A 576,716-nucleotide genomic window follows, 5' to 3' on the forward strand; every position below is an offset into this window, starting at 1 on the left:
TATCGCATGTCCGGCCCATTGCAATATTTGTATTCTAATGAAGTCTGACTGAGGTATTTCCATATAAAGTTGATTAACCTCGATTTTCTATCTAATTTTGAAGATTCCGTTTTCCTTTACAGGTCCTAGTATTCTCCTCAGTACTTTTCTTTCGAATTTGTCGAGTTTGTTTTTAGATGTTTCTTTCAGGACCCACGTTTCACTGCCTACTGGTTGAATGAAGGTTTTAGAGAATCTTATCTTTGTATTTCGGTGGATACTTTAAGTCTTAAACTTTCATGTATGTAAACTTTCCAACTGTTTCAATGGCATCTTCATGTATAATGTTTTGCGGGACTAAATTTCTTCTCATCTATATCATAATTTTCTGTATCAATATTGACCACTAACATACTGTCATCTTGTGAACAAGTCGAATTAGAGCTCAGATGGTACCTAGAGCATATTGCATGGAATATTTTTAACATCTATGTTAAAGTTTACATAGTTCGTCTATGTTTCGTTGATGGATTACTTTTAAACGGTTTTACCCATATATTTTTTTAGTATTGTATTTTGGTGGTTAGCCTGTTAGATCACTGATGATGATTGGTCATCCAATCGAAAAGTAGTTCTGTGATGAAACCCTTTTTAGGGATTTTTAAATATATACCTTTTACAAAGGATTTCATTCGTTTCTTTTATTTAACAAAACATCTAATTTCGCGGTTCGTTTGTTTAATAAAAAATGAAGCACCCACTTCTCGAGTAGAACTTGTTGATATGTTGTTTATTAAACATTTCTTTATGAAACAACAAAAAGTTATATCTTGTTTGATTTTTTCCGAAGTGAAAATCTACAGGGTGAGTTTTTAGTGCGGGATCGGTCGATAACTCCATTATCGTATAGAATATCGAAAAAAGTTATTTAGAAAAAATATCGGTGATGATATTCTCTAGGTACGCAAAATATGTCAAATTCTACAGTGTTATCAGTAACTGCGTGGTATAGCAAACATATAATTTTTTAAGTGGGACACCCTATATATTTTTTCATATTTAAATTCCTCTCCTAATTCTTGTTCTTTTAGTATATAGTTTTGTATTACTATACAGAGTATTTAACAAGTTATGACCATTTTTATTTCGAAATCCCTATGAAACCAACACCATGTATATAAAAAGTAATTTATAAACAATTATTTATTTTATATAATAAGATAAATAATATACTGTAGTTTTTAAATTAATTTTAATTAGAGTCATTGACGAGTATTTGTATACAGGGTGAACTACAAAAAAACATTACGATTTTCTCAATTTTTTTAAATGGATAATCCTGTATTTTATTTTTTAGAAATATTGCATTTCTTATACGCTTTCATTTTTATATAGCATTCCCTATACCTAAACTGATTACTTTCCTAATTATTTTAAATTTTCTTAAATTTCCTCGAATTCATTCAATTTTTGTAAGTAGAAATAATAAATTATTGTGATAATATAAATAATATACAGGGTGTCCCGAAAAGATTGGTCATAAATTATACCACAGATTCTGGGGTCAAAAATAGGTTGATTGAACCTCACTTACCTATATACAATAGTGCACACAAAAAAACTTACAGCCCTTTAAAGTTACAAAATGAAAATCGATTTTTTTTCATATATCGAAAACTCACAGAGATTTTTTATTGAAAATAGACATGTGGCATTTTTATGGCAGCAACATCTTAAAAAAAAATTAAAGTGGAATCTGTGCACCCCATAAAAATTTTATGGGGGTTTTGTTCCCTTAAACCCCCCCAAACTTTTGTGTACGTTCCAATTAAATTATTATTGTGGTACCATTAGTTAAATAAAATGTTTTTAAAACTTTTTTGCCTCTTAGTACTTTTTCGATAAGTCAGTGTTTATCGAGATATTTTGAATATTTGTCGAATCCACCACATATTTGTATATGGTAAGTACGATTAAAGAGACCTGTTAATAATCTGAAAATTTATTTATCATTATATTTTTAGGTATATTTTGAAATATAAGCTACATCTCGATAAAAGGTGACTTATGAAAAAAAGACTAAGAGGCAAAAGTTTTAAAAACACTGTGTTTAACTAATGGTACCACAATAATAGTTTAATTGGAACGTACACAAACATTTGGGGGGTTTAAAGGAACAAAACCCCCATACAATTTTTACGTAAATATATTGAAAAAGAAGCCACATCTCGATAAAAATTGGCTTATCGAAAAAATACTAGGAGGCAAAAAATTTTTAAAAACGTTGTGTTTAACTAATGGTAACACAATAATGAATTAATTGGAACGTACACAAAAGTTTGGGGGAGTTTAAGGGAACAAAATTCCCATAAATTTTGTATGGGGTGGACAAATTTTACTGTAATTTTGTTTTAAGATGTTCCTGTCATAAGAATGATACATGTCCATTTTTAATAAAAAATCTCTAATAGTTTTCGATATATTGAAAAAAATCGATTTTCATTTTGTAACTTCAAAGGGCTGTAACTTTTTTTATGAGCACATTTGTACTAAGGTAAGTTAGGTTCAATCGAACTATTTTTGAGCTCAGAATGTGTGGTATAATTTATGACCAATCTTTTCGGGACACCCTGTATATCAAAATTATTTTTATCTTATAAATAACTAACAAAAAATATAAACTATAACAATATGTAGTGAATGTAACAATTAATGTGATAAGTTTAAGGAAATAAGTCTAAAGCAAATGTTCAAAATGTCTATCTTCAACGTCTATTCAAGTTTGTAACCGATTTTCAAATGACCGAGAGACACATTTCTTAACATTCGGAAATTGGTATTAGGGAATAGGATAATTAGTATTAATATATGAAGAAAAAAAATTAAAAAAATTTGTGTAGATAATCTGACGTTTTTTATATTTTCTACGAATCATCAAGGGAAAAGCAATTGCAGAGAGGCAGGTTTTAACGTAATAAAAAATGACCTGTTAACGTTACTTTTAATATTTGGTATTATTCTAAGCATTACAATTAGTTTAATGTTTAAATACAAATACAATTAATTCATTTTTAGTAAAAAATTCCTAACTGCCGATTGTGCCATTTGTGTCAGTTACAAAGGTAAAACAGTAGGCTTTGAAAAACTGACAGTTTTCACATTATTAAATCGTAGGGGAAGTGCGGGAACAGTGTTACATTTGCTCTCTGGTCCATCTATGGGTAGATAAGCGGACTACATGTATCCTAATTTTATTAAAGGTAGGATACCTTTCATAAATCAGTTATCGTAGTTGAATAAAAGTGTTTGTAGTTACGTATTTTCATAACAGTTTTTATACATGTGAAAAGTAAAATTTTCAAGATCAAGTGAATTAGCCTATGGGCGAGTACGTTGGTAATTCATTAATTTTATAATTATGGATTGAAAGTAAATATATTTCTACTGGATTTACGCTTAAAACCGTAACCGACATTTACTTAACGTGCTAAAAATTAGTTCTATGTGCATTGGCGTTCAAAAGCAAACAGTGTTACAGGGTACAGTGTTACAAAAATTCTTGTAACACTGTACCCCCAGTAAAACAATTAAATATAAATTTATTGATTAAAAATTTATTTCAGTGAGAAAATGTCACGTAAAAACAAAGGTGTAAGAATCCTTTTAACAACCTATGATAAGATTCTCAAAAAAGCTGTTCTTGAGATGCTTGAAAATTAAATGAGCAGCGAAAAAATACAAAGTATGTCACATGACGTTAAAACGTTACATAAATAAATACAAAAATTCACAAAACCTGAGGTCGGAGCGATCGTCCTCTGGCTACAGCAACTTCATTGCATATTTTAAACAGAGATCAACCTCAGCCTTTAAACTCGGCGCAAGTTCCTTGCGAGATTATGTTCATACATTACATGTAACAGATTCGAATCATGAGACTAAAGTTGCAAAGTCTCTAACTATAGTGAAGGCGAAAGAGTTGAAGTGGTAGGACTATGGTCCTACCACTTCAACTCTTTCGCCTTCACCTCGCATTATAATACCTCCATCTACCCCTCCTAGGAATATACAGCACCAAACAAGAAGAGAGACCCTCTATGTCAAGTGTATTGGTCAAACAAACATCTTTAATTTCACCTGAACTCATTAGACATTAGACCGTTTCCAAAAGCACCACCAAGGAAAACAAACATCACAGGAAGGAAAAACCATGGTGCTAACAGACACTCCTCTCAAGGACGAATTGGTAAAAGAATTTCAACGAAGTAGAAAGAAAGCGAAGGCTGTAAAGAAAAAAATCATTAAGGATAAAAAAGATGCCGAGAGTTCTGAGTAATCAGAGAGCGAAGTTCCATATTCTAAAACTGATGCTAGTAACAATTTGGAAGACGAAGAAATGGAAATGCAAATTTAAAAACTCACTCGAATAGGTTTTGTCAAAACTGTTTATGTTGAATATCCTGATAATTTTGACGTTTAGGTCTTATGTTTATAGTTTTAACTAACAATAAATCTGTTCCTAATTATTTGGGTATTTAATTTCTCATTTCTCGTGTTTTAATGCCTTGTAACACTGTTCCATGTACAATGTAACACTGTACACTACCGCAGGGTACAGTGTTACAAATGAAAAATTTTCAAAATCGTGCGTTACTTTCATACCTTATTCTTGTATTGTTATAATACTTTATCAGAAAACAAAGTAAACTATATACTATCATTTAATGAAAAAAAAATAAACTTAAAATATTCATGTCAGTCAACTTTGCGACGAATTAAAAAAAGTTGTAACACTGTTCCCGCACTTCCCCTAAACCGTAGGCTTTAAAAATTACAGTTTGCATATTATTACTTTTTAATCGGTCTGTGTGGCTTGTCTGTGTGCTTTATTGTTAAAAATGATTTTTTCTGTAGAAGAGTCAACAGATATGATCTTTGTATTAGGAGAAAGTTCGAGAAATTGCCTACTTACGTCCAGAATATATCACGAGCGATATCCCGAACGGAGGAAGCCAACCGCAAATACTTTTGAAAAATAAATGGATCGTTTTATTCGCACGCACTGTTCTTAGTGAAGAAAAAGAATATGATATGTACTGATAGCTACCACTGAAGATCGCCACATCAGTACTCGTGAAATTTGACGTCAACATGATATTAGTCAAACTTCGGCGGCCAAAATTCTGCGTAAACACAAACTGCATCCTTACCGCATACAGTTGCATCAAGAATTGACGGTCGATGATTATCAACGAAGATTAGCTTTTTGTCAATGTTCTCAGCAGCAAAGTGCAACGATACCGATTTTTTTTGATTATGTGTTTTTTTGGAGATGAGGCTACATTTCACAAAAATGGAACTGTGAATCGGCATAATTTTCATTATTATGCATCAAGCAATTCATACCGTGTTAACACTTATAATCAAACTAGGTGGTCTATAAATGTTTGGGGTGGTACTGTTGGCGATTATGTAATTGACCCATATTTTTTTGACGGCCATGTGAATGGTGCCATATATCTGGACTTTCTAAATAGTCGTTTACCAATCCTACTGCAAAATGTACCTCTTAATATTCGACAACGAATGTGGTTTTTACACGATGGTGCTCCAGTTCATCACACTGCTTCTATTCACAATCATTTAAATAATAACTTACCTGAGAGGTGGATAGGCAGAGGAGGACCAACAGTTTGGCTACCGCAATCACCGGAATTCTCCAAAATAGACTTTTGTATGTGGGGCTATATAAAAGACCTTGTATACCAGAAGCCCCCAACAACGCCAGATGATACGAAACATAGAATCAGGGAAGCTTTTAATAATATTGGCGTGCAAATGTTACGAAAAGTGGCTCGGTCATTTGAAAATCGCTAACAAGCTTGTATAGACGTTGAAGGTGGACATTTTGAAAATTTGCTTTAGACTAGTTTTCTTAATATTTATCACATTAATTGTTACATTCATTACCATATTGCAATGGTTTATATCAGCGTTTCTCAACCTTTTACCCTTTGCGACCCAATCTTCCATAATTATTTTCACCGCGCCCCCTCGTTCAATAATTTTGACAAAAAACCGTAAAATCTTACTTCTTAGTATTGATTGCTCTTTATGATTATAACTCCTAGTCAGTGTTCATGTGTATTTTATTTTTTATTTTGTCAGAATTTTGTTTTGCTTTGATTTTAGTAAATTAGTTAATGATGTTCGTGTATTTTTTATATGTTCACGCGCCCCACAGGTTGAGAATCGCTGGTTTATATTTTTTGTTAGGTACTTATCAAATAAAAATAATTTTGTTATATTATTTCCATTATGACAATACTTACTCATTTCTACTTACAGAAATTGAATGAATTCGCGAAATTTGAAGAAAACTTAAAATATCTCGGAAAATAATGAGTTTAAGTATAGGGAATGCTATATAAAATTGATAGAGTATTATAAATGCAATATTAAAAAAAAATAAAATATAGGGTGATGCATTTAAAAAAAAATGAGAAAAACGTAATGATGTTTTGTAGTTCACCCTGTATACAAATATTCGTCAATGATTTTAATTAAGCCTAACTTAAGAACTACAGTATATTATCCATCTTAATATATAAAATAAATGGTTCTTTATAAATTACTTTTTTATATACAAGGTGTTAATATCATAGGGATTTCGAAATAAAAATGGTCATAACTTTTTAAATACTTTGTATAGTAATGTAAAACCTTATATTATAAGAACAAGAATTATAAGAGAAATATAAATATGCAAAAATATATAGGGTGTCCCTTTTAAAAAATTATATACCACGCAGTTACTGATCACCCTGTAGAATTCGACATATTTTCCAAGCCTGGAGAATATCATTACCTACATTTTTTCTAAATACCTTTTTTCGATATTATATACCGTAATGGAGTTATCCACCGATCCCGCACTAAAAACTCACCCTGTATATGCACTCTCCTATAAAAGTAATGAAAACATTTGAGTACGTTGCAAAATTAACCAGTTGTTTGGATTTAGTTAATCTGCATTTTATAATTTTCGAATAACAAAATACATCAAGGCCTCATTTGAATACTTTATTGATTACGCTTTACGATCGCCGACCTATATCTATACCAAATCAAAGTACCTTTGTGCAAATTTAGCTGTAGTAGCAGATAAAGTCAATATTGTACCCACAAAGTCTTTTTAATATAAAGCGATATCCTTTGAGCTGCTAAATAAATATTTTGAAGTGGGGAAAATAAAATTATTTTGTTGAAAATGTGAGCCTGAAAATTGTATCTAGATCTCGATTGTATCATCTCATATTTTTAATAACGAGATAAAAACTTCAAATGTTCAAGTTCGTTATACATAGACTAGGGCGGATCTGTGACAAAACGTCTATTTTTGGATGTGCGAGGTGGCATTCGGATTTTTGCAGATAAAGTTAGATGACAACTTCAACAATAATAATTGACTTATGCTACTTCTCAAATATGCCCGGAATATTAATAAAAAAATTAAAATATTTAAAAATTTCGAAAAACATCGATATTTTTTTCTATTTTTTTGCTTATAACTTTAAAACGATTCATTTTGGAACAAAGTCGTAAGGAAATAAAATAAAGATAATTGAATTTTGTATGCTATACGACTGGTTTAAAATGTCTTAAATTATTACCCTTTCTGCAAAAAGCAATAAATACAAAATAAGGGGACAAAATAAGTCTGTTTTTATTCAATGTTTTTCAACCATTTTGTTCAACTTAGAACTTTCGTAATTTGCTTAGACAATTCTTACAACATGCTTAAATCGTTCATAAAATTTCATTAATATCGACCTGATAGATTTTGCAGAATAATTTTGCAATCTAAATTTTTTTTTTAAAAGTTCAAATTTTTGAAAATCTTTCTCAAGAAAAAGTAGACCATTTAGAAGTTTGCTAATTTTTATACTTATAAAGAGGTTTTCTACCTATCTAATACACTTTACAGAATTAAAATCGGATTATTTAAGCGGTCTCAGCACTGTTTTTAAAATTATAAACAATTTTTTGGCTTATAAAAAAATACAGTGAGGAAGTTTGAGTAGGCATAAATTAATTTTCTCGAGAATAGGCATCTCTGGAGATAAATCTCGAAACAGGTCGATTTTATCTTTAAATTCTAATTTTTTGGTATATATATCATACGAGTGACGTCATCCATCTGGGCGTGATGACGTAATCAATGATTTTTTAAATGAGAATGAGTGCCGTGTGATAGCTCAATCAAAAGGCTATTCAATTTTGTATTCACTAATATAAACATCACACGATCATGGGAAGTACAGAAACCAATTTACGTCTGCTTTATAGATTTTGAGAAGGCGTTTGATAGAGTTCAACGTGATAGGTTGTTTGAATATCTATAAATGATTGGAATAGATGATAAAGATCTGAGACTTTTACAACATCTATATGGAAATCAAGAAGCTTCTATTCTGGTAGATGGCAAAGAAACAGACAAAATTTGATTTCAAAGAGGTGTCAGACAGGGTTGTGTGTTATCCCCAACTTTGTTTAACATATACTCAGAAATAATTTTTCATGAAGCCTTGGAAGGGCAATGTGGAGTTCGAAGCGGGGGAGAAACTATTAACAACATCAGAAATGCATGCGACACCGCGATCATTTCTGAAAATAACGAAGATCTTTAATTCCTTATAGGTCGAATCACTAGAGAATGCTCCAATAACGGACTTAACATAAATGCAACAAAGACAAAGTTACTTGTGGTTAGTAAACAAGACGTCGCGCCTATGCAACTAATTGTCAGTGATAAACCAATAACAAAAGTTATCCATTTTAAATACCTAGGATGTTGGATAAACGAGACGCTAAATCCGGATAAAGAAATTAAAACTCGTATAGAAATTGCAAGAGGAGCATTTATGAAACTTAGATCTATTCTGAGCAACTCTCAGCTGAACTTACAACTAAGAATCAAGTTCCTAAAATATTATGTGAATCTTGTATTACTATATGGATGTGCAACCTGGATCGTGAAGGTTAACATGATTAACAAATTAGAGGCCTTTGAGATGTGGTCGTATCGTAAAATGCTCAGAAAATCTTGGGTTCAACGCATTTCAAACAAAGAAGTCTTAAACAGAGTAGGTCAAGGCAAAAGTGATTTAACCAAGATGATAAAAAAGAGAAAACTTGAATATCTGGGGCATGTAATGAGAGGTAGCAGATACAGGATGCTGCAGTTAATACTCAATGGAAAGATCGGCGGAAAAAGAGAAATTGGTCGAAAGAAATATTCATGGCTCAGAAACCTCCGTCAATGAACTGGCTTATCAGCAGATCAATTGTTACATGCCGCACAAGATCGAGAACGATATCGGCAAATTGTTATGAAAGCTACCCACGCCTAAAAATTTGGGAACGGTACTTAAAGAAGAAGAAGAATATAAACGTTAACATAATTATTTATACAGGGTTTTAATTAAAAAAAAATTTTAAATTAAATTAATTCCAATATTTAGATTACGTCATTACACCCAGATGGATGACGTCACTAGTATGATATTTATGTCAAAAAATTATAATTTAAAAATAAAAATCGGTCTGTTTCGGGATTTACCTCCAGAGTCGCCCATTCTCAGGAAAATAAATTTATTCCAACTCAAACGTCCTCACTGTATTTGCTTATAAGCCAAAACATTGTTTATAATTTTAAAACAGTGCTGAGGCCGCTTAAATAATCCGATTTTAATTATGTAAAGTGTATTAGATAGGTAAAGAACCTCTTTATATGTAAAAAAATTATCAAACTTCTAAATGGTCTACTTTTTGTTCAGAAAGTTTTTAAAAAATTTATACTTAAAAAAAATAGATTGCAAAATTATTATGCAAAATCTATTAGGCCGATTTTAATGAAATTTAGTGGACGGCTTAAGTATATTGTAAGAATTTTCTAAGCGAATTATGAAGGTTCTAAGTGCAATCCAAGTGGTTGAGAAACATTGAACAAAAACAGGCTTATTTTTCCCCCTTATTGTGTATTTATTGCTATTTTGCAGAAAGGGTAATAACTTAAGACATTTTTAACCAGTCGCATATTATACAAAATTCAATCATCTTTATTTTCCTTCCGTACGACTTTGTTCCAAAATAACTCGTTTTAAAGTTATAAGCAATGAAAAGCGAAAAAAATCGATATTTTTCGAAATTTTTAAATATTTAAATTTTTTTATTAATGTTCCGGGCATATTTGAGAAGGAGCATAATATAATAATTATTGAAGTTGTCACCTAACTTTATCTGCAAAAATCCGAATGCCACCTCTCACATCCACCTCGAAACGGATCCGCCCTTTTCTATTAGTAGTACCTATTTATTTATAATAATGATGGTGCACAGCTTTCAAAATATGTTAATTGAAACTTATTATAAATTCAACATTTTTAGAGGAGTCAATGTAGATCGAAAACTTGCCTTGTTTAGGAAAAAACCAACAAGCTTATATTTTTCTAAAACCTTTTTTGTTGGTTTATAAATAGGTTAGAGCAAAAAGTCTTACTCGCAGATTCGGCTGCTAATAGTTTATTACTTGTTTAAACAATAATAATCTAAGAGCTAGTGAACCCTCCGAGTAACGGTCTTCCTTTAAGGCTAGAAATTTGTATAGTGATAATTCATAGCGCACCAAGGCTAAAAACCATGACCTGGCAGGCATCAGCCCTGCACGTGTATCTACCAAGTGAATCGAAAAGTGCATAGTTAAGGGGAAAATAGAACTTTCTCCTGTAAAGTTTAAATTTAAGTATGTGTTTGAGTCAGTCATTTAGAAGAAATGTGTACAATAACAAGCGATTCTGAAGAGGATAAGACCTTGCCAGGCGAGGGGAAAGATTAAGGTTTTTTCCTAAAATTATTTTTTGACCCTCCCCCCCCCCAGAAACTCAGAAACCAAAAGCTTCTTTAGAATTAAAAAAAACACGTCAATTTATAATGGGAGGGGAACGAACTTTCATGCAAAATTCATGCCCTCAAATGTAATCCCTACTGCTCCGCATTTATCCCCACTTTTTTTTTAAATAACAAGTGTGGTAGATCATTTAAAAGGTAATTTTTTCTATAAACGACATTCTACTTTTTTTTTTTTAATTTACGTAATAAGTTTGAAGACAATTTTGGACTTAACAAATTTATTATAAATTTGGTAAATCCAAAATTATCTTTAAAGTTATTCCGAAAATTAAAAAAAATAGAGGGTCATGTAGAGAAAAATAGTACCTTTCAAATGATGTATCATTCGAATATACTTGCTAATTAAAAAACTGGGGGTTGATGCTGGGAAATAGGTGGTTACATTTGATGGCATAATTATGCATAAAAATTCGTCCCCCTTTCAATAAAAATTGACATGTTTTTTTAATTTTGAAGAAATCTGAGTTTTTGGGGAGGGGGTCAAATTTTCGTTGAAACACGCTGTATTTATTATCTATCGTCTTATATTCTCGAAGGATGGTGTCTTGGCGACACGCTTCAATTACTATTTTTTAATTTTAATTTTTAATTTTTAATACCTTTTCTCTCAAAACGAAATAATAGGTCCCATTTAAAATTCACATTTTCATCTGATAATGTACCAAACCATTTGCATGGAAGGGCCTGTTCAGGTTTAAGAAATGAAATCTATCCCTATTCAGATAAAATGCCTTTTCAGCTTTTAAAACACCAGATCTAATAAATTATCGCCTGTCTGGCCATATGGTAAAACCACATGATGACAAATTAATATTTGTAGTTTAGTTCAGTTACAGCTTGCTGTCCGTTTAGTCACAACCCAGCGGGCGTCGGAATAGGTCAACAACACACCCTTAAGATATAAGCAAAACACGCTCTTTACCGAAATAAATATATTATTGACAGTTTGTTGTTTTTACGATTTATATAATATTATTTTATTTGTTTCCGTGGACGATAAGGTTATTACACACGCATCCAACCACACCACGGAACATATATTTCATACTAGTGACGTTATCCATTTGGGCGTAATGACGTAATCGATGATTTTTTTAAATGGTAATAGGGATTGTGTGATAGCACGTTTGAAAGGGTATTTAATTTTCTATTCAGTAATATAAACATTGCCATAATTATTTATACAGGGTGGCCAAATTTTTTTAAATTAAATTGATTGACAAAAAAGAAGAATAATATAAAATATGTAATTTATTTAATTTAAAATACATTTTACTGCTAACTTTCATGAGTCAGGCGGATGGCGGGAGCTGGCTTGAACATTGAATTTAAGCTTCTGTTTTCTGACAACAGTAAAATGAATTTTGGATAAAATAAATTACATATATTCGTCTTTTTTTGTCAATTAATTTAATTAAATTTTTTGGACAACCTGACTAAATAATTATGTTAATTACTAAATGTAAATATAATGCTATATTACTAAATGGAGAATTAAATACCCTTTCAAATGAGCTCCCACTCAACCCCTATTCCCATTAAAAAAAATATCGATTGCGTCATCACGCTCAGATGAATGACGTCACTAGTATGAAATATATATCAAAAAAATTGTAATTTAAAATTAAAAATCGACGTGTCTTAGAATTTCTTTAAAATTTAATAACTACTACCAAATATCGATGAGGATTCGTTTCTTTAGCCAACCCTGTATAGCATAATTAAGTAGAATGTATAGTTCCTACACTTTCCGCCAAGGAAGGCAAGGATATAATATGTCAAATGGTTTTAAAGTACTGGGTACAAATAGTTTTTAAATTTATAAATAAAACACCCTCTTAGTCAGTAAGCAGTCATATTTTATTTAATAGACAAGTCGAAAACGGCGGGTTCTTTGGAGAAAATATTCTCATAAGATTTTTTTGCGTAATCACAATCGTGAGACATTCCAGAATAAGATTCAAGAAGTCGCCCACGCGAAAAGTGGTCCAAATTTTTTTTAACATAAATTTTTTTTAATCAAATTGCAAAAATCAATATTTTTTACCGCAACATTTTTTTTTAGGTTTTTTGGACCATTCTGGATAAAAAAGGTCTCTTATAATTTTTCTCTAAAGTCAATCGTTTTCGATGTAAAAGCATATTAAAAGTTATTACTATGAAAGTCAGAAAGTAACTAAATCAAAGTTTAAAGCCCCCTACAAGATCCTGACGAAATTTTTTAAGTAAAAATAATGGGCGCCATACACGTATTAGGCAGCCGTCCATGATGAGTGCAAAAGAGATGCTATTCACTCAGTCCAATGGCGCATCTCACTCACACCTCACATTTACAGCCGCGTCAATACGATCTTAAATACCACTCATTATTAATAATTAAAAATAACAGCTTAGTAATAAATTAGTGAGACAAATTTCTTCAGGATCATGAAGGGGGGCTTTACATTTGATTTAGTCACTTTCTGACTTTCATAATAAACATTTTTAACCGAGTTATTAAGTCTTTAAATGGCCATTTTCGCGTTTTTCAAATTTTAAATTGCTTATAACTCGAACACGATCAACTTTAGAGAAAAATTATAAGAGACCTTTTCTGTCCGGAATGGCCCGAAAAATCTAAAAAATTGGACCACTTTTCGCGTGGGCGACTTCTTGAACCTTATTCTGGGGTGTCTCACGAATGTGATTAGGGGGCATCCATAAACTACGTCGTAAAAAATTTGAACTTTTTAATACCCTCACCCCCCTCCATCGTAATTCGTCGTTTACAGACGAACCCCCCCATGTCGACGTCGTCATTGCAGTTCACGACCCCCCTTTCAGTGATTTAAAAAAATTCAATGTTATTTCTGTTTTTTTATTCAACCTTGAAACTTTATTTGCGAAAGTATCATAACAAGAACAATTAGGGGTAGGCGCAAAATCTTGGTCCAATGCTATTTAAATGCATTCTTTTTTCGAATCCTGAGAAAACTAATAAATATATTTGAAAAATATAAACGCAGAATGAAAGACTAGGTTATTACCGAGGGCTGAAAGTCCCTTAGAATAAACAAAAGGTTTCTTTTGAATGAAATTTTGTAACTTAAAAATCGACTAAATATTCTCTTTTTTTATCCCTGTAACTTATTAAAATAAACATTATAGATGTTTTCAGAAACTTTTGGCCCTCGGTAATAATGCAATCTCTCAATCTGCGTTTAAATTTTTCAAAAATTTTTATTAGTTTTCTGAGTATTGGAAAAAATGAATGCATTTAAATAGAATTGGACCAAGATTTTGCGTATAAATCTTCTCTAAGTATAAATAATTACTAACTAAATAGAACACAATATTTTATTTCCATTCATTCTTTCAGAACTATTTTTTCACACACAGTATGCAGCACATAAATGAATTAACAATTTAATATTGTTTGCTTCCAGACGTTGTTCTGTATAATATATAGAAGTTGTTGTCCTGTACAAAAGTGTTACCTAATCATATTTTAAGGCTGTGACATAAAAACGAAATGTATAGTATGCGATAAAAGTATCTATAAGAGAACTCTTTTTAATTTTAACAAAGGTGTATTTATTCGTAAACGTTTTGTTTTATTTTCAATTTCATTTCAAAAACTATACGTTTTTATATGAATATCTGATACTTTAATGCTGATAAAGCTAGTAAAAATTATATTTTTAGAGACAATAGCGACAAATTTAAATATACCTGTATATTAAACGACGTCGAATGTGCACTCATACCCCCCCCTGTCGTATTTCGTCGAAATAAGCAAGCCCCCCCTCCCTCTTCTCAACGACGTAGTTTATGGATATCCCCTTATGCAAAAAAATCTCATGAGAATATTTTTTCCAGCGAACCCGCCGATTTCGCCTTGTATATAAGTGATGTTGATTAAATCTTAATATTTTGAGGTCTAGGTCTAGAGTCTTCAACTCGGAGATTGGACATTCTTAATGAAACACCCTGTAAATAGATAATATCTACATATGTATGAAAACAGTATCAAAATATTTCAACATCCAAAATCCAAATAATAAAATAAATATTTTAATATTTCTATATTATAAAGATTCAAATTTCAATATAGATTAAGATAATAATAATTTTGATGTATTCTACAAACGCAAAATTTAATTACAGAAGATCTACACGTTCAACTGGAAGAAGACGAGCACGAATCTTTTGTTCTGTCGACCAGTTCCAGTCAGGCGGCCGATGTAGATCCAGATTCCATAACGGGAGGCCCAGATGATAATCGAGAGACTTGGGGCTCCAACACGGACTTTTTATTATCCATCATTGGATTCGCGGTCGATTTGGCTAACGTCTGGCGGTTTCCTTATCTTTGTTATAGAAACGGCGGAGGTAAGCTGGTGTAATTAATAGTTTTATGACTTTTTCTTTCCTTTTCTCCTTTTTTCTTATTCCCAAAAGGAACCGCTCACAGCTTTACTTAACTAAAGGATGTAATCCTGTTAAATGATTAAAGCTGTAAATTAGTTCTAAAAAGTTGTTAAATAGTTGGTTGGAATAATTATTATATACAAGTTTCTACCGTCAAAACTAAACGAGTTACGCTTAAAATAAAGTTGACCCCTTTTTTTGGTAAAAAAAAATCGTGAAAATCTCCCCCTATTTAGCAGTCCAAATAAAATTAATCGTGAGCGCTTTGTCATAAATATGTATTATTTATATGATCTGCAAGTTTTGCCAGTTTGAAGTTCTTTTTGAAAAGATTTGGTTTTATAGTAAAAAAAAAGTTTTTTTTTGGAAAAATAGACTTCTTTCAAAATAACTTAAAAAGTATCTCTCTCTCTCGTTCCATCCCTCCTTGTGGAGTATTGGGCGCTTATGCGTTTCTTGGCCAAAAGTGTAAGATTGCTGTCTGGCCGGGACAGCGCATCTTCTTTTGTTTTTATTCTCTGAATAAATTGTGAACTAATTCCCTCCACTCTCTTCTATCTTTTGCTCTCTTTTTGACTTCGCCCCATCTTAGTCCAATTTTTTCGTGTTCTCTCGTTGTTGTTCTTTTCCAGCTGTTGTCTGGTCTGCCCCTCTTTCTTTTCCCCTCTGGTTGGTATTCAAGTGCTTGTCTTGCTATGCTGCTTTGGTCTTTCCTTAAAGTGTGACCGATCCATTTCCATTTTTTTTCCTTGACTGTAATAGATACGTTAGTTTGTTTTGTCCTTTCCCATAGTTCTGTATTAGTTATTTTGTTTGGCCAGTATATTTTCAGGATTTTTCTTAGAGATTTGTTTACAAATGTTTGTAGTTTTTTAGTTGTATTTTCGTCCTGTTTCCATGTTTCTGCTCCATAGAGCAGTATACTTTTAATGCAACTGTTAAAGATTTTAATTTTTGTTGTTTCCGATATTTCGTTTGTTTGCCAAATTCTATTTAAAGCGTTGAATGCGTGTTGCGCCTTTGTTATTCTCGTCTGTATATCGTTTTTACTCCCCCCGCTCCTTTCCATGACAGATCCCAGATATGTGAACTTGTCTACCTCTTCTACTTCTTTACCGTATATCATTATTTTATTATTTGGATGGTTATTATTTTTTAGAAGTTTAGTTTTTTCTGTGTTTATTCGAAGTCCGATCGTGTCGGAGTACTGTGCCAATTTGTCAGTTTTTGCTTGCATATGATTTCGGTGTTCAGTTATCAGGCAGATGTCATCTGCAAATTCGAGATCTTCTAGCTGTTTGAAAAGGTTCCACCTGATGCCTGTTCGATCGTCGATTACTTTCCTCATTACCCAATCTATCATAATAAGAAATAGGGTAGGGGATAGTACACAACCCTGTTTGACTCCACTTTCTATGGATATTTCTTCTGTTACTTCACCTGAATGTTCTAGTTTGGCTTTGTATCCTTCGTAGAAGAGTTTAATAAAGTTTATGATTTTTTGTGGTATCCCATATAATCTAAGGATTTTCCACATCTGTGCCCTATTTACACGGTCAAAGGCCTTTTCGAAGTCGATAAAACTCACATCTATATCTTTATTCCATTCATTTGTTTGTTCCAAGATAATTCTAAGGGTGCAAATGTGATCAATAGTGGCATGGTTGGAACGGAAGCCTGCTTGGTTGTTTCTCAGTTTTTTATCTAGTTCCGGCTTCAATCTTTCCAAAATGATTTTGGTCAGCACTTTGGATGTGGCACTTAGTAGTGTTATTGCACGCCAATTGTTGCATTTGCTCAGGTCTCTTTTTTGGGTTTTTTTTATAATCAATCCCTCTTTCCACTCCTTTGGCAATTCTTCGTCCTTCCATATTTTATTCAAAAGTATATGTAGCTTCTCTACTGACTGCTCGGTGTCTGCTTTTATTATGTCAATGGGTATATTGTATACGGGGTTTTATAAAAAGTATTAGTGATACAAAAAATCTCAAGGAGTAAAGAAATGTAGATTTGGCTTTTGTAAATAGTTTTGTTTTATTTTGTTTTTCTGCAAGACAAAAATTGGTTGGTATGGCTGTTTAAAATTAGTATTATACTGAATAATGCCTCGTTCAAGCTTTTTCAACTAGAATTCTTTCAAAAATAAACAGTTTGAACCAGTGAAACTTACAGGTCATATAAAAAAAGTAAGGTAATTTGTAAAGTGCTAAGTCGAGGGAGGTTTTCACGATTTTTTTAACATAAAAAGGATTTTGTTATTATAAAAGATAGTATAAAAGAGTTAATTTTGAGCGTAACTCGCTTAGTTTTGATGCTAGTTCTGATGCTCTTAATAAAAATAAACTCCCATCTTCTTAATTAAAATAAGATTTACACTTCTATAAAAAATATCTTTTTTATAATAAAACGTTATTCTATTTATAGGAGAGAATATAAAATAATTTGACGATATGAAATGCTTAAAATTCCAAAAATTACACTATAATAAAAAAGTACTTATGCTAATAACACGGTTTTGTTATATACAGGACACAACATGCTATGATTTTTTTTGCGACGGATATTCTTGAGTTGGGATTGATTTCATGTAATCGCATGAACTATCTTTTAGTAAAGTCGTCCCAGGAACGCAACTCATAAATATTGGCGATATCATTTTAAAGTCTTCTACTTTAAAATGTATAATATACGTCTGAATTGCCAATATAAATGAGTCAGGTTAAATAAATTATTAGAAGAATTTTTTTTACTTAGCAACAACATTTTTGTTTATTTTAATAGTATTTTGTATTTTGACAACGAAACCCGATTTGGGCTTCGAAACGTTAATAAATTCATTTTTTAGTAAAATTGTGGCTTATTTCCCATAGAAAATACTTAATTATAAAAATGCCACAAGGAAATAGCTTCAGAACAACAGGACACAACATGTTTCGAAAAAATAAAATATGAATTCTTAGTAGGTGTGTTAACTTTTAAAATTATAATTCCAAAAATTACAAACCGTGGTATTATACAAAAAGTACTTTTTATAATACCACGGTTGTTTAAAATGGTATATATAATAATTAAATTATAAAATAAGAATTTTAAGTATATCAGCTATAATTATTTATTAAAAAAATAAAAAAAGATACGCAACAGCCGTGTTCGAACTAGGAAACTCTCGATCTGCAGTCTAATGCCACTGAGAATTTGTCGATATCGATTTATTAACGTACTTTAAACTATCATTATATTAGCCACATTTTTAAAATAGTTTGAAATAAAAAAAATCGATTTATCCATACGCAGTGATTGATTAGTGGGGTAAAGCTCCGTAGATCCGTTATAGTAATAGATAGCAATAAAAGTTAATAACAAAAATTGTAGCCAACTACAGATTGATAATCAGTAATCGAAAATGGTCAGTTTTAGACAATTCAGTCATGGCTTGTCTAAAATTTGGATAGATTTAGACCCGTAATTAAGGTGATAGAGTAGCGATCAACAGGTAGCCAAAACGCGTTCCAAGATTGCGGCTGTAATTTTGAATATTTTTTTGAGATATTTGGCACACGTATTCGTAATATAATAAAGAATGGCTGTACAGAGCCCAATTTGAAAAATATATTAATATGTGGAAATTACTCTGAAATTAAATATAATATTAAAAAAACGAGCCTGTACCGCCATTAAGAAGAACAAAAAAATACACTTTCTTCAAATAAACTTTTTTATCCGATGCCAAGATTTTGTGTCATTTTGGAACTACTAATGAAATAAAAAATTTTAGGAGATCCAAAATGACACAAAATCTAGGCATCGGATAAAAAAGTTTATTTGAAGAAAGCGTATTTTTTGTTCTTCTTAATGGCGGTACAGGCTCGTTTTTTTAATATTTTATTTAATTACAGAGTAATTTCCACATATTAATATATTTTTCAAATTGGGCTCTGTACCGCCATTCTTTATTATATTACGAATATGTGTGCCAAATATCTCGAAAAAATATTCAAAATTACAGCCGCAATCTTGGAACGCGTTTTCGCTACCTGTTGATCGCTACTGTTTCCTCTTAATAATTTGCTCTTAAAAATGAAAATATCTCGAAAAATAATAAATTTAGACAAAGGTCATGTTATATAAAAATTAAAGTACGGTAATGGTACTTTTCGATAGTGATATAAAACACAGGGTGTTCCATTTAAAATGACTGAGAAAATAATGTACTTGCGTTTTGACTCATCCTGTTTTTAATATAAAGAAAATTAACAATATCGATCATTTATGAAAATTTTGACAATAAATAAAAAAATATAGCATCAATAAACCATTGCCATTGTGCTGATTTTTATTTTTACAGGGAGTTAAACTGTTACGATTTTCATATAAAATTGGTTATAACTTTGTAAATTCCAATGGAGAAGTTAAGAAGATTTCGAATGTAAATTAAAATATAGGGTGTTCCATTTAAAAAAACATAACTTTGATCTGTCACTATGTTATCGAACACTCTGTAACATTCTAACTAATTTTGTAATGTGAAGTTTAAAGTTGGCTACAATTTTTGTTATTAACTTTTATCGCTATCCATTATTCCAATATCAATCACCCTGTATAATAGCAGTTAAACATTACATTGTTAGCTAGTTCTAAGCTATTCTGAAAATTTCAGGTACCTAGGTAGCCTAGAACTATTTTTAAAATGGATTACAAAATTTGTGGAGACCGTGACAACAACCAAGCCAAGTATATAAAAACGTTTTAATAAACTCCCATCTTCTTGAGGTTATCGACTATCTGGTTGTGGGTCTTCCTCATGGTGTGCCTGATAGGTATGTACATGTCTCTATTTGGTGATTTTCTTCATAACTGATCCTGGATTTATTCTTTATATATGTCCTCGCCATCTGAGTCTCTATGCCTTGATAAATCTGACAATGTCTTCCCCTTTCAAAAGTTCTCTTTCTTCGTAATTCATCAGTTTTGTAAATTAAGTGGACCTGTTATCATTCGAACTATTTTTCTCTTAGGATCCTCAATCTTTCTTCATCTTTATTTGTCAGCCATATTATTCAGCACCATATGTGATTACTGGTGTAATTGCTGTCTGCAAATTTTTAGTTTAGTATTATGAGTAAGCTGCTTATCTTTGAGGTAGTTGTTTAATTTACAGTAGGTTCTGGTTTCTTCCTGGATTCTTTCATTGATTACTGTGCTTCCATCATTAGCTCCATTACGTCTGCCCCAAGATATTTAAAGTGGTCTACCTTTTCAAACTCATAGTGACTAATATTTACACTTGTCACATTAACTGAACTATTTTTTCTTGAGCATATTAGGTATTTTGATATTTGACATTTTGAAATTTAGTTTTGATTTTTTGCTAAGCCTATTTTGGATGCTTCGTTACACAACTTTGTAAAATCTTCCTTTAAGCTGTTTTTAGGTTTGTGCTAATCAATGCTATGTCGTCAGCAAAGGTCGATGTTATGATTGTAAGTTTTATTTCTGTGGCTCTTATTGTTTCTCCTATAGCGACATAAATAATTGTGACATTAAAGGCTGATGTTAGGATGAGGACGTGGAAGACACGGCTGTCTTACGGGGTACGTTTAAGAATCGTCTGATATGAAAAGCATTGGCTAGTTTACCATACAACGGAACGGGGCGACTCCGGGGAACTGATTCAAACTGCGCTTTCTATTGTTCTATGACACGTATCGTGCACGCCCCGTACTAACATAAATTAATAAATGTAAAGACCAATAGTTTTGTACACACTTATGACAACAGGTAAAAGGGGGAGAAGTGTACTTTTGAAGTGTGTAAAATTAATAATTCTTAGCTGAGCGCTTTTGGCTTATAAAGCCATCTTCGGAGCTATGCTACAATAAAGGATCTCTAATGAATAATTGATCTTAGAATTCAAAGTTTAACTTACGTCAAAAAGGTCAAAATACCACTATGAAGAGAGATGGGTTCAATTTATGATATGAAATACTTCTGTTTCTTATGTAGTTTTTTATTGGTTGGAAAAAGCCTTGTCTGTCTGTTTAGAAAATTGTTCAATTTGCTGTTGGTTATTTTTTGTATCCAGAAAAGTTAAACATCAAGAACGAGCACAAAGGACTTTCACACGAAAATTACATTATATATAAAACGAATATTTGATCATGGTAAGGTCAAAAAAACCTTACCATTTGAATACTGCGGTGTCAGATAGCAGAATGGTCGCCTCGCATGGAGGATTTTTAATGACAGTCGATGTAGACAGGGTGTGCTCGTTAAGGTGTCTTCACATTTTCTCATATAAAGTGACAGTTGACATATGACATTTTTAGCAATTGGATTGAACCACGGTTCTTAGACATTACTACGGTTGCCTAAATCGACTAACCAATGAACATTAAGGGTGAGATTACGTCACGAGAGTTTACTGTCATTTGAATCGTAATATGATTTTTTTCGAATCCTGAGAAAACCAAGTATTTTAGAAAAATTTAAACGCAGGATGCAAGATTACATTATTACCGAGGGCGGAAAGCCCCTTAGAATAAACAAACAGATTCTATTGAATGAAATATTTGAAATTAAATATCACACTTCTCTTTTATTTTCAGCCCTGTAACTTATTAAAATAAACATTATAGAAGTTTTCAGGGACATTCAGCCCTATAGGTAATAATGTAGTCTTTCATTCTGAGTTTAAATTTTTCAAAAATATTTATTAGTTTTCTCAGGATTCGAAAAAAATGAATACAATTAAAACACATTGAGAATTTTGACATGCGTCAAAATTTTGCATTAACTCAATGTAAAATTCTGAACTGTTGAATTCCAGCTTCCCTAATAATTATTGTACATCAAAAGACATTAGAAACTATTTGTAGAGGATTGAAATCTGTATTGGAAATAAATGTTAAAATTGGTCTACGTAATTAAACATATTCCAAAATTTTGTAAAAATGTAATATATTTTAGTTTTCAGCCCAAACTTAGGCTACACACAATGCAATAATATTCACATTTTTGAACTGTCAATATTTTTATTTTATCATCTATTGTTTAAAAACAATACAGTTGATAAGATACCCTCAGTTGCGGAGAAAGGATTAATAATAAAGATTTTTTTATTCAGTCAATGGTGTGAGCACTGTCAGTTAAATAGTAACGTGTGGCCTTACTTTTACACGCATACCTATTGTGGCAAATGTATCATATTTTTCAAAATTTTGGAATGCATTTAAATCGTAGAACGATTTTAACTTTTGATTTTAATACAGATTTTAATTCTCTACAAGTATTCTCGCATGACTTTTGATGTAAAATAATTAGGGAAGCAGGAATTCAACAATTCGGAATTTTATATTGAGTTTCCTATGGCCGTTTTTACGATTCACTACCCGGAATAAGATAAAATGTGTACTATTTGTCTAATTATTTCATAATAACACAAATAATACACATATATACACATAACACACATTCAATGATCGAAAATCATTTAAAAATATGGGAATGTAAACTCTTGTGACGTAAAGTCAAAAATATAAGTCTCCCCACCACCGTCGGAAAAGACAACCGTAATAAAGTCTAATAACCGTGGGATTGAACAACTTTTCAACAAGGTCTGTAGTTACATAAATCTGGTCTTTAAAAAAATAATGAAATACATATTGAAAAGAGACTTAAGGTCTAGGATAAACCAATTGACAAGTTATCCTCCACAAACCAAACTCGAATCGGTTTTGAAAATTAATACATGATGTAAAGAAACTTGATGGTGAAGTTTTTTTAGGAAGATGGGAAATAAATTAACAATGAATTTTGTGAAATGTGATTTGTAAAGAATAAGCTGCCAAATGATTTATTACAAATATTGTTTTAAATGATGCTTTAGTAAAGAATTAAAAAATTTAAAAATTATTTTTTGATTGCATGAGGTCAAACTTCTTCCTCCAGAGTCTCCCACAAGAGTTTGAACAAAGGTTTATAGTTTTAATTAAGATTGATTTGTGTATTCAAGCAAAAATCAGGATTAAGTTTCATTTCTTTAGTTATCTTTAGATCTTCTAAAAGGTTCATTTGACTATAGTTTTTGATTGGGATGTTATGTAAAATTGTACTGTTTTCGGAAGGAGAGAAGGAATGGTTGCTAAATTTAACATGATAACCAACATTTGATTTTTCTGGATTGTTGAGATGTTCTTTGATCCTCTGAGATAGGGTCCTCATAGTCCTGCCCACATAAGTCATGTTACAATCCCCACAAAACAGTTTGTAAATACGACTTTTATTTAGTTTGTCGATTTTATTTTTGGTGTGGCTGAAGATGGATTTGATGTTATTTTTCGTTTTGAAAAATATGTTAAGGTTACTGACTTTATTACGAAGTAATCTTGATACTTTTTCTGAAATTCGCCCTAAGTAGGATAAGGATCTATAAATAGCTGTAGTGTTGGGTTCGTTCTCTGTGTTAAAAGCTTGATTTAGTCTATTTTTGAGTATTGATCTTCTAATGACCTTATCTACGGTAGAAGAGGGGAAACCATTGTTGTTTGCTATTTGTTTAATAATTGAAATTTCGTTGTTGTAATTGTCTTGGGACATGGGGATGTTAAGAAGTCTGTGGACATAACATTAAATAGCTGCCATCTTATGTTGAAAAGGATGGTTAGATGATACGGGTATCATATTGTCTGTTTGACTAGGTTTTCTAAATACTGAGTATTCTAAAGTAGTAGACGATGAAGAAGTGGAAGATGTATTCTTTTTGATGGTTAGGTCTAGAAAATTGATGAAGTTGTTGGTCTCTAACCCTAATGTGAACTTAATTGCTGGAAGTAGGTTATTAATTATTGAAATAATGTTGTTAGTTTCTGAAGGAGGACCTTCTATAAATGCTAAAATAACATCAACATATCTGTACCATAGGATTATTTGTGGATGTGAATGGACAAATTTATTTTCAAGAGAATCTAGGAAAAGATCTGCAAGTAGTGGGGATAAAAGATTTCCCATTGCTGGACATACAGACATGTTGATGATATTTTAGCATTTATAGAAGGTCCTCCTTCAGAACCTAACAACATTCTTTCAATAATTAATAACCTACATCCAGCAATTAAGTTCATATTAGAGTTAGAAACCAACAACATGATCAATTTTATAGACCTAACCATCAAAAAGAATAAATCTTCCACTTCTTCATCGTCTACTCATTTAGAATACTCAGTATTTAGAAAACCTACTCAAACAGACCATATGATACCCATATCATCTAACCATCCTTTTCAACATAAGATGGCAGCTATTCAATGTTATGTCCACAGACTTCTTAACATCCCCATGTCCCAAGACAATTACAACCACGAAATTTCAATTATTAAACAAATAGCAAACAAAAATAATTTCCCCTCTTCTACCGTAGATAAGGTCATTAGAAGATCACTACTCAAAAAGAGACTAAATCAAGCTTTTAACACAGAGAACGAACCCAACACTACAGCTATTTATAGATCCTTATCCAACTTAGGGCCAATTTCAGAAAAAGTATCAAGATTACTTTGTAATAAAGTCAGTAACCTTAACATATCTTTCAAAACGAAAAATAACATCAAATCCATCTTCAGACACACCAAAGATAAAATCGACAAACTAAATAAAAGTGGTATTTACAAACTGTTTTGTGGGGATTGTAACATGACTTATGTGGGCAGGACTATGAGGACCCTATCTCAGAGGATCAAAGAACATCTCAACAATCCAGAAAAATCAAATGTTGGTTATCATGTTAAATTTAGCAACCATTATTTATCTCCTTCCGAAAACAGTACAATTTTACATAACATCCCAATCAAAAACTATAGACAAATGAACCTTTCAGAAGATCTAGAGATAACTAAAGAAATGAAACTTAATCCTGATTTTTGCTTGAATACACAAATCAATCTTAATTACAACTATAAACCTTTGTTCAAACCCTTGTGGGAGATTCTGGAGGAAGAAGTTTGACCTCATGCAATCAAAAAATAATTTTTAAAGTTTTTAATTCTTTACTAAAGCATCATTTAAAACAATATTTGTAAAAAATCATTTGGTAGCTTATTCTTTACAAATCACATTTCACAAAATTCATTGTTAATTTATTTCCCATCTTCCTAAAATCTTCACCATCAAGTTTCTTTACATCATGTATTAATTTTCAAAACCGATTCGAGTTTGGTTTGTGGAGGAAAACTTGTCGATTGGTTTATCTTAGACCTTAAGTCTCTTTTCAATATGTATTTCATTATTTTTTTAAAAACCAGATTTATGTAACTACAGACTTTGTTGGAAAGTTGTTCAATCCAATTGCTAAAAATGTCATATGTCAACTGTCACTTTATAAGAGAAAATGTGAAGACACCTTAACGAGCACACCCTGTCTACATCGACTGTCATTAAAAATCCTCCATGCGAGGCGACCATTCTGCTATCTGACACCGCAGTATTCAAATGGTAAGGTTTTTTTGACCTTACCATGATCAAATATTCGTTTTATATATAATGTAATTTTCGTGTGAAAGTCCTTTGTGCTCGTTCTTGATGTTTAACTTTTCTGGATACAAAAAATAACCAACAGCAAATTGAACAATTTTTTAAACACACAGACAAGGTTTTTTCCAACCAATAAAAAACTGCACAAGAAACAGAAGTATTTCATATCATAAATGGAACCCATCTCTCTTCATAGTGGTATTTTGACCTTTTTGACGTAAGTTAAACTTTGAATTCTAAGATCAATTATTCATTAGAGATCTTTTATTGTAGCATAGCTCCGAAGATGGCTTTATAAGCCGAAAGCGCTCAGCTAAGAATTATTAATTTTACACACTTCAAAAGTACGCTTCTCCCCCTTTTACCCGTTAACATAAATTAGCCTTAATAGAGAGTGACCTTATCGTTCTCCTGTTGCTATTTCTATATTTTTGGTGACTCCGTCTGTTATTATCGCTGCTGTCTATCCTTCCATTGTTATTTTCGTCTTTTTTTTTTGTTTTTAATGGCTTTGGTATTTTGCCATACAGCCAGTTACATGATTTATTAATCTCATTAGGCGCAATACAACATTTAATGAAAAGAACAGAAAATATATACCTATGTATTATATATACACATGTATATCCATAACCACAAAGAGGTAAAAAAAAGAGTACAAATAGCAGAGGAACGATCAGAAGAATTTAATTGGAATAGAGGTATTAAACAAGGAGATAGTCTCAGCTCTTTGCTATTCATAATCGTAATGAATGAATTAATAAGAAAAACTAGAGCAAGAATCAACCAACTACAGGCAATAATAGGATACCATAGATTACAGCCGGTAACAATAGAGTCCTTAATGTAGGCGGTCGACATAGTACTAATAGCAGATTCCGAGAACAAAATGCAGAAACTAATGGATATATGGGTAGAGGAAATAGGAGAGCTAAAAATGGAAATAAATGAGGAAAAAAGTAACATAATGATAATCAACGGCAAAGGAGATAATGAAATAAAGATAAAATGCAAAAACTCAGAACTGGAAATAGTTACAACTTACGAATACCTGGGAAGTATCATTACTAACGACGGAAACATAGACTGGGAAATAACAAATAGAGCAAAGAAATCAAACAAGTTATATTATGCACTAGCCCCAATACTGGGGAAAAGAGAACTTGCAAGAGAGACAAAAATAAACATGTATAAAACAATAGTGATACCGACTGTGCTCTACGCAAGTGAAAACTGGACAATTCTAGAAAAACATAAGAGCAGAATAAATGCAATGGAGATGAGACATTTAAGAAAGATAGTTGGAAAGACAGAATGAGATAGGTTAAGCAACGAGACTATTAGGAGAATGGCCAACCAAGAACCCATCATGAATAAACTAAAAAAGAGACAAATGAATTGGTATGAGCAGAAGAATCCACGAAGCAAGAAACATAACAAAAAGAAAAAGAGGCAGACCAAGAAAAACATGGATACAGCAAATAGTAGAGGCGGGAAAAGTTAGAGGAAAATCACTCGAGGAATTAAAAATAATGGCGGAAAACAGAAAAGAATGGAAGAGACGGGAGAATTTAAATTAAAATAGCGATCCCAAATCCGACACCCTGATAGGGTACAAGGAAGGTGAGAAAGAAAGAAAGATATATCCATAAACACATACAATTAACATGGACCACTCGGTTCACGTCCAGGGGCCCATCAGGACATTATATATATAACATACACAGGAAAACTAGGCCACGGTAAATATGATTAAATATATAAAGGGGAGAAAACAAGGGTAAAAAGTAAAAACAAAAATATTTTCTTTTTCGAGCTAAAGAAAAATGTTACATTTAGTAAAAAATCGATTATGCATTTGTAAATTAATCTATTTTTTGCACGATTGATCATTTTTGACTATTTACCGTGACAGATTTTACGTCAGTATGTGAAATTTACTAGCAACTCGACGGTAAGTAATCCAACTCGACGGTAAGTACTCCAACTCGACGGTAAGTAATTCACTTACCGTCGAGTTAAAAAATCTCTTAATTTTAATTTATTTTTTGAAAGAATAAAGAAAACTAACGAATTATTTATTAATATTGAAACTTCTTAGGCGTATAGCCAACATTTTTTCTCTTCAAATACGCGATCAAAGTTGAAAACTTGGAAATATCAATGCCATCATAAAGAAAAACGGTGGATTTAATCATTGAATATTCTGCCCAGAGGCTTCCAGGAGCTTTCAACTGCATATGTCTTTGAACGAAATATGCCAATAGAGTCTCTTTCTTCGATTCTTAAATTCTTGCCTTCGCACCATTTTTTAAAACTTTGGTAGGTATTTTGATAACGGATTTTGGATTTTTCGGGAATAATTGCGGAACACCCTTCTTCCCAAGCCCGTTCAATTTCTTCAAATTCACTTTCGCTCATATTTTAATTTATAATAATTAAAATTGTACTAAAAATTATTGACAACTAAATAAAAACTCAATTCTCCATTGTTGTTATGCACCCTAGTTACTACCTAACAACCAAAGTATCCATCTTGATAAAATGAATGAAACTAGTCAATATGACGAAAATGTTTAATTTTATAATTTATAATGGTATCAATCGTGCAAAAAACGTTATAAGCATGTCGAACGTTAAGGGTAACCGATGTCAGACAATACAATACAATATCTCAAACAATTTTCTTCGATTGGTATAAAACCCTTACCGTTCTCCATACTTAATATACTATTGAGTCGCTAGAGCAGATAAAACGTTAAACGGAGATTTACCGGTGATATGAACTATATTATTATATTATAATAATATGGATTCCAAATTATATTTGGCACAACAAAAATAACATGATCTAGGTCGCCGTCTACTTCACATTCCACACAGTTTTTACTCTCAATAACATGAATTCTTGCAAGATGAGCAGGAAAGCAAGCATGTCCAAATTTTAGCCTAGATATAGTTGTTATATTATAACGCCTAGGGATATTATAACTTCTATGCCAATGTGAAACAGGGACAGCTGTGTATAAAGAAGTGTATCTGTTTGGGTTGGTAAAACAAAACTCAGACCAAAGATCACTCCATTTATATTTCAAGAGTGCCTTGCGTGCAGCAACCAAATCAGAAATACTGTGTAGTTACTCCATGTGGTGAGACCGCTCCCGTCTGGAAAAATTTTTGATTCGGTTTCTTTGTGGATTCCTATTCAAAAATGTCCCCTTTAAACAAATCTGAAGGGTACCGGGCGGAAATTTTGGGCAGACATTGTTTAAACAATTTTTTTAAACAATTACAAAATATCAAATTTTTTTGCACCGCAACATATATTTTTAATTGTTGGTCATTCTAAACAAGAAAGGTAGCTTTTAAATTTTCTCGGAAATTGATAGTTTTCGAGTTATAGGCGATTTAAAATCTGAAAAATGCGAAAATACGTATTTTCGAGGCCTAAAAATTCATATTCAAATTAGTATTTTTAAGGTTGCCAAATACTTAAACTGATATTTAAACATTCACCTTCAAGATTATGAAGGGTGATTTCGTCTAACCCTAATTTACACCGTTGTTTTTTAATTATTGTTAAATATTAATGTCCATACGATTTTTTGCCGGTACGGCGCGCTCTATTTCAAAAATCTTCAACATTCCTCCAAAAAATATTTTTTCTAGGGTCTTTAGGACATTCTAAATAAAATAAGTTTCTTGACATTTTTCTCAAAAGTTAACAGTTATAAAGTTATAAGCGATTTAAAATCCAAAAATGCGTTTTTTTGGTATTTTTCGGATTTTAAATCGCTTATAACTTTAAATCTATTAACTTTTGAGAAAAATGTCAAGAAACTTATAAACAAAATCTGCCTTGAACCCTTTTTAGTCAAGAAACTTATTGATTTAGAGTATCCAAAAGAATCTAGAAAAAATATTTTTCGAATGAAAATAAGAGATTTTTGAAATAGAGCGCGCTGCACCGGCCATAAAATCGGATAAACAGGCATATTTATTAATTAAAAAACAACGGTATAAATTCAGGCTAAACACGATCACTCTTCAGAATCTTGAAGCTGAATGTTTAGTCTTCGATATAAGTAGTATTAGTATTCTGGCAACCTCAAAAATACTAATTTAAAGATGCGTTTTTAAGCCTCGAAAATGCGCATTTTCGCATTTTTCAGATTTTAAGTCGCCTATAACTCCAAAACTATCAATTTTTTAGAAAAATTACAAAATACCTTTCTTGTTTAGAATGACCCAAAAATCCTAAAAATATATGTTCCAGAGCAAAAAACGTGATTTTTTGCATTTGTTTAAAAAATTGTTTAAACAATTTCTGCCCAAAAATTCCGCCCGGTACGCATATTTACAGATGCTAGCGTGTGTAGACACCAGGGTGTTGAAATCAGTTAGGGTTTGGAAAAACAGTACATTTACAGATGCTAGCGCGTGTTGACACCACGGTGTTGAAATCGGTTAGGGTTTGGAAAAACAGTACGTTTACAGATGCTTGCGTGTGTTGACACTAGGGTATTGAAATCAGTTAGGGTTTGGAAAAACAGTACATTTACAAATACTAACAGATTTGGACACCAGAGTGTTGAAAGCAGCTAGCTTTCTTAGTGGTTATACATGCATATGCTAACGGCTATTGACATTGATTTTATATACCTACTGCTGTGGGAAAATATTTAAGTGATTTAGGTATTAATAAATAATTAAACGTTGTTGGGATATAAACAATAATATATTAACACAAAAGAACAACATAAAAATAATGTTGTTCTTAAGTTATTTCCTTGCGGCATTTTTATAATTAACTATTTAGATAGGAAATAAGCCACAATTAAATTGAAAAAAATAATTTTATTAACGTTTCGGCGCCCAAATCGGGTGTCGTTTTCAAAATATAAAATACAGTCGAACCCGCTTATTAGAATACCTCTTAAAGGAATATCCCAGTTTAAGGAATACTTCTACTTGGCACAAAAGCTATTCCAATAAGCGGGTTTGATTGTACTACTAAATTAAAGAAAAATTTTGTTGCTTAGTAAAAAATTATTCTAATAATTGAAGACCTAAGTGAAAGAAGGAGGTATGTTACAAAGCCTACCTTTTAGATATGGGCAGTTAAAGTTTTTTTTCCTCTACTTTTATCATGAAAATATTGTTTGTGTTATTTGGTTTTATTTATATTGCTATAGCATTCCTTTACATATAATGTTGATAATTTGTTTTGATTTTTAGCATTTTTTCTAAAAATAAATAAAAACTGTACATACCACCTTTTTCCATTAATTTTAGTTTATATAACTATCCTTTATCTGAATGGATGAAGAGGGTAAGTGGCAGGAAATAATGCTCTATATTCAGTTTTACATAAATTTATGTAAATGAACACAAATAATCTTCTTCTTCATGTTGCTATGTTCATGTTGGCTATCAAACTGGCTATAGTAATTTTGTAATGGCAGCTCAGTAAGGGGATGCAGAGGATCTGTTAAACCATTCCTACAGGTTTCTAAGCCATGACGGTCTTCTGCGACCTGGCCTTTCTGCTTCGACCTGGCGTTTCTTCTTCCGTTTACCTTGCCTTTTTTATTAATAGCTACCCTAGCCTTAGCTACATTTATAAAAAAAAAATTAAACAAATTAAAAAACATTTTTTTAGCCTGTGTACATTATTTTAGGTTCTTTTGATGATTGGAAACAAAAAAGGTCTTTGGTAATTTTTCTCTAAAGTTAATAGTTTTCGAGTTAAAATTTTTCCATTCAAGAATTGTATTCTATATGTTACATACCTCCTTCATCCACTAGAATATCTTTTATTAAGCCTTTTAGAGGTACAGTAAAAGTGGCATAATATGATAGTTAAGTTACATACCACCTTCATTCACTAAGAAACTCAAAATTTTAGAAAATGTTACATACCTCCTTCTTCCACTTAGGTCTTCAATTTTTTTAATCTGACTCATTTATATTTGCAATTCAGACATATATTATACATTTTAAAGTATTTTTTACTAAGCCACAACATTTTTGTTTAATTTAGTAGTATTTTGTATTTTAACAACGACATCCGATTTGGGCGCCGAAACGTTAAGAAATTTTTTTTCAATTCAATTGTGGCTTAGTTCCCATCTAAATATTTAATTATAAAAATACCACAAGGAAATAGCTTCAGAACATTATTTTTTATGTTGTTCTTTGGTGTTATTTGTAAATGTACTGTTTTTCCAAACCCTAATTAATTTCAACACCCTAGTGTGAACACACGCTAGCATCTGTAAACATACTGTTTTTCCAAAACCGAGACAACAAAAGAAAAAAAAGAAGCAGAAACCTGATGAGAAACATCACAGAGAACCAACCTAACGCTAAAGGGCATGGATCTGCTCATTAATCTAATATGTATTATTTTTATAATTAACTATTTAGACGAGAAATAAGCCACAATTATATAAATAATTTTATTAACGTTTTGACGTCCAAATCGGGTGTTGTTTTCAAAATACAAAATACTACTAAATTAAACAAAAATGTTGTTGCTTACTAAAAAATACTTTAAAATGTATAATATATGTCTGAATTGCCGATATAAATGAGTAAGATTAAATAAATTATTAGAAGAATTTTTTACTAAGCAACAACATTTTTGTTTAATTTAGTAGTATTTTGTATTTTGACAACGACACCCGATTTGGAGGTCGAAACATTAATAAAATTATTTTTTTCAATTTAATTGTGGCTTATTTCCCATCTAAATAGTTAATTATAAAAATGCCAGAAGGAGATAGCTTCAGAACAACATTTTTTATGATGTTCTTTTGTGTTAATATAATTATTGTTTATATCCCAACAAAGTTTAATTATTTATTAATACCTAAATCACTTAAATATTTTCCACAGCAATAGGTATATAAAATCAATGTCAATAGCCGTTACCATATATGCATGTATAATCACTAAAAAAGCTAGGTGCTTTCAACACTCTGGTGTCCAAATCTGTTAGTATTTGTAAATGTACTGTTTTTCCAAACCCTAACTGATTTCAACACCCTAGTGTCAACACACGCTAGCATCTTTAAACGTACTGTTTTTCCAAACCCTAACCGATTTCAACACCGTGGTGTCAACACGCGCTAGCATCTGTAAATGTACTGTTTTTCCACACCCTAACTGATTTCAACACCCTGGTGTCTACACACGCTAGCGTCTGTAAATATGCGCCCGGTACCCTTCAGATTTGTTTAAAGGGGACATTTTTGAATAGGAATCCACAAAGAAACCAAATCAGAAATTTTTTCAGACGGGAGAGGTCTCACCATATGGACTATCTATGGTATCCCCTGAATAAATAATTAATTTGGCTAATTGGTCCACATTATGTTCATTATGTTTAAATCCACTGTGTGATTTGGCCCATATAAATATAAATGTCACATTTTTTATTTTCTTTAAAGTGGTTCACTAATTTTTCAATTAATATTATATAGGGATTGGAGTATGTGGTTGGAAAAATAGGTTGGTTAATGGCTGTGAGAACTGACATGGAATCTGAAACAATAATAACGGAGGATTCTCTGTTAGAAACAAAAAGTAGGGCTTGATATAAGGCAATTGCTTCCGCACTAAATATGGATGTATTTACTTTTAATTTGAACATTTTTTCTAACTTCTCCATGGGGATGTAAAAGGCACAACCTGTACAGTCTTCTGATTTGGAAACATCCGTATAGATAGTACTGTAGTAATGTCAATTGGATAAGATGCTTGTTATAATGTTGTTATTTGCTCTTCCAGTGTACATAATTTGGTTTAATAAATTTAACGCTATAAAAAACTGTTTCAAAATAATTTATATCTGTATGTGATTTTAAATTAATAGCTTCATCAGCAAAAACTGTGTTTTCGGTAAGAACTTCACATAGGGTTGGAGAGCTTTTCTTTATCCAATATTTATTCGTTAAATCAAAATTGTTTAAATTTACTAATTCGGTATAAAGGAAAATGTTCCGGTGTTTAATTTTCAGTAAAAATTTTTTGACCAGGAAATGTCTTTTAATGTCTTTTAACAACATTTTTGTTTAATTTAGTAGTATTTTGTATTTTGAAAACGACACCCGATTTGGGCGTCGAGACGTTAATAAAATGATTTTTTCAATTTAATTGTGGCTTATTTCCCATCTAAATAGTTAATTATAAAAAGGCTCCAAGGAAATAGCTTCAGAACAACATTAAATAAAACACCCTGTAACTCAATAAGGAGCCATAGTTTGTTTAAGTCAGCGTTTCCCAAACGGTGGGTCGCGACCCAATTACGGGCCACGAAAGCAAAATGCCGGGTCGCCTCGCCACGCCGCTTCAGATCTTCAAGTGAACATGAACACCTTTTACACTGCGAAGTGCGTTGGCTATCAAAAGGGAATGTTTTAAAAAGACTTATTGAACTAAAGGAAGAAATTTCACTATTCTTAGAACAACATCCACCAATGGCTAGGGATGCAATATATCAACTTAAAGACAGTTTTCATGACGTCAATTGGTTAATCAAGGTATCCTATCTTTGTGCTATTTTTGACTTCTTGAACAATCTAAATGGAGGGACGCCGGTGTTCAACATTCCTCCATGGAGAGTTTGGAGTAGTTCCAATGTCTCTTTCCAGCGTTTTGCACTTGCAGTAAGTTCAATGTGTCGCTAAGCCTTCGATAGCTAAGAGGAGAACTTTTAATGAACCGTAAGATGCTGTAATTCTGGCCTGTTGAATTGTTAATGTAAATAAAACACTTTCTATTTTGCTATGACTGTAATGAAGTTGAAAAGGGCAAGAAATAGAATTTTACATGTGAACAATTGAGTTAACAACTTATCCGTGAAAGACGCCACTACACATATATTTACACTTTGTACCGGCTTTTTGCTAATTGCGGCGTGAAGAATTCTCTTCGAAAAAGCGTAAATGAAAAGAGGTTTTTGCGTACGTTCTTAATGAGTGTTGATAGTTGACTGACTGTTGCACCCCGCTCTTTCATCCCGTTAACAAATATTTCCGTTGGGTGCTTTGGGTAAAAGAGAGGGCGGAGATTAACATTCTTGGAAGTTTTCTTCAGGCACTGCGTAATGAAATTATTTATGGTTGTTACAGAGGCGGCGCGGAAATTTGTTGTTGGTGAAATAGAATTTATTTTGGGTGGAGAATACAGTTCTCCAACATTCCCCCCGGCATTAGAGCCTTGTGGTCTAACCTACTCTTCTTTACCTTGATTAGGGAGAACCGAAATTTTAGAGATTGCCCTTGTGAATTGACCATCGATGGTCTTCAACTTGACCACTCTGACTTTGCCATCTTGCCCGGGCATTGTATCAACTACCCGTGCTAAAGGCCATTTTAGAGGAGGTACATTATCAGAAGAACCAAGTCATTGACTTTTACGTTTTCCCTTGGTCGGGACCATTTTGGAGAATTTTGTAACCGGTTCAAGTAATCAACAGACCACTTTTTCCAGAAACTTTGTTGTATTTTTGCAATTTGCTGAAACATGGATAGTTTATTTTCCGGAATTTTTTGTAAGTTTTGCTCAGGATGCGCTGACAGGCTGGAGCCAATTATAAAATGCCCAGGACTGAGAAAGGTGTAATCTGAAGGGTCGCTGGACATGGAACAGATAGGCCTTGAATTCATCACAGCTTCAATTTGAACCATGACAGTGTAAAACTGTTCGAAAGTGAAAGAAGAACAGCCTATTAGCCTACGCATATGATATTTTGCGCTTTTTACTGAAGCTTCCCAGAGCCCAGCCCAATGAGGAGATCAAGGGGGGATAAACTTCCATGAGGTTTGATTTTCAGAATGGTATTCCATAATGGTTTGAGAATTAGACTTATTTTGAAAAAATTTGTATAAGTTATAGAGTTGGTTTTTTGCACCAGAAAAACATGTGACATTGTCACTGTAAATGACGGTTGGGTTACCACGTCGGGAAATGAATCTCTTAAGTGTTAATAGAAAGGAAGAAGTTGTTAGATCAGAAACAACCTCAATGTGCACAGCTTTGGTCACCATGCACACGAAAACGGCTATGTATGCCTTGATTTTTGGCGCTTTTCGGAGTGAAGAAGATTTTAACAGAAAGGGTCCACCATAATCTACACCCACTTTTTGAAAGGGTCTTGTTGTAATGGACAACCTATCTTCAGGTAAATTACCCATAAGCTGTTGTGCAGGAGCACACGAAAATCGGAAACATATGGTGCAGTTGCGAATGATTCGTTTTGCTTCCTTTAGACCATTGAGAGCCCAGAATTTCAAACGAAGATTTGAGAGAACTGTTTGCGCACCAGCATGTCCCAATCTGAGATGTTCATTTTTGATGATAAGATTGACGATAGGATTATTGGAGGGGAGCAGTATCGGATGTTTTTGCAAATAGTCTATGTCGGGACAGTTCGTAAGTCTGCCTCCAACTCTGAGAAAATTCGAAGAATCTAAAAATGGTTTTAGTGACATGAAGTTTTTATTCGAAATAAATTTGTTATTTTTAAGCGCCGAAATTTCTTTTGAAAATGCATCACCCTGTATTTGCTTGATGATGAAATCCATTGCATAATTTAACTCCGCAACAGAGAGAGGTTCAGAAATTTTTTGTTTTTTACAAATAGAAATAAAACGAAATACGTACGCTACTGTACGTTTTAAGCGTGAAATATTTGAGAAACGTGAGAAAATTTTTATCCAGAAATTTTCCACGTTAGAATTTACCACGAGGCTTATTTTTCTTTCCTCAGGCAGGTTTTCGAGAACTCTGTCATTTACTAGATTGGAAACATTGAAATTTTTATCTCGCAAGCATTTGGGACCTTGCCACCAGAAGTCGCTATTGAGAATTTCAGAACCAGACATTCCTCGAGAAAGAAGGTCTGCGGCATTTTGCGCAGACTTTATGTGAAGCCATGTAAAGTTTTGAGTCAACTCTTGGACAAGAGCTACCCGGTGAGCCACGAAAACCGACCACCGACTTGGATGACTTTTACACCACGACAGAGCTACTTGGGAGTCTGACCAAAGGCTGACTGAATGAAATTTTATAGATTGATTTTCAAAGATAGAAATTATTTTTGCAACAAGTTTTGAAAGAAGAACCATTGCGCACAGCTCAAGCATAGGAAGTGTTACCGTCTTTAACGGAGTTATCCTTGATTTGGAAGAGACTAATGCACAAGAGATGGTCTCATCTGAATAGAAAGTTCTTAGGTATACGCATGCGCCATCAGCTGCCATGCTGCTGTCTGCAAATCCATGAAGCTCAACCTTCAGAATTATTTTTTCAGAAAAATAGAAACGAGGAATTTTTAATTGTTTTAATTGTAACAAGTCCTGTAGAAAGTTGTTCCAATCGTTTAGAATAGTTTTGTCCGAAATTTCTGTGTCCCAGTGAATTTTTTGCAGATAGAGTTTCTGCATAAGCATTTTGCCTTTAACAATAAACGGATTGATGAGTCCCAGAGGGTCGAAACATTGCGCTAACGCAGATAGGATTTTTCTTTTTGTTATTGGTGGGCAGAAATTATTTTCGGGGACGGAAATTGTTATTTGGTCTTCCGCAGGGTCCCATTTTAGGCCTAGAACCTTACTGGAAGTGGAATCGAAATTTAGGTCATATTCCTGAGTAGTATTTTTTGAATGTTCTGGGTTGATTTGTTGTAGGAATATGGATGAATTTGAATGGAATTTATGTAAAGTAAACCCATGGCGGTTTAGAACAGAATTTAATTGCTGAAGTATTTCGAGCAATTCTTGAATATTATTTGACCCACATAAACCATCATCTACGTAGAATTGGTTTTCGAGAAAATGCGAGGCCAATGGGAATTGAACTTTATTTTTATTTGAAATTTCTTGCAAGACTCTCGTCGCAAGAAACGGGGCGCTATTCGTCCCGTATGTGATAGTATTTAATTGAATACATTTTATAGAATCGTGGGTATCGTCCTTCCATAGAATATTTTGTAGAAAGCGTTGATCTTTGTTGATCCACGTCTGTCGAAACATTTTTTGAATGTCACAGGAAAATATGAATTTGTATTGCCTGAAACGAACCAGAATGTCGAATAAATCGGGTTGAACCTGATACCCTTTTAATGAAATGTCGTTCAGACTTTTTCCTGTAGAGCTGTTACAACTAGCGTCCATGACGACACGCAAAGTTGTACTTTTATTTTGTTCGTTGATGACACATAAATGTGGAATGAAATATTTTTTGTCCGAATTTTCATTTACGAACGAAAGAGGTACATATTCAGCATGCCCTAAAGAAATATATGTGTCAATGAAATTTTTGTACTCGAAAAATAATTTTTTATCTTTTTGGAATTTATTTTCGAGTGACAGAAAACCCCGTTTGGCTATAGAAAATGAATCACCCAGTAATTGGTGTTCTTGTGCACTTTTTAATGGAATATCTACTTCAAAGCGTCCATTTTCAAGGATCTTTGTTGTAGTTTGAAATATTTGTTCGGCCAGCTCGTCAGCTTCCGACAGAATAGGTTTTTGAGAAAGTTCTTCCATGTTCCAGAATTTCGTGAGCAGCTCGTCCGTGCTACACGTAGAAAGTAGAGCAACATCTCCAGAAGCATTGTTTGCTACTGTAGGTGCCGTCAAGTGAGGAGCAATCACGCCGGCTATTAGGTACCCCAGATGAGAAGCCTGCAAAATTGGAAGCCTAGGGCCCAGAGGAATTATGTCAGGAAGAATTAAGTCGTAGTACAAATCAGACCCAACCAAGATGTCTACCTGACTAGGTTTGTAATAGGAATCATCGGCGAGAAAAACGTCCCTTTGAATTGGTATTTTTTTTTGTAAGAATGCGGAACTGTGGAAGATTGCAAGTAATATTTTCTAAGATGGCACATGAAATTTTGAAAGACTTTTTATTATAGTTAGAATGCATTTTTATGTTGACCATCTTTTTTGAAACCGAATTACGTTGGCCTATGCCAGAAATGTTTAGAGATATGTCATATGGCTTGTAGCCCAGCCTATCAGCGAGACACTGGGTACAAAAGCTATTTTGACTTCCCGTATCGAGTAACAATCGGGCCGTTAAAGGTTTCCCGTTTTTGTCGAAAATGGTTACTTTGGCCGTAGCTAGAAGTATGTTTAAATTTTTTACGGACAAAGCAGAAAAGGAATTTGTAAACGGTTCTTGCCCTTGAAACGAAGGACCTTGAAAGTTTGAATTTGACGAATGTTCGCGTTCGTAATTGTTTGAATTTGTAGAAGTGGACGGACTTTCATTTTTATGGGTCGTAGAAAAAGTATTATGTTTACCCGAATTATTATTTGGTGCCACAATGTGCAAATTTGTATTATGGCGCCTTTTACAAACGGTACATACATGTTTTGATGAACAATCTTTAGAATTATGCCTACCTAGGCAGTTTACGCAGAGACCTTTTGAATTCACGAATTTTATTTTGTCATCATGCTGAATGTTTTTGAAAAAGTGACATTTGTAAATTTTATGACCTTGCTTTTTGCAGAAAATGCAATAAAAGTCAGAAACTAAATTATTTGACGTATTATTTTTATCTGAGTCCTCTGATGTGTTATTTCTGGATGCATGATGTGAAACTTTTACGTTTTTGGCTTGCCTAGGATTTGTATTTTCCAGGCTTTCCAGAACAATGCACCTTTTTTCAAGAAATTTAAGAAGAATATCCAATTTTGGTACATCTGAATGATTTCGCTCAGTTTCAAAAAGTCTCCTTGTTGAAAAATCCAATTTGCTTTCTAGCAGGAAAACTAAAATTATATCAATGAGCTCTGCACTTGAAAATTGCAAATTTTATAGCAATTGCATATTTTTTGTTACGGTAGTTAGAAAATTTCTGAGGGCTTGCGGTGAGCTGTTTCTCAGTGTAGGAATGTCTATAATTTCTGTTAAGTAAGAATTTATGATTGTGACCTTATTCTGATAGCGGTTCTTTAGAATATCTAAAGCAATCGAAAAATTTTCATTTGTGACTTTCAAAGAATCCACCAACTTAAGAGAATCACCCTGTAGGTAACTTTTCAAATAAAGAAACCTTTGGATGTCAGAAAGGGACTGATTTTGTATTATCAGTGTGTCAAAGAGCTCAAAAAACCTTTCGAAGTCCCCTATTTGCCCGGAATATTTGCATATGCTTATTTCCGGGAGCTTTACGGCCGCTTGCTTAGCGGCAGCGACGCTCCCTGTATTGGTAATATCCAATGCTCTAATCGAACTTTGTATTTTTGACAGAACCGCAAAATAATTTTCTTCAAATATGGCACGATCACATTTTTGAGAATCGTCCAGGAATTCAATTTCATCCTGTACGTTATTGTAATCAGAGAACAGGTCTTGTAATCGACCTTCTCTTGTTTTGAATGAGAAAACATCTTTTTCCGAGTCATGGTTTGCTTCTAGCCACGTTTGAATTCTATTAACAGAATCTAGAATTGAATGCTTTTTGTTTAATAATTTACTTAAACCTTTTTTGCTCATTGTAATAACTTTAATTTGTTTATTTTTGAATAAAATTATTATTTATTTTTGAATTTTAACAAGCATGCAATATTAAACCAAAAATTCAACCCTGAATAGTTCTTTAAACAGTGTTTAACTTTATTAGAGTATCATTTCGCAAGAGATCTTTGAAAATTAACTTTTTGAATTTACATATATAGAAAAGTTTATTTTGTACGTCACTCCTGGGCTCTTGGTACTTGAATGTGGGCTGCTGTTCCTGGAATCAGCTAGTCCTTGAACACTACTTCTTGAAGTAAACTATTATCACTGTTTTTGTTCACAGAATGTTTATTTGTCCGTAGAATAAATAACGCAATCACTTTGTCTCTTGGAATTATTGTCTATTCGACGAGAATATCCGAAAAACGCGACACTTATAATGTCTTTTAGAAAGAGTTGGCATTAGCCAGAAATGTTTTTTAACAAAATAATAGAATTAGATAGAAACTTGAATCGAGTGTTTTTAGGCCAGGAAAGTTCGGTCGATGGATCAAATGTGGCTCTAAGGGCCAAATTCGGCCCTTAGAAATAAAATCCGGTCTCGGAGGAACAAAATGGAGGGAAGCCGGTGTTCAACATTCCTCCATGGAGAGTTTGGAGTAGTTCCAATGTCTCTTTCCAGCGTTTTGCACTTGCAGTAAGTTCAATGTGTCGCTAAGCCTTCGATAGCTAAGAGGAGAACTTTTAATGAACCGTAAGATGCTGTAATTCTGGCCTGTTGAATTGTTAATGTAAATAAATCACTCTCTATTTTGCTATGACTGTAATGAAGTTGAAAAGGGCAAGAAATAGAATTTTACATGTGAACAATTGAGTTAACAACTTATCCGTGAAAGACGCCACTACACATATATTTACACTTTGTACCGGCCTTTTGCTAATTGCGGCGTGAAGAATTCTCTTCGAAAAAGCGTAAATGAAAAGAGGTTTTTGCGTACGTTCTTAATGAGTGTTGATAGTTGACTGACTGTTGCACCCCGCTCTTTCATCCCGTTAACAAATATTTCCGTTGGGTGCTTTGGGTAAAAGAGAGGGCGGAGATTAACATTCTTGGAAGTTTTCTTCAGGCACTGCGTAATGAAATTATTTATGGTTGTTACAGAGGCGGCGCGGAAATTTGTTGTTGGTGAAATAGAATTTATTTTGGGTGGAGAATACAGTTCTCCAACACTAAATATAACATTACAAGGTAGCAATTAACTGTATTTAAAGTACAAGAGGAGGTGGAAGCTGCAACAAAAAAACTTAATTTGTGGACCCGTCGCGTCGCGCGGGCGCAGGAAATTACAAAGCTAACAGAACTACAAAAAAAATAATAACGTGTATTCATTGCCGGATGACATTTCAGCGGCTTTCAACGAATACCTGCTAGGACCTGACACACACACACGCACCCCGTTCCTCGCACCGTGCACACACACACCAGTGTATGTAGTGAGTATGCAGTATGTAAATAGTGAGTCACGAAGGATAAGCACAAAAATAACCGGGCCACGGAAAAATAAGTTTGGGAAACGCTGGTTTAAGTAATTTTGGTTTAATCTTAATATTTTGAGGTCTAAAATCTACAACTCGGAGATTGGACATTTTTAATGAAACCCCCACTACAAGCAAAACTATATTTTTTACTATAACGAAAAAAAAAAGAAGAAGAAAAAATGAGAAAAAAAATTTGTTTATTAGTGAAAAATTCCCGGGTACCCAATTATCGAAACGGCATTTCAAAATGTTTAATCTTCGCGACGTTATTAAAAAAAACCAAATATAAACAAATTAGTACAATTTTCAAATGCCATTTTGGAGGGGAATTTATTTGAAATTTAAATTTAGCAATACATTTATCGAAAACATACATAAAAATAAAACTAATGAGACCTTACACATATAAAACGCAAATAATAATTTTTTGCAAATTTGAGTTTTAAATTTTATATATAATTATTTAAATAATTTAAATTTAAATAATAAAATAATAAAGACCTTCATTAAAATTCAAATTACCTCAGCAGTTAAAAACATAAATAATGTTCAAAAATGACCCCTTTTTAATTATTTAAATATTGATCCCCTTATATGGTTTCGATACTTTCTTGAAAATATCTTTTGTACTCACCTAAACTTTGATATATAATTTGTTACAACCTGTACAAATTTACATTTTGATTTACATGTAGTGTAATCTTATTTTACTAGACTTAGTATTTAATTAACACACTTTGTATTTATTCGTTGTGTGCAAGTACTTAAAGGGGATACGAGAAACGATCGTGCGTGAATAGCGGAGAAATCTTGCAACTTTCTTAAATAATTCATATTGTCAATTGAAATTGTCAAATTGACGTATATTTCATACCTACTGTCATTGAAGAAGAAAAATGTTATGTTGCTCTACAGTATTGATAATGTGATATGCAATTATTATATAAAGGTAAAGGGCCTAGCCGGGTAAGATGATGAAAAGTGCCTCCAACTCGATTCCAATTCCATATAGGTCAACGTTTAGCATATATAGTGAAACTAACTTTCTGAAATTTTTAGCCCCCTAGGTGGTCATGTCATCCACCTAGGACCTAGAGCCTAATTAGGCTTTTTATGTTTTTATTTTTTACCTCAGCCGCATCGAGAACTAGCGAAAAACTTTAAATAAAAAAATTGTAAGCTTTAAAAAGGTTCTGTGCGAAATTTTTTTTTTAATTTTTGGCGGGAAATTTAAATTTTAGAACGATTTTAAAATTTTAAGTAAGAGTACAAAAAAATAACCAAGATACTCGTTTTCACGAAAAAGATATATAAGGTGTATTTTTGCATAATATTTCACCCTGAATTTTTTCAAATTTTCAAAATTGGTGAAACGCACCTTTAAAAATAAAAAAAACCGCATTTTTTCGGTTTTTTTTTTGTTTTTTGATACAATTTTATACATATTTTTCAAAAAAGGTAACACCGTCACTGAAGTAGGTAAAAAATTGAAAAATAATATTGGGGTAATATTGGGGTGTGCTTAATAAAAATTTTTTGTAACGCCATCCATTTTCAAGATGCAAAGCGTTGAAGAAAACAAAATTTTACACATTTTTTACGATTTTGCCGAAACTACTGGCAACATTGTAATAAAACTTGGCGGGTTTTAAGAGATAGTTATTGTGCATGTTTTGACATACAATTAAGGATTTGATATTCATCATTGGCGCGCTTAGGGGTAAGTCTGAAATTTTCAAAGAAAAAAAGATAGTACGCCACTGACATATTTCGAATTAACAATCATTTTTGAATTCCTCATTTAATTTGCGATAAAAAAACTATCTTTTCATTTTTTCATACGAGGCGCCGTTTTTCTGTAAAAAATAAAATATCTTAACGCTTCCAAAGTATTCGAATTAGTTTTTATAATGGATGTATGTACGAGTTTATTATATGTACCGGGTGTCCCAATAAGAATGGCTCTCGGCCATATCTCAGGAACCGCTTATAGTAGAGCTTTGAAATAAAAAAATTTATAACAAAAGTTGCCTCAGGAAAAGCCTGGAAATTATTTTCATAATTGTGGGACCACCGCTAGAGGGCGTAATTGAATATCAAAAATTAAAAAATCTAAATTTTACAAAATTTTCCTAATGAAGGGGCACTGGAAATCCGATCGTCGTATTCTTCATAAAATTCTACGCATATTTGATTTGACAAGTTTAGGTCTACCTTTGGAAATAAGAGGTGGGGGTGAGTGGGAACCTTGTTGTGAAAAACTGGCTGTGAGTCCGGTTCTGCTTAATGAAATTTTGCAAACGTGGTTTTGTTGAAGATGGATCTTTTTCGTCAATGTAAAAGTTATGATTTCGAACCAACTTACTGAGTAATATGCCAGCTAGAAGGCGTTATTTAATTTTTTTCAGAAATCTAGTTTTCCTTGGAAAATATTAAATACAAACATGCATTTTTAATACCATATTACAAAATTAAACAAAATTATCAACAGAATAGCGAAAACCGCATGTTAATACCTTTTTTCTATCTCGAAATATCTTACAAAACGTGTAAATTTAAAAACATAACTGTTACTGTCACCGGTAAACGAAATTCATTAAAAGTAGTGTGCTATGGAAACAACAAAGAAACATTTTCCAGCTGTCAACGTATATTAGGTCTTTTCAACGCTTCTCATTTGTTTCGAGCCTCGTTCATACCTCGTATATTAATATTATACACGGATTATACGGCATACGACAGAGGCTCGAACAAATGAGAAGCGTTGACAAGCCCTATTACAAAGAAATAAAAACAACTATTTAGTGATGACATAAACGTTCAAATTTTTGCCCATCATTTTCGTTGCAAACATTTACTCTTTCAAGAGTAGATTGAACAGCAGTCTCAATTTCTGCTCTCGATATGCTTTGAATGGCGTTTAGTATTCTCTGGATGTATTCTAGAGTAGTGTATGATGGGCAACAATTTGAATATTTAGGTCGTCACTGAGTAGTTCTTTTTGTTCTGTGTTATATTTAATTTTAATAGTATTGTTTCTCTTTATATTGTTGTTTTAATTAATTATATATTTATACGTTGACATCTGCAAAATGTTATTTTGTTTTTTCCACAGCACACTACTTTTCATTAACTTAGTTTACCGGTGATAGTAACAGTTCTGTATAAAATTTACACGTTTCTCGAGATATCTTGAGATAGAAAAAAGGTATCGACATGCGGTTTTCGCTGTTCTATTTCTAATTTAATCTAATTTTATAAAGTATGATTAAAAATGCATACTTGTATTTAATATTTTCCAAAGAAAACCAGATTTCTGAAAAGAAATAAATAACGCCTCCCAGCTGGCTTATTACTTATTAAGATGGTTCAAAATTATCACGCTTACATTGAAGAAAAAGATCTGTCTTCAACATGATCCAGTTTTCAAAATTTGATTTAGCAGAACCGGACTTACAGCCATTTTTTCATAACAAGGTTCCCACTCACCCCCACCTCTTATTTGCAAAGGTAGAGTTACACTTGTTAAATCAAATATGCGAAGAATTTTGTGAAGAATACAATAATCGGATTTCCAGTGCCCCTTCATTAAGAAAATTTTGTAAAATTTAGATTTTTTTATTTTTGATATTCAATTACGCCCTCTAGCGGCGGACCTATTATTATGAAAATAATTTCCAGGCTTTTCCTGAGGCAACTTTTGTTATAAAATTTTTTATTTTAAAGCTCTACTATAAACGGTTCCTGAGATATGGCCGAGAGCCATTCTTATTGGGACACCCGGTACATGTAGAAAGTAGAAACTACTAATAGAAGTTCGAATACTTTGTAAGGGTTAAGATGTTTTATCTTTTGCAGCAAAACGGCGCCTCGTGTGAAAAAATAGGAAGATAGATTTTTTGTCACAAATTGAACGAGAAATTCAAAAAGGATTGTTAATTTGAAATATGTCAGTGACGTACTATCTTTTTTCTTTAAAAAGTTAAGACTATTACCCGTATGCGCGCCAATGATAAATATAAAATTCTTAATTGTATGTCAAAAAATGCACAACAAATACCTCTTAAAAGTCGCCAAATTGTATTACAATGTTGCCAGTAGTTTCGGCAAAATTGTAAAAAATGTCTAAAATTTTGTTTTCTTCAACGCACTGTATCTTGAAAATGGATGGCATTACAAAAAATTCTTATTAAGCAAACCCCAAATATTTTTTAGTTTTTTACCTATTCTAGTAACAATATTACCTTTTTTGAAAAATATGTATAAAATTGTATCAAAAAACTAAAAAAAAAAAACGAAAAAATGCGGTTTTTTATTTTTATAGGTGCGTTTCACCAATTTTAAAAATTTGAAAAAATTCAGGGTGAAATATTATGCAAAAATACACGTTAGATATTTTTTTTGTAAAAACGAATGTCTTTGTTATTTTTTTAAACTCATTTAAAATTTTTAAAATCGTTCTAAAATTTAAATTTCCCGCCAAAAATTAAAAAAAAAATTTGAACAGAACTTTTTAAAGCTAACAACTTTTTTATTTAAAGTTTTTCGCTAGTTCTCGATGCGGCTGAGATAAAAAATCAAAACATAAAAAGCCTAATTAGGCTCTAGGTGGGTCACATGACCACCTAGGGGGCTAAAAATTTCAGAAAGTTAGTTCCACTATATATGCTAAACGGTGACCTATATGGAATTCGAATCGAGTTGGGGGCACTTTTCGTCATCTTACCCGGCTAGGCCCTTTAATCAATTGTATTTTGCTTGTACCTAGTACTACATTTTAACATTCAATTTTATTTACTACATACAATGATTCACCTTTTAACCCTTAACTTGGCGCGCCTATAACCGCTGTAAGAAAAATGTTTTTGCTTACTGAATGTAATTTTTAGAGGGCTCCATTATCAGAGTCAATTACATTTTTTTTTCTATTTTAAATTTTTTGACATTTTATTGACATTGTATCCCATAAGATATACTGCTAGGCGTACCGTACATTACAAGATTTTATGTACCTTGTAATTTTTATATTCCTTATTTTGACTTTGTAATTTTGACTTGCTACAAACAATTTTTTTTTGTAAAGTAGTTAAATAAATCTATCTATCTATCTATCTATCTATCTACAATGTACCTCGCAAGACACATTGCCAGGAACACTATGAAACCAGTACTGATGCCCAACAGATACATTGCTAGGTTATTAAAAAAATACCTCCGTATCTAGAAAGATACATTGCGAAGATGTATCTTTGTAGTTTGGACCAATATAATAAATAATATTGGGTTATTGAATTAAAACAAAATTATCAAAATTCCACAAAATATAATGAAAACAATAAACAAATCTACAATAAATTGTTTCGCTAAACGTCTTTAGAATTTTCAAGACTTTCAGCGAAACATTTGTAGATTTGTTTAATGTTGTCATTTTATTTTGTGGAATTTTGTGTTACTTCAATTATGAATAGATGGCTTTTTGTATAGGGGTTTCAACCATACACATAGTATTGAATCAATTAATATATTAATCATATACATTTATAAATTATAAATAAACTACAATGATGATCAAACAATTATTTTTAAAGCTTAAATTCAAAACTTCAAATAACACTCAAAAAATAAAAGTAAAAAGTAATTATAAGTACATAGTTAAACAATTACAAAATTTAGTTATTATGAAAATCCTAAAAACATAATAATAATCTCGCCCTACATAAAACATAATCTCGCCCTACATTTTGTACAACTCATTGCTGTTTGTCCTTTGCAACAGTTACAGGATCATCCTTTGGTTGTAAAAGTTGGAAAGTGTCCGAAAAGATCTTTTCTGACATCTTCCCCAGGTATATTCTGGACGTGACTACGAATCTTGTTTTTCGGTGTTATCGATAATGCCTCCAGATGGATGACGTCACTAGTATTATGCCAAAAAATAGTAATTTAAAAATAAAAATCGATCTGTTTCGGGAATTTCTAATAATATTGTTTATTTAGATAATAATGAATTTGTGCGTTACTTTATAGACGCACTGTATATACCTAATATATAAAAAATAGAATTCAATACATAATATGAAAACATACTGTATTCAAAAAATATTGACGGGACATTCTACATAATATACCAAATGTTTTTATCACTTTTCTGTTAATCCTCTAATGGGCAAAGTAGCTAATAAGAAACAGTTAGTATTTGTCCGTATACCGGGTAATGTATCCAAAAAGATACTCATTCAATTTTCATCAGTACCTGCCAATGTATATTCAAGGATACTATCTAAATTGCCGCTAACCTGGCAATGTATTTTCAGAGATACTACTTTTCAAACTGATCCTATCTGTTTGTTTATAAACAAATCCTGAATATTATTTTATACGATGGTTTGTTGCAGGCCTAATTATCTAGAATTATAGTTTACCAATTCATATAATAGTTCAAAACATTTAAAAAATGAATTTACTTTCCGAATGACACAAAGTAACACCTTCTTTGAAAGCCATTTTGAGCACGCTTACATAAAACGCTCTCTCATTGGTGGAAATCTCTGTGTATGACATTCAAATTAATTTATTGGTTAGGCGAATGCTTTATGGAGAGGGTACGTTTAAAATCTCGCGGCAACTTTACGTATATATAGAGAAATTAATTTGAATAAATAACGTATCCTGGAGTACACACCGCCAAGTTAAGGGTTAATACCATAACCTAAATCTTACTTTTTATTCTTATAATTTTGTTGGGCTATGGCCTTAACAATTATCCAGCAACCAGGACTAATGTAATTGGCCAATATAATTAAAAGTGCTAAAACTGTTGCTCAGCTATGAAACCAGGTGTCGCTTTTCCGAACTTGCTCGGTCGTAAGAGAAAAGAGTTTCGTGTTGGAGATAATAATTATTTTATTGAAAACTTATCTATCTAATTTTTTAAGAAGCAGTTTAGCTATTAGCTAATTCTGTATAGAAATTATTAATGGTGACCGAATAATAATTACGTACTATAATATCTTACATACTCTAAGGAAATACATTGTAATAAAATCATATATGAATATCTACCAAAGTTCAATGTACTTCTTATCAATAAGTGACGTATGACTTGAAGGTAATACTATGCTATTTACCCTTAGAGCCATCTCCGAGTCTCTCAGATGTTGAGCTTCACGTCAATAAAAACTCACTTCAGGAGAATTCTTTGAATTCTTTGCTTCTAGGTATTTTCTCGTGCAGTTCGGATCCAATTTTCCCTATTCGAGGTGTTTCTACACGCGATATTAGGCGATATAACTTTAGACGGAATTATTCCGATTGAACGAATTTTTAAATATTTTTTGACGGGAAATGTGATCAACTGAAAACGACGAATATACATATTTGTTTACTTATTATAATAGTTTATAGTATATTAAGTATGGAGGACGGTAAGGGTTTTATACCAATCGAAGACAATTGTTTGGAGGAGGAGCGGAGGCACGACTCCAATTATTGTCTGAGATCGGTTACCCTTAACGTTCGATATGCTTATAACGTTTTTTGCACGATTGATACCATTATAAATTATAAAATTAAACATTTTCGTCATATTGACTAGTTTCATTCATTTTATCACAATAGATCCTTTGGTTGTTAGGTATTAACTAGGGTGCATAACAACAATGGAGAATTGAGTTTTTATTTAGTTGTCAATAATTTTAATTACAATTTTGATTATTATAAATTAAAATATGAGCGAAAGTGAATTTGAAGAAATTGAATGGGCTTGGGAGAAGGGTGTTCCGCAAGTATTCCCGAAAAATCCAAAATCCGTTATCAAAATACCTACCAAAGTTTTAAAAAATGGTGCGAAGGCAAGAATTTAAGAATTCAGTTGAAAGCTTCTGGAAGCCTCTGGGCAGAATATTCAATGATTAAATCCACCGTTTTTCTTTATGATGGCATTGATATTTCCAAGTTTTCAACTTTGATCGCGTATTTGAAGAGCAAAAATGTTGGCTATAGGCCTAAGAAAGCGAGCATTATTACACGGGAGCAATTTGAAAAATTTCTGATGGAAGCACCGGATGAAGAATTTCTAGTTCACAAGGTAATATAAGCTAGTTTAGGTAAAAGAAATATTCTAATGAAGATTTTTTCATAATTTGTAGGTCGCAATGATATTGGGAATATCTGGTGCCTGTAGAAGAGAAGAATTATATAATATTACTATGAATGACATCCAACAAACCGATGGTTTAAGGATTTTAAAAGTACCCAATACAAAAACGAACATCCAGCGTAATTTTACAGTCGTTAATAAACCAGACGATAAAATTCCAAATTTAGAAATTCTGCAAAAGTATATAAAACTTCGTCAATTAAAAGTAAAATCAAATCATTTGTTCTTAAGATACGCCAAAGGAAAATGTTGTGCTCAAGTAATAGGGAAAGGGACAATCGGGGGCTGGCCTTCTCAAATTGCCAAATTCTTAAATTTGCCTAATCTCGAGAACTATTTATACTGGCCATTCGTTCAGGAGAACATCAGCAACGCTTTTGGCTAATAAAGGTGTTGATGTCCTCGGATTAAAGCGTCATGGAGGTTGGCGTTCATCGACAGTGGCAGAAAGCTATGTAGAAGATTCTCTTCAAAATAAAATAGATTTTGCCGAAAAAATATTGTGCAATACTAGTAATACTACTTTTAAGACCCCAGAGAAAAGTCATGTTTCTAAGTCCATCAAAAATCAATGACTTCCGACAAAACCTAGAAGATGCTCTTTCTTTAGACCAAGTAGATAATGACCCTGAGAGCACTTGGATCTATCTCAAAGATAAGGTAATCGAGGCTGCAAAAGACTGTGAGGCAGCGGTTTCCACTGGCCGTAAGCCATGGATACCCGATAATACGTGGACTGTGATTCAACGCAGAAAAGCACATAAAACTAGATACGGAACAAACGATGAATACAGAGCGTTATCGAGAGAAATCAGAAAACAGTGCCGCAAAGATAAAGCTGATTACATCTCTCAAATATGCAGAGAGATAGAGGGACATGGCTGTCGAAATGAACCGAGTGACTTATTCCAGAAGATCAAACTCCTTACCAGAGAGTTTAAACCTCAAACGTGGTCTGTAATAGATAAGGAAGGCAATTTAAAGACCGATACTGATGAAATATTGGAAACATGGCGAAACTACTGTGGCGAGCTATATAAAAATAACGAGGTATCAGCAGAAAATCAGTGGCCTTCTGACTGCCCTAGAGAACCTACTGTCTTACTCGCTGAAGTCAAAGATGCAATTAAATCACTAAAGGGAAATAAATCCCCAGGCATTGATTCAATACCATGTGAAATACTACAGTTACTAGGTGACAAAAGATTACATATCATCCGTTCTATCTGTGTCGCTGTTTGGAATTCAGGAAAATGGCCATCTGATTGGTGTACCTCAATTTATATCCCACTATACAAAAAAGGAACTACTACCAGATGTGAAAACTACCGCACACTGTCACTAATAACACATGCTAGTAAAATCTTGTTGCATATCATCAAAAACAGATTAAAAACCTATCTATATTACCAAATACCTCAGGAACAAGCGGGGTTTGTAAAGGGTAAAGGTACAAGGGAACAAATCCTGAACCTGAGACAACTCATTGAAAAGTCTAGAGAATTTCAAGTACCTATGATTATATGCTTCGTTGACTACCAAAAGGCATTTGATTGTGTAAGCTGGATAAATCTGTGGTCAATTTTAATAGAAATGGGAGCACCAATGCACCTGGTGACACTTATTAAAAATCTATACCAGTCTAATATAGCGACAGTACGACTAGATCAGAAGTTCTCAAACCAATTCAAGACCGAGAGAGGTGTTAGACAAGGATGCGTGTTGTCACCTGACTTATTTAACATTTATGGTGAACATGTCATGAGGATGGTTTTAGAAGGATGGGCCGGTGGAGTAACAGTAGCTGGTAAGAAAATCTCCAATTTAAGATTTGCTGATGACACTACACTTATAGCAGCAAATGAGCAAGAAATGTTTGATCTTCTGCGAAGAGTTGAGTACGAAAGCAATAGAGTTGGTCTGAAAATCAATAAAGCTAAGACAAAAATAATGGTGGTCGACAGATTTGAGACTATTCAACTGACTAACATATTACAGGAATACCAGATAGTAAACACCTATGTCTATCTCGGGTCTAGTATAACTAACGATGGTAACTGTGAAGCAGAAGTTCGGAGACGTATTGGTATGGCAAAAAATGCGATGAGTCGCCTAACTAAAGTTTGGAAAGACAGATCTATCTCTCAAAATATCAAGATGAGACTGGTGAATGCCCTTGTATTCTCAATATTTCTATACGGAGCAGAGACTTGGACTCTTCGCGCATGCGAGCGCCAAAAAATTGATGCCTTTGAGATGTGGTGCTGGAGAAGAATGCTGCGCATACCTTGGACAGCTCATAGGACAAACGTTTCCATTCTAAACCAACTCAATATTAAAAAAAGGCTGTCCACAATATGTCTGCAACGAATTCGGCAATTCTTTGGTCACGTAGTTCGCAGATGTGACGACAGTTTGGAGAGATTAATTGTTTCTGGAAACGTTCCGGGGAGAAGATCAAGAGGACGATCACCAACTAGATGGTCTGACCAAATAAAGCATTCAGCTGGAAACTCATTCTGCGCAGCTCTTAGAGCAGCTGAAGATAGAGACCAATGGAGAAACATTGTTAGGAATATTGGAAGAAATCACGATCCTCAGTAATGGGGAAACGACAGGAGAGAGAGAGTAATACTACTAATGTATGCGATTCTGCAGGAGTTTCTGTTAGAAGTGAAACCACAGCCCAAACAAGTGGGATTTCATTAAATAATTTAACAAATTGTACCATAAGTTTCAATATTAATAAATAATTCGTTAGTTTTCTTTATTCTTTCAAAAAATAAATTAAAATTAAGAGATTTTTTAACTCGACGGTAAGTGAATTACTTACCGTCGAGTTGGAGTACTTACCGTCGAGTTGGATTACTTACCGTCGAGTTGCTAGTAAATGTGACCTAGTGACGTAAAATCTGTCACGGTAAACAGTCAAAAATTATCAATGGTGCAAAAAGACAATTTTTTGCACGATTGATCATTTTTCCGAGAGTATACGGTAAAAATAAATAAAATAAGGTATACTTACAGATAAGCCCCATTATAGTTGCAAAAAATTAAATACATATCTAAAGTACATCTAAATTACGTACAGTTGTATATAGTATTGTTCATTTCTTGGTACAAAACTCAAAGCTAAAAAATGTCTGTTTTGTCTGATAAAAATCGGAGCTGGTTTGCCGGACTTCTAGTTTGATAGAATTGATCCAAAAGATGGCATAACCCAGACATCCAAAGTAAAAGTTATCCTTCTAAACCAAATTGTTCTAAATGGTCCACATAATGTTCAGAAAAAAGTCACACCATTTTGAGCGTCGGGTTTGGGGGGGGAGAGGGGGAAGAAATCGGTAAATTCGTAGTTTTTTAAGTTTTTCGTCAATATTTCAAAAACTGTGCGGTTTAGCATGAATAACCCTGTATACAAAAATATTCTACATTAAATTTGAAATAAAAAAGATCCTATGCATAATGAACGGTTGCAAAGTTTCGGAGGTAGTATAGTATAATTGGTCCAAAAAAAGGGCTAACCCAGACATCCAAAATAAAAGTTTTCCTCCTACACCAAATTGTTCTATATGGTCCACATATGGTTCAGCAAAAGTTACACCATTTTGAGCGTCCGGTTTGGGGGGAGAAGGGGGAGAAATCGGTAAATTCGTAGTTTTTTAAAGTTTTTCGTCAATATTTCTAAAATTATACTTTAACGTAAACAATGTTCTATACAAAATGTTATACATAAAATTTAAAACAAAAAAGGTCCTATACATAATTGTTATAAAATCAACGGTTCCAGAGTTACGGAGGGTGAAAATTTGAGGTTTTCGATACTTTTTATATTTCTTGGGAAATTAATGATAATTTTGGGTGGTGACGTTGACGTTTCTTCGAGGGCTTATCACTAACATACCATCGTCCACTGAAATAGCAAATTCGATTTATAAAACACAATCCTGTTAAAGAAAATCAGTAGGGAATTGCCCGAAAATATAAAAAGTATCGAAAACCTCCACATTTCACCCTCCGTAACTCTGGAACTGTTGATTTTATAACAATTATGTGTCAGACCTTTTTTGTTTTAAATTTTATGTAGAACATTTTTGCATGGAACATTGTTTACGCTAAAGCATAGTTTTAGGAATATTGACGAAAAACCTAAAAATACTACTAATTTACCGATTTCCCCCCCATCTGCCCCCAAACCGGACGCTCAAAATGGTGTAACTTTTTACGGAACAATATGTGGACCATATAGAACAATTTGGTGTTGTAGGAAATCTTTTACTTTGGATTTTTAGTTTAGGTCTTTTTTTGGACCAATTATACTATACTACCTCAATAATTTTGAAACCGTTCATTTTAGAAGGATTATGCATAGGGCCTTTTTTATTTAAAATTTAATGTAGATCATTTTTATATAAAAGGTTGTTTATGCTAAATCGTAAAGTTTTAAAAATATTTACGAAAAAACTACGAATTTACCGATTTCTCCCCCCTCCCCCCCCCCCCAAACCCGACGCTCAAAATGGTGTGACTTTTTTCTGAACATTATGTGGACCATATAGAATAATTTGGCGTTGGAGGATAACTTTCACTTTGGATGTCTGGGTTTGGGTCTAGTTATACCATACTATTCCGGGTTATCGGAGGCAGACTTATCGGGGTTCCACTGTATTTTTAATTTTTTTTCCTTTCCGAGCAAACACAATAACTTTCTAAGAAAAAAATTATTATATTTTATCTAATAAAGTATTTGTCTATTACAAAAAAATACCATTTATTAAATCAAAGGTTTTTTGCAAAAGTTACCAATTTTTTGCAAATATCTCAGTTTGACTTATACAGTAAATACAAAGTTTTGCATCTAGCGGACTCATTTATCATCGTATTTCTATAATTATTATTTATGTTGATCATAAGTACATGATGAATTGAATGATCACAACAAAAAGATGGATTGAATGATTTTGTCACTTTGTATGTTTATGTAACATAATTCTCAATTATGTTTCCTTTGTTGTAGGTGCATTCTTAATACCATATTCCTTAATGTTAGTGTTTGGAGCTGTTCCATTATTTTATATGGAACTTATACTTGGTCAGTTTTATAGACAAGGACCTGTCAGTTTATGGCGAATATGTCCTTTATTTAAAGGTAAGTAATATTTAATATTTAATTCTACGATCTTCTAAAAACTAGGAAAGTCGTGTAAATTAAAAATTAATTTTACTTTTATTTAACTTTAGTAGAAATCTGAATGTTTTTAATTTCCAGGTGTTGGATTTTGCGCTGTTTTGGTGTCATTTTATGTATCGTTTTATTACAATGTGATACTTGGTAAGTTTTTAACAAACTAACAGTATTTGTGTACTAAAACTAAAAAAAATGCAAAAAACAAATATTTTTATAATTTTACTACAGTAAATCGGCCGCGGTCCCGATTAATCCGACTTATCGAAAATCCGGCTTAGATGGTAAAAATTAATTAAACAAGTTATACTTACAGATAAACTCCATTATAATAGCAAAAACATGAAAAAATACATACAGTGCGCTGGAATAAGTGTTACCCCCCCTTATTAACTTATTTATTTTTAGCACATAAGCAAAACGCTCGGACAGGTCGATTTTTAAAATAATCACAGTATATTATAGCATCAATGTTTCAAACTTTACACAATCCCTCTTCAGGTGACAGGCATAACTTTGATTTTTTTTTATATAGGAAAGTACATTATGTGACACCTTATTTAAAAGCTTTTTAAATACAGATTTCAAGAATGTATCATTCTACCGCATACTTTTAAGCCATACGGACGTGTCTAGTAGTAATCGTATTTGGTTTAATAGCTTGTTAATTAGTTCTAGTTTTTTCTTTTTGTTTTGGTGATCGTTTAAAAATAAATACATAAATTGTGTGTTTTTAAATAAATAGACCCCGTAATGGGGGATAAAAATCTAAAGACGTCCTCTTTGACGAAAGAAATTGATATGGACGTGTCTAGTGGAAATAGTGTATTGGAAACTAGTGGTGAAACAACTCAGGAAAAAGATGATTTGCAGTCCAAGGAAAAGGAGATAAAGCAATTTAATTTGCAGTCAGATAAGTACAATTTAAATAATATCTGGGTATATATTGAAAGAATTGGTGATTTAAGTAATTTATCAAGATTACACCCCATGGTTTTAGGGGATTTATTATTTAAAAAGTTAAAATTTACTCACATACAGCAAATACGCAGTATTGGGAAGAATAGGATAAAAGTTTTATTAAATTCTCGTTTAGATGCTAACAACTTAGTAAATAATAAGTCTCTAAAAGAACATAATTTGCGAGCTTATATACCAAATCACTTGTTAGAAGTGAAAGGGTTGGTAAGAGACGTGGATACGACGTTTGATGTTAATTATCTTTTAGAGAATATTGAATGCACGTCAAAAGTTTTAAATATATACAGAACAAAACGTAGGATTCAAAAAGAAAGTACAATAGAATATGTAGATAAGAAAACTGTAGTCATTACTTTTGAGGGAAATATTCTACCCAGTTTCGTTGCTTTCAATCGTGTTTATTTTCCTGTTGAGCATTTTGTTGGTAGGGTTGTTCAATGTTACCGGTGCCTCAAATTTGGGCACGTCTCTAAGCAGTGTAAAAGCTCACAGGAATCCTGTATACAGTGTGGTGAAATAAAAAATCCAGATTATAAATGTGAGAAAAGTATGTTTTGCATTCACTGTAAAAATAGTAACCATGTAACAATATCTAAAAACTGCCCTTTTTATGAAAAGCAGAAGAAAATCAAGACCATTATGATAGATCAAAAACTACCTTTTTAGAAGCAAAATTATATTGCGAAAATTCATTCTCCGGCCAAATCAGTCACAATCCTTTTTCTGTTCTTTCAAGTTATGATAAAGAATTTCCCACACTCCCTGTAAATAACAATAATGTTTCTTTAAATCGGCCTAATATAAGTATGAAACAAACCCAATTTTCAACACACCGTCAAACTATTTCTAGTAGTGAAAACCTTCCTACAGCAAAGAAAAGAAAAGCCAACACCCCTCCTATGCAATCACCAGCACATCAACCACTTTTTCCATTCACATTTGGACCTTCACAACCCTTACCTCCTAACCCATACAAACCAAACTATGGAAAAACTGACAACAAAAATGAATTAGCTAAATGTGTGTCATCTTTTATAATCAATCTTTTAAGTAACATTCGTACATTGGAAGACATAAAAACAATAGACGATAAAACAATAATTTCAGGTTTAGAACAAGTATTGGATAAAGTAGATAATAGTAAATTTTAATGTCTCTTAAAAATACTTTTAAAATAAGTCAATGGAATGCTAGATCTGCGGTTGCCAATAAAGGTAGCTTAATGAATTATTTAAACAAAGAAAAAATAGATATTCTTCTCTTAAGTGAAACATGGTTTAAAAGAAATTTGCAGTATCGATTTAATGGTTACAATCTTATCAGAAATGATCGCCAAGATGGTTTTGGCGGTGTGGGTATATTAATTCATAATTCAATTTCTTTTAGTGAATTCAACTTAAATTGTAATTTTAATAAGGATATTCAAGTTTGTGGTACAAAGATTAAATATGAAAAAAGTGAATTAAGCATATTATCTATATACAGATCACCTAAAAGTAAGAGCACAATAGATGATTGGAAAAATATTTTTTCGGAAGTCAGTAAACCAGCAATTATAGGTGGAGACTTCAACGCACATCATGCAATCTGGAGATCGACTTTTAATGACGCAGTTGGAAAACAACTCATAACAGTTGCAGGTGACTTGGATTATATAGTAATGAATAATGGTCAACCAACTATTTTTACCCGACCTGACCAAAATACTTCAGCCATTGATGTAACTTTTGTTTCGCCTGAACTAACTAGTAAAATAAACTGGTCCGTCTATCCTGACACTTTATAAAAATTGCCAGAATAAAAATGAGGAGATTAATCCCGCGAGCAAGTGGAACGTAAAAAAGGCCAACTGGTATTTATATACATCTTGTGTAGAACAATTTTTTGATAAGCGATACCAAATGGAAAATATATCAGAAAAATACAATTTCTTAATAGATGGGATCAACCAGGCAGCAGAAATTTCAATTCCACGATACAAACCTTTTAAAAACAAAATTCGAACCCCTCCCCCCTGGTGGAATAGAGATTGTGACAAAATCATCAGTGAGAGACAAGAATCACTTTCAAATTATAAACACAATTCGAATTTTGAGAACTATTTGAAATGCCAAGAGACCATAGCAAACGGTAAGAAAAAACTGAAAGCAATCGCAAAACAAAGTTGGAAAAATTTTGTCTCCACCCTTAACAAAAATACTCCATCATCATCCTTATAGAATCAAGCCAGGAAAATAAACAGAAAACCAATATCGAATACAAAATGCTTTGACAGTACATTAGAGGAAGAATTATTTGACCAGATAGCACCACCATCTGTTAAACCACGAGAAATTATAATACCTACTACAAAAAATAATGAAAAGGAATTTTTACTAGAACCATTTAAAATTGCTGAGTTAGAATATGCATTCAAAGCAGATGCAACACAAGCCCAGGACTAGACAATATTAAATATCCTATGATTCAGTTTCTTCCTAAAATTGCTAAACTCTTTTTATTAGATATATTTAACGACATAATTATTAATAATTCAGTTATTTATGAATTTAAAGAAGTAATTATTATTCCTATTCTCAAACCAGGTAAAAATTCCAACTTAGCAGATTCGTACAGACCCATTTCCCTTATGTCTTGTTTACTAAAAACATTAGAACGAATGATCAAACATAGACTAGAATGGTGGTTAGATAGGAATAACTTACTTCCAGAATTTCAATTTGGATACAAAAAAGGATGTGGTTCTATAGACGCTATTGCTACATTAGTAACAGACATTCAGGATACATTTACCAATAATACATATCTACCTACAATATGTTAAGATATAGAAGGTGCATATAATAGTGTGTGTCTTGACATCCTAATGGAAAGAATGATTAGAAATTTTCACATACCAGCTGCATTAGCGAAAACCATACTCAACTTTTACACTTGCAGAAAAATTTATCTGAGATCTAATAATAATAGACTGATAGGTCCTCGATATAATAACCTAGGACTTCCACAGGGGTCAGTTTTAAGCCCTCTATTATTTAATCTGTATACAGCTGACTTGCACAATATTTCAATGGTAAATAACAGCTTTAATATAATACAATATGCTGATGATTTTCTGATATACTCATCTTCCAAATCATACGAAAAGTGCATACAAATTTTAGAAAAAATGGACGACTTCTCTAATAGCTGGTTCAAAGAAAATGGATTTGAAATAGCACCGAGCAAATCCAGTATATGTATTTTCACGAGACATAATCTCCCAAAAATAGACAAAATAACCGTAAGCAGTCGTGAGTATAATTTCTGTGCCTCAATTAAATATTTAGGGATGATTCTTGACCGTAAATTAACTTGGAAGCTACACATCGAATTCATGTTAAACAGATGCAACAAGGGATTAAATTTCCTTAAAGCAATTTCTAAAACTTGGTGGGGAGCCGATGTAGAAACGGCATTGCTTTTTTATCGATCGTACATAAAATCAATCATCGATTATGGATGTGTTTTGTATGGTTCAGCAGCTAAGTATATCTTGGGAAAAATAGATGTGTTTCAAAATACAATATTACGTATTTGCCTGGGTACTATGAAGTCAACTCCAACCAATTCGTTATATGTTGAATCTCTCGAATTTCCATTGAGATATAGAAGACAATATCTTAGTCAAAAATTTCTGATTAATATTTGTCATAGAAACCCCTCTCTCTATTCCAATATTAGCAAACTTAATAATGCAGATTTAATAAATAAATATTGGATCCACAAGAACTCCCCTCCACTTTGTGAGGCTTTTAGGAATCTCTCATATTCTGATTACACCAACTCACATACATATAACAGCTCAAACTTTGAAGATTTTGATGCTTTTTTTCAAACTATTACGGTAATTAAACCAAGGTACCATGTAAATACTGCAATCAGCTTCAATATTTTAAGAAATTTATTAGAAAACTGGCCAGAATCAACAGTTATTTACACAGATGCATCAAAGTCTTCTTTTGGCACTGGATGCGCTTTTTATATCCCCTCAAAAAGTATAGAAAACATGTTTACACTGGATCATAATTTTTCAATTTTTACTGCTGAAGCCATAGCAATTTATGAAGCATTAAAGTATTTTAAGAGTTCCAATGACAGCTCCGCAACAATTTCGTCTGATTCTTTGTCGGTTCTTTTATCCATTGAGACTATGTTTTTACCCAGTAAAAACACAAATATTTACATTCTTCTAATTAAAAAAATTATTTTTGAATTACACCATGAGCAAAGAACAGTTAGATTTTTGTGGATTAAAGCTCACATAGGGCTCGAGTATAATGAGCATGTAGATATATTAGCTAAGAAAGCCATTGCTTCTGGTGTGAAAACAGATTATAAGCTCTGCATTCCAGATTTATTTATAAAAATCAAGAATGATCTAAAGAAACAGTGGAAACAAGAATATTATGAATATAGTCAACACTCCAAGTCACAACATGCACTGATACAACCCACAATCCCGAGTGAATTTTGGTTTAAAAATTACTCTGTCCCACGTAGATACATTACATCTATTATCAGAATGAGATCTGGACACGCGTGTTATCCAGCCCATCTAGCAAAACTTAGAATTTTAAGTTCCAATTTATGTGAAGATTTTCAAAAAGAAGCAGATTTAAACCATATTTTCTTTGAATGTACAAAATATATACAACAAACTGATGACTTAATAAAAAATTTAATCAAACATAAAATCCTTCCTCCCTATAACATTTGCTACCTTTTGTCATTAAATAATAAAACCGTATATGACTATTTAACAGAATTCATTTCAAAAAGTAACCTTCACTTGTGAGCACAGTTAAACTAGTAACCTTTGTTTCACCCCATTTGTTTAAAACCTTCTTTCCGTGACCCAGTCTAGTTTGTGTATTAATTTAATGTCTTGATGGGTCCCTAGACGAGAAGCGAGTAACCATGTTATTCCTTACTGATAATCAAATAGGTATAGTGATAATTACTTTCTTTTCTTTGCTTTAGGAAGAACTTAAAAAAGTTGTGACTGGCTGAATGGCAAAAGCCTATGCCAAAAAAAAAATGTATAATACGTTAATCCTTTTTGAGAGCGTAGGCGTAAAATTTTGGTGGAATTCTTTTTAAACGCATTTATTTTTTTCGAATCCTGAGAAAACTAATCAGTATTTTTAAAAAAGCTAAACGCAGAATGAAAGATTACATTTTTACCGAGGACAGAAAGTCCCTTAGAATAAACAAAAAGTTTCTTTTGAATGATATATTTGAAATTAAAAATCAGACTAAATTTTCTCTTTATTTTAACCCTTGGGACTTATTAAAATAAACATTATAGAAGTTCTTAGGGACTTTCAACCATTGATAATACTGTAATATTTAATTCTGCGTTTTAATTTTTTAAAAATACAGTAAAACCTTGATATAACGGACTAATTGGGGGGAAGGGATGTCCGTTATAGCCGAAACTCCGTTGTATAAAAATAGGTTTAAAATAAATAAAAAAACGTTTATTTTAAGTTTTGTACACACTTTTGAAATTTGCTTTTTTTTATAATTAGAAATGTGTCCGCATTATGCTACAATAAAAATTTTATTGAAATTCTTTGGGGACGTTTTGGGAAATACAGGGACTTTTTTTCATATTGGGCGGGATTTTTTTTTCCGTTATATCCGAAGTCCGTTAAATAGAGGTCCGTTATATCGAGGTTTTACTGTACTTATTAGTTTTCTCATGATTCGAAAAAAATGAATGCATTTAAAAATAATTCGACCGAAATTTTCCTCCTACGCACTCAAAAAGGATTAAAGTAATATATATTTCTGTAATCAGCATTTCAAATGCTTTTGAATGAGGTGTCACATGATGTATTTTCCTATTTAAAAAAATCAAGTTATGCCCATCACCTGAAGAGGCATCGCGTAAAGTACGAAACATTGATGCTCTAATATACTATAAATATTTTAAAAATCGACCTGTCCGAGCGTTTTGCTTATATGCTAAAAATAAATAAGTTAATAAGGGGAGTAACACTTACTCCAGCGCACTGTATACGCACAGTAAATCTAAATTACGTACAGTTGTATAGAGTATTGTTTATTTTTTGGTAAAAAACTCAGTCAAGGTGAAAAAATGTTTGTTTTGTCTGATGAAAATCGGTCAGGGTTAGCCGGACTTCCGGGTTATCGGAGGCCGACTTATCGGGGTTCCACTGTATTAGATTTTAACAATTTAGGTTGATTTATCTTAGGACGGAACGGCTATCTTGAGGGCCACGTTGAAAAATCTTGTGATATGAAAGGAATTGGCTAGTTTATAGTACAAAGGAACTGAGCGACACACCCCCGTCCTAACATAAAGCCGACTTTAGTCTGTTTAGAATCAGTAAAGAAAAATAAAATAATTTATAATATATTTTACTTCTTGATTTTTCTATTTTTGATGTTAAGGATTTATAGTATTATTCCGAAATTGTAGACACTAAGTTCACGCCCTGCGGCAGTTTACCTCCTACTACTAAAGCGGCTTAACAATAGCCAACTATAATTAAAATGTGTAAATTCTACTTCAAAAGTGTTTTAATAATCCAAATTAGAGTTGGTATTGTTGTTCTCTTATTTTTCATTTTATGTGACGGGAAAACACTCATCCTTCGCAATTTACGGCATCCGACTTATCGAGTCTACACGCTCCGTTAGCAAAGCGCCGCTAACATTATATTATTTGATATTTTCAGATAAACATATATTTTTATTATAAGTTCTTTATATTATGTGATATGAATATACATGATTCTGAACTAAACAAAATATTATGCATACATACCTAGATATTATACAGATAAAACACAATGTAACTTACAGTATTAATGTTATAAATGTAAATATAATAATAAAAAAAAGAAATAATGAAAAATATTCACTCGATTAGTACGCAAGTCAATGAGAGCAAGAATAGGATATTACCTGGGAATAGCCTCTAATTATCTCCTAATTCAAAGTCTACCTTATGCCGATGTGTGCTTTTATCTTGGGGGGTTCCCACCCCTTCTTAGGGGTGGAACAGTTTTTGGTTAAAATACCCACGGAATTCGCTAGATAACATAATTCTAAGCAAAAACTGCATAATATATTTTTTTTTAAACTCAATATTTTTGAGTTATTCGTGGTTGAAAAATGGCCATTTTCATTGAAACATAACACCTTTTCAATTCGGTTTTTTGCGAATACCTTAAAAACTAAGCATCTAACTAAATAAACTATATGGTAGGTGAAAAGAGTTTGTTTTTTTGGTACATGTTCAAATTGGTGTATTCAACTTAAAATAACAGAGCAACGGTTGGTTTGAGGTATATAATGCTACAACTATCTTTTGTAGTGCTTGAAACGATCTATAAAATGAGCAATACTGAAGGTCCATTACATTTAAACTAAGCGAAATATGCTGCAAATAAAATTGATAAGTAATGTATTTTAAGAAAAAATGAGAAGTAATCTTAACCGCCATCCACCATAATGTAAATTCATCGTTTTCCTTTCACAATAACTTTTACTGTAGTGTTATTTATAGGTTTAAAATGTTGGACGGGTTTACAATAAATGGTTTTTGAAAAAAATAAGATCAAATTATAGAGCTCATTTTTAAATTTTCTTAAAAATCTTCCTTTTTCTCCATGTAACTTGGAAGTAATAAAAAATACAGTAAGTTTTTATCTAAAAAAACCCTACATTTCCGTGTGTTTTTTTGTATCTCTTATCATTTTCGAGTTACATGGAGAAAAAGGAAGATTTTTAAGAAAATTTAAAAATGCGCTATATAATTTGATCTTATTTTTTTTTTCAAAAACCGATCATTTTGAACCAGTTCAACTTTTTGAACATAGAAGCAGCACTATATCAAAAAATATTGTAGAAAGAGAACGATATATGCAGATTCTGATGGATGAGGAGTTAAATATAGCTCTCATTTCTGCGTAAAATACATTAGTCATCAATTTTTTTGCAGCATATCTCGCTTAGTTTGAATGTAATCGACATTTAATATTGCTCATTTTAAAGTTATTTTCAAGTACTAGAAAAATTATTAGTATTATTATAGACCTAAAATCGATTGTTTCTCTGTTATTTCAAGTTGAATACACCGCTTTGAGCATGCACTAAAAAAAAAAAACAAACTCTTCTCACCTACCACATCCCTTTTTGTATTATAAGTAGAAGATTGGCCAATTTTCAACCACGAAGAACTCAAAAAGTATTGAGTTCTCAAAAAATAATTATAGAACAATTTTTGCTTAGAATTAGGTTCTCTAGCCTCTTCCATGGCTATTTTAACCAAAAAATTTTTCACCTTATATAAGGGGTGGGAACCACCCCCAAGATAAAAGCGCACATCGGCATTGGGTAGACTTTGTTTCTTGAGCTATTCCCTACTTATTTTGAAAATATCAAGTAAATCTATATAGTAGGATGGAATTCGGAGCCAAATACCCTCATTGACTGCCCTATAGAAAGGTCATGAAATGTAAAAAACCGGGAATTTAAAATAATGTATTTTGGGTAATCCTTCCAAATATAAAATACAGTAAGCAACAAAATTAATGAATGGGACATTTTTTATGTCTCATATTTCCTAAATCTGTTGTCTGATTTAAGTGATCTTTTTTAATTTGTTATAGCCTTTTTATTTAGCAATATCTCTGTAATAATATTTTAGTAAAAGAAAGAAGCAAGAGAAAAGAACAAACTCCTAAAAGTTACACAAACATTTTACCGTGATTTATATTCCTCAAACAAAAACCCAGATAAGACTGCAAAGGAAAATCTTAAGAAAAAGATAATAAATGTCAACTTAGAAGTACTCCCTAATATAGAATCCTTCGAAATAAAACAAGCTATGGCACAACTAAAGAACAATAAGGCTCCGGGCCCAGATGGAATACTTGCCGAAATGTTAAAGGAGGGGAGTGAAATTATTCTCGAAGGATTGAAAAATCTTTTCAACGAATGCCTTTACAAAGGAGAAGTCCCAGATGATTGGAAAGAAAGCTTGACAATAATTCCCCTCAAAAAAGAAGACAGTGGAGATCTGAAGAACTATAGGCCAACTTCCATGTTGTCCCAAATGTACAAATTGTTTATGAGAGTAATAACTAATAGGCTATCGTCGAAGCTTGATAGCTATCAACCGGTAGAGCAGGCAGAATTCCGAAATGACTACAGTACAGCGGATCATCTTCTTACAGTCAGAACGCTAATAGAGAAAGCCAATGAATATCACTTGAACTTATACATTGGCTTCGTTGATTATGAAAAGGCATTCGACTCCATAGAACTTTGGGCAATAGAGAGAGCTATGAACAACTGCAGGATAGATTCTTGATACAGAATGCTCATACATACAATTTATAAGAAAGCTACAATGAAAATACAAATAGATGAGAAAGCCAAAGATATACCAATTAACAGAGGAGTTCGCCAGGGAGACGTTATTTCACCAAAGCTGTTCACACTGGGACTTAAAGACGTATTTAAAGACATTAACTGGGTAGATAAAGGAATAAATGTTAATGGAAGAAAACTGGGTCATTTGGGATATTCTGACGACATTGTAATATTCGCTACAAGTTTCGAAGAATTACAGACCATGATGACGCAACTATTTTAAGCTTCGGAAAAAGTAGGTCGTAAGATGAACTTGGAAAAAACAAAAGTAGTGACGAATACACCGAACATTATAAAAATAACGTTGAATGACATAGATTTAGAAACAGTAAGCGAATACACCTACCTGGGACAGATAATGAAAGTTAACAAAGAAAATCAAACTGCCGAAATTGCTAGAAGAATAAGGTTAGCGTGAGCAGGATTTGGAAAACTGAGTTGGATCTTGAAAAACACTAAAATAGAACAATATTTGAGGACCAGAGTTTACGATCAGCGTATCCTCCCTATACTTATCTATGGTTCATAGACGTGGACACCCACCAAGGCCAATATGGATAAAATAGTAAAGGAACAGAGAGCGATGGAAAGATCAATGCTCGGGGTAAGGCTCATAGACAAAAAAACAGATACATGGATTAGAAGCAAAACCAAAGTAAAAGACGCAGGAGAACATGTTGCCAAATTAAAATGGAGCTCAGGACACAATGCCCGACTGAAGGATAAAAGGTGGAATCACGAAATACAATAATGGAGACCGTGGTTAGGAAGAAGAAGTAGAGGAAGGCCACAAATTAGATGGGCCGATGACATAAAGAAATTTGGAGGACACAACTGGAAACAGGTGGCGCAAAATAGACAACCCTGGATTGAATTGGGGGAAGCATATGTCCAAAGTTGGATTACTGAAGGCTGAAGAAGAAGAAGAAGAATATTTTTGCTAAACTGGTAAATCGTATAAAGAAATCTTGTGATAAACAAAATTTGTAAACCCAATATGTGGTATATTGTAACTCATTGTAACTAATATTACTGTTAATAAGTAAATTCTTCACTATAGGAATGGTTGCATCTCTAGGTACATTCGTTAATTACTTACTTACTCGTTAATTACTTACTACAAGGTAATTACTTATATCAAAAAAAAACTAGGAAATGTCTCGGGGTTAATTTAAAACTGAAAATTTCTTTATTAGATCAGTGGAATTTTTGATATAATAAGTGGGTTATAAAGATATTTAAGAAATTGTTTCATTTCAGAAACTGTCAGTAACAGCTGATCAATGTAATATGGTAGCCATATTGTGAAATACTTACAATAATGTGATATTATTATATTTTATGGACTTTTTAACCCATGATCAGAGACTTAGCCATAAATCAGTTTTAATTGTAAGGTGTTGGTCAACAATTACCATTAAGAAGTTTATACCTGTAAGACGTAAGTTTTTTCTACCTTTGTATTTTTTATGAATAAGCCTCTTAGGAAGCTCTGATGATGGCATTTAGATATGCTGAAAGTACTTACATAGCTGATTTTTGATTAATGTTTTACATACTATCAGTTTTTTGGAAACATGCACCTGTTACCGTTTTTGACTATAAAAAGAAACATACAAAACCATTCATAAAAAACTAATTGTAACTACCTAAAATAAACTTTTAGAGATCTTTTTTGGCTATATCAGTTTAATGATAATGTGTTTTGGCCAACCAGAATGGGAAATACCTCAATTTCATATATAGATTATATTCATATTTTGGCAAAGTTTCCTATGTGAGGTCCTACATGTGTACGTGATGAGGATAACTACAGCTCAACAACAAAAATAGTTTTATATCCGTGCCATGACAATGGTGGTGAAGAACTAGGATAGGAAGACCCATTACAAACCGAGGAAATAATACCGTTAACATTATTTAGAGAAGTGTGTCTTTTCTATTATTTTTGTAGTGCCTATCTATTTCGGATGTTGGCACCTGCACTTTGCATATTTTGTCATCATCACTATCAGCCCCTCTCAATCCACTGCTGGACATAAGCCTTCCCTGTTTGTCTCCAAAGTGTTTTATCTTGTGCTTTTTGTATCCAGTTTTTTGTTGTCTTTCGTACAAGTCGTCTTGCCATCGTGTTGGTGGTCTTCCTCTGCTACGTTTATCGGCTCTTGGTCTCCATTCAACTAGTTTGCGAGTCCATCTTCCGTCCCTCATTCTGGAAAGTGTCCATCCCATTTACATTTACAGCTTCTTTTATTGACGTCTATGACTTTGGTCTTAGCTCTACGTTTTTCTTCGTTTTTAATCCTGTCTCGCAGTATGGCTCCTATCATTGATCGCTCCATTCCTCTTTGCGCTACTCTTAGTTTTTGTGCGTTTTTCTTTGTGGGCGATAATGTTTCTGCACCATAGGTCATCACCGGTAGCACGCATTGGTCGAAAACTTTTTTCTTCATATTAGTTGGAATGTCACTCTTAAAAACGTTCCTAAGAGCTCCGTATGCTGCCCATCCTTGTATTCTTCTTCTGGATACTCAGTTGTTTGATTGTTCTTACCTATCTTAATTTCGTGACCCAGATATACAGTGATAAGCGTGCTACTAACCGGCAAAATAGCGCAAAAGATGGAAAACATATTAAATTGTGAGATAAAAAAATAAAATTAGTAGAGTTGTTAAATTTAGAGATAGTAACATATAAATTGACATTATATTGATTGTTTCCCACCTTTGGACGTATCAGAGGAGTATGTCAATTAAAACTGTCACTGTGACAGTTGCATTTCTCAAATTCGTCCGAACACCTTCACTAGGTTCATCTCTTTTTATCTCACAACTTAATATGTTTTCCTTTTTTTGTTATTTTGCCGGTTATTAGTGCGCTCATCACTGTATATTTGTCTACCAGTTCTATTTGTTCATTTTGTATTTTAAGGTATTTACTTGGTACTAAGTTCGTCATATATTTTCTTTTTGTTATATTCATTTTTAAGCCTATTTTATGACAGGCTGTACTAAGTTCATCCAACGTTTTCTTTATTGGTCCCAAATCGTCTGCAATTAGGACTATATCGTCTTCGTAGCTTAGGTGGTGTAGCATCTCTCCGTCCACATTTATTCCTTTGTCGCCCAATTCGAGGGTTTTAATCATTATATAAATTATGTAAATTAAATTAAATTAGATAAAATTATGTAAAGTAAAACTCAACTAAAATAAACTACAAAAAATTAAATTAAAATAAACAAAATTAAGTAAATTTATATAAAAATTATTATACATATAACATTAAATAGAATTAAATAAAATTAGAAAAAATTAGATAAAATTAAATAAAATTAAATGGATTTAAATTAAATCGAATCGGATCGAATCGAATAGAATAGAAACAAATTGAATCGAATCGAGTCGAATATAATAAAATCTATAAGAAGTATTCACTTCTGTCGGCAATCCGCAAATGCTGCGTTCTTTTTTAGTAACTGCCTATAAATTTTTAAATTCACTTAACCAAACAAAGGATACGCTGTTCTATGCAGTGAAGTGAACGTCCAGACTGGGTGATATTATATTTCTCTCTGACTTGCGACTTCGATTACCTACTGTTCTTTTCTACTTGTTAGCGTTGTCATGTTTCGTGAAAACTAAATTATCATTTCTCAGAATTTAGTGTCTACAATTTAGATACCATACTATAGGCGACTGGCACACCCCTAATTTGAGGCTTAAAAATCGAAAAAGCGACCATGATAGGTGAATGCCAAATTTTCGTCACTCTTTATATTTTCGAGGTCGGTGAATCCGAATATCAAGTTTGTTTTTATCTAGAATTGGACGAACATGTTCAAAAATCAAATTTTATGTAAAAATGCGAAAAATCAATTTTGATGTTTTTCATATTTACCTCGCTGTATCTTTGGTCGCTGTAAATATTTCCTGTTGAAAATTTTATTGTGTAATCTTTCGAGAATTTCAATGTCAACGAGGTTTGTGCAAAATGTTTAAACAAATTAAAAGAGGAGTTGTCAATTTTTAAACATTTGGTCGTCAGATTTCGTTAGTTTCATGTTTACTTAAAAAATTTGAGTCACAAAATTTTTAGTTTATAATTTTAACTAACAAAGCAATAAAATGTAATTCACGAAGAAGTTTTTTGGAAAATATTAAGTCAAAATATACAGGGTGTTTCATTAATAATTGTCCATATAGTAACTGGAGAAACCTTAGCACAAAATACGAAGATTTAATTAAAACACTTAAATATAATGTGGTTCCTTACTGAGTTACAGGGTGTTTTATCTAAAAATTTAAAAATTATTTTTGCTCAGCATTTTAAAACTATACGACGTATTCTTTTGATACTTAGCAGAAAGTGCGACTACTAGACACCCTACTAAATACTGCTAAACAAACATATACATACAAACAATAAACAAAGCTACTACCAGAGGCGTACGACAGAAGATGGTGAATGGTTAACCCTTCTCAAATTCTACGCCACTGGAGGAGTTACTGTTTTAGTGCCATTTTTAGATTTTCCAATACTTTTTACGTAAATAATATACTCTTCATTGGTAACGATAAAGTCATCAGTTTTCGAGATATTTGAAGTTAAATATGAAACGGTACAGTTATTTTGATTAATTTATGATATGATCCATAATGATTAAAATTAAAAAAATTTGAACTTAGTACTTTAAAACTATTTGGCGTATCCTTATCATATTTAGCAGAAAGTGTAGATATTGTACACCCTACTAAATTAAGATAAATAAACGTTTCTAGCAACCACCAGAGGCGTACGACAGGGGATAGTGGCTGGTTGACCCTTCCCAAATTCTACGCCACTGACAAAATTGCTATTTTAGTGTAATTTTTTGATTTTTTATATAAATAATATACCCTTCATTCGTAACGATAAAATTATTAGTTTTCGAGATATTTGAAATTAAAAATGAAGCGACACAATACATTAATCAAAATAACCGTGTCGTTTCATTTTTAACTTCAAAGATCTCGAAGACTAATGACTTTATCGTTACAAATGAAACATATATTATTTTCATAGAAAGTATTGGAGAATCCAAAAATTTAACCAAAACAGCAATTTCGCCAGTGGCGTAGAATTTGGAAAGGGTCAACCATTCACTTTCTCCCGTCGTACGCCTCTGCTAATAGCCAGAAACGTTTGTTTAACATAATTTAATAGTTTGTACAGTACCTATACTTCCTGCCAAGAATGAAAAGGATACGTCGAATAGTTTTAAAATTCTGAGCAAAAATAGTTTTTAAATATTTAGATAAAACACCCTGTAACTTAGTAGTGTGAACCCCCTGTAACTAAGTAACCACATTGTCTTTATGTGTTTTAGGTTAAATCTTCGTATTTTGTGCTAAGGTTTCTCCAGTTACCATATGGACACTTATTAATGAAACACCCTGTATAATAAGAAAAAAGATGTGACTTTATACACGAGTGGCATTCTTATAAAAAAACGCTTATTTCTAGAGATTCTGAGCACGGTGTGGTGAATGGCTAATTTTGGTCTCACTTTATGTTTAAGATGGTGCTGAAAACAAAAATAAGGTTTATCTTGAATTTTAGATGGAGGACCATTGTCAAAATCGCAATTTTACCTTAAAAATAAAAAAAATTAAATCACGTTTTTCTTAAAATTAAAAGTTGCATTTTTTTTCTATAAAACATTTTATTCTTTGTACCCTATATTTTAACATAAACTTGATTAAAAAGCTAAATTTCAAATTTTGTCACCCAACTTTTGGGATTAAACTTTGAAATTCAGGAACCTTTCACTTTAAACAATTCATGACTTTTATTATAATGAGGCAGCAAGATTGAAACACATACCATTGTCTTCAGAAATGTAAGAAATATATACTATAAAAATTTCAGAAAAAAAAATATTAAAATGGAACAAATGTGATTTAATTTAAAATTGAAATGAGGAAAAAACGCAAAAATGTGGTTTATTTTTTTTATTTTTGGGGTAAAATTGCAATTTTGCCAATGTTTCCCCACGTAAAATTCAAAATAAACCTAATTTTCGTTTTTAACACCATCAAAAACATAAAATATGACCAAAATTAGTCATTCACCACACCGTGGTCATCACACCACAGAGTATATCGAGAAATAAGCGTTTTTTGTGGTGTGCCGCTCGTCTATAAAGTCACATAACTTTTTTCCTATTGCATATTTTGACTTAAAATTTTCCAGAAATCTTCTTCATAAATTATTATGTTTTATTGTCGTCTTGGTTAAAATTTTAAGTTAAAAAGTTTGTCACTTAACTTTTTTAAGTAAACATGAAACTAACGAAATCTGACGACAAAATGTTTAAAAATTAACAACTCCTCTTTTAATTTGTATAAATCTCGTTGATATTTAAATACCTCAGATATCACACAGTAAAATTTTCAAGGGGAAATATTTACAACGACCAAAGATACAGCGAAGTAAATCAAAGTTGATTTTTCGCATTTTTGGATAAAATCTAATTTTTGAACATGCTCCACCAATTCAAATAAAAATAAACTTTACATTCAGATTCAGTGACCTCGAAAACATAAAAGATCACCAAAATTGGTCATTCTCCTTAAAGTTGATATTCGTGGTCGGTATAACATAATTTTAGGGGTTGCTGCCGCTCGCCTACTATAGTAAGACTATAAAAAAGAAAATTATATAACATCTACATAGATGGTATAGTCTCTGTAGATATATAAATATATTAATAGTTAATATTGGTATTACCAATTATTGGTATTTTTATCATTATGTATGTACATTTTTCTAAACAATTTTTAGCTTGGGCTCTATATTTTATTGGATCTAGCATTACGTCAGATCTTCCATGGTTACATTGTAATAATACATGGAATACAGAAAAATGTTGGGATAGTATGAATTCCAACAATAGTTTTAGCCAGAATCTCCTCAGATTTGGTAATGGATCAACACGAACCAATAAGCATACTCCTGCGTCGGAATTTTTTAAGTTAGTATACTCTTTTACTGTTTGACTTCAAAAATATTAAGAAACAAATCGTAATTACTACGTAATTTAAATTAAATAGTTGTTATTGTCATAGACTAAGGTCCAATCCCACTACAAAATCACAACGTTTATAATGTAGTTAATTAAAACAAGAAAGAGAGCTAGCGCGCATAGTCACTGCTTTGACAACAGCTTGTCAAGGTTGGCTAGGTTGGCAAGGTTTGATGCCAAATGTGAGTTGTTAAAGCAGTCATTCTGTCAAAGAAGTGGAGTTACGCGATAGCTCTCTTATTTTATCTCTGATAACCCGGGATTTTAACAACAGGCAACCCTAATTTGCAGTCGTTTGTTGCAGGCAACCTTAAATTATCATTCTGTTAAAAAAAACTATAATGAAACTGTTAACTTTACTTTGATATAAGGGAACATTCATCAGCGTTATGAACGAAAATTTTTGTTCAAGAATGAATTACTATTAATTTAATTAAAACTATTTGCTGCCACTATTTCACTGGCAACCTGACTGTTATGAATTTATTCTTCCGTTATTAAATTTATATAAAATGTGATTTTAATTAACTACGTTATGAACGTAGTGATATTGCAGTGGAATCTCTTACTATTGATTGTGTTCAAAATAAGAAAGCTAAAAGGAACTACAACGTTAACGGAGTTTTATTGTTTCATATGGTCAATTTTTGACCTCTAAATATGAAAAAATTGCGGAGTGCTACCAATTAAATGGATGATTTTTTTTAAAGAAAGGGATGAATTAGTCCCTAAGCACAGGGTGAATTAGGGTGAACACACGTCTACAGAAAAATTGTTTCAGGTTTTTACTATCGAAATATCACCTTTTAAAACCAATTTTTTTTATAAAAATATATTTAAAAAAAAGGCAATAAAACACAAAAGAAAGCAATTTTGTCTTTTGCCCCATAACTTTTTTCCACGGGGATATAGGTATAGGCATTGCTTCATAGAAAAAAAAAAACATACATCCTTTTTCTTTAAAATGACGTTTGGTAGAAGTCTTTATTATTTATCATTTCCAAAATATGATTTTTCACAATTCGCCACTCACAGAGTTTTTGGGTCATTTCCCCTATTATTTCGCAAACATTGTTCTTTTCTCTACGCAGTTTTAGGTATATACAATGGTACATTTTTAATAGGAAGAGTAGTCAATTGGCTTTAGAATGGTCTATTATAGAAGGCTGTGTGACTATTTTTAAGCAACAAATGGTGTTTCAAAATTTTATACTTTTAACGATTTTTGATATGATTTACGATTATTTTTATAACTTTTTTTCGTCTACATTTACGTATATAAATTGATAGATACAAAAGAAAGCTTATTTTTTTCCTTAAAAATGGTGTATTGTAAAAAATTCTATAACTATATTTAAACAAGATAATATGCTTTTTCAAAGTGTGACATATTAGACAAGGCGCAAACGGCGGGTTCGTTGGAAAAACTGTTCCCATGAGATTTTTTTGCATAATCACATTTTTAATACACCCCAGAATAAGGTTCAAGAAGTCGCCCACGAGAAAAGTTGTCCAAATTTTTTTTAACATTTTTTTTTTTAAAAATTGCAGAAATTATTATTTTTGGCCTGGACAAATTTTTTTTGGTTTTTTAGATTTTTTAGACGATTATGGACAAAAAAGGTTTCTTGTAATTTTTCTCTAAAGTTGATGGTTTTCGAGTTATATGCAATTTGAAATTTGAAAAACGCAAAAATGGCCATTTTTAAGACTTAATAACTCGGTTAAAAATTATTATTATGAAAGTCAGAAAGTAACTAAATCAAAGTTTAAAGCCCCCCCTACATGATCCTGAAGAAATTTGTGTCATTATTTTATTACTCAGCTGCTATTTTTAATTATTAACAATAAGCCGTAAGAGCGTATTGACGCGGCTGTATACAGTTTGTCTAATTTACTTACCGTTGCACGTCATTATCTATGTCAGAGATCTAAATTGACATTGTTGCCAGAGTATAAAAAAATCCTGAATCCATTTTAACCTTCGGAGTACGGAGATTATTTGACTTACTTAGATTACGATGATGGGTCAAGCGTGACCCATTCTCATTTTATTTATAAGGATGTTTTAAATAGTCAGTATTATTAAACAGTATTTTTAATTCAACAAAAAACAAACAAAATCCTAAATTATTGTATTTAAATTTTTTAAGATGGTTACCCATGGGCATATACTAGTTCGCTCCGGCGGCCAGATTTTAATACCTTACAGAAAACGGGCATAGGTAAATTTGCTCCGGCCATATATTTGAATACAGTGGAACCTCGATAAGTCGGATTAATCGAGACTGCGGCCGATCCGAGTTACCGAAAATCCGAGTTAGCCGGAGAATATGGTAAAAATTAATAAAACACGGTATACTTACAGGTAAACTCCATTATAATTGCAAAAACATGAAATACATAAAATATGCACAATACATCTAAATTACGTACAGTTGTATACAGTAGTGTTTATTTCTTGTTAAAAAACTTGGTCAAAGTGAAAAAATGTTTGATCTGTCTGGTGAAAATCAGTTCGGGTTAGCCGGACTTCCGGGTTATCGGAGTCCGACTTATCGGGGTTCCACTGTACGTATACCCGTAAACAGAGACGGCTGCGATTTACGTGTACCTACAAACATATTGAAAATATTCTTCGAAATCCGAAGACCGGGTCAGGACTGACCCGGCATCATAGATGTTACGTAGAGGAAAAACTGTAATTTGCATGTTCACGAATTATATACGAAAAAATAGATTGAAACAAATAAGGAGAACTTACGATCAATCGGATTTGTAAAAAAATTATTCCATAAAATATTAAGAAATAACTGAATTTCGGGTCACGCTTGACCCAGTCTTCGTACTCCGAAGGTTAAATCAAATAGATCACATAATTATTTCAAACTTGGATTATACAACAAAACAAATTAATATTCAATGTAAATAAATAAAAACATTAGAAATAAAAAATAGAATTAAGTTATAAACTTACCTTAAAGTAAATAATAAAAACAATAAATATAATAAAACAAATACTTCAGTCAAGAATAAAAACAAATCTAAACTGTCAATACCGCAACTGTCAAATAAATGTTACCAATTTATGCCAAAATATCACCTTCGTTCGATTACGGTTACAGTGAGTTCCGAACAAATGTGCTTCATAAAAACGCTTTATAATCCGTTTATACAAATTAAACGAAACATATTATTGTGTGTTTCTTTAAGTTAACATTAATAGAAATAAAAAAAACCTATACAGAAGTAAAAACTTCAAATTGTATTTTGGTATAAAATCGTTTATTTAAAAACTATCTAAAAGTCATCCACATGGATTGCAAAACGTTTTCGTTCTGAACAGAACATCTTCAGTGCATTCCGCAAAGTAGTTGTAACTAGCACACCAATGAAGGTGGTAACCTCATAATATATGGCTTACATTATAAATTTTGATAAAATATTGTGACTTCAAGTCGATGTTACAAGATTAAATTATGTATGTATACAATATTTTATCAAAATTTATAATGTAAGCCATAAATTATGAGGTTACCACCTTCATTGGTGTGCTAGTTACAACTACTTTGCGGAATGCACTGAAGATGTTCTGTTCAGAACGAAAACGTTTTGCAATCCATGTGGATGACTTTTAGATAGTTTTTAAATAAACGATTTTATACCAAAATACAATTTAAAGTTTTTACTTCTGTATAGGTTTTTTTAAACTATGGTATACAGCCAACTATTGGGATTTTCCCATTGATTTTAATAATAGAAATCTTCAAATATTATTTCTACGCGTATATAATAAATATGTCTAGTGGCTGTAATTCCAGGGTACTCAGCAAAAGGATTCTAAAAAAGAACACACCTACCGCCTAAATATTTCGTGTTGGTATCATGTGACGTCAAGGGCTATGACGCGGATGACGTGCAACGGTAAGTAAATTAGATGGAGTATATGTGAGTGCGAGGAAGATGCCCCATTTGACTGCCGGAATGGCATTTCTCTCGCACTCACCATAGACGGCCGCCTAATACGTGCTGACGCTCATTATTATTATTTAAAAATAACAGCTTAGTAATAAAATTAGGACAAAAATTTCTTCAGGATCTTGTAGGGGGGGCTTTAAACTTTGATTTAGTCACTTTCTGACTTTCATAATAATAACTTTTAACCAATTTATTAAGCCTTGAAAATCGCCATTTTTCGTTTTTTTTTCAATTTTAAATTGTTTATAACTCGAAAACGATCAACTTTAGAGAAAAATTACAAGAGACCTTTTTTGTCCAGAATGGTCCAAAGAACGTAACAAAAATTTTTAGGGGCAAAAATATTGATGTTTGTAATTTGATTAAAAAAAATTGTTAAAAGAAAATTGCACCACTTTTCACGTGGGCGACTTCTTAAACCTTAAACTTTGATGTCTCTCGAATGTGATTATGCAAAAAAATCTCATGGGAATATTTTTTCTAAAGAACCCGCCGTTTTCGCCTCTATATGCACATGCAATATGTACCACTAAGTTGGAACTACATATATGAAAAACTTTTTTATTATTAATTTTTTTTATTTATTTACTACAGCAAATTTACAATCTACTCAGTATTACAGGAGTATTTAGCAAATACACTTCGCGTCATAGAAAACGGGCACCCTAAAAAATGGGTCATTTTTGTTGTCGCGTATCTCCTTAACCTGTTGTCCGATTTAAATGATTTTTTGAATATGTTATAGCCTTATTCTTTGTCAATATCCCTGTAATAATATTTTTTCTAAACAGGTAAATTTCCATTGTATACAGGGTGTACGAATCAAACTGTGTTTTTTCTCAAAGTTCGCAACAATTTGTGAAATATTCTAGCCCTTATAACATACTGAAATTAAATCCCGACTATAGCCTCAGGTTTTCTGAAAATTCTGTATTTTGATTAATTCTCTTATGTTGGATAATACAAAAGTTATGTACTTTAACAACTAGTCATGTTTTTCATCAGTATAGGTTGTTTGTAAATAAATGCGACAAACTTTAAAGGGCAATTCTGCATGAAAAAATAATGACCGTTTGCTTTGTAAACTTATGTCCGCAAATGCTTCGATTACGGGATACGGGATGTTGAATTTTTTTTTACAAACTGACGGTCAATTTTATTGCCCTAAAACCGGTTGAGACATGCAAATGAAATTTGGTAGGTTCTAAGAGATAGTTATTGCGAATTTTTTGACTTGCAATCAAGAATTTTATATTCACTATTGGCGTACATACTGGTAATATGACCGATCGAGCGTATGCACGCCAATGGTGAATATAAAATTCTTAATTATATGTCAAAAAATGTGCAATAACTACGTCTTAAAACCCACCAAATTTGATTTGCATATCTCAACCGGTTTTAAAGCAATAAATAAATCGTCAGTTTGTAAGAAAAAATTCAACATCCCGTATCTCGCAAACGAACCATTGGCGGACATACGATTATAAAGCAAACTGTCATTATTTTTTAATGCAGAATTACTCCTTAAACTTTGTCGCACTTGTTTAGCAACACCCTGTACGGAAAAAGAACATGGCTAATTATTGTTAAAGTAGCTAACTTTTGTATTATCCCATATAAGCGAATGAATCAAAAAACAAAATGTTGAGAAAGCCTGAGACTATAGTTGGGATTTAATTTCAGTATTTTATAAATTCTAGGATATTCCACAGGGTGTTGCGAACTTTGAGAAAAAAACACAGTTTGATTCGTACACCCGGTATACAATAAAAATGTAACTGTTTAGCAAAAACATCATTACGGTGATATTGACAAAAAATAGGGCTACAAGATATTCAAAAAATCACTTAAATCGGACAACAGATTTAGGAGATACGCAACCTCAAAAATTACCCATTTTTTAGGGTGCCTGTTTTCTATGACGCGCAGTTTATGTTGACTGGTATGTGGCTTGTAGCGGGTACCGTCCATTAACGGTTCTCCAAGTCTTCACCTATTCCCCAAGGTCTTCGGGCCAGGTTCTATGTAGACGTCTAGTAGGTAGTCGTGGTTGGTATAGTTCTCTGATGATTTGGCAATCGTTTGTGGAATTTCTTTCTTTGGTTCTGTTTGCCTGAAGGTCAATGACTTCTTTTATGGATGGAATACCAAGATCATTGTGTATGGTATGGTTGGAAACGTACCATAGAGCATTGGCTATTGTTCGTAGGGTTTTCGACTGGAAAGTTTGTAGGATCTTGGTATTGGAATGTTTACTGCAACCCCAGAGTTCAATTCCGTAAGACCAAATGGGTTTGAGGATGATCTTGTAAATCAGTATTTTATTTTCGAGTGATAGTTTCGGCTTATTTCCTAGTAGCCAGTACATTTGTCTAACTTTTATATTTAGCTGTGTCCGATTATTAATTAAAAAAAGCTATTCATCATAAAATGCTCTGCATAGCCTAAAACCAAAAATGCAATCATGAGATATCAGATTTTTTAATAAAATATGAAGTAATTGATGGATTCGACCGTTACTTGATGGAAGTTCATTTTATCTAACAATAAAACACTGAAAACGTTTGTTTTCTATACTTCCACAAAAGGGTACCCCCCGTTAAGATAGACAAAATGCCCTCACTCTCAGAATTCTATTTTTTTATTTTTTTTACGTTCTGTGCAATTAAAAAATGAGATACCGCGGATTTTAGCTCGCCATCCCTCTTACCCCTCCCCCCACAGCCAAAAACGTAGATTTATAGATTTATAAAACACTGAAAACGTTTGTTTTCTATACTTCCACAAAAGGGTACCCCCCGTTAAGATAGACAAAATGCCCTCACTCTCAGAATTCTATTTTTTTATTTTTTTTACGTTCTGTGCAATTAAAAAATGAGATACCGCGGATTTTAGCTCGCCATCCCTCTTACCCCTCCCCCCACAGCCAAAAACGTAGATTTATAGATTTAATTTTTTTTAGTTGGGCTGCAATTGATTTAAAAATTTCAAAAAAAATTCACACGTATATCTGAGGATTTTACAATACATGTCCATTTTTTATGGACCCTTAGGTCGAGTGTACATAACCTCAAATTTTTTTTAACTTTTTTAAAACCTATATTTTTTTTGGAGGGGGCTCAAGTCCAATTTTTTTTGGATTTTCTGTATTTTATCAAAAGCTATCTGTTTCGAACAAGATAACTTTTACTTTAGTTTTACTTCTTTATCTCGTTCTACTCCTTAACTTGCCAGGTTTCGAAGTAAAAATCAATCAATTTAGGTTAGCTGCAATTGAATAATAGAAATGCAATCAAATTTAGTTCTTTTTTACAAATTTTCCAACTTTTATTACTTTTCTGATAACACTGACAATTATCAATTTTTTATATAAATAGCTAAATAGGAGAGACTTAATACTAACTTACAAACCGTAGATAGCGACTGAAAAACTACCTACGATTTCTTCACTAACTAATTTTCTTATGTTGTTGATAGTCCAGAATAATAACTCAAACATACTGAAACATTCTCCCTCTCTAAGGTTAGTTAATCTTAAAGAAATTTACAACTAATTAAAATAAATCACAAATAACAACCAAATGAATGAAAAATAATGAAATTTAAATAATTATTTAAATTTCCCGAAACAGGTATCCGAAACAGGCATTTTACATAACGGCTCCCTCTCATGAATGAAGTTGATTATGGCCCGTTTCTCAAGTTGACTGTTATCAGCAGTTGGTAATGTCGAAATCCTTGGCCATGCTACTTTTCCTTTTCCTGCGATGATTGAAACTCTTAAGCTCCCTCTCGCATTACCTCGTACATAAGCAACGGGTGCAAACGCTTCTTCGCTAGCATCACAAAATATGTGAAGTTGGGGTTCCATACTTAAATCCACATCGTAGAATCTTAGAACTTCAAACTCAGGACTTACTCGAAGTTCTTCCAACCAGTCCTTGAAGCGGATGTCAATAACGTATGGTAGTTGATCATCCCAGTCTACTTTGAATTTCCAACATAGCTGCCCGATGATTCCTTTGAATTTCAATGGGGTGAGAAATCCGAGCGAGTCGAAAATACTCATTATGAAACTTGCTAGTTGACATTTTGTCTGATTCCTATGTCCTTTTAGAACATACTTGGGTATCCTTTTCGTATCCAGCTCAAATATGAAACAGTCCTTTACTTGATCCCAAAAAATTCCGAGTGTTTTTTCAATTCCTAAATCTGACTTTAATGAAATTTGGATCGTTCCTTCCGCTCGTAGCTCTGAAGGAATTGCATTTGTAACTTTCACCGAATTGCTTCTCCATTTGACAATGGGAAAACCTCCATTCTCATGAATCATTCTAACCTTTTTCTGCATTTGTATTGCCTGTTTTTCCGTTTTAGCTCCACTCAAGAAATCGTAAATGTATGTATCTTTAATGATGGAATTAACTACAACTGGATATTGGTTTATATGTTCCTTTGCATTTAGATCCTTGGCATAGATTGCAGAGGTCGGTGAGCATGTCCATTCAAAAAACAATACTGACATTTCATACGAATCAGGTTCTCGATTACCATCCATTCCACGATACAAACGCGTTTGGGCTGGTCGATCTTCTTTTCTAGGTGCAACTTGGTGAAACATCTGCTTGATATCTCCAGAAATAGCAAATCGATGTCTTCGGAATCTCATAAAAACAGCAGCAAGTTGTTGTAGCAGATCGAGTCCAGTGTAAACGAAGTCATTAAATGACTTTCTTTTAGTTTTAGCGGCTGCATCAAATACAAGTCTTGGCTTTTTACTCGGGTGAAAGGCAAAGAAATGAGGTAGGTACCATCGCTTGTCTTCTTTTTCGTTAGGGTATACTTTAACCTTCTGGAGAAATCCAGCTGAGATATATTCTTCGAAAGTGGTTGTGTATAACTTAGCAAAAGATGGATCCTTATCGGCTTTGCTTTCCATGGTTAACAGTCTCTTTCTTACCATTTCTTCAGACGAAAATAAAGGTAGAACATCATTTTTCCACAGTAAGCTTGTTTCCCAACAGCCTTGTTTCTTAATCGTTGTTTCTCCCAAAATCTTTAAAGTTTCCACATCCTCTTTTGACATCGGTGTCGCAGATTTGAATGTTGTACAATCTTCGGCTGCAATGAAGTCACTCATGACTTCAGAGAGATCGTTGTTAGTTTTCTTGCAAGTGAAAATAGAGAAATTTCCTTGTTTTTCTCCAGTTACCAATTCACCATTTCCAGCAAGAGTCCATCCTAACTTTGTTTTCACAGCAATTGGTAGATCAGGAGATTGTTCAATGTAATCTCGTGACAGGAACAAGGAGATATTATCATTTCCAATGATCAGTGATGGGGTTGCATTCTTAAGTGATGGGAAAGGTGCTCTTCATAAGTACGGATACTTCTTCTTTAGCTCTGCAGCAGAATAGGTCTGAGAAGGCAAGTTCATTACTGGAACAGTATGACACTTCAAAATGTAAGTCTTTGCATTTAAAAAGTCGCCTGAGATCTCTATTTTCGTTGTCATTGATGGATCCGTGTTATCTTGTCCGTTGAACCATCCAAGTAAAAGATCTCGCCATTTACCATCTATATTAAGTTTCTTCACATTTTCTTCCAGAATGAGAGTTTTTTGAGCTCCCGTATCAAACATAGCAATGACGGAAATTGTGGTTCCATTAGTTCCTTTAAGTTGAACAGGGGCATACCATAATAACGTTTCTTCAACTTCATCGTCTGTATCTGTAACTGCTGATCCCTGATGGCAGTGCATATGAGTAGCTGGTGGGGCTGAAGGAGGTTGAGATTTTGATTGATCTTGAAGGATAGCTTCACCATTTTCTTGAACTTCATCGAATCTTGAATTATCATGTAGGGATGTATGATGCCTTCCTCTACATCCTTCAACTTTACAAGTCATTCTTAATTTGCAATTTTTGACTGTGTGATTTTTCTTTAAACAGCGAAAGCACATACGATTCTTCTTTACAAACTCGCCTTTTTCCTTAATTGGTAGTAAAGAAAACTTTCGACAGTCACTTACATGATGATTTTCAATTTTGCAGTACACACAGTATTCTTTTCGATCCGGCTTGGGGTTCATTGATACTGTTCCAAGATTAGTCTGCTTCTTCTTTCTATCTTTGTCATTTGTATTTTCAGAAGCTGTAGTGGGAGTTGACACAAGATACGCTACAGACTGTTTTATAGAAATCCATTGTGAAAAATATTTCAGATTCTCTTCTCTTGAGGTGTCTTGTCGAAGCCAGGTGTACCACTCAGTTTCCATTTCTATCGACATCTTCTTGACCAGAGTGCTCAGGATTTCAATGGAATATAGATACTGGCTACTTTTATAAGACGTGATGCTTGCCACTAATGCTTGAACGGCGATTCCGAATTTGATTGTTGCTTCAGGTTTGGTTACTGATGGAGAAGGGGCTGCTCTTGCTTTAGTTAATAACCCTTAAATCACAAACTTTGGTTGTCCAAACCTATCTTCTAGGGTCTTCAGGATGCTTTCTACATTATCGATGTTTGGTAGCACGAATGAAACTGTCTCCAAGGCATCTCCTTTCAAAGCTTCTCTTAATCTTCGAATGTTGATTGAATTGTCAACTTTGTACTCTTTAGTTGATCGATCAAACTCAGCTTTGAATAGTGGCCAATCTTCTGAACAACCATTGAACTTTGGCAGTTTCTCTTCTTTACGAGAATGGGATTGTGTAGCAGACACCTGTGAAATCGCTTGAGCCATCAAAACGATTGGGTCAACTGGAACATTTTTTGATTCTGGTAGACACTTCACTTGTGGTATTTCTTCCACTTCAGTTTGTATGTTTACTTCATTTGAAGGATTGGTTTCGACGACTTCACCATCATCATCAGATTCTAAATACTGGTCTTCGGCAATTGATTGTCGAATGGCTTCAGCTTTATTCTTTTTAAGCTCTTCAAGATCCTTAAGCTCTTCTTCTTGAACTAAACTTAACGACTGAAGGCCTTGTAGTTTTAGCTGAAGGTGCCTCAATGTCTTCTTACTTTCTTGCAGGTTTTTTGTACATTGACTAGCTTCTCAGCATCACCTACACTCAGGTCTTCTGGAGAGATCTCTTTTAGGGTTGAAAAGTCCTCAGAGCATTGTTCAACCTTTTCTTCTTCTTCTATGATCTTAATTTGTAATTCAGCAATCTTTTTCTTTGTCTCGGAGTGTTTGCCTCTTGAAGCGTATTCTTTTTCAATGGCAATTACGGATTGGTTACTGCTTGTTGAGTATACTGATGAAGCTCGTGACAATGAGCTTCTTCGGCTTGAATTGACTTTTAGTTGTCTTGCTCTCACTGGAGTTGGGGCATATATTGGATTTCCAAACTCGTTGTATGTCATTCTTGGAGGGGGTCTTGATATACGCTTACTCTCACCTTCGCTTGCTGCCATCGTTGTAAATAGTAGTTTACCTTTGAACTTAAAATGACTGTTTCCTTCCTCTGGAGAGCAGCTAACCTCTTCTTAATTACTTCAATTCCCTGGTTTCCGCACCAAAATGTTTCTCTACCATCATTTTAAAGGGAATCTGAAAAATAATTCAAATTTCCCATCAGACGCGATACAGCGACATCTACTAACAAATTGAAGAATCTCAGATGCCGAATCCACCAATTTAATAAGAATCAAAATGGTAAATAGTATTTTAAAACTGAGATTTTTCGTGTTGAAAGTTCTTACTGGTACATCCTTAATCTGCGACTTTTTCAATTAATAAGACAGCAGACGAAGAATATAGAAAACGAAAGGGAAACGATCACATTCCGCTCTCATTCGTCTAGGAAAAACGGACAGCAGAGGAACTTTCAGTACTCAAATCCGAGTAAAGGAAATAAAAATAATAAATGATGGTTTTGCTTGTTTTCGATTCAGAGGGTTGCACACCAGCTAGACAGGCTGTTTCTGATGGGAAATTTGAATTATTTTTCAGATTCCCTTTAAAATGATGGTAGAGCTGTTTTTCGGTCCAGAGGTAGGCACACTAACGAAAGCTACCGAGGACGCCTGAAATGGTAGAAACAGCCTGTCTAGCTGGTGTGCAACCCTCTGAATCGAAAACAAGCAAAACCACCATTTATTATTTTTTATTTCCTTTACTCGGATTTGAGTACTGAAAGTTCCTCTGCTGTCCGTTTTTCCTAGACGAATGAGAGCGGAATGTGATCGTTTCCCTTTCGTTTTCTATATTCGTCGTCTGCTGTCTTATTAATTGAAAAAGTCGCAGATTAAGGATGTACCTGTAAGAACTCTCAACACGAAAAATCTCAGTTTTAAAATACTATTTACCATTTTAATTCTTATTAAATTGGTGGATTCTGCATCTGAGATTCTTCAATTTGTTAGTAGATGTCGCTGTATCGCGTCTGATGCGAAATTTGAATTATTTTTCAGATTCCCTTTAAAATGATAGTAGAGCTGTTTTTCGGTCCAGAGGTAGGCACACCAACGAATGCTACTGAGGACGCCTGAAATGGTAGAAACAGCCTGTCTAGCTGGTGTGAAACCCTCTGAATCGAAAACAAGCAAACCCATCATTTTTTATTTATATTTATATTTATAAATATTTTCATTTGAAAGCTGTACATTTATTTAAACAGTATTTATTTAAACAAATTAAAATTTTGTGTTATAATAAATAAATTAATTTTGTGTAAAACAAAAGCAAGTTCGACATTTTTAATAATGCGTTAGTTCGATGGCTCTACTCGAGTTACTTGAGAACAAAAAAAGAATGAAGAAAATTGCTTCATGGGAAGCCGAGAAAATGCATTTTTTTAACGTATACCGATTTTGAACTTTAAGGGGTTACATTTCCTCCAACCTAATTTTTGATTGGAATTTTGCTATTTTTGGCAATTTTCACACGTATTATCGATAGTTTTTATTATAATAATATATGTTATGAGTATTTTAAGGATATGAAAATTGGTGTGGAGAAAGAGGACAAAAATAAAAAGGTGACGGTTTGAAAATTATGATCCTATTGTTTATATCTTTGCCGTAAATTGCGGTCAATTTTTGACCGGTTGTATCTCAGGAACTACCCACCATAATTAAACGTTTTTTCTTTTAAAAGAAGCGTCCTGCCACTGTTTTTCGAATACCGTTTTCACAATTTAATTTTTTTTTCTCTGATTCTGGCTTTGGTTTAGAACTAGTACCTTTAGCCACGTAATTGTATAATTTATCACTAAGTCAGTGGAGTAATGTGTAGTGTGTGTGTTGAGTAAGTGTCAGTCTAATATTTCCCGAGATATTCTATTTGTTTATAAGCCAAAAAATACTTTATAACTTTAAAATATTCCTGAGGCCGCTTAAATAGCCCAATTTCAATTCTGTAAAGTACATTAGATAGGTATATTGCTTTTTATGAAAAAATCGTAGTTATTATTATGCGTCGTAATTATTGTCGTTATTATGGTGACCGTAAATTTTTAATTAACAATTCAATTGTTGCTAAACTGTTCATTAAATTTCCATCGGCTTCTGGAATTATAATCTATACGAAAAGGGCTTTTACATTACCAAGTTATTTAATTATTGATTAACAATTACTTATCTAAAAGTTTAGTTGAAAATTAAAGATTTTGTTGGAAAAACCCGCTTTTTCCGGGGAAAGTTTTCGTCGAAGTAAATCGGAAAAAACACGTCTCTATGCAGAATTTAATTGCGGTGAATTTTTATTTGAGTGTTTTTGGTGTAGAGTTAAAATCTTTGGAGTTATAGAGCAAAAATTGAAAAAAACACGATTTTCGTGCGCCATTTTGTTTATAAAAAAAGTAGCACACTATCTGCGGACTTTGCATACCTATATTATTAATATATACAATCATAAGATTCGATTCCAGCAATAAAAATACTGGTAAATAACTTTTCCCAAAAATGGCCTATTCTCCGATAATTATCAGCCCATGATTATAATCAGCCCAGACTAAGAAGGTACTGGGTTTTTTCTCTGATGGCGGATAGACTAATTTCAGGGCTTTCTTATGAAGTTGGTTTAAAATTTTGTTAATTGTTTGTTCGTCATAGCCATTGCGTATTGTTATTTGCTTAATGATGTTCAGTTCTACGTCGAAGTTATTTTTTCACATGGGAATTTCTGTCAGTCTAGGTATCATGGTAGGCTGTTAATTTATGCTGTGTAGGATGGGATGAAGAATGGTGTATAGTTGTGTCAGTATGGGTAGAATACCCTATTTACATATACAGTACGTAAATCGTTCAGCTGGACATAGGGAATATACATTGAGATAATTTTGTGGCAACTGCGCTCTCTCGATGACAATATGGCTGTTAGCATTAAGGGGATTAACCTCATAATTGGAAATTAATTTCGGCTGACACAAATAAACGTCAAAACATCGCAATGTAGTAGCTAAATATTTTTGGCCTAATAAAAAATATTTTAGAAATTACAGTAAAATTATTAACTTATTAATCATAATCTTTGTTTTTGATTTATTTATGGACAGCCTTTCTTCCAAACCCACTCGTTCTGTTCGTTATAACAGCTCTGTTACACCAGAAACTCGTACTCGAACAGAAGCTTCAACTAACACAGGTTAGCGTAGTTGCCATAATAATTGTCTCAATGTATATTCCCTATGTTCAGCTGAACGATTTACGTACTGTACATATGATACAAATATGTATTACCCAAATGGACTAAGAACCGACACTTTGAAACTATATACTTCAGAAATAGTTGTAGTCCAAGTAATGAAGCTTAAAATAGGACAAAACCTCGCAATTTTTACAGAATGGATCGATTTGCTTGAAAATTTGAGAATAAGTAGTGGATAGTCCAAGGATCAAAATCTATATCATGCCAAAAGGCGCTTTTACCATGGGGGTGGTTGCCACCCCATCTCGTGGGTGAAAATTTTTTATTATATTTTAATCGCAAAAATTGGTAAAAACGTTCATTCTAAGCAAAAACCGTTCTATACATTTTTTTTATAAAATTGACAGTTTTCGATTTATTCGCTATCGAAAGTGTTAGTTTTATATTGAAAAAAATCAATGTTTTTAATAAGTTTTCTGCTAATAACTCCAACAGTTTTCGTTTTATCAAAACAACTTTACTTAACAAAACTGTACCTTTTGAAAAAATAAACAAAAACGTTTTTTTTAGTTTTCCTTAGGACCAATAGTAATCAAGCTATACTTTATTATATGTTGGCTCTTCTTCGTCAAATGCTAAATATTCTAGTTTCAAAGTCAAAAGACGGGAAAACTATGCATTTTTCGAGGACAACTTGTTTAAACTAATTTAAAGCACTTAAAAATATCTATCACCAGAAATATAAAAAGTGTCTAGCTCAAAAATTAAGAAGTGACATAATGAAAAGAATGTCATTCCCTATTTTTTTTCAGCGAAAAAGTGATCGCAAGCAACCCTCTAATTACCACCCTAATTAAAATTAGTCATTAACCTTGTTTGGTCTTTTTTACTTATGTATTATTAATATGTTATAGAAGTTTGATCGGCTTAGAATGATTAGTTTAAAAAAAATGGAGTTAAAAGCGAATAACGAATTTTTGTAGTTTGGAAAAAAATGGCCTGCTTTTTGGGAATAGCAAAATTAATATCAGAGATACGAAAAAATATTTAAATATGAAATTGTAGCTTATTTAATTTCCAAGAACATGGTTTAAAAAAAATTTTTTTCGGCAAAATATCAGTGAGCTATTGACAATTGAAACTTATAATAACATGCAAAAACCACCTTTACCAACCCTTTCAAAGTCACCTCTTTTTGCGACTGAGGATTTTGAAAAGATTCAATATTAATAGGTTTATAGATCTTGTAAAAACCTACAAAAATTTTTTTATCAGACTTTCTAAGATAAAAAATAAAAAGTTACGGTTAAAAAATCAATATATTTTTTTTGAAAAAAAAAAGGAGAAATCCAATTGGAAGAATAATAATGTAAGTTAGCGGTGTATTTGGTTATTGGCCTTATTCATTCTTATTTATTTATGTATTATAAATAGATTCTAGAAGTTTGACTGGCTTAGAATGATTAGTTTTTAAATAACTGGAGCTAAAAGCGAATAACGAAATTTTGTAGTTTGGTAAAAAATGCATTTTCTTCAGAATAGACAGATTAGCATCAGAGATACGAAAAAATGTTTCGATATAAAATTGTAGGTTATTTAATTCCTAAGAACTTGGTTAGAAAAAAAAATTCTGCCGTAAAACTTGAGTGATTCGTAATATCGAAAACATTGATTTTCTCTATACAAAACTAACACTTTCGATAGCGAATAAATCGAAAACTATTAATTTTATCAAAAAAATGTATAGAACATTTTTTGCTTAGAATGAATGTTTTTATCAACTTTTGCGGTCAAAATATAATAAAAAATTTTCACCCCCGAGATGGGGTGGCAACCACCCCCATGTTAAAAGCGCCTTTCGGAATCATATAGATTTTGATCCTTGGACTATCCACTACCTATTCTCAAATTTTCAAGCAAATCTATCCATTCTGTAAAAATTGCGAGGTGAAAAGCTTCGGTTCCTGGCCTATTGATTTATGAGCCTTAATCATTTTTGATCAGGATAACTAAAGCTACTTCTCTGCAAATTTTCACTCAATTTAACTGAAACTACTTTTACATAAGCAAACTACTGGGGTTCTTTGGAAGGATAATCAGATAAGCGAGGAAAAGGCATATCTGTAATGACATATTTGAAATATATAAGAAATGAATTACAAACAGTAAAAATGTTATTCAGGAATTACTGAGAAATCACTAAACTATTAATAAAATACCTTTTTTGTTTCGAATGATACAAAAAATCTAAAGTAATATTTTCCCCGAAAAGAATTTAGTAGAATTTATAAAAAAATGGTCATTTTTAATTAATATTTAGTTATAGTCTAGAAAGTATGTATAGAAATAGCAAGAAATGCGTTTGTAAAAATAAAAACCGTTCTGTGCAACAAAGACCTCAGTTAGAACTGGGAGTTAGATATTTGAGGTGCTACGTATTTACGATACTGCAATATGGAGTTGAAAGCTGGAGATTGAAGTAAGAACAAATAAATATGTACCAAAATATAAGTAAATATGTAACATAAACAAATAAACAAGCTGCAGCCATTTGAAATGTGGTGTTAGAGAAGGATGCTTAGAATAGCATGGACATAAGAGAAAACGAACACGAAAATATTACGAGAAAAAGAGAAAAGAGTATGAAATAATATTTAAGATAGAAATAAGAACGTTACAAGATCGGGGACACGTAATGAGGGGACAGCGATATGAAATGCTAATGCCTAATTTATACTCAGCCATTGCCACTGCTGCTTCCGCTGCCGGAAATATTGCCCAAAATACGATATCGACGCGAGTGAGGTGTTCACATCAGTTCCTCGCCAATGTCCTCACAACTCATTTACCGAACGACACTTAAGAATGTAATGTGGCGACAGCATCGTCTTGCTCCCTTACTCACTTGCCACTTTGCTGGCGGCAAGTGAGAGAGAGAGAGAGAGAGAGGAGAGAGAGAGAAAGAGAGAGAGAGAGAGAAAGAGAGAGAGAGAGAGAGAGAGAAAGAGAGAGAGTAGTTGAATGTGAATACTTACTCGCGCTCGCGCTGGCAGTCCTGTGACTTCCATCTCGAAAACCGACTTTTGAGGGAGCGCCGTGCAATTTCAGTAGCATGAGCAGCAGCACCGACTTAAAGGTTTAAACTCACTAAGGTACTTTTTAAAAAGACCCTTTATTAACTTTTACAAATATACTTCACTTTTAATTGATCGAAAATAACTGAAATTAATTACAATGATATTACTTTTATATAAAATCAAAATGCTGAATATAAAAGGTAAAACTGCTGATTGCGATCGCTGACCTCTGGGGTTATTGCACCATAATTTCTCCATCCCCTTGAGAAGTTTTGTGAGGGATGAACAAAACTGAAGGCGTTGGTTCCGGATCGGCTGCATCCTCTTCTTCTTCGTCTTCTTCCATTTTCTTCTTTTTCCATAACTCTCGTAATTTGTAAACCAGGAGAATGATAAGGGCAATTACCAAGAAATATATTGGTGGTGTCCACAGATGAGAATGGTTCATTGTTGTTAGGGACACGGGTTGGAGTCTTTCTTCTTCGGTTGAGAGTTTATGCAGTTCATCTAATTGGATTCTGTCTAACTTTAGAGGCTTCACTGATGGATCTTCTCCTTGGAATTTAATTTTCATCTTTGGCAGGGTTAAAAGTTCTTCTTTTACTGCTGCTTTGGAGTTGATGTAAACTTCGTTGTTGGTTCTGAACTCGCATCCTGGGGGTAGTTCTATCAGGAATGTTCCTTCTAGTACTTCAATTTTGGAAGTAGAACAGTGGGTGGAAATTTTAGTGGCTTTTGGAAAAACGGCAATATAGTGGGCTTCAGATAATTTTTGGATAATTGTTGTGCTAATTGTGATCGGCACGTTTTGACATTGAGCGGCGTCGTTGGATAATTTTAGGATTTGATTTATGCAGTCATCGGTTTCTGTATTTTCTTGTGGGAACTTCTCTGGACAGATGAATTTCTTCGGTTCGCTTTTTCTGCATGGTAGGTCCATGTATTGGAAAAGTTCCGAATTAGAAACTAAATATGGCCCAGGTGGGATAATTATTGTATTGTTGATGGTGGGAAGTGAATATAAATGAAAATATGTAAATACTTTGGAATGAAGAATGGGGAAATGTAAGATAAAGACTAGAGAATGGTTGGAATAGTAACCATCTACTTCTACTATCTCGTAGTATTTCATCAGATCTTCTTCTTGGAGGTATGGTAGCTGAGAAGCTGGGTGATGTTCTAGCATCTTCTGGATGGTCCATCTAATTTCGTCTGGTTTTATAAGTCCATTGTGAAGAGTTTTGATTTTTGCAAACGTAATTGCTGTCTGTAAGTCATCTAATATTTTTATGACAGTTTGTAAGGCTAAATTCATCTGGTCTAGAACGTTTCGAACTTGCATGTAGTGGTTGAAATCAAAGACGAATTGGTTTAAATCCGTTCTGATTCTGTTGGTTTCTGCTGTTATTATCTCTTGATTGTGGGTTAGCAACGTTACTGTCTCATTATAGTTGTTCATTATTTTCTTATTAAGGCTTAATTGGTTGTTGATGTTGTTAATAATATTCTGTTGATTAAGTTCAAGTGTCTCAATTGCAGCATCATATCTTACTGCATCTTCTTGATCTAAGTTTCCTGATATGGATTTTATAATACTTCCTAAGCCATTGATAAGACCTCTTTTATTTCTGGTTGCTGGATAGATTGAGTCGAGTTTCTCTTGGGCCGTTTTGAGGAGATATGGCAATGTTTGGTCGAAGTTCTCTAGACTGTCGAAGTACGGTTGGCTGTGTCCATTTTCTATAGCTATGGTTGTAGTTTGATATTGAGATTCTAATGTTTCGATTTCTTGTGCTATTGGTTCTAATTGGAAATAGTGGATGAAATCGTGAGTGCTAGTTTGGATTCTGGCTTTTCCGATCTTAACAGGAAGGATCCCTGGATTGTCTCGAAGGTCCTGGATCTTTACTTCTTGGGCTGTTACTGAGATACATCTGTAAAGTATTTTTGGGGTTAGTTTTCATTGGTGGTTGATGTTTAATGTTCTTCTTGTGCACCGTAGTATCTTGGGTATCAATAGTAACAGGATTGTTATTTTTTACTAATTTAGATGAAAATCTGGGGAGCAATTTGTTTCGTTTTACTGTTTTTCGAGTGTAGATTTTCGTGCTTGGTTTATATGTTACAGGTGAGTGTCGTTTTCGTTCAATTTTTCAATATTTTTCTGTTTGCTCTCTTGCAATTTCTTATTTATTTCTTTATACATCTCTTTTGTTTTCAATCTGTGCTCCTGTGTGTAATTATTTATAAGTGTTCTGTTAATGTCAATGTCGAATGGATCTTGGGCATCTATGTGACCATTGAGAACGTTGATGGGCTTCTGTTTAGTAGCTGAGTGGATAGAGTTGTTGTATGCCATAATGGCGTAAAGCATCTGGTCTTTTATGTTAAGTGTTTTCTTTTTTTCTTTTAATATTCGAAGATGCTCTATGATTGTGGAGTGAAAGTGCTCGACCATTCCATTGGATTGCGGGTTATCAGGTGTTGTGTAGTGGATTAGAACCTTGTGAGTGTCCACGAATTCTTGAACGAGTCCATTTTTAAATTCGGTTCCACTGTCCGAAATTATCATATGTGGTAGTCCATGATGTGTGATGAATAACAGGAATGCGTTTAAAATGTTGATAGCGTTTGATCCTTCTATTGGGTATGCTTGTCCGTATTTTGAAAATGCGTCGATGATGGTAAGGAATTTTTGTCCTGCTGCTTGGAATGTGTCTACGTGAACAATTTCCAGTGGTTTCATTGGTGTTGGGGTTAACATAAACTTCGGTTTTTCGGGATTTCTGTCGTATTTGTTTGTTTGACAAGTATCGCAGAGATTAATATATTCTTCTATGTCCTTTTTCAACGTTGGCCAATAATAGTGTTTTCTGATTTGAATTTCTGTTTCGTTAATTCCTCTATGGTTTGTTTTTCCTTGATGATAGTCTTGTACGATGGTTTTCTGTCTCTCTGTACTGTTTGTATCTTCTTTTGTGATTGTTGCATTTGACAAGATCAAATGCAGAATTCTTGAATGTTTCACGAAGTATGTTGCAGACAGTCTGGTAGAGTACATCAGTTTCGAATAGGATGGCGTATTTCTTTTTTGTGTCAACGTAATTTTTGAAGAAGTTGAAAATATCATTTTTCAGGTCGCTTTTGTCGAGTTGGACGTGCATTCTTTTCTTTGTTACGAAGCACTGTTCTGTTATGGGTTTTGCAGAATTGTAGTTTACCAAATTGAATATGATTTGATTGTTGTAAGAGTTCAATGGTCTTTCGCCGATTGGAATTCCGAGTATTGGGTTTTCTTCTGTAGAATGCTGGGTACCATCTGTGTTGTTGCCTTGTTGATGTAGAGAACTTATTGGCTGACTTTCAATTTTTTGATTTTGTTCCTGAAGAATTTCATCTATTACTTTCATTTCTTCTGCAGTTAGACCGGATGTTTGTTTTTCTTTAATAATTTCTTCTAAGTCATCCATAGGAATTACTTTGTCTCGATCGCATACTGAACTTGGGTGGTTGACCATGGATATGTCGTCATCTTCTTTTCTGGATAATAGGCTGATTATTTCTTCCATGTGCTCATCAACGGTGTTCATTTCTTTAGTGTGGATTTCAATACGGGATAATGCATCAGCGTTGGTGTTGAATTTTCCTTTTTTGTATATGACTTCGTAGCCGAATTCTTCGAGTTTTAACCTCCATCTAACAAGTTTTGAGTTCGGATCTTTTAGAGAAAATAGCCATTGAAGTGGTCGGTGATCGGAGACGATTTTGAACTTTCTTCCAAATAAATAAGGTCGAAAATATTTAGTAGCCCATACGATTGCAAGCATTTCCTGTTCAATAGTGGAATACTTGAGCTCTGTTTCGTTCAGTGTTCGTGATGCTTATGCAATGGGTTTATCTTGTCTTACAGGACCCTGTGACAGAATAGCACCTATAGCAAAGTTGCTTGCATCTGTGGTGAGGTTGAAAGGCTGCGTAAAATCCGGGTATTTTAAAAGTGGTTCGTTGGTTAGCAGGTTCTTGCAGATTTTGATACAGTTGAGGAATTGTTCAGTGTGTTCTATCTTGGCATCTTTCTTCAAACATGAGGTGAGAGGCTTTGTTATTTTTGCGAAATCCTTGATGAACTTTCTGTAATAGTCCTGTAGTAGTAGTCCGAGAAATCCTCTAATCTCTTTTGCTGTCCTTGGTATGGGATAGTCCATGATGGCTTTAATTTTGCTTGGATTTGGCTTTATTCCTTCAGGAGTTACGACATGACCCAAAAATTCGACTTCCTTTTTCAGAAATTCGCATTTATCTATCTGTATCTTGAACTTTGTTTCTCGTAGTCTCTCGAAGATTTTCTTAAGGTTGACTATGTGTTCCTGGAGTGAGGTTGAGTATACGATAATGTCATCTATGTATACTAAGCAGATGTCTCCTACAAATCCTTTAAGCATGTTGTCCATTATCCTCTGGAATGTAGCTGGTGCATTCTTCAATCCAAAAGGCATTCTGAGATATTCGTAGTGGCCATTTTCAACGTTAAATGCTGTTTTCTGTATATCTTCCTCTGCCATTTCTATCTGGTGAAATCCACTGGCTAGATCAAGGGTAGAAAAATATTGACAGCGTCCCAGTTTATCGAGGATGTCCGTGATATTTGGGATTGGGTATCTATCATCTATAGTCTTCTCATTCAACTTCCTATAATCGACTATGATTCTCCATTTGATTTTTCCTGAGGCGTCTGGTTTTTTTGCCACGACCCAGATTGGCGACGACCAGGGCGACTGACTTGGTCTGATGATGCCTTGGTCCAGCATTGATGTTATCTGCTTGTTAACTTCTTCTCGATGAACATGTGGATATCGATAAGATTTTGTGAAAACTGGGACTTCATCTGTTGTTCTTATATGGTGTTTTATTTGATTTGTAAATGTTAAAGTCTCATCAGGATTATGGAATATGTCTGCAAATTTTCTGCATAAACGTCTGATATGCATCTCCTCTTCTGGATTTAGATGATATGTTCTGATGAGGGGATCAATGTCTATTAGTGTTTCTGTTTCCATAGGAATGATGTCCGAAGTGTACAGATGATATTCATGAAGATCTATTGGATTGCTCTTAACAGGATCGGTGAGTGCTACTTGAATGGGTTCATCGGTGTTGTTGATCATTTCGGTCCAGGCTAGTTGATTGCAGGCTTCGCTGAGAGTTTCTCTTAAAATCGCCCCCTGTATTTCTTGTTTCGGTATAAGTATGGTGCCTTTTGTTTGTTTCACTGGAAGTCGTACTTGTGTGATTGTTCTGGGTTCTAATTGAATTGTATAAAATTGTGTCTTATTGGTTTCATAATAAAAGATAGGGAGAACTGAATGTGCCGTAGTTAGTGTGGATGCTGGGAAATTAAGATGTGCTTGTAGAAGTTTTAAGTTATCAAGGCCTATAAGACCATCAAATGTTTTATGAAATTTAAAAAGGTAAAATTTTAGGTTAATATTAGAATTAAATTCAGGGAAGATGGGAATTTCGGCACAATATTCTTGTGAATGGTTTTGAAATATTGAACTGACTACAAACGGTTCGTGCTTGATGAAATTTTTATAAAATTTGGAAGCAATTTCGGGGTTAGGAAATGATTTGGTTGCCCCTGTATCAAGAAGAAGTTTGAGTGGGGGATTTTGGATTTTGATATACGGAAGTTCTTTTGTCTGAATAAGAATTGAGTTCGACTACGTTTCTTCGTTTTCCTCTTGGGGTTTTGGAAAATTTACATCTTCTTCCTCCTCGTATTGGGTATTCTGGTAGTCTTCTACGTGGTAGTCATTCGAATATGTGTCCTGATTTGGGTAGTAATATGCCTGTTCTCCATAGTAGGCATTGATGTCGTTTTCGTCTTGCTGTTCAATATTAAACAGCTCTTCTACGATGATATTTGGAGCGTATTGTTGCTGTGGCTGTGGTCTAAAATTTCTGAAGCTTTGTCCTCTGTTAAATCCTGTTTGGCGTGTGCTTACAGACATCGGTGTTGGCTTGTATTGTTGCGGTGGTTTGCTTGCCCATGGGTTAGGTCTTGGAGGTTGTGTATTTGTTATGGTTTGTTGTGTCTGTGGTTGGAATCGAGCGGGTTGTATTGGCCATCTTGGATTAAATGTGGACTGTTGTGGTCGTGATGGTCCTGGATTATTTCCAAAAAATTGTTGATGTAACTGGGGCCTGGGCATGGGTTGTTGCCATTGTGGTGCTGTTACGAACTGCGGCTGTCTCTGGGGTTGTATGTGAGTAGTTTTATTTGGCAATGAGAAATTGGTTCTTTGTAAGTATCTGATATTGTTCTCTTCTTGGATAAATCGGAGAGCGACAGCGAGACTTGTAGGCCTCATTGATCGTATGTTTGATCCTATGGGTTCCCTTAATCCTGCTAGGAACGTAGTTAGGGCTTGTTGAAGATATTCTTCTTTAGCGGCGAATCGATGAGGGTAAAATTGTACGTTTACCGCGCGCCTGCGCACACTGACAGTATGTAGTTCATTGCTAATCTTTCAAGATAGGTATGTATGTATCTGTAACCGTGCAAATAAGTCATTAAAAGAATATATTAGTGGTTTTAGGAAATGTATTATTTATTATAATTCTTGTGTTTTTGGATTAATAAAATATTATGTAAGCATAACATTTTTACACTATATGTCGCCGTGTTGTGTAATTATATCCGAAACTTACATGTCTATTTCTAGTGCCTCGATGGAGTAATTAGAAATGCGTTAGCACTGAGATTGGAAGGTTGCGGGTTCAATTCCCGGGCGATTCATATTTTTTTCTTATTTTTTGTTGTTTTAATAAAAAATTTTTGAAAGTGGTAGATAAGAAAGTTAGATTGATTTTTAAATAAAATACAAATAACCTTTTAAGTATATTTACTTCGTTTAAATTACCTATTATATAATAGAAGATTATCTTCTTACGTGCGTACATAGTACACATACATTCTTTTTGTTGGAAGAATGTCTTTTTGCTTGCTTTTACAGCTTCATTATCGTTATGGAGTTCGATATGATTTGAAATTGTGTTTAAAAGTGTCATTATTTTTTCATGAAATTGTTGGGGAGACTCATTGGGCCCTTGCTTCAAGTTTACCATATCTCGTGTGAGCGAATTTTCATTGCGTTAGTCGGCAAAATTTTGTATTAGCGTGGTCCTTATTGTGTTCCAGTCTTTACACCCATATACAGAAATGACTTCTCGAGCACGTCCTTTAATTTTATTCATTACGCCTCGAGTCAACATGTGATTTTGAAAGCTTTCGGGATTAGCACGATCCCAGAAATGATCAAGAACCATTGTAGTAACTTCAATGAAGTTATGCAGTTCCTTAGGGTTTCCATCGTAATCAAGTACGACAGATAGATGTTTATTGACATCAAAAACAAGAGCGGGAGCGGGTGCCACGGCCATAATATCTAATTGACTAGCGGGAGCAGGAGTAATAATTATAGACGGTATATCTAAGCTTATTGGAGAATTATTTGAAGAATTATCGTTAGCTTTTAAACTAAATTGAGCAACTGAGCTATTTTGCGAAATAAAAGCAGCACCAGGTTCGACAATCGATTCACTGATAGTTGCAAGAGAATTACTAATTTTAAGCGATGAAATTTGTGAAGCAATTAAATTAGGATTAGAAAAAATATTAAATTTGCTAACAGATAGAAGACTATGCTTTGGTGCATTTCTTCTCGAAGGAACTGGCTTCTTTTCTGCTTTCTTCTTATCGTCTTTCGGCATATAAATGGATTTTTACACTTTGACACTGGTCTTCCGTAGACTTCTGGGGTTGAACGTCTCTGGTTTTCCCTGGAAGTTGGTTCCTAGCGGGTAAACGTTTAAAAATGACGAGGATCACTAAAGGACTCTCCCACTTATCTTACTGCACTGTGCCAATTAAAGGTTTAAACTCACTAAGGTACTTTTTAAAAATACACTTTATTAACTTTTACAAATATACTTCACTTTTAATTGATCGAAAATAACTGAAATTAATTACAATGATATTACTTTTATATAAAATCAAAATGCTGAATATAAAAGGTAAAACTGCTGATTGCGATCGCTGACCTCTGGGGTTATTGCACCATAATTAGCGCGACTGAGCTATTTACACATTCACGCTTCCCACTTTCCTGCCCAATTCCCTGTCCAACAGGACTGAGTGTAAATGCGATATAAGACTGATAATACAGGGAAAGATAAGAGGTGGAAGGAGTATAGGAAGAAGTAAAGTGACATGGTTGAAGAATTTTAGGGACTCGTTTAAATGCAGTTATAGAATAGAATAGAAATATGCTTTATTGTCACTGAAAATTTTTACAATTTTATGGACAAAGCTTACATACAGTCAAAAGAAAAACATAATATAAATAACAAATAACAACTACAATTTACTAAAATTAGATAAATCGTCAATAATGTACAGTATAAGATATAAAATCCAAGACAAAGACAATTTATTGCAAATTGAACATATAACAAATAAAATAAAATAGGTACAACATAAGGAACTGACAAGTTTATGCTACTGCGTATGGAACCCAATTTTCTTAGTTATACATTAAGAAATTCTTCTATTGAATAATATGGTCTTTTGGATAGATAGGATTTTGTCATTTTACGGAACTTTGGGAAAGACGTTGCAGATTTAATTTGTAACGGAAGATGATTGTACCGTTTCTTTGCGGAATATAATATAGATTTCTTTACTAACTCAGTGGATGGAATCGGTAAATAAATATTAAAGATTGAATTTCTGGTGGAGTAAAGATGATTCGGCCTTGATGGAAAGACATTAAGGTGTTTACGAATTAAACAAACCGTTTCTAGAATATATAAAAATGGAAGTGTTAAAATTTCGTGATCTCTGAAGTAACTTCTGCAATGTGTAGATCCTTTGAGGCCAAACAGCTATCTAATTGCTCTTTTTTGCAATCTAAAATTGACATCAAATTGAGCAGCTGTACTAGAATCCCAAAAAGGAAGACCATATCGAAGATGAGACTCGAACAACGAAAAATATGTTATTTTAGAAGATGCTAAATTGAGTTCTCTTGAGACAGATTGTATTGCTTAGCAAGCTGAGGCGAGTTTCTTACTTAACGAATCGATATGAAGGGACCATTTGAGGTTGCTGTCTAAAAAAATACCAAGAAATTTTACAGAATCAACGGTACTGATCTGGCTGTTATTAAGAGGCAAAGGTTGAAGAGCTCCTTTATAGGATAATGCTACTGTTTTATTTACGTTCTTCTTCTTTAAGTACCCAAATTGTTAGGCGTGGGTAGCTTCCATAACGATTTGCCGATATCGTTCTCGATCTTGTGCGGCATGTAACAATTGATCTGCTGATAAACCAGTCCATTGAAGAAGGTTTCGGAGCCATGAATATTTCTTTCGACCAATTCCTCTTTTTCCGTCGATCTTTCCATTGAGTATTAACTGCAGCATCATGTATCTGCTACCTCTCATTATATGCCCCAGATATTCAAGTTTTCTCTTTTTTATCATCTTCATTAAGTCACCTTCGCCTTGACCTACTCTGTTTAGCTCTGTTTGAAATGCGTTGAACCCAAGATATTCTGAGCATTCTACGATACGACCACATCTCAAAGGCTTCTAATTTGTTCATCATGTTAACCTTCATGATCCAGGTTTCACATCCATATAGTAATACAGGATAAACATAACATTTTAGGAACTTGATTCTTAGTTGTAAATTCAGCTGAGAGTTGCTCAGAATAGATATAAGTTTCATAAATGGTCCTCTTGCAATTTCTATACGAGTTTTAATTTCTTCATCCGGATTTAGTGTCTCGTTTATCCAACATCCTAGGTATTTAAAATGGTTAACTTTTGTTATTGATTCATCATTGACAATTAGTTGCATAGGGCCGACGTCTTGTTTACTAACAACAAGTAACTTTGTCTTTGTTGCATTTATGTTAAGTCCGTTATTGGAGCATTCTCTAGTGACTCGATCAATAAGGAATTGAAGATCTTCGATATTTTCAGCCATGATCGCGGTGTCGTCTGCATGTCTGATGTTGTTAATAGTTTCTCCCCCGATTCGAACTCCATATTGTCCTTCCAAGGCTTCATTAAAAATTATTTCTGAGTATACGTTAAACAAAGTTGGGGATAACACACAACCCTGTCTGACACCTATTTGAATGCAAATTTTGTCTGTTTCTTTGCCGTCTACCAGAATAGAAGCTTCTTGATTCCAATATAGATGTTGTAAAAGTCTCAGATCTTTATCATCTATTCCAATCATTTCTAGATATTCAAACAACCTATCATGTTGAACTCTATCAAACGCCTTTTCAAAATCTATAAAGCAGACGTAAATTGGTTTCTGTACTTCCCATGATCGTTGAAGTAATGTTAACATTGAGAACAAAGCTTCCCTTGTTCCCAATCCTTCTCTGAAACCGAATTGTTTGTTTCCCATTGTCTCTTCACATTTCTGCTTGATTCTATTAAGAATTATCTTAAGAAGTAGCTTGAGAGAGTGGCTCATGAGACTAATTAGTCTAAAGTCTTTACATGATGATGTATTAGGTTTTTTTCGGAGTGGAATAAATGTAGACTCCAACCATATCTGTGGCATCATTCCAGTCTCGTATATATGGTTATAAATGTTTGTTAATTGTGAGACATTATCGTCATCCAGAAGTTTGAGCCAGTCTGATGGTATTTGGTCAGGGCCTGGAGATTTCCCATTTTTGCTCTGTTTGATGGCTTTCTCTACTTCCGCTTTTAAAATACTAGGACCAGTATTCGTATACTTTGTGGTGTTAAGTGGTGGCCTCGTATCCAGGAAGAGCTCTTTTATATAGTTAGTCCATTCTTCCTTTTTTTCATCCAAGTCGAGAATTATGTTACCTTTGGAGTTTCTCATAAAGTGAAGAGTTTTTTTTCTCTGAGTGTAGGTAATTTCTTTAAGCTTTTTATGTATATTAAACTCGTCATGTTACGTTAAAAGAGAGTAAATTAGAGTCAGACCAGGTCTTTATCGTCAGTAGATCCGAAGTTATAGTTTCATGAAGAGATGCAATAGTTGAGTTGCTCCAAGTGATGAGAGCTATAGTTTCTATAAAATTCTTTAGAGCAGCGGTAAATAGGGCAAAGATAGTAATGATAATATCCAACCTTCAATTGGGAGACGGCACTTAAAGAAGAAGAAGAATCTGGGTAAAGCTTTATCGGGCACCCTTGGTTTTTCGAAATTTTTAATATACTATATTACATATTATATCAAATAATCTTTATCCATTAAAGACATCGGTGAAAGTTGTTCTTATATCGGATCCTCTACTATACTAAAATTCATTAGTATTGGTTTATCATAATTAAGCCACCTTATAAAATAATATTATACAATACAGATGGAACTTTTACTGTTCTTCAATATGTAGCTTGTACTTAGTAATATCTATTGTGTTTAATTAAAAAAAAATAAAATATTACAATTGCCTTTTAGCCGCGCTGTCTTAGAAATGCAGTGGAGTGACGGTTTGCACGAGATGGGATCTCCAAAATGGCAACTGGTACTTTGCCTAATGTTTATATATTTTTTACTGTACATATCGTTGTTCAAAGGTGTAAAATCTACTGGTAAGTAAATTGTTAATATTATTTTTGTAACCTTTTAAAATTCAATGTTATGAATCGGATTTTATTTCTGCAAAACCCTATTTTTAATAAACCATAATATATTGCAAAATAAGGTTTTTTTTTAATTTACAGTTGTTTTTTAATTTAAATAATAATTGTGAATAATCAAAGTTCTAAACAGATTTTTAAATAAAAAATTTGTTTAATGTCCGACTGATATATTATTTGACAAACAATGATATGATTTCGAAGTCAGTTACAGTCGGAAAAATTGAAGAATAGGGCTTTTCATTCACAGTCATTTGTTTCGAGCTTCTGTCGTATGTCGTATAATCCCTGAATATTAATATTATACGCAAATTATACAACATTATATGACAGAAGCTCGAAACAAATGACAATCGATGAAAAGTCATATACGCTCTGAGCTTCGCTGGTGTCGCTACTAGCGGATTATTAATGCAACTTTCGCCGGTAACTTTAAATTTATTAGTTAATTGTTATCGCTTAATATTTGCAACGCAAAAAAGTAATTAAATTGTAATCGATTTTTTTAAGATTTTTCTGATCATTTAAACGTTCTATTAATGAAATATTAATTTCTTACTTCGAATACTTTCACAATTATCGTGTAGATGCGCTTAGATTAATTTATAATTACATATTACGACATATTAAAAAAACTTAAATTCAGTATTTAAAACGTAATTATATTTAAGGTAAAAATATACACCACAGCGCTTTGACCAACTAATAATTTTTCCTATTAATGTTCTTGATTTCAATATTTTGAATTAATCACTTTGACATTTATGTCAAATTTCCACTGAACGTTCACTGATTTGTCACTACTGGTGCTCGTGAAATTTTAAATATCCCCTCTATCTACGAGCTCACACTCACAGCGTGTACCCATGAACGATCACATCAATCACTTATCAATCACAGATTATACAACATACGACAGACGCTCGAAACAAATGACAATCGATAAATGGCCCTATTCTTTCATTTTTCCGACTGAAAGTATAATATAATGCCCTAGGGCGTTATTTTTAAAAATAACGCCCTAGGGCATTAAATTTAAATAACTAGTTAAATACTGTCAAGTTGACAAATAATAACCTAAGTAAAACTATGGTTACCACAATTACGTTAGGACTATTGCTGGTAAATATACTTATTTGAAAACTAATTAATTCAAAATTCATTCAAATTTTTTGCATATCATAAAGAATAATTTAGTCGGACATTAAACGTTGAAGGCACCACGGGCATTATAGATAATAACGCTCTCGGTCAATGTATATCCCCCGGGCCAAAGGCCCTCGGTATATACACCAGTGACCTCAAGCGTTATTATCCTTATAATACCCTTGGTACCTTAATAACTATTATGATTGTTGTACTTTCAATTACTTGTTTAATAAAAACTGATACCTTATAAAAAATTAAATTGACATTTGTGTACCAAAAATTTTTGGTCAATAGATAAGACTTTATTCATAAATTAACATTTTTCTTTTTCTATTACATAAAATAGTAAAATCCATTGAAATCTAAAAATGCGTACTGACTAGAGTACTGTACTAAAATCTCAATAAAGATGAACTAGAAATACACAAACCATGGCACGTTGAATGTTACAAGCAGCACTACCGAATCATGATTTACAATGTATAAACTTTGTAAATGATCATTTCGGATTTACAATGTACACACACCCAGACTTAAAGTCCGTCCGCTATAACTTTTCCCATGCGGTACGATTCATTTTCAATCAAATAAGTCAAAACATAAATTGCAACGAACGTCGAGGGTGATACACCTGACATACGACTTACGTAAAATATTTAACTAATTAGTAGGTATGGATTTCAAAGGGAAAATGTTTAACCATTTCAGAAATGAACAAAGATTGAAACACTTCAGGCTTTCACATGAAATAGGTTAAAAATCTTACAAAAGTTTGATAGCGTTATTAGGGTTTGCTACAAAACTATCTACATAATGTTATCCAAAAATATAAAATATTACAAAATGTACCAAATAGTTATTGGTCTAACTGATAAATATTTGCAGATTTTGCGGGGGCCTTCATCATCATCATCATTCAACCGGGATCTATCCACTGCTGGATATAGGTCTCTCGCAGTCTTTTTTATGTATTTATGTTTTGTGCTGTTTGCATCCAATTTTTGTCTATCCGTTTTATGTCATCAGACCATCTAGTTGGCGGACGACCTCTACTTCGATATGCTTCTTGTCTTGGTCTCCAGTGTATTATTTGCTATGTTTATCTGTTATCCGACATTCCAGCTAAATGCCCCACCCAGTTCCACTTAAGGGTCATAATTCTTTCTATGGCATTTGTCATTTCTAAGCTACTATGGGATTGTGTGTGTAACATAAATAAACTAGGAGACCGTAGCAAGGTTACGGTAGCCTACGTACCGGGGCACGAGGATCATAAGGGTAATTAAAGAGCGGCATCGGAACCCTTCCGCGGCGTTGCAAAGGCAGTTACAAGAACGGCTACAAGAAGGTGGGTAGTTCACAAATCTTTGGAATGGTGGAGGAATTCACCAGATCAAAGACAGGCGAAACAGCTCATTACAGAAGATTCGCTAAAATTTACGGCAGACCTAATAAACAAAGACAGGAAAACAGTCAAAGCCATAGTAGGTCTGCTAACAGGGCACTGTAAGCTGAATAGGCACTTGAAGCTGATGGGATTGGCAGATGGTGACCCGTGCAGATTCTGTCACCTGGAAGAAGAAACAGCAGAACACATTCTACGTCAGTGTTACAGTCTGGCTTATGGCAAATGTGCGCTAATTTGCATTTGGAGAAGAAAATCCACCGACAAATAGCTACATGGAAGGTTCAGTCTCAAAGCTATTAGACTTTTTAAAAAGAGTCAGGCTAGAGAACTAGGACTAGAGGACCACAATAGATCTGAAAAGGTCGCAGTGGAATAGGCCAAAAGGCCAGCTCTTTAAATCTATCTATCTATATGGCATTTGTCACTCCTGTTCTCAGTCTTATTTCCTTGTTCGTAATCCAATCCCTATTAAAAATGTCTAACATCGAGCGTTTCCTGGAGCGTAGATAATTATAGCAATCCGAATTAAAGAGATTGGTGGGTTTATGTTTATATGGGATGTAGTCTTATGCTATGTCTTATGCCTGTTTCGTTAATCTAAGGTCACATATATTTACCAATAACAGTTTGCTTTAGTTTTGTTGTTTTAGTTCTTACGTAATAATATAACGCACAGCTGTAACGAAACGTCACGGCAAACTCGGTTTGGAATTCCAAACCTATGCTAACAATACAACAACAGAAAATAGAAGAATATATTATTCTTAAATTATTTTAATTTTAGGTAAAGTAGTATGGGTAACGGCAACAATGCCTTACGTCGTTCTGACTATATTACTAATAAGAGGATTGATGCTTCCAGGTGCTTTGAAAGGTATTTCGTATTATCTTCAACCAGAATTATCAAAGCTTAGCAAAACACAGGTAAGCGGTGAGTTTTATTAAGCTTAATTTTCATTACACATTATGTCTCATAAATAATTTAATTCATTTAATATGAATCTTACCTATGCTCTGTGAGTATGTTTTGTCTGCGCTGAAAACATTCACTAAAAATAATGTCAAGTTTATTTGACGTGTCGGTTTTCACTTCGGAAATCGTTATCAAATACATTTTGTTTTTGTTGCTTAGTAAAACCACGTAAAACATTCTTTTAATAATTTCATTTTAACTGACTCATTCATATTGGCAATTCAGATATACAGTGAGTACGTTTGAGTTGGAATAAATTCATTATCTCGAGAATGGGCGAATTTGAACAGAAAAAATTCTGAGATAGGTCGATTTTTATTTTTAACTTATGACTTTTTGGCATATATATCATACTATTGACGTCATCTATCTGGGCGTGATGACGTAGTCGATGATTTTTTTAAATGAGAATAGGGGTTGTGTGATAGCTCATTTGAAAGGTTATTTAATTCTCTATTCAGTAATATAAACACTAACATAGGTAATTATTTATCTATCTATCTATAAGCGAGGTTCGTACAGCCTCTGCCGCTTCTCGCATTTCGACCGCCATCTTTTTCTGTCCATCCATTCGTCTTCTTTGATGACTCTATCTCTCGTGATGTGCCGTACATTTTCTTCCCAGGCAACTGAAGGCCTTCCTCTTCTTCTTTGTTGTGGTATGTAATTTAAACTTTTCTTTGGCCATCTATCTTCATTCGTTCGTTTCACGTGACCATACCACACTAGTTGTCTCGTTTCAATTCTATCTACACTGGAATATACAGTATTTGTCCTCCTTCTAATATCTTCATTCCTGATATGATCTTTTTTTGATATACCACACGCTCTCCTTAGACAATCCATTTCTACTACTTCTATCCTTTTTCTATATTTTTTCGTGATCTGCCAACTTCTGCCCCATAAGTCATAATAGCCTCTACCAAGGTACGATATATTGTCAATTTCGTTTTTTGTCTTATATCTTTAGACCATAATAGTAGAGAGCTTAGAATGTTTACTGCTTTTTTACCCTGCTGCGTTCTGTTTTCGATGTCTCTTTTGGTAGTGCCTTCTTTAGATATTATAGATCCGAGATATTTATATCCTTTACATGTTTTTGTGGTTCTAATTTCTAAATCAGAATCTTCTTCATCATCCCTTATTTTAACATACTCTGTCTTTGACATATTCATATTGAGTAATTATTTATACAGGGTGTACAATTTTTTTTATTAAATTAAATTGCACAAAAGAAGAATGTACGTAATTTACTTAATTCAAAATACATTTTACTGCTGTCAGAAAAACAGGTAATAATATTTATTTCACAAATAAACATTGCTGTTCGCTTAAATTCAATGTTCAAACTGCTAAAAGACAGGTGGGAGCAGTTTTAACATTGAATTTAAGCGAAAAACAATGTTTATTTTTGTCAAATAAACATTTTTTTCTATTTTCTGACAGCACTAAAATGTATTCTGAAATAAATGAAACAATTACATACATTCTTCTTTTTGTCTCAATTTAATTCAAAAGAAATTTTTTTGGACATCCTGTATAAATAATATATTACTGAGAGAATTAAATAACCTCTCAAATGAACTATCACACAACCCCTACTCTCATCATACGTACGTCACTAGTATGGTATATATGCCAAAAAGTCATAATTTAAAAATAAAAATCAACCTGTCTCAGGATTTTTCTCCAAATTCGCCCCTTCTCGAGATAATGAATTATTTATTCCAACTCAAACGCCCTCACTGTATTAATTTTATGTAGATGACTTTAAAATTACATTGCTACTATTTATAAGTTGCATTACTGGGACGATTTTATTGGAAAACAGTTCCTTCGATTCTCATAGCATGTCGAAAAGTCATAGCATGTCATTTACCATTAAAAAGACAACCGTATGCATTGACGACAGTAAAATTCTCATGCTTGTGATCCCATAGTAAATCATGAGGAAAATAATAGGACAAAACCTTATGATACTATCCTCTCATGGTAAGGTAACACCAAACTCTGATTTTATACATATGGGTATTTTAAAATATTTACTATGGAGCATGGTTAAAGTAAGGAACGTACTCATATAACTCAAGAAATTACTTTTAGATCATAAACTGAATACAGGACCTGCACAAATGCTACAATGTTGCATATTGCCTTTATGACTACATATGTTAGAGATATCACCATTAGCAAAAGCTGGCCTTCCAGGAACTACCAGACACACTGAAAAAACATGGGATTACACAAATAAGTGAATCATTAAAGCCATCAACAACACAAACCAAAAAGAAAAAATAGATAGGAAAAAACATTGGATGACTGAAGAGACTCTCAACCTTGTAGAAGGAACACTAAAATTTAGAAACTTCACATCAAATTTAATACAAAAAGAAATAGAAATAGGCACTAAAATATAACTAAAAAACAGACTACAAAACAATTGTACAGAAGGGAAAAAATATTAAATATTAAATTATTATAAAAATATTAATAAATATTAAATAATAATAACATATTAAGTGCACCACTAGAGGAACATGCTGACCGTAATAATCTAGAAAAATGTTGAAGGAACTATGAAAACAGTGAGAAATACTCCCGTTCATTAAACTACAGTAATTACTGTAGATAATATCCAGTGGCGTGCTGGAACTTTTCAAGCGGCCCGGTGATTTTATAGAAAAGCGGCCTCCCATTCTCATTTTACCTTGTATTATCAGGATCTTTTATTCGGTATTTAAAAAAATAAAAAAAAACAAAAATATAAATTATTTTTGAATCAAACATAAAACTTTGAACTAAATGATTTTTTTCTTAATTTGCTATATTTTTTCATTTACGAATAATAAATCTTACAAACAATAATTGACATGTATGACAATATTGTATGCAGTAAGACAGAACCACAATTTCCTAAATAAATATAATATGAATTTGATGTAATTAAGGTACAAATAAAATAAAATTGAGAATTTTTCAATTATGTATTAAGTTGCATTTTAGTAGATCAATTATACAAGAGAGTACAAATACAAGTACAGTGCAAATACTTTAATTTAACAATATTTTTAAAATGTTAATACAACGCAATAATCTAAATATTCTTTTGCAATTATTTTATAAAATAATTACTTAACTCTCGATCAATAATTTCCGCAATAAAATAGATTTTTGAGCAAATTCGTCGATTATTTCATCATTTTTAAGCTCATACAAAGCTTATTTTTCTATAGCCATTAGCATAAAACTGATCTTGTGTACTTCTTAACCGATTTTTTATGTATTTCAACGTTAAAAAGCTTTTTTCGCAATATATTTGTGTCACTGGAAGAGTTAATAAATGCTTTATATTATACTATTTCAATTTGGATAAGCACACTGATATAATTGATGGATTCGACCGTTACTTGATGGAAGTTCATTTTATCTAACAATAAAACACGAAAACGTTTGTTTTCTATACTTCCACAAAATTTATTATATCTAAGTGACTACAGCTGTTTCGGCGGAGTGCCTTTCTCAAGTAATATAGTTTACAATGTGTTTGCCTTTTTAATCTTCAACTGAAGAGGTTGAGGAGTGGGGAGCTGTTTGTCTCGAGTTGGTCATTCAGAATTATATCTGTATTTTTCAGTTTATTAATTTCCATAGATTCTAAAAAAGATAGCTTAAGGCCTTTATTTTGAATATGTAGAATTTGAAACTCTTCATTGAAAGAATGATTATGATCTAGAAGGTGAAGTGCGTATGTAGAAGTGTCTGTTTTTCTATTGTTGAATGCCCTTTTGTGTTCTGCTATCCGTTTGTCAAAAGTTCTGCCAGTTTGACCGATGTACGTTTTCGGACAGTCACCACAAGTTAGTTTGTACACACCACTCTGTAGTTGCTTTCTCTTTCGGCTTTTATTGTTCTTAATATATTTGCTTAAGTTGTTGTTAGTTCTGAAAGCTGGTGTTATTCCTTTCTTTTTTATGTATCTGGCTATTGTTGTTGTTATCTTGCCAGTATATGTGAGAGAGCAGAAGGTACTGGGTTCTTTCTGTGGTGGTGGATACACTAATTTCAGGGCTTTCTTATGGAGTTTTTGGTTTAAAATTTTGTTAACTGTTTGTTCGTTATAGCCGTTGTTTACTGCTATTTGTTTAATGATGTTTAGTTCTATTTCGAAGTTATTTTTTGTCGTGGGAATTTCTGTCAGTCTATGTATCATGCTATGGTAGGCTGCTAATTTTTGTTGTGTAGGATGGGATGATGAATTGTGTATAGTTGTGTCAGTATGGGTAGGTTTATGATATATGGAGAACTCATGTTTGTTGTGTAGTCTGGAAATCGTTACATCTAGAATAACTCTATAAACTTTCTAGATGTAACGATTTCCAGACTACACAACAAACATGAGTTCTCCATATATCATAAACCTACCCATACTGACACAACTATACACAATTCATCATCCCATCCTACACAACACAAATTAGCAGCCTACCATAGCATGATACATAGACTGACAGAAATTCCCACGACAAAAAATAACTTCGAAATAGAACTAAACATCATTAAACAAATAGCAGTAAACAACGGCTATAACGAACAAACAGTTAACAAAATTTTAAACCAAAAACTCCATAAGAAAGCCCTGAAATTAGTGTATCCACCACCACAGAAAGAACCCAGTACCTTCTGCTCTCTCACATATACTGGCAAGATAACAACAACAATAGCCAGATACATAAAAAAGAAAGGAATAACACCAGCTTTCAGAACTAACAACAACTTAAGCAAATATATTAAGAACAATAAAAGCCGAAAGAGAAAGCAACTACAGAGTGGTGTGTACAAACTAACTTGTGGTGACTGTCCGAAAACGTACATCGGTCAAACTGGCAGAACTTTTGACAAACGGATAGCAGAACACAAAAGGGCATTCAACAATAGAAAAACAGACACTTCTACATACGCACTTCACCTTCTAGATCATAATCATTCTTTCAATGAAGAGTTTCAAATTCTACATATTCAAAATAAAGGCCTTAAGCTATCTTTTTTAGAATCTATGGAAATTAATAAACTGAAAAATACAGATATAATTCTGAATGACCAACTCGAGACAAACAGCTCCCCACTCCTCAACCTCTTCAGTTGAAGATTAAAAAGGCAAACACATTGTAAACTATATTACTTGAGAAAGGCACTCCGCCGAAACAGCTGTAGTCACTTAGATATAATAAATTTTGTGGAAGTATAGAAAACAAACGTTTTCGTGTTTTATTGTTAGATACACTGATATAAGTTGTACTTATGCAAAACAGCGTAACAGCAAGCTATACAATCTTTACACTTTTTAGTACCACACGGAGGTGAGGTTTCTACGATATCAACATTGTCATTTGTTACTTTATGTTCATTATCACTTGGATTAATAATAGCATCCTTCATATTTTCTGTAGGCTGAACATATTCATCATTAACTCCATCTTCTATAATCACAGTACTTTGCAAAATCCTATTTTTAATACAATCCATTTATCAGCAAAATCCATGAGTTCCTCTCTAATTGCAGTCGCAGATATGGTAGAATAAAACTTTCCTAATTTTTCAGTAAGTGATTTACCTAAATGCCATCAAAGGTATACCATTTTTTTATTGTATCAAAATGTGCAGGATGTAGAGTGCTTATATCATAAAACGATTTGATTTGTCTTGATCAAATCGTTTTTAGATACTTTCAATATAATAATTCGGTCAAAAATGAGCAAGACGTTTTTCCATTTTTTAATTCTTCAGAGTACATACATGTTTGAAGGAAATTGGAAAACCATAAATATACTTGTATGTATGAAAATAAATAATATTATCTGTAGCAATCTATTTATGTACATATACAGAGTTGGGATAAAGTATGGAACCAAGCAAATATCTTTGAAATGAAAAGAACAATATTTATGAAACTTTGCATGCAAGTACAGTGACGCAAAAGGCATCTGATGCCATATTTTTGTTACTACTCCACTTCCGGTTTCACCGGAAATACCCTTAACTTATTTACTTTAAATGGGAAACCCTGTATATTTTTGCAGATTTTAAAAGAACTTGTTATTTTTAATTCATACATACCAAGTTTGGAAGAAAAAACTATTAAAACAAGAAATAAATCTCTTTACAGTTAAAAAATAGGTTAATTTGTTAGACCAATGATATTAAAAATAAAAAAAAAATAATTTCAAATGTTGAAAATGTTTGCTGTTCACCTCCTGACAACGTGCAAGCCTATAAATAAATTCGTGAGTCACTTTTTGCAAGATTTCTCCACGTATTAGTTCACATTCATCAATTATTATTCTTTGTCTCAAATCCTGCAAGCATGTTGGTCGCCTAACGTAAACACGTAATTTTAGATAACCCAAAAAAAAAATCTAACCGGTTGAAGTCCGGAGAAGGAGCGGGCCACTCTATGAATCCTCTACGTCCAATCCATGGATTTGAAAAATTCACTTCCAAAAGATGAAAATTCACCATAACCTATTATCATTAATATTTCAATACGATCTTTTCAACCATTTTTAATACAACTTATTTCTGTCAATTAGTTCAGTAACAGTTTTACCTACTATACTAAATTCAAATAAGTTATGCAGTGCATGTAAACAACAATTTTAGTCTACAGTATAGATGGTACTAGTTTATTTCCTATTACGTTGTATTAATACAAAAAATTATCTACAGACATTTTTTAACAAATTTTCTCTACCAAATTTGGTATGTGTGAATTAAAAATAACAAGTTCTTTTAAAATCCGCAAAAAATATATAGGGTGTCCCATTTAAATTAAATAAGTTAGGGGTATTTCCGGTGAAACCGGAAGTGGAATAGTAACAAAAAATATGGCAACAGATGCCTTTTGCGCCACTGTACTTGCATGCAAAGTTTCATAAATATTGTTCTTTTCGTTTCAAAGATATTTGCTTGGTTCCATACTTTATCCCAACCCAGCATAGACTATAGTCTTACTCATTTACTTAAATTGTATTTCACAATTAAAATTTTTTTTTAATGTTTTATTAATATTATTAGCAAAATTAACATCCGATTAGAAATTAAAAAAAAATTTTTTTGTTACATCTAAAAATTTTTGTGAAAACCTATTTGTCCGGCCTCAAGAGGCCGCGGCCTCTCGGTGATTGCACAGATTCATTTATATGGCCAGCACCCCACTGATAATGTCCTGGAAAATATAAAAATGTCAAAATCCTAAGTTGATGCAATGAACGTTAGTCATTATAGTACTTTATACCTATAGTATAGTATAGTTGATCCAAAAGATGGCATAACCCAGACATCCAAAGTGAAAGTTATCCTTCAACACCAAATTGTTCTATATGGTCCACACAATGTCCAGAAAAAAGTCACACCATTTTGAGCGTCGGGTTTGGGGGGGAGAGGGGGGAGAAATCGGTAAATTCGTAGTTTTTTAAGTTTTTCGCCAATATTTCTAAAACTATGCGGTTTAGCATGAACAACCCTCTATACAAAATTGTTCTACATTAAATTTGAAATAAAAAAGGCCCTATGCATAATCTTTCTAAAATGAATGGTTCCAAAGTTACGGAGGTAGTGTAGTATAACTGGTCCAAAAAAGGCCTAACCCAAACATCAAAAGTAAAAGTTTTCCTCCAACACGAAAATGTTCTATATGGTCCACATATTGTTCAGTAAAACGTTACACCATTTTGAGAGTCCGGTTTGGGAGGGAGATGGGAGAGAAGCCGGTAAATTAATAGTTTTTTTTACGTTTTTCGTCAATATTTCTAAAACTATGCTTTAGCGTAAACAATGTTACATACAAAAATGTTCTACATGAAATTTAAAACAAAAAATGTTGTATACATAATTGTTATCAAATCAACGGTTCCAGAGTTACGGAGGGTGAAAAGTCGAGGTTTTCGATACTTTTTATATTTTTTAGGCAATATTTATGATATAACTATACCAAAAACCCAGACATCCAAAGTGAAAGTTATCTTCCAACACCAAATTGTTCTATATGGTCCACATAATGTTCAGAAAAAAGTCACACCATTTTGAGCGTCGGGTTTGGGGGGGGGGGGAGAGAGGGGAGAAATCGGTAAATATAAAAAGTATCGAAAACCTCCACTTTTCACCCTCCGTAACTCTGGAACCGTTAATTTTATAACAATTATGTATATAACTTTTTTGTTTTAAATTTTATGTAGAACATTTATCTATAGAATATTTCTTACGCTAAAGCATAGTTTTAGAAATATTGACGAAAAACCTAAAAAAACCTACTAATTTACCGACTTCTCCCCATCTCCTCCCCAAACCGGACGCTCAAAATGGTGTAACTTTTTACTGAACAATATGTGGACCATATAGAACAATTTGGTGTTGAAGGAAAACTTTTACTTTTGATGTCTGGGTTAGGCCTTTTTTTGGACCAATTATACTATACTACCTCCGTAACTTTGGAACCGTTCATTTTAGAAGGGTTATGCATAGGGTCTTTTTTATTTCAAATTTAGAACAATTTTGTGTAGAGGGTTGTTCATGCTAAACCGCTTAGTTTTAGAAATATTGACGAAAAACCTAAAAAACTACGAATTTGCAGATTTCTCCCCCCTCTTCCCCCCCCAAACCCGACGCTCAAAATGGTGTGACTTTTTTCTGAACATTATGTGGACCATATAGAACAATTTGGTGTTGGAGGATAACTTTCACTTTGGATGTCTGGGTTTGGGTCTAACTATACCACACTACTACCTAATATTTGTATAAACTGTGTAAAATATGCTGAAGCTCGTTTTTTATAATACTTCTACAAAAATTATATACTTCTATTTATTCACATTTAAAATGAATTGCAATAAAGGAAATATTTCATATTTGGCAAATCTCTATTTGTTATAATATGTGCCTATGCTCTACAAAAACGAACAGTTTCACAGTTTTGATCATGTTTAATGAAATATCGACCATCGCATCAGTATGAGGAGTAAACATTTTTTGTGGAATATCAATCATGAATTGCAGCTTTTACTATGTATAATTATTTTGTAGCGCTTAATAATTTCAGGTGTGGATGGATGCGGCTGTGCAAATCTTTTATTCTGTCGGTGCCGGCTTTGGAGTACATCTTTCTTATGCCAGTTATAACACCTTTCATAATAATTGTTACAGGTAAAGTTTTTACTTTTTTACTAATATGATATGATGTAGAATTAGAATTTATAAGTATCGTGCCGGCAAAAATCTTAATATAGTCAAATATGTAAATCACAGAATTCAAAGAAAAATTGCATGATAGTCCAGAGTAAAAAGGATTTTCCCGGGACACTCAAAGATCCAGGTATCTAACTACTTTTTTAGTTATTGTAGACCTATAGGAAGAAAACGTACCTGTTTCCTGCCTATAGTTCGCGTCCGTTTTTTAATTATTAACCATTTAGTGCAAAAATCGCGATTTCATCGATTTTTTGCACTCCATTCAAAAGCTAAATAGTTGACATAAAATTACAATATTTAGTTTTTTAGAACATTGAAAAACCTTCAAAATTCCGATTTTTGAAAATTAAAAAGTAAATTTGTTGCTAAACAAACTGCAAAATAAGTGAAAATTGTTATTTGTTAATAACTTTTACTAAAACTACCTTAGAACTTTAGTGTTTCACCAAAAGTTGGGTATTGGTGTACTTAACAAACCTTGAAAATTTGAGACCAACCCATTAATTAGTTTAAGAGTTATTCTATTTGTTAATCCCAGAGACCTTTATTTTGCAATAAGATAAGACAGAAAATAATGAAGATAGGGCAATTCTGATTATGCTATATGAAAGTAGAAGAGGATAGTATCAAAATGTATTAAAAAAGTTAAAAAAAAATATATATAATATAGTCAAAAATCCTAATGCCAAATTTTTAAAACTTTGTAGTTTAAAAATATTTAGAATACCTTTAAAAATGTTGTCCGTAGAAACAACTTTTTTTTATACATTCGAAAAGATAGTATTTTAACACGAGTTTTCAAATAAAAAAAATTAGCCTGGGTTCATTTGGGACAAAGTTAGCCATATGTTTTTTTTTAATTTACATCTAATTTGTTTATAATAATTAAGGAATCTCATTAATGCCATTTTAAAGGATGGGATTTGTATTTGTTCTTAAAAAATTTGCACAAACATTGTACCTTCACAGCACTCTCTATGATTTTTCAAAAACGTAGTTCAAACGATTACTAGGGGGAACCTACAAATCCACCGAGTTAAAATACCGAAAAAGCAATTTCAAACGAATATAATTTTCTGTATCTCCGAATCAACTCAATGGATTTTGATCTTTCGTTTTTTAATTTGTATGTAATTTCTACCTACATTACAAATATGCAATTTGTTTATAAATTTGTTAATTAATAAACAGGCTAATCTGTTTAAACAATTCTTGAAAAAACATTTTTTTTTACAAAAATCTCTTTTTTTATTCACAGTATTATTAATGGTCATCGAAAAAGTTAAAGTACACTTTAATAAATCAATTATTTTTATGAGATAATTATTTATTGACGATAATTTATTTATTAAAGTATACCTTTTCTTTTTCTATGATTAATAACGATAGTATAATTAAAATCATGGATTTTTGGGAAAAATTATTTTTTCAGTTTTTTTTTAAACAATTTAAGCTGTTTATTAATTAATAAATGTCTGGACAAATTAAATATTAGTAATGTACAGAAAAATTACATAACATTAACCCTGGAAGGTCACACCTTTTTTTTAAATAAACGGCACACATGGGTATCAGATACCCAATGATTTTTTGTAAAGAAATAAAAAAGAAGTAAATATTTTATGATTTCCAGAGACTCTGTAAACACTATTGAATACATAAGAATAATTAAATCAATCATTTTATTTTCTCTCTCTTAATTGTAATAACACAAAAGAAAAAAATATTAAAAATACCTAAAAATAATTAACAAACATTTTCTAGAGAACCGAAAACATAACTCAAAATATTTTAATTTATTTTAACAACAAAATGGTCTTTATAACTAAAATATAACACCTTTTGATTATAGATAGAACTCATATTCATTCTTAGCCAGGTATTTCAGTTTCACTCATTTTAGTGACTACATTCATAAGGCAGTGTGGCTCTATGCTCCATGCATTATGCTTTATAATAGCAAGGCGAGCATGCATTCTTTGCTTTTCCATCTTTGACTTTACAGAAATAACACCTAGTTTGCTTTACTAAATTTGTGGGATGTTGTGTTGCTAGGTCATTAACTTGAACGCACACTTGATTGCAAACCTCACACATGGGTGCTACATACCCTAGCCTGTATTCAATAAATTTTCGTGATTGGAAATATTGCTCAAATGAGACCGAAACTACACACCCGTCCTTGGCAGACTAGAGACTGAATTTAAATAAAGCAGCATTACCATTGAAATGCAGCTGCGCAAGCTACATGCAGTTAAGTGTCGCGATGTGTATCTCACACCCAAGTGTGAGCTTCCAAGGTTAAAAAAAGAACGATCAAAATATATTTAGTAGATCCCGAGATATAGAAAATGATAGTAGTCTTAAGTTGCCTTTTTTAATTTTTGAACTCGTGCATTTTTCGGCTCCCTGCTCCCCCGTCACTTACCAAGTTTAGTGACCTACATTTTTAAAAAGTCGTGCAAATTACCAGCTTTCTAATATGGAAAATGATTTTTTCTACTGACAATATTTTTAAAGTTATTCTAAATGTTTATAAACTAGAAAATTTTACAAACGCATTAGGATTTTTGAATATATTAGATAATTTTTCTACAACCGTGTTAAAAATGCAATTTTTAGCACTCCATACGAGCGTTAAAAATGCTACTTTAAGGCACTAGCAACTCCTTTTGACCGTAGTATAGACAATTTTGATGTAATGTCAAAAAAATATCAAAATGGAATATCAGTCAAGTTCAAGTAAAATTTTTTGTAGATATTGTCCTGTAATTACGTTTGTAGAAAAAATATTGTATGATATGGGTGTTAAAAAGTACATTTTTAAGGCACTCATGTGAATTGCAGAACTCGCTATCGCTCATTCTGCAAACTTTCACATGCGTGCCTTAAACGTGTACTTTTAACACTTATATCATAAATAACTATATTTTATCTTTTTTTAGTACATTTTGTTAGCATCAGTTTTCTCCTTTCATTTGGTATACGCAGAATTGCCCTATCTTCATTATTTTCTGTCTTATGTTATTGCAAAATATAGGTCTCTGGGATAAACAGTTAGAATAACTCTTAAACTAATTAATGGATCGGTCTCAAATTTTCAAGGTTTGCTAAGTTCGCCAATACCCAACTTTGGGTTAAACACTAAAGTTCTAAGGTAGTTTTACTAAAAGTTATTAACAAATAACGATTTTGACTTATTTTGCAGTTTGCGTAGCAACAAATTAACTTTTTAACTTTCAAAAATCGGCATTTTGAAGATTTTTCAATGTTCTAAAACACTAAAGTTTGTTATTTTATGTCAACAATTTAGCTTTTGAATGGGGTACAAAAAATCGAAAAAATCGCGATTTTTGCACTAAATTGTTAATAATCAAAAAACAGAAGCCAACTCTAGGCAGGAAACAGGTAGGTTTTCTTTCTGTAGGTCTACAATAACTAAAAAAGTAGTCAGCTACCTGGATCTTTGAGTGTCCCGAACATGGTCTATTTCTAGCTTATTACCCTGGAGCATGAGTTCTCTCGGCGCTTGTTTGGTGCTTGATGTAAGAGAGGATCCCTAATAACACAAAACATTCCAGGAATGTTACTAGAAGGTACACACAGGATATTAAAAACATTCCTGGAATGTCCCCAAAAGCACACGAACGTCCGTGGAAAGTCCCAGGAATGTGCTGTGTCAGCATTTTAAACATTCCTTGAATGTCCTGTTGGAACATTCCATGAATGTCTACGAATGTTCTTTGAACATTCATAGTATATTTTTTAGATTGAATGTCTTGTTGAAACATTCCATGAATGTCTACGAATGTTCTTAGGACATTCAAAGTATATTTTTTAGATATTCTCTAAAATATATCGTCAGTGATGTGACAATACCTCCTAGGTATATGTTTTTTCATGAGTTTTGCAGGAGACAAAAACATCTTTTAAGGTCACCTCCTGTTTTCATACGTAAGTTTTGACTTGTTTTGTAGTAAATAGATAGTTGAATTTACTGTTGAAACAAGTCAAAAAATATATAAAAACAGGAGGTGGCCCAAACAAGTTTTTCATCTCCTAAAAAATTCATGAAAAAGCAGATAGGAGGTATTGTCACATCACCGACGATATACCAGAAGTATATGTGGCCATACCAAATAATACATCCTTGATAAATATAAACATTTTTATTGCACAAAATCTTGTCATATATTTTTTTCCATAATCATCACTACGATGACGATTTATTGTATTAAATTGTACAATACAATTACAATCTGGTCATAACTCTGACCAATGAGCAATTTTAATTTAACCTAAATTACTACTGTTCCTTAAAATGAAGAGCTTACCCCATAGCGTCTCTCATCTAATCTAACAGGCACACAATCTCATCACCTATCACTCAAACTAGTTCAAAAGGCTTTATCCTCTTCAATCTTCTAGTTTGCCCAGTAGTATCGAGGAGTTGGATTTCCTCAATATTCTTGTAGGTACTTACGAAGTTGTTGCTTGTGACTTCCAGCTTTACTCCAACTTTAAAAACAAATCCAGCTGTAAAATATTTATATGCCTGAAGGCTTTTGTATGCTTCATCTGCTGTTTAGAGTAGTAACTGTGCGACTCCACCAGATATGTATAAATATCTATAATAGTAATTTGGTGGAATGCACTTTATGGTAAAATCCAATTCTGACTGAATTGTATATGGATCTAAATCCCCAATTATTTTCAGCTTCAATAAATATCTAAAACAATAAAAGAAATAATGTTGTAAAATTCATCAATATTGATAAATATCAGAGAAAAATGAACAGTAAATAAAAATTGTTTCCCCTACCTTTCTCCAAACATCTGGAGTTTCCAATAATAATTTCCTTAAAATAATCACTTTGCAGTGTGGTAAAGTTTATAAAGTTCACAAAATACAGCAAACGAAATCCAAATGAATCCAAAATAGACAAAATACGACGATAAATAATGAAATAAAATGATATTACAAACATAACCTCTGTAACCTGTAACTTTTTGTGTGCCAACCAGAACCAGAAATCAAGTGGTTTGGATTGCCTAAATACATATATACACGCGCGGCAAATTTGAAAATGAAAGCAAATTGAACAGTAAATGGCCTTTCTTAAAATATAGGACATTGGTAGTATGTTCATAGAATGTCTTGTGCTAAAATTACACGAATAACTTAATCATATGTTCACCGAATGTTCCTTGAATGTCCAGGACATTCAAACATTATTAGAACTTTTATAGTACATTCCTGGAATGTTTTGTGTTGTTAGGGATAACGTACTCGCGATGATATCGACTGTACGAAATACGAAGGAAAATAAGAGAAAATAGTTATTTATGTACCCAAGTCAGTAAAGTGACTCTTTATCGAACCAGTCTGATATTATGAGCCGAGCGAGCATAGCGAGCGAGGCGAATAAAAGACGAGTTCGATAAAGAGTATTTATTGACGTGGTGCATGCAAATTTTTATCGCCAATAATTTGGTATTGCTTTTAATACTTACTTACACTTTACAATTTAAGAATTTTTTAAATTCTAGACGTAATACAAATTTCATTACAGTGATGACAGATGACTTTTGCATGATAGCCGCTTACGATTTTTAATCGATAGTTATCAATATTGAATAATTACTAAATCGGTAAAGTTTTGATTTATTTTATAATAAATATACATAATTACAAAATACTACAGAATGTACCACTTTTTGACATCAATTTAATTAACAATGTCGTAAATTTTGTACAGTATTTTTAATAATTAAAGTAAATAAATTGTAAGTTAGCTCAAATAAATAATCGATTACTGCCATCGAGCACTTACATTCAATCTCGATTAATCGCGGCAGGTAAAGTAAAATTCTTCTTTCAGTACAATAAAGTGTTACTTTACTGCCGCAAATGAGGGCAAATGAGTACAATACTGAATGACTTTAGTGAAGGTTGGCGATAATAGTTATTTATGTACCCAAGCCAGTAAAGAGTCTTTATTGACGTGGTGCATGCAAAATTTTATCGCCAATAATTTGATATTGGTTTTAATACTTACTCACAATTTACAATTTAAGAATTTTTTAAATCCTAGACGTAATACAAATTTCATTACAGTGATGACAGATGACTTTTGCATGATAGCGGCTTACTATTTTTAATGGATAGTTATCAATATTGAATAATTACTAAATTGGTAAAGTTTTGGTTTATTTTATAATAAATATAAATACAAAATACTACAGAATGTTACTTTTTGACATCAATTTAATTAAGAATGTCGTAAATGTTGTACAATATTTTTAATAATTAAAGTAAATAAATTGTAAGTAAGCTCAAATAAATAATCGATTACTGCCATCGTGTTACTTTACTGCCGCAAATGAGGGCAAATGAGTACAATAATGAATGACTTTAGTGAAGGTTGGCGGTAGTAGTTATTTATGTACCCAAACCAGTAAAGTGACTGTTTATCGAACCAGTCTGATATTATGAGCAGAGCGAGCTTAGCGAGCGAGGCGAATAACAGACGAGTTCGATAAAGAGTCTTTATTGACGTGGTGCATGCAAAATTTTATCGCCAATAATTTGATATTGGTTTTAATCCTTACTTAAAATTTACAATTTAAGAATTTTTTAAATTCTCGACGTAATACAAAGGACATCGCACACGTCTTATGGAAAATATAATGTCACTCAAATTCAATAAAATTTATACCAATAGATTCGTTTTAAATTAACGATCAAATCTTATCATTGCGCCAACCCTCTATTTTCAAAAATAAGAGCAGAAATTGATATAAATAAATCTGAAATCAAATGGGTAGGTACATAAGTTAGAGAGAGAAAAAATATTTTAAAATACCCATATTTTCGGTACTCCATAAATCAGCGGATTAGTTTCACTAATCCGCTTAGGCCCAGCGGGATTTAAGCTGTTATGAATAGCACTCAGAGCAATAATGATTGTAAACTAACATTTTATGGACTCCAAAAATGTGATTTCGATAAATTTTAATTGCAATTTGCGCCGTAATTAATCATAATTAAGAGTTGGCGTAATGATAAGAATTGATCGTTATATTAAAACGAATCTAATCGTATAAATTTTATTGAATTTGAGTGACATTATATTTTCCATAAGATGTGTGCGATGTCCTTTCATTACAGTGATGACAGGTGACTTTTGCATGATAGCCGCTTACGATTTTTAATCGATAGTTATCAATATTGAATAATTACTAAATCGGTAAAGTTTTTATTTATTTTATAATGAATATAATTACAAAATACTACAGAATGTCACTTTTTGACATCAATTTAATTAACAATGTCGTAAATTTTGTACAATATTTTTAATAATTAAAGTAAATAAATTGTAAGTTAGCTCAAATAAATAATCGATTACTGCCATTGAGCACTTAAATTCAATCTCGATTAATCGCGGCAGGTAAAGTAAATTTTTTCTTTCAGTACAATAAAGTGTTACTTTACTGCCGCAAATGAGGGCAAATGAGTACAATAATGAATGACTTTAGTGAAGGTTGGCGATAATAGTTATTTATGTACCCAAGCCAGTAAAGTGACTCTTTATGGAACGATTCTGATATTACGAGCAGAGCGAGTGAAGCGAGCGAGGCGAGTAACAGATGAGTTAGGTAAAGAGTCTTTACTGACGTGGTGCATACAAAATTTTATCGCCAATCATAAAAAATATTTACAAAAGACATATTTTGTTTAATCTTTTCATTGTACAAAGATAATAAAGTGTCATATAAAATAAAAATTTTATATGACACTGATGACAGATGACTTTTGCTTGATGACCGCTTTCGATTTTTAATCGATAGTTATCAGTATGAAATAATTACTAAATCGGTAACATTTTGATTTATTTTATATGAATATAATTACAAAATACTACAGAATTTCACTGTTTGACGATACTGTACGAGGTACTGGGTGCCCATTATCTACGTAATCTCCTATAGTTTCATGAAAATTCGTTATGAAAATTGTTGAAATTTATTATCTTGGCGGTGTTGAATTCCCTGAACACGAATATTGCATCGAAGATGCTGTACGAGGTACCTGGTGTCCTGTATCTACGCCCTCTCTGGAAATTTTATGGAAATTTGTAATAATATTTGTTGAAACTTGTTATTGGGGGGGTTTTTAATGGTATTGTGAGTTTTAGTCAGATTCTCGAGGTTCTGATATATTTATATATAAAAAAAATCATCAAATCTAAGAAAATATTTCATTTTTTTTTCATAATAACAAATAACTTCCTGCTACTATTACTCATTGTTCAATTTTACACTGAATTTCCATAAAACTTTCGAAGAGACAACGTAGATACCGGGCACCAGGTACCTCGTACAGCATCGCCGAAGCCATATTGGTGTTCAGCGACCTCAAAAACGTCGGGATAAAAAGTTTCAACGTTTTTCATAACGAATTTTTATATAACTTTAGAAGACAACGTGCTTACCGGAATACTGGGCACCAGGTACCTCAAAAACCTCGCGAGTATGAAAATTTCTATGATTATTTTCTAAATTGTGAATTTTTATTTTTTGAACACTTTGAGATGCACTTTGGAAAATGCATATTTCGTCTACAACAATCCAATCAGTCTCGAATCGAATGCAGAATGTTTCTTAATGATCCGTCTTATCTTAAAAAAGTTAGAGGGTGTAATGCGTTATTCCTTCGCGTATTAGGTATTCGTTTCAAAAAGCATAATTGATGGGATTAGTAGTAAAAGGGTTCAAGTGCACTTTTTTGAAATTTTACTCTAAGTACAGATTCGCATACTTAATTGGTATTAGAACTTTGTGGTAAAACGATTTAAGCATATTTCGCCCTACAGTCGCCATCTATCACCATTACATTTAGTTCACTGAAAACAATTCCAGTTTGCTTTGGTGGTAAACAGTTGTAACCGTGCGATTGAACCGTTTTACCACAAAACTATTTTTAGTATTCTGTAAAAACAAATAAACGGGTTTAAATGCGCTTGAACCAATTTTCCACAAACCTATTTTTAGTATTATATAATGTGCAAACCCGTGTTAATACAGGTTTATTTTTAAGTAAATAAATACTAGTTTTGTGACCAATTTTGAAGACTAATTAAGTACTATGTAACGTGCCAGTTGTAGTTACACTGCGGCTAACAGCTGTGACAAAAATGATTAGTAATATGTAGTTAACATCTGCACTTGAACCGTTTTACCAGTAACATTTATTCACACCATGTACCGATTCAAGTATATTTTTTTAATAATTGAAAAAAGGAAGGATATAGTAAGAGTAATAATATACCCTTATATTTTTATCATTTTATAAAACATTGTACACTAGGAATATTTTAGTTTAACGATTCTAGAATTTATAAAAATCAAAAAACTTTGAAGCTGATTATCTCAGAACTATCAAAACCGCACTTAAACCCTTTTAGGTCTGGCCCCCTGAATTGTATGATATTTTGCGCCGATAGATGTGTAAAAACACTCTACATCTAGTAGTGTACCTAGTATGTTTTTTTTAAATAATTATTAATTTTGTAAATACATATTCAAGAAGAAATTATTGTGTTATAGTATTATAGGTACCTGAAAATTTTAATAATCATTTCAAACTTTTGTTTTAAATAGGTATTTGATTATTTTTGCATTTGCAAAAAGATTCGTTAAACTTGTTTAATAGTCCAGGAACCGAAGCTTCTCACCTCGCAATTTTTACAGAATGGATCGATTTGTTTGAAAATTTGAGAATAAGTAGTGGATAGTCAAACGATCAAAATCTATATGATGCCGAAAGGCGCTTTTACAATGGGGTTGGTTGCCAACGCATCTCAGGGGTGGAAATTTTTTATTAAATTTTTACTGCAAAAGTTGATAAAAACATTCATTTTAAGCAAAAAATGTTCTATACAATTTTTTTGATAAATTTAATACTTTTCAATATATTCGCCATCGAAATTATTAGTTTTATATCAAAATCAATGTTTTTCGATATATACTCATTTACCATTCACTCAATTTTTGCCGTAGAAAATTTTTTTTGAATTTCTTGGGAATTCAATTACCTACAGTTTCATATTAAAATATTTTTTCGTATATCTGATGCTAATCTTTCTATTCTGAAGATAATGGGATTTTTTTACCAAACTACACAAAGTCGTTATTCATTTTTAACTCCAGTTCTTTTCAAAACTAATTATTCTAAGCCAGTCAAACTTCTAGAATATATTAATAATACATAAATAAAGAAGAATGAATAAGGCCAATGACTAAAAACACCGCCAATTTACATTATTATGCTTTCATTTGGATTTCTCCATTTTTTTTTTCAAAAAAATATATTGATTTTTTAACCGTAACCATTTTAATTTTTATATTAGAAAGTTTGGTGAACAAGAATTTTGTAGGTTTTTACATGGTCTATAAGGTTATTGATTTTAGGGATTTTAGGGCTAATTATATTAAATCCTTCTATAATCCTCACTCGTAAAAAGTGGTGGCTTTGAAAGGGTTGGTAAAGGTTGTGTCTGCAGGTTATTACCACTTTTAATTGTCAATAGGTCACTCAATTTTTACAGTAGAAAAAATTTTTGCAAAAGACTTTCGTGGGAATTAAATGAGCTACAATTTTATATTTAAACATTTTTTTGTATCTCTGATGCTAATCTTTCCATTCTGAAGGAAAGGGAATTTTCTACCAAACTCCAAAAATTCGTTATTCGCTTTTGACTTCATTTTTTTCTAAACTAATTATTCTAAGCCGGTTAAACTTCTAAAATCTATTAATAATATTTAATTAAAGAAGACCCAATAAGGTCAATGACTAATTTTAATTAGGGTGGTGATTATTGGTTTGCTTCCCATCACTTTTTCGCTGAATAAAATAGGGACTGACATTCTTTTCATTATAAGCCACTTAATTTTTGAGCTAGAAACTTGTTTTTTATTTTTGAAGATAGATATTTTTAAATGCTTCAAATTAGTTTAAACATTTTATCCTCGAAAATTGCATAGTTTTCCCGTCTTTTGACTTTAAAACTACAATATTTAGCATTTGACGAAGAAGAGCTAACATATAATAAAGTATAGCTCGATTACTATTGGTCTTAAAGAAAATTAAAAAAAAAACGGTTTTGATTTTTTCACAAGGCACATTTTTGTTAAGCAAAGTTGTTTTGATACAACGGAAGCTTTTTGAGTTATGAGCAGAAAACTGATTAAAAACATTGATTTTTTCGATATAAAACTAACACTTTCGGTAGCGAATTAATCAACTATTAATTTTATCAAAAAAATATATAGAGCATTTTTTGCTTAGAATGAATGTTTTTACCAAAGTTTGCGGTCAAAATATAATAAAAAATTTCCACCTCCGACATGGGGTGGCATCCACCCCCAGGGTAAAAGCGCCTTTCGGCATCATATAGATTTTGATCTTTGGACTATCCACTACTTATTCTCAATTTTTCAATCAAATCGATCCCTTCTGTAAAAATTGCGAGGTTTTGTCCTATTTTAAGCTTCATTACTTGGGCTATAATACATTTAACTTATAAAGGGTTGTTTCCAATCTAAATGGATTTGTTGCGGTATAAATTTATTTAATGTCGGTTTATTTTAAAAAATACTGACGGTCGTGACTTCTCACAATAAACTTGTGTTTACGAAAATCCGAGCAACTAAAATTTTGTGTTGGAATATGAAGATCCAATAAAACAATTAAAAACAATAGAGGACCCCGCAACACCCCTTTTGCAGAAAACTACTGCCTTCTGAATTTATTAGATTCAGATGCTCGGTTTACGTTACGTGCATTAATTACAGTGACATGTAAAAGGATATACTTGGCTAGGAATATGGCACTCAATGCATCGGGGTGTAACGTCGACATAGGATTGAGTGGTCTAGCCATCTTTGTCAGTCACATGCGCGCGATCGTTTGGTTAAAAGAGATAGATAGACCACCGGTCAACTGTTTCCATACTGTTTCCGCGTTACGCTTTTTTGGTGAGTATGCCGAGACTACGCTTAATATTGATGTCAATGATTAATTCAGAGTCAAGTGAACGAAAATATTTATTATTGGAAGAAGAGAGACTCATTTTATCCCTGCATATTTGTTTGTTACATATGAACTCGTGGTCAAAAATAGATGCATCGAATTTAAGTCTGCAGAAAACCTCCGAAAAGTCCTCAGAAAACTAAAAAAATGCGATGAAAATGTGCTGCTAGAGCAACATAAGAATAATCATATTTTCGTAAATAATTCACACTCGTCCAGTACCAATATGGTAGAAATCCACCTTGTCTGTAGAAAACTACTGAAGGGTGGCGGATCTACGGGGAAATAAGGGAATTGCTCCCCGTAACCCACTCCAGAATTAAAAAAAAGTTGTTAAAACAAAAAATATATAAGCTATCATGACAACTCAACTACAGACACACAAATTAAACTCAATAAACTCGACAATTAGGCAAATTAAGAATGCATGTAAGTTATTATCTATGTCTTTTTTATAATTTGCGTTTATCCATGTTATGACTTTTGGTTGTTGTTTTATTTGAAGTCCCCCCTCCAAGGCAAATGTTCCGTCACTGTTACTAAAGCGTCTTCAGAAAACTGAAAAACAACCACAAATGCTGCTAGAGCAGCACAAGACAACTCACGTTTCCACGCATGCAGAATAGGGTGCGTTTAAAAAAACATTAGATATGTAGACGTAGACGAAGCAGTAGTTTTTGTAGATAACTTAAATCGTTTGCACAGAATAATATCCCGTGTATCAGATATAAGTAGTTGTCAAAATACAAAATACTACTGAATTAAACAAAAATGTTGTTGCTGAGTAAAATATTCTTCAAATAATTTATTTAATCTAACTCATTTATATTTCCACTCATTTATATAATCGAATTGCCAATATAAATTAATCAGACTAAATAAATTATTAGAAGAATATTTTATTTAGCAACAACATTTTTGTTTAGTTTAGTAGTATTTTGCATTTTGACAGCGACACCCGATTTGGGCGTCGAAACGTTAATATTTTTTTTAAATTTAACTGTGGCTTAATATCCCATATAAATAGTTAATCATAAAAATGCCACAAGGAAATAGCTTCAGAACAACAGATATAAGTAGAGAACATTGACTTGATCTCAATGCCAAAATAACAAAGTAAATAATAATCAGTAAACGCAAAGTATTAATTACTAAAATTACAATCATTTGGGCGTCGAAACGTTAATATTTTTTTTTCTACGAGCGTGCAAAAAGGTCTACTTTCGCGCACGCATTTTAGTTTAAAAAGTTTCACTTTTCCGCACGCGTGTTACTTTTCCGCACACTTTTCCGCACGCGGTTTTTACTTTTCCGCACGCATGTTAATTTAGATATGTTAATATGGCATTAAAGTAATTAAAATACATGCAATAAACTAATATTTAGATATTATTTACTAATTTATTTCAAATATATCTTATTGTGTTCCTGTTTTAATGAAATTAACGCGACAATTCGATGAAATAAAATTATTTTGACATAAGATTCGAAAGTCAAATCGGTAGACAATAACAGTCGTTTTGAATCATCGTCATGGAAACCAAGATCGTCGTCATGCTAACTAATTATATTGAACGTTTGGTTTTGACAACCTTGTCAAAGAATTAATTTGTGTATGTATTTTCATATTAATTAAATTAATTGATTACGATTTGGTAATTTTTTAAAGACTCTTAGAAAAAATATTGTTCTTAACTATTGGAGAAAGTCTCTTTTCCGCACTCGACTGCTTGCCGAACTTCCGCTTCGCGTCGTTCGGCAAACTGCAGTCGCGTGCGGAAAAGAATGACTTTCTGCACTTGTTAGAAAAATAACTATTTTATTTAATTGTGGCTTATTTCCCATATAAATAGTTAATCATAAAAATGCCACAAGGAAATAGCTTCAAAACAACAGATATAAGTAGAGAATATTGACTTGATCTCAATGCCAAAATAACAAAGTAAATGATAATCAGTAAACGTGAAATACATAATAATGTAATAATTACTATAATTACAATAATTTATGGAAAAATCGGGTCCAACTCATCTTCGAATATAATTATGTTTCTAAAATTATGCTGATTTCTGTTAGATACATCATAATATGTCGTAATCATTAGGGACCTACCAAGATACTTAAAAATGGGCTAAGGTCGAGCAAGCGTAAAAACCAAACACACTGGTTATATGAGCCCAAATAAGGTTTATTGTGCAAAACATTAGATCGAATCTAGTCGTCCCATAGCTCTTTTACTCCAGGCTGTGGGTGAAAAATAGGTCGATTTCAGGATATAATTCAGGAATTTTTGAAACTTATCAGGTGTTATAAAGGACGATGTCAGGAATAACTTATAGTAAAATGTGACCAAAAATATTGTGAGCTTTTTTTTATTGCGATTTTCATTTGTTAAATTTGCAATTTTAAAGATTTTTAATTTTGCAGCTTAGGTTATCAATTCTAGAGAAAAACTTTTTAATAGAAAGCTGTAGAACATTAAAAAATCTACAATTTGAGCTATGGTAAGTTTAATTTGTTGATTGGTTTATGCAAAACAGCCTGCGAAAAATACAAAATGGCCGTTTTTTTACAATATTTGCGGTATTTATTGTACAAATATTTTTTTTATTTTCTAAAGCTTTAAAATGAAGATCCTTCAATTCCAAACATAAAAAAAAAATTGTAAGGCCCGATTAAGGAATTTGTTGCTTAGATATTATACTTAAATTGTTTATCCCAAGAGGTCAAATGTCGAAGGCTATAACTTTTTGAAAAAAAATCGTAGAGAGTTGGTGAAACATCCAATCTCCTTCTGAAGAGTTATGTTTTCATATTCTGATGTAAATAAATGCGTAAAATATTTTTAAACCTCTAATTTTTGCGTTTGAAAATAAGGGGGCAAATTTCGTTATAAACGTTTAGAGCTGAAGCGGCCGTGTACATCCTATGAGTTTTTAACTTACAGATTATTGTTGCTGAAGACGAAACGAAGATTTATAAAAAATAAAAAATTTCTACGACCAACTGAAGCCGAGCTAAATGTTGGGTTTGAAAATAAGGGGGCAAATTTCGTTATAACCATTTAGAGCTGAAGCGGCCCTGTACATCCTATGAGTTTCTAACTTACAGATTATTGTTGCTGAAGACGAAACGAAGATTTATAAAAAAATATAAATTTTCTACAACCAACTGAAGCCGAGATAATTGTTTCTTTTTTCTTAAATCGTAGTGCTTTTATTTATAACAATTAAGAAATTATTTTACAGTCATTGACTAAAGAAAGACTTGTATTATCTTAAAATAAAAATTATTATAAAATATAGTTACATTTAATTATTAAAAATTATTTTTAAAATCGGCGCTTTTGCGAGCGGCCGAATTTTGCAAATCGCCCGGCTAGCTTCAAATCCGCGCGCTCGGAAAATTTTTACGTAACTTGTATTAAATTTTGACCGAAAACAATTTAGTAATATTACCATTATAGCATACAGTCGATTTACCACTGTATTTGTTTTTCTTGATAAACTTTTATATGTGAAATCTCATTTCTGAAGGAATAATATTACAAAAATGATACATATATATATATATATATATATGAAATATATAACTATATTTTTAATTTTTTCATTGTTATATAAACATAATAATAATAATAATGTTACTTCTTATTATACAATATAAAACTTTTTCTTCTTGTAGTGACTATCCGTTTTGGATGTTGGCGACCATCATGGGAATCTGTACTTGCACACTAAATCGGTACTGCTGCTCTAAAAAGATTTGTAGTTGTTGTGTTGAACGACGTACGTAAATTTTCTAGCAAGGTTCTTCGCCTTCGCCATCCTGGTTCTCAGTTTCCAAATGGGGTTTTCCAAATTGCCATGATGGTCGCCAACATCCAAAACGGATAGCCACTACATGAAAAAAAAGTTTTATATTGTATAATAAGAAGTAACATTATTATTATTATATTTATATAACAATGAAAAAATTAAAAATATAGTTATATATTTCATATATAATATATGTATAATTTTGGTAATATTATTTCTTCAGAAATGAGGTTTCACGTATAAAAGTTTATCAAGAAAAACCAATACAGTGCTAAGTAGACTGTATATTATAATGGTAATATTATTAAATTGTTTTCGGTAAAAATTTAATACAAGTTACGTAAACATTTTCCGAGCGCGCGGCTTTGAAGCGAGCCGGGCGATTTGCAAAATTCGGCCGTTCGCAAAAGCACCGATTTTAAAAATAATTTTTAATAATTAAATGTAACTACATATATTTTATAATAATTTTTATCTTAAGATAATATAAGTCTTTCTTTAGTCAATGACTGTAAAATTATTTCTTAATTATTATAAATAAAGGCACCACGATTTAAGAAAAAACAAACAATTATCTCGGCTTCAGTTGGTTGTAGAAAATTTTTATTTTTTTATAAATCTTCGTTTCGTCTTCAGCAACAATAATATGGAAGTTAGAAACTCATACGATGTACAGGGCCGCTTCAGCTCTAAATGATTATAACGAAATTTGCCCCATATTTTCAAACCCAACATTTAGCTCGGCTTCAGTTGGTTGTAGAAAATTTTTATTTTTTTACAAATCTTTGTTTTAACTTCAGCAACAATAAGCTGTAAGTTAAAAACTCATAGGATGTACAGGGCCACTTCAGCTCTAAATGTTTTAACGAAATTTGCCCCCTTATTTTCAAACCCAAAAATTAGAGGTTTAAAAATTTTTTTACGCATTTATTTACATCAGAATATGAAAATATAACTCTGTAGAAGGAGATAAGATGTTTCACCAACTGTCTACGATTTTTTTTTCAAAAAGTTATAGCCTTCGACATTTGACGTCTTGGGATAAACAATTTATAATATCTAAGCAACAAAGTCGTTAATCAGGCCTTACATTTTTTTTATGTTTGGAATTGAAAGGTCTTCATTTTAAAGCATTAAAAAATAAAAAAAAATTATTTGTACAATAAATACCGCAATTGTAAAAAACGGCCATTTTGTATTTTTCGCTGGCTGTTTTGCAATAACCAATAAACGAAATTAAACTTACCATAGCTCAAATTGTAGGTTTTTTAATGTTCTACAACTTTCTATTAAAAAGTTTTTCTCTAGAATCAATATCCTAAGCTGCAAAATTAAAAATCTTTAAAAATTGCAAATTTAACAAATGAAAATCGCAATAAAAAAGCTCAAAATATTTTTGGTCACATTTTAGTAGAAGTTATTCCTGGCATCGTCCTTTACAACACCTGATAGGTTTCAAAAATTCCTGAATTATATCACGTTCTTTCACCCACAGCCTGGGGTATTTGTATTTGACGATTTTTTTTCTAAAAAAATATATTAAATTCTGCACAATATGCAGAATTTCTATTTCATAACGTGATTATTAATTGCCGCGGTTATTATTTTCTTAATTATGATTTAGCGTGTTCTTGAAAATCAAATGTTGCTGTTGCTGAGACCAGGTTTATAATCTGTATGCGTGAAAACGTGAGAAGTCTTGTACAGCTCTAGTAGCGCTTGTTATGGTTGTTCCTCAGTTTTCTGAAGGAGCTTCAGCAGCAGATCTAAACATTTTCCTTGTAGGGATTTCCGATGAAAGACATAACCAAAAGAAATAAAAAATGATAAATCCAAACACTACATTAAAGACATAGGAAATAACTTATGTGCAATAAGTGTCCCTAATTTTCCTAACTGTCTAGTTAATTGGATTTAATTTGGCTGTCCGTAGGTTAAGTTTCATGTTAGCTAATATATTTTTTGTTTCAACAATTTTTTCTTTACTTCTGTAGCGTGTTAAGGGAGCAATTGCCCTATTCCCCTATAGATACGTCACTGTTCAGTAGTTTTCTAAAGATAAGACGGTATCGGATAAGTGTGAAGTATTCATGACTATTTCACTCATCTTAAAATTTTCACATAATCTGACCAATCACAAACCAAAGACAGCTTGTGTTATCGCGAAAACACCAACTGTCTTTCGATTCTGATTGGTCTATCAGCTTCGTGTTTTCAACGACGTAACCATGGATACCGATCGCAAAGCAAAGTTTGACGTTTGCCAAAAAAATTATTGTAAAGTATATTCAAATGGGAAGTAAGCCACAATTTTACCTAAAATTGATTTTATTAACGTTTCGACGCCCAAGTCGGGTGTCGTTGCTTAAGAACAACATTAAAAATTATTGTAGCTGTATACGTCAAAATGAGTCGTTTCGGTGGTACTTCAAGTTACAAACCAAAACATTGAAGAAAATATACCGAGTGACACAAGAAAATCTAAATCTTATATATGGAGACAATTTATGATGTTCTGTGTGGATCGCAACTACAAATTAGATGCAGAAAATAACAACGAAAGACTAGCATTCATTCTAAAAGACTGGGCCTTCCACTATTTATTGTTATAGGTAAAAATAATTATAACAAATTATTTATAGTTATAACAAATATTTCATGATTATGACTAATTGTGAATTATTCAAAAAATGGGTAGATTTGGGTTACCTAGATCAAATGTATTATTATTAAATTCCTTCCTCTCATTCTACTGAATTTTTGACCTATCACTTTGTTCGTGAAATAGTCTAATAAAATACCACTCGTGATTTAATTTATCTTATAAGTCTGTCTTTTATTTCTAAACTCAACTGAGTTGCTTAAAGAAAACACCACTCGTCCTACGGACTCGTGGTGTTTTCAAGCAACTCAGTTTCGTTTAGAAGTAAATCGACAGACTTACCCCGAAAATTGAATCACTAGTGGTATTACTATTGACTATTTCACTCATCTTAAAATTTTCACATAATCTGACCAATCACAAACCAAAGACAGCTTGTGTTATCGCGAAAACACCAACTGTCTTTCAATTCTGATTGGTCTATCAGGTTCGTGTTTTCAACGACGTAACCATGGATACCAATTGCAAAGCAAAGTTTGACATTTGCCAAAAAAAATTATTGTAGCTGTATACGTCAAAATGAGTCGTTTCGGTGGTACTTCAAACGAAGTTATAAACCAAAACATTAAAGAAAATATACCGAGTAACACAAGAAAATCTAAATCTTATATATGGAGACAATTTATGGTGTTCTGTGTGGATCGCAACTACAAATTAGATGCAGAAAATAACAACGAAAGACTAGCATTCATTCTAAAAGTGTGGGTCTTCAACATGCGAAAAATTGATGGTAGTGATTACAAGGAGCGTGTTATTAAAACCATATGGAACACTACTGCAAAATTGGTACAAGAAAAATATTTCTGTGAGTATCAGAGACATATTGATCCCTTCAAAGATATAACCTGCAAGGAAGCGAGAGCGGCTCGTGATAGTAAGAGAAAATTGTTGCAAACTGTACCCGATAAAAGGAAAATGAGTTCTGTGGCTATGACTTAAGATGAATATAAAAATATGTGCTTAAAATGGGACGAAGACACCCCAGAGGGACTCCAAAAGAAGTTTTTTCATATAGCTGCCTTAGAATCAGCTTGGAGAGGTAACGAAGCAAGTTTTTCCATGTTACATTTTTTCAAGGAAGAGACTAACAACAAAGGCTGTTTAACAAACAGAATTGCATATAACCCGATATTCTCCAAAACCCGCCAAGGTGGTGATAAAAACTGTGCAGATAATAAATAGCTTACTCAAAATTTGAAGAATCCTGAAATGTGTCCTGTGAGATTATACCGGAAACTTATATCGAAAAGGAAACTATTACGAATGATAGACTTTTTCTGACTGAATGGCAAGTGGAATAAATATAATAATAGTAATTGGTACAAGAATTGTCCTATTGGTATTAATACAATATCCAAATGGACAAAAATGTCTGCAGAAAAGATAGGATTAGACACTAAAAAAGTGAAAATAACGAATCACTCTAATCGTGCCACTGCAGTTAGTCAGTTACTACAATCTGGCGTTAGTGAACAACAAGCTATGAAAATTACTGGACATGGAAGTTCGAACTCGATGAAACCGTATTTACATCTGTGCCGAACATCATCAGAACATAGTGAATACTTTTAGGAATACTCCAAGTACATCAAGTAATAATAGCAACAATACATTGTATCCACCTAATAACGGTCATACTATTCAAAATTTTTACAATTGCACCGTTTATAATAATTATAGTCGAGAATAATGTATTGTTTTCGTGTACAAATTATTTATTGTTCTAGGTAAAAAATAATTATAACAAATTATTTATAGCTATAATCAATATTTAATGATTATGATTAATTGTGAATTATTCAAAAAATGGGTAGATTTGGGTTACCTAGATCCAATGTATTATTATTAAATTCCTTCCTCTCATTCTACTGAATTTTTGACCTATCACTTTGTTCGTGAAATAGTCTAATAAAATACCACTCGTGATTTAATTTATCTTATAAGTCTGTCTTTTATTTCTAAACTCAACTGAGTTGCTTAAAGAAAACACCACTCGTCCTACGGACTCATGGTGTTTTCAAGCAACTCAGTTTCGTTTAGAAGTAAATCGACAGACTTATCGCGAAAATTGAATCACTAGTGGTATTACTATTGAAAACACGATAATGCTTGTGCTGCTCTTGCAGCACATTTTTTATCGCACTTTTTTATCGCAATTTTTTAAATAATAAAATATGGTGTATTTATTTTTGACCACGATTTCATATATAACACGCAAATATGCATGGAGAAAATGAGTCTCTCTTCTATCAATAACAAATATTTTCGTTCACTTGACCGTGAATTAGTGCACTTAACGTAAACCGAGCACCTGAATCCAATAATTTCAGAAAGCTGTAGTTTTTTAATAATAGCTTTTCAGACCTAGGTCCCATAGACTTTTTTAATCTACGCACTGAGGAATATCATTGACCGAACTTTCGTTAAATTTGACCAGGGCCACTTTTCCACAAGAAGTGTTGCGGGTCATCTAAAAAAATTTTGTAAAAATATACGTAGCCATCATCTAAACTAAACAATATAAATTTATTGGTTTTAACTTAGTTGCTATTGAAGTAAAAAATATTAGTTAAAATTCAACAATGGTTTCCACAATAAAGCAAAAGACTAAAAATGTACCGTAAGTAATTTATTCCATTATTGAGATTCTCAATAATAAAATGAAACACAGTCACTGTACCTCTATAACTCATTTAAAGTAGGTAACTAACTTGTCATATTCGCAGTTTTTTATTAAACATATTTACATTTTGTGTGGTTCGAAATACGTGACCGTAAAATAGGTGGTAGAGGCCGTTGTGGAATGCAAAATTTTTAATCGATTTAATGAATCAATCTGAATACTCATCCTACCTACATTTTACTACAGTACCTACACTTAATTTTATGGACATAATATTCTTGATTGACGTTTTACTTCTTTGCGCGTTGGGAGTAAATGTGTATATGCGCGACTTTATCAAAAGTCTTGGTCCTGGGCGCAGCTGAAACGTTATACGTGCTCTGATTGGATAATTACAATGAACTGTCAACAATTGTTCAATATTTTATTAAAACGTCAATGGTTATGGGTAAACAAATGTTGTATATTATATTAGTTATTATTGTTGTGAGGACACAGACAAACGCAAGTCTATAATTAACTAAATCTAAAACTACATAGGTGCTTACTTGGAAAATGTATGTACGTATCTAGTAGGTAATGCTTTGATTTACATAATTTGATTACAAACAAAATTTCTACCAATCTTCATCTAATATAGGTATTGTTTTCTTATTCTATGTTTTGTTGTATTTTAATATTTTAATTCCACAAAAATCAACTAATTTGAATAAATTCAGAACTATCAAACAGAAAACCATTCAGTTGGCCCACGGTTCTTAGACATTACTACGGTTGCCTAAATCAACTAACCAATGAACATTAAGGGTGAGATTACGTCACGAGAGTTTACTGTCATTTGAATCGTAATATGATTTTTTTCGAATCCTGAGAAAACCAAGTATTTTAGAAAAATTTAAACGCAGGATGCAAGATTACATTATTACCGAGGGCGGAAAGCCCCTTAGAATAAACAAACAGATTCTATTGAATGAAATATTTGAAATTAAATATCACACTTGTCTTTTATTTTCAGCCCTGTAACTTATTAAAATAAACATTATAGAAGTTTTCAGGGACTTTCAGCCCTCGGTAATGATGTAGTCTTTCATTCTGAGTTTAAATTTTTCAAAAATATTTATTAGTTTTCTCAGGATTCGAAAAAAATGAATACAATTAAAACACATTGAGAATTTTGACATGCGTCAAAGTTTTGCATTAACTCAATGTAAAATTCTGAACTGTTGAATTCCAGCTTCCCGAATAATTATTTTACTTCCCTAATAACTGTTAAAATTGGTCTACGTAATTAAACATATTCCAAAATTTTGTAAAAATGTAATACATTTTAGTTTTCAGCCCAAACTTAGGCCACACACAATGCAATAATGTTCACATTTTTGAACTGTCAATATTTTTATTTCATCATCTATTGTTTAAAAACAATACAGTTGATAAGATACCCTCAGTTGCGGAGAAAGGATTAATAATAAAGATTTTTTTATTCAGTCAATGGTTACTGCACTGTCAGTTAAATAATAACGTGTGGCCTTATTTTTACACGCATACCCATTGTGGCAAATGTATCATATTTTTCAAAATTTTGGAATGCATTTAAATCGTAGAACAATTTTAACTTTTGATTTTAATACAGATTTTAATTCTCTACAGGTATTCTCTCATGACTTTTGATGTAGAATAATTAGGGAAGCAGGAATTCAACAATTCAGAATTTTACATTGAGTTTCTTATGGCCCTTTTTACGATTCACCACCCGGTATAAGATAAAATGTGTACTATTTGTCTTATTATTTCATAATAACACAAATAATACACATATATACACAATAACACACATTCAATGATCGAAAATAATTTAAAAATATGGGAATGTAAACTCTTGTGACGTAAAGTCAAAAATATAAGTCTCCCCACCACCGTCGGTCGGACAAGACAACCGTAATAAAGTCTAATAACCGTGCAGTTGGCCTATCTTCCCACATGACAGTTACGTGTAAGTGGCTAAATGAGTAGATGTTTCGCCTTTAAATCTAAGCACCCTAATAAATGCGGGTTCGAATCCCAATGCAAGTTTTTATTTCTTTATTTGTTTATACATTTTATGATTGTAAGTATATGTGTTATATAATTTTTTTTTCAGAAAATGCGTAATTAGTTAAAATTTTTGCCAACAATTATTGTTCAGAAATCATTTGTTTGTGGCATTTTACAATGTGTTTGTGTTTTATGCTTTTATTTTTTTACTTTTTGGTATTGTTTTAATAAAATTTTTTGGAAAGTAGTAAGTATTAAACTTAGTTTAATATTTAAATAAAATATAAACATACTGTTTAAAGTAGGTACATATATTAATTTCGTTAAAATCATATAATAGAAGTATAACTTCTTACGTGCGTACAAAGTATACACACATTCTTTTTTTTTTTATTTTAGCTTTACGTGTATCGACACCGGCAACGTAGGTCACTGACACAGGTATAATTTTATTACATTACATTACAAGAAAAAAATACATCACAATACAATTACATTACAATAGATAGAAAAACATTTTAAATACAGGTTGGTTGATTAGTGGGGTAAAGCTCAATAGATCCGCTATAGTAATAGATAGCAATAAAAGTTAATACCAAAATTTTAGCTATATGCTATATTTAGCTTTGGGCTAATTAGCAAAATTCATGGAAAAGTTATTTACCAGCAATTTTATTGCTGGAATCGAATTATAAGATCCTATATATTAATAATATAGGTATGCAAAGTCCGCAGATAGTGTGCTACTTTTTTTATAAACAAAATGGCGCCGACAAATCGAATTTTTTTCAATTATTGCTCTATAACTCCGAAGATTTTAACTTTACAACCAAAACAGCTTAATAAAAATTCACCGCAATTAAATTCTGAATAGAGATATGTTTTTCACGATTTGCTCCGACGAAAATTTTCCTCGGAAAATGCGGGTTTTCCTAACAAAAACTCTAATTTTCAAATAAAGTTTTAGGTAAGTAATTATTAATCAATAATTAAATAACTTAGTAACATCAAAGCTTTCTTGGTATAGATTATAATTCCAGAAGCCGGTGAAAATTAAACGAATATTTTAGTAACAATTCAATTGTTAATTAACAAATTACGATCGCAATAATAAACAAAATAATCATGATACATTGATCAAACTTATAAAGATTATAAAGATGAGATGCTTATTTAATATTTTATCGACAAAATATAAATTTTTCTTTTTTTTTGCATAATCTTTAAATTTTGAAAAAAAAAATAGTTATAATACGCTGGTCTAATTAGTAAAGTACAAAGAAAGGTTATTTACCAGCAATTTTATTGCTGGAATCGAATTATAAGATCCTATATATTAATAATATAGGTATGCAAAGTCCGCAGATAGTGTGCTACTTTTTTTATAAACAAAATGGCGCCGACAAATCGAATTTTTTTCAATTATTGCTCTATAACTCCGAAGATTTTAACTTTACAACCAAAACAGCTTAATAAAAATTCACCGCAATGAAATTCTGAATAGAGATATGTTTTTCACGATTTGCTCCGACGAAAATTTTTCTCGGAAAATGCGGGTTTTCCTAACAAAAACTCTAATTTTCAAATAAAGTTTTAGGTAAGTAATTATTAATCAATAATTTAATAACTTAGTGACATCAAAGCTTTCTTGGTATAGATTATAATTCCAGAAGCCGGTGAAAATTAAACGAATATTTTAGCAACAATTCAATTGTTAATTAACAAATTACGATCGCAATAATAAACAAAATAATCATGATACATTGATCAAACTTATAAAGATTATAAAGATGAGATGCTTATTTAATATTTTATCGACAAAATATAAATTTTTCTTTTTTTTTGCATAATCTTTAAATTTTGAAAAAAAAATAGTTATAATACGCTGGTCTAATTAGTAAAGTACAAAGAAAGGTTATTTACCAGCAATTTTATTGCTGGGATCGAATTATAAGATCCTATATATTATTAATATAGGTATGCAAAGTCCGCATATAGTGTGCTACTTTTTTTATAAACAAAATGGCGCCGACAAATCTTATTTTTTTCAATTATTGCTCTATAACTCCGAAGATTTTAACTTTACACCAAAAACACTCAAATAAAAATTCACCCCAATTTAATTCTGCATAGAGACATGTTTTTCCCGATTTGCTCCGACGAAAATTTTCCTCGAAAAATGTGGGTTTTCCCAACAAAATCTCGAATTTCCAAATAATTTTTTTGGGCCAGTAGTTATTTATCAATAATTATATAGCTTGGTGAAATAAAAGCTTTCTTGTTATAGATTATAAATTCAGAAGCCGGTGAAAATGAAACGAATATTTTAGCAACAATTCAATTGTTAATTAACAAATTACAGTCGCAATAATAACCAAAATAATCATGAGACATTGATCAAACTTAGAAAGATTATAAAGGTGTGATGCCTATTTAATATTTTGTCGACAAAATATAAATTTTTCATTTTTTTGCATAATCTTTAAATGTTTAAAAAAAAATTGTTATAAACAAATTAACATTTCTCAGAAATTGTTCATTATATTCTAATTTAAAAAAATACTTAAAATCCGTATTTCATAGGTCTTGAAAATGAATGTTTTAAAAAAAATTTCCAACCATTTGCAAAAAAGTTATGAAACAGCAAAATAAATATACGAAATCTCCGTTGTTTATAATTAGTTTTAATTGTTTCAAAGCTTAAAAGTGAGTCTATGGTACAACCTAATTACTCACAAAGAATGTCAAAAATTACTGCAATGGTTATATTTTAATCAAAGATTAAAAACACTTTTTTTGTAATTTTTAGCGCAAACTTAGGCCTGATACAGAGTCGGAGTTAAAATGTTCACTCGAAGCGACTGACACGCAGTATGCATTATTTATTAAAAGTGTACATAACGCGGCCGGTCGTCGCTCCGAGTGAAAATGTTAGCTACAGTACTGTGTTACTCTACTTTCGCGCGTGTAAATTACAAAAAAATATATTTATAATCTTTAATTAAAATATAACTATTAAACTGATAATCGATATTTTTTTCTAAATAATTAGCTTGTACTTTAAACTCACTTCTACGCTTTGAAAGAATTAAAAAAAAGTATAAACACAGTAGTAATCGTATGATTACTTTGCTGTTTCATAACTTTTTTACAAATGGTTGCAAAAAAGTTTTAAATCATTCATTTTAAAGATATTTAAAATGCCCATTTTAGCTATTTTTTTTTTAAATTATAATATAATAAAAACTTTCTGAGAAACGTTAATTTGTTTATAACTATTTTTTTTTAAACACTTAAAGATTATGCAAAAAAATAAAAAATTTATATTTTGTCGACAAAATATTAAATAGGCATCTCATCTTTATAAGATTTCAACGCTTGATCAGTGTATCATAATTATTTTGGTTATTATTGCGACCGTAAATTATTAATTTACAATTGATTTGTTGCTAAAATATTCGTTTAATTTTCATCAGCTTCTGGAACTATAATCTAAACCAAAAAGGCTTTTAAGTCACCAAATTATTTAATTATTGGTAGATAATTACTTATCTAAAACTTTATTTGAAAATTAAAGATTTTGTTGGGAAAACCCGCATTTTCCGAGGAAAATTTTCGTCAAAGCAGATTGGAAAAAACGCGTCTCTATGCATAATTTAATCACGGTGAATTTTTATTTGGGTGTTTTTTTTGTAAAGGTAAAATCTTCGGAGTTATAGAGCAATAATTGAAAAAAACATGATTTTCGTGCGCCATTTTGTTTATAAAAAAAGTAGCAAACTATCTGAGGACTTTGCATACCTATATTATTAATATATAGGATCTTATAATTCGATTACAGCAATAAAATTGCTGGTAAATAACTTTTCCCAAAAATGGCCTATTCTCCGATAATCAGCCCAGACTACTACCTTTGAGCTTCACATTACAAAATTAGTTAGAATGTTACAGGGTGTTAGATAACAGACCAAACTTCGCAGACCAAACTTGTGTTTTTTTAAATGAAACACCCTATATTTTATTTTAAATTCTAAATCCTGTTAACTTCTCCATCACAAAAATATAAAGGTTTGTTATGTTATACAGGATATTTACAAAGTTATAGCCAATTTTATATGAAAATCGTAACAATTTCAACTCCCTGTTTAAATAAAAATAAGCAAAACAGGTTTATTAATGGCATATTTTTTTACCTATTGTCAAAATTTTCAAGAATTATTGATATTGCCAATTTTCTTTATATCAAATACAGGGTGAGTCAAAACGCAAGTACATTATTTTCTCAGTAATTTTAAATGGTACACCCTGTATTTTATATCACTATTAAAAAGTACCATTACCGTTCTTTAATTTTCAGATAACTTCCCTAAGTCTAAATTTATTAGTTTTTGAGATATTTTCATTTTTGAATGGACCAGTAGCGTGGCCACACAGTTCACCAAAATTTAATAAACCGGACTGATTTTTTTGGGGTTACGTTAATAATGAAGTTTATAAAACACCTTCAAGTGCAGTTGACCCACTATATGGTAAACATCAGCCATTGTTTGTTGAGTACTAATACCTCAAAAATAGTGAATTAGCATCGTTTAAAAATAGTGAAAGTGGTCCAGCAAGAACATTACACTATCCACTAGCTGGGTAAGTGTTTGCCAAATTCAAAGTGTCCAAATAGACTATTAATTAGAATTAGAATTACACAAAGACGATATAGACTTTTTATCAGCAATTTATTTTCAAATGTTTTTATTTTATTATTCTTGGGTGCGACTCAATTGCACTAGACAAGAAATATTAATCATCCATTTATAAAAATGTTTTTGGCTGGAAATGGGAACGGATACGGTCCAGTCAACAATATATATAATGCACAAATGAATCAACCCTCAAATACAATGATACCCATGCAACCAAATCATCAATATATGCAACAACACAACTCTGTATCAGCAGACATGATGCACTATTATCAAAATCAATTCCCACCTCTTCCAAATATGTACACTCATCCATCTAATTTCCAAAATTTATCCTTACCTCAAATGAGCCAAAACTCAGTTCCTCCGCAGCCAGAGATACACTCAAAAACTTTCGAAGAAGGAATAGATTATTCCCTACCGTCCTCATCAAGTGACGATGAAAACATGGAAAGTGATGCAAATGCTTGTCCTTGGCAACAACTAAAAGAGTCGAGATCAAAAAGAAAACGTAGAAAAATAGCAGAAACTACTGAGCAAGGTGCTTCAGTAAGCACATCTAATAGGTTTCAAACTCTCTCAGAAGAAAACGCAGATACAAACCAAATCCATACCAGTAAAAGAAACGATGACAACCCAAATACCCAAACGAAAGATCCCAAGCCGCCCTCTATTTATGTTTACGGAGTAATAGACTACAAAGCAATGACTGACTCTATAGCGCAAGTTACTGAAGATGAAACGTATTATACTACCACTCTTCCTGAAAATGTTGTTAAAATAAATGCTAAAACACCTGATTCTTATAGAAAAATAATAAATTACATGAGAGAAGAAAAAATAGTACACCATAGCTATCAACTCAAACAAGAAAGGGCATATAGAGTCGTCCTAAGAGGTTTACACGATTCTATACCCATAGAGCAAATAAAATCGGAATTATTAAGGCAAGGCCACACAGTCAGAAATGTTTTAAACATCCGGCACAGAGTAACAAAAGAGCCCCTACCATTATTTTTCGTCGATTTGGAACCAAAAAACAACAATAATAAAGTTTTTAATGTGGAATTTATATACAATACCAGAATTAGAGTAGAAGCTCCGAAACACAAGAACACCATTGTGCAATGCACTCGATGTCAGGCATACGGACACTCTAAGTCATACTGTTATAAACCTTATAAATGTGTTAAATGTGGAGGATCACACGACACCAAAAGTTGCACAAAGCCGAAAGACACACCTGCAACATTTACTCTTTGCAAGGGCAACCATCCAGCGAACTATAAAGGCTGCACTGTTTATCGAGACTTATTAAAAGCAAAGAAAAGGAATAACGACACAACTGGACCTAGAAACACACAAGGATACATAAATCCCAATCCAGCACTGCACCAAATGACTCAACAATATGCGCAAAATGGAATGAATTATGCTCAAGTAACCTCAGGAAACATCAACAGACCAAATAATGGTGAAGATTTAACACACATGATGTCAAGCTTCTTAAATGAATTCAAAAATCTATTTAATCAACTTCTAAACCAAAATAGCATGATCCTGAACATGCTAACAACAGTCATTAGTAAAATAACGAATTAATGGCTCCATCAATTAGAATAGCCGCCTGGAACGCCAACGGGCTACCAAACCATGTACAGGAAATCACAGCATTTTTAAAAGTAAATAAATTAGATGTTCTTCTCATCTCAGAATCACACTCAACCGAAAGAACAGTAGTAAAAATCCCTTTATACACAACGTACCTTACTCATCATCCTGATGGAACTGCTCATGCAGGAACAGCAATTATTATTAAATCTTCTATTAAACACTATTTTCTACAAAATTACGCCACACCTAAAATACAAGGAACCATACTAAAAATAGAAACATTTACATGGCCACTTGCCATTGCAGCAATTTACTGTCCTCCTAGACACTCCATATCAATTGAAGAATACGAGACCTTTTTTCAAGACCTAGGACCCCGATTTATAGCAGCTGGAGACTGGAACGCCAAACACACCGTATGGGGATCGAGGCTTATAACACCAAAGGGTAGAAATTTATTGGCGTGCTCGCAGAGAAATAATTTAAACTTCCTTTCGACAGGTCAGCCAACGTATTGGCCGACCGATCAAAACAGGATTCCTGACCTGCTAGACTTTGCCGTTATCAAAGGTATCTCAAATATACATTACAAAATAGAACCCAGTCTTGATTTAAGTTCAGATCACACCGCAATAATCATAACACTAAGTAAAACTGTAATTTGGAAGGAACCTGTGGCAAAACTCTGCAATAAAAGAACAAACTGGGAACAATTTCAAGCTATTATTAACACAAATATAAACTAAAAACATCGAATTAAAGAACCCCATGAAATAGAAAAAGCAGTGCAACATTTAACAGAAGTAATACAAGATGCTGCATGGAAGTCAACTCCAGATGATAAAAAAATTACCACCCATGATCATAACATTCCTTTACAAATTAAAGAAATTTTAAAGGAAAAAAGAAGAGCTAGAGCCAAGTGGCAGCGGTCAAGGAATCCCCGGGATAAAACACAATTAAATCGGTTAACACATCAACTGCGTACAGCTTTAATCCAGGCCCGTAATGAGACTTTTAAATATTACATCTCCAACCTAACACCTATTGACCATTCATTATGGCAAGCGACCAAAAAATTCAAGAGACCAATAACATCTATTCCACCAATTAGAAAATCGGATCTAAGCTGGGCAAAAACTGATGAAGAAAAATCAAACACATTAGCACAACACCTCGCCCAGGTATTTAGTCTACATACAGAAGTCAATGCTGAAGATGAAGAAGTATACACATTTCTCGACGCTCCTTGTCAATTATCACTACCACTGAAACCATGTACACCAACAGAGATCTGGAAGGCGATAAATAAAATAAACCCTCATAAGGCTCCAGGTTATGACTTAATTAATGGTGATGTACTAAAGCATTTGCCTAGAAAAGCGATAGTCCTGCTAACTATTGTATATAACAGCATGATAAGACTGTGTCACTTTCCTATTCAATGGAAATACGCACAAATAATTATGATTGCGAAACCGGGCAAACCGCCTACAGAACCCTCCTCCTATCGTCCTATAAGCCTTCTACCAATAATGTCAAAAATTTTCGAAAGACTTCTGTTAGTCCGAATCCTCGAAAGAATAAACATAAATAATATAATACCTGACCATCAATTTGGCTTTCGACAGAACTACTCAACAATACAGCAGTGCCATAGGATTGTAAATTATATAAAAGAAACTTTAGAGGGAAAGAAAATATGTGCGGCAGTATTCCTTGATGTAGAAAAAGCATTTGATAAGGTGTGGCATAAAGGCCTGTTGTATAAAGTGAAAAAGAATATGCCTAATGAAATATACCTGATATTAAAATCATATCTGAACGAGCGATTTTTCCAAATCAAAGTAAATACCTCACTTTCCAAATATCATCCTATACAATCCGGAGTACCTCAAGGTAGTGTCCTCGGTCCCTTCCTTTATCTCCTTTACACTGCTGATATACCTGCTGATGATGACATTACTATGGCCACATTTGCCGACGATACAGGAATCCTTACATCAGACGATAACCCAGATAGAGCTTCTAACAAACTGCAAAACTATTTAAGTTCACTTCAAACATGGTTAACAAAATGGAAGATTAAAGTAAACGGTGAAAAGTCTTCACAAATTACGTTCACAACAAGAAGGATCGACTGTCCACAGGTTCGTATTAACAACATTCCTATCCCCTTAAAATCAGATGTCAAGTACCTGGGACTCCATTTGGACCGAAAGCTGACATGGAAGAACCATATCAAAACCAAGAAAGCTCAACTAAATTTAAAAGTCAGACAAATGTATTGGCTGCTAGGTAAAAGATCCCAGTTATCATTAGAAAACAAAGTATTATTATACAAAATTATACTAAAGCCGATATGGAGTTATGGTATAGAGTTATGGGGCTGCAGCAAACCGAGCAACACTAAAATACTGCAAACTTTTCAATCAAAGACGCTGCGCATGATAGCGAATGCACCATGGTACGTCTCCAATATAACTATCCATAATGACCTTGGGATACCATTCATCGAAGATGTTATTAGACTACAGGCAACCAAAGCCCAAGAAAGAAATTTCGCCCATGAAAGTCAAACTATTCAATAACTCTACCAGCCGCCACTTGTGGGAAGAAGACTGAAAAGGACATGGCCAGAGGACCTAACTGATTAGGTGTATTGGAGAACCATCGATGGATGGTGCCCAAAGCATGCCAGGATTCAAGACTTTGCTACTATTTGCTAAATACTCTGTGTTGTAATTGGAGTAGATTGTAAATTTGCACTTAATAAAATGAAAAAAAAAAAAAATAAAACACCTTCATCAACAAGGGATGAGATGAAAAATAGAATACAAAGTGTATTTCGATGTGTTAATTTACAAATGCTTCGTAGAGTAAGTAGATCATTCAATGATCGTTGTTAGGTATGCATAAATGTGTTAGGAGGTAATTTTGAACACCTTATGTAATAAAATATTAAAAATATTTTATTAAAAGTAGCTTCCAATTTTTCAAACATGTTTTTTTTTCAAAATGTATTACCGATAAATTATCTTTCGTTCTTTATTTGTTACATTGTTACATTTACATACAAAAGTAGTGTTTAATTGTCTTCACAAAATGTTGTATTTTGTGTTTGTGTGTTTTTTTGTAATAGTTATTTTCCTAACAAGTGCAGAAAGTCATTCTTTTCCGCACGCGACTGCAGTTTGCCGAACGACGCGAAGCGGGAGTTCGGCAAGCAGTCGAATGCGGAAAAGAGACTTTCTGCAAGAGTTAGGAACAATATTTTTTCTAAGAGTCTTAAAAAAATTACCAAATCTTAGGGCCGGTTGTTCAAACGCTAATCAAAAATGATCATTATCAAATATTTAATTACTGTCACAACTGTCAATGTCAACTTTAATTGGGTTGCTGAAAACATAATTATTGATTACAATAATGAAATTAGTTAATCAATTATGTTAATAATTGTTATGTTAATTGATTAACTAATCTCATAATTATAATCAATTATGTTTTCAGCAACCCAACCATAGTTGACATTGACAGTTGTGACAGTAATTAAATATTTGATAGTGATCATTGTTGATTAGCGTTCGAACAACCGGCCCTTAATCAATTAATTTAATTGATATGAAAATACATACACAAATTAATTCTTTGACAAGGTTGTCAAAACCAAACTTTCAATATAATTAGTTACCATGACGACGATCTTGGTTTCCATGACGATGATTCAAAATGACTGTTATTGTCTACCGATTTGACTTTCGAATATTATGTCAAAATAATTTTATTTCATCGAATTCTCGCGTTAATTTCATTAAAATAGGAACACAATAAGATATATTTGAAATAAATTAGTAAATAATATCCAAATATTAGTTTATTGCATGTATTATAATTACTTTAAGGCCATATTAACATATCTAATTTAACAAGCGTGCGGAAAAATAAAAACCGCGTGCGGAAAAGTAACACGCGTGCAGAAAAATGAAACTTTCTAAACTAAAATGCGTGCGCGAAAGTAGACATTTTTGCACGCTCGTAGAAAAAATTTATTACCAACTTTCTTTTTTATTAATTTGTTACATTTACATAAAAAGTAGTTTTTATTGTTTTAAAAATGTTGCATGCTGTGGTTGTGTTTTTTTTTTGTAAAATATATTACTAATAAATTATGTTTATTTATTTATTTGCTTTATTCTCAATATTTTTATACGGAGCAGAGACTTGGACTCTTCGCGCATGCGAGCGCCAAAAAATTTATGCCTTTGAGATGTGGTGCTGGAGAAGAATGCTGCGCATACCTTGGACAGCTCATAGGACAAACGTTTCCATTCTAAACCAACTCAATATTAAAAAAGGCTGTCCACAATTTGTCTGCAACGAATTCTGCAATTCTTTGGTCACGTGGTTCGCAGAGGTGACGACAGTTTGGAGAGATTGGTTGTTTCTGGAGGCGATCCGGGGAGAAGATCAAGAGGACGATCACCAACTATATGGTCTGACCAAATAAAGCATTCAGCTGGGAACTCATTCTGCGAAGCTCTTAGAGCAGCTGAAGATAGAGACCAATGGAGAAACATTGTTAGGGATATTGGAAGAAATCACGATCATCAGTAATGGGGAAACGACAGGAGAGAGAGAGAGAGAGATTTATTTGCTACATTGTTACATTGATTACCGGTTTGATAATCAGTAATCATCAATTGTCAATTCAGTCATGGCTAACTTAAAATTTAGATAAATTTAGACACCTAAAATAATTTGCTCTAAAAAATGAAAACATCTCGAAAACTAATAAATTTGGACATAGGGATTGTTATATAAAAATTAAAGTACGGTAATGTTACTTTACAATAATGATATAAAATACAGGGTGTTCCATTTAACATTACTGAGAAAATAATGTACTTGCGTCTTGACTCACCCTGTATTTGATATAAAGAAAATCAGCAATGTCAATAATTCTTGAAAATTTTGACAATAAGTAAAAAAAATGACATTAATAAACCATTGCTGCTGTGCTTATTTTTATTTATACAGGTAGTTGAACTTGTTACGATTTTCATACAAAATTGGTTATAACTTTGTAAATACCCTGTATAACATAACAAAACTTTATATTATTGTGATGGAGAAGTTAACAGGATTTCGAATATAAAATAAAATATAGGGTGTTTTATTAAAAAAAAACATAAGTTTGCTCTGCCACTATGTTATAAAACATTCTATAGCATTCTAACTTATTTTGTTATGTGAAGCTCAAGGTTATCTACAATTTTTTTTAACTTTTATTGCTATTTATTACTATAGCGGATCTATTGAGCTTTACCTCACTAATCAATCACCCTGTACATAAATATTGGTACAATTATTAATGTCAAATCAAAATTCTAAACTATAGGTATGTCTTCTTCTAGATTTCGTGGTAGAGCCTGGTGTCATAAAGGTAGTCAGTAATGTGTTGAAATTGATCTGGCGGGCTGAGAATATTTTGTATTGTAGAAAATTTTTTGCTCAATTAGAAATCCAATGAAATCAATTAATTTGTGGTCGTCTGATTGAATACAACCAATAGAACCAACATTATACTGAAAACAGATCCCATGGGCTGTTTTCACTCAATCATGTAGCTATGGATACCTACATTTCGTTTCATTTCGATTTTGACATTTCAAATATTCAATATTTCAAAATGTCACGATTTGGTTGTAATACTGATGAGAATATTAATAAAATTATCGAATCAAATATACCAAAGAATACTGTTTACAGTAAAAAATTTTCTATCCGAATAACCCTCGAACATTGATAAATGCTCAAAAATTTTTTAACAACTTTCTCAAGCTTGTTGCTTACAGGCAACAGACCTCCGCCTACGGCGTCGGTCTGTTTCCAAGCAACAAGCTTTCGAAATCTGTTATAAAATTTTTTCGAACAATTATCAATATCCTTGGGTTATTACTACTGAAAAGAGGGACAGTATATGGATATAATATGTGTAACAGATAGAGTGTTAGCACAGTGTGTACATGTAGGTGGATCTTGGGAAGTCATCAAACGTTTATGAGTCAACCTTGTATGGCCTATTCTAAGTCGTCGAATTAAAATTCTGTTTTTGCGTATCGTGGGAGGAAACTCAAGTTTTTTTATAGATGGATGGATATCACGAAGCTTGGAAGGGGTTTTGTTCCAGTAATCTTGCCAAGACATTAGGATAGATTTTTTAAAAAACGACTATAGATCTCTATGTAATTGTATGTTTTAAGTTCTCTTATTAGAAGAAGATACTTGTTTAGCAAAGTGGTTGGCGAGTTCGTTACCAGGGATTCCCACATGAGACGGAATCCAGATCATGGTTATGGATACTCCCAGTGAGATTAGACTATCGAAAGAGTTTTGGAGAGCTTGGACCAACGGATGTACCGTATATATACTTTTTAGAGAATAGATAGACGCTAAAGAGTCGGTACATATTGCTACTTTGTTACATCCTGGAGATAGCGAGTTTGCGGCTGGAGGATAAAAAATAATTTGGCTGTATGTATGCACCAAAATAGCGGGAGATTGCAAGATTTGATTATATCTGTGTTTGAGGTTACCGCACATCCTAACAGCTATTGGGCTCTTAGAAACATCTGTGTATAGAATTTGGTCAAATCTATTGTTAGCAATTAATTCGTTAAAGGTATGCCTTAGAATTTGTGGATTTGTTTGATGCTTATCATAATTAGTTAACGTGAGATTAAAATTATTTGCTATCAATTTATTCCAGGGGGGTTTTTAGGAGATATTAATATTGGGGTTGTGGCTGAAAGATCGATGTTATTCAGATGTGGTGAGGGATATTGTGGCATACATTGAAGTTTGATTGGAGAAGCAATGTCTAAAACGTAATTTTTTATTAATTTATGGGCTGGATTTTCAGTAGTAGAAGACATTTGAGACGAATATTTCAAAAGGAGTTGCCGTCGACGTAACCAGAGGGGAAGTTCATAAGCTTCTCTATATAAACTCTTTGCTGGGCTCGACCTGAAGGCTCCAAGGCAAATTCGAAATGCAGTGTTGTGTACAGAATTAAGAAGTTTTAAATGAGATGGACTAGCTGACATATAAATAAAACTACAGCAGTCTATTTTGGAATGAATAAGACATTTATAAATCTTAAGAAGGGAGTCTCCATGTGCGCCCAATGATGATTGGACAGAGTTTTTAGTATATTTAGATTAGTCATGCACTTGGTTGTGAGATCTTTTAAATGACATTTCCAAGTAAATTTGATATCGAACGTAGTCCTAATATCCGTATACTCTTCACTACAGGTAGTAAGGTGCTATTTATGGATATTTTAGGATTTAAAATACCGGTTGTCCTGCGGGAAAACTTAATGATTTTTGTCTTCTCAACAAAAAAGTTAAATCCACTCATAAAAGACCATTTAATCAATTGATCAGTGGCATTCTGAACCAGTTTGCCAGTGGCAACTGTGTCTTTTCCTCGAAAGAAAATTATTAAATCATCAGCGTAGACAGAAAACTTGACTGGAAGCACAATTTTTTTACAGATATCATTTAAAGCAATTATAAAAAGTATAAGACTTAATACCGACCCTTGAGGAACGCCATTAGTTTGTTTGAAAGTTCTGGAGATTTTGCCATTTTCCCTTACGTTAAAGATTCTGTTTGTTACAAATTGATTAATAAATGAAAATATATTTCCAGATATATTGTACTCCTTGAGTTAAGCTATAATAAGACGCCTATACAGGGTATCAAAAGCTTTTTCGATATTAAACGAAACAGCTATTACGTCTTGCTTGAACTGGAAGGCGTTAATGATTTATATTTGTAGAACTGCTAGATTGTCTGCTGTGCTTCAAAATGACCTAAAACCTGATTGTGCTAAATTTAATATATTATGTATTTCTAGGTACCACAGGAGTCTTTTATTGATCATTTTCTCCATAAGTTTGCAAATTCTACATGTGAGAGAAGTTTGCCTGTAGGAATTGATAGGATCAGTTGGAGGTTTGCCTTGTTTTTTAACTGGGATAATTATGGATTTTCGCCACATATTTGGAAATGATTGTTTGGTCCATATTAAGTTGAAAATTTTAAGCAGTTTGACTAGACTAGGTCGAGAAAGATTTTTATTAAAGATTGATATTATTGACCACTATCCAGATACCAACAACACATAATTGCGTATTACTGGTTGCTTATAAAATTGTCATTAAGCAAGAGGTGATTTAAAAGGTATTAATGTTTCACTAATGACCACAAAACAATTCGGAGGTAAACAAAATAAACAGTTCGATGCAACAATTGTAGTCAAATTTTAAATAATATCTACCTTTCGCCTACTCGCAGAGAGCAGTAAATATCAGCTTCCAATACACTACACCTTTATGCCAAAATGTTCACAAATTAGCCAATTTACAATCCAAATATCCACTGTAAAACTAAAATATCGATTCACAGAGTACAGAACGACCTTCAGACGTTCAGAACCGTAGAATTAATCCTATTAATGTGAATATCCTAAAAATGTGAATATATTGAATTACCTATATGTGTCTCTCCATCCGTTGGATTATGTTTCCGTGTGTCTTCGTTGAGAATTGGATGAACGAGTATGATCTTGCTCTCGCTGTAATATTCAGGGGCAACAGAAAGAGAAAGGGTGTGGTATTCGAGTACGCTGAAGTAAGGCAAACACCATAGAATAAATTAAGTATCTAGGAGTTAGCAAACTTCTGTAGATGGTCAAAGGCTGAGTCTTCTCTTACTTGTGGTGACAGGTGAGAGGACCAATTTTTTAAAGTCGTAGAGGTCGGAACCCTGGTAGCTACCGAAGAGTTTAGTATATATATATACTCAATGTGGGTTTTCGTGAAAGATTTTTTGTGCTTTACTGAAATGATTACATTGAGTGGTCCCTGTTTAGGATTTTGTCCTCTTCAGGGTTTGTGGTGAATGTTACATTAATGGCCGTGAAAAGCAAACAGTCCGAAAGAGCACTGGGGCAGTGGTGTCCCTGGTGTTCTTGGGTTGGGCCGGACTGTGGTGGTTCAGTCCACTATCAGAAAACAGAGAAGAAAGTTTGATGGAGTTGGTGCTGGTTCCATTGACATATGTGTGTACTGTCCGTGCTTTGACCTCGACGAAGCTCCCTAGAAACCATTGTACAACGACAGGCAAGCCTGCGTCCCTCGTCGGCGGTCAGGAGGTGGTTTTTGGGCGCAGCGTGGACAGTGAGCGTTCGAGTGTAAAAAATAGTTGCGGCTATTTTCTTGGGGCGAACAGGTATAATTGTGTAATGAAGTTGGGAAACCGCAGAAAACCAACTTCTCCCTGTTCGGGGTAGGGAAGAGGAGTAGTTAAAGGTGGGTACGGTAGGCTAACCGGGTAGCCTCAAGGATTTCTTCGTATTCTACTGGGAGTTCGTCAATGCATGTTTGTCGGTAGTAGAATACGTGGCCTGAAGAAGAACAGGAACATTTAAGAGATTGTTGTGTGTCGGAGAGGGGACCGTTGATTACTTTAGATGTGAAGTTCCTGTTCAGAGAGTTGATTCTCTCGATGATTGTGGGGATGTTAGAAAGGTTATGGATTTCACTCCATATATCTCCAGTGGAGATATCTCCAGTGCTCGTAGTTACAGCTGCTCAAGATTCTTCGTTCCACTCGCAACAACCTCTCTTTTTGTAGTCTACCGAAAATACAGTAGAGACCTGCTTTATACTCAATGACGGGTCGAATGTAGGTCTTGTAAGTGTGTATGAGAGTTTTCTTGTGTGTCTTGCCGATTCTTCCTGAGAGAGGATTGAGGAGTCTGGCTCTGTTCCTTACCATATCTAAAGTTGCCTTCAGATCTGCGTCCCAGTTGAGGGTCCTGGTGAACAGCACTTCCAAGTAGGTCGCAGTCGGGCTGAGTACGAGCATTTCTCCCATCAATCTCAGTGGGTATCAGTCGTCTTAATTTTTAATGATTCTTTGTGACACAGAAGGGGCGCGAAACACAGTTGTTGTTATTTTGTTCGCGTTCAGCGTAACTCTCCACTTACAACACCATTCTTCAACCGCGTCTAACAGAGCCTGAGCTCTTGTGTGGATGAGTGGTGGATTGTATCGAGCAGTTGTTGTGAGTAGAGCCGTGTTGTCTGCATAGAGGAACAGACGAGTACCTGGGATATTTTGGTTTGAGATATCACTGTTGTAGAGAATGTACAACAGTGGAGCTAGAACTGAGCCTTGGGGAACTCCAGCTTGTGGAGTGAATGGGGTTGATTTTTGATCCCATACTCTCACTCTCACAGTTCGGTCATGGAGGTAGGAGTGTACAATTTTTGTAAATTCCAGTGGTAGCCTGATGTCAATTAGCTTTCGGACAAGTCCGTCGTGCCAGACCTGGTCAAAAGCCTTTTGTACATCAAGGAATGTGGCTATAGCCAATGAACCATAGTTGATGGTTTGAGTGACTTTAGTGGTGAAGTCTATCAATGCATGTTGAGTAGATTTACCATGTTGGAATCCGTATTGAAATTTTGGGATGATGTTTCGGGTTACGAGAAAGTCATTGAGCCTCTCTTTTAGGATTAGCTTAAGGACTTTTCCCAGAGTGTTTATTAGAGAGATGAGTCTTTAGGATTCCACGTCGGTGGGGGGCTTACCTTTTTTTGGTAACATGATTGTGTTGGCTATTTTCCAAGGAGTAGGAAAGTAGCTGTTTTTGAGACATGCATTGAAAATTTTGGGAGAAGAGAGATAATACTCTCAGGAAGTTTCTTTAGGCATTTTCGGTTGATGTCATTAGGTCCGAGAGCGCTGTTTTTGCCTTGGCGACAAAAACTCTCTGTTTCCCTGTTTGTGAGAGGGTCCATGATCGGATAATGGACCGGAACGTGAAAGTTGAGAGTATTTCTTACTGTGAATTCTGTGTTGAGTTTGAATATGCGATCAAAATTTGGGTTTTTAGGGGTTTGAAAGTTGTTTTGAAGCGAGTTTTTGTATGCTTCAGCTTTTCCCTCTGGGGAATTGATAATTTGGTTGTTGACCAACATATGAGAAGGTTTAGATAGTTTTTGTTTCGTTAGGACTTTGAATTTGTTCCAGAATTTACTTCCGTCCCTGTAGTACAGTTTTGAGGTCGTATCTTCCCATCGGCGAGCCGTTAGATCAGATATTTCCCTCTTTATCCTGGCACAGATTCGGTTGTATTCTGTTTTGATTAGCGGGTTTCTGTTGGCCTTTTATTGGCGTAGAAGACACCTTTTTTGCTGGATTTTGGCTATGATGTATAGAGGAAGTGCCGGAGATGAGTAGATTAATGGTTTTTGTGGAATTGCGTGCGTGATAGCCTCGGTGATGAGGTTCTCAATTTGGGTTGCACTTCTGTCGATACTGTCGTTAGTATCTAGTTCGCCTTACATTGGTAGATTTTGAGTTATGAAGTTTTGGTATTCGTTCCAATTCGCGTTACGATAATCTCTTATAGTTTTTGGAGGGTTGGGTTGTTGTGGAGCGAGTATGTCGGTGTCAACAAGAAGAGGTAGATGGTCTGACGTTATTGAGTCGCCTATGTGGCATCGGTCCTCGAACCTGTTCAGTATGTTACTAGTAACAAATATGTGGTCGTTGATCGATGCCCCAGTTGCGTTCAAAAACGTGTATTCAGTATTGGTGATTCTTGATATTGGAAGGTCTAGAAGTAAATCCGTGAGGCGGATGCCTTCGGGGTTTTGTGCATGATCACCAAACTGTGGGTGTCTACAATTGAGGTCTCCCATCAGCACAGCCTTGCCGAGCGTTGAAAACTTTGGAGTTTAGTATTGAGAAACAAGTGGTAGAAAAAGTGCGAGACAAAACGCGATGAGGCGTAGTGGGAGAAGTCTCTCATTCCGAACCTGTGAAGCTCAGTGAACTGTGACAAAGTAGCTAGATTATTACACGGTGTGGATGCTCACAGGCCATGGCTACTTCCTCCTCGTACTACCTTTTTAGATTCAGGGAGGCACAGTACAACCAGTGCGTTTACTATGGTCTCTTGGACATTGTGACATACACGATGTTGGAGTTCGAGCGTTAGGCAGATGAAATAGTAAAGTTTCAAAGCAAGTGTAACTGTAGAATATTTGATTTAGTGAAGAAATGCTGGATAAACAGAGGAAAGATGAGATCGAGTGAAGACGAATCCACAAATTTATTATAGAGAGCCACCCTTTTTAACAGAATGAGAGGAGAGAGAACTCGCAACTAAATTCTAAAACGAGATAGTAGCACCTCGATAAGATTCGAACTTTTGTAGGCCGAGATTGGATAAGGGAGAGAAAGATGGCATGTGAGACATGAGGCCTCCCCAAGGCTTAGGGTTAAACTTTTTGGTGTGGTTTGGAAGTGAGTTTTCAGATGAATGTGTGGAAGGAAGAATGAAAATCGAGTAATAGAAAGGCATTAAAAGACATTATGTCTTAACCGACAGTTTAATCGTGATAAGATGAAAAAGGACCTATAAAAGTTATTAAAGATAATTAGATTCAGGCAAATATGCAAATAAAAAATATGAAATATGCGCATAAATATTCAGTATTCTATGATAAAATATGCAAATTTATCTAGAAAATATGCATGTAATAAAGAAATATTTACAATATTTTTTTTATTTACAACAATATTTACAATATTACAAGTAAATAACATAGACAATTATTTTAACATATAAATATTATTTCGAATTGTGGTAACAATAAATAATTATCAAATGCTTTTCAAAATTTTCTAACCAAAACTTATGGCTTCTATCTGAATATATATATTTGTAAATAGAAAAACTTCTTTCGACATCAACTGATGTAACTGGGGCATTTTTCCAATTTACTATAATAATAGATGGTTCTAAATTAGTGGTTCGGAAAATGTCCCAGCTAGTACTTGAACCATTTCAGAAAGAACCTGGTAACCACTGTTTTTTTCCATGGCTGCTTTAAATTTTTGAAAAATTTCCTTTCCAGTAGTACCTTTAACGTTTTGACACAATTACTCAAATTCTTTAATTAAAACTGTGCCCTCTAACAACGATAATTTGGAGGAATCTAATTGGGTTATAGATTTCTGAACAAAACTAAAATTTGATTTTATGAATGACAGTTGCTGATGAAGGATGTTATTTTGGAAGGCTTGCTTAGCTTCCAATAAAGATTAAAAAATTTTCATCCGTCTGATCGGCCTACGAGTGAGCAGTACGGCAAGGGATAAGGGCCTGAGGCTCGGTGACACTAACCCATAGATCCCTACCGGAAGGGCGTTGACGCCCAAGTACCGGTGTATATATAACTATTACCCGTTAAAATGTTAATTATTATTTTTTAAATCAACAAAATGATGCATAGAATGCATAGAAATCAGCTGCTTCCAACCATGTTCCCCATCATGTTAAAATAGGTTTCGGTAGCAGTGTATCATCAGGATGCATACCTCTGTCCTCTGTAACATTGTATTCTTAGAGGTGATTTTAGGAATACCTTTTTGACGCTTGCTACTAAACTGTTAACTAGTGGAAATTTTTCTTCTTATTTCCTCCGCAACTCTGTTTATTCCAAACTGAAATGGGGTTTGGCCGGTAACATATTATATTAGAAATTCTAATAACTCCATCAAAAGCATGAATTATTTTTACCACTATCTATTCTTAATTTTTTTTATTATTAAATTAAACACTCTCAAGCAAGTCATATAACTAGACTTAGGCAAATATGCAAATAAAAAAGTATGAAATATGCGCATAAATATGCAGTATTTTATGCAAAAATATGCAGTATTTTATGCAAAATATGCATATTTATCTAGAAAATATGCATGTAATAAAAAATATTTACAATATTTTTTTGTTTACAAAAATACTAACAATATTATAAATACATAACATATACAATTATTTTAACATATAAATATTATTTTGAATTGTGGTAACAATATATTATCAAATGATGTTCAAAATTTTCTAATAAAAACTTATGGCTTCTATCTGAATACATATATTTGTAAATAGAAAAACTTCTTTCGACATCAACTGATGTAACTGGGGCATTTTTCAAATTTACTATAACAGATGGTTCTAAATTAAGTGGTTCGAAAAATGTCCCAGCTAGTACTTGAACCACTTCAGAAAGAACCTGGTAACACTATTTTTTTCCATGGTTACTTTAAATTTTTGAAAAATTTCCATTCTAATAGTACCTTGAACGTTTTGACACAATGACTCAAATTCTTTTATTAAAACTGTACTCTCTAACAATGATAATTTGGAGGATTCTAATTGAGTTATAGTTTTCTGGACAAAACTATAATTTGATTTTATGAATGACAGTTGCTGTTGGAGGATGTTATTTTGGAAGGCTTGCTTAGCTTCCAATAAAGATTGGCAACTATCATCCGTTAAAAGGTTAATTATCTTTTTTAAATAAAAAATGATCAGCATAGAAACTAGCTGCTTCCAACCATGTTCCCCAACGTGTTAAAATGGGTTGGGGTGGCAGTGGAACAGCAGGAAGCATATCTCTGTAACATTGGATTCTTACAGGTGATTTCAGAAATACCTTTTTGACGCTCGCTATTAAACTGTTAACTAGTGGAAATTTTTTTCTTACTTTCTCCGCAACTCTGTTTATTCCATGCGCTAAACAAGTGACAAGTAATAAGTTTGGATAAAATATTTTTAAATTTTGTCCTGCTTTCACCATATATGGTGCGGCATCAGATAAAATAAGCAATAATAATTTATCATTAGGCACAGCATCAGAAAGAAAAAAGTTTGCTAATGCTTCTTGTAGAAACCGTGATATTAACAAAGGAGTTTAAAAAATGCTTGAAAAAAGAAAAATTACATCGATTTATTGCGAACTAGCCTTGTTTCGGTACTTTTCTTAAACATAATCTAAAATTTTAAAATCTTTGTTTTTACCACCCTGTAAATTTTTAAAATAACATTAAAAATAATACGTATGTACTTACGGTTTTGCCACAACATGAGCAATAAACTTTATCCATATCCATAGATACCTCTTTGTAAGGTTTTATCCAAGTTGAAACATTGCTTATTTTCGGCATTTTCAAAGCACAATAATTATTTACAATTAGAAATACACGTTGTTTACGCCTCCAATTTTACAACAAAAGTGAAACCAAGTGAAACTGACCGTCAAAATAAAAATTTTTACCTAGAGACATAAACTGGCAAACACAAACCCTTAATTCCAGGACAAGACGTGACAAAACTATAAGCCGCTGTCCTTTATTAGTTACTACTATACCAAGAATTTGAATACCAAGTGATTATAAAACAAAATTAAATATTGGCATTTTCATGCTATCTGTAAGTTTGAATATAAAAATATAAAGTTGCCACCAAATTTTCAAATTATATGCATTTTATGCTCACTTTTATAAAAATATGCAAAATTTTACATTTTTGCATTTTTTATGCATTATATGCAAAATATGCAATTTGCATATTTGCCTAAGTCTACATATAACACACATTTTATTAACATATTTTAACAAGTTATATAGGAGAGAGTTATATAGGTACATTGTATCCTAATAAAATTTTCTCTAGTGAGGCTTCGTCCGTTTCGTCTTTAAAATAGGAAACAGTGAAACTAGTGTTTTAATAAAATTCAATCGAAACCGTTTGTTTCAAAAGCTAGAAAATAAGTTCAGTGGTTTGGAATGGTCCTCGATGATAGTTAATTAATTTCTACCTGTACCCCTTTTGTTTAGAACTGGTCACTGACAGAACATTTGTTTTTTTATTTCAACCATTTGCTAGGGGTTTTTGGGAGTATAAGGGATGACAAAAATTATAGTCCATTCGCTCACAGTAAAATATTGCAAAACCTCCGTACTGTAAAGAACAACTTGGATTGAAGTGAAATTTGGAATACATATCTAACTAATACATCAAAAACAAAAGTGATATTGTGACGATACAAAAGTGATATTGTGACTAGGGCTTCCAATCCCGCAGAGTTCAATCTCGGTATTTGCGGGACTACGAATTTTCAATCCCGCGGGATCTCGGTATTTGCGGGATCCCGCATATTGAAAATAGTCATATTTATATAAGGCAAATAAAACAATAAATTAATCAACTAACTCTACATTTACTTAAGGATTACTATTAGTATGAGATCAAAACTCTGTTTTCTTCACAAAAAAACAGTAACAAATACTGGAAAAACAAAAAATCTATCGTCAAAAAATACACCAACAAAATTTTAAAAATCAACTAAAAAAATCCATTTTCAACTGAAAATTAATATAGTTTACTAATTTAGTTGCTATATTACTTAGCTATAAGTTACTATTATTTAGCTAAAGCTTTCAATTGAAAATGTTTGCAAAGGAAACACAACATATTGGATGGTATGAATAAAAACGGAGTATAAACTCCAAGTACGCTCTCATGAGTATGAGCATAAAGTATAAGTTTATACTACATTTCATATGAATAAAAATATGTTGATGTGATGAGTTTCTACTTACCGTACATAAGAGTAGATACTACCGCGTGGAGTATGCACTCCAAAATTTGGAGTATAAACTACATTTTTATTTTTATTCATACGAGCCAATATCTAAATCTAAACTGTCATCTGCCAAATTCCTGCGTATTTTAGACACAATATAGCCAGCAGCAGAAAATGCCCTTTCGGCTTCCATACATCGACGGTATTCCTTTTTAGACTTTATATGTAAATGTAAGATATTTTCCCAATGACTCCCCAGATTCATAGAGTCATTTCTATTTTAATAATGGACTCAAGTGTATTAGCTCGAGATGGCGACGGGCAAAGTAAATTACATGCTGTCGATATAGTCTCTAACTCCTGTTGCAATGTAAAATCAAGATCGGAACCCGATGATGAAACCTCTACATTGTTTCTCACGTGTTTCTTACATGATCAGCCTCTTCGTCATCATTGAGCGTAGCTACAGCAGTAATGTACGCTTTTTTTAGTCCCGCAAATCCCGCGGATCCCGCACCTGTAATCCCGCATCACGCGGGATTGCAAAATGACGCGGGATCCCGCAATACCGAGATCTCGGTATTGCGGGATTGGAAGCCCTAATTGTGACGATGCGCGCTTTTGCCCTGAAGGCGAGTTTCAGCCCTTCTCGGAGGTGAAAAGAGATTCGTTCAAAATAAGTCCGGAATTGGATAAAATGACTAATTCTAAGCAACTTGTGTTCTGTAGAATTTTTTCACCAAGTCAATACTTGTCGAGATATTTGCGACTGAATATGTCCATTTTTCAACAAAAAAACAGGTTTTAGACTATTTTTAAGTATTTAATAAAAAAAAAAGTAAAAAAACGTATTTATTATGAATTCTGTAGATTCTGTAGAAGAAGAGTTGTAGCTAATTACAGTAGGTTCTTTCTCCGTCAAATTCCAAATCAAATATTTCAACGTGATATAACCAAAAATGAAGCACTTTTCGGGAAAAGCTCATTATAAATTTTATAACGAGAAAAAAGCTAAATTTGTGTTTTTTAAAAAAAGTTTCTAAGATCAAGAATAAGTAACGATCAAAACAATGTTGCTCCTTCTCATGTCTTGGTAAAAAAAATCGTGAAAATCACTCCCTGATCAGCATATCAAATGGAATTAATCTTTACCGCTTCACAAGGTACTTTTTTTCTTCTTTTATGGCGTTTGGGACTAAAACAATTTATGAAGCGTTATGATTAATTTCATTTGGAATGATAATAAGATGGTGACTTTTACGATTTTTTTACCAAAAAAAATGGACCAACTTCATTTTGAGCGTAACTTACTTTCTTTTGATGCTAGAAACATTTTCAAAAACAGAAATATAGCATTTTTAAACATCTTAAAAGAGTTGTGATTAGTTTTTTTTTCTACTGGGTATATAGGCTTTATTTCATACATACATAATTTTTAATTTTTTTATAAACTTTATTTTTGCTAGGAATAGTTTTTCTAATAAAATATTTACTTTTCAAGTTATTTGAGAAAGACCGCAGAAAACGTGTTGTTTTTTGTAGAAAAACGAACATATTCACTCGCAAATAACTCAAAAAGTATTGATTTAGTGAAAAGACTCTATAGAATAAAAGATGCTTAGAATTATTCCTTTTACTCAATTTCATTGTTCTTTTAAAAGCATGTTTTTTCACTCCCGAGAAGCACATATTGGCACAATATAACTTTTTTCTCTGCCATCCTTACTAAGTGTATGCCAAATTTCAACGTCCGCCAAGTTAGCAAAACAAAGTCAGCACAGTAATTCTTATACCATAATTAAGTGTAAATAAATGCAAATTTAATGTTCCAAGAAAAAATTGATTGCTCTTTTTTTTTAAGTTATCGCCTGTTCTGCTAACTTGATAATCAAGCTAGCAGAAGAGTAGTTCAAAAATTTGATAAATCATTTATAATTTAATGCCAGAGTATTCTCTGAATTAAATGCAAATTTAATGTTCAAAGAAAAAGTATATTGCTCTTTTTTTAAGTTATCGCATGATTTTCTAACTTGATAACACTGGTAAACACACAGTTTGCTGCCGGAATTTTTGTTACTGTTTCTAGGTAGTTTGGGTCTGCTAAATCCAAAAATGCCACCAGATTTGCTGGTGATCAGATCGTTTTCAAAAAATACGACAACAGATCACATTTCTAACATATAGGGTAATTTAACGCAGCACTACCTACATACATGTAGTGCTGCTACCCATGAAATAAAATAAATACGAATAAAGAGTAAGATATTTATTGTATAATAATGTACTTACAAAAATCATCACACATATCTGCCATAAAAACTTAACTTTTCATCTAACCTAACCGGCAACGTCGCCACAAAAATGTTTTATTTAGCGTCACCTAAAAACTTCCTTTTATATGATTTTCTTGCAAAGGCTTTAAAAGGACGGTCCCTTTGAAGACTCCAGCAGTAATCCACCATCATGTGACTGCCCCATCTTCCTGATACCCCTTTTCCATCGTTTTGATATCTTGGTGGAAGCGTTCCCCTTGTTCCTCACTAGGGTCACCAAGATTTTCTGGGAAACGGTCTAAGTGGCTGTGGAGGTAATGCATTTTAATACTCATATGACAACCGTGTTTGTTAAAATTGTTGAGCATTTCTTCCACTCTAATGCCCAATTGGTATACTTCCATATTTGTTGCCATTATGTAGAAGGACACGCTTTAATCTTCGTTTGGAACTGTCGATAAAAAGACACCAGTGATCTTGTGTATACTCCGATACACCCATTTTTTTTAACAGCCCTTTAATATTGTTATGAAAAACCATATAATATCATCTTGCTGAGAAAAAAAGGCAAAAGATCTTTTATCTCTATTACAATAGTATGTAATTTTGGTGTCTTGGTGGAGAACATTCTTTTCTTTTAGTCTGGAGGTAAGCAACTCGGAAGAATCCTTTGGAAGGTTCAAATTTCTGATAAGATTGTTTAGCTCTTCCTGATCAAAGCGCTCAGGACGTGTTGAATCCCCCTCAAAATCACTATCGGCTTCCTCAAATCTATTAGTCTGCAGTTCGTCAGATAACATTTCGGCATTATCCTCTGGTAACATAGGTAGACTGCTAAATATTGGAATGGGTATCTGCTCAAGCTGATGTGCAATTGGTCTTATTGCTAAATCCAGGTTAGGATATGTTCATTGGCCCATTTTTTTAGAATATGTTAAGTTTGTTTATAAACATATTGCAATTATAGTGGTGGAATATACAGAAATGTAAGAATATTTAAGTATTTGATAAGTATGTTATATCTCGAAAACTGGAGCTGGTACAAAGAAAAGGTTTGTATTTTTGGAATCAGCACAGATGAATTAACTAAAATCAGTTAATTTTTTTTTTGGCAGCAAGACAAAATTCTTTTTTTGTTGGGCTGTGTAATCAATCTAGCAGAACAGTTGTTCAAAAATTTAATAAATCATTTATAATTGAATGCCAAAGTATTCTCTGAATTAAATGCAAATTTAATGTCCCAAAAAAAATTTATTGTTTTTTTATCGCATTTTCTGCTAACTTGATAATCCAGCTAGCAGAACAGTGATTCAAAAATTTGATAAAACATCTATAATTGAATGCCAAAGTATTCTCTGAATTAAATGCAAATTTAATGTTCAAAAAAAAATTATTGCTCTTTAAAAAAAAGTTATTGCATGTTCTGCTAACTTGATATATTTAAGCTAGCAGAACAGTAGTTCAAAAATTTAATAAATCATATACAGGGTGTAACCAAAATACAGGTCATAAATTAAACCACATATTCTGGGACCACAAATAGTTCGAATTAACCTAACTTACCTTAGTACAAATATGCACACAAAAGAAGTTACAGCCCTTTGAAGTTACAAAATGAAAATCGATTTTTTTTAATATATCAAAAACCATTAAAGATTTTTTGTTGAAAATGGACATGTGGCATTCTTATGGAAAGAACATGTTAAAGAAAAATTATAGTAAAATTTCTGTACCCCATAAAAATTTTATGGGGGTTTTGTTCCTTTAAACCTCCCCAAACTTTTGTGTCCGTTCCAAATAAATTATTATTGTGGTGCCATTAGTTAACATCAATATTTTTAAAACTTTTTTTGCCTCTTAGTATTTTTTCGATAGGGAAGTTTTTATCGAGTTGCAGCTTCTTTTTTAATATGTTTACATAAAAATTTTATGAGGGTTTTGTTCCTTTAAACCCCCCAAATGTTTGTGTACGTTCCAATTAAACTATTACTGCGGTACCACTAGTTAAACACAGTGTTTTTAAAACTTTTTTGCCTTTTTGTATTTTTTTGATAAAGCATCTTCTATCGAGATGTGGCTTCTTTTTTAATATGGTTCAAAATATACTTAAAAATGTAAATCATAAATAAATTTTCATATTATTACCAAGTCTCCATAATCGTACTTTACCATATACAAATATGTGGTGGATTTGACAAATATTCAAATATCTCGATAAAAACTGACTTTTGGAAAAAGTACTAGGACACAAAAAAGTTTTTAAAAACGTGTGTTTAACTAATGGCGCTACAATAATAATTAAATTGGAACGTACACAAAAGTTTAGGGGGGGGGTTTAAAGGAACCAAACCCCCATAAAAATTTTATGGGGTGTCCAAATTTCATTATCATTTTTTCTTAAAATACTACTGCTATAAGAATACCACATGTCCATTTTCAATAAAAAATCTCTAATAGGTTTCGATATATTGAAAAAAATCGATTTTCATTTTGTAACTTCAAAGGGCTGTAACTTTTTTTACGTGCACATTTGTACTAAAGTAAGTTAGGTTCAATCGAACTATTTTTGGTCCCAGAATATGCGATTAAATTTATGACCTGTATTTTTGTTACACCCTGTATAATTGAATGTTAACGTATTTATTGCTCTTTTTTTTAGTTATCGCATGTTCTGCTAACTTGATAATCCAGCTAGCAGGACAGTAGTTCAAAAATTGACAAATAATTTATAATTGAATACCAGAGTATTCTCTGAATTATATGTAAATTTAATGTTCCAAGAAAAACTTTATTGCTGTTTTTTTAAGTTATCGCATGTTCTGCTTACTTGACTTAAAGCTATCAGAACACTAGTTCAAAAATTGATAAATTATTTATATTTGAATACCAGAGTATTCTCTGAATTAAATGCCAATTTAATATTCCAAGAAAAAATGTATTTCTCTTTTTTTTTAAGTTATCGCATGTTCCGCCAACTTGATTTCAAGCTAGCCGTAGTTCAACTTTAACATTGAAGAGTAGTTAAATAATTACTGATAAAATATTAAATAATTGAATACCACAGTATTCTCTAATACTGTTCCAACAAAAAATTTAATTAGGAAGTTAATAAACCTTGGGAATTTTACCAATAATTACTACCAAAATCAGATGCGATTAGAAACTCTAGAGCCATTCTCGTTCACTGCAAAATAGAAGTTTTTGTACCATATTCAGGGTTGCCAATTTAGTAGATTTTCTACTAGATGTAGTAGAATTTCTTGTGATTTAGTGGGAAAATTTTAAATCTAGTAGATTTTAGAATCTGGTAAAAAATATAGTAGATTTTGATGGATTCGACCGTTACTTGATGGAAGTTCATTTTATCTCACAATAAAACACTGAAAAACGTTTGTTTTTCTATACTTCCACAAAATTTATTACAACTATGTTATTACTACAGCTGTTTCGGCAAGGTGCCTTTCTCAAGTGATATATTTTACAATGTTTTTGCCTTTTTAAGTCTTTAACTGAAGAGGTTGAGGAGTGGGGAGCTGTTTGACCAACTCGAGACAAACAGCTCCCCACTCCTCAACCTCTTCAGTTAAAGACTTAAAAAGGCAAAAACATTGTAAAATATATCACTTGAGAAAGGCACTTTGCCGAAACAGCTGTAGTAATAACATAGTTGTAATAAATTTTGTGGAAGTATAGAAAAACAAACGTTTTTCAGTGTTTTATTGTGAGATAGTAGATTTTAGTAGTAGAACATGGGACAAATTAAAAAAAAAGAGCAATAAATTTTTTCTTGGAACATTAAACTTGCATTTAATTCAGATAATACTTTGGCATTCCATTATAAATGATTACTCAATTTTTGAATTACTGTTCTGCTAGCTTGATTATCTAGTTAGCAGGACATGCGATAACTTTTAAAAAAAAAGGGCAATAATTTTTTTCTTGGAACATTAAATTTGCATTTAATTCAGATAATACTAGTTATCAAATTTTTGAACTACTGTTCTGCTAGCTTGATTATCAAGTTAGCAGAACATGCGATACGATAACTTAAAAAAAGAGCAATAAATTTTTTTCTGGAACATTAAGTTTGCATTTTTTTACACTTAATTATAGTATAACAATAACTGTGTTCTGCTGACTTTGTTGTGCTAACTTAATGGACGTCACATTTCATGTCAATCCAAGCCAAGCAGTACTTTAAACACAGCAAAACTCGTGAGTAAATGGACTATTAAACATATTTGTAATATATATTATTAAATATATTGTAAAAAAATTATTATTAAAATATTGTAAAAATATATATTAAATTATTAAAAATTAAAAGTTAAAAGATTTTCTTCTCAAATGTCATTGAATTTACATATATTGAAATATTAACATTTGTGGGATTATTAATCGAAGCCAAAAGGTTATTTTAAATATTTTGAGATTAATTAATTATATAAAAAATAATGAAATTTACTTGGATGAAATAACCAATTATTCCTCCATCTTCGACGTGAAAATGATGTAATACCGGCATTTATTAATTTTTAATCTGTTTTGTCCTTTGACCAGTTTGTGTTTTATGTTATGTGTTAATTTTCCAAGCCATCTCCTTTACGAAACAAATGTTACGACATTCTGCTAGGATACCTTCCTGATTTGATGAAACATCCCTGAAGATGCTGAAGGAGCGAAATTACACTTGGGCAATATTTAATAAACTAGCTGCTCAATATCTGCCTTTAATTTCCATAAATTACCCCGCGTAAACCTTATGGAAATTAAGTCCCAGTGAATTTAGTTCATACTTTGGAAAATACACTTTGAAGCATTGTGATGAAAAGTTCTCATGGGCACAACTCGATGGTATGGAGGATTTTCAAGATATAGAGACACAAACTCGGAAGATTTACTGGGTATTCAAATTCCCCGAGTTACTGGTTATTTGGCAGCATGTAGAAGTTTGGATCAAAGAAACCTACTAGTAGTCTAGGATTTCTTCCTGGCTATCCAATGGCGACCTTTACTTTGACCTTGACCTTCAACGAACGTTATTTTCTAGAGTTTCGAGGGTTTTCGGCATTCAATTGATATAAACAGATTACTCATGGGTTTTTGGGATCGCTAAACACGAATAATCTGCCATCAGAATTTACCGCCGGAGCACGTCGTTGCCAGGGCCATTGCAAGGAACGTCATCTTCTAGAGTTTCGATGGGTTTCGGTACTACATTAATGCAAACGGATTAGTTATATGTTTTTGGGGTTGCTGAACACGAATACGTGATCAGCACAGACACAGGAGCACCTGGTGCCCAAGACAGGTTATCTTCTGTAGTTTCGGAGTAATTAAATGGTTTAGGTTACTTTTAGATTTTTGGGGTTACTGAACACTGAACATGCATAAACTATCAGATCCGACCCACGAATCACATTGTGCCTACGGTACATCATCTTTTGAAGTTCCAAGGGTTTTCGGCATTAAATTGATAAAAACGAATTACCCATGGTTTTTGGGGTCGCTGAATGCTAATACACCATCAGATCCGACCCACGGAGTACCTGGTGCCTAAGGTTATTCATCTTCTCGAGTTTCGAGAGTTTTCGGCATTAAATTGATACAAATGGATTACTCATGGCTTTTTGGAGTTGCTGAGTACGAATACACCATCAGAACAGACACCGGAGCACCTATCGCCTAAGGCACGTCAAAACGGATTGACACACCGAGTACTCAGAGGGTTTTTGAGTTGCCGTTTAAAGAAAGTGTACAAATTGGTGAAAAGTTCATTTTGCTACTTGTGGATTTTTATTAAAGTAACTGTGCTGTTCCATTCAATTGTTTTAATTATTCATAAATATAAACTTAATTCATATCTGACAATGTTTCTCCTTCACTTATTTTAAGATCGATTTACTATATTCTATTTTGATAGTGTTATTTATCGTGGTCACTAGATACTACAGAGTTTTTATCTAAGCCTTATTCGTGTTCAGCACCCCAAAACATAAGAGTAATCTGCTTGCATCAATTTATTACCAGCCAGTAGTAGGCACCAGGTACGCGGGTGTCTGTTTTGATGGCGTATTTGTGTTCAGCAGCCCCAAAAACCCATGAGTAATACCAATCTGCATCAATTTAATGTCAAAACCTGTCGAAACTCCAGAAGAAGACCTGCCTTAGGTACCAGGTGTTCGTGGCTCGGACCTGATGGGATATTCACGTTCAGATGCCCCAAAAACCTGTGAGTAATCAATTTAGATTAATTTAGCACCAAAAGCTCTCGAATCTCCAAAGCATGGAGATTCGTGTTCAGCAACTCCAAAAACCTATGACTAATCCGTTTGCATCAATGTAGTAGCGAAGACCCTCAAAATTCCAGGAGCTCATGTCATTGACCTTGGAACTAGGTGCTCCGGGAGTCGGTTCTGGTGGCATATTCTTGTTTAGCGACCTCAAAAAACTCTCCAGTAATTTATTTGCATCAATTAAATGCCTAAAACCATCGAAGCTCTAGAAGATGACGTCCATTGCAGTGGCCCTGGCCACCACGTCCTCCGGAGGTCAATTCTGATGGCATATTCGTGTTTAGTGATCCCAAAAACCCATGAGTAATCTGTTTAAGTATATCAATTTAACGCTGAAAATCTTCGAAACTCTAGGCTCTAGAAGATGACGTCCGCTGAAGGTCAAGGTCAAAGTAAAGGTCGCCATTCGATAGCCAGGAAAAATCCTAGACTACTGTGTAGTACTTTTATTTAATTTAAACTTCTACATGTTGCCACATAACCAGTAACTCAGGGAATTGAAATACCCGGTAAATCTTATAATTTTCCGAGTTTGTGCCTCTATATCTTGAAAATCCTCCATACAATTGAGAAGTGCCCATGAGAACTTTTTATCAGGATGCTTCACAGGGTATTTTCAAAAATTAGGAACTAAATCAACTGGGACTTAATTTTTATAAGGTTTGTGCGGGGTAATTTCATATAGTTTTCTATTTGCATTGTTAAAATTAATTATTATTGTACCTTGAAAACTACCAAGTGGTTAGAGATAGTCCATTCCTGATTTATATTGTTGCCGAAATTATATCTACTTTAAAATTAATCTAAACTATTTTTTTTAATTTTTTAGGGATTGTATTATTACAACTATAATTAACTGTTTCACCAGTTTCTTTTCTGGATTTGTAATATTTACATATTTGGGATACATGTCATATAAACAAGGTGTGCCCATTGGTGATGTTGCGACAGAAGGTTAGTATATTGCTATAGTTTACGATCGTTCGCAAAGTAAGGATACGAACAGAACAAATGGATCGCGGTGTCCATCCAAATCATCTTCTCAGGTCCTTCAGCCACGACTTCCGACATCTTCCTACTGATCTTTGCCCTGTACTTTTGAAACGTGATCCGGCAAAATGGCCCGGTCAAATAGTCCATTCTTTCACGGTTTTTACTCTAAATTTTAAAGAACCGCTTGTATTGCCATGAAATTTGGCGTACGCATAGCTGACATATATCAAAGAAAAAAAGTGATATTGTGCCGATGTGTGCTTTTCCCCTGGGGGTGACTTTCACCCCCTCTTGGGGGTGAAAAATATATGTCCAAAATAAGTCCAGAAATGGATAAACTGACGAATTTTAAGTAACTTTTGTTCTATAGAGCTTTTTCGCCAAGTCAACACTTTTCGAGTTATTTGCGAGCGAATATGTTCATTTTTCAACAAAATAACTACATTTTTAGACGGGTTTTCGCAAATAACTCAAAAATTGAGTATGTTATCGAAAAAAATGTTCTTAGCAAAAATATAGCATCTAAAAAAGTAAAAAACATGGTGTACGCGTTAGGTCTCTGACCCTCGTAGAACCAGAGTTATGACCAATGAAAATAGAATATTTCGAAGTGAAATATCCAAAAAATTAAGCAATTTTTGGGGAAAAGCGATTATAACTTTTTTAAAGTGTTTAAAAAATTTATTTTTGTTTTTATAAAAAATTTCTAGCATTAAAGTTAAGCAAGTTACGCTCAAAACAAAGTTGGTCCCTTTTGTTTTGGCAAAAAAAAAATCGGGAAGACCACCCCCTAATTAGCAACTTAAATGAAATTAATCTGTACCACTCCACAAATTATTTTACTTATGTTGTGTTTATATGATCTGTAAGTTTCGTCGATTCAAAGTGCTTATACTTTTTTAAAAATTTGGTTTTAAATTAAATTTTCAAAAATTTTAATTTTGAAAAATACGCTTTTTTTCAAAATAACTTAAAAATTGTTAGAGATACCAAAAATCTCGAAAAACAAAAAAGTCAGCATTGCTTTTCTGAATATCATGTATTTTTTTGTTTTTCTTTTAGACAAAAATTGATTAAGAATTGCTGTTTCTAAATTTGCATACTATCGTGATCAGTGACTCGTTACACCCCTTTTAACTACAGTCCTTTCAAAAATAAGGACTTTGAACCGATGAAACTTACAGGTCCTATAAACAATACATACACGAGTCAAGAAACTTGTGAAGTCGAACGATTAAGTTCATTTGAGATACTAATTAGGGGGTGATTTTCCCGATTTTTTACAAAAAAAAAGGGACTAACTTTATTTTGAGCGTAACTTGTTTACTTTTGATGCTAGAATTTTTTTTTATAAAACAATAATGAAGATTTTTTTAAACATTTTAATTAAGTTGTAATGAGTTTTCCCCGAAATGTGTTTCATTTTTGGTTACTTCACGTTAAAGTATTCCATTTGGAATTTGACGAATATGAACCAATTTTTAATTAGATAACTCTGCCTCTACTAGGTACAGAGACGTGATATTTACACCATTTTTTTAAATTTTCTACAGGCTATATTTTTGCTATAAATGTGTTTTCGACAAAATACTTATTATTTGAGTTATTTGCGAAAAACTGTTTAAAAGAGTGGTCATTTTATTGAAAAAATGAACATATTCACTGGCAAATAACTCGAAAAATATTGACATAGTGAAAAAAATCTATAGAACAAAAGTTAATTAAAATTAATCAGTTTATCCATTTCCGGACTTACTTTGGATGAATATTTTTTCGCCCTCAAGAGGGGGTGAAAACCACCCCCGGAACAAAAGCACATATCGGCACAATATCACTTTTTTTCTTTGACTTGTTAGCTACGTGTGCTAAATTTCATGTCAATCCAAGCGGTACTTTAAAATTTAGAGGTTTTGCAATATTTTACCGTTACAGAACGTACTAAAAACAGCCCTGTCAAAAAAGCCCCAAGCCTCGACAAAATAGCCCGTAATCAAAATAGCCCCGACAAAATAGATCGCACACAAAATAGCCCCGGTCAAGACAGCCCCGACTAAACCAGCCCCGACTAAACCAGCCCCGGCGAAAACTGCCCCAATAAAAAGTTTTACCTTTTAACGGAGTACCAGTTATTTTAAATTGCTATTCTAATTGGGAAATAAGCCACAATTTAACTTTAAAAAATGATTTTGTTAAAGTTTCGACTTCCACTTCGGACGTCGTTGTCAAAATAAAAAATATTAATAAATTAAACAAAAATGTTGTTGCTCAGTAAAAAAATTCTAGTAAGTTAATTTAGTCTGACTCATTCATATCGGCAATTCAGACATATATTATATATTTTAAAGTAGAAGACTTTAAAATGATATTGCCAATATTTATGAGTTGCGTTCCTGGGACGACTTTATTGAAAGATAGTTCATTCGATTACATGAAATCAACTTTACAAGAATATCCGTCACAAAAAGTCATAGCATGTGATCCGTCTTTAAAAAACAACCACACGCAATGGTGACAGTAAAATTATTCTCATGTTAGTGATTCCATAGTAAATCACGAGGAAAAACCAGGAATTTTTTGTTCCTGGTTTTTCCTAACAGAAAACACAGGGTTCGAGTTCTCTGAAAAGACCATTTTTATTTAATGTGATTAAGGTATACATCTGAGTAGAGGATAATTACCATTTCCGAAAAAATGTATTTTTAAGGGATTTACTAAGGAAGTAAAACTTCACTTGTAGGTAGTTTAAATTGGTATATAAATTTATTAAAATTTTTTTTCTAAAAAGATCCAAGTTGGATTAAATCGGGTACATCAATAGTACAAAAAACACAAACGTCTTCGGACTAATCAGTCCATCATCAGGTTGAAACTTCAGATCCAAAGTAGTTGGAACTAGCTACATAGTTAGGTCGAATTACCTTAACATTACAAAAATTATGCCATTTCGGCTACAACAATGTGGACAATAGGTCGATGTTAAAAGAATATAATGAGACTATAATGGAGTCTTCATCTTGGCTTCAAACTGACAAATTTGGTTTCAAACTTAATCAGTTTACAGCCAAGATGTAGACTCCATTACAGTCTCATTATATTCTTTTAACATCGACCTATTGTCGATATTGTTGTAGCCGAAATGGTATAATTTTTGTAATGTTAAGATCATTCGACCTAACTGTGTAGCTAGTTCCAACTACTTTGAAGTTTCAACCTGATGATTGACTGATTAGTCCGAAAACATTTGTGTTTTTTGTACTATTGATGTACCCACTTTAATCCAACTTGGATCTTTTTAGAAAAACATTTTAATAAATTTATATACCATCTACCTACAAGTGAAATTTTACATCCTTAGTAAGTTTTTTATTATGGTATACAGCCAATGAGAGGAATCTTCTCCTTTATATTTTTTAAGGGATTATTTCATGACGACTTCTGAAGGGAGCTTTTTTGTCGGGACTATTTTGTCGGGTCTATTTCGTGGACGAACTATTGTTCCGCAGCTATTTTGTCCGCAGGCTATTTTGTCGGAGCTGTTTTATGTGCGGGATATTATGTCGGGCCTATTTTGTCGGAGCTTTTTCGACGGGCTATTTTGACGGGGTACCCTTTTGAAATGATACAAAACAATAAATACGCCTATGTCTAACACACAGCTCGAAGACTTGAACTCGGACTTGGGCTAAAAAAGCGATTAGACATTTTAGGATGTTTGCGATACAACTTTGAACTGTACAGAATATACGATGCGTCTATAAAGTAACGCATAAATTCATTATTTCGTAAACCAGCGAATTTAAGCAAAATGGCGAAATAGGTCGATTTTTATTTTTATATTACAATTTTTTGGCATATATATCATACTAGTGACGTCATCTATCTGGGCTTGATGACGTAATCGATATTTTTTTAAATGAGAAAAGAGGTCATGTGATAGCTCATTTGATAGGGTATTCAATTATCTATTCACAAATATAAACCTTAACATATTTACTTTTACAGGGTGTTCAAAAAAAAATTTTAATTCAATTAATTAAGACAAAAAAAGAATGTCTGTAATTTATTTAACTCAAAATACGTTTTACTATTTTCAAAAAACAGGAAAAACATGTTTATTTGACAAATAAATATTACTTTTCGCTTAAATTCAATCTTAAAGCTGCCATCAACTTGCCTCTTGTCAATTTGAATATTTCGTTTAAGCGAAAATCAATGTTTAATTTTTAAATAAAATATTTTTATGTTTTTTAACAGCAGTAAAATGTATTTAGAATTAAACAAATTGCATACATTTATCTTTTTGTATCAATAAATTTAACTAAAAAAATAATATTTTTTTGGACACCCTGTATAAATAAATATGTTATTGATTATACCAGTGAATAGAGAATTAAATACCCCTTCAAATGAGCTATCACATGACCCCTATCCTTATTTAAAAAAATCATCGATTACGTCATCACACCCAGGTGGATGACGTCACTAGTATAATATACAGGGTGAGTCACCACTAACGGGACGGAAGATTACAGCGAAATGGTAAAAGATTTGAAAATTTTTTTAAATTAATAGTTTGTAAATTGATAAAAGCTACATTTTAAAATTATTTTGAAATATACAGCGTGTCCCAATAAATGGCGGCGTATCAAAGTTATATTTTTTCTTATGGAATACCCTGTATTTTATTGCATTTTTAATTGTCCCCAAAAAATAAGGTATAGTTTCATAAGACTTCCCTATACCTATGTACAGAGTGTTCTGAGTTATGTTGACTTTTCTTAAAATCTAAAGTTTTAAAAGAAGGCTTATTCTCAAGTTATTTAAGAAATTATAAAAATATTACTTTTACATATAAATTGTTGAATGTTGGTTGAATCTAATCCATGATTAACTATTACACATTTTTCTACAGGGTGTTCAAAATTTACAGTTTTATTATTGAAGTATTCAATGTGTCATATGATGCTTATTTTAAATAAAACACCATGTATATTACTAAATAATTATACTTAACAAATTTACCTCTTTCGAATGGTATACGGATGTCCTATACCTAGGTCTCATAGTTCTTGCGTAATTTACAATTATTTAAATTATTAATCTGTAAATCGATTTTAAAACAAAAGATGAAGTTAATTAATGTCATTGTATGACATTGTCATTTTATGACAATACGGTCTGGTAATTATCTTATAAGTAATGCATTCCATGATTGATTATTACACATTGATTTACAGGGTGTTCAAAATTTACAGTTTCATTATTGCATTATTCAATGTAGCATAATATGATGGATATTAAACACAGGTTTCTCTTTCTAATGGTAAGATGTTCTATACCTAGGAGGCATAGTTTTTGCGTAATTTACAATTTTCTTAAACGGTACATCGATTTTAAAAATATTTATAGTCAGTCTCGATTTTTAAACCCATCATCTTGGCATAGTTGTTATAGAGTGTAGTTGTAAATAAATATGTAGGTATATTTTTATTTGCTGATTTGTAAAATAAATTTTTTCGTTATTGAAAATAACTAAATACATAACGAAACATATAGAATCTTAATAAAACAAATACATAAATAATACAAAATGAACCACAACTTGGTATAAGTAAAAAATTATCAGTTATGTAATACATGTTCAAAATGTTTATACAACAAGCGATTTTAAATGATTTGTTTACATTATTTAACATAGCTGGTGTTATAGACGCAAAAGCATTCGAAATTCTTAATTTCATAAAAATATCATCTGAAGTAGTAGAGTAGGAAATCTAGCATTTATAATATTTTTAATATAACCCCATTTAAAAAAATTCATCTTGGTCAATCCTGGTGACCGAGGTGGCCAAATATAGGTATAGACCGAATCTATCTATCCATTTATTTCTAAATTATATGTTGAGGTTGTTCTTAACATCACGTCAAAAATAAGCTGGAGCTCTGTCGTCCAATTGGAGACACATATTTGTTCGCACGCTAAGTGGAAGGTTTTAAGATGGATCCAAAAAACTTGTTTTAAGAAATTTAAAAAAGTTGCTTCATTTTGATTTTCGTCAAAAAAATATGGGTAGATAACGTATTCGCTCAGAATACTGCCCCAAACATTAACACTTCATCGATGTTGGCGATCAGCAGTAAAATGTTTGTTTACTGTATCATAATGAAATGTTTACTATGTCTATTAAATAGACCATTATTATGAAAAGTAGGTAGATTCGTCTGTACACAATACATTCTTAAAAAAAATCAGGAACTTCTCCAAATTCTAAAGTCTATAAACGAAAAGTTAAACGTTCCTATTCTGTCTAATGCTGGTGTAGTTGAGTTTTATACGGATGATAGTGGTTTTTCTTATGTATTCTACATACACTCGTTTGACTGATTACCAATTGACTCGAAATTTGTCACGTACATACTAGTATTTGGGTTTTTCGTAACAGAAAGCAGGATATCAAGTTCGTTGACGTCATCAAAAATAAATGGTTTATTTTTATTTAACTTTTCGTACCTATGCAACATTACCAGTAGCACGGAATCTATCGAGAAATCTCTCAAAAACGTCCTTTTTTGGGTGTCTTCTATCAGGATACTACTAAGAGACAATTTTAAAAATATTCCCCAATGCAAAGTAGCATGTCTACTCTTTCATAGATAGCGTGATTATTCATTTTTAGCAACAATTAAATTTGAATGTAAAAGTCATTTTTAAGTAAAAAAAAAATTGAATATCATACACGGATGTTTATAGTTTTGATAATTACCAGACCGTACTGTTATAAACTGACAATGTCATACAATGACATTAATTAACTATATCTTTTGTTTTAAAATCGATTTACAAATTAAGAATTTAAATAATTGTAAATTACGCAAAAACTATGACACCTAGGTATAGGACATCCATATACCATTTGAAAGAGGTAAATTTTTTTGGTATAATTATTTATTAATATACATGGTGTTCCATTTAAAATAAGCATCATATAACACATTGAATACTCCAATAATGAAACTGTAAATTTTGAACACCCTGTAGAGAAATGTGTAATAATTAATCATGGAATACATTCAACCAATATCCATCTATTTAGATGTAAAAGTAATGTTTTTATAATTTCTTAAATAACTTAAGAATAAGCCTTCTTTTAAAACTTTACATTTTAAGAAAAGTCAACATAACTCAGAACACTGTACATAGGTATAGGGAAGCCTTATGAAACTATACCTTATTTTTTGCGGAAAATTAAAAATGCAATAAAATACAGGGTGTTCCATAAGAAGAAATATAACTTTGATACGCCGCCATTTATTGGGTCACCCTGTATATTTCAAAATAATTTTAAAATATAGCTTTTATCAACTTACAAACTATTCAATTTAAATTTTTTTGAAATCTTTTACCATTTCGCTGTAATCTTCCGTCCCGTTAGTGGTGACTCACCCTGTATATGTCAAAAAATGCAATTTAAAAATAAAAATCGACCTGTTTCGGGATTTTTCCTTAAAGACGCCGGTTTCCAAAATAATGAATTTATGCGTTATTTTATGGACTGTATTCAGGACCTACATAGTATCGAAACATCTTAAAATAGGACATTTAAGATAGGTAGGACACGTGTTGGCAAGAAGCAAAATGATACCAATTGAAATACTCCTTGATATACCTTCCATTCGGCAGAGCAGAAAAGGAAGGCCCAGAAAAAGATGCGTTGATAGTATCGAAGAAAATTGGTCGAAGAAGGCGATAGATAAGAAAAACGGGAGAAAATTCGTAGCAGAATATATTCCACGTGTTAAAGGAGACAAATTTCCGATGAAGTTGACTCGAATTCACTGTTAGAAAGTGCACAATACCCAAGAAATGTTTCCTCATAATCATTTTAAATGAGTTATAGTCATACTATACCTCTTCATAATACTTTCACTGCTGATATCACGCATGTGTGACCTTAAGTTATTTTGTCAGGTGCTGACGACATACTTGCGTGACATCGGACCAGTTATATTTAACAGAGCATTTTAAATACAGCGTATGCAGCAGATAATTCAGATCTTGTTAGCATGTTACTAAGGCACAAAGTATTTAAAATATGTTTGCCGTTTTCAGAATTTCCCAATGAGACGGCATTCGGCAATCGGGCATGCTAGAGTAGGGGAAACAAATTAGCGAGGTCAAGTCGGACACACGTTCAAAAAATTCGAGCAGTGCGAATGTATTGAAACAGTAGTATTCTAATTGTTTTTAATGAGTTTTATTAAAATTGTATTCAGTAAACTTTTAAAGTAGTAAAAAATATATTGACACGCATGCGTGTCAGTCAGCACTTGGCAAAAAAATTATACCTAGGTGCGCCCGACACGCATGCGTGACATTGATAAAAAACGACTAAATTCCCTATATATGAGCTTCAGTTTAATACTAAAGCAATTATAAAGCCCAAAAAATTAAAATTTTTAGAAAAAAAATGGAGCACCCAGCAACTCCGTATCATAGAAGCCAGCAGCGAAAGCAGGAATGTTTTGAAGACTATTTCTTTTACATACCAGCTCTTCTTAACTCTTCACGTGACAAATCATCCATCCATTGTGCAGTATTGGTCTCAGGAAAATAAGCATTTTAGTGTGCCTGTGTGTACGTACTATCCACAAAAATTGAATGTTTGGACTGGAATTTTGGGAGATCACATTATTGGTCCTTTTTTATCGAAGGAAATCTAGATGCAGTAAAATATCCTGAATTACAACAATTTATCAAAAAATCCTTTAAGGTATACTTAAACGAACACTTTTGGGCCAAATCACAGAACTTTTTCGGAATGGATATTCTATCTTCAGCATTGCTAGTGGGTAGGTATACAAACAACCAAACTTATATGGAATCATCATGTATTTCAAAGCAATGTTTATTTATTTCTTTTGAAAAAACTGGATATGGCTGCGAATAATAAAGGTTTTTATTAAAAATAAACAAATTTTTTTTTTTTTTTTTTTTTATTTATTAAACACCAATAAGATGCTTAAGAACATTACAATCTGATCAAATAATGTGATCAATGAGCAACTTATTTCTAACCTAAATTACTACTAAAAAACTTAAGACTAAGGACAAACTCGATAGTACCCCCTAGGTTCTGTTAATATATTGCACAAATTTTAACTTGTACCATCACTTGCACCGTGCACTATTTTTCACTTAACTAACTCGAAGGGTTTCTTCCTCTTGAGTCTTCTAGCTAGATCCGTGTTGTCGAGGAGCTGGATGGCCTCAACATTGACGTGTTGAAGAAGTCGTTGTTCGTGACTCTTGGCAAATTTTTCTATGGTCTTGTTAACAGTATCCATGTCTAGGTCCCTATGGAGATCACTGTTCCTATAGTACCATGGAGCGTTGACAATGCTCCTTAGCACTTTGTTTTGGAATCGTTGAATGATAATTAAATTTGTATTACTAGCGCAGCCCCATAGTTGGATGCCATATGTCCATATAGGTTTTATAATCTGTTTATACAAAAGTATTTTATTGTAGATTGAGAGAGTGGATTGTCTTCCCAATAGCCAATACATTTTTTTATACTTCATGTTAAGCTGTTCTCGTTTCTTTTTAACATGGGCCTTCCAGCGTAGCCTAGCGTCTAGTGTAATACCCAAATACTTTGCGGTGTCGGCATATGGTATCTGTGTATTATTTAAGTTAACAGGAATGTATTGATTTTTCTTGTTTGTAAAATTTATATGCACTGACTTCATTTCGTTTAATTTAATTCGCCAGCGTTTAGTCCACTCGTTAAGTCTGTTAAGAGATATTTGTAATTTTCTTGCTGCTTCTTCATGGTCTTCACCTACGGCTAAGACGGCAGTGTCATCAGCAAAGGTAGCTATTGTATTATGTTGTACTTCAGGGATATCACTAGTGTATAATAGGTATAGGACCGGTCCTATCACACTACCTTGTGGTACTCCTGCATTGATTTCCTTTAGTTCCGAGTAGGCTTCTTCTTGCTTAACCCTAAAAACTCTCTCTGATATATAAGGTTCCAATAATTCTCTGTATTGTCTTGGCAAAATCCTGCTTAATTTGTACTTAAGTCCTTCGTGCCATACCTTATCAAAAGCTTGCGCTACGTCGAGGAAGACAGCTGAGCAAACTTTCTTTCCTTCTAGGGACCTCTCTATTATATCCGTTATTCTATGGACTTGGTCGATAGTTGAATGACTTTCTCGAAACCCAAACTGGTGTGATGGAATTAGAGCCTTAGCATCTATGAGAGGTTTCAACCTTTTCAGCAAAAGCTTCTCGTACAGCTTTGAAATTACGGGTAGCAATGAAATCGGTCTGTACGATGATACTGTATTTGGTTGTTTTCCAGGTTTAAGGATCATTATGACCTCAGCCACTTTCCATATCTTGGGAATATATCTTAATCTGAACGAGGCATTTATGAGATATGTCAGTTTTACTATGGCTTTTCTAGGAAGTTGTTTTAAGATTTCCCCAGTAATTAAGTCAAACCCAGGTGCTTTCCTGGGATTGATGTTTGATTTAATTTCGTCGGCCACTTCTTTTGGGGTGACTAGTTTAATTTCACCTTCTTCCTGTGTGGCATTTTCCCATTGCAGTGTGTTATCACCTTCATTTGGCTGGAATGTTTCCTCGAGATATTCAGCAAATTTATTAGCCTTCTCTAAATTGCTTTTTGCCCAGCTTCCATCTGTATTTCTTAGTGGGGAATTTTGCATTATCGGTCGTTTTAATTTCTTAGTGGCTCTCCAGAGGGAATAATCAGTTGTGCTATCATTTGTCAATTCTCTTAGATAGTTACTAATTGATTCGTTTTTATTTTTTTTAATTTCTCTTTTAAGCTGTTGTGTAGCATTATTTAGTTTTGTTTTATCAGATGGAGCTCTAGAGCGTTGCCAGATCCTTCTGAGTTTTCTTTTTTCTTCGATTAGCTTTCTAATTTCTTTAGGGTAATTATTACCTTTAACTCTATGAATCAGTTCAGGTGAGTTATTCCAAGCGGCTTGTTGAACTTGTTTAACAAAACATTCCGTTTCTTCATCAAGTTCATATCTAGTTTTTAGTGAAACTTTGAGATTGATTGTTTCTTCTAAGTGAAGCTGAAAACTCCGCCAATCTGTTAGTCTATTAGTCAGTTTAGGAGGTGGCTGGCTTTGAATAACAGTATCGCTAACTGTGAGAAGGATGGGTGAATGATCGGAGTTCATGTCCCAAGCTTCTTCAATATGTAAATAATTAACAGAAATATTTCTAGTTATAAAAAAATCAATCAGGTCTGGAATTTTGTTGGAATCAGTAGGCCAATAAGTCGGTTTACCTGTTGAAAGTGTTTCACATTTTAATTGCTTAACTGCCTGCAAGAGTTCCTTCCCCTTTGTTGTAATTATCCTAGAACCCCAATGGGTGTGCTTGGCATTAAAATCACCACCAATTATAAATCTTTTGCCATGTCTATTCAAAAATTCTAGATATTGATCTTTTTTGAGGTTATGTTTTGGTGGAGAGTAGACAGCGGTAACGATAAGCTCAAAAGATTTTGTTTTAACACATACTGAAGTAGCTTGGAACATTTCTGTTTTGTAGCATATTTCTTGATGATGTCTAATTGTTTCTTTTATTATGATAGCACTACCACCTCTGGCTGTATTATCCGGATGTAAGGTATGGTATACTTTAAATCCTTTAAAATGAATGTAGGTTTCATTTGTAAAGTGTGTTTCAGAAATGAGACAAATGTCTATTTTTTCAATGTCTAGGACAGTCTGCAGTTCTTGTTGATGCTGCAGTAGTCCATTTGCATTCCATTCCATTATCCTCAGACTATCTGGCATTAAAATTCTTAGGAATAGCTCCTTTGGTGCTATATTCTAATCTAGTAATACGCTCATCCATTTTGGTCAGTGTTTCCAGTATTTGTTGGAGAGTGCTCTCAATGTTAGAGCTGTGTTTTGGGTTAGTACTTTCAATTTCTATATTACCTCTAGCAGCTTGGCTGTAGGTTTTTTTGTTTTCGTTGGTTTTGTATATCGGATTCTGCTGCTGCACCCTTTGTGGTTGTTTAGGTATTGTAGTTCTCTTATTTCGATTGTCTTTTAACTTCTGCATTTCTTTTGCTACCATGCATCCTCTGTAGTTTGCAGGATGACTTTCTCCACAGTGGACACATTTTGGTTGGGCATTTTTAGGTTTATCACAATCGATAGTCAGGTGCTTTCCGGTACATCTAACACATCGTGGTTGCTTTGCGCAATATTTTTGCGTATGACCAAAAGCTTGGCATTTTTTGCATTGAGGCACGAGTCTGGATTTTCTTAACGGCAAAATCTGAACTCTAACTTGTAATATATCAGAAATTCCGAATATTTTATCGATATTTTCATCGTGTCTGAATGATAACATGAACATATTAAGAGGTTGTTTAGTATTATACTTTAGCTTGGGTGTAGCTTCGATGAGCTTATAGCCACGTCTCCTCATTTCTTGGACAATATTATTAGGCTTTACAGAATGATGTAATCCAGTGGCCATTACTTTAATGGGCCTATTTTGCTTGTTTTCATAGGAATGCCATGAATATTTCTTATCATTTAATGCTGCGGTAAGCAGTTTAAAATCTTCCTCTTTTTGTACATTAATTTTTATAGTTTTGTCGTTGATGACTTTTATTTGAGAATTTTGGTAGCTAAGTACCATAGCATGAAGATCGTTAAAGTTGTTCTCCCCTTCTACTATAATCGGTGGGGGTTTCTCAATTATTTTAGGTTTTTCAGGACTTTTTGTGTTGTTATATTCTTCTCGTGGTGGTGTTAGGGAAGTGTCCATTTTCCTCTTTTTCCTGTTTTTCGCACGAATCCACTCTGTTTCCTGTGCAAGATCATCTTCGTCTGTATGATACTCAACCGTCTGTTTATCGATATTGTTAGACATTTTTTTCTCGAGCAGTGTATATTTTTCATTTAATTCATCAAACATTTTTTGCATGTTAATTAGCTGGTTTTGTAGTTGACGAGTTGCTTCCAAGGCCTTGTTCTTCTCGGCCTCAGATAATTTCCAACTGCTAAATAGCATTTGTTCATTTTGTGAACGTTGATAGTTTTCTTGAAACAGCACATTATCCTGCTGTAATGATATCGCTTCATTTTGCGATTGGTATAAATCTGGTTGTGGAAACATTTTATTGTGTTTCTACTTGAATTTCCATTTTACACTGAGTCACGAGCACAGTTTTATATGGAATCTCTATTCAGAAATTTTAAATGATTTAACAATTTAAATGAATAAACAAATTGATAAGACAATCAGATACTACAGCTCAGTACGGTATATGTAGGATATTTGCTTGAGTTTCAAATTGAACGAAAATAAATAAACTAACTTTTGCATCCAAAAACGAAAATATGCCTCATGTGGGGTTATAGAACTTACAACGTGGAAAGATTATTGGTCTTGTAGAGCAAGTAATGTTTTCAGAGTTACATAGCTACAGAGCTAGGTGTAACACAGGGCGCTCTGTCTAAAACCTATGCTAGATAACAAGAACTAGGAAAGCTCAAAAATAAAGCAAGGGAAGGTCGCCAAAAAGGAATAGCGGCTCAACACGATCGTTTAATTTTCCAATCAGCTGGAACACACCCAACCATTTCTCACCTGCAGCTCCAAAGACAGCTTTTGGAAGCTACAGTAACTGTTTCAGTTGAAACAATAAGAAGAAGAGTCCGTGCCAAGAAGTACACAGCACTCAGCAGGAGACAGTTATTGGTTTTTGAGTTATCCAGGCAGCACAAGATTGATCGCCTAAATTGGTGTCTACACTACCAAAAATGGAACATTGGGAATTGAAAAATGTGCTATTTTCAGGAAAAGTTAGGATTTGTGTAAAATCAGATGACCCACGAAATTGTGTACTTAGAGGTCGAGGAAGACAAGCAAAAACGAAAACTGTCAGATCTGTTCACAAATATAAAAGGGGAATTGTAATGTTCTGGAGAGGAATTGTGATCCGTAAAAAAACTCCTTTAATTTTCATCCAATCAACTTGAACTGCTCACAGGTATGTTTATAACCTGTAATTAGGCTCTGGAGATGTGCAAGAGGAGACAATTTAATTTACATGCATGATACTGGACCTCCACGTACCATTAGAATGACTAGAGACACCATTGAAGCAGAAGGCATCCCTTGTTTGGTATGTGGGGTATGTATAAAAAAATAATTAGGGCTCGCCGGGATAATCCACAAAACACCGCATGACTAGTGCGAGCTGCTCTTGAAGAATGGAGCAACCTACCACAACAAAATATTGATAAATTTATTAAAAAAAAAATATATAAAAACAATGTTAACTCTATTCGTTTTACATTGAAATTTTTTATGCTGTTGACTTTAAAACAACTAGTTTCAATTTGGTTTTAAAATACTTTATTGTTTGGTGGTGCGAAAAAAGGCAAGTTGATAATTCCGTGTCGCTATAGTGCGGAAAAGTTGCGATTGGTAATTACAAGAAAAACAAAAAGAATTTTTCAAATGGGACTTTATCTTCCGATCCCGCAACAGGCCTAAAGATTCTTCTTCTTCAAATGCAAATCCACTAATGGATGTTGGCGATCACATTTTCCATTAACTCTCTGTTTCTTGCAATGTGGATCAGTGATTGTATGTCGGTAATCTCTGTCCATTGCCTTATGTTTCGGAGCCAGGACATTTTCTTGCGTCCTATTCCTCTCTGGCCTTCAATTTTACCCTGGATTATAAGTTGAAGGAACTGGTATTTTTCGTTTCGCATGATGTGACCCAAATACGCCGTTTTTCTTTTCTTGATGTTTTCGAAAAGCTGACGTTCTTGGTTGATTCTTTTAAGGACATCCACATTTGTGACTTTCGCCGTCCATGGTATCTTTAGGATACGGCGATACAGCCACATTTCGAAGGCTCCTAATCTGTTTATATCCCTCGTTTTGAGTGTCCAGCCCTCTATGCCATATAGCAGCACCGACCACACGTAGCATTTAGTAAACCTTAGTCTCAGTGTAAGGTCGAACTCTGAGCAGCTCAGTACCTTCCTGAATTTTACGAAAGCTTGTCGAGCTTGCTCAATGCGACATTTTACTTCCCTGTCCGATGCCCAGTCTTCAAAAAGCCACGTTCCTAGGTATTTGAATTTGCTCACTCTCTCAATGGACTTAGTATTCAGTGTTATGGTGGAGTTTTCAAATGCATCCAAGTTTCTGGAGATGATCATGAATTTGGCCTTTTTGGTATTAATCTCTAATCCCATTCGCTTACTGTATTCTCCGATTATAGTGACAAGTTGTTGAAGATCTGCTATGTTGTCGCAAATTAAGACAGCATCATCAGCATATCGTATGTTGTTGATTAATACTCCATTCACTTTGATTCCCATCTCTGCATCTTCCAAAGACTCTTGAAATATGGCTTCCGAATAAATGTTAAATAAAAGAGGGGAAAGCACACATCCCTGCCGAACACCCCTTCTTATATGTATGGATTTGGATATAGAATTTTCTATTTTTAATTGTGCTGCCTGATACCAGTACAAGTTTTCAATGCATCTTATGTCTTTTTGGTCTATATCAAGCTTCTTGAGGATCTGCATTAACTTGTGATGTTGGACACGATCAAACGCTTTCTCGTAGTCTAGAAAGCACAGGAATACGTCCTTCCTCTGATCGTAACAATTTTGGACCAACACCTGTGTTGCTACTATTGCTTCTCTTGTTCCCAAACCTTGCCTAAACCCAAACTGAGAATCACTGATGTCCCATTCACATTTTTGGTATAATCTTTGATGTAGTATTTTTAAGAATATATTTAAAGTGTGACTCATCAGGCTAATGAGTCTGTGATCCTCACATCTTTTTGCATTGACTTTTTTGGGTAGGGGAATAAATGTAGAGAGCAACCACTGCTGAGGATAGCAACCAGTTTCATAAATAAAATTAAATATTTTATGTAGTGCTGAAATTCCCCTTGTGCCTAAAGATTATGAAAAAAAAATGAAATTTTACCTTTTTTCCAAAAATTTTTATTTATCCTTCGTGTACGTTTTATTCATCGCTGTAGTAAAATTTATTTACAGTTTGTATGGGTAGAGTAATAAAAAAATAGATTTACGCATTTAACGAATATCTTCCGAATCAAAATCTATAAAAATTTGAATTTTTTGATGATTTTGATAAATTAAAAAACATTTAGTTATCTCCTTTTTCTGTTACATTGTGAAGCTTTTCGCTTGTTTGTATATTGTATGACAATATTTAAACAACCCAGAACTCAAAACGAGGGGGTGATTGCAGTTCTAGCTCCACACTCACCCTTCTCTCCAACCAACCAATGAGTGTGTGTTTTTTTACATTATTTACACATATGTACATTTCTTTTTCATCTGTTTGTGTCCAGCTCTCAAACATCAACTTTGTATTGTGATTTCTTGGTAAAATCTGGCAGCATGGACCTTGATTTAAATGTTTTCCTGATGAATCCATCTGTTGATTGGGGCCCATATACATTAGCATTAGACGATGCTCCCGTGGCCAACTTTAGACACCGCTCGTCAGCTTGCATGCGACAGGGATAGTTTTGTACATTCCAGTCTGGCATGTCTTCCGTTGTAATGCAAGAAGTTATATCTTCATTTGAAACTCTTCGAAGAACTGGTGGAGAAGATAGTTTTGTAACATTCCAGTCCATTATTTTAGTGTAGTCCTGTTCTTGAAAATTTAAAATAAGAGGGATGAAATTTCTAATACTTTTGCCCTTGGCTTTAGTCTGCCCGGCTTTTAACACTCTCCTTGGCCCTAGTTCTCTAATGTGTTTCCTATCTCACTACTACTTGAAATTTTGAAGCACAGGACTAAACTAAAATAATAAACTGGAATGTCGCAAAGCAATCTCCTCCACCACTTCCTCGAAGAGTTTCAAATGAAGATACAACTCATTGTATTACATCGGGCGACATGTCAGACTGGAATGTACAAAACTATCCCTGCCACAGCCAGCTGATGAGCGGTGTCTAAAGTTGGCCATGGAAGAATCGTCTAATTCTAATATATGTGGGCCTCAATCAAGAGATGGATGCATCAGGACAACACTTAAATCAAGGTCCATGCTGCCATATTTTACCAAGAAATCACAATGTAAAGTTGTTGTTTGAGAGCTGGACACAAACAGATGAAAAAGAAATGTACATATATGTAAATAATGTAAAAAACACACACTCATTGGTTGGTTCGACAGAAGGGTGAGTGTGGAGCTAGAAGTGCAACCACACCCTCGTTTTGAGATCTGGGTTGTTTATATATTGTCATACAATATCTAAACAAGCGAAGAGCTTCACAATGTAACAGAAAAATAGGATAACTTAACGATTTTTAATTTATCAAAATCATCTAAAATTTCAAATTTTTATAGATTTTTATTGACCTTGCGGGATCGGAAAATATCCGTTAAATGCGTAAAGCAATTTTTTTAGTAGTTAACCATGCAAATTGTAAATAAATTTTACTATAGCAATAAATAAAACGTACTCGAAGGATAAATAAAAATTTTTGAAAAAAAGGTAAAATTTCATTTTTTTTCATAATTTTTAGGCCCGTTGCGGGATCGGAAGATAAAATCCGATTTGAATAATTCTTTTTTTGTTTTCCTTGTAATTACCAATTGCAACTTTTCCGCACTATAGCGATACGGAATTATCAACTTAACTTTTTTCGCACCACCCTAATAATCAGATGATTTCATATAAGTTTGGTTGGATGTGTGTACATGTTTGAAGCCGCTAAATAATACATCGGTGAAAACCCTTTAAATATATGTAATACCAATTAATAAGCCCTAAAAGGTCTTACCCAAAGATTTGCCATGTATTTAGTGGCGTTAAAAATGTATACTTAGTAGCAGCACTGAAGATGGAGTATTCATTCCAAGACAAAAACAAAACAAAACAAAATTGAATTACAATGTAGCAAATTATTCCTGTACTTCAACAACTTTAAATCAGCTTAAAAGTTTGGTTTCAATAAGACAGCTCTTCTTCACACATTGCACACACCGTCGAAGACAATTTGTCTTTAAATTTTCCTGAAGGTGTGATTAGTACACACCGTGCAATAAAATGGGACCTTCTGTCACTATAGGGCAGTCAATGAGAGCAAGAACAAGTTATAACCTCCGAATTCTATCCTACTGCATGGATTTTAATGAAATTTTAGGAATAGCCTGAAAATATCTCCTTATTCAAAGTCTACCCTATGCCGATGTGTGCTTTTGTCTTGGGGGCGGTTCCCACCCCTTCTCGGGGGTAAAAAATTTTTTGATTAAACAACTACGGAAGTTGCTAGAGAACCTAATTCTAAGCAAAAACTGTTCCATGATTTTTTTCGAAAACTCAATACTTTTTGAGTTATTCGTGGTTGAAAATTAGCCATTTTCATTGAAATATAACACCTTTTCAAACGGTTTTTTGCGAATACCTTAAAAACAATGCATCTAACTAAAAAAATTATATAAAACATTTTTGTAGCTCATAAAAAACAAAGAGATTGGTTCCTTCTTCAATCTTCTAGTTATGACACAAAAAGAGATATGGTAGGTAAAAGAGTTTTTTTTTGTGCATGCTCAAATCAGTGTATTCAACTTGAAATAACAGAGAAACGGTCGATTTTAGGTGTATAATGCCACCAATACCTTTTATTGTGCTTGAAAAGTCCTTTTAAATAAGCAATATTAAATGTCGATTACATTCAAACTAAGCGAGATAATATCATATTATGCTGCAAAATTGATGACTAACGAATTTTAAGAAAAAAATTGAGAAGTATATTTAACCCCTCATCCACAAGAATTTAAATGCATCGTTTTCCTTCTACAATACATTTTACTACAGTGTTATTTTTATGTTTAAAAAGTTGAGCGGGTTCAAAATGAATGGTTTTTGAAAAAAATAAGATCAAATTATAGAGCGCATATTTAAATTTTCTTAAAAATCTTCCTTTTCTCCATGTAACTTGAAAATGATAAGAGATAATGTTATAAAAAGTAAAATCAGAATGTTCATCTAGAAGAAACCTACATTTTTGTATGGCTTTTTTGGCATCTCTTATCATTTTCCAGTTACATGGAGAAATATAAATTTTTAAGAAAATTTAAAAATGCGCTCAAAAATTTGTTCCTTTTTTTTTCAAAAACCATTTATTTTAAAGCCGCCCAACTTTTTGAATATAAAAAGAACAGTATATTAAAATGTATTGTAGAAGAAAAACGATGCATTTAAATTCTTGTGGATGAGGGGTTAAATATACTTCTCATTATTTTCTTGAAATACGTTAGTCATCAAATTTTTTACAGTTTATCTCGCATAGTTTGAATGTAATCGACATTGAATATTGCTTATTTTAAAGGTTTCTTCAAGCAACAAAAGTTGTTGGTAGCATTATACACCTAAAATCGACCGTTTCTATGTTATTTCAAGTTAAATACACTGATTTGAGCATGCACCAAGAAAACAAGTTTTTTCACTTACCATATCTCTTTTTGTGTTATAACTAGAAGATTCATAAAGAAAAGAATCTCTTTGTTATTTTATAAGCTACAAAAATGTTTTATACGGTTTTTTAGTTAGATGCACAGTTTTTAAGGTATTCGCAAAAAACCGTTTGAAAAGGTGTTGTGTTTCAATGAAAATGGCCAATTTTCAACCAGGAATCACTCAAAAAGTATTGAGTTCTCGAAAAAAAAATTATAGGACAGTTTTTGCTTAGTATTAGGTTCTCTAGCAACTTCCGTAGTTATTTAAGCAAAAAATTTTCCACCCACGAGAAGGGGTGGGAACCGCCCCCAAGACAAAAGCACACATCGCCATAGGGTAAGCTTTGTTTCTTGGGCTATTCCCTACTTACTGTGAAAACATCACGTAAATCGACCTAGTAATATGGAATTCGGAGCCACATACCCTCATTGACTGCCCTACTAGACTTAACTCCCTTGTTTATCTGAAACAGAAACTTAAGAAAATACAAGAAAAAGTTACTTCAAAATTTAAATCTAAAAGTAAAATTTATAATAAATGGTTTTATATCATATATTTATATTAATTATGATTTTAGGTCCAGGTCTAGTTTTTCAGGTATATCCAGAGGCAGTCGCCACTTTACCTGGCTCCCAGTTATGGGCTATTTTGTTTTTCTTCATGCTAATAATGTTGGGAGTTGATTCTGCCGTAAGTATATATGTGTATTTTAATGATAACTTTTATTATTCTAATAGAAAAGTAGAAACGTTAGGCAATACATTAGACTGCGGTGGTCACAGAAATTAACTACCTTTATCAATCCAATTAAGAAGAAATTATTGAAAACACCTGCTACTTAACTGTAATGTGTTCGATAATTACCACAACTTCCACAACTCCTGGATTAGTGAATAATTCAAGTTGCCTCCTAAGTAATGCCTTCAATGCACAGCCTTGGTGTATTTAGCCAATGGCCCAGTTTTCGGATTGATGCTTTACCATTCAAAACAATGTAAAAAATACGTTTACATAGATTTCGTCATCTTTGTGTTTTAAGGATCACTATAACCTTCTATACCCAGTTACCTGTATCTATACCCAGTTACCTGGGTATCCTTGGTAATTGTTTTATGTAAATTATTGGCGATAGTATAAATATGTTCATTCCAGCTTCTAGTTATTCATAAAATTATTTAGAACAAAAAGATTATAATAAAAACCAAAGAAAAAAAATGCATAATATAGTATACTAAAAACACCTGTCAAAGTTTTTACACCATTACGTCCTCACTCGTGGCACCCGGGTAACACTACTCTTTAGTAAATGATGAAGCTGTGTCTAGTTTTTTTTATAATAAAAGTGATATAGAAACATAAATAAAAGTGCGATTTCAAACGCATTGTCCACACTTACTTAGATTTACTGAGTGTTCGTTACATAGTGGACGAATACAAACATTACATGATTTTCGTGTCTTTTTTAGCCGCTTTTTCGCTAAAGACATACAAACCTAGCAATTTCCAACAATTTTGAGGCGTCCAGTGAAATCTCGAAGTGGTAATTACTGCTGTATTACTTGAATCTGTAGGTAGAGGTTTTCCTAACATACACTCAATTCCTGACCTTGATAAAAAATTTCGATACACATTTGGTTCTTTAGATCTAGCAGAAATGGCAGGCATTACTAGTTGTTTCCCTAAGTCTTGTAGAAAAATTCTACGCTTACTAGTTTCTACGCTTAAATTATATAGGTTGCCAGGCAAGTATTATAGAACTGAATTATTTCAGGTTTATTTTTTGGGTCACTTAAATTATCGTTGTCACGCATTGTTGACAGCAAGATAAAGCTTTTTTTCTTTTTTGGCACATATGAACAAATAGTAACACAATCTGCACTGAATCTGTGTAGTGACGATTCAGGCTCACGCTCTGGCGAAGGCCGCATTTCTTGTGAAATATATGGTGTGTTTCTTTTCAAAGTACCAACTAATAATAAATTTCAAGACAACCGGAGACGGGCTAGTGGAAGAGTTGTGAAAAAATTATCCATTGTTATGTTTCGTCCCGAATTTTTGTATCGGTAATACAAATCTTTTACTGGTGAACTACGCGTTCACCTTGATTAGTTTCACGTCCAGTTGAATTTTTCCGGTATAAATTTGTCCAGTAAGTGGGACGAATTATCGGCGTCACAAACCCACCAAACCTTGATGCCATACTTGACAGGTTTTGCTGGCATGTATTGCGTAAAACGTGTCCTCCCTCTAAAAGAAAATAACTGTTCATCCACAGTAAGAGAATCCGACGGTACATAGTTACTACGTAAACTATCATTGAGAAGATGGAATATCTGTAATAGCTGCAGCTTTATCATTTTGCAAACGTTCTGCACGTGTTTTGTCATTGTCAAACCGTAAGAATCTGCTAATGCTCCAAAAGCGATTTATGCCCATACTAGCTCGGTACAAAGAATAAGAGTCTGTTTTCCATAAATCTTTTGAGTGCTCTGAATTTGAATGCCGTACTCCTGATGTAATAAGAATACCTAGGTATGCACCAAATTCTTCTGTTGTAAATGACTTCCAAACTTTTCAAGGTTTGTCGGGGTTTTCAGCATTATACTTTTCACAAACGCCATTAGCTTTTCGATTGGTTTCGCGTATAATTATGTCACACATTACATCACTTAAAACACATTTGAATGTATCTCTACTCGAAAGAGTTTTAGTAGAACGTACTGGGCCCATTTTTTCACGCAAAAGGTTATGTTTTAGTGTTCGACTTGCAGTAAAGGGTTTTCGTTGCCAAATCGTTTTATATTTTGAAACCAGAACATCACATTGGGAAGAGCTTCCTTGAAAATCGTCAAAATCTTCATCACTACTATCTTTGCCGTCGGTATCGATTTCAATCTTATTATTGACATCAGTAAAAACGTCAGAAGCTTCATCTCCATCCGGTTTGCTTTGCGGAACATAGTCTTCATCTGATTCCTGGTTTTCGATATTTTTGTCTACTTCCTCATCTATATCGTCTATAAATTGTTGCAAGTACTTCTGTTGCTTTTCATATGTCATTCTAAAATTGAATGATCTATATATAAAATATGGTAATAATCTTCTTCTTCTTTAGGTGCCGTGTCTGTATTCAGACGTTGGCCGTCATCATGTTTACAATTTCCTGAAATCTCTCTCTATCGGCTGCTGCGCGAAATAATTCTTCTACTCTGCAGCCACACCATTGTCTAATATTACGCAGCCATGAAAGTTTCTTTCGACCAATCCATCTCTTTCCCTCCACTTTTCCTTGTATTATAAGGCGAAGCAGATGGTATTTAGGTCCTCTAATTATTAAAATTAAAATAAAAGACAACTAAAGACAAAATTAAAAAAACTTCAAAAAGTGGCATTTATAAATTGTCATGTGGTGAATGCCCTGTGACCTACGTGGGTAGAACGATGCGACCTTTGGATACTCTTATCAAAGAGCATATGTCAAAGATCGATAAATCTAGCTTTGGTCATCATTTACATGCATCCAAACATAGCTTTAGTCCACAAAGAGATAATAGGATCTTACACAACATACCTTACAATAACTATACCAAAATGAATCTACTAGAAGATCTAGAAATAAGTAGAGAAATGAAAAGAAACCCTCAAAACTGTGTTAACACCCAGATTCAATTAAATTGTAAATTTGATCCTATTTTTAAGAAATTTCTTTAGTAATTTTGGTTTAGTATACAGTATACCCAACAATTTATGAAAGTTTTTTTTGAACATTATTTTAGGTATTCTTGAGTTTTCGTCCATTCACAGTAAATATTTGTTATTTGTCGGAATTAATCAATAAGATTTTTAATTTTAATAACAGCTTTCGAACTCTGAGCTTATCAAATGGTATTTCTCCTAGGTATGATTTCATCTAACTTCTTCTGCACTTGGTCAAACTATAACAGTTTTGTTTTTTGGAAGAATTTTGATAACTTTTAATATACACGTTAACATTTCACTTCAATAGTAATAATAGAAAAATTTTGTGAAAATTTAACTTTAAAATTTAGTATCTTAACTTTAATTTCATTTAACCTATACCTGGCTTTTGAGTCATTTTCAATTTTTAATTAATATTTATGAAAACAGAGGTCGCATAAGATTGTAGTTCCTTCTTTATCATTTTAATAAATGACAGCCTTCCTCAGCTGATCTGCTGTTCACGTGGGCTCAAAATGGTTTGACTCAGCCATGTTGTCTTACTAATTAATAAAAGAATTTAGATGTGATTTTATTCACTTTAAAGGGTTATTATACCCTATATCTGTGGCTTTTGCCCAGTATCCATGTTTTTTATTGCGTTGTTTAGCAATTGCTCTTCTATGAAGGTTTTATAAGAGGACGTAAATTTTTCACTTATTTTTTATATTAAAAATCTTATCTTAAATATGTCCTTTTAGGAAGCTCTGATGATGACACGTTATGTGTCGAAAGTACTTAGCTGATAATAAAATATTTTTTACACACTATCAAAAGTTTTTTTGAAAACATACAGCTGTTTGCAGTTTTGACCTCTAATTATATGGCCGAAGTATTCTGTTTTTCTCCTCTTTATGATGCTTATGAGCAGATGTTCCGAATTCATCATTTGAAGAACATCTTCATTGGAAGTGTGCGAAACCCACGATATCTTTAGGATTCGTCGATAGAACCACAATTCGAATGCTTCTATTTTGTTTAGCATTGTGGTTTTTAACGTCCATGTCTCACAACCATACAATAGGATAGACCACACATAACATTTCAGCACCTTCTTTCGAATATTCATCGACAGGTTTCTATTACATAAAACTGGTTTCCAGGTCATAAAAGCCTTCCGTGATATTTCGATCCTAGTTATTATCTCTTCATCAGAGTCACAATTTACATTTAACCAGCTGCCAAGTTACTTGAAATGATTTAGCCGTTCTAACTCCTCTCCATCAAGAGAAAGCTGACCTTTATCTATATTAATCTTTCCAACTGCCATCCACTTTGTTTTTGAAATGTTGATTCTAAGGCCTCTCCGATAGCTTGCTTCACTCACTAGATTTAGTAGTGTCTGAAGATCTTGTAAATGTTCAGCAAGAATGGCTGTATCGTCAGCGTATCTAATATTGTTGATTACTTCTCCGCCTAGCCTTACTCCCTCTTGTCTGTCATCCAAAGCCTCCCTAAAGATTTCTTCAGAGTACAGATTAAAAAGGGTGGGTGATAAAACACAACCTTGTCGTACTCCATGTTTTATCGGCAGTTTTTCAGTACGACTGTCTCCAATTTGGATAGAGGCTACTTGATTGTAATATAAGTATTTCAGCAGTCTTATATCGTAGTGGTCAAGTCCTGCTGCCTGCAGGCAATCGAAAAGTGTATCATGTTGTACTCGGTCGAATGCCTTCTCGAAGTCGATGAAACAAACATAAACGTTCTTTCGGAATTCACAACTTTTTTGTAATAGAACGCGCATACAAAATAGTGCTTCTCTAGTTCCTAGACCATTTCTAAATCCAAATTGCTTATTACCCATTGTAGTTTCGCACAGAAGGAATACTCGGTTTTGTATAATACGTAAAAGTATCTTAAGTGTGTGACTCATCAAACTGATTAGTCTAAAATCGCTGCATTTGGTGGGCCTGCTTTTCTTTGGTAATGTTTTAGTCCAGGTGCTTTATTGTTTTTGGCTTGTTGTATTGCTTTTATGACTTCTGACTTCAGTATACTGGGACCTCTGTCTAATTGGTTGTCACAGGTAGTATTTGGAGCATTTTCTCGAGAAGCATCGTCAAAAAGGTCACTGATGTGTCTCTATAATTTTTCCGTCTGCGGTTTTTTAAGTACGTGAGCATTTTTCTGTTTTCTAATTCCGGAGGTATATTTAAGTTTCTTGTGGAGGTTGAAACTGTCATGCATTTTTTGGAGGTCTTCTATTTCTTTACATGAATTCTCGAGCCAGGATTCTTTGGCCTGTTTAATTTTTCTTTTTATGAGTTTGTTAATTTCACGGTATTTGATAATATTTCTATTTTTGTATTTTCGTCGAACTTCCATCAAGTCTAGAATTTCTTGGTTCATCCATTCATTTTTTGCCAACATTTTAGGTGTTTTTAAAGATTACCTTACGTCCTCTAAAATCGAGTTTTGAATATCGTACCAACATTCGTTAATAGTTCTGTTTTTGTTTGGTATATTTGATATTCTGTGCATTTTACTATTTTTCTGCTGTGCTATGTGTTCGCGCGTTTGGGTGTTTTTAAGGGGGTCGAGATATATCTTACTAGGCTTAGTTGGCTTTGTTAGTTTCTTTAATTCAATTTGTATTTTGGAGCAGAGTAAATTATGATTTGAGTTTATGTCGGCGCCGGGGTAAGTTCTTACATCTTTAATATTGTTCCGAAATCGATGGTTTATTAGGATGTAGTCTATTTGTTTCCGTACTATTTTACCTTGATGTCCATCTTGAGGGGATTTCCACGTGTAGAGATGCCTTTCTGGAAGTTAAAACCAGGTATTTGTCATGACGAAGTCATTTTCTTGGCAGAATTCTATTAGACGCTCACCTCTTTGATTTCTCTCTCCCAAGCCGAACTTTCCGGTGATGTTTTGTGTCATCTTTTGTCCAACTTTAGCGTTAAAGTCTCCCATAATTATTGTTGTTCCGTGTTTCTTTGTTGTTTTTAGCACTTCTTCTATTTGATGGTAGCATTTTTCCATTTTTGCTCATCTGCATCTGTAGTGGGAGCATAAACTTGGATGATATTTATATTTACAGGTTTAGCATTCAGCTGAATTAAAATTACTCTGTCTGACATTGGGATGAAGTTAGTCACATATTTACTAATATGCTGTTTCATAATTATTGCTACTTCGTTTCGATGCATATGGTCTTGATTTCCAGAAAAATAAACGGCGTATCCTTGTGCTATGAAATTCCCTGTATTTGGCCATCTTGTTTCACATACCCCCATGATACTAATGTTTAGTCTGTCCATTTCAGAGAGTAGATTTCTCAGCTTACCGGCTTCATATAAAGTTGTTACATTCAATGTAGCTATTTTATACGGATAATAAACCGTAGTAACTTACCTTTTAAATTCGCTAGCACTCACTTCTCTTGCCATTATTACAAGTAATTACAACATAAAACACGTATATAGTCACAAAAATATTAACAACTTGTAAGCACAGTTAAATAAACACTGATAGCAAACAAAGAAAGATCCCAAGCGTCTGTTATTTTCGGAACGTACAAGCGAAGTTTACCGAAAAAATGCCGGGTACCTGGGTAGCACGGGTATAGACTACCGTATCAGGTACTAGACATAACGGTTAAAGGAGAGTCTATGCTGCTGTCTTGACTACATTTGTATAGGTTTGTATTTTGGTATAGGTACATAAAGAGTCGGAAATAAAGAGATGAAGGAGAGTGACAGTAATCTTTTATTAATTTTTCACATACTTCATATCTGTACAGACTAACAGATGGGTACCGGGACACACAGGTGTGGAATGCAACGAACCAACTGACACACTGGCAAAATGGGGCTCATCCACTCTGCCTGTAGGACCCGAACCTGTGATTGGGGTGCCCTTCAGAATTAATCGGGATAGTCTCAGGGAGATTCTTCTGCTGAGGTTCCAGGACTCCTGTTATGGAGGTTTAAGACCGGCTAGGCTGCACATAGTGGGGGCATCTAAAAGTCTCAAATTCCAACTGCTTCTTCTAGATTGTAAAAGATGCTCCCTCAGTATGGTCAGTATGCTCACCGGCCACTGTAGACTCCGACGGCACCTCCATTTGGTTAGACTGGTGGATGACCTACGGTAGACTCACGGTACCGTTTATGTAATAAAGAGGAGGAGACTTCCTCACGTGTCTAATGGTAATGCCCGGAATTGGTCTACTAGAGATGGCAGATCCTGGGATCGGCATCTAAGCAGCCGAGCCAGGTGAGGGAGTTGCCTATTGAGAGACTTGTGGCTTTCTGTGAGGCATAAGGTTTCTGGGAAATTAGACGCTCAAAGTGGCATCGGCAGATTTGCAGACCCTGCTGATACTGACAAACATGGAAGCTCGGTGCAGCCTGGGTCTTAGGAACGCTGAAGACCAGGTCCTTATGGACCTGGTCCGTAAGATAGGGGTGATAAAATGGACCTGCCGTAGGGGGTCTAAATGTCTGAAGGTATCACAAATCTCTAAACAGTTAGAACGGCCACCCACATTACTCTGTTACTCCTGCAGTTTGACACCCACATTTTCAGTGTGTTGGGAATTGCCAAGTAACTTATTATGCCGTACTTTGTTTGGCGCACTCTATTTGCAAAGTGCACTGCTTCTGGTCTTAGGTATTTTATTTACCAGTACAGTGATTTGCATAATATAATGTATATTGAAACCGAAACATAGGTTCCAAACAAACAGTGGCTACATACTTGGAGGTAACTGCTTAATTTTGATCTTTTAACTGGTTCTGATATTTTACCCCTTACTTACGTTGTTCTAAAGCTCATGGCATTATCAATTTAACACTTAACTATTAACGTGGATGTCTCAGGATATAAACATTAACATGCGGTATATCATACCGTTGCCTATTCTCATTTTTTTTTATATGAGTTGTGTCAATGTATTTGTTTGTTACATCAACTGCGGAATGATTCTTCATACTGCTGTAAAACAAAATACTTCTTCAAATAAAAAAAACTTATTTTTTTTTCAAGAAAATTATGAACGCATGTATAAGATTAATATGGTGGAGATCCTTAAAAAAATAAATTGAATTACAAAAAAGAGTATTGGTAACTAAAAAATAGTAGAACAATGTTGAAAGTAGAACAGTTCCGGTATTTTGCAGGTTATTAGGGCACTCATCTCTGTATTGGAAAACTAAGTAAGTTACACCGCATTTATGCTCAGTCCTGTCGGACAGGGAATTGGGCAGGGAAGTAGGCAGCTTGAATGTGTAAATAGCTCACTCGCGTTGCCGCTGCTCATGATACTGCAATTGCACGGCGCTCCCTCAAAAGTGGGTTTCGAGATGGAAGTCAAAGGACTGGCAGCGCAAGCGCGAGTGAGTATTCACATTCAACTACTCTCTCTCTCTCTCTCTCTCTCTCTCTCTCTCTCTCTCTCTCTCTCTCTCTCTCTCTCTCTCTCTCCTCTCACTTGCCGCCGGCAAAGCGGCAACTGAGTAAGGGAGCAAGACGATGCTGTCATCCCATTCCATTGTTGTGAGCCGTTCGGTAAATGAGTTGTGAGGACATTTGCGAGGAACTGATGTGAACACCTCACTCGCGTCGATATCGTATTTCGGGCAATATTTCCCACAGCGGCAGCAGCAGTGGCAATGGCTGAGTATAAATTTGGCATTTATTGTTCTGTTACATTATCTATATAAAATTACATAAACTATTAACTATTTGCAGCTTTTTCTCGGTAAATATAAATACGGTAAATTATGTCAGTATTGCAGATGGATGTGACTGAACCGGAAAATAACATGGGAAAATGAAAAGAAATATTTAAACTGGAAGAGGAAATAATTTTCATTTCGTTTGAAACATCTACTGTTTCATTATTAATTATTGACCATATAGTCGGTACTCAACTCAACCGCTCATCCTAAAATGTATAACGGCTTCTTAACTTTAGGAGTTTGGATTGAAAATGCTGGAAAGAAAATAATATAACATATTTAAGTATTAACTAATAAACATTTTTAATAAAAATTATAAAGTTAAAACTCAAATATGGAATAAATAATTGATATTTAGAAAATTATTTAATGTTATAAATTTCATTACATACATCGCTTATGTTCCACACCATATAAAATATAATATTTAGCTATAAGTTCTTTTAGTTGTAGAGTTCAATATATTTCTATCTCCCAATCTCTTATTGCTACTAATTTATACTATACATTTTTTTACATATTATAGACCGTAGATATGTTAATTGTATTTTCTCGACTGCTAATATAGTATTACTAGACCCAAACCCAGACATCCAAAGTAAAAGCATATTCTACATTAAATTCTATGTATAATCCTTCTAAAATGAACGGTTCCAAAGTTACGGAGGTAGTATAGTATAATTGGTCCAAAAAAAGGCCTAACCCAAACGTCCAAAGTAAAAATTTTCCTCCAATACCAAATTGTTCTATATGGTCCACATATTGTTCAGTAAAAAGTTACATCATTTTGAGCGTCCGGTTTGGGGGAGATGGGGGAGAAGTCAGTAAATTATTAGTTTTTTTAGGTTTTCCGTCAATATTTCTAAAACTAAGCTTTAGCGTAAACAGTGTTCTATACAAAAATATTCTACATAAAATTTAAAATAAAAAAGATCGTATACAAGTATACATAATTGTTATAAAATAAACGGTACCAGAGTTACGGAGGGTGAAATGGGGAGGTTTTCGATATTTTTTATATCTTTTGGGCAATTTATAATATTATTACTGGTGAAAGAAATTTTCTTTAACACGATTGTGTTTTGTAAATAAAATTTGCTATTTCAGTGGCCGATGGTATGTTAGTGATAAGTTCTTAAAGAAACGTCAACCTCACCACCCAAAATCATCATAAATTTGCAAAAAAATATAAAAAGTATCAAAAACCTCCACTTTTCACCCTCCGTAACTCTGGAACCGTTGATTTTATAACAATTATGCATAGGATATTTTTTGTTTTAAATTTTATGTAGAAAATTTTTGTATAGAACATTGCTTATGCTAAAGCATAGTTGTAGAAATACTGACGAAAAACGTAAAAAGAACTACTAATTTACCGACTTCTCTCCCATCTCCCCCCAAACCAGATGCTCAAAATGGTGTAACTTTTTACTGAACAATATGTGGACCATATAGAACAATTTGGTGTTGGAGGAAAACTTTTACTTTGGATGTCTGAGTTAGGCCTTTTTTGGACCAGTTATACTATACTACCTCCCTAACTTTGGAACCGTTCTAAACAAACCATGCTAAACTGCATAGTTATAGAAATATTGAAGAAAAACGTAAATAACTTCGAATTTACCGATTTCTCCCTCCTCCCCCATCCCAAACCCGACGCTCAAAATGGTGTGACTTTTTCCTGAACATTATATGGACCATATAGAACAATTTCGTGTTGAGGGATAACTTTCACTTTGGATGTCTGGGTTATGCCATCTGCCATCTTTTGAAGAAATTGTATCATACTATGACTAGCAAGCAAGCAATTTGATTCAACCCGACCTGTGGGAGATGTTCACCCTTTCGAAAAGGAACATTCGGGTGTAACAATTCATTGGCCCGAGTAAAAACAGGGATAACCCCACCTCGCTCCAATGCCCCAGGTCATCCCTTTCCCCCCTATTGCACGCTGATGCGCGATAGGGGCACAACTATCGTAGCCAAATGCTCTTCACAATGGAACACTGGGTAATAAGATTCCAATGTGGTACCCTAATCGAATGCAAAAACTAGGCCAGCTTTAAGCGCTCTAAGCCTTTTATCCTCTAATTACTTATCCGCGGAAACTAAAATTGCTTGATTGGGCCCCAAGCCATTCTACAAAGCCTCACTGGGCTCCGTCCAATGGCTTGGCGCTCTAGAATTTTATGATTTTTTGTTTTTATGATTTTTTTGGTGGCTTACGCCTTTTTTATGATTTTTTTGTTTGTATGCTGGTTTTACCTGATCGTCTATCTGGTATCTTGGATGACTTCTTGGACTACCTTGGTCACTATGTTGGTGACTAGTCTGACAAGGTAGTCTTCGTCTGGGAGGATCGCTGTGGTGGCTTGTTGGTTTTTGCCTTGTGTGGCTTTGGCATATGAGACTCCGGTTGCCTGTTGTCGTCTGTTGGTCTGTTGTTGTGGCCTCTGTTGTGGTGGTCTGCTCCAGGTTGGACTTGAGGTTGAGAACCATGCAAAATTCAGCAGACTAATACTTGGACTTTGGTGTCTTTTAAGATTTGTTCTACCATATTTCGGTAAAAGAAAAAGAAATTTTTTTCAGAATAGAAAAGAAAAATCTATTGAATATAAAAAACTAGCATACATATTAGCTTTGTAGATTTAGAAAGTGCTTTTTACAGGGTGATGCGAAATGATATCTAAAATTTATTACAAGCTGAACAAATAGAGCATCAGGTAATAAGGATAGTTAATGAAATTAACAAGAACAAGACCGAAGTTATAATCTCAACCAGAGATTATAATAATTTTTTTTATTTAAATTTATGTGTCTCGGCTGCAATGGCCATTGAGACAAACAATATTCGTTATACAATAATTAATTACAATAAGGACTTAAAACTAATTATTATAACAGTTAATTTCTAAATCTGAAATAACATTAGGTAAAAATTATGAAGAAAAAAAATTGGATATACAATATAGAGACTATATAGAGACGTACAACTAATTATTACAACAACTATTAATTATTAATTATAATGATTAATTATTAATCACTAAATTTTGAATAACATGTAGAGATTATAAAGACAAAATATCATATTTTGTTAAATAATTGAATGACTTTCAAGAAACTAATTAGGTTACGCAGTTGATCGGACGATTTTAAAATATCTTTAATATTTGACTTAAGTTTATGTTTATTTCTCTGCGTCACATACTGAGGACACTCAGTAAGGATGTGTTTGACGCTTAAAACACTAAAGCAAGTTTGACAATTAGGCTTCAGTTCAGACTTCATTAAGTATTCGTGTGTGTATCGGGTATGTCCAATTCTCAACCTTTTAATGACTGCTTTTTCTTTTCTAGTCATAGTTGGGAGTTCAAATATATTGACAGTCTGCCGGATCTCGTGTAATGTGTTTTTGATTGTGTTCCAGTGGATTTGCCAAGAGATATGTTGTTGCTGCTTAAACATCTGCTTCATGTCACTACAGATTTGAACATGTACTTTTGAATGCTGACCATTTAAGGTAGAGGCTAGTTTGGCGACGTGATCTGCTTTTTCATTACCGGGGATACCGATATGGGATGGTATCCAGATGATAGTAACAACTACGCCTTGAGAAGCAAGTGTACTATAGATGTTATGTTATGAAGCAAGTAACTAAAGGATGTTGAACATATAAACTTTTTATGGATAAGAGTGATGATAAGGAATCTGTGCATATTGCTTGGTTTTTACTATCGATTTCTAAGAATTTAAAAGCTTCTAATATCGCGTATAATTCTCCAGTATATACGCTGCATAGATCTGGTAATAAAAATGATTTTATAGTCTTATCAACTGTGCTAACAGCACATCCAGTTCCTATTTCACTTTTGGAAGCATCTGTGTATAAAAATTTTTGGAATTGGTTGTTCTCTATGATTTCTTCAAAGTATTGTCTTATCACAATGCTCGGAGTTTCGTGTTTGTTGTAGGTCAACAAAGAAGTATTTAAATGTAGGATTGATCTGCTCCAAAGAGGGGTAGCTGGAATTGGATATGGAAGTGTTTTGGTAAGATCGATGGGATTTCTTAAGGTTGATTTCTGGATTTCAATAATTGATTGGATCGTTTTCGGTAAATCCGAGAGAAGTTTTGAATTTATTAGAAGATAGACGGGGTTAGATGGATTTGCGGATACTGTAGCAAAGTAAGATTGTAGGGGACACTCTCGTCGAATGCAGAGGGGCGGTTCATTAGCCTCGCAATAAAGGCTCTCTACAGGACTGTATTTGAAGGCGCCTAAACAGAGACGAATGGAAGTATTATGCACAGAGTTGAGTAACTTTAAGTCAGACTTTGACGCAGTCATGTAAATGAAACTACCGTAGTCCAGTTTGGAGCGAATTAAGGCTCTATAGACATTGAGTAAAATACTTTCGTCTGCACCCCAAGTATACTGTGACAGTGCCTTGATTATATTAAGCCTCTTCATGGTATCTCCTTTTAGCTTGTTAATATGCTCTTTCCAAGTTAGTCTACTATCAAAAATTAAACCAAGTATTTTGTAGTGTGTTACAGTTTGCAATGGAATCTCGTTGAGGTATACAATAGGATTTTGGCTACAAGGTCTTCTGCTAAATCGAATTAATTTTGATTTGGAAGGTGATAGTATTAATCCAGTCTTTTTAGCCCATTCGTTAAGTTGATTTACGGCGGTTTGCAGTACTTTACATGTGGCGGTTGTAGTTTTTCCTTGACAATATAGAATAAGACAATCCGCATACATTACATATTTGACTGGTTGACAAACACTCGAACAGATGTCATTTATTGCGAGTATAAACAAGGTTGTACTGAGTACGTAACCTTGTGGGACTCCATTATTTTGCGGGTATGTTGCAGATATTTCACCGTCTACTTTTACCTTGAAAGTTCTTTTTTTTTAAGTTTTGTATGAAGAAATAAAATATTTCCTGTAATATTGTATTGAAGAAGCCTTTGAAGACTGGCTGGTCGTGAAATGTTATCGGAGGCTCCTTCTATATCAAAAGCGGTAGCGATAACATCTTGTTTATTCGAAAAGGCGGTAGCTATTTGTGTTTGCAGTAACACTAAATAATCAAGTGTAGAACGGTAACGTTTGAAGCCAGATTGGGCTTCGTTAGTTATAGCATATTTTTCTAGAAGCCAGGTTAATCTTGAGTTAGTCATTTTCTCGAGAAATTTGCATGACGAGCAGGTCAGTGAAATTGGCCTATATGATTTTGGCAGATTGGAAGATTGATCGGGTTTTTTTTATTGGTATGATGATTGATTCGGACCACATACCAGGAAATTTCTTAGTAAGCCATATTTTATTGTACAGATTTAGAAGTTTTGCAAGGCTGGATTCAGATAAAAATTTTAAAAATATGTATGGAATATTATCTGGCCCGGCAGTGGAGTTTTTACAAGACGCTAGAGCTACTGTTAATTCTTCTAGTGTAAAAGGGTGGTTGATAGCGGCTATATCGTGTCTACTAATTTGAGGAGTGTGAGAAGTTAACGAATTTTGCTCATTTGGACTTTGGTTATGCTCGAGTTCGTATCTAAATTTCAGTGCGAAACTTTCAGCCATAATATGCGAAATTGTTTGGTTATCTGTAATTACTTTTCCTTCCTGTGTAATTGCTAGGATTTCTGGTGAAGATTTATGTCCTTTCATTTGTCTTATTTTTGTCCACACTTGTGTGGGAGAAGTATCACTGGTAAGAGTCGAAAAAAAATTTTGCCAGGAATCTTTCTTACTTTTTTTAACAACATATTTAGCTTTAGCTTTAGTCTTTTAAAGCAAATCAGGTTTTCTTGACTTCTGTTTCTTCGATATCTGTTAAGAGCAGTTTTACATTCTTGTATTATTTGTTCGCATTCTGGATTCCACCATGGTACAGCCTTTTTAGAGTGGCATATTGATATTTTCTGGAAATAAGTTTCTGCAGCCATGATAATATATATATAGTGACTGTACACCCCGATATGGGGCTAAGTCGCGTAAGCTTTCTAGATCCTATTTCTTAGGAGGATCAGTCCCTTTTGCTTATGTTATCTTCTTAACGATTTCTCTCCATTTTTTCCTATCTCTAGTTTTTCCCCGCCATTCTCTGACTCCTGCGTTTTTGAAGTCTTCTTCAACTTCTTGCAACCACTTTGATCTTGGTCTTCCTCTTTTCTTTATTCCTCCTGGATTCCATTCTATCATAGCATATGTCACTGCTTCATCTCCTGCCCGCCAGACGTGACCTAACCATCTAACTCTGCATTGCTTTATTTTGGTCACGATACCTTCTTTTAGTATTTTCTTAATCTCTGCATTTGTTCGGCTTCGATATTCATTTTGCTCTGTTCTGATTGGTCCCAGTAGGGTTCTCATGATCTTTATCTCCACTATTCTTAAGTTTTCTTCATCTTTTTTAGTAATCGTCATTGTTTCTGCTGCGTATAATAATATTGGTCTAATTATGGTGTTATACATTCTCATCTTGGTTTAATAGACAGTATTTTGCTTTTAAGTAGTGTTTTATTTGCAAAATAAGCTTTATTCGCTGCCAATATTTTTTCTTTTATTTCTGGTATTCTTTCACCCGTTTTGCTTATTGTCACTCCTAGGTATTTGAAATGTTCTACATCTTCAAACTCTGAATTTCCTATTTTGGTTTTTCCTTTTATTGCTGGTTTCCCTAGTCTTAATATTTTCGTCTTTTCTTCATTTAATCTGAGTCCCATTGTCTCCCCTTTCTCTTTTATTATTTCTTCTAGCATTTCTTTCATTCTGTTTCTATTTTTTGCAATAATAACAATGTCGTCTGCATATGCGATTATTTGTCCACCTCTTGTTCTTAGGTTTCCTTTGTTTATATTTCGTAGTACATATTCTAAAGCTAGATTAAACAGTGTCGTGGATAAGGCATCCCCTTGTTTCACTCCTTTATTTATAATGAATTCATCTGTCTCGCCTCTTTGCGTCTTTATGCTAATTTTGGTAGTTCTCATTGTCATATTTATTAATTTTCTGAGTTTATGTGGGATTTTTAATTTTTCCAGGGCAATCATTAGTTGTTTTCTCTTAATCGAATCAAATGCCTGTTTGAAATCGATGAATAGCATTTCTAATTGCAGTTTGTATTCATTTGCTTTTTCCATTATTTGTTTTATTGTGTGAATAGCATATATTGTTGATCTTCCTTCTGTGAATCCACATTGGTACTGTCCCACTCTCTTCTTCGTGATCTTTGACAATCTTTTTCTTATTATCGAAGTCAATATTTTATATGTTTTGCTTAGTAGTGTTATTCCTCTATAATTTTCACAAATTTGTTGGTCTCCCTTTTTATGTATTGTTATTACCTGCCCTATCTCCCAGTCCTCTGGCATCTTCTCTTCCTTCCATATATTTTTCAATATTGATAGTATTTTTTCCTTCAGTTCCTTTCCTCCATATTTTATAAGTTCCATGTTAATTTCGTCTTTTCCTGGAGCTCTTCCATTTTTGCTCTTCTGTATTACTTCCTCGAGTTCATCTATTGTTGGCTCTTTTGAGACTGCAATGTGTATTTCGTCTGCTTCTTCGTCCACCGTTTCCTCTTCTTGGTGCATTTCTTCTCCAGTGTATTTCTGCGTCAAGAGTTCTCTGTAGTGAACTGCCCATACCTGCCTATATTCATTGTCTTCTACAATGACTATTCCCTCTTTATTTTTTATTCCGTTTGTTTTACCTTTGTATTTTTTGGTTTGTTCTTTAATATTTTTATAGAAATGTGTCGTGTTTCTATTTGTTCTTTCCTGTTCTATTTCTTGCATCTTTTCATCTGCCCATCTTCTTTTATTTTGTCTTATAATTTTCTTGGCGTCCTTTCTTAATTTTTCATAACTTTCTCTGTCTTCCTCTTTATCCGTTCTCAGCCGTTTAATTCTTGCTTGCACCTTTTGTGCTGTTAGTTCTTTACATTCGTTTTTATACCATTCGTTTTTTGTTTTCTTCTGGTGTTTGCCTACCTGCTTTTTTGCAGCTTCTTCTATTGACTTTTTGATCATGTCCCATTCTGATTTGATGTCCTCTGCTTTATATTTCTCTCTTATTTGCACTGTTACTTCTTCTTTATATTTTTTTCTAATATCTGCATTCTGCAATTTATTGACATTCCATTTTTTCTGTTGATTTTTCTGTTTAGTTTGGATTTTAACTTTTTGTCTTATGGTGGCTGCGACCATATAGTGGTCTGAATCCGCACACGCACCTCTGAAAGTTCTCACGTCCTTCATTGAAGATTGTTTTCTTTTGTTTATTAGTATGTGATCAATTTGGCTATACGTTTTCTGATCAGGTGACCTCCATGTTACTTTATGCATTTTAGGGTGTTCAAATTTTGTTGAGCTTATTATCATGTTTGTTCTTGTTGCTAGGTTACAGTCTTAGACCATTATCATTAGTGTTTTTGTGTACGGTGTGTTTTCCTGCAATTTGCTGTAAAAATCTTCTTTTCCAATCTGGGCATTGAGGTCTCCTAGTATAATTATAACATCTTCTTTGGGTATTTTTTCCATCTCTTCTTCTATCTTATCATAAAAATTGTCTTTAACGTTTGTGTTGCTTGTTTCTGTAGGTGCGTATAGGTTTAATAGTGATATATTGAATGTTTTATTATTTATTCTTACATACGCAATTCTTTCACATATCAGTTTAAAGTTTATGACTTTTTCTCTTAGCTGTCCTAGAATCAAGAATCCCACTCCTTTTTTTCCTTGCTTCTTTCCTCCTGAGTATAATAGTGTAAAGTCTTTTTTATCAATCTGTTCTTGTCCCTCCCACTGTATCTCTTGCAGTGCTGCAATATCTATTATATACTTTGCTAGTTCTTTGCTTATTTCTAGCATTTTTCCTGGTGCCAACATCGTTCTTATATTCCATGTGCTTATTTTCAGTTCTTTATGTTTTTTATTTTTTTGTTTTCGTCTTGTATTTTTGTTTCCTTGTCTGCTCTTATTTATTTCTTTTTTGTGATACATCAATTTATCTGCACTCATTTCCTTTTTATTTGCCTCGTCCGTCGCCAAATAAGTATTGTCTTGTATTCTCTCATCAGTTGCTAGTTTTTTGAAACGTTTTGAAAAACCTCATCCAACTGATTCTTGTTCTTATTCCATTTCCTCTCCCGTCCATCTATTATCAATTTGTTGTGCTTAATTTGGACGCGTTTTCCTGTCTTTATTTCATCATTTGCTATTTTGACTATTTCTTTTTGTATTTGTAATTCCTCTTTCGTTAAATCATTGTTTATATATATTCTTCTTTTACTTCTTTAAGTTTTCTTTTATTTTCCATTACTTTTATTTTTTTCTCTTTGTTTGGCAATCTGACTAAACATGTTTTGTTTCCTAATTTCAAAGCTTCTTCTATCTTTTTATTAATATCTAGTTCTTTCTTCATAAAGTTCTCCATTGTTTCTTTTAGTAATCTTCTATCTCCCGTATCTATTGTCATTCCCCGTACTATAACATTATTTTCTTTTCTTGCTCTATCGAGTCTTTCAAGGCGCACTTTTACATCTTCCAGTTCCTTTTTCATATGTTCATTTTCTCTTCGCACTTCACCATTCTCTTGTCTTAATTCTTCTAATTCAATTCGGAGTTCCCTCATTTCTTCTCTGTATTGCCTTTGCTCCTCTTTAATTTCTTTTACGTGAATTTTCAGATCTTGTGTCTCTTTCGTTAAGTTTGCCATCATATTTAATATTTGGTCTAGTTTCTCTTCCTCTGTGTTCTTTTTATCTGGGGTTCTTGATACTTTTTTGCTTTTCGAAAAAGACTGCTCTTCATTTTCTCTATATATTTTCCGATTATCGTCGGATGTGTATTCGTCGGGGTTCATTTTCTTACCGAAATTGCTCGCGATAAAATCACCCTCCCCACCTATCGCGCCGGAGGAAGATGATTTTCTCAAGCAATATGTTCCTCTTTCGAATGTGTTACCCCTAAATTGAATTAAATTAAATTATTTTACGTTATTTTGGAGCAGTTTGATTCAACAGTTCCCACCTTTAACTTTCAAAATTCCAGTTTCTGGAGCTTGTAATCAACGTTCTAATGATCTACTTTTTTGGCTTGATGTTGAATTAAATTTTATTTGTTGTTTTAAGTTTATGTATTGTATTTAATATTATTGTACTTACAGTCTGTTTCAAAAGTTTATTTCTATAACTTCAATTAACACTAATCGTCTTTGACACACTGTAACTAAAATCACTTTAGAAACTATTTCTTATTTGCCAAAAAATTGAATTTTTAGAGAGACTGATTTTTCACGTGTTGATCTGCCCACACTAGAGAGCACCCCATGATAATGCAATTATTAAAAGAGTTACTGTCTCGTTAATATCTTCAGACTCTTGTACTAATGAGAGTAGGTTTTCGGCACTACTTTTGAAATGATCCCAGTCTGCTTTAGCAATATTCCATTTAGTGGCGGTGCAGTGTTTTTTATGACTATTTGTTATGACATGACTACCGGGAAATGATTACTATCTTATAGGCTATCTATAGGCGTATACCATGAGAGTGAATCAGCAAACTTGGGATCACATATACTTAAGTCAATAGACGAGTAAATTCCTGATGCGATATTAAAATATGTGTTAGCTCCACTGTTCATCAAACAAGCATTATTGCAATTCAATACGGTTTCTATGATTTTTCCTCTTCCGAATGTTTTCTTGGAGCCCCACATAGTATTACGGGCGTTGAAGTCTCCGACTAGTATAAATGGGCTAGGTAGTTGGCGGACTAAATCATCTAACTCGATTTCAGTGAGGTTATAGTTGGGTGGAATATAAATACTGCATATAGTTATTTTATCAGGACACCAGATAGTTACTGCTATAGGCTCCAAATTAGTGGTTAGAATATGATGTAAAGAAAATAAATCGTTAGACATGAAAATACAGGTTCCTCCACTTGCTCTAGTAAATGTTGTTCGAAGAAAATGATAACCTTCAAAGTTTTTAAGCTCTCGTTTATGAGAGTCTTTAAAATTAGTTTCTTGAAAGCAAATTATATCGGCTTCTGTATTGTTGATCAGCTGTTGTATGCGTTCTAAGCGAGGGTAAAACCCATCACAATTCCACTGAACTAGCGTGAAAGTAATAGCTTTAGGTAGTTAAGGAAGAGTCTGAGTGATAATCTTTATCACTATTGGTTGATTGAGATGCTGTACTTTCCGTTTCTGTGTTGTCTATATTTAACTGTTTTTTAATTTTCTTAGAGACTCTTGTCTATTTTACGCTGTTTTGTCTTCAAGTGAGGGGTATATTTTTGACATATCGTCAAGGAGTGCCTGGACATTTGGAGTCAACTCCTGTGCTTCGTGCAAGGGGTTATCACTGCCGAATGTATTTTCAAGGAAGGCTAGGAAATTTTCAACAGGAAGGGAGAATGAGTCTGGATTTTCTTGAAAAAGATTTTGGATAGTGTGAATTGTGGAATTAGTTAATTTAGACTTATCGGGGGAGTCTTTCTTAGATCTTTTGGCTTTATGCTTAGTGGGAACAATTATATCTGATGCGGGCATTTCATTGATTTTAGTGGGTGTATTTTTAGAAGTTCGTGTTTCTAAAGAGCTTGTATCGCTGATGTCAGAACGACTTCGTTTCTGACTGGTGGATGGGGGAAGAAAATCATTATTTGGGGTTATGGAGGTACTGGGAACATCGACTGTATTTATTTGTTGTCTAAGATCTAGATTATTTGTTGGGATTGAAAGTGTGTCATTATTTGATATTGGGGAAGTGGGATTAGGTTCAGTAGGGAACGATTGTTCATTTAGGGAAGGATTTCTAGGAGGATTCTGACAATTATTTGCCGTGTGACCTTGTTGTTTGCATAAAAAGCAAACCATTTTATCCGTAGAGAGAAATATCCTGTGAGAGTTGTTGTCAAAAGGGATTATTATTGAAGTTTATAGCTCAAAGTTTTCTGTGGATGGAGTGACATATACTTGTCTTCTGAAACTCATAATATGAGTAAATACATCACCGGGGATTCCTTTTAGATACGAGACTGGTGACGCGAGTTGTAGACCTAGATCCTTGAGATGTTTTTCTATGATGTCGTGTGGGATTGATGGACAAACGCAGGAAATTATAAGCCTTTTAGCTAGGGTTACTAGTCTGTGTACTGGTAGTTGAACTGTATTTATTTTAATTGTAAGATGTTCAGTTATAATTTGATCGACGAGTTCAGAATTTGTAAGGTAGATACAGATTCTGTTATTGGAAATTCTTGAGGCGAAGCAGATGTTTTTCGGATCAACATTATTACCTATGGCCTTGACATAGTCGAGTAGTAGTAAATTTGGTTCTGCACGAATTAAAATTGCTTCGGTCTTTTTCGGATATTTCGGACGCGGTTTAGTCATAGTAGCAGTTGCATATGAACTAGTAAGATTACTGGAAGAATTGGGTCCAGGCATGGTGTTGCTAACAGTGGGGGAACATTGATTTAAATTGTTACTCATGTAGTCAAAAGTAACTTGAATTTGTTTATATTAACGCTTTGGATGTCTAGAAATAAGTGACAACCTTGGATACATCACTGCAATACTGGTTGCCTAACCGTTGGCGTCCGTTGGGACGGGATAGCAACAGTGAAAAACTATTGACAGTTTGACACTGGATGTGTTTAAGTTGAAAGATTATTAAGTAAAAAATCTCTTACTGAACGAAGTTACGGCTTGTTCTTGATGATTTACACGTAACACAATTGTTATTAGTCACTATTTGCGCGAAAACTAATTTTAATAACTAGTATTTACAGTAATAATTACAAATTTCGGCACCAATTTACAGATCGATACATACACGTTCTGACGTTCGTTTGACAGTCCGATTATAATAATTATAATATAACAAAATGCATCTAACTAAAATGAGGAATCCGCCAAGAAGACTAGCTCTGCCCATTGATATTCAATATATGTATGCTGATGAATCAAATAATTCACGAAGTAAGAAAACGACATAGATACCACATGGGAGCGCACAAAATCACGATAGTATGCTATACCGATGACACAGTATCAATTGCTGTTAACGAGGATAACCTACAAAGGCAGCTCCACACATTCAATATCACAGAAAATAAACTTAGTATGAGAATATTAGTAGAAAAAACTAAATATATAGTGATCAATAAAGAGCCTCGTAGATGCAAATTAGAAATAGACGGCAAAATTGTAGAACACCTAATGAAATAATTAAAGACATAATGAAGTATACGCGAACAATTCAAAATATTAACAGGTGGATAAAAAGAAAAAAAAAATGGAACAAACATGTAAACCGAGTGGGACCAAATAAATTAGCGAGCATCTGTAAAAACAATAAGCTGAATTGCAAAAGACCCATTGGAAGGCCGCCTAAAAGGTGGAAAGACAATGTACAGTCAACAACAACTGAAACAGAATAAGAGGCAGGCAAACAGGTGTATTCCTAGTCACACGAAGGAGAAGAAGACATATTTCGGATAAGCCTTATTTGATGTATGTTGGTTGTCCTAAAAGTTGTTGTGATCTTGTCTGTGTTTCCTATATTTTTGAATTTTTTCGTGCATTTTATATATATTTACATATGTTGTGGTTTGAGTGATAGTTTAAATATCTGTTGGTATGGTTTCGTTTATGGAGACTTCGGTTACTTATCCTTCCTTTGTACGATGCTTCCTTTAATACTTAAAACTATTTAATGTCCTACCTTCCATTTTATAAAAAATATTTTATTAATATATTGTTTGTTGGTGCTTGAATTATATCTGCTTCAAACTAATTGTAGCATTTATTTTAGATGGGCGGTTTGGAATGTGTCATAACTGGCCTAATGGACGAATTTTCCAGCTTTTTTAAGAATAAGAAATACTCCAGAGAAATTTTTACTCTAGCAATAATTTTATGTTCCTTTTGTGTGGCTTTAATAAATGTCACACCGGTAAGTAAACAATAAATTCTAGATAAATGGAATTTTATGGGGAATTTTGGGTATATATGGTATGGTGTTCATAGACGCTCTTCACATAAGAAAATCTTTTTATAAAAATAAAAAAGCTATAATAAAAAACAAAAACATCAAATTATTTTGCCGAAAGGTCGAAAAAAAAATGGAAAAAATGGAAAATATATATTCTTGGATGGACCAGATATCACATTATACCTACTGAAAAGTCTCTATGAAACATTATATAAAAGTAAAATTATTCCCATGGCACTGATATTTTTCCCATAATATACCACTTAAAAGAAGTCAGTTATGTTGCAGCAACTACAGCAAGTAACACAAAGAGTCCATTTGACGATAAACTGGGGAAAACAAAAATGATGACGAACGTATCCTCAACTGAGCTAACAGACGTCGAGAAATCGCGAATGGAATTTGAATTTGGAATGAGAGATGCGTATTTGAGCCATGAAAGCCAGACAAGCAAACATATGAGCTACTCATAAGGGTAAATTTACTGCTGCATTCGGAAAAATGAGAGACGTGTTTAAAACAAAAAATGTTCCAATACATTTAAAAAGGAAAGCTTTGAACCAGTGCTCACAAACGGAGCAGAAACTTTAGCTCACACAAAAACGCCAGAGTAAAAGGTTGGAAAGGACACAACGAAAAATGTGCACCAATTCATTTGTAAGTGCAAGATTCTAAGGTAAATTTCATTAAGTCGAGGCTTTTTTCACCGAAATGTTTTTTAATTAATGAAGTTCTTTTGTTAGAGCTTGTGCTGATATATCAGTTTTACATTGATACTTATTGACACTATACAGGGTGTTTCATTAATAATTGGAAATATTTTCACTGTAAATTCTTGTACTCAAAATATTAAGATTTAACGCAAATCATTTAAATAAAATGTGCCTTCCGTGCTTGTTATTTAAAAATTGAAAAATTATTTGTATCCAGTACTTTAAAACCATTTGACATATCCTTGGGAATAAGTGTAGTGCACACCATACAAAATTATGTTAAACAAATGTTTCTGGCTACTTCCAGAGGCGTACGACGGGGGATAGTCATTGGTTGACATGTAGTCATGGTAGTCAATTTATTGCAATTTTTGGATTCTCCAATTGTCTGCATGTTAATAAGGTACTCCTCAATGGTAACGATAAAGTCATTAGTTTTCTAGATATATATTTGTAGTCAAAAATTAAAAGAAACAGTTATTTTATGAAAAGTATTATGCTCCTTCGTTTTTAAGTTCAAACATATATCTAAAACTAATGATTTTATCGTTACGAATGAAGAGTATATTATTTACATAGAAAGTAGTAGAGAATCTAAAAATTATGCTAAAACAGCAGTCAGCCAATGGCATAGAATTTAGGAAAGGTCAATCAATGACTTTCCCCCGTTGTACGCTTCTGGAGGTATCAAGAAATATTTTGTATAATATAATTTAGTAGGGTGTACACTACCTACACTTGCTGTCAAGAATAATAAGGATATGTCGAACAGTTTCAAAGTACTGGGTACAAATAATTTCTCAATTTTTAAATCAAATGCCTTGTAAGTCAGTACTCAGTAAGGAGCCACATTTTATTTATTTGATTTGGGTTAAATCTTAATATTTTGAGCCCAAGGATCTACAGTTAAAATGTTTCCAATTATTAATGAAACACCCTGTAATATATTCATCTAATATATTTTTATTCCGTTATTTGTTTTAGGGTGGTATTTATATGTTCCACTTGTTTGACACTTATTCGGCAGGAATTTCACTCCTGTGCTCAGCAATTTTTGAAGCAGTTGCTGTTTCATGGTTTTATGGTAAAATACAAAAAAATGTATGACTAATCTTCTTACGTATACAATTTTTAGGTCTTGATAGATTTTCGCAAGATGTAGAAGCAATGCTTGGTATGAAACCAGGATTGTATTGGAGAGTTTGTTGGAAATTTATTAGTCCATCTTTTATCATAGTAAGTAGTAAAAGATAAGTTAATAAAATTGACAAATCCATTTATTTTTACTATATACAAGTAAGTAAAACTAGTAATTGTATAAGAGTAAAAATTAAGACGAAAATTACTGACATATTTGGCATTGGCGATTCTAAAAAAGGTGTGATCGAAAGAATTGCATTAAAATGTAAAGATTAAATATAAATAAATAAATAAGAAAATATTTTTAACAACAATATGAATAGATCTTCAACGAAAGACTTATTTAAAAATGACCCTACTATATTATTTTTTTGGAGGGTTTTATCACCATATACATAATCAGAATAGGCAAGGCATACTAAGCAAAATATTGTATGGCGCGGGCAGTCGATCGGTGGTCTATTTATCTCTTTTTACCATGCGATCACTTGATATTGGCGTTACACCTCTATTCACAGGCCCATACCTTACCTAATCTATATTCTTATTAATATGTCTATGGATATCGCATACTTATAATAAAAGTATTAAATTTTCAAAACAGAGACTTTGTAGTACACATTTTGTATTTTTTTATGATATAATTTTCAATTATCGACAATGATGACTAGTGTTGCCCAAAATCGGTCTTGGTCTTGTCCTTGCGTTTTTGCAAGACCAAGACCGCTTTATTTTAGCAAGACCAAGACCAAGACTGACCGTACAAGACTTGAGCAAGAACAAGACTAAGCCTGCGAGACTCTTGCGTCTTGCAGTTAAAATTAAGTGTCATTTTAGGGAATATAGTAGTAGTTCGGGTATATGCTTAGAGACTATGAGACGGAAAAAAAGTATGTAACAAAAATTTGGAAAATTGGACTTATGCGGATTATGAACAATACAGTAAACATACATATATAATAGCGCTACGGGCCTTAGAGGCCCTTGGCTTCGATAGTCTTGACTATATTCTTCCACTTTTTCCGGTCCTTCATTTATTCTCTCCAGTCTCTTGTACTCATTTCTTCTATGTCAGTCCGGACGGCATCCAACCACTTCCTTCGTGGTCTCCCTCTTCTTTTCTTCCCTTGTTCTCCTGCTAACAAAACTCTTAGGACGTTTCTTTCTTGTGGCATTCGTGAAACATGTCCCAACCATCTAACTCTCTGCGCCCTGATTTTATGTGTTATTTTGGGTCTCTTATATATCTGCATTAGCTCCTGGTTTGTTCTTCTGCGCCATTCCCCGTTAGCTACCTTGATACCACCAAAAACTCTTCTCAAGATTTTCTTCTCCCAAATCTCTAGCTTTTTTCTTGTTTCTGATTCATGGTCCAAGTTTCACATGCATACAGCACCGTTGGTCTCACTATTGTCTCATAAGTTCGAATTTTGGCTGCCCTGGACACGTTTTTGGCCTTCAACAGTGCGTTTAATGATCCTACTGCTTTGCTAGCTTTCAACAACCGTTTATCAATCTCTCTCTCTTCGTCTCCTCTATTTGTAACGGTTAGTCCAAGGTACTCAAATTCAGTTACCTTCTCAAATTTATATTCTCTGTCATTCGTCGTTAGAGTGATCCATTTATTTTCTTCTGCATTTTCCCCTCTCATTCCCATATACTTGGTTTTTTCTTGGTTAATATTCAGGCCATATTTTCCAGCTTCTTCTTCAAATTGTTTGAACATTTTTTGAAGTTCTATTCTTGAACGTGTCAGAAACACCAAGTCATCTGCAAAACATATGCATTGTTGTCTTTTGTTGAAAATCTTACCGCTTGTGTGGATATTGGCTCCTCTAATTACCTTTTCCAGTACTAGGTTGAATAAATCTGTGGACAGGGGATCTCCTTATTTTAATCCTCTATTGACGTTAAACTGATTTGAAAGATTACCTTCGATCATGACTTTGTTGACTGTATTGGTTAGCGTCATTTTAACTAATCGTATTAGTTTCTCTGGTATTCCTAGTGATCTTATTGCTTCATATATTCCATTTCGTGAGATGGAATCGTAAGTTTGTTTAAAATAAATAAAGAGCATATGCAAACCTAGATTTTGTTCATAACTATTGTTTTTTAGCAATTTTAGCATAAAAATTTCATCGGTTGTTGCTCTTCCCTGTCTGAAACCAGCCTGGTATTCTCCTATTATTTCTGATTCATAGGTTTTTATTCTGGTTCTCATGATTTTTGCCAATACCTTATATACCACTTCTAACAGTGCGATTCCTCTGTAATTTTCACAGATGGTTTTATCACCTTTCTTTTTAATTGGGCAGATAATTGCTGTGTTCAATTGATCTGGCATTTTTTCGTGTTCGCATATTTTATTTATTAGTCGAGCTATCTTTTGCTGCAGCATATTTTCTCCTACCTTTAATATCTCTGCTGGAACTTCGCTTTCTCCGGTACTTTTATTATTTTTGAAGTGAAAACTTCTTTAGGCACGTTGTGCACTTACTTTGGATAGGGGAAAAAGCATTGAATTCGCGACCGTCATCGCGACCCTCATCGCGACCGTCATTGCGACCGTCATCGCTCATGCTATATATTATGTGTATGTATATACATTGTGTAGACGTATTTAAATTTATAATAAATGTAAAACCTATTTTACGATGGGGAAAAAAGATTAATTTCGCGACCATCATAGCGACCGTCATCTCTTCGGCTAAATAAATTTTGTATATATATATTAATTTATTATGTGTATGTGTATATAAATTGTATAGAAGTATTAAATTTAAAATAAATATAAAACCTATTTTACGATGTAAAAAAAGATTAATTTCGCGACCATCATAGCGACCGTCATCTCTCCGGCGAAATAAATTTTGTAGGTACATATATATATATATATATATATATATATATATATATATATATATATATATATATTTTATGTGTATGTATATATAAATTGTGTAGAAGTATTAAAATTTAAAATAAATGTGAAACCTATTTTTGGATGGTGAAAAAGGATTTATTTCGCGACCGTCATAGCGACCGTCACCTCTTCGACGAAATAAATTTTGTACTTTTCTATATTATGTGTATCTATACATAAATTGTATAGAAGTATTTAAATTTAAAATAAATGTAAAACCTATTTTTCGATAGAAAAAAACGATTTATTTCGCGACCGTCATCGCGACCGTCATCTCTTCGGCGAAATAAATATTTTGTACGTATATGTATTGAAGTTAAAACTTCTTTAGGGACGTTGTGCACTTTTTGGATGGGAAAAAGTATTAAATTGGCGACCGCCGTTGCGACCGTCATCGCCTCGAAGAAATAAATTTTTGAAGTGAAAACTTCTTAAGGGTCGTTGTGCACTTTTTGGATGGGGAAAAAGTATTAAATTAGCGACCGTCATCGTTTCGACGAAATAATTTTTTGAAGTGAAAATTTCTTTAGGGACGTTGTGCACTTTTTAGATAGGGAAAAAGTATTGAATTAGCGAACGTCATCGCGACCGTCATCGCTTCGGCAAAATAAATTTTTAAAGTAAAAACTTCTTTTGGGGACGTTGTGCACTTTTTAGATGGGGAAGAAATATTGAATTAGCGACCGTCATCGCTTCGGCGAAATAAATTTTTGAAGTGAAAACTTCTTTAGGGACGTTGTGCACTTTTTGGATGGAAAAATATTATTAAATTTGAATGGGGAGAAAGTAATAAATAAGCGACCGTCATCGCTTTGACGAAATAAACATTTGAAGTGAAAACTTCTTTAGAGACGTTGTGCTCTTTTTGGATGGAAAAAAGTATTAAATTATCGACCGTCATCACGACCGTCATCGCTTCGATGAAATACATTTGTAAAGTGAAAACTTCTTGAGGGACGTTGTGCAATTTTTGGATGGGGGAAAAGTATTGAATTAGAGACCGTCATCGCTTCGACGAAATAAATATTTGAAGTGAAACTTCTTTAGGGACGTTGTGCACTTTTTCGATGGAAAAAGTATTAAATTAGCGATCGTCGTCGTTTCGATGAAATCAATTTTTGAAGTGGAAACTTCTTGAGGGACGTTGTGCACTTTTTGGATGGGGAAAAATATTAAATTAGCGACCTTTATCGCTTCGACAAAATAAATGTTTGAAGTCAAAAATTTCTTTAGGGACGTTGTGCACTTTTTGGATGGGGATAAATTACTAAATTAGGGACCGTCATCGCTTCGACGAAAGAAATATTTGAAGTGAAACTTCTTTAGGGGCGTTGTGCACATTTTGGATGGGCGAAAAGTATTGAATTAGGGACTGTCATCCATCGCTTCGACGAAATAAATATTTGAAGTGAAACTTTTTTAGGGACGTTGTGCACTTTTTCGATGGAAAAAAGTATTAAGTTAGCGACCGTCATCGCTTCGATGAAATCAATTTTAGAAGTGGAAAGTTCTTGAGGGACGTTGTGCACTTTTTGGATGGGGGAAATATTATATTAGCGAACCTTCATCGCTTCGAAGAAATAAATTTTTGAAATGAAAACTTCTTGAGGCACGTTGTGCACTTTTTGGATAAGGAAAAATGATTAAGTTAGCGACCGTCATCGCTTCGACGAAATAAATTTTTTAAGTAAAAACGTTTTTAGGGACGTTGTGCACTTTTTGTATGGAGGAAAAGTATAGAATTAGGGCCGTAATCGCTTCGAAGAAATAAATATTTAAAGTGAAACTTATTTAGGGACGTTGTGCACTATTTCGATGTAAAAAAGTAATAAAGTAGCAACTATCATCGCTTCGACGAAATAAATATTTGAAGTGAAAACTTCTTCAGGGACGTTGTGCACTTTTTGGATGGGGAAAATTATTAAATTAGCGACCGTTATCGCTTCGACGAAATAAACTTTTGAATTGAAAATTTCTTTATGGTCATCACTTCGCTGAAATCAATTTTGTACATACAGAGAGAGTCTGTAATTTGGAATAAATTCAATATCTCAAATACTAATTGTTTTTTTGAAAATTGCTCAGATCCGTCGATTAGTATATCAAATTGTCCTTTTTACCATACAATAATAATGTATACACAGTGTCCCAATTTAGAGATATGACGTCATCGTTGATTTTCTTAAATGGCAACACTGTCATTTTGATAGCTATTTTGATAGAGTGTGTAAAGTTATACATAGCTGCAAAATTTCAAATTTTTATTCCCTACCATTTACAAGATAATAAAAAATAACAAAGTTATGAAATCAACTAATCAAATAATAATTGAATTTAATTATTTCAATTAAGCAAATGCTCATAATGTTGCCAATTATTGACAATATTATTGACAATAATTAAAGGTAACATTATGAGCATTTGCGTAATTTAAATAATTAAATTAAATTTTTATTTGATTACTTTTACTGATTGATTTTTTTTATCTTGTAAATGGTAGGGAATAAAAATTTTAAATTTTGCAGTTATGTATAACTTTACACACCCTATTAAAATAGCTATCGAAATGACAGTGTTGTCATTTAAGGAAATAAACGACGACGTCATATCTCTAAATTGTGACACCCTGTATACATTATTATTGTATGTCAAAAATGACAATTTGAAATACTAATCGACGGGTCTGAGCATTTTTCAAAAAAACAATTAGTATTTAAATTATTAAATGTATTCCAAATTACAGACATAACTTTGTTATTTTTTATTATCTTGTAAATGGGAGAGAATAAAAATTGGATATTTTGCAGTTATGTATAACTTTACACACCCTATCAAAATAGCTATCAGAATGACAGTGTTGCCATTTAAGAAAATCAACGACGACGTCATATCTCTAAATTGGGACACCCTGTATATATTATTATTGTATGTCAAATAGGACAATTTGAAATACTAATCGAGGGGTCTGAGCATTTTTCAAAAGAAGGATCAGTATTTGAGACATTGAATTTATTCCAAATTACAGACTCTCTCTGTATATAAATTATGTGTATGTATACATAAATAGCATAGGGCATACGCATCGCGCATATCGTATATGATATAGGTACAGCACTTCTTTTAGGATGGGGTAAAAGCATTGAGCTCGTAATGTAAATACTATAAGAAGTTTTCACTTCTGTCGGCACTCCCACGAGTGCCTTCAATTTTTTTAGATCTTTTATTACTGCTATCATCTCAATTTCTGTCGGATTTTGTATTTGTAGTGCTTCTGTTTCTTGTATTTGTTGTTGTTCTATTTCTTGTCTTTGTTGTTGCTTTTCTGTTTCTGTTTAGCCTTTATCGTTTAATAATTCTTCGAAATACTCTGCCAATCTGTTTAACTTTTCTGTCTTGTCTCCCAATAACGTACCATCTTTATTTCTGCAAAACATTGTGTATTTATTTTGAGTTGCTCGTGTCTTTTTTACTCCTAGATAAAAATTTCTAACCTCTTTTTGGGCATAGTTTTCTTCTATTATTTCTAGTTGTTTTTCCAAAAATTCTCTCTTCTTTTGCTTGCATAATCGTTTAGCTTCTCTTCTTTGGTTTTTATAATGCTCTTTACTTTTTTCTGTGTTGTTTCTAATAATATCCATTTTTGCGTTGTCCTCTGCTCTAGGATTCTTTTGCAGTCCTCATCGAACCACTGTTCTCTCTTTTCTTTTTCTGCTTTCCCAATACTAAGATCTGTCGCTTCTATCACGGTTGTTTGTATTATATCCCATTCCTCTTCTACATTCTCCGTTGTGATTCTTCCCAATCTTTTGTTTATCTCTTCCTCTATTCTTTTTTCTACCTCTTTATCTTGAAGGCGCTCTAATTGGTACTTTTCCGTTGTTTTCCTTTTCTGGGTAGTATGGGAATTTCTTGCTTCAGTTTAACTATCGTCAATATATGATCACTGTCAGCATCTGCTCCTCTGTAACTTCTGCAATCAGTCACGGATCTGTTGTGTTTTCTTTCAATTATAACATGGTCTATTTGGTTTCTGGTTTTCCCATCAGGAGAGATCCAGGTTATTTTATGTACATCTTTATGATCGAATTGTGTATTTACTATCTTAAGGTTATGTTCCATTGAAAAGTCTATTAGTTTTTTGCCATTGTCATTACTTTCTTTATGTAGGCATTTACTCCCTGTTATATTCATATACATATCCTCTCTTCCTACTTTCGCATTCATTCGCGAATTATGAACAATACAATAAACATACATAGCGAATCAAAATATTCATTAAAAGAACACTTAACATATTTATTTGATAGGGTACTCAGAGGTCATAATAAATTACTACAATGTAAAAATAAAATATTTTGTAATACAATTATTCCTAGCAGACGACGGCGACGCACACCTTCGCTCTGAAATTAATTGTATGTAATTGTCTAGATTTTGAGAATAGATGTCCTTTCATAAAATAATCTGTGTTGTGACGCCGACAGTAACTTGAAAATTTTTAAAGTTGATAAAAAATATAATACGACGCACACTCAATTGTTTTTCCTTATCAGTTAGGATTCTAAATACCAGATCGTATAAAGATTAAACATTGTACTTTTAACCTTTCTGCAGAGTGTGCAATTTTATATCAATGGGTCAAACAAAATTCCTTTCTTTAGACAGAGAATGTTCTTTGTCATTTTTATGTCATTTATTTGGGTTTTTGTGTTTTAACCATGTTTTAGCACATATTTATGTAATATGTAATATAAGGTTACTAAATGCAAATGTTTAAAGAAACAGACTGACTCCCGTAGGATATGGTAGATAGTTCAGTTAGTGAGAGTATAGGCAGGGATAGTTTAGATCGTGGGTTCAAACCCAACCCGATGTGAGTTGTTTAGACATTTATTAATTTTCTTGGTTTTTACTATGTCTACAGGGTGAGGCAGATAAAGGTCCTATTAGAAATATCTCGAAAACTAAAGGCAACAGAATCATAAAAATGTGAACGATGGGGTTTTAAAGAATGAACTATTTAATGAAAATATTTTCATATATTTCCTACTTCCGATTATACCGGATGTTGCTTATAACTTCGTTTTTGAAGTGAAAACTTCTTTAGGCACGTTGTGCACTTTCTTTGGATAGGGGAAAAAGCATTGAATTCGCGACCCTCATCGCGACCGTCATTGCGACCGTCATCGCTCATGCTATATATTATGTGTATGTATATATACATTGTGTAGACGTATTTAAATTTATAATAAATGTAAAACATATTTTGCGATGGGGAAAAAAGATTAATTTCGCGACCATCATAGCGACCGTCATCTCTTCGGCGAAATAAATTTTGTATATATATTAATTTGTTATGTGTGTGTATATATAAATTATAAAAAAGTATTAAATTTAAAATAAATATAAAACCTATTTTACGATGGGGAAAAAAGATTAATTTCGCGACCATCATAGCGACCGTCATCTCTTCGGCGAAATAAATTTTGTATATATATTAATTTATTATGTGTATGTATATATAAATTTTATAGAAGTATTAAATTTAAAATAAATATAAAACCTATTTTACGATGGGGAAAAAAGATTAATTTCGCGACCATCATAGCGACCGTCATCTCTCCGGCGAAATAAATTTTGTAGGTACATATATATATTTTATGTGTATGTATATATAAATTGTGTAGAAGTATTAAAATTTAAAATAAATGTGAAACCTATTTTTGGATGGTGAAAAAGGATTTATTTCGCTACCGTCATAGCGACCGTCATCTCTTCGACGAAATAAATTTTGTACTTTTCTATATTATGTGTATCTTAGTCCAGGAACTGAAGCTTTTCACCTCGCAATTTTTACAGAATGGATCGATTTACTTAAAAATTTGAGAACAAGTAGTGGATAGTCCAAGGATTAAAATCTATATGATGCCGAAAGGCGCTTTTACCATGGGGGTGGTTGCCACCCCATCCCGGGTGTGGAAATTTTTTATTATATTTTGACAGCAAAAGTTGATAAACACATTCATTCTAAGCAAAAAATTTTCTATACATTTTTTTGATAAAATGAATAGTTTTCGATTTATTCGCTATCGAAAGTGTTAGTTTTATATCGAAAAAATAAGTGTTTTTCAATAATATACTAATTTACGATTCACTTAATTTTTGCCGTAGAAAAAATTTTCTCAAACCAATTTGTTGGGAATTAAATAACCTAAAATTTCATACTTAAACATTTTTTCGTATCTCTAATGGTAACCTTTCTATTCTGAAAAAATCGACATTTTTACCAAATTACAAAAATTCGTTATTCGCTTTTAACTCCAGTTTTTTAAAAACTAATCTTTCTAAGCCAGTCAAACTTCTAGAATCTATTAATAATACATAAATAAAGAAGACTGAATAAGGCCCATGACTAAAAATATAGCTAACTTACATTATTATGCTTCCAATTAAATTTCTCCTTTTTTTTTAAACAAAATATATTAATTTTTTAACCGTAACTTTTCTATTTTTTATCTTAGAAAGTTTGGCGAAAAAGAATTTTGTAGGTTTCTATAAGGTCTATTAAGCTTAATATTAATTCTTTTTAAAATCCTCAATCGTAAAAAGAGGTGACTTTGAAAGGGTTGGTAAAGGTGGTTTTTGCATGTTATTACAAGTTTTAATTATCAATAGCTCACTCAATTTTTGCTGTAGTAAAAAGTTTTGCCAACCAGTTTCTTGAGAATTAAATTAGCTACAATTTCATATTTAAACATTTTTTCCTATCTCTGATGCTAATCTTTCTATTCTGAAGAAAATATAATTTTTTTCCAAACTACAAAAATTCGTTATGCGCTTCTAACTCAATTTTTGAAGTGAAAACTTCTTTAGGGACGTTGTGCGATTTTTGGATAGGGGAAAAAGCATTGAATTCGCGACCGTCATCGCGACCGTCATTGCGGCCGTCATCGCTTATGCCTTAAGCTATATATTATTTTTGTATGTATATATAAATTGTATAGAAGCATTTAAATTTTAAATAAATGTAAAACCTATTTCAGGATGGGGAAAAAGGATTTATTTCGCGACCGTCATCTCTTCGACTAAATAAATTTTGTAGGTATATTTATTGAAGTGAAAACTTCTTTAGGGACGTTGTGCACTTTTTGGATGGAAAAATGTATTAAATTAGTGACCGTCATTGCGACTGTCATCGCTTCGAAGAAATAAATTTTTGAAGTGAAAACTTCTTGTGGGACATTGTGCACTTTTAGGATGGGGAAAAATATTAAAAATTAGCGGCCGTTATCGCGATTGCCATCGCTTCGACGAAATAAATTTTTGAAGTGAAAATTTCTTTAGGGACGTTGTGCACTTTTTAGATGGAAGAAAGTATTGAATTAGAGACCGTTATCGCTTCGAAGAAATAAATTTTTGAAGGGAAAAATTCTTGAGGGACGTTGTGCAATTTTTGGTTGGGGAAAAATATTAAATTATCTACCGTCATTGCTTCGACGAAATAAATTTTTGAAGTGAAAATTTCTTTAGGGACATTGTGCACTTTTTAGATGGGGAAAAAGTATTGAATTAGCGACTGTCATGGCGACCGTCATCGCTTCGGCGAAATAAATTTTTGAAGTGAAAACTTCTTTAGGGACGTGCACTTTTTGGATAAGGAAAAATTATTAAATTAGATACCGTCATCGCTTCGACGAAATAAATTTTTAAAGTGAAAATTTCTTTGGGGACCTTGTGCACTTTTTGGATGGAAAACTTTTAAATTAGCGACAATCATCGCTTCGCAGAAATAAATATTTGAAGTAAAAACTTCTTGAGGGACGTTGTGCACTTTTTGGATGAGGAAAAAGTATTAAATTAGCGACCGTCATCACTTCGAGAAGTTTTTGAATTAAAAATTTCTTTAGGGACGTTGTGCACTTTTTGGATGGGAAAAGTATTGAATTAGCTACCATCATCGCTTCAACGAAATAAATATTTGAAGTGAAAACTTCTTGAGGGACGTTCTGCACTTTTTGGAGGGGAAAAAAGTATTAAATTAGAGAACGTCATCGCTTTGACGAAATAATTTTTTGAATTGAAAATTTCTTTAGGGATGTTGTGCACTTCTTGGGTGGGGAAAATATTGAATTTGCGACCGTCATCACTTCGTTAAAATAAATTTTGTACGTATATAAATTACGTGTATGTATATTATATAAAGAGCATAGGGCATACGCATCGCGTATATCATTTGGTATAGCACTTCCTTTTGGATGGGGAAAAAGCATTGGGCCCGTAATTTATTTACTATAAGAAGTTTTCACTTCTGTCGGCACTCCCATGAGTACCTTCAATTTTTTTTTTTAAACTAATCATTCTAAGCCGATCAAACTTCTAGAACCTATTAATAATATAAAAATAAAGAAGACCAAATAAGGTTAATGACTTATTTTAATTAGGGTGGTGATTAGGAGGTTGCTTCGGATCACTTTTTCGCTGAAAAAAGTAGGGACTAACATTCTTTTCAATATACGTCCCTTAATTTTTGAGCTAAAGACTTTATTTTTATATGTGGAGATAGATATTTTAAAATGCTTTAAATTAATTTGAACAAGTTATTCTCGAAAAATGCTTAATTTTCCCGTCTTTTAACTTTGAAACTACAGTATTTAGCATTTGACGAAGAATAGCTTACATTTAATAATGTATAGCTCGATTACTATTGGTCTTAAAAAAACTAAAAGAAACGGTTTTGTTTATTGTTTCAAAAGGTACATTTTTGTTAAGTAAAGTTGTTTTGATAAATCTAAAACTATTGTAGTTATTAGCAGTAAACCAATTAGAAGACATTGATATTTTCGATATAAAACTAACACTTTTGATAGCGAATAAATCGAAAACTATTAATTTTATCAAAAAATTGTATAGAACGTTTTTTGCTTAGAATGAATGTCTTTACTAACTTTTGCGGTCAAAATATAATAAAAAATTTCCACCCCCGAGATGGGGTGACAACCACCCCCATGGTAAAAGCGCCTTTCGGCATCATATAGATTTTGATCCTTGGACTATCCACTACTTATTCTCAAATTTTCAAGCAAATCGATCCATTCTGTAAAAATTGCGAGGTTTTGTCCTATTTTAAGCTTCATTACTTGGACTATCTATACATAAATTGTATAGAGGTATTTAAATTTAAAATAAATGTAAAACCTATTTTTCGATAGAAAAAAAGGATTTATTTCGCGACCGTCATCGCGACCGTCATCTCTTCGGCGAAATAAATATTTTGTACGTATATGTATTGAAGTTAAAACTTCTTTAGGGACTTTTTGGATTGGAAAAAGTATTAAATTGGCGACCACCGTTGCGACCGTCATCGCCTCGAAGAAATAAATTTTTGAAGTGAAAACTTCTTAAGGGTCGTTGTGCACTTTTTGGATGGGGAAAAAGTATTAAATTAGCGACCGTCATTAGCGACGTTGTGCACTTTTTGGATGGGGAAAATGATTAAATTAGCGACCGTTATCGCTCCGACGAAATAAATTTTTGAATTGAAAATTTCTTAATGGTCATCACTTCGCTGAAATCAATTTTGTACATATACAGAGGGAGTCTGTAATTTGGAATAAATTCAATATCTCAAATACTAATTGTTTTTTTGAAAAATGCTCAGACCCGTTGATTAGTATTTCAAATTGTCCTTTTTGACATGCAATTATAATGTATACAGGGTGTCCCAATTTAGAGATATGACGTCATCGTTGATTTTCTTAAATGGCAACACTGTCATTTTGATAGCTATTTTGATGGGGTGTGTAAAGTTATACACAACTGCAAAATATCAAATTTTTATTCTCTACCATTTACAAGATAATAGAAAATAACAAAGTTATATCTATAATTTGGAATAAATTCAATAATTAAAATAATAATTGTTTTTTTGAAAAATGCTCAGACCCGTCGAATAGTATTTTAAACTGTCATTTTTGTCATACAATAATAATGTATACAGGGTGTCCCAATTTAGAGATATGACGTCATCGTTGATTTTCTTAAATGGCAATACTGTCATTTTGATAGTTATTTTGATATGGTGTGTAAAGTTATACACAACTGCAAAATTTCAAATTTTGTTCCCTATCATTTACAAGAAAATAAAAAAGAACAAAATTATGAAAAACAAGTAATCAAATAATAATTGAATTTAATTATTCCAATTAAGCAAATACTCATAATGTCGGCCCTCAATTATTGTCAAATTGTCAATGGGCAACGTTATGAGCATTTGCTTATTTGAAATAATTAAATTCAATTATTATTTGATTACTTGTTTTTCATAACTTTGTTATTTTTAATTATATTGTAAATGATAGGGAACAAAAATTTGAAATTTTGCAGTTGTGTATAACTTTCAGTTCGAGTTTGGCAAGCGAGGCGAGAGGTCGTGTGGCAGGTGTATTGGCGATAAGGTAATTTCGAATTCGAAACCTATCACAATAAAAACACCGGTTTTTTAAAAGACCTATCGTTATCGATAATCGTTAAACTTAAAAAGCGTTCTTGTGCGAAATAAAAATAAACTTCTAAGTGTATAATAATAATATTTATATTAGTGCTGAGGTTAACATTTAATTTAAAATGGCCAGTGGCGGAACAGGAACAATCCGAAAGGAAACCTATAGAAAGAATGAAGAACTATCTGATAGTGGCGACGAAGAATCTAAGAAGAAAAAATATAAAGAAGATAAATTATATTTTGAAAAGAGTAACCTGACGAGACGAACACCGAATAAAAGCAACGACACAAATGAAGAGATGATAAAAATTATGCGGGAAGTTATGTGGAAAAATGATGAAATGATGGCAGAAATAAGAACCATACGGAAAGACCAAAAAGAAACGATGGAATATATTAAGGAGCTGAAAGAAAAAAACGAAAAATTGGAAGAAGGTTTAAAAATGGCAAACAATAGAATAGAACAATTGGAAAAAGATAGACGGAGAAATAATATAGTATTAAAAGGCCTAACACTAGATGCTACCGACGGAAAGCCTGTAAAGGAGTCAGTAGAACACTTCATAGGAAGAAATCTGAAATTAGAGGTCAGACTGAGAGGAGCGGTGAAGATCGGCGACCAAATCTTTGTAGCAGAAATGGAAAACCTAACGGATAAGATGAGTGTACTAAAAAACAAAGGAAAACTGAAAAATCTACAGGGACAAAAGGTGTATATAGAATCAGATTTAACAAGAAAGGAAAGGGAAATACAAGCAAAAATTAGGAAAATGGCAAAAGAAGAAAAAGACAAAGGTAATACTACGAAGATAGGATATATGAAACTGGAGATTAATGGAAAGGAGTGGAAATGGGACCATAATAAAGAGAAACTTATACTAACTCACAGAAATATCGGGGAAGGGACTTCAAAAAACTAAAAGAAAATAATGAGACCGGACCCACAACAATGACAACCAAGGCAATGAATGGGAAAAGCGATAGGGAAAAGGATGATGCAAAGGTAAACAAGGATGAAAATAGGAAAAAGGGGAAAGCTAGATTGCAGAAAAAAGGAGAGATAAAAATGGGAACATGGAATGTGAGAAGCATCAATGGAAAAGAGGAAGAACTGGTAGAAGATATGATAAGACAAAAAATAGAAATACTAGGAATAACAGAAACGAAGATGAAAGGAAAAGGTCTTAAGAAAATACACAAAGGATATTGGTTACTTTGGGTAGGAGCGGATACAAAAGAGAGAGCAAAAGAAGGAGTCGGGATAATAATTGCACCGAATAGACTACAACACGTTATAGAAGAAACATATGTTAACCAGAGAATATTATCGGTGAAAATTAAACTGATGGACGAAGAAATATGGACAATAATAACAGCCTACGGAGTAAATGAAGATGCAAGAAAGGAAGAGAAAGATAAATTTTTCGAGGAGCTCCAAATGCAAATTGATAATGGGGAAGAAAACATAATTGTAATGGGAGATCTAAACGGTAGAGTCGGAAACAACAACAGCGGAATAGAGGAGTGCATGGGAAAAGAAGGAGAAGAAATGCTAAACAGAAATGGTGAAAGAATAATAGAAATATGTATGGAGAATAAACTAGTTATAACAAATACAAAATTTAAACATAAAGAAGTACACAAATACACGAGAGTACAAGACAGCAGAAACGAAAAATCAATCATAGATTACTTTTTGGTAAGCAGCAACAAATGGAAAAGAGTACAGGATACGAAAGTGAAAAGAGGCTCGGAGATTGGCAGTGACCACCATCTAGTAATAATGAGAATGAGAACAACAGAGGAAAAAGAAGAAAAGAGAAGAAAGGTAGTAAATGAAAAAATAAAAAGTTACAAATTAAAAGAGGAAATATATAAGAAGAAATTCCAAGAAAACTTAGATAATACTTTGAAAGGTAGGGCAAAAAATACAAATATAGAAAAAAAATGGGAATATCTAAAAACCAGCATAATCAAAGCAGCTGAGGAAACTTGCGGGAAAGCAAAAATAGCAAACACTAACATGAGGAGAACAGAATGGTGGACGGAAGAAATACGAGAGAAAATAAAGAACAAAAAAGACAAATGGAAAAGATACCTAAGCACAAAACACCCGGAAGATTACGAAGCATATAAAGAAAAAAGGAAAGAGGTTAAAATAGCGGTGAAAGCAGGAAAGGAAAGGTCATGGGAGATATTTGGACAAAAAATGACAAAAAATTATAGGGAAAACCAAAAACTCTTCTACGGCGCATTAAAACAACTCAGACAAAAGAAAGAGCACACGATGCCGAATATAAAAGACAAGAATGGAAACGTACTAACAGAAGAAAAACAAATAATGGAAAGATGGAGAGAACATTTCAAAGAGCTAACTCATGTAGACAAGGACAACATAGGGGAGATACAAGAAAGGAATGAAAAACAACAAGTGGAATCCATAACAAGAGAGGAATTAGAGAAAGCAATAGAAAGAGTAAAACTGGGCAAAGCACCAGGCAAGGATCATATCACCCCGGAAATGATAAAATTCATGGGGACAGAGGGAATGGATAGCATGAAAGAACTAATGAATGATATCATAAATAGAGCAGAATTACCAAAGGACTGGAAGAAAGACATTATATTACCAATACACAAAAAGGGAGACAAGAGAAACTGTAATAATTACCGAGGTATCACCATATCAAGTATCCCTGGGAAGGTATTAGCAAGAATACTAGAGACAAGAATAAAAACACAAATAGAAACAACTATGGAAGACACACAGTGTGGATTCAGGAAGGACAGAAGCACGCAAGACCTAATATTCACATTAAGACAAGTAAGTGAGAAGGTAATCAAGAAAAATAGAGAGATACATATGTGCTTCATTGACCTGGAAAAGGCGTTTGACAGAATCCGAAGAAAGGACGTTTGGAAGACACTAACAGAAAGGGGAGTCGACAGACACATAATAGAAGTAATAAAGGATATGTACAAAAATAATACAAATACAGTAAGAACCAATAACGAGGAATCCAGAGAATTTTCTACAAGTCAAGGCGTCAAACAGGGATGCGTGCTGAGTCCACTGCTATTCTCAGTGGTACTGGATGAAGCGATAAAGAAAGCCAAGAGAAGAATGAGAAAACTAACATTAGGATACTGGCAAATGAAACAGACTCAACTATCGGAGCTACTATTTGCAGACGACATGGTATTGATAGCAGAAAACAGAGAAGACTTACAGAACAATCTTGAAATCCTAGAAGAAGAACTATCAAACATAAATATGAAAATTAATACAGAGAAAACAAAAACAATGATAATTTCAAATACGAGGAAGACACACGCAATAGAATTAGACGGGAAACAACTAGAGCAAGTGGAATATTTTAAATACCTAGGAGTAATAATCGAATCAAATGGTAAACAAGACATGGAAATAAACGAGAGAATGGGACGAACAGGAAGCTTATTTAACACTATGAAAACAACATTTTTTGGGAAAAAAGGGATACCGGAAAAAGTAAAAACGGCAGTCGTTAAATCAGTAGTTAGACCAACAATCATGTATAGCAGCGAGACATGGACATTGACGGGGAGACAAAAATCCAGAGTCAATGCTATGGAAATGAGGTTCCTGAGGAAAATAACAAACAGAAAAAGGACAGACAAAATACGAAACGAAACAATTAGACAAAACCTAAAACTAGAACCAATCAATGAAAAAATAGTAGAAGGACAACTTAGATGGTTCGGGCACGTGTGTAGAATGTCGAACGAGAGGCTAACAAAACGAGTGTTCGAAACGAGAGTGCAGGGGAAAAACAAAAGAGGGAGACCAAGAGTTATGTGGGTAGATGAAATCAGGAAAGAAGTCGAGAAGAAGGGATTGACATTGGAAAGTGCAAGAAACCTAGCGCAAGATCGGAAAGCATGGAGACTACAATGCCAAACTCAACTCCACCAGCCTTACACCTAAAGGTAGAAAGGCTTAGGACTAAGTAAGTAAGTAAGTATAACTTTACACACCCTATCAAAATAACTATCAAAATGACAGTGTTGCCATTTAAGAAACTCAACGATGACGTCATATCTCTAAATTGGTACACCCTGTATACAACATTATTGTATGCCAAAAATGACAATCTGAAATAATAATCGACGGGTCTGAGCATTTAAAAAAAAAACAATTAGTATTTTAATTATTGAATTTATTTCAAATTACAGACATAACTTTGTTATTTTCGATTATCTTGTAAATGGTAGAGAATAAAAACTTGATATTTTGCAGTTGTGTATAACTTTACACACCCTATCAAAATAGCTATCAAAATGACAGTGTTGCCATTTAAGAAAATCAACGATGACGTCAAAGCTCTAAATTGGGACACCCCGTATACATTGTTATTGTATGTCAAAAAGGACAATTTGAAATACTAATCGACGGGTCTGAGCATTTTTCAAAAAAACAATTAGTATTTGAGATATTGAATTTATTTCAAATTACAGACTCTCTCTGTATAAATTATGTGTATGTATACATAAATAGCATAGGGCATACGCATCGCGCATATCGTATATGATATAGGCACAGCACTTCTTTTAGGATGGGGTAAAAGCATTGAGCTCGTAATGTATATACTATAAGAAGTTTTCACTTCTGTCGGCACTCCCACGAGTGCCTTCAATTTTTTTTTGAATGGGACGCTCTGTATATTTTTATATTTTTAAATTCTCCTCGATGTCTTCGTTGTTAAAATATAAGGTTTTGTAATGTTATATAGGGTAGTTTAAAAGGGAATTACATTTTTTTTTCATCAAATTTTCATATATAACATCAAAAACTCTATTTATATTCATATGATTTTTAATATAGTCTACTATTGTTAAGAATTGTTAGCATGTATAGCTAAATTTTTAATTTTAGAATAAAGGGTTGGTCGAAACTCGGAATGAGTATTTTCTGAGTTTTCTTAAATGAAACATCCTGTATTTTAGTATTGTAATGAAATGATATGATATGGTACTTTTTTATTTCTTAAGCATTCCCTATACCTAACTACTTTAGTTTGTGAGTTATTGGTGATTCAAACCAAATATTATTGCAACAAAATTACGTGAAATTTTATTAGGTTGGTCGTGAACATTTTCAATCGCAAATAATTTTTCGGAACACATATTAATCTAGGAATACCTACATATTAATCTAAACTGATCCTAAAAATTACCAATAATGGTTGAGCTATAAAAATACCTACGTTGACGCATTGTTGACGCGATAAACAATTAAGCACAAATTAAAGCAGTTATGTATAGGGAATGCTTAAGAAATAAAAAGGTACCATAAAATATCATTTCATTACAATACTAAAATACAGGGAGTTCCATTAAAGAAAACTCGGAAAATACTCATTCCGAATTTCGGCCAATCCTGTATATCAAATGCAACATTTAAATATACATACTAATAATTTTTAACAATAGTAGACTATATTAAAAATCATTTGAACATAAACAAAGAAGCTTTTGATGTCAAATAACTACAATTCTACAGGGTGGAAAGAAGACATGGAAGAGAATTCAGAAATGTAAAAATATACAGAGTATTCCATTTTAAAAAACGAAGTTATAAGCAACTTCCGGTATAACTTGAAGTAGGAAATATATAAAAATATTTTCATTAAATAGATCACTCTTCAACACCCCGCTATTCCAATTTTCATGATTCTGTTGTTTTTAGTTCTCGAGATATTTCTAATAGGAAGGTTATCTGCCTTACCCTGTGTGTTAAGTCAAGCTGAAAATGTACCTATACTGTTACGTTGTTCTAAGATATAAAGTAACGTTTAATAAATAGCAATATGCTAGTGGGTAACTGCGAGACTTGCAAGATCAAGACCAAGACCAAGACCGGGAGTGCAATACCAAGACCAAGAACAAGACCAATTGGTACAAGACCAAGACAAAGACTCTCTAAGTCTCGTCTTGGTCTTGCATTTGATGCAACGATAATGATGACCAATGACCATTGTGTTTTGAACCACGACTGCGTTTACTTCTACAATATGATATCTGTGATTGGAAATTATTTTAGTACAACTATTTTTTGTGTTCATCATTTTAGAAAAATAGCTATTGTTTATTTATTTTTGTTAAATTATTGCAAACATTTTCTTTTTAGGGTGTAGTGCTATTTGGCCTATTTCATCATGAACCTCTACACTATAATGACTACTTCTATCCATCATGGGCGGAGTGGATTGGGTGGGCTTTAACTCTTTCCTCTATCATAATGATTCCAATTTTTGCAATAATACAAATCTGCAAAACGAAAGGATCCTTTACTGAGGTAAATAACATAGTTAATATAGTAATATACAAGATTACATTTTTGACCTATATATTTAAAATCAGCGTTTGAATACATAAAACATGTATTTTTTATTTTGAATTTACTTTTTTTTTGCATTGACCCTATATTTTAAACTAGTGCAGTCACTGGAGGTTTTCACCTTCGATTCCGTTGAACGTCCATCGATTTTAATGAAAATTTGTGTGAGGTTAGAGAATACTTCAAGATACAAAAGTGACGTTGTGCCAACTTACGATTTTACTCTAGGGATGAATGCCACCCTATATCGAGGTGAAAATTGTTTCACTAATAATTACCCCATAGTTCGATATAGGGACAAATTATATTATAAGCAATATTTGTTAGAGCAAGTTATTAAAATAAATTAAAACTTTATGACTTATTAAAAATCAAAAATTATAATTTTTCATGAAAAAAATGCATGTTTACAGCGGCTTTTCATAAATAACTCAAAAACTATAAGTTGTTATAAAAACGTTATTATTACCAAAATAGAAGCTCATAAAAAGTTGAATAAATTTCATACTTGAAAAATCTTTTAGTATTAAGTAAAAGTGAGTTATGGGTAGCTGAATGTATTTTTCTTTTCGGCGATTAAGTACTCAAACCTAACTATTGAAGCTTAAATAACAGGGAAACGATGCACTTTTTTAAAATATAGGAACTTATTAAACACTTGTCCAAGTACTCAGCAATGCCTATCAAATAAGCTTCAAAAGAAGTTAATACCAACAAAATTAAGCAAGTTACGATGAAAATAAAAGGGCCCTTACACCTTACAATTTTTAGAAAAGCGTTACAGCCTAAATTTTACTGCCAGAACCATGTAACCGGAACACTGTAACCTTTTATTAAAAAAAATAAAGGATTTAAAAGATTTAATTGAATACTTCAATATATGTATACGTTGAAATTACCTCTCAAACGGTTTTTGGGTGAGAATTTACGGAGTTATTCTAAAAAACCATTAATATTTTTTTTTGGAAAACTTTTTGAGCATAAATTTTAAAAAATTTTTAGGGCATAAATTTTGAAAAAATTTTGGAACATAAATTTTGATGCTATCAACTTTTTCTGGAGCTGATTTGATAGGTACTTCTGAGTACTTTGATAAGTATTTTTTAAATATATTTTATAAAATGCATCCATCGTTTTCCCGATATCTAAGACCTGTAATTTATTTATATTTACCTACTATTTATGCGCCCTGAACTAATTAAACCTTTAATGATATTGGGTTACATCCTAATTATACTCCAAATTGATATTATCATTGTCATCCATCAGACTAGTTAGCAAATTACTTGATCAACCCAATGGCTTCGTCACAAAACAGATAGGTTGTAAAGATAATTCACAGCATTCTTAGCAAAAAAATATCAGTTCCTTTACTAATAATTGGACAATAAACCCATAACAAAAGCTGTTTTACTTGCTAATATTGAATGTTTTCTCAATGACACTCTTGCTAAGCGCTTAAACAGTTTATATGTAATGGATGGGATAAAAGAGATAATAATTTGAAGAATATTGGACTGAAAATTGAACGAAATTACATTAGCATTAGAAGCTGAGACAGCTAAATGATCCAGGCAGCCCACTACTGCTGTAAAACTAACTGCTCAAGAAATAAAAGATTTTCATAAGATGACTGAAAAAGGCCTCAAAATTATTTTTAGAATATACTAGGATGAAATCCAATATCACTAAGGTTTCAATTAGTCGAAATTATGTGCTAAAAATATGAAAACCATGTCACCGACAACTGCAGTGTTTTTTGCAATAATAATAGAAAGGAAAAAAATATGAAAAATCGTTTTTCATTCTGATGTAGTAGAGGTTATGTGCTAAAAATATGGGAAAAATATCAACACAGTGGGTTTATCTTATTTGGCTATCATCATCATTCTCTTTGCCTTATCCCTATGCGGGGTCGGCTTCCCTAATTGCATTTCTCCACACAATTCTGTCTTGGGTCATATCAATGTTAATCCCCTTTACCAACATGTCCTGCCTTATCGCCTCCCCCCAGGTCTTCTTTGGTCTTCCTCTCCTACTCCTTCCAGGAATCTGCACTTCAGCTATTCTTCGTATTGGGTGATCAACGTCTCGACGCTGAACATGACCGAACCATCTTAACCTATGCTCTCTCATTTTGGCATCAATTGGTGCCACACCTAGACTTCCCCTAATATACTCATTTCTAATTTTATCCTTCTTTGTCACTCCACTCATCCATCTAAGCATTCTCATTTCCGCCACATGCATTCGTTGTTCCTCTTTCTTTTTCACTGCCCAACATTCAGTTCCGTACATCATAGCCGGTCTTATGGCTGTTTTATAGAATTTTCCCTTCAGCTTCATTGGAATTTTTCTGTCACACAACACACCACTCGCTTCTTTCCACTTCATCCATCCAGCCCTAATTCTACTGCATGCATCTCCATCTATTTCTCCATTACTCTGTAATACCGATCCTAGGTACTTAAAACTATTGCTTTTCACAATCATTTCACCATCCAAAGATACCATTTTATTTGTAGTAGCTCCATCTTTAAATGAACATTCCAAATACTCTGTTTTTGTCCTACTAAGTTTTAAACCTTTTTCCTCCAGAGCTTGTCTCCACTGTTCCAGTTTTTGTTCTAAGTCTCTTTCACTATTTCCTACTAACACGACATCATCAGCATACATTAAGCACCATGGAATGTTACCCTGTAGTTTCGCTGTTATCTGGTCCAAAACTAATGAGAATAAATACGGACTAAGCACAGAGCCTTGGTGCAATCCTACTTTCACATGAAATTTATCAGTCTCTCCCACACCTGTCCTAACACTAGTCGTTACTCCCTCATACATATCCCTCACAATCTTTACATATTCACCAGGGACTCCTTTCTTATTGAGTGCCCACCACAGAATCTCTCGAGGAACTCTATCATATGCTTTCTCAAGATCAATGAATACCATATGAGCGTTTGTTTCTTTACTCCTGTATTTTTCCATCAACTGCCTTATAATGAAAATTGCATCTGTTGTTGATCTACCCTGCATAAAGCCAAATTGATTCTCGGATATTTCGGTCTCTTCACGTATCCGTCTGTCAATTACTCTTTCCCATATTTTCATGGTGTGGCTAAGCAGTTTTATAGCCCTGTAGTTTGTACATTGTTGTATATCTCCCTTGTTTTTGTAAACAGGTACCAGTATACTGCTTCTCCATTCGTCTGGCATTTGTCCGACTTCCATAATTCTATTAAATAGACCTGCTAGCCACCTTGTTCCTGTCTCTCCCAATGCTCTCCATACTTCCCCAGGAATATCATCTGGTCCTACCGCTTTTCCTTTCTTTATTTTTTGAAGCGCTTGAGCCACTTCCTCGTTGGTTATTTTGGTGACCATTGCTGCTACTGTCTCCGTTGACTCTACAGGCTGTCTGTCAAATTCTTCATTTAATAAGCTGTCAAAGTACTTTCTCCATCTCTTTTTGACTTCCCTTTCGTGAACTAGTATTTTATTATTTTCATCTCGGATACATCTAATCTGATTAAAATCTTTTGCTTTCCTTGCTCTCTGTTTGGCTATTTTATATATCTTCGTTTCGCCTTCCCTGGTATCAAGTCGATCATATAGGTTTGAATACGCTTCTGCTTTGGCTTTTGCTACTGCTACTTTCGCTTCCTTTTTCGCCACCATATAGTTTTGAAGATCTGTGTCGGATCTGGTTTCTTGCCACTTTTTATATAATTTTCTCTTCTCTTTTATTTTTCCTTGTACTTCGTTTGACCACCACCAAGTCTCTTTATCCTCAAACTTTTTTCCTGACGTTTTCCCAAGTATTTCAATAGCAGTCTCTCTAATACTACTGGCCATTTTTCTCCAAATTTTATTAGGGCTTCCTTTCATGTTCCAACATATTTTTTCTACTATTCTTCTCCTGAATAGACCTTCTTTCTCATCTTTCAGCAGCCACCATTTGATTTTTTGTGGTCCTCTCCGATATTTTTGTTTAGTTTCGCTTTTTACTTCGATGTCCAGAACAAGCAGCTTATGTTGTTGGCTTACTGTCTCACTCACTATTACCTTGCAGCCCTTGCATTCACGCATGTCTTCTTTCCTTATCATGAAGTAGTCTATTTGGGATTGATGTTGTCCACTTTTGTAGGTAATAAGTTGAGTTTCTCTCTTTTTAAAGAATGTGTTAACAATCGCCATATCCAATGCTGCTGCTAATTCAAGCATGTCATCTCCAGCTTCATTTCTAGTTCCAAAGCCTAATCCCCCATGTATTGTTTCATATCCTGTCTTGGTTTGGCCCACATGTGCATTGAAATCACCTCCTATTATAACTTTCTCCTCTGCTGGAATATCACTCAGTACGTCTCCTAATTGATCATAGAAAGCTCTTCTTTCATTCTCACCCAGACCTGTTTGGGGAGCATACACACAAACAACATTCAATACCTCTTTATCAATTACAAATTTCACTGACATCATTCTATCACTCGTTCTTACAACTTCTACTACGTTACCTTTCATTTCACTATCAGCAATTATACCAACTCCATTTCTAGTGTTACTACTCCCTACATACCACAATTTGTATCCTTCACCTAGTTCTTTCGCCCTTTGTCCTTTCCACCTAGTTTCTTGAATACAAGCAATTTGAACTCTTCTTCGTTTGAGCGCATCCACTAACTCCAGACTCTTACCTGTAAGACTACCAAGATTCCAAGACCCTATCCTGATTTTTCTAACCTGCAATGGTGTTTCCCCTGAGATAGTCCTATTATTATTTGGCTATGTTCTAGAGAAAAATGGTAAATCCAACCCTTTCATTCAAAATAAAAAAAAATAAACGTAAAATAGTCATTGAGAGGTTTTCTCAAAAAATTACCTAGTAGTCCAGGGACCGAAGCTTTTCACCTCGCAATTTTTACAGAATGGATCGATTTGCTTGAAAATTTGAGAATAAGCAGAAGATAGTTCAATAATCGAAATCTATATGATGCCAAAAGGCGCTTTTACCATGGGCGTGGTTGTCAGCCCATCTCGGGGGTGGAAATTTTTTATTATATTTTGACCGCAAAAGTTGATAGAAACGTTTATTCTAAGCAAAAAATGTTTTATACATTTTTTTGATAAAATTAATAGTTTTCGATTTATTCGCTATCGAAAGTATTAGTTTTACATATCGAAAAAATCAATGTTTTTCGATATTATAGTCGGTTGCAAAGCACTAAATTTTTGCCGTAGAAAAAATTTTTTCAAACCAAGTTCTTGGGAATTAAATAACTTACAATTTCATATTTTAACATTTTTTCGTATCTGTGATGCTAATCTTTCTATTCTGAAGAAAATGGCATTTTTTACCAAACTACAAAAGTTCCTTATTTGCTTTTAACTCCAGTTTTTTTAAAACTAATTATTTTGTAGATTTTCAGAAGATCTATAAGCGTAATAATATTACATCTTTTTTAAATCCTCAGTCGCAAAAAGAGGTGACTTTGAATGGGTTGGTAAAGGTGGTTTTTGCATGTTATTACAAGTTATAATTATTGTCAATAGCTTACTAAATTTTTGTCGCAGAAAAAATTTATGCAAACCGTGTTCTTGTGAATTAAACAAGCTACAATTTTATATTTTAACATTTTTTCGTATCTCTGATGCTAATCTTTCTATTCCGAAGAAAAGGTCATTTTTCCAAACTACAAAAATTCGTTATTCGCTGTTAACTCCATTTTTTTTAAAACTAATTATTCTAAGCCGGTCAAAGTTCTAGAACCTATTAATAATACATAAATAAAGACAACCAAATAAGGTCAATGACAAATTTAAATTAGAGTGGTGATTAGGGGGTTGTTACCGATCACTTTTCGCTGAAAAAATTTCGACTGACATTCTTTTCATTCTATCTATCTAATCAGCCCTAAACATTCATCCTTGGATATAGGCCTCCTCTTCCTTCTTCCATGCCTCTCTATCTTGGACAATTTGCATCCATTTTGACCCAGTGTGTTTCTTCAGGTCATCTGACCATCGCATCTGTGGCCTTCCCCTTTTTCGTTTGTGGTTCCATGGTCTCCAATGTATTACCATCTTAGTCCATCTTTCATCCTTCTGCCGTAGGGTGTGCCCGGCGAACTTCCATTTAAGCTTTGCTACTTGGGTAGAGACGTCTTTCACTTTTGTTTTGTTACGGATCCATTCGTTTCTTTTCCTGTCTGATAATTTAATGTCCAGCATTTGTCTTTCCATGGCTCTTTCTGTCTTTGCTATTTTTTCCATATTCTCTTTTGTAAACGTCCATGTCTGAGAGCCATATATTAAAACAGGGAGTATACATTGATTGAAGACTTTTGTTTTTAGGTATTGCGGGTATTTTCTGTTCTTAAGAATATAAGACAGTTTTCCGAATGATGCCCAGGCCAACCTTATTCTTCTCTTTATTTCTTCGGTCTGATTTTCTTTATTTAATCTAGTGATTTGTCCTAGATATATATATTCTTTTACTTGTTCTATTCTTGTTTGTGCCACTGTAATTACTAGTTCTTCTTGTTGATTGGTCATGGTTTTTGTTTTACTGTAATTCATCTTCAGTCCTATCTTTGTCGATTCTCTATCTAGTTCTTCCATCATTCTTTGTAATTCTTCACTTCTTTCTGCTATTAATACAATATCATCAGCATATCGTAAGTGATTCAGATATTGCCCGTTTATGTTTATACCCAAACAATCCCAGTGCAGTTGTTTGAACACATCTTCTAGCGCTTGGTTGAATAGCTTGGGCGAAATGGTATCTCCTTGTCTTACTCCTCAGTTTATTTTAATAGGCTCCGTTTGTTTCATTAGCTTGATAGTTGTTGTTGCCTTATCATATATATTTGTATTTAAGTCGGTATAACTGTAGTCTATTCTGCTGTTTTGTAGGGAATTCTTTACTGCCCAGTGTTCCACACTATCAAATGCTTTTTCGAAGTCAATAAATGGCATGTATAGCGGGATATGATATTCGTTAGCTTTTTCGATTAATATCTTCATCGTTAAAAGGTGGTCACTTGTACTGAAGATTTTTCTAAATCCGGCTTGTTCTCTTGCCTGGTATCCATCTAATTTAGTTGTTAATTTGTTTGTTAATATCTTGGTTAATAGTTTGTACATCACATTTAGTAAAGTTATGGCTCTGTAATTCTTTAGATCCTTTTTATATACTTTCTTAAATAGTAACAATGTTACTGCTTCGTTCCAAGTGTTGGGTATTTGTTTTGTCATTAATATTTTATTCATAAGTGTGTACAAAACTTCTCTAGTTGTTTTCCCACCATTTTTTAGCATTTCCACAGTTATCCCGTCTTTTCCTGGCGATTTATTATTCTTCATCTCCTTGAGTGCTCTTTTTATCTCATTCTTACTGATTTCTGGTTGTAAGTCGGAATTGACATTTTTTATTTTTATTTGTAATTGCTTAAGGATTTCTTGTGTTGGTTTCTGTTTTGTATTGTAGAGGTTTTTATAATATTCTTGTGTTATTTGTATAATTTCTTCTATATTATTGGTCTCTATGCCTTCTTTGTTCTTTATACTATTAATCTGTATGCTTCCAAGCTGTGGTTTTAAGCACTTCATATTTTTATTTTGTTCAATGGTTTTTTCTATTTTTTCTTCCTGTACTATCCTTTGACTTTCCTTGATGTTCCTTCTGATAGCTTTGTTTACCTCGTTGTAATCTACTGTGTTTCTCTTATCTTGTTCTATTAATGTTTTTCTTTTGCTCATGAGGTTTTTTGTTTCCTAGGATATATTGTTTTCCTTTTTTATTCTTGTTTGTACTACCTCTTTTCCCGCCTTTGCTAATGTATCGGTTAATAGCTGATTTATTTCATCGATATTTTTGTTTTCCAAATCTCTAGTGGCCGGTATACTTTCCCTTATTTTTTGTTTATATTCCTCTTTTGCTTTCTTAAGTTTTCCCGTATCTAGTTTCGATCTATTTTCCATTTTCTTTTTTGTTTCGAATTGGCAATTAATGCTGAGTTTGGCTCTGACAAGTCTATGATCACTACCGGTTGAGAAACGATTCAGCACTGTAACATCTTTGATGATGGCTTTTTCTGTTGTAAGGATGTAATCTATTTCGTTTTTAGTATTGCCGTTGGGACTTATCCATGTCCATTTTCTTTGCGGTTTTTTGTTAAAAAACGAGTTCATAGCAAAAAGTTGTCTTTCCTCCAAGTAGTTCATTAATGTATGTCCTCTATTATTTCTTTCGCCGTATCCATATTGTCCTATTCTGTGTTCGTCTTCGTCTATTCTTACCCCTAATTTGGCATTGAAGTCTCCAATTATTAGCGTCAATTTAGTTTTTTTTCTTCCACAGCGAGTGTTATTTCTTCGTAGAAGTTTTCAATATCTTCATCTTTATATGTGCTTGTTGGTGCGTATACCTGTATAATTTTCAACGACGTTCTTTTTAATTTAAGCATAATGTAGGATACTCTGTCTGATATACCCTTGGTGGATTGTATGTATCTAACGATTCTCTTGTTTATTATAAAACCAACTCCGTTGTTGGTGTTATCTTCATTACCTTTGTAGTACAGCATGTTTCTCGAGTTTAATAGTATTTTTTGTTCTCCTTTTCTTCTTATCTCTGACAGACTGATGATATCCCATTGTATATGAGTTTAGTGTCTTCATTCATGGATCTGATGTTATATGTACCTACGTTTAGTTTAGTCGAATGTTTGCCTCCCCCAGAATCCTTGAGGCGGACCGGTTTGTCGGTGTGGAATTGTGAGTTGTTATCTCTACCCACCTGGGGTAATATTCCGTTTGTTTTGTGATTCGACATGTTTTTCTTTGAAGAGGGTTTTTTGACATTAAAACGCCACGCTTGTCAGGCGGGTTGGCGAATTTCCATTCAGCCGCCCATTCTGGGTTAGACGCTGTTGTCAGCCGCTCATTCTGAGTCAGACGCTGCTCTGTTTTGATTCCATACAAACCCTAAAATCAAGGGGTTGCCACGTCCGCCATCCATACCGTACCGAAGGTGTTCTTCTCCGCCATGGCTGCCGTTGTGGACTTCATCCGTAACCCTGGACAAGGGACCCTAAACAGGTACTAGTTTCCCGGGTCAGGAAACCCCTGGAATCTACGGAGGGCAGGGATTGATTCATTTTCCCTGGTAGGACTATCCAAAGGAGTTCCTATCCGCTACCCATTTCTTCTTTTCTTCATTATGTCACTTAATTTTTGAGCTAGAGACTTTTTTTATTTCTGGATATAGATAATTTTTATATACCTACTTTAAATTAGTTTGAACAAGTTATCCTCGAAAAATGCATAGTTTTCCCGTCTTTTGACTTTGAAACTACAATATTTAGCATTTGACGAAGAAGAGCTAACATATAATAAAGTCTAGCGCTATTACTATTGGTCTTCAAGAAAACCAGATAAAGTAGTTTTGTTTATTTTTTCAAAATGTATATTTTTGTTAAGTATAGTTGTTTTGATAAAACGAAAACTTTTTGAGTTATTAGCAGAAAACTTATTAACAACATTGATTACTTCGATATAAAACTAACACTTTTTCAGATAAAACTATTCATTTTATCAAAAAAATGTATAGAACGTTTTATGCTTTGGATAAATGTTTTTACCAACTTTTGCGGTCAAAATATAATAAAAAATATCCACCCCCGAGATGGGGTGGCAACCACCCCCGTGGTAAAAGAGCCTTTCAACATCATATAGATTTTGATTCTTGGACTATCCACTAGTTATTCTCAAATTTTCAAGCAAATCGATCCATTCTGTAAAATTTGCGAGGTTTTGCCCTATTTTAAGCTTCATTATTTGGACTATAGATAATAATTTTTTTTTTGACAAGTTTCAATATTTTTTCTGAGCTGAATTTTGATCCTAAAATCTGAAGAAAAAGCAATCAGTGTTCGTGGGCGTCAAAACAATATGTTTATAATTTTTTTTTTAATTTTTGTAAGTAAATTATCGCTCAGAAAACTTTTTTTAATTTTTTTTTGAAACAACACATTTTTTGGGATATGGGATCCCTGGGGCCACCAAGGAAGTAAACATTTGGGTGAAGGGGTTTTTTAAATACATAGTTTCGAGTGCCTAATTCTAAATAAGCATCCATTGGATAGCAGATTTTAACATAATTTACTCGTAGTGCTATACTTACCTTCTTTTATAAATAAATACTAATAAGCTCACATTTATGTTACAGAAATTAGCTTTGAGCATCTCCCCTGTAGAAGAACACGAAGAAATACGAAGAACTAAACTAGCAAGAAGATTTAAAGCCAAACATTGGTTTTATGTGTAAAGAAAGATGCAAATAATATTATACGTATTTTAGTATTTTTAAAAGTTTAGAAGAAGATGTATCAGCTCATAACAGCTTCTTCTAATAACTAACGAAAAATATAGATATTTATTTATTTTTTAAAACGTATACATAAATACATGACGAAATATATAGTCGAAAACTAAAGTAGAAAATCTACCAAATATTGAATATTTTACTCTAGCTAGATAATACATACTGAGAAGTTTTCCATATTTTTTATGTAACAAAAAATATTGATTTCTAGAACCATTTCTAGATTTTGAAAAACTATATTTTGGGCATATTTATTAGTGATGTTGAAAAAGTAACTATTTGTTACAAAGTACTCGTTACTTACGAATACCGAAAGTAACGATTACTTTACAGAGACAAATCGTTACTTTAATTACTCTGATTACTTCGTACTAATCGTATCAGAGCTAGTAACGACTATTGTATCTACTTTGACTACTCTGATTACTTCGTTACTTCATACCAATCGTATTAGAGCGAGTAACGACTATTGTATCTACTTTGATTACTCTGATTACTTCTTTACTTCGTATCAGAGCGAGTAACGACTATTACATCTACTTTGATTACTTTGATTACTCTGATTACTTCGTACCAATCGTAACAGAGCGAGTAACGACTATTGTATCTACTTTGATTACTCTGATTATTTCGTTACTTTGTATCAGAGCGAGTAACGACTATTATATCTACTTTGATTACTTTCATTACTCTGATTATTTTGTACCAATTGTAAGAGAGCGAGTAACGACTATTGTATCTACTTTGATTACTTTGATTACTCTGATTACTTCGTACTTCGTGAAGGTCGTTATTATATCGGAATACCTATACAAAATACCCACCTACTGAGAAATACGATTCTCGATATGATTACCGGTATTCAAATGCAAAAGTAACAAAAGTAATCATAGTAATCAAATCATTTTTATCCCTTAAACAGATTGGTGAAGGTCGTTGTTATATCGGAATACCTATACAAAATACATACCTACTGAGTAATACGACTCTCGATATGATTACCGGTACTCCAATACAAAAGTAACAAAAGTAATCATAGTAATCAAATCATTTTTATCCCTTAAACAGATCGGTGAAGGTCGTTGTTATATCGGAATACCTATACAAAATAGCTACCTACTGAGAAATACGATTCTAGATATGATTATCGGTACTCAAATTCAAAAGTAACAAAAGTACCTAATCATAGTAATCAAACTAACGAATACTGTAAATTATTACTTTATACAAAATACCTACCTACTGAGAAATACGATTCTCGATATGATTATCGATACTCAAATTCAAAAGTAACGGAAATAATCATAGTAATTAAAGTAACGAATACTGTAAATGATTACTTTATACAAAAGTAACGATTTATAACGAATACTCGAAAGTAACTATAATCAACAGCACTAATGTTTATTAGTCTAGAATATTCTTCAAGCATTTTAAAAATTGATTATAAAGAAAGGATAAATTTAGCATGTGTCCAGTATTGGAACGTTGGTAAACATAAAAAGTACTGAAATTTTGATGGTGAACTTTTTGAGCAAAATAATAAAACATAACTTAAAACAATTAAGATAAATGAATTATCAGATAATTAAAAATCTTAATTGTCAATACTAGAGATATCCTAAGTTCCGTCTTCGTTGCCGATTACTTTTAATGCAGATATCCATCACAAGTATTTGTGTGAAGCTGTTTTCATATTTTATCATCATTATTCGTGGGTTTTTCTGATAAACATCACATGTTCTTGGGAATGTAATGATCAAAAAGGTTTATTCTGTTTATAAAAATGTTTTTCATGTCAAGGCCAACATGGTCGACATCTACGAGCCTCTTAAGGCTGTATGACACTATGCATTTTCTTGTATCATTTCTAATATCGTTTCTGATATCGTTTCTTGTATACATTTTCTTGTATCATTTCTTGTATGTACATTTGTGCCCTGTATGACACTATGCAAGTTCTTGTATCGAAAATTGTATGAAATTCGGCACGTGATTGGTCAAAATTTTGTTTGTCACCCTGTGTCACGTTATGGTAGTACTGCATCTACAGCTGATTTTAAGGATTTTATAAAATTTATAAAATTTAATTAACATTTTAATGTTAACCAGAATGTTACGTTGACTGTTTGAGGTTGATTATTTGTGTTTCTATTTTGTTTTGATATTTATGTTAAAATATTTTCATTACAATTATCTTCAGTCATTGATTAATAACTACATGGGTGATTTATAATCACTGCTTCAGTTCGATGCTAAAAAATTATGCACAATGAAACCTAAATTTATAGTTTGAACTTTACTAGGAGCTAAATATATGGTTATTAGTAGAACAGTAGTCCATACCAAACGGTATATTAAGTATCAATAAAAGATTTATAAATAACACAAAAACACAAATAAATCCATCAATACATGATCCCATTTTCATTTCAGCCGCCATTATGAGTAAGTAAATATGACATTTTAGATGTTTTACCAGCAGGTTTTACGTTTTTGCTCTTTGCGCAGAAATTGGCGCAGTTCTTGTACAAGAATCTGTGTCTGACTCAAATTCTTGTATCGTTTCTGATATCGTTTCTTGTATCTGTGTATGACACTATGCATTTTTTTGACATATCAGAAACGATATTAGAAATGATACAAGAAAATGTATAGTGTCATACAGCCTTTAGATTGACTATACTTTGATAAAGACAACGTAGCAACATTTTTCGATATGGCAAAGGATTAACCACCCATTCCCTCAACCTACTCCGGTACTATATCGGAATTTATTGTAAATAAATAATTTGTCACAGAGGTAACTTTCTAGTACATACATACAGGTTATGTCTTTCTGAAGCTAGTTTCTTGTGCCTTATTAACGTAATTTACTATTTTTCTTGCGAATAAACCAGAATTTTATTTTAAAATAATTCTATTGCATTATAACTGCATTCGCAGATGACGTAGTTATCTCTGAAAAACTAGTACGTTCTTTAAAGGTAAAATATTGCAAAACTTCTAAATTTTAAAGAACCGCTTGGATTGACATGAAATTTGGCACAAACATAGCTAACAAGTCAAAGAAAAAAAGTGATATTGTGCCGATGTGTGCTTTTGCTCTAGGGGTGAGTTTCACCCCCTTTTGTGGGTAAAAAATATATGTTTGAAATAGTTCCGGAAATGGATAAATGACTAATTTTAAGCAACTTATGTTCTATAAAGTTTTTTCACCAAGTTAATTCTTCTCGACTTATTTGCGACTGAATATGTTATTTTTTCTGCAAAATAACCACGTTTTCAGACGATTTTTCGCAAATAACTCAAAAAGTAAGTATTTGGTCAAAAAAACTTCTAATTAAAAATATAGCACGTGAAAAAGTGAAAAACATGGTGTATAATATAGGTCACTATACCTAGTAGAAGCAGAGTTATAACTAATGAAAAATAGGTTCATATTCGTCAAATTCCAAATTTAATATTTTAACGTGCCATAACCAAAAAACAAAGCAGTTTTTTGGGGATAACTCATTTTAACTTTTTTAAAGTATTTAAAAAATGCTTGTTTTTTTTTAATTATAGTGTCAAAAGTAAACAAGTTACGCTCAAAATAAAGTTGGTCTCTTTTTTTGGTAAGAAATTGGAAAAATAACCCCCTAATTAGCATTTCAGATGAACTTAATTGTTACCACTTCACAAGTTTTTTACTATCGTATGTATTGATCATATTATCTGTAAGTTTCATCGGTTCAAAGTCCTTATTTTTGAAAGAGCTGTAGTTAAAAGGGCTTGAACGAGTCACTTATCACGAGTGTATGTAAATTTGGAAACGCCGAATCTTAAACCAATTTTTTTCCTACAGAAAAACAAAAAAATATAAAATATTCAGAAAAGTAAAGCCGACTTTTTTATTGTTTAAAATTTTTGGTATCTTTAACAATTTTTAAGTTATTTTGAAAATAATCATTTTCCAAAATTAAAATTTTTAAAAATTTTACTTTAAAACCAAATTTTTTGAAAAATAAGCACTTTGGATCAATGAAACTTACAGATCATACAGTCTGCGTAACTTGGAATCATATGGGAAACTTTTTTAATATCAATTTTACGAAAAAAAGTCATTCTTTATAAAGTGCTCTGCATAATCTAAAACCTAAGATGCAATCATCAGATATCAAATTTTGTCAACACTATACGAGGTATGTCAATAAATATGAATTTCGCTCAAGATCAAACTACCTTTATATTTTAAAATATCAAAAAATTTTATTAAGAGAAGTTATTTGTAATTAAAAACCATATTTAAATACGCAATAACAGCCTTCTACTTGAAAAAAAAATTCTGAAATTTACCTAAATTTCCTAAATTCCGAACATCATTTTTATGATTTTAACTATTAATTTAATGATTAATGATTATTAATTTAATGATTATTAATCGAATGGAACAGAACAACATAGAACGGGATCCTACAACATTCACAAAAATAATACGAGGAAAATATCAATACCATATATTAAAGGACTATCCGAGAAACTTAAAACAATAGGAAATAAATTCAACATTTCAACAACATTCAAAACAACCAACACATTGAGATCTATTCTATCTAAAACTAAACCTAACAATGAACAAGAAAGGACAAAGAATTGTATTTATAAAATACCTTGTGAATGCGAACAGTTTTATATAGGTGAAACATCAAGACCAATAAACGTTAGAATAAGTGAACATCAATCTTATATTAAAAATAGAGAATTTGATAGATCTCAAATATGTCAACACGCATGGGATAATGAACATAGAGTTCAGTGGAGAGATTCAAGTATAGTCCTGAAAGAAACAGATAGTAAAAAGAGAAAAATCAAAGAAGCGGCTCTAATTATGCTAAACGAAACCAATTGTGTCGCAAATTCCTCGGTGGAATGCAGTAGGATGTGGATACCCATACTGAAAGAGGAAGTCAATAGAAAGAAAATACCACAATTAGTAAGTCAATAGTCGAGTTAGTACATATTTTATATTTTAGTATTACTTATATATCCATGTATTATTGACATTATTTATAATTTAAACAAAATTATAGTAAAGAGTACATATTTTATATTTTAGTATTACTTATATATCCATGTATTATTGACATTATTTATAATTTAAACAAAATTATAGTAAAGTCAGAATTTGGTATTAATTTTGAGAGTAAATTAAATATAAGACCAAATACTTACGATGTCGGGATAGTATCACGAGGTTTTTTTCCTGGTTTTCCCTCGTGATTTACTATGAGATCTCTAACGCGAGAATTTTAATGTCACCGTTGCATGTGGTTGTCTTTTTAAAGACAGATCACATGCTATGATTTTTTTGTGACGGATATTCTTGAGTTGGGATTGATTTCATGTAATCGAATGAACTATCTTTCAGTAAAGTCGTCCCAGGAACGCAACTCATAAATATTGGCAATATCATTTTAAAGTCTTCTACTTTAAAATGTATCAATATGTATCTGAATTGCCGATATAAATGAGTCAAATTAAATAAATTATTATTAATAGAAGGATTTTTTTACTAAGCAACAACATTTTTGTTTCTGTTAGTAGTATTTTGTATTTTGACAACGGCACCCGACTTGGGCGTCGAAACGTTAATAAAAATCATTTTTTAATAATATTGTGGCTTATTTCCCATTATTAATAGTTAAAATTGTAAAAATGCCACAAGAAAATAGCTTCAGAACAACATCATTTTTATGTATTTGACATGTAATAACTCTTTTATTAATAATTTTAGGAAAAAAAGTTATTCTTCATAAAAATTTGTGCATGGTCTAAGCCTCAAGACGCAAGCATGAGTTATCCAAGTTTGTTAATTTTATACGAGGTGTGTCAAATAATATGAATTCTAGAATTCTTTCTAAATTCATATTATTTGACAAACCTCGTATAAAATTAACAAACTTGGATAAGTGATGGTTGAATCTTAATACATAGACCATGCACAGATTTTTATGAAGAATAACTTTTTCCCTAAAATTGTTAATAAAAGAGTTATTACATGTTTAATACATAAAAATGATGTTTGAGATCAGTAATTTAGGAAAATTTCAGAATTTTTTTTCAAGTAGAAGGCTGTTATTGCATATTTGCTAATGGTTTTTAATTACAAATAACTTCTCTTAATAAAATTTTTTGATATTTTGAAATATAAAGGTAGTTTGCTCTTGAGCGAAATTCATATTTTTTGACATACCTCGTATACTGTTGACAAAATTTGATATCTGATGATTGCATCTTAGGTTTTGGACTATGCAGAGCACTTTATAAAGAATTACTTTTTTCGTAAAATTGATATTAAAAAAGTTTCCCATGTGGTTCCAAGTTACGCAGATACCCTGTATAAACACAACATAAGTAAAGTAACTTGTGAAGCAGTAACGACTAATTTCATTTAAGTTGCTAATTGTGGGGTGATCTTCCTGATTTTTTTTGCCAAAACAAAAGGGACCAACTTTATTTTGAGCGTAACTTGCTTAAATTTGATGCTAGAAATTTTTTTTATAAAAACAAAAATAAAGATTTTTTAAACACTTGAAAAAAGTTTTAATGTGTTTTCCCCAAGAATGTTTCATTATTTGGATATTTCACATTGAATTATTCTATTTGGAATTTTCGAATATGAACCTGTTTTTCATTAGTAGAGAGCGGAATATATGCAACACAACATTACCAAAATATCCGCATATATATGCATTACTTTTACTACAAATATGCAGGTATTTTTTCTAAATTTGTCTAAATATGCAAATGCGTATTAAAAATACTCAAAAATAAAACAATATATTAAGTCGTAAGATCTTCAGAAAAGTTGCCTTCAAAAATACGTACAACTTTCCTCAAACAATCGAAGCCCTCATTTTTTTCTAAAACATTTTTTAATTTATTTCTAATTGTAATCCCTGTATTTCCGGGAATTTTTTGACAATGAGCAGAAGAAGTGTTAACGAAATTAACCGAATCACTTAATTGTAAATTCCTTTGTTCTAATGACTTTATTAGATCTGGTAAAAAACTAAAATTAACTTTTATGAACATAAGTTCTTTAGCAATTTGTACGTTACTTAAAGAACAAAGTACGTTACTTAACCTGAAGAACAAAAGCAGAATTGTCTACAATTTGATGGATTTTTGTATTTTGATGCTTCTCTCTATGTCCGTCTTTATAGAAGTAAAAGCGAATTTGTCGAATAAAAACACTCTTTCCAGAAAAATTTCTTTTGTGGGACATGATGCTTTTGTTTGTCAGTTCCTCATTTAAAAAATGAAATGAGAAAATGAATGTAACTTACGATTTTGGAACAAGCCTTGCAAAATACTTTGTCTCCACTTAGCTTTAACTCGGGGAAACACTTTATCCAAGCACTTTTTTGAATGGTAGACATATTTAAATTTAATATATACCAATCGCTTCAAAAACACTAAATACGATACAACGTTTACTTTAAACAAATGTTGGCCGGAAACTGACAAAATAATTATTAGACCCTTAAAAGCAGGTAGGTACCTACGACTTGCTACGCTAATAAAATAATATTTTTTTTTGAACACCCATAATTGTTAAATTCAGGTAGTAATGGGAAAGTCCAGATGAGCGATAGATAGATAAATAACGAGCTCGTTCATATCGAAGTTATAAAATTCCAACTAAGAGAGGAAAATTTTAAACTTTTATATAATTTATTTTTAAAATATGCAAAATAAATCGTGTTTAGCTTAAATATGCAATGTTGTGTTTGTTGTCTGAAAATATGCAATATATGCATCTATATGCTCTTTGCATATATTCCGCTCTCTATTCATTAGCTATAACTCTGTATTTGCTAGGTACAGCGACCTAACATATACATCATTTTTTCACTTTTTTATTGGTTGTAGTTTTACTAAGAATATTTTTTTCGCAAAATGCTTACGTTTTGAGTTATTTGCTAAAAACCGTCTAAAAACGTGGTTATTTTGTTGAAAAATGAACATATTCACTTGCAAGTAACTCGAAAAGTATTGATTTGGTGAAAAAACTCTATAGAACAAAAGTTGCTTAAAATTAGTGAGTTTATCCATTTCGGGACTTATTTTGGACATGTATTTTTTCACCCCCGAGATGGGGTGAAACTCACCCCCAGGGCAAAAGCACATATCGGCACCATATTACTTTTTTTCTTTGACATGTTAGCTATGCGTGTGCCAAATTTCATGTCATTCCAAGCGGTTCTTTAAAATTTACAGCAAAAACCGTGAAATAATGCACTAAGCAAGCAAACTTACAAAATCACCTGCAAACGTGGAATAACACATTGTATAAACATGGTATGGACATCAGTACAAATATAAGAAGGGCTATGACAATATCGCAAGAACAACTCGCAATAAATATACAATTAACGGAATTAATGGAGGGGAAATAGAACAAGTACAAATTGTAAACCATTTTCAATACTTAGGCGTTACAATTGAAAATAATTGAAGGCAGGACAAAGATATTGAAGATAGTATTAGTTAAACATCAAAACTACGCCATGCAATAAAAAATAACTTCTTACAAGAAATAAATTAAAAGAAAAGAGAAATTAACTGTGTTTAAAGCTATTACTCCTTTTTATTTGATATTAGTCATTATAAACATTCTGATTTGGTTCAACCAGTTTGATAACTTTCATCATTTAATGTTTTTTCCCATAATGTTCAATATTTTTTATGGTATGGTTTGTATTGTTATGTATATTTGTCTGCTCTTGACTTTTATTTTTTTTTTAGTACAGTCTCTCAATAAAGAGTACTTGAAGTTAAACGAAGATTGGACCACGGAAGCATATTTACAAATGCTCCTATACTACGGCACCAGAGTGCCGAAATCGGTTAGCCTTTGAAATACACTATTACGCTACAAACCCTCATTGATTTCGGCACCTATTAAATTATAATACTTCTATTAAATTTTGGTGTCTAAGTTTTTATTGCAATTAATATTATTGTAAGTATTGTATGTTTTTATTTCAATTTATTGCTTGAAAAATAGGAATAGAAATGTCTTTTCTTTTCTGAAAAATGTCTTTGGCAGAGCCATTTAGCCAGACTTGTTTGCGATTGATTGCAGATTCATAGTCATAAATTTCTTATTTCATAACATAACTGCTACAATATTATTTTTATAGATACATAGGTACATTTTGTTGCTTTGCTTTTATTTTTTTTATAGAAATGTCTAAACTGCAATAAACCTAGCATATTTAAGAATGTATTTTTTGACCCTAACCCGAGAAACAAATAAAACAAAAATTATAAAAAAAGCCATTGAATAAAAAACAAATAAATATCTTTCATTTTTATTTATTTATATGTACAGATATAATTACTCGTACATAGTGCGTCCATATAAAGTATCGCAAAATTCATTATTAACTAAATAAACAACATTATTAGAAATTACCGAAACAGGTCACTTTTGATTTTAATTTATGATATTTGGCATACATGTATATCATACTAGTGGCGTCATCCTTCTGGACGTGATGACGTAATTGATGATTTTTTAAAGGAGAATAGGGGTCGTGTGCTAGCTCATTTGAAAGGCAATTCAATTCTCTATTCAATAATATAAACATTAACATAATTTTTTATACAGGGTAATCTATTTTTTTATATTAAATTAATTGACACAAAAAGACGAATGTGCGTAATTTATTTAATTAAAAATACATTTTACTGCTGTCATAAAAAAGAAATAATTTTTTTTATTTGACAAATAAACATTGCCTTTCGCTTAAATTAAATGTTCAAATTGTCAAGAGGCAGGTGGGTGGCAGCTTAAACATTGAAATGAAGCAAAAAGTAATGTTTATATTTGAAATAAACATTTTATTTCTGTTTTCTGATAGCAGTAAAATGTATTTTGAATTAAATAAACTGCGCAAAGTCTTCTTTTTGTGCCAATCAATTTAATTAAAAAATTGTTTTTAAATACCCTGTATAAATAATTATGTTAATGTTTATATATTACTGAATAGAGTATTGAATTGCCTTTCAAATGAGTTATCACACGATCCCTATTCTTATTGAAAAAATCATCGATTACGTCATCACGTCCAGACGGATGACGTTACTAGTATGATATATATGCCAAAAAATCACAAATTAAAATCAAAAATCGACCTGTTTTGGTAATTTCTAAGGATATTGTTTATTTAGTTAATAATGAATTTATGCGTTATTTTATGGACGCACTGTATACGAGTAATTATATCCATACTTATAAATAAATAAAAATAAAACATATTTATTTGTTTTTTATCCATTGGCGTTATTTTTAATTTTTGTTCTATTTGTTTCTCGGGTTAGGGTCAAAAAACACATTCTTAAGTATGCTAGGTTTATTGCAATTTCGACATTTCTATTTGAATACAATAAATTGAAATACACAATACTTACATATAATATTAATTGCAATAAAATCTTAGGCATCATAATTTAATATATGGCTTATAATTTAATAGGTGCCTAAATCAATGAGGGTTTGTAGCGTAATAGTGCATTTCAAAGGCTAACCGATTTCGGCAGCCGTAGTATAGGAGCATTTGTAAATATGCGCCCCGGAATCTCTATCTACCATCTTTTTCTTCTTCTTTAGCCTGTTTGAATCCACTCCTGGACAAAGACCTACCCATAAGTTCTTCTCTGTTTTGTGCTATTTGGTGCCAGTTTCTCCCGATATTTGTTTTGATGTCGTCTAGCCATAGTTTTTGTGGTCTTTTTCAACTACGATTGTGCTTGCGTGGTCTCGAATGTACAATGTTTCTCGTCCACCTTTCGATGTTTTGTAGTGCCACGTATCCTACCCAGTTCCATTTTATTTGTGCCATTTTTCCAATTACATCTTTCACATTTGTCCTGCTTCGCATGTCCTCGTTAAGTATATATTCCCTCAGAGATACTCCTAACATAGCTTATTCGATCGCCCTCTGTGTCGTTCTCAATATATTGGTTGATACTTCTGCAAATGTCATGGTCGCAATTCCATAGGTCATAACTAGTAGAATACAACTGTTGAATACCCTTTTCTTTAGAGTTAGTACCTTTTTATTGGTGATTATAAACTCTCTTCTTTTAAGAATATTGAAGGTTCCTATTTTTTATATTAGCACCTTTTGACCATTTATCTTTTTATGGTACGTTTATGAGATTACAATTCCTTGTTGAGGCATTGATAATTTCTTATAAATTCCAAAATATTTTATACAGTGATAAGCGCGCTAATAACCGACAAAATAACGCAATAGATGAAAAACGTATTAAGCTGTGAGATAAAAAGAAATTAAATTAGTATAAGTTGGAGATTTAAGTGATAAAAACCTTTTTTTTTTTTTATTTTATTCTGGCCTTGGTTCAGAACCTTTAGCCACGTAACTACATATAAAATTATTATTCTTCGTTCATAAGTATAAAATTGCCCAGTATACACTTAAAAATAAAAAATAAAAAAAAATAAAGCTTACAAATAACAATGCCTACGTACTATGTTAATAAATACAACTATATTAATTTTTTTTTCACTACGGTAAGAACTAAACAATACATAGGTTACAAAATAATATAATTAATTACAGTAAATATCTCATTCATACATTACATAATACAAAAGAAATACCTATTCATTCAAACGATTAGTTTTACATTCACACTTTTAATTTAATTTTTTGAAGAAATGTCATAATTAGTTTAAAAATTTTAATGTTATCCACACTTAATAGCACATTTAAATCTAGGGGAGTACTTAAACCTGCTTTCAGCAATTCTTGTAGCAGCCACATACTTGCATTGAGATTTAAGGGACAGTTAAAAAATATATGATTTAGATTAGCTATGCTAGTTCCACAGTCACATCTGCCTGTTGGGATTACTCCGATTTTATGTAGATGCTTCGGGAAACATCCATGATCTACTTTTAATCTTAGGATGGTCGACACTGTATTTCTACTTAGTGCAACAACTTTGTAAAATTGGTTAACAGCTACTGTTGGTTGTAATTTAAACAAATTAGTGCCTGTACTTTCACCGAACTGAATCCAACGTCTATCCCATTTACATTTAATATGGTGTTTAACGTATGCAAAAAGATCACATGTGTTAAGTTCTTCAATTAATATTTGAGGGTACTTTAGTGGATTTTTAGCTATTGAATCCGCAATACTATTACCTAATATGTTTGAATGTCCCATAACCCACACAAATTTAACACTATATGTTGAAGCTGATAATTTTAGTAATTGTTGCAATATTTTTATTATAAATATATTGCTGTTAATTGTGACTTTAAAGTTTTGTAATGCATTTAATACTGATAGTGAATCACTGCACACAACAATTTTGTTCCATTGTTTCTCACAACACCATTCAAGAGCTTTATATATAGCACATGCTTCGGCGGAAAAGATGCTGGATTGATTATTTAGAGTAAATACTTTTTTGAAATTTATTTTTGGTACAAAGTAAGCACTTGTTGTACAGTTTACTAATTTTGACCCATCTGTATAGATCGTGGTGTAATCTGAATAATTACTTAAGATTTCCTTGAGAGTATTATGACAAAATTTAGTTTGGTATTTAGGAATAATAATATTTGTAAACCTATAAAAACCTATACATTTATACCTGATAAAAACCTATACATTTATATTCCATTTATTGTTTCCCACCTTTAGACGTATCGGACGAGTTTGGTAACTGCCACTGTGACAGTGACAGTTTTAGTTGACATACTACTCTGATACGTCTGAAGATATGAAACAATAAATAAAATGTAAATTTATAGATTTTTATCGCTAAATTTCCCATCTCCACTTGTTTCATTACTTTTTATCTCACAACTTAAAATGTTTTCCATCTTTTGCGTTACTTTCCCGGTTATTAGCGCGCTCATCACTGTATAAGCAGTAAACAAAGTAATAGAGTAAAATATTCAATACATTTGCCTACGCATGTTTAAATTAAGCATGGACGAAAGAAAGTAATATTTCGTTACAATTTTTGTGTGTTCGGAAAATGCGTGTAAGATAGTAAATTTACCTACATCAGTATATTATAAGAAATTGTGGCAATCATTAACTCTAAATTTATAATCTTCCATAGGTCCCTTTATAGAAATATGTACATACATATACATAATATGGTACTATTTACAACCTGTATATATTTTTAGATATTTTTTGATTTATAATAATTATTCGAAGAAATGAAATTGCGAAGAAAGAAATAAAAATGTCTTTCTTGGGTAAGTCATTTGGCATTTATCGTATTAAGATACCTGAATAAAACTGATAGTCTAAGAGCTAGTGAACCCTTCGAATAACGGTCGTCCTGTAAGGCTAGAAATTTGTATAGTGATAATTCATAGCACACCAAGGCTAAAAACCATGACCTGGCAGGCATCAGCCCTGCACGTGTATCTACCAGGTGAATCGAAAATTGCATAGTTTAGGGGAAAAATAAACTTTCTCCTGTAAAGTTTAAATTTAAGTATGTGTTTGACTCATTTAGAAGCAATGTGCCAGGCTACGGGAAAGATTAGGGTTTTTTTCTAAAATTATTTTTTTACATCGCACAAAGCTTTTTGAGGTTTTTTGAATCATGCCAAACAGAAAAGTTCTTTAGTGATTTTTCTCTTAGGTTAATACATAGATTTTGACATATAAGCGATTACAAATTTAAAAATGGCGAAATCGGTAATTTTTAACCCTGAATCGGACATTTAATTGAAAATTTCATTGTTGCCAAGATAGATAGATATTTTTCCAACATCGATTGATGAAATTCCTTTGTTTTTTAATTGCTAATCAAGCGGGCGCGACACTTTAGTATAAGTGAGTACGTTTGAGTTTGTGTAAATTCATTATCTTGAGAATGGGAAAATTTGAAGAGAAATCCTCAGACAGGTCGATTTTATTTTTAAATTAGGACTTTTTGGCATATATAATACTACTGAGACGTCATCCATCTGGGCGTGATGACGTAATCGACGATTTTTTAAGTGCGAGTAGGGGTTGTGTGATACCTCATTTGAAAGAATATTTAATTCTCTATTTAGTTATATAAACATTAACATAATTATTTATACAGGGTGTACAAACAAATGTTTTTATTAAATTAATTCACACAAAAAACGAATAATTTTTGCACACCCTGTATAAATAATTATGTTAACGATTATATTACTGAATAGAGAATTAAATACCCTTTCAAATGAGCTATCATACGACCCCTACTCCCATTCAAAAAAATCATCAATTACGTCATCACGCCCAGATGGATGACGTCTCACTAGTATTATTTATGCCAAAAAGTCCTAATTTAAAAATAAAACTCGACCTGTTTGAGGATTTCTCTTCAAATTTGCTAATTCTCGAGATAATGAATTTATGCAAACTCGAACGTCCTCACTTATACTACGGTGTCGCGCCCGCTTGATTAGAAATTAAAAAACAAAGGGGTTTTTTATATTGTATTGTGTCGTGAGTTCGAATCTAACGAGGGTCAGAAATTATTAGTTTATTATAAATTAATAAATGAAAATAGTTTCTGTCCTTGTGGGATCGGCACTCACCGGAGGGACTACAGACGTTCGGATACAATTAGCGTCTCTTTGTAAAGACAATGACGTCGACTTTGCAAATTAACAAGACACTTACTCAACACACACACTACACATTACTCCCCTGATTTATTGGTAAGCTATAGTCTATAAAATCATTATGAAATTGTAGCGTTTGGAAAAACCCAACATCAGTTTTATATCCTGTCTCCCAGAATATCTAATTTTCCAATTTATTTTGTGAAGATTATTTATCTTTAAAAATATCCTAAGCCGCTCCTGTTTGGAATCTTTCAAAATGTTACGCAACATTGAGAAAGTACCTATTTCCCCTTGAAATAACATATTGGACTGGTCCCAAATTTGTTGATGTTGCGACGATAGGGACGAATTTTGCTTACAAGTACGCAGCGAGTTCGCAACGGTGAAGGATTTTGCCGCGCGGAGAAGTTAGTTCCATGGTATTCTCTTAGCTGGTAACACGAAAGCCAGCAGTGGAGCTCCGGAGACCGCTACCTACCGGTTTAAAATTGTCTTGTGTCGCTATGTTAGATCCAGTGGATGGTTATCCTTTGTTCTATAACCATTGAAGAACACCTGTGCAAAGTTTCACCCCATAATGTTGGATTTAAAGGTGAAAATCGCAGTGCAAATAGCGTGACGCAGTTGTACCGAGCCAGTACGGTAGCGCGTGGTCTTTTTTTTTGTTTGAAATTTCCGTATTGAAGTCCCGTACTGAAGTCCCGATGAGGTGTTTGGTCTCAATAGTCTTGTTCCGATTTTGTCCTGTCCCATTTTAGAAGCCCTTTGTCGTCATTATAAATTGAATGCCTGCCCCCCCCCCGTGTTGGATGGAAAGTTTGGTTAAGTAGTGCTGTGACGTATATGACAATGAGATGTTTTTTCTTTTGAAAAGGAAAGTTTCTTCAATAAAGTACTATATTTTATTGTTAAATAAAAAAGGGGAATAAGTTCCAAGTAAATATAAAATTTGTAGTTGGTAAAATTTTAAATTTTTTGTAGAGATATTTTGCTTTCAAAATGGTTTAGTTTTTGTAATGTTTGTTTAATGTTTAAAAGTCCTGTTTTGCTACTGTAGCTTTCTAAAATTCTTATGTTTGAAGATATACCGTATTTTGTATATTGAGTAAAATGGCAATGGCATTTAACAGCTCAGTCAAATTTTGTTTTGGAATACACTGCCCGATAAAGTTTAAAGTTTTTTGATTGTAAGTCATGTAAAGGTTATAATTTTTTATTGTTATTCCTAATAGTAAAGTCTGTATTTCTTTGAGAATATGTTTTCTCAAAAGAATAACAATACAGTTTGAGGTTAAAAATAAATATTTTGAAATGTACCTATTTTTATTTTCTCTAAACCTTTAGAAAATTATTAACTAAATTTCTAATGCAACTGAAATTGAGTTTTAGAGTAAAGGAAAAAGAAGTTGGCAAAGAAGCCAAGAAAGATGATAAAGATAGCCCAGTTTGTCCCAAAAGAGGAATCTCAGATAAATGTCACCCTCAATTGGTATCCGTAAGTACCGTAATGTGTCCAGTAAGTACCCAATATGTGAATTTGAGGATTTGTTACAAACGGCGTCATATTTTAAATAGTAGGAAAGTCCTCAAGTCTATGTAAGTATCCTTTGCTTATTTGGTTATGTTAGTTAGTTCTCTGTAAACCCTCTTACCCCCCTTTAACGAATCCACGACTTAGCTCACCGAACAACAAACTGATGCGCCGTTCGCAATGAAGTTTTGAGTGTCTGCTTCTTCTTCTTTAGCCCTATTTTGACCCCCTAGTATTCAAGTAGTTAGTGTTATCCCTGTCCCATCTGAGCAGACATGTAAAACGCTTCAACTGGCGCCCAACGTGGGGCTCGAACCCACAACCCTGAGATTAAGAGTCTCATGCTCTACCGAGTTGGTTGTGAAAACCAGTGCCAATAAAACACAAAACACACACACGATACTGTATTGCAGAAAACTCTTCGGCATTTCATCAATCGATGTTTAAAGAATATATACCTACCTTGGCAACATTTAACTTTTCAGTTAAATGTCCGATTCAAGGTTAAAAATGGCCTATTTCGCAATTTTTAAACTTTTAATCGCTTATATGTCAAAAACTATTAACCTAAGAGAAAAGTCACTAAAGACCTTTTCTGTTTGGAATGATTCAAAAAACCTAAAAAAAACTTTGTGCGATGCAAAAAAATAATTTTAGGAAAAAAATTTAATCTTTCTCCTGGCAAGGTCTTATGCAGCTATTCAGAATCGCCTGTTATTGTACACATTTCTTCTAAATGACTTACCCAAACACATACTTAAATTTAAACTTTACAGGAGAAAGTTTATTTTTCCCCTAAACTATGGACTTTTCGATTCATCTGGTAGATACACGTGCAGGGCTGATGCCTGTTAGGTCATGGTGTTTAGCCTTAGTGTGCTATGAATTATCACTATACAAATTTCTAGCCTTACACGAAGACCGTTACTCGGAAGGATAACTAGCTTTTAGACTTTGAAGTTAATGTGTAATGGAAACTTTGCAATAATTTTCCTAGTTTTCTGACGCCATTATCTAAAGTCACCTATGAAATTTATTTGGCAAATTACCTAATTTTAATCAACTTTATTTTTTATTTTCTTTATCCTTTATTATATTTCAACAGTCGTCCGCTTAAATCTTTATGCAATCATTCCACATGGTAATAAGTATTTTGAAAAATGTAAACGCAAAATGAAAGATTATATTATTACCAAGGGTCGAAGGTCCTTGAAAACTTCTATGTTTATTTTAATAAGTTACAGGGGTTAATAAAAGGTAAAATTTTGTGTGTAAACTTTTTGTTTACTCTAAGGGACTTTTGGCCCTCGCCTCGGTAATAATGTAACCATTTGTTCTGCGTTTAAATTTTTCAAAAATATTTATTAGTTTTCTCATGACTTGAAAAAAATAAATGCATATAATAGCATTGGACCAAGATTTTGCACCTGACCCCTTAACACATAAATATGTTTTCTTTTGTTTTAGACAATTTATTACAAATTTAAATGGAATTAATATATACATTGTGTCCAGAAACTCTCCTGACAAACGAATGCCGAAGCTTTCTCAGATAATTTTAAGACAATTTAAAACAATTTACGGGTCTCGTTCAAACTTTCGGACAGTAAAGTCGTTATCGTAGATAACCATTAGTTTATAATTGCTTTTTAATTTCACAAGTTTTTGTTAGTGGAGTGCAAAACAACACATCTATTAATCATTGGGTGATGATAGATTTTTTTATCATTGGATGATAACAAATTTAGTGAGTACCTATTTAATTTACCTACTTCATAATATTTAACATGTCACAGAACGTCAATAACCCTACTAAATCGTATTCAGCGGCGTTAGCCCAGAACTCGAATCTACTACCAAACAGAGATCAAGCCGTAGTTTTTACATCAATAGATGGTTTTAAAATACAAGACTATCTCCTACAGATTGGACCAATAGTGAACCCACATAATATAATATATTGTTCACGCATCTCTAACAATCGAGTATGCATATACTTGAGAGATAAAAACATTGTCGACGATTTTCTAAAAAATAATGGAAGTATCACAATTAATAACACTCGTATAGTTGCTCCAAGATTAATTACCCCAATAGATAGATTGCTAATATCTAATGCAAACCCCACAATTTCTAATGAAGAAATCACAGGATGTTTACAAAATCTAGGCTTAACATTATTATCGCCAATGATACAACTGAGAATTGGAGCTACTGACCCAGCTTACAGCCATATACTTAGTTTTAGAAGACAAATTTACATCTCGCCTCCAGAAAATGCATCTTTACCGGAATACATTATATAGAACAAGATGGAATAGTAAATAGGTTATATTTAACACTAGACAGCCAAAACTGTTTCAAATGCAAGCAGGCAAGACACAATGCTTTACAATGCACTGCCTCATTTCCACCACCTATGAGTATAACACCTACAGGAAGCAATAATCAATCAGACAACATAATTCAGGCCCAGAATTTAGCACTTTCTATTTCTGACACCACCACCGCTTCTTCTTCCAATAATACACAACCCATCAAAGACCACAGTTCACTAATAAAACAAAACGTACCCCTAGATATGTCTAAGCTATCTACGCCACAAATTCCAGAACTATCAAACTCACCCCTCTCTCAAACTTTCAATACCCCTATGAATCTGATAATCTGAATGAGATAAACAAAAATATTTTGGTAGACAATACAAAAGTCCGATCATCCCTGAACACAAAATAACTCACAAAAACGTACCGCTTCTGCTGTTTCTTCTCCTACTTCTGAGGATGTCCAATTCGCAAATCCAACTATAACACAAAATAAGAAAAAGAGCAAAACAGAAAAAACTTGAATAAAACATAAAGTTTTCAGACAATACTAAAACATATATAGATAATCACTCGCCTCTTTTTGCCTCAACATTCAGCAAGTTGAAAGTCTACTAGAAAATTGCTACGGCTGCTCTGATGTCGTAACGGTGGCGAAGGATTATAACTCTGACATCGTAGCTATTATCACTATGTTGGATGAAATTCACCCACATTTAGAAGACAGAACAACAAAATATCGTTGCACTAAATTGAGGAAAAAATTAGATGTACAAATTAATTTACAAATTAATTTAACGAATTTGGATTCTGAAAGTGATTCATCCACTTTTTAATTTTTGTGCTCATTAATAAAATATATATGTATAACAAAATTTTACAGTGGAATTTAAATAGCTTTAAAACTCGTTTACCTATGTTAGAGTTGTTAATCAATCAATACACACCACAAATTATTTGTCTTCAAGAAACTAATTTTATAGATTCCACCTACATGAATCTAAAATCTTTTAATTCATATTTTAAAAATAGGGATAATGCTGGTCACGCTTCAGGTGGCGTTGCTATTTATGTAAAAGAACAAATAATATCCAAAGAAATTCCTCTAAGCACAAATCTGGAAGCTGTAGCTGTACAAATTGGTACAACACAAAAATTTAACATATTATATAATATATATACACCTCCAAATTATAACCTAGAAAAACAACATCTTGTAAACCTAATAAATCAGGGGTTCCTTTAAAACTACATCTACCGGAAAAAAGATTGAAAATATAGTGAACACGTTAAATCTTGCAATACTAGACAATGGTAGTAGCACCCACTTAAACTTATCGACAGGGACATTTTATTCAATAGATATCTCACTTTGTACGCCCACTCTTCAAATAAATCACAATTGGTACGTAGAAAAAGACTTATATGGGAGTGATCACTACCCGATTTTAATAGAAAAACACTTGATTAAATCTACGCCAGTTAAGCCTGATCCGAGATGGAGGTTAGACAAAGCTGACTGGGGCCTTTTTCAAGAAATTATCCGTAGTGAATCTTCAATGATTTGTTTAGATAATACAATAGACGAAATAATTCTACAATTTAATAAAATCATAACCGAAGCAGCTATAAAAACAATAGGAAAAATAAGAAAAACAAAGTTCATTCAAAGAGATAAAGTTACTCCCTGGTGGAATGAAGAATGTAACGAAGCTATTAAACTAAGTAAAAAAGCTCTTCAAAAGTACAAAAGACACAAAAATCTAGAAAATTTAATCGAACTTAAAAGGAGTAGGGCTTGAGCCAAACTGGTTACCACAAGATCTAAAAGACAATCCTGGATAAAATATGTAGAAACGATAAATAATTACACACCTGTATCAAAAGTTTGGAGGAAAATAAAGAAGATAACAGGCTCGAGTTCATATCAAGGAATAGATTCATTAAAATTAGACAATAAATCATCTACAACAGAACATGCAGAAATCGTAGAAAAAATAGCCGAAGTATTCCAGTTAACATCCTCAAATTCTATTTATGATAAAGATTTCCTAACATATAAAGAACGAAAAGAAAGTATTCCTATGAACATAGTAAACAATAATGAACCTATAAATGTACTTATCATAATCAGAGAAATAAGAGAGGTGTTAGATTCTTTAAAGGACACATCTCCAGGTCCGGATGATATTCCAACTTCTTTTCTGAAACACCTACCTGAAGAAGCTTTAGAAATTTTATTAAAAATATACAATCGTATATGGACTAAACATGAATTTCCCAGATTATGGAAATCCTCTATAACTATTTCCATCTTAAAACCTAATAAACCACGAAACAAAGCAGATTCTTATCGTCCTGTCTCTCTAACTTGTGTCATGTGTAAACTTTTAGAAAAAATTATAAATAAACGTTTATTGTGGTGTCTGGAAGAAAACAACCATCTGATTAATGAACAATCTGGATTTCGTCCTTTAAAATCGGCCACCGACAACTTAGTAGATCTAGAAACGCATATTAATAACGCCTTCTGTAAAAACCAGAAATGTATTGCAATTTATTTTGATTTGCATAAAGCATTTGATATGGCCTTGAATCACAAAATAATATCATCACTGAAATCATGGGGTTATCAAGGAAATATACTCGCTTTTGTTAAAAATTTTCTCCTAAATAGAAATTACAAGCTAAAAGTAAACGGTCTTCTATCTAATGTGAAACATCAAGAAAATGGCACACCTCAGGAATCAGTGACGCTTTTTCTTATAGCTATTAATGATATAATCAAATCAATGAATAAACCCATTCAAGCCAGATTATATGCTGATGATCTCATAATATTCTTAAAGGGAAACAATATACAGAGTATGGCCAAATTACTACAAGATCAACTCGATAAATTTATATATTGGTCTAAAAAGAGTGGTTTTCAATTTGCTTCATTCAAAACTCGCTGTATCCTGTTTTCAAAGAGACCAAAGCAGATAAAGGAGATACCTGCTTTAAAATTTGGAGGTCAGAGACTCGAATATGTAGAAACAATTAAATATCTAGGTCTAATATTTGATCAAGCTTTAACCTGGAAAGAACATATTAAATATATTTCAGCAGCATGTCAAAAAAGACTAAACCTTTTGAAATGTCTTTCTGGTACAAACTGGGGAGCGGACGGTAGGACTCTACTCACATTATATAAAAATCTGATCCGTTCCAAGATTGATTATGGATGACAAGCTTACTCATCTGCTTCAAAAACAACTCTAAAAGTTTTAGATATCGTACAAAACAACGCTCTTAGAATAATATGTGGTGCATTTAGAACAACTCCTATTATAAGTGTTCAGGCCGAACTCGGTGAACTACCTTTAGATTTAAGAAGACAGGAATTAATACTCTCACATGCAGTGAAGCGGTACTCTTCACAATGTCACCAAACTATTTGCTCTTCAAGTACTCAGCATACAAAAACAAACTCAAATTCTCTTTCAAGAAAAATGCAAACGAATCAAAAATGAACTACACCTTAAAGTTCCCAAAATCTATCCTAGCAAAATACCAACTCCCCCTCCTTGGCTAATATCTTCTCCTCATTTAATAATGGATCTAATGTCAGAAAATAAGAAAGAAACCATTCGTCATATAATTATTTCTAAATATCAAACATTAATTTCTCAATTTTCCTCATTCGAACAGTAATTCACTGATAAATCAAAAACTAAATATTGTGTAGCATCTGCCTTTGTAACACAGAATGAAATAAAGAAATATAAACTAGAGGGGACTAACACTATTTTAACAGGAGAACTCTTTGCGATATATAAAGCCCTGAGTCATGTTAGGAAAAGTTCTCAAATTTACTTTCTCATAATTACGGACTCTTTAAATTCTTTAGAAATCATCTCTAAAATCTATTCTCCCCACCCTGTGGCCAAACTCATAAGACAAGAATTGCACAATATAAATCACAAAAATGTTGCTTTCCTGTGGGTTCCATCTCATATTGGAATCGCTGGAAATGAACTGGCAGATAAACATGCTCGAGAAGCCTTAGAGGACGCAACTATAGAGATCTATCCAACAACTCCAGCGTCAGATCTCAAATCATATTTCCACAGCAAAATAGTTGATATATGGAATAGCACATGGCATGAAAGCCAGAAGCAGTTATTTAAGATAAAACCAACATTTAAACGATGGTCTGATAATTCCACAAATCGATTTTCCCAAGTGATCATCTCGCGATTGCGGCGTGGTCATAGCCGCCTCACGCATGGTCATCTGATGACACGAGATCCTAAACAGGAGTGTTATGCTTGTGAGACCCCTCTGACAATAACATCTTCTAGTGGAGTGCCCGTTACACAGTGCGGAAAGAGTTCAATTCGGAATCCCGGATGATTTGAAAATACTATTCTCAAAGTGCGGTTCCAAAGTGATCCTTCAATACTTAAAAGCAATAAACTGTTTATATAAAATTTGTATTATTCTATAGTTATTATTATTGTTAACAAAACTATCATCTTCGCTAATAGCCGTACAGGCTGATGCGAGTTTGTAAATAAAAAAAAAAAACAATTTACCTAGTCTGAAAATGCTTCCTAAAGGAGCTTGATATCGTTCGAGATGGCGTCTTTTAATAAGTTTTTTTCAAATACCTCCAGAACGGCGTTCTTTAGAAAACGAAAACTGGTACGTATATTTACCTTCTAGGGATAAGTCGATTCCATGAATTGCAAATTTTTAGTACCGGTCAATCTGACTTAAGGGGGGGGAGGGGTGTATGGTTTGAAAATCAACATATCAAGCAAATTTTTGTGAATTTTTTGCGAAGCTATGGTACAATTATTTTATTCTTAAATTAAATAAGCATATTAAGTACAACTCAAAGAATACTCACAAAAAAATTCAATCCAAAATATTGAAAAATAATCCATTGGTGACAAATTTTGGCAGACACCTCACAAAAATTGGATTTTGCGGTGGACATCAGAACTCGTCACTAAATCATACGAAACAAAAAATTCAAGAAGATTTATTTACCTTATGAGTTTCACGAGGTCACAACGTCGAGTTTTTTTTAATGATTTTTAAATTTTTGGTATCACTCAGAAATAAAAAAAAAATGAAATTTTTGGTAAAAATTTTGTGAAAATCAACAGATTTATTATTGTTGAACAAAAAATAAGAAAAAAAGAAAAATATCTCGACATTGTTACCTCATGGAATGGTTCAAGAAAATCTGTGCAAAATAGATCGGCCGAGTAGTTTTTCAGTTACAATGTCCACCGTATTTGAAAAAGCACTTTTGAGAAAAATGCGTTTAAAGTTTTGACAACTGCATCTTCATCTTCTTATTTGTCTGCTAAATCGTAAAGTGATGCACATTGGAATATGTTTTTGAAACGAGAAGTAATCTAGAAAAGAGAAGGCGAACAGTTGTTTAACGTTTCTCACTACGTTCAAGCGTGCTGGCGCGAAGTCGCGACAAAGCGAGTCGAGTAGACATATTCAACACGCTGTATCTCTGGTAATTTTATTACGAATATTTTGAAATTTTCAGGGAGTATTCTTGAAAGCATGTACAATAAAAAAATTAATTATTTTAAACCACCCCCCCCCTTAAAGCAAGAGCAACTATTAATACTACAATACCTTACAATTTATTAATCAAATGTCAAAAGTGCTTAAAAAAGGAAGACAAAAATGTATGCGATAAAATAACCGTTGCCCATCCAAAACGGACCTCTATGACCTGTACTAAAAATTCGTAATTAACAGAATCGATTTATCTCTGAAACTAAATAGGCGCTACCAGTTTTTGTTTTTCTACATAGAAGCGTTCTAGAGGTAGGTATTTAAAAAACTAATTACAAGATTCCATCTTAAACGAAGTATATTCGGACTAGATGAATTTGGTTAAAATATCTTAAAATTATGTGAGGAATTTCCGGTCTTCGTTTGTCACGAGAATTTCTGGATACCCTTTATAGGTTTATTTATGCTTTGAAGCTGAAAAATCATATCAGAATGTCAGTATAAAAACCCCATGAGCATTTGTCTCCAGAATGTGTACAATAAATTATATCATTTGGCAGTTTCAGACTGTGGGTCCAATGTTCTCCATCTAAACTAAATTTAAAATATTTATAATTTAAGTACCTATCCAAATATACTTCAATGAAATTTCTTGTGTTACGCCATTAATTGTAGAAACGAGTTAAAAAGGCTACAATATTTAAACTTCCATGTGTACTTCCATTAATCAGGTTTTATCAAATCAGATTTTGAATTTTCTCGTTTCACGATTTCTCTACATCTTTTTCGTATTTTATTAACGCTTCATTCCAATTTTATTTCAGCATTTTGAATATGCGTGAATATACATACATACTCGATGTCAATTCTAGATACTTCAATTTGTCCGGAATTACTTTTACTTCACTGCTTGCAATCAAGCAATAGAAACAAATCCAGCCTGTAAGACATGCACACTACTTGATATATAGATGTTATAATTTATCGAGGTGAGGGAAATTGATCCAAGTATATCAGGAATCTGTACCTTGCCCAAGTAGTCGAGACTCTCCTTCATTCCCGATAGTAAGTCGATGTGGCAGTCTTGGGTATAGAGACTATTCTACCACCTACGTGGCCACCTAGAATACTTCTACTAGTTAGGCTGGAGATCATAAGGCACTATATTTCTGCCACCATCTTTATTATTCATCATTATTATGCTTGTGCTTGTTGGAGCACCGAGTTTCCGCAACAAACTAGGTCCAGTTCGACGACTCGGCGCTCGAGAGTTTGGGCTCGTATGTCCCGTTTCTTTTTTTGTAATTTTTGTTATTAATATTTTATTGAAGTGGAAGAAGTGTCTACATCTAACTGTCTTCTTGATGCCTTACTCTGATTAAAGTGTGTATCGTCTTGGTATTTGAACTTGTGGAATCTTCAAGTAAAGCTACGTGATTATTTTGTCATCTTATTACTTGTTTAAGCATTTACAATTATTTGTTGCTTTATTCTGCTGTGTTTACATTTACTCTGTTAAAGAATTCGCTTACATTTAAAAATTCAGCTCCTCTATATTGCTTATCGTTGATTGTTCCTATTATCGGTGACTATCCTAATGATTTCCCATCCAGTTCTGTTGGTCTGCTCTGGTGTTACCATAAGTTGAGACCAATAATTCGGTGCGGACTAAGTATTATTTCCTAGTCTGTATTACACAAAGTCTACGAGGCATAAAGCCATTTCACTACCACAATAGAAAATTAGTCTTAAATATATTATTATTTGAACTTGGATTTTATTGTATACTGTACATCAGTGTATTGTATTATACCACTGGAAAATACTAGTACTGTAAATAGTATAGTTTTATTGCCAAACAGTACTTTAAGCTTACGGTTATACTTAGAGCTTTATATTTTAATAAAGTTAAGTATATTATTGTGATAATAACAAATTGTTGCAATGACTTTGTGTATAGATATTATTACTTAACATCTGTACGTATGTTTTTAGAATAAAAATACTGTATATATAATTCTATGAAATAATTGGGGCCCTACGTACCTATATATAAATTTTTAAGTACGATGTAGGTAATTGTATCAATTAGATAAATACTGCTGTGAACAATATTTTGCAAATAGGCCAGGGTAATAAGGCAAAAATATACCCTGTTCGTGACACTCGAGCATCCAAAGTAATGAAGCGTTTTTTCGACAGGTAATACCTATGAGAACAAATTGTAACTATTTCCTGCGTAGGATCTGGCGGCCATTTTTATTTATAAACAATTTAATGTCGATAAACGGCATTTTTTCCGTTTTTTCTAAAATCAATGGAAAACACTGTATCTTGTGGTTACATTAGTACAAACATCTTCGTGAGTATGGAAAAAGCTTTAAAATGACGTATTACACAGATTGATATACTAATTTGTTGTTAATATAATTGAGAAAAAAGGTCTAAATTCCAAAAAAATTAATTTGGCAATATCTATTGTAAAAATTAGTGTAGCGCTTTGAAATTTTTGTCGAATGAGGGTTCTGTAGTGTGTAATATGTGACAAAAATTTCGAAGCGATTTATTCAATTGTTTATATTTTATTCAAATTGTTTATCCCAGACAACTTATTTTTTGAAATAAAATAAGTCAGAAAAACAGAATGTTAGAACCATTCTGCAGGTGTCAAATAAAAGAGCATAAACTATACTTTCAAACTTGTTTAAAAAAAGTTAATAAAAAGTGCATTTATTAATAATAAATAATTATGCAAAAGTCTCGTCAATTTTTCTTTATAAACAATTTGAATAGCTTTCTTGTTATGGCCGGTACAAACATTTTTTTACATATTCTACAAGATGGTATTTTTACACGAACTTTAAAACAAAATAATTTAGCTTAGGTCAATTAGGGCCAAAGTTAGCAATATTTTTTTAAAAATATACAGCTAATTTGTTTATAATAAATAAGGATCGAAAATAGCGCTTTTTCACTTTTAAAGACACGAAGTATTCATAAAAAATTTTTGGCTCTATTTGCTTTTCAAGGGAGTCATCAATAAAGCTTCAGAAATGAAGTATGTAAATCCATGCGACCTAAAATTGAAATATTAACTTCAAAATCCTACAGTTTTTTGTATCTTGGGAACCAACCAATGGATTTTAGTGTTTTTTTTTAATTTGTATGTACTTTTAGCGTACTGTACAAGTATGGAGTCAGTTGATTCATAAATTATAATAACCAATTTAATTTATTTAAACAAAAAAAAAACAATTTATTTAATTTTTTACCGTCTTTTAGGTGCACAACTACCAAGTAATGTTATGTATATAATAATTGATAAAAAATTGTTATGAATATATATAATATATACAGGGAGGGGCTAAATTATGGAAAAAATTAATTTTCTCTAAAATGGAGGATTGTGGAAAAATCCCGAAACAGGTCGATTTTTATTTTTAAATTCCAATGTTTTGGCATATATTTCATATTAGTGACGTCATCCACCAGAGCGTGATGACGTAATCGACGATTTTTTTAAATAGGAATAGGGGTCGTGTGACACCCCATTTGAAAGGGTGTTCAATTCTCTATTCAGTAATATAAACATTAATATCATTATTTATACAGGGTGGCCAAAAATATTGTTTAAATTAAATTAATTGACGAAAAAAGAAGAATGTATACAGTTTATTTATCTCAAAATACTTTCTATCGCTCTCAGAAAATTGAAAAAAATGTTTATTTGGCAAATAAACATTGATTTTCGCTCAAATTAAATGTTAAAAATGAAAAGAGGTTGTTTGTGATTTAATTTAAGCGAAAGGAAATGTTTATTTGTGAAATATTTTTTTTTATTCACTGACAGCAGTACCATGTATTTTGAGTTAAATAAATTACATACATTCTTCTTTTTGCGTCAATAAATTTAATTCAAAAATTATTATTTTGGTCACCCTGTATAAATAACGATATTATTGTTTATATTACTGAATAGACAATTGAACACCCTTTCAAATGAGGTGCCACATGACCCCGATTCCCATTTAAAAAAATCATAGATTACGTCATCACGCTCAGATGGATGACAAAACTACAAAATATATGTCAAAAAAATTGTAATTTAAAAATAAAAATCGACCTGTTTCGGGATTTTTCTTCAAAGTCGTTGATTTTAGAGAAAATGCATTTATTCCATAATTTAGCCCCTCTCCGTCTATATATCATATAATAAAAGAAAAATTTCTATCAAAGTGCGACTTTTACTCGATAAGTTTGCTTACAGTTGCAGTAATTTGAATTTTGTGATTCACTGTTTATCAAATCATTTTTATGTCTTGGAATTTATATTTATATGAATAAAAAACATAAAGTTTTTTTCAATTACAAATTAAGAAGATTTTTTAAAATGTACCTATATAGTAACTATTTATACGAATTTTCTATTAAAAAACGTTCCATGTGAGAAGAACTCATTTGGAAAGTATGCACAACGGCTACTATTAAGTGGAGACATTTTTTACTTTTTTGTAAAAAGTACATGTAAACATCTATTTGTAAGCTATTTTTTGAAGTATCCGAATATTTTTTTTTGTAAGAGCTGTAAATGAAAACACTGCTTTGAAGGTTTATTTAATTAAAAATATCAAGCGCACTAAAATTAAAAAAAAAAAACAAAACAAAATTAACAACAAAACGAAACAATTCAATAGTGAGCATGTCCATCTCTTGCAGCAACGACTTCTCGCAATCTGTTTGGCATCGAATAAAGGTGTGTTAATATTGCCTGGGGAATAGTCCGATATTCCTCTACCAAGGCCATAACTGTACCAAATTTTCTGGAGGCCTGGGATAACGGCGAATAACTTTTTTTAATTCATCCCACAAATGCTTAACAGGATTGAGATCTGGGCTGCATGCGGGCCATTCTAATCTTATCAATCCAACCTCTATTTTATGAGTCAATCAGTGTTTTACTTATAAAAAATGATACAGCTCTTACAAGAAAAGAGATATTCGGATAATTCAAAAGACAAAATTTTAGTGGTGTCTCTGGAATAATATGACAGGACTATGACACAAAATGAGCCCTTCCGTTTTTCCACAGAATTTTTTAAATTTAGTAGAAAATACAACGCTTCCATTCGCACCTGTATAATGCCAAGCCAGCAAATTTTTTTTGTTACCGGAAAAATACGAAACGTTCTCAATATATTATGTATCTACAAATTGGTGCAAGAATCTTAAAAATCGGAGCACAAATAATAATACAGTTATAAACTATTAAACTTAATCAAAAATTTTGGGTGGCCGAATTTTGTGCCGGTGAGTGTAGTAATAATATAGTTATTACAATTTTTTATTAATTATTACATACATAACATTGCAGTTGTTCACCTAAAATACAGTAAACAAAATTTTTTTGAAACTTTTATTTAAACAAATTAAATTGTTTATTAAATAATTTATAAATCAACAGACTCCATATTTGTAAAGTACGCTAAAAGTACATACAAATTAAAATAAAAAACATTAAAATCCATTGGTTGGTTCTTAAGTTACAAAAAATTGTAGGATTTTGAAGTTGATATTTCAATTTTAAGTCGCACGGATTTTATGCTTTTACTTCGTCGGTAGCAAGCTGGTCGCGTTTGTACTTCAATTTTGAAGCTTTATTGACGACTCCCTTAAAGAGCAAATAAATCCAAAAATTTTTCTGAATACTTCGTGTCTTTGAAAGTGGAAGAGCGCTACTTTCGATTCTTTTGTATCATAAACAACTTAGCTGTGGATTTTTAAAAAAATGTTGCTACCTTTGGCCCTAATTGACTTAGGCTAACTTATTTTTTCCTAAGTTCGTATAGAAATGCCATCTTTTAGAATGTACAAAAAAAAATGTTTGTACCGGCTATAATAAGAAAGTTATTCAAATTGTTTATAATGAAAAATTGACGAGACTTTTGCATAATTATTTATTACTAATAAATGCACTCTTTATTAACATTTTTTAAACAGGTTTGAAAGTTTAGCTTATGCTCTTTCATTTGACACCTGCAGGATGGTTCTAGCATTCTGTTTTTCTGACTTATGTTATTGCAAAAGAAGCTCTCTGGGAAAAACAATTTGAATAAAATATAAACAATTGAATGAATCGCTTCGGAATTTTTGTCACGTGTTAAGCACTAATGAACCCTCATTTGACAAAAATTTTAAAGTTGTACACTAATTTTTACAATAGTTATTGCAAAATTAATTTTTTTGAAATTTAGACCTTTTTTCTCAATTATATTAACAATAAATAAGTATATAAACCTTTGTAATACGTAATTTTAAAGGTTTTTCCATGCTCTCGAAGATTTTTGTACTAGTGTAACCACAAGATACACTGTTTTCCATGGATTTGAAAAAAAAAACGGAAAAAATGCCGTTTTTCGGCATTAAATTGTTTATAAATAAAAATGGCCGCCAGAGCCTACGCAGGAAATAGTTACAATTTGTTCCTGTAGGTATTACCTGTCGAAAAAACGCTTCAGTACCCTGGCTGCTCGAGTGTCATGGAAAAAACCTTATTACCCTGGACTAAAACAATATAACATACATTTATGTCGTTTACTTTATCAGTATTGGCTTGTTACCAGTTCTTATTTAAATATGCTCTAAAGACATAATATATGTAAAACCTTTCGAAACATTATACGGGATGCACTTATAAAAGTTGGCTAATACAGATGCTAATGCCATCACTGTTTCTGTTACAAGAAAACAATTATTATAGATTGTGTACAAGTATAATAAGTTTTTATTCTTTTTTCTTATGTCGTTTATGTACTGTAGAATATTGTTTTTAAAATATTCTGTTTAAGAAGTATGTATGTATTTGTAATATTTTTGTAATACTGATCCCTTTTTGATCCCCTGGTAACAAAATTATTTTTTATATAAAATCTTGAACATCTGACCTAACAATGCCATGTGAACATATCCTCAAATGAAAAATAACTTATCTCTATTCCATGTGCTAAGATTGATTTTAGCGACTGCCTTAATGACCACGTGTCTAAGCCAAAAAAGCTTATCTCTCTAAAATACTGACCATTAGTAACCATATATAATACCTCTTTGGGCTAATATTTGAATGATCGGCTTAACCCTTATTGGTGGGTTAATAATTAAAATAAAGTCATACAAAAGATTAGTTTTTGTTTTCTACAAAATAGAATATTTATTAAATAATGTAAAGAAACACAGACTTACTCACAGTCATTTAATTTACTTCGACGACCGGTTTCGATCTCTACAATATACAGATCATCTTCAGGTCGGCATTACAAGTGATTAAAATTTAAAAATTTTAATTTTGATCTACTTACATGTCGTGATAAGGGATGCTTTGTAAGTTCATGTTAAACATTAACATGTTTAAACGTCCAGATTATGCTAGTAGGATAGCTATGTGAAGAACTGGGTAAGCGGACGTGCTTCGTAGGTCAAAACCCAGACCAGTGTTGAGCTGCCCCCCCCCCCACTTGCAAAAAATAAAAAACAAATAGCCCTGATTTATGAGCTATTTATGAGCTTTCATAATCCGCAAACTAAAAATTTTGAGCTCGTTCCACTGAGCAGGAATTTGATACTTTAATGGGGGGGGGTTGAGTCAGCCCCCCCACTACTTAAAAATAGGAATATTGAATCGGTTTTTGCGCCAGAATTACGAGCTGTTTATGAGCATTTGAAATTATATAGTTTCGATTTTTGAGCTCATCCTCTTCACACCCAAACAACCCTTTAATTGATTTAACTTAAGAGAAAAATGCTGAGAAAACTTAAAATATATCGTATTGCGGATATAATTCCTATAGCGTATATACTCTAAGAATAAACTATTAAATCACGCGCCTTTCGATTATTGAGCTACAGCCCCTTCGCAAGAAAACCATCCCATATTCCCGGCTTAAGAGAGAGTTGTACTTAAAACAATTTAAATAAATTATTTGACGACTAGATATCGTTTAATAATTTATGAGCTCGCAAAATATACGCATCTCAATCATTGAATTGCCATTTTCTTTCTATAGTGCAGTCACTGAAGGTAAAAATCAACTATGACCTTCGATTTCGGTAAATCTCCATTCATTTTCACGAAAATTGGTGAGCGGATTTTGATGCTATCAACTTTTTCTGGAGCTCATTTTTGATAGGTATTTCTAAGTACTTTGACAAGTATTTAGTACCTAAGTGTTATAAAATGCATCTCTTTCCCGTTATTTAAGCTTGAATCCTTAGATTTGAATAGTCGCAGAAACAATATACATTTAATTACCAATAACTTATTTTAAATTAACATTAAAGGGTTTTCAAGTAAGCAGTTTATTATATTTCTTATTAGCTTCAATTTTAGTGATGAACACTTTTTTGTAAAAACTTACAGTTTTTGAGTTATTTATGAAAAATCGCTTTAAAGCATGCATTTTCTTTCACAGAAATTAAAATATTTGATCTTTAATATCTCAAAAAGTATTGATTTATTTTAATCACATTATATAACAAATTTTGCTTACAATTTGTCCCTCTCTCGATTTGAGGGGTTATTTTTAATAAAGTAATTTTCACCCCCGAGAAGGATTGACATATACCCCAGGTTAAAACCCCAAGTTTTTATTGTTAATTCGTGAAAATGAATGGAGATTTACCGAAATCGAAGGTCATAGTTGATTTTTACCTTCAGTGACTGCACTATAGAAAGAAAATGGCAATTCAATAATTGAGATGCGTATATTTTGCAAGCTCATAAATTATTAAACGATATGTAGTCGTCAAATAATTAATTTAAATTATTTTAAGTACAACTCTCTCTTAAGCCGGGAATATGGGATGGTTTTCTTACGAAGGGGTTGTAGCTCTATAATCGAAAGGCGCGTGATTTAAGAGTATATTCTTAGAATATAAGCTATACGAATTAAACTACTATTAACTTTTTTGTAAAAACTTACAGTTTTTCAGTGATTTACGAAAAACCGCTTTATAACATGCATTTTTTTCACGAATAATTAAAATCTTTGATCTTTAATAACTTAAAAAGTATTGACTTATTTTATTAATTTTATACAATAAATTTTGCTTTTAATTTGTTCTTATATTGATTTGTGCAGTTATTTTTAATAAAACAATTTTCACCCCCGAGAAGGGGCGGTATCAACCCTCACGGTAAAGGCGCAAGGTGGTACCATGTCACCTTTGTTTCTTGACGTATCCTCTAACCACTGACCAATTTTCGTGAAAATCGATGAAGGTTCACCGAAATTGAAGGTAATCGTTGATTTTTACCTTCAGTGACTGCACTATACAAAATGAATTGCAATTTACTGATCTAAATGCGCGTAATTTGGAAGCTTATAAATTATTCAATGATATGTAGTCGCCAAATAATTAGTTTAATGCATTTTAAGTACAACTTTCTCTTAAGCCGGGAAGATATGGTGGTTTTCTTGCGAAGGGGTTGTAGCTCAATAATTGAAATGCACGTGATTTAATAGTTTATTCTTAGAGTATATAAGCTATAGGAATTATATCCGCAATACGATATATTTTAAGTTTACTCAGCATTTTTCTCTTAAGTTAAATCAATTAAAGGGTTGTTTGGGGGTGAAGGGGATGAGCTCAAAAATTTAAACTATATAATTTCAAGAGCTCATGAATAGCTCGTATTTCTGCCGCATCTGAAACCGATTCAATATTCCTATTTTTAAGTAGTGTGGGGGGGGGGGCTGACTCAACCCCCCCCCCCCGCCACTAAAGTATCAAATTCCTGCTCAGTGGAACGAGCTCAAAATTTTTAGTTTGCGGAATATGAGAGCTCATAAATAGCTCATAAATCAGGGCTATTTGTTTTTTGATTTTTGCAAGTGGGGGGGGGGGGCAGCTCAACACGGGTAAAACACAGTGAATTGGAGTGGATCCTGAAGGCAGATGTGTGATGTGAAACAGAGATAGATGTACTAGTTATGAGAATGACAACGTTTGGATAAGAGTGTTCGTAAATGCAGCTAAGGTGTAAATTGACTTTGTGTAGGCACTTGTACGATTGTAAAGGTCTTTGCTCTTAGGTTTTTGAGTTATGGGCAAAGGTCGAAGTAAGGAAAAAGACAAATAGGAATAAGTTGTAAGATTGTATTGTTCCCAGTCAAAGGACTAAGGGATGTAAGTTAGTTTGTATTATTGTAGGTGCCTAATACTAGAAAATCTACTAAATGTAGAGAAATATAGGAAAAATTAATTAGATAAAGACAAGGTCAAATTAAAATATTGGTTAAAAACTGGAGAATATTATTTTTTTAACCAATATTTTAATTTGTCCTTCTCTTTATCTAATTAATTTTTCCTATATTTCTCTTCATTTTATAGATTTTCTAGTGTTAGGCACCTACAATGATACAAACTAACTGACACCCCTTAGTCATTTGACTGGGAACAATACAATCTTACAACTTATTCCTATTTGTATTTTTTCTTACATCGACCTTTGCACATAGCTCAAAAATACCAAAGAGCAAAGACCTTTACAATCGTACAAGTGCTTACACAAAGTCAATTTACACCTTAGCTGCATTTACGAACATTCCCATCCGAACGTTGTCTTTCTGATAACTAATACATCTATCTTTGTTTTGCATCACATATCTGCCTTCAGGATCCATTCCAATTCACTGTGCTTCGACCTACGAAGCATGTCCGCTTACCCAGTCCTTCACCTAGCTATCCTACAAGCATAATCTGGACGTTTAAACATGTTCCTGATGAACTTACAAAGCATCCCTTGTTACGGAATGTAAGTAGATCAAAATTAAAAATTTTAAAATTTTTAAAATTTCACTTAATTTAACAAATAGTCATAAACCGCATACATCTATGTACGTATGCGTGCTTATGAGTACCTGTTTGCTCATATGTGTGCATACGTATGTATCAGTTTGTTGTTCTGAAATGTCAACATTTACATACCTTTCAAAATTTTGGCTTTCTATTAGCATTTTGATACAACCAGAGAATGTTCTAACTCTGGCTTTCTTTAATTGTAGCATTTAATCACTTGTAAAGCCGACCTGAAGATGATCTTTATATTTTAGAGATCGAAACCAGTCGTCGAAGTAAATTAAATGATTGTGAGTAAGTCTGTGTTTCTTTATTTCATTTAAAATAAACTCACATATGCAACCCATTCAACATTAGAATATTTATTGTTCTCATATGTCTACGTCTCTGCGGCCTTCTAAATAATGTACCAATATACCAAAAAATACATTAGGAAGAATTAGTTAATGTGTTTAAAGGCACAAAAAGAAACGCAAATATAGAGGAAACAATCTGAAGAAGACAATAATAGGAGAAGAAGAAACATGCGACAGAAAAATACTAACTTGCTTTACTTTTTCGCGTCTGGACGCGTCCACAGTTTTTCTGCCCAGTATCGGGCTACGTCTACACTCTTTGTATTTTCGAGCCATAAATCATCAAGGGTGCACTGTGATGAGCAAAGTTAGCATACTCTCAGGTGCTCCACATTCTCTATTTCTCCGCATTCACAAAGTGCGTCGTTATCTGTCTTGATGCCCCATTTAATGAGGTTCTGTTTGACAGGGGCAAGATCGGTGCATATGCGGTTGAGCATCCACCAGGTTCTCCAGTCCAGGTTCATTCCATTAGGTCGTTTTGGAGTAGGGGGAACAGTTCGGGTGGTTTGACGCTGACACTAGAGACGGCTGGTGCCTGGCGGTTCGTCAAACCCGTATAATTGGTGCCTTTCATCCAAAGTTTGCCTTAACTTCTACACATATTGTGAGGCTCATCTACGGTCGTCTGATGATGCCAATCCAGCTGCCCGGTACAGTAGGGGAGAAGAGTAGGCTTCACACAACCGATAGTTGTTTTACATATTTAATTTATAATCGTGGTGACCTGTTGGGCGTGTCTAGATGTACCCCAGATGGGACTAGCATATTCCCCTGTTGAGAAATATATGGACTCAGCTGTTGACTTTAAGACCTGGGGGTTTGCACCCCACTTTCTCCCGACTAGTTTCCGGAGAAGGTTGTTTCTCATAGAAACCTTTTGTCTTGTTTCTGACAGTGGCAGTTATATATTAGTGACCAGTCGAGTATCACTGCAAGATATTTGGGCCTATCAGTATGTTTCAAGCGTTGTTTCTCCTATGATACACTCAGTTTTGCATGTGCGAATGGTTGTTGTGATGCAATGCATATAAACGTTCTTGAGTTTTAGTAGAGTTTGGCTTTAATTAGTTTTGTTTGTAGTAAATTAACATCATGTTCAAAGCCTCTTCTGTGATCGACGCTACTTGTGTGAGTGTTTTCCATTTTACAGCGATACCGAGGTTGTCAGCGTAAACAAAACTTTCAGTCTGGGGTGCATTGGTTGGTCGTTGGTGTAGATGTTAAATAAGGACAGCGCCAGAACACTCAATTTAGGTAGGCCATTTTTTGGATTCTCCATCGGCTCTTCTTTCCATTTAGCATAATATACAACCGTCTATTACACAACAGTGATCTAATGATATTTACCAGGTCATAGTCAACCACAGTGTTATAGATTTAAGTTCGCAAGGTTCTCTGGTTTATCATAACATATGCCGCTATGAAGTTTATCACGGCTACTCTCATTATCTCTTTCTGCTCAAATCCCTCCTCTATGTACTCTGTTAGGTTCAGCATTTGGCCTGTGCACGATTTGGTATTAGTAAATGCAACAGCAAAATTAACAAAAACCCCTTATATTTGAGATGAACTGAATGGTGGATATAGGAAATACAAACAAAAATAAAGAGAAAAAATCAGAATGGAAGTGATTTCAAAGCAAAAAAAACAAAGAAAGAAACACGGAAGAAAATCAAAATAGCAGTTAAAGAAACGAAAGAGAGGTCCTGGGAAGAATTTAAGTAAAAAATGACAAAAAACTACTGGAAAATAAAAAACTATTACATGGTACTCAAAAAAACTAAGACAAATGATGGATTGATGAATACAAAAGATAAAGATGGGAATGTAATACAAGAGGATGAAAAAATAATGGAGATAATATGGCGAGAATATTTTAAAGCGATTTTACAGTAATATAGAAAATCAAGATGAAGAAAGAGACATAAAAGAAGAGTCAGAGACAGAACTCACAAAAAGAACATTAGAGCTTAACACAAATGAAGAGCAAGAGATAGTATGCATAAAAAGATAATCATATAATCCTAGAAATACTCAGATGCATAATTAAGAATATGTAGGAGAAGGAATATAATATTGTGTACAGGTATTAATGAACAACATAATGAACAAAGCGAAAATACCATAGGGCTGGAAAACATATGCTATACTTTCAATACATAAGAAGGGAGATCAGATAAACTATAATAACTAGCATAACCATTAACGGCAGTTGTCGCCAGTGGCGCACAACCCCCTACATGCGACACTATATTATATACACGAAATTTTCGATTTTATAAATCTGACTGAATTGAAAATTGGGTCAAATCACATCTTAAAGTTTAGAAAAAGACTCTCCCATCCATATATCATCCATCCATTTTGGTCCAAGGGTGTGGATTTTACGGCCCTTCCCATTTAGGGTCTGCTTTTGGTTCTCGTCCCCAAAACTCCCAAAAATTTTTGAAAATTTGTCCGACCTTTGCTGCTTCTGATAGTAAATATCATTACCTTTCCAACGCTTGCCTAATTTTGAAAAATACCATTCAAAAGTTACCTAGCTCAGGAAATATGACTTAATTTCTATTTAAGAAGGGAAAAATATTTGTGGATATAGTTGTATATGTATGTACACTCACGTACACTTTTGGTGGCTCGTATTTCCTAAACCTGTTGTTAGATTTAAGTGATTTTTTAATATGTTATAGCCCTATTCTTTAGCAATATCTCTGTAATAATATTGTTTCTAGACAGAAAATTGTCATCATTGTATACCGAGTGTACCAATCAAACTGTGTTTTTTCTAAAAGTTCGGAACACCCTGTGGAATATCCTCGCATTTATAAAATACTGAAATTAAAACCCAACTATAGCCTCAGGTTTTCTTAATATTCTGATTTTTGATTCATTCTCTTTTGTGGGATAATAAAAAATCTGTATGAAAAAATAATGATCGTTTGCTTTATAAACATACATATTATGTACGCAAATTCTTCGTTACTGTGATACGGGATGTTGAATTTTTTCTTAGAAATTGACGATTTATTTATTGTTCTAAAACCGGTTGAGGTATGCAAATTAAATTTGGTAAGTTTTAAGAGAAAGTTATTGCGCATTTTTTGACGTATAATTAAAATTTTTTTATTCACCATTGACGTTCATGCGGGTCATAATACCCGGTCATGTTACCTGTATGCACGCCAATGGCGAATATAAAATTTTTAATTGTACGTCAAAAAATGTGCAATAATTACCTCTTAAAACCTACCAAATTTCATTTGCGTATCTCAACAGGTTTTAGAGCAATAAATAAATCGTCAGTTTGTAAGAAAAAATTCAACAACCCGTGTCTTGGAAATGAACCATTTGCAGACATATGTATACAAAGCAAACGGTAACTACTTTTTTTATATAGAATTACCCCTTAAAGTTTGTCGCACTTATTTAGAAACAGCCTGTATTGATGAAGAACATGGCTAGTTGGTAAAATACCTAACTTTTTTATCATCCCACATAAGCAAATGAATCAAAAATCAGAATGTTAAGAAAACCCGAGTCTATAGTTGAGTTTTAATTTCAGAATTTTATAAATGCTAGATTAATCCACAGGGTATTCCAAACTTTTAGAAAAAAAACACAGTTTGATTTGTACACCCGGTATACAATGAAAATTTACGTGCCTAGCAACATAATTATTACAGAGATATTGTTAAGGAACAAGGCTATAATATATTAAAAAAATCACTTAAATCGGACAACGGGTTTAGGATATACGAGCCATCAAAAATGACCCATTTTGTGGGGTGCCCGTTTTTCGTGCCGGTGTGTGTATGTATGTATGTGTATGTATATGTGTGTGGAAAAGGTAAACCGATCTGAATTTTTCTTCTGTGTTTTAACACGGTATCAGGTCCGATTCAGAACCGGTTTAGTTTGTGATTTTTGACAACCCATAAGCCAGCTATAGGACTGTTTACATATAATATATTCTATAGACCTTGAGAAGGCGTTTGACAGAATTTAAAGAAAGAGAAAGTATTTTTTAAATAAAAGCAAAATACAACAAACATAATAATTTTCCATAAATTTCCTAAAAGAGAAAAAAAACTGTATTGTACATATTGCATTGTTCGTTCTTTATTGATGAAAGGTATCAGCTCTGCATTAAGCACGATAGATTTAGTATCTTAAAATAATGTAAAAAGTTGTTTAATGCAGAGTTGCCAGGTATTAAATTTAAAAAAAAAACTACTATTAATCATTTTGTGACCTATTGGCAAATAAACCTTTATAAATTATTTGAAACAGTGCATCCACTATAGTCGTAAAATCTCGAGCAGCGAAATAAAATTTTTGTGCTCTATCTATTTTTATATCTGTTATATTTAAATTAGAATTATTCACAGTTTTTATTTAATTTGGTTAATTTTTCTAAAATCATGTAAAATAATTTTCTGTGATTTGATTGGGATATGGAATTTGTTATTAAATTTAATTAATATTATTAAAATAAAAGGAATATTCTCAAAATATTCTGCAGATGCCTTCATTGCAAAATATTATGGGATAAAATATGTTAACCAATAAATGTTTATGTACAAAAGTTTAGTTTAAATTTGTCTGTACAAAATAAAATTATACTAAATCGTAAAATTTGTCATGATTTCCATAAAACCTAAAACAAACTTCAGTTTACACAATAATTTTATAGAGGAGGCTAAAAGCTCCGGCTCGTTCGAGATATTCGTAGAAATATATTCCAGTGAGATATACAGGGTGAGTCACCACTAACGGGACGGAAGATTACAGCGAAATGGTAAAAGATTTGAAAAAATTTTTAAATCAATAGTTTGTAAGTTGACGAAAGCTACATTTTAAAATTTTTTGAAATATACAATCCCAATAAATCAAAGTTATATTTTTTCTTAGAACACCCTACATTTTATTGCATTTTTTATTGTCCGCAAAAAATAAGGTATAGTTTCATAACGCTTTCCTATACCTATGTACAGCGTGTTCTCAATTATGTTGACTTTTCTTAAAATGTAGAGTTTTAAAAAAAGGCTTATTATTCTCAAGTTATTTAAGAAATTATAAAAAAATTACTTTTACATCTAAATATTTGGATACTGGTTGAATATATTCCATGATTGATTATTACTATAAATATTTCTCCGTTATCATTTACGAAGTCTTCTCCATAAGGTCCAATTACATTGTTGTGGCGCTTGTTTCCTGTTCTTCCATTAAAATCGCCTAATAAAAATATTTCTCGTTTATTTCCAATTCTCGTAATAACTTCGTTTAATTTTGCAAATAATTCGTCTTTTGTGGCTACATTCTCATCCTCTGAGGGAGCATATATTGCTAGTATTCTTGTTTTTTTATGGTGTAGGGTCATATTTACTTGCAGGATATTTTCATCTATTGCAGTCCAGCTGGTTATTTTCCTTTTAAACTTTTTGTTAATAATTACGGATACCCCTCTCTTAGCTCTTTCTTCCTTTGGTACGCCGCTGTACAGGTGTATGTAGTCTCCTATCATTACTGATCCAACGCCCTTTTTCTTTGTTTCAGTGAGGGTCACTCTGCTGAGGCCAAGTTGTTTTATTTCTTTGATGATCTCTTCAGTTTTACTCCTTATTCCTTGTACATTCCATGTACTTATCATAATCGTCCTATTTTGTAGCCGTTTTCGTCTTTGTTTAGATCCGTGTCTATTTCCATCCGTTTCTAATAACCATCCAAATAACATTTAGTTGTAATTACATTTGTCTTATCTCTTTTACTGCGACAAGTAAAAAGAAATTAAGGGTAAATTTTACTTGCTTCTAATTTGAATTTGATGATTATGACAACAACCATTATGGATAAAGGTTAAAGGGTGAAGGGAGGTTGGTGTTACCCTTGCTCAGATTACAATCCTGTTGGAGCACACTCTATGATGTACCTAATGCTTTTCGGTCTCCTACCGTTCGGTCTACTGCGGTTTCGGTAAAGTGCTTTTCGGTCTAATGAGTTCGGTCTACTGGTTTCGGTCTAATGATTTCGGTCTCTTTACAGTAAACCGAGATCTTGACCTGTCAGAAATAAGAAAATTCGTGTAAAAAGATGCCGTCAGAGTGGCGGAAAAAGGCAGAGCTTCTAATTCTTAACTACAGCAATGTAATCTTTCCCAACATCTCTTAGGACATCGTTTTACATAATATATTGACAGAGGGATTTGCTACATGTTTTGATAAAAAAGATAATCTTAATATTTATACCAAAGTTAAGAATTTGATGAAATGTCTAAATTTAGACCAAGAACTGAGTGAAGACTATTAATAGGCTTCTCCAGACTTAGCTTCGAAGATGAATGGCTTCACACTGGTAAACATATCCCCTATTTTAATATTGATTCTGCAGTCCACATAAAGTCAGTAGAAAGTATTCCTCGGCACATTTAAATATGATGAAAAAAAATCGATAGATTTTCATATACATAGATTATTACCTGCATTGATTTTGGCAATTCAAGACTTAACGCATTTATTTTTATCAGCATTGATGATTATATTTGGTTATAGATTAGTATTGATTTCACAAAACTTAAAACTGACGAAAAGTCACAGTCTTCTTCTAAACACTCACGTAGCGTTACCGATAGGTTACACTTTTTCCTTTCGGTAGCATATGCCGGTCATTCAAGGAATATTATGATCAATTACAAGCAGCAGAAATTTATGGGAACGATAAGTTCGTGATATTGGAGACCATGCAAAAGTTATTAGGGTCCGGGAGATTCTTATTTGCCCGTATGGAGGTAGACCAAATCTATTAGTAAACGCTGTTTTCTTTAGATTTATTCAACTAATAAATTTTATGGAAAATTTTTTTATTTCTTTTAGTTTACGAACTAGAGCCCTATAAACAATTCATAAACAATCAAAATTGTTTATAACAATTTTTTGACCAATCGGATTGAAATCCACCCTTAAAATTGTAATCAGCATGCAAAAATACAAAAAAAAACTTAGGGAGACCCATCAAAATAATTGAAAAGGCCAAGGTGACCGCTATTTGGCGACTGGACTAAATAGTTTCCGCGCCTTTCAGAAGCTGAAGTAAAAGCAGTTGTCTTTGTCGGACCTGACATTAGAAAAATGATGATTGACGTTAACTTTGCTTTCCTAATAAACTTAAATATACATATATACATATATACATATATACATATATACATATATACATATATACATATATACATATATACATATACATATATATATATATATATATATACATATATACATATATACATATATACACATATATACATATATACTGTTGTGATCTTATTTATTTATTTGTGATGATATTCTTATATGTAATTTAATTTAATTAATGCATTAATGATAATCTAATTAATCAACCAGATCACATATCAATATGTTTTCAATCTCAGGGCGAATTATAAAGTTACTTACTTACTTTCGTGACTTCTAAGTATTTCTCAGTGGTTCCTAATCGGGATAGGAAAAAATTGAAATAATACACACATATGGATTACAATTATAAATCAATATTTTGTTTATTTTATATAAATGGCAATTACTGTTTAATATTTGTTATATCTTAGATTTATTTAATATAAACATTTAAAAATGGGAATCTTATTTCCTTTTGGTTTCCAATTTAAAACTTTTAAATTAATAATGAAATTATTAGGATTTATTAGCAACAAATTGATTTAAGTTTGATGAAAATCTTCTGATATTAGCGATTATGTTCTTCAATTTTTAATGTGGTATTTAATACAAAAACCCATACATTCATGTCTTGACAAATGAGACTGACCTTTATCTGGTGAACTGCGAATGTCCTCACACTAAACCCGTTTCCTCCTACCCTTGGTTGCGATGAAAAACTCGTCCTGGCCTCCAGTAATGTTCTCCTTTGAAAACTACCTCGTATAGCTCTCGTTCATGCTTTTCTCGTGATGCCGTGTTCTACCTTTTTCGAACCACTTCAATCAGCTACCGGGACACTCTTTGCTCAAGGAGATTCTTTTCTCTCGACTCGGCCTACCTCTCGTTCCCCTTGGGTACTCAACACTCACGGAACTACCGGCTTTTTCACTCTTCGTACACTACCGTCTACCACTGGACTTCACCTCTCGACAGCTCAAAACATTCTGATCTCTCCACCTCATTAATTTCCCTACTTTCTAAATATCCCTTCCAGATTCAAAAATCAACATTCCACCACAAATTTTAATTCGCCGTATTCCTCAATACAACTTTTAACCTTTCTAAATATGTTTAATGGATTTCAAGAAAAAATAATCATTTCCCAATTTAAACTTACTTTCTACTTTTTACAAAACTTAATGACCTATTATCTATTTCACTGAGTCTTATTTAGCGTAGGCTAATGATCGAATCTTCCGCGAAACACTATAATGGTCCGCGTCACTCAACTTGTTTATCTTAGGCGCATTGTTACCGAGTTTCGTACACTTCTTCGAATCACTTTCTTAAAAACTAAATATAATAATTTGTTGTATACAGGTTGTTCTAAATTTACATGCCCGTGGCTGAGAAAATTGAAGATCTTTTATATTAATTTGAATTTTGCTTATAATTATAAATTTTAATTCTCCTATCAAATAGGAATATAACAAATCCCCGCCTTATATTCGATAAAATTTATCTGCATTTTTAAATAAATTTTCTCGAGGCAAAACCAACTCCCTGTCCATTTCCTTACTTTAATCTACGTCTTATACCCTAACTTACTATCTACTTTATGTAATTCTGTCTTTTATTCGTGATATTTGTATACATCGTGAATATTATAAATTCCTCGGATCTTTTCCGAGTTCCTATGCCTCAACTTATAACTATTTATCCCATTTTCATTATTCACGATGTACGGGCCTTCGAAAACAGGCATCAACTTTGCGCAAATGCCCCCAGGAAGATTTGATACTCGTAATGCCCTCACGAGTACTTTTTCACCCTTTTGGAAAGTCACTGGTCTTCTTTTTCTATTGTTTTCCTGTCTTTGAATATACTTTTCGTTGCTTCGCCGTAATCTTCTCTGTACTGTTTCAATCACCTGTTGATATTCCTTTGGCTCTGGGTCTTCCCATGGCCTTATCGGCAGTACACCCTTCATGATGTATTCTGGGGTCTCTTTTGTTACTGTGCTCGGAATTGTATTTAGATACAATTCTATTTCTGCCATTTTCCTGTCCCAGTGGCGATGTTGACCATCTGTTGCAATGCGAAGAAATTTCGTCACTTCCTGTATGAATCGTTCCGAAGGATTACTCTGTGGATGCCTGATGCTGACAAAATTTGTCTCTATTCCGCGTTCTCGAAGTTGTCCCTTGAAACGATCATTTCGGAAATACGTTGCATTGTCCAGTAGAATCTTTTTTGGTGTTCCTACTGTGGCTATAAAATTGTCGATTTTTCTTAATATTTCTTCCCCCTTTGTGGTGCGGCAACTATATAATTTTACGTATTTTGAAAACACATCCACCATCACTAGAATATGTTGGTTCCTTTTAGTGGTCATAATTAGATCGCTTAACATATCTATTGCTACAATGTCTAGTTTGTTTCGGGCTTCAATATTTTTGGCAATATTTTCGTTTTTGAAATTTCTACTCTTATATTTTTGACATACATCGCACTTCTGGGTAATTTCCTTTGCAATGCGGTAATCCTGTCGGCTGATGTAATTTTCCCTAAAAACGAGCCAAACCTTTCTGCTACCAATATGCCCATTGTCCTCATGTAATTTCTTTATTATCTTTTCTGCCAATGTCTGTGTCACTAAATATAGTTCCTTTCCGTCTATTCTCTTAAAATATATGTTATTTTCTACCTCCGCTCTTCTTTTCTCTCTTTCCTCTAGGTCTTCCTGGTTTGTCCTTATCTCATTTAACGAATATATCCCTTCTTCTTGTATTAATCTATTTAGTCCCACCTGTAGAGTAATTGTTTCCTTTTTTCCGGTGTCCTCATCCCGTGTTAGAGCGTCGGCTATTATGTTGTCTTTTCCTTTTATATATCGGAACTCAAAATCATACTCCTGTAATAATAGAATGCCTCTATGTATTCTATTATTTACTAATCTATTCTTCATGATATGTACTAAAGCTGCATGGTCTGTTTCGATTGTGAATTTTGCTCCCAATAAGTAAAACCTCAATTTGTTTACGCAATATAGTACACTGGCAAACTCCAATTCTGTAACACTATATTTTCTCTCATGTGTTTTAGTCACTCGAGATATAAAGCATATCGGCACTTCTTGGTCGTTTTGTATTTGAGACAGAACTCCTGCAAATTTTTGTATGGACGCATCAGTTAGGAGTATAAAAGGTAAATTGTAAATGGGGTGGTATATTTTCGTTCCTTTTGCGAATTCTCGTTTTAATGTTTCGAAAGCTTCCTCCTGTTCTTCTTTCCAATTCCATTTTATTCCTTTTTTAAGCAACTTTATCAGAGGGATTTCCTTTTGGCTCAAATCGGGAATCAGCTTTTTAAAATAATTAATCGTGCCAAGAAAACCTCTCAATGTTTTCAAATTCGTTGGTCTTGGGTATTCATCTATGAGCTTGACTCTGTCTTCGGCTAATCTGACGGTTTTGGTGTCCAATTGAAAACCCAAATAAATTACTTCTTTTTGAAAAAATTGACATTTTTCAATGTTTAATTTCAATCCCGCTGTGTCCAATTCTTCCAGAATTATTTTTATGTGTTCCATATGACTCTGAGTATCTTGTGAAAAAATTAATAAATCATCGATATAATGAACTATGAAATCTTCATGGCGATTTAAAATGGTATGTAGAGCTCGGACGAGTGCAGCACAAGCACTCTGCAATCCAAATGGCACTACCTTAAACCGGTAGACAATACCATCAATTGAGAAAGCGGTGTAGTTTCTACACTTTTCAGCTAAAGTTATCAACCAAAAACTGTGTTTTAAGTCAATTTTAGAAAATATGTGTGATCCCGTAATTCTTCCAAAAATGGCCTCGATGTTTAGAGGTGATTCATATTGTGATACAGTGTGCTGGTTGATATTCCTGGCATCTAAACATGATCTCAATTCTCCATTGCTTTTCTTTACTATCACAATCGGGTTAACATACGGTGAATCACATCTTTCGATGATTTGATCTTCCAACATTTTATTAATTTCTTCTTTCACCTCTTGTCGATACTTGTATGGAATCGGGTAAGTCTTTGATCTAAAATTTCCCAAGTTTTTCACCTCAAATGAATGTTCGTACTTTTTTGCCACTCTGTTTTCCTCATTGATCAAATTTTCGTAGTTTCTTAACATCAACCGCAATTCTTTTCCTTTTCCTTCTCCACATATCAATTTTCTGTCTTTTTCCTCAGACTCTTCACATATGTTTACCGTGCATTCTGCATCCTCGTTTGCATATACCTCCTCTTCAAATACCACTGTTTCAATCATATTCTTTTCACTTTCATTTGTTAGCTTTATTTCTTCTTCTCCTGAGCTCGTCTCTTCTTTTGAGGAATCCCAGGTTTCTTTTGCTTTTGATACTCTCAATTTTTCTTCTTCTGGGCTCAACTCTTCTTTTGAGGAGCCACAGGTTTCATTTTCTTTTATCTTTTTCTGACTTTTTCTCCTTTTTCTTTTTCGTCCTTGCTTCGTTGCCAAATTCATTTCCATTGTTTGTTCTTTCCCTGATTCGTCCGTATTTTGTTTCTCTTGTTCCTTGTCCTGTTCTTCTTCTTTTTCTTCTGTTAGTTTCATCGTATTATTTTTAAAATCTATCACTACATGTTTTTCTGCCAACTCGTCAACTCCTACTATCATGTCATGTGACATGTTTGGCATTATTACACATTGTAGTGCATACATCTCCTTACCCAGTCGTACCCTTACTCGTATGCCTTCATTTATAGTTGCCAATGTCCGTTTGTTTGCGCCCACTAAATTTACCCTAGGTATTTTGTAAATTAAATTTGTTAAATTAACTTCTTCTATTAGTTTTCTGTTGACCAATGTTATTTCAGATCCAGTATCTATCATAATTTTAATTGGTTTCTCGTTGATAAATCCATCCACAAATTTTAAATTAACTCCATTCTTCTTTTCGTTGTTTCCTGCCAATTTAATAAACTCCTTGGGGTGACAAAAGATTCCTGTTTGATTTTTTGTTTTTAGTGAGCGCCGTCGTGAAAAGACGCCGGTTGCTCATCGTTGTTTATATTTTCGTCATAATTTCTCTCTCCGTCATATTCTTCTGTCTGGGTATTATTTACCTCTCTTCTATTTTCTCTTGGTCTGTCGGATCTGTTTCGGTTTTCTCGATATCCCTCTTAATTTTGTCTACCATTATTTCTGTTTTCTTGATTTGAGCGTGTGTTGTTTCTATTCTGGTATTCTTGATTTCTGTCCTCATTCCATTGTCTATTTCTTTGTTCATAATTTCCTCTTCCGTTGTCTCTATTTTCGTTTTCCCTTCTGGGATTAAAATCTCGTCTTGTATAGTCTCTCCTATTTTGATTTCTCTCTCTGTAATCCTGTGTCTCTCGGGGCCTGTAATCTTCTCGCGACCTTCTTGATTTTCTTTCTCTTAAACGTGATTCTCTTATTTGTAAGAATTGGCATAGACTATCTATGTCTTTGTAGTTTTGCAATGTGATATGGTCTTCCAGCGTTTCTTCGAAATGTCTTGCAATCAGTTCGACTAATTGTTCCGATGAGTAATTATATTGTAAATGTTTTGCATTATTGTAAATTTGTAAAGCATATGTCCTTTCTGATACCCCCATCCTATCATTGTATTTCCCATTTTGCAATTCCTTGTTAATTTCCAATTGTTGAACTTTTCCCCAGAAATAATTCAAAAATTTTTGTTCAAATTGTTGCCAATTGCCGAATTCTTCTTCTTTGCTATCGAACCATAGGCTTGCTTCATATTTGAGATGGTTTCTGATAGTTTCTTTTGCTGTTTCGAAATTTTCGATGTGCTGTATTTTCTTTTTCAGGCTATTTATGAACGGCACTGGGTGTAATCTTCTTACATCCCCGCCAAACCTTATCTTCACGTCATCTGTGCTATGTATAACCATTTCTCTTCTTTCTCCGACATTCTGTTGCGTCCTGTTTTCGGTGACTTGTTTTTCTATTTCTGTGATTCTTTTTTCCACTTCTTCTCTGTCTACTTGAATAGCATTTTCCAACTTGTTTTCCAAACTTTCCATTTCTTTTTTCTGGCAATTCGTTAACTCCTTCATTTTATTTTGAATTTTCATTTCTTGTTCTTTCATGTGGTCCTTCATTCTCATTTCTTGTTCTTGCATGTGATCTTTAATTTTCATTTCATACTTTTCTATGCGTTCCTCCATTTTCTTGTTGTTCTCTTCTATTGCTTGTTTCATTTTTTGTTGTGTTTCATCCATTTTTTGATCCAATTTTTGTTGTGTTTCATCCATTTTTTGTTGTGTTTCATCCATTTTTTGTTGTGTTTCATCCATTTTTTGATCCACTTTATCCATTTTCTTTGATGTTTCTTCCATGGCTTGTTTCGTTTCACGTTGATTTTCATCCATTTTTTTTGTGTTTCATCCTGATTTTTATCCTTGTTCGTTTTGCTTCATACATTTTTTTTTGACTGGAGTTGCATAAGTTGTAATATCTTTTCTAATTCTGACAATTCTTTTTTTCCTGTTTCCATGATTGTTGTGTTTAAAATATCTTCTTGGTCTGAATTTTCCTCTTGATCTGAATGTTCTTTTTGTTTTTTTTGTTGTCTTTGCTTTGGCTTCTTGTCACAGACATTTGTTTTCAAGAAGTACTATCCCCGCCAAATGTGAAATTTTAATAGTATGTTACCCAAAACGACTTTTTCTCCCCCAAATATTATAAATTTTCAATAAATATATCAAATGTAAATATCGTAAAAATAAAGTATTAAATCAGTTATGTAAAATTTGTACCTAAAGGGATCTAAATTTTTATGTTATCAACTGTAAGTCTCTCACTTTTTACCACAGGCATATAAATTTCCAACTACCGGCTCTTCTCTTTCTATCCTTCAAATTTGCCACTAGAAATACTTTTCAATGCTTTCCACGTTGGACGACATTTTTGTTGTGATCTTATTTATTTATTTGTGATGATATTCTTATATGTAATTTAATTTAATTAATGCATTAATGATAATCTAATTAATCAACCAGATCACATATCAATATGTTTTCAATCTCAGGGCGAATTATAAAGTTACTTACTTACTTTCGTGACTTCTAAGTATTTCTCAGTGGTTCCTAATCGGGATAGGAAAAAATTAAAATAATACACACATATGGATTACAATTATAAATCAATATTTTGTTTATTTTATATAAATGGCAATTACTGCTTAATATTTATTATATCTTAGATTTATTTAATATAAACATTTAAAAATGGGAATCTTATTTCCTTTCGGTTTCCAATTTAAAACTTTTAAATTAATAATGAAACTATTAGGATTTATTAGCAACAAATTGATTTAAGTTTGATGAAAATCTTCTGATATTAGCGATTATGTTCTTCAATTTTTAATGTGGTATTTAATACAAAAACCCATACATTCATGTCCTGACAAATGAGACTGACCTTTATCTGGTGAACTGCGAATGTCCTCACACTAAACCCGTTTCCTCCTACCCTTGGTTGCGATGAAAAACTCGTCCTGGCCTCCAGTAATGTTCTCCTTTGAAAACTACCTCGTATAGCTCTCGTTCATGCTTTTCTCGTGATGCCGTGTTCTACCTTTTTCGAACCACTTCAATCAGCTACCGGGACACTCTTTGCTCAAGGAGAATCTTTTCTCTCGACTCGGCCTACCTCTCGTTCCCTTTGGGTACTCAACACTCACGGAACTACCGGCTTTTTCACTCTTCGTACACTACCGTCTACCACTGGACTTCACCTCTCGACAACTCAAAACATTCTGATCTCTCCACCTCATTCATTTCCCTACTTTCTAAATATCTCTTCCAGATTCAAAAATCAACATTCCACCACAAATTTTAATTCGCCGTATTCCTCAATACAACTTTTAATCTTTCTAAATATGTTTAATGGATTTCAAGAAAAAATAATCATTTCCCAATTTAAACTTACTTTCTACTTTTTATAAAACTTAATGACCTATTATCTATTTCACTGAGTCTTATTTAGCGTAGGCTAATGATCGAATCTTCCGCGAAACACTATAATGGTCCGCGTCACTCAACTTGTTTATCTTAGGCGCATTGTTACCGAGTTTCGTACACTTCTTCGAATCACTTTCTTAAAAACTAAATATAATAATTTGTTGTATACAGGTTGTTCTAAATTTACATGCCCGTGGCTGAGAAAATTGAAGATCTTTTATATTAATTTGAATTTTGCTTATAATTATAAATTTTAATTCTCCTATCAAATAGGAACATAACAATACATATATACACAACCAAACTTATATGGAATCACCATGTATTTCAAACCAATATTTATTTCTTTTGATAAAACTTGTTATTGTTGCGAAGAATAAAGGTTTTTATTAAAAATAAACAAACCCACAAAACAATCAGAAAACACAGCTCTGTACGATAGAAATTATTTACAGTTGAGTCCGCGAGTCTTTACTCGTGCGTCATTAATACCTGGCGAGATAAAACACATACTTTTTATCTAGCATCATTCTCTTCCATGCATGAAACTAATGGCAAACCAGCTGCCGCCTGTTACTAAGTAAAAACACATGTTATTTTTATGAACGATCTAGACTCAGGGCATTGAAAAGAGCTAGGTACAAAGAAAGACGATTGGGGATGTTTTCACATATTTTAAGTACAATTTCTGACATTTTGATTTGTCTACTTTTGTGGCTGTCAGTTGGTTTAACTTTTTGCTGTTATTTGTCGAATTTTTGCATTTTGAAGTTCTTTTATAAACCACAGTTGTTTTCACAACTAATTTTATAACGGAGTTAGAAATTTTAAAGTAAGTTTATATTATTTTACGATAAATTTTGACAACGTACAAATATCCTCATTGTTGATACATTTAAGGAATGCTTGTGTTTAATGTTCCGCCAAAGTGAATAATAAAACAAAAAGAAAATCTGTTATCGAATTTTTTTATAAATTGTTTATTAATTTATTAATCAATGATAATAAAAGAATTTATTAACAAGTAAAAGGGGGAGAAGTGTACTTTTGAAGTGTGTAAAATTAATAATTCTTAGCTGAGCGCTTTCGGCTTATAAAGCCATCTTCGGATCTATGCTACAATAAAAGGTCTCTAATGAATAATTGATCTTAGAATTCAAAGATCAATTATTCATTAGAGATCTTTTATTGTAGCATAGCTCCGAAGATGGCTTTATAAGCCGAAAGCGCTCAGCTAAGAATTATTAATTTTACACACATCAAAAGTACACTTCTCCCCCTTTTACCTGTTGTCATAAGTGTGTACAAAACTATTTCAGTCTTTACATTTAGAATTTATTAAGCTACTTCAAATGTAGCTGTAATTATGCACCAAAATTTTAAAGCAAAATTTAAATTTGACATTCTATTTATTTGATAACGTCAAATTTTATACTATAACCCGTGATAGGAATAGTACCCATTTTCTGTCACTTACTGTTGCGCTTAGTAAATTTCCGACTTATTTCGTATGCTTTAAATGATGACGTACGTGTAAAAACTCGGGGACTCAACTGTACTCTAGTTGTAAATTGATAGAAAATAAATAAACTAACTTTTACGTTCAAAAACGAACATACGCCCTATATTGGGTTAGCGGACGTAAAAACGGGATATATTATTGGTCTTGTGGAGCAAGGGATGTCCCAGAAGAACATAGCTTCAGTGGTAAGTGTAACACAGGGTGTTGTATCAAAAACTTATGTTAGGTATCAGGAATACGGAAAGCTTGCCAATAGACAAAGACAAAGTCGTCAAAAAGTAACAACGGCTCATCACGATCGTTTCGTTGCCCAAGCAGCTAGAAGAAACCCAACAATTTCTCATCTACAGCTCCAAAAGCAGCTTTGGGAAGCTACCGTTGTAAGTGTTTCAGTGAAAACGATAATAAATAGTTCGTGTATAGGAGTATACAGCATGAGACAGTCACGGGATCTCCAGTTATCAAGGTAGCATAAGATTGATCGTCTAAATTGGTGTCTTCAACACCAAAACTGGAACATGGAAAATAGAACAAATTTGCTATTTTCAGACCAACCAAGAATTTCTGTAAAATCAGATGACCTACGAATTTGTGTACGTGGAGGGTGAGCAAGCCCAGAAAGAACGAAAACTACCAGATCTCTTCACAAATATGAAGTAGGCAGTATCATGTTCTAGGAAGGCATAATGATCGGTAAAAAAACTTATTTAATTTTTATCTAACCAGCTTTAACAGCTCGCAGATTTTGTTGATTTGGTTCTAGAACCTATAGTTAGGTTCAGGAGAGGAAAACTGGTAGAAAATTTAATTTTTATGCATGATAATGCACCTTAATACACCTGCAGATTGACTACAGATTTTCTTGAAGCAGAAGATATCACTCTTCTGGAGTGGCCTGCTTGCTCACCTGACCTTATATATATATATATATATATATATATATATATATATATATATATATATATATATATATATATATATATATATATATATATATATAATAGGTATATAATCTTTGCTGAACAGTTAGGAAACAAGGTTGAAATATTGGGGTAGCAGCAATCTCAAAGAAAACTCTTTATAATAATTCCAAGCTTTCGATAATGTTTATTATCATCTTCAGGAAACTACAAATATAAATATACAGTATTTAACAATTAGTCTAACTAAAATCAATAAAAATTGTTATCTTTGTGCCATCAAAAATCCAAAACACCATAGTTTTCTCTCACTAAACTAGGTGTCTAGGATCCCCAGAAACACAAAAATAACAAAATATTGCTCTGAGAAATGCAGAGCTAATACTCTCACTATAAACACCGCATATCACAGAACAACCTTACTAAAAAATTATTTATATGTTTTGGTACTTACATTATTTGAGGATGTAGAGCCTAGTTGTTAAATACTGACATAACAATGAAATTTTGTCTTGGTAAATAGTAAATAATATAAATTAAAGTAAAAACTATATAAAAACTTATAAAAATCTGAGTATAAAGCGATAAAAGCTAAAATATATTTTAAAAAATTATGTATGTCTAATTGGCATTTTACAAAATGTCTAACAAAATGTTATGGATGTTTATTCATTTTTCTTTGAATTCATACGGAAACGTCACATTCACTGAACCAATTACAATTTTGTTATAAATTTCTAATAATTTTGAAATAGGAAAAAAACAATTTTGCATTTATTAAAACTTTTATATTATCATTTCGCTCTTTTCCTATTTCAAAATTATTAGAAATTTATAACAAAATTGTAATTGGTTCAGTGAATGTGACGTTTCCGTATGAATTCAAAGAAAAATGAATAAACATCCATAACATTTTGTTAGACATTTTGTAAAATGCCAATTAGACATACATAATTTTTTAAAAAATATTTTAGCTTTTATCGCTTTATACTCAGATTTTTATAAGTTTTTATATAGTTTTTACTTTAATTTATATTATTTACTATTTACCAAGACAAAATTTCATTGTTATGTCAGTATTTAACAACTAGGCTCTACATCCTCAAATAATGTAAGTACCAAAACATATAAATAATTTTTTAGTAAGGTTGTTCTGTGATATGCGGTGTTTATAGTGAGAGTATTAGCTCTGCATTTCTCAGAGCAATATTTTGTTATTTTTGTGTTTCTGGGGATCCTAGACACCTAGTTTAGTGAGAGAAAACTATGGTGTTTTGGATTTTTGATGGCACAAAGATAACAATTTTTATTGATTTTAGTTAGACTAATTGTTAAATACTGTATATTTATATTTGTAGTTTCCTGAAGATGATAATAAACATTATCGAAAGCTTGGAATTATTATAAAGAGTTTTCTTTGAGATTGCTGCTACCCCAATATTTCAACCTTGTTTTATATATATATATATATATATATATATATATATATATATATATATATATATATATGTTTGTAAAACGTAAAGTTTGGGGACATTGTACAAATCGAAATTTTGTTGTATACATTCGTATACATTTATATTGTCATCACAAAAAAATACGAATTTTTGAAAAATACAGTATTTTAAAGAAATGGTCATATACTGTAAAGTTTGAGTACATTTGTTTTTGTAAAGTGTCAACTATGAGGACTATTTTTTTAACAGTATTTTTTTGTATATTTGGATATACATTTAGTTTTATCATATCTGGTGTTTTATTGTAAACACTAAAGATCACTTTACTACAAAAATCAAGTTGTTCTTCCGTCTCAATAAAACAGCAAGGATGATTTTATCCAACAAATATTTTTTTATATCACGGCCCTTTGTATTGAAAATTGCTATTTAAATAGCACTTAATATATATGCAAACTTTTAACAATCTTAACCAGATTGCAATAACATTGCAGCAATCCAAAAATATAATATATTATTGCACAAGATTCTAACAATATTGCATCAACATCATGAAAATAGATGAAATTTATAGATTTTTTATCTTACGGCAGTAAAATACCATCAATTTTATTGCGCGAGATTGTCGCAATATTGCAGCAAAGCAAAGAAATAATTGTTTGAATTAATTTTGCAGCTGTCAAATACCATAATATATTATTGCCCAAGATTGTAGCAAGATCATGAAAATCCCCGATTTTTTTATCTTGCAACAATCTTGCGGTACTCAAATACCGTATCTAATATATTCTTGCGCAGACTTGTAGCAATATTGCGGCAAGATTATGTAAATATATAAAAATCACCAATTTATTAAGTCTGGCTGCAATCTTACAACACTCAAAGACCATAATATGTTATCCTGCAAGATTTTAGCAATATAGCTGCAATATCATAAAAATAAATAAAAATCATTCGTTTTTTAGTTTTGCTGCAACCTTGCAGCATTCAAATATAATATATTGTTGCGCAAGGTTGTAGCAATATTGCAGCAAAATCACGAAAATATATAAAAATGATCAATTTTTGTAATCTTTCCGCTATCTTGAAACAGCCATCAGACATAATATATTGTTTAAGTTTTTAGCAATAATGCTGCAGGATCATAAAAATAGCAATCAAACAACATATGTCTGGATTCCGCGTATAAAAAAAGTTAATTAATAGCAAGCTGAAAATTTGTTAATAGTTTAAGGGTGTCTAGTCGGATAAACTTTGATATATGGGAACACTGGAACAGGGGAAGTTTTAATTGTGGAACAGGTTAAAAATTTGGAACGTCAGACCACGAAAACGTCACATGTATTTTGTCCGACAGAACTTCCAATTGATTTGTTACCCTTTCATTAAACTCTCATGCAAAAATCAGACTGCTATTGATCACCAAATAAGCATTTTAATGAGTGGAACACGTAGAACATGTCCATTTACAGGAATTATGACAGGTGATAAATAGCAGTCTGATTTTTGCATGAGAGTTTAATGAAAGGGTAACAAATCAATTGGAAGTTCTGTCGGACAAAATACATGTGACGTTTTCGTGGTCTGACGTTCCAAATTTTTAACCTATTTCACAATTAAAACTTCTCCTGTTCCAGTGTTTCCATATATCAAAGTTTGTCCGACTAGACACCCTTAAGCTATTAACAAATTTTCAGCTTGCAATTAATCAACTTTTTTTTCATACGCGGAATCCAGACCTATTATTGCGCAAAACTATAACATTAGATAAAAATAATGGGAACGGGTCCTATTTGTTCATCTCAAAAGGTTGCCAATAGATGGCAGCACTTTTTTACTTTAATTGAATTGCTATGGTACAGACTTCAAAACGATGGGAATATATATAATCTGTTCTATTTACGATTCTTAATATCAGAATATTTTTGTTAAAAAAGGGACAGATATCGAGCTATAATATTGCAACAAATGCTTGAAGTCTGTTTGTTGATAACCTAATCCACTCTCTTGAATATGAGCAGGTATTTCTGTCTGGGAGATGCGGATGGAATAGTTGTCCTTATCTCAGGCAGGTTTCTTGAACAGTGCTTGAGGTAATGAAAAACCCTGTCGCGCTGACAGAGGATTGGTACCGTAACCAGAACATAAAAGTAAATCCCAAAAATGACTATCCTCATTCATTTTACGAAACAGCAAAAATTGGCGAAGGCTAAAATGCCCCAGCTTGTCCTAAAGTTTGAAGAGCAGGTGAAGTACCTAGGGGTGACCCTTGCTAGTAAACTCACCTGGAACTCACATATTGAGAACGGATAGTAGGAAAAAATTGGTAACTCAAACCCTCACTGCACTGGATACATCTTAAGATGATAAGTGATAAGACCCAACACTACCTTCATAGCGCCTGTATGGTGGACAAAAACCTTTCAAGCACGGGTGAAAACCCAGCTCGGTACAGATATTGGCCTGTCTGTATGCTTTGAGGGCAATGCCCACCGCTCCTATTGCAGCCATGGAGGCGATGCTTAATCTGCCTCTTATTGAGATGATAGTTAAAAGAGAGACGAGAATGGCAGCTTCGCGGCTGCGTATTTCAGAGGCCCGTGATAACTACCCAGGTACATTTGGTCATACAAGTATTGATTATTATTGGTTATTATGTTGAGAAATGAACATGTTTACGCGCAAATAACTCGAAAAGTATTGACTTGGTGAAAAAACTCTATAAAACAAAAGTTGCTTAGAATTAGTCAGTTTATCGATTTCCGGACTTATTTTGGAATATATTTTTTGACCCCCGAGAGGGGGTGAAAGTCACCCCCAGGGCAAAAGCACACGTCGTCAAAATATCACTTTTTTTCTTTGACTTGTTAGCTGCAAAATAATACACAACTGCACAACGCTATGAAATATCAAATATTATTATGTCGGAAGTTGAACTCGAAATACTACAAGTCGTACACAAATACTGACCTGAACGACAACTAAATATCAACGAATCAAACGTAGGTTAGAAATAGACCGCTTATCTATGTTATGCTGCAAAAGTTTCATATTTAATCAAGAACTACCGCTTTTTCCGTCATATCCAACTTAATGGGTTAGAAAGAAATCGAAAAACTATGACGCACTGAAAGAAGCCTCTGAGAAACCCTTCACTTACTTTTTGTGTAATAAAATGTCTTATTCTTCTTCTTCCTCTTTATAAGCAATTCTGCTTGTTCATTGGCGGATTGATACCTCTATGGAAGGTTATCACTCCATCTTTTGCGCGGTCGGCCGATACTTCTTCTGCCGATTGGTGATTTATCTCGTGCTATTTTGACCACACGTGTCTCCCCCATTCTGGTTATGTGGTTGTTCTATTCTTTTTTTCTATTTAGTGTCCATTCGTTTATACACTGTACGTTACATTGTCTTCTAATATCTTCGCTCCTCTTTCGATCTCTTAGTGTATTTCCTGTAATTCTTCTCAGTACTCTCATCTCTACCGTTTCCAATAGTCTTTGTGTTGTGGCTGTATCGGGTTTTGTTTCTGATGTATATGTCATTATTGGTCTTACACTGGCTTTATAAATTCTTGACTTCATCTCAGTGTTAATATGTCGGTTTCGCCATATAGTGTTATTAAGGCATTCTACCAATCTATTTGCTTTTTGTACTTCATTTCTCACTTCTTTGTCTAGGTCTCCGTAACTTGACAATGTAGTTCCAAGGTATTTTACTTCCATTACTTGTTCAATACTGATACCATCAATTTCTATTTTGCATCTGATTGGTTCTTTACTGATTACTATTGTTTTGGTTTTCTGAGATGAAATTGTCATATTGAATTCTTTTGCTCTTATGTTAAATCTGTGGACTAATCTTTGCAGACTATCTTCATCTTGGGCTATCAATATTGCGTCGTCTGCGTAGCAGAGTATTTTTACTTCTTTGTTTCGCATTCTATAACCTCTTCCTTTGTTGACGTTTTTAACGATTTCATCCATGATTAAATTGAAAAGCATAGGACTCAATGAGTCTTCCTGTCTTATTCCGCTGCCTATATCTATAGGTTCTGTAAGTTGTCCATCTATTCTGACTTCCATTTTGTTATTTTGGTAGATGTTCTCAATAGTTTTTATAATATCTAGAGGGACTTCTCTATTATACAGAAGATGAATTACATCTTTGAGTCTTACTCTGTCAAATGCTTCCTTTAAGTCAATCAGACATAGAAATGCTGGTCTATTATACTCTAGTGATTTCTCAGTAATTTGTTTTATGACCAATATTGCATCTGTGCACGATCTTCCAGTACGAAAACCCTGTTGTTCATCTGCTAAACTTATCCTCTGATTCATTACGTCTTGTAAGATTTTAGTTGTAAGTTTTAGGGTAGTATTTAACAAGTTGATACCTCTGTAGTTTTCTGGCTGCTTTTTATCTCCTTTTTTGAATAGTAGAATTAGTTCTCTCGTTCTCCACTCTTCCGGTATTTTATTGTATTTTATGATTTTGTTAATTAATGTTGTTAATTGTTCTGTCATTGCTGCTCTACAATATTTCAGTAATTCGTGTGGTATTCCATCCTTACCTGCAGCTTTTCTGTTCTTCAGTTTTTCGAGTGTTTTTCGTACTTCCTGTGCACTTATATTAACATCTTCATTTGTGGTAATTTCTGGTGTTTCCGGTTCTAGCATCATTTGTTCTTCCTCTGCATAGAGCTTTTTTAGGTAGTCAATCCATGTATCCTTTTCTATGTGTTTTGGTTCTATTAGTTCCTTTACCTCCGTTCTTTGACCTCTTATAAAGCGCCATATTTCCTTTTGGATACCATAAAAATCATGTTCCATTTCTTTCGAAAAACGTTCCCAGTGATCATTTTTTATTATTCTTACTAATGAATGTGTTTCGTTTCTGATAGTCTTATAATAATCCTATGCCTCTTGTGTTTTAGTTGACATGTATTTTAGGTAAGCTTTTTTCTTCTCTTTACATTTTTCCTTCACTTCTGTACAAAACCATGGAGTTCTTCGTCTTGGAAGCGATTTATTTTTATTAATGTTTCTTTCACCAAGAACTTCCTTGGCTGAGGCTAAGATATTAGACTTAATTTTTGCCCAGCTTTCTTCGACTCCGTCACTTTCTGTGATATACGTGTTGCTGCTTTTTTTCCGTTAGTCTTTTTTGGAATAGGTATCTTCTGGTGGTGTATTCTGCTGTTTTATTATCACATATATGTGTTTTCATTCTGATTTTGCACAATACCAATTTATGATCGCTTCCTATTTCTGCTGATGTTAGTGCTCTTACATCCAAGATTAGAGACGGGTGTAACACTCTATTCGACAGAACATAGTCTATCATAGATCTTTGTCCTCTAGTGTTTTCAAATGTGTATTTGTATTGTTCTTTGTGAGGGAAAAATGTATTATTAATTCGTATTTCATTTAGTGTAATGTAATAAAATGTGTATGTATAAATTCATATTATAAAGGTTGGTGCCACGTTAATATTTTTTTGTTAATTTCACAATATGGATTTTTCCCATAGTTCTACGACTGTTAGTTTCTGAGATATTGCCGGTCGCCACGCTTAATGAATCACCCGGTATATTTTTATTAGTTTTATATCTCTACTTAAAATTCACATTTTTCATTTTAGTACCAAATACAATTAGTCAAAGGTCCATACATTTATATCTCACAATACTGAAACTCGTAACCAAATTTTTAAAATTTAAAATTAACGGAAAGTCCAAAATTTTTAAGCATGTAACAATACAATAATTAAGCTCCGGATCAGTATATTCTTTTCAATTCACATAGTATTGTAAATTTCCGAAGAGATGCAAAAAGGAAAAAGGGGATTATTCGTCTTTGAGATAACTGCAATAAAGTCAGTCAGTAACAGGTAACAGAATGGGGTATAACAGGGCCGTGCCGTGCTATGATGCGGCGAGGCAGTCATAGCATGGCGGCATTACAAAGTGGGGCGGCATAATCAGTATGTAAATCAAAAATTAAAGTGTCAGATTGTGTAAAAATGTTGTCAGAAACTATAGAAAAACTGAAAAGTTAGAGACAATATGGCTAATGAGCAAATGAAAATTTAATAAAATTGCAGAAAATCTTGATATAAGTTCCGAATTTCCAGCTGAAAAAGAAAATTCGAGCCAGGAGGAAAAGCGTTTATTTGATTACGAAAAATCTTTGGACGGTCTTAACAGGTGGAGCTAAATTTAAAATGAATTTGTTCATCTATATTTTAATCCGGTCACTCACGGTACTGCGGTGTTGTTCGACAAAATCGTCGATGATATCAATTCTGCAGTACTGCACTATCGAAACCAGTTTTTCTGTGGTAAAATTGTGACGATTTTGTTGGATGCACGGTCACACACGATCAAAATGTTTGCCGATTAGGTGGAATTCGACAAAATTGAACGACGCCGCAGTATCGTTAGTGGCCGGCTTTATGACAGTGCCGTTAAGTGGGTAGGCGCAAAATTTGCTTGTAATGCTTTTTAAATGCATTTATTTTTTTCGAATCTTGAAAAAACTAATTAGTATTTTTGAAAAATTTAAACGCAGAATAAAAGATTACATTATTACCGAGGGCCGAAAGTCCATGAAAACCTCTATAATGTTTATTTGAACAAGTTACAGGGGTGAAAAAAAAAAAGAGAAAATTGAGTCTACTTTTTAATTTCAAATATCTTATTCAAAAGAAACATTTGTTTATTCTAAGGGACTTTCGGCCCTCGGTTTCTTTCTTTCAGTCATTCAATCTGCGTTTAAATTTTTCAAAAATATCTAATAGATTTTTCAGAATCCGAAAAAAATAAATGCATTTAAAAAGCATTGCAAGCAAATTTGCGCCTATGTTCTTAATTTTTTTATTAATCGATTTTTGCTTCTAGAAACTCATAACTTTGTAAGCGTTAAGATATTTTTTGCATAAAAACGGAGCATCGTCGTATGAAAATAAGAGAAGATATATTTTTGTTACAAATTAAACAAGGGATTGAGAATTATTTTTAATTTGAAATATCTCAGTGGCGTACTATTTTTTTCTATAAAGAATTCAGGCCATTACCAATATGCACACCAATGGTGCGTATAAAATTATTAATTGTATGTCAAAAAATGCACAATAACTACCTCTTATAACCCACCAAATTTAATTTGCATGTCTCAACCGGTTTTAGATCAATAAATAAATCGTCAGCTTGTAATCACAATTTTCAGCAGCTCTTATCTCGGAAACTAAGCATTTGCGTACATATTATGTTTATCGAGCAAACTGTCATTATTTTTTTCACGTACTTTACTGCCCGTTAACGTTTGTCATACTTATTTAAAAACACCCTGTATAAGGGGCGGCATTTCAAAGACTTCCATCATACAGAAGTAACGCATAAATTTATTATTTCGTAAACAGGTAACTTTGGGAGGAAATCCTGAAAGAGGTCGATTTTTATTTTTAAACTAATATTTTTTGGCATATATCATACTAGTGACATCATCCATCTGGGCGTGATGATGTAATCGATGATTTTTTTAAAGAGAGTAGGGGTCATGTGATAGCTGATTTAAAAAGGTATTCAATTGTCTATTCAATAACATAAACGTTAACATAATTAGCTATACAGGGTGTTCAAAATAATATCTTTTAATTAAATTAATTGAGAAAAAAGAAAAATGTATGTAATTTATTTAATTCAAAATACGTTTTACTGTTGTCACGTAACAGGAACAAAAATGGTAATTTAACAAATAAATACTGTTTTTGGCTTAAATTCAATGTTAAAGCTCCCACCCACTAGCCTCTTAGCAGTTTAACCATTTCGTTTAAGCGAAAATCAATGTTTATTTTTCAAATAATTTTTTTTTCTGTTTTCTGAGCAATAAAATGCATTTAGGATTAAATAAATTAAATACATTCATCTTTTTATGTCAATTAATTTAATTTATAAAACATTTTTTTGGACACCAGGTACAAATAATTATATTAATGTTTATATTAGTGAATAGAGAATTGAATACCCTTTCAAATGAGCTATCACATGACCCCTATTCTCATTAAAAAAATCATCGATTACGTCATCACGCCCAGATGGATGACGCCACTACTAATGCCAAAAAATCCTAATTTAAAAATAAAAATCTACCTGTTTCAGGATTTTTCCTTAAAATGGCAGGTTTACGAAATAATAAATGCACTGTATTTAAAATATTATGTACCGTACGGCTCTGGGTATAACAGAACAGAACAGGGTGGAACAGGTATAAACTGTATAAACAGAAGGGGCGTGTCTGTCTGTCAAAATATTTTCTGAAGCCATAATTTATATTCGTCATAACTTTGTGGGGATTACCCACAAACCAATTTTTATAAATATCGTGTAATACAAATAAGTAGTTTTCGATATATATGTATATAGATAATGTAAACTATTTATATTAATTTTAGTTGATTTCCAACAATGTTGTTGGATTCCTCATCGAGTTTCTAAAACCTACAAAGGCGAAAAAGTCCACGCCGATGGTCGTCCAGCATGTTGAATATGTATATTTTGATTTTCACAAGTAGAAATCTTTGTTTTTATAAGGATTTGATCAAAAAGCCGCCGCTCTATTTTGCGTTTATTACCAAACTCATAATTTTTTTAATAATTTTAACAATTTTGAAATGAATTTTTTATACTTCTGCTCTGCTAACTAATTTTAACTCAAAAATAAATCTAACCATTTTAACTCGAATATAGACACATATGTACCTAAAGTTAACGTGAGAATTTATGTTACAGTATTTTTACAATAGTCTACCTATTATACAGGTTGAGGCTTCGAAAACGAAACAGGGACCGTCAAGATACATGTGCTGAGAAAAAAATTTAAAAACAGGTCAATTATTATTCCTATCTTTCTATCTATCAACATTCTATCATAACCTCAACTATCATACCTTTCTCCCCGCCTCTCGGTGACAGGTGACTGTCAGTCATACAATTTAAATAGGGAAAATACTAAGTGTGACACCTCGTTGAAAAGGTAACTTTATAAGTAATTCAGTCATGTGAATACTGGATACGTAACTTTATTTTGGCGGTATATTATTTATAACTCTTGCGGTAAAAACAACTGTTGTAAAAAAGGGGTTTTAAAGAGTGAGCTGTTTATAACTTTATTTTTGTAAATATAAGTGTAATATTGGTGCAACTTTATGATGATAATTAGAGAGGACACCAATATATCCTTTCGAGTGGCGTACCTAGTTGTCCCTGTATATGTATATATAAAAAAATCCAATATGGAGGCCGAATTTTACAACATCAACCAAATTTGGTACTATACGGGGTTTTTTGGGATTGCTGATCATTAACACGAGATCACATTTACAACATTCAAAATCGCGGATCCAATATTGGAATCTATTTTGTGAACATCAACCGATTAGCACCAAATTTTGGTACCTATATAGAGGTGTTTGGAATCGCTGATACTAAATTCGGTTACTGAGTTTCAGCTATGTTGGGTCCACCATCTTGATTTTTGTAAATTTGAATACGGATTCGTAATCAGCGACGCCAAAAACCCCCCGATGTCGACTTTGGTGCACATCAAATATGGCGGTCAAAAATCCAATATGGGGGATCTTTCTGGGGATATATGGGGGAGTCTTTGAAACTCAACCAAGTTGTTCCCGATTTTGTATACACAATCACGAATCTGAAATCAAATTTACAAAATTCAAGGGTGGACTCATATAGCAGAAACAGAGTAACCGAATCCCTTATATTGGGTGCAAATATGACCTCTGATTCGTGATCACCGATTTCAAATACCTCCGTGTGCCAAATTTTGAACACAATGGTTAATTTTCAAAAAATATGTTCGCCATATTGGATCTGCCAAATAAAAAAAAATCAAAATAATCTGAGAGAAGCGGTTTCAAAGAAAATGATAAACCAAGGCTTCGAACTACTACCGGAGATCTGAACTCGTAAGCAAAAACGCAGTATCTACACAAGATAACAGAGAAAATTAGGTTAACTTTGAAAAGCTGTCCTGAGTTTGAGAGTTACCCATCTGTCAAGGTTTTTTTTATTAGCAAGTTTGAATTTATAGAAAATTTGGTTTTTAATTAATATACAAAATATTTCATATTTATCAATAAAAAAGACAGATACTGTGTTAGTGCTAACAATTTGAGACTTTACCTTGTGTGGTTTGCTTAGAAAAGATGCGGCGAGATATATAAAAAATGGTTACTGCATTCTCGCTAAGTAACTATGTCTAGAATAATTTAAATTTTTTTAGGAAAAATACAGTAGGAGTTGAGGAGAACTAATAATAATACTAATGATAGTTTGAACAAACATTTATTTAAGTTAGTTTTAAAGAGTAAATACTTAAACAGATACGAAAATATTGTAAATACACAACTATTTTTTTAACAGCAAAATAGTTTCAACAAACATACATTTTAAACAAATTGTTTTTGATATTATACAATACCGGCGCTAGGGTATAAGGGGTCTGCAAAAACTAGCATAAGGCGCCCTTCAGTTTTTTATAAATAGTATATAATAATATAAATAGTATTTTGTAAAACACCAATAAAAAAGCTCATTCTGGCGCCCCCCAAACAGGGGCGCCCTCCTGCAGTGCATCCCTTGCAGGCCTGTTATCGCCGGCCCTGATATTATACAGTATGTCCCTGTAAGTTGTATCCATATGGAAAACTTTCTTATTATTAATTTTACGAAAAAAAGTTATTCATCATAAAAAGCTTTGCATGATCCAAAACGTAACATTCAACCATCAGATATCAAATTTTTTGAATATTATACGAGGTATGTCAAAAAGTTTGAATTTCACTCAAGAGTAAAGTAGCTTTATTTTTCACAATATTGAAAATTGCTTTTATGAAAATTTGTTTGAAATTAAAAATTATATTCTAGTATGCAATTACATCCTTCCTTCATTATGGATGCCTGTTCAGTTATTTCAATTCAGATAACTCTTCTATTATTAATTTTACGAAAAAAGTGATTCTTAATAAAAAGTTCTGCATAGTCTAAAACCTAAAATACAACCATCTTATGTCAAATTTTATCAATTTTATACGAGGTATGTAAAAAGTATGAATTTCGCTTAAGAATAAAATACGTTTATTTTTCACAATATCGAAAATTGTTATTATGAAAAGTTATTTAGAATTAAAAACTATGTTTCAGTATGCAATTGCGTCCTTTTAATTGAAATATTCTGAACTATAAAGGTACTTTACATTAGATCTAAATTTATCTTTTTTGACATACCTCCTATAACATTGATAAAATTTGATATAAGATGGTTGTATTTTAGGTTTTAGACCATCCAGAACTTTTTCTTAAAAATTACTTTTTTTCGTAAAATTAATAATAAAAGGGTTATCAGAATTGAAATAACTGAAAATAATGTTAGTTATCCATAATTAAAAAAAATCAATTAGAAGGATGTAATTGCATATTAGAATATAGTTTTTAATTCCAAACAACTTTGCATAATATCAATTTTCAATGTTGTGAAAAATAAAGCTACTTTACTCTTGAATTAAATTCAAACTTTTTGACATACCTCGTATAACATTCATAAAATTTCATATAATGTGGTTGAATCTTGGGTTTTGGACCATGCAGAACTTTTTATAAAGAATAACTTTTTTCGTAAAATTAATAATAAAAAAGTTTTCCATATGGATAGATACAACTTATAGGGACATACTGTATATTCTTTAACTTTCGTTTCTCACTCATCACGCACAGGCAAATTAATCCAAAAGTTTTTTCTGTTTTCAGGCATAACTGTATTAAGTTGCTTCAATAAGTTGTCACGTTTATTTTTTGAAATCCCATTGGTTTAGATAGTGATGGAGGGATTTCCACGTTTTTACATCAACTTTTGTTGTAAATCTGATATCGGATTAATGAGTTGTAATCGAAAAAATCACTACATATATACCAAATTTGATTGATGTTTATAAATTCAACTTCCACAGTAGATTTTTTATATACAGTGAGGACGTTTAGGTTTCCATAAATTCGATTATACATAAATGGGGCCGTAGTTAAAAAACGCTCACACAGGTCGATTGTTATTTTTAGTTGTGCATTTTTTCCAATAAAAACTTTTCATACAGAGCGTGTCGTGTAGCAGTGGCAAACACCAACTTTATTATTTTAAATACAATACCCTGTATATTATACTATTTTTGTAATTATCAGAATATTCTTATTTTAGATACATCTCATGTTCAATCTACTATTTCTATCTTTAACCAAATTTTGAATAATCGAGGTTTGAAAAGTGAAATTTCTGGTACTTAAATTGCTTACAAAATCTAAACCGTTTGACCTAAAATGAAATTGTTTTCACATTAGTATCATGTCCGTAAACCTGTATTGCCCCAGTTCCCCGTATATATTTTTTCACAGTTAGTGCTACGTTTGTTCTAGTTTGTTCTGTAATTTGGAAGTTTGTTCTAAAAAATAAAAGAATTGTTGAAAAAAATATGTGGCATTTTAACTTTACATAAACTTGTACGGCCCACTCGAAAACAAAAACTTTCTGGAATATTCTAACAGATAGCCACTTAGTGCTAGGTTTGTTCTAACACCAGGCGAAAGAGAGTAATTAGTTTGCCATAAACAAAAAAGATATTCAACATACAATGTGGCGCTCCAATTTTACGTAAAGCTGTACTGCCTTATAAAGAATCCAAACGATTAGAGAAAATCTGAATAAACCACAAGTTAATGCTAGGTTTGTTCTGCATTTTTGCCAAAGCGTGTAATTTGTTCTGCATAAACAAAAAAAGATATAGAAGTTATAATGTGGCGCTCCAAGTTTACGTAAAGCTGTACTGCCCCATATAGAATCCAAACGATTAGAGAAAATCTGAATAAACCACAAGTTAGTGCTGAGTTTGTTTCAAAACGCGTAATTTGTTCTGCATAAACAAAAAAAGATATAGAAGTTATAATTTGGCGCTCCAAGTTTACGTAAAGCTGTACTGCCCCATATAGAATCCAAACGATTAGAGAAAATCTGAATAAACCACAAGTTAGTTCTAGGTTTGTTCTGCATTTTTGCCAAAGGGTGTAATCTGTTCTGCATAAACAAAAAAGATATACAAGATATAATGTTGCGCTCCAATTTTACGTAAGGCTGTACTGCCCCATATATAATCCAAACCATTGAATAAAATCTGAATATAGGTAATTCCACGAATATATGACTGTTTAAGATTATCGAGTCAACGGATATTTTAGTGTGCAACATAAAAAGTACGAAATTTATACCTGGTTGCACCAACGGATCTAAAGCTCCAGCTTAGCTAAGCTCTACTTATACATAGGGCCTCCTTGAGTATCACTTACGTTGCACCATAATTTTAGATTCTTACGTTATTATCAATTATATCTATTATTATATTATGGTATTCTTATTGTAATATACAGTAGAGCGTCGATAATCCGAACCCTGGTAATCCGAACGATCGCTAATCCGAACGCAAAAAAATTGTAAAATTAAAAAATATGATCACGGATTTTTGTTTTGTTTATGCAGAAATACATACAATATAAGTATTTGTTTATTATGCAGGTGTTTTATTCCTTGTAACTAAAACGTATGTACATAATATGTACTATGTTTATGAGCATTGTAGTATTTTTAACATATGTTCGATAATCCGAACAAATTGATAATCCGAACTACCCCTGTACCACTTAGTTCGGATTATCGACGCTCTACTGTATTATAATTATATTATATTAATTCTAATGATATTCTCGACTTAAGCTTAAAATCTGTTGGTGCAACCGGGCATAAATGGCTCCAATAATTATTTCACTAAGCAACAATGTAATATGCAATTTAGTTTCGTTCTTCATATTTTGCACAGTGAAGTATTCGTTGTTGAGATAATCCAAAACAGTCGTATATTCGTGGAATAGGGTATAAACCACCAAGTTAGTGCTAGATTTGTTCTGCATTTTTGCCAAAGCGTGTAATTTGTTGTGCGTACACAAAAAAGTTATTCCAGATACAGTATAGCGCTCTGCCATCTATTATAGGATCCGAACGATTGGAGGAAATCTAAATAGACCATAAGTTAGTGCTGTGTTTGTTTTGCATTTCTGCCAAAGCGTGAAATTTGTTAAAAAAAAAGTTAAACAATATATTATGCGTTGCTTCAATTCTACCTAAAAATGTACTGCCCCATATAAAATCCAAAGAAAAATTTGAATAGACAACAACTAAGTAGTAAGTGATAACTTTAATAATTTAATAAGTGCCTAATAATTATAAGAATTTACTTTGCAGAATTTAAGAGTACCCCGCTGATAAAGTCGAAACGATAAATAAAGGGACCTCTGCCACGTCAGGTAATAAGTGGGGAAAAGGGCCGGCTTAAGAAATTTTATATTTCATTTGGTATTTACATAGGTACTTAGCATTACATATTTATTTTAAATAAATATCTAGATAATTAAGGGAAAAATATAGAAACTGATGGAGTATTAGGATTAATCAATTATTATATTTTTGGTAAATGGTATACATTTTTATATTATATTTTTCTGTGTCGATTCTTTATATCCAAATTTTGAAAGTTATTAACAATTTTTGTTGTTAAATAAATTGCAGGTGAAATAATAAATTTTGTTGTTAAATAAATTGCAGGTGAAATAATAAAATAGTGATTAACTATTTAGATGGGAAATAAGCCACAATTAAATTGAAAAAAATAATTTTATTAACGTTTCGACGTCCAAATCGCGTGCCGTTGTCAAAAACAAAATACTACTAAATTAAACAAAAATGCTGTTGCTAAGTAAAAAATTCTTCTAATAATTTATTTAATCTGACTTATTTATATTGACAATTCAGACATACCTTTTAAAGTAGAAGACTTTAAAATGATATTGCCAATATTTATAAGTTGCGTTCCTGGGACGACTTTACTGAAAGATAGTTCATTCGATTACATAAAATCAACCCCAACTCAATAATATCCGACACAAAAAAAAATCATAGCATGTGATCTGTCTTTAAAAAGACAACCAAATGCAACGATGGCAGTAAAATTCTCGCGTTAGAGATTCCATAGTAAATCACGAGGGAAAACCAGGAAAAAACCTCGTGATACTATCCCGACGTGGCAAGTATTTGGTCTTACATTTAATTTACTTTTAAAAAATAATACCAAATTCTGACTTTAATGTGTTTAAATTATAAATTATTATAGTTTATATTTTATGTAAGGGAAGAAAGTGAATATTACAATAATTTTATAATCAAAAATACGACAATAACCAATTATTGACGAAAAGTAGTTTGTGACAAGAGTGTTCATTTTATTTCATAGAAAAATATTATACAGGGTGGTTTATTGTATTCGCCTCGGTCTCTGTACGGAAAACAACTTGATATTTTTAAAAAAATTCTTCATAGAAATATACAGGACCGTTAACACTACAGTCTAAAAATAATGTGAATTATGCAGGGTGCTCCAAAAGATAGTATATCAAAGTTATATTTTTTCTTATGGAACACCCTATATCAGGTAACATTTTTGAATTTCCCTTAAAAAATAAGTTATACTTTTATAAGGGCATAAGGGTTCTCCATTGGAACCGTGCAAATTCGGCAAAGCGACACCTGGTTTCTACGCTCTGCAACTTTATTCGCACTTTTAATTATATTGGCCAATTATATTAGTCCTGGTTACTAGACAATTGTCAACGCCATAGTCCAAAAAAATAATAAGGAGAAAAAATAATAAGAAGAAAAAATAAGATTCAGGTTATGTTATTAAAACGTAAACAATTGTATGTAGTAAATAAAACTAGTTATTAAAACGCAGTACTGCAAGCAAAATACAGTTAATTAAATTTACCTTTATATAATAATTGCATATAATATCAATACTGTGGAGCAATATATAATTTTTCTTATTCAACGAGAGTAGGTATGAAATGTACGTCAATTTGACAATTTCAATTGACGATATGAATTATTTAAGAAAGTTGCAATATTTCTCCGCTATTCGCGCACGATCGTTTCGCGTATCCCTTCCAAGTACTTGCACACCGCGAATACCTAAGTTCAGGGTGTTTTGATTTACTTCGATTTTTATAGAAATGTAACGTTTTAGAAAAAAGTAAATATCTATGAATCTAAGAATCAGTGACAAATCTTTTCTTGGATCTTAATAATAGCCTACTCAGCGTTTTAAATAGATATTTATTGTAGCAAAATTTTGTATAGGGTGGTCAAAATATTAGATTGTTCTATTAACAAAATTCAAGGTGTAATAAGGTACTTATGTTAAATGAAACGTCCTGTCTTTTATTAGTTTATCGTATGTAAAATTTACTTAGCTTCCAATCTTTTTTAGGGTTTCCTATGCCTTTGTACATGGTGGTCAAAATATTAGATTGTTCTATTAACAAATTGAAGCTGTAATAACCTACTTATTTTAAATGAAACACCCTAGGTATTTAGAGATTTTTCGTATATCTCAAAATTTAAGACCTTTATGACATCTCAAATAAAGTTTTCTTAAAATAAACCCAAAATTCACCCCGTTAAATATTTCACTTTACTTTTGAAACGTTGTGTATGTAAATATTACCTTTTATTTTTTTATTTATTTATTATTAAGTTGTCGATCAACAACATACCAGATCTTTGTGCTAAGGCAAATACTGGAAAAAACCAATGAATTGTCCTAAGAAATAAATTGTATGAAGTCATGGATAATGTCCACATCCTTGCTGGCGAGGTGTACTGGCCAGATGTGCTGGGGTGTTTAACATAGCTCTGGAAAAGGGGCGATCAGACATGCCCGAATAGACAACAGAGGAAATATTTTTAATAAGTCATCCCAAATTTTGGCATATGCAAATGACGTGGACCTAGTTACTCGCACAACACGCAAGCTAGAAGAAATGTATACCACCTTCTTAAACTCCTCAAAAAATATGGTCCTGCAAGTAAACGAGGAGAAAACTAAGATGATGGCATCAACACCCAACAATAGAGCCAGAAACATCGGTCACCAATTCACGGTTGATAACTCTACTTTTAAGTGGTGGACAAATTCACATACTTAGGCTCCCTGATCACAAAGGAGAACGTCGTGACGGAAGAAATCAAGCGAAGGATAATCCTAGCAAACAAATGCTATTTTGGACTAAGTAGACATATGAAAAGCAAAAACTTAGGCCAAAAAACAAAAATAACCATATACAAAACCCTTATACAACCATTGTTGACATATGGATGAGAGACATGGACCATCTCCAAGGAAGACGAAAACCTTATGCTTATATTTTAACGAAGGATCCTCGGAGGAATATTCGGTGGCATCTGTGAAAATGGCATTTGGAGGATGAGGTACAACTACGAGGTATACCACAGATATAAACAAAAATTTGGTGGTAAAGACGTAGTATCTCTTATAAGAATAGAAAAATTAAGATGGGCAGGACATCTAGCAAGATCACAGCAGAACAACCCTTCTAGAAGAGCTCTTATGTCACAACCTGTGGGAAGTAGAAATAGGGGTAGGCCAAAACTCAAATGAAAGGATGGTGTAGATGAGGATGGGAGAAAAATAGTCGCAGCAAACTGGCAACGGTTGGCAATGGGTAGGACTGACTGGCGTAATAGACTTGTGAAGGTCGAGGCTCTTTCATACGGCTGTAGCACCATTGATGATGATGATAATTTATTATATTTATTAATAAGCTACCGCTTTTATTTATTTTATTACCCTGTATCTAAAAATTTAAAACGTTTTAGACATACGTTCATATAAAATAAACCAAAGAATCCGCTTTAATAGTATACCTTACTTTTGAAACACCCTGCATATTGACTAACATCTGTTTAAGTGTATCTAAATTTGTAAGTTTTATTGCTAAAAAGTACGCTAAAGATGCGCCTGATCGATCTTTCCAAATTCAAATTGTTTCTCCCGTTTTTTGCACAATTTCCACAGCCGGTCCAGTCAGTTTGACTAAATATAAATAGTCTATAATTTTGGGCTCATTTTCTTTGTTGAGACTTAAACTAATGAGAGTCTTTTGAAATTACGCTTGAATGATAATACATATTATTTGATCTGATGTTATGTACCTACAGTTGATTTGGCAATAAGCCGGTCTTGGTAGCTTGGGTAACTCTGATGATTATACAACAATAGAGTTTTTACAAGGGATTATTCAGCTTTACAGCTGTTATTAAAATAACTTTTATATTGAAACACTAAATTTCTGGATACAGATACATTTTTCCAGATGCGTTATATCTATAACAAAATAAAAACTGAAATAATGAGAAATTTCAAATTCAGCAGCAAAACTTGCATTTTTTAGGATCAATAAAAATTCAGTTTATCTGTGACACACAGTATTTGTCAAGGAAGGGAATCAAGAATTAGCAAAATGCAATAAATGTAACCATATCTATGTGTTCCGTTTGTGGAAGAGACTTTAATTGTTGCCACGTTTTTAAGCAATTTTTTTGCTCCCATCCAGGTTTTTGTCTGGAAAATTGTACATTGGTCGAGTTAACCGACATTCCAAAAACAGTTACCTTAAAAAACAAAACATACCAAATTAAAGGCATTGTATTTAGTGCTATACGAGCCCCGAATCATATTGTTTCCGTAAACGTTTGGACTTTATACGGGCACTACAGTTTTAGATAAAATTGAAGCGCCACATTATATCTTGTATAACTTTTTTGTTTATGCAGAACAAATTACAAGCTTTGGCAACACTACAGAACAAACCTAGCACTAACTTGTGGTTTGCTCATATTTTCTCTAATCGTTTGGATTTTATATGAGGCAGTACAGTTTTACGTAAACTTGGAGCGCTCCATTTTATCTTGTATATCTTTTTTGTTTATGCAGAACAAATTACACAAAATTCTCTAATCATTTGGATTATATATGGAGCAGTACAGCTTTACGTAAAATTGGAGCGCCACATTTTATCTTTTACATCTTCTTTGTTAATGCAAAATAAATTACACGTTTTGGCATAAATGCAGAACAAACCTAGCACTAACTTGTGGTTTATTCAGATTTTCTCTAATCGTTTATATTATATATGGGGCAGTACAGCTTTACGTAAAATTGGAGCGCCACATTGTATGTTGAATAACTTTTTTGTTTATGGGAACTAATTACTCGCTTCCGCCGGGAGGTAGAACAAACCTAGCACTAAGTGGCTATCATCTGTTTGAATATTCTGGAAAGTATTTGTTTTCGAGTGGGCCATACAAGTTTATGTCAAGTTAAAAAGCCACATATTTTTTTCAATAATTCTTTTATTTTTTAGAACAAACTTCAAAGTTACAGAACAAACTAGAACAAACCTAGTACTAACTGCTACAGTTGTGAAAAAATATATTGGGAACTGGGTCAATACAGGTTTACAGACATATTAGTATCTTAATTTTTGATAAGGTATCTTATAGCTTTAAAACCCAGACATGACTGAATTCGATTCAAAATGACAACTTTTGAAATTTGGCGCGGCCACGATAATTTTCGTTCCTTATTTGTATTACAACACCACTAGGTAGCTTATTAACAACTAAGATTGTAATGTAAAACCAATTTTGCAAATAAATTTAGTGCTCTATTATATATTGGTTGGACATAGTAAAATTAATAACATATAAATAATGTTTCCATATAAATAAATAAAATTCACAAAATTTATGACCTAACAACTTTTAAATTAGTAATACAAACGTTTACCATACTTTGAAAAAGTCTGATAAAGTTCCAGACTAAACGTCAGCCAATTACAATTTTTACTTATAAGCCCAAAAAACCACACCCATCCTGAACTTTCCAGCCGTGAGAGCTTACATAATCTAAAAACATTACTGTTGTCAGATATGTCCTCAAAATCACCAATAGTCAATAGGCACAACAGTTTGGGGACATGTCCTCAAACTAACCGTTTCCCAAACAAAAGTTTGAGGACGGTCCCCAAACTTGACTAATGTCCTCAAACTCACCATTAAGTAACCGATACTGTCCCCAAACTTTACGAGTTACATATATATATATATATATATATATATATATATATATATATATATATATATATATATATATATATATATATATATAGTTCTTAGAAATGTGTTTCGCCCTCTTCAACCTCTCTGGGCTCATCGGTAAGGATGAGAGGTTGAATATCCTTAGACACATTCCACTCAAAAACAACATTCGAGACCAAGACATAGCAGAAGCGTAGATCTACGCCAAATCTGAAAATGACAGTCTCAAGTTTTAATTCCCTAATTACTCGAAGTAAAATATATGTTTAAAACAAAAGATGAGAAGTTATTGGTTTAACGACCACTCGTACGATATCAATCAAATGAAATAGAGAATGTGGAGAGGTTGAAGAGGGCGAAACACATTTCTAAGAACTAGTGTTTGGATTTTTAATTCTATTCAAAAAATTTTCCCAACCCAAAATGGTGGATGTGTGAATTATTCGTAAGGGGATCTCTCCACATTCTCTATTTCATTTGATTGATATCGTACGAGTGGTACATTCTGGTATCAAAATATGGAGGACAGATACACTTTTGAAGCACAGGAAAGAAATGCCAAAAGTCTAATAGATTACATCGTGATTCCTGCAGAAATGAATATTATCAAAAATATAAAAACAGAAAAATTTGCAGAACTTAATACTCAACACAAGCTACTCGTAGCCGAAATGACTACAAAGAAAAAGCAATATATAGTCGATAAGTCATACACTAAGATAAATATTAAGAAGCTGAAAACAGAGAAAGAGAAAAGTGACTATAAACAAGAAATATATGAGGAATTGCAAAGAATGGAGCTGGAAAGAGAGCAATTGGATATGGAAGAAAGATGGAAAATGCTAAAAGACACACTATATAAAACAGCAGAGAAAATTTGTGGAAAAAAGTCAATAAATAAATATCATAAGAGAACAGAATGGTGGAGTCAAGAACTAAAGAAAATAATAAAGGAAAAGAAGCAAGCCTGGAAAAAATATCAACAATGTAGAAATGAAAATAACAAAGTAGAATACATGGAGAAACGTAATAGAGCAAAGATAGCAGTAAGGAAAGCGAAAAATATGAGCTGGGAAGAATTCGGAAAAGAATTGGAAGCAAATTACAAAACAGATAACAGAAAATTCTGGAACCGTATAAAGGGTCTAAGAGGGAAAAAAGGTAGGGAACAGTATGGAATCAAAGATAAAAATAACCAATTGAAAATAGAGACTACAGAAATAGTAGAAGTATGGAAACAATACTACGAAGATAAATTCAAACACGAAGAAGTAGAAATATATGAAGCAGGAAGAAATAGACCAGAACTGGAGAAGGAAGAGGAACCAGAGAGTATAAGGAAGGAAGAACTGGAAGAAGCTATAAACAATATTAAACTTGGAAAAGCGGCAGGAGAGGACCAACTAGATCCAGAAATGATAAAATGGATGGGTGAAAAAGGAGAGGACTGGCTATTACAGATATGCAAGGAAGCATGGAGTACAGAGAAAATCCCAGATGACTGGAAGAAGAACATAGTTCTACCAATATACAAAAAAGGACAACATAATGAATGCGAGAATTATAGAGCAATATGCTTGTCATCGGTCGCCTTCAAGGTATACACGAGAATTATAGAGAAGCGTCTAAGATCAGTGATAGAGAAAGAATTGGAAGACGAACAGGCTGCATTCAGATCAAACCGTCAAACAAACGATAACGTCTACATCATAAGAAATATAATAGAGAGACAATGCCGTAAAGGGAATGAACTATTTCTCATGTTCGTCGATCTGAAGGCGGCATTTGATACGATAAACAGAGAAATATTGTGGAAAATATTGGAGAGCTATAATATACCAAAAAAGATGATAAAAGTCATAAAATCTATATATATATGGAAGTAGAAGGCCAAGTACAAATAAATGGAGAAAGATCAGGCACTTTTAAATGGGATAAGGGAATTAAACAAGGAGATGGACTAAGCCCCCTCTTGTTTATAATAGTCATGGATACTTTAATCAAAAATACCAAAGATCAAACAAGAAACCTTCAATACATAGTAGGATATAAAAACTTAAATGCAATAAAGATCAACTCCCTTCTATACGCTGATGATATAGTTCTAATCACAGACACAGTAGAGAAAATGCAGAAACTAATAGATATTTGGCAAAAAGAGATACATAAATTAAAAATGGAAATGAACCTCAACAAAACAAAACTTATGATAATAAATGAAGATGAGAAAAGAGAAAGGAATACTAATATAATAGTAAGGGAAAAAGTAATAGAACATGTATCTACTTTTGAATATCTGGGAAATATAATAACAGATGATGGGAAAACGGACTTGGCAATAAGTAATAAACTGAAGAAGGCAACTAGCGTGTATTACTCTTTAAATAATACAATTTTTGGAAAGTCAGAAATAAGCAACAAAACTAAACTCAGAGTATATAACAGCATAGTAAATCCGATAATGACATATGGGGCGGAAACATGGATTGTCCAAAAGAAACATGAATCAATGATAAACGCGACGGAGATGAAATACATGAGAAAAATAGCCGGAGTTACGAAGTTTGACAGATTCAGAAATGAAGATATAAGAAGAGAGTTGGAACAAGAACCGATAATTAGGAAGATCGAAAACAAACAATTAAGCTGGTTTGGACACATACAACGAATGGAGCAAAATATACTTACAAAGAAGGTACATGAAGCCAAAATGGGAAACAAAAGAAAAAAGGGAAGGCCGAGGAAGACATGGATGGACCAGATCCAAGATATAGGTGAAAGGAGACACATCAGTATGAGGGATATGAAGAACCTGGCCACCAATAGAAGCAATTGAAAGATGTGGATAAAAGGCGGAACCCGACATCCGACGCCCTGAAGGGCACTAAGGATTATGAGAAAGAAGAAGAAGAATTTATGCGACGATCCACTGTTTTAAAGATTGGTTGAACAGATGTTGCCAGTTGTATGGTCCTCACTATGTGTATCGTAAGTTATTCAACAGGGCATAGAATATACATGGTTATAAAATATACGCCAAAGTCAGCGCCTCTATGCGGAAAATCTCTGAACTAAAAATTGATGTGGACCATACAAAGTGAGCTCCCACTTTTTTTTGTAAAAAAACAGTGTTTGCTATCAGTACATGTCTACGAAAAAGTCTTACATTGATTGACTAAGTGAGGTCCGTATACTGGACCTCACTTTGTACAGGACCTCACTTCAACCGCAGTTTCTTTTGATATGTGGCTCACTTCATACGCTGGGAGTAATATATATATATATATATATATATATATATATATATATATATATATATATATATATATATATATATATATATATATATATATATATATAGGGAATTAAAACTTGAGACTGTCATTGTCGGACTTGCCGTAGATTTACGCACCTTCTATGTCTAGGTCTCGAATGTTGTTTTTTGATTGGAATGTGTCTAAAGATATTCAACCTCTCATCTTTATTGATAAGCCCAGAGAGGTTGAAGAGGGCGAAACACATTTCTAAGAACTGGTGTTTGGATCTTTGATTCTATTCAAAAAATTTTTCCCAACCCGAAATGGTGGATGTGTGAATTGTTCGTAAGGGGATTTTTCCACATTCTCTATTTCATCTGTTTGATTTCGTACGAGTGGTCGTCAAACCATTAACCTTGGATCTTTTGATCACTGAGTGTGTTTCAAGGATCTACATCTCATGTTTATATATATATATATATATATATATATATATATATATATATATATATATATATATATATATATATATATATATATATATATATATATATATATAGTTCTTAGAAATGTGTTTCGCCCTCTTCAACCTCTCTGGGCTCATCGGTAAGGATGAGAGGTTGAATATCCTTAGACACATTCCACTCAAAAACAACATTCGAGACCAAGACATAGCAGAAGCGTAGATCTACGCCAAATCTGAAAATGACAGTCTCAAGTTTTAATTCCCTAATTACTCGAAGTAAAATATATGTTTAAAACAAAAGATGAGAAGTTATTGGTTTAACGACCACTCGTACGATATCAATCAAATGAAATAGAGAATGTGGAGAGGTTGAAGAGGGCGAAACACATTTCTAAGAACTAGTGTTTGGATTTTTAATTCTATTCAAAAAATTTTCCCAACCCAAAATGGTGGATGTGTGAATTATTCGTAAGGGGATCTCTCCACATTCTCTATTTCATTTGATTGATATCGTACGAGTGGTCGTTAAACCAATAACTTCTCATCTTTTGTTTTAAACATATATTTTACTTCGAGTAATTAGGGAATTAAAACTTGAGACTGTCATTTTCAGATTTGGCGTAGATCTACGCTTCTGCTATGTCTTGGTCTCGAATGTTGTTTTTGAGTGGAATGTGTCTAAGGATATTCAACCTCTCATCCTTACCGATGAGCCCAGAGAGGTTGAAGAGGGCGAAACACATTTCTAAGAACTAGTGTTTGGATTTTTAATTCTATTCAAAAAATTTTCCCAACCCAAAATGGTGGATGTGTGAATTATTCGTAAGGGGATCTCTCCACATTCTCTATTTCATTTGATTGATATCGTACGAGTGGTCGTTAAACCAATAACTTCTCATCTTTTGTTTTAAACATATATTTTACTTCGAGTAATTAGGGAATTAAAACTTGAGACTGTCATTTTCAGATTTGGCGTAGATCTACGCTTCTGCTATGTCTTGGTCTCGAATGTTGTTTTTGAGTGGAATGTGTCTAAGGATATTCAACCTCTCATCCTTACCGATGAGCCCAGAGAGGTTGAAGAGGGCGAAACACATTTCTAAGAACTAGTGTTTGGATTTTTAATTCTATTCAAAAAATTTTCCCAACCCAAAATGGTGGATGTGTGAATTATTCGTAAGGGGATCTCTCCACATTCTCTATTTCATTTGATTGATATCGTACGAGTGGTCGTTAAACCAATAACTTCTCATCTTTTGTTTTAAACATATATTTTACTTCGAGTAATTAGGGAATTAAAACTTGAGACTGTCATTTTCAGATTTGGCGTAGATCTACGCTTCTGCTATGTCTTGGTCTCGAATGTTGTTTTTGAGTGGAATGTGTCTAAGGATATTCAACCTCTCATCCTTACCGATGAGCCCAGAGAGGTTGAAGAGGGCGAAACACATTTCTAAGAACTAGTGTTTGGATTTTTAATTCTATTCAAAAAATTTTCCCAACCCAAAATGGTGGATGTGTGAATTATTCGTAAGGGGATCTCTCCACATTCTCTATTTCATTTGATTGATATCGTACGAGTGGTCGTTAAACCAATAACTTCTCATCTTTTGTTTTAAACATATATTTTACTTCGAGTAATTAGGGAATTAAAACTTGAGACTGTCATTTTCAGATTTGGCGTAGATCTACGCTTCTGCTATGTCTTGGTCTCGAATGTTGTTTTTGAGTGGAATGTGTCTAAGGATATTCAACCTCTCATCCTTACCGATGAGCCCAGAGAGGTTGAAGAGGGCGAAACACATTTCTAAGAACTAGTGTTTGGATTTTTAATTCTATTCAAAAAATTTTCCCAACCCAAAATGGTGGATGTGTGAATTATTCGTAAGGGGATCTCTCCACATTCTCTATTTCATTTGATTGATATCGTACGAGTGGTCGTTAAACCAATAACTTCTCATCTTTTGTTTTAAACATATATTTTAATTCGAGTAATTAGGGAATTAAAACTTGAGACTGTCATTTTCAGATTTGGCGTAGATCTACGCTTCTGCTATGTCTTGGTCTCGAATGTTGTTTTTGAGTGGAATGTGTCTAAGGATATTCAACCTCTCATCCTTACCGATGAGCCCAGAGAGGTTGAAGAGGGCGAAAGACATTTCTAAGAACTAGTGGAAAAGAAGTCTTTGCTGACAACGTAGAAAACGGAATTCTGAGGTTATTGGGATATGCAGCGGTGAAATAAGTGTACTCTTTTAACTAAGTTTCAAGCTTTCGAAAATGTTTATTTTCATCATCAGGAATAACTGAAATAAAGTGCTACTGTTAGTACAGCATCCTCGAAAACATATAGTACAAGGTGTAAAGGTTTAAAAACTTACGTTATTGAGATTTGCTTTCCGTGGATGTAACAACTGTAATTTGGTATATGTTGGACAAACCGCACGCAATTTAGGTAGTCGTTTAGTTAGTCACCGCAGTGATAGCAGATTATATCCTCAAAGATCTGCTCTTGCCGAACATGTTAATAAAGAACATCACAAAATGAATTACGAATCGGTCAGAGTTTTAGCTTCTGAATCCAACTATACTAAAAGACTGTTCTTAGAGATGGCTTTCATTTCGCAGAATTCTAATGCAATGAACAAAAGGAGTGACATAAATCAATTAAGCTCTATTTACTCATATCTATTATGTTTGGACAACTATCCTCATTTCAATGATGTCTTATCAACTGATTCATTGTAAAGTTTCCAGCTTTCAGTACATTGAAATGTAAATTATTTATAATTTTGGTTTTTAACTTCAAGCAAAACTCTGGTAAATTTTTGATGTGTATTCTTAAAGTATTAGTACTACATAAGACAAAGAAAAAAGAAGAAGTGGTGTCATTTGCGTATGTCCAGGAATGACATTGACTTCTAACCTCACATTTCACACTTGCCGGCACACGTGGCATGTAAACCTTTTTAATTGTCTTTTTCTTATGTGTTAGTGTAGAAAATAATTTGTCAATTTGGTCTTTTACACCATGTATTTTTTAATATTTGACTCAATCAATGAGTGGTGCGTGAATTTGTCACCTGTGAGTATAACATCCACGGAAAGCAAATCTCAATAACGTAAGTTTTTAAACCTTTACACCTTGTACTATATGTTTTCGAGGATGCTGTACTAACAGTAGCACTTTATTTCAGTTATTCCTGATGATGAAAATAAACATTTTCGAAAGCTTGAAACTTAGTTAAAAGACTACACTTATTTCACCGCTGCATATCCCAATAACCTCAGAATTCCGTATATATATATATATATATATATATATATATATATATATATATATATATATATATATATATATATATATATATCGATAAAAGGTACGTTGTCGCCTCGCGGTGAAAACAATGACGACCTCGCCTCACCCTTTTGTAGTTATTTTTTTCCAAAAATATATGCATATATACAATGAGGGGAACTTTCTAATTAAGAATCTCTAAAGAGGTGAAACGATTTTAAATGTTTTTTTTATATATAAATTTACGGTTAAATCCAATACGTTGTCGCCTCGTAACTATATATGACTAAGGATGATAACCGGTACGTTGTTGCCTCAGACGGCGTTGCCAAATTTATTGATTGGAACGTGAATAATGACTTGAGTGGGCCGAATTTTGGTGTATAGCGAGAGGTATTTATTATTGATGGACGTAAAGAAATGGTGGGAATTTGTTTACATCCTCTATTGTTGCCATCTGATACATCAAAAATAAAAGCTTTAGATATGAACACGGTTTGTTTGAATTATATGTTGTGTAAATTTTTTTTATTATTAGATATTTAAAGGTTACTATCTTGCAATAAAATAATCTAGGCCAAATTATTTTGTGTTAATTATTTGTATTATACAGTAAAATTATAAAGGCTCTTAACGATATAGTTTATTATTGGCAGTAAACATGGCCTGGATCCAGCCTATCAAAAATAGCTTATTAGTAGCAAGCTGAACATTTGTTAATAGATAACGGTGTCTAGTCGAACAAACTTTGATGTATGATAACACTGGAACAGGGGAAGTTTTAATTGTGGAAAGTGATTTTAATTGTGGAACGTGTCATCCTGACAACTTTATGATTGTGAAACCTAGCAGGTTTTTTTTAAGTTTATTCAATAGCAAACTTTATATAATATATGAAAAATGTTTGTCCGACAAATATGTTGGCATTTCGCTTAGTCAAGTCCGACACGTAGAATATATCAAATGATAGGAATTTTATTGATGGTAAATAGCAGTTTAATTTTTGCATGAGAGTTTAATGAAAGGGTAACAAATCAATTGGAAGTTATGTTCGACATACGACGTTTTCGTAGTCTGACGTTCGAAACCTGTAACCTGTTCCACAATTAAAACTTCCCCTGTTCCAGTGGTCCCGAACATCAAAGTTTGTCCGACTAGACACCGTTAAGCTATTAACAAATTGTCAGCTTGCTATTAGTAAACTTTTTTTGGTACGCGGATGCAGGTCTCTACCTACCTCACAGAAAAAAATGTCAACGGTTTATTTAAACATTTTAATTAAAAACCAGTAAACTAGTAAGAATAGTTGTAAAACTGTTCCAACAAAATGTATTTTTACAGAGAAGTGTACGAAAATAATCCATAAAGAAGTAAAGACGGAGTGGTTTTAAGACAAAAATGGTTTTCTGAAATTTCTGTCAAAACATTGCATCGCTTAAAAAAATTTCAACACATAAGCTGTCAGTGATAAATAATCTACAATTTGTGTAATGGTGCTTTGACCTTAATCTTAAAAACTTTCGGGAAAAACTTAAAACTTTGTTTTTTAAGTATCCATTTTTTTCTTCTGCAAAAATGGTTTGATTATGTTTTGTCTTAATGATTAGCGGATGTTTGCGAAATAGGGAACTAATATCTAAGTAGTAAAACTCTGAGGCTTTGGAGTTTAGATGTTTATTATATCTAAGAATAAAAAAAGGTATTATAAAAATAGCAAGTAAAAAAACTTTTTATATTTCAATTTAACAACATACAAAAAAAATCACTTCATTACATTATTTTATTTCACGTGTATAAGGTGTTCAATTTTTGATTTTATAACTGGAATTGAACTTTTTATGCCGGAGTTAGTTATGAACTCTTTAATTTCCTTGGAAGATGGATATATGCCATCTTGAATATAATTCGAAAAGTGATGTCTTAAAAGGTTTACTTCTTGGCTAGTCCAAGTTTGTTTTTTGATCTTTCTTGTTTTTGGAGGCGCATATGAATCACTTTCAGAATCTTCTCAGCTCTTGGTTTTGTGATGCTTGGGGTAGTATTTTATTTGGATAGTCGTCATCGTCACTATCCGTTTCAAATTCTATACTTCTTTGAGCCAGAACGTTATGTTTTGCTACAAACGCTTCACTTTCTTCAACTTCTTGCATACCTGAAGTACTTGGAACATTAATATTCGTAATTTTAAGATTTCTGTTTTCATTTTCTTCCGGCATTTCTAAATCGTGGTGAAAATCTATTTCTTCAAGCGATTTTCCTTTATACTCTAAAGGGAGGGAATCCCTTTCCATTACTAGTAGAAATTTTGACACTTTTGCGGTTTGATAAATGTCAGCAGGTAATTCATACCATTCGTCATGCGTTTTTCATCATGCCCCGTAAACTTGGCAAATTGTTTGGTTTCATTTTTGGAAATATTTAAAATCTGTGCTACTGTTGCAATATGCTTGCGTAATTTGTTGCTTGATATAGCTTCAGGGTTTGTTAAGTTCATTTTGCTTGTCAATTTACGGATCGCAACATCCCCTTTACCCCATTTTAGTTTACTGCCTGGAATTGCAAACACATAGTCATTATCGTCGGAAATGTATTTATGTCTATGTTTTATTAAAGTTTCTATGAAACCTTGCAACATTTTTGGAAGTAAGATAACAACAGCTCGGAAGCCTTTACCAGAACACACTATTCTTTTGTATTCTCTCGTAAGTGCCCTTTCTCCTTCAGTTAAAACATTTTCAAAATCGCTGAAGTCCGTTTTTCTTTCGTTACTGTATTGCTGAATTTTTAAGTACTGGACGTCACCTATTCGTCTTCTGTTAAAAAGGATGACAAAATACTAGACTTGTTGTAAAAGGTATATTTAAAATACCCTAAATAAGGGTCACATTAGAACAAAACGTTTTCAGATTAAAAAATCCATCAACAGTGTTTCTAAAAGCTAAAAAATAGCATGACTGAGCCACCAAAATGTTATGGGTAAAAACCCTTTAAATGTAAAAAATTATGTTATGTTACATGTTAATACAAAATGTAAGGATGTTGCAGATATGGCAGATTATTACCCAGGGCAACACAGGACTCTTTCCACGTGAAAGAAATTTTTTGAGGACTAAAACCTCACATATTGGATTTAAATGGCCAACTGACCACTTTTCTTACTATAGGAATTGTTTTAGTTTTTCTGGTATTAATTATGCAGGTTATGCCTATTTCGAGGTGTATGGGCTCCAATTAAAACGACAGAATATGCATCTCTTTACTTTATGCTATTTCATTCGGGACAAGCCATACATATTGTAGTAAATATCCCAGTGTAACAGCGGGAACAGGTAATAAAACAATCATACTATCATGAGTCGCACCTGCCGAGACGGCTCATCATTTCCTTCACAACATATTACTTCGATAAAAAAAGCAAAGGAAATTTCTCGTTAATACATATTATGTAAAATCAATGTGGTAATACATACGACTTATATTATTATAAACAGAACGTAATCAGAGTACGCGCTTGTAATGTCATAACCATATTTATATAAAGCCGGAAAAATGTATAATGCCATCAAAAAAATGGCTTGACTCTATTGACGGGAATTAGTGAAATAGGATGGACAAATACTGGACACTTTACCATTGATGATCATGAAGTGTACGACTCTGGACGTACGGTCAAGCATCAATATGATAAAAGCCTGATGGTATTTCAGTTAAATACCCAGCCAGTTAAACTAAATATCATACAATTCTACGGCATTAATAGTCCAGGGTAATAAGGTTTTTTCCATGACACTCGAGCAGCCAGGGTACTGAAGCGTTTTTTCGACAGGTAATACCTATAAGAGCAAATTGTAACTATTTCCTGCGTAGGATCTGGCGGCCATTTTTATTTATAAACAATTAAGTGTCAAAAAATGGCATTTTTCCCTTTTTTTTTCAAATAAATGGAAAACAGTGAAAGTTATGGTTTTTTTAGCACAAATATCTTTGAGATTATGGAAAAAGCTTTCAAATGACATATTACAAAGTTTGATATACTCATTTATTGTTAATATAATTGCGAAAAAAGATCGGAATTGCAAAAAAAAATTAATTTCGCAATATCTATTGTAAAAATTAGTATACAGCTTTGAAATTTTTGTCATATAAGGGTTCTTTGGTGCTTAATATGTGATAAAAATTTCAAAGCGATTCATTCAATTGTTTAAATTTTGTTCAAATTGTTTATCCCAGAGAGCATTTTTTTACAATAACATAAGTCAGAAAAAAATGACGTTAGAACCATTCCACAGGTGTCAAATGAAAGAGCATGAGCTATATTTTCAACTTGGTTTAAAAAAAGCGAATAAAAAATGCATTTATTAGTAATAAATAATTATGCAAAAGTATCGTAAATCTTTCCTTATAAACTTTTTATTTTGTTATATAAGAAATTATATATATTTATTACAATTTTTTATCAATTATGATATAAATAACATTACTTGGTAGTTGTGCACTTGTACAAAACAGGGTAAAAAAGTTAATTTTTTTGGAAAAAGTTATTCAAAAAGTTTATAAGGAAAGATTTACGATACTTTTGCACAATTATTTATTACTAATAAATGCATTTTTTATTCGCTTTTTTAAACCAAGTTGAAAATATAGTTCGTGCTCTTCCATTTGACACCTGTGGAATGGTTCTAACGTCATTTTTTTCTGACTTATGTTAGTGCAAAAAAATGCTCACTGAGATAAACAATTCGAATAAAATTTAAACAATTGAATGAATCGCTTTGAAATTTTTATCACATATTAAGCACCAAAGAACCCTCATTTGACAAAAATTTCAAACCTGTACACTAACTTTTACAGCAGTTATTGCGAAAATATTTTTTTTTTGCAATTCCGACCTTTTTTCGCAATTATATTAACAATTAATGAGTATATCAAACTTTGTAATATGTCATTTTAAAGCTTTTTCCATAATCTCAAAGATATTTGTACTAAAAAATCATGTTTCACTGTTTTCCATTGATTTGAAAAAAAAAAGGGAAAAATGCCATTTTTTGCCAGTTAATTGTTTATAAATAAAAATGGCCGCCAGATCCTACGCAGGAAATAGTTACAATTTGTTCCTATAGGTATTACTTGTCGAAAAAACGCTTCAGTACCCTGGCTGCTCGAGTGTCACGAACAGGGTATATTTTTGTCTTATTACCCTGGCCTATTAACAGAAAAATAAGAAATGAAATATACGATCTGTCAAAAATAAACTTATGGAAAAAATGCAGATAAATTGAAGCGTTGCGCTGGAGAGAAAACATGACACTTTTAACCAACATAAGAAGGTAACGAATTAAACATATACAGGGTGTAACAAAAATACAGGTCATAAATTAAATCACATATTCTGGGGCCAAAAATAGTTCGAATGAACCTAACTTACCTTAGTACAAATATGCACATAAAAAAAGTTATAGCCCTTTGAAGTTACAAAATGAAAATCGATTTTTTCGAATATATCGAAAACTATTAGAGATTTGTTATTGAAAATGGACATGTGGCATTCTTACGGCAGGAGCATCTTAAATAAAAATTATAGTGAAATTTGTGCTCCCCATAAAAATTTTATGGGGGTTTTGTTCCCTTAAACCCCCCCAAACTTTTCTGTACGTTCCAATTAAATTGTTATTGTGGTACCGTTAGTTAAATTCAATATTTTTAAAACTTTTTTGGCTCTTAGTATTTTTTCGATAAGGCAGTTTTTATCGAGTTGCGGCTTCTTTTTTAATACGTTTACATAAAAATTTTATGGGGGTTTTGTTCCTTTAAACCCCCCAAATGTTTGTGTACGCTCCAATTAAACTATTACTGCGATACCATTAGTTAAAAAAATGTTTTTGAAACTTTTTTGCCTCTGTATTTTTTCGAGAAGGCAACTTTTATCGGGATATGGCTTCTTTTTTAATACGGTTCAAAATATACCTAAAAATGTAAATCATACATAAATTTTCATATTTTTACCAAGTCTCCATAATCGTACTTAACCATATTTAATATGTGGTGGATTTGACAAATATTCAAAATATCTCGATAAAAACTGAATTTTAGAAAAAGTGCTAAGAGCCAAAAAAGTTTTAAAAATATTGTGTTTAGTTGATGGTACTACAATAACAATTTAATTGGAACGTACACAAAAGTTTGGGGGGGATTAAAGGAACTAAACCCCCATAAAATTTTTATGGGGTGTCCAAATTTCACTATAATTTTTTCTTAAGATACTACTGTCATAAAAATGCCATATATCCATTTTGAATAAAAAATCTTTAATAGTTTTCGATATATTGGAAAAAATCGATTTTCATTTTGTAACTTCAAAGGGTTATAACTTTTTTCATATGCACATTTGTACTAAGGTAAGTTAGGTTCAATCAAACTATTTTTGGTCCCAGAATATGTGATTAAATTTATGACCTGTATTTTCGTTACACCCTGTATATAACAATTTGATGCTTAACTAATGATAACGGTAAAAAATATACACTCACCGGCACGAAAAATGGGCACCGTCATTTTTGATGGCTTGTATCTCCTAAACCTGTTATCCGATTTAAGTAATTTTTTTAATATGTTATAGCCTTATTCTTTAACAATATCGCTATAATAATATTGTTTCTTGACAGGTAAATTATCATTGTATACCGGGTGTAAAAATCAAACTGTTTTTTTTTCTCAATTTTCACAACACCCTGTGAAATATTCTAGCCTTTATACAATATTGAAATTAAAATCCAACTATAGCCCCAGGTTTTCTTAACATTCTGTTTTTTTATTCATTCGCTTATGTTGGATAATAAAAAAGTTAGGGATTTTAACAACTACACAGGTTCTTTATCAATACAGGGTGTTTCTAAATAAGTGCGACAAAGTTTAAGGGGTAATTCAGAATGAAAAAATAATGATAGTTTGCGTGATAAAGTTATGTCCGCAAATGCTTCGTTGCCGAGATACGGTATGTTGAATTTTGTCTTACAAACTGACGATTTATTTATTGCTCTAAAACCGGTTGAGATATGCAAATGAAATTTAATAGGTTTTTGAGGTAGTTATTGCGCATTTTTTGGCATACAATTAAGACTTTGATATTCACTATTGGCGTGCATACGGGTAATATTACCCGGTCATAGTACCAGCATGCACGCCAATGGTGAATACAAAATTTTTAGTTGTATGTAAAAAAATTCGCAATAACTACCTCATAAAACCTACCAAATTTCATTTGTATATCTCAACCGGTTTTAGAGCAATAAATAAATCGTCAGTTTGTAAGAAAAGATTCAACATGCCGTATCTCGGAAACGAAGCATTTGCGGACATAGATTTATCAAGCAAACGGTCATTATTTTTTCATGCAGAATTACCTTTAAAGTTTGTCGCACTTATTTAGAAACACCCTGTATTGGTAAAAAACATGGCTAGTTGTTAAAGTCCCTAACTTTTTTATTATCCAACCTAAGCAAATGAATAAAAAAACAGAATGTTAAGAAAACCTGGGGCTATAGTTAGGTTTTAATTTCAATATTATATAAAGGCTAGAATATTCCACAGGGTGTTGTGAAAATTGAGAAAAAACCCCAGTTTAATTGATACACCCGGTATACAATGATAATTTACCTGTCTAGAAACAATATTATTATAGCAATATTGTCAAAAAATAAGGCTATAACATATTAAAAAATTACTTAAATCGGACAACAGGTTTAGGAGATACAAGCCATCAAAAATGACCCATTTTTTGGGGTGCCCGTTTTTCGTGCCGGTGAGTGTCGATAAACAAACGAAGTAAACATCTAAAAACAATACACCGATAGAAAAAAATATATAAAATAATTTTGATGATGACACTAATAGAATGGATGTTGGCGGGTAAGCTCCAGGTCCCGATGAGATTCATGTACATACTGCTGAAGCTGCTTAACAATAAAGAAATTAAACAGCTTACCCATATTTTCAATAGTAATAAATATTCTTTATTGGAAATATTCCTCAAACTAGGCTCAGATCTAAGTTGATAACTTTTCCTAAATAGCCAAACGCAAAAAATGTGAGGACTATTGAACCACTAGTCTTCTCAAGGCATTTCTGAAAATCATAGGAAGCTATACAAACTATTAAAAATACAACTGAGCCGATCGCAGGTTGGTTTCAGGAAACCACCATGTTTAAGAGATGCCCTATTTGCTGTATTTTTTAACACTGATGCTGATGTCAATACATACACACATGTATGCTTTGTAGATTACAAAAAGACATTCAACTGAGTTAGACGTGCGTAAGACGTGAGTAATAGAAAATTTAAAAAAAGCAGATGTACCAAATCCAGAGCTAACAATCATTATACATAAATATGTATTGGAATCAGTCAGTGAAAATAAATGTAGATGGAGAATTGGCAGATACTGTGAACGTTAAACGAGTAGTACGAACAGGGTAAATTTTTCACCATTATTATTTAATGTATATGTACTCTGAAAATGTATATATACCGAGAAAATTTTCGGGGAGGCACAACATGAGACTGATGAAGATATTTTAGTAAACGAAGATGACTATATATACCATGCTCTACGCAGATGATACCATCATATTTACTGACAATCTGGAAGGCTTACAAGATATAATCAATAAAACTACAGAAGAGAGTCAGTTGTGGACTGCATCCTAATTTAACAACCTAAATATATGAGGATCAGGAAAGATAACACATCAAGAGGAGGACTAGAAAAAATCGTAAACAAATATAAACAAGCAAATTATAAGGATAATAATCTGGTAAGTAATATCAATGATAAATAAAATAATGATATAATAAGGCTACTTCGATGCTATGTATTTCCCTGTAGATCTTCCAAGATCTTATTTTGCAAGCTACAAATTACATCATTAACTTTTTAAATGCCATTGTTACGGTGCCGACAGAATACTTCGTGATTAACATATTCTTATATTTCCCGAACTAATACCTCAATGCAAACTTTCGAAAGCGACGTTGCCAAAATCTGAGGCGATAGCTTACTGCTTTTTGAACAAAGAAGATAATTTATACGCTGAGGCGACAACATACAGCCGGTCACTGCTCCAATACCGATACTAGCGCCAGTGATATACTGCCGAACTAACGAACAAAAAAATAGTGAAAAGGGGTACGTTGCCACCTCAAAACGATTTTTTGCATATCGACTCATAAGGTAGTTGGGAAGCTGTCCTGAAAATTTCAGCTCAAAACGTTGTCGCCTCACCAAAGTGAGGCGACAGCGTCATATATGAGGCGACAACGTCTACCGATTCACCGTTTCTGAGGCGACAAGGTACCCCTTATCAATATATATATATATATATATATATATATATATATATATATATATATATATATATATATATATATATATATATATATATATATATATATATATATATAATTATTAATATGTAGTGACTGTTAATAATACAAAAAGAATAATTTTGGGGAATGCAGTCAATGTGTTTTGGGCTGATTAGAAGTGAAACACTTTGAACTTTTGTCGAGCTTTCGGACAATTTATTTCCTTTATCAAGACAATCTAAAAATACAAATGTTTAAATTTAGATGAAAACTAGAAAAATAAAAACTTACTGCTCGTGGTTTACAAAATAACTAACATAATTATAAAAAACATAAAAATTCTTTCTAAAAAATATAAATTGTAAACCTAAATTAATTTTGAAATATGTCAAAAAGACATTAATCAAATGTAGTTAGACTACTTTAATAACTCGATATATACGAGCAGTAAGTTTTTATTTTTCTAGTTTTCATCTAAATTTAAACATTTGTATTTTTAGATTGTCTTGATAAAGGAAATAAATTGTCCGAAAGCTCGACAAAAGTTCAAAGTGTTTCACTTCTAATCAGCCCAAAACACATTGACTGCATTCCCCAAAATTATTTTTTATATATATATATATATATATATATATATATATATATATATATATATATATATATATATATATATATATATATATATATATATATATATATATATATAACACTATAAAACAGTGTTGAAATTATCGGGAAATGCGGTCTGTGGCTTAGATTGAAACTACATTTAATTCTGTTGAATTCGATATTTCGATGAGTATTTATTAATTTTTCATCTTCATCAGGAACAAACTACAAAATTAACTAACAGTTAGGTACAAACATAATATTACAATGATATAACTTACGAATTGTTGTAGGTATGTAGTTTTAATTTAACTTAACCAATTTAACTTAAAGCTATGCATGTCGTTTCACGAGAACGTCGAGGGCGGCACTGATATATATATATATATATATATATATATATATATATATATATATATATATATATATATATATATATATATATATATATATATATATAGTCGTACGAGTGGTCGTTAAACCAGTACCTGTGGATCTTTTGATCACTGAGTGTGTTTCAAAGATCTACATCTTTTGTTTTTTCATAAACATTATCTTACTTACTCTAAAGTAATTAGGGAATTAAAACTTGAGACTGACATTTTCAGGTTGGGCGTAGATTTACGCTCCTGTTATATCTATGTCTCGGATGTTGTTTTTTGATGGAATGTGTCTAAAGATATTCAACCTCTCATCTTTACCGATGAGCCCACGGAGGTTGAAGAGGGCGAAACACATTTCTAAGAACTGGTGTTTGGATTTTTGATTCTATTCGAAAAATTTTTCCCAGCCAGAAATAGTGGATGTGTGAGTTATTCGTAAGGGGATTTTTCCACATTCTCTATTTCATTTGTTTGATTTCGTACGAGTGGTCGTTAAACCAGTACCTGTGGATCTTTTGATCACTGAGTGTGTTTCAAAGATCTACATCTTTTGTTTTTTCATAAACATTATCTTACTTACTCTAAAGTAATTAGGGAATTAAAACTTGAGACTGACATTTTCAGGTTGGGCGTAGATTTACGCTCCTGTTATGTCTATGTCTCGGATGTTGTTTTTTGATGGAATGTGTCTAAAGATATTCAACCTCTCATCTTTACCGATGAGCCCACGGAGGTTGAAGAGGGCGAAACACATTTCTAAGAACTGGTGTTTGGATTTTTGATTCTATTCGAAAAATTTTTCCCAGCCAGAAATAGTGGATGTGTGAGTTATTCGTAAGGGGATTTTTCCACATTCTCTATTTCATTTGTTTGATTTCGTACGAGTGGTCGTTAAACCAGTACCTGTGGATCTTTTGATCACTGAGTGTGTTTCAAAGATCTACATCTTTTTTTTTTTCATAAACATTATCTTACTTACTCTAAAGTAATTAGGGAATTAAAACTTGAGACTGACATTTTCAGGTTGGGCGTAGATTTACGCTCCTGTTATGTCTATGTCTCGGATGTTGTTTTTTGATGGAATGTGTCTAAAGATATTCAACCTCTCATCTTTACCGATGAGCCCACGGAGGTTGAAGAGGGCGAAACACATTTCTAAGAACTGGTGTTTGGATTTTTGATTCTATTCGAAAAATTTTTCCCAGCCAGAAATAGTGGATGTGTGAGTTATTCGTAAGGGGATTTTTCCACATTCTCTATTTCATTTGTTTGATTTCGTACGAGTGGTCGTTAAACCAGTACCTGTGGATCTTTTGATCACTGAGTGTGTTTCAAAGATCTACATCTTTTGTTTTTTCATAAACATTATCTTACTTACTCTAAAGTAATTAGGGAATTAAAACTTGAGACTGACATTTTCAGGTTGGGCGTAGATTTACGCTCCTGTTATGTCTATGTCTCGGATGTTGTTTTTTGATGGAATGTGTCTAAAGATATTCAACCTCTCATCTTTACCGATGAGCCCACGGAGGTTGAAGAGGGCGAAACACATTTCTAAGAACTGGTGTTTGGATTTTTGATTCTATTCGAAAAATTTTTCCCAGCCAGAAATAGTGGATGTGTGAGTTATTCGTAAGGGGATTTTTCCACATTCTCTATTTCATTTGTTTGATTTCGTACGAGTGGTCGTTAAACCAGTACCTGTGGATCTTTTGATCACTGAGTGTGTTTCAAAGATCTACATCTTTTGTTTTTTCATAAACATTATCTTACTTACTCTAAAGTAATTAGGGAATTAAAACTTGAGACTGACATTTTCAGGTTGGGCGTAGATTTACGCTCCTGTTATGTCTATGTCTCGGATGTTGTTTTTTGATGGAATGTGTCTAAAGATATTCAACCTCTCATCTTTACCGATGAGCCCACGGAGGTTGAAGAGGGCGAAACACATTTCTAAGAACTGGTGTTTGGATTTTTGATTCTATTCGAAAAATTTTTCCCAGCCAGAAATAGTGGATGTGTGAGTTATTCGTAAGGGGATTTTTCCACATTCTCTATTTCATTTGTTTGATTTCGTACGAGTGGTCGTTAAACCAGTACCTGTGGATCTTTTGATCACTGAGTGTGTTTCAAAGATCTACATCTTTTGTTTTTTCATAAACATTATCTTACTTACTCTAAAGTAATTAGGGAATTAAAACTTGAGACTGACATTTTCAGGTTGGGCGTAGATTTACGCTCCTGTTATGTCTATGTCTCGGATGTTGTTTTTTGATGGAATGTGTCTAAAGATATTCAACCTCTCATCTTTACCGATGAGCCCACGGAGGTTGAAGAGGGCGAAACACATTTCTAAGAACTGGTGTTTGGATTTTTGATTCTATTCGAAAAATTTTTCCCAGCCAGAAATAGTGGATGTGTGAGTTATTCGTAAGGGGATTTTTCCACATTCTCTATTTCATTTGTTTTATATATATATATATATATATATATATATATATATATATATATATATATATATATATATATATATATATATATATACATCCTACTATCAATTTGGCATCGATACATTATGCATTTACCATCGATTTGGCATCGTCTTGCAAAGTGGCATCTGTATATCGATGCCACTTTACACTACCTTAATAACTTTATTCCTGTACTTGCTACCAGAAGTCTAATCAGCTCGGTAGTTAGAGATTTGATTCCTTGATGTTACTTTAATATATCAGCTTTCCTTGTTTACCTCTTACTAAGTTATATAAGTTTATTCCATAAAATGTTTGAGTCCAAAATGATCGTACAGTGAAAATATTATATACATTTAGTTCAGTGTTTTACCGTTTTGTCGCTGCCGTTATATACATGAAAACGTATATCCCACTTTCATTATCAATCATTTTGGCATCAGAAATTTGGCATCACTGTTGAATACAATATTATTCACAACGAAAAATAGACAATTTGAGAATGTATATATTATTTTCATAAAGAAATCAGTCTGGCATCATGTTTTATTGTTTTCACCCAATTTTGAAAAAATGTGAAAACTTTGTATTATCCACGTCCGTCTGTCCGTCTGTCTGTAACCACAACTCCTCCGTCAATATACCAGCTAGAATGACAAATGAGGTATCAAATGAAAGCTGATAATCCAAGGATGGTACTAAAGGTGAGATATTTGACCATGGCGGTCTGTCCGTCGGTCTTTACGACCGCGAATATAACTCCTCCATCATTATACCAGGTAGAATGACAAATGAGGTGTCAAATGAAAGCATATAATCCAAGGATGGTACTAACGGTGAGATATTTGACCTAGGCTGTCTTTCCGTCGGTCCCTCCGACCGCAAATATAACTCCTCCGTCATTATACCAGGTAGAATGACAAATGAGGTGTCAAAAGAAAGCTTATAATACAAGGATGGTACTAAAGGTGAGATATTTGACTTAGGCGGTCTGTGACTCGGTCCCTCCGACCGCGAATATAACTTATCCGTCATTATACCAGGTAGAATGACAAATGAGGTGTCAAATGAAAGCTGATAATCCTAGGATGGTACTAAAGGTGAGATATTTGACCTAGGCTGTCTTTCCGTCGGTCCCTCCGACCGCGAATATAACTCCTCCGTCATTATACCAGGTAGAATGACAAATGAGGTGTCAAAAGAAAGCTTATAATACAAGGATGGTACTAAAGGTGAGATATTTAACTTAGGCGATCTGTGCGCCGGTCCCTCCGACCGCCAATATAACTCCTCCATCATTATACCAGGTAGAATGACAAATGAGGTGTCAAATGAAAGCTTATATTCCAAGGATGGTAATAAAGGTGAGACATTTGACCTAGGCTGTCTTTCCGACGGTCCGTACGACCGGGAATATAACTCCTCCGTCATTATACCATGTAGAATGAGAAATGAGGTGTCAAATGAAGGCTGATATTCCAAGGATGGTACTAAAGGTGAGATATTTGACCTACATGGTCTGTCCGTCGGTCCGTCCGACCGCGAGTATAACTCCTCAATCATTATACCAGGTAGAATGATAAATGAGGTGTCAAATGAAAGCTTATAATCCAAGGATGGTACTAAAGGTGAGATATTTGGCCTAGGCAATCTTTCTGTCGGTCCGTACGACCGCGAATATAACTTCTCCGTCATTATACCAGGTAGAATGACAAATGAGGTGTCAAATGAAAGCTTATATTCCAAGGATGGTACTAAAGGTGAGATATTTGACCCAGGCTGTCTTTCCGTCGGTCCGTACGACCGCGCATATAACCCCTCCGTCGTTATACCAGGTAGAATGACAAATGAGGTGTCAAATGAAAACTGATAATCCAATGATAGTACTACAGTTGAGCGATTTGACCTAGGCTGTCTTTCCGCCGGTCCGTACGACCGCGACTATAACTTCTGCGTCTTTATACCAAGTAGAATGACAAATGAGGTGTCAAATGAAAGCTGATAATCCAATGATGGTACTACAGGTGAGCGATTTGACCTAAGCTGTCTTTCCGCCGGTCCGTACGACCGCGACTATAACTTCTGCGTCTTTATACCAAGTAGAATGATAAATAAGGTGTCAAATGAAAGCTTATAATCCAAGGATGGTACTAAAAGTGAGATATTTGGCCTAGACAATCTTTCTGTCGGTCCGTACGACCGCGAATATAACTTCTCCGTCATTATACCAGGTAGAACGACAAATAAGGTGTCAAATGTAAGCTGGTAATACAAGGATGGTACTAAAGGTGAGATATTTGACCTAGGCGGTCTGTCGGTGGGTCCGTCCGACCGCGAATGTAACTCCTCTGTCATTATACCATCTATAATAATAAATGAGGTGTCAAATGAAAGCTTATAATCCAAGGATGGTACTAAAGGTGAGATATTTGAGCTGGGTACTCTTTCTGTCGGTCCGTACGACCGCCAATATAACTCCTCCGCCATTATACCGGGTAGAATGACAAATGAGGTGTCAAATAAAAGCTTGTGGGTGAAAACCTAGGACTTACGAAGTCCAATTTAAAAATAGGGCATATCAGAGATATGCCTTAGACATCATAGAAGACAATGTCACAGAAAAATCAAACAAGCAATATGTCAAAAGGGCCTTAGTTATGTATCTTCGGTCCTGTTGGTCCAATCGTGATGTATAGCACCTCAAATGATAGGATTTGACAAACAGAATACAATGAGAGAAAAATCAAATACAACCTCATGTCAAAAGGGCCTTAGTCGCGTATCTTCGGTCCTATAAGACCAATCGTGACGTACGGCATCTCAAATAATAGGACTTGACAAATAAAATACAATGACACAGAAAAATCAAATACAGCAACAAGTCAAAATTGCCCTAGTTATGTATATCTAGTCCTATTGGTCCAATTGTGACGTACAGCAGCTCAAATGGTAGGGTTTAATGAACAGAATACAATGACACAGAAAAATCAAATACAGCAATATGTCAAAATGGCCTTATTTACGTATCTTCGCTCCTATTGGTCCAATCGTGGCGTACAGCACCTAAAATAACTGGATTTGACTAATATAATACAATGACGTATGAAAATCAATTACAGCATCATGTCAAAAGGGCCTTAGTCTTGTATCTACGGTTCTATTGGTTCAATCGTGACGTACAGCGTCTGAAATGATGGGATTTAACTGGCAGAATAAGATGGTGTAGCAAATGAAAATGACGGCATGTAATAACACTTTAAAATTGTAGAAATAAAATGGATTAACACACATGGTATGACATATTAGGTGAGAGTATTTAACAAATAGAATACGATTACATACGTCCAGTTTTTGACAAGCGACTTCTCTACATATGATAAACGCGAAAGGGCCCCAACGTTCACTGCTCGACATAGGCCTCCCGTTCACTGCATATACCCACTGCTTTCTGACGCTGTGACTTGAGAGGATAGGATTTAACGAATAGAACGACAAAGAAGACTAAACAAGGCAGCTCACGGGAAAAACACAACTGTCCGTTTTATACTCTACAGGGAAGCATCAAATATTCAACGTAAGAATATATTAGAGTATAACGGTATGATAAATCTTTTTCTTCTTTTTTTCATTTAGTGCATTCCGTACGTTTTTTAAACATAATCAGGAGAAGTTGTTGAATTTCTGAAGTCTATAAAAGAATTTCTTAACAAACCTTTTTTTAATTGTGTTATGGATTATTTTTAAGAATGTGTTTAAAAGGCAGTTCGCAGGCTTATTGTTCAATGGTCTTATCACTTTCAAGCGCCTGTCTTTTTTGTAGGACTATTAATTGTTACTTGTGATTTCAACCATTCTAGCGGGGCAATGCCTTTTCTATAACTGAAATGAATATTGTTATCCATTTAATTTTTTTCCTCAATTAATTGAATGCCTCCTACTGGTGTTTGGTCTAAGCTTACCGCTTTTCCCCATTTAAGCTAAACTGCTCGTCAAAAGTTAGGGATATAGAAAATTATGCTCATTTTCATAGCTAATTTTTTCGAGAACAGATTAACGGATTCCACTATTTTTTTTTAATATCTTAGATTTTTCTTTAGTATTTACACAGTTGTGCAAAGGTTTACACAAACTTCTTTTTTGTACTTATACCGAGTGGTAGGTATAAGTACAGAAAAGAAGTTTGAGTAAACCTCTTGATAGGTATTAGTTACGTATTTTCACTCCCATTGGTCCCAACGTGTCGTACGGCGGCTCAAATCATTGGAATCAGCCAACAGAATACAATGACTAGGGAGCGGATTTATATGCGATCAATTTTGATGAAATATTCGCATATATATGCGGTAAAAAATTACGAAATATGCGCAAGATATGCACAAAAATTCAAAAAATGCGCATTTCGGGAAACCACAAATTTTCTGTCTTATTTAGTAATCTTATTTATTATTTTTCAAATAAAATCATTTTTTATATATGCAATTTATTCACAGTTTTTACAAAAACTGCTACCAATAGTTACCTATTTAAAATAAAACAACAATATCACTATAAATATATCTTCGATTATAATTCACTACAATGTGTTTTTCCAAATTCTTTACGAGGAAACATATTCTTTGATCAGACAAAATATTTTTATAACTTGAAAAACTCCTTTCAACATCGATAATTGGTGCGTATTTAAAATAACTTGTTAATTTCCGTTAGAAAATCGTAAAACTTTGGCTAAAGGTGTAAATTCTCTTAACAATAGAGGATTTAAAAAATCACCAGAATTATAGGTAGGTACCTACCCTAATAGCACAAGGACGTCCAATGGACGTCCTACACGGACTTTAGGGACGTCCATTGGACGTCCGTTTTCGTCCGAGGAACGTCCTTTATACGTCCTATTTTGGTCCAAATGTCGCGCTACCGAACGTCCATTGGACGTCCATCTAATGTCCGAGGGGACATATATTGGATCTTAATCGGACGTCCTAGGGGACGTAAATTGGACCCTAATCGGACGTAAATTGGACCTTAATCGGACGTAAATTGAACCTTAATCGGACGTAAATTGGACCTTAATCGGACGTAAATTGAACCTTAATCGGACGTAAATTGGACTTTAATCGGACGTAAATTGGACCTTAATCGGACGTAAATGGGACCTTAATTGGACGTAAATTGGACCTTAATCGGAGTAAATTGGATCTTAATCGTACGTCTTAGGGGACGTGAATTGGACCTTAACAGGACGTCCAATTTTGGTCCAAATTCCACGTTGCCAAACGCCCAATGGAGGTCCACCTAACGTCCGAAGGGACGTTCGGTGGACGTCAATTGGGCCTTCATAGGACGTCCCAGTTTGGTCCAATGTATTGCTGCCGATCATCCATCTAACGTCCTGGGAGGACGTTCGGTGGACGTCTAGAGACGATATTTATACCTGTGGAGAATGTATTGTGGGAAATAAAAAATATATTTTTTAAGGAACTTATATTACATCTTATATTAATTTACAATTATTGGATATTAGATTATTTACATTAAATTATAATTACATTTCTCCAAGAAATTAACGCACCACCTTAAAAATGGGCCATTTTTGATGTCTCGAATTTCCTAAAGCCATTGTCCCATCTAAGTGATTTTTTTAATAATATTATAGCCTAGGCTATATGGGCTACCTCCATAAGCTTGTCATGCACGGGGAGCTATACTGTAATAATATTATATCACATCGCTGAGGGAACTCTACATTACATATACTTTTCGAATCAAAACTTTTATTCTCTTAATATTATTACTTAAAAAATATATACTACATTCGTCACGCTAAACTCGAAAAATAACTTATAAACCATAAAAATCTCCAAAAATATAAATGACATAAATGAGAATTGGCACAATTATTATTATGGTTTTAAGTTGATTTTTCGGATTTAACTACAATATTATGCAAAAAATTATGTTATATCGCAGATTTAAAATGGGTTTATCTCGAAAACAGTTATATTAAGTTTAGCGAGATGATTGTAGTACACTTTTTTTAAGTAAAAATATTAAGAGAATAAAAGTAGACTGGTACGCAGTCTGATTTTTGCATAACAGTTTAATGAAATGGTAACAAATCAATTGGAAGTTCTGTCCGACAAAATACATGGAACGTTTTCGGTAGTCTGATGTTCCAAGTTTTTAACCTGTTCCACAATTAAAACTTCCCCGGTTCCAGTATTCCCGTACATCAAAGTTTGTCCGACTAGACACCGTGAAGCTATTAACAAATTTTCAGCTTGCTGTTAATCAACTTTTTTTATTACGCGGGATCCAGGTCTATAAATGAATACAATAAATAAGTAGGTAGGTACATATTATACACTTATTTATACGAGTACAATTAATAGTAGAGCTGGTTTTTGGGATGTTACAAGCAGCATTTGCATTTCCACAGAGATACTTATGACAGAAATAATAAAATACCGAGACGGACTATTATTACAATAATTTACAATAGGACCCGACGGCCGACGCTATAGGGACAGGTAAAATTTATGACTGAACAATGCACCCAGCATCGATACAAGCAATATGTACCGGTCGAAGGTTATTTTTTATTGTGCCAAATGGACGTATATAGTACCTACCTTTAAAAATCGAATACACAAATTAAAAGATATTTAACAACCATAAAGATTTGTCAAACTCTATCACCGACTTCATGAAAACAAGTATTACTACATTCTTTGATGATTTTTGCTGTAAATTTTAAAGGATTGACATGAAATTTGGCATACGCATAGCTAACATGCCAAAGAAAAAAAGTGATATTGTGCCAATGTGTGCTATTGCCCTGGGGTGAGTTTCACTCTTTCTCTGGGGTGAAAAACGTTCAAAATAAGTCCGGACTTCGATAAACTGATTAATATTAAGCAACCTTTATTCCATACTTACAAAGTATGTGTACTTACAAATTAGTATGTGAATTTGGGGGGTGAGTTTCACCCCGAGGAGGGGTGATATACAAAATATAGATAGATACACAAAAGATATACAAAAATGTTTCAAAACATCGAAAAAATGTGGTAAAATGCAAATATACATATCATATTATGATAAAATTGCGATTTTGGCGATTTGCCTTTTTGGATAGAATGATGATGATGTTGATTAGGATAAAACTGCGAAGAATTTTTTTATCGAAATATAGTAAAAAATATGAAAAATATACCAAAAAGCTTGAAAAAATATGTAAGTATGTAAGGAAAAACATAAATAATTAAATAAACTTTTGACAACACAACAAAAAAAACACTCACTATTGGGATTGGTTGTCCTGGCTTGTGATTTTCTTCTTTGCAGATGACGCTCACGGATCGATGTCAATGTCCAACGGACGTCCGAGCACGGACGTCCAATGGACGTCCAAAGGACGTTCATATTTATTCAACACGTAAGTACGTCCAACGTCGGACGTCCGAAGGACGTTCATTTATAGTCCATCCGCATTAGGACTAAAATTGGACCTATTTTGGGCACACGTACGCTCAACTTCAAAAAGATGCTCTCAATATTCATCTGTAGTAAGGATACATTGATAAAAATTATATTTTTGCTTATTAGATTTAACCACCAAACTTCTATCATCTTGGTAACGGGAATAATAAAACATTATAAAGTCCACTTTACATCAACAATAATTGAACAAGAAATTGACGACAAGTTATTCAAGGTCAAATTTGGCTTATACAAAACACAATTCTACTTCCAATTTTGCCGTGAATAAACAGAAAATAAAGAAATTTGACAAAATAAAACATATCCAATTGTTCTATTTCATCAAATTCCTTCATTTTCTTTTACAAATCATACATTTTGTACTCGTCAAATTTGGCCTTGAATAACTTGGTCAATTTCTTGTTCAATTTATTGTTGATGTAGAGTGGACATAACGAATAATTTACCGATCAGATTTTCACACTTTACATAAAAACAAAAACATGTATTAGATATTAAACTACATATACAGTTTTGAATTAAATATGATTTATAATCTTTTCCATTTAAACTATTTTATTAACATAATTAAGTTAATATTTTATTAAATAATTTTGCTGTTTAATCCCCTTATTGGTAGAATATGTCCAATATGGACGATTGGAAAAGGTCCGTATTTCGTCCGAGTACGGACGTCCAAAGGACGTTCATATTTATTCCACCCGAAGGACGTCCAACACCGGACGTCCGAAGGACGTACATATTTAGTCCACCCGAAGGACGTCCAACGCCGGACGTCCAAAGGACGTACATATTTAGTCCACCTGAAGGACGTCCAACGCCGGACGTCCAACGCCGGACGTCCAAAGGACGTACATATTTAGTACACCCGAAGTACGTCCAGCGTCGGACGTCCAAAGGACGTCCGTTTATGGTCCATGGACGTTAGGACCAAAAATTGACCTATTTTGGACGTCCAAAGGACGTCGTGTGCTATTAGGGTATTAAATATAACAAAAGTAATAAAATTCGGATTTCCGGGTAAAACATCCTTCGTCATTTTAACATCCTACAATCATTTCATAACGGCGGCGTATTATCCTATAAGTACTTTGTGTAGAGATCGTTTATTTTCTAAGAAAAAATGAAAGGCGGTTAATGAGCTGTCTCTCTTGGTTCTCGAATTAATACAGACCACAGCCTGTGCGTGGAAATATTTTGTCGAATTAAAAAATTTAAATTTTGTTTTGGACTAATGAAATAAAACATTTTAGTAGTTCCAAAATGACACAAAATCTAGGCATCGGATAAAAAAGTTTATTTGAAGAAAGTGTATTTTTTTGTTCTTCTTAATGGCGGTACAGGCTCGTTTTTTTAATATTGTATTTAATTACAGAATAATTGTCAAATATTACCTAATATATTTTTCAAATTGGGCTCTGTACCGCCATTCTTTATTATATTACGGATACGTGTGCCAAATATCTTGAAAAAATATTCAAAATTACAGCCGCAATCTTGGAACGCGTTTTGGCTACCTGTTGATCGCTACTGTATCACCTTAAACAATTTTTTAAACAAATTCACAAAAATAATTTTTTCATTACGAACGATTTTTTAGATAAGTTGGGTTATTCTGAGCAAAAAAGGTATCTTGAGATTTTTCTCTAAAATTGAATTTTGTCGAGTTATATGGCCATTTTCGCATTTTTCAGGTTTTAAATCGCGTATAACTCGACAACAATCAATTTTAGAGAAAATTGACAAGAGACCTTTTTTGTTCAGAATGTCCAAAATTATCTAAAAAAAAATTGTTCAAAGTGAAAAAATTATTTTTGTGGATTTGTTTAAAAAATTGTTTAAACAATTTTTCGACCACGGCACCTTGTGAATATGTTATAAGGACCTCTTTTTGAGTAAGTTTGTGCAAAAAAATCGAATCGGAATAATTTCACTAACAGGGGCGACGATAAATCCGGGACTATAGCGCTAATTATTAATAATTAAAAATAACAGCTTTGTAATAAAATAATGACAAAAATCTCTTAAGGACCTTGAAGCAAGGGTTTGAAACTTGATCTGCTCACTTTTTAATTTCATAATAATAACTTTTAATCGAGTTATTAAGACTTAAAAATGGCCATTTTCGCATTTTTCAAATTTTTAATCGCATATAACTCGACAACAATCAATTTTAAACAAAAATGGCAAGACACCTTTTTTGCCCAGAATGACACAAGTTATCTAAAAAAAATTGTTCGAAATGAAAAAATTGTTTTTGTGAATTTGTTTCAAAAAAATTTTTTAAACAATTTTTCGACCAATGCACCGCCCGGCACCCTTTGGATATGTTATAAGGACCTCTTTTTGAGTAAGTTTGTGCAAAAAAATCGAATCGGAATAATTTCGCTAGCGGGGGCGACGATACTGCCCGGTCTACTTTTGATGCTGATGGTGATAGAATAGATACTTTTTATATAACAAAAATAAAACTTTTTTTAAACTCTTTAAAAAATTTGTGGCGGGTTTTCCCCGAAAAGTGCGTTATTTTTTGGACATTTTACGTTGAACTAGTCGATTTGGAATTTGACGAATAAGAACCAACTTTTGATTAGCTCCAACTCTGTTTTTATTGTGTGTCCAGACTTCATACATACATCATTTTTTTTACTGTTTTATAAGCTTTATATTTGCTAGGAATAGTTTTTCGATCAAATACTTACTTTTTGATTTATTTGCGAAAAACCATCTAAAAACAAAAGTTACAAGGAATTTAATTAGTTTATCCACTTACGGACTTATTTGGACCTATATTTTTTCACACTCGAGAAGGGGGTGGTACTCATCCCCAGAAAAAAAGCACACACTGGCACTCTGATGTTCATTTCGCGAAATATCGCAGGGTTCGTATTTAAAATTTTTAATTTACTCCTCACCCCTTTCCGTGGGGGTTCGTTTTTGGTATCATTCGATAGACTTTTGAAAAATATTGAACACGCATTTTTTAGTTTTTCGATCTGACGTTCATTTCGCGAAATATTCGCTTTTTTGTGAAACTTTGTGACTCGCCCATCATTTCTTCAGATTTGGGAACACTTAATAATCGGAGGGGGCCAAGTCAGGAGAGTAAGCCGCATGAGAAAGTAATTAGAACCCCAACTCGAATTTTTGCTACTGTCACAACGCTCTTGTGAGTCGATGTATTGTCTTAGGTCTTGAGAACACTTTTTTCTTCTGCTTATGGAGTCGTTTTTCATTCATCACATACCGGAACTCACCACATAAATTTTGAAGACCCTGACATCAAAACTGTATTAAATTATATGTGATCTAAGTAAGTTAATGAAAAGTCAGAATAGATAGAGTAGAACACTTATAAAAAAAATTGTAACAAGCAATTGGACATCGTAAGTTCTAATTTTTCACAAAAAGTGACCGGAAGTTGAACCGGCAGTCGATATTTGAACCCTTCGTGTAACTTTTTGTCAGCTGATATGACGGATGAATTTTGTTCACCTACAGATATGGACGAACAGACAGGCATGAAACCGGAAGTATGTATTTGTTCTGGTCTTTCTTAGTCGTGTTGACCAATAGTTTGTACTATTTCGACGAATTTAAAACAGTACTTTCGGTTGCAACTCTGGAACAGGCAGTCCGAGGTCAAACTTCTCACATGTAATATCATATTTTGGTTATAGGCTTTCATTTGACACCTTATTTGTCATTCTTTCTGTCCTACTAATAGACGAGTTGTGTTTATTGACGGACAGACATGGATAATTCTAGGTTTTCACATTTAATGATAAAAACAATAATTATACAATTCAGTTAACCTGACTATATCATTGTGATAATGACTTCTTATCTAAAAGTGACAACGGCAATAATTGCCGTTGTATTAATTATTATTCCATTCACTCACGATAAAATATCGCAAAACCTCCAGATTTTAAAGAACCGCTTGGATTGACATAAAATTTGGCACACACGTAGCTAAAATGCCAAAGAAAAAAGTGAGATTATGCCGATATGTCCTCTTGTCCTGGATGTGACTTTCACCCCTTCTTGGAGGTGAAAAAACATACGTGCAAAATAAGTCCGGAAGTGGATAAACTGACTAATTCTAATTCTAAGCAAATTTTGTTCTATAAAAGTTTTAGGTCAATACTTTTCGAGGTATGTGCGAGTGAATATGTTTATTTTTCATAGAAAAACACGTTTTGGACGGATTTTCGCAAATAACTCAAAAAGTAAGTATGTACATATTTTATCGAAGAAAATATTCCTAGCAATAATATAGCTTATGAAAAAGAGGTGTCAGTATAAGGTCTGTAGACCCAGTAGAAGCAGGGTTGCAGCTAATGAAAAATAGGTTCTTATTCGTCAAATACCAAATCGAATATTTCAACGTAAATAACCAAAAAAATAAAGCACTTTTCGGGAAACACTCATCATAACTCTTTTAAAGTGTTTAAAAAAAATTTTTTTTGGTGTTTTTAAAACAGTTTCTAGCGTGAAAAGTAAGCAAGTTACGCTGAAAATAAAATCGTTCCCTTTTTTTTGGCAAAAGAAAGTCATGAAAATTAATTGTTACCGCTTCACACGTTACTTTAGATAAATGTATTGTTTATACAGGGTGTCTCCGAAAATAGTGCGTTCCTTTAAGGTGTGGATATAATACACAATTTAGAACAAAAAGGTGTTGTAACATTTTTTCCTAAAGTTAACCGTTTCAACAAAAATTACGTTGTTCTCCATAAGAGTAAATTTTTATTTTCATAAATTTATATGACCTGGCAACATGGCGTAGAAGAACCTGTGACTGTGAAATTTAATCTAATGGGACCCCTTGTTTATTTACTAATTGAGTATCAATTTGCATATCAAAATGTATTTTCGTTTTTTGGTCAAACGGCTGAATTTAGAATAAAATGTTATAAGACTTTTTTGCTCTACATTGTGCTTTCTATCTATACCTTTAAGGAACGCACTATTTTCGGGGAAACCCTGTATATGATCTGTAAGTTGCATTGGTTCAAAATGCTTATTTTTGAAAGGGGTTTTGTTGAAAGGCCTCGAACGAATCACTAGTCACGAGTATGTATATGCAAATTTTGAACAGCCATATCTTAACCAATTTTTGTCTTCCAGAAAATCAAAAAATTCCAAATATTTAAAAAAGCAACACCTACATTTTTTACTCTTTAAGATATTTGGTATCACTAATAATTTTTAAGTTATTTTGACAAAAGTCTTTTTTTCAAAATTAAAGATTTAAAAAAATTTACTTTAAAACCAAATTTTTCCACAAATAAGCACTTTGAACTGATGAAACTTACAAACACAAACAATACATAAAGTTACTTGTGAAGTGGTAACGATTAATTCCATTTGGGCTGTTAATTAGAGGGAGTTTTTAGAATATTTTTAACCAAAAAAAAAGGAACAACTTTATTTTGAGCGTAACCTGCTTACTCTTGCTGCTGGAAACTTAAAAAAAAAATAAAAATAAACGTTTTCTTAAACACTTTAAGAAAGTTGTAATAAGTTTTCCCAGAAAAGTGTTTCATTTTTTTATTTCACGTTAAAATATTCGATTTGGAATTTGAGATATAAGAGCTTATTTTTCACTATAGTCTGTTTTTAAACAAGAGGAGTCATTCAAATTTCCCGCGCCGTACACCTTGTTTGTAATTGGTACAACCTCAGGCAATTTTACTCATATCAAATTTTGACACTATTGGCATTTCATAGGTCAGTTTATTTATTTTATCAGCAATTTTTGTATTTTCTGCGTTCTTCCTTTTATTTTTAGATTTTTAGTCAAGATTACCGTGAAAGGCCGATATGATCAACCAAAAAAGAAGATTTATCTGATGATATTTCTAGTGACTTTCTTGGGTGTGAATCTGCCATTTAGTTTACCTACTCCTCTTGGTTTTAAAACAAAGCTTAGCAATAACTCTGCTTCTACTGGGTCTACAGACCTGACACATATACCATTTTTTCACTTTTTTATAAGCTATATTTACTATTTGCTAATTTTTTTTCAATAAAGTACCTACTTTTTGAGTTATTTGCGAAAAACCGTATAAAAACGTTTTTTTTTTTGTTGAAAAATGAACATATTCACTCGCAAATATCTCTAAAAGTATTGACTTAGTGAAAAACGCTATAAAATAGAAGTTGCTTAGAATTAGTCAGTTTATCCAATTCCGGACTTATTTGAACGTATTTGTTTTCATACCCTATAACCGACGAAACTCACCTCCAGATCAAAAGCACATATCGGCACAATATCACTTTTTTTCTTTAACATATTAGCTATAGGTACGTGTCCCAAATTTTATGTCAAACCAAGCGTTTCTTCAAAATTCTGACCAAAAACCCTAAGTAAATTAAACGAAAATATAAAATGAATTTTTCAAACAAATATTTTAAGTCGGTATGAGAAATTTTAATTTAACAGATGAAATCAAATAAACACAATTCAACTCGTAAAATATTTAGATCCTTGCTTGTTAATCCAGCTGAACAGGTAAAGGACCTACCTTTTATGTAGTTTATAATCTGAGAGGATGGAATATTTTACCAAAATATTCCATCCTCTAAGTTTACAATAGACCTTTTCTACCTGTCCTCAAAAGATCGGTATTTTTAACTCGTGGCAACGTCGAAAAGCGGCAAAATGATGGGAAATACACATTTTTATGTGGTGGAAGTCAAAATGGTTATGAAGTGTAAAAATTTTTGTATATAATTTAAATTTTTAAAATTAAAATTTTAGAAAACTGAGAACGATACAGGGCGTTAAAAAATGCGCTCAACAAACATACACGAATTAAAATTCGAAAATGATAGTATTTCTTGGTGATGCCAAATGACTGCAACATGAAAAGATGACATAATGATAGCGGGATGTATATATATATATATATATATATATATATATATATATATATATATATATATATATATATATATATATAATAGTGGATGTGTGAATTATTCGTAAGGGGATTTTTCCGCATTCTCTATTTCATTTGTTTATATATATATATATATATACATCCCGCTATTAAATTGGCATCTTTTCACGTTGCAGTCATTTGGCATCACCTAGAAATGCTATCATTTTCTAGGTATAATCCGTGAATGTTCGCTTAGTACACTTCTTTAAGCTTGGCACCGTTGTCGGATTTTCAGTAATCCGATTTATTTATATATTTTATTCCTTACACTATAACGACAATTTGACCCCCGTAGGTCAAAAACATTGCTTAAACATCACTTAGGCAACAACAGGATGTTGCCAAGATATACATTTTTACGGAAAAGACAGTACCTAGTTAGATACATAATATCGATCGCTTCACGTTACAAGTCTTCCACTCGCACTCAGGTAAAAACCAGTTGTAGGCTCTTTTGTCTGAACGGGTCCCTGAATGAGTTTAATAATTCACTTTTATTGTGTATTTTGTTTCGTTTAGTTGAAATATCAGATTTTGTTTGTAACGAATTTCATAATAGATATTTAAATTATTTTTTTGTTAACAAAAACAAATTTTAAAGTTTGACATTTGAAAAATTAATTTTATATTGCCATTTTCATGACATGGTCAATGGTTAATTGCATTTATAATAATTTAATGGGTCATTGCGAAACAATATACAGTGCGTCCATAAAGTAACGCATAAATTCATTATTTCACAAACCGGACACTTTCAGGAAAAATACCGAAACAGGTCGATTTTTATTTTTAAATTACAATTTATTGGCATACATATCATACTAGTGACGTCATCCATCTGGGCGTGATGACGTAATCGTTGATTTTTTTAAATAAGAATAAAGGGCATGTAATAGCTCATTTGAAAGGGTATGTAATTCTCTATTCAATAATATAATTGTTAATATAATTATTTATACAGGGTGTCCAAAAAATGTTATTTAAATTAAATTAATTGGTATAAAAAGATGAATGTATGTAATTTGTTTAATTCTAAATATATTTTATTGGTGCCAGCAAACATAAAAATGTTTTATTTAAAACCTAAATATTGATTTTCGCTTAAGCGTAATCTTAAACTTCCAAGAGGCAGGTGGATGGCAGCTCTAACATTTAATTTTCTGACAAAAGTAAAACGAATTTTGAATTAAATAAGTTACATACATTTTTCTTTTTGTCTCAATTAATTTAATTAAAGAATTCTTTTTGGACACCCTGTATATATAATTATGTTATTGTTTGTATTAGTAAATAGAGAATTAAATACCCTTTCAAATGAGCTATCACATGACCCCTATTCTCATTTAAAAAATTCATCGATTACGTTATCAAGCCCAGATGGATGACATCACTAGTATGATATGTAATATGCCAAAAAATTGTAATTTAAAAATAAAAATCGACCTGTTTCGAAAATTTTCCTTAAAGTCGCCGGTTTACGAAATAATGAAATTATGCGTTACTTTATGGAAGCACTGTATGTTACAATGTGTAAATTTTTCAGGAAACGTAAAAATCTTTCCATTAGTAGTTAGAGATTCTGATAGTAATACTATATTTTATATAAGTATTATGGGTTATAAATGCATCTATTAGGTCTGGATCCCGCGTATGAAAAAAAAGTTGATTAATAGCAAGCTGAAAATTTGTTAATAGCTTAAGGGTGTTTAGTCGGATAAACTTTTATATATGGGAACACTGGAACAGGGGCAGTTTTAATTGTGAAACAGGTTGAAAATTTGGAACGGTCACACCACGAAAACGGCACATTTATTTTGTCCGACATAACAGACTTAAACTCTCCGAATAGAGATTAAACTCTCATGCAAAAATTAGACTGCTATTTATCACCTGTCATAATTCCTGTCATTTGACATATTCTACATGCTCTACTCATTAAAAGGCCCATTTGGTGATAAATAGCAGTCTAATTTTTGCATGAGAGTTTAATCTCTGTTCGAAGAGTTTAAGTCTGTTCTGTCGGACAAAATACATGTGCCGTTTTCGTGGTGTGACCGTTTCAAATTTTTAACCTGTTCCAAAATTAAAACTGCCCCTGTTCCAGTGTTCCCATATATCAAAGTTTATCCGACTAGACACCCTTAAGCTATTAACAAATTTTCAGCTTGCTATTAATCAACTTTTTTTTCATACGCGGGATCCAGACCTATATCTGAAAGACCAAAAAAGTTTAAATGTTGCTTATTTTTTTGATATTATGTTTTAAAGTTTGTGGACTTATGTTGTTTTCGAAATGAAACCATAATTGGTAAAGTTTTTTCTTTATTCTCAACAAGAAACAGTCATAATACGGACAACGCACACATCTTATGGAAAATATAATGTCACTCAAATTCAATAAAATTTATACGAATAGATCCGTTTTAATTTACCGATCAAATCTTATCATTGCGCCAACTCTTAATTATGATTAATTACGGCGCAAATTGCAATTAAAGTTTATCGAAATCACATTTTTGGAGTCCATAAAGTGTTAAAAGTGTTAAAGTTACAATCATTATTGCTCCGAGTGCTATTCATAAGAGCTTAAATCCCGCTGGGCCTAAGCGGATTAGTGAAACTAATCCGCTGATTTATGGAGTACCGAAAATCTGGGTAGTTTAAAATATTTTTTCTCTCTCTAACTTATGTACCTACCCATTTGATTTCAGATTTATTTGTATCAATTTCTGCTCTTATTTTTGAAAATAGAGAGTTGGCGCAATGATAAGATTTGATCGGTAAATTAAAACGGATCTATTCGTATAAATTTTATTGAATTTGAGTGACATTATATTTTCCATAAGATGTGTGCGTTGTTTTCGAAATGAAACCATAATTGGTGAAGTTTTTTCTTTATTCTCAACAAGAAACAGTCATAATACGTAGAAATTTATACTAAATTTAAAATCCAGATTCAGTAGAAATAAACAAACCAAGACACGTTAAATGCTACTAGGAGCACTCCCGAATCATAATTATTTACAATGTATTGTTATATTTCTATTTGATATGAAAATTAAATTTTGATGGTTGTAAACAGGATTCAATTTAATATAAAATATTTTCAATTTTCTCAACCACGGGCATATAAATTTAGAACACCCTGTATACAACAAATTGTTATATTTAATTTTAAGAAGTGATTAGACGGAACTCGGGACAGTGCGCTTAAAATAAACAAAGTGAATGACGCGTACCATTATCGTTCTTCTCGGAAGGTCGATCATTAGCCTATGCTAAATAAAACTCAGTGAAATAGATGATAGTTCATTATCGTTTTTCGCGGAAGGTTTCGATCATTAGCCTATGCTAAATAAGACTCATTTGAAAGAGAGAATAGGTCATTAAAATTTGTAAATAGTAGAAAGTGATTTTAGAATGGGAATTAAATATTTTCTTTTGAAATCCATTAAGCATATTTAGAAAGATTAAAAATTGGTTTTTGAGGAATACTGAGAATGAGAGTTGGTGGTGGAAGGTTGATTTGTGAATCTGGAAGGGATATTGAGAAAGTAGGTGAATGAATGACAAAGTGGGATCAGAATGTTTTGAGCTGTCGAGAAGTGAAGTCGAGTAGTAGACGGTAGTGTTCGAGGAGTGAGAAAGCCGGTAGTTCCGTGAGTGTGGAGTATCTATCGTGGAACGAGAAGTAGGCCAGGTCGAGAGTAAAAGAACCTCCTTGAGCCCAGAGTGTCCCGGTAGCTGATAGCAGTTTCGAAAAAGGTAGAACACAGCATCACGACAAAAGCAGGAACGAGAGCTATTCGAGCTAGTTTTTCAAAGGAGAACATCACTGGAAGCCAGGACGAGGTTTGATCGCAGCCAAGGATAGCAGGAAAGGGTTTTGTGTGAGGACATTTTCAGTTCACCAGGAAAAGGTCAGTCTCATTTGTTTGGACATGAATGTATGGGTTTTTCGTATTAAATTCCACATAAAAAATTGAATAACATAATCAATAATATCAGAAAAGCTTCATCAAACTTAAATAGAGTTGTCCCTAATAACTCCTAATAGTTAAATGTTAATAAAAACTTTCAATAGAAAACCAAAAGGAAATAAAATTCCCAGTTGTAAATGTTATGTTTAAGAATAATAAGAAATAGCAAATATTAAGCATTGATTGCCTTTTGAATAAAATAAAAAATATTTTGATTATAATTGTAACCCATATTTGTATTTTTTTTTACTCTTTTCTTTTCTATCCCGATTAGGAACCATTAAGAAATATTCAGAAGCCACGAAAGTAAGTACCTAATTAATTTATAATTCGCCCTGAGATTGAAAACATATTGATATGTGATCTGGTTAATTAATTAGATTAGTATTAATACATTGATTAAATTAAGTGACATATAAGAATATTATCTCATATCAATAATCAAGATCACATCAGTATATACATTGTAAATTCCAAGTCATGATTTCCAAAGTTTACACATTGTAAATTATGATTCGGGAGTGCTGCTAGTATCATTTAACGTGTCTTGGTTTGTTTATTTCTACTGCATCTTTACTGTTTCTGTTAACTAATCTAAACGTAGAGATATTTTTTGAGATTCTTTAACTCTTTCAATGCTGGGGTTTGTCACATCCCACCTGTCTGTTAGTGGCAAAAAAGTTCACCTGTCGGATGCCGGGTTAAAACATGACAAATTAGATGTGGAATGAAAGCTTATAACCCAAAGATGGTACTAAAGGTGAGAAATTTGGCCTCCGACTTCAGGATAAAGAGTTGCAACCCGAAGTATTGTTCTAAATTCGCAGAAATAGTACAAACTATGTATTACTCGACGCGCCTTAGAAAGACGAGAACAAATATTTATGCCTGTCCGGTTTTATGCCTGTCTGTCCGTCCGTCTGTCAGATATAATCACAGAGGTTGAATGAAAGATTATAACCCATAGATGGTACTAGCGATTAGAAATTTGACGCGCATTAGAAAAATGAGAACAAAGAAATACTTTTTTTAGTTTTACACCACTTCCGGTTAAAATGGTGTACCCGGAAGTGACACACATAGTCACAGAAAAATATACTTGATCAATTTACGTGTATTAAGAGGTCGAAACCGAATTTTTTTAATTCTGGTTTTGATGTCATATGCGGTTAAAAAATTGTCTGGAAGTGGAAGAAACCAGTTTAATAGTTGTCCCCTTCGAGTAGCGAAAAATAAACAATACTTTGTAAAAACATTCAACATTGGTTGATATTCCGCTGTTTTCATATTATTTATTGACCTAAGTTTTTGTAAAATGCACTAGTCTTTTTTAAAGATATCATTGGACAATTTACTCACTGTTTTTGGATTTTACAAAATCGCTTGGATTGGCATGAAATTTGACATAAGCATAGCTAACATGTCAAAGAAAAAAGTGATATTGTGCCAGTGTGTGCTTTTTTCTGGGGATGAGTACCACCCCCTTCTCGAGTGTGAAAAAATATAGGTAAAAATATGTCCGTAAGTGGATAAACTAATTAAATTCCTTGTATTTTTTGTTTTTAGATGGTTTTTCGTAAATAAATCAAAAAGTAAGTATTTGATCGAAAAAACTATTCTTAGCAAATATAAAGCTTATAAAACAGTAAAAAAAATTATGTATGTATGAAGTCTGGACACACAATAAAAACAGAGTTGGAGCTGAACAACAGTTGGTTCTTATTCGTCGAATTCCAAATCGACTAGTTCAACGTAAAATATCCAAAAAATAACGCACTTTTCGGGGAAAACTCGCCACAAATTTTTTAAAGTGTTTAAAAAAGTTTTATTTTTGTTATTTAAAAAGTATCTATTCTATCACCATCAGCATCAAAAGTAAGTTACGCTTTAAATAAAATATGTCCCTTTTTTTGCTAAAAGAAATCGTGAAAATCACCACCTAATTAGCATTCCATATGAAATTAATAGTTACCGCCCTAGTTAATTTACTTATATTATACTGTTTATATGATCTATAAGATTTATTGGCAAGAAATGCTTATTAAAAAAAATTGGTTTTAAAATAAAAAAATTTTAATTTTGAAAAAAAATGCCTTGGTTTAAAATAACTTAAACATTAGTGATACTAAATATCTCAAAGAGTAAAAAATGTACATATCACATAAACAATACATAAGTAAATTAGGCGGTGATTTTTACATTTTTTTAACAAAAAAGAGACTTCATTTTGATGCTAACTAACTTTTGATGCTAGAAACGTTTATAAAAATACAAATAAAACTTTTTAGACATTTTATAACAGTTGTAAGTCATGAGTTTTTCCCGAAAAGTGCTTCGTTTTATGGTTATTTCATGTTAAAATATTCGATTTGTATTTTGACGAAGTAGAACCTGCTTTTCATTAAGGTGATACAGTAGCGATCAACAGGTAGCCAAAACGCGTTCCAAGATTGCGGCTGTAATTTTGAATATTTTTTCGAGATATTTGGCACACGTATTCGTAATATAATAAAGAATGGCGGTACAGAGCCGAATTTGAAAAATATATTAATATGTGGAAATTACTCTGTAATTAAATATAATATTAAAAAAACGAGCCTGTACCGCCATTAAGAAGAACAAAAAAATACACTTTCTTCAAATAAACTTTTTATCCGATGCCTAGATTTTGTGTCATTTTGGAACTACTAATGAAATACAAAATTTTAGTAGTTCCAAAATGACACAAAATCTAGGCATCGGATAAAAAAGTTCATTTGAAGAAAGTGTATTTTTTTGTTCTTCTTAATGGCGGTACAGGCTCGTTTTTTAAATATTGTATTTAATTACAGAGTAATTTCCACATATTCATATATTTTTCAAATTGGGCTCTGTACCGCCATTCTTTATTATATTACGAATACGTGTGCCAAATATCTCGAAAAAATATTCAAAATTACAGCCGCAATCTTGGAACGCGTTTTCGCTACCTGTTGATCGCTACTGTTTCCTCTTAACTACAACTCTACTTTTACAGGGTCTACAGACTTCATACATACACCATTGTTTTCACTTTTTTATACGCTATATTTTTGCTAAGAATATTTTTCGTTAAAATACTTTTTGAGTTTTTTTCTAAAACCGTCTAAAAACGTGACTTTTTTGTTGAAAAACGAACATAATATATTCACTTGCAAATAACTCAAACAGTATGTTAAGAAAAAATCTATAGAACAAAAACTAGCTTAGAATTACTCAGTTTATCCACTTTAGGACTTATTTTGAATGTATGTCTTTTCACATTATAAAAGTGGTTGTACTAACTCCCAAGGCAAAAGCACACGTCGGCACAATATCACTTTTTCTTTGACCTGTCAGCTATGTGCATACCCAATTTCATGTCAATCCAAGCGGTTGTTTAAAATTCGGAGGTTTTGCAATATTTACCGTGAGTGGATGGACTACAGATATATGTATATTAGATAAAAATTATAGTCTCAGCGAATCTTTGAAATATCTCCATTCCTTTGAAATGTTACATTTTTTAAGCCTTGAGGGAGTAGGCGCAAAATTATGACCAATGCTATTTAAATGCATTCAGTTTATTCGAATCCTGAGAAAACTAATAAGAATTTTGGAAAAATTTAAACGCAGAATGAAAGATTACATTATAACCGAGGGCGAAACTCTCTAAAAACTTTTATGTTTATATTGATAAGTGAAAGGGTGAAAAAAAAAAGAAAATTTAGTGTGATTTTTTATTTCAAATATTTAATTCAAAAGAAATTTTTGTTTATTCTATTCTTTTTGACATGAGGCTGTATTTGATTTCTCTATGTCATTGTATGCTATTGGTTAGTTCCTATCATTTCAGCCGACGTACGTCACGATTGGATCAATAGGGCCGAACATACATAACTAAGGCCCTTTTGGCATGATGCTGTATTATTTTGAAGTCGATACAGCCTGAATATTTTTTTTTATTTTTTTACGTTCTATGTGATTAAAAAAATTAAGAATCACCGCAATTTTAGCCCACCACCCCCTTCCCCTTTCCCCACATCAAAAAATGTCAATTTTTCGATTTTATTTTTTTTTAAGTTGGTTTGCAATTAAATTATAAATTACAAAAAATTCACACGCACAGCTGAGGCTTTTACAAAACATATAATTTTATGGACCCGAAGGTCGAGTGTACATAACCTCAATGTTTTTTGTTTTTTTAATAGGTACGTATAACTTTTTTTGGCGATGGCTGCATGTCTAATTTTTTTGCGTTTTGTGAATTTTATCAAAATCTGTATTTCTGACTTTTTTCAGATTTATTCGTAAGGTGCGCCATCTTCAAAAATCCGGAAAACTGGTTTTTTCGGTAGTTTTTTGGGATTTTCTCCATTTTATATACTTCAAAATAGACTAACTCAAGGTTTTTTATAGGTTATGTATATATAATTTGAAATAACTGAGTTTTTAGGGATATTCAAAAATTGTGTAAAACACCTAAACCCCCCAAAAACTATGTTTTTTCAAATTCTTAAAAGTTTCTTAATTCTTTCGTACCCCATGAAGTTAAATTACAAAGCCATTAAAATATAACTAGAGGTGATTCATACCTACTTACCATCTCAATTGAATGCAATCATCGGCAAAGCCATCTTTTAGTGTCATTGTGTCATCCCCAAAAATCTACCTGGGTCTTAAAATGCAGGTATGCATACTTGTTCCGTTATAACTCTTATCTTTTAAAATTTTGTAGTAAAAGCATTTCTATAGCTATAGTGAGTTTATTGCCCTACCTCTTTATGTGGCTTAATGATTTGGATTGTAAACACAGATAAGAAAGGGTGTGATAGACCAGAGAAATTAGCAAATAAATGGCCTCTTTCGTGACATCCGTTGATACAGGTATCTAAGAACTGCTTATGGCATTAGGGTAAATTTAGTTACAACAGTATCCAATATAAAAATTATGCAAAAAATCAAACGTACTTTTTAACTTATAAACAATATATAAACAATTAAAGATCGCTATTTGATTGTAAATATTAAAGGTGGAGACCGGTATGCTGTATGGAAAGGTGATACAATTTTACTGAAGAGCATAGAAAATTCTTTAAAATGAGTGTTTGGAAAGTTCTTTTTGTTAATTTGTTGCTTAGTTATTGGGAAAATAGCTTCAAAAGTCGATTTTTTGAAAATAATTAATAACTTTTCTAAAAATACACTAAAAGCTTTATTTTCGCGTAAGTAAAGGAACAATATTAGAAGTATTCAGCCGTTAAAATTTCAAGAAGTTTTACCTAATAGTTATTGCAAAATTGAAATTGTTTATCCCAAAAAGCTTCTATCTACAGCGTTATTATGCATAAACTATTAGGTCAACATAAATTCTAAAGACATCAAACCAAAGAGAAAGGTTCAATTTATCAAATTAGATCAAGTCTTGAATAAAAAGTTTATAATAAATATTATAAATAATTATAAAATAATTTTGAAAAAGTAGTGTTATTTTGAGCTTATTCGCGAACTCAAGCGAGGGTGCTGCCGCTTATTTTGAACTAGAGGAATTGGGATGAAGATTTAAACAAAACATCCGTTAACCTATATATCAATGTCGATTGAATGCTTGTCTGGTGTGTTCATTTAATGAATGATTTATTTATATTAATTAATTACATCAATAAAAATATTAATTATATCAAAATGCATTATCCCAATTACATCGGCCATTTTCATGCAACTGCACTGCCACCTATAGTCGATTGAGTTCGCGAATAAACAATTAAAATAACAACCGCATTAACATGTGGGAATTAACTAATTTTGATGGGAAATAAGCCACAATTTTACTAAAAAAAATGGTTTTATTTTGACAACGACACCCGATTTGAGCGTCGAAACGTTAATAAAATCAGTTTTTTTAGTAAAATTGTGGCTTATTTCCCATCAAAACTAGTTAATTCCAAAAATGCCACAAGAAAATAGCTTCAGAACAACAACACGTAGGAAGTTAATTTTTTTTATTCGACATGTTGGTATTCTTATAGAAACTGAAACAAAAATTTAATGCCCTACAACCCTTAAAACCCGAGTTAGCCACTTTTTTCAAAAATTCACCGGGGCTTTGTTTATAAATATTAGAAAATTTGAAAAGCAACATTTAAACGAATGAAAGAGCATGTTTATACAAAAAAAAATTAAAACGATTCTTTTAAAAACGAGCCGTCCATGATGCGCCAAAAGTGAAGAGTTTAAAAGTAAAGCGATTCTTACCCTCTTGATTTTATTATCAAAAACTTAATTCACAACTACACATTTATAAAAGGCGCAATACCTCCGGTAAGATTTAGGTACAAAATTAACAAAACCCAAAAAAAAAATATATAATACAATATTCCAGTTACCCGTCGTTTGTCACCATTAATCCCTTTATCCTAAAGATAAATAACAGTTTGTCGACGAAAATTCCATTCGATCAAATGTTCGTCGATGAATTGTCCATTCGATGAATTGTGCATTCGACCAACTGTTTGTCGACCAACTGTTGTCGACCAATTTTCCGTCGACGAAGTGTTCTCGACCAGCTTTCCGACACCGGATTTGGGTGTCATTGTATTCTGTTGGTTAATTCCTACCATTTTAGCCACCGTACGTCATGATTGGAAAAATAGCAGCGAATATACGTAACTAAGGCCCTTTCAATATTTTACTGTAATTGATTTTTCTGTGTCATTGTATTCTGTTGACTGATTCCTATCATTTGAGCCGCCGTACGACACGTTTGGACCAATGGGAGTGAAGATACGTAACTAATACCTAACAAGAGGTTTACTCAAACTTCTTTTTTGTACTTATACCACTCGGTAAAAGTACAAAAAAAAGTTTGGGTAAACTTTTGCACAACTGTGTAAATACTAACGAAAAATCTAAAATATTAAAAAAAATTAGTGGAATCCGTTAATCTGTTCTCGAAAAAATTAGCTATGAAAATGAGCATAATTTTCTATATCCCTAACTTTTGACGAGCAGTTTAGCTTAAATGGGGAAAAGCGGTAAGCTTAGACCAAACACCAGTAGGAGGCATTCAATTAATTGAGGAAAAAAATTAAATGGATAACAATATTTATTTCAGTTACACAAAAGGCATTGTCCCGCTAGAATGTTTGAAATCACAATTAATAGTCCTACAAAAAAGACAGGCGTTTAAAAGTGATAAGACCATTGAACAATAAGCCTGTGAGCTACCTTTTAAACACATTCTTAAAAATAATCCATAACACAATTAAAAAAAGGTTTGTTAAGAAATTCTTTTATAGACTTCAGAAATTCAACAACTTCTCCTGATTATGTTTAAAAAACGTACGGAATGCACTAAATGAAAAAAAAAAAAGAAAAAGATTTATCATACCGTTATACTATAATATATCCTTACGTTGAATATTTGATGCTTCCCTGTGGAGTATAAAACGGACAGTTGTGTTTTTCCCGTGATCTGCCTTGTTTAGTCTTCTTTGTCGTTTTATTCGTTAAATCCTATCCTCTTAAGTCACAGCGTCAGAAAGCAGTGGGTATATGCAGTGAACGGGAGGCCTATGTCGAACAGTGAACGTTGGGGCCCTTTCGCGTTTATCATATGTAGAGAAGTCGCTTGTCAAAAACTGGACGTATGTAATCGTATTCTATTTGTTAAATACTCTCACATAATATGTCATACCATGTGCGTTAATCCATTTTATTTCTACAATTTTAAAGTGTTATTACATGCCGTCATTTTCATTTGTCTACACCATCGTATTCTGCCAGTTAAATCCCATCGTTTCAGGCGCTGTACGTCACGATTGAACCAATAGGACCGAAGATACATAACTAAGGCCCTTTTGACCTGCTGCTTGTTTGATTTTTCTGTGTCATTGTCTTCTATGATGCCTAAGGCATATTTATGACATGTCTTATTTTTAAAGAAAACAAGTAATTGGACTTCGTAAGTCCTAGGTTTTCACCCAAAGTAATCGAAAGTAGAATTGGAAGTCGATATTTGAATTCTTCGTGTAACTTTGCGTGGATTGATATACAAATTTACTAATTTTGAGTCATTTTTACTAAACTGTTTACACAGAAATAACTCTAAAGATTCAAACCTTTCAATACGCTTCGATTTATGTGTTCGTATACTATTTCTGAGTCTATTGGGACCGTGCAAGTTCGGCAAAACGACACCTGGTTTCTACGCTCTGCAACTTTATTCGCACTTTTAATTATATTGGCCAATTATATTAGTCCTGGTTACTGGATAATTGTCAAGGCCATAATCCAAAAAAATAATAAGAAGAAAAAATAAGATTCAGGTTATGTTATTAAAACGTAAACAATTGTATGTAGTAAATAAAATTAGTTATTAAAATGCAGTACTGCAAGCAAAATACAATTAATTTAATTTGCCTTCATATAATAATTGCATATAATATCAATATTGCAGAGCAACATATAATTTTTCTTCTTCAATGACAGTAGGTATGAAATGTACGTCAATTTGACAATTTCAATGGACAATATGAATTATTTAAGAAAGTTGCAATATTTCTCCGCTATTCGCGCACGATCGTTTCTCGTATCCGTTCCAAGTACTTGCACACCGCGAATAATGGCATTTCCGGTTATAACTTTTTAAGCGGAAATTACGTAAAAACCAAAATTTTACATTTGTTCTCATCTTGCTAATCCACGTTGAATAATATATCACTTATTCTCTTTCGGCAACTTTAAAATAGTAAATACTTACGGTTGCAACTCTAAAACCGGAACTCCGACGTCAAATTTCTCATCTTTAATAATACCATCCTTAAGTTAAAAGCTTTCATTCGACACCCGATTTGTCATTCTATCTGTATTAATAACGGAGGAGTTGTATTCGCGGATGGACAGACATACGGACAGACAGCCTAGGTAAAATTTTTCATTTTTAATACCATGCTTGAACTATAAGCTATCATTTGGCACCTCATTTGCCATTATACCTGGTATAATGACGGAGGATTTATACTCGCGGTCGGAGGGATCGACGGACAGACAGCCTAGGTCAAATTTTTCACCTTTAGTATCATCCTTGGATTATAAGCTTTCATTTGACACCTCATTTGTCATTCTACCTGGTATATTGACGGAGGAGCTATATTCGCGGTCGGACGGACCGACGGTCAGACAGCGTAAGTCAAATTTCTCACCTTTAGTACCATCCTTGGATTATAAGCTTTCATTTGACACCTCTTTTGTCATTCTACCTGGTATAGTAGAGGAGTTATATTCGCGGTCGGACGGACCGACGGACAGACAGCCCAAGTCAAATTTCTCACCTTTAATACCATCCTTGGATTATAAGCTTTCATTTGACATCTCATTTGTCATTCTACCTGGTATAATGACGGAGGAGCTATATTCGCGGTCGGACGGACAAACGGACAGACAGCCTAAGTCAAATTTCTCACTTTTAGTACCATCCTTGGATTATAAGCTTTCTTTTGACACCTCATTTTTCATTCTACCTGGTATAATGACGGAGGAGTTATATTCGCGGTCGGACGGACCGACGTCTCACCTTTAGTACCATACTTCGATTATAAGCTTTCATTTGACATCTCATTTGTCATTCTACCTGGTATAATGACGGAGGAGCTATATTCGGGGTCGGACTGACCGACGCGACGGACAGACAGCCTAAGTCAAATTTCTCACCTTTAGTACCATCTTTGGATTATAAGCTTTCATTTGACACCTCATTTGTCATTCTACCTGGTATATTGACGGAGGAGCTATATTCGCGGTCGGACGGACCGACGGTCAGACAGCGTAAGTCAAATTTCTCACCTTTAGTACCATCCTTGGATTATAAGCTTTCATTTGACACCTCTTTTGTCATTCTACCTGGTATAGTAGAGGAGTTATATTCGCGGTCGGACGGACCGACGGACAGACAGCCCAAGTTAAATTTCTCACCTTTAATACCATCCTTGGATTATAAGCTTTCATTTGACATCTCATTTGTCATTCTACCTGGTATAATGACGGAGGAGCTATATTCGCGGTCGGACGGACAGACGGACAGACAGCCTAAGTCAAATTTCTCACTTTTAGTACCATCCTTGGATTATAAGCTTTCTTTTGACACCTCATTTTTCATTCTACCTGGTATAATGACGGAGGAGTTATATTCGCGGTCGGACGGACCGACGTCTCACCTTTAGTACCATACTTCGATTATAAGCTTTCATTTGACATCTCATTTGTCATTCTACCTGGTATAATGACGGAGGAGCTATATTCGGGGTCGGACTGACCGACGCGACGGACAGACAGCCTAAGTCAAATTTCTCACCTTTAGTACCATCTTTGGTTATAAGCTTTCATTTGACACCTCATTTGTCATTCTACCTGGTATAATGACGGAGGAGTTATATTCGCGGTCGGACGGACCGACAGCCTAAGTCAAATGTCTCACCTTTAGTACCATCCTTGGATTATAAGCTTCTATTTGACACCTGATTTGTCATTCTACCTGGTATAATGACGGAGGAGCTATATTCGCGGTCGGTCGGACCGACGGACAGACAGCCTAAGTCAAATTTCTCACCTTTAGTACCATCCTTGGATTATAAGCTTTCATTTGACACCTCATTTGTCATTCTACCTGGTATAATGACGGAGGAGTTATATTTGCGGTCGGACAGACCGAAGGACAGAAAGTTTAAGTCAAATATCTCACCTTTAGTACCATCCTTGGATTATACGCTTTCATTTGACACCTCATTTGTCATTCTACCTGGTATAATGACGTAAGAGTTATATTCGCGGTCGGACAGACCGACGGACAGATAGTTTAGGTCAAATTTCTCACCTTTAGTACCATCCTTGGATTATAAGCTTTCACATTTTTTCAAAATTGGGTGAAAACAACATGATGCCAGAATGATTTGTTGATGAAAATAATATATACATTCTCAAATTGCCTATTTTTCGTTGTGGATAATATTGTATTCAACAGTGATGCCAAATTTCTGATGCCAAAATGATTGATAATGAAAGTGGGATATACGTTTTCATGTATATAGCGGCAGCGACAAAACGGTAAAACACTGAACTAAATGTATATAATATTTTCACTGTGCCATCATTTTGAACTCAAACATTTTATGGAATAAACTTATATAAGTCAGTAAGGAATAAACAAAGAAAGCTGATATATTAAAGTAACATCAAGGAATCAAATCTCTAACTACAGAGTTGATTAGACTTCTGCTAACAAGTACAGGAAAAAAGTTATTAAGGTAGTGTAAAGTGGCATCGATATACAGATGCCACTTTGCAAGACGATGCCAAATTGATGGTAAATGCATAATGTATCGATGCCAAATTGATAGTAGGATTTATATATATATATATATATATATATATATATATATATATATATATATATATATATATATATATATATATATATATTGATGCACGTTAAGTTGTGACTTCCGGTATACAGCAGAGGCTGTCCGACTTCCACCTTTTCTACTAGGAATTATTCTTTTAAAATTGTGTATTTGGTAAAAGGGGGGCTTATAAAATGGGTCTACCTATTGAGGGGAAAGGATTTACCAAAATAAATTTTGTATATATATACGTATATACCGAAGCGTACAGCATACGTTATGGCTTCCATATATAGGGTAGTTCAAGGCGCGTTGTCACTTCCAGCGGTGTTGTCATATTTTGGAAGTCACAACGACTCGTCTGCTAGATTTACCTCCTATTTTGAGCGTAGTGTGTGATCTTTTGAAACTTTTACTGTGAATACAGTTGTCTGTGTTTTAAAGTTGCCTATTTAAATTAAAATATTGATATTCTTTTGATTATACAGGTTTACAAAAAAATACATTTCGGACTATTTGACGAAACCATATGACTAGGGGGTTTTTGGGGTCGCTGGTTACGAATCCGGGGTTCGCTAACCTCTATCACGTCAGGTAAAGGTTATTTCAAGGACAAATCAAGATAAATCGATAGTCGCTCTGAAAAAGTATATTAGGAGGTTTTTGGGGTCGCTTATAACGAATCCAGGATCCGCTGACCTCTATCACGTCTAGCTGAAGGTCATTTCGAGGTCAAATCAAGATAAATCAACACAATCGCTGTGAAAAAGTATATTAGGGTGTTTTTGGGGTCCCTGATCACAAAACTGGGGCCCGTTGAGCTCAACCACGTCAGGTAAAGGCCATTTCAAGGTCAAATCAATTTTGTTAACTCCTCCTGATTTGAACTTGAAATGACCTTTACATGACGTGGTAGAGCTCAACGGACCGCAGTTTTCATGATCAGCGACCCCAAAACTCCCTATACTTTCAGAGCGATTGTGTCAATTTATGTTGATTTGACCTTAAAATGACGTTGAACTAGACGAGATAGAGGTCAGCGGACTCCGGATTCGTCTTCAGCGACCCCAAGAACGCCCTAATATACTTTTTCAGAGCGACTGTCGATTTATCTTGATTTGTCCTTGAAATGACCTTTACCTGACGTGATAGAGGTTAGCGGACCCCGGATTCGTAACCAGCGACCCCAAAACCCCCCTAGTCATATGGTTTCGTCAAATAGTCCGAAATGTATTTTTTTGTAAACCTGTATAATCAAAAGAATATCAATCTTTTAATTTAAATAGACAACTTTAAAACACAGACAACTGTATTCACAGTAAAAGTTTCAAAAGATCACGCATTACGCTCAAAATAGGAGGTAAATCTAGCAGACGAGTCGTTGTGACTTCCAAAATATGACAACACCTCTGGAAGTGACAACGCGCCTAGAACTACCCTGTATATGGAGGCAATAACGTATGCTGTACGCTTCGGTATATACGTATATATATATATATATATATATATATATATATATATATATATATACAAAATTCATTTTGGTAAATCCTTTCCCCTCAATAGGTAGACCCATTTTATTAGCCCCTTTTACCAAATACACAATTTTTTAAAAATAATTCCTAGTAGAAAAGGTGGAAGTCGGACAGCCTCTTCTGTGTACCGGAAGTCACAACTTAACGTGCATCAATATATATATATATATATATATATATATATATATATATATATATATATATATATATATATATATATATATATATATATATATTGATGCACGTTAAGTTGTGACTTCCGGTATACAGAAGAGGCTGTCTGGCTTCCACCTTTTCTACTTGGGATTATTTTTTAAAAATTGCATATTTGATAAGAGGGGGGGTGCTACGATAGATCTACATATTGAGGGGAAAGGATTTACCATAATAAATGTTGTATATATATAGGTATATACGGAAGCGGACATAATACGTTGTGGCTTCTGTAAATAGGGTAGTTCAAGTCGCGTTGTCACTTCCAGCGATGTTGTCATGTTTTTGGAAGTCACAACGTCTCTTCTGCCAAATTTACCTCGTAGTTTGAGCGTGATCTGTTATCTTAGAGTCTCACACTTGGCAGTGGAATTCATTGGTATCTAGCGTTCCAATAAGAATGTCTTCTTTTTAAAGTGCCTACCCGTTCCGGATGTTGGCGATCATCATGGCTATCTTGACTTTGTTTACCGCAGCGCGGGACAGTTCAGTGGTAGTCATGTTATACCACGTTCGTAAAGCTTACCACTTTTACCACGTCCTCTTTTACCACTTACCTTCCCTTGAAAAATCCGTTGGAAAAGGCGGTAACGTTCTTGATTTCTCATTACATGTCATTTTCGCATTGGAAATCGAAATTGGTTAATTGGTTTAATTGGTTAATTGGTTAAACGGCTTAATTCTATATATAAAATATCATTAATATTATATAGTTTAACTGTAATAATAATTGTTACAATAATTAAAACTATGCATTAGTCAATTACAGCTATTAATGAACATAATTCTGTGAATGAATATGAGTCTGTAATTCGGACCCCCGGAGAATTACAGAGGAATTAATTTATTAAACACAACACTAAGCGATAACAAACACACTGAATACAATTATAAGATTAGCAGAAGAACAACAAGGTTTTAGGTCGGGAAGATCATGTACCGACGCTATATTTATAATGAGGCAGATTCAAGAGAAATCAGTAGAATACAACAAACCGGCATACTTATGTTTCGTCGATTTTAAAAAGGAATTTGACAGAGTCAAATTAAAAGACGTTATCCATTTATTGTACGCAAGAGAGGTACCTCTAGGAATAATTAAAATGATCGAAAATATCTATCAGAACAACACGATCAGAGTAAAAGTAGATAAAGAACTAACTGACCCAATTGAAGCTGGCAATGGGATAAGACAGGGAGAAAATTAAGAATTTTCCGAGCTCTGTTAATATGATGTATTTCTGCACACGTTTAAAGCAAAAAACTTTTAATAATTAGATACAATTATTCTATTATAGAGTGAACTCTCCCTTGGATGGACAGTAGTTGATCCGCATAATCTGTCCGTTTAAGGCAGGCGTCCGTTTAAGGGAAAAATAAATATGATATAATTAATTATTTTTAATGAGAAATAAGCCACAATTTTACTAAAAAAAATTATTTCATTAACGTTTCGACGCCCAAGTCGGGTGTCATCAAAATAAATATTAGTAGAGTAACAATGTATTACTAGAGTAATATTTTGTATTTTGACAACGACAAATATAAAAATGCCACAAGGAAATAGCTTCAGAACAACAATGAATATGTTAATTTAAAATTTTTAATAACTTTAATAACTAAAATTATTTCAGTTACTTTAATTATATGTACATATAGGTTGATGGCTCAGATCATGCACAAAATTTATTGTGAAATTTAATCCGAAAATAATTTACGAAATTTTTACCAAAACGCTAAGACCTACAAATTAATACAATGACGTCTATTGAACTCAAATATCTTCATTCGACAATTAAGTTAAGATTCATATTTCAGTCAAAACACAAAAATTTATCGAGGTATTTATTATCAGAGTAATAATGGGGTCAGCAATTCTTTCATGGATCGACATACACATTAAAATTTTGCTTGCGTTGCTAACAGTTAAAAGATGTGAACAGATTTGTATTACATAATTAATATAGCGTAAACAGTATTCATACCTAATATCAAATATCACTCGTGTAAAGATCTGTTGCCCGATCAAGGAATACAAAACTTATCGAAAACCTCCAAAAAATAAATTAAGGATGAAAATTTGGGAATAGGTAGTTGAAATTGTCTATTATTATATAAGAAAATGTTCTACATCTTCAATTCTACATCTCCATTTTACAAAAATGGAGGGGAATACACCCTTCTTGGGGTTGAAAATATACATTCAAAATAAGTCCGGAATTGGATAAAATAACTAATTTTAAGCAACTTTTGTTATATAGAGTTTTTTCACTAAGTCAATACTTTTCGAGTTATTTGCAAGTGAATATGTTCATTTTTATGCTTATGAACGGTTTTTCGCAAGTAACTCAAAAAGTAAGTATTTTATCGAAAAATGTATTCTTAGCAAAAATATAGCTTATAAAAAAGTGAAACAAATGGTGTACACTTGAAGTCTGTTGACCCCGAAGAAGCAGAGTTGTAGCTAATGAGGAGTAGGTCCTTCTTCGTCAAATTTCAAATCAAATGTTTCGACGTGAAATAACCAAAAAACGGAGCACTTTTCAGGGAAAATTAATTACAACTTTTTTAAAGTGTTTAAAAAAAGGTTTATTTTTGTTTTTTAAAAGAACTTTTAACGTTAAAAGTAAGTGAGTTACGCTCAAAATATTGTTACGCAAATAAAAGGGCTCAACCCTTTTTATTTTTTGGTATAAAAATCGCGAAAGTCACCCCCTAATTAGCATCTCAAATAAATTTAATCGTTACCGCTTCACACTTTACTTTTCTTATGTATTCTTTATATGATCTGTAAGTTTCATCGGTTCAAAGTGCTTCTTTTTGAAATGGCTTTAGTTAAAATGGCTTGAACAAGTCACTAATCACGAGTGTATGCAAATTTTGAACAGTCTTAGCATAACCAATTTTTGTCTACCAGGAAAACAAAAAATCCAAAATAATCAGAAAAGCAAAACGTACATTTTATTACTGTTTGAGGTTTTTGGTATTACTAATAATTTTTCAGTTATTTTGAAAAAAATGGAATTTTTTTCAAAATCAGAAAAAATGTTTTATTTTAAAACCAATTTTTTTTCAAAACTGAACAGTTTGAACCAATAAAACTTATAGATCATTATAAAGAATACATAAACAAAATATCTTGTGAAGCAGTAACGATTCATTTTATTTGGGATGCTAATTAGGGGGTGATTTTCGCGATTGTTTTACCAAAATATAAAAGGGAGCAAAAATATTTTGAGCGTAACTCACTTACTTTTAATGTTAGAAGTTAAAAAAAAAAACAAAAATAAACCTGTTTTTAAACACTTTAAAAAAATTTTTAATAAGTTTGCCCCGGAAAGTTCTCCGTTTTTTGGTTATTTCACTTTAAAATATTCGATTTGGAATTGGGCGAATAAGGACCTACTTTTCATTAGTTACAACTCCGCTTCTACTGGGTATACAGATTTCATGCGTACTCCATTCTTTTCACTATTTATAAGCTATATTTTTACTAAGAATATCTTCTTCGATAAAATACTTACTTTTTGAGTTATTTGCGAAAAACCGTCTAAAACATGTTTTTTGTTGTTAAAAATGAATATATTCACTCGCAAATAACTCTATATTTCTCACCCCCGAGAAGGGGTATTCCCCTCCATTTTTGTAAAATGGAGGGTGTGTAGAGTAGTTAACTTTTTCTTATATAATAATAGACAATTTCAACTACCTATTCCCAAATTTTCATCCTTCCTTTATTTTTTTTTGGGTCAGATCGGGCTATGTATCAATTTGAAACGATAAAAAATGACCTACAGTATCATACGCAAAGCATGCGAAACATGGGTGCTGAAAAGTCAGAAACAGACCTTTTAGAAAGATTGCAGAGAAAAATGCTAAGAGCAATATAATATGGAGGTGCGAAAATAGATCAGTGGAGAAGAAGAAACAATAAAGAACTGGAAGAACTGTATAAAGAGCCAACGATAACGATGACGATCAAAGCACAGAGAATAATATTTGGGGCAAATCGAAAGAATGAGAAGTAAAAGAATGCCAAAATGGTACTCTTACGTAGACCATAACAAAAGAGAAGGAAAGGCAGGCCAAGAGAAAGATGGGAGGACAGTGTGTACGAAGACCTGAAGAAAAGTAACATTGAGAGATGGAAACAACTAGCATTGAACTGAAGGAGAGGGAAGTAGGTGGTGAAAGATTGTATAAATGGACTGAATTGTAATTATATAAAATTATAAGACTAAAATAAAATGTAGTCAGAAATGTAAACGTTTTATTCCTAGGCCAACAAGGAATATTGAGCTTAATAAATAATAAAAAATGTAGTTTTATATCGTAAAATATTTGGAAAAAGTTCTTCATTTTATATTTACTATCCACATTTGCGGATACGTGCTGTCGTGCACGGATGGGTGCTGTCGCCACAATTATTCAATGTGTACTCCCAACTAATATTTCAGGAGGCACTATGGGAAACAATTGAAGGTGTAAGGATTGGAGGGAGCATCATTAATAACATAAGATTTGCAGACGATACCGCAATCATGGCAGAGAATATAGACAATTTACAAATTCTCCTATATATCATTAACAGAGAAAGCAAAAAGATGGGACTAACAATGAATATAAATAAAACCACATTAATGGTGATCTCAAAAAACCCTGTTGACAACATACATCTGACATTGGAGGTAAACCGATAGAAAGAACCGAGAGGTATAAATACCTAGGAGCAATTATAAACTCACAATTAGATCAAGATGAGGAAATAAAGGTGAGAATAGAAATAGCTCAAAAAGGATTTATAAAATTCAAGTTACTTACTTACTTAGTCCTAAGCCTTTCTACCTTTAGGTGTAAGGCTGGTGGAGTTGAGTTTGGCATTGTAGTCTCCATGCTTTCCGATCTTGCGCTAGGTTTCTTGCACTTTCCAATGTCAATCCCTTCTTCTCGACTTCTTTCCTGATTTCATCTACCCACATAACTCTTGGTCTCCCTCTTTTGTTTTTCCCCTGCACTCTCGTTTCGAACACTCGTTTTGTTAGCCTCTCGTTCGACATTCTACACACGTGCCCGAACCATCTAAGTTGTCCTTCTACTATTTTTTCATTGATTGGTTCTAGTTTTAGGTTTTGTCTAATTGTTTCGTTTCGTATTTTGTCTGTCCTTTTTCTGTTTGCTATTTTCCTCAGGAACCTCATTTCCATAGCATTGACTCTGGATTTTTGTCTCCCCGTCAACGTCCATGTCTCGCTGCTATACATGATTGTTGGTCTAACTACTGATTTAACGACTGCCGTTTTTACTTTTTCCGGTATCCCTTTTTTCCCAAAAAATGTTGTTTTCATAGTGTTAAATAAGCTTCCTGTTCGTCCCATTCTCTCGTTTATTTCCATGTCTTGTTTACCATTTGATTCGATTATTACTCCTAGGTATTTAAAATATTCCACTTGCTCTAGTTGTTTCCCGTCTAATTCTATTGCGTGTGTCTTCCTCGTATTTGAAATTATCATTGTTTTTGTTTTCTCTGTATTAATTTTCATATTTATGTTTGATAGTTCTTCTTCTAGGATTTCAAGATTGTTCTGTAAGTCTTCTCTGTTTTCTGCTATCAATACCATGTCGTCTGCAAATAGTAGCTCCGATAGTTGAGTCTGTTTCATTTGCCAGTATCCTAATGTTAGTTTTCTCATTCTTCTCTTGGCTTTCTTTATCGCTTCATCCAGTACCACTGAGAATAGCAGTGGACTCAGCACGCATCCCTGTTTGACGCCTTGACTTGTAGAAAATTCTCTGGATTCCTCGTTATTGGTTCTTACTGTATTTGTATTATTTTTGTACATATCCTTTATTACTTCTATTATGTGTCTGTCGACTCCCCTTTCTGTTAGTGTCTTCCAAACGTCCTTTCTTCGGATTCTGTCAAACACCTTTTCCAGGTCAATGAAGCACATATGTATCTCTCTATTTTTCTTGATTACCTTCTCACTTACTTGTCTTAATGTGAATATTAGGTCTTGCGTGCTTCTGTCCTTCCTGAATCCACACTGTGTGTCTTCCATAGTTGTTTCTATTTGTGTTTTTATTCTTGTCTCTAGTATTCTTGCTAATACCTTCCCAGGGATACTTGATATGGTGATACCTCGGTAATTATTACAGTTTCTCTTGTCTCCCTTTTTGTGTATTGGTAATATAATGTCTTTCTTCCAGTCCTTTGGTAATTCTGCTCTATTTATGATATCATTCATTAGTTCTTTCATGCTATCCATTCCCTCTGTCCCCATGAATTTTATCATTTCCGGGGTGATATGATCCTTGCCTGGTGCTTTGCCCAGTTTTACTCTTTCTATTGCTTTCTCTAATTCCTCTCTTGTTATGGATTCCACTTGTTGTTCTTCATTCCTTTCTTGTATCTCCCCTATGTTGTCCTTGTCTACATGAGTTAGCTCTTTGAAATGTTCTCTCCATCTTTCCATTATTTGTTTTTCTTCTGTTAGTACGTTTCCATTCTTGTCTTTTATATTCGGCATCGTGTGCTCTTTCTTTTGTCTGAGTTGTTTTAATGCGCCGTAGAAGAGTTTTTGGTTTTCCCTATAATTTTTTGTCATTTTTTGTCCAAATATCTCCCATGACCTTTCCTTTCCTGCTTTCACCGCTATTTTAACCTCTTTCCTTTTTTCTTTATATGCTTCGTAATCTTCCGGGTGTTTTGTGCTTAGGTATCTTTTCCATTTGTCTTTTTTGTTCTTTATTTTCTCTCGTATTTCTTCCGTCCACCATTCTGTTCTCCTCATGTTAGTGTTTGCTATTTTTGCTTTCCCGCAAGTTTCCTCAGCTGCTTTGATTATGCTGGTTTTTAGATATTCCCATTTTTTTTCTATATTTGTATTTTTTGCCCTACCTTTCAAAGTATTATCTAATTTTTCTTGGAATTTCTTCTTATATATTTCCTCTTTTAATTTGTAACTTTTTATTTTTTCATTTACTACCTTTCTTCTCTTTTCTTCTTTTTCCTCTGTTGTTCTCATTCTCATTATTACTAGATGGTGGTCACTGCCAATCTCCGAGCCTCTTTTCACTTTCGTATCCTGTACTCTTTTCCATTTGTTGCTGCTTACCAAAAAGTAATCTATGATTGATTTTTCGTTTCTGCTGTCTTGTACTCTCGTGTATTTGTGTACTTCTTTATGTTTAAATTTTGTATTTGTTATAACTAGTTTATTCTCCATACATATTTCTATTATTCTTTCACCATTTCTGTTTAGCATTTCTTCTCCTTCTTTTCCCATGCACTCCTCTATTCCGCTGTTGTTGTTTCCGACTCTACCATTTAGATCTCCCATTACAATTATGTTTTCTTCCCCATTATCAATTTGCATTTGGAGCTCCTCGAAAAATTTATCTTTCTCTTCCTTTCTTGCATCTTCATTTACTCCGTAGGCTGTTATTATTGTCCATATTTCTTCGTCCATCAGTTTAATTTTCACCGATAATATTCTCTGGTTAACATATGTTTCTTCTATAACGTGTTGTAGTCTATTCGGTGCAATTATTATCCCGACTCCTTCTTTTGCTCTCTCTTTTGTATCCGCTCCTACCCAAAGTAACCAATATCCTTTGTGTATTTTCTTAAGACCTTTTCCTTTCATCTTCGTTTCTGTTATTCCTAGTATTTCTATTTTTTGTCTTATCATATCTTCTACCAGTTCTTCCTCTTTTCCATTGATGCTTCTCACATTCCATGTTCCCATTTTTATCTCTCCTTTTTTCTGCAATCTAGCTTTCCCCTTTTTCCTATTTTCATCCTTGTTTACCTTTGCATCATCTTTTTCCCTATCGCTTTTCCCATTCATTGCCTTGGTTGTCATTGTTGTGGGTCCGGTCTCATTATTTTCTTTTAGTTTTTTGAAGTCCCTTCCCCGATATTTCTGTGAGTTAGTATAAGTTTCTCTTTATTATGGTCCCATTTCCACTCCTTTCCATTAATCTCCAGTTTCATATATCCTATCTTCGTAGTATTACCTTTGTCTTTTTCTTCTTTTGCCATTTTCCTAATTTTTGCTTGTATTTCCCTTTCCTTTCTTGTTAAATCTGATTCTATATACACCTTTTGTCCCTGTTAATGTTTACAAATAAGAAATTGAGTATGGACATTAGATTGAGGTTCGTCGAATGTTATGTTTGGTCGCAACTACTATATGGGGTAGAAGCTTGGACTCTAAAAGCACAATCTGTAAAAAAATTGGAGGCATTCGAGATGTGGCTGTATAGGCTATTCTGAAAATTCCTTGGACTGCAAAAGTCTCAAACGAAGAATTGTTAAGAAGAATTGGACATGGCAGGAAGTTTATGAACACAATTAAAATAAGAAAAACATCGTATCTGGGCCACATACTTCGTAACTATAAATACTCTCTGCTACACGTCATCATGCAAGGAAGAGTAGCGGGGAAAAAGTTTTGGGAAGAAAGAAGAAATCTTGGCTGAGAATATCAGAGATTGGACTAACCTCAGTGTTGAACAGATATTTCACTTTGCAAAAGACAGAGAAGCGTTTAAAAAGGTGATCGTCAACCTTGGTTAGAAGACGGCATAAGAAGAAGAAGAAGATCCGCATTTACACATCATTTTTACTGTCAACGTCCGGTGTTGAGTGTCAGTTGTCAGTTGAAGGGTACAGGTTCATATATCGCCGAATTATTTTTGTTTGAAAAACCGTCCATATAGCGGAGGTGCCCGGCAAAGGGAGGTGTCTGTTAAGAGAGAGTTTACTGTATTTCATATTATTACTAGAATTTATTACTTTATTAGAGCTATTTATCACTTTTAATTCATTGTTTCAATTTTTTTGTGTGTTTTTATACTTTTACTTACTTCCGAAGTAACAATCACTAAAATTGACTTTTCAGCCTAAGTCCAAAATACATATACGCGATTTTTGGCAATTTCGTGAAATGAAAATACTTACCTAAATTTATTTTTTAATAAGGTTTTTAAAAAATAATTTATATTATTTAATGGACACTTTGAATTTTGTACATGTATAATATACTAATTATAGAGATAATATATTTAATTTAACGCTAACTATGAAAGTAAATCAGATCTGCTATTACTCATATTTAAATAACAGCTGCACAAAATACTACGACCGCAAATCCATAACAATGAAATTTCTGGCGTCTGGGAACGTTTGCACAGCGTTGCCAAATAACGGAAGTCACAACGAGCGGTGTGGTATACGGAAGTCCCTACGCGTTGTGTATATCACGTGCATTCTCGTACGGGAGCGACACTAGCGCTGATGATATACCGTCGTACTAAAATCTGATCTTATGAGTATATTAGATACGATGTGACTTCTAGTGAAATTTTTGATATAAGCCTTCTAATACCATCTAGTAGCCAAATTCGTAAAAATTTAGGCAAAACGTTGTGACTTCCGAAATCGGAAGTCATAACGGTATATATGAAGTGACAACGTATTACGAGTATCTACTTTGGAAGTTACATGGATACATGTATCAATATATATATATATATATATATATATATATATATATATATATATATATATATATAATGTTCTTGAACTCCTAAGTGGAGCATAGAGCTTCAGTGAAAACGCGCCATCGGGTTCTATTTTGTGCTAGGGCCTTCACCTCATTCCAAGACTTTCCTTGACTTCTTATCTCGTCCATGATGGATCTTCTCCAAGTTTGTGCTGGGCGACCTCTTTTTCTTTTTCATTGGGGATTCCACTCTAGGGCAGTTTTTGCTATACTGGAACTATCTTTTCGGAGTGTGTGACTTATCCACCCCCACATTCTGGACTTTATTTCATTTTCTACCCTATTTTGTTGGGTCAGGTGTAGCAGATCTTCGTTTCTAATGGTGTTTGGCCAGAAAATACGCACAATTCTTCGTAGACATTTGTTAACAAAGACCTGCAATTTGTCTGTAAGGGATTTTGTCACTTTCCAGGTTTCACATCCATAGAGTAGAACAGATATAACATTTGACTGGAATATTCGGATCTTTGTCCTTGTAGTATATTCCCCAGACCTCCAAACAGGGTTAAGCATGCTGAATGCTTGTTGAGCTTTTCGTATCCTCATACGAATATCGTTTTCTGTACCTCCGCTTTCTGTTATGACACTTCCAAGATACGTGAAGTTTTCCACATTTTCAATCTGCATGTTGTCAATATTAAATAGCGTGTTGTTCCTTGCGTTTATTGTCATGGATTTGGTTTTATTAATATTGATTTTTAAACCTATTTTATTGGCCTCAGTGGATAGTGTTTCCAATTGGTCGGCCACATCCTGGAACCTTTGTCCTAACAGGCAGATATCGTCGGCGTATTCCAGATCACTTAGGAGTGTGGTTAATGTCCATCGTATCCCTTTTGTGTCGAAGTCTAGTTTGGAGAGAACATAGTCTAGAGCTATGTTAAACAGAAACGGAGAAAGCACACATCCCTGTCTGACTCCAGTAAGTACGTCAAATTCGTCACTGTTGATCCCATTGTGTGTCACGCTGCACGTCGCCTCAGTGTACAGTGACTTTATAATCGAAATTATTTTATGTGGAATGTTTCTTAGCTCTAAAATTTTCCATATAGCAGCATGAGATAGGCTGTCAAAGGCACGTTCGAAATCAACAAAAACCATGTATTGAGGTGTGTTCCATTCAACCGATTGTTCCATTATTACTCTCACAGTATTAATGTGATCTATGCAGGAAGATTCTGGTCTAAAACCTGCTTGATTTGCTCGAAATTCAACCTTGTTTATTAATCTTTTACCTGACCTTAACCCTATAATATTTGTGGGATATGTTAAAAGAAAAATTAAAGCTCGTCGGGAATAATCCACAAAATACTGCACGGCCAGTAGAGGCTACCCTTGAAGAATGGAACTACCTACCAAAACAGAATGTTGCCAATCTGATTAGGAGCATGCTCACGCAAATTGAAGCTTGCATAAGGTTCAGGGGTGATTTACACTGACTGCTAAAAAAAACATAAATAAATAAAAACAATTTAAACACTATTCGTTTCACATTGAAATTTTTCATGTTATTGACTTTAAAACAAGTAGTTTCAATTTGTTATTTTCAGATTAATCGTTTGCTTTAATTTATATGCATTGGGTAAATTGCTTTAAAACAAATGTTGTTTGACTTAATAATATGTTGTTTTTTTTTTTTAAATTCGCTTGAAATAATAAGAAATATCAGATGATTCCATATAAGTTTGGTTGTGAGTATACTACATATAAAATAAGTATAGCTTGTCAAATATACGGTGATACTTGGCGATTTTGTCCACTTGCGCAGAAAAATAAGTGGGAACGCATTCGATAAATTGTGTTTCTGTTGTCTGCGCGTCGTAGGTGGAGCCTAATATCAATAGTTGCGTTCGCGGGTACAGTGGACAAATTGTCGCCGACAATTTCCTACTTCATTTAATATAAATAATACCGTTAAAGATAAATATACAAGGTATATTTACTTTTAATTAATATTAATAACTAATTATTAAATTATACTAGGTGAATATACCTTGTATATTTATCTATTAACGACTATTTCACTAGAATGTTTTTAACTGATAAAACGGCATAACAACGCTTCGTTCCCTACTGACAAAACTCCTTAACGACGTGAAATCTCAGCGACAAAATTATGACAGATAATAAATAAACATAAATAAATAAATAAAGAAATAAAGATTATATTTCGTTGATATGGTGCATTAATTGTCTCGTGAAATAGTCTTGTCGAATATCATTCGAGAGAAAATTATTTCCGGCAAAATTTTCTCCTGGTTTCATTCAAGTTCGTTGCCTTTTGGTAATTTTCGCTTATGAAATTTTGACAAAATCACTCGACTGACGTCTCGTGATTTAAGTCAAAATTTAATTAACGAAAATTGCCAGGCAACAAACTTTCATTCCAGTCGAAAATATTGCCGGCAAAATTTTCTCTCTTGTGATATTATATACGATAATATTTATATCATTTTAAAGTGTGCATGCGTTTTGCTGCTAATTTGTCGCCGACTAGTCGCCGACAGGCACTCGCGAACACACTAAGGCTACGGCTCCACGGGCGGGAAATTGACGCTAGCAGTAGCAGTAAAATGAACTTAAGGTTCCGCGAAACGGAATGGGAATAGCCGAACTGAACCGACTACGCACAAGTCTTGTAGTCGGTACAGTTCGGCTATCCCTATTCCGTTCCGCGGAACCTTAAGTTCATTTTACTGCTACTGCTAGCGTCAATTTCCCGCCCGTGGAGCCTTAGCCTTAATACGGCCAAGTATCACTACGCCAGGGCAGATAAATAAAAATGAGCGATTTCAGGGTAAAAATCAATACAGGTATTTGAAGGTGCTAAATCGTAGGGGGGACATAGTTAATTAAAAATACATACAGAGGTACTCGCAAATCAACCTCAGTTTTTTATAAACAAAGGCTAAAGTCAGAAAATATGGTTTTTTGCCTGTAGCATTTTTTGTATCATGTTTACAGCAAAAGTTGTATTATGAAAGTTGTGTATCATAAAAAAACAATTAATTTTAATTTTGATTAGTTAAAATTGATAAATAATTAACCGAGATAATTGCAAAAAACCACATTTTTGCACTATTTTGTAAATGTTAATAACTTTTACTAAATATGACCTAAGGAACATATTGTACCTTAATTATGAGGATATTATGTGCCCTTACTAGAGTGCAAAGTATCAAGAAGATCGTTTTGTTAGTTTACGAGTTACGTTAATTGTTTATCCAAAACATTGAATGTTTAAACATCTATTGTTGCCCAAGGGGTATTTTCAGAGCTTTTTAGCCAAGTGGAATGAGTTTTTAAAGACTCAAACTACTAAGAAATTAAAAAAAAAATGATACATTTATTATTTAAATGCTCTTAACCCTTTGTGGGCCAGTGGTCCCATAGTGGAACCACAATTTCAAGAATTTTTATCCTACTGTCCCGGTAAGCGTCGCGCGTCGGCCGGAACCACAGACAAATTCTTTAATCCCCTCTCTTACACTATCGGCCATGCATACGATCAGGTTTTGGAGCGCTTTAGTGTGTTTTAGTAGGTGATTGATGTGACACGTTTTTCGCTATTTTGCGCGCCAACTACTAAAATTTCTACTGAACGTAAACAAATTGATAATGGCAGGTAAGAACAGCTAAATTAGGTAATTTTGATGGTTTTAAAGAGATCGTATACAATTTATTCTGATATTTTTGTATATTTTATATTTTCAAGTCGTCTAAAAGGTGTGGTTCCGTATGGACCCACAAGTACTTTTTATTATTTTTTGTTGTTGTTTTTTATTTTGGGACAGACAACGAAGGCAGAAGGTCTAAATACTTTGTGTACCGTGGCTGTCTAAAAATTGAACTAAAGGTTCTTCTTCTTTTTGATGTGCCTATCAGTGACGAATGTTGGCCATCATCATGGCAATATTTATTTTAACCAGGATGTTCTTCTTCTTCCTGGACCTCGCTTTCCAAATATTTTTCCTCGCAGGATGGCTTATAGGACTAAAGGTTGGGGAGGGGTAATATATTGATACGGGATTTGAAAGACAGTTCCTGAACATTTTTTTCATTTTTATTACAGAAAGAAAACAATGGACAATAAATAATTTAGAAGCTATGGGTAATGATGGTGTATTTGCTTTGATTGAGGAAATACCATCTGACGGAGAGTCAGAAGCGTCAGATATTGATTCTGATGTTGAGGATCTTGGAAATAGTGAACCAGATAACGGCATCCCGGGCACTCAACATTCATTGGAAGAAATGAATCAAATGGTTGACGAAGGTGAACATGAAAAAGAAAATAACGAAAGTGTTTTCAGTGAGTCGGATGATTGTACGCCGCTATCTGTTTTTGGGAAAAGGAAAAGAAAGCTTACAAAACAAAAACAAACTGCAAGGAAAAAAAATAATAATGTACATGCAAAGAAAAATGAGATTGTCAAATGGTCAGAAAATATTCAAACTTATTACAAGACACCTTCATCTTTTGTTGAAGAAGTGGGTCCTGACATACCGGATTTACTTGAAGATCCGTTGGAGTTGTTCATGTTGTTATTTTCAGAGGAGCTGTTAGATATATTAGTGTTTCAAACAAATCTCTATGCAACCCAAATGAATCAGGGAAATGCTAACAAATTTACTCCCACTAATCGCGAAGAAATGAAGTGTTTCCTGGGGATAAACATTCTGATGGGAATAAAGCATTTACCAAGCTACAAGGATTACTGGTCTTCGAGGACAGATCTACGTGATGGTTTTATTGCATCTTATATGTCTCGCAATCGATTCAGTTGGTTACTGGGACATATTCATTTAAATGATAACAGTCTTGAACCGAAAAAAGGTGAAGTTGGCTACGACAAATTGTATAAAGTGCGACCAATGCTCGATAGGTTATCTGACAATTTCATTCGATATTATAAGCCAAGTGAATGCCAGTCAGTAGATGAGTCAATGATTAGATTCAAAGGTAGAAGCATTTTACGCCAGTATATGCCCAAGAAGCCTGTAAAATGGGGCTACAAAGTTTGGATTCGTGCTAATGAATCTGGTTTTGTTTCAGAATTTTAAATCTACACTGGTAAAGTTAACAACTTACCTGAAAAAGGCTTAGGTGCACGGGTTGTAAAAGACCTCACAAGCAGTCTTGCTGGAAAATGCCAAAAAATATTTATGGACAATTATTTTACTTCGTATGATCTTTTGGAACAACTTAGATCCAAGTATATATATGGATGTGGAACAGTAAAAGCTAATACTAAATATTTGTCAGAATGTAATTTTCTAGAGGACAAAACCATGGAAAGGGGAGACACTCAATTGAAGATAAGTGATGTTGGTGTACTTGCTGTGAAATGGATGGATAACAGAGCAGTTTATTTTATGAGTAATTTTCATGATCCTACTGATGTTAAACTTATTTCAAGGAAACAAAAGGATGGCTCCAAAGAAAATGTTACTTGCCAAAATTTGGTCAAAGATTACAACGAGCATATGGGTTATGTGGACAAGTCAGATATGCTCAAATCTTGTTACGAAATTAACCGCAAATCCAAGAAATGGTGGCCTAGAATATTCTGGCATTTTGTTGACTTAACGGTTGTTAATGCCTTCATTATTTTTAAAGAACGATCTGGTGGTGCATCAACACTTTCTCTAAAAGAATTTCGGTTAGCAGTTTCTGCAGGACTTATGGGTACTCCTTCGCTTACTCAGAAAGGAAGAAAATCGTCCGGTTCTGAGGTAAATAAATTTAAAATCTGCGTTCCTATTGAAATACGCACCAACAAGTCGGAGCATATGCCAATACATGGAACCAAAGTAAGATGTGCTCGATGCAGTACAAGAAACCAACCTCATCGAACGAGGTGGCATTGCACTGTATGTAAGGTGGGACTATGTTTATCTGAAAAAATCAATTGTTTTTTAGAATATCATAAAAAATAAAGTGAACTTACCTCCTTTATGAATATTTATTATCATTTTATAAAAATTGAGATAGTACTAATCAGTACCAGGGGTTCCACCATGGAACCACCTCCAAACTAAACCACCCCTTATATAAAAAAAATTTAATTGACACTTGACGTTATCTTTTGTATCACTGTATCCCTAACTTGTAATAACTTTGCAGTTTTTTGTTTAATACTTAATTCGGTCCGCAAAGGGTTAAACAAGTCGTTTAATAAATAGCGAGTTTTTCCTTATAAACATTTAGAATAACTTTGTTATTTTTCACGACAAATAATTATAATTAGTTGTATCAGAAAAGTGGTAAAAAACACACATTAAAAACTAAAAATAAACTTTCTATGACCAATAATACCCAACTTATACTTTTTTTTTTGAAAAATCATATCTGTATTGTTTATAAATATTAAGAGTCGAAATTTGCAAAAAATCATAATAGACATCTATATTTTACATTGCAATTAATAACTACAGTATATCTTGTATTTAAAATGAGTAATAACCCTTTAAAATGAAGGTACTCGAGCTGACTTAACTGGGACCGTGTGATGGGGGAAGGATCTCTGAGTCCGCTTTCGCGCTTCGAGATTTTGGTATTGAAAGTTCAAATTGGAGCACTTGAAAATTTTTACAATAACTCCGCTTCCAGAGAACGTAGAGCCTTCATTTTTTTTTAAATTGGGGTAACTGGACGAAATAATAACGACTAGCTAATTTCCATTCACCGGAAAAATCGGGAAATTCTGGAAAATGGACTTTTTTATTCAACATTCATTTACAACGTTAACACTAATATATTTCAATAAATATTTTCATAGCATATTATAAATTTGTAAATAAATAATAAATGTACAGTATATATATCTTATATATATATATATATATATATATATATATATATATATATATATATATATATATATATATATATATATATATATATATATATATATATATATATATATATATATACAGGGTGGTTCATCGTATTTGCCTCGGTCTCTGTACGGAAAACGACTTGATATTTAAAAAAATATTCTTGACAGCAATTTACAGGGCAATTAACACTACAATCTAAAACTAATGAAAATTATACAGGGTGCTTCAAAAAAGAGGGGTATATTAAAGTTATATTTTCTCTTATGGAACACCCTACTCGTGAGCCATTTTTGAATTTTCCTTAAAAAAATAAACTATATTTTTATAAGGGTTTCCTACACGTAAATACATGGTGTTTTGATTTATTTCAATTTTTATAAGAATGTAAGGTTTAAGAAAAAAAAATTAATATCTACGAATCTAAGAATCCGTGACAAATTTTTTCTTGGATCTTTATAATAGACTATTCAGCATATTGGAACAGATATTTATTGTAATAATATTTATAATTATTTAATCGTACATTTTTAGATTTAAAAATTAATTAAAAACAAAAACATTCAACAAAACTGAAAACATAAACAAAAACATACCTCATTATAGGGCCAAAACTAGTTTTAATGTGTATCTACAAAAACACATATTAAGTATGTGTTTTTGTGTTTTGTGTTTCTCCACAATACACCAGGGTAGAAAAATAAATATGAGCGATTTCAGGGTAAAAATCAATACAGGTATTTGAAGGTGCTAAATCGTAGGGGGATATAGTTTATTAATAATACATACAGAGGTACTCGTAAATCGACCTCATTTTTTTATAAACAAAGACCAAAGTCAGAAAATATTAGTTTAGCATAGTTTACAAAATCTCAAGAAGATCTGTTTGTTAGTTTACAAGTTATATTAAATGTTTATCCCAGACATCGAATATTTAAACAATCATTGTTGCCCAAGGAGTGTTTTCAGAGCTTTTTGGCAAAGTGCAATGACTACTTAAAAACTCAAAGTACTAAGTAAGTTAGAAAAAATAATATATTTATTTTTTAAATGTTGTTAAACAAGTCGATAAAAAAATGGTAAGTTTTTTCCTTATAAACAATTAGAATATCTTTGTCATTTTTTCTGATAAATAATTATAATTGGATGTGTCAAAAAGCTGGTAAAAAAATGTACATTAAAATGAAAAAAAAAACTTTCTAGGACCTATAATAGCCAAGTTATACTTTTTTTTTGAAAAATCACATCTCTATTGTTTATAAATATTAAGAGTTGAAATTTTTAGAGCATGGTAATAAATATCTATATTTTATGACAATTGATAAGTACGAACTATCTTCTATATAAAACGAGTAATAACCCTTTAAAGTCAAGTTACTCACGCTGACTGAGCTGGGACCGTGTGATATGGAAGAATGTCGGAGTCCAGTTTCTCGCGTTGAGATTTTGCTATAAAAAGTTCAATTTGGAGCGCTTGAAAAATTTTACAATATCTCACCTTCCAGACAACGTAGAGCCTTTAATTTTTTTTGGGGTAACTCGACGAAAGTATACCAACTAGCTAATTTTCATTGGCCGAAAAAATCGGAAAATTCTGGAAAATGTATTTTTTATTCAACATTCATTTACAACGTTAGCACTAATACATTTTGATAAATATTTTCATAAAAAATTATAAATTTGAGAATAAATATTAAAATATAATTATAGTATGTATACAAGGTTGTTCATTTTATTCGCCTCGGTGTCTGTACGGAAAACGAATTGATTTAAAAAAAAATTCTTCATAGAAATATACAGGGCCATTAACACTACAATTTAAAAATAATATGAATTATACAGGGTGCTTTAAAAAAGAGTGGTATATCAAAGACATATTTTCTATGGAACACCCTACACCTGATGAAATTTTTGAATTTGCCCTTAAACAATAAGCTAGACTATACCTAAGTGCAGGGTGTTTTGATTTAGTTCAATTTAAAAAAAATGTAATGTTTTAGAAAAAAAAAACAGGTATTTACGAATCTAAGAATCGGTGACAAATTTTTTTTGGATCTTCATAATAGACTATTTAGCATATTTAAGCAGATTTTTATTGTAACAAAATTTATAATTACATGATCGTACAATTTCAGGTTTAAAAATTAATTGAAAACAAAAACGTTCTCAAATTGAAAAAAAAATGTATAGATTATAATTATTGATCTTCGTTAATTCTACACAGTTTTTGTACAGGTTCATCAATTTCTTCCACATTATCCATAATTTCTTAAAATAAATCAATTGTACCGAGCTTTGCATAAATTGCAAATATGATACTGATGAAAAAAGATGCTACACCCTTTTGACAGTTATTATAGATGACAAAAGTGAAGTTGAAGAAGATTTGTTTAAAAAAATTAGGGATAATGTTTAAGAAATTAATAAATCTGTACATAAACTGTGTATAATTAACGAAGATCAATAATTATAATCTATACATATACATTTTTTCTTAATTTGAGAATGTTTTTGTTTCCAATTAGTTTTTAAATCTTAAAATGTACGATCAATGGCCGGTTCCACCAACGACGAATAGTAGTTTATTCTATGATTAAAGTTATTCGACCAATAAACTGACATATCTCCATTTTACTAACGTCAAATAAGACTTATTTTATTTATTTATCAAAAAAATACTTACTCTTTGACTAAATTGGCAAGTTAATCTGACTGTAAATATTTAGAAGAAAGTAAATTCGCCAGTTTCACTTTAAATTATTAAAATTATATTGAAACAAAATATAAACTTAAACATCTAATACATTTTATTGGACGAATAGCATTCATTGATTTATTTGCTGTTGGTGAAATTGGACCTAAGTAATTATAAATTTTGTTACAATAAACATCGGTTTAAATATGCGAAATAGTCTATTATGAAGATCCAAGAAATAATTGTCAACGATTCTTAGATTCGTAAATATTTATTTTTTTCTAAAATTTTACATTTTTCTAAAAATTTAAATGAATTAAAACACCCTGTACTTAGGTATAGTCTAGCTAGCAGCTAGCATATTGTTTCAATTTGAGCAATTCAAAAATTTCATCAGGTGTAGGGTGTTCCACAAAAAATATATCTTTGACATACCACTCTTTTTTGAAGCACCCTGTATAATTCATATTATTTTTAGATTGTAGTGTTAATGGCTTTGTATATTTCTATGAAGAATTTTTTTTTAAATCAAGTCGTTTTCCGTACAAATACTGAGGCGAATAAAATGAACAACCCTGTATATAAATAAATATATAGGTACATACCAAAATTATATTTTAATATTTATTCACAAATTTATAATACTTTATGAAAATGTTTATCAAAATATATTACTGTTAACGTTGTAAATAGAATGTTGAATAAAAAAATCCATTTTCCAGAATTTTCCGATTTTTTCGGTCAATGAAAATTAGCTAGTTGTTATTCTTTCGTCGAGTTACCCGAATTTAAAAAAAATTGAAGGCTCTACGTTCTCTGGAAGCTGAGATATTATAAAATTTTTCAAGCGCTCCAAATTGAACTTTCTATAGCAAAATCTCGACTAGAGAAACTGAACTCCGACATTCATCCATATCACACGGTCCCAGCTCAGTCAGCGTGAGTAACTTGATTTTACAGGGTTATTACTCGTTTTAAATAGAAGATATTTGGTACTTATCAATTGTCATATAAAATATAGATATTTATTACCATGCTGTAAAAATTTCAACTCTTAATATTTATAAACAATAGAGATGTGATTTTTCAAAAAAAAAGTATAACTTGGCTAATATTGGTCCTAGAAAGTTATTTTTTTCATTTTAATGTGCATTTTTTTACCAGATTTTTGACACAATCAATTATAATTATTTATCAGAAAGAATGGCAAAGATATTATAATTGTTTATTAAGAAAAAACTTACCATTTTCTTATCGACTTGTTTAACAACATTTAAAAAACAAATATATTATTTTTTTTAATTTTCTTATTACGTTGAGTCTTTAAGTAGTCATTGCACTTTGACAAAAAGCTCTGAAAACACTCCTTGGGCAACAATGATTGTTTAAACATTCGATGTCTGGGATAAACATTTAACATAACTTGTAAACTAACAAACAGATCTTCTTGAGATTTTGTAAACTAATAAAGGCACTTAATTACCTTATGATCAAGGTACAATAAGTTCCTTACAACCTATTTAGTAAAAGTTATTAACATTTCCAAAATAGTGCAAAAAACGTGGTTTTTTGCAATTATCTCGGTTAATTCTTGATGGATTTTAACTTGTAAAAATTTAAATCAATCGTTTTTTTGTGATACACAACTTTCATAATACAACTTTTGCTGTAAATATGATACTAAAAATGCTATAGGCAAAAAACAATATTTTCTGACTTTGGCATTTTTTTATAAAAAAATGAGGTCGATTTACGAGTACCTCTGTATGTATTTTTAATTAACTATATACTCCCTACGATTTAGCACCTTCAAATACCTGTATTGATTTTTTTCCCGTTTTTATTTTTCTACCCTGGTCTACACCGGATATTTGACATACTGCAACAAGTCTCTTTCAAGAATATTATAAAAAATTTACAAATAAAATAAAAAGACAAATATTAACAAGAAACAACTCATAATCATTTGCTCAAAGTGACCACCATTAAGACTAAGGCAATAATAAACGTACTTTCAAATTCACTAAAATTTTTTTAACGATTATCTAAAAAGCACTATATATAACACGTCCAACAATTTCGATCCTGTCAAAGTCCAATAGGAATTTGCAACGTTGTCGTACATCTGTAATTTTTAATGAATTCCTCCCATTGTCCTCAAAAACATGTAGTAGGAAAATATGGTTCGATGCATCTAAAAACAAAAAAAAAATATAAATACTTGCAATAGACGAGGCTATGATACACTTTCTCTTCTTCTTTCTCTTCTTGTTCTTCTTAAAGCGCCGTTCATTTCTGTGTAGAAGTCCACCATACATTATAATATTATGTATCTTGTCAGATTTATTGCTCTTTAAAGGATGTTTATTTTCGAAGAACCTCGAAATTGAGAACTTTCAATCTCAAATAACTCGAACGTGGTACAATTTTTTGGGAAAACTTCCGAGATATATTTTAAAGTTCATTAAAAAGCCTTTCAAATGAGCTCTGAGAAAAGTTTTTTTCATACAAGCTGACTGAGTTAGACGAAAATAAAGTCGCTCCCTGCTTTATTTTTAAATGTATCTAACGATAATTAAACCCTCGTCATTAAAATCCTAATAGAAATAAATAGCTTCCCACTTGAAACTAACTTTATTGTTTTCACCCAATTTTGAAAAAATGTGAAAACTTAGAATTATCCACGTCCGTCTGTCTGTATGTCTGTCCGTCTGTAATCACAACTACTCCGTCAATATACCAGCTATAATGACAAATGAGGTGTCACATGAAAGCTTATAATCCAAGGATGTTACTAAAGGTGAGATATTTGACCGAGGCTCTCTGTCCGTCGGTCCGTCCGACCGCGAATATAACTCCTCCGTCATTATACCAGGTAGAATTACAAATGAGGTGTCAAATGAAAGCTTATAATCCAAGGATGTTACTAAAGGTGAGATATTTAACGTAGGCTGTCTATCCGTCGGTCCGTCCGACCGCGAATATAACTCCTCCGTCATTATACCAGGTAGAATTACAAATGAGGTGTCAAATGAAAGCTTATAATCCAAGGATGGTACTAAAGGTGAGATATTTGACCGAAGCTGTCTGTCCGTCGGTCCGTCCGACCGCAAATATAACTCCTCCGTCATTATACCAGGTAGAATGACAAATGAGGTGTCAAATGAAAGCTTATAATCCAAGGATGGTACTAAAGGTGAGATATTTGACCGAGGCTGTCAGTCCGTCGGTCCGTCCGACCGCAAATATAACTCCTCCGTCATTATACCAGGTAGAATGACAAATGAGGTGTCAAATGAAAGCTTATAATCCAAGGATGGTACTACAGGTAAGAAATTTTAACTACTTAATTTTTAATTTTAATTTTAGCAAAAATGACTCAAAATTAGTAAATTCGTAAATCAATCCACGCAAAGTTACACGAAGAATTCAAATAACGTCTTTCAGTTTTACTTTCGATTACTTTGGGTGAAAACCTAGGACATACGAAGTCCAATTACTTGTTTAGGTATAATTGATATGATTCATGTGATATGACCGGTTTGGAAAGGTTAGTTTAGAAAAAATAGTTGACTAAATCAAAAATGACATTTTTATAATTAAAAAAAAAAGTGCATTTTTTTAAACAAATATTAATGTGTTCATATTATTAAAAAATGTTTTAAATATTAATTGTAGGATTTTTTTGCTCAAAATTTGGATGTTTTGTTTGTTTTTGTATCATGAATACTTTTAGAGTTATTTAAGAAAAATGTTCTTTTTTTTTATTATAAAAATGTAATTTTCGATTTAATCAACTATTTTTTCTAAACTGAGCGTCTCAAACCGGTCAAATCACATGGATCGTATCAACTATACCAAATAGAGTTAATTTCAAGTGGGAAGCTATTCATTTCTATTAGGATTGTAATGACGAGGGTTTAGTTGTTAGATACTTTAAAAAAAGCAGGGAGCGACTATATTTTCGTGATAAGTCAGTCAGTTTTTATGCAAAAAAAACTTTTTCAAAGCTCATTGGAAGGGTTTTTCAATAAACTTTAAAGGATGTCCCTTAAGATTTCCCAAAAAATTGCACCACACTCGAGTTATTTGAGATCGAAAATTTTCCATTTGGAGGTTCTTCGAAAATAACCATCTTTTAAAGGGCATTAACTCAGCCGCTTTTGGGTTTACATAAGTCATTCTGACTAAAATCTCTTTGTTTTTTATTAGCTACAATTTTTTTTGTTAGATTTTTTGTATAGAATTATATTTTTAAAAGTTATTCATGAAAAACGGTTATAAAACTATGCACTTTTCAATGAAAAATGCATAGTTTCAATCGCTAAGAATTTGGAAAATATCAACTTAGAAAAAAAATTTATAAAACAAAACGAAATTTACTCAAAATCGCTCAGTATATCGACTTCCATAGTTATTTTGATTGAACAAAATTTCATCCCCTAGATGGGGTTGTTTTCACCCTCAGGGCAAAAGCCCGGTTCGGTATAGGGTAGATTTTAAAGAAGAGGGTCAACGGAGATTAAATCCAAATTTTCATTAAAATCGGTGTTGATTCGAGAAATTCCACGGTTTTACAGTTTTTCACCGCTGATGACTGGTCTATACAGGGTGTCTAGAAACTCTACCGACAAACAAAGACAGGAGATTCCTCAGATAATTTCAAGATAATTTAACCCAATTCACCTAGCCCGAAAATGAGCTATAACTATTTGAAGATGGGGTCTGGTAATTAGTTTTTCTTAAATACCTCTGGAACGCTTCTTCTATTTAGAAAAACAAAAATTGGTATACGTATTAACTCTCTAGAGATAAATCTATTCCATCCATTGCAAATTTCTAGTGCCGGTCATGGGTAGAGATGCATCAAGTCAAACTAGTTTGATTTTATTCAACAACTTGACTTGACTTGAAAACCAAACTTTCTTTTTAAAAGTATTTGATTTCGATATCTTTAGGTTTTACTTGAAATCAAACTTCTTCAAATAGTTTGAAGTTTGAATATCATATTGCGCAACGTGTTTATTTCCAATTACCGACTTTTGTTTTGACTTATTTGGATAGGTCTGAATCTGTACTCTGCTAATCTTTACTCTGTAAGAGAAAAAAATCTATAGTCGAAGGAGAATCAATTAAGAAATAAATATAGTGATTTATTTGAACTAATGTAAACTAATTATTTAAAATGACGAATTTTTTGTTAATCTAGTAACTTACAACAATTTTTAGTTTGAATATTATTTTGTTCGTGTCGTTTAAATCAGAAATTCTCTTGTACAGAACTCTTTACCTACATATTTTTATTTCGTAAAAATAGGATATCTTTGAGTGCGATGACACCCGGAAAACATCTGTTGATTTTTTGACCTGACTCGCCCTTCCGAGACTTGCGTCTGTTAGAATGAAATCTAATGAAATATATGCACTGACGCCAAATTTAATATTTTTATTTTGAAATATCCCTTGCTTGGCAGAGCGAAGTTTAATTTTTTATGCATTATGTAGGGGTAATGTATACAAGGAAATGAATCACTTTTGTCATAATTTATTATCAATATTATTATTCAAGTCAATAATTAAGTCCAATTAAGTCTATTATATACCTAATAGCTAAAATATGCAACAATTACAAAGCAATAACAATTATCTGTCATTATTCTTAGGAAATCTAATAAAATAAACTTATTTCTCTTTCTGTCGCAGATGAACATCCGCGAAACACACACGAGTAACCAGACATTTAAACCATAACCATAATGCTACTATGTATATAATTGAAGAGCTTATTGCAACATAATGGTAAGCCACAAAATAATAAAACCGAGATATCAATGTTTAAAGTTTTAAAAAAATCTAAAAAATATTGGTTTAAATGTAAAAACCTGAACGCTTGTTAGTTAGTTATATTAGTTATTAAAATACATGTACATTTATTATTTCACAAAAAAAACACATATTTATATCAAAAAAATAGGTTTATTAAAAAAAAAGTGGCTTAACATATTCTTAAATTTAAAAAATCGCAATACAAAAAAATCAACTAAGTTATGTTTCTACAATTTCCACTTCTTCATTAACTTCAGAAGCTGCGTTTAACTGATTATAAAAAGTGTGGTACACTGGCGGGATATAAACTAACTTTTTATATTGTCCAGTTTATTTTTCGCAATTTTCAGAGGTTCGTTATATTTCTTGGGAATGTTTGACAACTCTATTATTGCAGGTCTGCCTTTCCGTAAAACGGAATTTTCTTCGCCAATTTCACGTGAACTAATAATCGTCTTGGTTTTCTTAGAAGTATACTGCTGTCCTGAATTACGGATTCTTTTTCTTTCATTTCAATCATAGTGTTCCTCATTTCGTTGTCTCCATCTTGTTGGTTTTTTCTTCTCTGAATTAACCTCCTTATCTTTAAAAAGCCTGGGTATTGGTTCCTGCAATTCATCCTAGAACAACAAAAAGAGACTGTATTACACTCTAGAATTTGCGAATATTTCAAAAATTTTATATCAATAACTCGATAAGCCACATGGCATACCATATTGTTCCATGTAATATATATGAATATTTTTGTGCAAAAACATGGTAAGCCAAAAAATCAGAAAATAAAGCTTACCTCACTAGATTGAGACGGAAAATCATCGCCACTGGGCTTATGGTCTTTGTCTGCTACACTGTCACCCCTATCATCAATAAAATTGACATTTAAACTGCTATTTTCGCTTAAAACCGCTCTTAATTCAGCACGTGCACCTGATGTCGACGCCATTTTAATGTGGCTTACCACGTTTTACGCGAAAAAGTGAACAGAAATGGGCGATTGTATAAACACGATACAGCAATAACTCCGCCATCTATTGCAGTAATCGCCAAATAATTTTTATATGGCTTAACATAGGTTTCTTCAAATACATAATGCAATAAAAGAGAATTCTGTAGAATTGTGGCTTACCATTATGTTGCAATAAGCTCTTCAATTATATAAATGCTCAAATAAAATTGTTAAGTCGAGTATTTACCATATCCACGAGGAAAAAGATTTCCTTTAGTTGTCTGCATACCATATTACAAAAAACAACTAAAATCCTTTATAAAAGGTATATTTGTTAAAATCCCTAAAAAGGGCTACATCACAGAACTAGTTTTTGAGAATTCTATAAACTATAATCGCTTCTTGTATCAAGTTCTTTCATATGGCACCCATTGTATTATTAATTTTCTTTTAATTGGCAACTAACATATTAGGTCTGGATCCCGCGTATGAAAAAAAAGTTGATTAATAGCAAGCTGAAAATTTGTTAATAGCTTAAGGGTGTCTAGTCGGATAAACTTTGATATATGGGAACACTGGAACAGGGGCAGTTTTAATTGTGGAACAGGTTAAAAATTTGAAACAGTCAGACCACGAAAACGGCACATTTATTTTGTCCGACAGAATAGACTTAAACTCTACGAACAGAGATTAAACTCTCATGCAAAAATCAGACTGCTATTTGTCACCAAATGGGCGTTTTAATGAGTGGAACATGTAGAATATGTGAAATGACAGGAATTATGACAGGTGATAAATAGCAGTCTGATTTTTGCAGGAGAGTTTAATCTCTGTTCGGAGAGTTTAAGTCTATTCTGTCGGACAAAATAAATGTGCCGTTTTCGTGGTCTGACCGTTTCAAATTTTTAACCTGTTCCACAATTAAAACTGCCCCTGTTCCAGTGTTCCCATATATCAAAGTTTATCCGACTAGACACCCTTAAGCTATTAACAAATTTTCAGCTTGCTATTAATCAACTTTTTTTTCATACGCGGGATCCAGACCTATATCTACCTCGACAAAAAAGTATAACTACTAAATAAATTATTTTTCAAAACTCTTTCAAACTAGTTTGACAAACAGTTTGAATTTTCAAATCTGTACGACTGACCAGTTTGACTTGACCTGAATTATTTGTCAGAAGGATTGACTTGAGTTTGACTTGAAATTAAGTCAAACTCAAGTCAAGTTCAAACATTAAAGTCAAACTTGTGCAACTCTAGTCATAAGCGTCCGTTTTGGGTATGACAACGGTTACTGTGTGGCATAAAATTTTTGATTTTAATTTTTAGTATTTTTGACTCTGGATTATTAAATTGTGAGATATTCCAGTACTAAAAGGTACTCTTGCTTTAAGTCGATAGAATACACAGTTTTCTAGAAAAACAATTTGAAAATTTTTCGTTTTTTGAATTTCAAAAAAATATTTAAAAAAAAAACTATTTAGAAAAACGAAAACTTTTACGTTTAATTATATTCCAGACGGTTTCACTAATTGCGAATATCTAGTACCGGTCATACGTGTCGGTTTTGGGTAGGTCAACGGGTATTTTATCGCATAACTTTTTGTCTTTAATCTTTAAGCATTTTGGACACTAAATTATTAAATTCTGAAGTATTCTCTAGTGCTTTAAGGTGGTAAAATACATCGTTTTTTATTTTTTTTTAATTTATTTTTAAATTCAGCAGACGAAAAATTTTCAAATCGATTTTTCTACAAAACGGTGTGTCCTACCGACTTAATGCAAGAGTACCTCTTAGTACTAAAATACCTCACGATTTAATATTTCAGAGTCAATAATGCTTGAATTTTAAAGAAAAAAAGTTATGCGATAAAATAACCGTTGCCCTACCCAAAACGGACGCCTATGACCGGTACTAGAAAATCGCAATAGACGGAATCGATTTATCTCTGGAAAATAAATATGTGTACCAATTTTCGGTTTTCTAACTAGAAGCGTTATGGAGGTATTTAAGAAAAACTAATTACAAGACGCCATCTTCAAAGAGCTGTATCTCCCTTAGGAAGCATTTTTGGATTAGGGGAATTTGGTTAAATTGTCTGAATATTATTTGAGGAATTTCCTGTCTTCGTTTGTCGGTAGAGTTTCTGGTCACCCTGTATAAGTATATCATCTTTATCATTATGTATAACAGTGACTTGTTTTTCTTGAAGGTACCAACAATTTCCATAATTTTGTTGTGGAGATTGAAGCTATCGCCTCGTTTATATAGGTTTGCAACCTCGGTGCAAAGTATTGTTATCCAGACCTTCTTCGCCGCTATAATTTCTTTACGAATTTGACTGTGTATAGTTCGGTACCCTACTTGGTCCTGCCTGATCTTACACGCCTGCGTTGTTTCATCATCTCTAATATTTCTTCTGTCAGCCTCGCATTCTTGGTAGTTATTTTATTTTCGAGAAGAAAAGTGTTTTTCACATCATCAAAATGATTCTTTTATAGTGGTCCCTGACTTTTCAACATCATTCTCAGTTACCATGTTAGAGAACCTATTGTTTATTTCTTCTGTATAATGCTTCTCTTGTATCATTGTTTTTGAGTCTTCTAATGTTTAACGATGCCTTTTGGACTTTTATTTTAGCTGTAGCGTGCCTCAGTTTAATATTTGCAACTAAGGGATTGTGGTCGGATCCTATATCTACTCCAGGTAATGCAGAAGCCTAAAGGCAAGCGTCCACAGGCCTGCATCCTACGCATCATACGCAAAGGATTTTAGTTTGCCTTGTATAAAAACTTATGTAACTGCGTCCACTGATCCGCATCGTACGGATCGCATAATCGGCAATGCCGAAGCGATGCCTCCAGAGGCAACTTTTGCGATGAGCGCCGATGAGCCATACGGATTGCCGGTCAGTGGACTCACCCCTTGGGTTTAATATTTTTTTCTACAACCGTGTTAAAAATGCAATTTTTAGCACTCCATACGAGCGTTAAAAATGCTACTTTAAGGCACTAGTGCTGTAAAATATTTTTAAGGCACTGCAGTTCGTATTGACCGTATAAGCAATTTTGATGTAATGTCAAAAAAATATAAAAATGAAATGTCAGTCAAGTTCAAGTAAAAGTTTTTGTAGATATTGTCCTGTAATTACGTTTGTAGAAAAAATATTGTATGATATGCGTGTTAAAAAGTACATTTTTAAGGCACTCATGTGAATTGCAGAACTCGCTATCGCTCATTCTGCAAACTTTCACATGCGTGCCTTAAACGTGTACTTTTAACACTTATATCATAAATAACAATTAATATTACGAACAAAATGTTATATATTATTTTTAATATACAGTGCGTCCATAAGGTAACGCATAAATTCATTATTTAGTAAACCGGTGACTTTAGGAAAAAATCCCGAAACAGGTCGATTTTTGTTTTTAAATTAAATTTTTTTGGCAAACATATCATAATAGTGACGTCATCCATCTGGGCGTGATTACGTAATCGATGATTTTTTTAAATGAGAATAGGGATCATGTCATAGCTCATTTGAAAGGGTATTCAATTTTCTATTCAGTAATATAAACATTGTCATAATTATTTATATAGGGTGGCCAATTTTTTTTAAATTAAATTAATTGACACAAAAATAAGAATGTAAGTATGTAATTTATTTAATTTTATGTACATTTTACTGCTGTCAGAAAACAGAAAAAAAATTTATTTGAAAAATTAACATTAATTTTGGCTTAAACGAAGTGTTCAAACTGTTTTAGAGGCATGTGGGTGGCAGCTTTAACATTGAATTTAAGCGAAAAATAATATTTATTTGTCAAATAATTTTTTTTCTTGTTTTCTGACAACAGTAAAACGTATTTTAAATGAAATAAATTACATACATTCTTCTTTTTGTCTCGATTATTTTAATTAAAATTCTTTGTACACCCTGTATAAATAATTATGTTAAGGTTTATATTACTAAATAGAGAATTGAATGTCCTTTCAAATGAGCTATCATATGACCCTTATTCTCATTAAAAAAATCATCGATTTCGTCATCACGCCCAGATGGATGACGTCACTAGTATGATATATATGTCAAAAAATCGTAATTTAAAAATAAAAACCGACCTGTTTCTGGCTTTTGAAAATAATGAATTTATGCGTTACGTTATGGACGCACTGTATAGCTTTTTGTACGTAATCAAACAAGTAAACTCAATTTTAACTTTCATTTTATATTATACAGGGTGTTAGTAAATAAGTATGAAAAACTTTAAGGGGTAATTCTACATGAAAAAATAATGACAGTTTGCTCGATAAACGTATGTCCGCAGATGCTTCGTTTCCAAGATACGGGGTGTTGAATTTTTTTTTTCAAACTGCGAATTTTTTTATTGCTCTAAGATCTTTTAAGCTACGAAAATTAAATTTGGTGGGTTTCCAGAGGTAGTTATTGTGCTTTTTTTGGCAAGCAAATAACAATTTTATATTTATCATTGGCGCGCCTACGGGTAATAGTGTGAATTTTTTTAAAGAAAAAATAGTACGCCACTGAGATATTTCAAATTAAAAATTATTTTTGTATTTCACGTTTAATTTATGATAATGAACCTTTCTTGTTTTTTTTCATATGGTGCACCGTTTTTATGGAAAAAATAAAACATCTTCGCGCGTATTTTTCATTTCGTAATACATTACAAGAATTCTCCAATATAATAATGCCAAACTAGAACAATAACAGAAAATATTTCTAAAAATATTTTAACTATGTGCAAGCCTACGACAAATATTCAAAATTACCTTCTTTAAAGGTGACAGAGTAATTTTATATTCACCATTGGCGCGCGTCCGGGTAGTGGCCCGAATTTTTTAAAGAAAAAAATAGTACGCCACTGAAATATGTCAAACTAAAAATTATTTTTGAATTCCTCGTTCAATTTACGAAAAAAAAATCGTTTTTTCTTTTTTTCACATGAGGCTCCGTTTTTATGCAAAAAAATGAAATATCTTAACGTTTACAAAGTATTTGAATTAAGTTTCTATGCATATGGAATCACCTCGAATAATTTGCAAGCGTTAAGATGTTTTATTTTTTTTGTATAAAAACGGCGCCGCATATGAAAAAAGACAAGAATAATTTTTGAAGTAAATTGAACGAGAAATTCAAAAATGATTTTTAATTTGACGTTTGTCAGTGGCGTACTATTTTTTATTTCATTTAAAAAATTCAGACTATTACCTGTACGGGCGCCAATGATGAATATAAAATTATTCTGTCACCTTTAAAGGAGGTAATTTTAAACATTTGTTGTAGTTTTGCACCTAGTTAAAACCTTTTTAGTAATATTTTCTGTTATTGTTCTACTTTGGTATTGAATGGAGAGTTCTTGATAATTTCGTATTGGAGAGTTCTTGATAATGTATTAAGAAATGAAAAATATACTCGAAGATGTTTTATTTTTCGCATAAAAACGGTGCATCATAGGAAAAAAATACAGGAAAGGTTCTTTTTCATAAATTAAACGTGAAATACAAAAATAATTTTTAATTTGAAATAGTTCAGTGCCGTATCATTTTTTCTTTAAAAAAATTCAGACCATTACTTGTAGGCGCGCCAATGATGAATATAAAATTGTTATTTGTTTGCCAAAAAATGCGCAATAACTACCCCTTGAAACCCACCAAATCTAATTCTCATATCTCAACCGGTCTTAGAGCAATAAAAAAATTGGCAGTTTGAAATAAAAATTTCAACACCCTGTATCTCGGAAATAAGGCATTTGCGGACATACGTTTATAGAGCAAACGGCCATTATTTTTTCATGTAGAATTATCCCTTAAAGTTTTTCATACTTATTTACTAACACCCTGTATATTATGTAGGTATGTGTATTTAGAAAAAATATCACAGGCCATAATACATAAGTTGATTATCGAGATTAAAATATCAAATATTACCCATTTTTCATGTTTATTGGTCTTTCTCAAGATATCTCGAGTATCTGACTATGAAAATTATTATCGTTAAAAAAAGAACACATCATTTTTCTAACATTATTCTATACATTTTTGAATATAAAGGAGGACACAAAGCTGATACACATTTTATGTAAATGGAAAATAGTAGGCTGAAAACTTCAGTGCAAACATGGGAGGAGAACTAAGACTATCTTAAGACAATAAACTTTTTAAAAAATATTAAAGTTGTTAATGATATTACTAAGAGAGGTGTCAAATTGATGTCAGAGATTTCATTGTCCCTCACAAAAGATGAAAAAGCTAGCAAAGTGTGTTACAAATAGTTGAAAACCATAGAAAGTATTTTACCGATTTCAGAAAGGCAACTTTGATTAATCTTTAAACAAACTAACTTTTACTGATGTAGTACTATTTTCCATTTAAATCAAATTGTAACAGCTTTGTGTATTCCTTTATATTCAAATGTTTAATTAGTTAGAAAAATGGATTCTACTATGCGGTCTACTGTTGCATTTCTACTGTAGCTTGCAGTCTACCGAGATAATCGATATATCGATGGTTAAGAGCGCAGATATAGTATGTCCAAATACCTTAATTGTTGAGGAGAACGTTTTGAAGTTTTCGTGTTACTTTTTGTTTGATACTGGTGATATACCGATATATCATAATGTTTGGGTAATAAGTTCGGGTATCATTATTAGGTTAATGTAGATATTTTTAAAAATATTATGTATTACTGATTCTAATCAGTAATTTGCTGGTGTATACACGTGTATAAAATCGCTCCTGCTATTTAGTAAATTTAAGTGGTACAAAAATGATAAAAACAAGTGAGTTCTTCAACAACTAATCCACAAAAGTGCACGGACATCTTCATCTAAAAAGTGAGTTAAAAATATTAGATAAATACTCCTAAATTGCAGAAAATCTTTAAATAGAAGCGAATAAAAACTAAAATCCAGTAAAGTAGCTGAAGTCACTTTTTGTCGAATATTCTTGCTAGACATCAATTCCACCAAAATTAATAGACGAATCACTGCGGTAAATAATGGTAAACGTTATTAACGAAGCTACAAATATATCTCAACTTACCGTTTCAGACCTGACCAATCTTATACATAACGCGATTAAAGAAGTTACTAGTAAACAAACACTTGAAATTAAAAATGAAATTGCAGCTAGCCTGGACAACATTTCGCAAATAATAGAACAAAATAAAAAAGTAATTGAACTTGAAAATAAAGTTTGCTTTCTAGATAGAAAGATAATAAAAAATAATGTGGTTATATTTGGCTTCAAAATCACAGATAAGAATAATTTACTGTCAGAAGTTCTTGCAAAATTAAATTCCCTTTTAGAGATAAATCTCAAAGCAGAAGACATCAACAACGTCTATCAAACACAAAGAGATCCTCAAAAGTCTCCTGTATTTCTCGAGTTTGTCTCCTTTTTAAGAAAGCAAGATCTGTATAAAAATATTGTAAAATTAAAAGGAACAGGTATATCAATAGTAAATGATGCATCCGTTGAGGACCGGGTAATACTAAAAAAACTCTCAAAACATTTAAAGTTAGCCAGAGAACAGAACCTGCGAGCTAAGATAAGAGGTTATAAATTAGAAATTGAGGACCAGATATACACAGTAGATGATTTGGAAGACCTAGAACAACAAGTAGACTCGCCGTCTTCAGATGAAAGCGATACATGTAGCACTAAATCCAACCAAAATATTACTGTTCATAAACATACTGAGGCCGGCACTTCGATCCAACAGAGTGAGAAGCCAGTGTTCAAGAAACGGAAGCGAGGAAAAATTAACTACAGCCCTAAAACGAGAAACCAGAAACAAACTGCGAACGCTAGAAAATAAAGGCTCCTTTATTTCTTTTTGGTGGAATGAACTCTAATTTTGTTTCTTAGATTTTTATGCTAGATTATACTAATTTATTTTTCTTTTTTTGTATTCTGGTGATTAGGGAATTTATTTATTTTTATAATTAAATGAGTTTTATGTCGTTCATATCAATATTTGTAACTATGCGTCAATATAACAACTAAAAATTATATGAATGCTTATATAGACAACATTAACTAAAAAAAAACAATATTTTAAAATTGTACATTTATTTTCAATTCTTTTCAGCTTAGTATATCTGTAAATTTTTTTTTCTTTTTTATTTTCATAATACGTTTTTTCAACACGCTTAAATTTGGGTATTATTTAGTTTGAATATATTTTGATAGATTTTGTACTTATTTAATAAAATGAATGAGCCATTATCTGTTTGTCATATAAATGCAAGATCTATCTTGGCTAACTTTACTGCTTTTAAAGATGCTGTGTTTAATAAATTTGACTTAATTACAGTATCGGAGTCCTGGCTAAAACCAAATATTGTAAATAGAGTAGTCGATTTACCGGGATACAAAATTTTCAGACGGGATAGATCTTTGAGAATAGGTGGAGGTACTGCTGTATATATTAAAAATAGTTTAAAGCCTAAACCTATTACTAATCTGGACAATATTACTTCCGAACAGTTATGGATCTCGTTTTGTTATAATAATAAAACTTACGCTTTGGGTTCACTTTACAGGCCTAATGATTTTTCTTATCACGATTTCGCTAACGATCTTGACTTATGTTTAGGTACATTATCGCCATCGTATGACTATATTGTTTTTGCTGGGGATCTTAATATTAATTTTTTAGAACCGAGTAGCCTACAATGTAGAACTCTACAGTCAATTTTTGACACTTACAGCCTTACTCAAGTTGTTGACCAACCAACAAGAGGTCCAAAACTACTCGATATTATATTATGTACGGAAGCTTTAAAAATCAGTAATGTAAAAGTTACTAAGTGTCCTTTAGTATCAGATCACTCCATGCCATCTTGTTACTTTGGATCACCGGGTATAAAAAAATTTAAACCTTTTGAATTCACTTTTCGTGACTTTAGAAATTTTGAACCGCATTATTTTCATCGAGATCTAGCAGCTTCCGACCTTCAACAAATTTATCTACTTAATGATATTGAAAGTAAAATCAACGTATTAAATTCCACTATTCTAAATTTATTTCAAATTCATGCACCTCTTCGTCAAATTAAAATTACAAGACAAAAGGCTCCATGGTTAACAGACACATTAAGGTATATGATGAAATTAATATAAGGGATTTAAAATTAAAACCATTATTAAAATTTAAAAAATCAAAAAATGAGAATCATTGGAATTTTTACAAATCAATTCGTAATGAAGTTAATTATGCAATTAAACGCGAAAAGAAGGCGTATTTTGAATTTCAGTTACGGCGAGGAAAAAATATGTGGAAAGAAATGAAGAAGCATAACATCATTAGTAATAAAAAATCGTCGTCATTTATTCCTGATCATTTGCAAGATCCGGATTCTATAAATAATTATTTCGTTCATGGTATTGGTGGTCACGACATTCCTGATGCTGACGTTTTAAACCACTATTCTTCTTCTAAAATTCCTGGGGTTGATAATTTTAGTTTTACAGTAATTGATGAGTTAAAGGTATATGAAAAAATACTTTCAATAAAATCAAACGCTTCTGGACATGATAACATTAATATCACTATGATTCTTTATTGTTGCCCCTACATTTTACCATTTATTACTCACATATTTAATTTTTGTCTACAAAAATATATTTTCCCTTCTGTTTGGAAAGAGTCGAAAGTCATACCTCTTCCAAAAACTGATAGTCCTGTTGCCTACAATGAGCTGCGTCCCATAAGCATTCTATGTACCTTTTCTAAAATCCTAGAAAAAGTGATGGATGAACAAATTAGGCAACACATTACCAAATTTCACCTCCTACCAGAACATCAGTCAGGTTTCCGTCCTGGATATAGCTGCACTACCGCACTTCTTAAAGTTTTAGATGACATTTACTCTTATATTGACTCCAACAACCTGTGCATACTAGTTTTATTAGATTACTCGAAGGCATTTGATAAAATTAACCACCCTCTACTTCTCTCACTATGTAATTTTATGTCTTTTAGTAAACAAGCGCAAAAAATGTTGAAGTCATATATAGATCAAAGATCTCAAAGCGTGTTTTTAAATAAAAAGTCGTCAAATAAAATATACCTATCACGAGGAGTTCCGCAAGGTTCTATATTGGGACCTTTGTTGTTTTCGATATACACCTCCCAGTTCTCAAGTTATTTAAATTATATGAAATCTCACTAATATGCAGATGACACACAATTGTACTTAGAGTTTAAAGAATCAGAAGTTGAAAATGCTTGTTCTAAAATTAATAAAGAACTAAAATCTATTTCAGACATTTCAAACAAATTCTGCTTAGGCATAAATCCCTCAAAATCCAAAGCCATGCTGTTTGGACGTAGAATAGAGAAAAATCGAGTAAATAATAAAATACATTTAAAAATCAATAACGAAAATTTAATTCTATCTAATTGTGAAAAAAACCTGGGACTCATATTAGATGACTCCCTAACGTTCTCTAATCATATTTCATCAATAATTCAGAAAGCATTTTGTAATTTAAAACTTTTATTCTCACATAGACAAATGTTTAATAGAACCACTAAAATTATGCTCTGCAATAGTCTAGTGCTTTCACAGTTTAATTACTGTGATGTAATATATGGACCAGCATTAACACAACTAGATCAGAATCGTTTGCAACGAATTCAAAATATGTGTGTCCGTTTCATTTGTGGTATCAGACGTCGAAATCCAACTTCTAAGCATCTTGCAGATCTAGGATGGTTAAATGTTAGTAACAGGCGTATTCTTCACGGATCAGTATTATTTCATAAAATAATGCTAACCAAAAAGCCCTAATATTTATATAAAAAAGTTAAAAGAAGGTCAGAAGTACATAATATTAATGTCAGATTCAAAAATAAACTTAATATACCGAAACATAAAACCTCGTTATTTTGATCTTGCTTCTCTTACAATATTGCTAATCTGTACAATATGATCCCTGAAAATTTCAAAACTTTACCCATCTCTCAATTTAAATCCAACGTAAAAAAGTCTCTATTTAATAATAGCATAAAATTAAAATTTAGATTATAAACAAGTAAATTTGGCTACATTCGTTTAAATGATTGCAAAATTTATTCAATAAAAATTTATTCAATAAAAATAGATAATTAGTGTTATTATCATATACGATAAATTTATTTTAGCATGTAAATAAGGTCTTTAGGTTACACTAGAATAGTAATTATTTGTATTGCGGTTACGTGGAAGAGCGCTTCTTAGCTGGTGTTTCTAGGAACATCATCTAAGAGCGAACGTCGCCTTTTGCTTTATTATAATTATTACTGTTTGTCTAGTTTGTATTTTTTTTGAAAAAAAGCAATAAAGTCATTATTATTATTATTATTATTATTATTGGGTTAAAAAATACATTTTTTTTTAAAATGTGTATGGACATACAACATAAGGGTTCTTACTGTCTGGACATACAATATGTGTAACCTAGATTAATAAAATAATGAGTTTGTTGTTTTTTTGGGTTTATATAACTGCGGGCACTAAATCCATTCGCCAATGAGTTTGTTAAAGTTCTCTTTATTTTATGCTTTATTTGTTAAAACAAAAAGTGGGTACAAAACAGTAAAACACAAAAGCAATATATTTTATTCAGAATCATCTTCATCTTCAGGGGTCCGTCAAGGCACAAGATCTTTTGTTTTTCTTGATGTCGAAAGACTTTCAAAATACGTTTTATAAACTGTTGGTATGATCTCCATATTTAGTAAATACAATAAGTCTTTCTTTTTTGCCACATATATGAAGTCTTTTTTGATATTTGGCTTTTAGCTGGACATCTGTCCATGCAACTTGTGTAATTTGTTTAGTATGTCTTTTATTTTGTATGAGATCAAACTCTTAAAAATGTTCATTAGTCAATGAATATTTATATTGAATAACAAATTTGTTTTTCGAATCGAAACCACTTAACCTGGAGCCATTTTATTGCATCACCCAACGTATTTGTTTTCTTATTTTGCATTATAAGGGAAGCAAGATTCTGCAGGTCATAAAAATCTGAATAGTTCAGTCTATGTACTTCGTAGGGTTATGGTTTGTGTCTTGCCATACTAATCAGTGCCCATAAAAAGTGCCCATTCTTCGGTCGTGAATATCTTTATGTGCCTACGAGCATGCTCAATTGTTGCTTGAATTGAGTCAGCTTCCAAATAAGAATGGCCAGATTCCATAAATTTTAGGTTGATCGTTCTAAGATTGTCAATTTTTGCAACAGCGTATAGCATCGAAGCTCAAACAAACTGGTTGTGATTTTGCCCACCACATGTGTCTGAGAAAGTGGCTACATGTTCAACGGTTTCTGGCAAACTATACAGGTATTTTAAAAGGCATGTACCTAGGGGGCATCCATAAACTACGTCGTAAAAAATTTGGACTTTTTAAATCCCTCCCCCCCCCCCTCCGTCGTAATTCGTGGTTTACAGACGAACCCCCCCCCCCATGTCGACGTCGTCATTGTAGTTCACGAGCCCCCTTTCAGTAATTTAAAAAAATTCAATGTTATTTCTGTTTTTTTTAATCAACCTTGAAACTTTATTTGCGAATGTATCATAACAAGAACAATTAAAGGGGTAGGCGCAAAATCTTGGTCCAATGCTATTTAAATGCATTCTTTTTTCGAATCCTGAGAAAACTAATAAATATATTTGAAAAATATAAACGCCGAATGAAAGATTACATTATTATCGAGGGCTGAAAGTCCCTTAGAATAAACAAAAGGTTTCTATTGAAGAAAATTTTTGAACTTAAAAATCAGACTAAATATTCTCTTTTTTATCCCTGTAACTTATTAAAATAACCATTATAGATGTTTTCAGAAACTTTTGGCCCACGGTAATAATGTAATCTCTCAATCTGCGTTTAAATTTTTCAAAAATTTTTATTAGTTTTCTGAGTATTCAAAAAAAATGAATGCATTTAAATAGCATTGGACCAAGATTTTGCCTATAAATCTTCTCAAAGTATAAATACGATTTACTAACTAAATAGAACACAATATTTTATTTCCATTCAGTCTTTCAGAACTATTTTTTCACACACAGTATGCAGCATATAAATGAACTAACAATTTTATTGTTTGCTTCCAGACGTTGTTCTTTATATATAGGCTTGTTTAAACCCAAAGAATAATGTCTTATTGTTTGTTGTCCTGTAAAAAAGTGCTACCTAATATTATTTTAATGCTGTGACTGATAAAAACCAAATGAATGCGATAAAAGTATCTATAAGAGAATTCTTTTTAATTTTAACAAAGGTGTATTTATTCGTAAACGTTTTGTTTTATTTTCAATTTGATTTCAAAAACTATACGTTTTTATATGAATATCTGATACTTTAATGCTGGTAAAAGCTAGCAAAAAATTACATTTATAGAGACAATAGCGACAAATTTAAATATACCAATATATTAAACGACGTCGAATGTGCACTCATACCCCCCACCCCCTGTCGTATTTGGTCGAAATAAGCAAGCCCCCCTCCCTCTTCTCAACGACGTAGTTTATGGATGTCCCCCTATCTCTGAGGCACATTTGGAACCCTGGGTTTCACCCCACACATAGCAGTGACTACTTTGATCAAATGAGTCACTTAAAGTTTTCACATTGAAACTTAAAGTTTTCGTTTGTAATAAATCTGAGAATCAGCAGAAAATGGCACTGTTAAAATTGCTTCTAAGTCAAACGTGATCGCTCTATAATTGACTGTTTTACTTTAATAGCTTTCTTCTTGTCTGCTTTTTTCATTGTCAAAGCTTCTTCTTCCCTTTGCTTATGGAATTTCCAATTATTTTCTAAAGAATATTTGTCTGAGACATTATAATCAATATTGCATGTAGAACATTGATCCTTTATGGGAATGTGGAAGGACAGTTGTGGAAGAGCATAAATGTTGCATGTCCGGACAAACAATATTTACAGCCATGATAAGTTTGATCGCGTGAGCACTAATATTGTATGTCCAAAACATACTATGTTTGTGCACTTCCAACGGACATAATATATCTGTGCAAGTCGGTTTTTAGTACAAATGGGAAATACTATATTTTGCGAAGGCGGTTTAACCCATTTACAATCATTCTGGACTGACAATAATTATGCAGAACATTCATATGACCCTACTGAATATTCTTATGGTGCTATCTTAAAATCAGCAAAAAGTGGACATACTATATCTGCGCTCTTAACCATCGATATAAGCTATAATATTACAATGCTGACAAAAACATGTTTACAAAGTAAGTAAAAATGTAATAGTGTGTGATATTCTCCATGTTCCGATCTCTTCCTGAATATGTTGTGTATTCAAAACTTATATTCTTCCTCTTCTGCTATCAAACAAGCAATAATGACTTTTGTTCTTCATCGCTTTCCTCCATTCTCACAAACACTTTCCGCATGTACCTGCCTACATTTGTCCACAAAAATCCAAATTAAGTGGCATCGGCAATGAAAAATTAATCCGATTGATGCGATTCGTCCGATGCGTACGATGCGGATCTTTGGACGCTTACCTTTAGTAATAGCATTCCTGTGCCTTCAATTAATTGTTTATTATAATTCCTTATAATCTCCTGATGTCCATCTAAAGGCGACCTCTATGTGTCAAGTCTCCAGGTGGTAACTTCTTCTTCTTCTTCTTCTACGCCACTACAGCCCAAATTGAGCCGTGGCCTCCTTTATTTTTTGTCTCCACCCTTGCTTGTCTGTGGCTGCTCTTCTCCATACACGGACTCCTAAAAGGGCTTGTGCGTCGCTGTTTACTGTGTCTTCCCAGCGTTTTCTTGGCTTTCCAACCGGTATCTTTCCCTGCATTCTAGCATTCAGTGCTTCTTTTGGTAGCCTATCCTCTTCCATTCTTATCATATGTCCTGCCCATTGCAATCTTTGTATTCTAATGTGGCAACCTGTACCAAGTATTCGTTATGACTAGATCTTTGTCTTGGCAGCACTCTATGAATCTCTTCTCTCTGTCGTTTCTCTGACCAAGGTAATATTATCCATTTACGTGACCTAAGGCTCCTTTCCCAACTTTGGCTTTAAAATTTCCTAACCGGATGTTAATTTCGTCACTCTTAGTCACCTTTAAGGTTCATCTTCGTTTTTAGTTCTTCTTCTGTCGTGTCTGCTGTAGGCACGTAGGATTATAATATAATGAAACAATGAACTTACCAATTTTCTGCAGGTATGCAACTTTTGTATTCGATTCGGGAAAGTGTCAAGAAAGTTTGTGAACAAAATTCATGGCATGGCATAACGCCGATGCTTCTCGAGCTACCTGGTGGCCAGGGTGGACCTTCTTTCCTGAAGTTTTATGTTATTGTCACTCGAAATCAGTCGAAAGTAATTACTCTGGAGGTTTAAGAGGTGTCCGAACACGAATAACATACGGACGATGGTCTGGATGGTCCACTAGTGCCCAATAGTAAAATGAATCGAACGTGTTATATGAATTGTGTTGTTAAATGTATTAAATCTTACACCTTAAAACGCTCACACGTTAACCTTCCGATAACCAAACTTTTTTTGTCACACGGATGACCACCGGGGGGTCAAAAATGACCCCCAGTCAAAAATACCAATTAACAAAAAAAAAGTTGTTTTAAGAAATAAAATAATATATTCGCAATTTTAATGTTAGTATTGTATCAATAAATGGTAAATAAACATTAGTAAAACATATTTTCATCACAACTGAACAAAAACAGGAATCATCACTCTGAACATAGAACTAAAGAAATTTTAAAATATACACTAATTTACGTCGCCACAGGTTTAACAAACATTTTGTTTTTAATATTGGAATGTTTCTTATAGTCGGTTCGCTAAACTCAGACACAACTGGCTAGTGATTTTAGTAAGTAAGAATAATTACTAAATAGTTAATAATTATAATAATAATATCGTATGGCATTTTGACGGGGAGATCCTTTCGGGCAGTTCCGGCGCCATTTACATCTTCAACCCTGTTTCAAGTAACTAGTGCCGATGTACACTAGCCCAGGGGGACCGACGGCTTTACGTGCTCTCCTAGGCACGGTGAGACGGCTCGTGTCCTTATTGGAAATGAAAATGGTTTGTCTTTGGCAGGGCTCGAGCCCACGTGCACTGGCGTATGAGGCCAGCGAATATGCGGTTACTCCACGGCCGCTCACTTTATTAATAGTTAATTTTTTTTTTTTTTTTTTTTTTTTTATTTAACGTCCTAATTTATTTACAATCTGTAAAACAAGTTACAATAAGTAAATGTTGTGACCACTAGTGTAGGTGACTTGGAGAAAATGATTCAATAATCATTTTCTTTACAAATATTTTACATAGATATAAAATTGTTTGTCTCTGGGAATTACGGCACATATAACTAAAATCGCGATGGTAAATCACTAGGTGTATTTCGTCTAAGTCTCCGTCTGACTGGTTGGCTCATCAGGTTTCTGGCTAGTACATTTGGATGTTGTGCCAGTCTGTCTTCGTATTTCTGTGCAAAGTTGGTAATTTCTTCTTTTACTGTTGAAATTTCTAGATCGCGTCTAATAATAATATTTGCAACATACCATGGGGCATTTGTGATTATTCGAAGAACCTTCGACTGGAACCTCTCCAAGATTTCGATATTGGAGTTTGATGCAGTACCCCAAAGTTGGATCCCGTAAGTCCATATTGGCTTCAAAATTGCTTTGTAGACAAGTACTTTATTTTTCATCGAAAGTGATGATTTGTGACCAATCAGCCAGTAAAGATTGTGTAATTTAAGACCAAGTTGTTTACGCTTCATAAAAATGTGTGTTCTCCAGTTTAATCTTTGGTCTAGATGCATTCCAAGGTATTTGACTGTTGCTTGCTGTTTTAGTTGGTGGTTGTTGATATATACAGGCGGGCAGTGACCTTTACGGTTTGTGAAGGTAATATGAACCGACTTTGTTTCATTTGTTTGAAAACGCCACCGTTTTAACCAAGTTTGCATTTTGTTGAGGCTGGTTTGCAGAAGTTGAGAAGCTATCCGTGGGTCCTGATGTACTGACATCACTGCTGTGTCGTCTGCATATGTAGCTGTAGTGGTTTGAAAGTTTGTTGGTAAGTCTGCTGTGTACAATAGGTATAACACTGGCCCCAGAACACTGCCCTGTGGAACTCCAGATCCAACTGGAAATAGAGACGTGCACTCATCTCTATGTTGTACAAAAAAGTAACGGTTATGGAGGTAGGATTTTAAAATTAGGAAGTGAGTGAGAGGAAGCATATTTTTTAATTTGTATAGAAGGCCTGTGTGCCAGACTTTATCGAATGCTTGCGAGATGTCTAGAAAAGCGGCAGTGCAGTACTAATAGTTAATAATTACTAAATAGTTAGTAATTTTGCCAATTTTGGCAAAATTGGCCAAAACCAAAAAAATTATCAACTAAAATCACTAGCCAGTTGTGTCTGAGTTTAGCGAACCGACTATACAAAAAATTCCACATAATAGACGGTATTTACTTAATATAAAATTGGAACATAGAAGGCCAAGGGAATTCGTCTTTGACCCCAAATTCAGAAAATATTTTTTTTTTTCGTAACATATAGGAATTTTTTTTTATTACAAAATACGAATGTATCTAGAATGATATTACAGTCAAATAAAAAAATTGTGAGTTTAAAATTGAAAATATTTCTAAATTTAATAAATAAAAACATACATTGGGTTCAAAATTTACCCCCCTTGGTCATCCGAAGGTTAATACGTTAAAACACGAATGCTAGAAATCATAGCAGTGATGTGTCTGGCAGTATGACGATAGGTCTAAGCCAAAAATAACAAAAAAAAATATCAGTGATGTATCATATCATAGCGTGGTAATAATATAATTAAATGATAATCATAATACAGTGATTGTCAGCAAAATTCGAAATATAATCCTTACCTTTAAAGAAAATTCGTAATTAATGGTCAAAATTTTTCCAGCGTTTAACACTACTGGCCTTCTAGCTACTGAACTGACCATTAAAATAAATAACTTTTTATCTTTACAAGCAGTGTTGTACCACTTTGTGTCAAACGCAATATTTTCTGTTTCTTGTGTCTAAAATATTTGTTAATCTATAAATATTGCATGTCTACTTAGCTAGAATAACCATTTCATAAGGGAGCTATGAGACTAACCACATACTTTTTTTGCTAATTTATTACGCAAATGAAAATTTATTTCTTCAACCCCTTCAGAGAAACAGATTTCAGCTTAATATTAAGCTAGAATAGTCAACATTCTTATTTCCGGAACGAAAGTTGACAGTGGGTTGCTTTCGGCGGCATATTTTATTGCTAGTTAATTGCTGATAGACGAGGCATACAAGAATATACAAACTCACCCCCTCCAACCCTTCCCGTTATCTCATTATTCCCCGGATTGCACAAAAAGTGGAAATAAATAGTTTAAAATCCTAAAACCAAGTGGATATTTTTGCTATTGCTAAAATATGGGATATACAAGAATTTAAAAACTCACCCCCTCAAACCCTACCGTTATCGTCATCCCTCGGATTTCACAAAAAGTGAAAATAACCTGTTTAAAGAACTAAATCCACCTAGGTACTTTTTGCTAATTAATTGCTGCAGGTCTACGCCAAAAATGAATTTTTTGCTTCATCCCCCAACGAGCAACAATGGCTACTGAGGTTTAATACTTAAGCTACAACACCCAACATTCATAATTTAGCAACGAAAGAAGATAGCGGGTCGCTTCCGGCGGCATATTTTATTGCTAATTAATTGCTGAAAGACGGGGTATACAAGAATTTACAGACTCACCCCCTTTAACCCCTACCGTTATCATCATCCCCCAAAATTTCACAAAAAGTGAAAATAACTTGTTTAAAGAACTAAATCCAACTGGGTATATTTTGCTAATTAATTGCTTCAGGTCTACGCCAAAAATAAATTTTTTGCTTCATCCCCTAACAAGCAACAATGGCTACTGCGGTTTTATACTTAAGCTACAATACCAAAATTCATATTTTAGCAACGAAAGAAGATAGATTGTAGCTTCCGGCGGCATATTTTATTGCTAATTAATTGCTGAAAGACGAGGTATACAAGAATTTACAAACTCACCTCCTTTAACCCGTACCGTTATCATCATTCCCCGAATTTCACAAAAAGTGAAAATAACCTATTTAAAGAACTAAATACAAATGGGTATTTTTGCTAATTAATTGCGGCAGGGCTACGTAAAAAACGAATTTTTTGCTTTATCCCCTAACGAGCAACAATGGCTACTACGGTTTAGTATTTAAGCTACAATACCCAACACTCATATTTTAGGAACAAAAGCCGATAGAGGTTCGCTTCCAGCGGCATATTTTATTGCTAATTAATTGCTGAAAGATGGGGTATACAAGAATTTACAAACTCACCTCCTTCAACCCCTACCATTATCATCATTCCCCGAATTTCACAAAAAATGAAAATAATCTGTTTAAAGAACTAAATGCAACTTGGTATTTTTTGCTAATTAATTGCTGCAGGGCTACGTCAAAAATGAATTTTTTGCTTCATCCCATAACGAGCAATACTGGTTACTACGGTTTAATACGTAAGCTACAATACCCAACATTCATATTTCAGGAACGAAAGCATATAGAGGGTTGCTTCTGGCGGCATAACTTAGTGCTAATTAATTGCTGAAAGACGGGGTATACAAGAATTTACAAACTCACCTCCTTTAACCCGTAGCGTTATCATCATTCCCCGAATTTCACAAAAAGTGAAAATAACCTATTTAAAGAACTAAATCCAACTGGGTATTTTTGCTAATTAATTGCTGCAGTGCTACGTAAAAAACGAATTTTTTGCTTTATCCCCTAACGAGCAACAATGGCTACTACGGTTTAGTATTTAAGCTACAATACCCAGCACTCATATTTTAGGGACGAAAGCCGATAGAGGTTCGCTTCCAGCGGCATATTTTATTGCTAATTAATTGCTGAAAGACGGGGTATACAAGAATTTACAAACTCACCTCCTTCAACCCCTACCGTTATCATCATTCCCCGAATTTCACAAAAAATGAAAATAATCTGTTTAAAGAACTAAATCCAACTTGGTATTTTTTGCTAATTAATTGCTACAGGGCTACGTAAAAAATGAATTTTTTGCTTCATCCCATAACGAGCAATAATGGTTACTACGGTTTAATACGTAAGCTACAATACCCAACACTCATATTTCAGGATCGAAAGCATATAGAGGGTTGCTTCCGGCGGCATATTTTATTGCTAATTAATTGCTGAAAGACGGGGTATACAAGAATTTACAAACTCACCTCCTTTAACCCCTACCGTTATCATTATTCCCCGAATTTCACAAAAAGTGAAAATAACCTATTTAAAGAATTAAATCCAACTGGGCATTTTTGCTAATTAATTGCTGCAGGGCTACGTAAAAAAACGAATTTTTTGCTTTATCCCCTAACGAGCAACAATGTCTACTACGGTTTAGTATTTAAGCTACAATACCCAACACTCATATTTTAGGAACGAAAGCAGATAGAGGTTCGCTTCCAGCGGCATGTTTTATTGCTAATTAATTGCTGAAAGATGGGGTATACAAGAATTTACAAACTCACCTCCTTCAACCCCTACCGTTATCATCATCCCCGAATTTTACAAAAAATGAAAATAACCTGTTTAAAGAACTAAATCCAACTTGGTATTTTTTGCTAATTAATTGCTGCAGGGCTACGTCAAAAATGAATTTTTTGCTTCATCCCCTAACGAGAAATAATGGCTACTACGGTTTTATACTTAAGCTACAATACCCAACAATCATATTTCAGGAACGAAAGCATATAAAGAGTTGCTTCCGGCGGCATATTTTATTGCTAGTTGTTTTCTGAAACATTGGTTATACAAGAAGTTACAAACTCACCCCCTCCAACGCATACCATTATCATCATTCTCCAGATTTCACAAAAAGTGAAAATAACCAGATAAATAAAATTCAAAACCAAGTGCGTATTTCTTGCTAATTAATTGCTGCAAGTCTACGCCAAAAATGAATGTTTTGCTTCATCCTATAACGAGCGGCAATGGCTACTGCGCCTGCGGTTTAATACTTAAGCTACAATACCCAACACTCATATTTCAGGAACGAACGCCTATATAGGGTTGCTTCCGGCGGCATATTTTATTGCTAATTAATTGCTGAAAGATACGGTACACAAGCATTTACAAACTCACCCTCTTCAATGCCTACCGTTATTTTCATCCCCTGGATTTTACAAAAAGTAAAAATAACCAGTTTAAAGACCAAGTAGGTCTTGTTTGCTAATTAATTTCTGCAGGTCTACGCCAAGAATGAATTTTTTACTTCATCCCTTAACGAGCAAAAATGGCTAATGCGGTTTAATACTTAAGCTTCGCTACCCAGCACTCATATTTCGTTGATAATTTTCTTAAATGCCCATTAAGAATATCTGTACAGTTCAACACTGATTTTTATTGAGTTTTTATAACGTCCCACAAGGGCCCATGTTAAATTTCCATTATCACATAATATCTGCCCCACGTGACAAAATGCTCAAATTTTGTATAACGTTTTTTAATAACTAAAGGGTAATATTGGAAGATTCTATAAAATTTGTACATTTAGTATAAAGTATACAACGTCCTCAAAAAACGAATATGTTAAAAGAATTTACCATAATTTGTGCATTTATGCTCGCTAATTTATAAGCTGCGAAAGTATGTAGGCATGGGTAACAAAAAATTAATACAAGTGTTGTTTATTTAATTTTAATTTCTTTTATCTTTAATATACATTAATAATCTGGGCGCTATTATTTTCGTTCTTTTAACGAAAAATGATTTTTCTAATAAATTATCGAAACTTATTCCAGATGTATTTTCTCTTTGATAGGTATAGGTAATGTAGTGGCCACCTCGATTATCGTTACAATCAGACAAACTGGCACCGTGGGGTAAGTTTAAATTTTTATACAGTCTTTTTAATTTTTTCTCGGTAGTTGTAAACTTGAAAAACCACAACATCCTTTGCAATGAATGTACATTAATTAAAATTTGTTTTTTATAAAATACCTGTAGAGAACTTGGAATGAAATTGAATAAAAAGAAGACAAAAACGGTATTCATCAGCAAGCACCTAAACAGAAGGATCAATGTCGACGAAACAGATCTGGAAAGAGTAACAAGAATAACGTACCTTGGAAGTAACCTTGATAAAACTTGGTACCACTCACTAGAGGTAAGAACACGTCTGGAAAAGGCACGTATAGTGGTTAATAAAATTCAAAAAGTTCTATGTAACCGCCAGCTGGATATCTCATTGAGAACTACAATACAGTGGAATCTCGATAACTCGGATTAATCGGGACCGCGGCCGATCCGGGTTATCGAAAATCCGGGTTAGCCGGATAAAATAGTAAAAATTAATAAAATACGGTATACTTACAGATAAACTCCGTTATAATTGAAATAACATGAAATATATATGCACAGTACACATCTAACTTACATATAGTTGTATATAGAATCGTTCATTTCTTGGTAATAAAAAAATCAGTCAGTTTCGGTTGCGCCAATTTCGTCTGCCGCTTGCGTGCTGTGCGATCCCTCAGTCTCTTTAACATCAGCAGTTCAGCCGGCGATGTTTCCGCTTGCCGCTCGAAATAAACCATTAGTGCGTCTAATTGGGTCATTGCGTCTCCATGACTCATCACTGGCTGTTCAATGTCACCGTCTGCGTTCTCAGCATCTGATTCACTAGCGTCAGGTAAACACAACGCGATCACTGCCTCGTCAGTAAGTGGCGCATAACCTCCGTTATTATCTGCCTCTAACCACAGATTAATGTCACTTTCATCGACTTCAGAGCAACCGTCAATATTTTGGAACATATTCAAAAGTTCTTGGGGCTGGACTTCGTCTGGCGAATCATTTTCCAGGTAACAGTTATCCACTGGTTGAATTGAATTTTCTGGAAAGTCGCATACACCCTTCCACAGTTTTTTCCAAGATTTTATCAAGCTGATTGTAGTCACTTGTTCCCAAGATTCTGCAATAATATAAATTACAGTTTTGACATTGAACGTTTTGAGAACTTCAACTACACCGTGTTTTCCTTCATCTTCTATAATTGTGCTTAACCTCTGTCTTCTGTAAACCTTCTTAATTTTCTCTAGAACCCCCTGGTCCATGGGCTGTAATAGCGCTGTTACATTAGGCGGCAAAAACTTGACGGTAATGTCCCCATTGACCAGCACATCTGTTGAAGGATGTGAAGGCGCATTATCAATTATTAGGACAGCTTTATTTGGCAACCCACAGTCTTTTAAATATTTTGTTACACCTGGCACAAAACAATCAAAAAACCAGTTTTTAAAGGTGATGATGTCCATCCATGCATTATTTTGAGACTGGTAAACAACTGGTAAAGAATCCCGATTTACATTTTTCAGTGCTCGCGGATTTTTTGATTTTCCTATTAAGACTAGAGGAAATTTATGCTTCCCCGAAGCATTGCTGCAGGCTATTATTGTCAATCGGTCATTGCTTTTTTGTATCCTTTTGCGGCTTCTTCAGTTTTTGAGGCCAAAGTTTTGCTTGTCAACATTCTGTAAAACAGGTCAGTCTCATCGGCGTTATATATTTGATCTGCCGTTAAATTTTCTTCTCTCACAAAATCCAAAAACTTGCTTTTAAAGTTAAAAGCAGCGTTGTTGTCCCCAGATAGACTTTCTCCAGTGATAGATAGTTGGCGTATTCCATGACGTTTTTTCCATCTATCCAGCCAACCTTGACTCGCAGTGAAATTTGGTTCACAATCAGGCAACATTTTATTCAGCTTGAGTGCTGTTTCTTGAATAATTGGTCCAGACACTGGTAATCTACGTTCGCGTTCCGCACAAAGCCACACATACAAAGCGTCGTCGAGAGTCTCATTTTTAGCTTTATTAGTTTTGCATCGATTGTTCCAAGTGTTTTTGTTATCATTTTGAAACAGAATTCTTCGATTTTAGTTCTATTTTTCTTCCAATCCGATACTGTAGATGTACCGACACCATATGATGCTGCAACTGTTTTTAAAGATTCGCCTTTATCAATTCTACCTAAGGCTTCTAGTTTCTTTTCCATTGTCACTACAACATTTTTACGTTTCGCTGCCATTACGTAGACAAAAAAACACGCAAACCAAAATCTGAATAGATTTACGAACGATTACAGAAGGGAAGCGAATAATACGACTGTATTACACACAATACCGTTCTCAATCGCAACGATTTTATGTTATTTAATAACAGTGGAGAACTAAGACCATTGTTTTAAAAATAATTTTTTAATAGTCTTTTCAAACAATGCTAAGACAGTTTAAAATAAATAAAGGGTACAATACTACAGGTGCCTGTTGATTCCGATAACCCAAACAATGAACGTTGTGTGCCATGAGTCATTTTTACTATCGTAAAATATGTAGTTCAAATTACACTAATACCCATTATCTCTCAAATATTATATTACATACATACATTTTTATTGTTTAAATGTTTGTCTGATAAAATTTGTCCGGGTTAGCCGGACTTCCGGGTTATCGGGGGCCGACTTATCGGGGTTCTACTGTACTTAAATAAAATGTTTTCTCCACCTTGCTCTATGGTGTTGAAGCCTGGACAATGACAGAAACAACACAAAAAAATCGCAACATTCGAACTCTGATGCTACCTTAAATGCTCAGAATGTCCTACATCAGTCATACGACAAATGTCTTGCGGAGGATGAACATTTTTTGAACTATTTTCCATTTTAAAAAAAAATGTACTGGGATAAATTTAAAAAAGAGTGGAAGGAATCATTTAAATATAAAGGTATTTGGTATCAACAGCTACAACCAGGGCCCGGATTACGAACACTCGATACGAATCGTATCCGCCATGTTTTCCCATAAGGCGCTACGGTAAAACATGGCGGATACGATGCGTATCGAGTGTACGTAATCCGGGCCCAGTTTTCAAAAAAGTAGTACTTGGTATCTCAATGTTCCATACATAGATAGAAGACATATAACATCTATTATCAGAATGCGTACAGGTCATTGTTTGGTTCCAAATCACCTATTTAAAATGGGGATAGTATAACATCCTTATTCTGAATGTGGTCAATTAGCAGATTTACAACATGTGATTCTTGAATTCCCTATTAATACTGTGCAAAATTTTGATTTATATACTTAGTCGAGGAAATGAAGCATTTTGGCTCGCAATTTCTTCGTTCAGCATTGATTTACTTGAAATTTTCACAGAAGGTAAGGAATAGTCCAAGGATCATTTTCTATATCATGCCGCTGTACGCTAGAACCTTGGGGGTGGTTGCCACCTCATCTCGGGGCGGGAATTTTTTATTACATTTTAGCCATGTACCTCGATGTAAAAAGTAATTCTAAGAAAAAAATGTTTTTTACATTTTCTTCGTAAAACTAATATTTTTCGAGTTATTCGCGCTTGAAAGTAACAGTTTTTCGATGAAAAAATCGACTTTTTTGGAAGGTTTTTTTGAGAATACCTCGAAAAATATGCATTTAATCAAAAAAACTGTATATATCAAAATTGTAGATTTGAGTAACACAAAGCAAATTATTTTTCTGTAATATCTTTACGACTAATAAAAACCGAGATACGGCATGTTAAAAGTTAGCATTTTTCATCAAATGCCTAATTTGAAATATTCAAAGTAAAATAACGGAAAAACTTTGCATTTTTCGAGGAAAACTTAAATAATCTTTTTTCAATTATACAATCAGATCTTTCCAAAAATAATAACAAAAAGTTTCTAGCCTAAAAATTAAGCAACCTATGTTCAAAAAAGTAGGTACCTGCTTTTCTCTATGAAAAAATCAGTGAAAACAACCCCCTAACTAACCGCCTAATTAAAAATTGGTTTTCAACTTTCTGTAATTCCTTTTATATTTGTATTATCAATACAACCAAAAAGTTTTACCTATTTAAAAGGCCTAATTTTAGAAAAATTGGAGTTTAAATAATAATTAATTTTTTGGAATTTCCCATTTTTCACCTTTTAATTCAAAATATCTCCAAAAATACTGGAGATACGAAAAAAATGATAAACCACTAAATTATAGCTTTTTTAATAACTAAAATTCTCTTGTACATAGATTTTCATTACAGTGAACAGTTAGCGAGATATAGCTGTTTAAAACCTTTATTTACGAGCAAGCACTCCCTTATTCGAGCCCTTTAAACCCACCCTAAATAAAAACTAAGGGATCTTACGGAATTTAGTTTACACAGTCTTATAACTCTTCAAAAATCCTACAAGGTCATTTTTGAAAAAAACTTTTTATCGCAAAAAATGAAAGAGCTGTTTATAAAACGATTTTTTTTTCGAAAACTTCGGATAGCCCCTTTATGGATAATTTTCAGTGTATGTATAATACCACAGAACCGGTTTGTATACTGGAACATGACTAAAAAACTATTTGTATCTGTATTTTTACACATTTGTAAATTTGTATTTTTGTGTAAATAAATGTTTTCGTAATTCTTTAATTCTACTTTTTTTCTGTATAGATCTATTAAAATATCTACTTATAAAAACTGTAATGTTATTAAGGGTGGTTTTAAGGGTTGAAATATTATGATATTATATCCTTAATAATAAAACAATCATTACTTAACCAATCAAAACCAAATTTTACCCATATTAACGTTTACAATGTTTTTATATAATTTTTGAAAATAAGGGGTACACATACACCCCTAAAAATAATCAATTCCCTTAAGCATGATATAGAATATGAAGTACAGGGTGTGATGAATCCTAATCCCAAATTTTTAAGTAAATCGATGCAAGCCGAAATTATTCTTTTAGGATAAGTAAATTTTTTATATATTAGCTCCAACAAGGGTGGTTTTAAAAGTTGAGATATTATGATAGTATATCTTAAAGCATAAAACAATCATTATGTAACTAATAGAAACCAAATGTTGACAATATTAAAGTTTAAAATGTTATTTTATAATTTTTTACAATTAGGGGTAGTTTTCACCCTTAAAAAACCAAAAGCGTACAACGGCTCAATATAGAAAATGAACTAGTGGGTGAAATGAGCCTAATCCCAAATTTTTGTACAAATCGATGCTGGACGAAAAAATTGCGAGGTTTTGCCATTTTTTCAGTTTCATTTCCTCGACTAACTGAATTAGCTAAAAATGGGTGCCCAACACCCATATCCCTTACAACCCTTCTTTATAAACTGCAGTTGGTTCTTATTAAACTTTTAATACATTTTTTGAATATACACAAAATTAAGTTATGAGAAAACTAAAATATTGAAAATAAATAGATAACATAAATGAATATACAGGGTGTTACAGGGTGTCATTAATAATTGTCCATATAGTAACTGGAGAAACCTTAGTACAAAATACGAAGATTTAACCTAAAACACTTAAATAAAATGTGGTCCTTACTGAGTTACAGGGTGTTTTATCTAAAAATTTAAAAATTATTTTTGCTCAGCATTTTAAAACTATTAGACGTATCCTCTTCATGCTTGGCAGGAAGTGTAGGTACCATACAAACCACTAAATTATGTTAAACAAACGTTTCTGTCTATTACCATAGGCGTACGACGGGGGAAAGTGAATGGCTGATCCTTTCCAAATTCTACGCCACTGGCGGAAATTATATTTTAGTTCAATTTTTGGATTCTGCAATACTTTCTATGAAAATAATATGCTATTCATTCTTAGCGATAAAGTCATTCGTTTTCGAGATCTTTGAATTTAAAAATGAAACGAAACAGTTATAGTATTTTTACTACAAAAACGTTATTACGTAGGTCAAAATTTTTGACGTAAGAGAACTGTCAAAACATTAGAATGTGACTTTTCATTATTGCTATGTTTATTATAAATACGGCAATATGAAAAGTCACATTCTAATATTTTGACAGTTCTCTTACGTCAAAAATTTTTACCTACGTAATAACGTTTTTGTAGTAAAAATACTATATTTTTATTGATGTATTGTGTCGCTTCATTTTAAATTTCAAATATCTCGAAAACTAATCATTTCGTCGTTACGAATGAAGAGTATATTATTTACATAAAACGTATTGAAAAATCAAAAAATTACAGTAAAATAGCAATTTTGTCAGTGGCGTAGAATTTGGGAAGGGTCAACCAGCGACTATCCCCTGTCGTACGCCTCTGGTAGTAGCTAGAAACGTTAATTTATCTTAATTTAGTAGGGCGTACAGTACCTACACTTTCTACCAAGTATGATAAGGATACGCCAAATACTTTTAAAGTACTGGCCAAATTTTTAAATTTTAATTATATGAATCATTGCATAAATTAATCAAAATAAGTGTGCCGTTTCATATTTAACTTCAAATATCGCGAAAACTAATAAATTTATCGTTACCAATGAGGAGTATATTATTTACGTAGAAAGTATTGGAGAGTCTAAAAATGGCACTAAAATAGTAATTCCTCCAGTGGCGTAGAATTTGAGAAGGGTCAACCATTCACTATCCCCTGTCGTACGCCTCTGGTACTAGCTAGAAACGTGTGTTTATCATAATTTGGTAGAGTGTATAGTAGTCGCACTTTCTGCCAAGTATGAAAAGGATACGGCGAATAGTTTTAAAATGCTGAGCAAAAATAATTTTTAAATTTTTAGATAAAACACCCTGTAACTCAGTAAGGAACCACATTTTATTTAAGTGTTTTAGGTTAAATCCTCGTATTTTGTGCTAAGGTTTCTCCAGTTACTATATGGACAATTATTAATGAAACACCCTGTATAATAATAAATAATTTGAAAAATATGTCAAAAGTACACGTGAAAATATAATTCATATAGCCTAAAAATATAAATTTTTGTTTCTTTATAAACATTCTGTAATCACCTTGGTCTTTCACTATACTTATCTGAGGCAACAACATGGGATTTTGTAATGGTCAGGTGCTGCCCTTTAAAAGAGGAGTTTGTGCCTTTGTTGTATTTATCCCATGCCAACTCAAAATTGCCTGTAAAAAAGACATAGAAGAAAAAGATTGTGTAATGGTCGGCAGTTACCCCTGAGAAAAAAAAGTTTGTGTCTTGTTGTATTTGTCCCATGTCAACTCAAAATTGCCAGTTAACTTAAAAAAAAAGTAGAAGAATAAGATTGTGTAATGGTCGGCAGTTGCCCCTGAGAACAAAAAGTTTGTGTCTTTGTTGAATTTACCATGCCAACTCAAAATTGCCAGTAAACTAAAAAATAAGTAGAAGAATAAGATTGTGTAGTAGTCGGCAGTTGCCCCCAAGAGAAAGAAATTTAATGTCGTTGAAAAAAAAGTTTTTGTATTTTTCCCATACTAACTCTAAATTTCTACTAAATCGAAGAAGAAAAAGAACAATGTGTATTGATAAACAATTGCCCCTAGCGTTAAATTTTTTATCTTGTCATGTTTCTCCCACACCAACCAAAATTGCCAGTTAACTAAAGAAGAAGAAGAAGAAGATAAAGAAGAAAAAGCAAATTGTACAATGTACTAACTCCAAATTGTAAGTGAATAAGGTATTTTTCCCTTATTCCGAGACGATGAGCTGGCCAAATACCCAAGTAGGTGGAGGCCAATAAACTGAAGAAGAAGAAGAAGAAGAAGAAGATGAACAAGGAAAGAGAGCCTATGCTTATAATATAAAACGGAAAACACAATATTTTGGTCATCGTAAGAAATCAAAAGTATGAACTGCTCCAACTTTTAATCAAAGGCAAAATCAATATCAAAAGAGAACCAGGAAGAAGACACAACTATTGGCTTAAAAACCTACGACAATGGACGAATATGACCTTCATAGAACTATTCAGGACGGCGGCAAATAAGATTAAATGGGCAAATGTAATGGCCAACGTCCTTAAGGCACCGTAAGAAGAAGAAGATAAAATATATAAGTAATTCCACAGAAATTCTCTATATTTCTGTCATAGATTGTTGATTTTTTGAAATTTAGGAGCATGCCTCTAAAACCACTTTTTCTTCGTTTTTGGGCCCTAAAAGTAAAGCTTTTTTGGGAATCGAAATCGAAACCTATGTCGAAATCTATCCGAATTTTCTTTTCTATCCTTATTTGCATTCATTAAATGCTATTTTTTAAATTGTTTGATAAAACATATTAACATTTTCGATGTAAAATTGCACGCTAAAGAAGATGGCCTTAAAAATTATAATTTTCTTAAATCAATTGCAAAAACTTGGTGGGGTGCAGATGTTTAACATATCTTTTATTTTATCGTTCATATATCAGATCTATTATAGATTATGGCTCAGTACTGTATGGATCGGCTAGTAAAAATATTTTAGGTCGCATAGATGTTTTTCTAAACACAGTATTGCGCTGTTGCATAGGTGCTATGAGATCTACCCCTATTGAACCACTCTATGTTGAAACAATGGAACCGCCGACTAAATTCAGAAGGGAATATCTCAGTCAAAAATTTCTTCTAAAGATCCGATGTTACAACACTTGTTTATATAAAGAAATTAGTACTTTAAATTATTTTGATTTAACAAATAAATATTGGGCTCACAAAAACTCGCCACCGTTATGTGACGCATTTCGAAACACTGCGGATAATAATACTGATCTTGCAGTTGCAAATAAAGTGGTAGATTTCGAAGATTTCTTTGAGTTACTAAATCAAGTAGATATTATACAACCCAGTTATCATGAGCACTTTTTATTAAACAGTATTTTTTTAAACAACTACCTTACAAATTGGTCAAAATCTGTTTGTATTTATACATATGCATCCAAAAGTTCAAATGGTACTGGTTGTGCCTTTTATATTCCAGATAAATTTATAGAAAAAATGTTTAAACTGCCCTCAAATTTCTCCATTTTTACTGCCGAGGCTGCGGCGGTATATGAGGCTTTAATTTATTTCAAGTTGGCATTCTATAATTCCGCAGTAATTTTATCTGATTCATTATCTGTGCTTACTGCTATTCAAACACCTCACCTACCTTGTAGTACTTCTAATCCATACATTTTTTTAATAAAAAAAATCTTATTTGAAATTAATAAACACATCCCAAAAATAAAACTTATGTGGATCAAAGCACATTCAGGACTTACACATAATGAGCATGTAGACCAATTAGCTAAAAATTCCCTCATCCATGGAACAGTAACCAAATATCAGCCCTGCATTCTAGATGCTTTTGCTTGTTTAAGAACTGAACAGATGAAGAGCTGGAAAACACACTGGGAAAGGTACTGTAACATTTCAACAACACAATACAGTTTGATACAACCGATTATTCCAGAAAAACCTTGGTATAAGAATTTCACCCTCCTTCGCAAATACATATCCACCATTAGTAGAATTAGATTTGGACATGCATGTTATCCTGCACATTTATTTAAAAGAAACATATTAGATTCGAATATTTGTCAAGAATGTGAGGTTAAAAGTGACTTGAACCACATATTTTTTGAATGCAAAAAGCATAAACACCTAGCCAATCACCTAATTAAAAGAATTATAGACCAGAACTTCCCACTCCCTGTAAATATTCTCTTTATTCTGTCACTTGAATAAAATGAAAATTTTTGACTGTTTGGTATCTTTCTTGTCGGATAGTAAAATATTATTGTAATTAGTTATAAGTATTTGTAAAATATGTTTAAAAAAATATAAAAAAATAAAAAGAAAAAAAAAAGAAAAAAAAAATAAAAAAAAAATTAAAAAAAAAAATAAATAAAAACATGAAACAAAAAAAAATAAATAAAAAAATTAATAATTAAAAAAAAAATATTAAAGAAAAAATCACTAAGAGGATTTAAACCTCCGCGGGGATGAACCGGGTTGACATCCTATCGTAGTGACAAAAAAAAACAAAACAAAAAACAAAAAAAAAACTAAAATAAAATACAAAAAAGTATGCATTTATTTTAATATTAAGATTAATATTTTTATTTGTAAAATGTATACACTATGTGTTCTTGATAAACATTAAGTAATATAATATATTTATATTTATTAACATAGTATGTACATCAGCTGTAATGAGTAGGTAAATAAGAAGTAAAAAATTGTAATAATATAATAATAACCAAGTTTCACTAATTGGCAATATCTTTAATACATTTACTTTTGATTGAGACTGGCTGAATGACCATAGTCCAAGCCAAAAAAGAAAAAAAGAAAAAAAGAAAAAAAAAAAAAAAAAGAAGATGACCTTAAGAGAATTTGTTTAAAGCCCAAAGGGACTTTCCTGTTGCCTATTTTTGAAAGAGAGACAAGTGTATTTTAGCATGTTTTAAAGCGAAGGCACATTCTTATTAGCTATATTTGAACAAGTGCATTTCAGAATTTTTGGGTCTTTCTGTACTCCAAATTTCAACCCAAAACAAGTTACCAGAAACATTTTTAATGTAAAATTGTCCACTGGAAAAGATGGCTCGCACAGAATTTACTTAATCCAAGAAAACTTTCCTACAAGCTTATTTCAGCATGTTTTTTTTTTTTATTTTTAGCTTTTATCTGCACTATAATCTCAATTTCAACTCAAAAAAATCGCAAGTAAAATTTTCCATGTGGAATTGGCTGCTGATTAAAATGGCATATTATACAGAATTTAACCCTAAGAAACCATTCTATAAGCTATTTTTTAAAGAGAGATTAGAGTATTTTAGTATGTTTTTCATTTTTATGCATTTGTAGTCATTGTTCCTCGTTAGGCGATGAAGCAAAAAAGTAATTTTTGGCGTATTTGCGTAACCTGCAGCAATTAATAAGCAAAAAGTATCCACTTAGTTTTTGGTTTTTAAACTGGTTATTTTCACTTTTTGCGAAATCAAGGGAATGATGATAATTGTAGGGGTTGAAGGAGGTGATTTTGTAAATTCTTCTATATCCCATCTTTCAGCAATTAATTATCAATTAAATATGCCGCCGGAAGCGGCCTTTATCTGCTTTCGTTCCTGAAAAAGGAGTGTTGCGTTTTGTAGCTTAAGTATTAAACCGCAGTAGCCAGTGGTCCGCGTTAGGGTATGGAGCAAAAAATTTATTTTTAGCGTATATCTGCAGCAACTAATTAGCAAAAAATACTCACTTGGTTTTAGGTCTTTAAATTGGCTATTTTCACTTTTTGTAAAATCCGGGGGATGATAATAACGGTAGGAGTTTGAGGGGGTGAGTTTGTAAATTCTTGTATACCCCATATTTTAGCAATTAATTAGCAATGAAATATGCCGCCGGAAGCGACACTCTACCTACTTTCGTCCCTGAAATATGAGTGTTGGGTGTTGTAGCTTAAGTAATAAACCGCAGTAGGTATTGCTGCTCGTTATAGGATGAAGTAAAATATTCAATTTTGGCGTAGACCTGCAGCAATTAATAAGCAAAAAATACCCATTTGGATTTTGTTCTTTAAACAGGTTATTTTCACTTTTTGTGAAATCCGGGGGATGACGATAACGGTAGGGGTTTGAGGGGGTGAGTTTGTAAATTCTTGTATATCCCATATTTCAGCAATTAATTAGCAATAAAATATGCCGCCGGAAGCGACACTCTATCTGCTTTCGTTCCTGAAATATGAGTGTTGGGTATTGTAGCTTAAGTATTAAACCGCAGTAGCCATTGTTGGTCGTTAGGGAATAAAGCAAAAAATTCATTTTTGGCGTAGACCTGGAGCAATTAACTAGCAAAAAATACCCACTTGGTTTTAGATCTATAAACATAGTTATTTTCAGCTTTTAGTCTCAAACTTGGTTGGATACTTAAGAACCGCAAAATACCTCAATATTTGAGGACCAAAGTGTTCAACCAGTGCATCCTTCCTATCATGACATATGGGTGTCAAACCTGGACCCTAACCAAGGCAAATATGAATAAACTAGCTACAACAGAAAGAGCTATGGAAAGAGCAATGTTAGGTATACGACTGTCAGATAAAAAGAGGAGCGACTGGGTAAGATCAAAAACAAAAGTCGAGGACATAACAACAAAAGTTGCCAAACTTAAATGGAGCTTTGCAGGCCACACTGTTAGACAAAAAGACCAACGTTGGAATGCCACGATACAACATTGGAGACCTTACCAAAGTAAACGACCGAGAGGAAGACCACAGATGAGATGGGTTGATGATATTAAAAGAGTAGCCGGAACGAATTGGAAATATGTTGCTCAGGATAGAGACCGATGGAAGGAGTTGGGAGAGGCCTATGTCCAAACGTGGACGATAGAAGGCTAAGAAGAAGAAGGGAAATCCTGGAAATGATGATAACGGTTGGGGTTGGACGGGGTGAGCTTGTACATTATTGTATAACCCATCTTTCAGCAATTAATTAGCAATAGAATAGGCCGTCGAAAGCGACCATCTATCTGCTTTTGTTCCTAAAATATGAGTGTTGGGTACTGTAGCTTAAGTATTAAACCGCAGTAGCCATTGTTGCTCATTAATGGATGAAGCAAAAAATTCATTTTTGACGTAGACCTGGAGCAATTAATTAGCAAAAAATATCCACTTGCTTTTAGATCTTTAAACTTAGTTATTTTCCCTTTTTGTGAAATCCTGGAAATGATGATAACGGTAGGGGTTGAAGGGGATAAGCTTGTAAATTCTTGTATACTCCATCTTTCAGCAACTAATTAGCAATATAATATGCCGTCAGAAGCGATATTCTATCTGCTTTCGTTCCTAAAATATGAGTGTTCGGTATTGTAGCTTAAGTATTAAACCGCAGTAGCCATTGTTGCTCGTTAGAGGATGAACCAAAAAATTCATTTTTGGCGTAGACCTGCAGTAATTAATTAGCACAAAATACTCACTTGTTTTTAGGTTTTTAAACTGGTTATTTTCTCTTTTTGTGAAATCCGGGGAATTATGAGATAACGGTAGGGGTTGGAGGGGTTAAGTTTACGGTAATAACCACCTGTTTCTCCTAAGGGGGCTGAGGCAATAAATTTTTAATTTCAGTAATAAATTAACAATAGAAGAGCAAAAAATATGGAGAAGGTCTTATAGATCTCTGATGAAATGATTATTCCAGCTTAATAGACATCATGAATGCGTTGCCACGCTAATTAACATCATGCATTGTAATTAATGCCTGGTTGTACCAACAGATCTTAAGCTTAAGACGTACTTTAAGCTCAGATTATGTAATATACGCGTTACACCATTGAGTCTTAGAATAATTTTCAGCTTGTCCCAATGGATTGCTACGTGGCGTGGATTGAATCGATAAGAATTGAAAAATATTGTACAAAATAAGTTAGATTTTCAGAGGCCCTATTTATAGGCTAAGCTGGGCTAAGCTGGAGCTTAAGATTTGGTGCAACCAGGCATAAGTCACATATATTCACATATTTTTTTTTGCTGACTTTTCCATCTGGGATTTTTAAGAAAATTTAAGATTGAAATGGAAAAGTTTTCAGTGGTTGACTGTATACCACACTGGTTAAAAAGCTTTACACTGAAGTAAAAAGTCAAAAGGTAAAAAGGTAAAATTTCAAACGGGTTACAAAAGAAATAGAAAGAAAATAATAAGAAAAGATAAAGAGAATAGGAAAAAATGTTTAACGAACAGACCTGACAAAACGGATGAAACAGTTACTAAGGGTAAATCGGTTCCTAAAAAGGCAGGTTTAAAAGAAATAAAGAAAACACCCACAAGACGCCTTCAGTTCGATTACAGCTGTTCGTTGGAAGATATTGATATTAAAAGATGAAGATCATATCTGCAATGATGAAGACGACGGTGACACGTTATTTGATGTCCACTGTGACTCATATGTGTATAAAGACATCTATGTGTAATGTGTGGAGAACTTGGAGCAAGCGAACTATGGTATTGTTGTGTTTTATGCTCTAAGTGGGCTCATTCCGAATGTTGATTAGAGTCCGGATTTATGAGCATAATCCTTATGGTAAATAATACAAGCAAGACTATTTTCTTTATAAATATGAACGAAATATGCAAAAATAAGTCATTTTGACACCACTTTTTTATGCTTTTTTTGCTTTTTTATATTTTTATGCCTTTTTTTAATTTATGTGCTTATTTGGTGCTTGTTTATATACTATTATCAATTTTGCATTTGCGAACAGCAGAAATGTAATTTTGATTTATGTAGTGCAATTGTGGACCCTGATCTTACATTAAATAAATGGCAAAATGAAAGTTTTAAATCATTTTTGGAAAAGTACTATCGAAGACATGTGCCGGATAAAAGTACCCTGCGAAAAATAGTATATTACTTTATGAGGCGGAGAAGCATGACTTTTCTTGACGCGCCCGATATTACGTGCCGAACGAAGTGAGGCGCGTAATAGAGGGCAAGTCAAGAAAAGTCGCTTCTTTGCCGAATAAAGTATACTATTTTTTCTTCAAACGTAGCAATTTTCAACCATAAATAGTACAATTCCAACACTTTTAATTGATGGAGGCGGAAATCTAGAATGCCTCAAACGACATGGGGGCTGGAAATCAAGCACGGTTGCCGAAGGATATATAGAGGATTCAATAAGAAATAAGAACGATAATGCTCAAAAAATTTTAAACCCTCATGATTCGCCAACATCGGGAATGATTGCTGAAAGTTTTGCTCGACCATCAGTATCATCAATAATTACCAATGCGTATCAAGAGTCGGGAACATTTTTGCACGGTTTCAATTTTGAAAATGCCTCATTAACTAATTGTACTTTTAATATTACTATAAATAAAAATGATGTTTAATTGTTGTTAATGACATTTGTATTGTTGTTTTGTGACATGTTTCATATTGTTGCCATGACAACATTTTTCCCTCCGCCGTAAAGAAATGGGAAAAAAACTGCTGCCGACGGAGACATCAAACTTTGACAGGATCAAGTTAGATAAGTAATGTCATCATTATTTGACGTTTGAAGAAAAATATGTTAATTGCGTTTACAAGAAAACCAGAAAAAAAGTAAAAACACTAATGGGAATCAATTACAAGGTTTGCTGTGGACGAGACTATGTATATTTGTCGAATGTACGTCGCTAATTTAATCATAGGCATACTTCACGAAGAAATCTTGACGAAGGGTTATTTAGTGTGCTAAAAAGAACTAGAAGCAGCAAATAACAATACAGTTCCAAGATTCGTCAATTACGCTTTAACAAATTTTTATCTTCCCGAGGCTGTGCCCACCCACAAAATAGTATTAATGCTTTTCGTCGCTGCACCATATATGATCAAAACAGCATCAAATCTTAAAATGTTTTATCCAAATCTAATTCACTGTACGTGTCTAGCACACGGCCTAAAGACTATACGGCTGCAATTTCCACTTGTTAATGAGTTGATAAAAAATGGAAAAAAAATTCATTAAATCTCCTTTAAGGGTGCAACTTTTTAGAGACAGATTCCCTAACACTCCATTACCACCGGAACCAGTGTTAACTCGGTGGAGTAGATGGTTAGATGCAGCTTCATACTACGCCGAATATTTCGAAAATTTTAAAAGCTTCGTATTGGAAAGTAAAGATACCGCTAGTACATCGATAAAAGATTGTCAGGATGTTTTAGGTGAAACAGAATTACAAAACAATCTTGCTTTTATCAAAAGCAACTTTTGTTCTGTGAGTGGAACAATAAAATATTTGGAGAAACAGCAAATTTCATTAGTTGAGTAGATCCAAAAAGTAAACCATTTTGAAAAAAAGATGGAAGGTATCCCTGGAAAAAGTCAGATAATATTAACAAAAGTCAAAGATGTATTAACAAAAAAAGAAGGATTTCAACAGGTGAAGAAAATATTTTCAGTTTTAAATTGAGAACACTTTGCAGATATAAATATGGATCCGGCAGTAGTGGCAAAGTATAATAATTTTGCACCGATAACCAGTGTGGACGTTGAAAGAAGCTTTTCGATACACAAAAAGGTTTTGGGTGACAGGTACCGAAACTTTACGATGAAACGTTTAAATGAGTAATTAGTTATTTCATGCTTTAAACAAAAATTATATATGTTCCTTCATCTAAAGTGTGTCGATAAAAATTATATTAAACATTTTTGTTTCAGTTGTCTATTTTTTTTTGTTTATTCTATTTTATTTTTACATTTATAATAGGTCTTTACTAGTTCTTAAGGCCATAGGTACATAATTCGCAAATATTTTACGGCTATCCCTACTTTTTCTGTCTTTACACGGCAAATTATGTGTAGTAAAATTCACACTAGTATGGATATGTAAACATTACTAGAATGTCATTCTACTTGAAAATGTCATCATTAACTTAAAGAGATGGCTTTTGAATGTTCTTGGATAACTGATATTTGCATAATTGCAAATTATTAATTCAGTTAATAAATGTGATAATTTTTTCACCAACTATGTATTCAGTGATTGTAATAATTTATATGTACAACAAAAACTAATACTCAATCGAGAAAAGAGGAAATGTGTAATGTGATTTTTTAATAATATATTGTTACAATGGAACGCTTACAATTTTGAACATTTTTAAAAACAAAATGCTTGGATCACAGAATATATTTATTATCCTGATGCATTCTCTGCTTGGATCTTCCACAAATAATACAAAATAAATAACTTTTTATTAAGTTCACGTCTTAAATCAATTATTTATCAAATACACTATATATCAATATTATTTAATCAACAACTCAAAATATTCCCGATGCCATGTCAAATATTTAAAATTGTCACTAATTGTCAGTGTCTGACTGACAATATGATGACAATATTCTATTCGACTGAGTGCGTTGTAAGACAAAGATAGATTTGGAAAATATTACCACGGACATGGTGTCCATTTTTTTCGAATCCTGAAAAAACTAATTTATACTTTTAAAAAACTTAAACGCAGAATGAAAGACTAAATTATTACCGAGGGCCGAAAGTCCCTTGGAATAAAAAAAAAAGGTTATTTTGAATGAGATATTTGAAATTAAAAATCACACTAAATTTTATCTTAGTTTTTCACTTCTGTAACTTATTAAAATAAACATTATAGACGTTCTCAAGGACTTTTTGCCCTCAATAATATCGTAATCTTTCATTCTGCGTTTAAATTTTTCAAAAATACTTATTAGTTTTCTCAGGATTCGAAAAAAAATTAATCCCCATTTGAATAGCATTGCAGCCGAAAATACGTACCCATCCTCTTAAGCTAAGCCTAGAGATAATAATTATATATATTAAAAAAAATGGTTTGTCAAAATTTATATGCTTATTTTCATGCTTTTTTTGTGTAATAAAATGCTTTTTTTCATAAAATCGTTATACTTTTTAAGCGCTTTTTTTGTGTTCCTTTATGCTTTCAAATCCGAACTCTAGTTATAATACAGCAATTGTAGTCTAAGATCCGAATATAGGTCGACCTGTGCCCATCTGCTTTCCGGATGAAACATTTATTTAATTAAATTTTATAAATATATAGACAAATACGACTTACATGTTTTGCCTATCAATATCGTGTCATAGCTATCCTTAAGGGAGGCGTAGAATTTGAAATCAATATTTCAAGCACATTTTTGTGACTTTTTTAGGCATATTCAGTATAATTCAAAAAATATTCAAAAAAATTCAAGGAAAAATATTGAAAAATAAGCCAACGGTGGCAAATTTTTAAATACACCTCAAAAAAATGGATTTTGCGGTAGACATCAGAACTTATCAGTGGATCATGTGAAACAAAAAGATCAAAAAGAAATTGAAAATAAAAATTGAGAAAATTTTAAACGCGTTTTTCTCAAACCTGTTTTTTTCTAAGGCGGTGGACATTGTAACTCAAAAACTACTTGACCGATCTACCTTATTTTTTTGGAAAATGGCTTTGGCAGAGCCAATTAGCAAGACTTGTTTGTGAGACCGATCTACCTGAAATTTTGTATATACACTGATCAAAACGGAAAAGGCGCCACTTATAAAGACGTTCGTAGTTTTGAAGTAATTTTTTGTATGATTATATTATTTTTATTTAATTATATCTGAAGCATTTTCTAACTCGCCGAACTTCTGTACAACGTCCAGGTATGCTTTATATCACATTTAGAATAGTTTCTTGATCTAGTTGTTTCCATTCTTTCACCAGAACCTTCCCCCTTCCCTGGGGTGGAAAATTTTTTGGTTACACAACTACGGAAGTTGTTAGAGAACCCAATTCTAAGCAAAAACTGTTCTATACTTTTTTTTCGAAAACTCAATACTTTTTGAGTTATTCGTGATTGAAAATTGGCTATTTTCATTTAAATATAACACCTTTTCAAACGGTTTTTTGCGAATACATCAAAGAGATTCGTTCCTTCTTTAATCTTCTAGTTATAACACAAAAAGAGATATGGTAGGTAAAAAGAGTTTGTTTTTTTGGTGCATGCTCAAAGCAGTGTATTCAACTTGAAATAACAGAGAAACGGTCGATTTTATGTATACAATGCTACCAATACCTTTTATTGTGCTTGAAAAGTCCTTTCAAATAAGCAGTATTAAATGTTGATTACATTCAAACTAAGCGAGATATGCTGCAAAAAATTGATGACTAAAGAATTTTAAGAAAAAAATTGAGAAGTATATTTAACCCCTCACCCACAACAATTTAAATGCATCGTTTTCCTTCTACAATACATTTTACTATAGTGTCATTTTTATGTTCAAAAAGTTGAGCGGGTTTAAAATGAATGGTTATTGAAAAAAATAAGATCAAATTATAGAGCGCATATTTAAATTTTCTTAAAAATCTTTTTTTCTCCATGTAACTTGAAAATGATAAGAGGTACTCTTTTAAAATACAAAATCAAAATGTTTATCTAGAAGAAACCTTCATTTTTGTATTGCTTTTTTTTGGCATCTCTTATAATTTTCGAGTTACATGGAGAAAAAAGAAGATTTTTAAGAACATTTAAAAATGCGCTCAATAATTTGATCTTATTTTTTTCAAAAACCATTCATTTTAAACCCGCCAAACTTTTTGAACATAAAAAGAACACTATAGTAAAATGTATTGTAGAAGGAAAACGATGCATTTAAATTCTTGTGGATAAGGGGTTAAATTCTCATTTTTTTTCTTAGGACACGAGACACGAGCAGGACACGACAAAATCCTCCAAAACCCAGATGAGAATAACCACTTTAAACATAAGAACGCTCAAAACTAGAGATCAAGAAATAACCCAAGGGCTAAAAGAGAAAAAATAGATATATCCGCTCTACAGGAGACCAAAAAGAAAGGAAAAGCCAGTCAAAATTAGGCGAGTATATACTAACCTACAGTAAAAAATAGAAAATCACCAGGAGAGGACAGAATATCGAATGAACTCCTAAAGTATGGAGGACAAGACCTGACCAAACAATTATTAAAACTAATCCAAAAAATAATAGAACAAAACAGAATACCACAAGAATGGAGATCAAGCATCCTAATACCTCTCTTCAAAAAGGGAGAAAAATCGGACCAGGAGAATTACAGAGGAATTAATTTATTAAACACAACACTAAAATTAACGAACAAAGTGATAACAAACAAACTGAATAAAATTATAACATTAGCAGAGGAACCACAAGGTTTTAGGTAGGGAAGATCATGCACCGACGCTATATTTATAATGAGGCAGATTCAAGAAAAATCGTTATAATACAACCAACCGGCATACTTATGTTTCGTGGACCTTAAGAAGGCATTTGACAGGGTCAAATTAAAGGACGTTATCCATTTATTGTACGCAAGAGAGGTACCTCTGGGAATAATTAAAACGATCTAAAATATCTACCAGAACAACGCAATAAAAGTAAAAGTAGATGAAGAACTAACTGACCCAATTGAAGCTGGCAATGGGATAAGACAGGGAGATTCCCTGAGTCCTCTGTTATTCAACCTGATCATGGACGAAATAATAAAAAATGTAAGAACAAAAAAGGATACCAAATGGGAGAAAAACAACTTAAAATAATCTGCTATGCAGAAGACGCAATACTAATCTCTTAAAGTGAAGATGATTTACAACGTATGCTGCACGAATTTAATATAACCGCTAGAAAACTTAACATGTTAATTTCCCCAAAAAAGACTAAATGCATGGTTATAACAGCAGATCTAATAAGGTGTAAATTAGAGCTGGAGGGTCAAATAATAGAACAAGTCATGGAGTTTCAATATCTAGGCATCACACTATGCAGCTACGGAAAGCTCGAAACAGAAGTGGAAAATCAGGTGAATAAAGCAAACAGAGCCGCGGGTTGCCTGAATGAAACAATATGGAGAAATAAAAACATCGGAAAAGAAGTGAAAGGCAGAATTTACAAAACAGTCATCAGACCAATAATGACATACGCGGCAGAAACACGACCTGATACAGAAAGGACAAAAAGAATGCTAGAAACAGCAGAGATGAAAACATTGCGAAAAATCGATGGTAAGACGCTGTGAGATAGAGCTAGAAGTGCAGATATACGAAGGAGATGCAGGGTGGACAACATTAATAACTGGGTGAAAAGCAGAAGAGTAGAATGGAACGACCACATAAGCCGAATGACAACAAATAGAGTAGTAAGGACGGCGAGAGACGGTTCCCCAATAGGAAGACGATGAGTGGGAAGACCACGAAAAAAGTGGAATGACAACTTACTGGAGGCACATTGAAAAACAGACAGAGTAATGTCTATATAAAAAGAAGAAGAAGAGAAGAAGACTTTTTTCTTAAAATACGTTAGTCATGAAATTTTTTACAGTTTATTTCGCATAGTTTGAATGTAATCGACATTTAATATTGCTTATTTTAAAGGTCTTTTCAAGCACAACAAAAGTTACTGATGGCATTATACACCTAAAATCGACCGTTATTTCAGGTTAAATACACTATTTGAGCATGCACCAAGAAAACAAGTTTTTTCACTTACCATATCTCTTTTTGTGTCACAACTAGAAGATTCATAAGGGAAAGAATCTCTTTGTTATTGTATAATCTTTTTTTATATAGTTTTTTTAGTTACATGCATAGTTTTTAAGGTATTCGCTAAAAACCGTTTGAAAAGTTGTTGTGTTTCAATGAAAATGGCCAATTTTCAACCATAAAAACTCAAAAAGTGTTGAGTTTTCGAAAAAAAAAATATAGAACAGTTTTTGCTTAGTATTAGGTTCTCTATCTAGCAACTTCCGTAGCTATTTAAGCAAAAAATTTTCCACCCCATGTTCTTATATTCCATGAAGCAATTCTTAAACACCACTTTCTCTTTTTTTATTTACCCTGCTTTCTTTCCTTCTTTTTATTAATCATTGCCTTGTCCGTTTTTCGTGCTGTTGTCGTCATAATGTGTTTCCGTTCTAATTCTTCACATCTGTTTTGTTTCCAAAGTAACTTTTAGTCAATTGAAATGGATTGTAATTAATTCATTTTGCCGGTAAATAAAGTGTTGTATCTATAGAATGGACTCTGAGGAACTAGTTAAGCTCAATATCTCATTTTAGACAGAAAGTGGATTTAAGAGCAGCCAAAGTCCAAAAATTGAATTTGAGTTTTTTTTGGGTTATGAATGAAAATTATTCTCTGAAATCTTCTCTTTCCAAAGATATATAATTCATTATAGTAGAAAATATCCATGGTTACAAAATTGTTTGTATTTTGAACGTCTGAACTTAACTTACCATGTACCGGTCAACGGCGTAACCAGGATGATCCTAAGGGGTGGGGACGGGGGGTACAACTACTGTAGGATCTCTGGGGGGTATGGTATACTGCCAATTTAAGCTCAAAGGCCATCCCAAAACCGCCCTGGTTACGCCACTAGTAACAATACTAGGTTTTTTTAACTTTTGGTGTCAAATATCTCTGGATCCTTAGACGATAAAAGGTTCAAATTTTTACGGTAGTTGTAGATAATATCAAGTTTTATTGAAAAATGTACAAATACAAGTAAAATAGAAAATAAAATCTCAACATTTTTGGATTTTTTTGTAAAAGTATTTTAAAATTTTTTAACATAAATGTTTTTTTCACTATAACTTTACAAAGATCTACGCGGAACTAAACAACACATAGTTTTAAAATAAAAAAAAAAATAGGCCTTAAGTGCTTTGGTTACAGATATAGTTCTTTAGGTGCACTTAACGCTTTTGCTTCTATGCACCTCAATAATATATGAAACATATTATAAACAATACACATTACAAAACATCGCAAACAGTCAATAAACCTAGATTCCTTGTGTTATACCGGGTGTCCACTTATATTTTCCCCCATTATAACTGGCTATAACTTCTAAACGGCTCAAGTTAGAAATATGCGGTTTTCGCTGAAATGTTTTATTTTAGTAAAAGTTTTGTCTGAATGGACTGAATTTCTTATATTGCTTTCAAATATGAAAAGAAAAATGGCGGATTTAAAAAAAAACGTTGTTGAATTTTTTTAATGGAACACCCAGTATATTTTTTGTAAATTGAAAGAAAGGTCATTCACCTATCCAGCGATATAAAAATTTTCAAAATCACTGTTGTCAAATCACTGAGTAATTAGTTTTTAGAATGAGAGGTGCAACGTGGATATTACATACCTAAATAACATAACTAAGCAAATTGATATTATGTTATGTGATTTTCACATTGCACCTCTCATTTTAAAAATTAATTTCTCAGTGATTTGACCACCGATTTTAAAAACATTTATATCGTTGGATAGGAAAATGACCATTTTTTCAGGTTTTTAGGTAAATGACCATTTTTTATGTCGCTTTTAAATAAAAAATGGCGGATATTTGGAAAAAAAACGTTGTTGATTTTTTTATTGAAACACTCAGTATATTTTTCTGTAGCTTGAAAAAACGGTCATTTACCTATCCAGCGATATTAAATTTTTTAAAATCGGTTGTCAAATGACTGAGGAAATAATTTTTAAAATGAAAGATGCAATGTGGAAATCACATAACATAATATCATTTTGCTTAGTTATGTTATTTACGTATGTGATATCCACGTTGCACCGCTCATTTAAAAATTAATTACTCAGTGATTCGACAACCGATTTTAAAAAACTTTATATCGCTGGATAGGTGAATGACCTTTCTTTCAATTTGCAAAAAAATATACTGGGTGTTCCATTAAAAAAAAGTCAACAACGTTTTTTTCAAAAATCAGCCATTTTTATTTTCGTATTTTAAAGCGATATAAATATTCAATCCATTCAGACAAAACTTTACTAAAATAAAACATTTCGTCGAAAACCGCATATTTCTATCTTAAGCCGTTTAGAAGTTATAGGCAGTTAAAATGGGGGAAAATATAAGTGGACACCCGGTATTATAAGGCTATTATGAAGAGCAACTGTAGTAAGTTATTATTTTTAATAACAGAGATTAAAAATATTATATGCTTTCACATAGTACCTACCTAATATACTTAAAAGTAAGAGTGTTCAAAAGGTGCTTACCTCTGTAGACAAAAATTGGGCAGGTATGGTATAATTTAGCACAAACTGACTTCCCATATTAAATTGATAAAAAATACATTTTGTTAGTTCCCGGGAATCTGGTCTAAAATGATTATAATTATAATATACAAATTACTGTACATTTGCTTTATTCAACTTTGTGTGTTACTTGGTTGTTAAGAATAAATGATAAACTGCAAATTCCGTATATTTGTGAACAATAAACAAATTAAATAAGTAATTTTTTATTAAAAAACCAAATTTTCTGCAATAGATTTTGTATCTCATTTGTTACAACATTATTTTGGGCACAACAAGGGCCCTTCAAAATTCCAGCAATTTAAGAAATTCCTGCTCATGTGTTTGGCGACAGCACTCAAAGTCATATGTGTACAACGCATTTGAACAACCCGGAATAACAACAGATTTTGACATTGAATGCAAAAATCGGAAGTGTAGAAAATGACACAGAGACTTCAATAGCTCCTAGCGGACTGGCAAATTGAAAAAAAGTACACTTCTAAAGTTATTAAAAAAGCAGTAAATGAACATGGGTAAGTTCTGATATGGATGTAAGGATAAGGGATGTAAGGGATAGTGATGCGCAACGTATAGCCTCTCCTATCCAAATGTCAACCTCACCTGCCCGCGTGATGATCTTGATTCTGGTCATCCGGTGCATCCTGCTAGATAACAAAAAGTAAAAGGAAAAGATACGCCTAGAAAAATTAAGCAGTTTTAAAATATGCACCTGTAACGTCAAGACCATGTACGAAGCAGGCAAAATTTATAATGCCATCCATAAAATGGAAAGACTGAATATCGCTATAATGGGCATCAGTGAAATGCGATGGCCTGATGCCAGAAAATGTCAAATAAACGAGCACCAAGTATATTACTCTGGAAATACAGAAGGTCAACATAAGCATGGCGTCGGAATAATTTTAAATAAACAAATAAAAAATACGTTGCGAATTTTGTTCCTATATCCGAGAGAATCATGCTCATTCAATTGGATTTATTCCCAGTAAAAACCAACATAATCCAAATATACGCACCCACAGCAGACAATTCAGACGAAGTAATAGAGGTTTTTTATTACGATTTAAGGAAAGTCCTAAGTAAGTTAAAAACCAATGAAATAACGCTAGTTATGGGTGACTTTAATGCCAAAATCGGTAAGGGTAGTTATGGTGAAGTAGTAGGTTCATGGGGTTTAAGTGAGCGAAATGAGAGAGGAGACCGCCTACTCACATTTGCTACGGAAGAAGAGTTGGTAATCACCAATACACTCTTCAAATTACCATACAGAAAGTTGTACACATGGCGCTCACCCGGTGACACGCCAGAAAATCTCATAAGGAACCAGATTGACTATATTTTAATAAATAAAATATTCAAAAACTCAATAACATCAGTGAAAACCTAACCTAGTGCAGATATTAAGTCAGACCATAACCCAATTGTCGGTAAGTTTCGTCTGAAATTTAAAAAAATGCACAAACTTAATCTTATAAGATACGATCTCAAACAACTAAGAGATGATGACATCAAGCAAGAAGTACGGGAATATCTGAAGAACAACATATCTAAGTCAGAAGTAGTTAATGATGTTGACACAGAAATAAACCACTTAGAAAATATTGGGAAGGAAATATTAGGCCAATACCTGCGACCGAAAAAGACAGAAAAAAAAAACATGGATGACCGACGGTATATTACAGATGATGGACAGAAGAAGAGAATCCAAGCGGAAAGACTACGTTGCATATCAGTTTCTAGACAAAGAGATGAAAAAAGCTGTCAGAGAAGCTAAAAACAGAAATCTGGAAAACAGTGTGAAGAAATCAAGATATTGAAACGTAAACACGATTCCTTCAACCTCCACAAAAAGATCAAAGAAGCAGCAGGCATCTATAAATCAAAAAGGCCGGGAGACTTAACAGACGCTCAAGGAAATCCAATAGTTTATATTGAAGAAACAAAAACAACATGGATGAACTATGTGACAACAACATTTGAAGACGATAGGAATGTTACCATCACACAAAATGAAAATGACGATACCGGACCACCTATTCTCGAAGCGGAAGTAGAAGCTGCTATAAACAACATTAAGGAGGGAAAAGCCGCAGGACCAGACGAGTTCTACTCAGAATTTTTGAAAATTATGGATAAAGACCAAGTAAAAACACTTACCTTGATCTTCAACAATATATACCAAAGTGGAAAAATACCCCAAGAGTGGCTAAGATCAACTTTTATAACAATCCCTAAAAAACCCAATGCCAAAAAATGTGAGGATTATCGAATAATAAGCCTTATGAGCCATCTCCTGAAAACTTTTTTAAAAATTATACATAGAAGAATATATAAAAATGTGAAGAACACATGACAAACACACAATTCGGCTTCAGGGATGCATTGGGTACTCGAGAGGCACTTTTTGCAATACAAGTTCTCTTTCAAAGATGTAGAGACGTGAATTGTGATATATATATATATATATATATATGTGTGTGTGTTTTGTTGATTACCAGAAAGCGTTCGATAGAATAAAACATGACGAACTGATGAAAATATTAAATTCAATTGGTCTAGACAGCAGAGATCGCCGTATAATAAACAATATCTATTACGAAAAAACTGCAGCTGTTAGAGTAGGGGATCAGTTAACAGAAGACATAAAGATAAAAAGAGGTGTGCGACAGGGATATATATATTGTCCCCATTATTGTTCAATACATATTCAGAGCACATTATGAACCTAGCGCTAACGGACATAGACGAGGGAATACTTATAAACGGAGAACGATTGAACAACATAAGATACGCTGATGATACTGTCATTTTTGCAGACAGTCTTGAAGGTCTGCAGATACTTGTCTCCAGGGTGGCAGAAGTAAGTAGCAGGTTTGGGCTTGGCTTTAACATCAAAAAAACCAAATACATGGTTATAAGCAAAAATAGGATACCACCTGGTCAATTACTAGTTAACCAACAACCTGTAACAAAAATCATCAACTTTTGTTATTTGGGTGCAAACTTAAATGAACAGTGGGACCAATCGACGGAAACTAAGATAAGGATCGAGAAGGCAAGATCAGCTTTCGTCAAAATGAAAATAATCTTTAACAGCCACGATATAAAATTGGAAATAAAAGTTCGTTTACTAAAATGCTACGTATTCTCCGTTCTTTTATATGGCGTGGAGTCACGGACCTTAACTGAAGCATCACTGAAGAGACTCGAAGCATTTGAGATGTGGTGCTATAGACGCATGTTGAGGATTTCCTGGATAGACAGAGTTACCAACGAAGAAGTTCTACATAGAATGGGTAAAGAGCGCGAACTAGTCGTAACCATAAAACGTCGCAAACTGGAATACCTGGGCCATATAATGCGCAATGAACAACGATATGACCTACTTCGGACCATACTTCAAGGTAAAGTTCATGGGAAAAGAGGTCCAGGACGAAGAAGAATATCCTGGCTGCATAACCTGCGAAAATGGTTTAACTTAACCACTACCGAACTTTTCAGGGCAGCAGTCAACAAAGTCAGAATAGCCATGTTAATGTCCAACATCCGTAACGGATAGGCACCATAAGAAGAAGAAGTTCTGATATTGTTTATGCCTATTTTGTTGCTCTTGATTCCACCCTCGACCTTACCTGGTTAAGGCCAGTTGCAAAGCCAAAGAACACATAAAACTTTATAATAAGTCATAGTAAATAATATATTGCTCGAGATGTATGTGTTCTAAATAGATACTCTGAGGGAAATGACCACCATATTAGGAGTTAAAAATAACAAAAAAAAACGAAAAAGCATTGTTTGTTTATACGAAGCTGAAGAAAAAGGTTGATGGGTGGTCGTAAATCACTTCGCACTTGTTAATATTTTTGAATTTAAACGTATATTGAGTAAACTAGATATATAACAGTATTAAAAAATAAAAGGTTAATATGTGTGTTGCTTCTCTGAATGTTTTGACTCGAATGGGGTTCTGGAATCTGCCTTTGGTGAACTTCAATCCCCTCTGCTTGAGAGCGTGGGGTAGTAAAAAATGAACCATATATGTATTAATATTAGCCGCATTGGCGTACTGGTTCGTATTGTCAGATATCAGTATAAATGTGCGTAAACATAAGTCCCCCCTTGAAACCATCGGGTTTCAATTGGTTACTTACAGTAAAGTCACCAAAAACAGTCAGATCCTTTACATTCTTTGTACTAGTAATAAAGCATGTAAATGTAAGTAAAATAGTAAATTAAAGGTATTTAAAATAAAGTAAATTTAAATTGTTCAAAGTAAAGTAAAATCAAAATTGTTCGACGAACAGTAAAATTAAAATTGTTCAAATAATTGCTCACTACGCTTCACTGTCCGAGCTAAATAGTAACAAAACGTAGAGTCAGTAAAGTTAAAATTGTGCAAAATAAAATAAAAAAATTAAGATTGTTTAAGATAAACGTCTCACTGCGATTCACCTTGAGACGGTAACACGCACAGCTTCACCACAGGTCTCTTGAAAATGCTGGATGCGGTCTTCACCGTCACGGAGCGGATAACGCCGTCCTTACCGGGATGAGTCTCGAGGATGCGTCCGAGCTTCCATCTCAAAGGTGGTAGACCATCTTCTTTGATCAGAACCAATGTTCCGATATGTAAGTGTTGTTGACAGTTCTGCTTCCACTTTACTCGTTGTTGCAAAGTGGAAATGTACTCCTTGGACCACCTGGTCCAAAAATGTCGGCGTAGCTGCTGCATTCGTTCATATTGAGAAAGTCTATTCTCCTTAATGTCGCAGTAATTGATGGGGTCAGGAATTGACGTGAGGGTATCTCCAATCAGGAAATGCGCAGGAGTTAAGGCAGTAGGATCACTAGGGTCGGAGGAAAGAGGACAAATGGGTCTTGAATTTAAGCATGCTTCCACCTGACACAGAAACGTGGTAAAATGTTCGAAAGTTAAAGAGGCGTCGCCGACCACTCTTTTAAGGTGGTGTTTTACGGACTTTACTCCCGCTTCCCATAATCCACCTTGATGTGGCGCTCTAGGAATTATGAAATTCCACTGTATCCCATCACAAGCTAAATTAGTTTCAATGTCAATAGCGTTAGAAGCTAAGAAGTTTTTTATCTCGTTATTTGCTCCAACAAATGTGCTTCCATTGTCTGAATATATTGTTGTGCATTTACCTCGTCTAGACATAAACCGACGTAAGGCTGCTAAGAAACAATCAGTCGTTAAGTCGCTTACAACTTCCAAATGTATGGCCTTAGATGCAAAGCAAACGAATAGTGAAATATATGCTTTGGTAGTTTTGAAGTTTCTTCCCGTCCTGTCACGAAGAAGGAAAGGTCCAGCATAGTCAACGCCGGAAGTGGAGAACGGCCTAGAAGGAGTTAAACGTGGAAGGGGAAGATTCCCCATAAGAGGGGATTTGTTTCTTAAATTAAATTTGAAACAACGTGTGCATTCATGTATAATTTTCCTCATAAGAGTTCGTCCGGACAAAGGCCATACTCTCTCTCTGAGAGATGCTAAAGTGCTCTGTGCTCCTGCATGTAAAAGTCTTATATGTTCGTGTTGTGCGATAAGTTTTGTTAAGTTGCTATTAGCAGGTAGCACAGCAGGGTATTTTTTGCTAAATTCATAGTTTGAGTTGGTTAGACGACCTCCAACTCTTATGGTGTTAGTGTAAGTGTCAAAGAAAGGATTTAAGCCCAATAATTTACTGTCTTTGTTGATAGGTTGGGAAGATTGCAATAAGTGGTATTCGTCAGGAAAGTGTCTAAGCTGTACGATACGAATCAAATTGTTCACCGAATCGGTACACTCTTGTACAGTAGGAGGGCCCGTAACAGTGGCGTAGCTAGCTCCACGGGGGCCCCATATTAAAGTTTGTCGCGGGGCCCTTTTCCTCCGCGACAAAAGAGGCAAAAACGCTTGTATAGAATCGAATAGAAATATGCTTTATTGTCACTGAAAATTTTACAATTTTATCGACAAAGCTTACAAAAAGTCGGAAAAAAAAACAAAAACACATACAGTTTACCGAAATTACATAAATCGTCAATATTAGTACAAAATAAAAGATAATGAAATAAAACAAAACACAAAACACCCAAATATAGATAATAATAATAAACCTAATAAATTTTAATTAACCAAAGTCGAAAAATAGATTTGAATTGTGGAGACTCATTGTTTGAAAACCGATTCAGCTTTTTCAATCCAAGGATGAATGGGCATTGCAAATGAGCTTAAACAAAGAAGCTCTGTTGTTATGGTATAACGGCGAGCGACAGGCAAATACACTTCTTCAAGAAATTAACGTATGTACCACCTAAAAATTGGTCATTTTTGATGTCTCGAATTTCCTGAACCTGTTGTATGATTTAAGTGATTTTTTAATATGTTATAGCCTTATTCTTTAACAATGTCATTGTAATAATATTGTTGCTAGACAGATGCATTGTCATTATATACAGTGTGTACCAATCAAACTGTGATTTTTTCTCTCAAAGTTCGCGTTACCCTGTGGAATATTGTAGCATTTGTAAAATGCTGAAATTAAAACCCGACTACATAATTATAGTCTAGTACTAGTAAAATAAAATTACACTATATGTAAATCAAAATGTAAATTCGTACAGGTTGGAACAATTTTTTTATTAAAGTTTAGGTGAGTACAAAAGATATTTTCAAGAAAGTATCCAAATCATATAAGGGGATCATTGTTTAAATAATTAAAAAAAGGTCATTTTTGCACCATATTTACTTTTTTTTAACTGCTGAGTTAATTCACGTTTTAATGAAGGTGTTTAGAATATTTTCTGCAAAGCTGAAGGGTAAGTCTTTCACCTAAGACGTACTAAATTCAATTTGACTCCCTATTTATTTAAATAATTGTATATAAAACTTTAAAAACAAATTTGCAAAAAAATAGTATTTGCGATTTAAATAAGCACTATAAAATATTTTGTTTTATAGAAGAAGTTGCGCTATTTTCCAGTATTAAGCAAAAAAATTGGTCGAAAAATATTTAATAATTTATGAGATATTGAATTTGTTTATTAAATGTCACTATATTTTCAATTGCAAAAACGCGGTTGTTGCCAAAAGAATTTAAACCTGCAAAAGATCTCATATTTTTATTTTTATGTATGTTTTCAATAAATGTATTGATAAATTCAAATTTTAATTAAACTCTTCTCTAAAATGGCATTTAAAAATTGTTCTAATTTGTTTATTACTTCTTTTTTAAATAACGTCGCTGGGGTTAAAAAATTCTATATCTCATAAATTGTTAAATATTTTTCCAACAATTTTTTTTTGCTTTATACTGGTAACATGAACTTCTCGTATAAAAGAAAATATTTTATGATGCATATTTTATTTGTGTTTTAAATTTTGAATATAATTATTTAAATAAACAGGGGTCAAATTTAATTTAGTAAATCTTAAGTGAAAGCTTTATTCTTCAACTTTGTAGAAAAAAAAATCGTATAGACCTTCATGAAAGCGTAAATTACTGCAGAGAAGTGAAAAAAGTAAATATTGTGCAAAAATGAAACCTTTTTAATTATTTAAACAGTGATCCCGTTGAAGAATACAAAAGATATTTTCAAGAAAGTATCCAAATCATATTATAATTTGGATACTTTCTTGAAAATTCCACACCTGTAATTTTGAACCAATCAAAATACGTTATTTTGACAGATCACCATGGCAACGGAGGTATTTTATCGGAAATTTTTTGCTCGTGGGGTACCCAACAGCGAATTATAGTGGAAATTTTTTGACGTTTACAATAACAGAACATTTTTGACAGACTGGTTTTTATTTGTTTACGTAATTTAAAATAAAACGCCAAAAAATAATTTTCTATCACTTGTAGTTACTCAAAACTTATGTAAAATTGAAGAATATACTATTTTCTATCTTGAAATGGTATTCCCATGCAACTACAATGAGTAGAAATTACGCATTTGAAAGCCTAAATAATTGCTGACAAAGCTATGGCGCGCTATTAAGATGTTCATGCAGCTTTGGATTTTCAAATGCAAAGTGGAATTTTCTTACCGAATACCACGCGAAGTCAAATTAATATCCGGAAATTTTTTTTTTGATCATGAATATTTTTAGAAAATTTCCCTCGTCTGCGACTCGGGAAATTTTCAAAATATTCATGATCTCAAAAAAATTTCCGGAAATAATTTGACCTCTAGTGGTATTACTAGTGAAAATATCTTTTGTATTTCCACAGGCTGTCCACAATATGTCTGCAACGAATTCTGCAATTCTTTGGTCACGTGGTTCGTAGAGGTGACGACAGTTTGGAGAGATTAATTGTTTCTGGAAACGTTCCGGGGAGAAGATCAAGAGGACGATCACCAACAAGATGGTCCGACCAAATAAAGAATTCAGCTGGAAACTAATTCTGCGAAGCTCTTAGAGCGGCTGAAGATAGACACCAATGGAGAAACATTGTTAGGAATATTGGGGAAATTACGATCCCTCAGTAATGGGGAAACGACAAGAGAGCGAGAGAGAAACTTTGATAAAAATTTAGTTCCAACCTATATTTAGTACGGAATTACCTTTTGATTTTTTTATTTTATTAAGCTATTATAGCCAACATTCTGTTGTTTTATTCATTCGCTTTTGGTTCATTCATTCTTATGTTGGATAATAAAAAAGTTAGGTACTTTAACAACTAGCCTTGTTTTTCGTCAATACAGAGTGTTTTTAAATAAGTATGGCAAACTCTATATGGTAATTCTGCATGAAAAAATAATGACAGTATGCGTTTGTTTTATTAACCTGCTAGTGTGCAAATGCTTCGTCTCCGAGATAGGGTTATTACAATTTTTCTTACAATCTGACGATTTATTTATTTTCAATTTAATATTCATCATTGGCGCGCATACGGTTAATATGACCCATGTGTACGCCAATGGTAAACATGAAATTCTGTTAAAACCCACCAAATTTCATTTGCATATATCAACCGGTTTTAGAGTAATAAGTAAATCGTCAGTTTGTAAGAAAAATGTCAACACCCCCTATCTCCGACATACGTTCATAAAGCAAACTGTCATTATTTTTTCATGCAGAATTAAATTAGCCTTTAAAGTTTGCCATACTTATTTAAAAACACCCTGTATCGATGAAAAATAAGGTTAGTTGTTAAAGTATCACCTAACTTTTTTACTATCCAACATAAGCGAATGAATCGAAAAACAGAATGTTAAGAACACATGAGGCTATAGTTGGGTTTTAATTTCAGTACATATTTTATAAATGCAAGAATATTCCACAGGGTGTGGTGAACTTTGAGAAAAAATTACTGTTTGATTGGTACACCCGGTATACAATGACAATTTACCTGTCTAGCAACAATATTATTACAACGATATTATTCAAAAATACGACTATAACATTTAAAAAAATCACTTAAATCGGAAAACAGGTTTGGGAAATATGAGACATAAAAAATGACCCATTTTTAAGGTGGTACGATAATTTCTTGGAGAAATGTAGATATACATAAATACAATTATAAATAAAGAACAGATTATACGAACATACATAATATACCCGAACAATATTCGGCATTCTTCAATATATTTTATACAATAACTCACACACAGCCAATGGAATTGACAATGAGAGGTACCTTGAAAACAATAAAGCTTGTTCTTATGGGGCAGAGAATAGATAATAGATAGATATGATTTACATAGGTATGTGTATATTATATAAAGAATCCACTACACCAAAATGTTGATATCCAAACAACATACACTGTTTCAAAGCGTTTTAATAGTGAAATAATTGTAGAATATTTAGTTAAATCTTTGTAAATGGAATTTTGTTTCGACATGCCGCGATGGGGCCCTTAAATGTCGGGGGCCCCGTATAATTGATACGGCTGATACGGCGGTAGCTACGCCCCTGGCCCGTAATACGAAACTGCCGAGGTTTCGTGGTATTATTTTTGAATCGGATTATATACGCAAAGACTCGTTGAAGTTTAGCAAAACTCGAAAACCTAGTTAGAAGGTCAAAATCTTCCGAAAGTAGGGCGAGACAAGTCTTGATAGGTTTTAGTTCCGGCAAATCGGAGGTAGTAGTGTCAATGTAAGAATTGGGCCATTCATGTTCAGAGTTAGTGAGCCACACGGGGCCATGAAACCAAGACTCAGAAGTCAGAAGTGCCTTTGGATCAATACCTCGTGTCAAAAGATCAGCAGGATTGTCGGAGGTATTGACGTATCTCCATTGGTTATGATTAGTCAAACATTGTATTTGCGATACTCTGTTGGCTACGAACAGTTTTAATAAGTGAGGAGAAGTATGTATCCATGCAAGCACAATTGTAGAGTCGCACCAGTAGTACGTGTTCTCTAAATTGTGTCTAACTGAATTTTGAATTTTGCCCATAAGCTCACTTAGTAAAAGTGCTCCAGATAGTTCAAGTCTGGGTATGGTAACGCTCTTAATTGGAGCTACTCTGGTTTTGGCACAGAATAAGTTTGAAGTTATGTTTCCCAAGGCGTCAATACATCGTACATAGACAGAAGCACCAAATGCAGACTCCGATGCATCACAAAATCCATGCAGTTGAACGGAAATAGGGTTTGGACAAAAAGACTGTCTGGGTATTTTGAGATGATTAAGTAAGGACAATTGGGACCTATAATGTGACCACAAACTGTGTAGGTCATGGGGCAAAGACTCATCCCATGAAACCTTTAATTTCCAAAGTTTTTGGAGAATAATTTTGGAAGTAATTGTAACTGGAGATATCAGTCCCAATGGATCAAATATCTTTGCAATCGAACATAAAATTTGCCTCTTAGTTATTTTCTTTGTGAAATCCAAAGGAACAATTGTATACTGCAAAGTGTCATTCGCAGAGTTCCAAGCTAAGCCGAGAGTTTTTTCTTGTGGTTCAGTACCAATCTGTAGAATAGAAGATTCCTCGTTAAAATCAGCAATGCGTTTGTCATTTGATTTCCACTTCCTCAAAATGAATTCATAATGGCTCAGCAGGTCCGATAATCCATTCTTTATCTTTAGGCCATTCTCAAGGGTTTCTCCACCAGTAAGAAGGTCGTCGACGTAGAAGTCGTGCAATATTATCAATGATAAGTTAGGATGCTCCTCTGCGTTCAGATGAGCTACCTCGTGTAAAGCTCTAATAGCTAAGAAGGACGAAGAAACCAAACCGTAAGTGACGGTGTTAAGTGTGTATGCATGAATTTCGTCAGCTGGATGAAATCGCCATAATATTTTTTGATAATTACGCTGATCCTCTGTAATAAGTACTTGACGATACATTTTCTCAATATCAGCACCTAGCACAATGTTATGTGTTCTGAAGCGCAGTAAAATGTCAAATAAAGAATCTTGTATTGTTGGCCCAGGCAACATTAAGTCGTTAACCGAAAGACCGGAATCGCTAGGTTGACTTCCATTGAAAACTACTCTTAATTTTGTAGTAGTCGAGGAATCTTTCACAACACCGTGATGTGGTAAAAAAAATCCGTGATTGTCTTGGTTGGGTGCAATTGACATGTGGCCAAGTTTTATGTATTCATTAATAAAGTCATGATATTGTCGCTTTAGATCGGGATTTCGATCCAATTTTCGCTCCAAGTTAAGGAATTGTTTAGTGACATTAGTTCTTGAGTCACCCAAAGAGGAAAAGGGGTGCTTTAGAGGAATAGATACAATAAATCTACCGTTAGTGTGTTGTAAAGTCGTCTCCTTGAAATAAGTCTCACAGAATTTGTCATCATCTGAGAGATAGGTAGCTTTCGGACATTCTTCTATCTCCCAGAACTTTGTGAGTGTTTCGTTAAGGTCAGTTTCAGTCGAAACGTAGCAGCTTAGTGTGTCATTAGAGGACTTAGTGCTGGAGATAGGACCAGAAATAATCCAACCCAGCTTTGTTTTATGTAATATGGGACCAAAGTTGGTTCCCAATTTAATTTGACCAATGCACAATAAATCCCAGAATGTGTCCGCACCAATAAGTAAATCAATATCGGCAGGTTGGTAGAAATTTTTGTCTGCAAGTGTAATATGTTTGGGTATAGTTAGAATAGCAGGGTCAAATGAAAATTGTGGTGTACTTCCTGTGATGTTAGGCAGTATTAAGCACGTGAGTTTCTTGTTAAAATCATTTATTGTCGATTTCATCTCAACCGACACACAAAAATTGACATTTTTATTCATTTGAGCAATACCAAATATGGAAATATTAGTTCTCATTTTCGGTAGTTGTAAAATATTGTATAAACGTTGACTAATAAAGTTAGATTGACTGGCGCTGTCAAGTAAAACCCTACAATCATGAAAATTTCCATTTTTGTCAGCCACTTTAACCATGGCAGTGGAGAGTAAAATCTGTGGTTTGACAGGTGAATGGCATGTTAAAGTAGAATAACTAGAAGAAGCCTCGTTAGCCTGAGGTGCGTTAATAGGAATGTCAGCCTGTACAGAAGTTTGTTTAATTGGCTGCTTTGGAAAATGCAACAGAGTGTTGTGGACCTTACCACATTTCTTGCAACCGGAAGAGTGACATTGTTTTGTGGAATGATTGTTGTTTAGACAATTAATGCACAATCGTAAACCTTTAGCTTTATTTAAACGTTCAGAAGGTGTTAATTTTAAAAATGATTCACAATGGTAAATGTTATGTTCATTGTTACAAAAAACGCATTGTTTTGTTGCGTTAGTAAGAAATGTCTTTGTTTTTTCCCTTTGTTTAAAGTTACTATTAGATTTATTACTTGACTGTTTGGTTTCGGTTTCCAACGTTTGTAGCATTCGACATTTATCTTTTAGGAAGTCAGTCAACTGAGAGAGTGTGCGAATTTCGCTAGCATTAATTTTGTTTTCCCAGGAGCGTTTGGTAGCGTTATCGAATTTGCTGGCCAATAAGTATATTAAAATATCATCCCAATGTTTGGTGGGACGTTCCAAAACTTCCAAAGCATTTAAATGTTTTTGTAACCCGTTTAAAAGTTGCCTAAGTCCAGTGTGTGACTCGTGTTGTAATGCCGGTAGGTTAAATAAAGATTTGATGTGAAAATTTATTAGAAGTTGCTTGTTTTCAAACCGTTCTTTAATAAGCGACCATGCTACTTCATAATTTGCATCACATATTTGCAACGAGCTGATTGTTTCTGCAGCCTCCCCTTTTAAGGAGAGCTGTAGGTAATGGAATTTTTGGACATTTGCTAGAGCATCGTTTTCATGTATTATGGATGAAAAACTGTCACGGAAAAACATCCAGGTTTCCAGGCTCCCGTCATACGAAGGCAAATTCAGGATAGGCAGCTTTACCGAATGTAGAAGGTTGCCCGCCCGAGAACCTGATGTGCTAGCACTGTCTTGATGGTCGACAGGGTTATCAGGAGCTTTGGTGTTTAAAAAGTGTGTTACCTCGGCCATTAGCGCATGAAACATGTTCTCAAAACTACATCGTTCTGGCTCATGAACAGTTCTATAATTTTCATCACACTTACTGTCCAAATTTTCGATGATTTGTTGAGCTTCTTCAAATTGGTCAATCAATTTTTCAGCCCTTACAAGCCTAGCATTTAACTCCGTTAAATCAGGCTGATCTTGTGTTTTAATGGTGTTAAAGTATGCGCTAAATCTCGTAAGGTGATTTTTGATAGTTGTTCGTTTGTTCTGTTCTGTTTGTAAACGCTCTGATTCCTTTTTGTTTTGTTTTGACATTGTGATCAATATTCAAATAAAAAGATAAATGTAAAAGGAAATGTAAAATGCAAAAATACCTACTATAATATTTGTTAAAGAAGAAGAAAGGTGTAAAATAAAATGTAAAATAAATTATAGTATGTACCTAATGTAGATAATGTCAAAAAATGTAAAAATTGTAAAATGCAACAATTATAAAATGTAAAAATACCTACTACCTATAATAATTGATAAAAGAAGAAGAAGCGTCTAAAGAAAAATATAAATGTAATTAAATGTATTATTGTGTAATGATTCGAGCCCAACGTATTTGTAAATTAAATGTTTAAATAACCCTTAAAAAATGTTTGTAAAGTTTGTGAAATAAATGTTTAAATAACCCTTAAAAATGTTCAAAATTCGAAACTATAAATATTTAAAATGTCAAAGGTAAAAATGACACCCCGTCTATGACATAAAAAAGATAAAAATGCAGTTTGCCCGTGAAGCAATTAAATCTTTTAACATAAACTCAAAAATGTCTTATCGTAAATAAAATACCACGTTTCTGTTATCAGATTTCAGTACTTATAAATCAAGATATTTTAAGGGTAGGTATATGAAAATGTGAACACTGACCTTTTTTAAACTGGGCGTGTCTGTCTGCCTGTCTGCGATCACTAGGACACTGGTAATTAATTATATATTTGCTCGAAGAACCAAAATGTTTGTTTATACGAAGCTGAAGAAAAAGGTTGATGGGTGGTCGTAAATCACTTCGCACTTGTTAATATTTTTGAATTTAAACGTATATTGAGTAAACTAGATATATAACAGTATTAAAAAATAAAAGGTTAATATGTGTGTTGCTTCTCTGAATGTTTTGACTCGAATGGGGTTCTGGAATCTGCCTTTGGTGAACTTCAATCCCCTCTGCTTGAGAGCGTGGGGTAGTAAAAAATGAACCATATATGTATTAATATTAGCCGCATTGGCGTACTGGTTCGTATTGTCAGATATCAGTATAAATGTGCGTAAACAAGCATGACTGTTAGAAAAACATTTGCTGTGAAATGTAGAACCCCACACAAATTACATAGTAGAATATACGAGAGAAATATTTAAAAAGATCAGTATGAAGTAATAGGGTAAGGATTGGTACCACAGGAAAGCAAGCAGAGGATTGTCCTACTTCCAAAAAGCTAATACCATAACACAGAAGGAACATTAAAGGTTATTTTTTAGATAGGTCATATGGACTTATAAATTATGATTGCGATATTTTATTTCAAATTAAGCCTAAGAATCCCATTCATACAGGATGTGATCACTAAATATAGCATTAAGAACCATGAAAGGCTGGAATCACTTAGTAACCCCCTACTTCAACCTCTAATAGAACATCATGCCAATAGGAGGCTCAAACGGATTTAGCTAGCTGACCTAAGAAACTTGTCTGGTTCTGGTTCTGGTCTTGTCACTGGAGAAGACCTAACCAATCCAGTAGGATCCGTTTGCCTCGCAGCCAGCAAATTGGTTTACAGAACCTTATTTGTGTTTTGATGGCTAAAGAGTGTAAATTAATAAAAACAATTAGCTTGATCTGTAACTGATCCCTGATATTTAGCGCATGTATATTTCAATAATTTTTTATAGGGGAGTGCATATAGATTTTCATTTCGGAAAAAATCAAACAAGATAGAACTTTTTGTAATTTCATTAACAAATGTTTAATAAACAACATATCAAAAAGTTCTACTCGAGAAGTGGGTGCTTCATTTTTTTATTAAACAAATGAACTACGAAATTGGATGTTTTTTTAAATAACTCCGAAAATATAAATTAAAAAAAAAACTGACTTGACCATTGAAAAATTCAGAAAATTTTACAAAAAAAATCTTATATAAAGAATTTGCTAAAATTAAATTTGTATCTTCTATAATTTTTTATTTATAACGCAAAAGTCACCCTTCTCACCAACATTGGCGCGCTGTAAACTAACGTACGGCGAATTGCACGGTTGAGTTATTTTAACGTAATTTTTAACTACTGGATCAAATGAAATTTTACAAATTGAAAATGAAAGAAGAATAAATAAGCTATCTTACGGTTATAATAGAAATAAACTAAATGTATGGGCATAAGTACGGTGTGGGCGGAAAATGAGCCTTACATGAATTTTGTTTAAACATGATTTAAAAATGTATAACGAATACAATTTTTCTTATAAAACTCTCAATTTTGCACAACTTACCTTTCAGGCATCTTACTAAATGATGTTTCATTAAAAAAAAATTTCAAAAATTTTATTCAAATGATATGACGTCTCAAAAAATGTAATTTTTGAAATCTTCGTAGTTTTATAGAATTACCACCAATTTAAGACGGTATTACTCAAGTTTGAGCAGATCTATTACAGTTTTATGAGTGATTTTTTAAAGCTTAGGATGCAAAACTTTAAAATGCACTAAATTATATTTTTAGGGGTGTAAAGTTGTCTTATATAGGTAGCACCTTTTATCGGAACGACCACATCGAGCGTCATAGACGGGAGATTGTTCTTGATAACTGGTCCTCATAAGACAACTAACTCTCACTTATGGCTCCACGTGCCACACCCCGGGCAACTGCATTGGTCTGCAGGCTAAACTAAGTGAGGGTAGTCAGATATGGCGAAAACTCCACCGAGCGATTGCCGGTATAAGCAATCCCACACTTACTGACCAACGGCTTCGGGCGGATGAGTTGGTAAGTGGAAGGGCACTCTTTTGTCCTGGCGCTAAGAAATTGGCACCAAAGGCGAATGAATCAAGTAAATGATCAACGGCATAAGGATACAGAAGGCAAGGAGAAACCACTGTATTAAAGATCCAATTGGATATCTCTAGTACAATCATCATGGCTGTACAACGTACAATAAATTCTGGTACTGATCATGGACATCGGAAAACAAGATCCGGCAGGAGAGGTAATTCTCATGACAACAGGGCCTCTCAGGTCGTAACCCGGCGAAATCCCTGTTTTAAAGATGCAATAAATATTGGTACGTGGAACGTCAGAAATATGTATGAACCTGGAAAAATGAACAATATTATACAAGAGATGCAAAGGTTAAATATCGATATTTTAGGTATCAGCGATACAAGGTGGTCGAGTTCAGGCAGCTTCGCGACAAACAACGGAATGATATATTTTTCAGGAAATAATGACCCACACCACAGTTATGGAGTAGCAATTGTTGTATCAAAAAAAATTATGCAGTCTGTTATTAACTTTACACCAGTGTCTGATAGAGTAATATTCCTTCAACTTCATACAAAAACTGTAAATCTTAATATCATACAGGTCTATGCTCCTACTGCAGAAAAATCAGATGAAGAGGTTGAGGAATTCTATGAACAAATTAACCATGTTCTAAAATCTATAAAGCCAAGAGACGTCACAATTATCCTTGGTGATTTTAATTCCAAAATTGGGGAAGGAAAAAGCGGCAAATATGTAGGAAATTATGGTCTCGGGTTAAGGAACGAGAGAGGAGACCGAATGTTACAGTTCTGCCAAGAAAACGATATGATTATTTCAAACACATTTTTTAAACTCCCCAAAAGAAGGCTTTATACGTGGACATCACCTCAACATAACGCACAGAAAATAGTTAGGAATCAAATAGACTTTGTGTTGATAAATGAAAGATACAAAAACGGCATAAAATCGGTTAAGGCCTACCCAGGCGCAGATGTTTCCTCAGACCACAATCCCTTGATAGCGCGTGTAAGCATTAAACTTAAGAAACCTTCACAAATGGTAAAACCAGATTACATAGATACCAGCCGCTTACAGAACTCAAAAATCAAAGAAGAATTAAAGCAACAGATAAATGGTAACCTAAGAATGTTGTCTACAAAGGAACCAAACACGCACGTGGAAAACAAGTGGCAAGACTTAAAAGAAGCCCTAATAAAACCCGCTCAGAATATCCTTAGCAGAGGAAATACGACAAAAAGACAAGAATGGGTGACAGAGAAAATTTTAAGTCTCATGGAGGAACGAAGACAGTTTAAGGGAAAATGCAAACAAAAATACAACGAGATACACAAGCAAATTAGAGATGAAATAAGGTCAGCGAAAGAAAACTTTTACAAAAGAAAATGTGAAGAAATTGAAGAACTGCAATTAAAACATGATACGTTTAACCTACATAAAAAGGTAAAAGAATTGGCAGGTATACAAAAAAGGAAGCATCCCAATGTGCTATACAACGCAAATGGACAAATAATAACTGACCTACAAGAAAAGCTTACGACCTGGAAGAATTATATAGAAGAACTCTTTGCCGATGAAAGAGAGGATCATGATATTGGTAACATACAAGGTGAGGAAGGACCAAAAATCTCTAAAGAAGAAATACTATATGCTATAAAAACAATGAAAAATGGCAAATCACCGGGTCCAGATGGACTTCCATCGGAACTTCTTAAGCTTGTGGAAGATGAAACAGTAAATGTTTTGGTTGACCTCTTTAACTGCATTTATAAAACGGGAGAAATACCTAAGGAATGGCTTCTGTCAACTTTTGTGACTATTCCAAAGAAAACAAACGCAAAACTGTGCACCGACCATCGCACAATAAGCTTAATGGGACACACACTAAAAGTATTTCTTAAAGTGATACATACAAGAATTCACAAAAAACTAGACGCTGACATCAGTGATACTCAGTTCGGGTTTCGAAACGGGCTTGGAACAAGGGAAGCACTATTTGCACTTAATATCATGTGCCAAAGATGCCTGGATGTTAACCAGGATATATATATGTGCTTTATTGACTACAACAAGGCGTTCGATAAAGTTCGCCACGAACACCTGATGAGACTGTTGGTAGAGAAAAACTTGGATAAAAGGGACCTCAGAATTATTTTCAATATTTACTATAACCAGAAGGCGAATATTAGAGTAGAACGGGAAACAACCGAGGAACTCGAGATCAAAAAAGGCGTAAGGCAGGGATGCATACTTTCACCAACCTTGTTTAACTTATATTCAGAAGATATTATAAACAGAGCCCTTGCTGACCAAGATATAGGAGTTAAAATAAATGGCATTTTAATAAACAATTTGAGATACGCTGATGACACAGTATTAATAGCAGAAACCCCGGAAGATCTCCAAACACTCATAAACAGAATAGTAGAGTGCAGCAAAAAGTTCGGTTTATCACTTAACATCAAAAAAACAAAAATAATGATGGCGTCGAAATCTCCACAAAATTTTTCTGACATAACCGTACATGATCAAAGAATGGAGCGTGTTAGAAAATAAATTACCTGGGAACTGTGATTAATGAAAACAACGACAACTCTGAAGAAATCAAGATCAGAATAGAAAAAGCTAGAGCTACTTTTACCAAAATGAAAACAGTTTTATGCGGAAGAGAGCTAAGTTTAAATCTTAAAATTCGCCTGATGAGATGTTACGTGATGTCAGTTCTTTTCTATGGAATGGAAGCTTGGACACTGAAAAAGATCGATACAAGGAAAATAGAAGCATTCGAGATTTGGATGTACCGCAGGATACTGAGAATATCGTGGACAGAGAGAGTGACAAACATGGAAGTGTTGCGAAGGATGCAGAAAGAAAAAGAACTTGCGCTTACTATTAAAAAGCGCAAACTGCAATACTTGGGACATATAATGAGGGGACAAAAGTACCAGCTACTACAATTAATTATTCAGGGAAAAATAATAGGTAAAAGATCCATTGGCAGAAGAAAACATTCATGGTTGAAGAATTTAAGAGATTGGTACAAGTGCAGCAGCTGCCAATTATTTAGATCTACGGTATCAAAAATACGCATAGCCTTGATGATAGCCAAACTTCGGAACGAGGACGGCACCTGAAGAAGAAGAAGAAATTATATTTCTTTAAAAATTAAATAAACTATTTCTTTTTAAGAAAATTAAGAATGATAACAATAATGTAATACAAAAACCGAATATTACCAGCTAAAAAAATGTTTATACAAAGTGATCAAAACTTTTTTCTGTAAAACTTACCTAAAATACATTTAATAATAAGCGTCGACAATAATAAATGTTCAGCAAAAAAAAACATTTTTAGCTCTTATACAGCATGTATGCGTAACTTGGAACTTATTGATAACTTTTTTATTATCAGTTTTACGAAAAAAAGTTATTCTTTATAAAATAATCTGCATCCTATATAATTTAAGATGCAATTATCAAATATCAAATTTAGTTAATGTTATACGAGGTATATCAAGAAATATGAATTTCACTCAAGAGTAAAGTACCTTTACATTTCACAATATCGAAAATTGTTATTAAGAAAAGTTGTTTGGAATTAAAAAAAATGTTTTAGTGTTCAATTACATCTTTCTAATTAAAATATTGTGAATAATAAAGGCACTTAACTTAAGAAAAATTCATACTTTTTACATACCTCTTATAAAATTAAAAAAGTTTGATATCTGATGGTTGTATCTTATATTTTAGACCAGGGAGAGCATTTTATGACGAATAACTATTTTCGTAAATGTGATAATAAAATAGTTATCGTAATTGTAATAAAATGAGGAGTATCCGTAATTTGAGAAAAAATTGAATTTTTTTTTTCGATTAGAATGATGTAATTGTATATTTAGACATAGTTTCTAATTTCACACAACTTTTCATAATAGCATTATTTGATATTGTGGAATATAAAGTTACTTTACGAAATTCATATTTTTGACATAACTCGTATAAAATTGATAAAATTTGATATCTGATGATTGAGTTTTAGATTTTTGACTATCCAGAGCATTTCATTAAGAATAACTTTTTTTCGTAAAATTGATAATAAAAAAGTTTTCCATGTGGCTCCTAGCTACGCAGACACACTGTATAAGAGCTTCTGTATAAGAATTTTCAAATTGCAATGCCATATTCGGATTCAGCATAATCAAAAACAAAATAGAAACATATTTGATCAAAGTAATATGATGAATTTAACGATATTTTTAAAATTATTTATACAATTTTTATTGTTTAACCTTCCGATGACCAACCTTTTTTTGTTACACGGATGACCAAGGAGGGGGGAATGACCCCAGGTCAAAAATATCAAAAATGACAATTAACAAAAAAATTAAGTTTTTTTTTATTTTATTTTATTTTTTATAAGGAATTGAATTTATGTCATTCAGCCAGTCACAACATGAGTATTAGTGTCATGTGTAGTGTGTATGTTGAGTAAGTGTCTTGTTACTTTGCAAAGTTCGACGTCATTAGCGTAAAACTACTTGGAATGACAGATAATAGACGGTATTTTACTAAACATCAACTTCAGAATATATTTTTTATTCGTAAAATATAGGGAATTTTTTTTATTTCAAAATATGAGGATATCTATAATTATATTAAAGTCAAATAAAAAAATACTGAGTTAAAAATTGAAAATACTTTTGAATTTATTAAAGAAAAACATACGCTGGGGTCACAATTTCCCCGCTTGGTCATCCGAAGGTTAAACAATTAATAAACAATTAGCGGCCAAATCTGCGAGTAGAACTTTTTACTTAAATATGTATATAAACTAACAAAAAAAGTTTTAGAAAAATATGCTTGTTTGAATTTTTCCGAAACAATGCATATTTTCGTTCTAATTGCACTCCCCTATTTCCAGTCTGTAGTCATAATTAATATTATACATACCCTGTTGAAACAATAAATAAATTAATACAATTTGACAATACAAATATAATTATGTATGCTAGTAATCCCAGCGATACCGACTTATTATAATCTTCAACATATCTGAAAAACAAATTATTAAAAATATGTTTGTGTAAGACCAAAAGTATATTATATTATTGATGGATTCGACCGTTACTTGATGGAAGTTCATTTTATCTCACAATAAAACACTGAAAAACGTTTGTTTTTCTATACTTCCACAAAATTTATTACAACTATGTTATTACTACAGCTGTTTCGGCAAAGTGCCTTTCTCAAGTGATATATTTAACAATGTGTTTGCCTTTTTAAGTCTTTAACTGAAGAGGTTGAGAAGTGGGGAGCTGTTTGTCTCGAGTTGGTCATTCAGAATTATATCTGTATTTTTCAATTTATTAATTTCCATTGATTCTAAAAGTGATAGCTTAAGGCCTTTATTTTGAATATGTAGAATTTGAAACTCTTCATTGAAAGAATGATTATGATCTAGAAGGTGAAGTGCGTATGTAGAAGTGTCTGTTTTTCTATTGTTGAAAGCCTTTTTGTGTTCTGCTATCCGTTTGTCAAAAGTTCTGCCAGTTTGACCGATGTAAGTTTTCGGACAGTCACCACAAGTTAGTTTGTACACACCACTCTGTAATTGCTTTCTCTTTCGGCTTTTATTGTTTTTAATATGTTTGCTTAAGTTGTTGTTAGTTCATGATATGCAGGCAGCATGTCCACAAGGGGACTCGTCTTCTTTTTATTATGTATCAAAACTAAGTGTGTATAATTTAACATTGTACGAGCTTAAAAGTACGGAAGGAATGTGCTGTATTTGGCACGAAGGTCTTGCTCACAGAGGTGCAAATGAAGTGGGTTCGTGCGTTTGGAATTATTTGCAGTCTATGAACGCCAAAAATACTGAAATGGTAGATGTTGTATTTTATACTGACAACTGTTTCGGACAAAATAAGAACCCCTTCGTATTTGCTTTATACATCTATGCAGTTTCTATTCTGGAAATATTAGGTCCATCACCCATAAATTTTTAATTAGTGGTCATACTCAGAACGAGGGAGACCACGTTCATTCTGTTATTAGAACGTTCAATTTATAGAACATATTATAGTATTATAGAACGTTTACGTACCAGATAAATATGTAACATTGGTTAGACAAGTAAAGAACCATGGAACTCCATTCAACGTACATGAAATGGGTCATGAGAATTTTTTTGATCTAAAACAACTATCAAGTGATATGGGCATGAAGGATTCTTTTAAGACAGAAGAAGGTGGACCAGTCCCTCTCTCAGGAATATGCGTTTTAAAAGTTACCAAAGAAAATCCTAGTCACCTGCTATATAAAATGTCGTAGGTACAAAAAACAGGAATTTAAAACCATAAACGTTCTTCAAAGCAAACGACGACTTCCATCAGCACGTGACGTTACTCTAAAACAAGCTTACAAGAAGAACGTGGGAGTAAGTGAAAAAGCTGCTCTCTCTTTTTGAAAAGAAAAAAAATGTAGCGGTTATACCACAATACCACACAATACTATAGGGATTTTTACGCTAACTTGTAGAAACTTTCATTTTTTTAATGGGAGCCCAAATTTTTTGTTTTTTTATATTGGTATTGTACTATAACTGCGATTTTTTTCATTCATTGTTGTTTAAACTTTCATAAAACATTTAAACTGTTCCGTTTTATTGTCCCTAATAACCTTATAATTGTGAAATAGTACAAAATTTTTATAAAGAAAAGTATTATAACTCAAAATGGGGATGAAAAATATGAGTTGGGGGTGGTATATGGATTGGATGTAAAACTCATATTGTCAGTTAATACTGTAAGTTTTAATTATTCTGATGAAAAGGATATTTAATATTGTATTGCTTAAGTAATCCGATCTCGTAACCGATCTCAATCTTTAATTGTCTTTTCTGTAAACTTAATGTTTTTGAAATATCATACTATTCTTCCCAATCAACGATATATATATATATATATATATATATATATATATATATATATATATATATATATATATATAAAAATTCATCATATTAAATCAATTGAGACAATCATCTGTCAAACTGAGGAAGCTATCTCTCATTTACCTTCTGAAGATGCTGAAATAGTTAGACAAGACGTCGCTAGAGTTCTTAGGAACTCAAAGCCCCCTACTCCAAACATTAGTCAATCTGAGAGAAAAGCCCTGAAAGAACTTCAAGCAAATCCAGATCTAGTCATTCTTCCTGCCGATAAAGGAAACGCCACTGTCATCCTAAACACTTCGTCTTACATCGATAAGCTCCCAAATCTCATTAACACCCCCGACTACAAGCCAGTTTCTAATAATCCCACAACCTATTTGGAAAAAACAACAAAAACCATCATCAATAAAACTTCTCTTCCTCTTGCCGTAAAACAAACTTTAATTCCTCGTGAAAAGTCTTCTAGAACACCTCGAATATATGGCCTACCCAAAATTCATAAACCCGATCTTCCTCTACTCCCCATTGTCAGTGCATACAACTGTCCGACACAACCTTTGGCAAAATATCTAGCCAAAACTCTTCAACCTTTCGCCGAAAATGCCTCATCTTTCGTCAAAAATTCTTTTCATTTCATCGAACTTCTCAAACAATATCCTATCTTACCCTCAGACATTCTAGTAAGTTTCGACATCGTTTCACTTTTTACTAACATTCCTATAGATGACACCCTAAATATTCTGGAAACGAAACACAGTATCCAGCAAGACCACTTATCTCTCATTAAACATTGCATGTCCAACACTTATTTCATCTTCCAAAATCAATTCTACAGACAAATAAATGGTGCCCCAATGGGCTCACCACTCTCTCCAGTAATTGCTAATATCTTTATGGAAGATTTTGAGACCCGAGCACTATCCACATCTACGCTCAAACCCACATGTTGGCTACGATATGTTGACGATACATTCGTCATTTGGCCCCACGGCAGGGATGCTTTAGCGTCTTTTCAGACCCATCTGAATGGTATACATCCCAGTATCCAGTTCACCATGGAGATGGAGACTGACTCATCCTTACCGTTTCTCGACGTTCTTATTAAGAAGAACCAATCACAAGGTTTTCATCACTCTGTTTATCGAAAACCCACCCATACCAACCGCTACTTGCATGGCAACTCTCATCACCCACCTTCTCAAATTAATTCAGTCATTAATACTCTTGTCTCCAGATCAATCCGTCTTTCCGATGATGCAAGTAGATCTACTGAACTCTCTTCTTTAAAACAAGCCCTCATCCAAAACGGTTACCGCGAAAATCACATCGATAGGAGCATCCATAAACTTCAATCTCCCGCTCAATCACAACCCAAAGAGTCAGATCCTGATCATACGAAAGCTTTTCTTCCCTATATCAAAGGTGTTACTGACAAAATCGACAGAATTCTTAAACCACGAGGAATAAAAACAGTATTTACCCCCCAACAAAAACTTTCATCTCTTGTCCGATCCGTCAAAGACAACATTCCAAATGAACAACACGGAGTTTATGAAATTCCTTGTGCAGACTGCCCCCGATCTTACATAGGACAAACCAATCGTAGAATCCAAAATAGGATTTATGAACATTCCATATCTGTTCGCAATTCCGATTCAGTTTCAGCCCTAGGCCAACACCATCTTCATACAGGTCACAAAATTGACTTTGAACACTCCAGAACCATAGCCCCCATCCGCTTCTATAAACAAAGAATTATCCGAGAAGCCATAGAAATCGAAAAACGGCCAAATTGTCTCAATAAAAGAGATGACGGCATCCGTTTACCTTCGACTTGGAGACCCCTCCTAAAGAAAACATCGTCCGCTCCATCTACAAATACAATTCCCGCCGTCAAAAATCTTCGCGCCTCTCCAAATCGTCTTCGCGCTAATTCCCACTCCGCCACGTCATCGACAGCCACGTCAGTCACACCAGTCCACGGTATAAATGACCGCCCCAGCGTCAGCAACAACAGTATTGCAGTGAGTAGTGAAGTAGTGAGTAGTGAGTGTAGTGTCTGGAGCCTCAGGAGACTGAGACCCCGGAAGCCCTGAAGATGACGTCAGAGAGGACGTCGAAAGCTCGGCCTAGAAACCAACGACGCGGTTCAACCCGGAAGCCTGGTGAGTTTAATTTTAATATTAATTCTTTTGTTGATATTGATTTTAGCTTTAAGTTTCATTGTATTAACCGCGGAAACCTTTCCGAACAATATATATATATATATATATATATATATATATATATATATATATATATATATATATATATATATATATATATATATATACATCCCGCTATCATTATGTCATCTTTTCATGTTGCAGTCATTTGGCATCACTAAGAAATACTATTATTTTCGAATTTAAATTCGTGTATGTTTGTTGAGCGCATTTTTTAATGCCCTGTATCGTTCTCAGTTTTCTAAAATTTTGATTTTAAAAATTTAAATTATATACAAAAATTTTTACACTTCACAGCCATTTTGACTTCCACCACATAAAAATGTGTATTTGCGGTCTAATTGCCGTCAATCGAGGTTGCCACGAGTTAAAAATATCGAGCGTTTGAGGCCAGGTAGAAAAGGTATAATATAAAAGGTGGGTTCTTTACCTGTTCGGCTGGTAAGGGTCCATATATTTTACGAGTTGAATTGTGTTTATTTTATTTCATCTGTTAAATTATAATTTTCTCATAACGACTTAAAATATTTGTTTGAAAAATTAATTTTGTGTCATTCCATTTCAAATTACTCAATTTTGGAGCAAAAAAATTTGGACCTCCGATTTGTCTGAAAATTGGTATATAGCTTCTGCGGGACGTAAAAATAAGATATTTAAGGTCAAAAAATCTTCTTCTTCTTTTTTTCTCAAAATGTTATTTTATTCGATTTTACAGTGATTTGGTGTTTATTTATACAAATTTCCATTTTCTCTCGTAAAGTATCAATGGAAAACATAATATTTTAATAGAAGGGACTCAAAAATGTCATTATATGGTATTATAACAAGTTACTTTGATTCAAAACAAGCTTTTGATCAAATTTTATAGTGTAGAAAACGTTAAAATACCGTTTTTTTACATTTTTCTCCATTCCCAAATGCATCATAATCGATTTGACTGAAAATTTGCCCACAGATAAACAAAACATAGGACTTTACGTGGTCATAAGGATTTGAATTATATTAGAATACCCAAAAAGTTACATGCAATATTATAGTCAAAAATATAGGCGTCTACTGTAAGTAAAATTAACTCGAAAATATCGACCTCACGACAAAAATTGTTAAAAAGAAATTGTAATAATTGTAAATACGATTTATTTGGAACAATTTCAGTTCCTTCCATTTTTGTCGAAAAGTTAAAAATGGCGGAGATATTGAGCAAAACAGGTTCTCCTTTAAAATCAAGATGGCCGCTAACGTAACGGAGGAATTCATTCGCGATTTTAAATTTAGGCTACTATTGACTCCCCTAAAGATCAGAAAAATAAATTTTTGTGCAGCTTGGCATTCAAGGTCAAATGCTATCCCGACTGGACTAATATATACTTTTGAGTATGATATTACTGCATGTAACTTTTTTGGTATTGTAATATAATTCAAATCCTTCTAACCACTTAAAGTCCTATCTTTTAGCTATCTGCGGGCAAATTTTTAGCCAAATCGATGATGATGTATTTTGGGAATGGAGGAAAATGTAAAAAACGGTATTTTAACGTTTTTTACACTATAAAATTTGATCAAAATCTTGTTTTGATTCAAAATAACTTATTATAATGCCATATAATGACATTTTTGGGTCATTTCTATTAAAATATTATGTTTTTCATTGATACTTTACGACAGAAAATGCAAATTTGTTTAAATAAACACCAAATCACTGTAAAATCGCCTAAAATAACATTTTGAGAAAAAAAAGAAGAAAAAGATTTTTTGACCTTAAATATCTTCTTTTTACGTCCCGCAGAAGCTATATACCAATTTTCAGACAAATCGGAGATCCAAATTTTTTTGCCTGAGTGATTTGACATGGAATGTACCTTTTACATTTTCATTTAATTTACTTACGGTTTTTGTTCAGAATTTTGAAGAAACGCTTGGTTTGACATAAAATTTGGGACACGCATAGCTAATATGTTAAAGAAAAAAAGTGATATTGTGCCGATATGTGCTTTTGATCTGGACGTGAGTTTCGTCCGTTATCGGGGATGAAAACAAATACGTTCAAATAAGTCCGGAATTGAATAAACTGACTAATTCTAAGCAACTTCTATTTTATAGAGTTTTTCACTAAGTCAATACTTTTAGAGATATTTGCGAGTGAATATGTTCATTTTTCAACAAAAAAAAAACAAACACGTTTTTAGACGGTTTTTCGCAAATAACTCAAAAAGTAGGTACCTACTTTATTGAAAAAAAAATTAGCAAATAGCAAATATAGCTTATAGAAAAGTGAAAAAATGGTATATGTGTCAGGTCTGTAGACCCAGTAGAAGCAGAGTTATTGCTAAGCTTTGTTTTAAAACCAAGAGGAGTAGGTAAACTAAACCTAATAGCACACGACGTCCTCTGGACGTCCAAAATAGGTCCATTTTTGGTCCTAACGTCCATGGACTATAAATGGACGTCCTTTGGACGTCCGGCGTTGGACGTCCTTCGGTGGACTAAATATGTACGTCCTTCGGACGTCCGACGTTGGACGTCCTTCGGTGGACTAAATATGTACGTCCTTCGGACGTCCGATGTTGGACGTCCTTCGGGTGGAATAAATATGAACGTCCTTTGGACGTCCGTACTGGACGAAATACGGACGTTTGCTGATCGTCCATATTCGACATATTATACGAATTACGGGATAAAATAGCAAAATAATTCAATAAAATATTAACTTAATTATGTTAATAAAATAGTTTACATCGAAAAGATAATTATATTTAATTCAAAATTGCACAGTTTAATATTCTAAACATGTTTTTGTTTTTTTTTTGTAAAGTGTGAAAATCTTATTTGTAAATTATTTGTTACAATGTTTTATTATTCTAGTTACCAAGATGACATAAGTTTGCTAATTAATTCTAGTAAGCAAAAATATAATTTTTATCAATGTATCTGTACTAAAAATGAATCTTAAGAGCATCTTTTTGTAGTTGAATATACGTGGCCGTGCCCAAAATAGGTCCAGTCTTAGTCCTAATGTCTATGGACTATAAATGGATGTCCTGTGGACGTCCGACGTTGGACGTACTTCGGGTGAAATAAATATGAATACGGTGGACTAAATATATACGTCCTTCGGACTTCCGATGGTGGAATAAATACGAACGTCCTTTGGATGTCCGTACTGGACGAAATACGGACTTTTTGTGGACGTCTAAAAATCACCTCCACTACTTGGTTCCTCTGTTCACAAAACTATAACGATAGGCGATAGATTTTCGATTCACCCACCGATATCAGTTCGAAGTTAGAGAGTTGATCTCTCAGTCGTTGTCGTCGTTAGGGCTCCCGCGTAAAGTTTTATTCATTAACCACTGATTTTCATAATGTAAGAAATTATATTATATACGAATTAAAGTATAATATACTTATACATATACTATATATTACGTAAAACTATGAAGACGCTGTTTCACAACACATAACACAGAGTCCGACCGCCTCATCGGGCCATTTAGAGCATCAATGCATAAGCCCATCCAATGGATCATTATGTGCCCCTTTGACATAGGAGCACAACATTTTAATCTACCACCCTGAGGATTCCTGGAGTTTTTCTGAAGTGCCGAAACAGTCTATGTTCCTGATTCCTCGATCAGATGAGGAGTTTTCGGAGCCATCAACCCCAGAGAGCTACTGGAGCTCCACGTTGCAGCCAGTCACTTCTTGGTAAGTGAACGCCAAAGAGGAAGCATTCAGACTCTGCTGCTACCACCGTCTGGACATAGCCTATCGATCCCTGATGGCCTAGAGGACAAACTCACCGAGAATGATGGACAAAACCACCAGCCAGGACAACTGGTATCCAAACATTGGTATTATTTACGTTTTTTATTACATTTACATATTTTTTCATGCTCTTTGATATATATTTCTTATTCTTTCTGGTATATTTTTCATACATTTTTCAATCTTATGGGTGTTTGGTAAAAAATGGGCCATAGCTTAACCTTGGATTACTGAGCTTAAAATAGGTCGATTTAAGCTAACTTACTTTAGTACGAAAGATGATAATAACCGAAATACAGGGTGTCAAATTTAAACTTTTATTTTATTCTTGATTATTTCCTGGGCAATACATCATTTTTGGTGTTGAATTTAGATTTCTTGTCCCAAAAAAACCCCGCTTACCAAATTTCGTGATATTATCCCATGCCTGTTAGGAAATATTCAAGAATAAATAAAATAAAAATTTAAATTTGACACCTTGTATTTCGGTTATTATCAACTTTAGTACTAACGAAAGTTAACTTAAATCGACCTATTTTACCCTCCGAAATCTAAGGTTAATCTATGGCCTATTCTTTACCAAACACACTGTATAAGTACATATTTGTATTCTAGCCAATCTTTTTGATTTTCTATAAAGTATAGATTTCCTTGAATTTTGAATTACAATTGTTAAAGGAAAGTTTCGCTACCGCAGTCGCCTTTTGTTCGTCTTAACTTATTACCTCTACCCATAAAGTTCTTTTGTCAAACAGATTGGGTTGGTTATTGTACCTAGTAAGCAAAAAGTATTTATCTCAGTATTTTATAATCTATTTATAATATTGAATTATCTAAAGACAGAAAGCGAAGGCGGATGAAAAAAAATTAGACAAAAGTTGAATGATTATTATAATATTATAATATAATATTACACTATATAATAAGTATACATAGATAGAATATCTTCTTTTTAAGAAATTGTCCATTATCTCCAAATGAGCAAGGTGTCGATTTGAAATATATGTATAATATACAGCCCATTACGCACCACCTTAAAAATTGAGCATTTTTGATGTCTCGAATTTCCTAAACCAGTTGTCCCATCTAAGTGATTTTTTTTATAATATTATAGCCTAGGCTATAGGTTACCTCCTTAAGCTTGTCATGCACGGGGAGCTATATACTGTAATATATATTATATCACATCGCTCTCTATAGTAATGAGTGAGCCTGCACACACGGAACCATTAGTTCCGTGTCTCCAGGCTCACTCATTACTATAGGGAGTGATATGATATAATATACATAATATATTACAGTATAGCTCCCCGTTCATGACAAGCTTAAGGAGGTAACCTGTAGACTAGGCTATAATATTATAAAAAAAATCACTGAGATTGGACAACAGGTTTAGGAAATTCGAGACATCAAAAATGCATCATTTTTAAGGTGGTGCGTTAATTTCTTGGAGAAGTGTAATTGTAATTTAATGTAAATAATGTAATATCCAATAATTGTAATTATATAAGATGTAATATAAGTTCCTTAAAAAATGTATTTTTTATTTCCCACAATACATTCTCCACAGGTCTAAATATCGTCGCTAGACGTCCACCGAACGTCCTCTCAGGACGTTAGATGGACGTTCGGCAGCACGACATTGGACCAAACTGGGACGTCCTATGAAGGTCCAACTGACGTCCACCGAACGTCCCCTCGGACTTTAGGTGGACGTCCATTGGACGTTAGATGGACGTCCATTGGACGTTTGGCAACGAGGCATTTGGACCAAACTAGGACGTCCTGTTAAGGTCCAATTTACGTCCGATTAAGGTCCAATTTACGTTCGATTAACGTCCAATTTACGTCCGATTAAGGTCCAATTTAGGTCCCTTCGGACGTTAGGTGGACGTCCATTGGACATTTGGCAATGTGGCTTTGGACCAAACTAGGACGTCCTGTTAAGGTCCAATTTACGTCCCCTAGGACGTCCGATTAAGGTCCAATTTACGTCCGATTAAGGTCCAATTTACGTCCCCTCGGACCTTAGATGGACGTCCAATGGACGTTCGGTAGCGCGACATTTGGACCAAAATAGGACGTATAAAGGACGTTCCTCGGACAAAAACGCAAGGGACGTCCTTAAAGTCCGTGAAGGAAGTCCTTGTGCTATTAGGGTCAAAAGACAGATTCACACCCAAGAAAGTCACTAGAAATATCTTCAGATACATCTTCTTTTTTGGTTGATCATATCGGCCTTTGACGGTAATATTGACTAAAAATCTAAAAATAAAAGGAATAACGCAGAAAATGCAAAAATCGCTGATAAAATAAATAAACTAACCTATGAAATGCCAATAGTGTTAAAATTTTATAAATGTAATTATTGTCAAAATTTGATATGAGTAAAATTGCCTGAGGTTGTACAAAATACAAACAAGGTTTACGGCGCGGGAAATTTGAATTACTCCTCTTGGTTTAAAAACAGACTATAGTGAAAAATAAGCTCTTATGTCAAATTCCAAATCGAATATTTTAACGTGAAATAAAAAAAATGAAACACTTTTCTGGGAAAACTTATTACAAGTTTTTTAAAGTGTTTAAGAAAACGTTTATTTTTATTTTTTTAAAAAGTTTCTAGCAGCAAGAGTAAGCAAGTTACGCTCAAAATAGAGTTGTTCCTTATTTTTTGGTTAAAAATATCGTAAAAATCTCCCTCTAATTAACAGCCCAAATGGAATTAATCGTTACCACTTCACAAGTAACTTTATGTATTGTTTGTGTTTGTAAGTTTCATCAGTTCAAAGTGCTTATTTGTGAAAAAATTTGGTTTTAAAGTAAATTTTAAATCTTTAATTTTGAAAAAAAGACTTTTTTCAAAATAACTTAAAAATTATTAGTGATACCAAATATCTTAAAGAGTAAAAAATGTAGGTTTTGCTTTTTTAAATATTTGGGATTTTTTGATTTTCTGGAAGACAAAAATTGGTTAAGATATGGCTGTTTAAAATTTGCATATACATACTCGTGACTAGTGATTCGTTCGAGCCCTTTCAACAAAACCCTTTTCAAAAATAAGCATTTTTAACCAATGCAACTTACAGATCATATACAGGGTGTCCCCGAAAATAGTGCGTTCCTTAAAGGTATAGATAGAAAGCACAATGTAGAGCAAAAAATTCTTATAATATTTTCAGCCGTTTAAAACTTTTATAGAACAAAATTTGCTTAGAATTAGAATTAGTCAGTTTATCCACTCCCGGACTTATTTTGAATGTATATTTTTTCACCCCCAAGAAGGGGCGAAAATCACATCCAGGACAAGAGAACATATCGGCATAATCTCACTTTTTTCTTTGGCATTTTAGCTACGTGTGTGCCAAATTTCATATCAATCCAAGCGGTTCTTTAAAATCTGGAGGTTTTGCGATATTTTACCGTGAGTGAATGGAATAATTGCCGTTGTCACTTTTAGATAAGAAGTCATTATCACAATGACATAGTCAGGTTAACTGAATTATATAATTATTGTTTTTATCATTAAATGTGAAAACCTAGAATTATCCATGTCTGTCCGTCAATAAACACAACTCCTCTGTTAGTAGGACAGAAAGAATGACAAATAAGGTGTCAAATGAAAGCATTTAACCAAAATATGATATTACATGTGAGAAGTTTGACCTCGGACTGCGTGTTCCAGAGTTGCAACCGAAAGTACTGTTTTAAATTCGTCGAAATAATACAAACTATTATTCAACGCGACTAAGAAAGACCAGAACAAATACATACTTCCGGTTTCATGCCTGTCTATTCGTCCATGTCTGTCGGTGAACAAAATTCATCCGTCATATCAACTGACAAAAAGTTACATGAAAGAGTTCAAATATCGACTGCCGGTTCAACTTCCGGTCACTTTGGGTGAAAAATTAGAACTTACGATGTCCAATTGCTTGTTACAATTTTTTTATAAGTGTTCTGCTCTATCTATTCTGACTTTTTCTATAACTTACTTAGATCACATATAATTTAATACAGTTTTGATGTCAGGGTCTTCAAAATTTATGTGGTGAGTTCCGGTATTTGATGAATGAAAAACGACTCTATAAGCAGAAGAAAAAAGTGTTCTTTAAAGTGTTCTCAAGACCTAAGACTCACAAGAGCGTTGTGACAGTAGCAAAAATTCGAGTTGGTGTTCGAATTACTTTCTCATGCGGCTTACTCTCCTGACTTGGCCCCCTGCGATTATTAAGTGTTCCCAAATCTGAAGAAATGACTCGTAAATAAAAAAATCAGCTGAGATAATTGAAGAAAAAAATAACTATTTTTCAGAGCTTTCAGAATCGTATTATGCGCACGGCATCGACATCCGCGACACGGCATAAATCCGACAAAAGAATTGAGAGGGAACTCTGGACCAAATATCAAAAACCAGTGTAACCTAACACTTCCAGCTTCATATTAATAATAGAAAATCACCGAAAGACAAATATGTAATGTAAAGAATTAATATCTCAATATTCCGGTCTACTAAACAATAACGACTGGCAAAACATTAAAGTCTTTATTCAAGTCGTATATTAAAAAAATAAGACAAGTAGAGTAATAAATGGATAATTAAAAATTGCGAGAAACAGTGCAAGAAAATTATTTAATAGACCCGAAGACAAAACAAAAATGAATGTGCTAAATAAAAGTATTGATTCGTTACTGCAGAACTAGAACTGTTATATGGAGCTATACTAGTCTGGATCGGTGTAAATTAAATGAGAAAGAAAATAATATAATAAACACACTTTAAGAGCAGATAGAGAAAATATATGGATTATCAGAAGGTTCAAACGGCAGAATTATCAACGGTAAACAAGAAAAAGTCAACGAGATAATGATTCTGGACCAACTGTTTTATTATAATTAGGGGTACGGAATTTTTGTTTTTACGAAATAGATGCGAATTTCGGCGAAATTTTGAACATAAATGCGATAAATATGAAATATGGAGTTTTTGTTTATTTCCGCGAAATACCTGCAGGTGCCCAACTCGCCCGTAAATAAGTAGGTAGTTACGTAGTAAATAAGGCATGGAAAGATTTTACGGAAAGTTTTCTATTGTACATAATTTTTGAAAGGTTGTTTATTTTTCTAACACGCGTTGAAACAGAAGGAACTTTCATTATTCATCATTAAATAGATAAAGATAAGATAAGGAATTGATATTTTTCAATGGTGATTCTTTGAGAAATATAAATAATCCGACTGTTGTTATCTGCATTTCGGTCTTTTGTATTGGTAAAAATCTAAGTAGGAATAAAAGTCGGCTAATTCTTATTTTCTAAACATATAAATTAGTCAAACAGGACAATCAGTGCTCATTCCGTCAATTTTTATTAAGAACATGGTCTATCAAAAAAGTTTTCATAGTAACATAAAGTTACTTAAAGTATCCCCTAAAATGGGACGCCCTAAAACAATTCTGAGTGATCGAGTCAAAGAATTTGCAACAGATGACCTATATCTGTGTGACACAAGACACAATTGCTACACAGTGCAGTTTTCCGTCATTTGCTAAAGCAGCATTACAGAGCATTTGGAGTCCAACGAACAGCGTAGACGCAGAACGATTCTTCAGCACATATAATATTGTAGTGACAGATCGAAGAACAGCTCTTAAAGAGTCGAATGTCGAAATTACAACGATGTTAGCTTTTAATTAATGTTTTCTGTTGTTTTACTCAAATAAATGCGAAATTTTGTAATTATAAAAAAAGTGAATGCGAAATTCATGTTTTTTATTTGCGAAAATTCCGTACCCCTAATTATAATTAGTTATAAAATAGCTTCAATGGGGAAAAGCTGTAAGCTTAGACCAAACACCAGTAGGGGGCATCCAATTAATTGAGGAAAAAATTAAATGTATAACAATATTCACTTCATTTACTGAAAAGGCATTGTCCCGCAAGAATGGTTGAAATCACAATTAATAGCCCTACAAAAAGACAAGCGCTTAAAAGTGATAAGACCATTGAACAATAAGCATGTAAGCTACCTTTTAAACACATTCTCAAAAATAATCCATAACACAAGGATTGTTAGGAAATTCTTTTAGAGACTTCAGGCAACAAATTCTCCTGATCATGTTTAAAAAACGTACGGAATGTACTAAATAAAAAAATATATTTATCATTTAAAAATATATACCCTTATACTATAACATAGTTTTAACGTTGAATATATAATGCTTTCCTGTGGAGTATACAAAGGATGGTCCTATTTTTCCCGCACGCTGCCTTGTTTAGTCTTCTTTGTCGTTTAATTCGTTAAATTCTATCCTCTTATGTCACGGCTTCAGGAAGTAGTGGATATATGCAGTGAACGGGAGGCCTATGTCGAACAGTGAACGAAGGGAGCCTTTTCGCGTTTATCATGTAGAGAAGTCACTTGTCAAAAACTGGATGTATGTAATCGTATTCAATTTGTTAAACACTGTCACATAATATGTCATACACCTCTGTGCGTTAATCCATTTTATTTCTACAATTTTAAGGTGCTATTACATGCCGCCATTTTGATTTGTCTACAGTCGCATTCTGCCCGTTAAATCCCATCGTTTGAGGCGCTGTACGTCACGATTGGATCAATTGTAGCGAAGCTGCATGACTAAGGCCCTTTTAACATGTTGCTGTATTTGATTTTTCTGTGCCATTTTATATTATTTGTCAAATACTATTATTTGAGGTGCTGTACATCACGATTGGACCAATAGGACCGTAGATACAAGACTACCTTTTGACATGCTGCTGTATTTGATTTTTCTATGTCATTGTATTCTATTTGACAAATCCAGTTATTTGAGGTGCTGTACTCCACGATTGGACCAATAGGAGCGAAGAAGAAATAAGGCCCTTTTGGCATATTGCTGTATTTGATTATTCTGTGTCATTGTATTCTGTTCGTTAAACCCTATCATTTGAGTTGCTGTATGTCACGATTGGACCAATAGGACCGAAGATACATAACAAAGGCCCTTTTGACTTGTTGCTGTATTTGATTTGTTTGTGTCAAATTTGATTCTATTGGTCAAGTCCTATTATTTAAGATGCCGTACGTCACGATGGGACTAATAGGACCGAAGATACGCTACTAAGGCCCTTTTGACATGTCCGACGGTACTTCTTCTTTCTTCCATGCCTCATTGCATATTTCTCTGAGCAATTATAAAGCATTTATCTGAGCTATATAAAGTTATTTCAATAAATCAATAATTTTTGAGTTATTAAAGATAAAAAGTTTTGATTTTTCCTGAAAAAATCTATGTTTTAAAGCAGTTTTTCATAAATAACACAAAAACCATAAGTTTCTTCAAAAAAGTTGTTATTACCAAAATCGAAGATAATATAAAAACAAATAAGCTCCTTATTCTAAAAATCCTTTATTACATATACAAAGTGAGTTATATGCAATTGAATGTATATTTTTTTCCGCGAGTACTCAAATCTTAGTATTCAAGCTTAAATAACAGGAAAAAGATGCACTTTGTTAAATATAGATATTAAACATTTTAATAAAGTACTTAAAGGTAACTATCAAAAAGCTGTATAAGAAGTCGATAGCATCAAAATTATGCAAGTTATGATGGAAATAAGAGGACCCTTTCAGATTTTTTAGGGAAGAATGAAAAATGAAACATACGTCATTTCCACAAAAATTAAAATTTATAGTAACCCATTTAAAACTTTATTTATTTTAATATGAGTAATCTTCTTCTAAAAGTGCCTATCTTCTAGAGATGTTGGCGACCACATTGACCCATTTTATTCTATTTACGGCAGCTCGAAATAGATCAGTTGACGTTAGACCAGTCCACTTCCTAAGATTGGCCAGCCAGGATATACGTCTACGTCCAGGGCCTCTCCTGCCCACAATCTTGCCTTGTAGAATCAACTGCAGCAGTCGGTATTTTTCATTACGCATAATGTGGCCGAAGTAAGCCAATTTTCTGTTCTTTACGGTGTTAATTATTTCTTTGTCTTTTTCTAGCCTCTGGAGAATAGTTACATTAGTTGTGTGGTGTATATATGAGACCCTCAACATACGTCGGTAGCACCACATTTCAAACGCCTCTAACCGTTTTATGGCATCTTCTGTCAGGCTCCAGCTTTCAACTCCGTATAGGAGGACACTAAAGACGTAACATCGAAGAATTCTTATGCGTATATTGATACTTAAAGACAAGTTGCAGAGAATTTTCTTAAGATTGTTAAAAGAGCTTCTGGCTTTTTCAATACGAGTTTTTATTTCGTAGCTATGATCCCAAGTATCCTTAATGCTGCAGCCTAGGTAGCATATTTTCTGTACTCTCTCTAGAGGTGTATTGTTTACTGTAATTTGGGCGTTTATGTTGGTGTTTTTACTAATTATCATTATTTTTGTCTTCTTACAGTTTAGTTTTAGGCCGTATTTGTTACATGCTTCTACAACATTATCCATGATCCTTTGGAGCCCCTGCGCGCTATCCGCCAGCAATACTGTATCGTCTGCATATCTAATATTATTTATAAGTTGTCCATTTACTGCAATACCATCTTCTGATTCGTCCAAGGCCTCTCTAAAGATGTTTTCAGAGTATATGTTAAATAATGTTGGTGACAGTATGCAACCCTGTCTGACTCCTTTTTCAACCGTGAAGATTTCGGACAGTTCATTTTCGAATCGAACTGTTGCTTTTTGTTGGAGATATAAGTTTGAAACGAGTCTTATATCCTTACCATCGAGTCCTGATATTTTTAGGATATCGATTAGTTTTCCATGTGGGACTTTATCAAATGCCTTCTCGAAATCTATGAAACATGCATACACATCGCAATTGACATCCCTGGCTCTCTGTATTAGAACTTGCAAGCTGAAAAGTGCTTCCCTCGTTCCGAGTCCTGATCTGAATCCAAATTGAACTTCACTCAGCTGTTCTTCTAATTTGGTGTATATGCGCGAGTGAATGATAGTAAGGAGTACTTTAAGTACATGGCTCATCAAACTAATTAATCTATGTTCTTCACATTTTCTAGCGTTGGCTTTTTTGGGAAGTGGAATGAACATTGATAGTAGCCAGTCTTTTGGTAAGTAACCAGTCACGTATATGTTGTTAAATAACTTCGTAAGAGCTGTAATTTGTTGTGCCTCTAATAGCTTTAAAATTTCACCATGCACCTCATCAGGTGCTGGTGATTTCCCATCTTTAATCCGCTTAATGGCCATAGTTACTTCTTCGTTTGTTATTTCTGGGCCATAGGGATTGTCTATTTCATACGGACTTCGTGCAGCATCTTCGAATAATTCTTGCATATATTCTTTCCATCTTCTTAATTTATCTTCAATAGTAGTCAAAATTTGACCTTCGACGTCTACGACTATGCCTATATTGCGTTGTTTTCTGATGTTCTGTACTTCTTTAATCTTTTTGTGCATATGGAAATCGTCATGTTTGCGTTGTAGTGTTTCAATTTCTGTACATTTCTCCATCAGCCATGCTTCTTTTGCCCCTTTTATTTCTCTTAGTATACTCTTATGCAACTTTTTGTATTCATTGTCATTTCTACCTTTTAATTTCCTTCGCTCTTCCATTATCTGCAATATTTTATCTGTCATCCATTCTTGCTTATTTTCTCTTTTTGATTTAAGATATTCATGCGAAAGTGTGTTGATAGATGTCTTCTTTTCGTTCCATTGTTCTTCTACGCCACTAGGAGCGTCTTCAACTATTTTCGCAAAATTCTTATTAATCTCTGTTTTTACTTTTTTCTGGATGCTATTTTCTTTCAGTAGTTTTATATCTATCTTGAGTCTTACTTTCTTTTGAATTATTTTGAGTCGTATGCTGATATTTGGAACTAACAGACTATGATCTGAGAAGACATCGGCGCCTGGATATGTTTTTGTTGAGGTGACAGAATTTCTAAACCTTTTGCTTATGTTAATAAAATCAATTTGGTTTCTTATGATTTTCCCTGGGGTATCACCGGGTGCTTTCCATGTATAAAGCCTTCTTGGATGTAATTTAAAGAATGTGTTCATTACAACCATATCCGTCTCTTGGCAGAATTGTATCAGTCTTTCTCCTCTTTCGTTTCTTGTGCCAAGACCATATGACCCCACAACATTCTCGACCATCGCCGAACCATATCGCCCATGATGATAGTTATCTCATGTTTTTTTGTCAGCTTTAGAGAGTTTTCTAGAGTCTGGTAGAAATTTTCTATTTCTTCTTCGGTTGATTCGGATGTCGGTGCGTAGACCTGAATGATATTTATATTAGAGGGACTTGAATTAATCTTCAATAGCATAACTCTATCTGATATGGGCGTAAATCCTATTACTGCTTTGGCTATTTCCCTTTTTACTATCATCGCTACGCCATTTCTGTTTCTTGTTGTGTCATCTCCCGAATAATAGATATGGTGTTCACCTATAATTTGTATGCCAGAATTTGGCCATCGAACTTCACTGCATCCTAAAATATCTATGTTTAGGCGAGTCATTTCTTGAATAATATTTGCTGCTTTGCCTGCTTGATACATGCTTCGAATGTTCCACGTACCGATCTTTTTCACTTTTGGGACATTATTGGCTGACAGGGGGATTCTTAGCACCCTCTCCCTATTTAAGGGTTGTTTGTTTTGGGTTTTCAGCCATTGTGGTGTCCTGGGGATATCCTTATGGATCTTTAATGTGGTAGTCATCCCGTGGCTTTCCACATCTCAATGCCGTTGGCTAATTTAGCTCATCCGTCTTCGGAGTCAATTTCCCAGCTCCAGGGCAATGAAGTGCCCTACCAAATGTCGGTTCTTCCACCCGTAGATGTTGACCAACAAATGGGAGATTACTTATACCGGTAATCGTTCGGTTAGTAGAGGGTGTAGTAGCAGGAAATATAGTGACCCGTCTGCCTTCGGAAACCTAATCGCCATTCGGGGTCGGAAGAAACAAGAGTTAGCCAAGAAAGGCTGATAGGAAAGATTGAAAGACATTTCACTCAAGACAAGTTGAAAGAGAGTAAAATGTGAAGGCCCTTATGATCCGCCAGGTGCGTTTCATAAGCGTATGAGTATTAATACATTTTGTGTTCCCGCTCATACTTCGGGGTGTTGACTACAGACTGTATGGCTCGTCCAGCATGCCATAGCATGGAGGATGGGGTACACGACATTTTTACAATGTAGATACTCCAACTCCATGGCCTGACCCTAATATGAGTAATAACTTCAACAATTTTGACCGGTTTAGAATGTTTAAAAATTTATAATTTAAAATTTATATTTTTGAAAAAAAAATCCGATTAAAAAAAATTAGAATTTTTCAAATTTTCGTGAATTTCATTTTCTTTTGATAATAACTCCAAAAATATTCGATATACTTAAAAAATGGTAGAGAATAAAATTTTAGTTTTAACTATATTTAAGCTTTTTCTTTTTTTAATATTTTTTTACGACAAAAAATAACCAAGATAGAAACATTTAAAACCTAAATTTTACTGTGAGAACCATGTAACCGGGGCGCGAATTTACAAAACCTATACCATTTCAGTCATGGCAGCGACTGAATTCGAATAGGGTTTGTATGCAGAATATTAGTTACATATCCTATACTATTTCAGTCACGGCAGCGACTGAACTCGAGTAGATTTTGTATGCAGAATATTAGTTACATATCCTATACCATTTCGGACCAGAAATTAACTGTAATGGTGTAGGATTTGAAACCGAATTTTTTTATTATTATTGAGCAAATGTCTATACTGTTTCAGTCATGCAAGTAAAACTAATCAAATATTTACTTAGTGCATTTATTATTATATCATAAAATTTAGATATGTTTTGAAAATTAAAATTAATAATATATATTTCGATAATATTAAAAATTAAAAACAAATGAGTAATTACTAATCTACGAATTAATATATGTATACAGTATGTCCCTGTAAGTTGGAACCATATGGAAAACAGGTCGATTTTTATTTTTAAATTATAATTTTTTGGCATATATTTCATAGGTACTAGTGACGTCGTCCATCTGAGCGTGATAACGTAATCGATGATTTTTTTAAATAGGAATATGGGTCGTGTGGCACCTCATTTGAAAGGGTGTTCAATTCTCTATTCAGTAATATAAACACAAATATCATTATTTATACAGGGTGGCCAAAAAAACATTTTTTGAATTATATTGATTGACGAAAAAAGAAGAATGTATGCAATTTATTTCAATCAAAATACTTTCTATCGCTGTGAGAAAATAGAAAAAACTGTTTATTTGGCAAATAAACATTGGTTTTTGGCCTAAATTAAATGTTCAAACTGTCAAGAGTTACGTGGGAGGCTGTTTGTGATTTAATTTAAGCAAGACGGAATGTTTATTTGTGAAATAAACATTTTTTTTTCTATTTATTGATCGCAGTAAAATGTATTTTGAGTTAAATAAATTACATACATTCTTCTTTTTGCGTCAATTAATTTAATTAAAAAATTATTTTTTTGGTCACCTTGTATAAATAATGATATTATTGTTTATATTACTGAACAGAGAATTGAACGCACTTTCAAATTAGTTGCCACACGATCCTAGTCCCATTTAACAAAATCATCTATTACGTTATCACACTTAGACGGATGACGTCACTAGTATGAAATATATGCCAAAAAATTGTAATTTAAAAATAAAATCGACCTGTTTCGGGATTTTTTTCCTAAGTCGTCCATTTTAGATAAAATGAATTTATTCGATAACTTAGCCCCTCTCTGTATGAAGATACTGTACTTGACAGAAATTCATATTTTTTGACATCTCTCATATACTATTAATAAAACTTAATATCAGATGATTGCATCTTCGGTTTTAGACCATGCAGAACTTTTTAGGAAGAATATCTTTTTTGCGTAAAATCGTTAATAAAAAATTTTTCCATATGGTTCCAACTTACAGAGACATACTGTATATATTCATACATTAGTAATTATTCATTTGTTTTTAATCTTTCATATTATCCAAATATGTATATACTATTCATTTTAATTTTCAAAACATATCTAAATTTTATGATATAATAATAAATCCACTTAGTAAATATTTGATTAGTTTTACGTACATGACTGAAACAGTATAGACATTTGCTCAATAATAATCAAAAATTTCGTTTGATAATCCTACAGCAATACAGTTAATTTCTAGATACGAAATAGTATAGGATATGTAACTAATATTCTGCATACAAACCCTATTCGAATTCAGTCGCTGCCATGACTGAAATGGTATAGGATATGTAACTAATATTCTGCATACAAACCCTATTCGAATTCAGTCGCTGCCATGACTGAAATGGTATAGGTTTTGTAAATTCGCAACCGGGGCCCTTTCACCTTGTATTTAAAAAAAATAAAGGATTTAGAAAATTACGTTTAATAAAGTGTTATATAACTTTTACTTAGCTTTGTAATGGTTTTTGGATAAATCTTATATTTCAAAATTTAACGGAGTTATTTTAAAAAAACCAATAACATTTTCTTTGAAAAAATTTTATAGCGGAGATTTTGTATGTATACAGGTTGTGGGAAGTCCAATTAGTCGTTTGTTGTAGGAGATACGAAAAAAGTTTATTTAGGTGAGATTGGGGCATAGATAATATCAGAATTTAAATACATTTCCAAATATACAGGGCTACCCATATTGACAGGGTAAAACAAAATTATCTTTTGTTTAACGGAGCACCCTGTATATTTTTAGATTTTTGAATTCTCCTCTATGTTTTATTTCTTAAAATATCAGGTTTTGTGATGTTATACGAAGTAGTTTAAAAGATAATTACGTTTTTATTTTCAAATTTCATAGCAATATTCACCCCATGTATAATTGTAGTGATTTGACATCAGAAAATCAATTTATGTTTAAGTGATTTTTAATATAATCTATTATTGTTAAAAATTAATAACCTAGCAAAACGTTTAATTTTAGCTAATACAGGGTTGGTCGAAACTGAATGAGTGTTTTCTCAAAGTTTGAGAGTATGAGTTTTCTCAAACGGAGCAGCCTGTAATGCCTGTAATGAGCATTGTAATGAAATGCTATTGTATGGCACTTTATTATTTCACACCCTGCCAGTGAGAACTGAATTTATTTTTGAAATCCCTAACTTTATGACTTTAATTATTTTAAATATTGTAAACGATTAAAAAACAATCAAATTAAATTGAAATGAAAAACCAGTGTATATCTTCCACATTTACTTCATATTTAACGTAGCCTGTACCATAACATTGCACAGATTATTATCCCTGTATAGCAACGATATACCATGAATGTGAATTCATACTTGAGAAATGTCCTATATCCAGTCTCACAAAAAAAAGGGATTCCTCAAACATAATATATATGCAGACAAAATCAGCCAAAGTGATTTGCGATATCTAATTAAGGGCCCTACCAAGTGGGTTTTGTTGAATATAGCATGGAAGCACGATGATACTTTAGTGATAAGCGTATTTTTCGTAGTAGCTATAGTATGTTGTTTTATATTATGTATTACCTATATTAAATTAGTTTTAGTATGTTTCGTTTATCTAAAAAAATGTAAAACAAAAATTCTGTTTATCTTGTAGTTATTTTTTCGTATAGATATTGTTGTATATTGTAGTAAATTGAATTTAGTTTTAGTATGTTCCGTTTGTTTGTAGAATTATATTTAATTAGATTTGCTTTATTTACTAAAATAAATAAATTTTCAATTATATTTTATGTATTTGTGGAAAAGGAAACCTAGCATTAGCGGCCACATTTCTATAACGGCCAATTGTTTTCTATTTTTAGTGGCCCTTATTGTCAGGTTTTACTGTACCAATAATATTGTATTAAATTATGAAATATTATTTAAATAAAAAATTTATAAACTTGATAAAAGAAAGTTTGCTTAGAATTTACTCCTCTATCTAATTATGGGGTTATTTTTAATAAAATAGTGTTCACCCCTGAGAAGGGGTAACATCCACCCCCAGGATAAAAGCGCAAGTTGGTACCACATCATTTTTATTTCTTGAGGTATCCTCTAACTACTTACCAATTTTCATGAAAATTGATGGAGGTTCAACGAAATCAGGGGTGAAAACCTTCAGTGACGGCCTTTTTGGAAATATAAAAGTTTAATTTTTTTCGTGATTGTCGATTTGCTAATTTTCTGATTTTTGGTTGCTATAAGGTTTAAAAAATTAATAAAAATTATAAATCATGCACACAAATGTAGAAAATTTTTTATTTTACTTAATTAAACGAGATTGCTTGAGCCAGAATGCTGAAATTTGCATTTTTATCATTAAAAAAAAGGTGGATTTCACCCCTAAAATGCAGAAAGCGCAACTTGGTGCCGTATTACTTTTGTTTTTTGAAGTATCCTCTAACTAATCAACAATTTTTATGAAAATCGATAAAGGTTCAAAGAAATCGTGGGTGAAAACATTCAGTGACTACACTTTCAGAAATATAGAAGAATAAGGTTTTCGTGATTTTCGACTTGTTAATTTTCGGATTTTTGGTTGCTATGAGGTTTGAAAAATTAAAAAAAAATGTAATTCATGCACATAAATATAAAAAAAAATATTTATTTTTTTTAATTAAACGAGATTACTTACGCCATAATGCGGAAACCTGCATTTTTTACAATTTAAAAAGTAGGGGTGTATTACACCCCTAAAATGCAAAAGCTCAAGTTGATGCTATATATCTTTTATTACTTGAGGTATCCTCTAACCACTCACCGATTTTCATGAAAATCGATGAAGGTTCAACAAAATAGGAAGTGAAAACTTACAGTGACTTCACTTTCAGAAATCTAAAAATAATTTTTAAAAAAGGGGTGTATTTCACCCCTAAAATGCAAAAAGCGCAAGTTGGCACTATATCACCTTTGTTCCTTGAGGTCTCCTTTAACCACTCACCAATTTTTATGAAAATCGAGGGAGGTTCAACGAAATCTGAGGTAATAACTCATATCCACCTTCATTGACTCCACTATAGGGCCTGAATAAATTATTTCATCAACGACGTACCATGACGTCACTTTTTACTTTTGTCTCTCTAGGGTGGAAAAGTATGACTTTGCTCCCTACAATCAGGTCAGGATATGTATACTTTCTGTAGAGGTAGGTGAAAATAGCTATTTGTATAACAAGGGAGGAAAGTGTTACTTTTCCTCACGAGAATGAAGTTTACTTCATTCACACAGTAGTCATTCAGGGGAAGAAAAGGCACTGTACTCCCATGTTATACATATGATTTTTCAACCTTCCTCAAATAACAAGTCATTTTTTCATTTTTAAATAATTTATTTATGTAACTGACAAAACTTATTAGAGAACTAAAACTAACAAGTAGGTACATTATAACTGTCAACTGTCAAGTATAAGTCAAATTATTAATGTAAACATTCCAATCTATCTAATTAGCTTTCTTCGGTCCATATTTGGACATAGGCCTCCCCAATCCTTTTTCCATTCTTCTCTGTCTGTCGCTACAGTTATCCACCTAGAGCCCACGTGCTTCTTGACATCATCTGCCCATTTCATTTGTGACCTTCCTCTGCTTCGTATATATTCCCACGGTCTCCAATTTATGAGAATTTTTTTCCACCGGTCTTCTTTTTGTCTTATAGTGTGTCCGGCGAATCTCCATTTCAACTTTGCAACTTCTTGTCTAACATCCCAACTTTGGTTTTCTCTCTTATCCACTCGTTTCTCTTTTTATCCATTAATCTATGTGCAACATTTACCTTTCCATTGCTCTTTGCGTTTTTATGATCTTGTCAATGTTTGCTTTCGTAAACGTCCACGTTTGGGAACCGTAAGTGAGAACAGGGAGTACGCATTGATTGTATAACTTGGTCTTAAGATGTGGATATCTTTTGTTTTTAAGGATGTAGCTTAGTTTTCCAAATGCCGTCCATGCCAATCTAACTCGTCTTTTGATCTCTGCTGTTTGGTTTTCCTTGTTAAGTTTTATAATTTGACCCAGATATATATATATAATCGTGAACTTGTTCTATTTCATCTTGTGCGATCCACATTGTGATGTCCTCATCTGTATTTGTTATGATTTTGGTCTTGCTGTAATTCATATTAAGGCCTATCTTTCCGGCTTCTATGTCCAGTTCTTTCATTATTTCAAACAATTCTTCGCTTTTATCGGTTATCAATACGATGTCATCGGCGTAACTTAAGTGGTTCAAGCGTTGTCCACAAACTTTTATACCTTTTTCTTTCCATTCTAATCTTTTAAAAATATCTTCCAGAGCCTGATTGAAAAGTTTTGGTGATATTGTGTCACCCTGTCTTACGCCTCTATTTATTTGAATTGATTGTGTTCCTTCGTATACTTTAATTGTTTTTGTGCATTCTTTATACATATATATTGGCTATTAGGTATGTATATCTGTGGTCAATTCTACTGTTAATTAAAGAACTTTTCACTGCCCAATGTTCGACACTGTCAAAAGCCTTTTCGAAATCTATCAACGCTATATTATATAGAGGGATGTGGTATTCATTTGCTCGTTCTATAAGGATTTTCATACCTAATAAATGGTCACTTGTGCTAAATCCCTTTCTAAAACCAACTTGTTCTTTCGACTGGTATCCGTCCAATTTTGTCGTCAATGTATTGGTTAAAATTTTTGTTAGGAGTTTATATATTACATTGAGGAGTGTTATACGACGGCAGTTTTTTTATATCTGCTTTGTCCCCTTTCTTGTGTAGGATAATGGTTACGGATTCCTTCCAGTTGTTTGGGAGTTTTTTTTTCTTTTAATATATTGTTAAAAAGGGAATGGAGAGTATTAATTACCACTTTTTCACCATATTTCAGCATATCTGCAGTTATTCCATCTTTTCCAGGTGATTTTTTGTTTTTCATTTCTTTCAATGCCTTCTTTATTTCTGATTTGCTTATTTCTGGCTGTAATTCTGAGTTGACATTTTTTATTTACGAATTTAGTTGTGTTTCAATTCCTTCTGATGGTTCCTTTTTTGTTTTATATAAGTCTGAGTAGAAATGTTGGATTATATTTTTTATGATATCGTCTTTAATGTTTGTTTCTACTCCGTTTACGTCTTTTATTTTGTTTACATATTTCAAATCTGCCGAGTTTCGGTCTTAAGCATTTCATATTCTTGTTGTTCTGTATTACTTCTTCTATTTCTAATTCTTGTTCTTTTCTCTTAGTTTTCTTTATCATTTTGCTTATTGTTTTATTGATTCCTACATATTCTATAGATTTCCTTTTGCCTTCTTCGATCAGCTTTCTTCTTTTATCCATAAGCTTCTGTTTCTTCTGATACATAGTTGTCCTTTTTACATCCTTTTTTACTATTTCTTTTCCTGATGTAACCACCGTTGTTTACTATTTCGTCTATATCTTTATCATCACTGTCTAATTTTTCGGTAAGTTGTTTTTTAACAGGTCTTTGTATTTCTCTTTATATTGCCCTAGTCAGTTTCTATCTAGTAGATCCCAAGTTCTTATTACTTCTTCTTTTCTGTGAAAAGAAAAAAAAATAATAATGTAATCATTGTTAAATCAAAATAACAATTTGCTGTTTTTACCATTCTATGGTGGCTCCTGTCTTCTGAGCCACCCTGGATACTTAGGGGTGGTTACCCTGACTATGAGGGTTGATGTAGTAAATATCGTTCGTTGTTAATACATTTATTTACACGTTAAATATATCACAGAAAGTAACTGGTGGTATAGTATTTACTTGAAATCGATGTTACCCCCTGGAATCTCAACTGCTAATTGATTTATATGTTCTCGTAAAAATATAATTAAAGTCGATTATTGTTTATTTACTGTTTTGGTAAGCCAAGGTGAACGTGATTCAAAAGTGCTGACTGTTAATAAACACCCACTGAATATTATTGCAACTCGACCTTGTATCAAATACTAGCATGCATCGATGCAAAAACTAGGTTAATCGTATTTATTAAAAACAAACATTACCACGGGCATTTAATTATTAAAAGGTTTATTTTTAATATGATGTTTACTGAGATGCTGTGTATCCCAATTCATCTTCCCCTTCCCCCGAAAATTTTCTGACTACGGAAAAGGAAGAAAATTTTTCTAATAGTACCACTAATTACTTTCTGCGTTTTACGAAGTACAATATATACTTGATGGATTCGACCGTTACTTGATGGAAGTTAATTTTATCTAACAATAAAAAACTGAAAACGTTTGTTTTCTATACTTCCACAAAATTTATTATATCTAAGTGACTACAGCTGTTTCGGCGGAGTGCCTTTCTCAAGTAATATAGTTTACAATGTGTTTGCCTTTTTAATCTTCAACTGAAGAGGTTGAGGAGTGGGGAGCTGTTTGTCTCGAGTTGGTCATTCAGAATTATATCTGTATTTTTCAGTTTATTAATTTCCATAGATTCTAAAAAAGATAGCTTAAGGCCTTTATTTTGAATATGTAGAATTTTAAACTCTTCATTGAAAGAATGATCTTCTATGATTATGATATGATTATGATCTTCTAGATCATAATCATTCTTTCAATGAAGAGTTTAAAATTCTACATATTCAAAATAAAGGCCTTAAGCTATCTTTTTTAGAATCTATGGAAATTAATAAACTGAAAAATACAGATATAATTCTGAATGACCAACTCGAGACAAACAGCTCCCCACTCCTCAACCTCTTCAGTTGAAGATTAAAAAGGCAAACACATTGTAAACTATATTACTTGAGAAAGGCACTCCGCCGAAACAGCTGTAGTCACTTAGATATAATAAATTTTGTGGAAGTATAGAAAACAAACGTTTTCAGTTTTTTATTGTTAGATACAATATATACATTTTTCCTATAAATACTAATTAAATACAAAAAAAATAAAAGTGAAAATGTTCGTTATCTACACTGTTCCCGTTTCACTTGTCACTCACGGTGTTCTCGGATTGTAAGCATATAATCTATTCTTATGTATTTCCTTGATTTTATTGTTTTCCGACCTGATCTTACAATTAACATTATTTACCTCTGTTATTGTGAAAAGGCCTACATAAAGACTATCAAACTTACCATTCTCTTCCCTTTTTACCAGGACTAGGTCTCCTATTTTAAAGTGTTGTGGTGTTGCTTTGAGCTTATTCTTTTCTTGTCGCTTTTTTTGTGCTTTAGTAAGAAGGTTCTAGCTCTCTCGTGTGCGCTTTGTAGTTTGTAACGCAACTCATTGTAGTAAGCATCTATATTGTAACATGGTTGAACCTCCTGTGTAAGGTCTTCTGGTAGGTTAACCTTCCTGCCATATAATAGTTCAAACGGTGTGTAACCATGATACGCGTTAGGGGTTGTATTGTAGCAGTATGTGAACATCCTGCAACACACATCCCAATTTTCTCTGTCTTCATCTATGAATGCTCTTACGTACTCGTTTAATGTTCTGTGTAGTTTTTTGCAACTTCCAATGGACTGTGGATGGTATGCCGTTGAGAAGTTGTGATCTTCATTTATACTTCATTTTTATATTCTGTGCCTTGGTCTGTTCTTATTTGCTTCATGAGTCCGTATGTTGGTATGAAATGATCAAAAATTCCTCGGGCTATTGTATCTGCTTCTTTATTGCACACGGGTATGCTGACCGCGTATTTAGTAAGTTCACATAACATTGTTATACAGTATCTATTACCTTCGTTACTTTTAGTGAATGGACCTATCGTATCTATGTATACTATGTCCCATAGTTTGGAAGAAGTGTCCGATATCACGAATTCTTCGACATGTGTTCTATTCGGTTTGTTAATTTGACATTTATGACATTGTTTAGCGTATTTTCTTACGTCTTTTTCCAAATTTTTCCATCTAAATCTTGCTTTTAGCTTCTTTATGAGTCTGTTATTTCCTACGTGTCCTCCAAACATCGGATGGTTGTGATATTCTTCTATTAGCCTGTGTTTTTCCTTGTCATCTTCTATTGTTTCTGGTACTTCACATATGTATATTTCAACACTCTTTAATATTTTGTTTCCTTGTTTAATAAATTCCTCAATTGTGCACACTTTAAAAATAATATCGTTTACGTATATTTTTACTTTACGTACTGCATTCTATACCGCCAGCTTATCAAGCTGTGCCAACATTTGGTTTAAATCGAAATGATTGAATCCTGTGGCTATGCTCTTGCTGCACTTTATTTTGTTTTTGACCCTAATGCTCAGCCTTGGTGAGATTAGTTCTGCTCCAAAAGACAAAATTGGTAGTCTATGCGCCTCTAAATTATTTAGTACCTTTCTTACTGTTGTTTGTGGGCTTCTGGCTGTCGTGCGAGTTCACTTTCTGCCTTCGTTTGCCTTGCTTTCTTCTTATTTTCTCTTGCTTGAGCTCGTGTTATAGCTAATATATGGGTATTGTCTATGTATAGGTTCTTTAGTTGATGTAATGTTATTCTTGAAAGGCTGTCTGCGTAGTTATTTTTCCCTGTTATGTATTCTATTTCGAAATCGTATTCCTCTAAATCTAATCTGATTCTTGTAAGTTTCGAAGTTGGTTCTTTCATTTCAAATAAATGTGTTAGTGGTTTATGATCCGTTTTGACTAAAAATGTTGGTGCTCCATATAAATAACATTTGAAATGATTAATTCCCCAATGAATCGCTAGTAATTCCGTAACGATTATAGGTTTATTACATTCTCCTTTATTGAAACTTCTTGATGCGTATGCTATTGGTAGGTCTATTCCGTTATAATCTTGACTTAAAATTGCTGAACAACTCTCGTTGGATGCGTCTGTTGTTAGGATGAATTGTTTATTGAAATCTGGATATTTTAGGATCGGTGGCTTCATCAGAGATGATTTAAGCTTATTGAATGCCTTTTCACATTCTTCTGACCAAAAAAATTCTACTCCTTTTCTTGATAATCTGTTGAGTGGTCTGCATATTTCAGCAAAATTTTGAATAAAACGTCTATAATAGTTACAAAATGCTACGAATCTTTTTGTTTCTTCCGCTGTCTTAGGTGTCGGATATTGTTCAGTCGTTGCATATTTCGCTTTGTGTGGTGATACTCCTTCCTGAGAAAGATCATGTCCTAAATATGTTACTTCTCTTCTAAAAAATTGACATTTTCCTGGATTAAGTTTCAAATTGAATTTTCGACATGTCTCGAATGTCTTTTTAAGGTTGTCTAGGTGATGTTTTTCGGATATTCCTATCACTACTATATCGTCCATGTAAAGAAATGCTTTGTCCGGTGTTAATCCCGAAAATGCTATTGACATCATCCTTGAAAAACTATTTGGGCTTACATTTAATCCAAAAGGTAATCTGGTAAATTGAAATGCTCCATTTTCTGTGCTAAACGATGTGTATTTTCTCGATGATTTTTCTAATGGTATCTGATGAAAACCTGACATTAAGTCTATAACTGAAAACCATTTTGCTCTTCCTAGTTGATCTAATATCGAGTCTATTCTTGGTAAAGGAAATTTGTCTGTGACTATTTTCTTGTTCAGTTGTCTAAAATCTATGCATAATCTCCATGCTTTATTTCCATCTATCGCCTTTTTCGGTACCAGTACTACTGGGCTGTTGTATCCTTCTATTATCCCTTGGTCTCTCAGCTTTTGTACTTGCCGGTTTAATTCCTCTGTTTGTGCATGAGGTGTCCTATAGTTTTTAATGTATACCGGAGTTTGGTCTTTAACTCTCAGTTTCTGCTCGTAGAAGTTGTTACATGTTAGCATGTCATGCCTTAGGGCGAATATATCTGAATAATCTTCACATAAAGATACTAACTTATCGCCTATGTATTCTGGAATGTCTAACTTCAATGATTCCCGTAATTCCTTTTTCCTATCCTTGCTGTCATTGATCAGTCTATATATGTTAAATAACTTAATGTCTAATGTTTTGATTGCGTTTGTCTCTACTTTTACTGTTTCGTAGGTTGTGTTCAAAATTTTGATGTACGGATTATTACTTGAAATAATTGCTCTCGCTATGAATATTCCTGGTTGTATTTCTTGTTGTTCCACTATCCTGTCGTTCTTCAGCGTTTGAAAAATTTTTACAACTCTGTAAATTTCACATCTAGGCGGTATTATTATCGTGTCATTATCTATATTATCCAAAATGTTTGTACTAATGTAACAATCGTTGTCCTCTTTAATGTGCATTTTAAGGTTAGCGTAGTCTAGTATGCATTGAAAATTTTAAATAAAGTCTCTCCCAATGATTCCGTCGGTTGGAATAGGAAAGCTAGGTTCCACTAACTGAAAGATATGCTCAAATCGAGATCCTCTTACTTCTAGCGTTGTTTCAACTTCTCCCATTGTTTGTAATTCTCCTTTAGTTACTCCTTTTATTTTCGCTTTTGTGTTTGGTTTCACATGTTCCTTAATAAAATCTTGTGAACACTTCAGTATTGAAATATCAGCTCCTGTGTCTATGATAAAGGTATTTGTGTTTTCTAGGATTCCTGTTTTCATTTGTACAAAATTCGTTAGGTTTAAGTCGAAGTTGTAAATATTATATTCCACTTCTGACTGTGTACTTTCCTTGTTTCGTTCATTCAAAACCCCAACTGCTGGTTTTCTGTTTCCTCTTGTCTGTCTTCTAGCTCAAGTAGCCTTACGTTTCTGTTTCGTCCTCCTCTCTGGTTTCCTCTGTATGTTTGGTTGTTGAATTGTCTATATCCTCTGTTGGAATAATTCCGTTGGTTTCCTGTTTCTTCTCCTTCGTTCCGTTGTCCGAAGTTATTTCTTCTTCCTCTGTCGTATTTGTTATGGTATCCTCTTCGGTGTTGCTGTTGTCCTCTCCTATTTTCATAATTCGTCCTATAATTGAACACTCTTCCTTGTGTGCTCTCCTCTGTCGTATCAATCGATAAAAATTTAGATACTACTTCCTGCGGTGTTGTGAAATTACCTGCCTCCAGTATTAACTTTGCTCTATCCGTATTAACGTTTCGCTTCATTGTTGCTACAACTGTTTCCGTTGTGTATTTTTTCGCTAGCTCCAATGGCATTCCTTCCGCTATGTATGCTACCTTCAACTGTTCCGCTAATTCCTCTACTTCGGATGCGTACACTGCTGCATCTTTTTTTCCTTGCCTTTTCTTTGCTAACTTGTCTATTATCGTTTTCGGATTGTCGCCTCTTAATTCCTTCTTCAGTGCCGCTGCTATAAATGGGATCGTATCCTCTGTGGTTATCAGGTTTATAGCCTTATTAGTCAATCTTGTTTTTATTAATGTTATTGCTGTTTCTTCATGTCCTTCTGCTATTTTTCCAAGTAACTCTAATGCGTCTAAAAATGGTTGTAGTTTCCCTGCGCTTCCATCAAACTCGTTGGGCAATACCTTGCTTGCAATATTCAAAAATTCGTTGATTGTCAGAGCCATGTTTAATATTTTTATATCTTGTTTTATGTCGCTTTTTCCCTTTTTTATTTCCTCGTCAATTTTTTCCTCTATCTCCTCGTCACTTTTTTCCTCTTCTACTTCTTCGTCGCTTTGTTCTTCCTCTATTTCCTTGTCGATTGGTTGGTGTATTGAACTTGGAACTACTGTTCTTAAGTTTACAGCTTGAAATGAGCGTATAACTTTGTCTCTTATTTTTCCGAAATATTTGTTGCATGCTTCTCTTTGTTTGTCCGATAGCGCTTCCCAATTTTTCTTCGTTAAATGTGTGAATTTGTTATACAATTTAATTAACTGTGTCGTTACTTCTTCTTGTATATCCTTAGATTTAGGTACTTTCTTCTTCAAGACCCTTTTGCTTTGCGTTGTTACTTCTTGCGTAATCTCCTCAACTATTTTGACGAAGTCTTCCCAAGTAACTTTGTTGCTACTCATTTATTCATAATTTTCTTATTCTTGTACCCGTAACGAACGCATAAATTTGACAGTCTTACGAGGTATAGTAAATATATATGAAAAATATTATGTCAAAAATAGTAAAAAATATAGTGAATTGCCATAAAAAAATCAGTATACCACTCAATATAAATCACCATTAAAAGCAGTAGACCAATAAAAATGTAATAAAAATCAGTAGTCAAATAATAAATGGATAAGAATCAGCAAAGATAAAATATGTTGGTAAATATATAAAAAAAATCATATAAAAATCAATATCAAATAAAAATGTATCATTACGTCCTATAATAACTAATATCAGGGTTAAAAAAAATTCTGTATATTTTGGTAAATATTGGTATCATAAGGAAATTAAAATAGAATAATTAAGTAAAAATAGGTAAAACTTAAAACGTTATGTGCATCTTAAATTATAATTACGTTAATATTACTTTATACTTTATACTTTATATTATACGAATCAGGAATAATATCATAAAATACTTAATTATTATACGAATCAGGAAATACCATAAAAATAGCTAATATGGACTTACCACTTTAAACGGTCTGTGTTCGTATCACCAAAAAGTTCTCGCTGCACGTTCCATAGCTTGTCCCACGATGTTCCATATGGTAGTTCCGTCTCCATTCCATTCCATTCCATTCAGCTCCGCGTCGGCCTGATGTCTCCATCCATTTTTATGTAGGTACCACACTGTTGTATAGGGTGGTCGAGGTGCCGGAACATTGACGTTTTTTCTTTCCATACTCGTCCCGTTTACCAGTCCTGTTTCTTCCCTGGTCTAGATCGCCATATGGTGGCTCCTGTCTTCTGAGCCACCCTGGATACTTAGGGGTGGTTACCCCGACTATGAGGGTTGATGTACTAAATATCGTTCGTTGTTAATACATTTATTTACACGTTAAATATATCACAGAAAATAACTGGTGGTATAGTATTTACTTGAAATCGATGTTACCCCCTGGAATCTCAACTGCTAATTGATTTATCTGTTCTCGTAAAAATATAATTAAAGTCGATTATTGTTTATTTACTGTTTTGGTAAGCCAAGGTGAACGTGATTCAAAAGTGCTGACTGTTAATAAACACCCACTGAATATTATTGCAACTCGACCTTGTATCAAATACTAGCATGCATCGATGCAAAAACTAGGTTAATCGTATTTATTAAAAACAAACATTACCACGGGCATTTAATTATTAAAAGGTTTATTTTTAATATGATTTTTACTGAGATGCTGTGTATCCCAATTCAATTCTACAAAATACAGGGTGTTCTATAAATAAACGTTAAAATGTAATAGATAATAGACTATTGTACAGGGCGTCAATAAGTTATTTCATCAACGATATTCCATGACGTCACTTTTACTTTTACTCCCTAGGGAGGAAAAGTACGACTTTGCCCTCTACAATCAGGTCAGGAAAAGTATAGTTTCGGTAGACGTAGGTGGAAAAACAGTTTACATACTTTATATAACCTAAATAGAAATAATGACATATTAGCAAGAGTTGTTAATCTATCAAATAGACATTTAAATGTAACGGAAAATTTAATACTGTAAAAAGGTCTAAGCTTTGCTGTTATACATCCATCTATTCCAAAATTAGACATAATTAGCACAGTGCAAAAAATATCCCACTGTTTGCCAACTCATAAAAAAAGAATATAGAGTACTGTGTAAACTTGAATGGGAAAAGTCTAAAAAATTGAACAGAATATCACCAAGTAGGAAATAAAAGCTTTAAAATATTTTTAAAATGATGACTCCATAATTATTACACTACCGGCGGATAAGGGAAATGCAACTGTAATAACGGATGCAATACAATATGAGGATAAAATTACAGATCTAATAACAAATGGACCTTATACTAAATTAACAAAAGATCCAAAACTTTGAAAAACAACATAATATATAGAACTTTATTCATTAAAAATGATTTAAATATTATCAAAGAAAGTTAATTACATCTCATTCCAGTAAGATACCACATTTTTACTGAGTACTGAAAATTTAAAAAAGAAATTTTTAGTACCATGAATTCTCCTTGTAGTGAATTATAAAAATTTTTATTGAATATTATACGACCATTTGCAAATACTTAATAGCGACACATTTATAAAAAATACACAACATTTTTAAATAAATTATCAAAATGTTGAATTTAATCAAAACAATATTTTATTTTAGCGTTTATTTACAAAATGTATCCTTCGATAAGAGTTTAAACATAATCAAAATAAAACTTGAGTTTTAGTAAACTCAAGTAACTTAAAGTAGTAAACTTTGTATCTGGGGCTTTTCGTTGTTTTCCTCGTAATACGAGAGATGTCGCTAGAATGCGTCTCAAAAGGTGGGTTCGTTGCATCGCGATGGTTTGTCTTAAAAGAGGCAGAAGGCAGAAGGTTTATATTCCCTTCAGAGTTGTGACTGCATAAACTTCACTGATGATGCATAAGGATGCTGAAATAGTTGCTATATGGAGATGGTAGTCCAACTCTGAATCGAATATAAACAAAACCTGCCTTGAACCCTTTTTTATAAAACTTGAGATTGATAATATATTCACGATTAGGACAAGACTAAATGTATCAGCTATAATGTAGTTATTGACATTACGTACTGATAATATCTACAAGAATAAAAAACCGCTATACGCCGTAAAAATGAGTGGCGCATACAATATTCCAGCTACAAAAGATCTGATATGAATATTACATGGCGCGAAAATGTATTTTCATTTTGATGCAAAACAAAATTCTAGTTTTATTTTAAAAGATTTTTTCATAATATTTGCCCAATTTGAAGTAAAACGCGCCACAAAAAAGTAACTTTGATACAGTTTGAATTTTGAAACTCTTTTGTGGCGCGCGTTTACTTCAAATTTAGCAAATATTATGAAAAACTCTTTTAAAATAAAACTAGAATTTTGTTTTGCATCAAAATGAAAATACATTTTCGCGCCGCGTAATATTCATATCAGATCTTTTGTAGCTTGAATATTGTATGCGCCACTCATTTGTACGGCGTTTAGCGGTTTTTTATTCTTGTATCAGGAGTTTTTCAAAGTTATTTATAAATTAAATGTATAAATTCATAAATACACACGAGTGATGGATTCGCGGAACGAAAAATCCGTTATTGACCTAGTGAGTACAGAACAGATATAAAAATGAAATAGCGGACGTTCGTGTTAAAAGAAGTTATGAGATCAGGTCAGATCATTTTCTCGTTGAAGCTAAAATAAAGACAAGGAGAGAACAGACATTTAATATTAAAAATGAAGGAAATCGCTATGAACAACCAAGTATTAAAGTATACAAACTTCAGTCTGAAAATATTAGAAAAGAATACTGTCGTAAATTAAATGAAGAAATACGAAAAACAAATTGGAAAAATGAGGAGGATATAGAAATATTATGGAATATTTTTAAGGAGCTGGTGTATGCAACTGGAAGTAAAGTATGTGGTGTAACGAAAGGAAGATATCTGAAAGGTACAGCTTGGTGGAATAATGACATAAAATTGGAAGTTTCGAAGAAGAAAAATTGTGGAAAAATATATAAGTAATAAAAGTGAAGGTAATTATCAAGAATATAAGGAACAGAGAATAATGGTTAAAAATAAAATTAAAGAAGCTAAGAATCGTCAATGGGAAGAATTTGGAAATAAAATGGAAAGTGATAGTAAGGGTAACGCGAAATTGCTCTATAGGACCCTAAAAAACCTAAGACAAAAGAAATCAAACGGAGTAACAGGTTTAGAGGACAAAGATGGTAACATATTATTAAAAAATGAAGAGATTACCGAAAGATGGCGAGAACATTTTATGGAATTATTAATGGGAGACAACAACGAAATAGAAAATGACAGGGAGGAGTACAATTTAAATGAACAACAAGATAATGATGACATAACATACGAAGAATATAGGGAAGCAATTTTAAAATTAAAAAAGGGCAAGGCTGCGGGACACGATAATATTAAGGCTGAGCTAATTAAATATATGGAAGGAGAAGGATTACAGTTACTATGGAAAATCATAAGGAGCTGCTGGCATACCGGATGCATACCTAGAGACTGGACTCTTGCCACTATTCTACCATTATACAAAAAAGGTGATAAACATAAGTGCTCTAACTACAGGGGAATATCATTGTTGGTAGTTGCTAGTAAGATCTACGAAATAATACTAGAAAAAAAGCTGCGAGAAAATATCGAGGCCACACTGGATGACAGCCAATGCGGCTTTAGGCCAGGGCGAGGTACAACCGATCTCATATTCACGGTGAGACAGTTAACAGAAAAAGCCCTACAACATAACAGTAAGTTGTTTCTATGTTTTGTGGACTTGGAAAAAGCATTTGATCGGGCGCCACGTAACAAGATCTGGGAAATATTAAACCGTAGAAATGTGAAACCGAAGTTAATCCAAGCAATAAAGAGTATATATAAATGTACACGTAATAATGTAAGAACGAAAAATCGCTCATCTCTATAATTCTACACAAGGACAGGTGTAAGACAAGGTGGTGTTCTGAGTCCTTTGTTATTCATCACTCTAATGGACGAAATTGCAAAAGAATGCAGGGGTAAGATAAAAAGAACTAGGGTAGGGGTGTATAAACATCAACAAGTTCACGTGTCAGAGTTGATATATGCTGATGACCTGGTAATTGTGGCAAAATCAGAAAAAGACTTGCAAGTGAATGTAAATGTTTGGAATGAAGCCTTTAAGAAATTTGGGATGAAAATAAATATTGAAAAAACAGAAGCTTTAGTAATATCGAAAACTCAAGAAAATATAAATGTAAAGCTGAATAATGAGACCATTACACAAGTAGAGGACTTCAAGTATTTAGGATCAACAATGAATGTACAAGGAAATATAGAACCAGAAATAAACAGGAGGGTAATGAGTGCAACAAAATTGTACTATGCGCTAAATAAAAGTTTTATTAGGAAGAAAGAAGTAAGCCTGAAAACAAAAATAAAAGTGTTCCAAACTGTATACGAGCCGGTGCTACTCTACGGTAGTGAAACGTGGACAATGAATAACAACATCCGTAGTAAAATTCAAGCATGCGAAATGCGATATTTACGTGCGGTATCCGGAGTGACCAGACGTGATCGTATAAGAAATGAAGACATACGTGAAAGGTGCGGTATTGGAAGGACCTTAGAGAGACTTGAAACGAAACAGTTATCGTGGTTCGGACATATGACGAGAATGGGTGAAGGTAGAACTGTAAAGAGGGTACGGAAAGCGGCATCCGACAACAAACGAAGAAGAGGCAGGCCAGCAAGAACGTGGAACGCAGATATTGGAAAGGCTTGCATAAAAAGGAATATTGGGTGGAGAGAAGCAGAACGACTAGCTACTGACCGAAAGGCATGGATACGTCTGATTTCTCCACTTACCTCGACACCGTAAGGTACAAGAGGACGGCTTAAGTAAGTAAAAAAAAATGTATAAAGTTAAATGCAATGTTTCTCGATTACACGTTAAGCTTTATAACTGGTCGCCTTTGTCGCATTATCTCCCAAATGATCTAGTGTCCATCGAATGTACACTAGATTTTTTTTCTATTCGAAATAGATTGAAAAAAATATTGGGATGGCCGGTAAATGAACTCGGATTGCCCGTTGCCAGATCAAATTAGCGTCGTAACCACTACAACTACATAAACCATTGAGGGAATACTTTTGTAGCTTAATAACTTCTAAACGCCTTAACCGATTTTGTTCACTAAACATGAGTTTGAAACGTATTAACAAGTAGTATCTTATGCAGCTAAGGTCAAGTATGTATGATAACTGAAGGTATTACAGGAATTATTTAGCTTGACAAACCGTTTTTCCCATAGGAAATAGATTTGATCATACTTATGAAGGCTATAACTTAAAAATTCGAATTTTTCCGGATATAAGGTTTACACCGTTAGTTTCGTGTAAAGTCGTTCTACAAACGCTCAGTTATTGGCGTAATTCGTAGGTTGAAATTTTGAGTAATTGTCGAAAAACCAAAATTTTCAAAGTTTAGTTTTTCAGTTTTTCGGCTATACTGAGCCGTGTGTATGTCTGATCCTGACAGCTTAGACACTATTTGAAAGCTTAACTCAACGCTATTGATTTGGTGTATTTACTGTTCTCCTGTCTCTTCTTGAACCGAAGATATATACCTCCAAAAAATATGTTTTGTACCTACCACGTCCGATAGCTGGCTTGTGGGTAGTCAAAACTCACAAACTACACCGGTTCTGAATCGGCCCTCACCCCTCTTCAAACACAGAAAAAAAATTCAGATCGGTTTAACATTTTCACACACATACATACATACATATACAGGGTGAGGCAAATAAAGGGCCTATTAGAAATATCTCAAGAACTAAAGGCAACAGAATCATGAAAATTGGAATTAAGGGGTTTTGAAGGATGATCTATTAAATGAAAATATTTTCATCTCTTTGCAACTTCCGGTTATACCGGAAGTTGCTTATAACTTCGTTTTTTTTAATGGGACACCCTGTATATTTTTACATTTTTGGATTCTTTTCGACGTCTTCTTTCTTAAAATATGAAGTTTTGTAATATTATACAGGGTGTCTTAAAAGATAATTACGTTTTTTTATTAATTTCGCAGCAAAATTAACACCCTGTAGAATTGTAGTAGTTTGATATCTAAAACTATACTTACGTTCAAATGATTTTTAATATGCTCTTCTATTGTTAAAAATTATTAGTATAGCTAAATTTTTAATTTTACTATACAGGGTTGGTCGAAACTCGGAATTATTATTTTCTGAGTTTTCTTAAATGGAACACCCTGTTTTTTAGTATTGTAATGAAATGCTATTTTATGGTACTTTTTTATTTCTTAAGCATTCCCTATACCTAACTGCTTTAATTTGTGTTTAATTGTTAATCGCACCAACAATCTTAACTACGTAGGTATTTTGATAGCTAAACCATTATTGGTAATTTTAAGGACCAGTCTGGATTAATATGTATTTATTTCTGAAAAATTATTTGGGATTGAGTATTTTCACGGCCAACCTAATAAAATTTGACGTATTTTTTGGTGCAATTAATGTTTAGCTTGAATCACCAATAACCCACAAATTAAAGCAGTTAGGTATAGGGAATGCTTAAGAAATAAAAAATTACTATAAAATATCATTTCATTACAATACAAAAATACAGGGTGTTCCATTTAAGAAAACTCAGAAAATACTCATTCCGAGTTTCCACCAACCCTGTATAATAAAATTAAAAATTTAGCTATACTAATGATTCTTAACAATAGTAGAGAATATTGAAAATCATTTGAACCTAAGTAGAGTTTTAGACGTCAGCGATGTTTTTGGGGTGTAGCGATGGATCGCCTCCACGTGGTGCACCCTGGGTAACGCCAAATGATCCATCCTCCCAATCCTAAGGTGTAACACCATCGTGCCGACGGGATGCATGGTACAGGGAGTAAAGTGTATCTAAAGCGATGCCCTAGAGAGATGGCGAACTCTGGGGGATTATAGCCTTAGCACGGTAAGGGCGCACTGCCGTGCCTGACAGCAATTCGTCCCAACTCGTGGGAACAAATATGGAGAACGAGATTGAAAAAACAAATACAAAAACGGGAACGGACACAGAGGTGACTTCAGTCGTGGATTCTGTATCTGTCCCAAATACTGAGCCAGAAGTTGTTCCAAGCGGAACAGACTCTGCACAAAGTAGCAAAAAACGCCTTTCTGGAGCTCAAAAAAGAAAGATGACGAAAAAGGCAAAAATGGCTGCTGGAACATGGACCACAGCAAATCCCCATAAAAACAAAACGGGAGTACTGGTAAAACCCGAGGGTAAAAAGAGACCGCGGGAGAATACCATTACCCCCCGCAACAAAGGGTTGCTAAGAGACCAAGGAGCTCTCATGAGCAGACTAGGTCATACAGCAATGTCACAAAAGTATTCAGGATAGCGGTGGCACACAGGCACCATCCGGATACTCAACTAGATCAGGCTCACGCAGACCTGATCATCAACAAACTAAAGCTAGCAGTGGATGAGGCTCCTGTTGGAAGTCAAAATCAACTGCTACAGTTCCATAAAACATCGTTTAGCGCAGGTACTCTGTGGGTAAACTGTGCTAACGAACATACCAAAAAATGGACCACTGAGGTGGTAAGGACTATGGAGGGCCTGTGGGAAGGAGTCGACTTAAATGTGGTCGATCCCAGCCACATGACAAAACGCCCTATGGTCCTCGCCCGCATCCCCGAGAAAGAGGCTGAAGAATCAACAGTCAGAACCCGTTTAGAGAGGCAAAATAAAGACCTTAAGACGGAAGACTGGTTGTTGAAAAATCGGAAGGTCGGAGAGGACATGCAAATCCTCGTATACACGATCGACGAGGTCTCCTATAAAACATTGAAGGCTGCAAATTTCAAGGCGTATTACAGACTTGAAAAGATATCCTTCAAAACCATCAGAGGCATTGATGGCTCCAATCAGAATCCTGCAAGCGAATCTCCAGCATAGTAAGTCAGCTTCGGCAGAACTTACTGTCGCCATGAGAAGGTTTGATGTAGCCTTGATACAAGAACCCTGGGTTTACAAGGGCAAAATAAGAGGTCTATCGGGTATTGGTGGAGAGCTTATATATAGCCGATCTGCCGATGTCCCGAGAACTTGCATAATAGTCAAACGAAACATCAAAACACTGCCGTTGATAAATCACTGTTCCAGGGATTTAACCACGGTAAAGATGAAGATCATAGATGGAGGAGGGGTGAAGCAGATAGTTTTCGGATCAGCATACCTCCCATATGATGATCCCGAACAACCACCATCAAGGGAATTGGAGCAGCTAGTGAGAGATTGCAGGAAAAATGGATTGCAATTGATCATTGGCTGTGATGCGAATGCGCACCATCTGATTTGGGGCAGTACAAACACCAATGCAAGAGGTGAGTCAGTACTACAGTTTATAATGCAACATAATTTAGACATATTAAACGTAGGAAACAAACCAACCTTCGTGACTTCACGACGGAAGGAGGTGATTGATATAACAGTTGCCACGACTAACGTGGCTAGAACTGTGAAAAACTGGCATGTGTCAGATGAGGTGTCCTTTTCAGACCATCGACACATTTGTCTTGAAATGACAGGCAATGAGCTTATCAAGGAAACTTATCGTAATCCTCGTAAAACAAACTGGGAAGCATATCAAGCAGACATAGAATATAGCTTAGGCAGGATTAACGGGAAGATAAGGCATACATTGGACCTAGACATGGCTGCCGAACAATTTCAAGAGATTGTCACGTCAGCGTTCGAAGACAACTGTCCGGAGATAGTCAGGAATTCCAACAGGAAAGTTCCCTGGTGGAATCATAATCTTGCAAATCAAAGGACAGAGGTTAGACGAAAATTTAATTTCGCCAAAAGGTCAGGCGAGTGGGGCGATTATCGCAAAGCTCTGACTGACTACAATAAGGAACTGAGAAGGGCAAAAAGAGAATCGTGGAGAAGGCATTGTGAAGAGATAGAAGGGACTTCAGAAATGGCAAGGCTCCATAAAGTTCTCTCAAAGGACCCTCAGATAAGTATTCCCTCGCTCCAAAAAGAGTCAGGTGAATACACTCAGAATGGTGAAGACACCCTGAAAGAGCTTTTCAGGGTGCACTTTCCTGAGTCTGAGACAAAACTGATACCACTAGACACATGGCAAACCGGACTGGATATCATGAATTATGGTTCTAGGGAAAACTGGCATGTGGCAAAAGAAGTTATAAACCAGGACAAAATCAAATGGGCAATAAACTCATTCGAGCCATATAAATCACCGGGTCCGGACGGGATTTATCCAATACTTCTACAGAAGGGAAACGACCTTCTTTTCAAAAAATTGTGTAAGATACTGCAGGCTAGTTTAGGGCTGGGGTACATACCAAAAGCATGGAGGCTGATAAGGGTGGCTTTTATACCCAAACCTGGCAAAATCGGACAGGAAAGGGCCAAGTCTCTGCGGCCATTAAGTCTGATGTCATTCGTACTGAAGACCTTAGAAAACTGCTCGATAGGCATATCAGGGATGGTGTATTGGTTGAAAGTCCGATACATCGGGGACAATATGCATATCGAGCGGGAGTCTCCACAGAAACGGCACTGCACCATCTTGTACAGAGAGTGGAGTACGTTCTAGAAAACCAAGAGGTGATGTTGGGTGCATTTCTCGATATTGAGGGAGCATTTGACAACACCTCTTACGAAGCGATCACAAGGGCGATCCGTCTAAAAGGAATAGACGAAACAAGCTGTAGATGGATATACTGCATGCTGAGAAGCCGTGTGATATATGCTACGTTGCTAGGGGATACAGTGTCAGCTCAGGTAGCCAGAGGCTGCCCACAGGGGGGAGTCTTATCTCCTCTATTGTGGAATCTGGTCATGGATGGCCTGATAGCTAGACTCGACAACGATAGGCATCACGTCCTGGGCTATGCGGATGACCTAGTCATCTTAGCCCACGGAAAATTTAATGGTACAGTCAGAGATCGAATGCAACAGGCTCTGACAGTAGTTACAGAATGGACTTCAAATGTAGGGCTTAACATCAGTCCTCTAAAGTCCAAAATCATGAAATTTACTAAAAGAAGGAATTCAGAGGAATTGTGTCCTCTAAGTCTAAATGGTATACATTTAAATCTGGTGAGTGAAGTAAAGTATCTCGGGATAATATTAGACTCAAGACTTACTTGGAATCAGCAGATAGAAAGAATAACGAAGAGAGCGGTATCTACGTTAATGGTAGCCAGACGTACTCATGGAAAAATGTGGGGTTTGAGACCAGACATGGTATATTGGACTTATAACATGGTGGTAAAACCCACAATTACATATGCATCAGTGGTATGGTGGCCAAAAGTGCAGCAAAAAAGTGCCATCATCAAATTAAGCAAGGTGCAAAGACTTGCTTGTCTCGGGATCACGGGGGCTATGAGGGGCACACCTACGGCAGTATGGAGGCACTACTGGATCTCCCTCCTTTACATATAACAATAAGAGGTGAGGCGAGAATGGGCTATTATAGACTGCGAGAAAACCTGAGCAACGTACCAGTTAAATCAGGACATAGTAAAATAATGAATGAAATTAATGATGCCGAATGGATGATGATTTCTGACCATATGACATCAAGATATATGCCTGAAGTACCTTTTCAAGTGGACATTTGCCCACGAGACGAATGGGACAGAGGAAACTCTCGACCCAGACTGCAGGGTTGCACCTGGTATACGGACGGGTCTAAAACTGCAGACGGTTCGGGCGTAGGAATATTCTATAGTGGTGGAAATTTCAACATTTCTATTCCACTGGGAGAATGTACCTCCGTATTTCAGACAGAGATTTTTGCAATCTTGCAGTGTGCAAGAGAAAACAACCTGAGGGCATTCGAACTGCAGCGGGTTAACATATGCACAGATAGCCAAGCAGCCATTGGGGCTCTTATAAGCCCTAAGGTGAACTCTAGGCTGGTGTGGGAATGTCGACAAGAACTTGATAGACTGGCACAACATAACAGTGTTATACTGGTATGGGTTCCAGGTCATCGGGGCATATACGGCAATGAAAGAGCTGATGCACTTGCCAAGAGAGCATCAGCTACAAAATACCTGGGTCCAGAGCCGGCCGTGGGAGTGCCAAAAAGCACCGTCCGCGAACGAAAAAAAGCCTGGATCCGAAGCCAAGACAACTCACACTGGGAGAGTGTACCCGGTCAAACACATGGCAAGATGTATATCGGACGGACATGTGCTAGTAGAGCTGAGTTACTGCTGAAAACAAGCAGGAATCAGCTCAGAGTCATAACAAGTTTCCTCACTGGACATGCGCCAGTTAAGGGTCACCTGCATACAATGGGGCTGTTTCATGGAGACTTGAGCTGCAGACTCTGTAACAGAGAACCTGAAACAGTCAACCATATTTTGCATGACTGTGAGGCATTGGATCGGAGCCGGCAAACACTTTTCGGAGACATCGAAATGACTCCAAAATTATATGGCACCCACCCACTAGACCTGTACAAGCTGGTACAGGGTTCCAGAATTCTGGAATGGGTTTCATAAACAATGGAAGATGTACAATAAGCCAAGTGGCTGCAGTACAACCGGTTCACAACAGACGGCTTCCAGGGAAAAAAAAAGTAGAGTTTTAGACGTCAAACTACTACAATTCTACAGGGTGTGAATATTGCTACGAAATTAATAAAAAAACGTAATTATCTTTTAAAATACCCTGTATAATATTACAAAACCTCATATTTTAGGAAAGAAGACATCGAAGAGAATCCAAAAATGTAAAAATATACTATGTAATATATAAATGTCCCATTAAAAAAAACGAAGTTATAAGCAACTTCCGGTTATACCGGAAAGAGATGAAAATATTTTCATTTAATAGATCATCCTTCAAAACCCCTTTATTCCAATTTTCATGATTCTCTTGCCTTTAGTTCTCGAGATATTTCTAATAGGCCAGTTATTTGCCTCACGCTATATACACACATACATACATACACAACAAACATTTTCCCTTTTTTAAATAAAAATTGACTCATAATTCTGAGCTCGGTAACTTTTGAACGGTATAACCGATTTTCAAAATTAGACATGCGTTGGAAAGGCAATGATCGCTTCTATTAGAAGCCGTAAAGGTCGGAGTTAAATTTTCGAAGTTTTTGGGAGTCTTGGGGACGAGAACCAAAAACAGACCCTAAATAGAAAGGGCCGTAAAATGCACACCCTTGGACCAAAATGGATAGTTGACGTATGGATGGATGAGTATTTTCCTGAACTTTAAGATGGGAGTTAGCCCAATTTTCAATTCAGTCAGATTTAGAAAATCGAAAATTTCTTGTATATATAGTGTCGCATGTAGGGGGTGTAGATGTGCGCCACTGGCGAGAACTGCCGTTCTCTGGTAATTTGTAATTAAATAATGAATTCTACAAACCAAGTTTTGGTCTAGCAATAGGCCCTGCTTTAACTCCATTATTGTCTAATATATTTGTGGAAGATTTCGAAACAAATATCATTTCTAAACAAAATTTAAAACCCAGAGTGTGGTATATATTTTATGTAGATGATATGTTCTCAATATGGCCTCATGGATCAAAGTTGTTGGATCAGTTTGTAAATAACATAAACGATAAAGAAGAAACAATAAAATTTACTATGGAAAAGGAATATAATAACTTACTACCTTCCCTTGATGTTTTAATCTCAAAGAAGGATACTGGTATGTGGCTAAAGTATATAGAAAACCAACACACACAAAAAGATATCTAAATTACAAATCAAATCCCAACATCAATATTAAAAAGGAAATCATTAAATTCTTATACGATAGAGCCAAAATTACTTGTTCTAACGAAAATTTATTCTCAGAAGAAAAACAATAATTGTTAACATCCGTTAACTAAAAAATTATCATTTGCCGTTTATAAATAAGGCATCGTCAAGAATGGACCGAATGGTACAGAACAACTTAGATCGGGATCCTATAATATCAACAAAAAAAATAGGAGAAAAATAACAATACCATAAAAGGACTATCCGAGAAACTTAAAATAATAGGAAATAAATTCAACATTTCAACAACATTCAAAACAACAAACACATTGAAATCTATTTTATCTAAAACTAAACCTAACAATGAACAAGACAGAACAAATAATTGTATTTATAAAATACCTTGTAAATGCGAACATTTTTATTTAGGTAAAACATCAAGACCATTAAACCTTAGAATAAGTCAACATCAGTCTTATACTAAAAATAGAGAATTTGATAGATCTCAAATATGTAAACACGCAGGGGATAAATGAACATAGAGTTAAGTGGAAGGATTCAAGTATAGTCCTGAAAGAATCAGATGGCAATAAGAGAAAAATCAAAGAAGCGGCTCTAATTATATTAAATGAAATCAATCGTGTCGCAAATTCCTCGGCAGAATGCAGTAGGATGTGGTTACCCATATTAAAAGAGGAAATGAATAAAAGGAAGATACCACGATTAGTAAATCAATAACATATCGAAGATATATCATTTATATTTTATTATTATTTATATATTTATGTATTATTAATTGCTTATTTCCCAAGTAAAATAGTAAATTGCATAACATGCCACAAAGAAACAGCTTCAGAACAATATTTTAAGACTATATTATATAAAAAAAAACTTACGTGGCTGAAAATAAGCATAGTGTTCAAAGAACCTGTTATTTGCAGAAATGTTACATCCTTCTCTAAGAAAAACGTTAAAGCTCCAAGATACACAATTCCAAGAATACATAGAACATTGAACCAAAACCGGATTTTTCCAAACCATGAACGCTTAGCTCTTGGTTCGCTTCCAGCAAATTTCATAAACAAGGAAGGTATGCGTATAAGAGGAATATCCATTCTGTATGAATATTTCACAACTAATAGTCCAAACTGTTATTAATACTCATTTTTATAGTTAAAAACTTTAACACAAATTATTTATTTGAATGTAAGTTAATAAAATGTAACCATTAATTTAATTTCTTTTAGTTACTAATCAGTGTAAATTATGTAGTGTAAGAAGTTAAATATTAATCGTTTCAGGATAATATCGAAAAAAATATTAAATACAGTATGCGGCAAAATAAACAGTACTGAAATTAATATCAAAACGTTTATGATTATATATCTAGTATAGATAATAGCCTTGCAAACAATATTTAGGACGACTGACGTTCCCGATAAAACAGATGTTAAAGATGTCATCTGGCCAGTGGCGGATCTACGGGAAGAAAAAATGACGAAATTTCCCCCACTAACACTGTCCAAAATTTAAAAAAAATTAGTAAAAAATTAGAGAGTGGGATAGTAATATCCACTCTGGTTAAATCAACGATCAAAGCAAGAGTAGGTGGAGGCTGTCCACAAGGAGGAGTTCTGTCACCTCTACTTTGAGCAACCTTGGTAGATGATCTCAAAAATCTGTCCACAGAAGATTTTTTTTTCTCTAGGATACACTGATGATATATCAATCCTCGCCAGGGGCACGTTTGCCCAGCTGGTGTCTGGAAGAACGTAAGCAGCCCCAAATATAGTTGATGACCATTGTAAATAAGAGAGACTGATGAGCAATGCTCAGAAAACACAAAACCCACAACTGCACCAAAAGGACAGCACGAGAGATATAAAACCACCGGTGCTGGGAGGAACAGAGATTTAATTTGCCAAAAAACAAAATACCTTAGGGTTTATTCTGATCATAGGTTTATATGGAATACTCACATCCTGAAAACCACACAGAAAGCTACTATGTCCTTGGGCAAATGAAGAATAATGTACGTTGAGAATTGGGGGCTTAATGGGGGGCTTATTGCACCTTTTAAATAGGGCCTGACCAAAGAATGTAATCTAGAAATAGAGGACCACAATAGTTCAGAAGAAAAGGTCGTAGTGGAATAGGCTAAACGGCCTCCTTTTTAAATCTATCTAAATCTATCTACTTAATTTTGTTTTTTGTAATTTTAATACTTTTTTAAAACTTTAGTTTTTTATTATTTGTTAAACGATCTTTTATTTGACGCGGTTTATTTAAAGTGCCGTATTTTTCTGCAAGTCAAGGAACCTCTTAAATTTTTCCAGTGAAAAAACTATTAAGCTTTTTAGTATAGTACCCACCTAATATATATTCTATTATTTTACTGGAATGATTATAATATTCATCAAAGTATAAATTAAACATTGTAACAAAACAGTTGTAACAGAACAGAACAGTACAATTGTAAGTTGTAACAGAACATACGAACGACAATTTTAGTTATTTAATAACACGAGAATGTATAAAACCGTATAAAACTCTATGTTTTACCATAAGTCTCCATACAAGTTTGTCGGGCGCTGACGTCATGTGCGCACCGGTTTAAAGTTGTTCTCGAACTGGCTTTATCTGGTTGTCGTAGTATCATGTCAGGTGGCCTTAGTTCTGGTGAGTAGTGATGTTGATAATAGTTACTTTCGAGTATTCGTTACAAATCGTTATTTTTGTATAAAGTAATCATTTACAGTATTCGTTACTTTGATTACTATGATTAATTTTGTAATTGAGTACCGGTAATCATATCGAGAAACATATTTCTCAGTAGGTAGGTATTTTGTAAAGGTATTCCGATATAACAACGACCTTCACCGATCAGTTTAAGGGACAAAAATGATTTGATTACTATGATTAGTTTTGTATTTGAGTACCGGTAATCATATCGAGAATCGTATGTCGCAGTTGGTAGGTATTTTGTAATCACACCCTTAAAATGCTTCATACCGATAACGATATTCGATAACACTCATAAAATGCCGGTCCCGTCCATTACTCGCTCTGATACGATTGATACGAAGTAACGAAGTAATCTAAGTAATCAAAGTAACGATTTGCCTCTCTATATAGTAATTCGTTACTTTCGGTATTCGTAAGTAACGACTAATTTGTAACGAATGGATACTTTTTCAACATCTCTACTGGTGAGTGGCAACTCCCAAAATGATCGCACATTATTAAAAGAGATTCCCTGCAGTGCGATAGGTTGTTCCATCCTGCTGAAACCATTTTCTTCTGCAAAACTGAGAACCATTCTGAAGCACCTAACATTATCACGATATTCACATACGTTATAACGACGTTCGGAAACCACTCAGTACGTTTCGTACGTTCAGTACTGTTTATTTTGCCGCATACCGTATTAACCCACGATCACTTGGAGTTGATTGATTATACGTTGTCACTCGCGTGTTAGATTTATTCTCACAAGTTTTGGAATGTTTAACACTTTAACGCCCAGTACTTTTTAAGAGTTTGTCTATTATTATTAACCTCTGGTCACAAGGATACCTTTAGTAATACATACTGAAAAATTTATTAAAAAAATTATTATTAATTTAGTTATGATTTAGGAAAGGATGGAAAGAGAGGGCAATAGACCCGAAGAAATGGAGACATATTAGTGAACAAATACAATGATCATGGGGACTGATCCACCCCGTAAAATGGATCTAGAAAGCGAAAGCGGCGAAACCCCACATGGGGTGTTAAGCCATATACTATACTATACTATGATTTAGGAGGTAACTCTGCCTGAGGTAGGGTGAGGAACGGGTGAACTCAGTAGCTTGGAAATCACCTTACTACAGCCGGTCCCGAGCCCGGGTAAAAGAGGAGGGTTGAGCGGAGGGTTAACTACCCACCCTCGGAAAAGGAAGCTAGTTATGAAAACTGCAACTTTGCCTCGGAACCGGACGGATAAACACCAAAAACGACCAATGCAATGTAAAAGGACTATGAATATCGGAAGTTAAAACGTCCAGAGTTGGCACAGACCTGGAGTTGTCACAAATGCTGTGGAACAACTGAAAAACATAGGAATGGATATAACACCAGTCCAAGAAATAAGATGGCCAGACGATGGAAATATAAAAATAAGTATATTCACCATCTTCTTCAGCGGTAACAAAAACGGAAGACATTAATTTGGAACGGATTTTGTGATTAGAGACGGCTTGGTACAGAATATACTAAATTTCAAACCTATAAACGAAAGGATGTGCTATATCAGAATGAAAGAAGAACTATACAACATTTCGATTATCTCAGCTCATGCGCCAACGGAAGAGAAGGATGAAGATATCAAGGATGATTTCTACGACGCCCTAGAAAGAGTGATAGATACGATGCCCAAACAAGATATGCTTATACTCTGCGGAGATTTTAATGCTAAAATAGGCAAAGAGCCTAGCCTACACCCCACAATCGGTAAACACAGCCTTCACAATATATCCAACGACAATGGCTTAAGACTCACAGAAACTGCAGCAGCTAATAATATGTTAATAAAGTCAACTATGTTTCCGCATAGACATTCATAAGCAAACCTGGATCTCAAACGACCATTTTACGCGAAATCAAATTGACCACATCATTGTAGATGCCCGACATGGGAACAGTATCATAGACATAAGAAGCCTCAGAGGAATAGACGGAGACACAAATTATTACTTAGTCAGAGCAAAAGTCAAATCCAGAATATCTAGCCACAAATACAACAAAACAACAATGAATTCACAATGGAACATGGACGAAATGCAGAACACAGAGAAACATCAAAAATATATAGAACAACTTGAACAAACCTTGAACTCTGAAACAGTTTACAATGATATAGAAGAGCTGTGGGAAACAACTGCCGAAATAATAACCAAGACAGCTAACAAGATCTTTGGAAGGAGTAGGAAGAAAAGGGGCAAAAACCTGGTATGACAATGAATGTCGGAAACAGCTGGAAAGAAGACAAACAGTAAGGAAGACATGGATGCAACTACAAACAGACAAAAGTAAAAAGAAATACGACGACAACCGAAAAGAAACAAGAAAAACGATACGCACAAAGGACAGAAAGTATGAACAACAAAAATATGAAGCTATAGAGAGAGACCGACCCAATCCAGGCTCCAGAGAATTCTATAAAGCAATCTCCACTGAGAAAAGAGGACATAGAACCAATCCTATCCATACACTGAGAGACAATTAAGGCCATATGATAATCGACGATAAAGAACTAACAGAAGAATGGAAAGGTCAGGGACCTTATAAACATCATTCGAAAGGCCTTATATAAGCTGAAAAATCACAAAGCGCCGGGTATGGACGAGATACCAGCAGAATTTTTGAAATATGGTGGAGAAACACTACATCGCCAAATCCACCAATTAATAACACAGATATGCTTAGAAAAAAGGATACCAGCAAGATGGAAAGAAAACATCATAGTGCCCATCCACAAAAAAGGAGACAAAACAAAATGCGCGAATTACAGAGGAATTTCACTCTTAAACACGGCATATAAAATCCTCTCAAACATCATTCTTAGTAGACTAACCCCTTATGCTGAAAATGTCCTAGGAGAATATCAAGCCGGTTTTAGTGCAAACAAATCCACAATAGATCAACTATTCACGCTGAAATAGCTTCTAGAAAAGGGATTGGAGTATAACAGACACATACACAATCTCTTCATAGACTTTCGAAAGGCATATGACAGCGTAGAAAGAAGCCAAGTATGTAATGCCACGGCGGAGTTCTCAATACCAAAGAAACTCATTCAGATGACTAAAGTCTGTATGGAGCGTGAAATATCAAAAGTACGTGTAAATAGTAAACTGTCTGACAGCTTCGAAATCAACAATGGACTCAAATAGGGTGATGCGTTATCTCCACTACTTCTTAACCTTGTATCAGAGAAAGCCATGAGATCGGCCGAAATAAAAACAGAACTGCTATCGGCTTAAGGTCGCAAGTTATTACTAGCATACGCAGATGACATTGATCTCGTTGGAGACTCTATCCTATCCACAAAAGCCATTTTCAACAAGGTGGAAGGAGCAACAAGCGAAGTAGGGCTGAGGATTAATGAAGAAAAGACGAAATATATGTGTATAAATAGAACGACACGAAGTGACAGGATAGGACAAAATGTGACGGTCAACACCTTCAATCTCGAAAGGGTACAAATGAAAGTTCAGTAACTGATGTTACTGAAGAAACAAAAGACAGAATCCAATCAGCAAATCGCTGTCTATTCGCACTGGGTAAGCTTATAAAATCAAGAAATCTTACAAGAAGTTCCAAGATTAAAATCTATAAATCCATCGTCAGACCTGTACTAACATATGGTTGCGAAACGTGGATCAAGACGAAGAAAAGCTTAGACGTTTTAAACGAAAAATACTTAAAACATTTTTCGGACCTCACGACGAAATTAACACAGACCCGTATAGGATCAGAACCAACTTCGAATTAAAAGAACTCTACAATGACACCGATATTGTCCAAGAAATTAAATCACAACGACTAAGATGGTCAGGCCACGTACACAGACTTCATAACGAGAGACTTGTAAGACTGGTATGGGAGGAGATTCATACAGGCAAAAGACCACTCGGACGTCCCAGAATGCGATGGAGAGATAACATCCAAGCAGATCTCCGAAAAATGAACACCCCATTTGGAAGAAATTTGTACAGGCAGCCAGGACCCACCCAGTGTTGTAGCGCTACGTGATGATGATGATGATTTAGGAGGTGGTCACCTGGAGAACCACTGAGCATTTCGGTAGTTGATGTGAGAGCAGTAGTCGACAGTACTTCGTCCTTTTTGGAAGATGATTGCAAAAGTCTTAAAAATGGTTTTAACTGCTTCATTTGAGCGACTCTACCACTTTCTGAAAAATTTCAGAGTGCTGGTTGGACGCGTTTCCGCGCGCCCCACGCCTAATCCTGTAGCTCTAGAGCGGTTAGGTTTTGTTATTGCAAAACTATAAAAAATGTAATTCTAATAAAAAATTATACGTTAAAATCAAATAAATTATTTTTGTCGGAAAAAAAGAGGGAGCGATCGTCGAGTCCGACACCCGCAAGATGTCACTCTTTTTTTTTGTTTGGGAGATGATAATCTTCTAAAGACTTCTGGTAAGGTGTCCCAGGTGGATTCAACTCTCTACGCCGAACCGTAGCGAGCCGCCTACTAACTAAACTCACCTCCTCTTTCTCCAACCGGCGGGCCAGGAACCGACCTTAGCGGGCATAGCTCTGACCGGCCAGCTTGGCTTGTCACCCCCGTTTAGCACTCTCTGCGTGCGCTCTGTGACTGTCATGACAACCCGGTTTCGCCACCCCATCCACGCATGCAGCCGGCCAGGGTCCGTAAGGCAACCGACCTATCTGCATGATAATGGGTGAGGGGGCGCGACCACTCTATCATCCCATCCACAGTAAACTGGCAAGAATTACTAAACAGTTAGTGAGAACAACAAAACTTTCATTCCCCACCCCCTGTAGGAGTGGCCCATTCATCTATACACTCACAACACAACAAGATATAAGCACATGAAAAACAAAACATCTAACATTAACTAACACTAGGATTAAAATTCTTTTATTTTAAATGACTTCCCCGGCAGAAGTGGGAGTTGTATATTGGCTACCCACCCCGGTCGGCGCGAAACGACACATGTTCAAAAGATATACAAACAGATTATCTTTGTTGGAGTCTCCTCTCTCTTTCTTCCTTATGCTTCATCGTGTCAGTGACAAATCCAATGATCAAGTCAAACATTTTTACATTCATAATGGCTTTATGCATTAATACTTGGGGCTCACCCAGAGGGGGCCCCATCCTCAGCTGCAGCGAGGTTCGCCCTGCATGATATACAGGGCATACGAATATCACGTGGTGCGCGTCATCCCAGGGCCGTCTTAACCATACACGGCGCCGGGGTGCAAGACTCATCTTTGCGCCCCCTTTTGTCAGAAGATTATATAGGTAATAGATACGCTAAAATTAAAACTAATTATGTTTGCTTTCTTTATTTATACAGGGTGGGCCAAAGAAAACAGTCCACCTCCATATTTGGCAGTAGTTATTAGATTTTAAGGAAATGCCGAAACAGGTCAATTTTTATTTTTAAATTACAATTTTTTGATATACATTTCATACTAGTGACGTCATCCATCTGGGCATGATGACGTAATCGACGATTTTTTTAAATGGAGATAGGAGTCGGGTGTGGTAGCTCATTTGAAAGGATGTTCAATTTTTTTTTTCAGCAATATAAACTTTAATATTTTTATTCATACAGGATTGGCAAAAAAAATAATTTTTGGATTAAATTAACTGGCAGAAAAAGAAGAATCTATGTAATTTATTCAACTTAAAGTACATTCTATTGCTGTCAGAAAATAGGAAAGCATGTTTATTTGGCAAATAAACATTGCTTTGCGCTTAAATTAAATGTTCAAACTGCCAAGAGGTAGCTGGGAAGCTGTTTGTGATTTCATTTAAGCGAAAAGAAATGTTTATTTGTGAAATAAACATTTTTTTCTATTTTCTGACAGCAGTACAATGTATTTTGAGTTAAATAAATTACACATTCTTCTTTTTGCGTCATTTAATTTAATTCAAAAATTATTTTTTTGGCCACCCTGTATGAATAATAATATTAATGTTTATATTACTGAATAGGGAATTGAACACCCTTTCAAATGATTTACGCACGACCAATATTCCCATTAAAAAAATGATCGAGTACGTCATCACGCTCAGATGGATGACGTCACCAGTATGAAATATATGCCAAAAAATTGCAATATAAAAATAAAAATCGAAATATTTCTGCATTTCCTTAAAATCTAATAACTACTGCCAAATATCGAGGTGGACTGTTTTCTTTGGCCCACCTTGTATATTAAAAAACATGGTTTCAGTATTCAAAAAAGATCAATCTTAGAAACTAGACCATATTTTTTAAAGTATTTCAAAGTCAACTTTTCTAGCTTTTAAGTTGGCAAAATTTTTATTGCTTCGGTGATATCTATTTTTACTTGCTTTTCTATATAGGTACTTATTAAAGCCAATTATTTTTGATCAATTTAAGTTTAGAAAAAGACCTATCTCCTTCAGCTGTTTATCTGGAAGTCGGAAGTGTTAAATATATACTTAGACATGTAGAAATATTCAGGAAAACGGAGAGTAAATTATTTTAGAATATAATATATAACTTAAAATATCGAGTGGAGTTGTGTCTATATTTTTAAAAAATATTGGTAAAAATTCTATAGGCTATTGATTATGCATTTTAGAAAGGAACTACAACGTTAACGGGGTTTTATTGTTTCATATAGTCAATGAACCTCTAAATATGAAAAACCCGTGGAGTGCTACCATTTAAAGGGGTGCGTTTTTAAGAAAGGGGTGAATTAGTCCCTAGGCACAGGGCGAATTAGGGTTAGTTTTATACACTTTTGGTACAAACACATCTACAGGAAAATTGTTCCAGGTTACATTTACTATCGAAACATCACATCTTAAAGTCAAAAATATTTTTTTTTACAAAGATATATTTAAAAGAAAAGCAAGAAAAAAACACAAAAGATAGCCATTTTGATTTTTGGCCCATAACTTTTTTCCACAGGTATATAGGTATAAGCATTGCTCCATAGAAAAAAACTTCCATCATCACTCTTTAAAAGGACGTTTAGTAGAAGTCTGTGAGTTACAGTTTCCAAAATATAATTTTTTAAAGTTCGGCACTCACAGCGATTTAGGCCCATTTTCCTTGTTACTTCTGAAACATTATTCTGTAACTTTTTTCTACGTAGCTTTAGGTATATGCAATGTTACATTTGATAGGAAGAAAAGTCAATTACCTTTAAAATGGCCTATTGAAAAATTCTGTACGACTATTTGTTAAGCAAGATATGGTTGTTCAAAGTTTTATACTTTTTATGATTTTTGATATATTTTACGATTATTTTTAAATTTATCATTATACCTTTTTTATTGTTTATGTAGGTATATACATCGTCTAATAAAAAAGAAAGCTTATTTTATTTACTTTAAAATGGTGTATCGTAAAAAATTCTGGGACCATTTTTAAACAAGATATGCTTTTTCAAAATGTGACATATACACATGCAATAGGTCCTACTAAGTTGAAACCCTATGTAAAACTTTTTTATTATTAACTTTATGAAAAAAAAATTCTTTATAAAATGCTCTGCATAGTCTAATACTTAAGATGCAGATGCAATCATCAGATATAACATTTTGTCAATAGTATACGAGGTATGTTAAAAAATATGAATTTCACTCAAGAGTAAAGTACCTTTATATTTCATAATATCGAAAAGTGTTATTAAGAAAAGTTATTTGGAACTAAAAATTATGTAATAATTTGCAATCATATTTTTCTAATTGGAAAAAATAAAAAAAAAATAAAATTTTTCTCAAATTACGGATACCCTTGGATATGCTACGGATATCTTGTTTAAAAATAGCATATAATTTTTTGCAATCCACCATTTTAAAGTAAAGAAAATAAGCTTTTTTTAATCCACAATGTATATACCTAAATGTACAAGAAAAAAAGTCATAATGAGAAATTTAAAAAATAATCATTAAAAATGTCAAAAATCATTAAAAGTATGAAACATTGAAAAAGCAAAAATTGCTTAAAAAGAGCTGTGTAACCTTATACTGTAGACTATTTTAAAGGTAATTGACTTCTCTTTCTACTAAATGTACCATTGCATATACCTAGAAATACGTAGAAAAAAGGTACAGAACAATGTTTGCGAAATAATGGGGAAAATTGTCCAAAAATGCTGTGAGCGGCGAACTTTGAAAAATCCTATTTCGGAAACTATAAATAGGGAATTTCTCCAAACTTCATTTTAAAGAGGATGGATGGAAGTTATTTTTCGCTAAAGCAATGCATATACCTATATCTCTGCAGAAAAAAGTTATGGGGCAAACAACAAAATTGCTTTCTTTCGTGTTTTTTTCTTGCTTTTTCTTTGAATTATATTTTTGTAAAAAAAAATATTTTTGACATGAAAATGTAATTTTTCGATTGTAAATTTAACCTGGAACAATTTTCCTGTAGACGTGATTGTACTAAAACTGCAGAGAGCTCATCCTAATTCACTCTGGGCCTAGGGACTAATTCACCCCTTTCTCAAAAACGCACCCATTTAAATGGTAGCACTCCCCGGTTTTTTCTAACTTAGAGGTCCACTAACCATATGAGAAAAAAATCCCGTTAACGTTGTAGTTTTTTTTTGCTCTCTTATTTTGAACATAATCAAGCCTATAACTCATGGAATAAATCTTCACCATCTACATATATCAGAGCTATTTCCAAGCGCTAGTTTTTTTTTGTAAATTTAAACATTGTGTTGTTTTTTAAGTTTTCTTCGGAGTTTCTCCAAAACAATATACTTTCCATGAAAGAAAAATTATAAATTTCAAATCTTACAAGATGGTGATTCATTGTCACTCGACATTCAAAATTGGTCAAAATAGTGTACGCGTCACCTTTTTGAAATTATTGTCGGAATAATCTAAATGGGTTTCATATTTCATTTCCATATCGTAGGTGTAGTAAGCATTAATAGCCTTTGTAAAACATATCGAAAGTGCACTTGTATGTTTTTGTTATTTGTAGTTTTTTTAAGGACAAAAAGCGTAAGTTTGAGCCTAGCAAGTTTTCAGCTTGCGCCCCTTGGACTTGGCGCCCGGGTGCCTCGCACCCCTTGCACCCCCGGGTTAAGACGGCCCTGCGTCATCCACTACTCCACACTCGGTACACAGATCGTCCTCAGTCTTTCTTATACGATATGTATATGACCGAAAGGATCCATGCCCCGTCAAAAATTGTGTAAAATGATAGTTAACGCGCCTGTGTCTGCATTCATACAACCTCACTACATCAGAGATAAGGGTCCTCGTCCAGGCGGCTTTGCCTGTTTCTCTTGACCACTGATCCTGCCAGCTTTCCAGCCTTCTTCTTCTTTCTTCTGATCCTGAACTTATAGCTCCGGTACCCCTTCGATGCATTCGTAACCTCTCCTCTGTCAGAATGTGCACCGGCACAGCTCCGGCCACTACCTGTAAGGCAACGGTTGATACGGTTCTGTACGCGCTACACACTCTGATCAGGGGTTTTCTTTGCGCTTGCGCTCTGAGAAGCATGTCTCTGTATTTGGCTTTATTTACGACCTCATGCCACACTGGGGCCCCGTATAATATTATTGACATAATGGATTGTAGAAGTTAGTGGATGTAGAATTACTGCCCGTTTGTGTGATCCAGGGCCTCCTATATTCGGCATTAATTTTTGTAGGACTGAGGTCCTTGCCTCCGCTTTCCGACATGCTTCCTGTATATTATGTGGGCCGAATGACCTTCTGTCGTCGAAGATTATTCCCAAATACTTAACTAAAACGGGATAATACCCGAAGGTTGGCTGTATACCATCTAGTTAAATAAAATTAACATGAAGTAAAACTCCCTAGTGTAGTTGGTATAATTATTAAAAATTCTAAAAAATTTTTAAAAATCCAAACGGATTACGTTTAAAACGTACGATTAGTACTAGTACGATTAGTACGAGTACTAATCCGTTGGCATCCAATGTAAGCCAAATTGTTTAACAAATTTCACCATGTAGTTAGAACATACATCTTGACCAGTGTTTGGCATTGTGGCTATTTAGCAAGGACAGAGAGTTCAATGATGATGGACTGATAAGTCCGAAAACGTTTTGAACGTAATCCGTTTGGATTTTTAAAAATTTTTTAGAATTTTTATTAAATATACCAACTACACTAGGGAGTTTTACTTCATGTTAATTTTAAATACTTAGCTGTTTTCTGGGGTTTTAGTTCGGAGCCTCTGAACCGAAAATTAATGTTTTTTCGATCCCGCCGTCCCCTCAAGATAATTAGCTCAGTCTTTTCTACTGCCAATTTTAAATCGTTGTTCTCTATCAATTTCGCGGTTTTTTCTATTTCTGTGTTTACTTTATGTATGATGCCCCGATTCGTGTCGTCCTCGATTAGTAGGGCTAGGTCGTCTGCGTATGCTATTGCCCTTACTCCTTGTGCTTTATTTACCTCTAGTACCCCATTGTATAATATGTTCCATAGTGTGGGTCCCAGGACTGACCCTTGGGGTACTCCAGCAGTCATATCCATCTTATTTTTCTTCGTTATGCATACGCTTCTTTCCGATAGGTAGTCCTTTATTATATTGGACATGTAATCCGGGGCCCCCAGCTCGACAATCCTGTCGATGATGAGGCCCCAATTCGCCGAGTTGAAGGCATTTTTAATGTCCAATAGAACAAGTACCACCCACCTCTTTCTACTTGTTTGTGCCGCGTCCCTAATCCAGATCGCTGCATCTACTGCTGATCGACCTTTTCCAAATCCGAATTGTTGACTGGATATAGCTCTCTCACTTGCCAATACCCCTTCCAGCCTCTTCTTCACAAGAATTTCGTAAAACTTGCCAAGACAGTCTAGAAGGCATATCGGCAGGTAAGAGAATGCCGAGTCGGGGGGTTTCCCAGGCTTGAGTAGCAATACCAGGTTTGCTTCCTTTAATTTTCTGGGAAACTCTTGGTTCCTAAGTAGATTGTTAAATACTCTTCTGATCAAACCTGGTTTCTCTGTTGCTATTATCTTCAGTGCCTCCAGCTGACCAGCGGCTTTTATTTCTTCCTCCGTAAACTCCTCCACTACCGTGGGGAAAATCCTTAAGAAAGCTTGCTCCTCCTTGGCAGGAAAGAGCAGTTCCGCAGATTCACGCCCCTGGTCTTCGTCTACTCTGTATGAGGCGATCATTTTGAGAGACTTCATCGTTATTTTGTATGCGTCTCCCCATATATAATTTTCTAGCGCGTCTATCAGATTCTGCCACCTTTCCTTTTTCTCTTTCTTTATTTTGTTATTTAGTTTCCTCTTCGCTGTTTTATATATCTCATTGAGCTCGGGGTTGCTTTGGTTTCTTGTGTAATTACTCCGAGCTCGGAGGCACACTTCACGTAGTTCTCTTATTTCATCCGTCCACCAATAGGGGGTTCTTTCGTTCCTTTTTGTCTTCTCTGTGGCCAACTCGACGGTGTTAATGAGTGCCTTCCTGAGTTGGCCGAGATCTGTTATTGCGTCTTCGTCGATTTTTTTAATCTCCGATAGGTACCTGTTTTTGTTTAATATTTTCTCTCTTCGACCTATCGGTTTTCTTAGAACCCTCCCTTTAACCAACACCTCGTACGATATGTAACAGTGGTAGGTGAATAACCTGTAACAGTGGTTCGTCGAGGACATCCCAATTTTTTATGCGTCTGGATAGCCTTTCGTTTGCAATGGTTACATCAATATGCGATTTACTGACCCCTCTTATGAATGTGGGTTTGTTGTTATTAAGTACATGGAGACCAGCCTGGGCTATCCATTCATTCCAGAACTCTCCCTTCTCATCATTCATGGGAGAGCCCCATGACCTAGATTTTGTGTTGATGTCCCCGACAATCATTATTTGCTTCTCTCTTGTAGAGATGCTAATTATTTTATCTACTTTTTGGTTGTAGTCTCTGATGGGTATGTTTGGAGATATGTAGCATGCCAGGAGACAAAAACCCTTCATCTTAATGAGGATATAATTTCCGCCCCTGACTATGCCACGCACGCCAAGATCTTTATTTCTGAAGAGCACCGCCACGTTTTTGTTTGTATCCTGCACCCAGCCACCGTCCGACGTTATTTTTTTGTTAGGTTCCGGGACGATGAGTAAGTCTATTTTTAGCGTGCAGGCTTTCGCGTGGACCAGATTGTGTGCGCGTTTTGCTCGACCCACGCTTACCTGCATTATCCTTATACCAGGTTGATCCTTGAGGTTCATTTTTGGTTCAGTTCCCTAGAGAGTTGACCCATATCCGTTTGTATATATTGAACACAATAAGTACAGGGTGTAACGAAAATACAGGTCATAAATTAAATCACATATTCTGAGACCAAAAATAGTTCGAATGAACCTAATTTACCTTAGTACAAATATGCACATAAAAAAGTTACAGCCCTTTGAAGTTACAAAATGAAAATCGATTTTTTTGAATATATCGAAAACTATTAGAGATTTTTTATTGAAAATGGACATGTGGCATTCTTATGGCAGGAACATCTTAAAAAAGAATTATAGTGAAATTTGTGTGCCCCATAAAAATTTTATGGGGGTTTTGTTTCCTTAAACCCCCTAAACTTTTGTGTACGTTCCAATTAAATTATTATTGTGGTACCATTAGTTAAATTCAATATTTCTAAAACTTTTTGCCTCTTAGTATTTTTTCGATAAGGCAGTTTTTATCGAGTTGCGGCTTCCTTTTTAATATGTTTACATAAAAATTTTATGGGGGTTTTGTTCCTTTAAACCCCCCCAATGGTTTTTGTATGTTCCAATTAAACTTTTACTGCGGTACCATTAGTTAAACACAGTGTTTTTAAAACTTTTTTGCCTCTTTGTATTTTTTCGAGAAGGCACTTTTTATCGAGATATTACTTCTTTTTTAATACGGTTCAAAATATACCTAAAAATGTAAATCATAAATAAATTTTCATATTATTACCAAGTCTCCATAATCGTACTTAGCCATATAAAAATATGTGGTGGATTTGACAAATATTCAAAATATCTCGATAAAAACTGGCTTTTCGAAAAAGTAAGGAGAGGCAAAAAAGTTTTTAAAATAGTGTGTTTAACTAATGGTACTACAATAATAATTAAATTGGAACATACACAAAAGTTTGGGGGGTTTAAAATAACAAAACCCCCATAAAATTTTTATGGGGTGTCCAAATTTCACTATAATTTTTTCTTAAGATACTACGACCATAAGAATGCCACATGTCTATTTTCAATAAAATATCTCTAATAGTTTTCGATATACTGGAAAAAATCGATTTTCATTTTGCAACTTCAAAGGGCTGTAACTTTTTTTATGTGCACATTTGTACTAAGGTAAGTTAGGTTCAATCGAACTATTTTTGGTCCCAGAATATGTCATTAAATTTATGACCTGTATTTTTGTTACACCCTGTATAAATAAAATAAAGGTGTAAATATAAAATTAATAAATAGGTAAATAAATAAATAAAAGATTAAAATGGTATACTGGACAATACATAACACACAAATATTTTTAAAATTATATGTGAAATTAAATTTTATATAAATAAAATTTATATAAATAAAATATGTATAGATAAAATTTTCAAATAAATAAAATAAATAAATATAAATTTTATTAGTGGTTTTATAAAAACCACCTCTCACCATTTCGCTTTTGTTTCTTTTAATTATTTATGGGTTCCCTTTCCCCTCCCCTGCCGTACACCCATGCCCTATAGGCTGGGCATGTCATGCGGTCCATTATATGACCCTCTTCCTTACAAGTTAAGCAGTACGCAGTGCTGCTACACTGCACCGCTGTATGCCCGTTTTTAAAGCAGTTGTAGCAGCATGCTACCCTACTCTCCCCTTTACACTCATAGGTGTTGTGGCCATAATGGAGGCACTTATAACACCTTATCGGCGTATGGCGTTCCATTATGGGGCATAAAACCCAACCTATTACTATTGTTCTATACCTCCGTAGCTCTTCTGATTTTGGGGGGCGTATGACTATGGTCGCCACCTGTTCCCCATACCTATTTATACGTAGCGTTTTGACATCTATTTCGTCTTCGGGGATATGTTGTTATCGCACTTATTACTTGTTCTTCTGTAAACCCTGGGTCTATTGCCGTGATGGAAAAATAATTTTCTTTCTTCCGAACAGCCATGCTCATTCCCGTTATTTTACTGTCCATCTCCTTGTTCAGTTTCTCGGCTGCTCTCTTCTCCTTTAGTTTTACGAGTATGTCTCCCCCTTCTGTTTTTTTAGCCTATTTACTTTTAAGCCAATCTTCCCTATAGCAATTTTCTGATTCATCTCTTTTAATACATCAGTGTATGATTTCCCCCCCGTTTTGATTAGGAGGGCTTCTTCCTGCTCATGCCTCTCCCCTTTATCCATCTCCTTCCCTCTAATAACTATTTTCCATACTCTATTTTCTTTTCTCCCCACAAATTCGAGAGATTTTCGCACATCTTCCTTATTTATCTCGTTGTTAACGATGACTCTGATGATTTCCGGGGGCTTCTCCCATTTTTTATTATATTTATCATATATTCCCTGTTCACCCACTTTGGTTACATATGTGTACCACTGTCTCCTTTGGTTGACCATAGAGCTTTTCTTTACATTTTCTATGTACTCTATGTCGCCCACTTTGCATTCCTCAATGATTTCTGCTACTTCTTCCCTGAGCGTTCTTATGACGCCCTCTACCCCCCGACCTTTATTTCGTTTTTAGTTATTATTATGCATTCTTTTTTTTCAATTGTCTCTTGCAGTCCCCCATGTTCCCACTTCGTTTTTTCAAACACCTTGTCCTCCCATTTCTTCTCGTGGACTTGACTAAAGGTGTCTATGTCTCCCCCCTTGTTTACAATTCCTATTATTTTTTCTGTTTATTTTTTTTTGTCTCTCTTGCTCGATCTTAAGTTTACATTGTTCGCATCTTATATTTTTCTCGTCCCCTTGTGTTGTTTGATTTGAGCTAATTTTTCTGTTTTGTATAAAGTTGATTTCCCCTACGAGTTTTTTCATTCTTATTCTTTCGTCCTCTATTGTGCCTTCTGTATTAAGTATATCAAGTATTTGTTTCATTTTCCGTTGGACCTTTTCCCTGTCGGTTTCTTATGGATATTTTTTGCTTTCTTCAAGTTTCTCTTTTTTTAATTTTTCATTTATCTCCAGCCTGTCCCCTTTTTTTTTCATTTGCTGCATTTCTATTCTGTCCTCTTCGACGAACAAGAAGCCTGTTAAGACACTCTCCTCTATATCTTCCCAAGTTTCTCCCCTTTCTTCCTCCGTTTTTTCTTCGTGACTTTCTGTGAAAGCTTTCGCTTCCAGGATTTTCACCGAGGGGTCTTCCTTTTCTTTTTCTCTTGTATTAATTTCTTCCCCTACAAGTGTCGAGTGCTTTATGGCACCCGATCTTTTTAGTTTAGGCTGTTGGTCGTGCCATTGTAGCATTTCCCTTTCAAACTTTCTCTGTTCATCTTCATCTATTGTGTCGTCTTGCGACTGTTCTTCCCTACTCTCAATTTTACTAATTAATGCGTCGTCATTGTCCTTTTGCCTTTGGTCGTCGTTATTTCTCCCTTTTTTTTAATTGGTTTTATTCATATAAATTCCCACGAGTCGGGACGTGCTACGCGTCCGACGTGGCAGTGCGCCCTTACCACGTTAGGGCTAGGTTGCTTCGGGAGGTCGCCAGGTATCCCGAAGGGATCGTTTGTGATGCTCTAACCCTCGCATCTCTCATATCTTTGGCACGATGCCTTCCACCGTGATAGTGGGGATTATTTTATTGAGGTTTACTCCTCTAGGCTCTAGGCTTACAGCCTCGTTTCGTTAGTCCAACAACCTAATTTATGTTAATGACGCGGGACGTGGAAGCGCGTCCAACCTTGACTCTGAAGTTTTCCAGAAAGTGGTAAACTCACCCAAACGAAGGAGATAAAATCATTTTTAAGACTTTTTTAATCATTTTCCAAAAATGACGATGTACTGTGGACTATATAGGGTTTGATGGTATCAACAAAGGACCACTTAAATTTTAAAGACATATTCTTTATTTTCTATAAAATGGTTCTAAGAATGACAAATATATAGACTAACATAACTACTAACATAACTAATAGTACAGGAAAAAGGACCCCGCAACACTCCTTATGGAAACGTGGCTCCAGTCTAATTTAACGAAAGTTCGGAAAATGATATTTCTAAGTGTGTAGATTAAAAAAATCCATGGGCCCTGGGTCTAAGAGACTATTATTCTGATGCTACAGCCTTCTAATATCAATCCGTGGTAGAAAATAGATGCTTCGAATTTTAGTCTTCAGAAAACCTCCGATTTAGCAAAAGAGAAGAAGGATGCATACGTAAGATATATTAACAATAGGACCCCAGAAGAGTATCAAAGATATAAATAAGAAAGAAATAGAACAACTAACAGAATCAAAGATCTAAAACAAATATATTGGGAAAAATTCTCAAATGACATAGAACATGATTTACGAGGAGGTCAAAGGAAGGTATGGAACATGTTGAGGAACAGGAAGAAGCCGGTTACCGAAGAATTACAAATTAACGCAATAAAACCAGAAGAATGGGTAACTCATTTCGAGAATCTATACAAAGGCAATAACGACGATAATAATGAAGTACAAAGAAATGACCTACAAAACATTCACCAAGAAGAAACAGAGAATGACAACATCACCAAAGAAGAAGTAAATGAAGCAATCAAAAGATCAAAAAATAGAAAATCACCAGGTCCGAATAATATACCAAATGAATTAAATAAATACGGAGGTACAAAAATAATAGAAGAGATAACAACATTATTCCAAAAAATTGTAAAAAACATGACAGTACCAGAGGAATGGAGAGAGAGTATAACAATACCAATCTACAAGAAAGGCGTAAAGACAGATCCTACCAACTACCGAGGAATTACACTACTCAATTCTACATCAAAACTATTGACAAAAATTCTATCACAAAAAATATATAAGAAAGCCGGTGTATCGGAAGAACAACAGGGTTTTCGCCCAAACAGATCTACAATAGACGCTATTTTCATAATGCGACAATTAGCTGAGAAATCAATAGAATTCGACAAGCCCATGTTCACATGCTTTGTAGATCTGAAACAAGCATTCGACAGAGTACGATTAAAGGACGTGCTCACTATCCTTGAAAAGAAAAACATAGATCAGAGGTATAGAAACAAAATCAAAGAGCTCAATAGATCCAACAAAACACGAATTAAAACCACACACGGGCTCACGGAAGAAATCAAAATCAATGCAGGCATTAGACAAGGGGACAGCCTCAGTCCGTGCCTATTTAATTTAATAATGGATGAAGTTATAGGTAGTGTTAACATAATGAATCAGGGATACAAAATGGGTAACCGAACCATGAGAATACTTTGCTACGCAGATAATGCAATCTTAATAGCCGAAAACGAAGATGACTTACAACGCCTACTACAAAAATTCAAAATAACCGCCGAAAAGTATAACCTGACATTATCCAAAGAGCAAACCCAATCGATGGTAATATCCAGGAACCCAATTAGATGTAAATTAGTAGTGGACCACCATATAATCGAACAGGTAATGGATTGCAGATACTTAGGTGTGAAAATATCTAGCGACAGGCATCTGTGGCAAGAATCAAAACAGCAGGCAACGAAAGCAGCGAGAATATCTGGTTTCCTGAGGGATATAATCTGGCGGAATAAATATATGAGCACCGAAAGCAAAGCCCGCATTTATAAGACATGTGTTAGACCCGTACTGACATACGCAGCTGAGACAAGGGCCGAGACAACAAAGACCAAACAAATAATGAGAACAACAGAGATCAAAACCCTAAGATCCATAAGAGGTATCACACTAAGAGATAGAATACGAAACGAAGACACATTGAGAGAGCTAGGCGTCCAAGACGTAGTGAGATGAACAAGAGCGCGACGACGCATGTGGAGAGACCACGTAGATCGGATGGACCCTGAACGTATGGCGCATTGGGCGAAAACACAGAAGCCCAACACCAAGCGACCCATAGGAAGACCCAAAAAACGATGGTACGAGAGTTGGAGCTCCGGATCGCAGCAAAGACTGTAACAGAAGAAATAGGACATAGTCCTATTACAAGAAGAGGAAGAAGAAGAAAACCCCCGAAAAGACCTCAGAAAACTGAAGAATAGCGATATAAGATAAGAATTATCATGTTAATGCTTCACACTTATCCATTACCAGCTCTAGTTACTCCATATCTTCAGAAAACTATTTGAACCGTAGTGGATCTACGGGGGGGGGGGGGGGGGGGAGGGGGAGGGCGAAGATGTTGAAACATAAAAATTCAACCCAATAAACCCGCTACTTAAGAAAACTAAGGGAACTTGATATAATTTATTATTTATATTATGTTTTGTGTAGTTTGGATTTATCTGTTTTATGTCTTTTGGTTTGCATTTCATTGGAACGTCAGGAATCTGAGGAACAACTACACTGACAAGTGTTGCTAGAGCGATACAAAACATATCACGTTGTCACGCATATAATTAACTTCAGCATTGCAACAACACCATTTAACTTTCAAAAAGACGCTAAATCATTAAAAATTAAGAACCAGTTAAGGTAAGGATGTTCCAGTTCCACTAGTTAAGGTAAGACTAGACTCGATCCGGTCCTATAAGGCAAGAACGTGCTCAATCCGACCAGTTCATGTAAAGTTGGATTTCACAAAACTAGTAAGGTCATACAAAAGTCATACCAAAGTGATACACGGCAGAATATATAAAAAATGCTAAGCACAATAATATCATGTACACAATTTGGATTCCTCGATACCTTGGCCAACCGAGAAGCTCTATTCGCTTAGGGGCCACTTGCTTATTCAGAGGCGCAGTGATGGCAACTAGGGCTTCCAATCCCTCAGTTTAAGTTCAATCTCGGTATTTGCGGGACTACGAATTTTCAATTCCGCGGGATCTCGGTATTTGAAAATAGTCATATTTATATATACGAGTAAGGCAGCGTTTAGACACAGCGATAAATCGCAGCAATTTATCAATATCAATCGAGTTGCTTCAATTTATCGTTGTGTGTAAACGGTACATCGCAACGATTTATCGAAATTGGATTGGAGTTGGTATCGGTTTGCATGAATTTATTGTAACGATCGAGTTGTTTCAGTTTATTATCAATCGCAACAATTTATCGCAGCGTCTAAACAGCTTTAAAAGAATTAATAAATCGCAGCAATTTATCGTCACCTATAATCACCTAACACCACATTTATTTAAGTATTACTATTAGTATGAGATCAATCAAATGACACCGTTTATTCTCAGAAAAAAAAACAGTAACAATTACTGAAAGAACAAAAAGTCTAGTTTCTTCAAAAAGTATACCAACAAAATTTTCAAAATCAACCAAAAAATCACATTTTTAACTGAAAATTTATATAGTTTAAATACTTAATTAGTTAATATATTACTTAGCTATAGTTACTATTATTTAGCTAAAGCTTTCAATTGAAAATGTTTGCAAAAGAAACACAACATATCTAAACTGTCCTCAGCCAAACTACTGCATATTAGAGGCAATATAGCCAGCAGCAGAAAATGCCTTTTCGACTTCCACACTTGTCGGCGGTATTCCTTTTAAGGATTTATATGTAAATGTCCATATGGATGGTAAGTACATGTAATTCTTCGTCCCTCGTACTCGTACTCGTACTATTTCTTGATGTATCACTGAAGCACGTCATTTTTAGTTAGTGAGCCTTTAAACGTTCGTACAATTTGCTCTCCAGTCACCAAGCAATCGCGCTGACCAGAGGTCCAATGTACGCTTTTTTTCAATCCCGCATCACGCGGGATTGGAAAATGACGCGGGATCCCGCAATACCGAGATCTCGGTATTCCGGGATTGGAAGCCCTAATGGCAGCTATGATGTATATATTTGTTTTATCCACCACAAAAATTCATTTTATAGAATACAATATGATAAGCTCATAATGATCTTGAAAAAGCGGGCTTAGAAAATAGAGACTTGAGAATCATACATAATTTATATTACAATCAAACTGCCAACATTAAGGTAGATGAATAGTTGACAGAAGTCAATCTTTATAGATATAGAAGTAAGACAAGGTTGCATTATGCCCACGGTGTTGTTTAATATTTACTCTGAACATATCTTCGAGCAAGCACGGGAAGGCGTGTTAGTCAACGGAGTGCGTCTCTATGACACTAGATATGCTGACGACGCAGTAATTTGTACAAATGGGTTAGATAGTTTGCAAAGAATAAGGTCGCGTATACCAGATAGCAGTTATGAACCTGGACTTGATCTCAATACGAAAAAAATTAAGTACGTGGTAGCCAGTAAACGCCAAATATTAAATACACGGCTTTTGGTTAACATAAAACTAATCGATATGATAGACACATAATATGTACAGCACCTACACATTTCTTGGTGCCAACATAAACAGCCAATGGAACCTCTCTACTGAAATAAAACAACGTATAGGAATTGCAAGATCAGCATTCGTAACGAATCTATTTTCAAAAGTTACGACTTACCACTTAATACTAAAATCTCTATTATCAGATGGTATGCTTTTTCGACGTTATTAAATGAAGTATAGGTCTCGATACTTTCTAAAGCTTCTTTAAGAAAACTGGAGGTATTCGAGATGTGGTGTTACACAGGCATTTTAAGAATTTCATAGGTTGATCGTGTGACTAATGTTGAGGTCCTACGTAGAACGGCCAAGAAATAGGAGATTGTTGACACAATTAAAGAGCGCAAATTGGAATATATTGGCCATGTTATGGGGAATGACGAGAGACAAATGTGGCTTATTTCAAATAATTCTACATGGCAAAGAATTTAAAAAAATAGAATAATGGAGAAGAAACATATCTTGCCTTTAAAACCGGAGAAAGTGGTTCAATACATCTACAATCGGATGATTCGGAACCATGCCAATATTAGGAACAAAAGATAGGCACCGTAAGAAGAAGAAATTAAGGTCAATAATTATTTCTTTAATTTTGGACCGTGTTTGAGAAAGATTTATCCCCCCTCCCCCGTAGATACAGTACTGTTTAGTAGTTTTATGAACGTATACTGGTATTGGAAAAATATGAAGCATTCATGAAAACATGACAATAATTATATTGCTCTAGCAGCATATTTTCTATAGCTATTCTTCAGTTTTCTGAGGTTTTTTCAGGTCCATGTCACCAGCCCCCCCTTTTTTGATTTGAGGGTCGAAAAAAAAGTCCACTCGTTTGTATTGCGTTAGTACTGGTTGTATCACCCTTCATTCGTTTGTACTGCCCCCACCATTTTAAATATGTCTGGAGGGCCTGGTGACATGCTATCCCCCCTTTTTCGATGTGGAGGTCCGGGATGGGTATGTTCGTTTGTACTGCGTTAGTGTCGCATTGTACTGCCCTTATTTTGGTTGTACCGCCCCCACCCGTCTAGATTAGCCTGGGGGCAGTGACATGCTACTCCTCTACTCTGCACTCTTTGCCATCTGAACGTCGAGAATAGGCTGTTTCATTTGTACTGCATTAGTACTGGATTGTACCGCTCTTATTTTGTTTGTACTACCGCTACCCTTGTACATTTAAAACAGTGGAGGATTAGTGGTAGGAGTAAGGAAACAAAATCAGCCAAACCTAGCACATAGTAACACGGCAGGTGTAAAATTTGGTAAATTCGTCAAAAATGTAACAAATGACATTTTGAAACTGAAAAACAATCTTGCAAGCCACTCTCCACTCTCCATGGGAGATGGAAAGTTACCCCCTCAGATAGAACTGAAAAACAAGCTTGCAAGCCACTCTCCACTCTCCATGGGAGAAGGAAAGTTACCACCTCAGATAGATATCGGAGTAGTTTTACGCTACCGATTTGAAAAATGGTACATGTATTTGTTGTAAATATTTTAAACATCATTTTCGATCAGAAATCAGAGGAGCGACCTTCCCTCTTCCTACTAGGGAGAAATCTATCCCTCCCCTTAATAAATTTTACAGTTTCACACTGTATCGATATAAAACTCAAAGATCTCATGCGGCGTATCCCGAAATGTACTTTTCAACTTCGTTGTACAATTTCAATCTCGCTGCCTTCCCATTGGGGGTAAAAATATCGATTCGTAAAATATTAATAAGAACAGAAATTCTAAACTCAGGATCGTGTTTATTAATAACAAACAAATGAACTGATAATTATTGATTTCTTATTTCGCATCTCCGATATATTACAGCAGGATAGACAGCAACTAATTCGGATCCATTTCTACGGCTCCCCCAAATTGAGATAGAGGGTCAATATTATTGGTAGTACAAATTTGTCCTCAATTTGTGCTAATTGTGCTACAGGGTCGCAGAATTTGTGCCGCCTTCATTCACCTTGGAACTTAGAGACAAGTTTCAAGGTTGGGTTAGGGGGGAGGAGGCAGGCAAAAATTTCGAAAAAGGCGTCTTTCTTTGGCTCTTTTTCTCTCCCACTTTGATTTTTGATCCTATTTTAATTTTTTTCTTAAAAGTTGGTTTTTTGAAATTTTTGAAGAGGTGGTGAGACGGAGATGGAGTGACCGAAAGACGGAGTAATTAAAAGGTGCAGGATAATGGGGAGGTGGTGAAATGGGGATGAAGTGACGGAAAGATGGGAAGGTGGTGATTGATGAATGGAAAGATGGATCACTCAATCTCCATCTCTCCACCTCCCCATAATGCATGCCTCCATCTTTTCTTTACTCCAGCTCTATCTCTCCATCACTCCATCTCCACTCCTCCATGTCCATCTCTTCGCTTCCCTATCACCATCTCACCACCTCCCCATCAGCCACCTCCACCTTTCCATCACTCCATCTCCATCACTCCATCTCTTCATCATTCCATCTCCATCTCTCCATCTCTATTTTTCTATCACTCCATTTCCATCTCTCCATCTCCATTCAAAGAACAAAATTTTAAGAAGAAAAAGAAAAGAGGACCGAAAATCAAAGTCGGAGAGAAACAGAGTCCAAAGAGAGCCTTTTTAGCGCAATTCGCCTTTTTTGAAATCTTCGCTAACACCTCAAACTTTTCTTGAAGGTCCAGGGTAAAGGAAGGGAGCACAAATTCTGAGACCCTCGAGCACAAATTTTTGGAGAGGTTGTGCAATGGAGACGGATGATGGGAAGGCGGCTGGTGAGATGGACATGGAGAGATGGAGAGGTGGTCATGTAGTGGAGAAGATGGAGAGATAAAAAGATGAAAAGTAGGAGATAGAGTAACGAAGAGATAGAGATGGAGATGGAGAGATGGAAAAGTGGAGGTGCCTGATGGGGAGGTGGTGAGATGAAGACGGATGATAGGAGGAAGGTGGTGAGATGTACATGGAGAGATGGATGTATGAAGATGGAGTGTTAGAGAGATAGAGATGGAGTAAAGGAAAGATGGAGAAATGGATTTTGGGAGGTGGTGAGATGCAGATGATCAGGTGGATAGATGAAGATGTAGTGATGGATAGGTTGAGTTGGAGTGATAAAGAGATAGATATGGAGATGGAGAGTCGGAAAGGTGGAGATGCCTCATGAGAAGATGGTGAGATGAAGACATATGATGGGAGGGGGTGGTGAGATGGACATGGAGAGATGGAGGTATGAAGATGAAGTGTTAGAGATATAGAGAAGGAGTGAAGGAAATATGGAGATATGGATTATGGGGAGGTGGTGAGATGCAGATGGGGAGGTGGAAAGATGGAGATGGAGTGATGGAAAGGTGAAGTGATCCATCTCCACCTTCTTCTTGTTTTACGGCACTACAGTCCAAATTGAGCCTTGGCCTCCTTTATTCTTTGCCTCCATACTTGCTTGTCTGTGGCTGCTCTTCTCCAGGACTCCTAAAACGGCTTGTGCGTCGCTGTTTACTGTGTCTTCCCATCGCTTTCTTGGCTTTTCAACCGGTCTCTTTCCCTACATTCTAGCAATCAGTGCTCTGTTTGGTACCCTATCTTCTCCCATTTTTATCTCATGTCCGGCCCATTGCAATCTTTGTATTCTAATGAAGTCTGACAGGGGTACTTCCTTATAAAGTTGATAAAGTTCGTTGTTGTATCGACTTCTAAAGATTCCACCATCTCTACCTTCCCGTCACTCCATCTTCATCTCTCCATCTTCATCTCACAACCTGTCCAAAAATTCAAAGAATTAACTTTTAAGAAAAAAAATGAAAAGAGGATCGGAAATCAAAGTCTGAGAAAAACAGAGTCCAAAGAGAGTCGCCTTTTTAGCGCAATTATCCTTTTTAGAACTTTTCGCTAGCCCCCCAAACTTGCGTTAAATTTCAAGTGTGAAGGAAGGCGGCACAAGTTCCGGGAACCTGAACCACAAATAGCACAAATTGGGCACAAATTGCTCACACTATGCTCGACCCCCTACCCCACTTTGGGGGAGCCGTAGACATGGACCCTGTAAATTCTCTGATTACAAGGTGGTTTTTACCCCCAGTGGGAATACAACGAAGCTGAAGTTGTACAACGAAGTTGAAAAGTGCATTTCGTGATTTGATTTCTGATCGAAAATTTTGTTCAACAAATACCTGTACCATTTTTTTTAATTGGTAGCGTAAAACTACACAGAGATTCATCTGGGGGGTAAGTTTCCATCCCCCGTGGAGGGTGGCTTGCAAGCCTGTTTTTCAGTTTCAATTTACCAAATTGTACAACTGCGGTGTTACTATGTGCAAGGTTTGGCTGATTTTATGTCCTTACTCATCATAGCACTAATCCTCCCCTGTTTTAAATGTAGAAGGGTAGGGCTAGTACAAACAAACTAAGGGCGGTACAATCCAGTGCTAGGCTATTCGAGCTGTATGCCTCGAACGTACCCAGAGGGAGAATTCCTGAGCATTAAAAAATTAAACGTTCAATAAGGTCGAATATTTCCCTCCCAAAACCTAATGCGCAGGCGATCTCTCTCTGATAAGTTCAGGATATGTTCAGGGCATGCAGCGCGAATAAGCCTACTAACGCAATACAAACGAAATAGCCTATTCTCCACTTTCAGATGGCAAAGAGTGCAGAGTAGAGGAGTAGCATGTCACTGCCCCCCTCCCAGGCGAAATCTAGACGGGTGGGAGCGGTACAAACAAAATAAGGGCGGTGCAATGCGATATTAACGCAGTACAAACGAACATTCTTATCCCGGACCCCCAAATCGAAAAAGGGGGAATAGCATGTCGCCAGCCCCTAGAGACAGATTTAAAAGGGTAGGGGCAGTACAAACGAATGAAGGATGATACATTCCACTACTAACGCAATACAAACGTGTGAGCCTTTTTTCTACCCTCAAATCGAAAAAAGGGGGGCTGGTGGCATGGAACTGTTTTTTTCTGGGATTACTAAAATTTTTGACCACGGATTCATATGCAGCACGCATATAAAGCATGAAAAGAATGAGTCTCTGTTCTTTCAATAATAAAATATTTTCGTTCACTTGACTGTGAATAACTTGACGTCCACTGAATAACTGAATCTAATAACTTTAGAAGGCTATAGCTTCAGAATAATAGTTTTTCAGACCTAGGTCCCACGAACTTTTTAATCTACACACTGAGAACTATCATTGACCGACCTTTCGTTAAATTTGACCGGGCCACTATTTCATAAGGAGTGTTGCGGTGTCATTTTCTAATCACTTTAGGCAACGTAAGAGTCTTAGGGCCGATATTTCTAACCGCACTTAAGCCAAAGCTTACTTTAAGCCTGAGCTTAAGCTTAGATTTCTGTATTTCCAAATAAATTTGAGGCTTAAGCATAGGCTTAAACCAAAAAATTTTAAGCTCTAGCGGGAGTTGGTTTAATCCTTTGCTTAAAAAATTTGTTTTATGTTTTTTGTGGTTATTTCTATAGATTAATAATTATAGAGTTATTTTGAACTTTTGCGCAATAATGTTATTACTGGATTATTAGCGATTATTAAAATGAAATTCTTACTCCATTTGGAAGGTTTAGGCACATGAAAATTATTTATTTCTACAATGCTTGGTATATTTATTTTACAAAAGTAAACTTACATTCCAATTTGACATTTTAAGGAGTATATCCAATAAGAAAAAATTACAAAGACGGATCTTCTATTGCTTATGCAATATAACAATAAAACATATAACCAGAGAAAATATAGACAATATACTAACAACACATGTACGATGTACACAAAAGTAAGTGAATTAAAAATGAGACAGATACAGATGACAATATAAAAACAGTAGTGGTTTTTACCCCAGAACAGTTAGTTCTGACAATTTGACATATTCAGAGGTACCAAATCAATTAACTTGACAGTTGAGGACCAGTTTAGTTAAGGAGGCGATGGAAATACGACACCCAGCTTAAGCTTCCCCTTAACTTTTGACACAGGCTTAGCTAAGCAAAAGCTTAAGTAGCCGTTGAAATACCGGCCGTATAACTTAAATAGTAGAACCTAAAATAAAACGTATGAGCACTATGCCGTCAATTTTCAGTGCACATGGGTCGACGTTACAGACTCAAAATTTCCACTTATGGACCGGATAAGTAAATTAAAGGATACTCCTGTTAAGATAGCCAAATGCCGTCACTCCCAGAATTAAATTTTATTTATGTTTTCTGTGTTATTAATAATCCACCACTTCTTCCTCCCCCTCATTTATAGTGGAGGCTTTTAACATATTTTTTTTTTGAAAAAAGTGTAAGTTAAGTGTGAAAACTTTTTTTGAGATGGCTGCAGGTCCAGCTTTTATTTTATGTATTTTATTAAACAATATTTTTCTAATTTTTTTCAGATATTTCTGTAATGTTCCCCGCCTTCATAAACCTTAAAAACTGTTTTGTTAGTGATTTTTTAGCGTGTTTCTCTAATTTTCGAATGTTCTAAAGGGTTCAGCTACTTCAGTTTATATATAAAGTTAAAAAAATCTTGAATAATATATTTTGAAGCCTATAAAATTGGGAAAAGCTATAACCAAAGCCGCTCCCGATAGGGACTTCACGACCTTGACGTTGGTTCGGGGGCTTAAGCTGACTGTTCAGATAAGGCTGTAGTCTGCCGCAGGAAGTTGATCAAGTATGTGCATGGTGAGTATGAAAGGACGTGAAACAACCTCGCTAGACCGGTTCCTGTCACGACTTAGCTCTCTGGAGTATCTGGGAATCTTTCCTAGGTACTCGAGAGACTAGGAATGTATGAACTGCTTCAGCGACCAAGAAGTAGCCCGCCCTAAGTTAACCCACCCATGTCTGGTTGCACCACTACCCTGGCGTAAATTTAAGTAGAAGACCCTCTGGTCTTCACTGCCACATCTCCATTTTACGGTACTGTTCACATCGTCAATATATAGTCAACAGACCCGATATTATCTACAAGTTGTATCTATCCTACACTCCGAGTAAAACCAGAAAATGCTATCCCTCCTTCATCCTTTTTCCCACTAAACCTACACCCCAACACACAAGGTAAAGGTGTAATTGTACCGTGCCCAGGCCTGCATGGCAGTTGTGTGTCTAAATTGAACTGTCTCAAAAGGTCGAATGGGAGAACCAGGCCGCACCCCCTTTAATTTAAGGCCTTGTACCGGCACAGGGAGCGCTGCTGGTATGGACAGTTTATTTCTCCCATACTCGTGGGATCAATATGGAACCATGCAAAATTTAAAAGATTTAACCCTAGGGGCCTCGCAGGAGGACCCAACAAACAATCAAACTTCCACTGAGACTGTTCGGCAGAATCTGGAAGAAAAAAACCCACCATATCGGGTAATAAAAATACTGAGGATGCAATGCGGACTCCTTTAAAAGATGCTGAGGATGAGGTTTCTTGGCCAAAAATATGTAAGGCACAGAGTAGGAAGCTTCGGAAAATGAGAGAACAGGAAATTGACACTTCTAATATCAAATTACCTCCTAGACCTCAAAATAAGACTCCTGCGAATGCCGAAATCACACAAGTTGTTAAGCGGACTGTGTCTGATAGAAGCACTCCTGAGAAGAAATTAACAAAAAAGAGCAGAACAACTGCTGCCTCCTTCAAAGAGCTCAGCAGCAACTACAAAGCTGCTCTTACGGGAATAAAGGCGGAAATAATTCCCAAAAAAATACCCAGACATATCTGTAACGGAAAAAGACGTTGGGACAATAAAAGAGGCCCTAATTAAACTTATCTATGAGGTTCCTTGCCCACCTTGTTACGAAGGTAATCGGCTCATGGATGGATACTATGGCTTGATATGTGCTGACGAGGAGTCCTTTAAGATCACAAAGGATTTCTCGGAAGAAAAGACGGAGTGGAAGGTCATTAAGGCTGAGGAACTCCAAAAATCGAAGCATGTACTGATGTACCTTCTAGAGACTAAAAATGAGGATCTGAAAGTGCCACTGGCACGAATTGTAAAACAAAATCCTGAAATAAGGACCAGTCGTTGGGCAATTCTGAGTTCCAAACCAGCAGCTGACGGAGGACTGCATGTGAGTCTCCGAATTGATAAGGAGCACAGCTCTAAAGCTTCAATGGAAGCCTTATTAACTTCTACAGCGAGCAAGTATTATACTGTTGGAAGAGGGTAAAGCAAGACAGTCAGGGAACATTGGGGAACCAAAACCTGCAACGATTACTTCCGAACTGCAGGAGGCCGAAGGGAAATCTATGCAGGTGGAAGAAATTACAAGAGGGCCTGTTAGAGACCCCAAAAATTAGTAAACTGCAAAATTAAGGTCACACAGATCAATTTGCAGCACAAAAAAACAGCTTCGGCACTTTTGTGTCTGGAAGTAGCTGAGAAAAACATTGATATGGTGCTTATTCAAGAACCGTGGATAAATGAAGGTAAGATACGGGGATTAAATGTTAAGGGATGGGAACTAATTTTGGGAGTACCTGACAATAAAATCAGAACTTGTATCTTTTGTAGATCTGATCTTAATCTGGTACCAGTTATGGAGCTCTGTAGGGGAGACATGACAGCTGCCAGAATTAGACTGAATTGCAATGGGTTGGTTACAGAGTTGATTGTTGCGTCTTTTTACCTTCCTATTGACACTAAAGAACAACTTCCAGGGACTAGCCTAGAGAACCTTCTAGAATACACCAATGATAAGCATACAGAACTTATCATTGGAGTCGACTCCAGCGCTCACCACCTCATTTGGGGGAGCTGAGATACAAACAATAGAGGTAAGTTATTTTTTGAGTACCTTTGCACTACTGAACTTGATCTTCTGAACAGGGGTAATAAGCCCACGTTCAGGACATCAAGAGCAGAATCACTAATCGACCCAAGCCTATGCTCCATGGGGATTGGGAACATAATATCTGACTGGTATCTGTCGGATGCGTTATCCTTATCGGATCATGCATACATATGCTTTGAGATAAACTAAGTCAAACCGAAACCAAGGTTCTATAGAGACCCTAAGGTGACCGGTTGGGAATCCTTTAAGAGGGAACTTGGAACAAGGGTACGGAATTATCCTAAAAGGCCAAAAAACAACGTTGAGGTTAAGATGGCAGTAGACTTGTTGCAGCATGCAATAGTCGTCTCGTATGAGGAAAACTGCCCGTTAAAAGAAAGTCGCCCTCCCCGGCAAGTAACATGGTGGAATAAGGAGCTGTCTGATCTCAAAAGAGAAACAAGACGGCTCTTCAATAGGGCGAAGAAATCAGGTGATTGGGAAGCATATAAGGCTAAACTGAAATACTATAATAAGTAAATTCAATCCGCTAAGGAAAGATCCTGGAGAGAATTCTGTGAAAACATTGAAAGTGTACCTGAAAGCGCCAGGGTTAACAGAATCCTCAAAAGAGATATCATTAACAAACCCAAGTCAATGGAATTGCCCAATGGGAAGTATACGGACACAGAGAAGGAGGCTGTAGAGCATCTTTTAAGTGTTCACTTTCCAGGGTCGACGCAATTGACTGGTAATAACAATCATCAAGCAAACAATAGCCTAACCAAAAGAGACTGGCTGACCTCTGACGAGATCTTTGGTTCTCAAAAGGTCAGAGCACAGGTGTTCCAGGCTGAAGTGTTTGCTTTGGTGGCCTGCATTGATGAAATCATTGATGAAGACCCTAAAGCTAAGAGAATTAACATTTACACAGATAGCCAATCGGCTATTCTGGCTGTAAAGAACCCTCTCACCAAATCAAAACTGGTGAGAGACTGCAACGATCTCCTCAATAACCTGGCAAAAGACAATAAAGTGTCTTTAATATGGCTGCCGGGTCATGAAGGGGTGTATGGGAATTAACGAGCAGATATGTTAGCGAAACAAGGCTCGAGAGAAACTTTTGAAGGCCATGAACCTTTCTGTGGCATCACTAAAGATCAGTGTTGCCAATTGGCGTATAATTATCCGATTTGCTTATATTTTTGAGAGTTGTCGTATCTTCAAATAAATCGGATATTTGCGTATATTTTTCAGTGTATCTATCAATCTACTACAACAGACTAATAACAAAAAAAAAACTAAAAATATTCCACTTCTCAATCATATATTCCCAACACATTAATTTTCTTTGGTTCCACCCAAATTTCTATAAATAGCCTATATTATATTGGATAAATGTTAGCGACATCCGATACTTTTCATGGTAATTATCTAGATAAGAAGGGACAAAAGGGACCTGTGCGAATTGTCTTGTTTAGAATTTGAATGCACAAATGTTTCCACTTAAGGCATATTGATCCAATTCAAATTTCCAAAACAGGGATTCTGGCGTCCGATTTTATTTATGGGTTTTTAGTCTTTAAACTTATGATAGCTACTGCACGATTTAGTTTTATTTTTATTTTTACAGTGCAGTATTTAAGGGAAACGGAGCAAAATGCAAAATTTAAATGTGTTTTAAATGTATCCATTTTTTCGAGTCCTGATAAAACTAATACGTATTTTTGAAAAATTTAGACGCAGATCGAAAAACTACTTTAGTACCGAGGGCCGAGAGTCCCTTAGAATAAATAAAAATTTTCTTTTGAATGAAATATTTGCAGTTAAAAATCACACTAAATTTCCACTTTTATTTTCACCCCTGTAACTTATTAAAATAAACATTAGTTTTCAGGGACTTTCGGCCCTCGGTAATAATGTAATCTTTCATTCTGCTTTTAAATTTTTCAAAAATATTTATTAGTTTTATCAGGATTCGCAATAAAATTACATTTTGCATGTTAAAAATGACATGCAAAAATTACATGGGTCAAAATTTTGCATTTTGCTCCGTTCCCCTTAACTAAACGTTTGCTGAAATAAGTTTTGGTTTGTGAAAATACTTTTTTATAATGGATAAATGGTAAAATTAAAAAAATGAAGCTAATATTATATTTGTTTCCTAATTAAAAAAGTATTTTTTTTTATTGCTCTTCGTTCTACAATTTTCTAACGCTAGTGTAGAAAGGGTTTTCAGTAATGTATTCAATCTAAAAGCAGATAAAAGAAACCTTTTAAATACATCTACAATTAGGGCTTTATTGGCGACAAAATATGGTGTCGGTAATACTGGCTGTGTAAAAGGGTACCCCCGTTAAGATAGGCAAAATGCCCTCACTCTCAGAATTCAATTTTTTTAATTTTTTTACGTTCTGTGCAATTAAAAATGAGATAACGTGGATTTTTAGCTCGCCACCCCCCTTACCCCTCCCCCCACAGCCAAAAACGTAGATTTTTAGATTTATTTTTTTTAGTAGGGTTGCAATTTATTTAAAAATTTCAAAAAATTGACACGTGTAGCTGAGGCTTTTACAAAACATGTCCATTTTTTATGGACCCTTAGGTCTAGTGTACATAACCTCAAATTTTTTTTTAACTATTTTAAAACCTATAACTTTTTTTTGCAGGTGGCTGCAGGTCCAATTTTTTTTTAATTTTATGTATTTTATCAAAAGCTATCTCTCTGATTTTTTTCAGATTTTTCCGTCAGGTGCGCCATCTTAAAAAATCCGGAAAACTGTTTTTTTAGGGGGTTTTTAGGGATTTTCTCCATTTTATAGACTGCAACATAGATCAACTCAATGTTTTGTTAATAGATTATGTATAATTTGAAATAAATGAGTATTTTAGGACTATCAAAAATTGAGCAAAATACCTTTAAACCCCCCAAAAACCATGTTTTTTTAAGTTATGTAAGGGTTTTTGCGGGCTTAATGATATTATTTTTTGAGATCGATACAACCTGAATAATCTTTTTTTCATTTTTTTGCGTTATATGTGAATAAAAAATAAGACTAATCGCATTTTTAGCACACCACCCGCCCCCTGCCCCCACACAAAAACGTCAATTTTTCTAGTTTTTTTTGTTTAAAGTTGCAATTAATTTAAAATTTTTATGAGGCGTCTACAAAACATATCTATTTTTTATAGACCCGTGTAGGTCGAGTGTACAATACATTGTACAAGAATTCATCTGTACTCAGTAGATATATCTTAAAAACACCCTGTAATTATCTACGATAATTACTTTCAGTTATTTATGTCATCAAAACAACATTACAACCTTCATTCGATTATATAAATATTGTTAGCCAAGATCACGATTCACTAATAATTGCAGAGTCAATTATAAACACTTTTCATGGTCGATGCTGAATAGGCATTTCTAAATATATAAACAGTTAAACTATAACAAGGGAATTCTTTATTATTATATTAGACATTCGTCATTCTGTTTTGGTGATCAGACGTAATATTTCCACATTAAAGATAGTGTCTCTTTCTACACGAGATGTTCTTTGGGTGAGGTGCTACCAGCTTATACTAATGCGAGTGTAAATAAACCAACTCAACAAGTAAGCGTATCAATTATTCCACCCCTCGGATAAGGGATAATCACCCTCACCGGGAGAAGATAGCCTTAGTGCCCAGGGCTGTCATATGGCGATCCAGAACCAGGGAAGAACTCAGGACTGGTGAACAGGACAGGTATGAAGAAACACGTCAATGTTCAGGCACCTAGACCACCTTAGACAACAGTGTGGTATATGTAAAATGGATGGAGACATCAGGCCGACGCGGAGCTGAAAATGGAATAGTATGGAGATGGAACATCGTGGGACAATGGAAAATGGACAATGCTATGGAACGTGCAGCGAGGACTTGTGATACGAACAAAGACGCGTAAAAGTGGTAAGTCCATATTAGCTATTTTTATGGTATTTCCTGATTAATATAAAGTATAAAGTATAAACATTATGTGCTACCTTAATTACATTAATATATGTTTCAAGTTTACCTATTCTGACTTAATTATTCTATTCTATTACCAATATTTATCAATATAAAAAGATTTTTTTTACCCTCATATTAAGTTATTATAGGACGCAATGATACAATTTTATATGATTTTTACATATTTATCAACGTATACCTTATCATTGCTGACTTTTATTCATTTATTATTTGACTACTGATTTTTAGTACATTTTTGCAATTTTTTATGATCTTAATATTTGCTATCGTAAATATACCTATCAAAATAAATATACGATATAACAAATATACGCTATATGCATAATACATTTAAATTATTATTCTAACTACTTATTTACAAGGGTTAATATAACGTTATTTATTTTTGAATTTTTATTACTACTGCAATTTTTACATATTTTTACCATATATTGACGTATTATTTTATCTCTATATTTTTTACTATATATCTATATACTACATATCTATATACACCGTAAGACTATCGAATTTATATTTTCGCTAAGAAGTGCAGAAGCTGAAAAAAAAGAAAGAAAAAAAATTATGTATAAATGAGTAGCAACAAAGTTACTTGGGAAGATTTTGTCAAAATAGTTGAGGAAATTGCACAAGAAATAGACAGGCAAAGCAGAAGAGTCTTAAAGAAAAAAGTTCCGAAATCTAAGGACATAAAGGAAGAAGTAACGACACAGCTAATTAAAGCTTATAACAAGTTCACACAATTGACTAGGAAAAACTGGGAAGCACTTTCGGACAAACAAAGGGAATCGTGCAACAAATATTTTGGAAAAATCAGAGACAAAGTTATACGATCATTTCAAGCAGTAAATGTGAGAACAGTGGTTCCAAGTTCAATACATCAACCAACGACAAGGAAGTTGAAGAGGAACAAAGCGATGAGGAAATAGAAGAAGGAAAAAGCGACGAGGAAGGAGAAGAAGAAATAATTAACGACGAAATAAAAGAGAAAAAAGGTGACATAAAACAAGATATAACAATATTAAACATGGCTTTGACAATCAATGAATTTTTGAATATCGCAAGCAAGATATTGCCCAACGAGTTCGATGGAAGCGCAGGGAAATTACAACCATTTTTAGACGCATTAGAACTACTTGGAAAATTGGCAGAAGGTCATGAAGACACAGCTGTAACGCTAATAAAAACGCGACTCACCAATAAGGCTAGGAACCTAATAACCACAGAAGATACAATTCCACGGATAGCTGAAGCACTAAAGAAAGAATTAAAAGGTGATAATCCAAAGAATTTAATAGCCAAATTAGCCAAAAAAAGGCAAGGGCATAGAGATGCAGCAGTGTACGCATCTGAAGTGGAAGAGTTAGCAGAACAATTAAAAGTAGCATACATAGCGGAAGGAATGCCACTTGACTTAGCAAAGAAATATACGACCGAAGCTGTAGTAACAACAATGAAACGAAACGCTAATGCAGAGAAAGCTAAGATAATACTGGAAGCAGGTAACTTTACATCACCGCAGGAAGTAGTATCTAAATTTTTGTCGATCGATACGACTGAAGAAAATGCACAAGGAAGAGTCTTAAATTATAGGACAAACTACGAGAATAGGAGAGGACAGCAGCAATACAGAAGAGGATATCATAACAAATATGACAGAGGAAGAAGAAATAACTTCGGACAACGGAACGAAGGAGAAGCAACGGACAATCAACGAAATTATTCGAACAGAGGATACAGACAATTTAACAATCAAACATACAGAGGAAACCAGAGAGGCGGACGTAACAGGAACGTAAGATTACTAGAAATAGAGGACAGTCAAGAAGAGCAAGAAAACCAGCAGTTGGGGTTTTGAATGAACAAGAAGTTGGAAGCACACAGGCAGAAATAAAATATAACATTTACAACTTCGACCTAAACCTAACGAACTTTGTACGAATGAAAACAGGAATTCTTGAAAACACAAGCACTTTTATCATAGACACAGGAGCTGACATTTCAATACTAAAATGTTCACAAGATTTTATGAAGGAACAGGTGAAACCAAACACAAAGGCGAAAATAAAAGGAGTCACTAAAGGAGAGTTGCAAACAATGGGAGAAGTTGAGACAACACTCGAAGTAAAAGGAACTCGATTCGAACACATCTTTCAATTGGTAGAACCTAACTTTCCAATTCCAACAGACGGAATCATTGGGAGAGACTTTATTTCTAACTTTCAATGTATACTAGATTACGCAAACCTTAAAATGCACATTAAAGAGGACAACGATTGTTACATTAGTACGAAAATTCTGGATAATATAGACAATGACACCATAATAATACCGCCTAGATGTGAAATTTACAGAATCGTAAAAATTTTTCAAACGTTAAAGAAAGACAGGATAGTGGAACAGCAAGAAATACAACCAGGAATATTCATAGCAAGAGCAATTATTTCAAGTAATAATCCATACATCAAAATTTTGAACACAACGTACGAAACAGTAAATGTAGACGCAAGCACAATCAGGACGTTGGATATTAAACTATTCAATATATATAGGCTAGTCAACGACAGCAAGGACAGAAAAAAAGAATTACGAGAATCACTGAAATTAGACATACCAGAATACATACGAGACAACTTAGTATCGTTATGCGAGGAATATTCGGACATATTCGCCCTAAGGCATGATATGTTAACCTGTAACAATTTCTACGAACAAAAACTAAGAGTTAAAGACCAAACTCCGGTATATATCAAGAATTATAGGACACCTCATGCGCAAACAGAGGAATTAAATCGACAAGTACAAAACCTAAGAGACCAAGGAATCATAGAACCATCTACATCCGAGTACAACAGCCCAGTAGTACTGGTACCGAAAAAAGCTATAGATGGAGGAAAAGCATGGAGATTATGCATAGATTTTAGACAACTGAACAAGAAGATAGTTACAGACAAATTTCCATTACCAAGAATAGATTCGATATTAGATCAACTAGGAAGAGCAAAATGGTTTTCAGTTATAGACTTAATGTCAGGCTTTCACCAGATACCATTAGAAAAATCATCGAGAAAATACACATCGTTCAGCACAGAAAATGGAGCTTTTCAATTTACCAGATTACCTTTTGGATTAAATGTAAGCCCAAATAGCTTTTCAAGAATGATGTCAATAGCATTTTCAGGATTAACACCAGACAAAGCATTTCTTTACATGGACGATATCGTAGTAATTGGAATATCCGAAAAGCATCACTTAGACAACCTGAAAAAGACATTCGAGACATGTCGAAAATTCAATTTGAAACTTAACCCAGGAAAATGTCAATTCTTTAGAAGGGAAGTAACATATTTAGGACATGATCTTTCTCAAGAGGGAGTATCACCAGACAAAGCGAAGTATGCAGCAATTGAACAATATCCGACACCTCAGACAGCGGAAGAAACAAAGAGATTTGTAGCATTTTGCAACTATTACAGACGTTTTATTAAAAATTTTGCGGAAATATGCAGACCACTCAACAAATTATCGAGGAAAGGAGTAGAATTTTCGTGGACCGAGGAGTGTGAAAAAGCATTTAAAAAGCTTAAAGCATCTCTGACGAAACCACCAATTTTAAAATATCCCGATTTCAACAAACAGTTTATCTTAACAACAGACGCATCCAATGAGAGTTGTTCAGCAATCCTAAGTCAAGATTATAACGGAATTGACCTACCTATAGCATATGCATCAAGAAGTTTTAGTAAAGGAGAATGTAATAAACCTATAATCGTTAAGGAATTACTAGCGATTCATTGGGGAATTAATTATTTTAAATGTTATCTATATGGAGCACCAACATTCAAAGTAAAAACAGACCATAAACCTTTGACACACCTATTTGCAATGAAAGAACCAACCTCAAAACTCACGAGGATCAGATTAGACCTAGAAGAATATGACTTCGAAATAGAGTATATAACAGGGAAAAGTAACTACGCAGACAGCCTTTCAAGAATAACATTGCATCAACTAAAAAACCTATACATACACAACGCCCATATACTAGCCATAACAAGAGCTCAAGCAAAAGAAAAGGAGAAAGAAGCAAGACAAACAAAGGCTGAAAGTGAACTCGCACTACAGCCAGAAGCCACCAAACAGACAGTAAGGAAGGTACTAAATAATTTAGAGGCGCATAGACTACCAATTTTGTCCTTTGGAGCAGAACTAATCTCACCAAGACTGAGCATTAGGGCCAAAAACAAAATAAAATGCAGCAAAAGCATAGCCACAGGATTGAATCGTTTCGATTTAAACCAAGCGTTGGTACAGCTTGATAAGCTAGCGGTAGAGAATGCAGTACGTAAAGTAAAAATATACGTAAATGATATTATTTTTAAAATGTGCACAATTGATGAATTTATTAAAGAAGGAAATAAAAAATTGAAGAATATAGAAATATACATATGTGAAGTACCAGAAACAATAAAAGATGACAAAGAAAAACACAGATTAATAGAAGAATACCATAATCACCCGATGTTCGGAGGACACTTAAAGAAAAATAGACTAATAAAGAAGCTAAAAGCAAGATTTAGATGGAAAAATTTGGAAAAAGACGTAAGAAAATACGTTAAACAATGCCATAAATGTCAAATTAACAAACCGAATAGAACACTTGTCAAAGAAGACGTGATATCGGATACTTCTTCGAAACCAGAGGACACAGCGTACATAGACACGATAGGTCACCTCACTAGAAGCAATGAAGACAAAAAAGAGCGGCAAGAAGAAAAGAATAAGCTCAAAGCAACACCACAACACTTTAAAAGAGGAGACCTAGTCCTTGTAAAAAGGGAAGAGAATGGTAAGTTTGATAGTCTTTATGTAGGTCCTTTCACAATAACAGAAGTAAATAACGTTAATTGTAAAATCAGAATAGAAAACAATAAAATCAAGGAAATACATAAGAATAGATTATATGCTTACAATCCGAAAACACAGTGAGTGACAAGTGTTACGAAACAATGTTGTTAAACGAACATTTTATATTATTTATGTATTTGCGTAGGCTTAGGAAGTTGTATATAAAATAAATTTTTTTGTATTGATTACAACACAGTATGGGTTGGTAGCACGACTTGCATATTTCCCTCCCCGTAGTCGGAAAATTCCTAAAAAGGGAAGGTGTACAAGAATTCATCTGTACTCAGTAGATATATCTTAAAAACACCCTGTAATTATCTACGATAATTACTTTCAGTTATTTATGTCATCAAAACAACATTACAACCTTCATTCGATTATATAAATATTGTTAGCCAAGATCACGATTCACTAATAATTGCAGAGTCAATTATAAACACTTTTCATGGTCGATGCTGAATAGGCATTTCTAAATATATAAACAGTTAAACTATAACAAGGGAATTCTTTATTATTATATTAGACATTCGTCATTCTGTTTTGGTGATCAGACGTAATATTTCCACATTAAAGATAGTGTCTCTTTCTACACGAGATGTTCTTTGGGTGAGGTGCTACCAGCTTATACTAATGCGAGTGTAAATAAACCAACTCAACAAGTAAGCGTATCAATTATTCCACCCCTCGGATAAGGGATAACCACCCTCACCGGGAGAAGATAGCCTTAGTGCCCAGGGCTGTCATAACATATAACCTCAAAATTCCTTTTTTATTTTTTTAAAACGTATTTTTGACTTCTAATCGATATTTTTTTAAAACGTCCAATGAATATTTTACATCTCTCTCTCGCGGACGGCCGTCGCTTCAATACATGCTTAGCGCTCATTTTTAATTATTAAAAATAATAGTTAGCAATAAAATAATGACAAAAATTTCTTTAGGCTATTGCAGGGAGGCTTTAAACTTTGAGTTGTTCACTTTATGACTTTCATAATAATAATTTTTAATCGAGTTATTAAGCCTTGAAAATGGCCATTTTCGCGTTTTTCAAATTTGAAATTGCATGTAACTCGACAACAGTCAATTTTATAGAAAAATCCAAAGATACCTTTTTTGCTCAGCTTGATCCAGAGAATCTAAAACAAATTTGTCCGAAGTGAAAAAATTGATTTTTTGAATTCGTTTAAAAAAATGTTTAAACAATTTTCCGATCGCGGTACTGCCTGGCACCTTGTGGATTTGTTATAAGGACCTGTTTTTGAGTTTGTGCAAAAAAATTAATCGGAATAATTTACCTAACGGGACAAGCATACAGCGTGGACTATTTGCATTAGGAGCCAAACGTAGATGGTTTGTAAAATACACAAAAGACAAAAAAAAAATTAGCAGCCATCGCCAAAAAAAGTTATACGTACCTATTAAAAAACAAAAAAAATGAGGTTATAATATGTACACTCGACCTTCGGGTCCATAAAAATAGACGTTCTGTAACAGCCTCAGCTCTGCGTGTGAATTTTTTGTAATTTATAATTTAATAATTAGGTATTAACTATTCTAAATGCGACATAAGCCACAATTTAAATAAAAAATTATTTTATTATCGTTTTGACGTCCACCACGGACGTCGTTGTCAAAACACAAAATACTAATAAATTAAACAAAAAGGTTGCTTGGTAAAAAATCTTCTAATAATTCAATTTAATCTGACTTATTTATATAGATCGTCCCAAACCATTTTTTCAGTGCGTCACAGTTTATCCAATTCTCTCTATCGCATTACAGATGGAAAATAAAATCATTTTTAGTTAAATTGTGGCTTATTTTCCATTTAGAATAGTTAATTACAAAAATGCCACAAAGAAATAGCTTCAGAACAACATTTTTAATCTAATTGCAAACCAACTTAAAAAAAATAAAATCGAAAAATTGACATTTTTGGCTGTGGGGGAGGGGGAGTAGGGGAAGTGGGCTAAAATTGCGGTGAGTCCCAATTTTTTAAAATCATATAGAACGTAAAAAAATAAAAATATATATTCAGGCTGTATCGACCTCAAAAAATATCATTAAGCCCGCAAAAACCCTTACATAACTTAAAAAAAACATGGTTTTTGGGGGGTTTAAAGGTATTTTGCCCAATTTTTGATAATCTTAAAATACTCATTTATTTCAAATTATACATAATCTATTAACAAAACCTTGAGCTGATCTATGTTGCAGTCCATAAAATGGAGAAAATCCCTAAAAACCCCCTAAAAAACAGTTTTCCGAATTTTTAAAGATGGCGCACCTGACTAAAAAATCTGTAAAAAATCAGAGAGATAGCTTTTGATAAAATACACAAAATAAAAAAAAAATTGGACCTGCAGCCCCCTCCAAAAAAAAGTTATAGGTTTTAAAAAAGTTAAAAAACAAATTGAGGTTATGTACACTCGACCTAAGGGTCCATAAAAAATGGACATGTTTTGTGAAAGCCTCAGTTATACGTGTGAATTTTTTGAAATTTTTAAATAAATTGCAACCCAACTAAAAAAAATTAAATCTAAAAATCTACGTTTTAGGCTGTGGGGAGAGGGGTAAGGGGGTGGCGAGCTAAAAATCCGCGTTATCTCATTTTTTAATTGCACAGAACGTAAAAAAATTAAAAAGAGTGAATTCTGAGAGTGAGGTCATTTTGCCCATCTTAACGGGGGGTACCTTTTGCACCTTAAAAAAATGTTGCAATGTAACATACACTAAGCACCAAAATTAACGCACCACCTTAAAAATGGGACATTTTTGAAGCCTCGTATTTTCTAAACCTGTTGTCCGATTTTAGTGATTTTTTTAATATGTTATAGTTTTATTCTTCAAAAATATGGTTGTAATAATATTGTTGCTAAACAGATAAGTGTCATTATATACCGGGTGTAACAATTATAGTGTGTTTTTCACACTAATAATGTACTGAAATTAAAACTCAACTGTAGCCTTATGCTTTCTTAACTTTATGCTCTTTGATTCATTAGCTTATGTTGCATAATTAAAAAGATAGGGACTTTAACAACTAGCAACGTTCTTCATCAATACAGGGTGTTTCTAAATAAGTGCGATAAACTTTAAGGAGAAATTGTGCATGAAAAAATAATGACCGTTTGCTTTATAAATATATGTCCGCAAATGCTTCGTTTCCGAGATACGGGATGTTGAATTTTTTCTTACAAACTGACGATTTATTTATTGCTCTAAAACCGGTTGCGATATATAAATAAAATTTGGTAGGTTTTAGGAGATAGTTATTGCGAATTTTTTGGCATACAATTAAGAATTTTCTATTCACCATTGGCATGCATACGGGTAATATGACCGGGTATTATGACGCGTATGCAAGCCAATGGTAAATATAAAATTCTTAAGTGTATGCCAAAAAATGCGCAATAACTACCTCTTAAAACGTACTAAATTTCATTTGCATATCTCATCCGGTTTTAGAGCAATAAATAAATCGTCAGTTTGTAAGAAAAAATTTAACATCCCGTATCTCGGAAACGAAGCATTTGCGGACATAAGTTTATAAAGCAAATGGTCATTATTTTTTATGCAGAATTACCCCTTAAATTTTGTCGCACTTATTTAGAAACACCCTGTATTGATGAAGAAAATGGCCAGTTGTTAAAGTACCTAACTTTTTTATTATCCAACATAAGCTAATTAATCAAAAAGCATAATGTTAAGAAAGCATAAGGCTACATGTGTGTTAATTTCAATATTTTATATACGCCAGAATATTCCACAGGGTGTTCCAAACTTTGAGGAAAAAACACACTATCATTGTTACACCCGGTATACAATGACACTTATCTGCTTAGCAACAATATTATTACACCGATATTCTTGAAGAATAAAGCTATAACATATTAAAAAATCACTTAAATCCGACAACAGGTTTAGGAAATACAAGACATCAAAAATGTCCCATTTTTAAAGTGGTGCGTTAATTTTGGTGCTTAGTGTATTATGGCAAAATAAAAAATAAGAATTTTCTACTTATTATGTATTATGTTTGCTTTGTGTTTTGGATTACGTACATGTTAAGGTTTTTAATGCTTTAAGACTGTCAGTTATGTTTCTACTGTTTTAGTTGTAATAAATCTTTAGTTGCTAAAAGAGCACAGGGGCAAAATTTCGGACTAATAATTTTTAAACGCATTCATTGTTTTCGAATCCTGAGAAAACTAATAAATATTTTTGAATTACATTTTTGAAAATTATTCTGTAATAAGTATAATAAGTAGTCAGATAAAAGAATACCATCCAACGTATCCAACGTTGTAACCGAGTTGATGCTAAGGCGGGCGGGTTAAAACTACTGGATGGTCTCTGGGAGGTAGGGAATAGTAATGGTGTTAAGCGTTAAGCGTAGACTCAGAGTACATCCAAATGGGGGATGGGGGTATAACGCTCAACCACCCCTGGTTGCCTTTGAGCGTATCTTTTCGGGACAAATCGGAACTTTTTCGAGCGATCATCGGATAATCTATAGAAATGCGGTTGGCAACACTGCTAAAGATGCTATGAAAACGAGGTTCAGAAATGGCTGATAAAGAATTATCAAAATAAATGGAGAACCACTCAAGGACAAATCCAGACTAAAAAAATAATCAAGAATATTGATAAAAAACTCTCAAACAGTTTGTTGAACCTCAATAAACGAGAGATCAAAACGGTCACTGAAATAGTGACTGGACATTGCCGTTTAAGAAATCACCTATACAAACTAGGTAAGGTGAATGAACCATGGTGCAGAAAGTGCGAAATGGAAGAAGAAACTGCCATACACATACGCTATTGCAGTGTGCTAGGTGATGTAATGCAGGACTTCACTGGTGAAATGAGATTTGAACCAGAAGAGATCCTAAAACTAACAATAAGGAAACTGTTGGCCATCGTTGAGGCCAAAGGACTTATTAAAGTTTAAGGAGAAGAACAGGGTTTGGTACAAAGGTCTTATGACCAAGTGCCAGAGGCTAACGAGTCTCGCCTGAGTTAAGAAGAAGAAGAAGAAAAACCAAAGCTTGCTTGATTCTGCTGATGGATTTCCTACAATTTTTTTTAATTAAGTAGGATGAGCGCTGCTTCCTTGACTTTCCTGCTTTTTTATATCTGTTTCCTACAATAATATGGATAAATCTTTTCATTGTACTCTGTGTTCATTATCCTAGGCCGTTTGCATATCTGGGATACGTTGCTGTACGTATCATTGTAAACATTAATAAATAAAAACCATTTTTATTCTTAACAATTTTTTATTTATAAGAAGATGATTTATAAATTGTATTAATAATATAAAAACTTATATTTCTATAAGTATTTTTTAAGTATATAGAATACTTACTATTAAATATTCTATTACTACATATTATAATTGGTTATAATTTTATTTAGTTGTTTTTAACTTTTTCCCAAGTATCTTACAGAACAAACTTATATACATAATATATTAATATGACATCATTTTAGTTTATAAAAATATAATGATACATTATTATGAAAATATTTAATCCTACTAAAAAAACAAATAAATACATTATGTCAGGACACATTAAAGAGGTAAAGAGGAAAATAGGGCAAAGTAATTATATTATATTAGAACAAGTATAGCACACCGCTGATAGCCTTGCCCACCCGACAAAGACGTTTTCTAACATACTCGAGCTATGAAATGTTTAGTTTTGGAACCATGTCTAGAGAAATGAATGATTCTTTGCAGACGGTAAATTGATTTCTGCTATACCACTATGGCAGTCGCCCTTGTTTAATATCCAATTCGTATAATTCATTTTGAATACTCATTAAAACAGCCAAAACATTTCTAGAATCACTTCGTGCCCTGTCAAGATCTAGCATTCTTAATTTTACCGTATCACCGACATTACCAGGCAGAAATTTCAAGTTTGATATTCAAAGCATTTTCTTTGCTTGCTTCTTAAGACCTTTCTTTGTACGTGTTAGTTTAACTGCAACAGAATCTTGCCTCTGAAATTTGATTAGAAGATAGTTCTAGGATCGCATTAGATTTATTCACTGATGGTTGCTCAGCTTATTCTGGTTCTTGTTCCATTAGAAGCTCATTTGGTTGAACCACTTCTGATTCTTCACGTTCTTCAGAGTCAGGACCTGACTGGGTTTCTTCTGCTTGTTCCACAAACGCTTTCAAATCTTATTCAATCGAAATATTTTTTAGAGAATCTTCAGGCAGTGATAAAGTTTTCAAACCAATTTTGTCCGGAACTCCAAACGTAGCTTCATAATGGCACTTGATGCCAGAATCGTAAGCTCGGTTCCTGACGATTTGTACAAAGAGAAGACCTGACCACTTATTTGTTTGGTTGCTTTTCAACCAGGAACTCGGCATATTTTCGATGTCTTGATTCGTAAGTTCAACATATCCTTGTGACTCAAAGAATGCTAGGAGCTCCAAAGGTACAAAATAAGTATGTCAAAAAGAACTAATGCAACTTTTTTTGCACGTTTAGCTTTCAAAGCTGTAGTTGTACAAATGTTATTAAGTGATCTTCGTCGACAAAAATGAATTTTAAGTCATTATCTGTTTGGATTTGCATATCGAACGACACAATAAAAGTAAAAGTAGATGAAGAACTAACTGACCCAATTGAAGCTGGCAATGGGATAAGAGAGGGAGATACCCTGAGTCCTCTGTTGTTCAACCTGATCATGGACGAAATAATAAAAAAATAAGAACAAAAAAGGATACCAAATGGGAGAAAAATAACTTTAAATAATCTGCTATGCAGACGACGCAATACTAATCTCTCAAAGTGAAGATGATTTACAACGTATGCTGCACGAATTTAATATAACCGCTAGAAAATTTAACATGTTAATTTCCTCAAAATAGACTAATTGCATGGTTATAACAGCAGATCTAATAAGGTGTAAATTAGAGCTAGAAGGTCAAATAAGAGAACAAGTCATGGAGTTTAAATATCTAGGCATCACACTATGCAGATACGGAAAGCTAGAAACAGAAGTGAAAGATCAGATGAATAAAGCAAACAGAGCCGCAGGTTGCCTGAATGAAACAATATGGAGAAATAAAAACATCGGAAAAGAATTGAAAGACAGAATTTACAAAACAGTCATCAGACCAATAATGATATAGGCAATAGAAAGACGACCTGATACAGAAAGGACAAAAAGAATGCTAGAAACAGCAGAGATGAAAACATTATGAAAAATCGATGGTTAGACGCTGTGGGATAGAGCTAGAAATGCAGATATACGAAGGAGATGCAAGGTGGACAACATTATTAACTGGGTGAAAAGCAGAAGAGTAGAATGGAACGACCACATAAGATGAATGACAGCAAATAGAGTAGTAAGGACGGCGAGAGACGGTTCCCCAATAGGAAGACGATCAATGGGAAAACCACGAAAAAGATGGAATGACAACTTACTGGAGGCACATTGAAAAACAGACAGAGTAATGTCTATGTAAAAAGAAGAAGAAGAAGAAGAAGAAGAAGAAGAAGAAAATAACCGTTACAAAAGTACAACCGTCAGTTAATGCAGTAACTTTGGATCCTGTAGTGAAAGATGAACCATCGAGAGACGAAACATCGCATAATATGAGATTCAAATTACCACCATTTGATGGAAAGTCCTCTTGGTCCATATACCTTAGAAAATTCAAAGCTATTTCGACCACCAATCATTGGACCTAACAAGAAAAGTTTGTTTCCTTGACTGCTGCTCTAGGAGGCGATGCTACAGACATATTAAGGTCAATTCCTAAGGGCCAAGAAAAATGTTACCAGACCTTGTTCACTCGTCTAGAAAAACGCTATGGAGATGCCCATCTACAACAAGTATACAAAGCACAACTGCGAAGTAGAAGTCAACGAGCAAGTGAGAATCTGCAAGAATTTGAAGCAGATGTGGCTCGTGTGGTAAGGATGGCTTATCCAGAGGTGCCAGACAGCGTTTTAGAAGAAATTGCTGTAAAAACCTTCGTCAATGGGCTAAAAGATAGTGAATCACAGAAAGCTTTACGACTAGCAAGACTGAAAGTTTTGGATGAAGCACTTGCTATTGCATTGAAACACGAAACGGCTAGTCAAACTTCACGAAGCCATAGAGTTAGAACCATTGAAGATAGTGACGAACACAACGATGAACATCTGGAGGAAATGATACGGAGAGTATTTCGTAACGAGATGCAAAAGAGACGCGAGCCTAGATGTTGAAATTGCGGCGACGTAGGCAACGTTCATCGTAATTGTAAGAAGATGGTCCAGGAGTCAGAAAACTATATCGGGTCAACAACAAGGGGCAACTGCCGACCTCGATAACTAGAGCCCCCATAGCAAATGTCAACCTTACGTCCTCCGGTGGAATTCACAACTTATAAGTACATCGAAGGTCGTATCAATAATAGATGCAGATCGCTTTTAGTGGATACAGGTGAAACAAGAACTATCGCACGTCCAGAAGTAGTACGAGGCCATCTTAAGATATCACTTGCAACAGTAAAGCTTAGAACAGCGACTGGTGAGCTAATTAATACATATTGCGAGGCTAATATGTCAGTATCCATTAGCCAGACCACAGTTGAACATCAAGTATTAATTGCCGAGATCTCCGACGAGTTCATATAGGGGATGATGTACTAAGAAAAGTGGGGACAATATTGGATGTTCAAAATGAAGTTCTTAAAATCAATCGTGAAGAGTTGCCCTTTCACGACGACAAAGAAGATGCCATCCAATTAATGACTACATGCGACGTAACCGTACCCGGTAATAGTGAGAAAATTCTGATGACCATCCTTGATGGACACTGCCGAGAGGGAAGTTTAAGAATGGTCGAAGATGTAGAAAATGTCGAGTTCCTAGCGGCGAAAACTTTGATAAGAATTCGAGATGTCATCCCTGTAAGAGTTACGAACTTAAGGGAAACTGCTATCAAGTTGAGTAGAGGAGCTACTCAACTAATAGAACAAGTCATGGAGTTTAAATATTTAGGCATCACACTATGCAGCTACGGAAAGCTCGAAACAGAAGTGGAAGATCAGGTCAATAAAGCAAACAGAGCCGCAGGTTGCCTGAATGAAACAATATGGAGAAATAAAAATATCGGAAACGAAGTGAAAGGCAGAATTTACAAAACAGTCATAAGACCAATAGTGACATACGCGGCAGAAACACGACCTGATACAGAAAGGACAAAAATAATGCTAGAAACAGCAGAGATGAAAACATTGCGAAAAATCGATGGTAAGACGCTGTGGGATAGAGCTAGAAGTGCAAATATACGAAGGAGATGCAAGGTGGACAACATTAATAACTGGGTGAAAAGTAGAACAGTAGAATGGAATGACCACATAAGCCGAATGACAGCAAATAGACTAAAGGACGGCGAGAGAAGGTTCCCCAATAGAAAGACGATCAGTGGGAAGACCACAAAAAAGATGGAATGACAACTTACTGGAGGAAAATTGAAAAACAGAGTAATGTCTATATAAAAAAGAAGAAGAAGAAGAAGAAGAAGAAGAAGAAGAAGAGACTTGCATATCTATCAAATCTATTTGAAGCGCTCAGAATCAATAAAAGCAGCAACATTAAATCTTTGGATTAACAAGGGTCTACACAGCCTACCCCTATATTTGGCTTAATGGCGCTACATAATTTGGAGCGCCATCCCATAAGCATAATGGAAAAAGGCATGCAAAGATGCATTTATCTCAAAACTTCGTTTTTGAGGTTAGGCCACTGTTGCGCTGAGTGCCTCATTTGTCATCTACTATTTATTCATTTCTTTTAAAAGTATAGTTAAATAGACACTACTAGACATTTTTGGGAACTTTAGATTTTTCTGGCAAGTTTCACACAGATCCAAATAGATCATTTTGATTTCTACAGTTATGTTCTTGTACTTATGTTGTTATTCGTTCAACATTCTTGTTCTACCTCCATGCCCAATAGATTTATGTGCTCCGTCAATCAATTTAAAGAGTTCTTCCAAATGAACATAAAAAACACTCTGTTCATAGTGTTCATCTTTACTTGAGGGGAAAATCAGTTTTTCAGTTTCCCCAACATTCATGACATCATACTTTTTCAACCGCTTGTAGTCATTCGGTATTTTCCCACTAGTTTTAGATTTAGTTACATGTACAAGTACTTTTGTATTAAAACGCTCTTTCATTGCTAAATCAAAAATAATCAGTGAGACATCAGAGCAGTCAACGAGTAAACACTTCTTCTTCTCCAGTGCCTTATCCGGTCCGGATGTTGGCGATCATCAAGGCTATCATTGTTTTGTTGACTGCTCTGAGAAACAGCTCCGCGGAGGTTATCCCAAACCATTGTCGGAGGTTTTTCAACCACGAGATACGACGGCGTCCCGGTCCTCTCCTGCCAAATATTTTGCCCTGCATGACGAGTTGAAGAACTCGATATTTTTCTTCGTTCCGCATCACGTGGCCAAGGTACTCAAGCTTACGTTGTTTTACTAAATTAAGCACTTCTTTTTCTTTTGTCATGCGCTGTAGATGACATGGTAGACATAAACCTCAATGTTGGTGACATGGTCCACATAAGATATTTTTAGTATCCTCCTGTAGATCCACATCTCAAAGGCTTCAATCCGCTTTTCAGTGACTTGCGTCAGAGTCCAGGCTTCAACTCCATACAGTAGCACTGGAAGAACGTAGCACCTCACTATCCGCATCTTGGTTCCCAAACTGAGATCACCGCAGCACAGCAAGGATCTCAGCTTGATAAATGCTCACCTTGAGTAAACACGTTAAATTCTAATTATTATTCGCTATTACATTACTATTAAATAATTGGCTATAATGTTATTTAGTTGTTTTAAATTTTTCCCAAGTATCCTATAGAACAAACTTATATACATAATATGTTAATATGCCATAATTTTAGTTTATAAAAATATAGTGATACATTATTATGAAAATATTTAATCCTACTAAAAAAACAAATAAATACATTATGTCAGGATACGTTAAATGAGGAGCTTGCGTTCAAAAGCTTGCGTCCAAATTATGCTTTTTTGTGATTTTCGACTAAGTTTTACAAGATCTATCAACTGGCACGTTTATTAGCTTTCAAAACGAGCTATTTATATTTTTAAAATCGCATTTTGCATCAAAAGTGGCTATATCCTACTTTTGCGATCAAAAGTGGCTATATCCAATAATTCGTTATATTCAGAAATACGGGAAAATAGTGGTGCATCTGACAATACTGTAACGATACACTTGGCGAACTCGCGACCGCCTCGCGTTGACCGTTAACTAAAGAGTGGTAGGGGTTGAAGGTGAAACTTAACGTTCCCGAAAACGGAGTCGTACAAGCCGAACTGAGCCGATTACAAGCACAACCAGATTGTAGATCTTTCGATGTATTACGCGGTATGAATGGTACGAATGGATTATTATAAGTACTTTAAAAGTTTAAAACTTCTTAAAATCTTATAAGTTTTAAAATTATTTAAAACATTGTTTATTTTAAATCATTGTTTATTATCACCTAATATATTATTCTGAAGTTATTTCTTTGTGTCATTTATGTAATTTATTATTCTAAATGGGAAATAAGCCACAATTTAACTTAAACAATGTAGACGAGGGCATTTAGCACAAAATAAATAAATTTTTAAATACATTCATAGAGACTTGCAGTTTCTTGCATTATGTTCAGGATGACGTCAGGAAAAAAGTCTACTATTCAAAAAATGGGTGGAAATCCTTGTTTCGCCTTTTTAAGTATGTATGTTAATCTATTATATGTCTTTGTTCTAACAAATCTTTTTCTAAGAATCACTATTATATGATTTTAACCATTTTTTTTGGCCTTTCGTATTTCGGTTTTTTTTGTCTCTGAATCTTGTTGTACATTATTTTGTTGTTTTTTGATTTTCTTCTTTCTTCGATAAGTTGCAGTATAGTGTCATTCATCCAAATCTTTCTCTTCTCTTTCTTTTCTATTGCATGTTCTTCTCTGATCTTGTTATTAAAGGTTCCACATATATTTTATTACATACACTATTTTTTTCACTTTTATATAAGCTACTTATATTTTTGCTAAGAATATTTTTTTTCAATAGAATACTTACTTTTTAGTTATTTGCGAAACACCGTCCAAAAATATGTTTTTTTTTTGTTAAAAATAAACATATTCACTCGCAAATATCTCAAAAAGTACCTACCTATTGACTTAGTAAAAAAACTCTATAGAACAAAAGTTGCTTAGAATAAATCGTTTTATCCAATACCGGACTTATTTTGAATGTACATTTTTCACCCCCGAGAAGGGGGCATTCCCCTCCACTTTTGTAAAATGGAGGGAATGTAGAACTGTAAACTTTTTCTTATAATCATAGACAATTTCAACTACCTATTTCAACCAAAACACAACCACAACATACAACATTTTTTAAACACTTAAACATTTTCTGAAAACAGTTATTAAAAACTACTTTTATATATAAACGTCCGAAGTGGAAGTGGAAACGTTAATACAATCATTGTTTAAGTTAAATTGTGGATTATTTCCCATTTAGAATAATAAATTACATAAATGCCACAAAGAAATACCTTCAGAATAATAATATATTAGGTGATAAGAACAATGATTTAAAATAAACAATGTTGTCAATACTTTTAAATATAAGATTTTTAGAAGTTTTAAACTTTAAAATACTTATAATAATCCATTCGTATTTATAGTATATAGTATATACCATTCATACCGCGTGTCGTATACATCGAAAGATCACCAATCGACAATCTGGCTGTGCTTGTAGCCTTGTAGTCGCTTCAGTTCGGCTTGTGCGACTCCGTTTTCCGGAACGTTAAGTGAAGGTGAAGGCGTTCGTCGAGTGATCCAGGGTTACCATGTCTAGGGATTTTCCCCGAATCTAGGGATTTTTTGAAGCTTTTGGAGCTCTAGAGGGATTTTTTTTGAAATCTAGGGATTTATTAAACTGTGCTGGCGCCATTTTTTGTTGTTATTAAATATCTTTTTGTTCAAATATTATTATTATTGTCATTATTTATTGTTCCCCGACATAAATATTCCTAAGTAAACATTAAAACATTACCTAATCAATGATTAAAGTGGATTAAACATAGTGTTTAATAGGTTATAAATTAAATTGACAGCTGTCATCTGTCAATTTCTTCTTTTTTGTCAAATTAAAATGATTTAGGGATTTCTAGGGCAAATTGAAGCTCCCGTCTAGGGATATTCTGAAATTTCATCTGGCAACTCTGGAGTGATCAGTTATTCGCCAACTCTTGTGGGAGTAGTGCTGGTTTGCTTCCGGAACAGTAGCGTACTGATAGATCAGCGGGCCCTGGTTCCAGTTGGGATGCGGGCCCCCCGAACAATAAAAACACACATTGTATATCACAAGTTTTTCATAAACATAAAATAGATATCATCATATTTTTGTAAAAATTTAAACTAATTTAAAACAGTAAATTAATATTAATGCTATCCTTTTTCATACTGATATGGCTGATCACTTTACTCCAGCTGTTTTTATAAATAATGAAACTCAAAAATTTTCTACGTATATGTACATCTCCAATCATAATTAAAAACCTTACTATCGGAAAACTAAATCAGCTTTTAAGAAATAAACATTGGAATGCAATTTATATCAACAAAATGGATTCTCAAATTTTTGTGTGATACATTTATAAATAAGTTAAATAATTACTTACAAACCCCAGGGAGATAAAAAGCTTAAATAAAAAAAAATAGCAAAAATAAAACTTTGGATATCGGTGGGGTTGATATATTTAATCAAGCGACGAGAGTTTCTTAAAAAGGAATTAATAAAGCAATGTTCGCCAACACTTAAGGGAATAGGCGTAAATTTCGGCTCCAATGCATTTTAAATGATTAATTTTTTTCGAATACTGAGAAAACTAATAAGTATTTTTAAAAGATTTAAACGCAGAATGAAAGATTACGTTATTGCCGAGGGCCGAAAGTCCCTGAAAACTTCTTTAATGTTTATTTTAATAAGTTACAGGGGTGAAAAAAAATTAGTGTGATTTGTAATTTTAAATGTCTCATTCAAAAGAAATTTTTTATTTATTCTAAGGGATTTTTCGGCCCTCGGAAATAATGTAGTCCTTCATTCTGAGTTTAAATTTTTCAAAATTATTAACTAGTTTTTTCAGGATTCGTAAAAAATGGATACCATGCCTGTGGTGATATTTTCCAAATCGAAAATTGGCTATCTTTGTCATACAAAGCACTCAGTTGAACAGAATGTGGTGGCAAGACATTGACAAACAAGCTTACTAAATATTTGACACTGACACGGCTTCAGCAATATTTTGAGTAGTTTATTAAATAATATGGATGGTGTATTTGATAAACAATTGACTTAAGATGTGACATTAATAAAAAGTTATTAATTATTGTTTATTATTTATGGAAGATCCAAGCAGAGAATACACCAGGATAAATTCTGTGATCGAAGTATTTTGTTGTTAATATGTTCAAAATGTATCTAAGCGTTCCATATTAACAATGTATTATTAAAAAAAATTACTTTTACTCTTTATTGGTTTTAATTGTATATAAATTATTATAATCACGGAATACATAGTTACCTAGTGAAAAAATGATCATATTAATTAACTGAATTAATAATTTAAGCGATTATACAAGTAACGGTTATCCAAGAACATTCAAAAGCCATCTCTAAGTTAATCATGACAATGCCATTGTCAACAAATGTTTATATCTCCATAACAGTAAGAATTTTACTACACGTAATTTGCTGCGCAAAGAAAGAAAAAGTAGGTATATGTATCCGTAAATATTTGCGCCTACGCTCTTAATGTTGACTATAAAAACTATATAAATAAGCTTAAAAGTTTATTAAAAAAAAACAAAAACGACTAATAAAATTCATGAAGCTGGTGCAAACACAAAAAAAAATGTGGAATACTATAAATGATAGGTATATCTGGTCGATAGCAAACCTCTAAAAATATTATACATCTAATAACATTATATCAGTAATCACAGTAAATTTTAAACAAATATTGGTATCTATTATAATATGGATTACCGTCGAAAGCCGACATGATCAACCAAAAAAGAAGATGTATTTGGTAATTTTTCTAGTGACCTTCTTGGGTGTGAATCTGTCTCTTTAATTTACTCCTCCTGGTTTAAAAACAAAGCATAGTGTCAATTGACGGGAGAGATTAAATGTCCAGCAAACGACGGCACTGTTGCCAGATTTACCTTTTTCCTTTTAGCGGGAATTTTAAAATTAGTCTAATGCCACTTTGGTTTTAAAAGAGAGTTCTGTATTCTTAAATTTATAACCTTACTTTTACAGTAATTAGGATTATTTTATTTACATGTAAATATTGAAACAAGTATTGTACTGTGTCATAATTTAAAACTCGTGTTGCAGTATTTTGAAAAAAAAATGAAGCTCAAAAGAAATATACTTATACAGTACAAATTATTTTTTAATGGGAATGGAAATTTACGATTTCAAAGGTGAAAATGTGTTGGGATAGTATAGATGGACACTTTTTTATTTTAGTATTAAGTGGTTACATAATTATTCAGAATATTAATAAAATTACTAGTAATTTGAATTAGTTTTAATATGTATTATAATAGTATTAATTCTCATCATGTATCTGGCTAAATAGCTAAGCGCTAAAGCCGCAAAATAAAAAAAATTGAAAAAAACCTTCTTAGCGAAGGCAAGTTAATAAATTCTATTTTCTTATTGCAGTCATTTTGTGACGGCTTAAGAAGTTACATAAATGATGTCTTTAGGCTGTGCAATTTTAACTGTAGAAAGACATCTTTATGACTTGTATTTACATGATATAGGGCTTTTCACTCAGTCATTTGTTTCGAGCTTCTGTCATGTGTTGTCTAATATTAATATATCTATGTCATATGTTATTGATATTGCCAATGATACAAACCAAAGACGTATGATGTAGATATATTAATATTATGTGACACTTGACCGAAGCTCGAAACAAATGACAATCGATGAAAAGCCCTATTCAATAGGGCATTTCATTCACAGTCATTTGTTTCGAGCTTCTGTCATGTGTCACATAATATTAATATATCTACGTCGTACGTTATTGGTATATACCAATGATACAAACCAAAGACGTATGACGTAGATACATTAATATTATGTGACTCATGACAGAAGCTCGAAACAAATGACAATTGATGAAAAGCCCTATTGGCGTCTGCATATCAGGATCCGGTAATACTATATTATTTATCTATGATCAGGATATTGCTGGGTGTACACAAGTAAACAACACTTTTTTGATTAAAAGGTTTATTTCATTAAATCAAAACTTACATGGATACAATTTAAATAAGATATTTTTTCTATTTAAGGCAGTATAATATAAGATATATATTTTAGTATAACTCTCCTACATTAACAAGCTTTAACACATTTAGTGGCCATGACGTATGGGTAGCATCACGAAGGTTTTACGGAAGGTAGTGATGACACATAAGTTATGTGAGTAGTACTGTGTAACTAAATAAATGATTTATGTGGTACCAGCCAAGTGGAGCTTGTTCGAGATGGGCACCAAACATGTTAATCTGGTCATGCTCAGAGACTTATACTATAATATGTTATATCTCACATTGCTCACTATTGTAATGAGTGAGCCTGCATACACGAACTATAATATATTATTATTATTATGGTTCTGTGTATGCAGGCTCACTCATTACTACTGTGGTGAATAATATGAGATGTAATATTATGAGATATACCTATTAAATATTATGGTATAGCTCTCCATGAGTGCCAAGTTTTAAACTTAACTGATAACAACTAATGGATACCCTTTTATCCAAAATTTTATGAAAATTTTGAAGGGTCATATTGGTATTAGTTCCACAACCCCTTCCTATAACAATAGGCCCATTGTTGGATGTTATTGCAGTAGTTCTACTGGAAATACTTACTAAAATTGTATGTATCTGCATCACTTAGAAGTCTACCCAAAAAGCTATTAATACTCTCTAAACCATCATTAATACATCTTGTATACATAATAGGATTTTTTTCAGAATCAGATATTTTATTAAGATTTACTTACCATGACCTATCTATGTGCTAGGCACTTAACAGTCTATTAGGAGCAATACCCATTACGTTTGACGAGGCATTGTAAAAGGTGTCGCTTATGCCTGATATGAAAACATTTGACTATACATATAATACCAACACAGACATGTATTTAAAAAAATTGGTAAATTAAAGTAGGTATCTTTTCTATTTGAAAATAAGAAAGCAGTACAAAATCCATTCCCAAATTCATCTATTACTAATACTGTCATAAGTTCAAAGTCATAGGAATTGAGCCCATGAGTTCCATCGATTGCGATAAAGGATTTACCAAACTTAATTAACATTTCCTTTTGGCACAGTATTAAGGAAAATAAGACAAAAACCATAAATGTTAAATTCAGAATGAATATCCATTAGTATGCCCTGTTGTTTGTAAAATAATATTGGACATGAGTCTGTAAGCATTCAACCCAAAAATAAACACTGGTTGCATCATCATTGTACATATACCCATCTTTCAAATCACTGCCATAAGAAAGTTTAATGTTTGTGATATCTTTTCTTGTAAGTAAATTAATTCTTTTTTAATTCGCCTCCTATGCTATTATGCTATCCTGAACAGTCTGAAGTTTACTAAAAAAGTAAAATATAGGTATAGGAGAATCAAACACACTAGTTTGAAATTGTAAACTGTAGTAAATATTCATGAGTAATTTAAAAAGTGGTTTAGTGGTAACATTCTTGTTTTAAATTATATTGTGTATATCGACGGCGGAAAGGCAGGACCTCATAACTGAAAAATTTGTATAAAATGAGTTACTTCGGTTTTCACTTTAGAATAAGTGTATCAGCACCTAGTAAACAGCTTTTAGAGCTGGGAAAGCCTTTTGGAAGCCTTCCAGAAACTTTCCCGGCTGTAATCGCTGTTTAATAGCTGCTGATACACTTATTCTAAAGCGAAAACTGAAGTAGCTTATGTTATAAATTTTTTTCAGTTACGAAGTCCTGCCTTTCCGCCGTCGATATGCAAATATTTTACTTACATTTTTGAAGAAAGTCTCAAAATAAACTTTGAAGAGATATTTATCTGATTTTGGTATTTATGTAAGTGCTCTATATCATCCTCATGCCCGTAATGTGTTTTAAAATAGTTTCAATATTTTTAGATACTATTATTCGACTAGTACACCAAATAAACATTTTGCAGGATCCTTGGGATTTTAAAGCTCTTTTTCTATCTTGTTTTGTAAAATCATTTTTTGAGGATCACATACATATTACATTCATAATAAGATGTTTCATGTTCTTGTTCTCTTCCTGTGCCATCCATAGAGTACAAATCTAAAAAAACAACATAACAGATGATTACATTGGCAGTTATACTACTTACAGCTTACTTTGTATCTAATCTATTATCTAGTATTACTCTATTAGTATCTACCTACATAAAACTATCTTTGAAATCTAAATTTTTGATATCAACATCAACCTTAATACTTAAAAAATAAATAATAATGTGGAAGTTACACGTACCTACCTAAAAGTTTTTGAATTGCAATTTTATCAACTGGAAAAGACTGCAACATAATGAGTTTGAAATTATCAATTATCATTTATCAATTTACATGTAAATAAAATAATAATAATAATTCTAATCACCTGTAAAAGTAAGGTTAAGATTTTTGACTTGAGAAAACAGAACTGTCAAATTTAAAACCAAACTGCTATAAAATTTTAAAATTCCCGCTAAAAGGAATCTGGCAACATTGCCGTCGTTTGCTGGACATTTAATCTCTCCCTCAATTGACTTAGCACCATGCCTAGGCAAGGGTTGTCTGTTTTGCGCTATACCAAGTCAATAGACACTGTATCAATTATTTTACACAAAAGTAGTATTACGGTTGGAAGTTAAAAGTAAATTGGATGTTGAATACCTTGATAGTAAACTAAATAATATTATATAATAATACGTCGCTGAAGAGTTCTAAAAAACAACTGCTTTTTGTATAAAACCAGACTAAAAATCTAAAAATTAGAGGAATAACGCAGAATACACAAAATATCGCCTATAGGTATAACTTAATTAACCTATGAAATGCCAACAATCTCAAAATTTCATAACAGTGGAGTAAACTTCCCTCAGGTTGCACCAATTACAAACAAATATTACGGAGCAGTAAATTTGAATTACACCTCCTGGTTTAAAAACAGAGCATAATAATATAAAATATATTAAATGTAATAGTATAGGCTTATTATTAAACGAGCATAATGATGCCTTCGACTCATGTCGTAATTCATCTCGAACAAAAGGAGAATGGAACGTCGACCTTATTGTCTTGGGATTATTTTTATAACACTAAGCAATACTTGCATTGAATATCTAAATTTCCGAAATTTTACAACTTCGTAGTTTATAACTTAATTGATAGATCGTGCTAATACAAGTCTTTGGGTTAGCAGATACAGGCGGTTAAACAAAGTGTTGGAACCATGGCTTCGGTTTATTGCGGGCAGGTAAAAACGAGTACAGAACCTTTAGAAAGGCGTTCACAATATTTTTTCAAAAATTTTGTTTTAAATTTTTTTATAAATAGGTAGGTATTCTATTTATTTTATAAGTAGTTAGATATAAAAAAATACCTACTACAAAAAAAAAATAAAAATTTATTAAGCAGTTACATTTTATCCTATGTACTTGTGTAGTTCAAAATGTTCCCATCAAATTAGAAAAAAAAGAAGCAAAAATCGAGTTAGAGCGGGCCCCTTTGGGGCCCGGGCCCTGGTTCCGCGGAACCCGCGGAACCATGCTCAGTACGCCACTGTCCGGAAATATTGACGATTGACGACGATCAACGTGCAATATGGATGAAGAAATGATCACCGTAGAGCAGGGAAATAAAGGTTCTAGACGCCGCATAAAAAATGTGACAAAACGCCAGGCTAAACAGTCATCAAGGTATGTAATAATTTAAATTATATTATACGATTTAGTTACTGGTTACATTGCTTTTATGTAAATAATAATTTTATTTTTACACATTCGTTTTTCGATTGCTTGCTTTTAACCCTTAGGCCGATGTCAGATTATGCGTTTTAACCGGATGCGTTTCCGCCGCATCCGGTCAAAACGCATAGTGTGACAGATCGGTCCGGTTGCGTTGGAAACGGATGCGTTTTCACCGCATCCGGTCAAAACGCATAATGTGGCATCGGCCTTAGTCTCCCACGATGTTCAGATATTTTTTGACAGTTACTTCCCGACGGTACTTTTAAGTCCGCCTTATTTTATTGGTCATAAATTTTTACAATAAGCTAAAAACGTTGTTTATTGCGGATGATTTTTTCGAGTACATACAAAACTTATTGTGTATTTAAAATGAAATCGGATTGTTCTTATTTATACAGTGAGCACGTAAAGGTTGGAATAAATTCATTTTCTCTAGAATGGACCATTTTGGAAAAAAAAATTCCAAAACAGGTCAATTTTTATTTTTAAATTACGACATATTGGCATATATATCATACTAGTGACATCACCCATCTGGGCGTGATGACGTCATCGATGATTTTTTTAAATTAAAATAGGGGTCGTGTGATAGCTCATTTGAAAGGTAATTCAATTCTGTATCCAGTAATATAAACATTAACATAATTATTTATACAGGGTGTCCAAAAAAACATTTTTGAATTAAATTTATTGACATAAAAAGAAGAATGTGTGTAATTTATTTAATTCAAAATACATTTTACTGCTATCAGAAAATAGAAAAAAAATGTTTGTTTGGCAAATAAATATTGTTTTTTGCTTAAATTCAATATTAAAGCCGCCACCCACCAGCCTCGTGACAGTTTGAACATTTAATTTAAGCGAAAAACAATGATTATTTTTCAAATGAACATTTTTTTCAGTTTTCTGAGAGCAGTAAAATGTATTTTGAATTAAATAAATTACATACGTTCTTCTTTTTATGTCAATTAATTTAATCAAAAAAATTTTGTTGGATACCCTGTATAAATAATTATGTTAATGTTTATATTACTGAATAGAGAATTGAATTACCTGTCAAATGAGCTATCACATGACCCCTATTCTCATTTAAAAAAAATCATCGATGACGTCATCACGCCCAGATGGGTGACGACACTAGTATGATATATATGCCAAAAAGTCCTAATTTAAAAATAAAAATTGACCTGTGTCAGGATTTTTTTCTAAAATCATCCATTCTCGAGAAAATGAATTTATTCCAACCTTTACGTGCTCACTGTATAACTGTATTTTGGACCGATCCTTAGAGGTACCATCGGGAAAACTAACAACAATCGTATTTTATTTACAGTTGTCGCAGTCATGGCAAAGAATAAATGGACTTCAAAAAATAATTTTACCAGTTTATTTATGTAGTAATGAGAAAAAGAATTGTTTTGTGGAATACCATAACGTTAGTTTGTAATTTAATTTAGTTTGTAATTTTTTAATTTAGTCGTTGAATAAACCGACGGTACTTATAAGTACCAGTTAAAAATAAAGTATTTGTGTTATTTATTTTGCAATAATTATTTTTGTATAGAGTATAATATACGTGTATTAAAACATATTTAACAGAAAATTCTAAAAGTCGATCTCTTTCAATGCTTGGGATTTTAGGGTAACAGAATTTGGTGGTACTTAAAAGTACCTTGGGGAGACTAAGGGTTAAGGTGTTTGGGGGGGTGGTCCCACCAGCTATGTTAGTGTCGTTTGATATAAATATAATTTTTTTTACACTAGTTTCTTTGCACTTTACAGGTATGGTGATCCCGATCCAACACTGCTTCGATTCGAAAGGCGTTGCCAACATAATGGGAAATCATTTCAGTGTGCTACAGTTAGAAAACGGCACATCCAAACCCTAAGGCAGAAATTTTATGCAGGTCAAAACTAACCAAGACGTTAAACTGTGCCATATGTTATCCGTCGCTCCTATTGCTCGTCATAGATCGGCTGACGTGAATACCATCCCCTTGAAAAATCTTAGGCTACGGCTCCACGGGCGGGAAATTGACGCTAGCAGTAGCCGTAAAATGAACTTAAGGTTCCACGGAACGGAATAGGAATAGCCGAACTGAACCGACTACGCACAAGTCCTGTAGTCGGTACAGTTCGGCTATTCCTATTCCGTTCCGCGGAACCTTAAATTCGCCTTACGGCTACTGCTAGCGTCAATTTCTCGCCCGTGGAGCCGTAGCCTTAGTGTCTCCTATTTTATTAAGCGCGACAACAAAGCAACGCGGGTGTGTCAAAAGTTTTTTCTTGCTACACTGAGTATCTCCAAAAAAAGAGTTAATACTGTTGCGAAAGTCCTCCTTGCAGGTGGTGTTCCGAAGGAAAATAGGGGCGGTGATTATAAATCTAAAAAAAGTGAAGATGAAAAAGAATGCTTTTGACATTTTCTCAAGAGACTAAAAGGGCGCGAAAGTCATTATAATAGGAAAAAGTCAAAGAGAATATACTTATCTGCAAGTCTGTTAGTTGCCAAGTTATGGAGAATGTTTAATAAGGAATACCCAAAAAATCAGGTGTCATATTTTATGTTCCGAAAGGTTTTTATACACGATTTTAACATTGGGTTTTCATCGCCCGCTTAGGATTTGTGTAGTAAATGTACGCGACTAAAACAACAGTACAAATTTGAGCCAAAAGCTGAAATTAGAAATCAGCTGCTAGTGGAATACCGCGTACATAAAAAACGTGCTGCTGCCTTTTATGAGTTAGCCAAAGAAACTTCAGAAAATAGTTTAAGTTTCTGCTTTGACCTTCAACAGGTACAGCCTTTACCTCGGACGGCTATTGGCGATGCCTTTTACTCGCATCAGATAAGTCTTTACGCTTTTTGTTGTGTCACGCTGTCTTCGCGTAATCCAACTTCCAACTGGACGTGGCTCAACAGAAGTTGCTTCAGCGCTTCTTCACCATCTAGATTCTCTTGACTACGATGGAATTAAGAAAATTCGACTATTCTGTGATGGGTCAAAACAAAAATTCCTACATCGTTCATGCACATATGTTTTGGCTTATAAATAAGTCTCCAAGAGAAGTGTCCGAAATTTCAATCACTTTTCCAGTCCGCGGACATAGTTTTATGGCTACTGATCGTTGTTTTGGGGGAGTGGAGAAGTTGCTTGGGCAAAATACGGATATAATTTCTAAAGAGGAGTACGTCAAATTTTATTCAGAATGTGGTCAAGTAAAACTCTTAGGAAACGACTGGAAACTTTGTAATATAAAGGAACTAGATAAAGTGTACAATAAGGTAAAGGGCATTGCTGAAACAAAAAGAATTTTTATCACAAAAGACATTCAAAACCAATAAAAGATTAAAGTAAATACACACTTATATTATCGGTTTGCATCTGGAAATAAATCGCGTCAGATGATGCTAAAAAAAGGAAAAGACTATGGGAACCTGGTTCTAAACATTATAGAGCCCAGAAACTCGTTACTAGATAAGAAGAAACCCAGTCTTAAGAAGCTTCTGAAAGAGCTGTTTGGTGAAAATTGGATGTCGCGAGCAGATCTAAAATGGTATAAGGATTTACTTGTTTTTGCTAATGCAGACATGGAACCTACTTACAAAGAAGTAGATGTGAGCGAGGAATGTGACTGTTTGGATGAAGAAGCTGCTCTTCACATATAAATATTTTTTGTTTCTCTTGGTTCCTTTTGACATTTGTATTCCAATTTTATAATAAAAATGTGTTTTTTGACGTTTTAATTAGTTCTTTTTCAGAATTTTTAAAATTTTGCAATTAAAACTATGCATATCCAGATTAATAATCAATTTTTTTCAAAAACCGTTAACTCAAAAAATAAAAACCAAATTGCATCAAACTACTTTCCTAAAACACTACAAATAAACCTTATCTTGTTATCCCCAAGAACTAAGGCCAACCGATAAGAAGTTTTTTTCGTTTCCTGGACATTTTTTCCAAATGGATATAGCCCGTTCTGAACGCAAGCTCCTCAAATAATGGTAAAGACGAAAATAGGCCAAAGTAATTATATTATATTAGAACAAGTATATCACATCGCTGATAGCTTTGCCCACCCCAAAGACGTTTTTATAACATACTCGAGCTATGAAATGTTTAGTTTTGGAACCATGTCTAGAGAAATGAATGGTTCTTTGTAGACGGTAAATTGATTTCTGCAATACCCCTATGGCAGTCGCCCTTGTTTAATATCCAATTCGTATAATTCATTTTGAATACTCATTAAAACATCCAAAATATTTCTAGAATCACTTCGTGCCCTGTCAAGATCTAGCACTCTTAATTTTACCGTATCACCGATATTACCAGGCAGAAATTTCAAGTTTGATATTTAAAGCATTTTCTTTGCTTGCTTTTTAAGACCTTCCTTTGTAAGTGTTCGTTTAATTACAACAGAATATTGCCTCTGAAATTTGATTAGAAGATAGTTCTGGGATCGCATTAGATTCATTCACTGATGGTTGCTCAGCTTATTCTGGTTCTTGTTCCATTAGAAGCTCATTTGGTTCAACCACTTCTGCTTCTTCACGTTTTTCAGAGTCAGGACCTGACTGGGTTTGTTTTGCTTGTTCCACAAACGCTTTCAAATCTTATTCAATCGAAATATTTTCTAGAGCATCTTCAGGCAGTGATAAAGTTTTCAAACCAATTTTGTCAGGAACTCCAAACGTAGCTTCTTACTGGCACTTGATGCCAGAATCGTAAGCTCGGTTCCTGACGATTTGTACAAATAGAAGACCTGACCACTTATTTGTTTGGTTGCTTTCCAACCAGAAACTCAGCATATTTTCGATGTGTTGATTCGTAAGTTCAACATATCCTTGTGACTGACTTTGTCTTGGCTTACCGTGTACTACCTTCAAATCTTTCCAAATGGAGCACAGTTCTTCAATAATTATTCTGTTGAAGAAATATCGTTCATTGCCGCTTTGAAGAATGCTAGGAGCTCCAAAGGTACAAAATAAGTATGTCAAGAAGAACTAATGCAACTTCTTTTGCACGTTTAGCTTTCTACGTCTGTAATTGTACAAATGTTGTTAAGTGATCTTGGCCAACAAAAATGAATTTTAATTCATTATCGGTTTGGACTTGCATATCTATCAAATCTATTTGAGGCGCTCAGAATCAATAAAAGCAGCAACAATAAATCTTTGG

General features: G+C 33.3%; 2 protein-coding genes across 2 annotated transcripts; one reads left to right on the forward strand and one right to left on the reverse strand.

Annotated features, from left to right (window-relative positions):
* Window positions 1-4,189: 4,189 nt before the first annotated feature.
* Window positions 4,190-245,514, forward strand: LOC126883732 (sodium-dependent dopamine transporter-like). The gene is made up of 15 exons (XM_050649395.1): window positions 4,190-4,304; window positions 15,097-15,321; window positions 55,083-55,214; window positions 55,335-55,397; window positions 72,508-72,697; window positions 101,928-102,061; window positions 105,451-105,590; window positions 114,731-114,834; window positions 170,339-170,463; window positions 190,645-190,757; window positions 213,349-213,489; window positions 215,226-215,325; window positions 215,377-215,477; window positions 234,978-235,145; window positions 245,416-245,514. Exons 1-15 carry the CDS (start codon window positions 4,190-4,192, stop codon window positions 245,512-245,514), a joined length of 1,950 nt encoding a protein of 649 aa, XP_050505352.1.
* A 201,405-nt stretch (window positions 245,515-446,919) lies between these two features.
* Window positions 446,920-466,443, reverse strand: LOC126883733 (uncharacterized). The gene is made up of 4 exons (XM_050649396.1): window positions 466,368-466,443; window positions 454,562-456,451; window positions 453,670-454,021; window positions 446,920-447,034 (listed from the first exon to the last, which is right to left on the reverse strand). Exons 1-4 carry the CDS (start codon window positions 466,441-466,443, stop codon window positions 446,920-446,922), a joined length of 2,433 nt encoding a protein of 810 aa, XP_050505353.1.
* Between the last annotated feature and the right edge of the window lie 110,273 nt (window positions 466,444-576,716).

Source organism: Diabrotica virgifera, chromosome 4 (genome assembly GCF_917563875.1).
Source record: "Diabrotica virgifera virgifera chromosome 4, PGI_DIABVI_V3a".
Taxonomy (NCBI): domain Eukaryota; kingdom Metazoa; phylum Arthropoda; class Insecta; order Coleoptera; family Chrysomelidae; genus Diabrotica; species Diabrotica virgifera.

Excerpts from the sequence above, each read along its gene's own strand:
- LOC126883733 (XM_050649396.1), bottom strand. The coding sequence starts at position 466,443 with ATGTTTGGAGTAGGGGGCTTTGAGTTCCTAAGAACTCTAGCGACGTCT. Across the intron at positions 454,022-454,561 it reads GACTTTACAACACACTAACG|CTATTAGAGCTTTACACGAG; the intron begins GTAGATTTATTG and ends CGTCCTTCTTAG. Across the intron at positions 447,035-453,669 it reads ACAAAGAAAATAACTAAGAG|TACAAAGAATGTAAAGGATC; the intron begins GCAAATTTTATG and ends CTTTATTACTAG.
- LOC126883732 (XM_050649395.1), top strand. The coding sequence starts at position 4,190 with ATGGTGCTAACAGACACTCCTCTCAAGGACGAATTGGTAAAAGAATTT. Across the intron at positions 72,698-101,927 it reads CCTGCGTCGGAATTTTTTAA|CCGCGCTGTCTTAGAAATGC; the intron begins GTTAGTATACTC and ends ATTGCCTTTTAG. Across the intron at positions 215,478-234,977 it reads TTAGTCCATCTTTTATCATA|GGTGTAGTGCTATTTGGCCT; the intron begins GTAAGTAGTAAA and ends TTTTCTTTTTAG.